Source organism: Microtus oregoni, unplaced genomic scaffold (genome assembly GCF_018167655.1).
Source record: "Microtus oregoni isolate MIOR12 unplaced genomic scaffold, Mior012 000011F_ref0000422, whole genome shotgun sequence".
In the NCBI taxonomy this organism is placed as follows: Eukaryota; Metazoa; Chordata; class Mammalia; order Rodentia; family Cricetidae; genus Microtus; species Microtus oregoni.
Window position 1 is genome coordinate 48,456,753 of NW_024543070.1, and position 576,716 is coordinate 49,033,468.

Genomic DNA, 576,716 nt, shown 5'->3' on the forward strand with positions numbered 1-576,716 from the left:
TGCAGCCTGCAGGGTCCCAGGAGCAGCAGAACACAGGGCTCAAAGCCTAGCCTGTGTGGGCTACCAACATGGCCTCACCTTGGACCAAGGTTTATGTCAAGGGGCACATGTCAGTGGTCACATATCATGGTGCTTGCTGGTCCTTCTTTATCCTGCACATTCCCCATGCTCCTGGCCTAATGACAGTGGAAACAGCCTTTTGGAGATGTAGTTTAGAATGCTATCTGTACGCTGGGTCTGCACCTGAAAACCGATAGGTGGTGTGACCACAGGAGACAGAATGTACAAATCTCTGAACCAGCGTCCTGCCCGCTCTCGCTCCCAGGATCCACTTGGTGGATTTGTCCTCTCCATTCATACAGCTCCCATCTCTGTTTAGAGATCTCAGGCTTCAGGAGGATACTTCCTCAGTAGAAGGTTGTTCCTCTAAGCTCAGTTATGGCTGCTTTCTAGTTACCTTTGGCTCTTTGTGCCAGAAGACCGCAGGCAGAGAGGAACAACTGAGCCTTGTCATCAGGAGGAGGTGGTACTGATGCTGCATAATGGTAGTGAGGAGACAAAGGTCTTGCACTCTAGTGTCCCTGTACCCGAGGACAGTTGTGTGCACGAATGGACAGATAGCAATCATAGCCTGGGAAAGGCATGGCAATCAGCCCCAGAACTCCAAAGGTATGGGTCTAGGCATTTTAACAGGACAAACAAAAAAGTAAATAATGTAGTCCCAGAATAGGGGAGGAACAAAGAATCTTCATTACCTTGAAACTAACTGTACCAGCAGTGTGTAACCATCTCCTTACACAAACTGTACCAGCAGTGTGTAACTTTCTCCTTACACAAACTATACACAGCAACTGTGTAACCTTCTCCTTACACAAACTGTACCAGCAGTGTGTAACCTTCTCCTTACACAAACTGTACCAGCAGTGTGTAACTTTCTCCTTACACAAACTATACACAGCAACTGTGTAACCTTCTCCTTACACAAACTGTACAAAGCAGTGTGTAACCATCTCCTTACATAAACTGTACCAGCAGCTGTGGAACCATCTCCTTACACAAACACCCAACCATTAGAAGTTGAGTGGGCAGAGGGACCTTGTAGTTGGTTTCTGATATTCTTTGGGGGCCCAACACCCAGTTCTCAAGTAAATACATGGAGACTTATTCTTGTGTATGAACACCTGGCTGTAGCGTGGCTTGTTTCCAGGCAGCTTTTCTAGCTTAAACTAAATTAAATCTCTCTTCTATGTTTTGCCTCTGCGCTTTTTACCTTTCTTTATTCTAAATGTCTTTCTTTCCTTCTTACTCTGTGGCTGGTTGTGTAGTTGGGTAACTGTCCCCTGGTGCCCTCCTCTCCTTCCTTTCTCACTCCTAGCTTTTCTCTCTCTGAACCCACATTTCTTCTCCTATTTATTATTTTGGTCTGGCGGCCCTGCCTATTCCCTCTCCTGCCTAGCTACTGGATGTTCAGCTCTTTACTAGACCAATCAGGTGTTTTAGACAGGCAAAGTAACACAGCTTCACAGAGTTAAACAAATGCATTGTAAAAGAATGCAACACATCTTTGCATCATTAAAGCAAATGTCCCACAGCACAAACAAATGTAACATACCCCGCCCCCCTTTATGTTTCTTTGAGACAGAGTTTCTCTCTGTAACAGCCCTGGCTGTCCTGGAACTCTCTTTGTAGACCAGGTCTACAAACTCATAGAGATCCACCTGCCTTTGCCTCCCAAGTGCTGGGATGAGAGATGTGTGCCACCACTGCTTGGCCCAAATGTAACACATCTTGAACTAGTAGTCTACAACAGGACCTGGATATGATAGGATGTAGGTACGAGTGGTACCCATCCTCGGAAGCCTTGTCCTTGATGCACAGGCTTGAAAGACCATACTCGCCCCACATCTTCCCACCTGGCCCTAAGCATCTAGTGGGGACTAAGAGACAAATCTCTCAGGGGACACTAACTAGGGTCCCCATTTTGTTTCAGAGCTCCCCGGGGACTACCCTGAAACTGATGTCCAGTGGAGAACACAGTCTTGCTTGGCTCTCTTTTTTTTCACTTTTCTTCGGGGGAGGGGATTTGGTGTAGGGTCTTGTTACATAACCTAGTGTGGTCTTAACGTGTGACCTTGTCTCAGACTTCCCACTGCTGGCATGACAGGCGTGTGCCAGGGTTGGTGGCTCTTGCTTGACTTTCTCCTCCTGCACCCCTCTTCCCCCCATTCCTATTGAGTCCCTTCCTCATGAGTCCTCACCCCAGCCTCTGCTTCTAGAGAACCAGCTTACAATATACTGATCAGTCATTTGTATTCCATGAATGTCACTCTCCTAAACAGAATGACTTTCGATGACCACGTGGTACTACAGAGCTAGAGTTCACTGAGCCAGTCTGCTGCTTCTAGACACTGAGATGGTTTCCACTGCTGATAAAGCTTTGTGAAAATTCTTAATTGTATTTTAGATTACATTCCTATGGGGGAAATCACGAAGCCAAAGGTTACCAACATTTTTATGGCTCTTAACAAAACTGTCAAGAATCTGAACTCTGGGTCGCACCAAGCAGTCCCCACGGGCAGTACAAGAGAGAAACTCTTCATGTAAGTCAGCCAGGGCATTAGGATTTTTAAAACTCTGAAAATTTGATAGATTACGTTTTATTTTAATTGTTTATTACGGTTGCTAGGCAGCTGCCACATTTATAGTTTGACCATTTATATTTCTTTGGTAAATTGCCTTTTCAGGGCATTTGGCTGTTTTCACATTGATGTATTCTTTCCTCCCCCATCTATTTGTCTGAGCTTTCTTCGCAGCTGATTCAAGGCACACAGAACTTTCCATTGTAGGAGCAGAGGGTCCTGCAGACCTGTGTGTGTGTGTGTGTGTGTGTGTGTGTGTGTGTGTGTGTGTGGTAGAATTGGAGAGTACCACTACCATGGTCTTCTTCCCTCCCCCTAAAGGAGAAGAAACTGAGCCAGGCATAACCAGGAGGACAACAGCCCTAATGGAGCTCAGGCCTCTGACTCTCAAAATCACCCTTCCCTCTACTGTAATCAGAGGAGGGGTGGCCAAAAGGCATGGGTGTAGCCCGAATAATAAAAACCCAGAGACAGATATTGGGGTTCAAGGTGAAGACCAGAAAAGCAAAGTGGTCAGCCACTTACCTCTACCTCAGACTAAAATGGGCAAGATCCTGCTTCCACAACTCCTCAGACTGAGGCTGAGACCTGAAATGAGGGTATTGCAGGACAATATATGAAACCGGAGATTTTCACATTAAGCAAAGTAAGCCAGGCTCAGAAAGAAATACATCTCATGGCTTCCCTCATTTGCAGAATCTAGACATAAGGGGTATGGTGGTTTAGTGTCGACTTGGCAGAGTCTAGGAGATGGTCCTCTAGGCATGCCTGTGGGGCATTAGCTTGTTATAGTGAGGTGATAGGACCTGTCCACTGTGGGCGGCACTGCTCCCTGGCTGGGTCCTGACATAAGATGGAGCTGAGGAGCAGCGGCATCCACCCCTGACTCTTGGCTTCTGTCCTGCTGATGCAGTGTGCCTCTGTGACGTCCCCTGATGATGGACTCGTGACCCTGGAGGAACTGAAATAGACCCATCTCCTAAGTCACGTTAGTCAGTGTTTTATCACAGGAAGAGAAAAACTAAAACGAGGGTGTGCATTGAGAATCAAAGGATGTGAGATGGGAGAAGACTCCACAGAAAGGCAGCCAGAGGTCCACCCAGCGCTGGCAAGAAGGCGTGAGGTCCCCTTCTTCTCACTGGTACTCTGCTAACACATAAAGACTCAGCGTATATCAGATGTGCCATCCCATCGCCCCTTGTCCTGATGGCTACACATCACGGCCGTCTCGTTTTTCAGCTAGAATGCGCAGCACCATCAGGATAAAATCTTTTGAGGTCCACACAGTAGTACCTCGGTGATGCAGCCGAGTTCCAGATACCCCCTCCCCCCACCCCGTCCTCAAATCTAGAGCTAACATCTACATTGTGGCCCTCCTGGAAGAACTAGAAGTCATCACCCCCAGTTGGGCTCCGGCAGCCGCCACTCATCCCCAGCTGTTTTCTCACCTCCACTCTTTGCAGAACTCTGTAGGCCTAGTTCTCTTCTATAACATGATTATTTCCATCTACATCTCCCCATGTTGGATTTTATAGCAGTCATTTTAATGCTCTGCATAATATTCCTTTGTTGGGCAGATGCTAAATTCCGGGATTTAGTGTTCTCTCCCTGAGGATGTTGGGAGAATGTCTATGGACCCCTGCTGATTCCCCTGCAATTCTCCCTGGATGGGTAATTCCCTTCTCACTTCATTCTTTTTGAGTGAATGGTGCAGATTTCACTTGCAAATTGCCTCAGATGCCTTTCATAGTTGTAGGCATCTGTAAATTATGTGAACGTGTGTGTCACCAGAAAAATTCTTCCTAACATTTTGACCCTAAAAAAAATTCTAGTGGGGACGCCTGGGTAAACGCTTAAAACTTTTTCCCTGGGCCTCAGTGCCTTTGTCTACACAGGGATGAACCGACCTGCCTTGTAAGCTTCATCCACACGACTTATAATTCACACAGTAAGCTGAAAAGCATTGAGTAAGAACAGCATTGGGAGTACCGCGTCATGCACAGACTTCTGAGGCACAGGTACTAGGTGCTGTGAGCTACGCTTAGCTATCTTTTCCGAAGTCACAGAAAAAAGGCATGTCACTTCCATTCCCATCACACAGAGAAACAGATGGGCAGAGTGTTGACTCAACTTGTTTTCAACTCCATAGATAGTAGGAGACGAGTTAGGGTTCCGTGAGAACCCCGTCCTGATGGTGTGTGTCTTCCCACAGTCTTCCAAGGGTACCCCAGATGACTTAGTCCTGAAATGTCCTTCTTGAATACATAAGTAACTCCTGTAACTCAAGAGCAAAAGAAGAGTAATTTGAGAAGGAACACGAGCGGACACATCCCCAGATAACACACATAAATGGCCAATGGGTGTGAAGAATGGTCAGTGTCCCCAGTTATTATGGCAATGAAGATGAAAACCATAACGAGAGAGCCCCTCACAGCTCTAGCATGGCCGTTATCAACAAAACAGACTAGGAGCGCTGGTGGGCTATGGGGAGTACGGAGAAGGTGGGGAGGCAGAACGGTGCCGCCCTGGGCAGTTCTATGTTGCTCTCGGTCTTGGGATCTTTGTAGAGCTGGGCTCCTGCAGCGTGATGCCTTTCAGGGGTTGACCAAGCTCTCTGTTGACTCTACATCCGGGAGTCTGAGGCCTTAAGATGTGAACCTGTGCATATACAAGCTGTAGCTGTTCTTAAGCCATTGACCCTGAGAGAGAGTGGAGCTCTTCCCAAAGCTGGGTCAGGTACCCAGAGGCTGACTGAGAATGTGGCTGCGTTTCTCTTCTTGAAATAAACACAAAGCTTATGAAACAAAGATAAGGGATCTGGATAGCTTTTCCAAGTGGGGAGAGAGAGAGGGAGAGAGAGAGAGAGAGAGAGAGAGAGAGAGCAGCCTCCGCATGTTGGAGAGCCTGTGACTTAGCTACAGATGTGTGATGTCTTTATTGTTGATTTTGGGTTATTGTGGGAGGGGAAGATAGCATCAAGGCATAGACCCACGGTGGAGGGATAATATTGTTTTGAGTTCTGATGCCTCAAAAAATACTGAGCAGGTCATTTATACTCTCCAAACTTCAGGGTCTCTCCTCAGAAAGGGGCAATGGCGGCCTCTTCTGTAGGGGTCTAGGCAAGGGACTTTACATCCCTTGAGGAGCTCTCGAACAGCATGTATTGTGAGGGAGACAGTTCTAAGCATGGTACAGATGTGGACTTGTTTAACCCTCTGGATGATCCCGGGGTACATGCTGTTTCAGACATTCTCGGATGCTACTTTAGCTTCTCCGACATTGTTATGCGTTTGATAACCGACAATGACTGCTTCAGCCTTTGGGGAATGGGAAGTCAGAACATTTCAGAAAAAGGATATTGGAATTTATTGGGAACCAGCTGCAGCCCAGAGGAGCCAAACCAAGATGAATTTTTGCTTGCTGCGTGGCTCTAGTACTGCAGGCACACTGAGATGTTTCCTGTTGAAACATCCTTCATAGAATATGCCTGACTCAGTCCCTGATGTGTCCCCAGAAGTGTCTGGCTGGACACAATGAGCCAGCTTAGTAGCTCCTGGTCTAATGGTTAGGGGACGATCCCAAGGTCCCTTCCCCCAATGCAGCCTGGTTCTCCCCGCCCAAGCCATTGTCACCTCTTACCAGTCATTTGTCCCAGGAAGAAATTCTCCCAGGATTTCTGGCCACCTTGTTAGTTGACTGGAGGGCAGAGAGACTGGATTGAGATGCAACCTCACAGGACCTCAACAGACACCTTGCAAGAGTTATCACCATTAGAAGTGAGGAGAACCCCAGTTCTCAGAGGGGAGAGGATCAGACGCTGGTCCTGGAAGCAAACCTTATTTTATCCTTCCAGGATGACAGGTTTCATGATCGTCGTGAGTGTGAGTCACACTAAGTTGGTACATTTCAGTTTCTGAGCCACAGTTGCCTAGGTCTTTTGCTGTGCATAGTCATTGAGAACAGCTGAGTACCTTGCCCAGTAGATCATATGCTTTATAGGAACAGATACTGAACCCCTGGAGAAGAAAGAACACACACACACACACACACACACACACACGCATGCACACACATGTCTATGCGTTAGTAAAAATTTATTTATATTCAATAACTTTCTACTCTGATGTTGACAAGTTGAGGCAAGTGAGGGGCACCACAAATCTCAGTGAGAAATGGCACAGATGCAGCAGCCAATGTTCTTAGTTCAAATCCTGACTCTTTCCTTGACCTGGTGACTTGGGATGAATGATACTGTGGTTTGGATGTCTCCCCAAAAGTTTGAGTCCTGGAAGTCTGGTGCCCACTGAAGTAATTTTGAGAGGGCACAGCTGTAAGAGGCAGGGTCTACTGGGAGGTAACTAGGTTCCTAGGGTCAAAAAAAAAAAAAAAGAAAAGAAAAGAAAAAAAAAAGAAAACCCTCTTAATGGATGAATGCTCAAGCAAATGGGTTGTCAAAAAGTAAGGTCACCCTCTGCACATGGATTTTCTGCACTACGTATTTCCTTTTCCATGTGTCCCCTGTATTTTGACATAGATGGGAGCCTTCACCAGAAACCAAACGTATGTGGGCACTCAATTCTGCACTTTCAGCCTCCAAAACAAAGTTAACGAAACTCATTTTCTTTATACATTGCCCAGTCTCAGGTAGAATGGGCTAATACAATGGTTCATACAACTTTGGACTCAATGTTTTCATCCAATTAAGGAGACCTACTACCACGCCCACTTCACAGTGGTTTGCCTAACATGAGGGTGGCTTTGACATGTGTGCATTCTCTTGCCATGTTGTCTGCTACTGGCAGGATTATTTTCCTCTTTCATTATGACTTTGGACCCCTCTGCTTTGACCCGTGTGTCAGCTACTAGAGTTCTGGCATGTCTTCCCTTTTCATTGTGCTATCCCCATTTGCCTGAGGTCAGGCATCCCTGCGCTAGGTCACCCTCACTGTGGCTCCGATGAGACGAAAGCAAGAAGTGTGTGTGTGTGTGTGCGTGTGTGTGTGTCGGGGGGGGGGGGGAACGGCTGTGGGGATGTGGGAGATGGAGTGAGCCTGACTCTGCGAACACATATAATCAATAGGGGAAATCGATGTGTTCATAGAAATTACAGGCCCTGCTGGGTGAGCTGTTTTCCATGGTGACAAGAAATGCATCTCTTCCACTCCTCCTTTCTTAGGGCAGGATAGACTACAGCATCACGTTTACAACAGAATGGCCCAGGAATGCAAGGCCAGGTCTCTCTCGCTGTGCCCAGCCTCCCCTGAAAGGAATTTTTGTGGTCTAAAATCTCCAACATAAACCTGAGAGCTTCTTTGTTTTTCAGATGTGAAGGAAATAAAAACCACTAAGACTTGTGCCTTTGCTCACTCAGTTGGCATTGGCTGTTTCCCTGCTATGTGCAGAACTTTGAGCTTGCAATTCTGATTAAGTCGACATTTCTAGTGTACCTACTATGTGGGAGGGGCTTTGGAAAGCACTACAGACTCAGTAGTAAGTAGAATGGATTTGAAAGAGACCATGACTTCATTCTGCAAAGCGTGTTCAGTGAAAGATGGATGGGAAGCAGTTCTGAGGTCCTCGAGGTCATAGGAGCTCAGGGAAGCTGTGTCTGAGGACCAGGGCTGATGCTGTGGCCTGAGGGGAAGGTCAGGCTGTTAGTAGAAGGGTGGGCAGAGAGGAGAGCATGCGGGCTGTAGGAAGTCCACAGGAGAGGTTCTGCAGGGTATAGGGCGGATGATCATAGCAGAAGGCAGGGATGGGGGAGGCGGGGGCAGCAGGAGGCTTAGGACCTCAAGCTGAGGTGCCAGGTGTGCATCCTGAAGGAACAGCAAGCTCTGTAACTATGGAAAAGCAGGTCCCATTTCATGGAGAGAGTCCTCTGAAGTGCCTGTGTAGAGTGATTTTTTTGTGGTGATCAAAAGATGGAGGCCCTGGACAAGTGTGCCATACAGGTGAGAGGTGCTGGGAGGCAGCTGTATGTGTGTGTGTGTGTGTGTGTGTGTGTGTGTGTGTGTATGAGTGTGTGTGAGTGTGAGTGTGTGTGAGTGAGAGAGTGTGAGTGTGAATGTGTGTGAGTGTGTGTGAATGTATGTGTGAGAGTGTGTGAGTGTGTGTGTGCATGTGTGTGTGTGTGGTGACTGGTCAGAATTCATGAGTCCTAGACAATGAGGTCATTCAAGGTGTGGGCAGAGAAGGTCAAAGTTGATGCTGAGGAAGGGCAGGGGTGGGTTGGGGACACAGGCTGGGGAGGGCTTGACCAGAGTTGAGACTCAAGCGTCCCACTCTCATTTTGAATGCTGAGCAGCAGAGGCAATGAAGTGGAGATGCCTCGTCAGAGAGACATACGATGTCGTTAAAAGGGATCCAGGCTGCCAGCAAAGCGGTGCCCCCTTCCATCAGGTGGAGCCCTTCCTGGCCAGCAGAGCATCTTGGGGGGTGCTACCCCTAGACTTTGCAGGCGCGGCCATCACTCTGAGACCTCCACAGTTCTCCTCGGCAGAAAGTGGCGATAGTTCTGTCTGCTTCAGTCTGGCCAGGAGCGCATGTTTGAGGATTCACTAAACTGAAAATAAAACACGTGGGCTCCTTGGAAGTGAGGACTATGTTAAAACAAGGAGTTATTATACTTGTGTGTGCGCCAGTGAAGAGCAGAAATACAGCCCCAAGGCACAGTATTGATTTGGTCCTGGGTGCTTCTCACAGCCGAATGAATCTGACATTCTTCCCCACGAGTGCCAGCTGAGTGGTTGGCAGGAGTCCAGCTGCCAGCCTCCTCACCTACTACAAGGTTAAGTCCATTCTTGGCTCAGGCCAGCTCTGACACCCTGTCTCCCGCCTGTGCGGTACTGGCTGCCCTTCCTATACACCGTGGTTACAGGGACAATTCCAGTTGTGAGGCTGGCACCTGGCCAAGAGCAGATGTCCTCTAATTAAACCAGGGACAGGTCTTCCCAGAAAAGTCACAGATTTGTGCCACAGAACCAAAGGTTGGGGATGGGAGGTTAAAACTTTGAGATACATTAGGGCTATGGAATTTGCTTGCTCCATCCATCCAATCACCAGATTTATTGAGCGTCCAATGAATGTTAAGTTCTGAGATAAGCCTGGGGGTGTAGGTGTGAAGCAGTGGGTCCCGTGGGCACCGTGGGATGCTGAGCATGGAGCTGGGTAGAGAGCGGCAAGCCTTCAAATCACTGTGGCCTGGGATTGACTTGCAGGCTCTCAGATGAGACCACAGGCCATACAGACGTCTAGGGTAAGGGTGCTGTGGTGATAGAACTGAGTCCAGGACGCTCCTGTCGGGTGCAGGAATGGCACTGAGGACCAGAAATCCAGGAGCACATAGCAGCAGCCCAGGGTTGCGCAGGAAAGGCTGTGGACGTGACAGATCACTTCAGGTAGTTCCCTCTAAAGGCAGATTAAGATGAACTGATAAAAGAGCTGGATGTGAGGAGGCTTTAATGACATCTGGGGGTGACTCTTCAGGACGGGGCTGCTGAAAAGCAGGCCAGAGTTGATGCTTGCACATCCCTCTCCAGGTAAAGTTCATTTGCCTTGCCATCCCAAGCCCACCTCTCTCAGGCTATACCAGACACTCACTATACCCCTGTGGTGAAGGGCTTCCCCGACGTCTCTCCTGTTACGGCTTTTCAGAGCGCACAGTTGCTGCAATTGAGCCTGTGCTCAAAACAAACCACAGTTCAACTATGTCATCCATAACCAGACTATTACAGCACAGTTCACAACTGGCCGCATCGTTGTGGTGACACATTGGAAAGTGTGGCTCAGACTTCATCTGCTACTAAGTGCTTGAGTGTCTCGAATGGTACCCTGGGCACCAAGGAGCAGTCAAGAGTGAGACAGCCAGTGCCGATATGCAGGTCTAGCAACAAGGAGGACAAACTTGGAATATATATGACTATAGATAAATAGTCCCGGGCACTGACTGCAGCTGTACAGAGAAGAAGGCAGGGGAGGTACCGGTTTTCAGGCAGGGCAATGTGTTAAGTCCCTTCATGCCCTATTTAATCAAACTTGGCTGAGTATTTGGGAAGGGGTATGAGGGCTAGGACAAGGCCAGCCTCCTGCTTCTGACTTCTACCCTGTCCCTGAAGCTGGAGAAGGGTTATGCAGGACTCCCACGGGTGGTCGTGGGTGAGGACCAGACTTCAGAGATGCTAGGTGTATGGCTTGGACGAGGGAGTGGAGAAATTCACTCAATTCCGTGCACAAGAAGCACCCGGGACTCGTTTAAAGTGTAGACTCTTGGAGACCCTGTTTAGCGATGCTGATTCAGAAAGTTGCGGGGGGTAGCTCTCTCCCCTCTCCACAAAAGTGATTCTGAGCCAGGTGTCCCGACCAACTACCCTCAACCCTGGTGACTTCTTGGCCTTATAACCTCCTTCCCCTCAGCCTGAAATCTGTATTAGTCCTGCAGAGAGCCTGGGAATGAATCATGCTCCGGGATGGGTCCGCGCAGCGTCGCGCAGCCGCCAGGGGGCGCCAGAGGCCTCGGCTACGAGCTCGGGCTTCTCCGCCCGTGGACGCCGCGCCCGAGCCGAGCCAGAGCGCTGCGGGCTCACAAAGCGGCCGGACGCGCGGAGGCGGCAGGTGCGTAGGGGAACGAGCCGGGCAGCAGCCTTCCCAGTCACCGCGGCACAGTAGCGCCAGCAACTCGGTCGCCGGGACTCGAGCGGGCCCCCAAGGTACGTGTCCGCAGAACCCTGAGCCCCAACTTGGCGTATTGGCGTAGTTGGGACCTTCATGAGGCCATCACCGGGGCCGGCAGGGTCAGGGCCTGGGGGCATCTCTGCGCGACCCTGTTGCACGGAAGCAGCGGGCCGGGCTCAGGGAGACCTTTGCCTTAGGAGGGCTTGAGGGCACCCTCAAAGCCCCCATCTACCAAAACGTGGGATAATGCTCAGAGCCCCGTTATCCCTATCCCTGCCCCACAGCTGTGGGCCCCGTCTGTGAGAGTGCGGCTGGCACATTGAGCCTCCGGGTTTTGGGGAGGGGGTACTAACGCAGGTGAGAGGGTCCTCGGTAGTTTGACAGAGCCCCGAATCCGTGACTTGGCCTCTGCGTTTGTCTCCATTCACGAGGGCTCTCCAAGTCCAGCCTCCGTCCCAGGTGTGCGAGGGACCACCCTGATCCTAGGCGTTGCAGTTGGTGCGCTCCCCAGGCGCCCGGACTCCCCTGGTGGGAGCGAGGGGCTCGAGGTCGTCCTGTTGTCGCCGACTCACGCCCGTGTTCCCTGCCCCCAGATGCCAGCGATCGCGGTACTCGCCGCGGCCGCCGCGGCGTGGTGCTTCTTCCTCCAAGTGGACAGCCGGCACCTGGACGCTCTCGCAGGCGGCGCGGCCCTCAACAACGCCAATTTCCTGGACAATGACCAGTGGCTGAGCACCGTCTCCCAGTATGACCGTGATAAGTACTGGAACCGTTTCCGAGACGTGAGTACGGGGGCCACCCGCTCCGGGAGTGGAAAATAGGGGTAGCTCAGAGGCCGGTGAGGGGGTGGGGGTGGTAGATTCAAACCTCCCACGGAGGTCCATAGTCCATAGGTCTAGCTTGGGAGGAACTTTAAAGAGAACTTGGAAGGCTGGATGCTCTTGCGTGCTACCTGTGGTCCCGGTGTGTACACTTGTAGGACTGATGCAGCTGTCTGCAAGGGAACAGGGCGCGAGCCTTAAGCAGCGTGGGGAGAGGGGCTCCCGATGTGTCTGAGAGCTCCCGGTGGCAGACTGACTTTACCGAGCTGCAGAGAGAAGAGCCCAGGAGCGGCCTTGATTTGGACGCCTTTCCAGTGCGCCAGAAAATAATCCCCACTGGATGAGTGTAGCTCATTTATTAGGGAGCCAGATGTGGCAGGCACGAGGGGGAGGTTGGGGGGGGGGTTCTCATAGCAATGAGCTTGAGATGTTAGAGAACAGTGCAGTGGATTGGAGTCTTATGGACTTTAGTGGAGGGGAAAAAGAAGCAGGCAGCCCAGGGAATCTGTCCCTTTTCAGATGAGAGTGCTGGGGTATGGAGGAGAAACTCTTGGGCATGGGGGGCACTTCTGTTGTTTGCTTCCACCCCAGTCCTGGCTCCCACGGACCTCTGTGCCCCTAGAAGATGGGGCAAGAAGTGCCTGGTACAGTCATTCCAGCAGACAGCTCCCCCCAGCAGAACCAGTTCACAGCTTCTTCAGAAACTGGGTGGCAGGGGTCAAGCTCTTCTAGGGGACATTAGGAATCCCTGTCCTCAAGATACTTTGAATATTGCAAGAATGTCCAAGACTTATAATGAGTAAAGCTTTTATCTTCAAATGCTTTGCTGATATACATATACATACATACACACATACATATATATATACATATATGTGTGTGTGTGTGTGTGTTTAGGTGTTAAGACATTTTTAAAAAGCAGCATATGCATTTTAAAGGGGTAGCCTGACCCATACCACCAAACCCCGTGTACTCATCGCAGGGCATGGCTTAAATACAGAGGTGGAGAGAGTTGGCTGCACACTTCTCTCCGCTGGGTTTCTCAGAGCCCATTCACAGTATCTCCAGCCTTGCAGGGAGCAGGTCTCTGAGGACCTGAATGGCTCCTGTTTGCCCGTGCTTCCTAAATGGCAGCCTCTCCAGGGTTCCCTCCCAGAGAGGCAGATGCAACTTTAGCCTTGAGTGGGGGACTTGCTTATATGCTTTCTCAGCCCCCTCTCCTCTCTGGAGTGGATGGTGGGCAGCTTCTGGGAAGAGTTTTTCAAACATACACTGAGCATCCTTGGTTATTTGGGGCTGTTTGCAGCAGATCTGCCTCCTGCCGAACCCCACCAGGCAGCTTACGGCTGCCTCTCACTAAGTTCTCTTAGCCATCTCTGGCCCCTTTCTGGTTTTGATGACCAGATGGCCACACTTTTCTTCCTACCCGGGTCGGAGTGCAGCATGGGGGAAGTACAGACGTAGTTTTGTTTTTGCTATTATTACGTTTTGGCTAGAGTTGAGGAGCCAGGCACATGATGGACTCTCAGAGACCTGGGCAAATTGGACGTGGTTTAGAGGACTGGCCACCTTTACTCCCTTGGAGCAGGGAGTGGCTGCGGTGGAGACACTTACGCCTGCTGGGTCTTGGGGTTGTGTGCGGGTCTGTATCCTCAGTTAGTCGTGAATACTAAAGACCTGATTCCAATTTAGCTTCGCATTTTAGGAAAATGAATGGCTTCCTTCCTTCCTTCCTTCCTTCCTTCTTTTTCTTTTTTTTTTTTTTTTGGATAATCTTGACTTTTAGAAAGTAGGTCAAATTCTCCCCGTCCTCTAACCATGACGGATGGTGAAACCCAGGTTACTTGCTGAACTACAGCATCCAGGCTTTTTGTTTTGTTTTTACTAATTAAATTATTTATTTATTTTACACCCTGCCACATTTTTTTTTTACCCTCACTCCTTTCCTCCCATTCTCTCTCCCCTCTGTCCCCTATCTTCTCCTCTGTTTCTGTTCAGAAAGGGGCAGGATCACTGATATCCACAAAGCACGGCACATCCAGTTGCTGAAGGACTAAGCTCCTCCCTTTGTATTAACGTTGGACAAGGCAACCCAGTGTGAGGAATAGGTTCCCAAAAGCCAGCTTAAGTGCCCCTGCTCCTACTGTTAGGAGTCCCACAAGTAGACCAAGCTATACATATATACTGTTGATATGTATGTAGAGGGACTAGGTAGGCTCTATGCAGGCTCCCTGGTTGTTGGTCCAGACTCTGTGATCCCCTATGAACCAAGGTTAGTTGATTCCATGGTTTTTCTCATGATGTCCTTGACCCCCTGGCTCCTGCAATCCTCCTTCCCTCTGTTCAGCAGGTTTCCCCAAGCTCTGCCTAATGTTTGACTGTGGGTTTGCATCTGTCTCCATCGGTTACTGGATGAAGCCTCTCTGATGACAGTTGGGCTAGGCACCTTTCTGAGGACAGAAAGGGTGGTTCATCCCTTAAACAGATGGACTAGACAGTCCTCAGAGTGACTAGGGACACTGCCTTGATGGTTGTTTGGAAGAAAGGTCCGAGGCTTAAGCGTGGAAGAAGAAGGCCCCTGGAGCAGAGTTTGGTGCTAAGCTAGTGCATTTAGCAGTGTGCCATTTGTAGGAATGACAATTTGGTTCAGCAAGTCGTTAAAAACATCCAAAGATGTTAAAATATTGGCCAACATCATCAGTCATTAAGAATTTTCTAGGCTTCATTTGGAGTCATCTGACTCCCACAGTGACTCAGGTATAATTGAATGCCATTAACCTCTTTAAGTGGCATGAACTCGATGTCCTTTGGGGGCAAGTCTAAGTATCTTTAGTTGGGTCATTTACGTGGAAAAGCCTGGACCCTCAGACACTAGGGAGGAAAGAGGTCGCTTTCTCTAGAAACAGGCCACTCTGGAGATAATATAGAAGGCCTAGCTAGAATGGCAATGGCTTGGCCAGCCTATTCACATTCAGTGAACCAGGCCTTGCTCCAGGCTGACAAAACCTTAGCTTCTTGGCTGTTATTTTGGGCCCTTTTTTGTTTTATTTTGTTTTGTTTTTTTTGAGACAGGGCTTCTCTGTGTAACAGTCATGGCTGTCCCTGCAACTCATTTTGTAGACTAGGCTGGTCTTGAACTGAGTGAGATCCAGTGTTGGGATTAAAGGTGTGTGCCTCCATGCCCAACTGCGGCTTTTTGATTTGAGGTCGCTGATCACTTTAAAAGAATATGGTAATATGAATGCATGTCAGGTATTTAGAAGTGACCTTTGATCTTGGGACGCTAAAAGCAAAGGGTTACCTGACTTTGTTTTTGTCTTACTTTGGTTTTGAGACAGTTTCCTGTATTCCAGTGTGGTCTTGAACTCATTCTGTAGCCAAGCTTGACCTTGAACTCCTGAACTCTGCCTCCTCAGTGGTGGGATTGCAGGTGTGCAGCACGTGGCTCAAAGTGCCCCTTTCAGAGAGGTGGCTGTGTGTACGGGTAGTCACGTCTGGACCCTTGGAAGTGGACACAATGGTAGGATGCGTTCCTGGATGTTTGGAGTGTTGGATGTGCTGTGACATTGCTGAAGATGACCTGGCAGCCCCTGATTTGCCACTTTGAAAAGCATCTTGTCACTCAGCACATGAGCCATTAAAACTACCTCATAAGTTGTTGTTTAGAGTTAGGGATCCAGTCAGGACACAAAAGCTTTCCAATGGCTGTTCCTCCATGTACTTGTGGTTTCTGGAACTAGCTCTTGTAGACCAGGCTGACCTCGAACTCACAGAGATCTGCCTGCCTCTGCCTCCCAAGTGCTGGGATTAAAGGTGTGCTCCACCACTGCTTTCTTTATAAAGTCTAGAAATTGGGATGTCTTGGCTAGGAGGAAGCCTGGACTTTTGAACAAAGACAGCATCAAGAAGGAAGCTGTGAGCAAGGCCTCTGTACATGTGAGCTCACAGTGGTTGTGACGACATGTCCAAAACCTGAGCATGCCCAAACCAGACCAGACCCCAGCATGCAGAGAGTAACCGGGCACACAATCCCACTCCAAGCCTCAGATTTATAGGCAATTGTTAGCTGCTGGGAGGAGAGACCGTTAGTGTAGTCCCTGGGAAGTCAACCCTCTCTGGCTGGAGATGGCCTAGTCAAGGATATTTCAGCAGCACAAATTTGTCCTGAAGGAATAAAAGCAAACATAGTGGGCTTGGTGGATAGGGAATGGGGCAAGTCTGATAAGCAACACCAACAGAAGGAGGAAGTGCAGAAGGCAAGCTGCCCTGGTCCTGCTTCCCCACGGCTTGAGTTTGAGACATCAGAATGGCCACAAATCTGATTTGGCTTTGTCCAAGTTCCCTCTATTCAATCCTACATTTCATTCATCCTTGTAAATGTTTGACTGCTTCGTGAGCATGAGGCTCTGACCTATAAATGTGCGCAGCTTTAATGTAATTCTTTCCTACAACCTCTGGCGTGCCGCTAGCTTGGGCTCTTCACGATTCTTTCTTATTCTACATTCTTTAAAAACTAGTAAGTTTTTTTTTCTCATGGAGATAATACCCACTTGCTGTAAGGAAAAAATTTAGCGTTGCATAAATAGATAATAGCAAACACTTGTGGAGCATTCAGCGTGTCGGGCATTGTTCAAGGCACTCCCTGTTCATTATTTAATATAGCAATCCAACGAAAAAAGTACTGCTATCCTTGCCTGTTTATTGAGAGCTGAGCTGCTTCGCCAGGCTTCCAGAGACACCAGGGTGTGGAGGGACCTGCGTCTCGCAACCAAGAGGGCTGAGTGGCTCTTAGGTGTGTACCCTGTCTGTAGCTCCATCCATATCATGTCTGAGGGCACTCAACCAGGAACTTGAGCAGTGGGAAGCCAGGTAGACACAGCTTATTGTCGGGGTCGTGTCAGGCTTTATCTTCTAATAATGAGCCTCTGATTTGATTAAAATAATATTGTTGCTTACACTAAACATGACATTTCCTTTCTTCTGCACACACGAAACCAGCCTTGACATTTAACTCCAGGATAATTACCTCGGCTGAGCCTGGGGTGTCAGAAGTGTTGCTTTTGCTGGCATTTACCCTACTCCAGAGTGACCAAGGTTTATAATTCTAATGAGAGCGCGTGGACCACACACCGTGGGATGTGGCGGTCTCCTAGCAGAAATGGGGGGCAGTGGCCGTCTGATGGTGACGTCTCACTTACAGTGAGTTTCAAGGACCACTGGGGCTTCCAGCTAGCACAGGGGCTGACTTTGTTGGTGGTGCTGGTGATCAGAGGTGGTGTGGCTTAGCAAATGGGTCATCGTTGGTGGTTCTGGTGACCAGAGGTGGTGTGGCTTAGCAGATGGGCGATTCATTTGTGACCACACGAGGTTAATTTCTGGAGGAGTGTAGCAGAAAGTCATCTTTGATTAAACAGGCTCAAGGAGCTGTCAGTGAGTCATGGCCCTAACTCCTTTAATGAACCACTGTCTTAAGTCCCCTAAACCCCAGGACCACTGGTAGACATAATCGCTTCCCTGGAATAGCTCAGAGGTGGACAGGCCTAAGCGCATCCTGTCTTCTCTGGCCTTCCTTTTGGTCTGTCCTTTGAAAAGAGAGGCTAAGTCTTTCTTTGCATATAAGGTAGAACCTCTTGTCTCTGCCAACCTTGTGAACTGAGTTTCCCACCTCTCCCTGATCTTCGCAGCTCTTCTACACAAGAAAGGACTAGAATGTATTTCTGGGAGTCTAGGTACCTTGGTACATGCTAGCAAAGCTATTTTCCAAGCCAAGAAGCCACTCCAAATAGAGCTTTGGATCTGTGAGAGGCTATCCCAAAGGATAAGCCTTAACCATTAGCTCAACTGTTATTTTGCTTGAGGAGACAGAGGAAAACTAGAAATTAGATATTTTATAAAGATCATATTTATTTGCTCAATATGACATATTTCAAACCAAACAATTCTATATCTAAACTCAGAGACTTTCAGGAAGTCCAAGTTTACATTTTTTAAAAAATATGTATGTGTATGCACCTGGATGGGTTTGTGTGTCCTGCATGCCTGCAGGAGCCTAGGAGGCCAGAAGTGGGCGGGGCCTCTGGAACTGGAGTCAGAGATGCAGGCCAAACCCAGGTCCTCTGTGCGTGCAGTATGTACTCTTGACTGCCGAGAATCTCTCCAGTGCCAGCTCCCTTCTTACTGTGCGGTATCCCTTTGCCGTATGTCAGATGGCAAGTCACTTGGATGCTAACGCATGCCCTTATTTCCTCAGTTAGATAATTAAGACATTTCCTGTAAGAGATTAAATAGTTTGTCAAGGTTGCAGGTACTTTTCCAGGGTGTTTTCTAGTCTAAGATACTATTTCTTATGGGATTTGCCATTTTTAATGCACTATTATCCAGGTAAGTCTATGTCCAGGATAGAGTTTGGCAGACTTTTTTTTTTTTTTTTTTTTTTTTTTTTGGTTTTTCGAGACAGGGTTTCTCTGTGGCTTTGGAGCCTGTCCTGGAACTAGCTCTGTAGACCAGGCTGGTCTCGAACTCACAGAGATCCGCCTGCCTCTGCCTCCCGAGTGCTGGGATTAAAGGCGTGCGCCACCATCGCCCAGCCTGGCAGACTTTTGAGGAAAGCTGAGGTTGCACAGGATTCCATCCTCCTGTGGACATAACCACTCTGAAGAAAGGAACCATTGCAGGACAACCTGTCCATCTCTCCCTTGGCAGTGGCAGATGGAGAGAAGAGATGAGCTGTACCCGAGTCTCTCAATAGGTACCTGTGTACCCCACTGCTCCAGCACCCTCCCCAAATGTCCCACAGTTATAGCAGCCCCAAGCTGTCTGTTCTCTGAGCTAATGGCTCCTCTTTGTCTTGTTTATTGCAGTAGACTGGTCGTGTTTTATTGGTGAGGCCTCTATCATGCAAGTGACTGAAAACTAGTCCAAGCCGGCTGAAATGGACAGAAATTATGACTCACGTCTGTCCTTGAGTCCGTCTGTCCTTGAGTCCGTCTTTGTCTCATGCCAGCCTGAAAGGTGGTGTGTGTTTCATGTGCCAGCTCCCTGTTACTTGCCACTCACAGCTCCTGGCAGAGGCAGTCCCCCCATCATCTCTCACAGGTGCCCCCATCCCCAGCTCAAAACTGGCAGCCCTCATCATGATATGTCGGTGGGGTGTTGTGAGCTCAGTTGTGCCAAAAGTCCTAGTTACGTGACGTACTCCCCTGGACATCTTTGAACCCAAGGAATCCGTACTGACGTCACTGCTCACATTAAACCCACATCCAGGATCATTTGTGTTTTGGGATGTTCCCGGGCTGGTCGGAAGGGTAGAGTGGGTCCTGAGGCAGATGGTGCAGCCAGCCCGGGTGCTACCATGACTTTCTTCATGCCCTGTCCATTAGGAACCTGCTGTTTGCTCTCAGTTCTGAGTGAAACCAGCATCACCCCCCAGGGCAGCACCTGTAGGATCTAGTGATGGCTCACACTGGCTCCAGGCCTGACTTTAGAACCAACAGGCGAATAGGAATAGGGCAGTCATACTGTTGCTCTTTCTCTCCCAATAACCAGCTTGTTAGTTCCTCATTGAAGGCCATCAGAAGGCCTGTAGTTCATGGCAGCCAGAGCAGACTGCCTACGGCTTAGGAAACCCCAAGCAGCAACAAATAGTTGATCCAGAAAAGGGTGTTTTGTTGGTATGGAAATGTACCTCAAATGCCAGTCACATCAGATCTTTTTTTGGGTTCTGGAAACAGGAGACAGGCACCGCCTATACTGTCCTAGGGCTTTGTCAACTGTGTGAGACAGATGTAGGCACAGCTAGGAGGCAGAGGCATCCATGTCTGGAGCCTGGATGGGGAGGAGGAGTTCTGGAGAGCTCTGACTAGGGGCAGCGTCCATTCCTGTGGAGGGTATAGAAGCTGAGCCAGAGGATGGCCTGAGTGAGCTGGGGAAGAGAGGAGGCAGCTGTGTTCCATGCCAGGCAGTGGCATGGGCAGGCCTGAGGGCCCAGAAGTGGGAAAGACCCTTAGGTGTTTTCATCATGCGTGTTTATCCTAGGATTCTCTCAAGTGAACTCTTGCCCATGTGCTTACAGATCTTCAGTTTATTTTACTATTTTTGGAACCAAGGAGTCAATTACAGAAAGTGGGGTATGCAGATGGCCCTCTGTTGTTTAGGAATGGGGTGTTTTAGAGTTCCCCAGATGCTTTGTGAAGTTGGTAATTTTGAAACAAGACTGAAGTTCATGAGATGCTCCCTCCTCTCCTTCCCATCCCCTTCCATTGCTGAAAACAAGTGGGGGATGGACTTTGAGGTCCTGGATGAAACAGTTTCTGCGCTCAGAGGTCGGTTTAGGGTAGGGAGAGACAACTGTATACAGTTACCGTACTGCCGTGCTATGCACGGGAATGCACTTTACAGCCTTGGGTATGGTCTTCCCTGTGTCCTCATGACAGGCATGAGAGTAATGGTTTCTTAAAGGGGAGGAACAACGATACACCCACAGACATAAAAATTAACTTAAAGGGGAGGAACAATGATACACCCACAGACATAAAAATTAACTTGATTGGGTTATTTATTTATTTATTTTTTACAATTTCTCTGTGCCCCTCAGGACACTCGTCTGATGCTTGGAAAATAACCTATTTGTGACTGGAGAGATGACTCAGTGGTGAGAACACTTGCTGAGAACCTGGGTTCAGTTCCCAGCACCCACACCAAGAGAGCTAAAACCTGCTGTAACTCCAGTTACAGGGGACCTGATGCCACCTTCTGACCTTTTTGACCAGACATGCACATGTGCACAGACATGGGTGTAGGCACTCAACATATACATAAAATTAAAGTAAAGTTAAAAATCCACTATTATAAAAAAGAATTACTCTTTAGTGCAATGGGATGAGGAAAGGGATATTATACAACTATTTATAATAATTATAGGCTTATCAGCTCTATTTCCAGCAGGGTTACTGTTGGGTAAGTGGGTTTTTAAGCAGAGTTGAACAATACTTGTATTCAGGGCCAGGAGCAGAGCCTCCTGGAGCTGTCCTGGGCAATCTCAGCCCAGATAAAACATTTAGAAATGAGACATAGCGGGGAGAGGTCTTTCCATTTCAGCTGTATACATTCTGTCTCTCCATGTATGCAGGATGATTCCGCACCAATCCAAAGGAAGGCCAGGCCAAGTCAGCAATGACCAGCTACGGAGGAGGCTAAAACAGCAGGGTCTAGAGAGCTGTGCAGGGCCAACACACCCTGGCCTTACAGCATTGCAAAGTCGCTGGTGGGGCTTGCTTCAGATGCAGATCTGAGCCTGCTAGTCTAGACCACAGTGGCCACCATGTAGCAATGGCATCCAGGAACGTACATTTGTTGCACAGGCTAGGTAATTTGGGTGTAGGCGGTTCCCAAGCAGCATTTACAGAGAAATCCTGGAGAATTGTCACTCATCCCAAATAACTAGCACCATGTTATTAAGCAAAGAGTGATATTTTCACCTTATACCAGCAGGGCTACCACTGACATCAGGGGAAGGAAAGATCCCATTTCCACTGCACATATCTGCCTCAGTTTGAACAACAGTCATCGCTGATCTGTGGACTGGAATAACGTTTGACTTTGGTTGGTGTAGGGACGTTTGAACTCATGAGCACAGTACTCATGACGGGGACTTTCTTTAATCACAGAGTGGCTATGATTTATGCACAGATGAAGGAAGGAATTGAGTCTGACAATGGCTTGAGTTGATAGTGAACAGGCATGGAGGCAGGAGAAATGATAAGGCCGTAGAGAAGACAAGGAATGGCAGAGGCGATGAAGTTGATTTCTTTAGAGGATGTCCCCTCAGATACAAACTGCATGCCAGTTGGAGAAGAGAAATGTGGGTCAGGCTCAGGGACCTGCTTGCTGCCTTCTCTTTGGTATACTAAACCATTTCAGTTGGCCAGATTATTCTGGAAAGATCATGGGCCATCAAGCAAGACTCATCTAAGCTAAGGGAATTCATGACCAGCAGCAGGAGCAGACCGGATTCTGGGTTCTGAAGCGATTCCGTTGACCTCTCACGCAGCTCTTGAGCTTCATTCTCCTCCACCTGGGCGAGTTTTCTGTAGTCAATGGTAACTCCATGGTGCCTAAACTTGGTAAACCTATGGCCAAGAGGAAGAAAAATCTATTGAAGAGGCGTGTGGCTCTCCAGGGAGGGGGGATTCCCCATTGTGCCATTATTCTGGGGTGTTTGGGTTTTTCTAGATCTTTCAATGCTCAGTGGGCATGCTGAGTCTCTTGGGACTTTTGAGGTCTCTGTGGTTAGAGCTTGGCACTTTAAATAGGACACAACATTGCTTTTATTATAACCAGCCAGCCTTGCAGTAACCTGGGGCTTGGTCTGTACCATCTTCCTGATTGAGTCCTGTGTGCCTTCCAGTGTGTAAGAAATGCCACCCCCAGGGAAAATAAAACTGCAGAGTGGCTGGTAGCTGGGAACTTGTGAAGTCTTGTGTTCCAGGGCTGTTGGTTTAAATAGCTCCACAGAAGAAGGCCCTTTGTACACATTTTACAGAAAGATTTACTTATTTGTGCTTTATGTGTATTAGCATTTGCCTGCATATGGGTATGTGTACCACATGCATCCAGTGCCTGCAGAGGCCAGGAGAGGACATCATGTCCACCGCCGCTGGATGTACAGGCCGTGGCGAGCTGAGCACCATGTGGGTATTACGAGCTTGCCCTCTGCAGTAGCAGTGCATGCCCTAACTGCTGAGCCACCTCTCCAGCCCCTTGCACATAGTTTGGGATATTTTTTTTTTGTTTCTTTCTGTGGTCATGAGACCTATGTTCTTGCTTCCCAGAAACCAGGTCCTGATATACTGATTCAGTAGGTTGGTTAGTTTTTCTCTGTGTTCATTACTCAGAGACTAACTGACCAAGCTGTAATGAGTCTTTCTCTGTCCCGTCAGCCAGCTCCCAAATAATGACAAGGAGACTTCTTATTAATTATGAAAGCTTGGCTGATAGCTTAGGGTTGTTACTAACTAGTTCTTATAACTTAATTAACCCATTTCTATTAATCTACATCCTGCCATATGGCCTGTGGCCGTTACTTCTCTTCCTGTGCGTCCTGCTTCCTCTGCATCTGGTTGGTGACTCCTTCCTTTTCTTCCCAGAGTTCTCTCTTGGCCTGGAAGTCCTGCCTATACCTCCTGCCTAGCTATTGGCTGTTCAGCTTTTTATTACACCAATCACAGCAATACATCTTCACACAGTGTACAGACATCCCACAGCACCAGGCTGTGCTCAGTTGTAGCCTGGAGACAAACATGGCTCCTGCCTGAGACAAGCGGAAGTAGTGCATGGTGATTGGAGAACCCTGCATGAAGTCATTCTGCAAAGAATGTGCCTACAAGTGGACCATCAGAGTCCGACACACTGGGCTTTCTGATACTCTCTACTTCTTGTGACTCTGGGCCATGTCTCTAGGGGACAGTTGATTCAGTGTTTATGTGTGTGTTTGTTGTCAAGTTAGCTCACCTAGGTTTGTATTGAAATAGGTGGACAACTGCTACTATTTTGCCTGACTCTGGTGCCCAAAACACTGCCACCATGGTGTGCGTGCATGTGTGTGTGTGTGTGCACGCTCTAGTGTGTCTGTTGGTCTTGTGTTGTTTTAATAGAGACCCAACCTGTTGTGCCCACAGGCGCTTAGGTGTGGTGATGGTGATATTAGCCTTATGAGGACTCTAGGCTGAGGCCCGAAGTGCATAGAGACATAACCACAGACCTACATTAGTGGGGTGGGCATGTTCCATAGAAGTGAGGCACACACAGATTATAGGTGACCCAAAGCAAGCACAGCCACACAGTTGTGAACTGAGAGACAATATTGGGAGCGTTGAGAAGTTCATCTTGTGGACCTTGGGATCACTGCCTGTCCCTCTCCTAGTAGGAACTCTCTTGATGTCTAACAGCATGTGACTTTTGCCTGCTTTTATGTTGTCACAAATGGGTCTCAGAGGATTCACTCTGTTGTCTGTTTTTCATTCACTGAACTGGCTATGTGCTTTGAATAGGTGACATATTTTCCTTTTCATCGTGCTATGAATACCCCACATGTGTCAGACTTGTTATCAAGGGCCACTTGGGAGGTCATCTGGTTTTATTAATATGAACACTGTCATGAACAGATCCTCGGGTGAGCCTAGGTTCCTGGGAACACACCTAGTGGGGGATCTAGTGGTCACCAACAGACAAGTGAGCATTCAGCTTTAAGAGAAGTGGTTGGACCATTTCCCACAGTTGTTAGGCCAATTTCTTTTGCTACTACTGAATGAGAATTCCATGGTAGCAACACATGCAATTAAAAATAAAAACCAGAAGTAAACCTATAATCAACCCACAGATCCAAGTAAGAACTGTGTGGAGCAGCTATTGTTTCTCAAGCACTCGCCTGGCCTTATGGAGCACACGTGTGTGTGTGTGTGTGTGTGTGTGTGTGTGTGGTGTGTGGTGTATATGTGTGTGTGGTGTTTGTGGTGTGTGTGTGTGTATGGTGTGTGTGTATGTTTGGTGTGTGTGTGTTTGGTGTGTATGTGTGGTGTGTGTATGGTGTGTTTGGTGTGTGGTATGTGTGTATGTGTTGTGTGTGAGAGAGAGAGAGAAAGAGGAGGGAGAGGAAGAGCCAAGCTTACGAGTGAAAGCAGTTAAAGTCATGGTAGTGTTCTGAGTGTCATAGATAAAATGTAGGGTAAGGGGACTATAGGAAAGACGTGTTTACTCTGTAAGTGGAGGATTCTGCTATTTTTTTTGACTTTACAGTGTTCTTTCCCCAACTTAAAGGAATAGATAATTTTAAAGAAAAGTTAGATGGTACAGGAAATAAAAAAAGAAGTAAATCACTCACTTTTGTCCAATGTGAAGGTGACATTAACTCTTTGGCTGGCATCTCTGTGTATCCAGCATGACTTAAACACTTAAAAAATAGTTATTTGTGGGGATGGACATGCTCACAAAGGCAGATTTCTAGAGGTCAGAGGACACCTTGCAGGAGTCCGTTCTCTCCTTCCCTTATGTGGGTACTTACTGAACCATATCAAACCAGTTAGACTTTTTAATGCCAAGGATTTTTTTTTTGTGATTTGTAAGCCATTTCTATGATTTAATACACACACATTCTCTCATTCACTTAACAGCACAGCATAGTTTTAAAATTTGGTATCGAACTTCAAAAACAACATTTTAATTTGTTCATCATTCCTGTGAGTATATTCATTCCATGATAAATAAAGCCAGGGTTCTAATGAGAGTCAAGTCATCGTTTTTGTCTTTCCTTATTTTGGAGCATATGAGTTATTCTGCATCTAAAATGGATTTGTTTTCATACGTTTCAATAAATAGAAATGCTTGGTGCACTCATACATGCACTTGTGCTGGACAGGAACCCTCAGAACCCATGACCCTTCCCTACACCTGACTGGAGTGTTCCATAAAGGATGGAAACCTGGCATGCCTACCAAGACACACGCAAGTGATAGCTCTACTCAGGGAAGGGCAGGGTCCTCTGCGGCCTGCTGGGAGGCCTGATTCTCGGTTCCCCTGGATTCTGCCAGGGAGTCAGCCTTTGAGAAGCAGCCACTAACTCCAAGTCTGGGGGAGAACACCTTCTCCGTTCTCACATGAGCACCTGGCTTTGGGGATGTCTGCAGAGCCAATTCTCTGAGGATGCCACTGAACTCATTGTGGCAGTATTAATGAACCCCAGCCTCACTTGTAATTGGGAGCAGATGCTCCAAGCCGGGTTTTAAGTGCGATTGTGGCTGATGGATCCCTAGCTGCTTGCACATCATATAGCGGCTTTAATGCCCTTGTGGTAGAGGAGGGGTGAGAGGAGATCATTAAAAACCCAGTCTATCTTCACCACGGCACTGCGGCTTCTCCTATAGAATACAGACGAGGCCTGGGCCCCAGCTCAGTCCTGGTTTGCGTCTGCAACATCTGCCTGCCTTTCATTGCCCGTCCTTTCCTTCCTACTCATTGCTCTCACCAGGCCCCTGGGCGTACCCACTGCAGAGCAGGCAAGGGGAAGGGCACCATTGATGCTATTTCAGCATCAGCAATGAGCTGGAAACACAAAGCCTCCTCTCTGGGTCTGGTCAGCGGCGTGGGAACATTTTGTAGGCTCTTGATTCGCAGCTGCAGAAGACTGTGTCCTCAAAGACGTTTGGCACATCTGGTCACATGTTTGAGTTCCTGAGGTGGATGGGCAGAGACTAATGGGCATCAATGATCAATGATGGCTCGTGAGAAGGTGCTGTGCAGGAAGTCTGCCACCTCCAAAGAGAACTGACCCTCGGGTCAAGGTTGTTAAAATGATTCCTCTTACGATAGTTAGACATGGACTCATTTGAGAATTTTATACATGTGGACCATGCACTTTGATCACATCTGCACCCGACTCATGTGCTCCACCTCCTCCAGCCCCTCCCACCACACCTTCCTCCCACTTCATGTTCTCTGCATCTTATCTCTTTCTCATAAACCACTGCTTCCAATGAGTACTGCACTGTGCACAAGGGACACTGTGCACAGGTTTCCCGAGGCATGGGAAACCTGCCAGGATCCACCCCTTTCCCCCTCCCCTCCCCCCCCCCCCCGGAGAGAACTGACTCTTCCTCCCTATCTTGGTTTCTATTTTCTGTGAAGAGACTCCACAACCATGGTGGCTCTTACAAAGGAAAACGTTTAATTGGGGTGGCTTACAGTTTCAGAGGTTTAGGCCATTATCTTCATGGCAGGACACGGTGCTGTGCAGGCAGACATGGTGCTGGAGAAGGAGCTGAGAGTCCTACGCCTTGATCTGTAAACAACAGAAGGAGATGATGGACCATATTAGGCTTAAGCTTATGAGACCTCAAAACCTGCCCCACAGTGACAAAGCCCTTCCTCCAACAAGGCCACACCTACTCCTACAAGGCCACACCTCCTAATAGTGCCACTTCCTATGAGCCAGACACTCGCACACATGAGTCTATGGGGGCCATGTTCAAACCGCCACACTCCCCTATCAACCAGTGACTGCCAGTAGTCTGTCAGTTTGACTTTAAAAGCGAGTTATAGCGACAGACTGGGAGGCTGAGAGCAGAGACCTTTGCCCAGCCACTCTCTCCTTTGCTCACTTAAGTTTCAGTGTGCAGATAGTTTCCTAGGTTCTGGGAGCTGAGACAACAAAGTCCTTGCCCTCTGGGGCTTATGCTCTAAGACACAGTGTTTGGCTTCTCTAAAATTAAAGTCAGGATTAATTGACTAAATATACTTTGTTTCATATCCTTGAGGATGTGATAAGCTACGTAGACAGTCCACTGTAATAAAGGTCGTACGATTCTCGCTGTTTTTGTTGAGATAAAGAGCTGCTGGGTGTGTTACAAGATGTTCCTTCGGGTTACAGGAAACGTCTTCTCTGTGAACCAGTGTTCTTCAATCTTTTTTTTTCCCTCAAAGAGTTAGGGAATGCAGAATAAAACACTTTCATTCCCCCAGAGAGCTGACAGTTTCCAGATGGACAGGCTAGCAACCCCCTTGATCCCTGTTTCACCATCCAGCTTGGCAACATGCCTTCCGTCCAACAAGAGGGTCCTTGCTCACAACTGTTTCTTCCATCACTTAGCTCAGGTAAACTCTTCCCATCACTTGGCTGAAGTAAAATGTTGAGCTTGAGAGACACAGTGATCCTAATTACCGAGGTTTTCTTATCAGGTATTGTGACGTGCTGGAGAGGGTGGAGTTCTGGCCTAACCTTGTTTCTCAGGTTCTCTTTTCTGTTTCTTTGAATAGTCTAGATGTGATTTGAGGCCTTTGCATGCTGGTGGATGGATACTTGGTTGTTTAACCCCTTCCTTGTCAAGCTAGAGGTCAAGATTGGCCCAAGCTAGAGGTCAAGATTGGCCCTCTTGAGGGGTAGTAATCCCTTGGTGTGGTGGGTTCCCTCATGGCCAGTGCCTTTCTCCTATCCTCCTTTGTCACACCGTGGGAACAACTCCAAAAATAATATTTTTGCCTTAAAACCATAAAACCTGATTTCTATGCCACAGCCATCTCTCATGGACAGGAAGGGCCCCATCAGGGTTGTTTCAGGGCGCTGCTGTAGACATGGTAGCAGTATTCTCTCAGGTAGGATGCCAGTTTTGAGAGATTCCATCTATCAAGGTCATTCCTACCATGTTCCCAGAAAGGGGAGAAAATCCATGCACGGCCAATGGCATTAAAGAGACATGTCAAAAGCTTTCTCTCCTGGTAAGTCATCCCCACCCTACCTTATGTGCACAGAGGGAGCATTAGATGCATCCCTGGGCTGTCTGGGACTTGTTCCTTTGTCTCCTAAACTCTCTTCCCTCTCTACTAGAGGGTGGGGGCACAGGCTTCCTAAAGCCGTTCTTTCTCTAGATTTAGCTGGTCCTCTCAAATACTCCTTTTTCTGTTTGGTTAGTCACAGCACAGAAGAGCAGTCTTACCGGCTGAGAAAACATCTTCATCGAGAATCCAGTTTTTCTCAGCTGTTAATGTCTTTTGTTCTTTATTAAGGCAGTGTCTTTGTAATGACTCCTGATGGAAACTGAGGGCTAATGCGCTTCTCAGGATGAACCTAGCCAGTCTCACATGTCCCTAAATGCTGGCAGCTGTCATTCTCTCCTCTGGTAACCCACGCATGTAGAGTGGGGAGCAGAGAGGCATCTTCACTTTAGGAAGTCTCCAGCTAAGAGTCATGCTTTACCTTGTCACCCAGTGTCCCCTTCCTGCTGTGTAAGAACCTGTAGAAGTTTGGTTTTGAGCTTTGGTCATCGTGACAATGTGGGGGAGGGGCAGGTAAAAATCCCCCTGTTTACTGATGAAATAAGGGCCCTGACCTTCTGTTGGGCAGCATAGAAAGTCCTTGTAACTATGAGCATTTATAGCCCGGATGCGGCTTGTTCTGTTTATCTCCTGTGCACACCCTCCCCTGAATCTGTGTCCCAGGCACTTTACACGTTTAACTCTGTGGCTCTCCTAGGAGAGCAGGTGGAAGCCCAGGAGTGGTTAAGAGGGTTGCCCAGGCAGAAGAGCTAACGTCAAGGAGGGAAGCTTCGACTCCGCTGTCACTCCGGTCCTCTGTCCCTGAGGATGAGGTAAACACCATTGTGCTCAGCAGGAGTGGTACTCCCTCCTCTATGGTGTCCGCCCCTCTTCCCACAGTCCCAAGGGTATACTGAAGTGGGCATCCTCTGGCAGCTTTTAGCAGCGGTCCATAGTGCCCTGTGCTGTCTCAGGTGACAGGTGATGTTTAATGGGGGGCTGTCACTCTGTTGAAAGTAGGCTGTCTCTCCTTCAGATGGAATCCTTCCCCAGGGAGTAGCCAGGGACAGTGTTGTTATGGTCCTGCTCCCGTGCTGAAGTGCTTTTAAAGGTTGTTGGCAGTTGACAGGTTTGCTTTGACCTCCTAGCGGCATCTGCTCCTCCTCCCTTCTTCTCAGTGAGCCACACCGGGCAGTGTCACGGCAGCCAAAAGCGAGGGGTAGTGATTCCCAGCTCAGCAGGGTCTTAACAGTCTTCCTGACCTTGAAATATTGGTGCGATGGACATCCGGATCTCTCTCTCTCTCTCTCTCTCCCTCCCTCCCTCCACACACACATACACACACCGCCTCCAGAGCTTTCTGCGCATTTCTTTTCTCTCACAACTTGTAAAAATAGATTCACTACCTATAAAGAAACAGAAAATAAAAGAAATAAACTGAAGGACGAGAAAAACATCTGTCCTCAATCCCTCCCAGAGAGCTGTGTTGCTGTATGTCTTTATATGCGCAAACACATGCTTTGTGTAACATGGTGTGCTGTATATGCCCCTCCTGTTTAAAAAGCTACAGAAATACCTTTCTAGGTAGTCCTTTGGGGGATAGCCCAATGTGTATTTTAAAATGTTTTTTTTTTGAAAGAAGTTTTGATTAAACATTTGTGTTATTTCTCACATTATCTTATTGTGATGGACATGTTTAGGGATTAATTCATTGGGCATCTTTAGAATTATTTTCTTAGGAAACATTTTCAGAAAAATGATTTTAGGAAATTTCTGTGAAATAAAAATATGCAAGACTGGAGGCCTTTGGATATATGCTGAGGGCTGGTCCCAGGGCCCCTTACAGGCTGGGTAAGTGTTCTTCTGCAGAGCTATACCCCAGTCCACAGGAACATGCTGACCTTCCCAAGGATGTCATCAATACCTCCAGAAACCTCCACGGTCTCTCCCCCGAGGATCCTAAATTCTTTCATGAACTTAGATCTTTCACTTCTTAGGCCTTTGCATTTCTTTATTATAAAAACAGTTTCCCCTGGTGTTTTCGAATCAGTGTCTTTGTGTAGGTCACAGTACTTTTGTTTTAAACACATAAAGTGTGTCTGTTCTCGGTCTAGTGAGATGCACAGGAGGCAAAAGTGCTTGCTGCACAAGTCTGGGAATTTGAGCCTGGTCCCTGGGTCCCACAGAGGAGGGAGAAACTCAGTCCTAGGGGCTATCCATCCTCTGGCCTAGAGGCTATCCTCTGACCTCCATGTATGTGCTGTGTCAGCATGGCATACTACTAATAATTATAATAAATTAGTAATAAATTAAATGTGTTTGCTCTTGCCTCTAATTTGGCCTCTCTTGCTCTTTTACCCTCTTTGTTACCTAGCAGAGACAGCCACTTTTATTATCATATATATATATATATATATGTATGTATATGTCTGTAAGTATATTTCTACAATAAAATGAAATCATATTATCTGACTACCAACATATTAGACCAAGGTGTCAGGGTCAAGAGGGTTTTGGCACCAGATGTATAAACTGAGGACACGATCATTTGAAGGGATAGTTGAGGGGAAGGTATTTTGTTTTGTTTGATTTGTTTTTTCGAGAGAAGGTTTCTCTGTAGCTTTGGAGCCTGTCCTGGAACTAGCTCTCGTAGACCAGGTTGGCCTCAGACTCACAGAGATCCGCCTGCCTCTGCCTCCCAAGTGCTGGGATTAAAGGTGTGTGCCACCACGGCCTGGCTGACAGGAAGTTTTTTATTGTAGATGTGAGGGAGAATACGCCAGTGGCATCTGGAAGAGTCCATAACAGAGGGAGAAAGTAGTAGGCTGGATCTGGCCATGAGAGGAGCAAGGTGGGGAAGACGAGAGAGGAAGACAGAAGACCAAGAGAGAGGGGACCAAGAGAGCACATGGACGAAATGGCAGGGTTATATGGGAATGAGAAGTTAGGGGAGGGAAGCCCCGAGCATGTAGGGTAGAGGGAAGGTTGACATGACCTCAGGAGAGCCAGGATGCCAGCATGGACTCTGTAACAACTGCTTACAATGCTGAGAGATCCTGGAGGCCACCACGTGTTTTGGCATGCAAATATTCACTGCAGATGATATCCATTTGTCTTTTGACCCTGACACAAGTTAGGATCCTATAAATATTGTTTATATCTTAATTTTTATATCAGACATACTGAAAAAGCTCTTAAAATAACAAAACAGAAACTTTTGTCCTTTGTGTTTAAAGATACTCTGGGTTGACCTATTTCCTAAGAATCCTACATTTTCAATAGTTAACAGATCCAAGGAACTGAGCAGGAATACAATACAATAATGGTATTCAGCCCACATTAAAATTCCTATTTTCCTACAGGGTTGTGAGAGCTGCTTCTCACTTCAGGAGCTGGTTTGATATTGAATGTTGACTCTGGTTCTCATGTCCAGAAAAGGCAGACACACATTAACTTCTTTTGAGAGGGAGGCATTTTTTTGGAACATGGAAATTTTTGGAGCCCTGAGACCCACTGTTCCCATTGGATGCTACCTAGTCCCTGTATCTGATTGGTTCTTCACAGTTAGGTCTGGTTGACACCTGGCAAGATCACGCTTCTGTGTTTGGTCATCCCACCATATCTCACAAGGGCCCCAGTACCAGCTGGTTTTACTGATCACAGGATTAATGCAGTGTCTGCTACATCTCTCATTGTGGACATGTGTTAGCTCCTTTGTATGTATGTGATAAATCTTTGGAATAAGATTCTGAGGCCATGTGATTGTACTGTGTTTCAACAACCTCCCACCCAGTGATTTTAGCATCCTTTGATGGTCTTGCCAATATCAGAGGCACCATTGGGAGCTGTAAGTGATGATGTCCAGTCCTACTTCCTTCCTACATCTAAACACGTAACATCCTTAAAGGAAAGAAGAGCCTTGTCTCTGCCCTTTTGGACACTGAAAACACATGGACTTCATTTGTGACCTCAGTGTTAGTGTCCATTGCGTGATTATTATTACTGCTGTCCCCTGGTGTTGTGGTTGTCCTCTGTTTGACTTGGGAGCCCTCTAAAGCTTGTGTTTATGTTCATTTGGACATTCCTGTTTCTTTGCTTAAGCAATTCCTCTTGGTTTATCCTTCATTTTTTCAGGCCAGGAATCAGACCTTTATCCAGAAAGTTGTGAGTACTTCTAATGAGAGCTGATGTCTGTAAGGCTGGCATGGGCATACTCACTACTGCTGGGACCTGTCAGTACTGTGATCCTATGGCATGGGTCCTGGGTATGCTCATTCTTGCTGGGACCCGTCAGTACTCTGGCATGGGGTACCGGGTGTGCTCACTACTGCTGGGACCCGTCAGAATTCTGTGCATTAAGTGCACAGAATTGCAGAAATCACCAACTCGCACTGGCAGTTTTAATGTAACTCTAACGCTGTTCCGATAGATTACATAAATTTCTGTTTTACCCAGAGTAAGAACCTTGATTCTCAATAACATCAATAATCATAGTCACATGTTTTAGTCTATAGCATAAAAGGGTTCTAGGAATTATATACCAGCATTCTTGAAAGAAACCCACTGAAGCTTCAGACGACGTAGCAGGCCCTTCTGTTCAGACATTGCGTACTGTCTAACATAATAGTGCAGGGTGTTCCAAAGTACTTGAGCAAGCTGCTTTCCTAACCAAAATGATTCTATTAACATCTTAATTTACACTTAGATTTATTGCTGCTTGTATTCAGTTTATTGCCATTTAAAAACTATATCTTAAACATTTACAGGGTCACAAAAGACTACATGCAGATGACTGCTTAGGCACCTTTGATTTCTTACATCATCTGAAACACCCTGCTGCATTAACTCTGGATGCCAGAAATGTTAAAGTCACCTAAATATTCATCTACAGGGGCGAGTTACTGGATAAAGCACTTAGGTCTACACAGTCACCAACAGAGGGGGAAAGGCCTCAGTGGACACTGTAGCAATTACAAACGAGACACTCACATATATAAAACATACTTATGCACCCACATTCACACACACACACACACACACACACACACACACACACACACACACATCGTGTAATGTTTTGATCAGCGAGAGAGAATATATGGGACCCTGGAGGTTATGTCACCTGGTAACATCCTAACCTTCTTAGTTTATATCACACAATGATATCTGGACACTGAAGAAAAACCCATTTCTCAAAGACTTCCGTCATGAAGTAACAGGTGACTGACTATATACAGCTGAGAACAAAGAGGCAGCATAAACATGGCTGTATTTGTCTGTAGCAGGAAACATGAGATAAGGTTGTAGGTCATGGGACAGCTGGGACACGGAGGAGAGAAAAACTTTGTACACTTGTTTCCTATGGCCAAAGCACAGCTTAAGAGGAGGCTCTTCAAAGAGCAGTTTTGTGAGCTCAGATCCACCTCCGTGGGGCTTCTGAACCACGCTGCACTCAGACCAGCGACAAGGAGGGCGCTTGCCTCCCCACAGCCTCACCCCTGGGGAGGTGATGAAACTCACGAGTGTTTCCAAGTGTGATAGACAAAAAGTGGTGTGTGGCAGTGTAGAGTTTAATAAACAATTATTAAAATTTATTTTTATTTTACATTTGTTTTGCCTGCATGTATTTATGAGTATCATGTGTGCAGTGCCCACTGAAACCAGAAGAGAGTGTTGGATCTCCTGGAACTGGAGGTACAGATGGTTGTGAGCCCTTGTGTCATGCTGGGAATCAAACCTGGATCCCCTGCATGAACAGCAAGTACTCTTGACCTCTGAGCGTCTCTCCAGCCCCAACAGTGAAGTAGGGCATCTCCTCAAATATCCTGCCTGTATTTTTGTATAGAACGCTTAAGAATTTTGCTTACTTTTTTCATTGGTGCTTAATTCACATTTTCCTTTTTGAAAAGAAGCTGTCTAGTACGTCATTGCTTAGCTATGCTCACCTTTCCTCATGGCCAACTAATGGTAGAGGCTGGATTTGTTCGTTTCTTTTGATTGGCTGTTAGAATATCGCAATGAACGATCTCATGGAAACCTCATTTATTCATGTGCTGCTAAGAATCGAGGTTCTTGTTTGGTTCAAAGGCATATGTGCTAGTCATATCCAATTCTAGCCCCTCTCGTGGCTTACCTGGTTAGCACTCAGGTTAGCACCCACCCAGTCACGAACAGTATAGTTCCTGTTTCCGCTAAGCCCCAGAGCCAACTGGGTTTTGTTTGTTTGCCAGCTTGGTATTTTTAGAATCAGCATAAGAAGTAATGGGTTCATTAGGGCCTTTTCATGTTTGTTCGATATTATAGTTTCTCTTTTTCACTTTTACTAAATTTATTTTTATTTTTAAAGAATTCCATACATGAGTATTGTATTTGCATCATTTCCACCCAGATGCTCCCTCCAAGTCTTCTTGCCCCTCCCTCCCTCTCCCCACTCTAATTCACAGTGTCTTCTTCTGTAGTTAGTACTGTTATAAACGTACCCTGCTTCTTAATTCTTCTTCCTGCACTGCCCTCCCCAGGCCTCCGCCTCTTGTTGTCCCTTCCTCCTCCAATTAGTCTGCTCTTCTGCTTTCATCCCATTGCCTTTGAAATCCCCCTTACACTGTTTCTCTTTTCCCGTCCCCCCAGACCCTTTCTCTCTCTCACATACACTACAATACACATATATATACATTCCACACACACACATACACACATCACACACATACATACACACCACACACATATACACATACATACACATACAGATATACACACATACACACATACCACACACATGCACACACAAACACATGTGCACACACACACACCACACATACATACACACTACACATACACACACATATATACCACAGATACACATACATATATCACACACAGACCACATACACACACACACCACACATACATACACTCATAAATGCATGCACACACATACACACATAAGCACACATGCACACACAGATGCACACACCTCTCTCTGAGCTGACTCTTTCCTTTTTACACATGATCAAGGAGATGATGAACTCCTCGGCTTAATCCCAGACTTGATTGTTATAGAAAGGGAGCAATAACTGAGGGTGTGGGTGTTCTTCTGACCCTGGAACCCAGGAGTGGGGTGCCTGGGAGGAACCTCCACGCTGACTTCCATAGGGGTCACTCCTACAGAGTGAGTGGTCTTCTTTCCTTGGTGTCTGTTGGCCATCTCTCCCTTGCTGGTGCTTTCTGACTGAGAGTTCTTACTGACGGTTCCCCTGATGGTAGAAAAAGGGGTGCTCACTGAAATGTGAGTGTGCACTGGGTTGTCTACCCAGCTTTCCTTATTTTATCACTCTTATATATATTCTTTCCAGCCTAGGCCTACTGTTCCCTAGCAGTAGCAAGGGCATCCCAGGACAAACAGCATGGCCAGGCCCTCCTACCACCTGCACCTCACCACTGGGAGATTAGGGCCACAGACCAACCCTCCTGAAGAGTCCTCACTGCTGTGTCCTTGGTCATCGTGGCCTCGGAGAGCTGCATGTGGATGTCTTGAGCCTCTGACTTGAGGAATGTCATCCCTGTCTCATTCTGCTCACCCTTGTCAGCTGCTCCCTCTCTCTCCTGCCCAATCTACTCAACTAAATCATGCTGCCCTGTTATTTTCCCCGCCTGCAGGCACGGTGGCGGGTGATTACCTCTCCACTGATTGCAAGTTGCAAAGGCCCTTGATGGCCTTGCTCCCAGCCTCCCATTTCTCTGTCGGGAGGTGGAGCGAGCACCATCTTGCTAAGTGAGGTGCTCCTTTCCCTGCTGTGGCTCCATGTCTTCCCAGACAAAACCATGGATAAGATGCAGTTCTCCACAGGTCTCATCTGCTGGCTTCTGGCCCCCACCAAATCTGGGTAACGAGAGGAGCACATCTGGTAATGAGAGGACCACATCTGGATTTTCGCATCCTTTTTGAGAAGCGACAGGTTAAGTGTTAAGGTCTGTAGTCTCAAGCAATATTTGTTAGTCATGTCATGGCAGCCAGAGTATGGCCATGTCTTTCTCTTTGTCCTGGTGTGTCTAACCACACAGTGACACAGGCCACCACTGATCAGAAACTCACCACATGCTGAGGGCTTTGGTCCAATCTTCACTGAGCCTTTTTGAGAGCTGAGTAAAGCGGGTTGCATCCTTATCTACTTTGTTCTAGTGAGGGAGCTGCTAAAAATACTCACTCTTTGGAATCGCAGCAAGAACACACACAAACACATCATACATACACACATCACACACACCACAACATATACCACAACACACACATCATACACACCATGTATACCACACTTACCACACAGTACACACATACATACTATACCACACAATATAACACACACATCACACCATACACACCACACCCATCACATATTACACATACATACACCACGACACACCTCTCTCTCTCTCTCTCTCTCTCTCACACACACACACACACACACACACACACACACACATCACACCAAACTCTCTCTCTCTCTCTTGCTAATTTGGTGGAGAGGACAACAAAACCCACTCATCCAATTATATGGAAAAGTAATATTGACTTCTTGACCATGTATCCTCTGCATAGACTATTCTGGGGTCACCCCATCTGGATGCTGAAAAACAGGTTTTGGTGAACTAAGAGCAAGCTACAGCTGAGTCACTCCAGTGTTTGGTGGGCACTTACTCTGTGCCAAGCTTTGGTCTGAGGGCTGTCCAGTTGTCCCATCTGCTTTATAGCAGCCCTGTGAAAAAGACTTGTTTCCAGTCCTGTTTTCACCTAGGCCTGGGAGAGTGCTGTCCAGGATGCCCAAGGACAGAGAACCACCACTAGAGAGCCAGAGTCCAGGCCTGGCTGTCCTGCCGTCTGTTACCCATGGCTGCATGGCCCATCATGAGCATCTTTCTTTGTAACACTGTGGTGGACAGTCCTGTGGGTGGACAGGCCTGTGTGGGTGGACAGTCCTATGGGTGGACAGGCCTGTGTGGGTGGACAGTCCTGTGGGTGGACAGGCCTGTGTGAGTGGACAGTCCTGTGGGTAGACAGGCTTGTGTGGGTGGACAGGCCTGTGGGTGGACAGGCATGTGGGTGGACAGTCCTGTGTGGGTGGACAGGCCTGTGTAGGTGGACAGTCCTATGGGTGAACAGTTCTGTCTACAGGAACTGGAACTTCCAGAATGGGGCAGTTTGTCAGGTCGATCTTCTAGCTTTCAGGTGCCAGTCATGGGGAGGAGATGTTTTCAGCAGCCCATCGTGATGACTGAAGCCCACAGAGCACAGCACTGGGAGCACCAACAGGCAAGAGGAAACAATGCAGTGTGCTCCTTCCAGAGTGCCTGCCTCGTGAAATGTCTGTCCCATGAGCTGACACCCTGGAGAAGGTCCCATGCCTCCTGACGTAGTTACCAAGTCTTTGTTTCCAAAGCTTCTGAGAAGTCCTAGTGTTAATCAATGGAGCTAACACAACTTATTACACACCCACAGAACTGTGTTCACACTTAGACAAAGCATGGATAGCCTTCTCCTTCTGACTGCTTTTTGTCTTAAAAGTACTTAATTGTTAGAGCATTCTTCTGTGGGAAGATTTAGCTCCTATCTCCCAGGACTGTTCTAATAGGTTCTAGAAAGCTGACCCCAACTTTTCCTCACAATGTTAAGTTCCCTGAGGGTAAGCCATGTACCCTGGCCCTCCTTTGTACCAGCCTGAGAGCATTTCCTCACTGTTGGCTGAATAATAGATACTCAATAATCACTTGTTAATTGATTGATTGAAGATGTTTGTTAAAGGCCAAGAGGGTTAATTAGTTGAGGTGGGAATCCAGTTCTTTCAACTTGTAGCCAGAGGCTCGCTTTGCCAGCCGGCAAACTCTGTGTTTCGGATCATCCAGCCTCCTGCAGTTTTCCAGATTGACTATCAAAGCTTAACAAACTCCCCGTTCGGTGGTTTTCTCTGAGCACATCGTTCTTGCCTTCCCGCCTCCGTGTTCTTCTAGACCTGAGCTGTACGACAGGCTTGTGGCGGGTGTTTGCATGTGTGTGGGCAGCCCTTCTTCCTCGGTTTTATCTCACTACAGCTTCCTGCCCCAGGAAAGCAAGCAACCTTGATCGCTTCTGCTTCGTTCTGTCCGTAGGTTTTACCTGGGGGATCCATTCTGGGCTTAGAAATAAGAGAAGTGGGGCTGGAGGTGTGCTGCTTCTGGAGCTGGTTTGTGGTCGAAGCTCAATTTTTTGAACATAATGAACACGTATTGCAAGCCCTTGTGCTTTAATTGCCTTCTTATGTATGTCTTTACTTCTGGCATAGACTTCCAGCGCCAGTAGGGAAGATGGTCCTCGGCCAATTGGAGTGCAGCGAGGGCCGTTTGTGTCAGCCCAGGCTAACACTGTTGTAAGGATGTGCATTTTCCCCTTGTAGGTTGTAATAGACTTCCACTGTATTGAAATGTGTCCTCCGGTAGCTGTTGGACACTGGACCTTGGTTTGCGGTGAGCAGGAGGGCACCGCTGGCTAGGCTGAAACCCTGGGGAAACTCTTTAACCACTGTCTGGGCAGCCACTTCTCTGTCTAGTCTCTAACCTTGGAGATCAAAGGGCAAGCATCTTTATCGTGATATTTCTGTCCTTTTCCTGCCGTGGATCAGTATCCACTCTCATGGAGTCAGTTAGCAGCAATATTTATGGGAAAATTGATTGGGTTTATGGAGTGGAATGAGACCAGAGTCTTCCTTGTCCTCAGCGGGTGCCTTTGTCTAGCGGTAACCACTGGGATGAGATCTGACTTTGGTTAGGGGCAGTGCAGCCCTATCATTTAATAACGCCACCATGGATACATTAGTGAAGAAACTCACGCCTCCAGGTCACCGGAGAAGTTTTGAACATTAAGACCAAAGTGGATTTTATTAACTTCAGTTATTTAGATAGTGTGTTTGCCGCCCACACCGCAGAGGACCGATCTACGTGTGATGGTTTGTGAATCTTTTCAGTCGACTTTCCACCTCCTGGCTTACTAGACATTGTCCGTCTGCCCGGAGTCCCGCCCCACCTCAGCATTTGGAGCCACTGCCATGTTTCAGATGCCTCCCACGTGCTGCTCGTTATGAACTCTGATTCTTTCGCATATGAGCCTTCATCCTCTCTCCTGGTCCTGGCCTTTCTCTGGTCAGTTCTTCCTGGTCCTTTGGTTTCAGATGGATTTGTCCTTAGAGGAGCATTTGGTGCCTCTCATTTTACAGTGCGCTTTCCTTTCTGGAACTTGCTATTACTTTAATTAAATGGTTTAATTAAATAAACATGTCTTATTTCTTTAATATCTGTCTCTTACTAGATCGCAGGCTTCATGGGTGCATGAGTTTGTCTGTGTTCTACCAGATTACCTTGGCCTTTGCAGACTCTTTGACAAGGACTAGGCATCCTAGGGAGGGTATTCAAAAGGAAAAGGAATGAAAGAGCGAGAAGTTCCCTGCTATGATGTTGTCTTTTCACATCAAGACGACGGTCTCTAGGAGACCCACCTCCTGGTGTCCATGTCCTCTGCGCACCCCCCCCCCCGCCAGCGGAGCCTATTAGCTCCCTGATGACAGCAGAAATGATGTCACGTCTGCAATCAGACTCCTCGGAGGATGTAGCCTAGCTCCTTCCACCTGTCTCTGCCAGCTCCCTGATCTGTTTGCTGTGAGGATGGCCAGCTGCCATTGTGCAGTGCTCAGCAGAGGACCCCGTAGTACAGCCAGGAACCGAGAAAGCTTTGCTTGCCAGGGAGGAGCACCTGCCGCCTAGGCCAGTTCCTCTGAGTGGTCGAATCCCACCTGTGATGGTGAGAATGATCTTTGGAGCGCGTCCTATCTGTGTGGCTTCAGATGTAATCCTGCCGATGCCTTGCTGGGAGCCTGTGAGAACTCAAGGCAGAGGCTTTGAGTTGAGATGCACTTGGATTCCTGATCAGCTGGGACTGGGATAATATATACTTATCTGTTTAAAGCTGTTATCTTTTGGGGATAATTTCTTACATAACCATAGCCTACTAATACACAGATACCCCCCTCCCAAAAAAAAAAATCTCAGCAGATATATTAGTAGTGGTCATGGGAATGTACTCTATTCTAAATCTCATGCTGAACGCTCATGTGTACTCTTGCCTACTGCTGACTTTAGCTCTGTAGATTGGGCTGTTACTGCACCCACTTTGTAGATGAGGCATATGGGTTGCTTGAGCTGCCAAGTGTGACCCTGGAGCACAGTGCCACTCTGAAGCAAGAGTGTGACCTGGCGTTGTGCTCAGTTTCCTCCTTAAAGCGTTCTGACCCTGGAGATGTCCGGAGCACAGGGCAGGTGACATGTATGAAGGTTTGGATGAGCGTTCGGGCAAGGGCTCAGCTTGGAGCCTGTCTAAGGAGCGTCACTGAACCCTTCTAGGAGAAGACCAGCTGTTGAGTTGTCCAGGTGTCACCCTCTCTCCGTGCCCCGAATTAGTGTGCTCAGCGGAGAGCCCTAGGAAGACGCTCCAAGTCTTCTGATCACTCCTCTTGTGGCCAAGAATAAAATCCAATCAGGAACATAAAAGATGGTGGCTTTGTAGTTAAAGGGCAGTCTCTGCCATGATTGTAGCTTGTTTCCGACTTCCGCATGGTGATATTAAATCAGCCATTGTTTGCTCATTTGACCACATGACTGATTTGTCTGAGGCAGACTGTACTGTGGCGAATGTTTAAGCCAGTGCTACAGCCTGTTAAGCATATGTTCTTCTTTTTTAATTTTATTTATCTGCAGATGTACAAACCCAACAGAACAGAGTGTATGATGTCCTGGGGGGAGAGGACGAGTGTTCTGTAAGATGACCGAGGGTGGGATTACGGAGTTCCGAGATCTTGAACTGGGACTTACTTTGTGTACGGAGTGATTCTGACCTTGGTAGTGGGGAACATATTTCAGGAGAGATTTTGGAAGAACAAAGTTCTGTTGTTTGTTTGCTTTTCTGTCTTCCGGTTGCTCGCCTGGCTCTTGCCTCAGAATCTATTTTGGCCATTTCTTGAGCACTGTGGAGTTGCATCATAATGGCTCGCTGGGAGAAATAGCCAGGCGGTGCAGATTACAAATGAGTGTGGGCCTCGGGATGTATTGAGCGTGAGACTGTGTGGCATGTTTCAGACGTGACCTTATAATCTGGAAATGTAACCATGCCCCACAGTAAAAACCCTTTGTGTCGCAACAGAGCTTTACCAGGTAACACGGGTCCAACCTGGGCTCCTAGGAAAAGACCAGTTTATGATCTTCCAAAAGTCCAAGTTGGCACAGGCGTCTCAGTGCCATGGGGAAGACACTTGGATGCCACTTAGTTTTCATATTCCTGAGCTCTCTGCTTTGTCCATCCTGTTCCGCTATTGTCATGATTTTAGTTGGAGTTTTCTAGCCCCAGTGGAAATCATAAATGAATTATACAAGTGTGTTAGATTTGTATTCTCTTCATCAAACTAGATTTGGAGAAATGTGATAGTATGCATTCATATCTAGTTTCTCCTGCGTTACAAATATAACCAAAGCAGATGGCCTGGGTGTTGCTATTTACCTTACCCGTTTCCCCCCGAGTCTCTGATTCTGGCGCTGCCTGGCACTAGCTGGTGCTGAGGTCTCTTTCTATTGCTTTCAGTGCCTCTGTATTCTCATGGCTCTACACAAAGATTATCTGATGTCTCTAGTTCTGTCCCACTAACCAGGTCTTTTTATCATCCATTCTTCAAATACTAGTCATTCCCTAGAATACAGCCTTCAGATCTCTATTCTCTTTGTTTTATCTATTTTTATTTTATATTTATGAGTGTTTTACCTGTATGTATTTATGTGCACTGTTTGTGTGTCTGGTGTTTGTGGAGGTCAGAAGAGAGCATTGGGTCTCTTGCAGCTGGAGTTAAGGTGGTTGTGAGCTACCATGTGAGTACTGGGAATTGAACCCAGGTTCTCTGAAAGAGCAACAAGTGCCCTTAATCATTGAGACATTTCTCTAGCTCCCTTTTCTTACTTTGTAATTTTTTTTGGGGGGGTGATTGATTTCATTAGAGAAAAACTTAAATTTTAATTAATTTATAAATTAATTAACTTTTAAAACCCACCGATTCTATTAGTGCTTCCCATACGCATATGGGTGGAAGCGACAGGGTTGACAATTACACATGGCATTATTTTCCTTAGGCTAGTAGATGAAGACCTCAGGCTCCCAACTGTTTACAGCAGGTAGCCGTTGGGTGCTGGAGAGCCCCTGTATCTCCCGTGGGTCTGGTATTCTGCAATATTATGGCTGAAGGTGTGTGTACCTGGCTAGACTGTCCAAATGCTAGGCTATAGAAAAATTAAGCGGGGGAGTCAGACTAAAGCAATCTTCGCCTCATAGTGAAGTCTCTCTGTCTTGGGAGATCATCAGTTTGACCGCAGAGAGCCCCTGGGGCCTCAGCCATAGGGAGAACTGTAGGTTAGATACATGATTGCATGAATGGCTCTCTACTTGGTGTCTTCTTTCTCAGTCTAGAAAGTTCTTACTTATTCAAGACTCAGTCAGTAACCGGCCTGGAGTTATCCAGATGGAACCTCGGTTCTGATAGGGTGGCAGCAAATCTAACCCTCAACCAGTGCATCTCCGGACACCTTCTGGTGCTGGAGGCTCACAGAAGTGAGTCTACCCTGAGTGGTTCCCATCCAGCTTGAGTAAAAGCCTTGTCTATGGTTGGCCATGGTGCATGGCTGTCCAGAATGGCTGGAAATGCAATGCCACACACATGCTGCCCAAGGAATAGCCAACAACTGGCATTGTTGCCCAAGGAATAGCCAACAGCTGGCATTGTCGCCCAAGGAATAGCCAACAGCTGGCATTGTCGCCCAAGGAATAGCCAACAACTGGCTCCATTCAAGTTCAATTCTTCAGCGAAGCCTTCCCTGGGGAGGCACACATCAGGGGTCTTTCTGAGTCATAACGGCTAGGGAGGACCCATCTATATGAGCTGGGATTTGCCAAGCTTTGAGCCCTCAGGATTGTTGGGGCAAGGACTGAGCACAGTGCCCTACAGGTCCATCTCACGTCTGCTCATTCTGCCTGTGAACAGGCTGGGAGTTGAGCCTCCATGATAAAGCCAGAGGACCCTCCTTGTCTAGACTCTGGGACAGGCCCTGGTCTGTGAGATGCAGTGTGTCTATCTGCAAGCTGCTGATGCTGCTGTCTAGCCCCAGCGCCAGGGAGCCTGAGAAGCACACGGGTGATGGGATATGTGAGCGTGTGAGTGATCAAATGCTATGGCGGTGCACGGAGTCGTTATCGGATCACAGAGAGGTTGGCTGGAATATGCTTTTCATTATCAGAGGGGTTTTCGGTCCCCGTGTCTCCTCATTAGTAGCAGTAAGTGAGACTTGGCTGTAGTTTGCAGTTTCTAGGCGAGCAGAAAATTTCTTTTACAGGCAGGTCTGCTTTACATAAAGCCTCATTAGAGCCCAAGGAAAGGGGAAGAACATAGATGCCCGGCGTGTGCCTGACTTACAGCGTGGTCTTCCAGGAAACTCTCATTTCAACCAGAGTGGAATGCAGGGTGTTACCCTTCTCTCTCCAGCTCTTAACTTCAGAGTTAAGGGAGCTTTATTGCAGACACTGACAGTATTTCAAGGGGCTTCCCTCAAAAGCTGCTTCATTAATGAGGATATTTCTAGAAGTTTCTTTGCTCACGGACTGTATATTTAGCAAGTTCCCCACAGCTTTTCTCTGTTTGATGTGAACGTACCCAGTACCCAGCTGTCACTGTGTTGAATGCAGATAGCTTAAAAGAAACTAGAAATTCTATTGTTGCAATCGGCTTGAGTGTCACAGACTTACTGAGCTTCAGGCATTTTCCAAGACATGGACTGATCAATTAATTATTCCATTATTTAGCAAATATTTATTGATTGTATCTATGTACCAAGCATCTTTGTATATACTTGAGAAAAACATAAGAACAAAACAATCCCTTGGCGCTTGGGTCTTATGGTCTAACGGGGGCACAGATAATAGACACTATCTTAGGGTTTGTGGCAGTGAAGATGGCGTGGATGGTGTAGTTTGCCTCCTCAAGGAGGGCTTCGCTGAAGACTGGACTTGAGTGGAGGCAGCTGAGTCAGGATCTGAGCAGAGGAACAGCAAGCACAGAGGTGGGGATGCATTTAGCCCGCTTAAGGAGGAAGTCTGGAGGGCAGCAAGGGGCAGAAATGTTGTGGGATGGGGAGACAGGGTTGTGGGGATCATGCTGAGCTCTGAGTGCAGTGCAAAGAGTTGGCTTTTATTTAAAATCCCCTCCATCTCATGTTTAAGGGCAGCAAGTGGACGGCCAGAGCAGACAGCTCTGGAGAGTCTCTGTAACTCCATGTCAGAGACGGTCACTGATGTCCTCTCTGTGTGCCCAGCATCCAGTCTAGAGGACACGATCAGTCTGTTGGGATAGTGGACAAATGAACTTATGTCTTCTTTAGGGTTAGAGCCCAGAGGAGGGCAGGGAAGCCACAGAAATGGACTCCTCTGTATCCCCTATACATTGAATAGTTGGCCTTCTCTGGAGGCTTCGCCTTCAGCTTTCATCTCTACACCAAGGAGATGATTGAGACAGGTAGAGGCAGGGTGCACAGGTCGGCCCTGCAGGAGCTGGTCCAGCCTCAGACACTTCTCCAGGCTTTCTTGGCTCTCCAGCCCAGGCTATTCCAGCCCAGACTTGTTTGTAGATCCAGGTTTATTTTTCATGTTACCCTCAAAGGATATGAAGATCACCCAGTTCCAATGAATCAAATTCCAATTAAATTAGCTTAGCTTTCAAGGTCATTTGTGACTTGGTCCTGCGTATTGTCCATCTTCTCTTCTGTGACTCTTCCCTCAAAGGTCATGTTTACTTGCAGTCTCTAAACACAGTGGGCTTTCTGCATTTGAACCTGCTCATTCTCTCATCACCTCTTTTCTCCTCTCTATCCCTTCCCTCCCTCTCTCCATCCCTCCCTCCCTCTCCTCTCCCTTTTCCCCTCCCCAGTTCCAATCCTGCTCCTTCTGTAAAACCTTTCTTGGCTGCCTCAGGTCTCCAGGCTCCTTGGCATAACTATGGGTTTCTCTAGTGTGCCTACTGCGTTTATCTTTAGTGGCCTCACGTACGGCTCCCCCTTTTCTTGTTTCTCCTAGTTTGTCAGCAGCTCCTGGGGAGCAGGGCTCCTGTCCTATAGATAGTATAGCTAAATATCCCAGGGATGTAATAACCTATAAACAACCTGGAAACCACACACACGCACACACACACACACACACACACACACACACACACAGAGAGAGAGAGAGAGAGAGAGAGAGTCAGGCTGGGAAGACTTCAGATGAGACAGCCCAGAAAGGTGGAGCATCACTTAAATTCTGGGTTAGGTTGTTCTCAGCACCATAGGTGATGCCACAGAGGAGTTCCTTGTTTAAATAACGTTCTGAAGGGACTGTGCATGTGTACGGATGTCCTGGGACTTGAGCCCATGTCACACATGTTAATCTCAGGCTTGAACCCATGTCACACATGTTAATCTATGGGCTTGGACCCATGTTACACATGTCAATTTCAGGGCTTTAACTCATGTATGTTAATCTCGGGCTTGAACCCACATCACATATGTTAATCTCTAGTTTTGAGCCCATGCCACACATGTTAATCTTGGTCTTGAACCTATGCCACACATGTTAATCCCTGGTTTGAACTCATGCACACATTAATCTCAGGCTTGAATCTATGCTACACATGTTAATCTCTGAACTTGAGCCCATGTCACACATGTTAATCTCTGGTCTTTTTTTTCCATTTTTTTTATTGAGAAAAGGAGAAAGAAAAAAAAACAAGTTTCCACCTCCTCCCAGCCTCCCATTTCCCTCCCCCTCCTCCCACCCTTCTCCCCCTCCTCCCACCCTTCTCCCCCTCCCCCCACTCCTCTCCCCCTCCCTCTCCAGTCCAAAGAGCAGTCAGGGTTCCCTGCCCTGTGGTAAGTCCTAGGTCCTCCCCTCTCCATCCATTTCTAGGAAGGTGAACATCCAAACTGGCTAGGCTCCCACAAAGCCAGCACATTACGTAGGTTCAAAACCCCATGCCATTGTCCTTGGCTTCTCATCAGCCCTCATTGTTCGCCATGCTCAGAGAGTCCAGTTTTATCCCATGCTTTTTCAGTCACAGTCCAGCTGGCCTTGGTGAGCTCCCAATAGATCAGCTCCACTGTCTCAGTGGGTGGGTGCTCCCCTCGTGGTCCCGACTTCTTTGCTCATGTTCTCCCTCCTTCTGCTCCTCATTGGGACCTTGGGAGCTCAGTCCAGTGCTCCAGTGTGGGTCTCTGTCTCTATTTAATCTCTGGTCTTGAGCCTACATCACACATGTTAATCTCTGGTCTTGAGCCTACATCACACATGTTAATCTCTGGTCTTGAGCCTACATCACACATGTTAATCTTGGGCTTGAACCATGTCACACATTTTAATCTCTGGACTGGAACTCATGCACACATGTTAAGATCGGGCTTGAACCCTGTCACACACATTAATCACATTAATCTCTGGGGTTTGAGCCCATGGCACACACTTTTATCTCTATCTTGAACCTGTGCTACCCACATTGATCTCTGGGGTTGGAATCCATGCCACACATGTTAATCCCTGGCTTGAACCCATGTATACACACTAAGCACTGGGACTTGAACCTGTACACACACACTAAGTTATGTAGACCAGAGGAGGATTTCAGATCTTAACTATAAGCTTTGAGTTAGTCACCGTTCCTTTGCTCTTGGATCCTGCTCACTGAAGGGAGGTCCCCCAAGGCCTGTAAATTAGAGGTGCCCCTTGTGCCTCATGAGGAATGGCAGTTTTTGAGATGAGTGCATTTGGCCACAGGGACTGTCTTGCTGCTTGTGGCCTTAGTTTGATAAATGCTCATGTCTGTCTTCAAGGATCTCCCTTGCCCTTGAATTCAGCAATGAGTCTTGCTTTTAGTCCCTAGGAGACTGCATGCTTCATGCACCCACACCCATTCATGGGCAGCAGGAAGCCCTTGTATGGGTCAACACACAGTCACCAACCAACTCAGGGCTGGCTCACAGCACACTGGATCCTATGGAGCTGTGTGTGTAGCTTCACTGAAGAACAGCACGATGCAGCCAGGATAGGAAGCACACACTGTAGAGCCTTCTTGGCATGTTGACCAACTTTCTGTCATTAGCATCATTTACTGCAATCCATCACAACCAAGTTAGGGGTCCATTTTCAGGGAGTTAAGATATACCTAAACTGTCTGCACCAGCTACTGCTGAAGTTCATTTTGATATATATTTTAAAATTAGCTGGGAGCTGATCCGTGTGGTTTTGCCTGATGCTTGTGTCTCCCTTCTACCTGCAGGCTATCTGTGAGTCATCAAAGGGACAATATGACACACACACATGAATCTTAGATGTGTTCCTGTCTTTGCTGGGAAAAGCCACAAATGCTAGAAATGAAAAGTATTCCCCTGAAGGAATTTGGATGTAAGAAAATGAGATAACTGAAGAAAAAATAATTTCCTAAAATGTGTAGAATGAGTTCTTACTGTGTTAGAAAAACTTGACCAGGAGCCAAGCTTCCCACACATTTCATAAGACCAGAAGACATTTCTTCAAGATGGAGGCACCCAGGACTGAAAGATGTTGCCCAAGCAACACTTAGAACTTTTCACTTAAAATTGCTTTAAAATCACATATACACACATTCACACATGTATACATGCATGCACACATGCACGTGCACACTTTAGAAAGGAGTGTTAACTCTTTTTTTCTCCAAGACTCCTCTGGTCTGGGCATGAAAACCTGACCAGAAAGTCACTTTTGGAAATGGTGGGTGAAGTTTGTGGCTTCTTCAAGCGTCGTGCTTTTACCCTTACGAGATGACACCTGCGTGCCTTGACGTAAGTTGCTGGTCTGGTCCCCTCTTCCACGGCTGTTTTCTCTGACGTGTATTTTTGTGACCTTGAAAAGAGAGTTCAGGCTGATTCAGAGTGAGGAGCGCTGATGCTGTGTGTCGCCTACGAAGGAACAAGCTCTCTCTAGGAGACACCTCCACATTTCTTGAAGCGCCTGCTCGCATGTCTTGGCAGCAGGCTGGCTACCACTCTTGCCTTTCTTTTTAGTAACCACCAAACGAGGTTGAGTCATTTTCTTTGGATTTTCTCATTTGGTGCCTTTTTCTTTATTTCCCACACGTTTAAAACTGAAAGAGATTGATTTCATTTAGGGACCAGATCCCTCTTCTAGTTTCTCTGAGATAATCTGAAAAGCCAGCATGTCCTTTTTACGGATAGTAATGCTGTCAGCACGGGCCACATGCATCCCTAATGACTCCTGCATACTGTAGCACACAATAGGTACTCAGAATACCGAGGTGACTTAAACAGTGACACATCCTTACCACCTTAGCTCAGCAGGAGAGGCGTGACTCCAGGGCTCCTTACCCCAGAACCGTTCCTCAGCTACGGGCTGAACATAGCAGCCCGTCTAGAGGTGAGAGCCAATCTACAGAACATGGCTTAAATCATTCCTTGACTCTGGTATTCCTAAAAATACCTCTGAGCATCTCATGGAGTTTGGAGGGCTGGAGACGTCCCATGCTCTCCTGCTGTCTCCCATGGAGAGAGCTCTTTTATCTCCTCAAGCTCAGCCACACCATAGTCTTTTCAAGGTCACCCTGCATAAATATATTTTATCTAAATTCCAACCCACACCAGCTACGCTTCTGCTTCAGCGCATTCTGCTTCTACCCATTCATGTCTATTTTTCCTTTGATCTTCCCTTGAAAGATTCATAAGGACCTCTTCAGGTTGCTGCTTATGTGTAAGTTTCCGCTCAGAAGCAGCCATGTATGAAGCCTCGTCTTCGTGTTTTTTTTCCCCCATCAGACAAGTCATTTTCAAATTTAAAGTTATGTTCCTGCAGATATTTAGTTAAATTGAGAATCCCTGAGCTGTTAAATGGATGAGTGTTTTTTTTTCCAGAATTATTGTAGAGATTTTTTAAAAAATCTTCCTGGTACACCCACACATAGATGGGTACTAGTTAGTGTTGTGTGTGTGGATACTGCCTTTCCTTTGCAGCTGTCAGGTTTTCTCATGTTCGAAGCACACAGTTACTACCCTTCTGTAGACAAGAGAATATTTCTACAAACTTATCGTTAGCTTAGGTGATTAATTCTTGTTTGAGACCACCATGGTCTCATTGCAGGCTTGCCATGGTTTCCAGAGCACATCATTGTGCTGATTATGGACTCTTAACTCCACCATCTATTATTTGGTCTTAGTGGACAAAGACTTTCTATTTTCATAAATAGCCCTAGTTTTGATCATTGTGGCTCAAGCACAGTACTCTCAGTAAGTGTTTGTTGATATGATAAATAAATAAAAAAATCTTAATTGAGCCAGTGGTACAAAAACACTGTAAGATTGTTTCCTGGGAAGATACCATCTGGGATCAGGAGTTGTCTACACTTAGCATATGATATAGGGAGGGCATAGTGAACACATTCCTTCTAATTTACCAAAAGAAGAGAAACCATCGTGTCTAAGAATTAAAAGTGCATATAAGCGGCTATGGAAGTGGCGATGCACGGATTATTAGCGAGGTTAGTCCGGTGGCAATATATTTTTGGTTGTGAGCCTACCCTTTAATCTCTGAGCCATCTCTCCAGCCTCCCATGGCAATATAAAACCACACATTCTGTGCTATCAGCATGAGAGCTGTGAGCATTGGTACAGTAAGAACCCCCTAAAACATGAGAGAAGCACCAGCGAGCATGGATGGGTTAGCACCAGGGACAGCGCCAACGAGGTCTCAGGTCCAGGCCATGGCCCCTCTTGTGCTTACTACTGCTTATTAAAGTGGATTGGAGAAATAAAGTAGTTGTAACCTAAGCTATGAAGGAAGCAGCTGCTTGCAAGGTGGAATACAGTGCGATTCTAAGAGCAGATCCTCCCACTGTCTCAGATTCCAGGAACTGCAAGAGAGAAGAAGCTGCTAGTTATCTCAGGGACACATCAGCACTAATGCTCATGGATAGTTGCTATTCTAGAACATCTCAAGGCTGTGCCTCGGCTATGATCTATTTAGTGTTGTAGTTATTTATTTAGACTCCATGATGCAGCTTTTCCTCTTATATTCACCACTAGGCCAGCAAGGGCCTTGTGACCCAGGAAACCTGTACAGTATCTGAGAACTACCACCTTGGCTTGATTCAGGTGGGAACAACCACCTCAGTTTGATTCAGGTGGTTTGGTGTCCACAGTGCCTCCCTGGGTCCCACTGGCACCTCCGGCCACACAGACTTCTCATTCTGGAGAAGACAGTTCTCTTGTGATCAGAAGGTCTGTGTGAACACACCCACAACCTTCGGGGAAAGATGCTGTGGAGGATGAGAGTGAAGCAGGGTGGTCATGTGACAATAAGCAGCTGTGTTCTCATGTGTAAGGCACACCTGTTAAACAACAAAGCTTGGCCCCTTTGCTGGTGAGCTGATTGTGCAGAGGTGAGGGGACAGAGCAGGCATGCACGTGACACAGCATAGCCTTCAGGATCCCTGTGCGAGGGAAGTCTGGTTGGCCGATGTATTTAATTTGGAAAGCAGAGACCATTTTTTTTGGACTTTTTTGTTTGGGCAGAAAAACAATGAGACAGATTTATGCTTTACTGTCGGGCGATATTATACAGGCCCATATTTTTACATTATATGGCGGCCAGACTTTCAGGGCATAGTTTGCACCTGGCCACACAGAAGTAGGTCACCTTGCCTTTCCAGACAAACTGATGCCACCCTAAACAAAGGGTTGGGATATGCTAATGTCACTCTGCTCCTTCTTTGTAATTTGGGAGATCACCTGGGAAAGAGGTGTTAATTCAGTCTATGTGACAGAGCAGACATAGATAAAAAGATGTGACAAAAATGGGCATAAAAAAGGTGGACATGACCTCAGTCATTCACTTGGCTACCTAAAAATCAAAATGCTAATAAATTTCACCTTCAGTTTACGTTTTGGTATAAAAGCTGTTTGGAAAATAAATGCAGGTAAAATTTCAAGTTGTAAACTCAAAATTTCCTGAGAGATCCCTAAAATCTCCCTCCCGATAAAGTCATATGAGTTGTGTCTTTATTCCTGTGCCTTCCTGCTGGTCCAAGAAATAATTTGTGGTCCAGGCTGGCCCCGGACCACAGCACTTTACTTCAAGTGGTCCAAATTACGTGTGACAACTTTTCAAAGAGTTGGTATCTGAAGGCAAAACCCCAGCTGGATAGGCAGGATGTGGCACATTCGGGGCCTGGGATCGCGAACCCATCATTTATGACATGACTTAGCAACTGCGATTTTGGTTGGTCACGGGCCTTGGTTGTCTTTGGCCAAAACAAACGAAGATGAAACAGCACTTCAGTCCTAAAGCCATGTAACTTTTGTGTTTGTTAACTGTTCCACAGAGAAATCAATATCCATTTTTGAATCACAGTGCTAATTGTGAGCCCCGAATTACTGCTGGGAGGAACCACTTCTAATTTTTCTGGCAAATCTCTCTGTGTGCTGCCGCCCCTTCCCTGTTTTAGCAGTTTTTTTTCCAGTTTTTTTTTTTTCTTCAGTAGGCTTTGGATAGATTTTTCAGAAACGTGGCATTTGCTTCAAGGTCTGTTGGTGCTATGCATGAGATTTTAAATGCTCCTTCACATTGGATTCTCCGAGAAGCCCAGTGATCCTCTGGATATACTTCCAATTCTTCTGGGTATTTGGGAACAGGATGGGAAGCAATCTTTGCCTTTGGCCCAGACCTCATTTGAATACTGCCAGAGTTGGGGCAGAATATTTGGGTGTTTGTCTTCTTAGGCTTTGCTGCCTGTCACTTGCTGATCTCGCATACCCAATGACGTTTGATTGCCACTTAAGCCACACTCAGTTCCCACAGGCTGTGCCACACGAAGACAGACCATGGTGATCCTAACTTATCCCATAAAGATGCATCTTCACTATTTTTTGCCAGCTCTGGCCTTGAAAGCCATGGATGGATTGTGAGATTGCAGGTCCCTCACACAGTGTCTTCTAATTCCCAATAACTTGTCTTTTACTTTTGTTCATGACATCATTGTGAGCTGTGATATCTGTTATTCATTCGCAGGGTGGACGTTTGTGCACACCCACGCACAAACAACTTCAATTAACTTAGAAAAGTAAAACCTAGGGGAGGCAGAGACTCTACCAATGTGAGTCTCCTAGTCAGAACGGGATTTGCGGTCATGATTTGAAATTCACGGTTTCTTAGGAGCCTCCTGCACTAAAATAATATAAAATAGCATTTGATTTCCTTCCATTTATTAAACGCCACCGGCAATGTAATATGGATGCTTCCGGAACTACGATGACATCCTTAAAATACAATTCTTCCTTTATCTATTCACAGGGCTGATTGGTTTATGAGGGAATTTTTCTTGAAGCACAGGCCTTGTATGGATGAAACCTTTCCCTGCGTGTACTTCTAGCTGTTCCATGGGTAGACTTTATAACACTGAGAGACATAGAAAATAGGGGACAATTATTTCGCTGTTTTGAGCAAAAGTGGTTGTACTTTGCAGTGACTGGATATTTTGAAATCAAGTTCTCTTGGTCTTACACGTAGAGAGAATTTCTCACCATGGGCTGTTTATGGGAAAGAAAGCTCTTGTTTTTGTTTTTCCTTTCTTGTAGATCCCCAGGAGAGTCCCAGGAGCACACGGGGGATTGACAGTTACTTTTAATGAGAGGTGGTGTAGGGGGCAGCTTTGCACTCGGAGTTTTCTGCGCTGCTCTTCAGTGGAATCGGGAGGAGCGGATGTATTTCTGGTGCTGTTTGCATTGACAGTGGACCCATAGTCTCTCTGGAAGGATGGAATGGGTTTTGGCTCTGAGTTTTATTGACATGCTTGTCTATTTTGCTTAGCAAACCAGCTATTTGTGATATATAAGAAAGCACAGCTGATAACTCTCTAGCATTTGTCTTGGATTTCAATGAAGATAAAGAACATGTGTCCCGGAAAAGACTTCTAAACTGGACTTTTAAGAGTCAAATAACCGTCCACATTATTTGTCCTCTGAAGCTCAGACTTGTAGATTTTTCACCCTGGAGTTTTAGGGCAATTGGGACATTTTTAAGAAAAAGGGGGAGATTTTCTTTTGGACTCCTGTAGCCGTTCCATGAGGACAAAACCACCAAGAACAAAAGTGGTGTTCAGTTTAGTATGTAGTGGTTGAGAAGTTACAACTGGGCTCTTGCAGAGCTGGCAGGGCTATGGAGAGGACAAGCACAGGGCTCATAATTGCTCATGTATATGAGGTCATGTAAGTGGCGGAAGGTCTGTGTTTCCATCTGAAATGCAGGTGCTAAAAACTTGACTACATGCAGGTTAGAGACATGTCCTAGAAACTGCTGTTCTTGTTTTTGTTTTAATTAAAGATTATTCCAGAAGTTATTGTATGGTACATGTCACCTATATTCACTACAGTTCAATCAGCAGGATGTCAATAGGACACATGCAAATTAAAAAGGGGAGTTCCTGGGACTGGAGAGATGGCTCAGTGGTGTGAGACCGTTTGATGCTCTTGCAGAAGACCTGGGTTCAATTCCAAGCACCCACGTGGTAGCTCATAACCTTCTGTAACTCCTGCTTCAGGGGCTCTAATGCTCCTTTCTATCCTCTATGGTGCAACAGACCCACAAGTAGTGCGCGTGTATACGTGTAGACTATAATAAAAATAAATAAAAACGCTCACAAAACATATTCTATATGGTTACTAGTCTAAAACACAGATGTTGTGAAATTGCAGGCGTGCTTAGCTAAGAAGTTACAGTGCTCATTGGAGGAAACTCACATGTGCGAGCACAACAGATGAATGGAGTCTGCCAGTGCTGTGCCGTCCGCGTCTCAGTCACTCAACCCAGCAGGACTAAGATCTCAAAAGGAGGCATAAAATGCCTGTGTGGGGCTAAATGCAGCCTGGATGGGCTTATTATTTCTGTATAGATCAAGGGGAAGATGTTTACTGAGATGATGTTTGTTAAATATTCAAATGAAAAGTCGAGGTCTGTGGGTGTTAGGAGGAACGTATTTAGCTGGATTGGTGTAGTTCTTCCATGCTCCTCGGGGGGTAGGTTGTTTATGCTTGGTGTAGTTGTTCTGCCTGTGTATATTGTCACAAAATAGAATGAGAGAGCAGGGGAGATGGCAGGTGTCCTACAAAATTGAATGCACAGTGGAAAACACTGTTAGCATTGAGTTCACCCTAGCATGAATAAAATGTAAGCTTGGGGCAACACTGAATCTATCCATTATAATTTACTTCTAAAATTTTACTGTGTGCAGGAATGCTTCAGGTAAGCAGAGATGGAGTGGCCAAGCATGAGTTCCGACTTCAGGGAGCATGCAGAATAACAAGGATGCTGTATAAATCAGAAGTGAGTGTGTGCACACTGGGGGCTGCTCTTGGGACCAGGATGAAGGCAGAGAATGGTCACGGCTCCTGGGACGTCTAGGCAGGGTCCATCTCTTCCAGGGCTGGCCAGGGGCAGGAATCTGTAGCTTTAGACGGAGGAGCTTTGAGAGGGAGAGCCCCCTGATCACTTTTGCCCTGGCTGAATTGCTCTGGCATGGTTGAACAGGATTTATGAACAGCAGAAGAGCTGCGGGGAGGAAAACCGGTGCTGAGAGAGTTAGAGAAGGATGGAGTAAGAGCCCAAGCAAGCATAATGGGGATGGATAGGAAGACATAGCTGCCAGACACAAAGAGAATTGATACCACCTCATAGCTTTCAGACACAAAGCATTAATGGTGGTGGTGGTGGTGTGTGGGGGGGGGGAGGATCTGTGCTTTTAAACCCAGAAGATGGTGATACTGCTGCCATTATCAGGAAGAGGGGTAAGGAGATCGGGAGGGAGAGGGAAAGTTAGATATTAAATGTGGAACAGAGGACTGTCTGAGTTATTGCTGGGGCCCAGCATAAGATTAAAGAGCTCCTGTTGCTTTTATTTCTGCACTGTGATTTGCCCATCTGGAGTTAGTTTTTAAATTTTTTTCTTTAAAATATTTATAGTTCCTTTCTTCTTTCAATAGATGTATTTACAATACTCTAAGAACTAACTCAAGTGATGTAAGCTATTGTTTTCCTCTGTGGGATGGATAGTTGGAGACCCATGGTGTAGCCCTAGTGTTCCTCTGAGGGTCAGATTCTGTCCTTGGGTCAGTGGGGACATCCTGCCTAGGTGTGAAGCTTGCTGGGAGATGTGGACTACCTGTGAGGCTGTGGGCTTTAGTCTGCATCAGACCCAATCTCCATCCTGGGGCCAGAGCTTCCACCTCCCTATGCTGTGAAGCCACTTGTACCTATGTGCGTTACCCTGGGTTAGTGAGGCCTCCTGCCCAGGTCTGAAACCCATGGGAAGCGTTGTGGAACTCTGTGTGTGCCTTTGGACCATTACCTATGTCAGACTGAGTCCGTCACCCTGGGTCCAGAGCCCAAATACCCACAAAAAGATGGAGACTAGCAGATTGGAGTAGAAAACATCTATCTCTTTCACCACCAGACAGATATCATCAAAGGGTACAAGGATGGAAAAGACAGACCCAAGAGACAAGCAATTCTAGCCATTCTGATATCTGATAAAATAATTTCTAACCAAAAATAGAAAAGGAAGATCACCTCATATTCATCAAAGGACAATCGTACCAAGAGACATGCGCCAAACACAGATGAATTCAATTTAATGAAAGAAATTCTATTAGACCTGGAACTCAACTCCAACCCGCTGATACTGGGTAACTTCAACCCCCCACTTTCACCAAGGATGGGTCATATGGACAAAAATAAGCAGAGAAACCTTGGATTTAAATGACATCGTAAGGTGTATTTAAAAGGCATTTATAAAATATTCCTTTCAAACACCAAAGAATATGCATTCTTCCTAGAAACCCATGGAACTCTCTCCAAAACCCACTACATATTAGGGTCCAAAGCAGCTCTCAACAGATAGAAAACAAGTGAAATAATATCCGGCAGTTCATCAGGACACAGCGGAGTAAAGCTGGACATCAAGAGCAGTAGAAACTACAGAAAGCCACAATCTCTTGGAGATTAAGCCACACACTATTGAGTGATGTACGATTCACTGAAGAAAGCAGGAAGGAAATTTAAAAAATTCCTAGAATGGAATGAAAATGACCATATGAAATATCAAAATCTATGGGAACAGTGAGGGTAGACCTAAGTGGAAGGTTTGTAATGCTAAGTGCATAAAAAATTGAGAGCCCCGAAATAAATAAATTAATGATACACTTTCAGGCCTTGGAGAAACAAGAATAACCCAGCCCCCAAAGAATATATGGTAAGAAGTGATCAAAATCAGGGCAGAAAGTAGTAAAATGTAATGAAAAAAACCACAAAGAATTGTGAAATGAAGAATTAGTTTTTTGAAAAGATGAACAAAGTCAACAAATCCTTAGTCCAAAAAAAAAAAAAGGAGACAGGAGACCCAAATTAGTAACACTGGATATGAAAAGGGAGATATTACAACAGATACCAGTGAAATTCAGAAGACTGTAAGGAATTCTCTTAAAAACATGTATTCCAGCCAGGCAGTGGTGGTACACACCTTTAATCCCAGTACTCAGGAGGCAGAAGCAGGTGGATGTTTGTGAGTTCAAGGTTAGCCTGGTCTAGAGTGAATTCCAGAACAGCCAAGGCTACACAGAGAAACCCTGTCTAAAACCCCCTCAAAACCCTATGTAAAACAAAACAACTTTCCATATGTTCCATTTAATTACAAAACTAAAAAGAAATGACAAGTTTCTAGATGCATATGCATGCCAAGATTAATTCAAGATGAAATAAATAATTTAGAAACATATATAACCAGCAATGAGATTGAAAAAGTAATTAAAATATCCCAACTAAAAAAATCCCAAGATTAGATGGATTCATTGAAGAATTCGACCAGAACTTCAAAGAACTAGTAGTCCATAAACTAGAAAAGGAACGAAGCCTTCCAAATGCATTTTGATAAGCAAGTATTACCCTGATAACCAAACCCAAAATAGATACCACAAAAAGAAAAATCATGGACCAATCTCTCTAATGAATATAGATGCAAAGATGCTCAATGGAATACTTGGCAAACCCAATTCAATATCACATCACAAAGATTCATCACGACCCAAGGGACTTTATTCCATCAATGCAGTGATGGCACAATATACATAAATCAATAAATGTAATTTATAATGTAGGTAGACTAAAAGTCAGAAGTCACATGATAATCCCAAGAGGTGAAGAAAAAGCCTTTGACAAAAGTCCAACATCCCTTTGATAAAAGTCATAGAGAAGTCATTGGTAGCTGAGCATACTGCAATATCAGGAAGGCTGTAGATGACAAACCTTGGGCTTTAGACGTCCTGCTGTTTTCAAGGGACAGTCTTTCAAATGGCTCTGCTCTCTCCTACCCCAGGCCAATGACGACTGAGGTTTGACCAATTTTTGTGACGCCCAATGCAAATTACTTGGCTTCTTTTTAACAGCTCTAACCTTTGAAAACAACTCTTGAAGTCTGATCCTTCTAACTGAACAACACGTTTTCTAAACCTCTCTACTTGGCTTTCTTGCGGTTCCGATGTAACACTCGCTGTGAGCAGCCAGCTGTAACCATGGCACAGCACAAACGCCAGGCTCCCTTGAGACTTCTGTGCCAGCTTAATTAGTCCATCATCTTTAAACCTGGCTTCTCATAAAGTCTTGGAACACGGAGAAGATTCAGGTAAATTCTTTGACATATTGTAACATGAACAGCCTCTGATATAGTCGGTATAGTCTTCATCCTATCTGAAGCCCTGTGAACATAGTTCTACTCTCTATGTCTCTGCCAGTACTCTGGTTTTCTTATCTCCCACTAAAATGAAGCAGGGGCCACCTAAGGATTCCGTAAGCTAGGGTTCACTGAAATTGTTGAGGAGGACCGACAGGATGACTCGGTGGGTAAAGGCGCCTGCCCCCAAGCCCGAAGATCTGAGTCTAGTCCCTGGGATCCCATGGTGGAGGCGAGAACTGACTCCTACAAGCTGGTCTCTGCATGCTAGCACACTTTATGTATGCTAATGCACACGCATGAATACCCACATGCGTGCGTGTGCACACACATGCACACACACAGAGCAGACTCTCTGCCACACAAACTATATCCTTTTCCCCTCATAATAAAGTGGCTACTCCCTGTGGAGTGAAATGTTGGAGTGGAGACTAGGCCTGAAGACTGAGTATCTCCAGAGGCTTTTCTCTTGGCTTTGTAGTTTCGGTTCTGATCTCAGCAGGTGGAGGGTGTCAGAGGACCTCTGTCCTCCTGGGTGAGCTTAGGAGCAGGTCACATGAGCTATTGGGCCTAGCACCAACAGCCAGGACAGAATAGACAATTTCAGTGAGTCCTAGCTTACAGAATCCTTAGATGGACCCTGCTTCATTTTACAATGTTTCTGCAGGGCTGAGAGTGCCCAGAGACTCTAATTCCTCATGGCTGGCAGCTGGCAGAAGCGCTCTTAGAAGTTTCCCTTTATTGACAGTGAAAACAAATTAATCACACACGCACACACAACACATGCACACACACATGACACATGACATGCACACACACATGCACACACAACACATTCACACACACACGCACACACAACACATGCACACACACGACACATGACACACACACACGTGGAATCTGAGATAGGGTTGGTGTTAAAATTGCCATCTGAGAAACAGGCTGGTCTTGTTCTCAGGACCAGCACAGAGACCACAAGGAGTGGGGCATTCTGGGTATAACCCTGATGCAGTGTGCTATGGTTTGCTGACATGGTGGCCTTGAAGAGTCTGGAGGTGGCAGGCTGTGTCTCACCCAGCAGAAGGTGGGGACCTCAGGTGAGTTGAAAGAAATCATTCTCCACTTAGGATTGTTAGCAGCTGGCAGCCTGAGCATCATGGCGTCTGCTCCTGGCCACACCTTTCTCTTCTCAGTGTTGGTTCTGGGGCCGGGGAGCAGGGCTCTTGCAGGGGGACCTTTGGAAGGCCATAGCTGGGAGGAGGGTACATGAAGACGGCTGCATCTCAGAATTCCAAACCTGCCACTTAGTTCTAAGTGAAGGTTCAAACTGATTTTTTTTCCTTAAAAAGTGTCTTTAAATTCATTGCTGCTTGAAAAATTAAGTTTATGATATTCTCACTAGGAAAATTATTTTAAAAATAGTTAACTTTTTGCATACAGCTTGTATTTGGGCTGTTCCTGGTGAAAAGGGGGTCTGTGTTCTTGACTTCTCAGCAGTCCTCATTGTCTGCTATGATCAGCGAGTCCGGTTTTATCCCATGCTTTTTCAGACCCAGGCCAGCTGGCCTTGGTGAGTTCCCAATAGAACATTCCCATTGTCTCAGTGTGTGGGTGCACCCCTTGCGGTCCTGAGTTCCTTGCTCGTGCTCTCTCTCCTTCTGCTCCTGATTTGGACATTTGGGTTTCAGTCCGGTGCTCCAATGTGCACTGGGTTTTGATCCTACTGCACGTACGGGCTGTGTGGGAGCCTAGGCTGTTTGGATGTTCACCTTACTAGACCTGGAAGGAGGTGGGAGGTCCTTGGATTCCCCACAGGGCAGAGAACCCTGACTGCTCTTGGGGCTGATGAGAGAGGGGGAGTTGATTGGGGGAGGGGGAGGGAAATGGGAGGCGGTGATGGAGAGGAGACAAAAATCTTAAATAAATAAATAAATAAACCACAACAATGGAAAAAAAAAGGGGGTCTATGGCTCCCAAGAGCTCAGGGAGATGGGAGGGCAGGTGGCGTTCACAGGCAATTAGGAGTCTCCTGGGGTACTTCTCACAGTAGGGTTTCTCATTCAACCCCGTAGCCCTAGGAGAGCAGAGAGAGCTTCTAGGTCCTAATCAAGGATGTCTGTGAGAAGGTAGGCTGTGTGTGTGTGGGGGCAGCCTCAGAGCACATGCACGCCATCAGATGAGGTTCTGAGTGCAACACCAGTAAGTCTGTGCAGGCTTTTGCGCGACAGTGTATGATGTCTGCCTGGCATCCGAGAGCGAATGTCACTGTCATGCAAAAACAGACAGAGCCCATGGACCAATGAACAGATCCAGATGATCCCAGATACAGATCTCACATCCCCTGGGGTTGACATTCCTGGCTGGCCTCATAGAAATGAGCGATTCTTACGAAAATCAACACTGTGTGTGTAACCCTGGCTTTAGAAGCTTTCTCGTTTGTATGAGCGGAAACAAAAACGTGGCACACACATGCGATGACACACTACTCAGCACACGCATGCGATGACACACTACTCAGCATACGCATGCGATGACGCACTACTCAGCACACGCATGCGATGATGCACTTTCTACTTAGCCTTTAGAAGAGGCCTGGAATGCTGCCACTGACATAGATGGACATGGGGGATGCATATACAGGGAAGGTGCCCTTCTTTCATCTCTGGTACATTCCCAGGTTTCTCTTGCTGAGCACCTCACGTGCCTCCCTCCTGTGGGAGTCCCTCCGACTCCAGCTTAGACTTATTTCTGGGATCTCCTGCCTGTGGGATCCTGCAGAGACCAAAGAGAGACTGTCTTCCCGCTGGGCCCCTGTTGGGAGAGGCTTCTCTTCATGTCTGGGCAACATCTAGGGTTTGTTTCTTCCTGGTCCAACTGCTCCCTGGAGACCCTCATGTGGCGTCACTTTCTGCAGCTGCATTGATTAGTTGCATCATTAGGTCTGGTTTAATTGTGGTGCCTCTGTCGTTAACGGGTTTGCACATGGTACAGCAGGAAAGAAAGGGCTGTGGGTATCTTCCCCAGAAGATGAAGCGTAACCATTCTTAAACATCATTTAAATGTTTACTGCTAGTGAATTCCTGGTACTGGTGTTTGATGCGATATTTAAGTCCAGGGGGATATTTCAGGGCCTGCATATACATAATTTAATGAGGAACATGGAGTTTTCCTGTTGGAAGAGATTTCTGTGAGTGTTTATTTCAGTCCCCCCCCCCCACTTAATAGGGAAGAACGTGGAGTCTTGGCTAGGAAAGTGGCTGATGATGGAGACAGAACCAGGTGTGGGTCTCAGTTGGAGCGGTGAGAACCTTTGTTCCTAATGCAGCTTCTTGGAGTTTACTAAACTCAATTTACTGCCGTGGACCCGAGTGCCGTTCATGTCCGCATGTTGCCTGTCATTAGCTTGAAGAGGCTGCACACCCGTCTGTCAGCTGCCCTCTCTGAAGATGCCCTTCCGACACTGGCACAACATCCAACTGTTGGACTCTGTTCCCAAGGAGCCGGCTGGTTTAAACCGCCTTGAACATGGAGAGGGACTTTCTGACATGAGCGAAATACCCTTGAATTGACCGTTTTGGGGGAAATACTGCCTTTGACACCGGGTTGGTTTCCCTACCCCCCTTGTGAGTTATCCTCAGGAGTCATTGAGGTTGTACATGTCCTGCAGCCCTGCTGGGTCCTACAGCTCAACCTTAGCACACACTAGGCGTGTTTCCCATGTGCTGAATTCAAGGAGACCATCCCAAGGGCTGAAGAAGAAAAAGGGTATGAACACAAATGAAAAGAAACTCCCCAAATCTCATGAACAGTGCTCTGTAACTGGAGGGAGTCCGCTCACAAAAATCCACCTGTGTGAAACCTGATTTCAGTTCTGAAGAGCAGGCAGAGAAGTTACAAGATTCTCCATGAGGGAAAATGGGATTCTCCAAAGAAAAAGAGAAGGGTCAAGAGACCCAGGGCCACTCCGTGCTCATGGTCGTGTCCCCTCCGCTCCATCTCGACTGTCCTCAGTTACTCGACCAGGGCTGGGTCCTGACCAGGTTGAGCCAATCAGGCTATATTTTTCTCTGTTCCATGGTACAGGTATCTGCAGCCAAGAGGGAGGCTCTCGAGTTCTGAAAGCCATCCCTCTGGGGGTGATTTCAGCCACTTGGGAAGCGTCATCTCCCCAAGACTTGGCAGTCGTGGACAGAGGTCTCGGTGAAGCCATTAGCCGCTCATCTCCTTCCAGGCTTGCCTGCTGAGCAGACCACGTGACAGTGATTGGAGCTGGGAGCTGTTTCAGATGGAACATGGGAATCGGTGCCAGTGGTTTAATTGCATTGCGAGTTATGGCCAGAAAAATAACCCAACGACAAACTTATTTTCTGTTGGGCACAAGACACAGAGGATTAGCTACAATTAGTTCTGGCTTTGTTTTCTTTGGCAAAGGCCTCTTTATCTTCTTTATGATTTCTCACCTTAGTTCAGTTCTGAGTTAGTGGAATGGAAGAGTTTTCCAGGGTCCTCAGCGGGTATGAGCTTGGGCACATACTACGTCTAAGGTTTATTGAGCACCTATGGTAGGCAAGGTAATACAGTTGAGCACCGTACATGCATTATCTTGGTACAGGCGTGTGTACCACGTCTTAGGGTTCTTTTTTACCATTGTGACTTCCCTACTAACCAAAAAGTTAACTGTCTAGAGATCCCACAGCCAACAAATATAAGTTAGAGTCTTAAACACAGTCCTTTCCGTCCTTACCAGGTGATTCCCACATCTGTCAGGACATCTTATCTGACACAGTCTCTCTGGCCTAAATCTGGGATTTTTTTTTTGCCTTAATCTATGATTGCCCTTTAGTAGATAGGTCTAAGGGATGATGGCTTGAATGGTCCCCAAAGAGTAGAAAGAAATCTTGCAGAGGCTTGGGCTGCAGCTGGAGCAGCTGACATCTGAGGGTTGACAGGAGCCCTAGCTGCAGCAAGTTAGGAGCTGCAGGAATGGGGTAGAGGGTAGCTCAGTGGGAGGAGCCTACTCCGTAGGCACAAAGCCCTGGAGTCTAGGTGCCACCAAGGGCTCCAGCTCAGCACTCTGCCTTCTTCTGCTTGAGCTGTGAACAAGGCTGTTGCAGAGACACAGGAATGGCGGTGCTCTCAAATGCCTCGTGGCCCAAAAGGGCAGCCCTGGAGCTCTTCGTTCTTGTGCCCTGCGCGCCTCTGGCCCTGCACCTACGCAGCTGTGGCTAGCTCACTGCTCAGCCTCAGCCAGCAGATACAAGCGTCCTGTGTCGTGACACACAGGTAGACGTGATCCCTTTGAGACTTCTGGCTTATGGATTTCCTTTGTCCTTAGGGTCATCCTGTGCTCATCGACTAATGAATTAGCTAGGAAGTAGTGGATTGATGGCATCCATACAGTGGGAGGCACAGCTGCCAGCTCCCAAGTGACCAGAACCCGAGGCCAGAGCTCTAATGTGATTACAAAGCTGGACTGTTAGCCGTGTTCCCGTTCCTTTCCTGTAAACTGGGCAGGTTGGCAAATGCTCACTTGTCCCTTACCTGTGCTGAGCCGTGGGTTGCACTTGGCAGGAGGCAAAAGCTGCAGATTTGATTTATCTTACTAAGTAGTATGATTATTTTCTTTAATTGAAAACATTTTTTTTCATATAATATATTCTGATTTTGCCCCCCTCCCCCTGCTTTGGCCAGTTCTTCCCCTCCTCCTCTCCCATCGGGATCCACATCCTTTCTGTGTCTCCTTAGAAAACAAACAGGCATCTAAGGAATAATAATAAAACACAATAAAATAAAACAAAAATGAACAAACTAGAAAAAGAGCCAAAGAAAAAGCACAAGAAACACATATAGACGCAGAGACACACATGTTCAAAAACACAGGAAATCCCATAAAAACCTGAAACCGGAAGCCATAATACATATGCACAGAACCTGTAAGGTAAAAGGAAAAATGCCTTGAAGATTTTTTAAAATAAAGTTAACATTATGAGGCAAAGAACACCCAAAGATGGCATGAGTTTATTTTGTGTTGGCATCAACTGTTGGGCATGGGAATCTACCTTTAAGAGTGTGGTTTGTTGGTAGAAACCCATGCAAGCCCTGTGCATGTTGGCACAGTCTCTGTGAGCTCATATGTGTGCCAGCCTTGTGTCTAAAAGGTTTTGATTCCCTGGTGTCCTCCATTCCCCTGGCTCACACTTTTCCTGCTTCTTCTATGGGGTTCCCTGAGCCCTGAAAGGAGGGATTAGATGGAGACATCCCAGTTAGGACTGAGTGTTCCAAGGTCTCTCACTTTCTGCACAATGTCTGGCTGCGTATTTGTTTCCATCTGCTGCAGGAGGAAGCTTCTCTGATAATGACTGAGCAAGGCACAGATCTACGAGTATAGCAAAATGTCATTAAGAGTCATCTTATTACTACATTTTAAAAGAAGAACAGTAATATTTGGCTTTACCCCAGTTCCCTGGTTATATAGTCTCATGTTCTCGGTCATCCAAGCAATGTTGGGTATAGGTTCCATCTTATGCAGTGGGCCTTAACTCAAATCAGATACCAGCTGGTTACTTCTACAAGCTTCGTGCTAGTATTGCACCAGTGACTTTTGCAGGCTGGTCATTCTTGTAGATTTTTAGCTAGGTTGGTGTTTACCTTTCTCCTTTGGTAGCACACAGAGTGCCTGCCAGCACTCTGAATACTCATCCATAAGGAATGAAGGCTCTAGGTCAGTACCAGCTTGACTACACAGTGCTCAATGAGTTGTGTAGGTGTTGTCTTCAACAATAGGGCCTTACCAGCTGTTTTTGGAGGGCTGGCAATAGCTTTGGCACTAACCTGGTTGTTTGGGGGGTTTCCCATGGAATCCTTTTGGTCAAGAATTCTATTAGAACTTACCCATTCCCTGTACTGGAGGTCTGGTTGGTGCTGTCTCCCCTGTTATTTGGGGATTCATTTAGATCACTTTCATATATTTCAAATATATTCTGTATATATTTAGGAAGCTTCTACTGTATTAGATTTCCATATTACCCCTCAAATGGCTCTTAGTTTGAGCAGTCCCTCCCCATATTCCCGCCCTCGCTACTCTCTTTCCTGTTAGATCCTCCCGTTCTAGTTCCCCTTCCCTCCATAACTACCTATTCTATTACCCCTTCCTAGGAAGACCCATCTCTTCCCCAACCAGTCCCTTATTCTCTATTCTCTGCCTACCCTCTGTGGTTACATGGATTGTAGCTTGTTTATCAATGACTTAACACTAATATCTACATACAAGCAAATGCATAGCACAATTGTCTTTCTTGGTCTGAGTTACCTCACTCATGATGATTTTTTTTTCTAGTTCTATTTACCTGAGAATCTTTAAATGGTCTGAGTAATATTTCACTGTATAAATATGCCAAATTTTCCTTATGTTGACGAACATCTTGGGCTGTGATTTGAATACAAGTAAAAAACCCAGCTTTTGGGTGTTGGAATGAGTCTCTGTTTATCCTCTTTATCTTTCAAATGGAGAAAACAAAGGATGAAGAAAGAAAATGTCTTTAGTTAGGTCCCAAGGAGAATGAAGGCAGAACCACACATCCTCTACATGCTCCTGTGAGTATGCATCTTATCACACACACCCAGGAGCACCGGGAAAAGATCATGGTGCAGTGACCTCATCAGGGGCTATGGGCTGGGGAGAAGATTAAGCTGGAGTGACCTCATCAGTAACCGTGGAATGGGGAGAAGATCATGCTGGAGTGGCCTTATCAGTGGCCATGGGATGGGTTCTTCTGGTGTGGTCTCATCAGTGGCCATGGGATGGGTTTGTTTTTAGACAACTGAAGTTTCCATGGTGTCGAATCTTCTCGGTCCAGCCTCACACAGATGGTGGTGATGACTTTCAGACGTGTGAGCGAGAAGCAGTTGTCATGGAAGAAAACTTCATTGCTCTTTATGGCAATAAAGGCTCCTTAGTGCCCCTCAGAGAGTCAGGCGGCAAATAGAGTCTCTGGAGGCTGGATGACATCACTAAGAAAGAACCCGAGGATTCTTTTGCTCGCTCAGCAGGGTCTGGGTCAGTAGACATCACTTTTCTAAGACATTTATCTTCCTCTTCCCGTATGAGACAGGCTTAGAAGACAGCTGTGAACACAAAAGCTTGAATCGAACAGGTATAAGCTGAGCCAGGTGGCTGCAGCTTTCTCATTCATATCAACAATTCCCCATAATGTGGTTTAGATTGAGAATTTACTTCTGAGTTCTGTAAGATGACGACACACAGCCAAGATGCAGTTGTGTCTGCTGGAAGATTCTCAGGTAAGTTGAAAATGTCATGGAAAAGATTGCCTCTCTCCTCGGCATATTGGAATCAACCTCATCATCCTGTAGGTAACCATGGAGATAGCTTCACACCCATTTTTTATGGCATCATTGTTGACCATGGCCAAATTAGAGTGTCAGTCTATGTACCCATGAGCAGGTGAACAGAAGCGAAAATGTGGTTTATAGACACAATAGAGTATTATTCAACCTTAAAGAAAAACAAAATCCCCTCATGGGCGGGAAGATGGGTGGAACGGGATCAACATATAATGTGGAAAAGACAGCCTTGGAGAGACATTGCTGCATATCGTCTCCTACACGTGTGACTGTATGGGCGAGAAGAAAGGGAGGGGAGAGGACCTGGTATAATTTGAGTGCGTGTGACCAGAATTAACTATATGCACATCTCGGGGTGTTCTGACTATGTTCTGTGTAATTAATGCACACACTATTTTTAATTTAGAAGAATATGAATTGAAAGTGTCTGGGCTTACAACAGAGGCTTCCCTGGTGAGAGTCAGTCATGTGACCATTCCTGTCATGTGACCACTCCTCTAGGTCTTGATTTTAGTCTTTGGTGGGTATCGTTTCGTTACATCTGTGCATAGTCTTCCTCGGGAGAACCTTCTTGGGTGTGGAAAACTCTCCTCCCCTTTCTCTTTCCCTCATCTCTCTTCTATTCTCTCTCTTTGCCACATTCTTGACTTTTTAATGAGGATTTCCTGGAAACCGCATGAAATTTTCTATTTTTGTGAATAAATGCAAGCATATAAATTTTACTTTCCAGTTCACTTCTGGAGGAGGTGTTTATTCCATATTTCTTGTAGTATGTCACACTATTCTTGTTCCATGGTCTTGACATCTTTTGGTATTTCCTTCTGACTTTCCGATTTTCCTTCTTCCTTCAAGTTAGACTGCCACCCCATGCAAAGGTCTGCTTAGGTATCTGGTAATATTCAGTCTGGGTCCATAGTTAAGGGGACTTCAGAGCCATCCAAAGGCTTCAGTGTGCAGGTGGGCTTGTGGGCCCCCAGCCTCACTGAAGGTGCCCAGCTCTATAAATTAGGCTTGGTTCTCTTGATTTTAAAAATAAAGAAATGAAAACTCCATTGGAAAAATTTGTCCCTGGCGCAGAAAGCTGGTGGTCCAGTCACTCTATCTTTTGTTAGTTTTCTTCACTCTGAAACATGTCTTTAAACACACCTGTGACTGCCCCTTTATGTCTTTTCTGGAAGTGTGTCATTGTCACTGTCCTGCCTGGGCCAGTAGAAGGGTTTCTAACTACAGATCTCCCTTCCCTCTCCTTTTTATCATCCCCGCTTCCTCCCTCTGTCTCCACCCTTCTCTTTTCTTGATAAACGATTATATGGTGTATTCACCCTTAAAATGAAGGATGTTGTGACATGCTTGATGGTATGGCTGAGCCTCAAGGATGTCTGTAGTCTGTCTCACACAGAAATAATAACTGCTGATGAGCTCGCTTGTATGATGTAATAGTAAAAAAATCACAGGGATAGCAGAATGGTGGATGTTGGGTTGTGGTAAGAGTAAATGAGGTGCTGGTGTTTAACGGATGCAGAGTGTTGTGATGTTGGGTTGTGGTAAGAGTAAATGGGGTGCTGGTGTTTAACGGATGCAGAGTGTTGTGATGTTGGGTTGTGGTAAGAGTAAATGGGGTGCTGGTGTTTAATGGATACAGAGTGTTGTGTGCCCAGGATAACAAAATTTTTGAGGTGGTTTAAAAAGAGGCGTCAACAGACCTACCACTACTGAAACATATACACCACAGTTTTAACTTATAATGGGTACAGTTTCCTCTGGGCATGATGAAAATGTTCTCAAAGTGATTGTGCTGGTTGGCACACAAACTGTAGTAAGAACCAGTGAATGGTGTGAATTGTGTTGTATAAAGAGGATGGTGCAGGACAATGTGAAAACCCTAATTTCAAATTCTCCCTTTAGCACCCCGCTTCTCCTGTGCACTGGGAACGGACTCAGCAGTGATTTTCACAGGAAGAGATCTGGCTCGATCCCAAAGCCAGTGTCAGCCTGTTCAGAGCTGAAGTTCCCTAGAAAGACTTGAGCTGGCTGTGCCCCGCCACCCATCCATCTGGAGCAGAGGACAGGGCGGGTGGAGAGTGTTCTCTGATGGCAGAACAGTTAGAGGGTGTCGTGTGTCATTTAAAAAATTTTAATATCATCTTATGACTGGGCATGAGAGCACAGTCATGGGCACTGCACAGGCTGCTGAACCCTGCCCTACACAGATGCAGGGGCCTTGGGTTCTATGCAGCATCCACATCTTACTCATTCGGGAAACGGGAAACCCTTTCTCTCAGGCCCTGGAGAGTGAAGCTATGTTTGAAATGTGGACATACCATCTTAGACATTCTGTGCATGGGCTAGTTTGCTTAGGAGTAAAATATATATGAAGCAGACAGAAATAGTATAGCAAGAAATGTGGCTGGATCCATATGAGGCAAATCACAAAAGCTGACTGGGAAGACGCCAGTAAACAGGATGTGTGATGCGGGTTCTCAGAGTGCCACGGCCATGTCAGTTCTCACTAAAGAACTGTGTCATTTTTGCCCCGTCCTAATCAACATCCCAGATTTTCTCTTTCTCCTCTTTTTGGAATGTGTCAAGTTGTTCTCAAACACTTGAAGAATAAACTGGCTGAAATTGCCAAGAAAATTTTGAAAATGATGTATAATGAGAAGAAATTTGCATTTCCAGATATAAATGTCCTCAGATGATGCTAATTGGGACCATGTGGTTTTCATTTTAGGACTGTACCCATGCATGGAACAGATCGGTCCATAACTGCCTAGCATAAAAGCCAGGGGAAAGGGTAAACTACTAAATGTATTCTAAATTACCTACTTGGAAAAAATATGGTTGAAGCTTTTCTTATAAAATATCCCAGAAAAAAATTCAGTTGGGTTTGTTTAAATCCAAAAGTTATTTTGTTGCATGTAAAGATCCGCAGCCCTATAAATCTGAGCCATCTCTCCAGCCCCCGGAAGTTTAGTAACACTATTAGATAAGGGAAAGAGGTCCTCCCCAGTGTGGCTGTTCACTACTCGGTCGGTAGAAGTGTAGGTTGGCATCTTTTGGGTTCAAGCAGCTTGGCAGATGTTTCTGAAAAGCATAGCAAGCCAGCGAGCACTGTCCCAGGAGCACCTGTCTGAGGACCCTCGTCAGTAGCTGGCATGGAGGTGGCCGTGGGTGTCCTGGGCCAGCAGTCAGTCCATTGGTGACAGCTCAGGAAGTGGGAGCATACTATCCATATAGCATAGAGGGCTATTGAAGAAATTATTTTAATTGTGGTTGATTTTATATACTTTGTACAACTTCAGTGAGATATAATAAGACAGACAATTATGAAGATGATATGTCCACATCGCGATACAATAATTTATTCTCAGAAGTACACTGGGAGGATAGACAGCACAATGTGTTCTTTGTGGCTCCGTGTGGTTGTTCGGGTTGTAAATCAGCTTTATTTTCTCTGGGCTTTTATGGTTTTCTGTATTTTCTTCATCTCTGAGCATTTTTTTAAACCTTTCCTAACCAGAATCTTGTTTTCTGGAAGCCATTATATATTTAAGCAAAAAAAAATTCTTGGCAATTTCAGGAATTACACGCTCCCACGGCTATTAAGGTTTAACAGCTCACATTAGAGAACTATTATTTATCCTATGCGTGACTATTTTCCTGCTTGCCTGTCTGTGTACCACACGTGTACGGTGAAAGCCAGACGAGGGCACTGGCTCCCCGGGGACTGGAGTTATGGATGACTGCGAGCTGCCATGTAGGTGCTGGGAATGGGTGCCTGGGCTGCCTCGAAGAACAGCCGGTGCTCGTGGCCGCTGAGCCATCCCTCCAGCCTCAGCCGTTCAGTTCTTAAGTGAGGCAGGATACCCTTTTCTCACCAGTGTCGGGATGGTAGACCTGGGTGGCAAACGGTGAGAGAGTCTACCTCTGTCTCGGAGCTGACGAGAGATCATTAGGGTGGAAGATGTGTTTTCGGAGGAGTTGAAGTAAGCTCCCTTGTGAGGGCTGAAGATCAATACTGGGATGTCTGTTTTTTTGTTTTTTTTTCCCCCCAGATGACAGCCGAGAAGGAGAGCTAGCTTCTCACTCACTGCCTGTTTAGAGGCTCTTCACGGACCAAGCCGTGCATGGTTCAGCAACACCGCCATTCCTCAGCTGGTCACTTTTGCTGGATCTATTTAATTAGATTTCTACACGGTGTCTGTAGTCCCAAAATTCAAATAATTAAGTCTCATGATTTCTTGTATGTTATCAATGTCAGTAAAATTGCTGTTGCAGAACTGATCGTCTCTTTGGTAATTGCAATTTCTGTCATGAATTGTTTCTTCTCAGAGTGATTAGGACTTTGAAATAATTTCTTAAAATTGGTCTCAGTTGAATACATTTTTGGGAGGATCAGGTCTCCTGGTGCATATTTTTCTCAGTTTGTACTGTTGGCTTGTCATGGAGGGCTTAAGCAAGTGCTCTCAAGGCTCAGGCTGAGGTTGCATTTTGAACCTGGGCCCAGGGCTCCTGTCCATTGTATGCACATGGAACATGTGGGATGAAGACTTCCTGGGCAGTTAGGATGTGCCTGTGTAGCCATCAATAGCCTGTGCCCTTTGAGGTGACTGTGTGTTTGCTGAGGTTGTCTGCATCCTTAGAAGCAATGAAGGTGGCTGGTGGCCTCCCTACTCATCACCTGAAGACATTGCTTCAGGCTGGAGGAAGAGACGGATTTTTAGAATCTTGCATGTGTTTCAAAGAGTCTTAGCTGCTGTTGCTGGCCGCATGTGTGGTCCTTCTCCTTACCAGGTGCATGGAGACAACCTAATACACGATTGTCTCCATCCAACCAAGCAAGCCACTCTTCTGTCTCTACTGTGGTGGTTTGAATGAAAACATCCCCCATAGGCCCAAGTACTTGAGCCCTCGGCCTTCCGATGGCAGAACTGTTTGGGGAGGGTTGTGGAACCTTTCAGAAAGGGCAAACTTGCTGGAGGAAGTGTGTCCCTGGGGGCGGGCTTTGAGAGTTTATAGTCCTGCCTCTCTTCCTGTTCACTATGTCTGCTTTGGGATTGGGGGATGTGACCTCTGGGCTTTCTGCTCCAGCCACCTGCTGTCATCCCCCCCCCCCTCCATCGCTCTTCTTCTGGAGCATCATCCAGAATAACCTCTTCCCATAAATCGGTTTTGTTCTCCGTACTTGTTGCAGCCACCAACTGCGACTACAGCATCGACTTACGGAGCTGCAGTTCCTGTATGGGAACAGTGCAGCCCTTTCTGCTGATCAGAAAAGGCTCCCCTTCTTCATGTCCAGCCCCAGTTCCATGCCCACTCTGGGATTTTTATCGAGCTCCAAAGCTGAGCCATGGCTCTGCCTCTGAGTCTGTCCCACGTGTCTCTGGCTCACTACCAGCAAGTGTGACACCTGCTTTGTAGCAAACGACTTACAGACGTGTGGCCTTCTCCAAGGCAGGGTATCCTTGCTTTGGCTGGGCTTCCTGGAAAAGCACTTGAGTGTGCCAGTTCTATGAATGAATGAGACTCCTTTTAGAGTGGGTGCGCATCTAGGAATATCACCCAGATTATTGTCTGACATGCTACCCACAATGCTATCTGCCAACCTGTGAATTAATTGTTATGTTACTGTCAATATTAGGGTCAGGATTGGAGGTTGTAACTTTATTTTGTTTTTAATTTAGCACCATGCATGTGCGCGCACTCTCGTGTACACACACACACACACTAAAACAATCATTTAGCGCCTTTTGTGCAGATTTAGTGGCCATAAGTAACATTCACGCTGCTGTGGACCAACCATATCTAGAACAGTTTTCATCTTTCCAAATAGAAACCGTTCTTTTTTCCTTTCCTCTTTCTTTTTCTAGAGATCTTAATATTTTGAGAACTTGTCTGAGCGGGATTATGTAGCAATTCTCTTTCTTGTGATTAATTGACTCTACATAATCTCTTCAAGGTTTCTTATGTGTTTGCAGCCCTAGTCCGGATTTCTTTACTTTTTAAGACTGAATGATATTCCAGTGTGTGTATGTGTGTGCGCGTGCATGCATATGTATGTGTGCACATGTGTGTGTGTGCGTGTGTGCGTATCACATTTGGTTCATTCAGTCCCTGAGATTTGGTGCTCCCACCCTTTGGCCATCATGACCAACCCTGCTGTGAGCATAGGTGCATAAATATCCGTCTCAATCCAGTTCCTTTCCTCTCAAGAAATTGCTGAATCATATGCTAATTTATATGTAATTTGATGCTTCCAATATTATTTATCTGTAACCATACGAATGTCTCAGTGGCTGGAAGTGGATTGTGTTATGACTCATCTTGGTGCCTGACTTCCTGAGCTTTTGTGTGAAGAGTTTGAAGGGAGAACAGACTTGCAAAGACCACTTAGGCCTGCCATGGTATGTATTTCTAGAGGAATCTGTGATATGGTCTTCTTGTTCAAATCTAACCAAAACTGGGGCAAAGCAAGCTCTTTCTCTAATTCTAACCAGGGGCCACTTTTCTGTGGCATCCTTCTTAGACCCGGGGAGGAATGGGCAGTAATAACGAAGATGGCCTAAAATATGCTTAGAGAGTCTAAGAAGAATCACTTCTAAGGGGCTGGGCAGCTGTAGTTTGCCTGACGGAAGCCTCCCGGGGCACATGCTGTCTGATCACTGCTGAAATCATACAATCCAACACTGGACCTGAAATATCAGACAAGATGGTAAGTGATTACAGAATTTGCCAAAGCATCATTTTGATATCCTGGTGAGGGAAAATGGTCCTAGAATATCTGGCCTTCTTGAGTCAGGTAGGGAGACGCTTTCTGTGAACTGACAGGCTATGAGCTGGAGTGGTTGATTGTCTTCTTGCCCCCATGTGAATGGAACCTTTGGTATATTCAATAATAATTCTAAAGGTACATTTAAATCAAGTGTTAATCCCAGTAAATACACTGCTGGCAGAAATCAGTTAGCTAGCAATGCCGTCTCTTTAAGAGCTCTGAGTGCTGGGGTGTTGAACACTGTGGGGTAAGATCAGTATCGTGTTTTATCATCCTTATCAAACACTGTTCGCTGGCAGCCTGGGGGACTTCCCACTAAGAGATGCTTCCCTGCCTTCCTAACAACGTGGCTATTCCAGTGTTGCAGAAGCAGACACATGGGCATTGAACGGAGATGAAGGGCACAGAGGAGTGGAGAGAGGAAGGGAGAGATGGACAGCGCAGGAGTCAGGACCTTGCTGTGTTTCAGGAGACTGGCGGGTCTTGGGGAGCAGAACTAGAGAAAGGCAGAGAGCGACAGAGAGTTAGGTGCTTGTAATAAAGGTGGAGACTGGAACAGGGATCCTGAGCCTAAAGGAAGGCCCCTCACAGTAGGCCGGAGTCCCCTGCTAGGTGTGAACCTTCAGAGAGGATTTTTTTTTTTGTTAGAAAAGAAAACATTTAATTGGGGGTTTGCTTACAGTTTCAGAAGGTGAAATTTACAGTCTTCTGTAAGGAGTATGTCAGCAGCAAGCTGGCATGGCTCTAGGGAAGTAGCTGATCCACAACCAGGAACCAAAAGAAAGAGACTGGACTCTGTGCTGCCTTGGAAACCTCCAAGCCTATTGCCAGTGACACACCTCCTCCAACAAAGTCACAACTCCTAATCCTTTCCAAACAGTTCCACCAACTGTGGACCAAGCATTTAAGTATATGAGCCTATGAGGACTATTATAATTTAAACCACCATAGTAGTATTATATATTAAACTAGCATTTTATACATGTTGGGCAAGCGTTATAAGACAATGACAATGGCACGGGGTTTTGAACCTACGTAATGTGCTGGCTTTGTGGGAGCCTAGCTAGTTTGGATGTTCACCTTCCTAGAAATGCACGGAGGGGGGAGGACCTAGGACTTACCACAGGGCAGGGAAATCTGACTGCTCTTTGGGCTGGAGAGGGAGGGGGAGAGCAGTGGGGGGAGGGGGAGAAGGGTGGGAGGAGGGGGAGGGAAATGGGAGGCTGGGAGGAGGAGGAAATTTGTTTTTTTTTTCTCTTTTCTCAATAAAAAAAAAGTTAATAAATATATAAAAAAAAAGAAAAGAAAAGAAAAAACACTAGGTATATTCTCAGAGAGGATTTTTGATGCTGTGAGAAAGGCACTCCAGACGATGTCAGGGGAAGGTTGTGGGGAAGGGTGTGTGAGGACCCATGTGACGGCTGATGTGGGTGATGGAGATGGGACAGCCGTGGAGACGAGGATGGGAAGAAGTGGAAGGGCTTGGAGAGGTTTGGAGGGAGGTCTGGAGAGACATGGTGATTCTCTTAATGAGGGGAATCAGGTGGAGGAATCGCCAGTGGTAACTCACGCCATTTCGGTCTCTGTCTTTGGGAGTTGGGTGTGCCAGAGGCCAGGGAGAATATTAACAAGCGAATCTGAGTTTGGCAGCGGGGCACCAACATATGGCTTTAATATCCATGTTAATTACTTGTGTAAGGCTCTGGCAGCTTACAGGGAGGAACTGTTTCTGTGCTTGGCTTCAGAAGATCCAGTCCGTGGTTGCCTGGCTCTGTGGGTTTAGAATCATAAAGCAGAGCATCACGCCATGGACGTGTGTAGAGGGGGAAGCTATTCACCTCATGGTAGACAGAGAGCAGGGAGTAAGACTGGAACTGGGGCTAGCTGTAGTCTACTTCCTCCAGCTATGTGCTGCCTACTGAAATGTCCAGGACCTCCCAAAGCTTGCTACCAGCCAAGTGTTTCCTACGCAAACCTGTGCGAACCATTTTATAGTCAAGCTGCAATGCTCACACCTGGTCTTCAAAGGCTCGTGGCCACCTTCAAGAGTACTCAGAGTTTTAAAACTCCAACATTGTTCAATAATCCAAGTTCAAAGTCCTTTGAGAGTCAAAGTTCTAGCTGTGAGTCCCTTAAAACCCTGTACATACAAACCCATGCATACATACATGTGCTCATGTTCATACATACATGTGTGAAGAGGCTGGAGTCAGATCATATCTGCAACCCTTTCTGTGGGTGGGCATCATTCTGAGGGATTTCAAGACCACCAGGTTCTGAATACACTTTCGTGATGAGACATGCCCTCACCTGCACCCGTGGCTTCTTACTAGGTGTGGTAGGACTTAGCGGCACCGCCTCAGTAACCCTAAGAGACCCAGCCTTGCTTCTGTGGGACATTGGGGATATATGTGTGCATATCCCACACGGTTTTGGGACCCAGGCATCAAAACGTCAGGTGGTGTTAGACTAGGACCTCGCATCTCTAACTTGCATCCCTGGCAGAAGGAGGCTGCACGGAGAAGGCAATATTCCCACTGCTTGCCCATTTGATCTGAATCACCCTGCTAGCGAGTGAGTCCCACCTACCTCCATGCACAGGGGCCAGAGAGGAAGGCCTGGGCTTCAGAGGTGCTTCTCGGCAGCCCTCGTGCACTATTCAGGTGGGGAACCTGAATCTTTGATGAGCCATTTCTTCTTTTCTGCACACAGCAATATTGTGGATGCCATCTGGGAGCTCTGTGGAGACTATGGCCTTGGCAGAGATGTTAGGCTGCTCCGGCTCTGGCTCCTGGTGTTGCCGGGCAGAGCTTAGCTGTCAGGCGTAGTTATATTTGGAGCCTTTTGCTTTGTCAGCTCATGCATTTCTTTCCCAGGGACTCCTAGAAAGAACAGGAAGGGATTTCTGGAAGCAGGATGTCATACGTAAACTTGGATTTCATGTAGTAAGTGCTTCTCAGTGTTTTTCCTGGGGGATGGGACACAATCCAAATTCTTCTAATATAAATAGTGTTGAAATATGTCTGAGAGTAACTCACCAGGTTGCCACTGTTATTAGAAGTGTCTTTGGGGGGCATGTCTTGGCTCTTCTTTCTGGACTCACAGACGTACCCCCAAGCCGCAACAAAGCTGCTGGCTCAGGTGACTTCTGGCTCTTGATCACAGGTTCTGCTTTGTATATTAAGAAGGTGAGGCATTCTGAATTATACATGGGTCTTATATTCATTTGGTAGAATTGAGTCCATTCTTCAGCTCATCCCCAGTGCAAAGCTGAACAGCTTGTTTCAGGTTACTTTTTGAAGCTCTGCTACAAAGAACCCTTATTTATTTTTCAACATCGGTTGGCAGCCAACAAGTATAGTATAAGAGTTTCAGAGAAACTGCGTTTGCTTTGGGTTTGCAGAATCCTTAGTGCTGATGTCTAAGGTTGAGATCTTGCTCTGGGTTTGCAGAGTCCTCAGTGCTGGTCTCTACATTTGAGAACCTTGCTCTGGGTTTGCAGAGTCCTCGGTGCTGACGTCCTCGCTTGAGAACCTTGTTTTGGGTTTACAGAGTCCTCAGTGCTGGTGTCTACATTTGAGAAGCAACAGTCACAATCTGATTACTGAATGGATGGAAGTTGATGTGCTTAAAGGTCAAGGAAGAGTTCGTAGAGACTGTCGCAGTCAGCGATAGGGACGGTGTTAAGGTTGACCAGCACTTGGGCAGCGTGTGCTTGATAACCCAAAAACTGTTGGCATCTCCGTTCTCTGGATGCAGAATGCACGGCCATTCTTCTAGCTTCTAAGATGTTGCAGAAATATGGCTAAGTCATATTTGGAGTACTGGGCCAGATATGTTGGTGGGAGGCTAGGAACATGTCCTAGTGGATGTTTTATCTTAATCACTTCAGGGTTTTCTCTAACTTTCGTTCAACTCAACCCTCCTCTCTTTTTCACTCCGTTCCCTTCCCCTCCACCCCTTCCCTTCCCCTCCCTTCCCCTCCACACTTTCCCTCCCATCCCCTCCTCTTCTCTCCCTCCTTGGAATGAACCCTTGATGATATACAGAGGGAACTTTTTAATTTTTTTAACTTTTAATATTTATTTATTTATAAAGAAAACAAGCTATCTTTTTTATTTTACATACCAAATCCCAGTTCCCACTCTCTCCCCTCCTCCCATTTCCTCCCCTTCCCCTTGCCCCACCCCCCATCCACTCCTCAGAGAGGGTAAGGCACATTGCTTTGGAGAAGGTCCAAGGCCCTCCCCACTATATCTAGGCTGAGCAAGGTATCCATCCAAAGAAAATGGATTTCCAAATAGCCAGTACAAGCAGTAGGGATAAATCCTGGTGCCACTACCAGTGGCCCCTCAGTCTGCCCCAGCCATACAACTGTCACCCACATTCAGAGGGTCTAGTTTGGTCCTATGCTGGTTCCTTCCCTGTCTGACTGGAGTTGGTGAGCTCTCATTAGCTCATGTAAACTGTTTCAGTTGGTGAACCCATCATGGTCTTGACTTCTTTGCTCATATTCTCACTCCTCCCATTCTTCAGCTGGACTTCGGGAGCTTAGCCCAGTGCTCTGTTGTGTGTCTCTGCCTCTGTTTCCATCCATTGCTGGATGAAGGTTCTATGATGACATTTAAGATATTCATCAATGACTACAGGGCAAGGCCAGTTCGGGCACCTTCGTCATTGCTTAGGGTCTTAGCTGGGGTCTCCTTTGTGGATTCCTGGGAATTTCTCTATTATCAGGTTTTTTGCTAGCCCTATAATGGCTCCCTCAATCACAATATCTCTTTCCTTGCTTTCATCTCTGTTCTTCCTCCATCTCGACGACTACCCTGGTCCCTCAAGTTCTTCTCCCCCTCCCTTTCTCCCCTCCGTCTTCCTCATCCATCCTCCCTTCTTCCCCACCCCCATGCTCCCAATTTTGTCAGGTGATCTTGTCTATTTCCAGAGGGAATATTTACCCCAAAGCTTGAGGGCATTTTCAGGTCTTAAAAAAAAGCATCTGTTGAAGGTTGGCTCTGTCCTCAGTATCTTTTAAAATCTTAACAGACTCTGTAAGCTTTGCTTTCCAGTGCAGAAATGCTGAATCATAGAACCCCCTCTCCCTAACTTTCCATGTAGAACCCATGCTCCAGAGAGACATGAGGGTGTGTTGTCACTGGCTCTGCTCTTGGGTACAGAGGCAGGGTGCTGCTGGGGCATGTGTGTGTGTGTGGGAGCAGATGTAGATTTGCTGCTCCAGAGGTTTTAGGTGTTTCAGTGTCCCCCAAACCAGCATGCTAATGCAGATGTGGATTGCCCAGTTCCCCTAGGGCTGCACTGGTTTGTTATGTGCTGGCGTGGCTGGCGTTGCTTTAGCATTTACTCAATAATTCTTCTGTTAGAGGTGAACTTGGCAGTAGCATCGCAGGCCGTGCATTTGGAGGGGAGGTTGAGGACACTGTGCACACGGTGGAACAGATGGAAAAATCCACAAGGGAGCTGGGGCATATGCCAGGGGGAGCTGGTTTCATAGTCTGCCATTCCTAGTTCCACAGGCTTTCGCCACACCAGGGCCCTGATATGGGAGTCAGGAAAACAACCATCCAGAAGAGATAGATCAAATAAGCACGTTAGTAACAAATGTGCACACAGGGTAGCCCATCCATTGCATTATATCCAATCTGGAGTGCTAGTTTAAAATATTAGCTTTGTGAAAACGTTTTAGAAACAGTCAATAGAGACAAAGGGCAGTGTGACATTTTTATATCCAAAATGTGTTTTCTCATATTTACAAATGTGGACAGAACCTCTGTTAGATATTTAGAATAAAACGTCCTAAATGAAAACAGGGAGCATTCATTTTTTAACTCAGTTTCATCAAGGGATAATTTATATGCAATAAAACCCACCTATTTAAAGTGTACAGTTTGAGATTCAGCAAATGTATGCAGCTTGTAAAACCCACAATCAAGAGTGAGAACACCTCCGTCACCATCAAGCTCCCTCGTGTCCCTGCGCAATCAGTCCCTCAGCCCTGGGAGGGCCACAGCTCATCACCTCCTTGGCAGAGCAAGTTATACATAGAAGTAGGAGCATGTGTGCATGATCATTTTTGTGTGATCATTTTCTGGCTTATTTTTTGGCATGATCATTTTTAGATTTGTCTGTTATTCTGTGTATACATTTTCAAAAATTATTGGCAGTTTTCAACAAAATCTGTTTTCTATTCATCTTTTCTCGGACCTTTGGGTTGGTTCCAGCTTGAGACCATTAGAAATAGGGCTGTCACGGGTATTCAGTTGCAAAGCATTTCTATTGGACAGATAGCTAGGAATGTAATTGCTGGATCATACTTGTAGATCTATTGAACGAAGGAGAGTCTTTAAACAGTTCCATACCTTTATGATCAGTTGAGTTCTTTTTAACAAAGGTGTCAAGATAATTCACTAGGGAAAGGTTCCTCTTTAATAGTCAGACTATAGCAACCATATATATCTGTCCAAATATGATATACTGATAAATATTGATATATTAACATATATCAATATACATATGTATGTGAGTGTATGTGCATGTATAGATATAACAAAGAAATATATGTATTATATGAAGAAATAATTTATAATATTCAATAAGGAAATGAATAAGATATTTGAACAACAGAAAATGGGTTCCTTCTCAACACATGTAAAGATATTCAAAGCCATTAGTCCTTAGGGAAATACAGATGTCAACTAGTATGAGATACAGTTACACCTCTGGAAATGGGTAACATTTAAAAAATGATGGCGTGGGTGCAGATGCGGATTGCTTGGAACGCTGGTTGATAGACCCACAGCCAAGAAGCTTTAGGCAGGATTATTTTCCCAAAACTGGAGACAAACTCAAAGCAATGCACATGTTAGGCAAGTGCTCTCCCCGTAAGCTACACCCCCACTGTGTCTTTTCTTAATCCTAGCAACTCTGATGGTCTTCTGATTTTACCTCTCACTCTTGTGTTTGTTGCTTTTCTGTAGCTGTGCTAAAACACCACAACCAAAGCTACTTAGAGAGGAAGGTTTGTTGGGGCTTATGATTCTCCTTTACCATCACAGCTGGTGCGCCTGGTGGTTGGAACAGGAAGCTGAGAACTCATTCCCTTTACCATAAGCACGAGGCAGAGAGACCATTCCGGAAATAGTGTGGCGTCTTAAGTCCTTATAGCCTGCTACAGTGGCATGATTCTTCCAACAAGGACACACATTGTAAATCTTCCCAAACAGCGCTTCCAACTGGGGACTAAATGTTCAAACATCTGTGTCTATGAGGGACATTCTCTTTAAAGCCACCATATTGAGTACTTTTTTGATTTCTCTAGTGTATCATTTATTTTTCCCAATGTTATCCCTCTTTTGCGAGAGTAATATTTTCTCAGGTTTTGTTATCTTTGAGCAGAATATACAAAGCCATTACTTATCTCGGTTCTTAATTCAGGTTATGTTAAAGAAAACAATAAGTATAATTTGGCAAGACAATTAGTTTAGGAAATATGTCTATATAACATCTATTTCTGTCTATCTGTTCTCTCTTATTATATCTATCTATCTATCGATCGATCGATTGATCAATCTATTGATCTATCTATCTATCTAAAACTAATGGTGACTCTAAGCACCTGGGCAGCTAACTCCTTTCCAGAGCTTTCCATGTCTCTGTATAGATTCAAGCATCACCAAGCCTCTGATGCATTTCTTCTGTCGGAAGGTTTAACTATTCTAATGCATGTCTACTCATGGTCACTTACTAACATTTTTGTAAGCCTGGGAAAGTCTTTCTATAAACTTCATTTTGAGAAGACATTTTTGCTAGATATAAAATTTTAGGCTGACACCTTTTATTGTATTCTTTAAAGATGTTGCTCTTTTGCCTTCTTGTTCATCTTGTTCTACCAAGAAAATTGTTCTTTTCCCTTTCAGTTCTCTCTCTGTGACAAATCTGTGTTTCTTTCCTACAGCTGCTGTTAAGAATTGTCTCTTTGTCATCACTAGCTTTAGCAATTTGATCATCATGTATGCAGTTTGTTCACGTTCCTTATACTTGAGGTTCATTGCAGCTCTTGGATTAGAAGTATTTGTATATCTAGATTTCTAAGAATTAGCAAGGTAATGTGAGTTTTGGGCTGTTTAGCCTTAAATGAGGATTCCAGCTGATGCAGTCTTGGGCTGTTGAGGTTCTGGGATGGAAGTGAATGTGGTTTGGCGAAAGCTGTTTTTGCAGAAGCTGCAAGTGATTTGCGGTAAGAGTCTAGATTAGGAAGGTGAAGACCTCCGTTTTAATTTTGATGAATCTGGGCAACCAACTGGTTCGAGGTTTATCGCTGGTCTTTCTTAGTGTCCACTAGGGATAAGCTTCTCTTGTGGATGAAGGAATAATTTGGAACAAGGAATCCAAAGATGATGTCTGCTGATACAGTATGTGGATCCAGACAGCTTTCACCAATGTTTGCACCACCAGTTCTCAACCTGTGGGGTTGAATAACTGTTAGGGGGCTAAAATGACCCTTTCACAGGGGTCACCTAAGACTATCAGAAAGCACAGATTCTTACATTACAAACCATAACAGTAGCAAAATTATAATTATGAAGTAGCAATAAAATAATTTTATGGTTCGGGGTCCCCACAATATGAGCAGCTCTGTATCAAAGGGCCACAGTGTTAGGAAGGTTGAGAACCTCTGGTGTTTGGGAAGGGAGAAGAGGGGTTCTGGATTTCATCTTGAACCCACATGTGTCCTTCACATGTGCCCTTGGCCAGGGCCTTTGACAATGCTGAAGTGCCTGGCTTGGATTTATCCCCATCTAATTCCAGTTAATGATCAGTCCAGAGGAATGGGGAAGAGATGTTTACTCTGTCTTCTTGTGAGGTAGTAGACAGCTCCTGTCACAAGATTCTTCTCTACCCTTCTTGCTTCCTCCCTCGTCCAGGAAGTATTTGTAAATCTATTTACATTTAATCCCAGATAATACTTTCTTTACTCGTGTTCTCAGTGACTTCTATCCATTAGGTAGGATTCGTCTGTCTTCTGTCTTTTGTTCTGATTTGCTTCTAATTGTTCCAGTTTGCACGATTCAGATGCTTCCCTGACTCTAAGTGAGAGCTCCTTCCTTGATTCAGGCCAGATTCAGAGTCAAGGTCATCTTGCTGCCGTCTTTGGTAAGCACACCGAGACCAGGATGAGCTCTCCTTGTCAGTGAGGGAAGGCTAGGGTGCATTGAGGATTGTTAGCGGTCTGTTTAACGCCAGACTGTGCAGCATTTTCAGCTGAGCCTTCTGGGTGAAATATCAGGTCTCAGGAAGTGTATATTTAATAATTCTCACGAACACTGGGCATTCAGGAAATACTGAAAATGTAAATCTCTGGTGTTTCCTTTTTGTAGCGATGTAACTGATAGGTGGTCACATGATCACACCCCAATTTGATGCAATTTCCTTGGTAATAAATCGTAGCCAGAAGGAAGTTTTCAATGTTTTGCCACCAGCAAGCGAGTGTCTTCCACTTAACATAGGGAAATGTAAACAGAGTGAGTGTTCCCTTTTCTTCAGGCTTTAAAATTGTTAATAAAGATGTCTGTACTCTCAGAGGGAAGGGGGGCGAGCAGTCACAGTTTTATTATTCTACTGAATAAGTGAATTTATCCAGCATATAAATTAGCAAATCCACGTTCTCCCTGCAGCACATGTTGACATTTTCCTGCAGATGGCTTGGCAGAAGGGGACGCTTGGAAAGGTGGTTAGTGACAAAGGACAGACGTGTCTGGTCACTCTCTCCTCCACCCGGAGACCCTGGCCTGTTGGTCCCTGTCACTAAGGCCTGGCTGTGTGAGTGCAGGTGCCGCAGTGGGGGACATGGGGTTATGGATGGTGGTCACACCCGTCCAGCCCCTTGGAGTCGCGTTGGTGGTCACAGCCGTCCACCCCTTAGAGTCTGTTGGTGGTCACAGCCGTCCACCCCTTAGAGTCATGTTGGTGGTCACAGTCGTCCAGCCCCTTAGAGTCGCGTTGGTGGTCACAGCCGTCCAGCCCCTTGGAGTCGCGTTGGTGGTCACAGCCGTCCACCCCTTAGAGTCGCGTTGGTGGTCACAGCCGTCCAGCCCCTTAGAGTCGCGTTGGTGGTCACAGCCGTCCACCCCTTAGAGTCATGTTGGTGGTCACAGCCGTCCAGCCCCTTAGAGTCATGTTGGTGGTCACAGCCGTCCACCCCTTAGAGTCGCGTTGGTGGTCACAGCCGTCCAGCCCCTTAGAGTCGCGTTGGTGGTCACAGCCGTCCAGCCCCTTAGAGTCGTGTTGGTGGTCACAGTCGTCCGCCCCTTGGAGTCGCGTTGGTGGTCACAGCCGTCCACCCCTTAGAGTTATGTTGGTGGTCACAGCCGTCCACCCCTTAGAGTTATGTTGGTGGTCACAGCCATCCACCCCTTAGAGTCGCGTTGGTGGTCACAGCCGTCCACCCCTTAGAGTTATGTTGGTGGTCACAGCCGTCCACCCCTTAGAGTCATGTTGGTGGTCACAGCCGTCCGCCCCTTAGAGTCATGTTGGTGGTCACAGCCGTCCGCCCCTTGGAGTCGCGTTGGTGGTCACAGCCGTCCACCCCTTAGAGTCATGTTGGTGGTCACAGCCGTCCACCCCTTAGAGTCATGTTGGTGGTCACAGCCGTCCTCCCCTTAGAGTCGCGTTTTGTCCTTTGTGTTCTCGTCTGCTCTGTTGGTCTAAGTCAGATCAGCATGGCTCGTGTTTGCTGCTCCAGTTATAACTTAGGATCATTTATAAATTTATAGTTCATATTCCTTCCCTGGCCAGCTTATCTACCAGTGCTCTCTCTCGAGTGGCTATCTGAGGGCTATCTGAGGGCTATCTGAGGGTTAGCTGAGGGTTAGCTGAGGGCTATCTGAGGGCTATCTGAGGGTTAGCTGAGGGTTAGCTGAGGGTTAGCTGAGGGCTATCTGAGGGTTATCTGAGGGCTATCTCAGGGTTAGCTGAGGGTTAGCTGAGGGCTATCTGAGGGTTAGCTGAGGGTTAGCTGAGGGCTATCTGAGGGCTATCTGAGGGTTAGCTGAGGGCTATCTGAGGGTTAGCTGAGGGCTATCTGAGGGTTAGCTGAGGGCTATCTGAGGGCTATCTGAGGGCTATCTCAGGGTTAGCTGAGGGTTAGCTGAGGGTTAGCTGAGGGCTATCTGAGGGCTATCTGAGGGTTAGCTGAGGGCTATCTGAGGGTTAGCTGAGGGCTATCTGAGGGTTAGCTGAGGGCTATCTGAGGGTTAGCTGAGGGCTATCTGAGGGCTATCTGAGGGTTAGCTGAGGGCTATCTGAGGGCTATCTGAGGGTTAGTTGAGGGCTATCTGAGGGTTAGCTGAGGGCAAGCTGAGGGCTGTCTGAGGGCTATCTGAGGGTTAGCTGAGGGCTATCTGAGGGTTAGCTGAGGGCAAGCTGAGGGCTGTCTGAGGGCTAGCTGAGGGTTAGCTGAGGGTTAGCTGATCCGCCTGCAAGTTCTAAAAGTTTGATTTTGTTACTCAAGTAGGAATCAGGATTTTAGAGAACAGAAGGGGTGATCTCTGAAGAGAAAGTGGTTGGAGGGTAGAGTAGAGTGTGCCTCGTCCTCTCCAAACCCAGTCAACTTCTGTGGCCACAGACTCCTTGCTGAGGAAGCAGGCTGAGGCTCGGTGGGTGGGTGGGTATTTTAGAATGGTGAGGACCCGACAGTTGGTCTCGAGGTCTACGCACAGGCCAGATTGGTGCTTAGATTATGTCCTCAGGGGATGGGCACCTCCCTGTGGAGATCCTGACTTCAGAGAAGCCTAGAACGTGACTCTGATTGGCCGGCTGTGCCTTGTGCTTGGGTGGGTGGAGCCCATTCCAGACCCCACAAAGGAGTGAGTGTGGCAAAGGAAATCCATCTTTAGGCAGGACAAGATCTAGGAACTATCCAGGTGAACGAACAGACACCCCCTCATTTGCCCCCTCCTTACTGTGTTGGGAAAACGGTTCTGCAGCAAGGGCAGCATGGAATCAGAATGGAGTGACGATGAGCCAAGCCGTACGATCGTTTGGCGTTTGCTTGTGATGTCTTTCCTTGCCACCAGCAACACTGTCAGGGTTCATCTGTGCATTATCATATTCCTTAGACTTCATAGTTGACATGCAGTGTAGCCCTGGAAAGCACCACTCGGTTCTCCAGAATAAGCTAATGGTGTTTGTACCGGTTAGTGGGGTGCTGAGGGCAGTCACCCAGCTAGCAAAGCCCGAGGAGGAACATCCTTGTTAACAGCTTCATTTATAACATGAAGTAGTGGTAGCACTTGTCCCACAGGTCAGCTAAGATGGTGACTGCCCGTTCTCTGCATCCACCCTTCTACCATTGACTGAGGTCTTTAAAAGGTAGAATGAGGCTCTACACATTGTGTGCAAACAGGCACTTCCTACTTAACTCTAGGTTAAGGTTAGAGCGATCATTCCTTTTGGGGCACGGGAATCTTTTCTGTAGAGGTGGGGGGATCGTTTCTTTCAGGGTGGGGGATTTCTGCCCTTCTGAAGGTATAACTCTCCTGCCACTCATCCAGTGCTGCCTCCCCTCTCCATTTTGATCTCCAACCAGTTTTTTTTTTCCTTTTGGTACACAGGGCATCTTTGCCTGTGTCTCTGGTGATGCCCATCACAGGGCTGTATGTGGTACCTTCTACTCTTCACTGGATCAGGTGGAAGTGTGAGCTCCAGTGCCCATGCCCACCTTACTAGCCTGTTCTTTGTGATGAGCCCTAGATGGAGCTGCCCAGATGTGGGTAAGGTCTTCATCTGATACTTGTTGACTTGATAAAAATGCAAAGATGTCTTCCGGGCCAATTATCTTTGGTCACCAAACAGAGCTCATTTGGAACAATGAAACTAACAACAGACGCGGATGTTGATGATCCGTGCAACCGCCACGATGGCTATCGCAGACAGCCCTTCCCGGGCTGCTCAGAACATCCTTTAAAAAGCCCGGTTGTCATGCTACACCTACATGGCCATCAATTTCCAGAAGCCGGTCCCCCTCTAACATCTTGATCAGTTCTTGGCAATAAGTGAAATGATACCTGGGAAAGATTTTTAAACACTGGCACTTGCTGTGGTGGAGTTCCCAGATAAGAGGAAGAATCTGTAATAAACCAGGAGAGAACTGTGATTAAGTGCCTGTGAATGCCGAGTATTGGGAGCCCGGTAATGAGGGTGGAAATGGGAAGCCTTGGGAAGGTAATAATGCCTCTGATGATTTGAGATGTGGGGGGAGTCAAGGGGAAAATGAGGTTCCCAAGGCTCCAGGGCTGGCGACAGTGGGTACCAACTGTGTGATGGTACTGTGTGTCCTTGCCAGGATGTGCCGGCCATCCTTTCCTCTCACTCCAGTCCTTAGCCTTTGCCTGGACCCAGTAAATGCCAAACCGAGCTAGAGTGAATTTCTACTGGACCATAAACTCCCAGAGGGGTTGATGTCCATTTTGTTCAGCATTTAGGCTAAGCCAAGTACTTAAGAAATGTCCAGTGACTGAATGAGCAGTCTCTGTACAGGTATCTGAACCGTGGGAAACAAGGAATGGAAAAGGCAAGGCAGAACTGACCTCCCCGGGCAATAGGTAGGAACACAGGTTCTAGTCTACAGTGGCTGGCTGGTGACGCTGTGCCTCTAACCCATGTAGCGTTCACTGTGGGCTAAATGCTATGGATTTAATGTGTGTTTAAATGCTGCTGATGTCAATTTCATCTGACACCCATAGACAAGCCTATAAGGTATGTATCATCATGGCATTTTACAGAACAAGACAAAGGCATATGCAGCTTGCTGGAAGCAGTTTGGATGTGAGCTGCCAGGCAGATTATCGGCTCCAGATTTCCTGTGGACCAGCACCCCTCATCCCTTTGATGGAAGCCTTATGTCAGTGCGCTTGCTGCAGCCTCTTCTGCATACTGGTTTTTCTCAAACTGTGGCTTTCACTCAGCCTACCTGCTTAGGGTTGTGAGGGGCATAAGGAGTAGGGTCTGTCTAAGCCATTTCACTGCTTGCAACAGCACCACCTCCTTCTAACATTTAAAAGAAACAGAATATCCACACCATGGATGTCAGGGCTCATGCCTGACATTTCCTGTAGAGTTAAGAATAGGTTAGAGATTACATGGGGCCTAGCTTCCCTCAGACTCGGGAGTCCTTTCTCAGGAATCTGGAGGGTGTACACTAAGGTGTGGAGCAGAAAATGGAAGGCGATGGGAGGTGTGAATTGCTCTGCAGGCACCATGGGTCTAGGAACGATCTTCCCGCTTGCTCAGTGAGGAGGGTGGAGTTTTCTGTCTGTTTCTTGGTCAGAGAAACCAAGGCTTAGAGAGCCCAAGAAATAAGGTCAAGTCATGGCCAAGGCCACATCCATAGTGAGTGACAGACCTGCCATGTCCAAGTCTGTGTCGGCAGAGTCTGTGCCCTTCCCTTCATTTCTCTGTGGCTTTCCAGGGAAATCTGATTTTGGCAGAACATGCTGTCTTTCGTCATGATTCAACATTTGAAATATTTGAACTTTGTGGTACCGTACAAGTTACAGAGGATACCAAATAAACCAAGTGGAGACCAGCGTTGGTAACTCGTTAATTTTCCCATTGACCATATCCGCTGCACCTTTTTCTAAGGACAGATTGTGATTAAAGCTGGAGACCAGCACCTACTCCCTCCGTGGGAAGGTGAGGAGGGAGAGGTTTCTGGGTCAAGGTTTTGGCTTTGCATTCTAGGGGCTCAGAAGTTTGTAATGGTCACAGCAAAGGGATGTGGCCCGTCTTGATCATCTGTCAGCTGAGGACACATGTTTAGCTCAGAGAACTACTCGTGTGTCTCCCCGCTCTTCATCCTCCTTGCACTGCCTTGCATCTGACAGTCTATAGACCCATCATTCACGGTAGAGCTGGAAACCTCTAAAGCTTGCTGTGGTCCACAGTGATGCTGTAATACAGTTGGAGGTCTTTGTCCCGGGGGCCCACTGGTTTAGGAGTACAGATCATAAAAGCAAAAATCTCCAAACAACCCAGCAAGCCTGGAAACAAAGAGGGTGTTTTCAGACAGAAAACACTCTGAAGGATACAAATTATAATATAGTCAATTAACGGACCAGAGAGATGAACTATGCCAGCAAAGCCTTCTGGGTGGTGTAAAGCTCAGCCTGTCACAGGAGGTTCTGCTCTGAGGTGGTCACTGTGGCTGGGACCCAACAAGGTGGGGAAGGGCTACGTGGACACAGGCCCTGTAGACCCTGTGGCTTTGCAGAAGGATTTGGATTTTGTCCTGCTCATGAAGACATACTTTGGAGGCAGGGTGATGGGACCTGATGATGGCTTCAAGATTTTCTCACATTCCCATGACCTCTGACCTGGAAGGGACATCATGGTTTGTGCTTTTCCACAGAGTACTGAGATTTCTGGCTTAGGTTTGTATTGGGGGAGATTAAGGTCTTTTTCATGAAGCTTTGGAAGTTGTCTCTGAGATCCAGCATTTATCACTGGTATTTTTTTGGCAGTAGTGGGGGTGGGGTGGACTCAAGAATGTTGTGCTTCCTTCCAGGGCCAGGACCCATTACAGAAGAGAGGGAAGAATAGTGTAAGAGCCCTGGGATAGGAAGGGGAGCTGTGAAAAGCTCTTAGTGTCTTGGCCATCGCCCTTTGTGTCTTTGGATCATGGTCCTTGCACTCATGAATGAATAGCAGCTCTGGTTACTGGCACATGACTTGTATAAGGTTGACCCAGTCACCATTCCACAGGGCACATGAATCCTCATCCCTAGCTGAAGAGCTATTGGTGGTTAATGGTTGCTGGGTAAAGATGGAATTATATTCCTCAGGTGTGTAGTGTGGTACGTTGTCCTTGCTCAAGCGAATCATGAAGCCATGCTCATGCCAGGGAATTCTGCTTCGATGCAATGGGCCACAAACAATAGAAGAAGACATTAAAGTGGGAGAGAGTTGTTGAGACGAGGATGGGGAAGAAGATAAGCTAGGGGAATGGAAGGGTGAAGATCAGAGAGCACATCATCTATTTATTTGTCTGTCCATTTATCTGTCCATCCATTCATCCATCCACCTGTCCATCCATCTATCCACCCACCCACCCATTTATTCATCTACCCATCCATCCACCCATTCACCCACCTATCTATCCATTTATCTATCTACTCACTTGTCTGTCTGTCCATCCACCCATTAACCCATCCATCTATTGTCCATCCATGCATCCATCCTTCCTTCCTTCTTTTTATCTATCCATCCATCCATTCATCCATCCATCTACCCACCCATCCATCCCTATCTATCTAGGAATGAGGATATTAAAGAATACTTAAAATTAGAACCAAAAACATTGTTTAATGTTTTTTGATTATATATTTCCTTAGGTGATGTGGAATTCCCCTCTGTATGCTGTTAATATGTTTTATTGCCATTGGTTAATAAAAAAGCTGCTTTTGGTCAATGGCTTAACAGAGTAAAGCCAGGTGAAAAATCCAAACAGAGATGTACAGAGAGAGTAGGCAAGCTGCTGGAGGGGAAAGACTCCAGAGAACCTTACCAGTAAACCACAAGTCTCGTGGTAATACACAAAATAATAAAAATAGGTTAATTTAAGATGTAAGAGCTAGCTAAAGATATGCTTAAGCTATTGGTCAAACAATATTACACTTAATATAGTTCCTGTGTAATTATTTGGGTCTGGGTGGCTGGAAAATGAACGAGCAGTCTCCACCCTCACATAGGGACCTTGAGTAAGGTTATAGGTCCAGGAAAAACTTAGGTACCTATTTGTGCCACGCTGTGGAAGAGTCCCTGAACACCAGGCACATGCTGCTAAGAGTCCCAGGGTCCTGAGTCCCAAGGCAGTGCAATCTTTTCATGACACCCTGCCCTCTGGGTTAATCCCCTCAGTGCTGCCCTTTCTCTATCCTTTGTCTCTTCCCAAGTTTCTTCCCACTCGTGAAGTCTAGCTTAAAGTTTTTAATAAGGCAGTATTGTGACTTTCCCTAGAGGAGAAAAAGATCAATTGCTCTAAAATTGCTCATTCTCCATGGACACCAGCTGGATAAAAGTGACAGCTATGGAGTTGAAGATCTTATGTCTGCTTTTCCAGATCATGAAATTATATCCTCCTCCAGTGTGTATTTCACTGGTATAATTAAGCTGTTCTTCTCTCCAGATTTATTTCTGCCATATTTTAGCATCATTTCAGGGTGCTGTTCGTGTCTCACAGTAGCTGAGGGTGTGACCTCAGTTCAAGACCCAGCTCTGCCACTTACGAGCTTTTTGGCTTTAGGCAAATTCCTTTCTCCTACAAGTGTCAGTGCCCTCAATAAAAAATTAATATAATAGCAGACGTTAATGGAAGTGAGCACTCACACTTGGGCGGATGGTGTGTTTGAATTACTCAATCTTCTTTGCAATCCTATGTGGCCATTACTTATCTCTTCCAACCTACAGATGTGAATACCAAGGCATAGTTCACACCTGCCCAAGGTTACTTACCCAGAAAGCAGAAGAGCTGGCACCTGGAGCCACATCTGTGCCCTCAGCTGCTCACTAAGCCTGTTTCTGAGGTTGGTGTGAGACTGAAGTGGATGTGTTGTATGAAGTTTCTGTCCCGCCCAGTCCTGCAGCTGTTAAGCCCCAAAGAATCACACAGAGGTCTACATTAATTATAAACTAATTGGTCCATTAGCTCAGGCTTCTTATTAACTGTTATAACTTACATTAGCACACAATTCTTGTCTATGTTAGCCACGTGGCTTGGTACCTTTTTTTGGTGAGGCAGTCACATTTTGCTTGTTCTGTGTCTGGCTTCCTCTGTGTCTGGGTGGCGACTGCAGACTGACTCTTCCCAGAATTCTCCTGTTCTCATTGCTTTGCCTCGACTTCCTGCCTCGTTGCCCCACTTATATTTCATGCCTGGCTACTGGCCAGTCAGCATTTATTTAAAATCCAAGCGACAGGCTGCAGATCATTGTGTGCCCAGCACAGCAGAGTGCCCCCTTCATCGGTCTGCCAGGAATTCTCAAGAGTTGCTCCCTGGAAACTTTCAGGTACAAGGGCAGAAGCTTTGAGTTCTAATGCCGATGATGACAGTCCTTCAGCATCCAGTGCTAGCCTGCTTATTAGATGTGCTAGGCATTGATAAGCCAAACTGCTGGGGAAGTGGTGTCTGCTGACCCCAGCCGGTCACCTTCATTGTCAAGGGTATGTGACTGCTTCTACATAGCCTGATGCTCTTGCTAAGGTCTTGGTTGTCACCTAGCATCAGTATACACTTTCATGTCATTGGGCTTTTATACAGTTCAATATCAGGGAATGACACTGCTTTTATGTGCTCCTAGGTGTGACCGTCCTGTAGGGAGGCTGCCTTTGTCAGGGTGCCTGGCCTCGGGTTGTCTGTGGTGAGCCTATCACATTCTGGGCTCCTTGAGTGAGCAGGGACCATGACATCTTCTTAGCTGGATTGCCACAGGGCCTGAATGGCAGCAATTTCATCAGGACAACAGATTGTAGGATGACAGAGTCAGGCAATGCCTAGCCATGGACTTTTCTGTTTCTCTTTCACTTAAACAGATGGGCCAGATTAGTGAGTAGGGGGCTTGGCTATTGTGAGAAATCCATCATAATCTCAGGTCTTTGGATTCTTAGATAGGAAATAGGGCTGCACACATGATTCCCAGCATGGCACTGGATGCTGGCTCTCTTTTCTAACCACCAACAAAGACATGTCCTCTCCCCATATGGCTTTCGATATTTGACTACAAGGATGAGATTTGCCAGGCTCCTCCCTTACCCTTGTTCTCTGCAGTTTAGATTTTGTTCATATGCTTGGACATGTCTGTCCATGGGGCCTGGTGGGTATCAGGGCTGCCAAGGCTTGTTCATTGCAGGACAGGTGGATCTGGAGACCATGGCAGTGCCTAGCCCGGGACCCAGGCTGTTTCCAGAGGATCCATGCTGCCTGGGGGGAGGACAGAGGAAGAACAGCCACTCTCCTCTTTCTACTAGCCCTTCTCCCAGGAGGCCATTTCCACTCCCCCCACTCAGTGACTTAGTAACTGGCAGTTCAGCTGATTTATGAGGCTAAGATAAGCTCATTATGTGCGTTGTCAGTAATTATATAAATTGATGAGGAGACTTCCCTGCTCCTTGCTTGCAAAATCATTTCAGGTCGACTTTACTTTCTTGACCTAAACAGTGATGAATTTAGACATTAGCCTTTTCCAGTTCAGGATGACTTTTAATCTCCACATCTGTTGCTTCATGGAAACTTGTCTTGGGTAGTATTTCCAAAGAAAATTCTAGCCCTGTGGGTGACCAGGGCTCCCCATATCTTTGAAACAATTGCATCATCTTTATTTCTTAATTATTAAACATTTAAACCATCTTCTGAAGGTGCACAGCCCTTGACTTGCAGTCAAACTCAAAGTGAGTGTTTGGGTGTTTGTAGAGGTTCCTGCGGACATCCCGAAGCATGCCGAAGTGGTGTGACTCTATGCTGGAGTTCTTTGCCTGTCTTATCCGAACAGCTGACAGAAACAACCAGAAAGAGGGAAGGACTGGCTCAGGCATTGGCTTGTGATTTCGGAGGATCTGGCTTATGGCTGCTTGGCCACATGGGTTTAGGCAGACCCTGTGGTAGCAGGAGTATTGGAAGAGAACATTCTTCACTGTGGATGGGGAAAGCCAGGAGAGGGCCAGGGGCTCCAACCCCAAAAGGAGGCTGGCAAGATGGCTGTTAGTTCAACCCTTCCCTTGCAGACCTGAGGATCTGAGTTTGGATCCAGAACCACAGAAAAACTGGCATTGTGCACACTTGTGTTCCTGGCAGTGGTGAGGTGGGCAGCAGAGATGGCGCATTCCTGGAAATTTGCTGGCCTCCTGGCCTAGTTTTGTTGGTGAAGGTCTGGGCCCGTGTGAGATGCTGTATCAAGCAAATCAGAAAGCACCCGAGCTTGTTTGACCTCCATATGTGCACCATGAGCACGCACAACTGTATCTATATGTGTGCTTAAAAAGAACATAGACACTCATACGTGTGCACATGCAAACACACACACACATGCACACGGTTCTCTCCAAGTGACCTACTTACTTCGGTTAGGTCTTCTTTCCTAAGGTTTCTAGAATCATCCAAAACTCTGCCACCAGGTGGGCAGCAAGTGTTTACCTCATGAGCTTCCACAGAGTGAAACCTGGTCAGCACCCTTCACAAATGAGCAGGTCTAGCTTCCGAGGCTAAGCAGACTGTTAGTTAAGGAACAGCAAAGGTAACAAATGCAGGGGCTAAAATTGTCCTGCAGGTATTCTTTTTCTCATTTGGATGTAAAAAAATATTTTGACCCTCTTATTAACATTAGTAAGTTAGAAAATCCTTCTAATAATTCATACATGTGAATTTCCTGCTCATCTGAGAAAATCCTCAGACAGACGCTCTGGCCAGTCTCAGAGACAGATGGCCATCACTGAGGAACAGCTGCCCTTCCGCCATCTACCTTTCCTGGGTGCCTACTCTGCCTTGCCTTTTAAACTCACCACACTTCATGTGGCATTTGACTGTGGCATTCCAGTACCAGACTACTGAGTGTGACATGCCCAGGGACTCCAGAACCCACCAACACTGTCACACCAACACAGTCACACCTATTCTGGTCTCAGGGACCCCTCATCTGGATTGATGCATACCCCTTCTGACACCTCTATGTGTGTCTGCCTGTGTCCTATGGCACCATCTCCAGTCTGCGCTCAGCACAGAAGCCGGATTGGTGTCTGTATACTATGTGGAATCCTATTACCCTTTTGCTTAAATATGGCTGGGCTCCCCATTTGTTTTGGAGACAGAGCCAGACTGCTCACACCGCCTATAGACGGGCGTGATGCCCCCCCCCCCCCGTCACCTCTCTGGCTGGCCTCCTTCACTTCTCCAGCCTCAGTGCCTCTGGCTTTTCTTGGAGCATGCCAGACTTTAGGGTCTTCCCCTGTTCTGCCTGGAATGTGCTTCTCTGGGTACCTGTTTGTATCCCCTCTCCTTCAGGTGTTGCCTCCCGTCCCCCCATCTTACTTATGACTGGGCCCTACCCTGCTCCGTTTCCTCTGTTTCTTATCTCAACAGAAAGCTGCACACTTTCAGATTTCCATAGCATTTATCCCCTTCAAGCACACTGGGCACATTCTTTTTAAGAATCGTCACGCTTGTCTTCTCCATGTCAGAGTGTAAATTTTGGCAATACCACTGGTCTCCACTGCGTTCACCATCTTATCCCAGCACATTGAGCAACACCCGGCCCACAGCAGGCATTCAGAATGTCTGGCAGTGGATGCTATTGAAATAGTCGAGTATGTTCTGACTGGAGACTAACACTTAGTATGAGGAGAATAAGGAGATGCCCCTTTGCCTCTGTGTGCTACCCAGCAGAGGATCCTAGGAGGGGATGCCGAGGACCCAAGATGGGAAGGCCAGAGTCCCAACAGTTTCCCTCCTTCTTCTTTCCCATGTGGCCTCCTTGCTCCGCTTCCCCTTCCCCTGTGTGGCAAGCAGAGCCAAGATGGGACAGAGAAGATGGAGCGGGAGGGCGGGGCTCCATGTCTGGGCTCACCCTGTCTGTCATGCTGCTCACTCTGTTGGTGTGATGAAGCACTGTGACCGAAAGCAGCATAGAGAAGGAGACATTTATTTGGCTGTGGTTCTAGAGGGTTCCATCATAGCCCTGCCTGCATGATGTATGTCCTCTAACAAGCTCCTCCTCCCCAAAGTTCCACAACCTTCTCCTCCAAACAGTACCATCAATAGGGGGCCAAATGTTCAATACGTGATTCTGGGGCATTTCCCATGTGACCTTAGGCCCAGTCCTGGATATCCATGAGGTGAGCCTGCCGTTCCAGAGGATGTCTGAGGCCACTCACACAGCCCTGAATGCTCTTGGTCAGTGTTTTAACCAGGTCTGGATCCATGTGGGCTGGATTTCAAAAGGGCCCCAGGACAATCATCTGTGCCTCTCTCTTGCGGTGTGCAGTTTACAGCTATTTCCCGAATCCGAACCAATGGTCTTGAAAACATATTCTGTTTTACTTCTCAGGGTTCTGGTAGAAATTCCTTTTGGCAGGCTGGATATTTACCTCCACTCAACAAAATAATAACAAGGTTTGAAGTTTTCCTATTGCAGCCTTTGCTGTGGCTGGAGGAGATGGACTGGCTGAGGGCAACCCCGGCAGCTGCTTTGGGGGGCAGCTCTTTGCCACGGTACAGTTCCCACCTCTGTTTCTATTTCCTAATAGAGAAGTTACTGCAGTCAACTATGAAATAATATAGGCCAAGCAGTGCCTCGGCCGAGTGGCATACTACACACCTCATTCCCACTCCAGATGGTTGTCAATAAAAAGTGACATTTTAAAATGCTGACTGAAGTCAGGCCTACAAAATGCTGCTCCATGGTTCACGTTCATTTGGGGGAGATGTAAGTCTGTTTTGCTTTAATGCATCTCAGCATATTAATCTCACCTGAGCTAGAATAGCTACGATGGTTTTATACTTTGACAAAAGATTTCCTGAGGGGACCTACCAGCTTCTCCTGAAACACACGGAAACCTTCTGGATCCGGAAATGGAAATAAATGGGCAGGTTTTCTCTAGCACATGTGGCTTAGAGCTCATAGCCCACCTTCCCTGGGTTTTCGGTGCTGGCCGCAAGGTGAGGAACTCTTGATGAATAGATGGGGTTTCTCATGGTTTCTTTGGAAGCAGACAGAAATTTCTTTGAGATAACACTAATAAACGAGCCCTTTCCTCCCTCAGAAACCTGAGGTTCAAATCTTCAGATCTCAGATGGAACAGAAGCTCTTCCTGACACGCCTTTACCTTTCCCCTTCAGGGAGGAGGTTCTGAGCCTGGAGAGGGGCGAGGGAGGTGGATAGGGAGTCTGCACGCACAACTGTAGCCATGGCACTGCAGACCCTTGTTGGTGCCAACTCTGTGACCCAGAGAACACACATAACCTCCCTGAACCTTTATTCCCAACGTCAGAAGGAGGGTGTCAGCCCCACTTCCTTAAGGACCATCCTGAGGACCAGACAGGGTAATTTATCAAAAACCGACACTTGCTAAACACCAGCTTCTCTTAGCTTTCATTTGCTGCCTCCCTGCACTCTGCTACCTCCTGTTTGTTGTTGGCATGATGCTTCCCGACTGCCATCACTTTTCCTTCGGCTGGGGTGTGTCACCAGTGGGACTGGGTATCGCTCCTCTCACTTCCCAGGCTATCATTGCCCCCACCCGGTGGATGCAGCAGAAGGGTCCTGGCTTGTAGGGTGGCTTTAGGAAGGGGGTGCTTTCTTGCCCCTGTTGGGAGACTAACCTTCCCTTTGTACCGATCCATACCTATCCATTGCCTTTGCTTCCAGCAAAGGCTTGACTTCAAGGACACATAGTAGGTGCTGTGTGGATGACTCTAGATGCACCTATGGAGGGCCCCCCCTGTGAGCAGAGGAAGCCAGGAAGCCACTCTTGACCTTTGTGGCAATGTGCCTTTCCATCCCTCAGCAACGTACTTGGCCCCCTCCCTGGCAGACTTCCTGGCACTCACGTGTTTGGTTGTTGGGCCATGAGTTCTGAGAGTCATCTAGCCTCCACGGGCAGGTGGGGTGTGTGCGTCATTTTTAATGATGAAACCAAGGTCTCAAATCTTTTTGTTGTTGCTGCTGCTAATACTTAGAGGTAATGTTTTAGCAGCAGTGCTGATGGTCTCACAAGTATATCCTTCTCCCTGAGTTCATCAAGTTAAATTTCTTAAATACCTATTATTTTTGTGTGTCCTTCCTACATCATTGTGATTAAAAGAACAAAGAGGAAAAAATTAGCCCACTGGTAGGAGTTGGTTTCCCATAGTCCAGGCTGGGTGAGCGTAGCATGACCTGGGTACTGGGTGTATGCTTGCAAGAGCCTGCTGCCTGTCACAGTGGGTCCTCAGTGTGAGTAATTACTCATGGTTACATTCCAGTCTTTCTTGGTATCTCCACTCTGGATATATTTCATCAAATCTCTTGTATTACTTTCGGTGTCTTATATCAGCTACTGTGATTCAGAAAGATACAACTTGCAGGGGAAAAAGAGGCTTAACAAAAGCGTAACTGCAAAGTGGCTCTGTCTCAGGAGACACACATTGTCTCCTTACCTTCCATTTGCTGGAGTTTAGGGGGGTGTCATTTGCATGCAGATGGTCCTTCCCCATCTCATGCATTTGGTACAGAAATTCTTGCCCTCTCCCATTCTCCCTAGCTGCTTGCATTGAGAGGCTTTTGAAAAATCCCAGTGGCTTGATGCATTCTATACCTACGTGGCTGGTCTCTCTACGCCATCTGTGCACTGCAGGTCACTGCTGGCTGGTCCATGAAGTAGTTCCAGTGTTACTTGTTCATTTGCAGGAGTAAACAAGTGCTATAGGATTAGATTTTTATTGATTACCTAACTAGGGAGAACTCATGGAAATATTATCCATAAACCCCTGTTAATATGCCATACTTTCAAATTAGAAAATCAATTGAATTTGTTGAGTATTTGTTTACTGTGGGCTCATTCCTCACCCAAAGATTTGTTTCTGTCTTCCTGAGAGAAGAATGTGCTCTGCATACCCGATCAGATGCAGCTTGAAGGGCTGGAGGAAAGGAGACAAATTAAGCAAAGACTTCAGATTTGTTACTGTATATTTGTGAGCCATATAAGTTAATGATCCAAGGCCAGATACATTGCTTAATGCCAGACACAATCACATTACGTTCTGCTATTCCTGGGGGACCAGGGGATGGATGGCATTCAGGTTTCTCTGGCTTGTCTCCTGGGGTGACGGGAACCTCGAGCAGCTTTGTCTTGGACCGAGCACTTTATTTCCAGGCACCAATTATTTTCAAAGTGTGAGTGACTGCCATGGTGCCGTCTCGTTGTAACCCATCAGCTAATGAGGCTGCCTTGCTCAGGTTTGCACAGGTCCAGAGCGGGCATCAGGCCGGCAGATGTTCAGGCAGGCACTCCAGCAGACAGGCACTCAGGCAGACTGGCCGGCTGGCTGGCCAGCCTCACTGAAAGTCTTTGCAGCCTGCAGCATGCACACGGGCATTGATATTTTAGGCTGCCACCTGTATAATGTGAGCCGATGGTGAGACTGACTCCCAGTAGTTTCTCTGGGCTGTGGAAGAGCGATCCGACAATTGTCACTCCGGTAGTTCATCTCTTTTAGGATCTCATGACCCTCTTTTGTTTGAAAAATCACCATTCCATATTCATTTGGTAGGTAAATGTTGAGCATCTGCTGGCTTCTGGGAGTGGGCTACCCTCTGTGCACAGGGGAGTGTGGAGAGCCAAGAAGTCTCCTGGAGCAAGGGAGCTCAGAGATGAGTACTCAGAGATAAAGAAGGGCAGGTAAAAGGGTCACGGTGACCAAATGGGCCTCACAGAGCCCGGGGTGGTGAGCATTAGTGTTGTTCCCACTGATTGGGGAGGCTAACTGTCGTGACCACAGTCAGCTGCTAGTGGTGTGACCTTAGGGAGTTTCTCTCCAGAGACATATACTCAGCTACAGAGGCAGCGGGCATCCACAGTCTGCCCCAATGTTGGCATGCTCACGGGAGACATGAGGACTGGAGGGACAGAGATCAAAGCTCATCTCCTTCAGCTCTGGCTCTGTGACAGGAGCGGAGCTCGGAATAGACAGAAACTCGATCATTGTCCTTAGGGAGTGAACTGTGCTGTTGCAAAGCAAGGCTAGATGTAGTTCTTGGGAGTACATGACGACAGCTGCAGGGACAGCCTAAACAAGAGTCCTCAGGCAGGCATGGCACGTAGACCATAGCCGCTCCTGTCGACACACACTCCATGTCTAGGGCACGGCACGCAGTCCATAACCACTCTTGTCGACACGCACCCCATGTCCAGGGATGATCCTCAAACTGGTGAGAGGGACGGACATGGCTCCTTCACCTCTTATATCAATCCTCTCTGGATGTAATGCCTCTGTTGATCTTAGGCATTTCCCACCTCACTACCGGCTTCCATGGGACTCCTTGGAAAAGCCGTGGCTCCTTGTCTCAGAATTGTCACAGCGCAGGTTCCAAAGTCTGGGAACCTCAGTTCTGATCATTCTTTTGTTCACTTACCTGGGTGACTTGGGGCCAATTTGCTTAACATTCCAGGGCTGTATTCTTTCTTCACGTGATGTTGGTGAATTGTGTGTTCCTGAAGGACTCGAAGCAAAAAACACTTTGCAAGGAAGGGTTTGAATGCTGTGGCGCTGTCCAGCCTGGTAGCAGAGGGGGACAGAGCCCCTGAGGAGTTCTTTGCAGGGGGCAATGAATCGGCCTAGCTAATTAAGGCTAAATTAGACAGGTCATACACAGGATTCAATAGTATGGCAATTTGGCAAATGTTTTTCTACTTACCGTATTTTCTCCCGCCCCTGAAATGAAGAGACCGGGCTGCTATGAGAATCAAATGACCACACACAAGAGGAGCCCCCTGTCCCAGAGCAGATGCCCAGAGCTTGGCTGCTCTCCCATCCTGCACACCCAGCCCGCTCTGTCCTGCAAATACCGCTGTCCTGACCTTTGTCCCATTGTCGTACATTTAGACTTACTAAAAATATTTTTTAATAAAATCAGTTCTCTCTCTTTCTCTCTTTCTAATTTAATCAGCCATGCATATGAGCTCACAGGTGCAGTACACATTATCATACACTATTTAAATAAAGCAGGTATGTGTACTTCCTCAAATTCTTAGTAGCACGTGTGTTGTCTGTTGGGAAACACCTTGATAACCAGATCCTGGGGAGAGACTTCTATGTTCACAGATGTGTTTTCTTTGCTGCTTCTCGTGAAGAAATGCTCTAGGCGTTTGGGTTGAGCGGGGCTGAAGAGAGTGCGTGTTCCAGCTGTGGCAAGTCAAACAGAGCAGGCTGAATCACGATGAGAAATCCCAAATCCACTATGGCATCTGCATCCTAAATTTTAAAAGCTTTGTCTCAAATCGCAACCAGAGAGAGGCCGTGGACGTGAACTCACACTCCTAGCTAAGGAGTTATTGGTAACTGATGGCTTTCTGGAAGAGGGAGAGTCGGGGCTTTCAAGGGTGTGGCTCCTAGCAGGTTGGCCATGCTTCAGTGGAAGGCCGCACATCTCAGAATATGTGGGCGGCACAAACTATACTTGGTTTGTTAAAAATGAAAGAGGGTATGAAGTTGAATGGGTAGGGAAGAAAGGGGGCAAATGCAGTCAAAATACATTGTGGAAATTCTCAAAAGACTAATGAAAAATGAGAAAAATAAAAGTGTTGTCTCCTCCCTCTAGGTAACAGAGTCCCAAAGTCTCAGCTGACATAGCCCTTGACAAAGCTGCCAAGATTAAGGATTCTGGTGGCCGCACGCTTATATCAGGGAGACACGAAGAGCTTTGATTGGATGCCACTAACTTAGTTGGGATCCTTCAGTGAGGAAATTTAGTGAGTGACCGTGGCTGTGTATTCTGTGTACCTTTCTGAAGGAACATGCTTACACTCAAGTCCCACCCAGGACACTAGCATGCCCAGGACTCACCCAGAATCTGTCTCCTCACTGCCAGGAATGCAGCTTCTGGCCCCGCAGGACCTGACTTAGATGTCCTTCTGAACGCATTGCAGGGACATGATTTCTGCTCCATCGAGTGCTTCCCCTCCCCCATTGCTGTGCTGTGTCCTGTGCTCAGTACAGCAGCCACCTGCAGCTTGGCAGGTAGATGAGCGATTGCTTTGGTGATTAAGCCTAGTTATTTGGGAGTGAGTCCCAGGTCTAAGTGCCAGGTTGGTGGTGCTGATGTGAGGAAGAGGGGCCTCGGATGTCCTCCTTGCTGATGAAGGCCTCCTCACCCCAGACCAGGAGAAACACATCCTGCTTGTCAGGCCTGCAGTTTCCCTCTCTTTGTAAGAGAAATGTGCTTTTAATTCTGCAGATCAGATGAGATGTTGGTGTTCATGTGGCCGATACATCATTTTAAAGGAAATTACTTTGGCAGGCTTGACATTTGTATGGATAGCCAATGACTGAAAGGAAGGGATCCAGATCACGTCAGAAATATTTCACCACCACAGAACACAGTGGTTTGCAGAAAACAAAATTCAATAGCACAGTAAAGCTGTCTGCCCACCCTTCTGAGCTGCAGGAACATAGTGTCCTAGGACCATGTCATTGGTGTAAACAAATGAAGAGAGGACTCCAGGGCGGGCATGAGGAGGTCTGGGTTCAGCCCCAGCTCCACCCATTCACTACCGGTCACCATTGCACGGAGGCCATTTCATCTTGCTTGGCTTTGGTGTTGTTGGGCTGTTGATTCCGCTTGAGTGTTGACGAAAGTTTTTCCATTTCGCTAGAAAGCATGTACACACACAAAGAGCGTTTTTCACACAGGGAAAGGCTTGGTGGATCACTGGAAGCCCACTGAGTCCAGCCTGGTAGCAGAGAGGGTAGCAGATTATGGGTACTGGATTTGCTTATCTATGAATAAAACGAAATCATCCCTGTAGGGCAGTGTATTGTCTACGGAGGATAAAGGCAAAACCCTTATTCCTAAGAGCGGCCCATTCTATGAGTGGGGGCAAGGTCTTTGCCTATTAAAAGCAAATGAAGTCGTAAGCATGAATGTCTACATGAGTGTTCAGAGAAAGAAAGCCTTTCTCAAGGTTTATATAGTGGAGGGAATCTGCCCACATCTAGGGTCTCCACCTTGACAGATGTAGTCTAAGCCACTATGTCATCACCCAAGTCATCCGTGTTAGCTGTAGATAGGCAGGAAGTGCGGGTTTTAAGGCGGTTCTGATACTCATGCCTCCTATAATGTAAACACTCAGAGAGAGCCATTTTTGATCGTTTGATGTGCCACTGAGAGGTTTGGTTTTTGGGTGCATGCGCTCATGTAGGAACGTCTCCCATTTCCTCAGCGTTTGTCTAAAATGTATAATGCTACTGCCCTTGGCTTAGGTGTGCAAGTCTGTGAAAGTCCAGGAAGCAATGGGACTCAAATACATTATCCTCAAGGCTGGGACACAGACATTATATGAATATTATCATAATCTGTAATTGTAACTATGTCATGTGATGCTCCCACATGCAGTTGGAACCATGCTCATTGTGTGTGCTGTGTCATCATCTGTATTGTGTATGAACTTTCTCCACCTCCCCGACTGTGTTTATCAGCTCTGAGCTGTAGAACCTATTGACACACAGCGAGTTTTTGTGTCTGTAGCTAGCTGGGGCTGATTCATCAGGCCGGTCCTGACCTATCTTGGCACCCATTGGCTCTCACTTGGTCTAAGATGCCATAGCTGACTTGAGTGGGTTCTCACGGTGATGGCTAAGGCATAGGCATAGAAATTGAGCTACCTAGATGCTTTCTCAAGCCTTGTGGTATGGTAAGTCTGCTAACAAGTCACATGGCCATGCCTAGGTGGGAGGTGACCACACCTCTACAGTGTGGCATGGTCAAAGAAGTACATGTAGGGAAGGGCGAAGAATGCAGTCTGTCTGCGGCAGTATTGTCTCTAGTCTGTGCCTGTAGACATGAGACAAGGTATGTGTTGGCAAAGGTGTAGAGTGGTACCTGGTGTTTAGGTCAAAGATGCTGGAGAGAGGGAAGTAAGTCCCTGCTAAAGTATCCCCCTGTGAGGTTGTCTGTGGGGGAGATGGAAGGGAAGGGGTGACTGAGGCTGGCTGTGGGGGGATGGAAGGGAAGGGGTGACAGGCTGGCTGTGGGGGGATGGAAGGGAAGGGGTGACAGGCTGGCTGTGGGGGGATGGAAGGGAAGGGGTGACTGAGGCTAGCTGCCGGGGGGCGGGGCGGAAGGGAAATGATGACTCAGACTGTCAGATCTATTAGTGTGACTTTCTTGAATTGGATAAAATTGGATGCTGGACACTCTGCCAAGTGCTTTATACTATGGCATCCTCAGAAGAATCTCATTTCCCCTTTTCACAGAGCAGGAAGTGGAGGTGTGGCCTGTCAGAGGGCACACAGCAGGGCTGAGCTGTCAGTGCACACAGTCTGTCTCTTGAGACTGTGCTTCCCCAGGATTCCAGGAGTCACCCCCTTAACAGAAGGCATCATTGAGGGAATTTTCCGAGTTTCTATTACAACTGATGGGAGAGAAGAGGGACAGAGAAGATGGCAGACATGGCTGAGCCCACTAGTTACAGGAACGGTGGGTACTGTCTCAGGGTTGGGAGCTTCCTGAGCATCGTATTGTAGGGGCAGGTTCAAGCAGCCACGCTTGAGATGAGCAGGATACGCGTTAGACTCTTAGGTGTCCACGGACTGACTGAAAAGAAAGACTGAAGTAGAATTTTCCACACTAAAGAAGATGAAGATGGAGGAGTGGGAAAAACCAATAGAAAGACAGTCAAGGAGAGTTCGTCAGCTAAGACTTCAGAGGGCTGCTTTACTGGAGCTGTGGAAGAATAGGCTGTGGAAGCAACCGGAAGACAGGAGATGGGACCTGGTCTAGAGCCCATCTTCAGGGAGCCCCTGGTGGGTAGTCAAGGCCAGGAGGCCTATGGGTAGGTGGATCCTCTGCAATCCTCCATGGTTTGGTGAGTAGAAGGGGAGCCTGTGGGCTTCGCTGAGTTCAGAGAAGGCACAAGTCTTGTGAGACAGGAAGCGGTGGAAACCGAACTAACAATGGAGGAAGGAACTTAACATACATGGGCAGTGGTGGGGGTGGAGCAGGGAAGCTGTGCGGAGGACTACAGGTGACTGGCAGAGCAGAAAGGTCAGCGCCCTTCAGATCCAGGAGGGGAGCCACAGGGCCTTTAGGGACTAAACTCACCCCTGCCCTGACAAGATAGACTGTTCCCTTTAATGAGGCTGCCATCATGGCCAGGGCCTTCTGGTTCTTCAGCCTCATCCAGTTTCATCATCCTGAATAACCTTAGCTCTGCCCATCTGACCTGCAGGATTTGTCCTGTATCTCGCACCTGCTACCTGGCTTGCGTCCAGAGCATTAAAATCTGGCTTCTCTCATGTACTCCTCCTCTGGAAGGTGCCATGGCCTCTACCCTGACACCATGCCTGGCACACTGTAGGGGCTCAGCACAGGGTTTGAGCACCGTTGTGTGCTGAAAGGAGCCCTGCTACTGTAGAAATTTCCAACATGCATGCGTGTGTGCCTCGCTGGAAGCTCGCCCTGCTCCTTCGTGGCGCGTTCCAGGACAACTGCTGTGTTTTTCAAGCCTGACCACCTGTCTCCTGCCCCACTGTCCCTCTTTCCCTATTTAAAAATGGAAATAGAACAGGCAGAGCGGACCTCACAAGGACCTCTCCCTTAGACAAATAGCCGATCTTTCTATTAAAATGGTAATTTCCTTTGTTTAAAAAAGGCAGATGTGGTCAAATTAAGCTAATCTAATTTGCAGTTTTTCATTAAAAATATATACGAGTTAGGCTGGGAGACTGTTCTGGTCCCAGGGGCCATTGCCAGTGTTCACGGGCACAGGAACAAATGTCCTTTATCTCCTTATAGACACATACGCTTTCCAGGCAGGACCGCTTCCTCACATTGACTTCTGCCTGACCTTGTTTTCAACTACAGGGGACTTTTATCTGCAGGCTTGCCTTGTATTATGCCCCCTTTATCAAATAGAAAATCCCCAAAGTACCTCCCAGTTGCCAAGTCCCACACAGAGGAGAAGAGAAAGGGTCTCCTTTAATGGGGATACAGGACAAAACTTGGGAATTTTATTATGAGATAAGGACAGTGTAAGACCTGCCCATAGCTAGATGGTGTAGCAGCCCCTCCTCTATCCATGGGCCGGGTGGACATTGCACATAGAACATTAGTGGCAGTGTGGGAAGGGGCTGTAGGTTTCTCATTGTTGAGGGGGCTCCCTGGATAGTCTCATATCCCATAATTCGGTATCATTGGTATCAGCTGAAGCCTGTATGTCCCCATTCAAACTTACACAAAGACTTACATACCCTTGGCAGTAAAGTCATCTGAACTAAGTGGTGGGGCTCCTGAGACCGCGTGGTCGACTGGGCCTCCTCCTACGTTCCACCTGCAAGGGACTTGATTCACATACTTTTCCTTAGAGGTTTTGGCATCTCGGAGACCTGGATTTGGGCATGGCTTTCTACCGTTGACAACTTTGTGGCTCCCAGCCTGTGAAGCGGTGTGATGCTCTGTTGAACATGGATGGAGCTAAACTCGGTGCACAGCGTTCGTTAGAAAATGAAGGCTTTTACCATCGCCGCTAGCTATGGACTCCCTGTCCTAGGCTGGGATCGTTTAATTCACATTTTGTTTCAGAGCCCTCGCAGTGCTATTTCAAACCTTGAAGGGGGGATGTATTTTTATTCACTGTGGTATCAGAGAAAGCCAGGGCAGTATGAGATTGTGGGTTAAGTGTGTGGGGTCCACAAAGGCAGAGAGTGTCCCTCAGAGGCCTGGACATAGAAACCTATAAAGAACTTACAGGAACCAAAGTATTCTTGTAATTCCAGAAGACGTGGGCCTTTCCTGGAGTCTTGTGTGATTGTAGACCTTATGGGAGGGAGGTAGAATGTGCGCTCTGGGACTGTTTATTTGGGTTGTCACTCACCAGCCTGCAGGATGCATCTCTCAGGAAGAGTGGGCAGTATCTGCATGTGTCCTTGCCGCATCCTGTCTGGTTGGGCGTTAGAACAGACTCTAGGCGCTCCACGGTAGCTGTCCCGAATTATGCTGGTTTCGGCTAAACGCGGCGTATGGCAAGAGCATAGTCGGCGCCGAATCCTCTCCCTCAGCCCTTTCCCCATCAGTCAAAGCAGTGAGCGTTGGCAAGGCTTCCGGATGGATTTTCTTTCTCTTTTAAATGTTTGTCTAAAATTAATTTTGACTGTTTTGAAGAGGCTGAGAATAGAAGCAAGATCTTAAAGAGCAGAATCTGCAGTCTCAGCAAGGTGTTGAAAGCTTCAAGTTCAGTGTGATCTGTTTGAGTGCTGAACCCAGATGGATACCAGAGTCGCATCTAGGGAGAGCTACAGCAGGAGAGTAGCCATCTATTCCGGTGAACAGAACTTGCCAGGGCTGTAAATGCCAACATGCACTTCCCAGGCAGGGCATGACATAGGTGCTGATGGATCCACATACTGCGGGCGTTTGGCTGCACATCATAGACACTGTGGTTTTTATTCAAGAGTTCTGTGACCTTGATGTTGTGCGACAGACACCTTGTGAAGTCAACAACAGCTCGCCTCGTGCCCTCTACCCCCAGAGATAGCTTCAAAATGTGCAGGGTGAATTTGGCTCTCCATCAGAAAGACCCCTGGCACACCATGTGGTGGTGGTGTTTGTGTGCTTTCAGTTGGCATCTGATAGACTGCTGACACCAGACTGTGGTTCTCATCCCCATAGGCTGCGGGCACCCTGAGGGACTGAGGCTTTTGTCCTCCCTGTTATGTTCTTACTGCCTCCCCCAGGCCCAGAGATGGAGCTTCATACACACCTGCTGCTTGCATAAACAACCCCTTCCTGCTGTTGGGTTAATATTGTGACTATTTCTCTGTGTCTTCTGACAAAAGCTTTTGGTGCATCAACTCTTTTCCCTGAAGTGGACCTTTTCCTGGTGCTGAGTGGACTGAGTGGGACCACCTGGTGTGAGCGACAGCCTGGATTCTGTTCTCAGCAGTATCTCTTTCTCTATGTGAGTGCTAACCATCACTGGGAGAACGTGAGTCCCATTGTATCTCATCCTCAAAATTAGGGGCTACAAACTATTGAGAGGCTTCCTTTTGCTCTCTCCTTCTCCTATCATCTTTCCATCCATCCATCCGTATATCTATATAACCTCCCATATATCTATCTGAATGGGGAGGTCTCACAATGTATCTCAGGCTGATAGTGAACTCTTGGACTCAAGCATTCTCCCACTCTCAGCCCTCTGTATAGGTATTCTATAGGTGGTATCACCCTGCCCAACTTAGACTGTTTTCTGTTTAGGTATTCTATAGGTGGTATCACCCTGCCCAACTTAGACTGTTTTCTGTTTAGGTATTCTATAGGTGGTATCACCCTGCCCAACTTAGACTGTTTTTAAAAGCAGTTTCAAGTTCACAGCAAAATTGAGAAGTTACAGAGACCTTTCTAGATACCCCTATGCATGTTCAACTTCTCTACTATCAACTCTTTTCACCAGAGCGCTATATTTGTTAAGTCAAGGATCTTACCCTCAAACATTGCAGTATCACCCACAACCCATTGTGAGTTTGCATAAATGATGATATAGCTAGCCTCACACCATTGTGGTCAGTGGCTTTATTTACCCTAGAAGTCTCTGCACTGTGTGTGTTCATCCCATTCCACATTCTAACATCTGATAGCTGCTGAGCATCTTAATGTTTCCATGGTTTTGACTTCCAGAACATTAGAGACTGGAATCACACGGCATGGACTTTTCAGATCAACTTCTGCCATGTACTAGTAAGTGCTTGTGTTTCCTTTGGGTCTTTGCTTGATCTCACAGCTGATTTCTTTTTGGTAATAAATAACATTCCATTGTCTGGACGTTGCTGCCTCACTTCATACCCATGAAAGATGTCTTGATTGCTTCCGAGTTCTGAGAATTACAAATAGCATTGTAATCACTGTGAGGAGTTGTGACTAGAAGCTTTCAGCCCCTGTGGAAGATGCAAGGAGAGGCAGCTGGAAGGTACGGCAAGAGTCTGCTGAGTTTCGTAAGGGACCGCCAAGCTGTCTGCAAAAGTGGCTTTATGTGCTCTTCCACCAGCAACGGGCAAAGGGAAGTATTTTCTCACTAGTGTTTTGTGGCATTGCTGTTTGGGACTTTGGCCATTCTTGTACATGTAGAACACTATTTCATTAGAGTTTTTATCTACCTTCTCGCAGGTTTGGGGCATCTGACGTCTTTCCATTGGGTTATTTGGCTCAGTATGTCTTCCTTGATATTTGCTCAGAATCTTGGTCTACTTAATTTATGGGTTATTTCTTACTGTTGAGTTTTAATATGTATTTCAAATAATAAAAATATTTTGTGTATTTCAAATAAATAAAGACGTATATAAATATTTTTCCCATTCAGTGGCTTATCTTTTCATTTTATTAGCAGTGTCTTTTACAAAAAAAGCAAGTTTTTAATTAAGTCCAGTTTAATCAGATCTTTCCTTCATGGGCTATGCAGAGTTTTACTGTTTTAATTTCTGACTCATTCAGTGTTCAGCTTTGAGTTAATTGTGCCCAGGATATAACATCTTCATCTGGATTTCCCTCCTCTCTTTCTCCTCCCCTTCCATCCCCTCCTTGTTTCCCTCTCCTCTCTCAGACATCTAATTCTCTGAGTACCATTTCTGGAAAGGGCTGCATTTTCTTCCTCTGTTTCTTTTTAAATATGTTTGACTCTCCTCGTGCAAGTGTTTCTGGGTTCCCTGTTCTCTGTTGTGTTGATGACCATAGTTTCACAGTTGGTCTATTCCTATAAAGAGACACCATGACCATGGCAACTCTTATAAAGGGAAACAGTTTAATTGGGACTGGCTTACAGGTTCAGAGGTTTAGTCCATTGTCACCATGGTAGGAAGCATGGAAGAATACAGGCAAGTATGGTGCTGGAGAAGAAGCCGAGAGTTCTATATGTGAATCAGCAGGCAGTGGGAAGAGATACTGGTCCTGGCTTAAGCATCTGAAACCTCAAAACCCAGTGACACATTTCCTCCAACAAGGCCATGCTTACTCCAGCAAGGCCACACTTCCTAATAGTGCCACTTCCTCTGAGTCTATGAGGCCATTTTCCTTGAAACCACCACAGTCATGTAGCTGGTTAATGTCTGTTTGTTAGAGTTTTTCTCTTGTAATATTGTTTAAATATTAGCTCTCATGTGTCTTTTGCCCACTCACCCCCATGAAAACTTTGGGTGTCAGTATACATGAAAATATTCTGTATTTGCCTGGGATTCTGTTGTGACTATAGATCAAGCTAGACTTAGTTCACCCCTTCACAGTATTTGCTTCCTATCCATGAACATGGAATGTCTCTTGGTTTGTCAGTTTTCCTTTAAACTTTTCATCGAGGCTGTATAGTTTTCTTCATACAAATTTTTTGTGTAATTTTTGATTTTTGTATCTGGTATCATTATAGATGCTGATATAAATGCTTTTGTGTTGTTTATAATTTCAATTTCTATATGTCCATTTCTGGTATATATGATTATGACTGTGTTTCATATAATAGTATCCTTATATTCTGTAACTTTCTATAATTGCTTATTAACTACCACCTGTTTTTCCAAATAAGACTGTATTGGAACACAGCCATATTCACTTGTGTTTATGGGTTTTCTGTGGTGATTCCTAACACTGTGACTGAAAAACTGAGCAACTTCGGCAGAGAACATATGGTTCAGAAAGCCTAAACCAGTTGTTTCATAGCTCTTTACAGAACCGTTTGCATGGTAGGTGCCTGGCATGATCTGCGTTGGGTGACTGCATGAAGAATGTGTGAAGAATGGGTGATGGAAGTGCTTTATCAGTCTGCACACAGCATGTTCATTCTTTGGCTTTTGGGGGAGGCGATGTGGTAAACTCAGATGCAGCCATGTGTCTGAGGGATGTGGATGGCTCAGCATGCCCCACTGCCTCCATGGGTTTAAGAGGAGCAGTGATTGGCAGTGCTGATAGGTTTGGTCACGAGACATTTAATGAGCAAACGGTCACTGAGTAGCACCCAGAGTCATAATTCTCTTTAGGGAACAGGTGCTGTTTTCTCTTTGGTGCTGGATGTTCATTTCCTGAACTGCCCATGAGTAGCTTATGGAGGAAGACTGGAATTAGGTCGCCGTAACTGAGGAACTCAAGGTCCTCTCAGAAGCTAGAAGAATTAAATGTTAATTCTTCTCTAAGGCCTTTGGATGGGGAGTAGCTCTGCTGGATACCTTGAGTTTGGACTTCTGGCCTCCAGAAGGTTATAAAAATAAAGTGGAATGTGCTGCCTGCTGCCTGTTTAGTGTATCAGCTGCAAGAAACCAATGTCGGTGCAACTATTATCCCACTGGGGTTGAGCCAAGGTGGCTCTACTGTCAGTTCTAAGTGGATGTTTGTGCTTCCCCCAGAGACATCATCCTTAACCATAAGGGGTCTCTTGCAGGTGGATTCCCTCACAGGGAGATTGTTGCATGCATGTCCCTGCTGGGCTTCTAGCCCCTATTCATCACTCTTGGGCCCCAGATGGAACCTGTTTGACTTGTGTCAGCTGAAACCTTGGAGACTGGTCCAAGAAAACGGGTGTGCTAATGCTCAGTGCAGAGAGAGCTGGTCTGGGCCTCCAGGAGCTTCAGTTGGCTGTGACTTAGATTCCCCAGTATGTCATGCCTATCTAGTCAGTGGCCACTCACATTGTGTCAAGCTTGTGCTGCTACCTTCTTCATTCTTAGACTATTGTGTGGCTTTGTGGGCAGACAAGCATCTCTTCAACCCAGTTGGGTACCAGTGACCGCCCATAGAAATCACTCCATCAGGCTTAGTCTAGTGAACCAGCAGGTTCATTAGGGTTCCTCACAGCAGTGTGGATGGTTCATATGCAGCTGTATCACTGAGAGCCACCCCATAGTATGTGAAGACCCGGGAAATCTACATTCCCCAGATCCAGCGGAACTTGCCAGTTAGGCCATTCCATAGGTCGAATGTCTTCTCAGTGCTTCTATAACCTTGGAGGGCATTGTGGGAGGTAGGGATTGAGTTGTGTAGGGAGGGGAGTAGGTGGGGTGAATCTTACAAGTTTCAGAAACTTATTAAGCCTTGTAGTCGAATGTCTTCTCAGTGCTTCTATAACCTTGGAGGGCATTGTGGGAGGTAGGGATTGAGTTGTGTAGGGAGGGGAGTAGGTGGGGTGAATCTTACAAGTTTCAGAAACTTATTAAGCCTTGTAAGGTTTTTTTTACTTCCCAGACTCTTGAGGAATGCCCCCTCCTGAAGAATGTTTTGGTTTAGAAGACACTGCTAGAAAAACTGTGCTGTGCATTTTAGGCTCTAGGGGCTGAGGCTCGGAAAGGGAGGAGCCTCCCTGACTGGACTGAACTTCAAAGCCTGCCTTTCACCTTCTATCAGTGAATACGTGTCTGCGTATGTAGGGCAATTTGTGTTTGCTGAGAGCTACTCCGGTTCCTGTGGAGCCCGAAGCCACCCTTTCGGAAGGATGATGAATGGTTGACGATTGATGAGGTCAGGTTGGCTAGAAGAAACAGAGAAGGTGCTCCAGAGCCGGCTGTGGAGATGACAGAAGCTTCCTCTGGTGAAGTTTTGTCATGTACCAGGCACTGAGGTGGTGTCGGAGGCCCTTATGTATATTGTTGCTTTTATTGATTAATGAATAAAGAAACTGCTTTGGCCTGTGATAGGGCAGAATAGAGCTAGGTGGGAAAACTAAACTGAATGTGGGGAGAAAGTAGACAGAGTCAGTAAGAAGCCATGTAGCTGCTGCAGGGGACAGCCACTTTCACTGGAACCATCCGAAATTTTGCCAGTAGGCCATGACCTCATAGTGATGTACAGATTAATGGAGATGGGTTAGTTTAGGATATAAGATCTAGCTAGGAATACGCTTAAGCTATTGGCCAAACAATATTGCAAATAATATAGTTTCTGTGTGATTATTTCGGGTCTGAGCAGCCAAGAACGAATGAACGAATGAACTGAGGGAAGGCGTTTGCCTGGTTTTATTAATCATCACTACAGTTCTTTGAGATAAGTTACTGTGCTCCCAGTTTACAGATGGGAAAAAGGAGTTAGGCTTATGTCAGAGCTGAGAACTCACAGAAAGTAGGCAGTACTGGGATCAGAACACAGGAACTTTTGGATTAAAACAAAGATTTATTTCACGTGTATGGATGTGTTCACTCATTTCATGTATGTGAACCACGTGCATGTAGGTACCCACAGAGCTCAGAAGAGGGCACCAGATTCCCCTGGGCTAGAGCTGTGGTGGTTATGAGCCACCCAATATGGGTTTCAAGGACTGAACCCAGATGCAAGGCAGCAATTGCTCTTGACTGCTAAGCCATCTCTCCAGCTTCCTTTTCTGATGTCTAAGCCATATGTTAAATCACTGTCTGTGAGGGATGATTACAATGAGATTTTTATCTCGGCGAGTGCAAAGCCAAACCATGGCCAGGTAAGACAGGAAAGAGCCAAGAGCCAAGGAAGCTTTGTTACCTCTGCAGGGAAGGAGAGCTTGGGGCTCCTGTCCAGAGTGTGCTCTCTCACACAAAGGTGGCATGGGGGTTTCCCTCCAAGGCCTGTACCTGCTCACATCCTAAGCATGCTCAGTTTAAGGTGATAATCGATAAAGAAAAAAAAAGTAGACACATTTTGGGGGGTGGGGTTTAGCTCAAAGTCTCAGAGCGTGTGTGAAAGTGAAGGACTGGAATGCCTTGGGCATGCTCAGCTAGAACCATGAAGCTTCAGCTGGGAACAAAGGAAAGGGTGTTCTGAAGGTGCCTTAAGGCAGGAGGCTGCCCATGAAGGTGCCTGTTGCTCAGCCACTAACAGCAACTGGCATGGGCTCAGCCAACCAGACGTAAGAGCTCTGCCCCCTCATGTGTTCTCTTAAGGGGATTCAAGCTGCTTCCTCCCCTGGGCGGTGCTGCCTGCCCCTTCTCAGGCTGTCTCTCTAACGCCTTGTTTAGAGGCTCACATAAACACATAGTAGCATATTAAACACCCCAGATCATCCCATCCCCTAGTGTCTTTACATTGAGTAGAAATGAACCTAGCCCCCCTCACTGAAGGTGTCTGGCTGTGCAGCAGCACCAAGTGTTGAGTTACAACTGTTCTTATCTATGGGTGTCTAATTGCCTCCTCACACCTCTACCCCTGCCTCTCACACCTCTACCCCTGCCTCTGCTGTGAGTGAAGGCCTGCGGGCACATTGTTCTTGCCTGGAGCCTGAATAACCATGCGGCATTTACTCCGCCTGGCTGTTGGTCCGGTGAGTTGATTCAGTGTGGGTCTAAGGTGTGTGCATAGTGACTCTCATAGAGGGAGAAAAATGAGAATGATGAATGCTTGCAAAGCTCTTCCCCGACGTTCTAATTCTTCCCCACTAAGTGGGAAAGTGGCAGTATTTATTTGGATGATTCGGCCTATGGCGGGGAATCGGTATTAGTATCACCACCACTAGCACTTGTGAATTGATCCACCGCTGATCTCGGCATTACCCGAAAGACTGGTTCATTAGAACTTTAGAAAAAGAAGGCAACCCTAACTGTACTGGCCCCATGGTTTCTGCTGTCATCTCAGTCCTGGCTAGTGACATAAGTACCAGCGTGGCCAGCCATAGTTTGGCTTCTCCGGAGAGATTTGCATATTCAAATGAGAGGCTGACTTATTGTATAATTTAAGGCTGTGAAGCTGAAGAAAGTGGTGAAGTTTAAAAATCATTGGCTTGACTCCTTTGATTTCCCCCAACACTCCTGGACAGGGTTTCTCAGTGTAGCTCTGGATGTCCCAGAACTCTTTCTGTAGACCAGGCTGTCCCGGAAGTCACAGAGATCTGCCTGCCTCTGCCTCCTGAGTGCTGGGGTTAAGGTTTGTGCCACCACCACATAGTGGCTCACCAGATTTTTAAGTGACACCCAGATCCTCCTGGTGGGCAGAGATGCCCCGAGAAGAAGGTGTGGTGAGGTTGTGGGCGATGGTGGTGGGGTTTGACGAGACCCTCTCACTAAATCAGTGGCCACCCCACATGAAACTCTCCTGTTTTTTGTTAGTACCACAAGATGCTTCAGATGCTTCTCTGTGTGTTCCTCAGGATATTGTTTTTGGCAGTAAAGATAAATGTGTATGAGTTTGATCTCTCTTGTGTTTGAAGGAGATTAAAATAGATTAGTTATGATGAAACTGTCCAAACAGTGAATCTGTCTGTCTTGATGGAAAGCCAGGAGGAACTTCCATTCTAGTGGCTTCAAAACACGATCCTGACATTATCAGTCCTGAGGCAGGGATGGAATGACGAATGCTTCTGCTACCCACATCTACACAGCATCCTTCCTGTCCTGCATCCATGCCTCTGAGGTTGGTGCTGATGTTCAGGTCTCTTTTAGGCTCTTAGATGTGGAAGCTTGCTTGAGCTCCTGCAGAAAGCCAGGATATACTGCAGGCCTATGGGGGAGAAGCAGGCTTAGAAAATAACACCAGTTGTAGGAAAGCCATACCTTACCACTGGCCTAGCTGAGCCTGAGAGCAGCTGTGATTATTCCGAGGCATGGCTCCATGGGCATCTCAGAGGGCATCAGGGGCATGGCTCCATGGGCATCTCAGAGGGCATCAGGGACATGGCTCCATGGGCATCTCAGAGGGCATCAGGGGCATGGCTCCATGGGCATCTCAGAGGGCATCAGGGGCATGGCTCCATGGGCATCTCAGAGGGCAGCAGGGGCGTGGCCCCATGGGCATCTCAGAGGGCATCAGGGGCATGGCTCCATGGGCATCTCGGAGGGCAGCAGGGGCGAGGCCCCGTGGGCATCTCAGAGGGCAGCAGGGGCGTGGCTCCGTGGGCATCTCAGAGGGCAGCAGGGGCGTGGCCCCATGGGCATCTCAGAGGGAAGCAGCTTGACTCCCTGGTGCTTTTCTGTCTCTCTGTACTTCTCTCTGCCAACTCACCAACTCCTGAGTCCATCTCCTGCTCCTTTAATATCTGCCCAGTTACCTTGAGGACTTAAGTTGCTGTCTAGTCTACTGAGAACAGCTTTCCCCTTAGGCCCTGAGCCCTGGCCTCACAATAAATCTTAGAGGGACAGCCTAATTCAGACACCCTGACCTGTGGTCCTGAATGCCATTGAGGTGACTTGCACAGAAAAGGCTGTCAGAATGGCTGCTTGTAGCTTCCGCGGTTCTCCTCTGGCTCAGGTGGGGACTGATTTCATTTTTCTGAGAGGCTTTTGTGTTCCCAAATGATTCCCCCCTCAGAGACAGAAGGTGCCCATCTGCACTTGGGGCAGAGTGTTGCCACCTAACTTACCCTTTGGCCTGCACTCTGATCCCCACTTGTCCCCTGTGATCCCATCTGTATCCACAGTTCAGTAGACCCATGTCTCGCTTCCTCTGTCAGCTACAAGGCCACAAGAGCCCCAGTGTCTGTGGCCCTCACAGGCTGTGCCTCCTTCAGGCAGCAATGGGCTGAGGGGCGAGGTGGGGGCAGGGTCCTTGTGCTCCTTCTTCCAGCTTGCTTTCCTGGTTTGCATTAGGTTTTGCCTTATTCCTTTCAACCCTGACTAACTTCTCTGTAGGATCCAGCCCCACTTTCTGTTCTGATTTTTGGCCACGGCGTTGATGTTGGAATCTGTCCATGATGAGATGTCAGGGGCTTTGCGTGAACGCACTGTGGGAGAATCCTGAATTCTGCTCCAGCTGGTGGCCATGCAGAAGCATAAGTAGCTGCCCTCCTCCCACGGCTAGTTTGTCAGCTTATTTAATTGCTTATGTCTTGTCTTGTTCCAAAAACTTAATTTATCATTCCACAAGTAATACACGTTCTTTGTAGGAAATTAAAAAAAAAAAAGTAGTAGGAACGAATTGTTCCTTGGTACTTGGAAAGTAAGACATCACACTTTGAAATGACTTCCCTAAAGTCACCCCAACTCTAAGCAGAACTTGTTGGCATAGACGAGAAGCCTAGATTCAGCTGTTCTTCCGGGGCCATGCTGTGGGGAGGGCCCGAAAGACTCAGGCAGATGGATGAAGGTTCGGAGCTCCATGGGAGCCAGGCTCCTCCCACTCTCGGGGCCAGAGCTCACTCCTGCACAACCCCCACATGAATGTGGCTGAGGCCATTTCTTGACTACTCATCTAGACCCTTCACCTCTCTGCTCTGGTTAAATTTTCTTATTGGACCAAGGCATTGGAGTCAGGCTTACCTGTTGTCAGCCATTCCTCCCCTAGTTAGTCTTGTATGGTGTAAAGAGAGCCCGACCCTCAGAAGCTCAAAGCTGGTCCCCAACATAGGAGGAGGACAGTGACATCTTACTATGACTCTGTACCAAAGAAAGTGCAGAGAGGCTCCGGGAAGACCTCGGTGGCCCTCTCAGCTGCAGGTTCACAGAAAGAATGCACAGCCCTGCCACATGCAGCTGCCCATACCTTGTTGGCAGGGTGCACCTGACAGGTAGGTCAGCTCAAAGAGATTCAGGGTGCTGAAGGAGGCAGGAAAGAAACTGACACCTGTGGGGAGAGGGGTCTCAAGATGGGGTGGCTCTGGGATTACATGGCCTTTAAGTTGTGATTTTTCTTTCCTTGGCTCTTGAAGAGAGGTTGGGAAAAAGGGCTCTTTCAAAGGCGTAGGAGAGAGAAGCCTATTTGCATGGGGGTCCAATTTCTTCTTTACAAGTCCACCTTCCAACCCCTGGGAGTTCTGCTGGCTGAGGACTTTGTAATGGCTCAACCGTCATTCAGACCAGAGTGTGACTGTGGTCCAGCCAAGCACTCATTGCTCCTGTGCCCCTTGCATGGAACCCTGCCAATGGCAGTGAGCCAAGCTCTGCCCCTGCCTGTGCTGCTTGCCAGGCAAGATTCACTTTCGTTAGGTGGGAAGTGCAGATGGGAGAGGCCGCCAGCACCGGCCGCCAGTGGATGACAGTGGCCCAGGGTCACTTGCAATTCTTTCTGCAGGACTTCGGGTTGTTCACTGGGGCTGTAACTGGGTGGGTCCCTGGGCTTTTCCCCCACTAAGTACAGTTTGCTTCCATGCCTGGGAATAATTGGAGGCAAGGGCATACACAATGGTACACGGTGTGGACAGACTGGCGGGCTGTCGTTTTCTTGTCATTGATGCCCACTTTACTCATGCCCTCGGTCATTGAGATAGCGGACGGTTTTATCTCAATCTATGCCTTCGAGATTTCTTCTTTGAGTTTCTTATGGTATCGTCTCAAAAGGCCCGATGCTCCTAAGTGCAGAGAAAGGGAATATTCTTCTAAGCCCCTCTGAAGTGGCAGGGGTGGCCTCCCTTTGTTCTTTGTAGACATATTTTTCTGTGAATCTCCCAGCGGGGTGGGCTGAGCTGCTGGAGCTCCTGGGTAGCTGTGCACACCTCGATCACACAGCTGATTCTACTGCCTGCGTGTTTACTGTCGTTACTGAGTTTTCTGGTTGGGTGTTTGAATAGCCACTGCCCTTTCTTTATTAAGTACACAAATTATTCGGCGAAGAAATAAGTTTTCAATCATGGAAAAATTATTTGTATTTTTAAATATTTCATCTCTGCATAGGATATGGAATATCTCTATATCAAACACTGATTTCTTTATTAGTTGATTCTGAGGGGCTTAGAGAGATGGCTGAGTGGTTAAGAGTGCCTACTGATCAATCATGAGACCTGAATTCATACACCAGCGGCCTTGTGGAGTGGCTCCCAAACACCGTCAACTCCAGCTCCTAGGTATCCGAACCCTGTTCTCGCCTCCATGGGTATCCGCACACACCTTAGGCGTACAATCTTCCTAGACCACACACAGAGACACATGCACATATACACTTAAGTAAGACATCTTAAGAAACCAAACAAGAATCTGGCGTTCTTCCCTAAAAGTAGGGTTCTGGATCAAATAAGATATAGAGGAATTGTTTTCAGGTATTATTTTTCATTTTGATTGAGAATCAATATCCATTCATATACATCATTCATATACAGCTCAGTGAATGTCGACCTCTACATCAGCCCCTGTAAGCTTAGCCAGGGCAGCATCTCCCAGCTCCCAGGGCTTCTCCTGCCTCCCCCCTCCCAAGCAGCCCTCTTGCCAAGAACCAGTCTGCTCAGTTCTAGTGTTAAGCAGCACTAACAAAGGACTACCTGGCCCTCTTGTATTCTCTTAGGTGGATTGATTGCCACGGTTTCTCAGTTTTATCGTCAAGGGGTATTTTGCTTCATTGTGACATTTTTGCTTCAAAGTTGGCATATGAACTGTCTTTTGGTATTGGTCATCATTTATTGCAATGATTTTTGAAAGGTTAATGGGAAATTTCCTATGGAAATCATTCGTGGAAATTAGATCCATTAGGAACCGTTACAGCTTAGCGGGTCCCATGGAAGACCCCCCCCCCCCCCAGCAAGGGTGGACCTTGGTGAGATACTTTGGCACACGGGTTCAGTCCTGGACTCCCAGTCAAATTCTTCGCCCTCACTTTCCTTGCCTCTAAAACAGAGCCCAGAGTGCTTATATTCCCTTTCGGGTTATAGAAACATGGAGGACAGCGAGCGCTGCTGCCCCTAGTGTTCACGTCCAGCAGACACGGGTGAACAGTGTGGCAGCCGCTCACAGGCTCACAGCTGGTAGGGCTCCTGTCTCTGCAGACCAGGTACTCCCTGGAGCATGGCTGGAGGGCATTAATTCATGCCGGTGACAGGACTTTTTCCCTTCTGTCTCTCCGGTCCCTGTGAGGATCTGAGAGGACACAGTCTGTCTGCTGGTATGTCCCCAGCTTCTCCTTGCTAGTACGTGAGCTCTGAAGGCAGGTAGGTCACTTGTCATGACCTGAAACCAAGCTGATCCTCTCCTGGCTGGGAGAACTGTGTGTCCCCAGAGCTCTCTTTCCCGGGCTTGCCTTTCACTGAGTTCCTGGGTTAAGTGGACTGTTGTTTGCCGAATCAAGACCATCTAAGGTCCATCCGTACGTAGGATGCTTCTGTGGCATGGATCCTGAAAATCTAGGAAGACATTAGGATATGAAGAATGGTGGCCCCTTTGGGCTTTTATTCTGCTCTAGCTTCCTGCCAAATTAGCCTTTTGGAACTAGGCCCAGGCTCTTGTGTAGCTGGATAGATTAGGCATCGGCATTGCTGCTGCTCATAACAACAGCAGATAACGTTGATTTAGTGTATTCTGTCCTCCCTGGATGTGCCGTTTAATCTTCACGACAGCTTTGTGGAGAGGGCATGGCTGCTATATTTGCTTGTATGTGATAACCCGTGTGCTGGCATGTCCTCCTTCTGGGCAGAACAGATCTGTTTTTTCTTCTGTCGTTATAAGTAGCTAGAGAATGATGGGCACAATAACCAGGGGTAGCATGACTGGAGGGCTCTAGGAAGAGAACATTTGGGCTCCAAGTGGTTAATTGACCCTCCCAGGGCCATACCATGTTCACAAGCAGAGCCAGGTCTAGTGGGTACTGAGGTCCGTGCCCCACTTTACAAGAACTGGGACTGTCCCCTTAGCTCATCATTTGCATGGAACTGTGGTGATGAGACTGGCATGTTGCAGGACTTGCTACCCAGGTGAACGCAGGTCTGAGCTCGGGCCTCAGCTATCCTCAGGTGGCCTGGTGGTGCACAAGACGTGCCTTGTCTCTTGGTCTGGATTCCCCACGGGTCTGTTGGAATTGGGCCCTATTTCTTCCCCGGACTCTGATGGGGCTGCTGCAAGGATGTTAGCCGGGTAGGAGGAGAGCCTTCCTGGCTCACAGGGCTGTGGATTAATCCTGCATAGAGACCAAGGACTGTCCTTGCTCAGGGACTTTGTATTCTTTATGGTTAAACTCTGGCTGGTTTATTCCCACACTGTGGATTGTGTTAATCTCACAACGGCTTTCCAACCTGTCTTGGTTCTTGGGTCTTCCTTTACTTACGGTAAAATTGGCAACAAGAAATCACCACCATCTCTCATGAGTCAGACTGTGGGTGCAATGAATCCATTCTCGGTCGCTCGATTGCCTCTGAAGAGACAATGCAAGCCAGTGACGTGAGACCTGGACCCTCTTTGAGGCTGCTCCTCTCCAGGCCCTCTGCCCAGTGCTTCCCAACTCATTGCTCTGTCTCTGAATAAATATGCATTTACCTGTTCCCATTAGAGACATGCTATCCATTTCTCCCAGGGCTTAACTTTCCATTTTCTGTATTTTATAATGGAATCCTTCTCCAATAATAACTAATCTGTGAAACATTCACTCTCTTTCTGAAATTTCTGACAGAATTGGACTTTTGTGTGTGTGACAGTCTCAAAACTATCTTCTGACATCAGCTGGGTGCTGTTGAAAACCCGTCCATCTTCTCTTCTTCCCTGTTATCACTCCAGGGTCCCTCCCAGCAGGTTTTAGTGATGGTGTCTTCTCAGGATCATATTTTTAAAGTTAAACAGCAGATGTGTCTTTATGCCTTCTTAGTGTGTGGGGTGGGTATGCATGCAGTTCCCGTAAAGAGGGAGACACTTCCATTGCTTGCAGAAGATGGCAGCCTGCAGGGTGTGGGGGTTAATGCAGCGAATCAGACATTGGGGGAGGGGTGGAGCGAGTTGGCTCTGCTGAGTGTGTGGGCCAAGCCACTTTTTTTTCTTCAAACCTCAATCTGATTCAGCAATAATCAGCCACATGAGGCTGCTGAACCCTTAAAAGGAAACTGGCTGGGATATGCCAAGAGCCCAACTCTCCCGGTTTTGAAGTCTCGGAATGAAAGATCATTATATTTAAAAATATTGATGGCATGGTGAAATACACTTTGAGTACGTTGTGTTAAATAAAACGTTGGAATTCCCATTTGTCTCTACTTTTTAGTGTGATGGGTAGGGAATTTAATTACATCCTACAGAGCACACCATTGGTCATGTTATAAGTGACGTATATTTCTTATGCATCGTGCCGGCCTCCGCAGAGGTTAGCAAGAGTCCCTGGGCTCAGACACTCCCCTTTCTAGGTTATCACACATTGTGAAACTGCATGAAGCCAATGGATGAATGATGTCTAATACAACTTTGGTGGGTCTCAGGTGGCTTTAGCCTGTCCTCCTCAGATTCCTATTGAAGGTGGTGATGTAATCTAAAGCGATAAAAACTGTGGTGGTCATGGTTTGGTTGTGGCTTGAGGAGGAGAGATGCCCTTCCTCTAAGAGGATGAATATGATTGTGTGTGTGTCTGGGGGGGGGGGGTCTGGTATCACAAGTAATCCTGTCTGTTTATAATGGGAGGTTGTTGGCATGGTTTAGGGTAAATACTGTTGCCCAAAGGGACATCTGCTTCTTGCAAATTGCTCTGTAGACTTCCCGACACTTCGTTTGGCCAGCTGTTTTGACTGTTATAATGAAACCAGTTATAAATAGGTTGTGTATCACATTTGCAAATACACCATGCTGAGCACTTTCTGTGTATTATCTCATGTCCATGATATCCCTCCAGGGGGAAGCACTGGCTTCCACAGTCCATACTGGAGTAGAGCAAGCATTTGCACATGCCATGTGTCCAAGACAAGGGAATATCACCTTGCATCCAGGGCTGTCTGAGCCTGTAGTTCCTACATGATCTATTATGCTTCATTGGGGCCCCAAACAAGACTCTTTTATTTAGGAAACTCACACAAGACAAAGTGAGTATTTTCCAATGTGTGGTGGGCAGCATCTGAAGGTACAAGGAGCCCCCAAAATGGCTGAGAATCCTCAGGTCCAGAGTGAAGAACACAGAGGCCATGTTACAAGACTAGCTATGGATTGGTCTAGGTTTAGTCCTAGGCTCCTTTTGGCCTCAGCCAGGAAGACCAGATAGGATTGTCCCCTTGAACCTAAGTCTTGCCATTAGAAGGGTGTCCTTCAGTTCCAGTGCTGTTAAGACTCTTGATAAATGCATGAACGTACCCAGTGCAGCTTCTAGGAGGCACCTGAGACAAGATTTCTAAATCCCTGGCATTTACCTGGAGGCATCTCAAGGCCACGGAACTATAATGACGACATGTGTGAGTAATGGACACTCTCTTCCATTCAGACCTGATGAAAATTTGCTTGTGACTTTGCCACGCTGGCTGAATGCCAGGAAAGATACATGTCACAAGGCTGGGTATTTCTGTTGCCGCGGGACACCGCACAGCACCTTCTTTAATTGGGTGCGTGTCACTGACAGGCGCGGGAGCCTTTCAGGGGTGCTGATGCTGTTGAATAAAAGATCTCTATTTAGTGTCCCAGTTATTTCCTCTTTTGCCCCCTTTCAGTCAAAACATGCAAGGTGTATTCCTCACCCCTGACCTCCGATGGCTGTCAGAGTCTTGTTACTGTTTGTTCTCACGACGTTGGCCGCATTTCAAGTCTGCCAGGGAGGGATGTGATTAGGAGGTGGGACATCAACAGACTCGGTCAGCATCAGACTGCCAGATCATGGCATGATGATCAGGTCAGCATTTAATCATAGCCCTAGCGGGGCTGAGTCACACCCCTGCTGTGCAGGAGGAGGTGGGGGAGGAGGGGAGAGGAAGGATAGAATTAAATATTATGTCTGTTCTAAGAGGTAAATTCTGCCAGCCATTTATCCTGGAGGCACCCTCAAGAGTAAGCAGGATGGCAAGACATTTCCATAACAGGGCATAGGACTTAGCAGCATACCAGAGGGTTGATAGTTGAGGGTTATGTCTCTGCCCTTAAATGCAGATGTGGAATTCCTAACCCCCAGTGTGAGGGGATTTGGGTGGGCTTTGGGGAAGTGGTTCCTGTTAGATGAAGTGATCAGGGTGTGTCCATCTTGATGGGATTGCTGTCCTCATCAAAAGAGATATTGAAGAGTTTTCCCTGCTTCTTTTCTGTCTATGTGATGGCATAGCAGGAAGAAGGGAACCATATTCAAGCTATCAAGAGGGCCATCCAAATTGTCCAGCACCACAAGCACAGATTTGCAGTCTCAAACTGTGAGGCAGGCATTCCCGTCGCGTCAGCCATCTGTAACAATCTATAAGATTTTAGTTATGAAAGCCCGCGTTGTCTACATCAATGGTCTACCTGCAGTGGACTGTGCCTGCGGGTTCCTGCTTGCTCGTGTTCTCCAAAGAAAGAGCTCATGGTCTTGCCACTTCTCTATGGATTCCTCACAAGGACATATTTAAAGTAGACTGTGAATGGACATTTTAGGCTGAGGAGACAGTCTGGGAGAGAAAGGAGGGATGGAGGAGGATGGGGAAGGCCACATTTATCTGTTTCCTGTCATGTACCTTGTGAGTGAATCTGTCTGAACAGGGAGTCCCAGACAAAGCTCTGCTGAAGCTGGCCACTCTGAAGGCACCCATCCATACAGGGGCAAGGCCTTAGTCTCATCTGGAGCAGCCCATGGCAGGGAGGAGCTGGATTGTTCTGCCTCTCCCTCATGTGCCCAGTCAGCACCTGTCTGCTCTCCAGGAGCCAGCCTGGATGGTGAAGATAGAGTTAAAGCTTGGAGTGACAGTCTTTTGTAGAGAGCAGCATCTAGGTCATTCCCCCAGCACAAAGAAATGAGGTCCAGAGTACCCAGCTGCAGGCAGGCAGCAGGCCATTTTAATAAGATACAGCGAGATGAATCGGCGAGCCAACCACACAGCCCTCTGCACCACTCAGTCCTGTGCCTAGTGATGTCGGGAGCTGAAGAGACAGTGGGGTCAAGGAGAGGAAGCAGGGACAGTGGGGTCAAGGAGAGAGAGGAGCAAGGTCAGTGGGGTCGAGGAGAAGTAGCAGGGACAGTGACTGAGGGAACTGTTGGTGTGGGGAAGAGCCGTATTATGGCAGGATCCCCCGGGGCCCAGGGGCTTCCAAGCTTTCTCTAGCGATATCTTGACATGTGTGCAGTATGTTCTGCTTGGTAGCCTAGCTGGCTCTGCTTGGAGATATGTGGAGACTTGGTATGTTCTCTCCTGTCTGATTTATCCTCTTGTCTCTGTGTAGCTAGCTCCTTTCTTCTGTCATGTCTCTTGAAACCTTCCACGACCCCCATATGAGGTAATATGTGACCTCTGTTCACTCTGAGGATCCCTTGGGCCTTTCTGTGCTACTTGCTAGTTTTAGCATAAATTCATAAATGGTAGTGTGATTCCCTTCCTTATTTGCTCACCTGGATTATTCTAAACTCATTCTTAGCAGACTACTACCTCTGGGACTGTATAGCATGGGCAGGTTGCTTTCTGTTTTTATCTGTATTTATTTATATCTTATGTGTGTACGTGTTTGCCTGCATGTATGTTTATGTGCCACGTGCATGCAGTGCCTGCCAAGGCCAGAAGAGGGCATTGATTCTCTGGAACTGGTGCTGACTGGTGGTGATTGGGAGTCACCATAGGGGTGCTGAGAATTAAACAAGGGCCTTCTGCAAAAGCTTTCAATGTTCTTAATCTCCGAGGCATCTTTCCAGCCCTGGTTGGATGTCTGAGCAGGAAAATTTGACTGGGTTCTTTCTTCAGGGTCAAGTATTGCTCTCAAGTAGAGTGTGTCGTCAGAAGAGGGCACACCGATGACAATGTGTCTGACATCTATTTGGGGGAGGCTTGATGGGGCAGGAGTCTGGGCTTGCAGGGTCCTTATGAGAGGGCTCGACACAGCTGTTGGTGGTTTGTTGAGGCAGCACTGAAGGCAGGAAAGAGTCTGGGCCGAGAAGCGCTATTGGGGTAAACCATGTCCTCATGAAGAACTGTGGACCTATAGAATAGAAGCCGTAGGGAGCCAGAGTCATGTGGGATGGGTCTCTGGGTGTTGTCACATGGCTGGCACCCCACTGTGAGCTGTCAGCTTTTTGACTTCCTGGGGCATGTGTCTCCTGTATGGTAATTTATTCTTTTCCAATTAAGCTGTAAACTTTTTATATGAGACTGTGACACCTATTTATCTTATCTTGGGTCAACTGTCCTCTGGGAGGTGCCCTAGAAATATCCGGGGGTGCAATTTCGCCAAACCTCAGCTTTATTTTCTTCCATGCTCTTCTTGCTGACTGGGGCAGCTTCCTCTTTCTGAATGTTGACTGCTTAGGATGCTCAGGCTGAAGGAGGTCTGAGAGGCCATGGCTTTCCCTGGGGCTCATGCATTTTGTACCAGTTGACACCTGGTAACTGGCAGCATTTTACTATGTGTAGCATGGGAGGTAGACGGCTCACTCAGTGGACAGCTGTGTATGGTGGCTAAGCAGGTGCCCTCCCCTCTGCCATAGATGGGACAATGGGAGTGTCATCCAGGCAATTCCAGCTCCCTGCTTTAACTCATGTGGACAGGTGTCCAGAGAGAGAAGGGTGGAAGCATAGGAACCCTCAGACCCAGAGAGTATGTGCACTCGTGCTTTCCCAGGTCTCTGCCTCTGCCCCTTCCTGATGCATGCCACCCTCTCCCTGTTCAACAAGGTAATCAAATCTTGGCTCTCTTTCTCTCCCCCTCTCATTCTCTCTCCTCTTCCTCTTCCTCCCTCCCTCCCTCCCTCCCTCCCTCCACTTCTTTCCTCCTTATACACCACCACTTCTGTCTTATTCAGTGAGGTAAACAGATCTTGGGTCTCTCTCTCTCTCTCTCTCTCTCTCTCTCTCTCTCATTCTCTCTCCCTCTCTTTCTTCCCTCCTTATACACCACCACTCCTCTCCCTTATTCATTGAGGTAACCAGAATAAGGTCTGGTGTTTGAAAGTTGCAGTCATATGTAGATGGAAGTTTCTGTCCCACCCTGTCCTGTAGCCATTCAGTCTCAAATAAACACACAGAGGCTTATATCAATTATAAACTGTTTAGACCATTGCTCAGGCTGACTACTAACTAGCTCTTACAACTTAAATTAATTCTTACTATCTTTAGCCGTGTGACTTGGTACCTTTTCTCAGTAAGGCATTCTCATCTTGATTTCTCTGCTTCTGGCTGACAACTGTGTCTCTGCCTTTCCTCTTCCCAGAATTCTCCTAGTCTGGTCACCCTGCCTTTATGTCCTGCCTGGCTACTGGCCAATCAGCATTTTATTAATCCAATGAGTGACAGATCTTTTACAGTGTACAAGAGCATTATCCCACAGCTGCCATATGGTTTGGCCGACAGTTGCCACCTGGCTGTCCACAGCACCTGTCCTCTTCCCTCTCATCTTTTCTCAGACCTATACTCTCTTCCCCATGAATCTGACTTTCCCCACAGCATCTGGGACAGACTTCCATGCCCATCTGTTTCCAGCTAGGCATTTGTGTCTCTCCACAGCACTGCATTCAGAGGAGCTAAACTCTTTGGATGAGCAATGGCTTGGTGTCCAGTGGTGTAACCCCCACCCCCTTTTTTGTACTGGAACTGAATGAGACACAGGAGAAGGAATAGAGGACAGGGAAAAACTCAAGCTTTGACCTTCTAGGACAGTTGAGGGAAGGATTTAGGGTACAGGTTTTGGCTAAAACAGGTCCTGCTCCTATCTGGTTCTGTCTTGGTCATTGATAAGCTTGCTTGTATTTCTGTCTTACCTGAAACAGGAAGATGGTAGCATCTTCCTCAGGAATGTGTTGAAGATGTAACAAAACTCAAGTATCCAGGGGCTGGCACATTGAAGTAGTAATAAGGGCGGCAGAGGGGCTGCGTCCCCAACACCCCAACTGCCTGCCCGGCTAGCTTATGCCCCGAAATAATTACACGGACACTGTATTCTTTTAAACACTGCTTGGCCCATTCTCTTCTAGGCTAATTCTCACATATTAATTTAGCCCATTTCTAATCATCTATGTATGGCACCCCAAGGTGCGCTTACCAGGAAGATTCTAGCCTATGTCCATCCTGGGTCGGAGCTTCATCCTGGGAGCGGGGCATGGCGTCTCTCTCCGGCGTCTGCTCCGGAGAGGAGAGATGTCGAGCCTCTGACCTCACTTCCTCTTCCTCCCAGCGTTCTGCTCTGTTCCCACCTCCCACCTATCTTCTAACCAATAAAATGGGCCAGGGCAGTTCCTTTACTAGCCAATGACCTTCCTCCATCAGCACATTGCCTGGTGGTGTGAGCTCGATGGTTGGAGCCATCGGAGGCATTATTTTCCAGCTTACAGATTTTAAGGTTTTATTTGAAAATGTCTAAATTGTCTTGTTTTCCTGATGATACCTTGGGCATTCATAAGGTTGAGAAATACTCTCTTGTCCCTAGAGCCCAGATGAGATTTCTAGAGGGTTTCTGTGGATGTCTTGATGGGTGTTCAGAGCAGAGCGTCCTTATCTCTGGTTCTGCATGCCTGCTTGCACACTTCAGCTCAGAGCTCTTGTGAGATCCTGGCCCTAGCCTCCTGTGGCACGGGTTGACCCAAGGTCTCATCTGTTCCCTCAGGAACAGTCCTTGAGGCTGTGCCTCTTCCAGTCCTACCAGAAGTCTGGGGTTGTGCTTTTGTGTGCCAACATGTGTAAAAGATGGTACAGAATATTTAATAAGGTCAGCTATAAAACATGTTTGAAAACTGTATAAATTGAGTTAGGAAAACAGCTTTGATTGCATGAGTAATATTTAAAGTGGCTGCTTAAAATGCAGCAACTTTTCTGTCAATACTAGAAAACCTTCTGAGCTCTGGAGAGAGTTTTAAAGCAAGATCCGGTGGCTCTTGCCGGTCGTGGTGGAAGTTTTCATTAAACAGCTGATTCGTCCTACGTGCGCGGAATGTCAGCGTGAATCATGGGCCAGATGCTCAGACTTGGTCTGATTTATGGATGGATTAGGAAGTAGGGTTCTCAGCCCCCAGTCTCCTTCACAGGAGGATTTTGATTTACTGAGACCCTTAAAAGGTCTTTTCTTCCCCATCCTATTGTTGTTTGTTCTAAGGTGACATCTCGGGGTCTTTTATTTAAGGAGGAACCTTTCTGAGAAGAGGACAACTCACTTGCGTCAATTCCCCAGTGTGTTGTAGATGTCTTCCCAAGCCTGTCTCCCTTGGAAACGTCTGAGGGGTTAGACATCTTCTTGTGTAGGCGGATATGTGGTTGTGCCTGTGACTCCTGGGCCTCGGCTAAGGGCTGGATGAAACCAGAATGAACTCAAGAGGCCCAAAGCCTCTGACATCGACAAAGGAGATGACTTAGCCTTCCTGTCTGCCCAGCTGCATCACACTGGCCTTGGAAGGGTTCTCACAGACTTGGCCTGAGAACCACAGCTTGAGAGGAGAGGGATGCTGAGCCAAGGGACCTGCTGCATAAGGCAGATGCTCTCTCCTTGCTTCCCTCAAGCTTGGGTTGGTGTCCTCAGAGGCAGAATACTTGACCTTACACACACACACACACACACACACACACACACACACGACAGCCACAGGTGTGCAGGGGTTACTTAGGGAAAACTGCCCGTGAATCCTGTTGTTTAATTACTATGCTCCTCCAATTAGTCATCTGTGCCCCCGAAAGGCCTGTGTGTATGTGGGGGGGGGGGGGACCAGGTGGAAGGTGGGCTGGGTACTCATCCCTCTGCTGGAGTAAATATGATCGAAGTTTATTTACAGCCAGACACTGAAGGGAAGTTGCTCGGGGAAGTAAATGGCCTCTGGGGTTTGCGACTCAAGGCTGGAGGTTGCAGGGGCCCGGGCATCCTAGGTTGTCTGCTGCCATCTGTTCTGCCGCTCTCAGAACCAGGCCCTCGTCTCTGAAGATGCGTGTCTGTCCCTTCAGGCTCTCCTCTGTGCTGGTCCTGCCCAGCCTGTCTCTGTAAGACAGCCGTACTGTACTTCCAGCAATTGCTGGTTGTAATAGAAGTCCCATTTTTCTGCTGTCTTGGGCAATTCCAGAACATCTCCATTTGTAGTTACCTTGGTGCCCATGCTATCCACTGCTTTAGATATAAGGGTGAGTTTAATAACTACATCCCCGGCTCTGCCCGCAGTGTTGTCTTCCAGCCCTGGGGAAACAGTTCTTCCTAACCTTAGTCAATAAGTGTGGGTGGGGCCTGGAGAAAGTTGACCAGTTCCTCAGGGCCTGGCGGAGTTGGCGTTTCTCCCCAGGTGTCCCTAAACTGGTGCTTAGAACATCACGTTTCTAGTAGGGGCTTTTCATGCCACAGTTTATCCCTTGGCTTCTGTCCTCAGGATGGAGAATGTGTAAATCAATATTTACAGAGACTCTGAGTAAGCTCGGTTCCTAGCAATATCCTTGTGTAGAGCACTCAATCCCTCGGTAAAGAAATCTTTGCACTCAGTGTGTGTCTGGGCTGTGGGCTCCCACCGAGGAGAGGATGCTGGCTACCTTGGGGCATATGCCCGTGTGACACGGTGAGCTCTAGAGGGCAAGGCATGGCTGCCTTTCATTGAGGTTAGCCTCAGCCCCATGCCAGTGCATGGACATGCTCAGTATGTATTCACCTGGTGGGGAAGGAGTCTCTTTCCCGGTGTGGCCCCTAAAGCTGAATAAACTTAGGGTAGACTGTAGTAATAAGGGCAGCGGCCCTGCGTCCCCAGCCCCCCAGCCGCCCGCCCGGCTAGCTTATGCCCCAAAATAATTACACAGACACTGTATTCTTTTAAGCACTGCTTGGCCCTTTAGCTCTAGCACTTACAGGCTAATTCTCACATCCCGATCAACCCATCTCTAATAATCTGTGAGAACCGGTCTTACCGGGAAGATTCTAGCCTAGTCCTTCCTGGGTCGGAGCTTCATGCTGGGAGCGGGGCATGGCGTCTCTCTCAGGCATCTGATCCCGCAGGAGAGAGCTGTCGAGTCTGAGATCACTTCCTCTTCCTCCCAGAGTCCTGTCCTGTTTTCTCCTCCCACCTATCCTCTAACCAATAAAATGGGCCAGGGCAGTGCCTTTATTAGCCAATGACCTTCCTCCATCATTTCCCCTTTTTCGGTTTAAACAAAAACAAAAAAAAAAAAAGGCTCTAACATAGCAAAATTACGTATAACAAAACAGTTATCAAGTACAAGTTACAATAATCTTTATCATAACTAAGGAAAACTATAACTATAACTAACTATTCTTAACTCCATCAAAGACTACAGAAAGATACAATACTACCTAAGCAAACAAGAAAAAAGCAACTTTTAAAACTCTAGAAATGACAGAGACATCTCGCTGCCTGGACAGTCACCCAAAGTTCCTCTGTACCGTTGGGGCATCCATCTTCAGCCTTCAGGCCCATGGTATCCAGCAGACATTTCCATAAAGCAGGAAAATTCAAAGTCAGTTCAGTCACTATCTGTTGTATCCTGCAGAATGTCTCGCAGACTCTTTCAAAATGAATCAGGAACCCCGAAAGAACATCTCACCTTAGGCAAGTTCAGTAGTCCTCTCTCTGCAGGTTCTCTGTTTCCAGTTTATGCAATAGTCCAGGCAAGAGCAGTTTCTTGCCCAAATGGCTATCAAACTCCATAAGGTGCCTCTTCGATGCCCATCTTCCTCTTGAAGTAGATTGGTGCTGCCAGGAGCAGAGTGTCTCATTGTCATGAAAAGTCCTCAGTTATTAAAACATTAAATGTCCTATTCTGTAATCTTTGAAAGACATGAAGAATGTCTATCTAAAATATATCTCTATATATCTAGAAAATCTAACTAACATGACTACAAGCTTTACTATTATCGATGATTATCCATTAACAACCTATATTTCTTAATTATACAGTACATATTTAAATGAACTACACAATCACAATACCTTAATCAAAATCAGAAACACTTATACATATAACAAAATTGACCTTAAATCTCCATCAATAAAGCAAAATCTATACTAATGTAAATTATTCATATCTATATCATATCCCCCTTAAAATGTAAAAGAACGTTTATAAACCATATTTGGGAATATGGGCGCACTTTTTTCTCTCCAAACTGCTTCCTGCTGAATGGGGGCGTCGTTAATTAGGTCTTTCATGGTATAACCTGTGTGCTAGTTTCTTCTCAGTTGGCAGTTGAGCGAAGCAATTTTCTGAAGATGTTTACACCAACGCTTCAGGAGGGCGTGGTCCATCATACCAAATCGGAATAGAAGAAATGAACAGCGTCTCATCCTCTGTGAAAACAAAATAAGAATATCTTTTCCAAAGTATCATATCCTTAGATCCAAATTCAGAATATCTATGCTGGATTAGTTCAGCAGCATTTATAAACAAATATCTTTTAGCATCTGTTGCTCCTTCCTCAGCATTTAAATAATTTAAAGAGAGCATAATAGCATACAGTATCAAAATTCTCTGTTTATTTTCCATCTTTGTGCAGCTTTGTTTTAACCTCTATTTTGTTTATTTTTACTTTTAACTCTTTGCTTTTGGAGACAGGTTCTCTGTATCTTTGACCTGAAGTAACTCTGTAGACCAGGCTGTCTTTGAACTCTCAGAGATCCGCCTGTCTCTGCCTCCCAGGCATTGGGATTAAAGGTGTACACTACTACACCTTGAACTCGCAGAGATCTGTTTGTCTCTGCCTTCTAGGCACTGGGATTAAAGGCGTGTGCTACCACACACAACAACTCTCTTTCTTTCTTTTTTTTTTTCGTTACTTTAAGAACTTTAAATTTTAGTCTGTATATATTTTTAACACACTTTAAACCATTCAGAAATTTTCTCTGTCTTTGAATCTCTCTTTACTGTATATCTTTCTTTTTATGACCACATGAATCTTTAATTTACCAAGCGATATCAGTAGGATTAAAGGCGTGGTTTTGCCAGCTGGATCCAGCCCATTCCTTAGCTTCCCAGTCTCCTGGCTGAGGTACTGGCTGTAGCCAGCAAGCGAGCTTCAGCAGCCTGTGCTTGCAAACCGCACAAACCGCCTGCGTAAAAGAGTCAGAGTTTGCCCTGGCAGGACGGCCCAGAAAGTCGGCATTTTTAAACGGTGCAGCTTTTTTCCTGCTATGGCTGAAAACCGAAAAGTATGTGTTCAGCTTTTCGTCAACACGGTTTAAGTGTTTCGTGGCAGGACCTCTTAATGAGCTGCAGGCTTTGCAGCTAAAGCTGAGTCAGGAAGCCTCTCTTAGATGAGGCGCTTGCTTGCCTCTAGCAAGCAGAGTAGAACCGAGAAATTGCTGCTATCAAGAAACCAGGCACAATGCTTTCATTTTGTTCTAGAATTACTTCCCAAGCTGTCTCAGGCTTTATGTGGAAGCAGTTGTCCACGTGGGCGCCATATGTAGTAATAAGGGCAGCGGCCCTGCGTCCCCAGCCCCCCAGCCGCCCGCCCGGCTAGCTTATGCCCCAAAATAATTACACAGACACTGTATTCTTTTAAGCACTGCTTGGCCCTTTAGCTCTAGCACTTACAGGCTAATTCTCACATCCCGATCAACCCATCTCTAATAATCTGTGAGAACCGGTCTTACCGGGAAGATTCTAGCCTAGTCCTTCCTGGGTCGGAGCTTCATGCTGGGAGCGGGGCATGGCGTCTCTCTCAGGCATCTGATCCCGCAGGAGAGAGCTGTCGAGTCTGAGATCACTTCCTCTTCCTCCCAGAGTCCTGTCCTGTTTTCTCCTCCCACCTATCCTCTAACCAATAAAATGGGCCAGGGCAGTGCCTTTATTAGCCAATGACCTTCCTCCATCAGTAGACTGTGGCTGCTTTGGAGTCAAACTGACCTGGACTTGAATTGAACTTTGCCACTTTCAAAGGGCATGTGGCTGGCTCCCTGAGTCTCCATAGCCAGACTCAAGAGTTGCCAGAATGAGAGATTATGCAGATCACGGCTCATGTTAAGCCAGAGGCTGGCAAACTGTGGCCTTGGGCCCAATCTAGCCCACTGGCTGCGTTTATTTGTGTAGTAGGCCCTTCTTTTCCCTTGCCAGGGTTGTGTTTGTGCTCTAACGGCACACGTTAGTTATGGCAGAGACCATATGGCTCACGAAGCCACGGATATTCACTTCCTGTCCTTTTACAGCAAAGGTTGCCACCTGCTGTGGTAAGCCCCGAGCAAACAGCAAGTATGGTTGTCACCACAATTATTGTCATTACTGTGGCTTCCACCCTTCCACTTCATAAATAAGTCAGTTCTAAAGCCAGCACCTTCTGAACGTTGAGTCTTGGGAGGGACTTTTCCAGCGTCTGGTGTATGAGTTGACTCTCGTTGCCTTGACCAAATGCTAGAGGGAAGAAAGGCTTACTTTGGCTTGTCCTTTCAGGGGGTTTCTGGCCACCATGGAAACGTGGAGGTGCGAGAGAGCTGATTAATACAAGCGCAAGCGGGAGGTGGATGTCACATGGCAGATGGGCCAGGAAGCTGGTGGTGCAGAAGGAAGAAGAGCTTCTAAGACCCTCCTCTAGGGACCCACTTCTGCCAGCCAGGCCTGATCTCCTACAGGCTCCACAACCTTTAACCTTTAACCTCCACAACCTTTAAAATAGTGCCAGAAGCTGGCACCGAGAGTTCTTAACACGAAGGTGTGGGGACATTTCAACCACAGCCTGCTGACCACCCGTGGATGCCTGGTCTTCCTGGGCCTAGAGCTCTCGGTAGAATTTCTTGTTAGCCCTTTGCTTCTGTTCTGCTGGTGCCTCCAGGTCTGAGCTCTGCCTTTCAAGATGGGACTTGCCTCTCCTCCACATCTGACAAGCCAAGGCTGAAGGTTAGCGCTTGCTTCAATGCCGTCCAGCTAAAGAGCAAACTCTGTGAGTTTTCTTCCTGCTTGTGGGGAGCATGAGGTAGGAGTTTCTGAGTTCAGGGTCCATGGACTCCTCATCGTCCTGGCTGCTTCCCTGATTCTCTCTGCTCTGCTTTGGAAGGTTTAGAAAAGATGTACCTTTCTGAAATAATTTTCTTTACAAAAAAGTAACCTTCTTTTTGAATTACAAATGCAATAAATACAATTTGTGGAAACGTGGAAGAAGAAGAAAACCGCAACAATTAATCTAAATCTCAGCACCAAGGGGGTCACTGTTAGCAATCCCAGGCACTTCCTTCCAGATCCCTAAGCAGTGCAAATGCTCACATAATTGAAATCGCATTGTTTGTGTAAGCTTATGCCCCACATTATTACTTATTATATCATAACCATTCCCTCCAGCCTTGACCATTCTTCAAAACCTTAATTTTTGTCTGTGCCTGTATAGATTCACCCTACTTTTCAGTGCTCCTTGCATTCCAAACCCTGTGCTGGGTGCCAGGCGTACAGGGGTGAGCCCACTGGTGTCATCCATCCCTTCACAGAGTCCACAGTGTGCCAGGGCTTTAGGGGAGATGACGCCATCCATCCCTTCACAGAGTCCACAGTCTGGCCTGGCTTTAGGGGAGATGACGCCATCCATCCCTTCACAGAGTCCACAGTGTGCCAGGGCTTTAGGGGAGATAACCAGGACAACACAGTCTTCCTTGGCTCAGACTTCTTTAGCAAAGTGCCACAGACTTGGCTTACAAAGACATTTCTGCTTTTCAGGCGAGGAGTCAAGGTCCTGGAAGATCCAGCTCTCCAGCAAGGGTCTCTTCCTGACCCACAGATGGCTACCGTCTGGTTGTGTCCACAGGGTAAAGAAAGGACACCAATATTTCTTCTTCTTCCTAAAATTTAGTCAGTATAACAGCTTCTACTCTCAGGACCTCATCTCAACCCAGTTCCCTTTCAAAAGACTTCTCCAAATCCCATCCCTCAAGAGTCAGGTTGCTTCCACATAACGATATGAAGAAGAAGGGAGACATGGATGTTCAGTCCACAGCAAGCATCATGTATACTTGCTTTAATGTGGGGGGAAGAGAAGCTCTGTGGGCAGAGCCTCATCCCTGCTCCTGAAGTGGTGAAGCTAGGATGGTTTTCCAGAGGGAGCCAGTGCCTCTCTGAGGTCCCCTCTTGGGAGGAAGTTTGAGGAACCCTGACTGGCTAGCTCTTTTTGGAATGGCAAAACATCTGAGCCACAAAATAGAATAAAAGAGTATTAGCTACTTTTTATTGCTGTGATAAAATACTGTAACCAAAACCAACCTAAGGAAGAAGTGAGTTTATTTTAGGTAGCTCTTCCAGAGCGTGAGCCCATAAGGGCGGGAAAGGCACAGCCTCCTGGCAGGAGCAGGAAGCTGGGTGGCCATGTTTTGTTGGCACACAGGAATCGGACAGAAAGAGAACAGGAAGAGGGGAGTTTTACAAACCTTTAAAGCACACCCCAAAGACATACTTCCTCTAGCAAGGCTGCATCTTCTGAAGTTCTTCTACCTTCCCCCAAACAGTGCCACCTACTGGAGACCAGGTATTGAAGCACACGTCCCTGTGGGGGACACTTCCCATTCAGCCCACCACAGAAGGGGAATCAGTAGCTACAGTCAGCTGCAGAGCCACATCTTCCTAGTGCAAGGCTCCTCAGAAACAGAGCCATGTACTATAGAGATGAAAGTGGGCTGATGAGATGGGCAACGGTGGGTGTAGTTTTTAAAGAGGCGGGAGCTGTCTCTGTGGAGAGCCCTTCCCTAGACAAAGACTCATTCGAGGAGAGGTGTGGCCGAGACGCTCTCATTCTGGAGGTTCAGCGGTGCTATTGTGAGAGCACAGCTCCTGTCGGCCTCCTGAACCTTTTCCCAGTGTTTCCCAGCCACGTGCAGTCAGAAGGCTGCTGAACAGAGGTGGAAAGGGTTGCACGCCTTGTGAGGTGGGGGACAGGACACGCTAGTGAGCCCATTGTGAGGTGGGGGACAGGACACGCTAGTGAGCCCATTGTGAGGTGGGGGACAGGACACGCTAGTGAGCCCATGTGAGGTGGGGGACAGGACACACCAGTGAACCCATTGTGAGGTGGGGGACAGGACACGCTAGTGAACACATTGTGAGGTGGGGGACAGGACACGCTAGTGAGCGCATTGTGAGGTGGGGGACAGGATGCACTAGCAAACACGATCTCAGACCCGCCTCTCTCCCATCATCTGATCACCCAGATGCTGCTGTCACCTGTCTTTCACGGTCACCTGTGGCTTCCTCTATGTACCGTGCCAAGAAACAGTGTTACGGAAGACAGAGCCTCCAACGGAGTGATCATACAGGGAGTCTTGCATGTTTATGGGTGACTGCAACGCGTGTCTGCAGGGTTCTGTGACCAATTAGCTCACAGGATGTCAGTGACTGGTTTGGAAGTAGGCCCCTTTTGTTCGCCGAATGCCCACGAAGACAGAATTATGTAGGGACAGATTTCTGGGGACTCAGAAATACATGTGTCTGAAATTGCTGGGGGACGAATCTGTGGGTCACAACCTCCTTCCAGCAGAGGACAGACAGCTGCAAAATCATGTGACCTCGAAAAAGCCCAGCGCCTTGTCATGCACACAGAAGAGAAAAAAAAAAATATCCGATTCAGAAAATGAGTGTGTCTATGTATTGCTTCTTGAATTTTTATCTTTATCTAAGTTGAGTACGCATATCAAAGCACCAACGGCATTTGCTCTTCAGTGTAGACTACAGTGCTTTATTTAAAAAAAATAAAAAAGCAAAAATGGCTTTTTATTAGCAGAAGCCTTGCAAGCAAGGCAGCAACTAATGCGGTTTGCATCTCCGCACCTTCCTGTGTGCTGTGGGAATCATCACTACCCTGTAGGGGCTGCTGTTAGAATTAAATTAGCGAGCACATGTCCTTAACCTACCGCCTGCTATGTAGTAGGCACTCAATAAATGGAAGCTATTATTTTTATTGATATAATAGCTAATTTTGATTCAGGGTTCAAAGTGCTTTGCATGTATTAACTCACTTAATTGATTTTACATGCTCTGGACTTTGATAGTTTGGTCTTTAATCAGTGGTGGAGTTGTTGATGAGAATGCATGTTTGTGTCTTGTTCATTATCTAGTGTGGGGGGGTATTGTCTCCGTGGAACAGTCGGAGCAGGGTTTTATAACCGGTTGAGAGTATCCTCCATTCTAATCCCTAGAGGGGCATTGCTGTAAAGTGACTCAAAGTTTTATTCTTCAGAGGGTCCTTTGCCCCAGTTAGAGGGAGAGTTCTTATTTCAAGTAGACAGGATGCTCAAAAGATTGCTACTAATGTAGGTCTTACACCATAGAGTCCCTGGTGGGCTTGGTTTATTTAGACATCCTTTGAGGCTAACTGGCTGTGAGAGACAATTTTTAGCCTTCATCCCAGAAACGATGCCTTAAGAACCTGTCCCCGTTCTATACTGAAGCCTTTGTGATGAGCTTATGCTTCCTAAGCTATCCAAAAGCAGCTATTAGAGTTCAGGGTACAAGATTTTTTTTTTATTTGATCTTGTAAGTTTTGAAAGTTTGTCCAGGAGGCACAGAAAGAAACCCTTCAAAGTTTCTAGTGTTTCATCTGTTTGAACAGGAGTCTCAGAAAAGGTTTAGCCACGGAATATCAGACTCTCAGATAAATGGTTCATCAGAAAACCAACAGAGGACGCTCCTTAAACACACAGCCCCGGGGAACATCCACGTTTTGTAAGAAGCAACTGAACATCCCTTGGATGGCTTAATTTCTGATCATGGCTGGTGGAACGTTAATGTTCTCTGGGAGATTATTGAGGACAAGCTGGTCTGTCTGGCTATATTTGTGGTGTGAAAGTAATGAGAGTTAAATAAATTGTGCAGTTGAGCGTGCTATCCCGTGTTGGTGCCGTGTCACTTTCGTTCATACGGTAAGCCTGAGGGACAATCAAGAGCTGTTTTTGTCCATGGGAAAGTGACTGGCTTCCCCAGCCATTGACCAGGGATCTCTCTCAAGGGCATCACCCAGCTGTACAGTTTGTTTCTCTTCCTCAACATGTGAACTGAGTTGGGTCACCTTCTGGTTTGTGGCATCTGTAGTGATACTCTGAGAGTCTGAGGTGACAGGTACGGTCTTTGGGAAGGAGACAGTGTTTCGGGTGTCCTCATCAGAGGCGATAGTTCTTTTCTATTTTTAGTTGGTATTTGGACCTTCATATGAAGTGAACCCAGCAGCAATTTCCTGGTTCCCAGGAAGATCTATAAGGTTTAAATGGAGTGGTACCTCAGGGTATTGATGCTATCTTCTATTGGAAGTTGGCTTATTAGCAGAGAAAGGAGAGGATGCTGTAAGGGTTCCAATTATCCCATTAGGAGCGAATAAGAAAAATTCCATTTCCTTCTAGCTTCACCAAGATTGTGTGACCTACATTAGTCACGGGTGAAGCAGAGCCACACTGACCTCCTTAAAGGAAACTGTGTGTGATCAGCCTGTCTCAGCCGTGTATGCTGAGCTGCCTCATGCCCTTAGATTTGTGTTGTGTCCTGTGCACATGTTTTACACGGCTCCCATGTGTGTGTTTTCCGTGGCTCCCATATGTGTGTTTTCCATGGCTCCCATGTGCGTGTTTTCCATGGCTCCCATGTGCGTGTTTTACACGGCTCCCATGTGTGTGTTTTACATGGCTCCCATGTGTGTGTTTTCCATGACTCCTGTGTGTGTATTTTCCATGGCTCCTGTGTGTGTTTTCCATGGCTCCTTTGTGCATGTTTTCCATGGCTCCCGTGTGCATATTTTACATGCCTAGGCCCTTTGGACATCTTCATTCTTTTTACCCCTTTCTCCCCAGCAGATCCCTGTTCTTCTTCCATGACCCTCGAGCACCCTTCTCTGTGCAGACTGTCTTATGTCTCTTATTCCACAAGGAGAGATGATTGTATGACTTGCTTTCTATTGCTGTACAAAAGCAACTTGGAGAACCACAGACAGGAGGGAAGACTCAGATCTTCTGAAGTCTCTAACCTCTTTTAACCCTTCCTGGGGACCTCAGGTAGTGCCCAGGCTGTCTTCACTGACCTTGTCCTGGGACACCTTCAGAAAACGGTTTCAAGTCACCTTAAGGTTTGGGATTCCATGTGTGCATCCCCTCTGTAGGTGGCATGAGGCCAACCATTCTATTTCTCTTTGACGAACCCTAACTCAACACTCATTTAGCAGATCAAGGCAAACACCACAAAGTCCACTTATTAACTAAGGTAAAATGCCAAGCGAAGTCAATTTATAATTTAAACCTCCACTGCATAATGCATAAGATGTTGTTATAAATTATTCACCCGCAAATTGCCATCTGGACATTTATGGAACTTGGTGGGAAATTTAAAAGGGAACGGATGGATGTCTGCCCAGGGTCTCCAGCGGCAAGGAGCACCACTTCTCTTGTTGCTGCCGTCCTTTTGGCTATGAATCCCGGCAGATGGATCTCACGCATTTCCAACTGAAAACACTCTAGAGTTGGGTGGGGACCATCTTCCCATTGCCTGTCTTTGCCCCAGATCCCATCTCAGACTGACATCCACATTTACAGCAGCCATCCTCCACACCAACCACAGGAGCCCAGAATGTCTGCCAAGACCGCAAAGCCTTGCCTACTGCTGACCTACCCGGCACCTAGCAGAGACACCCCTCCCCATGCTCCTACTCTGTCTGTCTGTCTGTTTCTCTGTCTATTTATCATCTCTCTATCTCCGCCACTGTCTCCGTCTCTCTTCACAGACATCCATTCAAGAACTTATTTATCTCTGCTTACCCAGCTCAATCACCCAGATAGAAGCTCCCCTGTACAGAGGATAAACTCAGTGTGGGAACAAGGGTACTGTTCACTGCATCTGTCACCCAAAGAAAATACACCCTGAGGTTGCTGTGATGAACCTATCCATTCAGTTTATCACAACCAAACGTCTATAATTATCATCCGGCTGGCTTGCTGAGGACACAGAAATAGGCTCCCATAACAAGCTACTACTGAATGATTATCTCTGATGTCTTCCCTGTTCAGGGAAGAGTACCTGGGGAGATGAGCACCAGAGGCAGTTGGTGTCTAGGCCAATGGGGGCGCAAAGGAATCCACAATCATTAATAGCGACAATCTTATGAGTCAGGGTGACAAAGGATCAATTGTGTCAGTTGTGTCTTGTTTTGTGTGTTTTTGTCAACTCGACCCTGGCCAGGGTCATTGGGAAGGAGGCAATCTCAATTGAGAAAATGCCTCCATCGTATTGGCCTGTAGGCAAGTCTGTAAAGCTTTGTTTTCTTTATTGATGTGGGAGGGCCCAACCCACTGTGGGTAGTGCCACTCCTGTGCTGGTGGTTCTGGACTGTCTAAGAAAGCAAGCTGAAAGCCAGGTGGTGCTGCTGTACGCCTTTAATCCCAGCACTTGGGAGGCAGAGGCAGGCGGATCTCTGAGTTCAGGGCCAGCCTGGTCTAGAAGAGCTAGTTCCAGGACAGGCTCCAAAGCTACAGAGAAACCCTGTCTTGAAAAAACACAAAAAGAAAAAAGAAAGAAGGAAAGAAAGATAAAGCAAGCTGAGCAAGCCATTAAAAACAAAAGTAGGCAGCACTCCTCCATGGCTTCTGCTTCAGTTCCTGCCTCCAGGTTCCTCTCTTGAGTTCCTGCTCTGACCCCCATCAGTGATGAACTATTAAACTGTGAGATGACATAGACCCTTCCTCTCCAAGTTACTTTTGATCATGGTGTTTGTCACAGCGATAGAAAACAGAGTCGTGCAGTCGTTTCTCCTTATAGAATAAGAGACTTAAGACAGGCTATGCAGAGAAAGGGTGCCCGAGGGCCACATGACCCAGTCACAGTTGGCTGTGGACCAGGTAAGTCCCTACAGCTCTGTCCACTGTATTCAGCAGCTGCTGTCTTAGGTTTTAGGGGCCAATCTTGACTCCACAAGGGAAGTGGGAAGGACCTTCCTGTGTAGGCTCTGACCTGAGACAGGGAAGAAAAAGAGTGGTGGGGGGTGCTGAGGACAGTAGAAGGGCTCAGATGAAGCTTTGTGGGGCCTGGGGACCGTCTCCAGTCCTTATAGGTACAATGGACAGCTGGTCTTTAAAGCATTCTAGGGACAAAATAGATGAGCGTACAATGGGCAGTTCCAGCCCTGCTCCAGAAATCAGGGCCATGGCTAGCTCCACGGGAGGCCCTGCTCCGGGCTGGCTTTGCATATCAGCTCTTAGAGGTGGTTTTGTTCTGTTCTCCCATTTACCAAACTTCTAACTAAAATTCTCCGAGTAAGCTACCCGCCAGAGATGATGTATCAAATAAGACTTGAAAGAAAGCTATTTAGTTGATACAGTATCGATTGAGTGCAGTGTAGAGGTCGGTCTCTCTCCTAGATGCTAAGATTCAGCAGGGAGCAAGAAGATGGTGTCTGTCTTTAGGAATATTATGTTCTTGTGGGCAAACCAAAATCAATCTGTTCACAGAAAAGTCTCTCACGTCTGCGCTGACACCGAGGCTACCTCACTTAAACCTTGTGCTGTGTGGGTCAGCTAGACGGTGAAATGCCCAGGGTTAGAGTCCACATGGTGGGGACAGCACAGGCACCACCCACACTCAAACGCGTCAGGAAGGAATTATGAATGAATGTGCCCTGCATGTTCCAATCACTGGAAGTTCATGTCCCTTGAAGAATAACCAGATATTTGGAAATTGGGGCATAGAGACAGGTGCAATGGTTAGAATAGTGGTACTTTTACACTCACTTTTACGAAGTTGTGTGTGTGTGTATGTGTTGTGCTTTATATTTTCATTTAGTATTTTATTGTTATTTTATTTTTATGTGTGGGGATTTTGCCAGTATGTATGTCTGTATGCTATGTGGCTTCTTCTGGAGACCCAAAGAGGGCATTAGATCCCATAGGACCGGAGTTACAGTTGTGAGCCACCACATGGGTGCTGGGAATTGAACCCAGGTCCTGTGGAAGGGTAGCCAGTGCTCTGACAGCTGAGCCATCTCTCCAGCCCTTTGTTTTATGATGAGTTTTCTGCTGTTCAAATGAAAGCTCCCACAGGTCTGTGTTGCTCCCAGCTCCACAAATCGTTTTGCAGATAAAGGTGGCCTCTGCTGGGAGGAGGTGAAAGGAAACTTGTAAGCCAGAGTGGATTCAGTCCCTAGCCCCATGCCTGAAGGGTCTTCTGTGTGGAGAAGTGGTCTTAGGCGTTTGGTTAGACAATAGCAGCTGAGTCCAGCCTTCTAGTAATAAAGTCTTGAACACACCCCAAGCCAGCAGGTGAGTGAAACAGGATTGACCCTTCTGTCGCAGCCTGTCCTCTGGGTGATGTCAGGTGAGGCCACACTGGTGTAGGAACACTGTCTAATCATGCTCGTGTCTTCTGATACACAAAACTATGAGAGGGACAGTTCAGAGACACTGAAATCTGACGTGGCATTGTCTATCTGGGATGCCATCGCCGAGGTAGCAGTTCTTTCCTTCACACCACGCTCACCCCTTGACCTTAGCTTCGGTTTTCTCCCAGTCTTTCTGGCAGCTGCTCCTCTCTGCCTATCCCTGGTGTGCCAAGGTTCTGAGCTGTTTCTTTCTTGATTTCCTTTGCTCCTGAGTCTGTGTCTTCATATATGATCTCAAGACCCTGCCCTCAGGCAGCCTGTTCTGTGCAAATTGGTAAATGAAGGCAAATCTCAACTCTCTGTCTCCTGTCATAGTTCCCTTCTGATCTCAGGACTCAAGAATTCACAGGCAGCCGATCTTCGCCCTGCTTAGTGCCTCATGGGATGAAGTGTCCTCCCATACCTCCGTGTCTGCACCCCACTAAAGCCATAGGATGGAAACCCAGTCCCCTGTATTTCCCAATAGGGCCCTTTGTGAAACAAGATCTTTAGGATGGCAGTGCAGTCAAGCTGAGTTGGTTAAAGTAGGACTTGGAACCTCGTATCATTAGTTTGTTCTTCATGTAGAGAAATATCTGGACTCAGAGGCAGACGTGCACTGATGGAAAACTATAAAGAGATGCAGCAGTGTGAAGATGATGTCAAGATGGAGTAATGTGCCTATAAGCCATGGGGTAAGAAGTGTTGTCAGGTAGCCATGGAGAGGCTAGGACAGAGGCATGGATGGATTCCGCCCCCACAGCTCTCAGAAGAGCCTTAAAGTTAGACTGGAGCATCAAGAACTTAGAGACGATACATTTCTATCGTCTAAGCCACCTGCTTTATGGCTACTTTGGTAAGCAGCCCCCAGGAATGAATATGTTTCCCTCTACCATCTCTGTGGCAGACTTCCCTCTCCACACTACTGCCCCCAGCCTATTGCTCTGTGATTGCTCCCATGGCTAAGTCTGAAGCCTGGATTCTAGGCTTCGAGAACGGAGCAGGCTCAACATTAGGCGTGCAGAGCAGTGACCATTTGATAGAACTTCCCAGGCATTGGGGGCCTTTTGGCCATTACAGGTATTTGTTTGAGAATGTGCGGAGCTGGAATTAAAATGAGATGCAGACCCAGACATCTTTTGTACCCACCTCATCCCTCTACACTCGAGGCTTCCCCAGGGGAACTATTGATTTCTCCTTTCAGCCATGGGCCAGGCATACATTGAGAGTCACATGTATGTAAATAAGGACTCTGCAGCTTGCCCGCGTTTCTATTCTTCTGAGAACTATTGATTCTGATTCCGGAGCGTTACCTGCAAGTTCTCTTTTCACTGGTTTCTTCTCATTGTGAGTGAGCCGCACCAGTGTGTGGAGGGGTACAATGTAGGCTTTGTGAAGCGTCTTGCAGGTTTGGCGGAAGCCTTTGCGAGGCTGAGGGCGAGGAGGGCTGCTTCAGAGTTGTATTGATCTGAAGCAGGTTATTGAAGTTGTTGCAAATGCTTGCCTCCATCTTCCCCATTCACTGATCACTGGTCTGCAGAATTAAGAGTCAGGCTTCCAAAGGGTTGTTGGGCTGTTTTCTCTTGATGGAGATTTGAGCACGTCCCCGTACTCCATCCTTTGCACTTGGATTACCCTTGGCAACAGAGGAACAATATAATTGTTGAAATTTTGTCTTGTATTGAAACAACTTTAACACATTTCCTATGCTTGGCCTATTCATAATGTTTTAAAAAATAATTTGGGCAGGCAATAATTTAAAAAAAAATAGGTAGGCAAAGGAATTCTAATTGTGATAGAAACCCTAAGCAGGGCACAACCACATCAAAGTCTGTTGTACTCAGGAAAAGCCCGTGCAAATGGATCACATTAAAAATGCACAGTTGAGTGCTGGCACTGGCCCCCTGCCACAGGTGACAATTTGTTTAGCTTTGGTAAAGGGCACAGAGTTCTGCTCTGGCCTTGCACTTGCTTTACTGACTTGATTTAGGCAAACACCCAGTTTTATAAATGAGTACTTGTGTGTGTCAGGAAGGCTTGAGTTTTAAGAGACAAAGTTGGTTCTATGGATGTTGTTATTACACACTATGGTCCTGATGAGACCTATCTGAACCTCCAGTTCCCTAGCGTGTCTCTTTATCCTTTCTCCATTTCTCATTTATTCATTCTATACTGGACCGCTACCTTCTAGGTGTAGACTTGGCTTTAGAGGTACCTACAGACCAGCACAAGCACAGACTTGACTCACCAAGCTCGGCTCTGTGTCCGTAGGATGTGGTCCAGAGCCTTGCGGCTTCAGCTCAACCGAAGAGCTGGTTAGAGATGCGGCAGCATAGTCCCCTCTGCAGAGTTCCTGAACCACCTGGAATTTATCAGGCTCATCAGGTGGCTCCCACCCCTAGGCAGGAAGTAACTTAATGCTCAAGTGTGGCACCTGGAGGGACAGGAGCAGCTCACATACACACAAGGATGGGAAGGGCTCAGAGAAGGCCTGGCAAGGGTGGGACCGTTTCAGCTGAGACCAAAAGTATACTCAAACAGGAGGAAGAAGGCAGAGACCGGGCGGTCCCATGAGGTATAGGTTCCAGGCAAGGATGTGCGCTCCTACTCAGGCTGAGCCTGTTGGAGGAGCTTTAGATGGTGACTTGTCACGCTGGGCAGTGACATGGGAGTCTGAGTGAGGTTTCCAGTTCTCACGCAGGAAGTTTGGGCTTTCCCCAGAAGGTCACTGGAGCTGTTGAGCACTTCAAACTAGATTTGGTTTGAGAATATAACTGGACTGTAGACAATAGCGGAGGGCATTGTGGCTTCGGTGACAGATCTGGGTAAAGGTAGTGACACTAGGAAGGTCCACAGGCGTATTTGCGACCCGCTCTACAGGAAAACCCAAAGGATGTGGGAGTAGAGGAAGGGAGGGTGAATGGATGGAAAGGCCCACTAGAAGGTCCTTTGGCGGATGCCCGGAGGAGTCTTGCAACTGAGACTGAACCTGCAACCCTAGTCTGGGGGCCTTGGATGCTTCTCAGTTCGCCTCTGTACCTGACCGCCTTCTTAAGGACAGATCTGGGGCTGTGTACGGAGTCAAACCAACAGCCGGGCACACCGTGCTCACTGGAACCCTCCTTTACAGGAGACGTTGACTCTCTGACTGGAAAGGTGAGCCTGGGAGAATGTGCTGGAAGAGCCATGTTTCCCCGTTTGATTCTCATCGAGTGATAATCTCTGCGCTGTGCTTTGCAGTCCAGGCAGACTTTTCATACCTGGCATCTCGCGTGTACTCCTTGCAGTCGCCACAAAAGTGTGCGGTTTCAGAAAAGGCTGTGCATCCCCAGCTCAGTGTTAATCCCAGGCTGATTATCTGCATCATTGTCTCCTCCCACTCTTGCTTCCTGCCCTTGGCTGGGGACTTGGAGCTGGAAGCAGGGTAGGAGTCATGCAGACGAGTCAAATGTACACTCTGCCTGGAGGCGTGCCACTCAAGAGCCAGGAAGGTTCTAGTAGCACGGGTGAGCCCACTTCTGATGGCACTGGGGCTCTGACTCTATGTCACTGGCTCCCTGGGCTAGGAAAACCCAGAGTAGCACACTTCCCATCTCCAGAGCTCACTCTTCCCAACCATTCCACTCTGGTCTAGGAGAGAGTGCTTAGGGAGGGGGGAGGTTGAGCTCCCTTGAAGTTGCCGGAAGAGGTATCCTGCAGCAAGGAAAACCTGGGATGTGTGGAGCACAGAGGAGAGTTCGAACCCCCACTCTGCTACCTTAAAGTCTATGTCATATAGACCCCAAGGGCCAGACGGTGCAGATAGAAGCTGGTTAGTGAGGCGCACTCCCAGGGGCATCTGTGACATCAGTGCTGGTGAGGTTGTGTCTATTCCAGAACAGTCTGTGGCCATCTTGTCAGAGGTCAGACGCCATCTGGGAAGCGGTGGCGCTGTATGGAATCTGCTCACAGAGCGCTTCTCAGTTGTCATGCATAGCAACCTTAACCAGGGATTCATTTACTATTTCTGGGTTCAGCTCCCCTGCCCCAGATTTGGACTGGTCTGGAATGAGGCCACGTTGATTATTTCAGGGTCTACATTTCGGGAGAGGCCGGAGTTAGAGAGACCAGAGTTAAAGGCTAGCGAGTATGGTAGAAGCGTTCCCGTCCTAGGTGGATTATTGTAGGGACTTTCCAGACTCTGCACTACATATAAATTTAATTTGGAGAATTTATTTTTTATCTCATGTATATAGGTGTTTTACCTGTATGTCTGTCTGTGCAACACATACATGTAGTGTCTGCAGAAGCCAGAAGAGGGCATCAGATCCCTTGGGACTGGAGTCACAGGCAGTTGTGAACTCCAGGTGCTGGGAATCAAACCCTGGTCCCCTGAAAGAGCCATCAGGGCTCTTAACTGCTGAGCCATCTCTCTAGACACAGGGCCTGTGTTTTTGGCAAGCCCCAGGTGATCCTTGGGATAAAACCAATTGGGCATACTAGGTTGTGCAATCTAGGCCATGTCCCTCTCTGTTTGAGCCATGGGTACAAAGGCATCGGGGACCACACAAAGGCAGATGCGCATTCTACCTCAGGTACATGGAGGCAGCTGGGAGTGGACACACCTGTGTCCCTGGATGGTCACTTCCTTTGTTGAACCGAGGCTCTAGAACTGTGTGACTTCCGTTCTTAACTCTTAAGGTGCTTGACGCTGGAGTATCCACTATGAATTCAAGGAGGTGGAGGGGACTTTTTGTGAGTGTGCAATCCCCTGTCTGGCATTTGCATTCCTGTTAAGTCCTGTTTGCGCTTGTGTTTATTCTGGTTTGTACCCAAACAAACCCTGCATTCATTTCCTTTGTTTTTGTGGGAATGGGAAGCATATGTGTTTCTTCCAGACTTCACTTGAGAACTTTCTAGAAAGCTTTTGTGACCCAAGTCAGCAACACTGCTGTCTGGTGGCAGCTTTTAGAACTGTAAACAAATGTGGTTTGAGGAAATTACAAACATTTGCTGTGCCATGGCCTGAGGGAAGGGAAGATGTGTGTGTGTGTGTGTGTGTGTGTGTGTGCGCGCGCGCGCGCTTGTGCATGTTTCAAGGAGTCTCCAAACACCCGAGACACGGAAGCAGAACCTCTTTGGGTAGGATTTATGGCTTGTATTTTAAAACGTTTATGCCAACCAGTGTTTGAAACCACTCTTCCGAGGCGGGTCCTCAGCCTTAGCACTGTGGATGCTCTGGACGGTCCCTGTGTGGGCGCTGTATGCTGCATCACGTGACCTCCCACACTTGATGTCAGCACTCTTCTCTCACCTCATCTGTGATGATCAGAATATCTCCAGACATTGCCAGCATCCCCTAGAAGGCAAAACCGTCCCTGTAGGACCGCTGTGGCTAGAGGGCATTGTGAGCCTCCAGCCCAATTCAGTGACTGCGTGTGACACAGGGTCACCAAGAGGGAAGATGTGACAACTCTCTTTCCAGAAGGTTATTTGAGGCAACGGTGGAGCGACCTCTGATTTGGAAGTAGACTGAGGCGTTCAGGTTTTAGCTACATGGTTTTGATGTTTCAAAAATCTAGAGGAAGCTGTAACAGATGGACTGGCATTCACGGCTCTGCCATGGACTTTCTTTGGGTAGACAAGACAGCTGTGGCATGCTGGACTGCAGGAGCCTCTGAGTGTGTGGCAGGGAGTGAGGGGGTGTGCGATGGCTTTTCTCTTAGAAATTCTTCAAGCTGGGCAAATCCCGTTAGCTTTTGTAGTTTGGGGAAAGGGCTGTTAATTGTGTGAAATGTGCTTCCATATAGAAAATACATACTCCAAAGAGGCTGGGCTAAGACTTGCTGTGGAAGAAAGGTCTCTGGGCAATCTTGTGTGTTTTCCGGCCTGACTGCATGAGTATTGCTGAGCCTGTTGTAGAAGACAGAACAGAAGTCTCCTGTGTGAGACAGGGTCAGCCACTCCCATGGTGACTGCCGCTGTCCTACCGTATCCACAGCTTCGCTTCCCCCAGCTGCAGTTAGCTTCAGTTGTCCATGGCTGGCAGACATGAAATGGAAACAATTCTTTAAAGAGTTCATAGTTTTTAATGTGTACATTTTGAGTAGTGTGATGCACTATCTCATTGCTGCTCTTGGGGTGGAAATCTTCTCTTTGCCCAGTGTTTCCATGCTGTATACACTACCTGCCTATTAGTTATTCACGTAGACATCTTGCTTAGGACACCTTGTGGCCATTATACGATCCCACATGACCACATACGGTGAAGGGCAAGTATAGTACAGCCAGGTACTCTTAGAGAGGTACGGAAGGAGAGAAGGAAGCAGAGCAGCCCATGTTCCTGCACCTTTCATTGCACTACATTGTCATAATTATCTGCTTTGCTGTTAATTACACTGACAATCTCCTGTTGTGCTAACCTGGAAATGAACCTTTATTATAGGTATATATGTACGGAGAAAAGAAACAGTCTAGACATTCCATGGTTTCTGCTATTTCCCAGGGGCCTTGGAATGTGTCCTGGGAAGACAAGGAGCATCTTGCTCTCATGTTTAACTTCCACTAAGGCAGTTAACTAGTTTGACCCCTCAGCAGTCCCCTAGTACTGTCTTTTGATGCCTGCCTTCTAATCTTATGCTGGGACAAGGGTTCTCGCTGGGAGACCCAGGAGCTGGAGAACCCTACTGAGGGTAAATAAATATTATAGTAGGGAATAGTTTTTTAAGGTTTATTTTTTATTAAGTGTATGTGCTTGTGTCCGTGTGTGGGTGTGTGATGTGAGTGTGGGTGCCTGTAGAGGTTAGAAGGGCTGGATCTCCTTGTAACTGGACTCACAGAAGATATGGACTGCTTGACTTGGGTGCTGGAAACTGAATTTGGATCTTACACAAAAGCAGACTGTACTCTTGACTGTTGAGCTACCTCTCCAGCCCCCAGGGGATTACTCTTGCTTTGTAAAGCGGGGGACTGAGGCTGGTCCCAACAAAGTCCTGTTTTCTGTGCTTTCTGTATAATGTGGGAGTTTACAGCAACCGTTGGTGAATTTTCTACTTCTGCTCTGGGTGAGACGTAGGCAAGAAGGTGCAGAGCAGAGACAGAGGAAATGTTTTAGAGCTTTTGTCCAGCTCGTTTTTCCTTCTTACCCACCTTGCCTTCTAAAACCCCGCATCATGGACAATAATAGTCAGGGTATAGACAGTCCTCTCCCCTCGGTGACCAGTGCCCTGAAACTTTCTGGGAGATCCACAGGGCTGGGCAGGCATTGGGGGATTCTTTGCATTGGTAGGAGACCTGCTCAGAGTCACCCACCAGCCCTTTGCAGGTGTAGCTAGTATTAGTCATCGAGCTCAGCTCATTTCCTGAAATCCAATTTTGCATGGAGAGAACAAACTATCTATCATCTATCTATCTATCTATCTATCTATCTATCTATCTATCTATCTAATCTTCCCACCCGTTTAACTATCTATTAGCCATAAGACCAGACTTCTTAACAATGTAGTCTCACCACTAAGAACGCGATCCTCTCCAGAGTGTTGCTCCACCTTTAAGCTGGACTAGTGCCGGCCTCTGTTGGTGGTACTCAGAGGCAAGCCTGAGAACATACATCAAAGTGTCAAACAGTAAATACCATGTGGTAGGAACTGAAGTGATGGCTGTAGCCATACAACTGCTTTTACTAAGTATATGCTGCCAGGCAAGCGTAAGCATGATATCTACCTATATGTAAATTCTTGAGAGGGAGGGGTAGGAACAAAATGTCAGCAGAAGCAAAGGGCTCAGAAAGTGGAGACCAGAGTTGATGAAGCAGTCCAGTACTACAAAGTGCCCCGTCCCTTGGCTGCCTCTTTCCTCAGCCACAGGTCGTTTTCTGTGCGTTACCAGCATTTTCCATCCCACCCTGCTCTCCTATTGGATCCTGGAACTCTAACCACATTTCCTCACTCTAAGGGCTCTGTGAAGACCCCATTACCTTCCAGAAGGCTACCGCCTCTCACTGTTCAAGACCAGTGCTTCCGTCTGCCAATATTCTATTGGAAATGTATCTGATTGGTCCTGAGTGCGTAAGAAGGAGGTCAGGAAATACCTCTCGGGGTTACACTAACTACTTCCTTCATTGGACAGGCTAGAGATCGGCTGGGATATCAAATACATGTTTTATTTGTATTTTGAATTATTCATGGTGATCAGTTCCACAGGGTGAGCTGAAAGAAGCACCAGGCAAGGCGTATATTGTAGCAATGGAGGTAGAAAATGCCGCTTAGATTTCTTCATTTGATTTTTTTCCCACGCAAAGAAATGCTTGTTATAAAGCTGTCCATTATCAGGCAGGGAGGAGAGCGCTCCTAGGTTTACAGAGGTGAGGGCATACTGGTCTGCTATGCCTGTCATCGGCTTACTTCAGATATTACTTCAAACTGAAGCATTTTTGCAAAGTGGAGCCTTACCCCTCACAATGCCCTATGGTTAAGTCTGCTTGGAGATGTGCATTCTTGCAGGGGCAGCCCTGTGTGCCTCATCCGTGAGCCAGTCACTTCGGATGGCTTGCAAGGCAAAGAGTCAGAGAATGCTTTAGTGAGCACTCTGGGCCACTGGTTTTAAAGCCACCCGCTCCCCCACTAGTCTGTCTGAAAAGCATTTTGTTTTCTTTCTGTGGCATGTCTGTGTGATGTAGAAGAGTCTTTATCTATTTGTTGTTTCATTGGTTGATTAATAAAGAAAACTGCTTGGCCTGATAGGTCAGGCAGGGGAGACAGAACAGAATGCCGGGAAGAAGGGAAGTGAGGTCAGATGCCATGGAACTAGCCACCAGGTCAGACATGCTGACTCTTCCCTGGTAAGCCACCACCTCATGGTGCTACACAGATTATTAGAAATGGGTTAATCAAGATGTGAGAATTAGCCAAGAAGAGGCTAGATATAATGGGCCAGGCAGTGTTTAAAAGAATACAATTTGTGTGTTGTTATTTCAGGGCATAAGCTAGCCAGGCGGCTGGGAGCTGGGTGGCAGGAAGTGGCCCGCCACTCCTTCTACATCTGTGGAATTGTTGGCCTGTGGAATGGTTTTTCTCCTGGGATGGCTGTTATCTTGTCATGGAGAACAGGGAGTTTTTGCAAACCTTCTGTGGGTCCTGTGGGTCCTGGTGGAGTCTCCACTCTCACCAGGAGGGCCCAGGTTGTATGGTCCAGCATCTTCAGGATGCAGTTTCCTGTCTATCACCCTGTCTGGCACCTAGGAGCTCAGTGAAAATGAATGGCACAGAGGTTAAAAGCAGATGAGTTCTGTTTGTGATAGTTGTCTATAATCCTTAGCACATGCTCTCTTTGTTAGTAGGTACAATCTCAAAAGCTAAAGAGTTGGAGCATTTCATTTTTCTCCTTCACTCAGCATCCCCTGCAAACGTGAGACATGATCCACTCTCCTGATGCCTGAGCCATCCATCCCCAGCAGCACCTTGATGCCCTTAGTTTGGGGTACACCTGCTCCCCTGCTGCAGTTCCCCATCCTTAGGATGAGTAAAGGTCCTGGAAATGGGTCTTATTGACTAAAGACCCTGAACGCAGCTCCACCCATGTATGTCTGCCAGGCACTGTGAGCATGCACACACATTACGAGGTAGAATGTGCATCTTGTTTCTGAGACCTGCCTTGCATATGTATAGAACATAGCTTGACATTGTTCCCCCTGAAGGAGACTGTAGCCTGGGTAATGCCAGAAGTGTGAGCAGGGCCAGTTAAGAGCTCATGGGTGTGGTGTTGAATGCTAACTGGCAGAATTATGGAGTGTCTGATGACCAGGCGTGAGTGAGGGAAGGCGAGGGTCCTCATGAGAGCTGGGTCTCCATGACAATCAGCCCAGGAATTGGGAGCATCATAAAGCCACTTTGCACTTCAGCACTTCCGTCTCCTTACCTGTGAGATGGCAGTGAGGTCTGCTGTCTACCCAGCTGCTTTATTTGGATTATAATTCCTGACCGGACCTCAAGGGTGTAGGGTTTAGCTCACAGAGGTAAAATGATTTGTGTTGGGGTGTGGTCTCAGGAAGAGGTGAGGTCAGAGAGCCAGTGTGGTTGTGCCAGATGGGCAGATTATGACACAGACCACTACCCTATACTGTCTCATGGTAAAGACCTGCTTGGACAAGCTGTGGACAGAGGCCAGGGGACTGTGCAGATGGCAAATGTCAGGTAATGCTGACCGGAGCCTCGGCAGAGGAGGAGGGAAAGAGAGTTCACCTTTCTTGTTAAAATCCAAGATCAAGATCTCTTCAGGGACAGCATCTTGAGATCCAAAGTCCCTTAGCTGTCTACCTTCTGTGTGTATTTTAACCAAGTATTTTTTTTTTTTTGCTATGAAGTGGTCAATAAAGTAGAATTTATGAGCAGCTTCACACTGTGCTCCAGTGAATGCCCCTTGTAAATGTCATGGTCCAGCCCACCTGGAAGGAAGAGACAAATAGGAAGTCGGGATCTGTCACATGAGGGGCTCACTGCGCATCACACCTGGACAGGTCTCCCAGGGCAGACCGGTGCTCTCAGGCTTGGAGAGTGGCATCTTCATATTAGGAGCGTATGTCCCAGGGGTTCAGGTTGGCCATCTGTCAGCCAAGCCTCTTCTTCAGGGCATCTGCTCCACAGACCAGTATGAAATAAGGCTGTGGCTTCAAATCAGAATTATGGCTCATTCAAAGCTTAATATAAGCACGCTCAAACTACCCTCTTCCAACCAGTCCCAAACATCTCAATCCAGAGACCAGATGAGAACATTCCAGGGCTAGGAGAGCAAGTAATTTTCTTAAAAGAAAGTCAGGGACAGGAGATTGTTGGCGGAGGCTGCTTATTTGTTCCTAGCAGCTCATACCTGAAATAATCACTCAGAAATTATATTATTTGCAATACTGTTTGGAAAATAGCTTAAGTGTATTTCTGGCTAGCTCTTACATCTTAAATTAACCCATCTCCTTTAATCTGTGCACACCACGAGGTCGTGGCCAACTGGCAAAGTTTCCAGCTGGTGGCTCATGTCTTTCTCCTCTAGTGGCTCCATGGCTTCTTCCTGACTTTGCCTACTCTCTCTATATATCTCTTTCAGTCTGGCTTTACTCCATTAAATTATTGGTCAAAAGCAGCTTCTTTATTAACCAATAAAGGCAATACATAGACAGAAGCACCTCCCACACCAGGAAATTCTAAAATGCAATTGAGAATTTAATAGCTTCAATGTTAACTCAGTACAGGGGCTTAGATACCATCAGAACCAGATTCTAAGCCCTGCTTTTTAACCTCAGTTTGGGCCTATTTGGGGCATGTTGTTCTCAGCGGTGTCTCACCACAGCGGCCTCACTGAAACAGCCTATATATTACATTTAGTAGGCGATGTCTTTTAGTTATGAAAACATTTAAAAATTTTCCTTGGCTTTAATTGGATTATGTAATCACGGTATCCAGGAACATATGATTCTTTGGTTGGCATAGGTGTGAATCAACACTCCACCCTGGAGTTGGGGTGGCATCTAGCACAAAAATAGGACTAAATGCAGTAGAGAAAGGGTTTCCTAAAGAAACCCACAGAACGAGAAGTGGACGCTGATGGCCATGTTGGCTTTCTCAGACCTGCTTTTGGTGCCAGTTGATGGAGATTCCTTATGCATGTTCATCTCTGTATTTCTGAAGCAGATAGATATTTGTGCCCTGGCCTTGTGCGTACACTGGCCTGACAGCGTATACTTAGTAAAAGCAGTCGTATGGCTATAGCCATCACGTTAGTTCCTGCCACGTGGTATTTACTGCTCGACACTTTGATGTATGTCCTCAGGTTTGCCTTTGAGTACCACCAACAGAGGCCGGCACTAGTCCAGCTTAAAGGTGGAGCAACACTCTGGAGGGGATCACGTTCTTAGTGGTGAGACTACATTGTTAAGAAGTCTGGTCTCATGGCTGGTATTCCTACTACCAAGTCACTACCCCTATCCAGTGGGTATTTATTAATAGTTCTTGACAGACAAGAAGAAAACAGTGAAGCTTATTCATATAGGGACATCTGAACATAATGCTGTTACACACTGAATTGTGTGTATGTGTGTGTGTGTTTAGTTTTTAGAGTGGGAGACTCTGGTCATACCATGAATTGCTATTCAATTTTGGCTTTAGTTGACTGTTGGCTGGAACCAGTGTTGCATGGATACTTATGATTAGAATGTACAGAAGTGGAGGCCACCGTGCAGTCAAATGCCAGGGGCTAAGGGCACTTAGCTTTTCATGGTACATGGTATAGTAAGTGTGATGCAATGTCTGGGTCACTAGGGAGATGCAGATGAGTTTACAGCCCTACAAAACTGCAGTGGCTGCGTGTTCCTGGATACAGACTGATTGGGTAGGCGATGGCCTGAGCGGCAGACAGGACTGACTCATTGACCCAGTCAAGGCTCGCTTTCCTGGAGTCCCACCCTACAGTTGTGCGAACAGGCTCAGCTGTCCATCAAACAGGGCTGCTTTCTGTTCCTTGGGCAAGTCGCTCCTCTTTCTGATCTCTGCTATTGTATATCTAACAACAAGCCTGTGCTTGGAACTCGTTTTTGTAAAACGCTGATTCTCAGTGAGTATAGACCAAGCCTTCAGTGAGTCCTGGCTCTGTGTTTTTAGTGCTGTTGTAGGTGCATGGGGCACAGTGGGTATAGAGGCAGGTATCGTCCCTTGTCCTTAGGGAGCGTTCCCCTGACCCTGGAGGCTTCGCTGGGCCCTTGCCTGAGTGCTGTTTCTCAGGTCTATTGTACGCACAGCCTCTTGGCCTCTCAGCCTGGGAGGAACAGCTTTCATTATCCTGGATGTCTTTTGTTAAGGTCTCCAGGCAGAGAGCCTGGGGAAGAATTTCCTATATTCATAGGTTCCTTACCCAAGGATACTCTAGATATGAATTACAAACAAGTCATTCATGCTAGAAGGATGGAGAATCGGAAGACTAAAGTGGCAGTTTGTGTATCCTAAGAAGTGTCCTCACAGGAACTGTTGCTCAGACCCAGAGACATGCTGGGGGCCAAGACACCCCTCATAGACTCTTTCCTGTGTTCTCTGCTTAACCTGACCTCTCCTTTATAGGTGCGTTGGTGGGAGCTGACTATGGTGTGGCTCGGGACTCATAGACCCACGTTTTAAATGACCAGGGGAGAGCGGTTCTATTTCCAGTCTCGTTCTGGTCACTGTAGGAGAGAGTAAGTAGACCAGTGGTGTGCCCACAACCCCAGCAGCTGTGGGCTGGAGGGACAGGGGTTTCATGACGTCAGCCAGGCTGTAGGACCCATCACTCCGCTAGGCAGAGCTATGCTGCCAGGCTTAAGATTTCCTGCTGGGAATCAGCAAGGGATATACCTTTGCCCCAGTTTAGGATACTTTACACTGGCAAAGTGTAGGATTGACCTCAGTGGGTTGACCTTTGTTCTCAGGCTTAACAGAGGCAGAGAAAACTTCACGCTAGTACAGTAGCTATTGTCTTTGAGAATCCTTGGCCACTGTGCTGCCTAAAGGACAGGGTGCCGTATTAATCCCATCGTTGGTTGGGTAATACATCCTCTCATATGCAGTTCTGTGTATTTCCAGAAAATAACTTTTTTCCCCACGAGTGGAAAGCATTTGTACACATACATATGCCTCTCTGAGCTGGGAATAGGTCCTCCAGACTCTTAACAAAGAGGTTCTTCTGAGTTTTGTTGGTACAGAATCAACGCATAGGCATAGGCTACCTGTTTCAGGAACTGGTTTACAGCTGCAATGTGGGGCTTATCATTTCTCTCCCTATTCCAGGCCCAACCCCCATCTGGGAGCACAATTAATCACCGAGCAGAGGGGGTGCTCACTGGAGAGAGGCCTTCACTCCCTCACGGACCCTGAATTGCAGGATCAGCCAGGGTGCTGAGTACCTGCTCGTGGCTGGGAGTGTGGCCTCCTGAAGTACCTTTGGGCTTTCCTGTCCTGCTGTCTGTATCCGTTCCTCTGCAGTGCCCTTTGCCAGTTGCTCTCAGTTCTTGGTCGTGAAAGCAGTCCATATCCGTGCAGAGTTTGGACTTAACAGGGAGGTGAGGAAGAAATACAGACAGGGAGTCCCGTCGTTAGCAAAGACATCGCAGGCCTTTTGGTGTGCTTAATTCTTCTGTTTCTCCTGGGGCTGCAAGCGCCTGAGTACAGACCTGAAACAGTTAGGAGCAAATGATGTGGCACCTTATGTGCTGTGTTGTTTCATAACTTGCTTCCCCCATATCATTAGCTACTCAATGAATGCATTTCTTTTACAGTTTTATGGAGGCCTAATTTAATATTACAGCATTAGTCTGTTTAAAATGTGCAATTCAGTAGGATTCAGTCAAATTTCCAGGTTGTACAACCATCACACATTCTAATTGGGGAACATTTCCATCAATCCCCAGAAATCCAAGTCCCCATTTCTCCCCCCCCCCCCCCCGCCAGGCAACTGCTGTGCCGGGTTGGGCCTCTCTAAATATAGCCCACAAGATTGTATGCATGTATCAGCCCCAGCCATGATGGGGGTCCCCTGGGGGACAACACTGACATGCTGGCTTCCCAGCAGTGGCTGGTTCAAATGTTACAGGAGATGCACTCCTGCAAGGCCCTGGGCGTCGCATCTAGCTGCTGTGTGCAGCTTTCTCTCCACGAAAAGGCAGGGCCATGTAGGTGTCTATGGGCAGGATGTGATCAGATCTGAGTGTCCAGAGGGCAGAGATTGCAAATGTCACCATGGCTAGCTGGAAATTGAGGCGTCTTGTGTGGGCATCTCCTTGACCTCTGCAGGGAATACCTCTCAAAGTCTGGGCTACTGTTTCATTCGGAAGCAAAGACTATCTTCTATTGATTGATTTTTCTTATGAAGGTTATCTCTGAAACCAGAGGACCAGGAAAAACATTGTCTGATCTGTAAAAGAACAGGGCAAGAAGCATGGGGCCCGATTCCATGACATTCCCTTGCTCTCCTTTATACTTGGTTAGTAAACTTTCCTCAGACCATTCAAATCTGTACTCAATGCCTAGAGGACTCTGCCCCCCTCCACAAACCACCCTCAAACAAACCTTACTGCAGCGTTTCCAGCTTGGCTGCCTGGGGACAGGAGGGAAGGATGCTGCTCCTGATGGCGGGAACACTGCTCAGACATTTCAAAGAACACTTTTTAGAAAGTCTCCTCTTTATCTCAGCAGAAAAGAATCTCACTTGGATGCCTCTACACTCTCTTGTTGTGAGTCCACGTTCCGGGTCTGCACTGTTTTGAGGCAAGCTTGTCTACTAGAATCCGTTCTGGGGAAGACGGTGAATGCTGTGGAGCTCATGGTTAAATGTCACATGAACAGAGGGAGGAGGTATGACTTCTGGCAGAGACCCCAGGGAGGGGACACACTGGTCCCCAGTGAAGCATCGTTTAAATTCCTCTATTTAATATGCTTGATTTTAATAACGGTGCTTTGGACACTATGCTACTACATCTTGCTTCTGTTAAGTTTTTTCTTTCTTTTCCATGGAGGAGCAGAAGCCCTTTGGATCCATCTCCCCACATACAGTGTTCACAGAAGAGCTTGTGTATTTGAGGATGTGCTAAATGTGTGCCTGTTGTTTTCAGAAGAGATGCTTCTCGGTTCTGACCAGATTTGAGTGGCTGCCTCTGTGTTTCTAGGGGCTGGAGTATCTGATGTGTTGCATACATTACTGCCAAGTGCCTTCAGAAGCATCTGCTCTGGCCTGCCTGAGAACTCCAGGCCTGGGGATGCCGAAACAAAGAACACAGAGGGGTTCCAGGCACAAGGGAGAAATATCTTATTCATGGGCCAAGTGAGAGATCCATCAGTGCTCAAGTGCTCAGGCATGGGTAGTTGGCAGGGAGGCATGCGGTAAGTCAGACACCCCAGTCTCTGGAAACAAAGGCACAGGGGCTGTAATCTGGTGCCAAGAGCTTGCTTTTCTGTAAAAACCTGGTTTGTCCATGTTACGTTATGGCATTGTCAAATATCTGCATCTAGTTCTTAAATCTGGCATTCTAATGTGCCGTTAGCCTCAACGTTAGCATTAAAGTTCAAATGTGTGCCTTTCCTCGTGACTCCATGCTCTCCTGGGTGCTGGTCCTCAGGCATCGCTGTGTGCACCCAACCCCTTTGGTGGGTTTCACAGGCATCAGAGTGCCCAGACTGTGTGCTAATAGTACAGCCTCCCTCAGGCACCTGCTCTCCCTCAGGGCGTTGCATCGTCAGGTGCACTAGCGATTGCCCCCTGCAGACCTGTGCAACTGAACTCCCTCCTCCTCGGCAGCCCTCCTGACTCCCTCAGGTGCTCTGCCACCTGAGTTCTGTAACGTGGTTCCTGCATGTAGCATGGTCTGATTTGGATCTCATTTTAGTCTCAGCAGAAGCCCAGGGGGACCCGCTGTGCCGGGGCAATGTTTACGCTTTGGGGTGTGGAATGAATGCTGCTGTCTTCACCTCATGCTTGACATTGTGTCATGTTCTGCGTGGCCAGGGACAAGCAGAGATGAGCAGTGAGCCCAGATAGAGGAGCTGCCGGTTCTGATACTGATGTAGGGCGTGGCCAGGGACAAGCAGAGATGAGCAGTGAGCCCAGGTAGAGGAGCTGCCAGTTCTGATACTGATGTAGGGCATGAACTAGAGATGAACTACTGAATAAAGAGAGTGTGGGAAGGGAAGAGGGCAGACTAGTCCAAGGAAGGGGGAGGCTCGTGAGGAAGGACATGGCACGTCACAGACAGGGAAGGGCTAAGGCTTGGGGTGCTGGGAAGAATGTGTGGAACTGGCGAGGCAGCAGTAGTGAGATGGAGGGCATGTGACTTTAACCTAGAAGAGTGACATAATCCGAGTTACAGAGAATGCTAATCCATACACAGATGAAATGGGAGGGGCAGGAGGCAGGATGAGCGCCTGTCTGGGATGTGACAGAGGCAGGGTTATTGGAACAAGCCTGTGTCAAGTCAGGCCCTGGCAGGGTCTGGTTGTGGTGTTTTATGCCTAGGAAATGAGCTAGGGCTTGCTGGCTACACCAGGCAGGCCCTCCACCTGCAGAGATGTGGAAGAACTGGCCTTGGGGTCAGCAGTCACCCCGCTGTCGCTTTTACTCAGACTTTTGGACTCAGCTAGAATAGTCTGAGTGTTTTTTTTTTTTTTTTTTTTTTTTTTTTTTTTAATAACCAAGTGAAAAGCAGGCCTCCTGGAAAGCACTGGGAACCACAGCAGATGCTGGGAATGAGCAGAGCTTTGCCATGGGACACTGGGGCCTTCCAGTCCCAGTCCACTGCCATTTGATGATTGTAAGACTTTGGGCACGTCCTTGGATCTTTCTGGCTCTCTTTTGTTTTGTTTTGTTTCCTTGTTTGTTTGTTTTGGTTTTTCAAGACAGGGTTTTGCTGTAGTTTTAGTGCCTGCCCTGGAACTAGCTCTTGTAGACCAGGCTGGCCTTGAACTCACGGAGATCCACCTGTCTCTGCCTTTCAAGTGCTGGGATTAAAGGCGTGTGCCACCACTGCCCGACTCTGGCTCTCATTTGTAAAATAGGCAATATGAACATCTCCCTACCTTGTGATGTCAGGTGGATTACATGGTATAGTATGTGTCATGGAGCTGGATCAAGAAACGGAACGATAAAAATCACCATAGTTAAGTGACACTTGGCACGTGACTCTTCAGATAAAAGCCTTAATTACCAGGTGAATGTAGGGATGGGGAGAGTCACATGGCTTTTCTTGACAAACTAAACTGAAAGGCTTTGAGGGCTCTGGAGGAATCGTGGACCATTGTGAGCATGGCCTCATCTCTCCACTGCCTCTGCTGTCCCATAGCTCCTCACCGTGTCCTTATTGATGGGTTGCACAGGGGTGGGGTGTGTGTGTGTGCTTACTATTGGGACTGAAGACAGGTTACAAACCTGAGCCCACCGTGTGCATTCACTTGTGATTTTTACTGTCTGGAAGATAGCAAACTTAGAGCATTGTCATGTCTTAAGATCGGAGAGAGATATGGCTTTAAAACAAGTGTTGATCGATTTAAGGAGCGAGCTGAACTGGCTTCTGCTAACCTGACTGGAGATCAGCCCATGTTTACACTGTGGCTGAAGCTGTTGTAAGGAGAAGGAAGAGCAGAAAAATTCCAGGGTCTGAGCCCTCCCCTTGAATTGCCCTCCACCAAATGACTTTCTCCACAGCGTCTGGGCTTCTTTGAGTTAGCCGGGGGTGCTGAGCAGAGAGAGAAGGTGGGTACATGGCAGGGACATAAATAATACGAATTGGGCCCACAGGTCATCTCTTAGCTCCTGTGCTCTGGGCAACTCATCATGATGAAAGAGCTTATTTTCAGAAGCAGTGCCCAGTGAAAGGCCTGGGAGAGTAGCAGTGAGGTCCCATGCCATAGAGGCCGGGGAAGCTCCAGCCACGCAATGAGGAATCTCCACTGAGTCCAGTGTGAGAGCCGGGGGAGACTGGACATGGTGAGGGATGGGAACTGACACAGTGCGGCAAATAGAGATGAATTCTAGGGCGGTAGTTTACTCTTCAGCGCGTGTTCAGGCTTTGCCAGACCTTTAGGCTGGCCGAAGACAGCACACCTCACCCATCCCTCTTCAAAACTGCAGGATTGCTTAGCATTTGCATGCAAGGTTGGGGTGTGTCAGTTGGATTTCTGTGGTGACTGGCATCTGTATTCATCAGCTTTTTTCCCCCCCCAGAGAAACAAAACTAGTTAGAGGCAGGTAGATAGATAAACTAGATAGATAAATGATAGGCAGATAGATGGTAGGTAGGTAGGTAGACAGACTAGACCAGTGGAAACCCCCGGTGAGTACAATCATGTCTCAGAATTTGCTCCCACTTACCAGCAAAGGGCAATTCAGCAATCAGCTGGGTGTTGGGAGCCGCAGAGGCTGTGACGGGCTGATGCTCCTTAAATGGGGTCACGACTACTGTAGATAATGGATGGTTAGTTCCAATGTGTGACTGTAAGTGTCCATGAGAACAATACAGTTATGTTCTTTTTATTCTTGATGAGATTTCCCCCTGTTGATTCTGTGGCTCAAGAGTGCACAGGATTTTGCACATGATGAAAACCCACTATAGAAAAGGCAGCTGGAGGTGCCTTCCCTGCTCTGTGCTTGCACTAATGCCAGCAAGTACTCACTGTGTCTATAGGACTTGTCTGCCATGTGAGTTCATTTTCTTTACATCAGTGCTGGAGCCTGTCTATTATTGTACACCTAACAGAGGAAGAAATCAAAGCCTGACTATTTGCTTTGTCTAAGGCTATATAGCTTGTGTATAGAATCTAAGACTTATATTTAAAGAATGTAGTGGCTGATTGGGATGAGAAACCACAAGATATGATTTAAATAATTGTGATAGGCTGGGAATGTTTTCAGTTTCTTTTCTGGGGGTTAAGAGCGAGTGCTTTAGCCACTGGTGTCCCCCTTCCCCTGACTGAGAGGGATATAACTGTGCTGGCTCCTATCATCGTCACCAATATGTAACTCTCTGGTACTTTATGCTAACTAGCTATTTATTCTCCTTTTAATCTTGCAGTTGTTTGTAAGATTGTGAAAGTACATCTTGTTTCCTACCACCAAATTAAAGCATTATGATGAACTTCTATGTTATTGATAATGTCAGTCCCATGATTGGGATACAGAAAACAGTATTAATCATTACTGACTGTACTTGGTGCAGAGCCAGCAGTACCGGGGCCCTGTGAGACTGCTCTGCCTCAGTGTGGAGCTAGGCTGGAAAATTGGTGTTGTTCCTGGAGTCGGCTCAGCCACAGTGCTTGTACCTCCCCTGTGTTAGACAACACAACACTTGGGTATTAAAAAGTCCCATTTAAGTCAATGATGAATGGAAATTACTATTTTTTAGGATTTAAGTGAAGTGGATTCAGAGCAAGGCTCCTTTGGACACCAGCTCATCAGAGATAGTGAGGTTTAATGCAACATGTATTGAAATACACCCCATTTGAGGACATCCCAAAAGAAATTACATGGTTGATTTTTACAATGGGCATAAACACAAAGGGAGGATAGCCGAGCGAAGTCAGGTAATCTTCGGATTAAAATTCTGAGCAGAGAAATGGCATCTTTCATGAAAGGTTGAATCTCCTGATAAGCCTCAAATTGTATTCCCACCTTATTTAAGAATATGTGTTGGCAGGTTTAACAAGATCTTGGCACATTCTAATTTGAGATTTATTACAAGATGTGTGCATGTTTAATAGGGGCTTAATTATTCATATCCACATCTTCCCGACAGTAACTTACCTCAGCTTCAGACAAATTCCCAGCACATTGGGGGATATGGGCTTCTGCTGTTAAGAGACCCAGTGGAAGGAAATCAAATGCCGATGCCAGACTTTACCCAGGGCCACATCTCTGCTCAGGCTAGGGTCCTCGGACATGTGATCATCCCCATGGTTCATCCACAGCCCAGGATGAGGACACAGCCTGGCATGTGAAAGAGTGTTGACTCTCAATTCAGGCTTCTCTGAGGTCAACTACAGTCCTATCTCAAGAGCTGAGGGCTCCTGCTCTCATTTCTTACTGTCTCTTGGCTTCATGGATTTTCTTTTCTTGCTAATGCTTCCCTCAGTATGTTGATGAAGATGAATTGAAACATCTGTCAGATGGGGTGTGTGTGTGTGTGTGTGTGTGTGTGTGTGTGTGTGTGACATGGTGCGTGTCTATGGGAAATGCTTGCCTTCCATTTCCTCTCTTGCAGTTCTCATTTCCACGACGAGGAGTTACCACCGCCGAATGGTGATTTTTTTTTTTTAAACAGAAAATGAAGGCAGCATGGATAGTCGAGGTGGAAGGGAGTGGGTTGAGAAGCAGGGAGGCATTCCAGCTGCGGTTGGTTCAGTGTGACTTGGCACAGCCCCTTTCAAGATCACCTTGTTGAGAATGGTGTAAACTGAGAGGCTCTGGGACCTTGGTAGGTGTGCTTTCTCCCACCTCTGCTTTGCCTCCCGAGTGCCCATGCGATCTCCTACACTAGGCAGGAAAGCTCTTTACCATGGAGCTGCATACTCCCAGTGTTCTCATTATTTTCCACCTTTGCCTCTAAAGTAATTTTCTCAGCGGCCATAGCTAAGTGTTCTGCATGCAATATCAGCAGCCATCACTCTGTGGGCTGTTGATCCGGCTTTGTTTTCTGCACAACTCTGGTACTCTTGGGCATAGCTAAACATAGGTGAGTCTGTGTGCCCATGTCCATCATGAATGCGTCTTGTAGAAGGGAAGGGAATTTTCCTAAATCCCGCTATACCCACAGCAGAGCGCCATCTTATATGGAAGGGGTGTGGAATAATTGTTGGATACTGCATTACAAGCTGCTTGAAGATCTTCCGGTTTGGTGGACAAGTGGAGAACTGGGCTCTTGGGAACACATAGGCAGACGTTACTGACCATGACCATGAGTGCTCTGACAGAGGAATGTCTACGTGCAGAGCTGGATTCCCTGACCAGATGAGGATGAGGCGTTCCACCCTGGCCCCACTGTCCAAAGGACTGAAAGCAGACGGGCAGAACCCATGTCCTCATCACAGAAAGGTGACATCTTTCTAGTTTGAAGGCGTGCCAGGGAAGGGAGGGATTGATCCCAGCACTTGGGAGGCAGAGGCAGGTGAATCTCTGTGAGTTCAAGGCTAGCCTGGTCTACAGAGTGAGTTCCAGGACAGCTAGGGCTACACAGAGAAAGCCTGTCTCCCTGTCTTGAAAAAAGATAGTTCCATAGTGAGTAAGTAGGTTTCTATTTAACCAACAAATTTCACCCCCATTATTTCAAATGCTATTATTAACTCAACACATTTTTCTTTTAAAATCTTGTATCAATCAAAATATTAAATTATTTTTTGACAAACTCCCCCAGGCCCTGTACTCTGCCCCTACCATCTCTCGATTTTTCTTCCCATAATAACATATTTATATCAGCTTGTTGTCTGTAGTTACAGATACACTGTTTACACACACATGTCCAAGCCTGACACTGGACCAATGTGCACACTCTTGTCTTGTTTGGGAGTCAAGTCACCAGATTTGCTCACACAGCTCAATGCTGATGGCATTGTACCTTCTGTCCCTTTGGGGGCTAAGTTTGGGATGGGGAGACGTGGCTGTGAAACCGGCTGTGCTCACATTCTTCGGAGACTTCCTGTGTGTGCAGGAGGTGCAACAGTTGTCAGCGTTGGGCTGGTGAGTGAGTGGTACAGCAAGCTATGTGCATTTTCACATGACTGGTACTTGGGCTTTTCATCTTATTTACCCAACCTGATGGATAGCAACTCCCATTCTACCCCTATTCCTGCATGGAACAAATCCCCGCTGGGATCGTGATCTCAATTATTTTGCACAAATTCTTGGTGGAGGGAATTTTCGGGGAGTGCTTGATGACATGAGAGTTTGAGTTGACGGTTCTGAGGACCCTGTATACTGCTTCCCTTAGTGGCTGTTCTGGTTTGTATTCTCACCCACAATGCACTTCTGTTCTGTTCTCTACATCCTTGCAAGCAATGTTGTTTGGGACTGACCATCCTAGCCAGTGGGAGTCCTACTTTTGATTGTCTTCTGTTGGTGATTACAGATACCGAACTGCTTTCATGTCCCTGTGTGTTGTTAGAACGGCTTCTTCACAGACTGTTCAGGTCTTTTGTATGTTTTCCATGTAGGTTATTTGTTTTCCTATTATTTCATCAGAGATATATTTCTGTTATGTTTCACAGAGTAGCCCTGGTCCTACGATGGCTCACAAACACATCTTCCCACACTTGGAGGATGCCCTGTGCTTTTGCCATGTTGACTTGCTTCTTCTGTGGCTGGGAAGTTGAAGGAGTTTGATGGAGACCCACTTGTCTGTGTTCAATAGTGTCTTCTGTGCCCAAGAGTCTTGTTGTTTGCTTCCATGGTTTCTTCCAGAAAATTTTTGAGCTTGATTTTTGCAGGATTCACATGATAAAGGTGAATTTTACGCTGTTGTCCATGAGTTCACTTTTCCGTCATTGCTGGTTAAAGAGACTGTGATTGCTATATTGTGTAGTCTTGGTGCTGTGGCTAAAGAGCTCTATTTCTGAGCTTGTCATCTCGCTCCATCAGCACACGCCTGCTCTACAGCCCTGCCACACTGTTTAGTGTACTGTGCCTTTGCAGTATGTCTTGAAGTCAGAAAACAAGATGTCTCCAGGCTTGTCCTTTCTCAAGATGATTTTGCTGTCCAGGTGTTTCTGTTTAAATGTTAGAGTTTGTTTTCTTATTTCTGTAAAAGATAACACTGGGGTTTTAGTGCTGATGTTAGAGTTTGCCCTGAATTTCTGTATTTTTGGGGGTGGGGTAGACATCTTAACAGTTTTAAGTCTTTTTGTCTATGACTGACTCATATCTCCCAATTTATTTATGTGTTGCTTTTTTTTAAGCAACATCAGTGCACACATCCTTCCTCCCTTAGTTAAGCTCACTCTGAAGTATTGTTTCTGATGCTGTGTTAAGTGAGGTTTCCTTCTAGCTGTGCACTGGAGGTGTCTTCAGGACAGCTGACTTGCCCTATCTCTTTGCTTTAAATCAAGTTTTACTTTTTCCACATTGCTGAATTTTTTTGTTTCAAAAGTCAGTGACATCTACGGCTTTGGAAGCTCAGAAGCAACCAGTGAGGTGCTCCACTTCCCTTTCAACATAGCGGCTTCTTCATGTACCAGATGGTGCCATCTCTGGTTGGCAGTGATCCATAGATCAGGGCGAAAACTTGTCCTTATGAGTCCTGGGCTGATGCTGCCAGGATGTCCCTGGAATTTGGCTGAGGATGGCCTGGCATTCTTGTTGATGTCGCTGTACCTAGGATGTGGCTAGCTACGCTTAGGACTTTTTGTCCCAACACCTTAGGTACCCATCAGGATGCCTGTGCTCCTTGCTTCCAGCTCCACACTTCATCCCTCTCTTAGTTAGGGTTTCCATTTCTGTGAAGAGACACCATGACCACGACAACTCTTATAAAGAAAAAAAATTATTTAATTGGGTGGTTTACAGTGTAGAGGTTCAGTCCATTATCATCATGATGGGACATGGTGGCATGAAGGCAGACATGGTGCTGAGGAAGAAGCTGAGAGTCCTACATCTTACAGGCAACAGGAAGTGAGCCGTCTCACTGGGTGTGCCTTGAGCTTATGGGAGACCTCAAAGCCCCTCCACAGTGTCACACTACCTCCAACAGGGCCCACATCTCAATAGTGCCACTCCCTCTGAGGGCCATTTTCTCTCCGACCACATGGTCCCATTGAAGGCTACAATGTTGCCGCAGGCTTTTACATTATTTGTCATCTTCATAAGGAAGCTTAAAGGGCCAGCTATGCTTTTAATGATGGCTGGGATCTGGGCCAGGTGTTTCCAGGCTTCGGGCCTCTTGTTCCAAGTATTGAGAGAAAGGCACACACAGACTGTGAAGTAAAAGCAAAATAATAGCACAGGTCAGAACAGAATACACTGCCAAGAGAGACAACAGGTCACAGGGGTGAGAATACACTCAAGGGCCCCAGTTATTATTTGGGCCAACTGTGTATGGCAGTGGTTCTCAACCTGTGGGCCATGACCCCCTTGGGTGTCAAATGATCCTTTCACAAGAGTTGCCTAAGACCACTGGGAAACACAGTTATTTACATTATGATTCATAATATTAGAAAATTACAGTTATGAAGTAGCAATGGAAGTAATTTTAAGGTTGAGGGCAACCACAACATGAGGAACTGTACTAAAGGGTTACAGCATTAGGAAGGTTGAATACACTGGTTTATGGTATTCAAGAGGAGGGAGAGTCAGGTGGCTAAGATACATCATGGGTATCCCCATTTTGATTGACAACTTTGAAGTGATACAATCTTTTCTCTGCTGTGCATGACCCTTTCCATGGTGAATCTGACCTTAATCATATAAATGCATAGGTAGGCAAGGATTGGAGACTGGCTAGCCGAGAAACCTAGGGTAGAACCAAACACAACTACCGCATACCCCAGCCACTACCACCCCTATTTAATGAAGTGATATTCAGCTATGCTCACAGCCCTGTGCCCTATCCAGTTGTCATCAGAGAGGCTTCCTTCAGCAGCAGATGGGAGCAGGTACTTAAGCCCACAGCCCGGCATTATGCATAGAGAGCATCTAAATCAGAGCTCTCCACAGGGTTCCCTCCGCTTGGAGATTAGGGAATCCTGCAGAAGAGTGGGAGGAGAGAAAGATTGTAGGTCAGAGGGAATGGGGGACATGAGGAAAACAGGAGCCTCTGAATCAACTAAGCAGGGCTCATACGGCTCACAGAGACTGAAGCAGCAAGCACGGGACCTGCACGGGTCTCCACTGGGTCTTCCCAGTATGTGATGTGGCTGTTAGCTTGGTGTTTCTGTGGGTCTCCTAACAGTGACAGTGAGGACGTCTCTGACTCATTTGCCTGCTCTTGGGACTCTTTTCCTCCTGTTGGGTTGCCTTGCCCAGGCTTGACACTGTATCTTGTTTTGGTGTGATTGGGGGTTGACTCTTGGAAGCCTGTTCTTTTCTGGAGCAGGAGTGGTTTTGGGGAGAGGGGAGGTAGAGAGAAGCTGGGAGAAGGGGAGGGAGGGGAACTGTGGTCAGGATGTATTGTATAGAAGAGAATCTATTTTCAATAAAAAGATTCTCTTAGAGGACAATTTGCATTATTGGGGATGACGTCAATTCAATGTCTAGTTGGCTCTTATTTTTGTTCTTTTTCTTTATCCATTTAGCCACTCTATCTTTTGTTTGAACAATTAATCCTTTTACCTCTAAAATAACCGCTGTTAGGAAAGTCTTTACCGTATGTGCGTGTGGGTGGAGAGTGGAGGAGGCGTTACCATAGAGGCTTATGTGAAATAGTCCATATTTCCTATAATTCATTTTAAGGTAATAACTTGAGTCAAACACAAATTCTATTCTTGATTTCCCCTTCATTTTTGTTATTAGTCCACAAATTCTATCCTCTTAGTTTTGTATCCATTAAAATAGTTTGCAGTTTTTTGTTTTTTTTTTCACTTCCACTTTTGAGCTCACGGCAGAATTAAGGGCTGTTTTCCGGAGGAGTGTTGCAGAGTTCTGGATCTGGCTGTGCGGCTTTCCACTCTGTTCTTTATGTGCTTTGTGCTGTGGTCCAGTGCCGTGTCTTTTCGACTTGAAGGATGCCCTGTGACTTTTCTTGCAGTGACCTCACTCTTGACTTCTGTTTATCTAAAGAAGTCTTTACTTCACTCTCAATTTTGCAATGTATTTCTGGCTGGTTTTATTTCAGTTCTCTGAATCTCCTGTCTTCTGGGCCACCAGGCTAAGGCTGAGAAACACAACAGCAGCCAGTGGCCTCCCTTATACACAACAAATCTCTCTTCCTTTTTTTTTTTTTTTTTTTTTTTTTTTGCTTAGGAATTCTCTGATTATGACAGTGTAATTGTCGCAGGTGAAATTTGCATGTGCTAGCTGAGATGTGTTGGAGTTCTTCAAGCTAGAGATTAACTATTGCTTGTTTTCATGCCTTGGATGGTTTTGGCCATTTGTTAGAATTTGTTCTCATCTATAATTTTCAAAAGACACAGAGACGCACACAGTTTATCCTTTAGAAAGATTTTCTTTATTCTTTTAAATTATTTTTTCCTCCTATGACTATAGAATTTCAGATGGCCTGTCTTTGGGCATGCTTGATATTTCTATTGTCTGATTCTGCTGTTGAACCAGCTTTAGTGAAATCCACTAGTATCTTCTAGAACTCTGAAGCTTTTGGTCTTTTTAAAAATTTCCCAGTTATTATTAATTTTATTATTTTGTTTGTCTCATTTTTCTGTATTGATTATCTTCATAATGGTCCTTTAAACTCGTTTCCGGGAAATTCATGTACTTCTCTCTCTTCAAGAGCAGTCCCTGGGGTTTAGTTTCTGGGTTCCTTTGTGGGCCTTTGCACCCACACATTTGAAAAACAGTGGCCTCTTGGTCTCTGTACCCCCACCCCCATCAGACCTTCTCCTGTGCTCAGCTAACTATTCCGGGGTGTCTTAAACATTTTCTGGGTGTTTTCTATAGATATGTACTAGGATTTCCAGAATAGTGGGGTCTGTCGAATGAGTCTCTGAGTTAGCTTGCTCTCTGAATTCTCTCCTGTTATCTGGCTGGAGCTGTCAGTAGCACCCTTTGCTCAGCGGACCTCTGAGAGAGTGGATGTCATGTTCTCCTTCCACCCCAGCAGATGAGAGCGTGTTTCTAGCTTCAGCAAGCTTTGCTGGCTTCACCCTGTGGAATTCCAAGCAGGCCAAACAAGCCATTAAGAGCAAGCTCATAAGAAGCACTCCTCCATGGCTTCTGCTTCAGTTCCTGCCCTGAGTTCCTGCCTTGGCTTCCCTCAATGATGGATAGTACCCTGTAAGCCACATGAGCCCTTTCATCCCCCGAGTTGCTTCTGGCCATGTTTTTACCACAGGGCAGAAACAAACCAAAGTATCTGATAGCCCCACATCCAATGTGCTAGTTCCTCCTTGGAGACCCAAGTCAGGCAGGACGGCAGCTAGTCCCAGGATGTTAGAGAGAAATCACAGTTGGCCTTTGTCCTCCCTCAAGCTGCTCCTATCAGATATTTTCTCTAGGCGATGAGAAGTAACTGGGACAGTCACTGGGTTTCTTTCTGAGGGGGATCTACAAGTTAGAGTCTTCCTCTGGGTCATAAGCTGCTCTGGCTCTGGGAGAGAGGCTGATGTGACAGAAGGGGTCTTCTCCGCTACCCACTGGGGTGAACTTGGTGGTGGCTTTGAGTTGTCTGAGGTACTGTGGATTCTTAGCTGACTCCTGGAGTTCTCCTCAAGGGGTTTTACATCTTGCCATCTTGCTAAGTCAGCATTTTTGTGGGTGATGCTCTAAGGGGCCTCCTGTCCCAGCATCTCGTTGCTGTTGCTCAGACCTCATGGTTTTTCACAATGTCTATCCCAGCATCCCCTGCTGCACTCTCAGTCAGCTCTTTAGCAATATTTCCCTTGTATTAGAAAGACCAAGGAATTAATGGGTGCTTCATTCAAAAGTAGTTGTGGAACGTTACTCCCGAGTCAATTAAAGGGCCGAAGAATCTCTGTCACTGAGTTCTCTCAGGTGTTTCGATAGATACAGTTTTCTTGTTCCAGTGAACTTTTACTCCCAGGAGAGACAACTTAGAATTCAGCTGGGTGGTTTTGTGTTGTCTCGCGCAGGCTTCATAACCTTCATGATATACGGCCTTGGGACATGTCTGTGTGTGACCCCCTCCTTCCTCTGAGACATAAATTGGGCTTATTTCTGCTGAGAGGGAGGACATAGATTGTTTTAGGATTTAGCCCACAGCTGCATCAGTTGGAAGATCTTGGGCGTTAACATGTGAGGTATGTATGCCTGAGGAAGAATGACATCTTCAAAACATTCTCTGTCACTGGGCAAGCCTGTCAATGAATGAAGTTCTACTCCACACAGAGAAGCAGGAGAACTGGTCAGCAAGTCTCCATCACAGGATTCTGCTGCCCTTGGCAGGATGTTTAAGGGCTAAGAAAATTTATTTTTATCAAGCAGGTGAATTGTAGAAGGCGGGTCTTGCTGTGTTCTGTCACGCATGCTCTAGGTTTGGAGTCCTAGCTCTCCTCACGGATACCCTACTTGTTAAAGAAGAGCTATTAAACAATGAGCAATGATGGATTGAACTTCGATTCTTATTCTACCAAGGGGCACGTTTCTGGACACCCCGGAATCTGTGTTTCTGTTTCAGATACAGCTGGGCAGCTAAACTATTATCTGCTTCATCGTTCACCAGAAACCCACAGCAGGGAGAAGAAGACATTCCCGCCTCTCTTAGAGGCAGGTTCCTGGGGGTGGGTGGACTGAACAGACAGACCCAGCCCTCACCATGGTCAGGGCGTCCTTCAGGTCTGCTGCCTGGAAATAGGAATTCCGCTTGCCATTCTAGACAATAGAGCCACACTTATTATTATTATTATTATTTAAGTACAGCTTTTTCTTTCCTCTCAGGTAGTCAACAGCTAGCAGTTTAAATGAGCCAGGTTTATGTATGGCTGCAGAAATCCTCTCCTCTCGAAACCAGTATCTATCCATCAGCATCCGTGTGCCACTTTACCGCGGAGACAGCGGGGACACAGCTCATCAGAGTCGCCCCAGCGGAATGTCGTGATGGGAAAAGAGGAATAGATTACATATTTATGTAGTCTTTGAAAATGCAGGGGGACAGCAAGATGGCTTGTAACATATGCAGCGACAGCAAATGATTCTTAACCTTCCCTGCTTTGCAAATGTTTGGCACGTATACTGTTGCCCACATGTGGTGTGTGCTCTAGACATTAATGAGACTTTAAAAATGATCAAATTAAAAGTGCCTTTTCAGTCCAGGTTCTGCTGAGCTTCAAAATTCCCCTCCAAAACTAGAAAGAAAAATATGAACAGAGACAGGGAGTTATGGCTATGCCGGCTTTCGGCTGATGGAGCTGAGTAAGAGCAGGGACGGCCATTGTAATCCAGTCCCCTTGTACACTGTCGTTCGCAGATGATTTTTTTTTTTTTGTCACAAATGCATCCATTGAGGGATGGAGGCAGTTTTGCAGTGATGTGTGATTTCTGTAGCAGTTCGACTTTTCTCTGATCCTAGGATTGGTTTCCAGACCTGGCGACATGGGTTGCCTGAAGATTTTTGAACAAATAATCTTTCTGAGAGGTTTTCATTGACAAGGAGAGTTGGACTCTGTTTAGTTGCAGCCATACCATGAGGTTTGTCTTTTTCCGACATTCTCCCTCACTTTCAACAAGCCACTCTACCTGTTCTTGAGCCACACCCATGCCTGGTCTGCTAACACCAGAACTCGCCAGTGTCTTACGCTGGTCTCCTGATGCCAGCGTTTGCCAGTGTCTTGCACTGGACTAAAGCAAGAGGAATATAGATTGACAACAAACCTCCTAAAGGCCCTTAAAGGGGGACCACCAGTTCTCTCTACTCTCATACTGTGGCTATGCAAAAAGAGAGACAGGAGACACAAGGTCCCAGCAGCTTCATGGCTACCAGAAGCTGGGAGCAAAGGGACTTCATGCTTCATGAGTCCACATGCTCTCCAGAGTCCTGGGTGTTTGTCTAGCTGTAGCTGCAGGAGGGAAAGAGCTGAGCTGTGGTTGTGAGCTGGGGCTTGCCTCCCACGAGACCCTTTGAGGGATGTTTTTTTATTTCTTCAATCAGAGGTAGTCATCTCTTGAAAGGCCCAGTTTCCTGGACCTCCCCTTGCCCTTTGTGCTGATCAGCCAAGTGTGACAGATTATGAAGCTGAACTCCCACAAATGGGATGATAAACAATTATCACTTGTATCAGGAGTGAAAGACAGAGGCTATCTTGGCTGAGTATACTTTTGAGCCCGATTTGGGTACTGGCACATTCGTTTGGAGAAGGGAAATTGCCTTGCAGAGTTACTTTCACCTTATTCTTTTCCCAGTTCTGTCAACAGTGAACTGGAGGAGCCTGCAGAAGGATGGGCACTTTGATTTTGTCTGTGTTTCTGTGTAAGGATCTTATCAGTGTGGAAAATGGTCTGGGCCTCAGAAGGCCGTGTGTCGTTGCCCCCATTAGGCATGATCCGAAATCTACAGAGCAGGTAGATTTGCTCTTCACTGGGCCCCTGGAGCCCACGTTGAACTCAGAAATGGTATTATTTTAATTGTTAAGTGCGAAAAGCGACAGGTTGTAAATTAGGGTAATTGAGCTGCAGAATTCTGGTTTCCTGCAATTTAAGATTCTATCCTGGGCAGAAATGAAATATTCAGAGAGCAGAGGAGCTAGAGAGGAAACCTGCAGGGGAAAAGTTTGGTTTGGAATAAGGTCTTAAAATTCCAGGGATTTAAAAGTACAGGCTTCTCCCAGGCCTCGGCTGCCGGGTCCAGGTTGTTAAGTGACGAGCTATGTAAGCTGTGAGTCTGGCAGTTAGCCTGGAATGTAGCATAGAGGGTTTAATCTGGAAGGTTCTTCAGGCCTTAGCCCTTTGGGATGGGAGCTTTGCTTTAGGTTCCCTCACTCAATGTCATCTAGCCCCTCGTGGCAATAGTCACAGTGGAAGGAATGACCGCACTAGGCACCCACTAACGGAAGCTGGAAGCTCCTTTCTGAGAAGCAGAGGACTGGCTGTAGCCAGCCAGCCATCCCTCAGCTGGAGCTGGCTCCTAAGGGTTGGTGCCTCTGCATTTTCAGAAGTCTGGGACCACTGAGAGCACAAGATATGCTGGCTCTCGGGCCCCTTTTGCACTAGCTAGTTACATTCTGTTTTCCTGCAGCCGTCTCGGGAGGATTCATATGTATAAGGAAGCCTGAGATGCAATGAGGGGCAGTTAAGAGGCATGGGTAATTTCAGTAAATCTAGGGCAGCTCACTGTCTAGGGAAACAATATGTGTAACAGTCACAAACAGGGAGGGTCTCCAGCTACCAGGACACCGGTGAGCAGAAGCCCTGTGTGAGGTTGGCTTTGGTGTGCAGGTCTCCTTTCTATCATCGGCAAAGCAGAGTGGAGAGAAGTTGAGACCCTCAGCCTCTCCCAGCTGTGGTCTCCTCAAGACAGAAGACATTGGGAAGGCCATTTTCCCAGGGCTGGCAGCCTGTTTGCTAAATGAACACTGAACCCATCCTATATACTCATCACTGCCCCTGCTGCAGAGATAGTCAGGTCCCTGTGCTCACAGCCTCATGGGATGAGAGAGATAGGAGGAGGGAGGTACAGCCCACCCAGTGGAATCTGAATTGCAGAGCACAGAGGCTAGCTTTGCTTCGGTGCGGGCTGACTTGTGGAAGGCATCTGTGTAGACGAAGGTGGACTTAGCTGAGATGATACAGCTCCTCACTAGCGTAGTGTCTGTTTTAGCTGTCAATTCCTCCTTCCTGCCTGAGCTGCAGTGGCCAAAGCTCAACACATGCAGCAGAAAATGGGGCTCCAAGGGTTTGGTGGGATATGCAGGGGGAGGCTTTTGTCCAAAGGATGCTGCTGCTGGAAGATTGCGGAAGTAGTCACATCTAGGACATACAACAGTTTCAAATATTCCCAAAGACAGTTAGTCTCTGCTGGGTGTGAAGACCCAGTCCCTCACAGTGGTGGACAGAGAGCTTTAAATGCAGCTGATCTCACTAGAGCCAATTAAAGGCATAGCGCTGGCTGAGGCTGCCCTGGGAGCTTAATTTATGGAGCAACTGTTGAGTGCTGAGCTCAGGGTGAGGTGCACAGGGGAGTGAAGAAACAATGGAAAATGTGGTCCAGGCAGACCCTTAAATATGGCAGGATCTTGTTTGTCCTTTTCAGCAGAGGCAGACTGTAAATCAGCCCCGAGAGATCCCGGCCCAGGATAAACACCAGACATGTGACCTGCAATACTAACTGCTTTTCCTAGAGAATGGAACGTGTTTCTGACCCCGTGCTGGCTGCTTTATCGGTGACATTTCTAATTAATTTTAAAAAGATCCCCAAAGCAGGTTCTATTATCTGTTTTGTACAGGCGAGGAAAGAGCCTCAGAAAGCTTGTTCTGGCCGAGCTGAGACGCCAGCCTTGTCAAAGGCTGAGCCTGGCTTCTTTCGACTGAACCACGTGCTACAGTTAAAGCCAGGCCTGGGGAAGCTGGTCAGGCCACTCTAGGACCAAAGGGTCTGCGACTTTGGGTTTTGTAGGCCTCAGGGTTACTCTGGTGTTAATGAGCCGTGGAAAGACTAGTGATGAGCACTAGTGAATGAGCACTAGAGACTAGTGATGAGCTCTACAGACTAGTGATGAGTACTAGAGACTAGTGATGAGCTCTAGAGACTAGTGATGAGTACTAGAGACTAGTGATGAGCTCTACAGACTAGTGATGAGCACTAGAGACTAGTGATAAGCACTAGTGAATGAGCTCTAGAGACTAGTGATGAGCACTAGAGACTAGTGATGAGCTCTACAGACTAGTGATGGGCACTAGAGACTAGTGATGAACTCTAGAGACTAATGATGAGCACTAGAGACTAGTGATGAGCACTAGAGACTAGTGATGAGCACTAGAGACTAGTGATGAACACTAGAGACTAGTGATGAGCACTAGAGACTAGTGATGAGCAGTGGACACTAGTGATGAACACTAGAGACTAGTGATGAGCACTAGAGACTAGTGATGAGCTCTAGAGACTAGAGATGAGCACTAGAGACTAGTGATGAGCTCTAGAGACTAGTGATGAGCACTAGAGACTAGTGATGAACACTAGAGACTAGTGATGAACACTAGAGACTAGTGATGAACACTAGAGACTAGTGATGAGCACTAGAGATTAGTGATGAGCTCTAGAGACTAGTGATGAGCAGTGGACACTAGTGATGAACACTAGAGACTAGTGATGAGCACTAGAGACTAGTGATGAACACTAGAGACTAGTGATGAACACTAGAGACTAGTGATGAACACTAGAGACTAGTGATGAGCACTAGAGACTAGTGATGAGCTCTAGAGACTAGTGATGAGCAGTGGACACTAGTGATGAACACTAGAGACTAGTGATGAGCACTAGAGACTAGTGATGAACACTAGAGACTAGTGATGAGCTCTAGAGACTAGTGATGAGCAGTGGACACTAGTGATGAACACTAGAGACTAGTGATGAGCACTAGAGACTAGTGATGAACACTAGAGACTAGTGATGAACACTAGAGACTAGTGATGAACACTAGAGACTAGTGATGAGCACTAGAGACTAGTGATGAACACTAGAGACTAGTGATGAGCACTAGAGACTAGCTGCCTTAAATGAAGCAAGCCCAGTGGAGGGAATGAGGTGGCACTGTGTTCTTTCAACATTTTGGGGGAACAGTCTAGATTTTAACTTGTTTTTGAACTTAGTTTAAGAGAAAATGAGGGAAACTCAAAAACTCAGATCTTGCTCTTTAGTTGCCAGTAGGGTAACGAAGGCTTTGAACAAACGTGTATGGGTGTGGGTTTCCTGAGGGTTTGGGATGAGATCTCCTAAAGTCCTTAGCTTAGTCATAGACTCTAGACTCTGCATGGTGGCACCTGGAGCTGGTGTGGCTTCACAACTCCTGGTCTTAGTCTACTACTAAAGATAAACGGAAGCTGTGTTTGCATATTGAGCCATCTCATGGGGGATTTTCAGGTAGGTTTTGAAATGGCATGTGTCTAGGACCATTTTGTGAAGAACTGCCCTAAAGAATTGACATTTGGGGGCAGCTAATCAGTACTCAGCTGTCTGACTATTGAGGTTTGGGGCTAGAAGGAGAACACTTTGTCAGACAGTGAAGTCTAATGAATTCAGACACGCTAAGTAAATGAGGGCAGAGCGCTGCTACACAGCCCCTAAAATGATGCTGGAGAATACGCAATGGCACGGAGAAGAGCTCATGCTTTCTTTACTATAAAAAGCAGGTTACAAAGGAGTGGGCGCAGAATTACTGTATTTGCTTATGATTTAAAAGCAGATACAGACAGACCCAGGCTGACAAAGGAAGACATCACATTTTAAACAATGGCTTCCTGGAAATTCAGCTAGTGCGTGATTTCTTTTTTTTCTTGTTTTTATATGTTCATGCTAACTTTATGCAAAAGCTATAATTTTTAGACCAAAGGAGAAAAGTCAGTGTGCATGTGTGTGCATGTGTGTATGCATGCATGTGTGTGTGAGTGTGTGTATGCTTTTGTGTGAGTGTGTGTGTGTGAAGATCAGATTCAAGAAAATCAGGAGTAAATACTTTCGAATTGTTTAGAATTATGTTAAACAGTTTCAGGTGAAGAAACTGGGCTGAGAATAGCTTTGCCTGTTTTTCAGGAGCTTATGAAACAAGATCTTCTGTAAAGAGCCTAAAATAGCATTATTTTAAATATATAACCAGTTTCAAACTAACCATTAAACAAGAAGGACATTGACCATGGGAATAGACATGAATCTGGAATTACCAGTTTCTCATCTCCAAATCAACAGTAGTAGCTCACACCAGCCCCTCCCCTGCACAGCAGTGTGCTAAGTCTACTTATAGTAAAACCACAACTCTCCATGGCAAACAGCAAAGAAGCCGTTCTGAATTCATCCCTCTTGGGTGAGCTGTGTTTGTTAAACCAACACTGGTAGCTCTGGGCTTGTGGTCTGAGAGATTAGTACCCACGTTGAAGTGTGTGCTTTCAAGATGAAAACAGCATAGCTTTCTAGACTGGCCTATGTGGCCTTTGCTCTCGAAGGAGAGGAGGGTTTCCAAAGGCATATCTGCCAGCTGAGGTTCCTGTGTTTGGGACCAGAGTGACCCTCCTGCTGTATTGTAGTACCAGCCAAATGGATTTGAAAGCATGTCTCGCCCACCTCTGTGAGAGGGAGTTTCTTCCTCATGTTCAGCATCACAGCCTCTCATTTCCTGGACCACTTTTGCAGTATTTCATGGACATTATTCAGTAGAAAACAGCCACTAAATATTCCCTAAGTTATTAATTCATTAATAAGCCCATTAAGCTCTGGCTGGTTTGCAGTGACTAATGGCTAGGGTCCCTCCTCTGCCCAGCTGCCAGTCTCAGCTGGAAAATGCCATGAGCTGCGGGCTGAAGTGGCTATAGATTTTTGCAAGAATTCTTCTTTGTTGCAGAAGCAAGCTTTGCGGAAGCCAGGGCATCAGATGCACATTGTGTTGGTGATTAATGACTGTAGCATACTGGTCTACCCTGCTTTCTCCAGAACGATTATTTTAACTGTACTCCCCCTCAGGGAATTGCTCCTTATGGTTAATAAATCATCAAATGATGTAGAATTCTTAAATGAAGATGATGGTAGTATGGTTCCACCTAGATGCCAGTATGCTGTAGTAGCAAAAATTACAGTGAAGGGTTTTTTTTTTTTGTTTTTTTTTTTGACTTGCCCTGAGTGAAGGCAGATATCTGTGGCATCCTCTTGTCCCAGGAGCCGTGTTAAGCACTTTATGCTTTCCCCCACTTAGTTCTTTTAAGAATCCTTTCAGGCAGGCAGTGCCATTTTCATTTTACAGCCTCACTAAGGGAGGTCCAGGACATTGTTTGAGAGACACATAGCTAATAAATAGCACAAGCCAATATCACCTAGGATCCTGACTTCCAGACGTATGCTGTGTTTAGTTTTTGTTTGGGGGCGTATCATAGAGAGAGGTGGGCATCATGTGAGGGCTCCTTGGAGACTAGAGATTTGCAGCAAATGTGGGCGCAGGGGCAGTCCGCAGCTTATCTGTTGTGTGAGGCAGGACCTGTCCATTGTGGGAAGATGCAGTGTCTGAGGACCTGGTAGGCAAGATTCTTGGTGCTGCTTTCCTAACTTAACTTCTGTGATATTTGTATGTGAGGCTTGCAGTCAGTCTGAGCTCATCACTAAGTCAAGATAAGTTGTGTATTCAAGATCACTCAGACCTGATGTGACCAAACCAGGGTTTCTACTCATTTTTGAGCTTATTATAATCAAATACTAATAAGAAGTGAGAGTTGAGGCATAGTGGGCTCAGCCCTGGATCTGTGTGTCTGAAAACCACGCGGTTTGCTCAAGGGGTAATGAGTGAGTACACAGTCTCACTTGTAGACTAGCTGTGGGCCATGGGAAGCTCTGAGAGGCCTTCTGATCTGGGTATAAAAGTCTCAAAGCACCTTATGCTGAAGACTTAGTCCCTAGCTGGTGGCAACTTTGTAAAGTGATTGGATTAGAAAGGATCCATCTTCATCACTGATAGATTGGGGATTGATGAGCCTAGAGCTGAATTGGCTATTGGGATATAGGGCTGGTTGGAGGAGCAGATCTGTGGACTATGGAGGGGGTGTGACTGTAGAGGGCCTGAGGGGAGAGTGTGAGTGTGGTCTATGGAGGGGGTGTGACTGTAGAGGGCCTGAGGGGAGAGTGTGAGTGTGGACTATGGAGGGGGTGTGACTGTAGAGGGCCTGAGGGGAGAGTGTGAGTGTGGTCTATGGAGGGGGTGTGACTGTAGAGGGCCTGAGGGGAGAGTGTGAGTGTGGACTATGGAGGGGGTGTGACTGTAGAGGGCCTGAGGGGAGAGTGTGAGTGTGGACTGTGGAAGGGGTGTGACTCTAGAGGGCCTGAGGGGAGCATGACAGCAATTGGCTGCCTTTCCTGCTGGATCAGGCAGGAGAGACTGTCTGAGGTCAGGTGTGGGGGATTTCTAGTGGGAAGCAGTTCTTTCTAGCCAGGACAGGGAGTGAGGAATGGGAAGGACCTGCTTACTGTGGAAATGCCACTCACAATGGGCAGGCGAGGCCATACCAGCTTCCCCTTGAGCTCTCTCCTCATTTCCTGCACAAAAGAAAAAAAACCTGCCTTGAGATAGCAAAAGTCAGAGGAGTCTGGGCGTCGTTTTGCTCTGACCCAGACACAGGAAGAACAGGGCTTTGCCCTGACACCTCACCCGAAGTGATTGGCACTGATGGGAGTAGGCAGGTAGTAATGGGGTTTCTGTATGTTTGAAACAACCTGGAAGGTCACGTGGAGGGGTGCGATTTCAAAATGCCTTGTAGTACCTTGTGCTGGATTAAGTCCAGCTGGAGTGCCTGCCAGACATGCCCTGAGCTCCGTGGCATAGTTCAGCGGGCACATTATTCTGACAGCGACTGTCCATCAAGTGTGCACTAACTGCCAGACTTATGCTAGGTACTTTGTGTAGATCAGCATTTTAGTCTCCATGGTCCACAACACCCTGCCCCATTTCTATATAACCATGGCCCCCTTTCCTCGTTATGTGAACACAGCTCCCATTCTGTGCAGCCAGTGTTCCTGGAAATGAACGCGCCTGCTGACTCAGCCCTCTGCAGGCATGACACCTGGGTCTTCAACTTCAGTCGCTGGCTGCCACCTTTCCCAGCACATTCCCCAAGGCTGTGCGACGAATCTATCTGTGCTTCTCCCACTCCTCCCTGGTGACAGTTGTGTGCGCCTCTGCTCTTGATTCAGGGGCTGTCACTACTCCCTACAGGTTGCCTGGCCTTTGTTTCCTGGGTCCTAGAAGTTTCCCTCTGAAAATGAAGACTTCAGCATCACCTTCCCCCTTTTCTTTGCCGTACAAACCCCGTAATTCACTGTGTGTGTGTGGATACCTCAACAGGAAAAGTGTAGTGGGCAAAAGCAAAGCGAATAGCAAGAGAATAGAGCCTGCTGAGTAAATGGACTTCGCAGAACAGAGTCTGTCAAGGGAAAGCAACGGAGCTCCCTCCCATCAATGGGGGGCCGGTCTTGTTCTTGCTGGATGGGGTGTACATATACCTGGGAAAACAGCTGAATGTTTAATTGTGTTGTTATGGTTTATTTGGTACATTCTTGGTTGCTAGGTAAAGATTTTGTCATTTTAAGCAGGAGGTCTCTCATGACCTTGGGGCTTCTTCCCCCGCTGACCTCAAGATCCATGAGAACAGGGCTGTCTTCACGTCTGGTTCTACTTAAGACTCCCTGACGCTTTTAGCATCGTGTTTAGCAATGGAGCGATTCTTATTTAAGACAAAATATGTGGTCACATTTATTTTTTGTGGTTACTGAGGATGAAGTTCCAGGGTCTCAAGAGAGCTACCATAGCGATCACTACAGACTTCCACATCCAGCCTGGAGGGAATAAAAATATCATCCCTATTTTATAGCCTAGGAAACTGAGGCTCAGAGAGCCTGGATAAGCAACTGTGGATGGTGGGGGAGAAGGGTGGCTCTGTCTGAACGATGAGATGACCCGTCTGAGGTGTTTGTGTGTGTAGTGTATCAGGAAACTACTGGCTTTTCCAGAGAGGACCGTGAACGCCAAGATCCATGGTCACTCACGCCTGCATAGATCCATGTGTAGTGGGGCCTGAAGCTTAAGCCTCACATAGATGTTCTTCATAGAAGTTATTCATAACTGTTTATTCACTGATGTGTAAAATTATTTATTTGGCCTGAGAAAAATAATCACAAAATTATATGTCTTCAAAAGCACACACACACGCATTACAAACATGATATATTTGGGAAATTAACTGCCCACCACACCTCTGCAATAAATTTCGCCCTGCATGTTTTTGCAGCCTGCGCTTTGATCGTCTTTTTATGTGACATCAATTTTGTAATATTCTCTACAGAGAGATTAGAAAGATAATTCAGCCTTCCTCTAGTGGCTGAGCAAATTTGTTTTTATATTTGATAATTGGATGCACAAAGCATACGACTTCCAACGCAGATGTGCTCTGCTTGTTTGCGGTGTTCCACCCCTCGAGCACAGGGATTTGAATTATTTCTAGGTCATGTGACTCCCACAGCCTTAGCATCAGTAGTGGTGTGTGCGCTGCACTGTCAGGACGCTTGCTGGGAGGGAAGCTCTCCTGTCATGAGAGCAGCTCCACGTCTTCACTTCAGCTTTGTTTGCTGGAAGAGTCCAAACGTCTGGACCAACAGCCCAGATTCTAGTTTGGCAGGCTTTCAAACTAGTTTCTTCTTTTCCGTGCTTATGAACTTCCAGGGATGGGCATGTTCTGTAGTGATGAGGTGAGCAGACCTGCTTTTTGTCCCTCCCAGCTCCTGCACAGCTAGCTTAGCCCCAGAAATAATAACACGGGAACTGTATTCATTTAAACACTGCTTGGCCCATTATTTTTAGCCTCTTATTGGCTAACTATCACATCTTGATTAACCCATTTCTAATAATCTGTGTAGCACCATGAAGTGGTGACTTACCGGGAAGATTCTAACCTATGTCCGTCTCGGGCCGGAGCTTTATGGCATCTGTCTGACTCTGCCTTTTTTTCCCCCCACAATTCTGTTTTGTCTTCCCTGCCTACCTATGTTTTGACCTATCAGGCCAAGCGGTTTTCTTTATTAATTAACCAATGAAAGAAACAGATGGATAGAAGACCCTCCTACATCAATGTTCCTCTTGTCATGTGACCTCTAGTGATGTTCCTCAGATAACTTTAGCTAGCACAGAAATGACTGCCATTGTGGTTATATGCTCACTGGGTACCTCTTTCCTAGGTTCCAGTGTTTTGCGGAACAAGGTAGAAGGATGCAGAACAAATGCAGGATGGAAGGAGATTTAGGCCTCAGACAATTGTGGTTAGGATAACGTCTCACCTTGTGTGGTTTATATGATAATGCATGTGACAACCAAGCATATTACTAGGGTCTCTTCTGGGGTCCTGGGGAGCATGAGTAAGGCATGCTTTTAGGCTTCTCTGAAGTTCATGGACCCTTCAGATACCCTAGACTGCTTCAACTGAAGAGGTTCCGAGGGAGACATACATGGGGACACTTGGTTTGAGTCAGCAATGAGGGCAGTGACACTGGTCAGGTGAACATGCTGGAGGACACTCCGAGTGGTCAGAGGCTGTGGACAGCAGGCTGGAATCCAGTAAATGACGAGAGTGGCTATGCCAAGCTTGTCAGTGTTACCAGTGGTCACAGTCAGTGTTGTAGGAGTACTTGCTTGTGGAGGGGCTCTGCACCGAGAACCTTTCTAATCTAGTGAGTCTCCTTGTTGTGTGTTGGCCTATAGGCCAATCTGAAGGAGGCATTTTCTCAACTGAGATTGTCTTCTCACATAACTCTAGCTGGTCATGTGGACAAATGAAAAACAACCAGGACAGACAGGTCTTCTAGAAGGAGGGAGGGGATTTGACAGAAAACTTTGGGAAAAAACAAATACCAAAACAGTTCCTGAAACCCTTGGGGAAAGATACAGAAACACAATGCTCCAAAGCAGGCTTTCTGCAAAAATAGCTGTTCCAACATACAGTGTAGTCAAAGTGCTGAAAACAAAGAGGAATTCTGAAAGCAGATGGGGCATGCACTCCACAGTATTTATAGTGAAAATGACGACACTTTAGAAAGCCCAGCTCTTTAAGGAACAATGACGTAACACCGGAACACAATGCTGTGTTTTAAATAGTAAAGGAGCATTACAAATCTGTCGACTCTTAACTCTGCAGCAAACAAAACATCTATTAAGCAAAAAAGATGAAATAGGTATTTTTCAGATAAGTCAATGTGGTTTGTTGCTAGAAAACCATGCAGCAATGTACAGTAGAGGAAGCTTTTCAGACCCATGACTTTATATGTAAGATTTGGGGGCTTGGAGAGATGCTGAGTGGTCAGAGGGCTTGCTGCTCTTACAGAGGAGCTTCAGTTCCTAACACCCCTGCAGAGCTATTCACAGCCACCTAACTCCAGCTTTAGGGGATCTGATGCCCTCTTCTGGCTTCCCCAGGCACTGCACACATTTGCACATACTCACACACACAGACACACTCTTGTACTTAAAATAAAAAAATGTGTACTTTTACATATAAAATATGTATTCATATATCTACAAATTTACATATAAATTATATACCATTTTCCATATAATATATGTATAAATTTTCTTTTAATTTGATTTTCTTAATAGTGACTTTGGGGGCAAGAGGAATTAGAAGAAGGGGAGTAGGGTTATATATGATCTAACTACATTGTATAAATTATGAAATTACCAAAAAATACATAAAAAAGAAAAGGAGGCAAACACAAAAATAGTAAAGCATTATTGGGTTTACTATATATGTAGATTATATGACATAATGCATGCGTGTTTACTCTTACAAATGAACAGTGGCTGTGGCCCAAAGGAATAGGGTAGCAGAAGTCAATGGACTAATTTTGCTTCTTACATTAGTTAGTACAATGTAAAGTGACTGGGTTGTTGTAAGTTAAGGCCACATATCTGTATCAATCCCTCACCAAAAATGATAGAGCAAAGATGTACATAGCTCAAACAGAAAACAGAAAGATATACAAGGCATGCTGAAATTTTAGTTTACCTAGAAAATGGAAGAGAAAGCAAACTAAAGAGAAGATGAAACACACACAGTACTAGGTGTGATGGTACACACCTATATTTCTAGCTACTTGGAGGGTGAGGTGGGGGATTGCTTGAACTAAGGAGTATGAAGTCAGCCTAGATGACATAGAGACCCCCATCTTAAAAACAATAAATATGAACATGCTAGATCCAAGTCTCACTGTATCCATGGTTATATTGAAGATGAATGTCAACGGAGAGGCTGTCATCTGTAGAAACAGATGACCCTAAATGTCATCTACAGGAGGTTCACTTGAAATACAGGGCAGTGAGGAGTCTGCCGGTTGGCAGAGAAAGAGATTCCATGTAAGATAGCAGAAAAAGTAAACTGGGGTATAATGTTAGTGCTGTAAGTCCAAGCGTGTTAACCTAGAGCCAGGGCTGGGGGGCATCTTAATCCATAAGACCGCGATGGGTATGTGATATGAAGAACAAGCTAATCAAAGGAAGATACCTTCCCAGCTGTGCCTGGAGACTTCAGTGCTCTGGTCTCAGCAATTGATAGCCCTCCTAGGAAAATAAAGCTGGCATGATAAAGGTTTGGAATCTTACTCTTGTCTTGGTCCACACTTGTATTTAATTAGAAATCATTATCAGTATAATAGAAACAAAACTCCAAATGAGTGGAAATGAAATCACAATGTGTCCACAGACCCGTGGGAGCTCTGAAAGAGCCTCATTCTGGTGTCCAGAGCAGGTATGTGCTCGGGGTGGTGGGTGGCTCAGGGTGGAAGTGGCTGAGATGCACACATACACACACACACGTACACAGTGCCACTGAAAGTTCCGTGGGATACAGTAGATCATGTAATACTTGGTTATCTCAGTTCGGGAGAACAGTCTGTTGAGGCTTGGCAAGCGGACATCCTTTGCCCAGAGTTTCCCACCTTGGGACAGAGACGAGGTGGGGTCAGGTCTCTTTGAGCCCAGACACAGGCCTTCTCAGGGTACACAAGTCACACATCTTTAACTGCATTTGCAGAAATGGCATTTCCTTTCCTGAAGAAAGGTTGTAGTTATGCCAGAATCTTGATCTCTGATGACAATGCCTCTATTCTCTTTCTGGCCATAGCTTTCCTATTTAGTAGAGCAGCTCTGTCTCTATTAAGACTAACTGTTCATGAAGTGCCTTGCTCACACCCCCAATGAAGACATTCACAGACACACCAGGGTGGGTGGGGTGAGATGATACCCGACCTGGCTCTGCCTGAACTGCTGCTACACTCCCAAGAACCTTGTCCCCTGTGCTCTTCCTTCTCCATACCCTGTTCCCAAAGGACTTGAGTGCCCACTGTGTGCCACACACTGCCCCAGGCTGGAGGGAGAGCTCCTCTTCTTTATCAACACAATTCTTACAGGAGGAATTGGCTCTCAGCTCTGAGGTTTTGTTTGTTTCAAATTTGGTTCCTCTGTTTTCTATTATACATCATAAATGTCCTGTTTCTTCTAACTTATAATTTCATAAAGCCTTCTCATTATCTCAGTCTCTTTGGAAGCACTTTTTAAATGGGTGTGTGATGTACCATGGAATGAATGGATCATTTTACTCAGTTATTACAAAGGACAGAGGTTCTTAGGGATCAACCTCCATTAAAGGGGCGAGAGTAGACACACATGCCTGCTCTCTCTCGTCCCCTACCCCACCCTTTTCCTCTTCTTATGTGATCTCACGCTTGCATTCCTGCCTTTGAAAACTATCTAGATTCCACATAGGAGGGGAAATGGGATATTTGACTGAATGGTTTGAATGAGCAATGTCCCTCAAAGGCTCAGGTATGTGAACACTTGGCACACAGTTGGTGGTGTTATTTGGGGAGGTTATGGGACCTTTAGGAGGAGTATTTCCTCGCTGGAGGAAGTATGTCGCTGGGGGAGGGCTTTGGGCTGTGTCTCAGTCCACTTCCTGTTCACTCTTTCCTCTTGTGCTTGAAGCTGAAGGTGTGTCCTCTCCGCTTCCTGCTCCAGCTGCCCATCACAGAGCCTCTCCTGCTACTGTGGACTCTCTCTGGAACCACAAGCCCAAATACGTTCTCTTGTCCATCCATTCATTTTGGTCATGGCGTCTCATCACAGCCACAGAAAGTGCCTTGCTGAGTCTGGCTTATGATTAACATGATTTCCCACTCAACTTTCCTGCAAATGACGTGGTTTTGTTCTTTATGTGGCTGAGTAACAATCGTGTACAGTTTCCAGATTGTCTTTATCCATCCCCCTGCTAATGGGCAACTTAATGGTTTTTATAGCTTGGTTCTTGTGCAAAGTGCCACAGTTAAACATGTATTTGTGGGCATCTCCTTGTACTGATTGCTTCAGATATTCACCAGGGAGTGGTGTGTAGTTGGGTCATGGGATAGTTCCTTTCTAGTTCCTTGAGTTGCCCTCATACGCAGTGGCTGGATTAGCCCGTATCTCCCAAAAGTGTATGAAGAGTCTCCACAGTCAGGCAGTTGTCTTTTGTCCAAAGGCACTTCCCTATGCACCAGCTGTGCCATGCCCCTTCTGCTGGACAGCTTGGCTATCCTTGCTCCAGGAAGCCTGCTGTGGAAGTGTCTGATCCTCAGTGCATGTGTTGCTTCGGATCCAGACTCGTTGCTGGCGTGAGCCTGCTGCTGGAGCCTGCATAATGCATGCATGCATTTCAGCTTGTCTTCTTTGGATGATAAATTATACTGCTGTGGTGTGGTGACACCTTCACTGACCCTTCCAGGGGACAGCTCTAAACTGATTTATCTGAGCTTGTCACCGGTGTGGGTATTTACTTGTGAGGTCAGTGGGGACCCCCCTGCCTCCCAAATCACCAGGAAACCTTTGTCAGCTAATAACACCAACATGCAGAACCAGAAGCGTGGTTCATAGCACGGTGGGGGTCATTCTTTTCGCACATGCTCTGTGGTGCCCATTCTGGCTTCTCTCTCACTGGGGACCTTTCCTTGAGAGTCTGCTCAGCTCTGATAAGTGGATATTGAATCTTTTAACTCAGAACAGGTATAGGTTTGGAACCTGGGCACCAGCTCTGTGTGCCTATGTGACCTGAGGTACCTAGAGAGTCATATTGTCTCTCAGAGCTTTTCAGTTTTAGCCATTATTTCCCAAACTGCCATAAAACCAATGGCTTATAAAGAGCAGAAATATATTCTCACAGCTCTGCTGGCCAAAAGCTCCAAAACCCAGGTCCTAGTAAATTCTGTGTCTGGCGAGGAACAGTTTCCTCCTACTAGAGTTTCTTGGAGGAACTAATAGAGGCTTGGAGGACTCTCTTGGACTTCCTGTGTAAGGGCACTCTCTGGGCCAAGCTATCTCCAGAGACCCTGTCTGTCCACACACCCTTATGCTGGGAATCGGATTTGGCTCATGACCTGAGGTGGGTGCAGGGTATACACACACATAGATCACATAGCTTATTATTTTTTTAAAAAGACATTTGTTTTTATTATTCATGTGTACATTTGTGGGCCTGCTTCTCTGTATATACACCATGCATGTATCTGTATATACACCATGCATGCAGGTGCCCGTGAAGCCCAGAAGAGGGTGCTAGAGCCCCTGGAGCTGGAGTTACAGGCACTTGTGAGCTGCCTAATGTGGGTGCTGGGAATCAAACCCGGAACCTCTACAGGATTAGTGAGTGCTATCAACCACTGAGTCTCTCCAGCCCCTACACAGTGGCTTCTTCATGATCGGAACAGTGAGTCTTCCTTATTGGGTCATTTTGGAGCCAGTGAAGTGGCACAGGGGGGACAGCAGTTTACAAAGCGGTGACAAGACAGACCTTGCGCATTTCCGTTTACAGGTGCTATGGCTCCACTGGCTGCAGATTGCCAGGGCTCAGAGAACACACATTTTTTTTTTCTACTAAAAAGCACTGCTTCCCCGTGCTTACTCACCTTAGAGCTAGCTCCCCTGGGTCTGTTTCCTCTCCTGTAAGTTAACCTGAGAGACTTTCCGAGGTCTTGCAAAGAGCAACAGAGACTCCAGCTACACTCTCCTGCCCATATGTACTAATGGGAGACATCGTTAGTCTTGTCACGATGGAAAGAAATACAGTTCAGTCTGTTAACTTCCTGTTTCTTTTTCTCTAGTGGCTTCTGGCCATATCTAGCTATGTGGTTCCACAAAGAAGCCAACATGCTTATGGCCATTTAAATCAAGTGAGTGGAGATTAAATACACATTAGGCACCGACTCCCAAGTCAGCTGCATGGCAGTTCCACGTGGCTCCGTGTGCTGTTCACTGTCTCCTAGGATGCAACAAATACTCGGAAGGAGACCTTGAGGGAGGACGGGTCAGTCTGTGCTTGCTCGGCTCTCTATGTACAAGCCCAGACTGAGGTAGAAGATCATGGCAGCAGATGTATCATGGCAGAAGATGTAGACACGGTGTCTTCTGGAAAGCAGAGAAGGGGGGGGGGGATACAGAAAGAGCCAGGGGGAGATAGAGCATAATGATGTACATCTGCTCACGACCCCCCAACACACACACACACACACACACACACACACACACGCTTCCCACCTCTTGGCAACATCATCACCCTCAAGACCCATTCTTCTTCTCAAAGCCTTCAGGGCCAACTGTCTCTGATGATGTCCTCATAGATGCTTCCCAGAGGCATGCTGGGTATCCGCTTTGCTTGGCAGTCACATTGGCACTGAAGAGAAGCTAGCCTAGGGCTCTGTTGTGTAGGGAAGGAAGTAGGACATTTCTGTCACCTAGCAATGTTTCTTTGGGAGACAGTATTGTAGAGCTGGTAACACAGTTTGTTCCAAGCTCTGGTCCATGCTGGAAGAGAGCACAGTACCTTTGTTAATGGTGGCATTTCACAGTATTGTCTCAACAATAATCTCATCAATTTTCTGAGCCTGGGACACATTTCCTGATTCAGATTCTCCAGTGTGAGGCTGAGGGGCCTGCCTCCCTTAACTCCCTCTGGGGCTGTGGTGCAGGCTAACATTAGAGATTTGGAGATCTAAGGGACAATGGCAGAGCTAACTAGGGCATGCGGCTTTCCCTAAGACATTCAGCTACTGCAAGATACAAACCTGCAGACTGCTATTTCTAACTGCACATTGCTTTGGCAGGTCACTTCATGGCAGTCCATCTGAGATTAAACTCATTTGCTGGGCTCAGCCACCTCCCCCGCAGATAGCATTTCGTGTGCTCCACTGAAAACTGCTAACGCGTTGTGTATACCTTCAAAACAGTCTTGAAATAAATGGTACTCTGTGTTGGGTTATTAGGTTTAAGCGAATGGACTCAATACCCATTGGCGTACAGTAGACACTGAAAAAGACTCAACAGCCCAACCACAAGATTGGATTAAATACAGTGGCTACAGTTTTCTTGAGAGAGAGTGCCAGATGGGCTGTGGCCACAGCGGGGTTACTAGACCGAGAAGATAAACAAGATTAAAACAGAATTATTTCTCATACCAAATCAGGATTTTCCACTGTGTTTGCAGCAGTGACTCCTGGGGAAACGCAACCTGAATGGAGTTTACTGTCACAGGGCCCGTGCATGTGTGTCCAGTGATAAATCACAGGATTTATGTATTTAATTTCCTCTTATTGCTGACTCTTTTCCGATCTCAAAGATATGAATTTAGAAGTTAGGGGCGTGTATCTACAGGTAGTAAAATGCCATTTTGTTCTTTCTCGCGGCCGAATCCTCCATGGAATTAAAAGAGCAGGAGAATCTTGTTAAAGACGCGTCAGTTCATTATGCAGTGGAGATTCATGTGGTGAAGATGGAACTAGCTGCAGTTAGCTCTGCCGTGGGCAGGGATTCCTCCCAACATCTGTGTGCTGAGGGACATTTCCATACTCAGAACCTCCCTGGCATTGCGGGCCACCCCTCTGCCTCTTTGCTTTTTATTGTTACGTGTTGCACATGACTGTCCTCCGAGCCAAATGACCACCACTGGACTGTTGACATCTAAACACAGAAAGAGGGTCATCTGAGTATGTATTCACGCCATGCTACCTGTGTAAGGCAATTCTGTCTTAATGCAGGTGGCCCCCTAGGAGAGACTAGAGTAACAGGTGAGGAAGCCTAGAGGGATGGGACACCATCAGCGCTGTGGTGGGAAACCTCTCATCTCTGCTGATAAAGACTTGCCAGGGCTCTCTTTTTGGGGTGGGAGCATCCATGCCCTTGCCAGAAACCGCTCATTCATGCTCTGTAAGAAAGCCCAAGAAACTCATTGGTTCCCCAGAGCGAGCTAGTGTAGAATCCTTTCCCAGTTTATCACTGGAACCTTAGGGGAACATGAGATGCCATTTCAGCAACTGCTCCAGTGAGTGTGAATAGCATGGCTTCTGTGCTTCCCTGCCTAGAAGGCCAGTGAGCTGCTAGGGGCTTGCTTAGTGTAGTTCCCACTCAGAACCTTTCCTGCAGTGGTTGGGGCTGCTCACCCCATCCACTGAACAGCCATTCCTGTGGGTAAATGTTCCTCCGTCATCCCTTGCTCAGAGACCTCCAGCGTCCAGGTCATCGACACTGGATTTTGGCCATAGCTTTAACACAAAGTCACATTAACGCTCCCAGCAGCATGAAATCCTTGCATTGGACCTGAGGCACGGCTGCATCCGGGCCTGTGTCACTGTCCCTTACATCGTGTGTGCAGCTGCCTGCCTCGCCAGCCTTAGGTTTCATTCTTAAACATGTCTTTCTCCAGCAGCAGGAATGTCACTGGCGGTTCCAACTTAGCCCTTTCTTGTTAGGGTCTGTGAGGAGAAAGCTGCTCTTTCTGTGAAATCTGCAGACCCAGTGTGCCCTCCCTTGCTTTCTGCGAGGTTCCGTATTCATTCCTGGATGGATGGATCCTGGTACTAAAGAAGGTGATGCTGGCAAACTCTGAGTGGCCTGGGTTGGCGGGGCTGGGGGTTAATCAGCCCTGACTGAACTCTAGGCAGTGGTTCCCATTAGAAGAGAGAGGGCACCTGTGAGACAGGTGAGCTTTGTGTCTGTGTCACAGAGAGGGTGGCTGCGGGGTCAGGGAGAGGCATCCCCAACCCCAGACGCCCCCTACCCCAGCTTTGTTTAGAGATCTTCAGAACTCAGGAACTCAGTTTCTCTGTGCTTGGAAGTGCTCCATTTGTTTGTATGCTGGCTTTGGAGTGAAGAGACCACACAGATGGGGACTCCTTTCCACACCACACACGTGATGACAGCTTCTTTGCCACTTCCACAGAGGCTTAATCCTGTCAGCATCCATCCCGGCTTGTGGGGCCTGGGAGATGTCACTGGCATTTCTGGTGAAGTGGTCTGGACTCGAGTCTTGCCTGGGCCCATCTGTTGCTGAGCATGTGAGGTCCCCACAGTTCTCTGACTTCCTGGTTTTCCTCCATGGCTAAGAGGAAGAGTAGTGCTACAGTAAAGGGGCTTGTGGCTATGAATGTGACTTCTGGAGCAAGACCACAGGGGCTGAATCGAACGAAGCTCCTCCTCTTTCTAGTGTGTGACCTCAGGCAAGCCTCAGTGCCCGGTCAGCCCGGGCTTCTGTGGGAGAAGAGTGAAGGATGTAAACAGATCCCATGATGCTACCCCACACCAGCAGTTAGGAAGCCACCGCGCATCAGTCACAGTCTGTGGCAGTTTACAGTTTGCCTTTCGGGCATCCCAATCTTTTCATGCTGATATTGGACAACGGCTCTGATTCTGGCTGCCTCTGAGTGTACCTTTCCAGGGGTTTACCAGGCACTAGGCAAATGTGTCCATTTTGTCATGTGGAGATTTCCCTGGCTCAATGGCGCTGTCCATGTCTGAGTGTAATCCTTTATTTCCCAGTAAATCTGAGCCTGATTACATATATCAAAGGAAACACTGTTTCTCATATTCCCTCCTTCCTGCATTGCGCACACATGCACACACACACACACTTCTGAGTCAGTGCCCCCATTTTCCCATTTTATTTCTCTACTTCTTTCTGGAGGTTCCTACCGTTATATGATCCATTGTCAACCTTTCAATGGAATAACAGGCTTTATATTGATGCTCATTCTTTTGTACCAGCCTCCCCCAGTCCTCACTCTTTCGTACCCAGCCTCCCCCAATGCTGGAGCAGGTCGGGAGATGCCTCTCTGGTGTGTGGCCGCTGATCGTTTCTTAGTTTGTTGTCTGCTCCTTTCACACTGAAGACATCTGGACTGTTCAGGTGAGGGCCATGTGAACATGTTGTAGCTGGCCCTCCTTGTGTTTGTCCTTTTGTGTCCCGTCTCACTTCTGAGGGGTGCCATCGTGTTGATATGCAGTTGTGCTCTTGGGTATGAGTGTCTTTACACTGTCACAAGTGTTAGTGAGGACAGGTTCCAGCAGGTCAGGGTTCAGATTTCAGCCATCCTGGTATGATCCGGCCTGTGAGCATCTACTTTTGTGAAGTGTGATCGTTCATACCTTCTTTTCCATTCTTTTAAAAACACTTATTTTAATTATGTATATGTGCCTGTGAGCGCAGTGTCTGCGGAGGCCAGGAGAGGGTGTCAAATGCCCTGGAGCTAGTTACAGACAGTTGTGAGTCACCTAACGTGGGTGCTGGGAACTGAAGTTGGCTCCTCTGGAAGAGCAGCGAGTGCCCTTCACTGCTGAGCCTTGTCTCTACCTCCCACGTGCCTCATTCTGAACTGTCTGTCTGTCCTAAGGCTTTGTGTAAGTCTGATACCTTCCGTCTGCAAGCCACCTCTGTGGTTCTAGTTGATGAAAGGCATCTTCTCACAGTGATCTTCACAAGGGAGAGGATGCTTGCTTCTCCTTTACGTGTTTTAGGCAAGCAGCTGAGAGAGCCAGGTCTCGCTGCTTTGTTGAGCTGTAAAGTGCTTTAGCCGATGACACATTTCCTATTGACAAGCGTGTGGTCTTCTGCCCTAAATCTCTGCCTCTTTGTAAAAGAGCCTTTCTTCATCTGCCCCTGCCTTGTTTAGGGTTGTTGCTCTCTAAAAGAAATTCAGTAGGGCCCAGACTGTGACAGACCACACAGAGTATGGCTCGGGTTTGAAGGAAAGGGCCAGGTCGGCCAGACATCCCCTTTCTCCTTTCAACTCTGAAATGCTAAAGCAGTGGGTGGGCCTTGTTAAGAAAAGGAGGGACAGGTCAAAATGAACCCAGATGAGAGCCGGATACTAACCAGCGATTCCGCCTGAGATCGGTTACTCTTTTTGTTAATGGTTGGCATGGATGAATACTGGTAGGACTTTGCGAACTCTAGAAGTCGAGTTGGAAAGAGATGGTCTCTGACACTCTGGATCCCACAGTCAATGGGCTGTAGAGCTCAGGCTTTCGGGAGTTTTTTTGGATGCTCCAGGTTAGAACTCTGTAGCCCTTCTCCTTGGGGGAAGATGAGTCCCTGTGCTTTCCAGCATGGCTCCAGCCAATCAGGCCACACTTGGAGCCTTGGGCTATGCAAAGCTCAGTACTCTGAGAAATTGGGAAGCTTCTTGTTCTTCTGTTCTCCATCACAGAAGTGTGTCGGTGACATTGACTTATGTCCCCGGTGCCTTTTAAGGTCATCTGGTTGTCCAGAAAGGCATCCTTTCTTATCTTCCTGGGGTAAAGGAGGACCTAGGGGTTTCGGTGAAACACGATAGACTTCAACAGTTAACAACAAACTGGTCGTCATCTGTCCTCGGCTGTACGAGAAAGCTGAGCAAGTCAGGAAGCTGCATTACCTCCATGTTTTCCTTCAGTTCCTGCCTCCGGGTTCCTGTCTCTGCCCTGACTTCCCTCAGTGATGGATGGTTGGCTGGAAGGGTAGTCCAAATAAACCCTGCCCTCTCCAACTTGGTTTTGATCATTGTTGTATCATGGCAACAGTGATGCAAATGAGTGAGATACTGTGTGGTGAGCCACACCTCGCCCGTGTTCACCTGGGGGAGTTGGGACCGTGGAAGCAGAGAATCAGGGGGTTGCCGATGAGCCCGTCTTGAACTGTTACAGTTTGGTATTTATTTGTCGTTTGCTGGTGACTTATTGGGAGCCTTTCTTTCTGTAGCCAGGGTGTTCTGTCTTTCCATGATCCATTTTAAGTATTGATTACCTTTTCAATGAGATGTCCCTTCATGTTTGACTTGAAAACAGTATTTTCTCAATTTTATGCCTGGTGGCTTCCGCCCACCTATTGCTTCTCTCCCCGTGTAGGTACCGCCTCAAGCATAAACAGCTGTTTTTTTTGGGTAATTTTCCACACTGCTGTTTGAGCATTTTGCAGTAGTGAAGGGCCCCTGGAATGATCGCCCCGCCTGAAGCAGCCATCCGTAGACACAAACACAATGGCAGCGTGAAGATGGGCTGACTGAGAGTTCGGAGCGTAGTAATTGCGGAGTGCAATCTTCTCTCTCTCTCCTCACTAGTGTCTGTCTGGGGACAATCACGGGAACTTTCAGGGGCGGCTGAGGAAAAAAATCTCATCTCATCTCTGGAGTTGGAGATGAGAACAAGAAAATGAACGCAGTTTCTTTCGTCTGTGAGCTAAGTCCTGACAGTTCAACTCAGTCGTCACCGCTGGGGTCTGTGGAGTTGTTCTCTGACTGCAAGGAGGGCGGAGGGACAGCCTCCTTGAGGCTGAAGACCTGTCCCTGGCACTGTCACAGAAATGAGGGCCACTATGACATTTGCCTCAGTTTCTCTCTTACAGGTTAAGAACAGAAAGTCTGAGCCGCAGCGAGGTCTCAGGATATACAGTTAGTCAGGAGACGGGATTCTGTCTGGAAGCTTTGGGGGCAGAAACTATTTATGTGTGGGAGAGTTCAGGCTGTAGAGGAGCCCACAAGAAACCCAAGTCTCTGTCACATTGTGGTGAAGGATAGCACCTGTAGAATAGAATTCAGGCTTTTGGAGGGGGCATTTCTTACCTCTTGACTGCCCTTAATGGTCAGAGCTTAGTCAGCCCATTGCGTGGGATGTGTGTAGCATTGCTTTGCAATGTCTGCTCCCTCCCTTCACACCAGGTTTAATGTTGGTTGTCTGTCTGTTCCCATCTGTGTGAGGCAACCAGCAGTCTAGATGTTAAAGGCAAACTTGCATTCCATGATAGACTGAAGCTGGGTTGCTGGGCTCCTGTCTCTGGTTTCCTCTGCCCATCTTCCCTCCCACTCTGTCCTGGCCCTCATCCCTGTGCCAGGCTCCTGGTGAGACTGCTTCTTCTAGTTCTGCCTCCTGGGAGGCTCACTACTAAAGTCACCACGGGTCCTTAGTGAGAAACAAGAGGAGGAACCGTCCAGGGAGATGAAGCCTTGCTCCTTATGCTTGGTTACTGTGTGAGAGAAGATGGTATCCAGCCCTCTGGGACCGTGAGAGTCTAACCCTGTGGAGACTCCAGGACCCAAAGAGCAAAGTCTATGGCCAAGGCAATATATGGTCCCTAGTACAGCCTATATCATAATCCAAATATAGTTTTAGTTGAACATAGAATTGCCATGTTTAGAATGCTTAGGCCTGTTTTGCAGGCCAAATCCAGCTGAGACCCTGGGTTCAAGGTTTCCATGTTATTAAGGTGAGTGGGGGTGGGAGTGGGGACAGAGCTGTTAAAAGAAGAATGTGAGACAGTTGGGACATAACACAGAAACTTAAAATAGTTGCTCCCTGGCCCTTCCAGGGAAATTCCAGTAGCCCCACCTAGCAAGGGCAGAACTAGATTTCTGTGGTGATCAGCTGGACACAGGGCACTGATAGCAGACGTATAACTTTGCTCAGGGTCTTATTTGCCTGGCCATCTGGGACAAGGGTTTCTATCACCAAGATCAGCCACTAAGACCCATGTGAGCCTAATGTGGAGATCGGTCCCAAGTCCCTAGTGGAGACCCACGGAGTCCTGGGTCTCCTGCCATTTTCCCACTTCTCAGTGAGTACAAAGCTCACAGACGGCCATTCGAGCCTATACCAAGCTCCTCACTCCCACAGGTGTGAGTGGCTCTTGATAACCCTAATAAATAATCACACTTAAGTAGAGTACTGGTGGAACATTTTTCTGAAGGTCTTTAAACTGACTATTTATTTTCTTGGAGAAATATAACCCAAAATGGCTTGGTAATGAATTGCCGCTGTTGTCATGGGACTGGTTCACATGGTAAGGAAGATTTATGCTTCCAGGTAGATGGTGGAGAGCTAAAGAGAAGAAAGGCAGCCCTGATGAGCACAGAAGGTCTGCACGGCTGTGGTCCAGTGTGGCCGTGGTCCTGTGTGGCCGTGGTCCTGTGTGGCTGTGGTCCTATGTGCGTTCACTGCTCACTTACTGTGTCATCCAGTTGTGTCTTCCAGGAATAATTGTTACATAGGAATATGGGGACAGCTGGAAGGCAAGTCACAGTAAATTTGTCTTTACCCCTGACATTGGCTCATCCCCAGGCTTTTCTAGCATGTGTTCATCCATGCTGCTGGTGGCCAGATGGGGCATTGCCCAGGGCAGATCTGGGGCAGCTGCTGGGGGAGGCACCCTCTCAGGACAAGGCTAGATCCTTGTAGACTGCTGTGCCTTCTTCAGGCACCCTCCAGTGCCGGCCTCTGTGGAACCTATCTGATTAGGAACATTCCTCTGAGGTCCTTTCCCTAGGCAACAGCTCTACTCCAGGGCCACACAGAAATCTTGTGTGACAATGAGACGTGGCCAAGTCTGAGCTCTCAGTCTATGCTTTCTCCCCTTTCCCAAGTCACAGAGTTGGTTGCATCTTTGAACCTGCACCCCTTCCCCAAAGAGAAGACAGTGCTCATTGTTCTAGCTGAATGCTGTACCACACGCATGCGGAACCCTGAGGACAGGGGTCCCCTGAAGCCCTCCCCAGCAGACAGCCTCAAAGCAGCTAACGGCATATATGTTTTCTCCCCTTATGCGATCACCACCTCCCAAGGGCCTTCCCTTTTGCTGGCTTTCTCCTGATAGCACTCTGGGGCAAGGCCAACCCAGTATCTGTTACCTTCCTTTTCTCCAAGACAGTTCTCCACTCAGCCTCTGGGCTCCCATCTCAGCCTCGAGGGCTTAGCCCCCTGCTTCTTTGGAGCCATCTCGGTCCTTCCACGCTCTTGCTTCCTCTGAGAAGGACCTGCTTAGGTTCCACCCACAGCTGTTCTGAGTCACTGCTTGAGTCAGAGTTGGGCCCAGCACAGTTCACCCGAAGCTGACAATCTAGACCTTGGTGTGGTTCCAAGAGCTTAGATCTGTCACCAAGAACTCAGCCCTTATCAGTGGTTCCCAATCTTCCTAATGCTGGGGCCCTTTAACATAATTCCTCATGTTGTGATGACCCCCAACTATGATACTTCATAACTATAATTTTACTACTCTTATAAATCATAAATATCTGTCATGCAGGATATCTAATATGTGACCCCACTCAAGGGGGTCACGACCAACAGGTTGACCACTACTGCCTTAAGTCCTTCCTTGGAGTTTTCTAGCCTCCTTCCTCTAAATAATCCACATCTGCTGACTATAGGTAGGTTCTAGAATCTTCTAGAAGGGCCACAGCTCTCCAAGCACAAGTCCATACAAATACACAAGTGATTCTGGTCAAATGGATCTCCAGGAAACAGGGATCCTTCTTATAGGAGCCAGGCTTGAGTGTGGTTGTGCTTGCTTTGTTCCTTTGGTGCAGGCAGTATCTTGGTGTCCAAGCAGAATGTTGTACCACTCCTACACAGGCGCAAGAGAGACTGAGCTAGCAGCCCACACTGTTCTGCAAGCCCCCGAGAGCTGAAGAAAGGCCCTATAATGAATACTTAGAACCTGGAAGCTCTTCTCCAAGCAAAGGATGCTGCTTGTATTATCTCCTTATTACAAGGCATTGCCTCCTTCTTCCTGAGCCTGGCCTCACCTACAGCAGGAGCTCAGGGCCACCAGGAGCTAAGCTGATGTAGCCATTCCCAGCCAGAATGCCTGGAGACAGTTGGATGGACTGCAGTGGCAGCCAACAGATAATCCAAAATCCATCACACACACGTGCGGCTCCGGATCACACACGTTAAGCCGAGTAATGGGATTACTTAAGTGGCACCTTATTTACACTTTCTCACAGGGCATAGGCGGCTGCTTTTCTGAAGCAGCCGTCACCCAGATTTGATTTCTCAAAGATCTCTGGAGCCTCACGGAAGCATCCATCCAGAGGAAGCCAGCAGTATGTTTATAAAACTCCATTATCAGCTCGGAGCAGAGGATAAACAGGGATCAATTAAAACACGACCACCATTTCTGGACCATTCTACATGCTGGGCACCTAGCAGTAGGCATGCTTCCAGGCACCTTGATGGTATTGGCACCCTCATTACTCAGATGAGGAAGCTGAGCACGGAAAGGTGAAGTCACTTATACCACGGCAGCAGAAATAACAGAAGAAGTTGCCACTTAGAAAAACTGTCACTGGAACCTATATATATTCCGATTTCCGGCTGGGAAGCGGAACCCTTGATTTTAGCTCCAAGCTGGGGTAAGAGCTGAGTTTTGTAGAAAGAGAGGTGTGGGAAACGGCCTTCTGAGGCATTGCTGGGCAATGGGGAAGTACGCTGTGTGTTGCTGCCAAACCATTCCAGCAGGCCGCCCTGATGAGATGCCTCTGGTTCCAGCTGTGGTTTGGTGTGCCCCGCTGCTACGCTGGATGAGGTTTCCAGCTCGGTTGCCTTTTTGAATAGAGCCGCAGCGTAGGCTTGTTGTAGATTTGTCATACACCATTAGCAAATGTGTGATTTCTGATATGAGCTCTGAACCTTTCTCCCTCCTGTTTGGGAAGGCATAATGAGGTCTGGGCTGGTAGGAGAGCTGAGGTTCAAACCCAGATTCTTCCATATCCTTCTTTTCTTAATGAGGTAGCAGAAATGCCTGGATAAAAAGAATAAGTGGATGGATGGAGCATTTTGCCACCCTGGAAACAAACTCATGAGAAAAGGCCAGTGTTTTTCTTGGGTTGCCTTGGAATTCTTTTGGCTTTTCTTTGACTTGGTCCAGGGGCCCTCATTCTTGCATGGTGCATGGGTGTGTGTGTGTCACAGTCTCAGCTCCTAATCCACAGGGATCTTAGGTGAAGCTTTGAAGGGAGTGTGGATCTTGGCAAGATAATTTCATTTCTCTGAGTGCGGAGATCCCTTGGAGTATAATGTAAGGGGTGTGTTGCGTCAACTCTGCTAGTCCCAAAGACTTTAAATTAGTGAAACGAGCAGATAACTGTCCATGTTGTCTTCTTTTGACTTTTATGAGACAGGGTTTCTCTGTGTAGCCTTGGTTGTCCTGGAACTTGCTTTTGTAGACCAGGCTAACCTTGAACTCACAGAGATCTGCCTGCTTCTGCCTCCCCCAAGTGCTGGGATTACTGCCTGCTTCTGCCTCCCCAAGTGCTGGGATTACTGCCTGCTTCTGCCTCCCCAAGTGCTGGGATTAAAGGTGTGCACCACTACCTCCCGGCTAGTCTCCATTTTAAAAGCATTTTTTTTTAAAAAAAGATTATCTTTAAAAGCAGAAGCAGGAAGGAACCTCAAACCTCAGTTTTCCCAAACATTGACAGCCACTGTCACCATTTTGAGTTTTCCTTGTGCGTATTTCCCTGTCTTCTCTCATGGCCCGTGAGCACACCGTCAGGTGGTTGAGACCCTAGACCATGTGACTGTGAACTTGACTGTGGAAGACATGCTGTGGCCCATAGGTTCTGGCATGAGTCATGCTGTCCTGGACTCCAGCATGTCAGTGGGCCTGGCCGTCCCATTGGTGAGCATTGGGAAGGTGCGTTACAGGGGGAGAGAAAGGATGTAGTTAGCAATGTTCATGTCCTTGGCTCTCTTCCTTGTGTCTTGGTTTTCTGCTTCTCCCTCCTCCCTCCACCGTTCTACTGCCAGGAGCCGGTAACATGGAGAATGCTTTGCTCTTGAGAGTTCGTCAGGAGTTTATGTCTTCATAGTTCTGGCCATCATGTGGACAAACCAGCGGAGTTACTTCTTAGGGTTCATGAGTTATTTACTAGGTAAGGGACTCGAAGGATCTCAGACATAATAACTTCTTGTGTTCACGCCAGTGCCTTAAAGTGTGAGTGCAAATAGAAAGATCCAAGCGATCGCGGAATTGCTCTGCTTCAGCTTCCATTCTTACGCATGCTCCAGCCCCTGGCAGGGAATAAAATGCTACGACTGTATTTACACAGAGCTTGGGGCATATTTGGTTTCTTATTTGACACATTTAGACTCTGAGACAGCTGAGACTTGGATTGTCAGTTTTCAAATAATAAACGAATAAAAAGGCAAGAAATCATTCGGTGCTTTAATGGCTGAGTGCATTCCCACCCCCCAACACACAAGCAACCCATGGCCTGATAGGTGTGTCTGTTACCACAGAAGTGATCTCACTTGAGGGGTTTGAATTGAAACCATGAAGGGTTTTGGATTGAAAAGATGGGGGCCTGAGAACCCAGGCTGTCCACTTTCCTCTGCCCTGTTCTCTGCAGGCACAGCAGGATCATTTGAAGCCTGGGTGAGGGCAACAAGGCATGCATTGCTGCTCCTGTCTGAGGTTTGGAAGCAGTACCTCCAGGGTCTTGATTTCCATAGTGTGGTCATATGGCGTGTCACTCACTCTTGGGAAGCTGCCCTTTGGAGGGGTAGATACTTCTGCATTTAATGCAGGGCAGGTGCAGCTGGCTGGCAGTGTGCCTCTTGATGGGGAGCAGTGGCCAGGCAGTTGGCTCTCATCATGTTTCATAATGACTCACACATGTTCTTAACAGGTAGTGTGGGGACTCTTGCTATTGGATCAGAAAGGTTGGAGTTTGGGCTTGTTCGCCCTGGGGTGGCAGGTGGTGGGGCTGTGCTCTGCCTTGCACTGGAAGCCCTCATAGTAGTGTCCGTCCTGTGCACTGTTCCTCACCAGCATCTGCAGTAGCTGTGGAGTTCCCTGGTCCTCTGGCAGGAGCAGGCTGCAGGTGCAGAGAACACTGAACAGAATGGGCTAGAGCTTCTGCTGTTACTGCCCCGGGTTCTGCAGTCGCTGGCTTTTTTCTGATCCTCCTGAGCTGAGGACATTCACACCAAAGACTGTGCATGTGGACTTGGGCTGGCTCCATACTGTGTGCAAGCCACCCTCCACTGCACCCCACATAATCTGCATCTGGAATCTTCCTTGATCTTCGAGATCCAGCTGGTTGTGTCTTTCTCAGTAGAAACTGCCCTGCTTCCTGGGGTGTATATACGTGTGCAGCGTGTGTGTGTGTGTGTGTGTGTGTGTGTGTGTGCGCGCGCACATGTGCATGTGTGTGCACACATGTGCATGTGTGTGCTTGTGTGTGTGCATGTGTGCACTCATGTGCATGTGTGATAATAATCAGTGATTTCACCCTTGTGGTTATTACAGCTATCTCTAATGACAATGTTGGTCAGGTACATTTGTAAGGCATTCTTACATTTTTGGTTCTCTCTCCTCTTGGAGCATCACAAGCTTCGTAAACTTACGGGTTAGCTGTTCCTCACATCTGTTTTCTGGTCCAGTGTTAGGGCAGACATACAACATGATCATTGTGCATTTAGAATGAACTTTCCCACCAGTCCCTAGGCTCTCACTGGGCTCCCTAGACTCCATAACAGAGCTGGGTGTGTTTAGAAGGCAGCTGGGCATGGGGCTGCTCCCATGGTGGCTTGTCAGTGCTGTCTGGTGTCCAGCATGGCCAACCATAGCAGCCAGCTGAGGAGAACGGGGTTGCTAGATATTGATGAACTAGCCTAGTGTGTAGATATTGGGGTTACATTCCTACAGGGGAACTTGTGGGTGTTGTATTTTGGTATGAGAAAGATTCTCTTTGAGCTCTCTGGGCTCTGCCTTGTCCACATGACAGAAATACTTCTGCGCTCTGTAGTGGAGTCTGAGTGAGATGCCTCTGATCATGTCCCTGAGTCTCCCGAGCCTATCAGCATCTTTTCTCTGGGTGTTCTAGGGATGGAGAGCTGCTGCACCCCTGATGGGGTTGCCTTGATACTTTTTGGGTGACAGGTTTCTGTGACCCCGGTTTCATTGGCAGCTGTGTGGATTCTGCAAACAACATTGAGTCACCCGCAGCAGATTCTTACCCTCCCCCGCTGAGTCCCGGTTTAGTGCAGGGGTGTTCAGGCTCTACTTCATGGAAACTTGTTGGTAATCATGGAGGAAAAGTATGGGTCAAGAGTGTGAGGCTATCCTTTGGCAGGCTTGTTTACTCTGGCCACCTCATGACAGAAATAACGTCACTGCATGCATTGCATATTTCACAGAAGAAATCACACATCCTGGCTGTGGCACTGGTTTGGAATGGACAGAAGGCCTTGATAGGATCTATTTGGGGGCTTTGTTGACTTTGCTGTATCAGTGCTTCAGTGACAAGGTCTCAGGTCTCAGTGTCATTGGCAGAGTGGCAATAGGAAGCAGGACAGCTTAGGGACCCATTGAAGGGAATCTTCATCGCTATCCCTAGACTGTGGAAGTGGCAGGGCTAACAGAGGGCTGGAAGGAGCTGTAACAGAAAGAATAGGGTGGCAGGTGGACACTTCAGAGACTCTGTGGCTGTGGGTTTCCAGAGGGGAGAGTGTGTCAGAGCATCACAGGTTTTGGGTCAGCGTTTTGATGTCCGCACCACTTTGAGTGGGGCTCCTAGACAGGATGGCAGCTGTCAGCAGCAGCACAGGACTCACAGGTGCAGGACATTTCTCCGACCTCATCTTTCTGGCTCTTGAAGCTGCTCTTTTTGGCCCGAGAGGCCATCATTATGCCCAAGAAGGCTAAACCTGGGTAGGTGAGGTTCAGAAATCTGGGACTTGCTGCCCGCCTTACTGGGGCTGGACTAACAGGTTGCATTGCTATCCCGTCCCTCAAAGACCTCGTGAGGCATAGATTTCTGTTTTCCCACTTTACTGGTAGGAAGCCTCTGATCTGCGTGCTTGTCTCCACAGAGCAGGCATGCCCATGCCCCTCTCCAGTGTCTCCACAGAGCAGGCATGCCCACGCCCCCTCCAGTGTCTCCACTCTTTACATCCCTTATGTGGTGCCGCTGAAGGAGGCTGCATTCTGTCAAGAACATGATCTTCAAGTCAAGTGAACACTAAGTTCAGGTTTCTCCTTCCCACTAGCTATGCGACCTCCTTCTAACAGCAGTGCCTGTACCTGTGGTGTGCGGCTGTTTATTGTACTGTCTCAGACAGTTATCGTAAGGGTCAAATAAAACAGTGTCTGGCCAGGTCAGCACTGGGCCACTCAGACTTGATGGCCCTTACCTGAGTCAGCAGGATCACTATTAGTTTCCGCCTTAAATTTTTATTTGAACTTTTGCTGTAGGCTTCATTTTGGTCCAAGCCTTGACCCTTCTCCCACTTGGACCTTTCTTTTGCTGTGACAACATAAAGAAGCATAACATACAGCAATGTAAAGAAGAGAGGATTTATGTATTTTTGTTTATGGTTCCAGAAGAGAGAATCCATCCTGGTGGGGAAACTGGATGAGAACATTTCATCTGCTTGCAGGAGAGATAGTTAGATAGACAGACAGACAGGCAGATGATAGATAGATAGATAGATAGATAGATAGATAGATAGATAGATGATATATAGAATACAGAGAGATAGAGATAATAGAGATAGAATGAGATGATAGAGACAGAGATAGACATATACAGAGATAGAATAGAGATAGATATATTGGTGATAGAGATGTAGAGTTAGAGAAAGCTAGAGATAGAGGTGATAGAGAATAAAGACATATATACAGGAGGAGCTAGGAAGTGGGGCCAGTCTATAATCCCTCAAACTCTCCACACCCACCACCCCAGTGACATAGTTCCTCTGTTGAGGCTGAAGTTCCTAAAGGTCTCATACTCTTCCTAAATGGAGCCATCAACTAAAGATCAAGTGTTCAAATATACGGGGAACATGTCTCATTCAACACACACCAGATTTCGACTTCCACAGGCAGTAAAGTCCGCTTGTTCCTGATGATTTGGGGATGCTGGCCATGAGGTAAGGATGCCACGGAGCACCCCAGTGCTGCACATCTTGACCCGTCCTCCCAAGTCCTCCCTGTGTCATTATTCTGCTTCCCGGGTCCCTTTGTTGGTCCCAGTTGGAGTCACCAAAGGGAGGCGCCTATTTCATTATCCTCCACTCCAGCCCCGTAGCCCATGGTCTTGAATCTAAGCAGAAACATGGGGCAGCTGCAGCATCCAGGGAATCAGGCAGAGGTGGGGTCATCGTCTACTCATTCCGGCTCTCTTGATCCTTAGGTGTCTTAAACACAAGCGCCATGCTGGCAGTAAGGTCTCACAGTGAAGCCACCCCGGGGCTCAGCCCCAGGGACTGGCCTCTGTGGAACCACAGAAGAGCAGCCGATGCTGCATTGTGGGCTGTAGATCGGTCAGGTGCCACAGAGCTAGGAAGAGTGTGGGTTTCCAAGGCTAGCAGCAAGTCGGTCAGGTACCCATGGGCTTCTGGGACAAGCAGCATTGCAGTGAGCTGGATGGAGTGAGGGAAGGTAACCTAGGGACGGCGGGGAGTATGTTTTCAGGTGGCGAGTGGACAGCACGGGCAGCGTTTTGGAAGTTAAGCAGATTTTGTCCTGTTTCAGTAAAAGATAAAACCAAAGCATTCACTCCTGCCTGGAAGGAAGCCTACGGGCTGGAGTGTGACTGTAGTGAGCTAGCGGGGGCCTGCAGGGACCGGGCCCTAGGGGCTCTGTTAGCAGGGCTAGCCACTCTGGGTTTTACTCTTTAGATGGTTACTGTTGGAGCCTGTGGAGAAGAGCTGGCAGTGCTTGTGGGAGGCAGGGAGGCCCTAGAAGCTGGGCAGAGGACCTCCAGTGTTCTGTGGCTGGTATGTGTGCCATCTGTGGTGGCCCTGACTTTCCCTCTGTTACCTTTGCTCTGATTGAATTAGTGTTTGGCCTATTTCCTTTGTCCTATTGAGGGCTAAATTATAACCATCGAGGATGCTCTTTAAAAAAATCCCATGCTGGGTGACGTCATGATAAACTTGGTCCCCTAGTCAGCCTCTCCAGGGTAGGATAGAAATCGGCTTGAATGAGTATTCTGCATCATGTGCATGTAGTACTAGCAGTGGCCAGAAGAGGGCATTGGCTTCTCCTGGAACTGGAGTTGTAGGCTATGAGCTGTTCATGTGGGAGCTGGGAACCAAACTTAGGTCCTTTGCAAGAGCAGCAAGTGCTCCTGAATGCCAAGCCACCCCTCCAGTGGAAGCATGTTCCTAGAGGCCTGGTAGTCAGGAGTGGGGAGCTATCAGGAATCTGTGATACCCGGACAAGACTGAGTCTCGAGCCAGTTAGCCTTTGTGCTTTCTGGGGTGTGATGTTTTCATGCTCCAAGACAGCAAGGGCTTTGTTTGGTGTGTCGGTGGCACAGGGACTTTCAGGGACCCTTCATCTGCATTCAGTATGCGAATCACTGACTACATAGGAATTTTGCCCATCGCAGCCTGGTCTCTGTGTTAGGAGACAGTAAATCATAATTGAAACATCTTAGGGTGTGTATGCTGTGAAGTAGAGAGCAGTCCAGCGTCATAATTCTGTCTCTTTCTGCTAGACAGCTCTGTTCTCTAGATGAGGGTCACTGGACCTTAGAGGGGGGGCGTGATCTTTAGAGGTAGACCCGCAACTCATGTTTCCAGGTCACACTGAATTGTTTTCTTCATGCTGGAGACTAGTAAAAGAGCCCACATTGAAAATATTTTGTCATTATTTTCCATTATAATTGGTCTCCATTCCGTCAAGTCTAGCGAGAAGTCACATCATAGAAATTTTAAACAAGCCATTTCCATAGGCCCTGCTGGTCCCTACATCCCTGGGGTAGCTCACTGATGTAAAGTTCTAGAAGCAGGCATGAGAGCATTTGCCTGTGGCTTGTTATTTCTGGATGCCCGCCATGCTGGGTACGGTGATCATGGTAAGGCTCTAAGAGCATCTTCAAGGTAGGTACCAGTGATCTCATTTCATGGAGAAGGAACATGACTCAGAGAGGCCAGCATATGTTACAAGGCCACTCAGCTAAGACTTGCTGGAGCAGGAACTCAAACCCACACCCGGTTCAAAGCCTGCCCTAGCTCCTGCTACCTTTGAGTACATGGTACTGATTTCTCTCTTCCCTGGATATTGACAAGACTGCCTTTCATTAGCTCAGACAACCTGGCAGCCTTGCTGGGGAGGACAAGGTTCTGGGTGGCATTGGTCTTGCCCTGTGGTTCAATTTGAGTGTATACCAAGGACCCTTTTCATCATTTGCATCAGCAGAATGTAGCACGAATTCTAATTGGTCTTACTAATAAAGACCTGGAGTCAGATATTAGGGGGTGAAAGCTGAAAGATCAGAGAAGCAGAGAAGACAGTCACTACTTCTTACCCCTATGAAATGCTGGGATCGAATGGGGTATCCTGTCTCTACAATCCTCAGACTGAATGCCCTCAGTTCCTCTCTCCTCCTGCCTTATATTCCTCTCTCCACCCAGCCATATTCCTTCCTGTCTGCACCTTCCTAGTGTCGGAATTAAAGACATGTGATTCCTAAATACTGGGATTAAAGGTGTAAGCCATCACCACCTGGTTCTGTTTCTCTTTTAGACTGGAGCAATCTTGTGTAACCAGGGTGGCCTTGACCTCACAGAGGTCTGTCTGCCTCTGCTGGGATTAAAGGTGTGTGCCACCAACTGCCTGGCCTCTATGGCTAACTAGTGGTTTAGTTCTGTACTCTGATCTTCAGGCAAGCTTTATTTGTTAGATTACAAACAAGATATCACCACAGCAGAAGAACATAAGAACGGATATAGAACACAGTTGGGAGAAGGAAGAACACACACACTTCCCTTTTCTGTTTGGGCAAATAATACCTTGGCACCCCAGTCTGAATGGCTCAATAGAGACATTCAGTCCCTGAGAAGGGAGAGCTCATTAAGGCAGTGGCAACTCTAATTGGCAGGGAAGCAGGGGTGGGGAGGTGGGGGAGTGTGGGAGGAAGATGAGTCAATCCTACTCACCTCATGTATTTCCCAAGGTCCATGACCCTATGTTTGAAGTCCCCTCCAGCAGTGCTGGAGCTTCAGGGCAAATGATGCCTTTTTGGAAATTCAGAAGCTCTGTTGTTCTTGGCCTTTGTTGTTGTCTTGGGATGTTTATTGATTGGGCTGCTGTTGCAGGCAATGAGTCATTTGACATTCCTGCAGATGGGAACAGTGGGTGAGTGTCTGGGTTTCATCAGAGTTCTGCTAATTCTCCTGCAGTGTGCACAGATAACTGAGACATGCCCCCACCTCCCAGTCATTACCTTTTTACCTAAGCCTTTCCCCGTGGGCTCTGTGGGTGATGGACCTTAGCAAAGGTGTGATGGTAGGCGGCTTAAAATAACTGGCTATGACCTTTATAGTGTTTTGAAATTTTGATGCATTTATCAAAAATGTGTACATTCCTTCTCATTGTTTGATGTGATTCTTTTATTTTTTCCCATTCATTATGCTTTCGGACTCAGGAAGTTGAGGTAGGTTTTGCTTTCAAACGTATGTAGACATAGTATCAAAATAGTTGCAAAATAAAATGTAAATTGTATCTCAGATCTTTAATCTCATGTTAAATATTTGCTTGTATTCAGCCAACCAGGAATATAGACGCTTGTTTCTCATGGGTATATGTGAGGGATGTAATTTATCAAATGTATATAAACAGTCCATTGACTGTGTTATTTTTTCTCATTAGTTACACTACAAGTACGATTGTCAGTTATTATCTGTATTTTACTGGTGGGTTATTTATTGAAAGAGCGGAGAAACCCACATTGTTATTTTCTAAATCATTCTGTCTAAAGCCTGCAGGACTTTACACCAAATGTCAGACCAATTTATCAAAGAATAGCTCTATTCAGGGTGAAAGTGATTTAGAGTTTGTATACAAACATCCACCCACCTGTGTCTACACATACCTAATAGTTATGGGAATTTCTCAGGGGCTGCAGTGCTCTTAAAGCTAGATCGGCCGTCTTATATATGAAGCGATTTATCAAGACTTTATCATGTGCTGTTGAGTGATGCCCCAGGGAATAGGCAGGTAAGACTACCCCAGCTCAGACGTCACCTATGCCCAGGCATGTGTGTATGTGTTGTAGGGGCAGAGCCTACATGCACACTGAAATGTGGTCCAGCACACAGCTCCTGTCCCTGGTCAACCCAAGCCCCATGAGTGATGTTTAAGATGGTTCAATTCTCCATCCAATCTAGACTGGGTGATCAGTTGACCATCTCATTCAGGGTCCCCATGGGGACTATTCCTTGGTGCTGGTAGGGGCAGGCTTGGCAGAGGATAGATACACCAAGAGCATGTTGCTGGTTTAAAGATGTAACAGAACACAGCTCAGGGGTGAGGTGGCTGCATGGGGGGCTATATCATTTCCCAGCAGAGGAGTGACTTTGTATCATATAGTGGGTTGACTAGCAGGCATTATCCCTGTGCATAGGGAAGTGTCCAGTTGCACAATAGACAGCCTTACAAAAGCCTGGTCTAGAACTTACTTCTATTAGCCAGTTTAGAGAAACCTCTAACCCCAACAACCTACCTCCTTGCTACTCTACCCAGTCAATTGGCGTGAAAGGGGGGTGACCTGGTTTGTGTTGAGTCACCTTCAGAACATCTGACTCCCGTCCTTCATGGGTCTTTTCACGGGTGTGTGCTCAGCAAAGCCAGCCTCCCTCTGAGAAGCTAGTAACTCAGAAATGCTATGTTCCTAGGACAGAGAGACACCTTTGTCTGTTGATTGACAGTGGCCCTGCAGAAGACCCTGCACGGACTGTTTTGCCCTCTCTGTACCTTGCTTCCTCTGCTCACGGCTTCCTGGTTCACCCCTGGTCCAGATAAATGAGGCCCTCATTTACGTTCCAGGCTGGTAATTTGTATTGTCTCAGGTGATCTTCAGATGGATCTGCAGGGTTCAAACAGTTTAGCTAAAATATGTATGAGGGAGAAATTATCTGTTTCATGTGCACTCAGTGTCTTTGATCTGTGGCATCTGAAGCTGTTGTCTGTAATAAATTACCCCTCATCTTCATCTCCAGAGCCACGGCACTTGGGTGCTTTTGATTGACTCTGCCCCCAGCTTTTCCTTGGAGTTGGCTTTAACAGTCTTTGTAGCTGAAATGGGAAATCCCTGGAGAATATTGGGGCTAAATTGCATCAGCCATTTTGGGGCTGTACTACAAGGGAAGAGAAATCATGTTCAATTGTGCTATAGGACACACCCATCCACGGTGAGGGGACTCGATTGCTCAGAGTCTGCAGAAGTTCGGCGTCATTTCATATTAGGCCGACTGCAGGACTTCTTTAGCAGATTCGCAGGAGAATGGCAAGGCTCTTGTCCCATGTAAACATCTGTACAGGACTGGCTTCAGGGCCCCAAGAACCCCAAATCTGTGAATGTCCACATCTCCGAAATAAACTGCACAGTGTTTGCCTAGAACCTGCTCACGTCCCCTCCACCACCTACTTTACGTCACCCCTGGATGTAAATGCTTTGCAATAGACCAAACAGTTTGGGGAATAATTGTAAGAAAGTTGATGGTGTTCAGTGCAAATGCAGGTGTTTCTCAAAGACTTTTGATACCTGGTTGACTCTGTCGAAGTGGCTCCTAAGATATAGAGAGCTGACTGTACTTATGGGTATCGTCATATACATTATGACTTGTGAATACACACACATTTGTCATTAGATTTTATGATATGTACCATGGGAATGAATATAAATACACACATGCATGCGCTTATAAACAACTTTATATATATTTGTGTAAGTGTGTGTGCATAGGTGTGGATTCATTTGTGTGTATGTATATGTACAGACTTTCTTTTTACAGGTGCTGACCAGAACAGAATATCTCTAACACAGTTAAAAATTCAGTTAATTCCTTTGCAGCAGCTGTCACCAGCCATTCATGTTATGGTGCCCAGTGCTGTGTTTCTGGGGATATTTAGCTAATGAGGTGAATGTTTAAATGTGATTTTTGTCTCTGTTGATATGATAGCATGGTGCTATAGTACTACCAGGTCTCTGGTTCTTCGTCTGCTCTGAGCACCAGCTGTCCTTTCCTTCCTCCATCTTAGACATAAAACAACCGATTTGCTCTCTGACGGCCAGGCTGGCTTTTCAGTGTGTATACTGCCCTGAAACACTTCACGATGTCAGTCATCAGTCAGTTTATTCATGCTTGAGCCTCTGCTTAGACTGGTGGGTTCTTGGAGATTCCTAAGTAATGAGAGTTGGGTAGGTCCCTTATGGAATACCACGGAAAAATAGAATTTGCCTTTCATCCTAAGAATTGCTTAACTCCAGCTCAAGGCTGTGTCCCTCCCTGTTCAGAAGCCAACTCTCTTAGACCCTGCAGGGTAGACCACTAACTACGGACCCACACGGCCATTCTTGTTGCTCAGTGTGCACGATAAATTAATGAGAGTTATTGAATTTAATAAATGACTGTATTTCAACGTTTACTTTTCCAGTTAGGCTTATGTCTGAAAATTAACCTGTTTCTGGGTCCTTGCAAGTTCCTTTAAAGAATTCTATCATTAGGTGACCACATTTCTAGTCAAAAGGCCAAATCAGACAGACTAACCTGGCAAGTGCCCATTCATCCAACAGCCTCAACCCTGTCTGAATTTGAATAGGTATCAACTTTCCTGGGCTAGAACAATGGTCAGAGACAAGGTTCTCATGGTCCAGGTCTCAGCTGGCATTGCAACTGGCCTCTGAAGTCCTGGGAGCAGGGATGGGCTGTCACACAGTGCAGCACTGGGGTGGCGTGGGACCAGGCACCCTGCTGCCAGATGAGTCTGCTACAAATGACGCAGCCCCTGCATTTTCATTAAGACAGAAGATAAAAGTCTGGCTTGCTCAAAGTGTCTTGAGCCTCAGGGGAGAGACCAGCCCTGGTATTGGTGGAGTGACAGTTTGGGACCATAGCTAGCTGTCCTTAAGTTTCTTAAGGATGCCAATGGTTAGTTAGGTGGAACTTGAGGATGAGCAGATTCCCAGGTGATGTCTCTAAGTGGCTTTCTTCACCCCTGGCTTTTTGTTACCTTGGAGATCTCAACTTTTCTCGTAGAGTGAGCCAACTGACGCAGCTGAGCAGTGTGGGCATCTCTGAGGGCACCTGTGCATGTTAGAATAGTGATCCCTCATGCCCTGACACATCATACTCTGACCCTGGCAGAAGACCCTCTCCCCGCTGCCCCGTGCCCATTTCCCTGATGAGCTTTGTTACATCGCGTACTTCACAGTGCTCATGACCTTGGCCTCTGGTGGAGGGTTTTCCACCAGCTACACTGAAATTCACAATAGCCCAAGCTTTGTGAGCTCCCAACTCCTTTGCCTGTGTTTTGGTGATCTTCTTTCCTCTAGAAGAGAGAAAGCAATCAGACGCAGGGCGTAGTTCCCCATCCCACTTGGCCTGCCTGGGTGAGAGGCCATTTGAAGGATTTATTTTCCATCATGAGTTTTCATTCAAGGTGTGCTTATACATTTGCAGTGATTAGGTAGTATTATTACATTTGCAGCGGATTTTAAATATCCCAAGGCAGATACCAGCTTTTAGAGGCTTTATATTTAAAACCATGCTTTTCCTCCTGAAAAAAAAACTGTGAAAACAGCAATTAGAGTTAACCTGCAAAGCGACAAGGTCCATAAGAATGCTTCACATCCCAGCCGGGTCCTCAAGCGTACTGAATCATTAGGGAGTATTCTCTTCTCGGGACCTGCTTAAGCCTTTCTTGGACATCAAAGAGAATGTAACGTGTGAAGTTAAAGCAAGGAAACTTACCTTAGGCTCCAGCCCTTCCCTTGGACACACATCCTCTGCTTTCAGAGCTCCCATGGATTAGGAGAGCACAGCCAAGTGAAAAGATTTCCGAAGAGCCTCAGTGCCCTTGAACTTGCTGACGTCCCCTTTGCATGAGAAGGGGGCATTGGTGGGCAGCCTGGACAGTTTGTTATCTTTGTCCTCTGGTGATGAGACCATTCCTTTTGGGGTGTCTCTTGCCTTGCTCTTGTGAACAAAAGATTCTTCTGGTAACAGGATTGTCTAAGGCAAAGAGGGTATTGAGCATCACACAGAAACATCCCTTTACCCAAGACCACTTAGCACTGGCTCATCAGCTTTTAGATAGCACAGTGCCCCGAATTTGGATTGCATTTAAAATAATAAGTGTGTGTGGGGGGGTGGATGTTGCAGGTAGATTATTCTAGACTTTCTCAATAATTGCTCATGGGATAGATCTCAAGTCACATGATTATGACAGTCATGTCGTAAAATTAAAACTGGAGCAAAGTGGACCAGCTCCTTAAAGTTAAAAAGTGGTTAGTGCTGAGTCTCCGGGATCCAGGGGAGGCTGTTTGTGTTTGTTCACACCCTGTAAAATGGAATCACTAGCCATGGAGCATTATGTTCTGATTTAACTCTAAATCCAGTTTCCTAAAATTTTTGTGGGCTTGAGTGGCCTCAACAAGAATCTCGTATTAAGCCAGGTAACTGATTGAGGAGGAGACCAATGACATCCACGGGAGATCGTGTGGGAGCTGAGCTGCATCATAGGACAGTGAGGGCAAAATTAAACTAATCGTGCACTTTGATGTAAATTAACTTCTCCAGAAGGGAAGTTGAGGGCTTGTTTCAGACAGCCATTTGGAGGTATCTGTGATGGGTGGAGTACCTACCCCAAACCACACAGCTAACAGACTATCAGCTGGAAAGGGCAAATGCCCTAGAGGTGATGTGGTGTGAGACTGAACAGTCTAGCCTTGCTGGTTTGCAAACTGTGGGTGTTCTGGGCAGGGTGAGGCCAAGGATGATTGTTTAGAAGGGAGAGGGTTGCTAGAAGTGAGGAGAGGTTAACAGAACCCTGAAGAACTGAGTGATGTAGTTTCTTGCAGTTTCAAAGTAATGAAGAACCCACCTTGCCAGGTGCTTGATGCAGACTGCACGCAAGAGTGACGTGGCTGTGGTTGGAGCTGAATGGACTCCATGCCCAAAACTAAAGACTTTACGCTAAGCACCCCGGGGGTGTTCTAACGTTTGAATGGTCCTCTGGTTTTAGGCTCTGTAAGTGTTGAGGAACTGGAAATGTACACCTCAAGTTATATGTCTCCATGTAAAAGAAATGCTGACAGTTAAATTATCAGCTGTTACAAATACAGGGGCTTAATCGTAAGTGAGAGCCGCCCAGGCATCACCTACAGTACAGCTGATAGCAGATACACCTCACACGTAGGAGATGGCTGGGCGGATATGTCAAACCAACACGAGCAGAGCTGTTTCCATGCCAGGCTGAGATGTTTCTATAGCTCCCTGTGTTTAGTATGTACAATTTGAAAGGCGAGAATTGGAGAAGTAAATTGACATTTTTTAATTGCATTCTCATGCTTTTTGGGGGGAAGATTTGTGAGCGGTGAGGGTTCTCCTTTGTGTTTTGGGAAGCTGGACGAGGCAGTTTTTCTGCAGGGAAAGGCCTCTGATGTCTGACCTTCATTTCTACCTTTCTTTCCTAGGATGACTATTTCAGAAACTGGAATCCCAACAAGCCCTTCGACCAAGGTAAAGGATGCATCATGGGAAATACCAACACATTCTCTCTTCCTTGCATGCAGAGTTGAGTCTCTCTCTCTCTCTCTCTCTCTCTCTCTCTCTCTCTCTCTCAGAAGCTACCTTGCTTTCTTATTTTATTGACTTTGGATCCTGAACTAAGTGGGGGTGGTAGAAATTTTTTTATCCACTTGGGTATTTGTCAGAGGTTATTTGTAGACACATTTACACAATTTTTAAAACTTGAGTCAGCTAGTGAAATTATTGATTGATTTTGTTTAAAAAAATAGCAGAGTGATTATCAAGCTTGTGAATCGTGGGGCTGGCTATACCCTGACGTTTTACTCATAGAATGTAATATGCTGAAAGATGTTCCCCCATTGAATGAGGGAAAAAAGAAAAATTCTGGGAGATTTTGGATACTTGAAATTGTTTGTTAAATGCGCCCCTGTATGGTTTTTATTTAAAAGACAATTTATGTATTGTATGTATATTCCTGTGTACACAGATATATACATGTGTGAGGGTCAGAGACAACTTTCAGAATTTGGACTCCCCCTTCCCCCATGTGGGATTCAGTATCACAGTTCACTGGGCATGGTGGGAAGTGACTTACCCCCTGAGCCATCTGACCAAACTTCATGGTGTCTAGTGAGAAGCTTTTGCTATGTCCACTCACAGACAGGCTGTTGTCCTTGAGTCCTTCCCATCTGTCCCAGCAGATGTGGAACTGTTTCCATGGGGGCAGATAGAAGTCACTATGTCCTTGTGTGACACAGTGAGGGCTGTCCTATTCCTGCTGTCCCTTGAGTGGCAGCTTTCAGCACTGACATCACTGCTGAAATGATGCTAAATTGTGCTGTGGATATATGTGTGCCATTAAGCCTGAAACTCAGAGGCGATACCATCTACCATGCATGTTTCCCAGTGCTCATGATTCTGAGTATTGGCTTCTGTCAGTCACTTGCCCTGGACGCCGCTTTTTCTCATCAGGAGAACCGACGTTCAGGTTTTCATGTGTGTTTATCCCAAACCTTAAAGCAATGCATGATTTTGTTTATGCAGTCCCACATGCCTTTATCCATCCATTCATGTGCCTACCCTGGAAAATTTATGGTGCTCTCGCTGTCTGCACAAATGCAAAGCCAAAAATCCAAACAGAGAGCAAATGAAGCATGGTTAGTGCCCACCTGAGATGTGAGGAGAGAGCATGGTCATGATTTCCATGGGATGTGTTAATGACCGCAATGCAGGAGTGTGCAGGGAAGAGTGTCTGGCTGTGTAGAGGACTGTGCAGGGGGATTGTGGGTCTGTATATTTGAGGGAAGGAGGAAGGGTGTGTGCAGAGACCTTTCCTTTGGAGGCTTTGCCTGGGATGCACTCAATCACCCCAACAATTCACAGTAGCATATATAGAGGTATTAGTCATTTATGCTAAGCATTTCCTTAACTCAAGTGTTCTTAGAAGACTAAACCTTCACTTATGAAGAATACTCGTGATGCAGAGTGGCACATCCCCGGCTTGTGTATTATGGGTGAGTCTGTCCAAAGACATCTGCTTCAGGCTCTTGGTTGTGACAACGGCTCAGCTGTGGGGTACCCTGAGCTGCTGCTTCATGCTGAGATGCATACATACTCCTCCTAGGATCCCTGTAACCACCAGGCTAACTTCCTTCCAGGGCATTCAGACAAATGAATATTCCATGAAGGGAGGACACACGAGAGAAGGGACTGTATGAAGGCAAGTGCTGTTTGCCATCTGGATATATAAATGATTGCTCCCCTTGTTCTGATGGTCACACAGGGATTTTTGAGTCCCAAGGAAAACATAGCATTTAAGCCCACTTAGGAGAAAAATCCTGACAAGGGTTTTGCCACTGTTCTGAGTGGAGCCCTGCTCTGCTTGGAAACTTAGGTCTGCTGATGCTTAGATCTCTCCAAATCTCATGATGTTTAAGCGTACAGCGGAGAGTCCTTCCTGGTCCCTCTGTGTGACTGCTGTGGTCATGTAGAGACACAGCCGTGGGAGAGCAGCGAGCAGAGGGTAGCCTTCGCTTACAGTATTAGCTCCAGCAGATGTCGTTAAGTACACTGTGTGCAGCTTAGTAGAGATGGGTGGTTACTGGTGGCGCTGACACACACGGTGAAATAAAAGCCACAGGCAGAGATGACGTCGGGCATCTCATCCTTGGGAAAGCAGGGGAATCACTGAACTCCGGAGGACTTGTCAGCAACACGAAGTCATTTCCATTCTGTCCTGATTTGCTCTCTGATACTGTGATCAAACATCACATGATCAAAATCAACTTGGGGAGGAAAGGGTTTATTTGGCTTACACTTCCACATCACTGTTCATTACTGAAGGAAGCCAGGACAAGGACACAAGCAGGAACCTGGAGGCAGGAACTGACAGAAACCATGGAGGAATGTTGCTTACTAGCTGAATCCTCCTGGCTTGCTCAGTCTGCTTTTTGTATGGCCGAGGACCACCAGCCTAGTGACAGTACCACCCACAGTGGACTGGGCCTCCATGGAAATAATTAATCAAGAAAATGTTCCACAGACATGCCCAAAGGCCAATCTGATGGAGGCAATTCCTTAGCAAGAATCCTTCTTCCCAGGCAACTTTAGTCTGTGTTGAATTGATAAAAATGAACCAGATACTATCCTGATCTAAATACAAGGCTGAGGAGGTGGCCCCGTGGGTATAGTGTCTGCTGTTTGGATGTGGAAGATGGCCACGTGGGTACAGTGTGTGCTGTGTCGATGTGGGGAGGTGGCCCCATGGGTATAGTGTGTGTTGTGTGGATTTGGGGAGTGGCCCCGTGGGTATAGTGCCTGCTGTATGATGTGGGGGCTTGATTCTGGACTCTCAGAACCTACAGGTGCAGTTGCAAACCTACAGTCCCTGTGCTCCTGGAGTGAGATGAGAGCCAGGGGCAGGACAGTCATCAGAAGCTTGTGGGCCAGCTAGCCTGCACACACAGGGGCAGAGAAGACACGCTTCCTCAAGGAAAGTGGACTGCAAAGATCAACACGGAGGTTGCCCTTTGACCTCACATGCCCACTGTGTCATGTACATACCAGTACATATATGCATACATGTACATGCATACACATACATGCACACCCCCACATACACACACAATGGAGGTTACAGGGGGAGAAAGAAAAAGGAGATGATCTCAAAAGAAGGTTTATACGATGTTTATTTGGCACAGAAGGAAGTTTTTGGAAACACTCATTTTGTTAAAGCCACCTAATATTTAATAATGGTCATAGAAACAGAACAAAGGAAGGCCTCTCTGATGAGACATCCTTGGTCATATAGATGTGGAGCGTGTGAGCACTGACTGATGGGCACATGCCATGGGTGTGAGCAGGGTGAGATTTGGCTCATCGATCCGTAAGCTGGTACATGCTTACACAGATGACAAGGCTCCATCATGGTTATTGTGACTTTCTTTAGCCTCAGCTTGGCCTCATACAGGCTGTGGTTTTGGTCAAGCTCGCTCCCCATGGCTGCATACTCGATCTTGCTGATATCAGTTACCTCCAGTGTGGTGTCAGGAGTACCCCGTTCTCTTTCCCACCTGATGGAATGGGCTTGATGAGGACAGTTGTCCATAGAGTCCAGAGGAGAAAGAACAAGATGATCTGGGAAGTACAAAACTGTCATTAGGAAAACAAGAGTGTGACTGGGCTGGGGTGGTGCACAACTTTAATCCCAGCTCTTGGGAGGCAGAGGCAGGCAGAGCTCTGTGAGTTCAAGGTCAGTCTGGTCTACAAGAGTTAGTTCCATTCCAGGATAACTAGGGCTGTTACACAGAGAAACCCTATCTCACACACACACACAAAAAAAGTCAACCCCCCCCCAAAAAAAAAGAAAAAGAAAAGAAGAAAGAAAGAAAATGAAAAAAGAAAATAAAAAGTGTGGCTTTGGGGTCCACAGAATTTGGGTTGAAAAGCTATGAAGCAAATTCTAATGAGTTATTTCAAAGGCTCCCAATTGTCCTTTTATAAAAGGAACACTGAAGTTTATAAAAGGAACACTGAAGTTGGTTTGCAGTGTTGCTTATGAAGAAGCTGGATTGCTGCTATTATATGGGGATGAGGAAGGTTTTGTGTGTGTGTGATTGCTTACATTGTTATGTTTAGAATGTAATTCTGATGACTTGAAGATGTCGCAGAGTGATAGAGCACAGATGGATTTAGACCTCTGCTGTAGATGTGGTTCACTCAGGAACGAGCCGGGTGATCTACGTGGGTACAAAGTCCCAGCTGAAGAAACAAACTGCGTTAGGAGGGATGGCCGTGAGACTCATCAGGGGACTTGTCAGGGGCAAGTGGACTTCTGTCTAGAGAAAGCTGTGGGTGTTTCAGGACAGCACATGACCGTTGGCTTTGAGAATGCTGCCCCTTTGGCAGTGAGTGCATCATTCTGGTCTAGCAACCCAGCAGGGGCTTCCCCTCAGCCTATGCAGGTGACTTCAGGACAAAGCATGCAGGAACAGGTCTTCAGATGTAAAAGAAGCCCCGTCCACCTGCTGTCAACTCAAATGACAGGAAAGAAGAAATCCCTGGGACTTTGACTTCACAGGTTATCCCAGCATCCCAACAAGCTCAAATCCTGAGGCATCACAGAACCATTCGAGGGGAAATTTTCCAACTGAGAGGAGAGAATGATTCCCATGCTCCAGCTGCCTTCGGGGTCCCAGAGCTCTGTGAGGGCTACAGCATGCTATGTCGCTGGGCTGAAAGAGGCATGGGGACAAGATGGCTCACTGATGAAGTTGGTGGACCTCTTCCACTTAGATGAATCTGCAAGTTTTACATTCTGGATGAGCTAGAGATGTAAGTCTCTGTAGTCGTCTTCTTGGCATAGAAGAGGTTCCACAGAGCCTCTGATTTGCATTCATTTAACTTTGAAAAACAATTTTTAAGGCTTCATTCACCTTCTCTGAGCCTGGGAACTGCTATATTTCAGAGGCAGCTGACCTGGTTTGTGGGAGGCAGTGTAATAGTTTGCCCCCGGCTGCCTCCGTTTGGAGGAACAGGCTTCACTTCTCCATTGCCACACAACTTCAGGAAGATGTTTTCCCTAACTCAACACTTCTGATTCTCCTACACCTCACTCCAGATAAGTTCATTCTCTTCTCCCCATTTCTTGTATGTCTTGACTCTGACAATAAAATAACTATTTTTTTTCAAATTGGAGTATTGATTTCTAAATGTTGCAATTCAACCCTGGCAGGAAGAGAACATTATTAATTCAAATATCAGTGTTCTTGGGTTTAACTCCAGCTCTTGGCTTTGATCAGGTTAAAAGTTTGGTCTTACCTCTTTGACTTTGCCTGTTTGTTTTCCCAAGAGAAATAAACCATAAAATATGTAATATTGGTCCCAGGGAGTCTTCCTTGGTCCTATCTCACATTTTCATTTCCCTAAAGGTGACAGAACTATTACTTAGCTTTTTTTCCCCAGTCATTTGAACATATGCACAGGGTGTTACATTAAATCATGTATTTCACAGTAGAAACCAGTGTCTCTGTCTCTAGCGTGCTGAAGGCACTTCAGCATACCGTTTGACATTTTGTTTTTGTAGTTGTAGATTTAGCAATTTCTTTACAATGTAACCTTCCTGCAGGTGCCACATTTTACTCCAGTTCCCTGTTGATGGATGGCTACATTGTCTCTATTTGTTTTGGTGTTGGGGTACTTTTTATTAACAACATCAACAGGCGCACAAAGACTTTCCTGACAAGCCTTTAGACACACAGAGAGTAGCATCTCCCAGAGGGAATCTAGGATGGGATGTCATACTGGCTAGTTTTATGGCAACTTGACACAAGTTGGAGTTGTTTTGGAAGAGGGAACCTCAAGTCAAGAAAATATTCCTATAGATTAGCTTGTGGACAAGCCTGTAGTGCATTTTCTCAATTAGTGATTGATGGGAGAGGCCCAGCCTATTGTGGGTGGTGCCATCCCTGGACTGGTGGTCCTGAGTTGTGAAAGAGAACAAGCCAAGTAAGCCACAAGGAGGAAGCCAATAAGCAGCGCCCCTCCATGGCCCCTGTATCAGCTCCTGCCATGCCTGAGTTTCTGTGCTGATGTCTCTGGATGATGGACCGTAATAGAACTGTAAGCTGGGATAAACCCTTTCCTCCCCAAGTTCTTTATGGTCATGTGCCTTATCACAGCAATAGTAACCAAAACTAAGACAAATACAGCCATGCCAGTGTTAAAATGGCCAACTCTGGCAAATCCCTTGGCCTTTCTTGACTCGAGGTTGCCCATCACTGATAGAAGGCTTCCCCATAGCATTTCCGGGTGCTCAGTTCTAAACGTGAGCTTCCATGTGTGTTTTCTTGTAGAGGAAGTAAAAATGAAGCATTCAAAATGTAATGCTTTTATTTTAAAGTTACAGGTTTACCAATGAGGTATGACTATAACTTCAATAAAACCAGCAGAATTAAATGGACCTTTTAACCACCCGGGTAGGGAGGGACATTTAGTGTAAGCAGGAAGAAAGGCCCAGGCTGGGGCTGCTTCCTTGCCTCAGTGTCCTATGGGAACTTGCAGTGGTGTGGAAGAAAGGGGAGGGGCGAAGGGCTCCTGGTTAGATCTTGCTTACGCCATTATGTAGTGGCCCCATTCACACCCTTGGCTCTCTCATCCGCGGAGAGGCACTAATGTGCAATTCCATCTGGATAGACATTCGTGGAAGTGGCTGTTTATGCTCACAAGGGCCAAGGGGCTGGCTAGGTAGAGAATCTTCCTAATGAGGGCGTGCTCTTTCCAGTCTATTCTGTTAGGTGCCGTGTGCAGGCTCCTCGTGGTCACACAGTGCTGGGACAGATTGTATAGGAGGCCCTGGGACTGCTTCCTAGGGCCTGTGTCCCCAGACTTCAGGAGCAAACACCACTCAAGGTTGTGTTTCCCCTATTCGGGAGGGATAATGGAGACATGAGGACAGTCAAACTCACCTTGCAGTCATGGGCACTGTGGCTTCCATGTACGAGCCTCCCCAGAAGGTGCAGTCTGTTCTGAAGTCATGCTGATCACTTTCCCCCAGATTTATGATATTTGATGCTAGTTTTTATCCAAGGGGGATCTACTACTATTCCACCTTCTGAGTAGGGCAACAGCCCCTGGATCTGTTGTATTTGTTGAGCTGTAATCAACCGGCTTTGGCTTGGGTGAATTCTCAACAGAGTAAAATATGTCAGCTGAATTTAAAAACGATCCACCTATAAGGCTGGTTCAGCTGGCTTCTTGGAGAGCGTAGAATGGATTCATGTTTTTCTCCATTTGCACAGAAAGAAGATAGCTACTTAAGAAAATGCTAGACCACTCCATGCCTGAGATCAAAGCATTTTGTTTGGTAATACCCTCACCTGTATTATGTAGCATGGAATCAATGGAGACCTGTTCAATGTTCTTTTTACATAGTCACCGCGTCCCCGGGAGGTAATGGTGTCTGCTGGGAGAAGGCGCTGGCTCTGTAGCTTTGAAGACTGGCCTCCTTTCCTAACTACCCTTCTGTAACCCTGTGCAATAGGACAGGCATTTGCCTTCCTGGGCCTAGGGATCCGTGTGTCTATGCTAGAGCTTATGGGTTTTTTTATACCTGCAGTGTGAGGGATCTACAAGATTGATCCAGCCCTATAATACAGAGCACGATGAGGGTGGATGCACGATTACTGTTTCATTCCTGAGCCTCAGATGTGGAAGGATCTGAAGGCCTGAGAATGAGCTAGAAGGTCTGTCAATCACCTAGCCGTGTACTTACTGTAGGTGTGTCCCTTACTGTAGTTTGCTCCCTAGACTGAAACCGGGTAAATATGACCAGCCAGAGGGTGCCTCGAAGGTGCCCCAAAGAAGCTCTCATGGCCAGGGAGCTCAGGTCAGGGGTCATCAGTCTTTCCAGGGTGATGTTTGGTAGAGGATCCCAGAAGTACCTGGTGCCTTCCTAAAGATGACCACACATTGGAGGAGAGCTGCACTGGAAGCACATGGTGGGGAGGAGTCGTTTCTGACTATGATCACATGATCAGTCAGAGTTATAGAGTCCACCGGGTTGTGGGGGGGGGGGGGGGGACGGGACTCTGGGCTGCTATGAACAAGCACAGCAGAATGAGCCAGCTACTCACACGCAACTGACATCATCAGAGTGAACCACACACACGCAATTGACATCATCAGAGTGAGCCACACACACGCAATTGACATTATCAGAGTGAGCCACTCACAAGCAACTGACAGCAGCAGCTGACATTTATTCCTCATGCTTCTAGAAGCCACAGCCTGAGCTCAAGGTGTCTGCATGGTGGGTTCTGGCAAGGGTCTCTGTTCAGTTAACAATGTCCATGAGGCCCTTTGTAGCTTCTAGAGGTGATTTAATGCACACACGCGTACATGCTGTTGGTACTGAGCCCAAGCCTCCCAGTAGGGCCTGCTTGAGCTGGTGAATGCCAGTGACAGAACTGACTTTCCCAGCTATCTGGGCAGCAGAGGGCTGAGCAGTTCCTGGCCAAGGGTAGCTGTTTATCAGGGTCAAGAACTGTGTGGATGGCCTCAGTAGCTCCTGCTCTTCACTTCAGATTAGGTGGAAAAGGTCAAAAGAAACCTTTGCCGAGGCAGGAAGGCTCCAATTAGGTGGGAAAGGTCGCATTTCTGTTGCTGTTATAGAATACACTGACAAAAACCAGCTCAGGGATGAGCGAGTCTATTTTTTGCTTACAGCTCCAGCTTACATAGGCCATCATTTTGGGGAAGTCAAGGCAGGAACTTGAAACAGCTGGTCACATCACAGTCCTATTGAAGAGCACAGAGGAATGCATGCATCCATGCTGAGTGCCAGGTTAGCTTTCTCTACTCTAACACAGTCGAGGGCCCCGAGCCAGCCAGGGAGTAGTGCTGCCCACTGCCAGGCTGGGTCTTCCTGTATCAGGTAAGGCAATGAAGGCAATTACACACACACACACACACACACACACACACACACAAATTGGATCTGGACCCTCTCCCATTGAGACTCCCTTTCAGGTGATTCTGGGTGGCACCAAACTGCCCATTTAAAGGAACTGTGTATTTGTCTGTGCTGGCTCTGGAGACAGCCCAACCCTAAGTTAGCATTTTCTACTGCTTCTCACTGCATTCTTCCCCAGCCACATCCACCTCCAGCCTCCCTAATGCTCAGACTCGGTGACTAATGTGATTGCCACCTCCTCTTGCAGGGAATGTTCCATTTTCCTGCAGACACCTACTTTTTAGGTGTGTAACCAAATTCATGAAAGATGTATTTCATTATTATTATTTTTTAATTGACTCCACTTGCTTCATTCACCAAAGGGTAATGTGAAGCCATGTATAAGTATCTGGTTTTTTGAAAAATGACCCCCCCCCCATAGGCTCTTGGAAGTGGGCTTAGGAGGACAGCCTTGTTCGTGCTAGCCTCACAGTGACAGGATGTTCCTTCAAGATCTGTCTGTGTGACAATGCTCACAGGTCTATAATTAACCCAGTAATACCAAGTACACAGTCTTTTAAAGGTCTGGCTTGACGCTCAGTGAAAACTGTGGAGCTGGAGAAGAATAGAAGCCTGCACCTCCATCAGGGACTGCTCTGAGGGCTTGATGCTAGTAAGTGCTTAGCATTGGGAACAAAATGTTCTGGGTGCTTCCTGGCAGGAGCAAGTCCTTTGAATGATCGGCGTTGTCAATTAATGAAAGCAAATGGATCTTCTGCCTTCAGCCAAGGGGCAGCTGAGCCAGACCCTGCTATCGAGATGTTCAGACAGACATCCAGAATCTAATGCCTCAGTGCACAGTCACCTTCCTCCATGTGAGGTAGGAGGCTGGTCACATCCATAGGGCAAGTAATCAGGAGAATTGCCTTCATAGACCCCAGAGGTCCAGATAGCTACACAGTGCCACCTGTATGAACAAAGTGAGGTGTGCATTTTGTGTGGAGGGGAATACTTCCCTTGCACATGCGTATGTACACACACGTGCACTCCACACACACATGCACATACACACATGCACATACATATCTGTGCACACATACACATACACACATGCACATACATATGTGCGCACACACATGCACATACACACATGCACATACATATGTGCGCACACACATGCACATACACACATGCACATACACACATGCACATACATATGTGTGCACACATGCACATACACACATGCACATACATATGTGTGCACACACATACACATACACACATGCACACATGCACATACATATGTGTGCACACACATACACATACACACATACACACATGCACATACATATGTGTGCACACATACACACATACACATACATATGTGCGCACACACATGCACATATACACATGCACATACATATGTGTGCACACATACACACATACACACTTGCACATACATATGTGTGCACACACATACACATACACACATACACATACATATGTGCGCGCACACATGCACATACACACATGCACATACATATGTGTGCACACATACACATACACACATGCACATACATATGTGTGCACACAAATGCACATACACACTTACACACATACACATACATATGTGTGCGCACACACACATACACACATTCACATACATATGTGTGCACACACATGCACACACAAGCATATACATACATATTCATAGTTTTATTTTTAAAATAGGTACACATTTGGTGCTTATACAGATACCAAGATATTGAAACAATCAGAGTTTTATTTAAAGACATCACCGATATTCTACTTGGTTATGTAGTGATATTCTTAGCCAGTCACAGGACTTTTAGCATGGTGGTCACATTCAGAGGGTAGCAGAAAGGTGCCGTTCCCCCCAATTTTTTTTAACCATTAAAAGAATTCCTTGTGAGAAATGTGAGCATGGGCTGGCGTGATTCCATCCTGCCTGCCTGTTCAGAGGAGCAGCAGGCCGTACCCTTTGTCCGACTTCTCTGCCACCGAAGAACGCGCCTCCACCTCATGGAAGACTCGATGGACGTGGACATGAGCCCTCTAAGTCCTCAGAACAACTTTTACGGTTGTGAACTAAAAGCCGACAAAGATGATCACTTTAAGGTGGATAATGATGAGAATGAGCACCAGTTATCACTAAAATGGTTAGTTTAGGTGCTGGGGCAAAAGACGAATTACACATCGTAGAGGCAGAAGCAGTGAACTATCAAGGCAGTCCAATTAAAGTAACACTGGCAACTTTGAAAATGTCTTTACAGCCAACAGTTTCTCTTGGGGGATTTGAAATAACACCTCCTATGGTCTTAAGATTGAAGTGTGGCTCAGGGACTGTGCACATTAGTAGACAGCATCTAGTAGCTGTAGAGGAAGATGCAGAGTCAGAAGATGAAGATGAGGAGGATGTAAAGCTGTTGAGTATGTCTGGAAAGTGATCTGCTCCTGGAGGTGGCAACAAGGTTCCAGAGAAAAAAGTAAAACTTGATGAGGATGATGATGTCACATTATGGGCAAACCTTTGTCATTCTGTTCTCAGAGCAGAGCCCAGATTTCTCCACACTAAATGGTTTCATTTTATGTGTAGTTTGTGAAGCAGGAGAGATGTCTCAGTGATCAAGAGCACTGCCTGCTCTTCCAAAGGTCCTGAGTTCAACTCCCAGCAACCACATGGTGGCTCACAACCAGCTGTAATGAGATCCTGTGCCCTCTTGAGGAAGAGACCTGGTTAGTCATCCTCATCAACTTAGACCATGAAACCCAATATGGACAAGCTCAACAGAACCACCATATATGGGCTTCTGCATTGCCAGGGCATAACTTTCATTCATTCATTGTGAAGCAGGGGTGAATGTGGGTGAGTGAGCCTCAGCTCCAGCCCTGCCGTGCATGTGGCATCTCCTCTGCAGACACAACAGCTGGACTTGGGTGTGTACAAGGTCTCTAGGGATGTTTGGCTTCTGTGGTGGTTAGTTTTAAGGGTCATGTTAACACAACCTAGAACTATCTGGGAAGAAAGGTTTGATGAAGAATTATTTATATCAGGTTGACTTATGGGTGTGTCTATGAGTTATTGCCTTTATGGTTAATTGATATAGAGAAACCTAACCCATTGTGGGCAGCACCATTCCCTAGGCAAGATGTCCCAAACTGCGTATGCCGTAGGAAACTGAGCTGAGCAGAAGCAAGCAAGGATGTGACAATGTGATGAATGACAGGATGTTACCAACTTCTTGAGTTCCTGCCTTGACTTCCTCGATAATAATTGGAGCATAATTTGGAATTATAAACCAAGTGTCCTCTTTCTCCCCCATATAGCTTCTTGTCAGGGTGTTTTTATCATAGTAACAAAAATGATCAGCTTTCAAGAGTAACTGGGTATGGCAGGCAGCAATTATAAAACAATAGATTTGAGCTTAGCCCAAGTATGAGGTTTTCATAGATCAAGCAGATAGCCGTGTGGAATCTGGGCACTGGGTGGGGCCAGGGCTACCACTGGCATTGCTTCTGAACTCGAGTCTGTGGAGTTCTGTGAGAGGAAGGCTGTTGAGAGGGATGCTGTATTTTATGAAGTGTTTCTTTATAGGGCTCCGCCAGTGCTGTCTGGCTGCGGTGTCTGAGGTGTGTTTCGCTTCCCGAATCTTCTCTAAATAGCATTGAAGACTGACTACCAAGTGGGCCAGAATGACACAATCAAAACAGCATTCGCTGTAGACACAAAGGACTGTTGAAGAAAAATAGCTGAATTACTGCAATGTGAAGAAAAGTCACAAAGCTAATCAGCTTGCAGCTTCAGTCTCTCCAAGGCAGCGCTAACGAGGGCTCACTCCTTCAGAGGATTCTGTTGTCCTCAGTAGGAACGGCAGGAGAGTAAGCAACCCCAAAACCACGCTCTCTCTTTCTAGTCTAAACAGCCACGAATTTCCAAATGCTGTTTGATTTTTTTTTTTGTAGATTTCATGTGATAGCATTGATGTGCTCTGTTGAGGACATGTGTTGCCCTCCTATGCTTTGGATAGAAGGTGTGGCTAGAGCAGAGACTTGGGAGTCATCTTCTTAGGGTACTCTCTGAGGTCCCATGGGAACAGATTAGCCTGGTCCCTGACCACAAGGAAAATCCAGGCCCTCCAGTGGGCTCTTATCCTACTCTGAAGGGTAGAGTTGCTTCCCTGGATCCCAGGCTGCAGCCCCAACGAACTGCTCTTAGAGACTTCTGTCAGCTGTCTTAGCTCTTAGTGAGAGAGGACTCCGGAGCACACAATGGATTAAGAGTGATTTACATCTTGCTAGCTCAGGCACCAAAGGTAATACACTGTAACTGTTGGATGGAGAGGCCCATTATGTGTTAGGACAGTTGTCCTAGTGGCTGTTCTGGTTGACATTGAACTGAGATGCCCTAGAAAGGACTGAGGGACTCCTTGTGTCTCCAGGGACATTCAGGTGCTCTTGGGTATAGGACAGTCAGAAAAAGATGTCAACTGTCTTGTTAATGGTTCTGCAGGAACTTATCTGTGGAATTTTCTCAGTTGACTGGCAAGATGCTTATCAGTTAAGAGCACTAACTGCTCTTGCAGAGAACCTAAATTCAGCTTTTAACACCCACAGTGGGAGGCTCATAACCATTTCTAAGTCCAGTAATTCTGCTCTGCAAGCACTTGCGTGTGTGTGTGTGTGTGTGTGTGTGTGTGTGTGTGTGTGTGGTGCATGTCAACAATGCAGACACACACACATAAATTAGTAGCCTTAAAAGCATTTGCCAAAACAAGAGTATTCCCACTGGATGCTGTGTGTTTATGACTGGAATTTTTACTTTTTCTCTTGGTTTCATTTTTCTTGATTCTGTAGCTTCTTACATGTATCTAATTCATCGAATATGCTAAATGGAGAAAATTACCATGTATCTTAGTTAAGGTTTCTATCGCTGCAAAGAGGTGTCATGACCACAACAACTTTTATAAAAGAAAACATTTCATTGGGGCTGGCTTACAGTTCAGAGGTTTAGTCTGTTAACTTCATGGCAAAAAGCAAGGCATCTGGGAGTATGCCAGCATGCAGGCAGACATGTTGCTGGAACCAAGAGTCGTACATCTTTATCCAAAGGCAGCAGGAAGTGAACTGAGACACTGGGCATGGCTTGAGCGTATATGAGACCTCAGGCCTGCCTCCACAGTGACACACTTCCTCCAACAAGACCACACCTCCTCCATTAAAGCCACACCTTCTAATAGTGCCACTCCCTATGGGCTTATGTGGGCAAGTCACATTCAAACCATCACAAACTGGTACCATAACTGTCCAGATAGTAGGGGCAGAAATCGGAGAGCTGTGGGTTAAGCAGGCAGATGATGGGTCTTCCATCTCTTAACTCTAGTACTGTTCCTTTAAGATCTCATTATACTATTGTAATTAATGTGGCTTAGTATGTAAACTAAATTTGCCCTAGGATTCACACGGTCTCTTACCACAGCTTAGCAAACCCCTGTCCCTGTCCCCTATCCTGTCCCGTAATTCATTCTTGGGGGCCTCGATTTATATGCCATTTGCTGGAGGAAGCCATTCTAATGCTTTGGACTAGATCAGGCTGATCTCCTATGATATTCCATTGTGATAAGTGTTGTGGACCTACTAAGTCACGCTTTAAAGACCTTCACTGTTTGCCACATCAACTGTTCCCACGCCCTGCGATGAGGGTGAACTTTCAGATAAGCATGACTTCATTCCTAACCAAAGATGAGAGCCAGAGATGAGAGAGCCTCTGAAGTTTTGAGACATGATAACCCGGAGAGAGAAGAGATCCTCAAGAGATGTGGTGGACGGAGGCCTCCATCTGTCTCAGTGTAGCGCTGCGGGAGTGAAGTCTTTTTTGGGAGTGATGGGATGGTCTGGACTTGTTCCCAACGTCTTCTCCTTAATGATTTGCTAGTTTACTTACTACCTAAAGTTCTGTGTCATACAAGCATCTAAAAGCCCCCTGGGGACATCATTCCACTGTCGTCTGCTTAATTGAATCTCAACCAGGACGTTCCCAGGGGTTCATTCATTGTGAGAGGACCCTTCTAGCAGCTGCCTGGATCTGCAGTGAGTACCCGGGAAAGGGAGGCTGTTCAGGGACATTGGCGCGTTAGCAGCGGTGGTGCTCTACAGGAGGACATTTGGAAAATATGATTTGACCTTTTCTCTGTTGAACAGGAGGAGGGACCTGCTTTTAACCCAGCTAGTTACTAGTCAATCAGGACTAGGCTGTTGAAGTCTGACTTTTGAGCCAGTGATGAGCTCTCTCAAGACAATGGAATCTTCTCTTTTCAAGTATGTAATGTCCTGTTGTATAGGAGAGTTTGTGTGGTGTGATTGGGGAGTTGCAAGTATCAAAGGTAATGGGCGGGAGGCCTTCCCCGTGCAGTGCCGCAGGGTGTGATCTCTGGTTCACAAAGTGCCCTGGACAGGAGAGTAATGTCTCTGAAGAACTTGTTCTCTGGCTTCCTTGAGAGCTGCTGGTTCAGAGGCCATAGGAGAGTAGGGAGTGACCTGTGAGAATTGTCCCCCTGGGCCTCCTGATGCTCACTGAGATTTGAGAGCTGCTGATTAAATGGAGTGAAGACAGAACTCTTGCTATCAGCTGTGCCGCGCTGACAACTGGGACCTGAGCTATGGTGCGGGACTTTCCTGGGCCTGTATGGTAGGGGGGCAACACCTTACAGAGAAGCTCCTGTAGGTGAATGACTTACATACTCAGCCAAGAAGTCAGCTTGGGGACTTGTGGTGTCTGCTCCTTAGGGATTGGTCATTGTTGCTACTGGTTTCTTTTTTTTGTTTTGTTTTTCGAGACAGGGTTTCTCTGTAGCTTTTGGTGCCTGTCCCAGAACTAGCTCTTGTAGACCAGGCTGGCCTCAAACTCCCAGAGATCCACCTGTCTGTGCCTCCCGAGTGCTGGGATTAAAGGCGTGTGCCACCACCGCCCGGCTACTGGTTTCTTCTACGCTCTGTAAACTACACTGTTTCTCCCGTTGTCTCTTAATGCAGCCCCTTCTGGAAGGTCACATGTATTCCTCATATCCTCCAAGTTCACGTGTGTTCTTTATGTCCTCCCAAGGTCACATGTGTTCTTTATGTTTTCCCGAGGTCACATGTGTTTTTCACGTTCTCCTGAGGATCTCTTGGAAAGATCCCTGCTTGACATACTGCAATCAGAGTGAGCTGGTGTTGCTAGAATAGCTTCTATGGTTGGTCCTGAAGACCGCAGGGGGGCCGGTGCTGTGAGGGAGTGCGGTCCCTATGTACCAACCCTGGCAATAACATGAGTGCGATTGGCAAATGGAGGTTAATAAGGATCATAGCTGTAGATACAAAGCACTCCATAACCACTGGAGCTAGGGTTTCCTTCCTCTGTCATGCACATCTTGACTGGCAGGTACAGCAAGTCTTACAAACGGTTATTAAAAAAGCAAATCAAGCTGGCATTCTATCCGCTGTTTTAAAAAGTACAATTTCAGTGTTAACTATGAAAACTGGGAGTGTTGAGCATGTCACACATTATTTGATTCTGTCATCTGTCTCTGTGATCTAGGCTCTTCCTGTGTCTGCCTTCCAGAAAAGGGAGCAGAGACTCAACCAACTCAAGCAGTAAATATTTTAGACTTGGAAGTCCCTTGTAGTCTGTTGCAATAACTGACTTTTGCCTTAGAGGCAAGTGCAGCCCTGGTCATATGCAAATGAGAGGGCGTGGCTACTTTGTAGGCGACTTCCCATGTGCAAACTGAGCTTGAGCTTTCTAAGGTTTTTAGGTTATGCAATAATTTTAATTTTTTGAAATATTTTTAAATGCAAAGAAATATACTTAGCTAATGGGTTACACAAGGCAGGCAGGAGGCCAAATCTGGCCCTAGGACATAGGTTGTTGACCCCTGGTTTAGGGTGATTTGGAGGCCAGGGTCTCCACAGCCTGTATTGTTCTGCACATCATGGGGGCCGACAATGACACAGGGATGGGGGCATGGGATAGGGGTGATGACTGCTTGCTCATCTCATCCAGGGGCAGCAATGACATAGGGATGGGGTGACAACTGTCCACTTGCTCATCTCTAACAACGCCCTGCCGAGAGCAGCACCTGCCTTAATGGAAGAGTTTGTCAAGTTTTTCAGGAAAGCCCGGTTTTATTTCCACTGAGCTCTTTTCTCTTTAGTCTGATGTTAATTATAATTTGGTTGGTGCATTTTGGTTTTTGAAGTGATAGCTAAGAAATGCCAGGTCTTTGTTTTTAAGTTTAAAAAAAAAAAAAGTCATGTAAAAGATAGGAAGAAATCAGGAAAGGGCTCCTATTTTCTGACTTCTACTATCCTGTAGTCATCTTCCTGGGTCCCGGATCCACAGGCTCCCATGATTCTGTAGTCATCTTCCTGGGCCCAAGGCCCACAGGCTCCCACAATCCTGTAGTCGTCTTCCTGGGACCCAGATCCTCAGGCTCCCATGATTCTGTAGTCATCTTCCCGGGCCCAGGGCCCACAGGTTCCCATGGTTCTGTAATCATCTTCCTGGGCTCAGGATCCACAGACTCCCGCAATTCTATAGTCATCTTCCCGGGCCCCAGATTCAGAGACTCCCACGATTCTGTAGTCATCTTCCTGGGCCCAGGACCCATAGGCTCTCTGAACACACTCTCTGGGAGTTGCGATGAGAAGGCAGTAGTTACATTCATTTTAATTCATACTTGCGTTTTCAAGTCATACATCTTAGAGAACCCTCCACATATGTTATTTCAATATATATTATTCTGTGAGATCTATGCCTGAAATATGCTTATTTATTTATCCATTTCCCATTGTTGCATCTGAGTTCTTTCCTGATTTTGGTTGTTATTAAAAAACAGTCGCTAGACTGTCCTGAGATTAAGGCTGTCATACTTCTGTAGGCTACGCCCCTAGCCGCGGAGCCACAGCATCAAAGGAAATGTTCAGCTGCGCTAGCTCGCTCTCATCTTTTTCATTATTTACATGTTTTTTTCTTACATATTTACATTACCTTCCCAGCAAGTTATTTGCCTGAATGGAGAAGCTCTACAAAGAACAGCATTCCGGTGGGGAGATGGATGGGTTCCTGTCTCCTGTATGACTTCCTTTGCTCTATTGTTTCTTGTCCTCAGTTCGTGTTCCTCTTTTCAGGTGCTCCCGTACAGTCGTCACCGGAGCACGCTGGGGTCTGAGGCTCCAGATTTCATCATGATCTTTGACATCTATTTAAAGAACAACCACCTTTTCTAAAGGCAGAAAGAAAGAAAATGTGTGGTAGGCTTGCCTGGCGAGGATTCTCTGGTCCTGGAGCAGCAGTGGCTTTTGAAAACGGTGGTTAATCCCTCTGAGTACTTCGCAGAGCCTGCAAGAGGATTGTGAGTGGCTTAGACACGGAATGGCCTCTGCTACCAGTGTCTGCACGAAGGCCTTTGTATGAGTCATCTCTAAATTTACAAAATGACCATATAAGACTAGAACGATTCTCATCGCTATAATGGAAAGGTCAGAGGGGTCCAGGTCACACAGCAAAGAAAGAGCAGAGCCGGATTCAGAACTCAGAGCTGAATGTAAAATGCCCGTTCTCCATCCCCACGGATCTTGTCATTTATTGCTGGTCATCTTGAAATTGTACAAGTATTATTTTTGTTCATAGCATAGACCAGCTAATCACGGTAGGGAGCTTACAGTAGGGAGAGTTGCCCTAACCTTGTTTCTCAAGTAGTTTTAGAAAGAGTTTTCTTCATACTGAGTTTGAAGGGTAAGAGAGTGGTCACCCACACTTCTAAGCCTCCAACAGAAGGGCACTCAGCCAATAGGGAGGAGCTGAGTCAATAAATGAGTTTGACAAATACACCTCGAGTAACTGGGGAGACATCGGGGAATAAGGATTAAGATGTGGCAAATCTTTAGAGGTGAGGAAGGGCACACAGTAACTCTGTTCAGTCGTGAGATCAGAAGAACAGGGAATCTTATTTTTTAATCCATTAGAACTGTGCAGCAATTAATCTTTGACCTCCTAATCATAGGTGTAAAACTGGGTAAAAACAGCTAGGATGATGTCACGTTGGCTAAGTAAAGTAGCTACTGTTTTTGTGAGTATTCTGTGAAGTAGGTCTCTGGAACGGCTCTAGGTCTGCGGGTCACTTCCCTTCTCTGGGTGCCTCTGCATAACTAAGCCTGAGAGCAACTGAAAGGAGCTCCCCAGTTCCCATCAATCCTGCCGTCAGCCTGTGATAATCGCTGCAGAAACGGTGGCCTCTTAACCAAAAGGGAGTCTGAATTCCTGTTTCTGCCACGAGTCTGCACAGGGTCGGAACCTTAAGGGGTTCCTCCAGATCTCAGGGGGAGATGTGAGTGCATGCATGCTGGGTCCTGATCCACCATCCCCTGTATGTCCACTTCCAGTTACCATGTCCTCACAGATCCCGTCTTGTTATAGCCCGTGCCTCTTCTTTAACTTGGCTGACATTCTTTGGATTTGTCAGGGTTCTCTAGATGTCAGAATTAATTGAATACACACATACCCACACACCCACACACACACTATAAAAGATCATTTATTAGACTGCCTTACAGGGTATGGTATAGGTACTCCAACAATGGCTGTCTGATGATGGAAAGGCAGAGAATCTGGTAGCCATGCAGTCCATCAGGATGGATGTTGTAGGATTCCTGCTTTGTTCCTGGAGTACTGGAGGATTCCTGGAAAGCTGCCAGTCTTCATTCTATATGGAATGCTGGCCATAGCAATAGGATAGATGAACTTGCCAGCAAGAGTGAGCACAGACAGGCAAAAGGCAGAGCTTCCTTCTCAGTGTCCTTCTATGTGAGCTACCCCTAGTGGATGTAACCCAGATTTAGGGTGGGTTTTCCTGCTTCAATAGTCCGATTGAAAAAAATCTCTCCCAAAGGTGCCCAGCAGGCTGGTTGATTATGGTCAAGTTGACAACTAAGATTAGCTATAACACCCCTTAATTGATAAGGCACTTTCACGGATTATCTGTTGAGTGAGCTTAACTTTAGTTGCCCTCCTAACTGCAGGGTCACGGTCCTCCGTTAATGGCATGTTTAAGACAAGGATGAGAGCTTGATACAATGCTGTTAGCTCTGTTCCCAGGGATTGGGTCCAGTGCGCTTCAGAGATCCGTGATCCAAAGACCCGTCTCACGGACCTGTGTAGCATGATTTCCACAAATGTGGCCGATGCCAGAAATCCACTTGGCCACTTTAGGCTTCTCCTTGGGTTATTCCTTTTGAATTTGTTCCTTCATATGCCCCATGTAATATCAGAGAAGGCTGCGTGGACAGTTTCAGACTGCTGCCAGATTGTTGTCTGGAATGGTGGTGGGAACGGCTGTGACAGCCAATGACAGCGTAGAGTCCCTCGAGACCCACTATCACAGTTTGTGAGGACCGGCAGAGTTCGGAGTTTGCTTTCCACCTAATAAGTGACAAAGCTGGAGCTACGTGGAGGAGACGGTGGAGGACCCGGAAGCATCAGAGAACTGAGAGAACAGACTTGGGTTTAACTGGGGGAATCCAGTATGATGGGCAGAGCAGCAATCAGACCGGTTTTCCAATGTGGAGCTGGTTTGGGGGGCATAAGCTGCAGGGACCTTCACTCAACAGGAGGAGAATTAAAATAAGGACGGCCGTAGCAGATGGGAGGCAATTTACTGTTTCAGTGCATCTAAGGTTTCCAGCATCTCTGTAAATAATCCTGCGAGCCCCGCTTTGCAGAGGGTACAGTTAAACCTGCAGGTAAACAGAAGGTCGCTAGGGTTACCTGGTGATTACACGGACAGTACGAGCTCAGATATAGATCCGTTTCACATTAAGACCTGAACTGTGGCCGATTCGGCTCTTTCGATAATTAGAACTCTCTTTGGTGGTGGACTGCCCGCTCCGAGCATGGTAGAGGTGTCCCACGGCTAATTGTTCAAGTAGAACACGGAAACTAGGAAAGCCGCTCTTCCTCTGCTTAATAGGTGCTAATAGTTACACTTGCTAGTGCTGCTAAGAGAAGTGGGACATTCGTTAAAACATTGATTAGGCATCTCTATCCTTGGGCTTCTGTGAGCCTTTAATATGCTAATGCCAACGGGGCTCTTCAAAGGCAGGCAGCCTGTAAGGATTCCCCATACTTATCTGAGCCTAGACCTCATGCCTAAAGAGCACGGCAGGCAGGCAGCTTAGCTACATTTGTAGGGAACGTCTTCTGTGAGATAACTCAGAAACTCGGGGTTGGGCTGTGCCAGTATCTGCTTTCTGTTGCTTTATAGCTAGGTAATTGATGAGAAAAATAGATGTCTTTTCCTGGCCACTCTGGAGACCCAGGCTGGGCAGCCAGAACTGGTAAGGGTCTGTAACTCCCTCATGATGGAGAGCCCAATGGCATGCAGCCCTGGGAAGAGGAAAGGAAAGAGCGTGGGCAGGTAAACTGCTGCCATCAAGAAAGCAGAAATCCATTTCTGAGGACTCCACCTTCATGGTTCAAATGCCTCCAGCACATGCTTATGCCAATTCCGCCATGTGGGAGAATTCAGTCTGTGCCTGAGTTCCTACAGGAACAGGTCATGTTCTAACCTTGGCCCGTTGTCTGACCATAGCTCCCGTGAGGTTGTTCATGTCACTGAAGTGTCAATTCCAGAAGTACCCGGGATTTCTTGGTAAAGCAGAAATCCCTGTTCCACATCCTGGGACCCTGTCGCCTGGGACTTAGCAATTTCTCATTCCTGCAAAGTCCCAAATGCTTGTATTACCTTCAGTTTTCCTCCCATTTATAAGGAACAATATTAAATGTTTAATTATTTCCCTCGTCTGCGTATGTCCTTAACTATTGATTAGAAAAAACAATTGGGATAATAGTCACTCGATGTATAATTATTTCTTATAAATGTTACACAAGGCCGGGGAACGGCCTTGTCAAGCTACAAAACCGCAGATGGTAACGGGAGGACGCACTCGTGTCTGAGCGTTTTCCATTTCTGAAACCAATTATTTTTTTAAAATTGCTTTCCAGATTGGCCATTAAGTTGAAAAGATCATTGATTTCTTTTAATGCTGGCATCAAGGAGGATTCTCAGTGAAGGAGGATGTGTTTATTATTAATTGTGTTAGCTTTGACCTGGAGGCTGATCTCCAGCCATGTTTATTCTGCTCCTAGGCAACCAGGGGTCATGCTCACTAATTCCTCCTCATCTTATGGGAAGCCAGGGTGTGATGGAGAGGCGGATTGTCTTTTTATGGGGATCTATAGAGGAATGATTTGAGCTACCCAGCCAAGAGTGGTACCTTTAAGTGTTTCAATTACCTCCCTGGGCATGGTGGTACACACCTTTAATCTCAACAATCAGGAGGCAGTGGCAGGTTATAGTCCCAGGTCAGGCAGGGTTATATGATGTGACCCTAAATGCAAATAGAAAAGCAAATGTATTTATCCATTTCTTCAAATTATTTCTACTTTTAAGTAGAAATAAACTGAACCATGTAAGTTATAAAACAAGCAAAAACAAACCCCAAATCCAAACAAAAGACCTCGTACTTAAACAATAGAACCGCAGAAGTCTGTATGGAAACGTCTCACTTGCCTCTCTGGCGAGCTCATCTTTAGTGTCCAAACAGAGGACTCTGGGACAAGGTGAGGCTGCTGTGGCAGGGGACTGAGATAGGGATGATGGCAAGACTGCTCAGATACCAGCGCTGCCTAGAGCCTTCCCCAGAGGACATGTTAGTTGCAGGTGCAGATCAGGTCTTTCCCCTAGATGGGAGGGTAGAGCTAAGCCTAGGTAACCGGGGTCAGGCGTGATTCTGTCTTCAGGCAGGACCTAGCCGGGACCCACAGACTCGGCATCCACCCATCTCATTCTTTATTTATTTGTCTCATTATAAGACTTTTCCTTTCGTGCTAGGGCTTTGGGACAGTAACATTTAGGGTTCCCCTCTAGTTTGTATTTGTAATAACTGGGGTTTCAGATACCTTGGAAACTTGTTTTCAGATTGGGGCTTTATTTTTTCCTCCTGGAATCTTTCATTTTACAAACCACAGAGTGGAAGGCACAGGCGTTCAGGGACCTGAAGGACAGCATGTTTCCCAGAACCGTCTCTCCAGGCCCCAGCTCACATCACATTGCCATCCATGTCGAGGTGTAGGGATTTGTTTCCGTGGGAGCTTATGCAGCTCTATGCTTCTGCGTACCAACATCAGGCACAACAGCCCCTTTAGAGGCAACATGTTATTTTTATGTGTCTGACTTTATTACACGCGAAATGAAACCATCTCTGACATTTTCTGTACTTGCTGAATTTTTATTAGCATCCTATCTTTCATCAATAATAACATAAGCTGTGACACGCCTCTCCCGGATGTTTGCTAAGATTGCTGCCGCTGTCGGGACGGAGGGCCCTAAACACCTTATTAGAAATAGTTTTGCCCTCGTTGCTTTTATCTCGTTAGATAATCCTTTAATCCCCGCTCATTGCCGGTAAATTCTGCCTCTGCTTGCCAAGGCTGTGAGCCCAAGTCTGCAGAACGGCGTGGTGGGTGAGGCTGGTGTGCCAGCCTATCAGTTGTGAGTTATTACAGGATCGTTAGTTCTGGTGGCTGCGGTGATGAGAGCAGGAGGTCTCTTACCTGAGGCCAGCTGTGCCCGTTCATAAGGAGGGACTTAGCAGGCATTTATGCAAGAGGAAAATTGAATCAGCATTGCCATCAGCGCATTGAATTATGACTTCTTTTTTTTTTTTTTTTTTTTTTTTTTTTTTGGTTCTTTGAGACAGGGTTTCTCTGTGGCTTTGGAGCCTGTCCTGGAACTAGCTCTTGTAGACCAGGCTGGTCTCAAACTCACAGAGATCTGCCTGCCTCTGCCTCCCGAGTTCTTTTCCCTGCAGAATTTCTATAAAAATGTGATCCTAGATTTGGGCAGAGCCATGATTTCTTACGTGGGCTAGTCGAGGGTCTTCTGGTAATGCAGGGAGATTGGAAGCTTTCTACATGAGTAAGTCTTCCATTATCCTAGGGACGGCAAGACAGCTGGCTCTGGTTGGTACCCACATGAGACTATGTCCGCACTTAGATATGAGGCTTACTGTCAGTGATGTTGGGAAAGCCACCTCAGTGGTATCTTTGGTCTTTGAGAAATGAGACTGAAAAGAAACCACAATCAAAAGCACTTAGGCTCTATTTAAAGTGTAAAATGCCTTTGCTCTCAATGCCTGTTGTCATTGTAAGAGGTTTTAAAACCAGCCATATATGGGGCATCTTGAACCCCCAGTGTGTTTCCTCTCAAGGACTGACTGTTATTGCAAAAGAAAATGTGTGGCTTGAAGGGGAACAGGGCTCGGTTGCACCTGGACGAGGCACTTCCCAGGGCATATTTGGATATCAACAGCCAAACCACAAGCAGATGCTTAGATTGTTGCTGATACCTTCAAAATACAGTTTTTAACTGGGTAATAAATACATTGTTAGTTCAGAAATGAAAATAAACAGGAAGGCGTCTGGTAAAGAGCCTCCGGAGCCCACTTTTCTCGCTCTGTAACCATTGTTATTAGCTTCTTGTATTTCCTTCCAGAGGTGATTTAATAATGCTTGCTAATGCATGCGCCTGCCTGTTCCTTCTCTCGCTAAAGACGTAAGTGATCACCCATTATGAGCAATGTTCCCTGTCCTGCTTTTTGGTAGGGAGCAAGATGGCTGTGTTTACTTCATGTGGTCTCTACTGATGGTCAGTTGTGTGGTTTCCAGTGTTGTCGCATGGCCACCAAGACATCTTGTATAAATGTCCTCACAAATAAAGTGCCAATTATTTAATATGCCAGCTTCGCCAAAGAGGAGTTACTGGATCAGAAGATGCATATATCTATAATTTTGATAGCCACTGTCAAATTCCTATTGTTTTATAAAAAAAAGTCAGCGTCCAGAAATAATCAAATTTCTAAGCAGCCTTGCTAATTCTCTTTCTCTGTCTCTGTCTCTCTCTCTTTCTCTTACTCTCACACAGTCACATACATGTGCACATGTGGTCACACACACCTTGCATCCATTTTTTGAATGGGTCCTTAAGTTTTGTTAATTAATAAAAACTTTCTATGTAGAGAGGTTAGCCTCTGAAATATAATTTAAATGATTAAAAAAAAAGAAAAGAAAAAATTCTCACTGGTAGTATTTGCCTTTTGATTTCATAAGGTGCATTGCCAGGTAACATTTTACATTTATGAGTTGAAATGTGTTGACTTTTACGGATTTTGGATGTATTCACTTGATTTTAAAAGCTGGTGCCCACCTCTGGGTTCCTAGGGAACACTTCCATTCCCCGCCATGATCGTTGATACGACTTGAGTCTGCCTTGCTGGATGATGAAAAGCGTGAAGTGGGTTTCTTAAGATGTCATCTGTCTGTCCTGTGTGTGTAAATGTGTGTGCACATTCATGAGCTGTCTTCTGTATCTCCTGTGTGTGTAAATGTGTGTGCACATTCCTGAGCTGCCATCTGTCTGTCCTGTGTGTGTAAATGTGTGTGCTCATTCCTGAGCTGCTATATGTTTGTCCTTCTGTGCATGTGAACGTGTGTGACATCTTGAGTTGTCATCTGTCTGTCCTTTTGTGTGTGAACATGTGTGCACATTCCTGAGCTGTCATCTGTCTATCCTATGTGTGTAATTGTGTGTGTCCCTCCTGCTCACTGAGCTAAGAGAAGCTGTTTCTGTTCCACACCAGCCTCTCATTTGTATTTGGGTTTATTTTTGTACTTTATATTCTGATCCATTTGTCTGTCTTATGACAATATCATAGTAGAACCAGCACAGTATTATTTTAAACATTGCTCTATAATATATGATGTTATCAGACAGGGCTACACAGCCTCGTGGTTTTACAGATTTTTCACCATTATTCACAGTCTTACATATATATTTGTCTTTATGTACATATAATCCTTAAATGAAAAACATTGTTTTTATGAAGATCACATGGCATGTACAAATTTCCTGAAGAGCTGTCTGGGTGATGTCATCAGGAGTTTGTCTCTCTGAGCACACAGTATGCCCTCTAGTCTTTGCACAGGTTTTTCAGTTGCTGGTTGGTTGGTATTCCTTAGAACGGTTTGTAAATTTTCTTCTGATAGGTCCTACAAATTCCTTCGTCACTCTTTTGCCATTTAATTCTCTGTGTGCTTTGTCAAGTGGAATTATTTCCTTGCATAAATGGGTGCTTTGTTCTTAGTGCATGTCAAGAAACCAGGAATATCTGCAGATTGCATTTGTCTTTTGCCTGTTTCCTGACATGACTTTTAGTTTTCCTAATTAATTGACTTGAGTCTTTGAAACTTTCTGGATGTGTAATCAACTTGAATTTTTCCCCAGTCTTAGGGAAATATATTTCTTTAAGTGTTTATACTTTTAAGAATTTTCTTTAATTTGTTTTCCTTAATCTTTAATTATCTTTAGATGATGTGAAACACGAGCAGTTATAATGAAAAAGAGAAACACCTTTTCTCTCCACAGAGGACATTTCAGATAAGATATCAAATTCTGTTTTTTTCTTTTCTTCTTACACCAATACATTCTCTGCTCCCACTCACGGGGTATTCCCCAGTGAGTTCAGCTCGAACACTGGCTGGGGTTCAGGTCAGGTCCCACAAGTTAATGGACTTGGTCCCACATGACTGCTTCCATTTCAGATGCCAATAGGAAGCCCCAGCTTGGCGCCTGTGCTTCTGACGACTGGGCTGTCCATTCAGACTTCCCCAGTCCCTGCTCGTGTTCACTCTGCCACGGAGCCCTGCAATAGCTGGGGAAATGTCTCCCGTGCTTTACACTTACATTGTAAAAGGCAAGGAGTGGAGACACATGCTTGACTCAAGCCATGGAGTGGGCCTTGAGTGTAGAAGGTCCTGTCCCCGTGGAGGTGAGGAACACTGGCCTCCTGGCACACAGATGCATTAACCTAGCCAGAAACTCTCCTAGGAGACTCATTGAGGCTCCATTACATGGGCACAGTTGAATAAGCCATTGGCCGTTGGCGACTAAGTCACTCTCTAGCCCTCCGCCCATCCCTGAAAGCTAGGGCTGGGCTGAACGTTCTGGCTTCTATCATATGTCATGTTGTTGGTTCCTCTGGCCACCACCATTCTCCCACACTCACCTCGTTAGCATCAACTCAGGAGCGACTGGAAGTGACTCAGTGTGAAGACCAGTAGGGGCGACTTTTACTCTGACCCTTAGGAACGTCCAAGGATTGGTTACCTCTGCCCCAGGAACCAGAACTTAAGACTGAATGCTTGTTCCTTATTATAGTGACTACCGTGTTTATTTGAGTGTTACAGTAGGTATAATACTAGCGTTGAGGCTGAGATAAATATATTTTTATCACTTCAAGGAAGAGTATATTTTTTCTGTTTCACTGAGTAGCTTGTGTTAATGTTATCAGGACTGCCTTAGAACTGAACGTCTTCAGTGATTCTGGGATGGTTATATGATTTTATAACCATAAAAATATGATCTAGTTTGTAGAATTATTAGTGTAGGGAAATCTTTATGTTATTGTAGAAACGCTACATGGTGGTGATATATTATTGCACCCTGGATTCTGTGCTCCTGTTTCTGCAGTGATGGCCACTAATTAGATTCATCTTGAACTTTCCTTTGCACGGAATAGCTCTGAGGTTTTGTTCTTAATTTGAGCACCTTCCATTTGCTTTCTCTATGAAGAGCAGTGAAGCGTTACTCTAATTATTCTTCATCCATGAGAATTCGGGAGGCAGGTATCAGACCAAGAACGGGAAAGGTCAGAGAAGCAGAGAAACCACCAGCCGTCCGGACCAGCTCTGCTCCTTCCTCTAAACAGAGAGCCAGGTCCTTCTCCGCCTGTCTTTCTACTTCCACTCCCATCTGTTCTCAGTCCCCCAAAGCCTCTGTGGTTAATTTTGGTCAGCCAGTGGCTAACTCTGCCCTCTGACTTCAAGCGAGCTTTATTTGTCAGAGCATATTCAAAATATCACATCACACGGCCGTGTTCTACATAGCTCAGACTGAGCAAGAGTCTGCACTGTGTTTGGCATGATAAGTGGTTTTGTGGGCTGCTGTGTATTTGTGTTTGTGAGCATGAACTTAAATTAACAATGAAGGTAGGGTTTACATCTCTTGGAGGTCAGCATACAGACAATAATTTAGCATTACTACTAGTAGGAAAAATTGTTAGGTAAATGAATGAATTGCTTGAGTCTTCTCAAGCCCCGCCCACATCTCCTGCAGTGCAGGGGAGATCCCACAGCAGGAGCTCTGAGGAGTCCTCCAGGTGATCCTTGTGCACCCAGGCATCTGGGAATAACCTGTTTTTCTTCTTAGCTGCCATCTGAATTAGGAGTTATTAGCTCATTGACTGGGAATAAGGGCAAAATATGACTTGTTTTCTTGCTTAGCCTCCTGAAGCCAAGGCTGATCATCCCATTGACACTACAGAGCTCATTCAAAGGAGAGTTTTTGTTAAGCCTGCCACCCTGGGCGGCTAGAAGCTTGTGAGATTCAAAGCGCCTGTGAAATGTCAATAGAGTATCCTTTGCTTGGGGCCTCAGTCAGGGCAGAGGTCTTACACAAACTAATGAGGCTTTACCATAGCAGGAAAGTGCTTCACAGACGTGCTGGGTGTCTGCGTGGCCTCCCTGCACACACGTGCTCAATGTCTACGTGGCCTCTCTGCACGATGTGCAAGCTCTTCCCAGATGAGGGGGTGAAGGAGCGAGAGGGACCGGAAGGCAAGCCCAGTGCGCTCAGCTCTCTGATGGCCAATGCTACGTAGAAGGTGATGCCGTGGTGGGCTGCCTACTTGACTTCATCTCCACACGATGCCACCCAAACGAGAAACAGATAATTGGCTTAACCTAAGGGCTTAGCCCAATTAATGATTTCCCTGCATTTGCCAGGTGCCTGCCCTTCCCTTCTGGACACTGAATTCATTTAGCTGGCCTCACAGATTTACAAAAGCCAAGCTGCTTACATACTAATTGGGTCAAGTCATTACACAGGGAGGCACGGCCATGAGTTGGAGCGCTCGCTGCTGAAGCAGCTTTCCATAGTGTTCCTGTCTTCTCTTCCTTGGTTGTCGTCCCCAGAGTGGTCAGATCTGAATGCCACCAGGCTGAGGCTTTGCCAGGGACCAAAGGTATAGTTTGCTGAAACTAGTTCTTAGTTACACTCAGATACCTCATCTTGTGGAAGCCCCCAGGCCTGTGTGTTCAGTACCGATTCTCTCGGGTGTGAGAGTGTGTGGCTCTGGGGAACCGTGGTTCTTGGGGGGGGGGGTGGAGATATGATCCACGAGCCCATTACTGCGGAGTGTGAGGTACTCAAGGTCATCATGTGTCCCCGAGTCTAGGGTACCCATCATCATGTGCCATTATCCTCTGCACACAAGAGAAGAACTCAGAGAAGCTCAGGAGACCTGCAGACAAACATATGTGCACCTCAGACATATGTGGGGCCTGCAGTAAGAGTCACACTTCTGTAGCTGAATCATAAACCATCTTGCCTTGGCAGATCACCCTGGGATGAACTGGGATGTAGTAGTCGAAGCCCTCTCTTTCTCTTTTTCTTCTGGGCTTCATTTTATTTCTCCAGAAACCTGGCATGTGCCCATGTGCAGCAACCAGCTTTCCTGTCTGGGTTCTGACGTTAGTCTCCTCTTCATACCAAACCATTGTCCTAGGTCCTCTCCCCAGGCCTAGCAGGCTCTCACCAGCCACGCAGGCCACTTCAAAGGATGGACTAGAGCAGTGGTTCCCAACCTTTCTTTCTTCCGTGACCTTTAATTACAGTTCCTCATGTTGTGGTGACTGACCCCCCGCAACCATAACATTACTTTTGTTGCTATTCCATAACTGTAATTTTGCTAGTGTTCTGAATTGTAATGCAAACACCTGTGTTTTCTTATGGTCTTAGACAACCCCTGTAAAAGGGGTCATGACTCACAAGTTGGTAACCACTGGACTAGACTAAAGGCCGGAAGTTGGCTTAGGGTCATAGAGGCAGAAATTCTGAGGTTCTGGGACAAAAGGCACAGGATGTGGTGTGTGTTCTAAGCCGCACAGAAGCCCTGCTGCCTTTGGAGAGGTCCATAGGCGATGCCATGAGCAGGACCCTCCCTGCTGTCTGAGGACAGTGCCTGGATGGTGACAGGGTTCATTTGCAGGGCTCTATCAAAGGGGAAACTGTAACAGCCTTGTATATGCATGTCTGTGTCCTACACTGTGTCTTCACACTCACGTGCACAATCTCCTCTTCACACTCACGTGCACACGCTCCACTCTTCACACTCACGTACACACGCTCCACTCTTCACACTCACCTACACACGCTCCACTCTTCACACTCACATACACACGCTCCACTCTTAACACTCACGTGCACACTCTCCACTCTTCACACTCACGTACACACGCTCCACTCTTCACACTCACGTACACACGCTCCACTCTTCACACTCACGTACACACGCTCCACTCTTCACACTCACGTACACACGCTCCACTCTTCACACTCACGTACACACGCTCCACTCTTCACACTCACGTACACACGCTCCACTCTTCACACTCACGTACACACGCTCCACTCTTCACACTCACGTGCAAACGCTCCACTCTTCACACTCACGTACACACGCTCCACTCTTCACACTCACATGCACACTCTCCACTCTTTACACTCATGTGCATGGATCATAAGTAAGGCCATTTTTTAACATTTCAAAATTATCCTTTTTAATTTTATGCATGTTGGAGTGTTTTGCCTGAATTTATGTCTGTGTCTGTGTGTGCTTGGTGCCTGCAGAAGCGGGGGGAGGGCATTGGATCCCCTAGAGCTGGAACTACAGAGGGTTGTGATCTGCCACAAGGGTGCTAGGAATAGAACCAGAGTCCTCCAGAAGAATAGCAGGGGGTCTTAATCATTGGTCCTTCTCTCCAGCAAAAAACACTAGGAACCACACAGGGGTGAGGATTGGGGGAAGGGGGAGGAGGTGGGAGGGCACACAGGTGACAAAGGAGGGTGTGGACTGGCGTTCAACATCATGGAGGAAATTTGAAATTTTTAAATGCAAGTGGGAATTTGGCAGGGACTTCTCACTCTGTCCATGACAGAGCAGCTGAAATCACCAGTGGTGTCAATGCCTGATGCTGCAAAGGGTGTGGTGGTGAAACCACGTAGCCTGTGTGTTGCTGGTGGACTCGCTGGAAGGCAAGTCCACAACCCGGTGATTCCACTGGAGGACATTTATCCCGGGGAAGCAGAAACCTGTGCTTGTACAAAACCCTGCATACAAATGTTTGCACCAGGTTGATCTCCAAGAGCTAAACCCTGCAATCAGATCCCTCCTTGGGTCAGTGGTCAGAGACTGTGTGGCATCTCACACCCTGGAAATGGTACTTGGTGATAAAAACAGACCGCACTATCGATTGATGCAATAACCTGGGGGGGATTTCCAGGGAATTTTGCTGAGTAAAAAAGACTTTAAAAGGTTACATACTATAGTTCCGCTTATATAACATTTCCAGACGCTGAAAATTTAAAAATAGGAAGGAGGTTAGTTGTCAGGGATTCTGGGTGGCAGGAACCAAGGAGCAGGCTCAGCAGAGAGGTGGGTGTGGGTGGGAAAGGGCGGGTGCTCTGCAGGTTGCTGCTGCGGGTGCAGAAATCGACACTGTGCTAAGGTGACAATGGACAGATGCACATAACACACAGTAATGGAAGTGGGGGAACCTGCATGAGGTTGGTGGGCCCTCTCAGCGTCTGTCTGGATTACAGCATTGTACTACGTGGGGAGGTGTTATCTTTGAAGGTTGGGTAAAAGAACTGGATGGTTCCTTTTGTTTTTGAGTATTTCTTATAGTTGCACATAAATTTTCTGTGCTCCCAGTGCAATTTTCTGTGACTAATGCCGAATTATGGAGCAGGATTGGATTTAGCATATTTTGAAGGTATTAACAAGTGACAGCTGGGGGAGTCGGCCAGCTATGCAGAGATTTGCGCTCTTAGAGAGGACCTAGTACAGTTCCCAGCATTCATGGGACAGTCTGTAGCCATCTGTGATCCCAGTCCCAGAGGATCCAACGCTCTCTTCCAGCTCCACAGGCACCTGCCACACAGTGGTGCCCATACATACGTACAGACATGTTCATAACATACGAATAAGTAAATCTTTTTAAAATGGTGAATCTGGGTGTGAGAGGATGTACCCGTCGTTCTAGAACTTGGCTTCTTTTGTTTCCTCCTCCTGTCACTCATTTTGCAGTGGGCTGCTGGGGTGACCTTTGCCCCCAAGCCTCTGGGTATAATGCTCTTCCTGTCACTGAACTGAGCTTGGCCCATTAGGTCTAGCTTCTTATTGGCTAACTCTTATGTATTAATTTAACCCATTTCTATTAATCTGTGTATCGCCACATGGCTGTGGCTTACTGGCTAAAGTTCTGTCCGGCTCTGCCAGGGCTACATGGCTTCTCTCTGACTCCACCTCTTTTCTTCCAGCATGCTGTTTAGTTTTCCCCACCTAGCTCTGTTCTCCTATAGCTCTGCATATTCAAGCATACAGAGGGGAATCCCACATCATGCTTGTCACATACATCTGTCCTTGAAGGTCCCTGTCACGGACATCCAAGCTGTCTGCTGTACTCAGAGATGTGCCTCTTCTCCATAGCCTTATGATTAAAGTATTGTGCCATTTTTCAAAAGAATCAGCCCCACTGATTCTGGAGAGCAAAGCTAGGGAGCCAGGGAGCTACCAGAGAGTGTGTACCTAGGACTTGGTATGGGCCAATCTCGTGTTCAAAGACCAGCAGCCCATTTGTTTTTATGAGCTCATGAAGTGTGTTCCTGGGCTAAGTGAGTGCCTGTTGAGTTTCCTTTCCATGCTCCTAAGGGTTCACTCATGGTCGCTTTGAGACTCGCCCCTCTGCCTTCCTGTTTGTAGCTGTATGCAGAGATTAAATATGTATAGCATTTTTTTCCTGTTTCCTGCTGAATCCCTAGATGGGTCAGCTTCCCAGTCCCTACATGTCCAACGAGGATCTGGTGCTGCTCCAGGACAGGCTCCAACTGAAGCACATGAGAACCCTGAGAGGCCCAGGGGCTCCCTGGACTTGGGTGTGTGGCGTATGTGTGTATGTATGTGTGAGCTCATCTTGTTGCTGGAGACATTGATGTAACCATGGATGCCAAATGCTAACGAGCTCATGGATCAAGACCAGTCTGTGATGGCAGAGGTATATTTATTTGCTCTTCATTTCTCTCATCACTCCCAGGTTAATCCATTATCGTGGTTAGAGCTGCCATGTAGTAACTACAATGAAAATATTCTATTTGTACATATTTTTGCCTCCTCAGCAGAACACATAAAGTGTTCTTAGAGGTGATTTGAAAGTCTTGGCACTTTGGTACTGCAATTTCGCACCAAACATTATCCTGAAGATGTGTATTTTGTGGTAGGTAGGGTCTTGCACAAAGGTTTTTCTGTGGCTTAGTCTATCTGAGGTTTCACTTGCATGTCACAGGCCAGCCTTAGGCCTTGCAGTTAGAGTCTCATTGATTTTGATTCAAGTCCTCTCAGAGGATAAACCAACCATGCGCCTGCCATTTGTTAAGTGCAAAGTCTTGTTTTGTCCTTCAGGGATTGCCCACATCAACTCATGTCAATCAGTGAAGAGGAAGAAAGAGGAGAAACAGGGCTTGATTTGCCCATCACAGGGCTTGGTCTCAGCTTTGTCGGGAAGTAGACTCCATGCTTCGTCTGACTGGCTGTAGATGAGAAGATGCCCAGGTTACAGGTTACCTGTAAGTTTGTGATTCTCACAACAAGCTCCAAGGAGGAGGACAGAAGGATTCAGAGGCAGGAGAGTCTGTGAAGCTGGAGCTAGTAGCCCACACCTGCTACCATTGCCTGTGCTCTGGAGGCCTGGTGTGCCAGCTGCTGCTGTCCCAGCTGCTGCTCTGTCCCCGAGAGTCCAGAGACCGTGCTTCTTCATCTGTTTCTCAGAGCTGAGGGTCTAACGCAAACCCTCACCACCTTCAGAGTCTCTGGATGCAGCCAGGTTTCCTCACTGTCCATGTGCTTCTGTGTGTACATGCTCATTGCCTTTCCCACAACAGAAGGTTGGTTGCCAGGTGCCTCTGCAGTCCCCAATCCTCACCCTGAATTGGGTCCCAAATGCTAAATTCCCAAGGATTCCTAGTGACTTTTCCTGGTGTTACCAGAGACCGAAAATCAGCAGGCTTGGAGAGCCTGTGACACTTTCTGGCTTTTTCTGTCTCTAGAGTTTTCCCTTAAGAGGCAAGGCCAGAAGAGGAAACTGAGGGAACTGAGCTGCTATACCCATGGCTTCCAACTTCCTTGCTCTCTTTTGTATGCGGCACCACCCCCTTTTCCTTCAAAATAAAATCTCACCTTGAATCAGGACATAAAATCAGTTAAATCAGGAGTTCTCAGCACCCCTGAACATCTACAACATGACAGTAAATGTACAGATAGTTTCTGGGAGGCCCGGGGTTTGGAAGAGTTTCCTGACGCACTGTGTACCCTGGCCTTCATCTCTTACAGCTGCCCAGAGCTCATCCTTGTGGCTTCTGATCACAAACCTTGTTAAAACTCCTACTCCAAATCCCTCATCTGGTGGGGAGATGGAGGTGGGAGGTTCTGCAGAGGGAAGGGAGCTGCTGAGGGTCAGCTGCACATTTGTTCTGTGGAAATTATTTGTTGAGAGCCTGTCACTGTGGATACTGAGTCAAGGGCTTCACTAGATAGGGTTCTTAGCCTTAGAAATCTACGGTCTGGAAGCAAATGATGACCGGCAATAAGACCTTGGAGAGGTGAGACATGAGGACGCTGCTGGGACCCGCACTCGTGAAGTGTAAAGTGGCATCTGGTAGACAGTAGCAAGTAAACATCTGGATTAGCGGGAAAGGCTGCTCTTCAGACAGGGCACCAGCCTATATGAAGAGCCTGAGACTGAAGCCTTGAGCCCTGCATGGGGATGCCTAGTGAGAGAGGATGAGCTTGGAGGAGAGAGAAGCTGTGCCAACAGGGGAATCTGATCATATGGGGCTCCTAAATCTCGTTAAAGCATTTGGACTTAACTCCAAAGTCTGCGAGACTGGGGGAGGGGGCGTGGCAAGGGTAAAGCTCATATAGGAGGTGGCCCTCTGTGCTATTCCCACGTCATTAAAGACCCTGTCTGTGCAGAGACCCACACTGGAGCACCGGACAGAAATCTCAAGGTCCAAATCAGGAGCAGAAGGAGAGAGAGCACGAGCAAGGAACTCAGGACTGCGAGGGGTGCACCCACACACTGAGACAATGGGGATGTTCTATGGGGAACTCACCAGGGCCAGCTGGCCTGGGTCTGAAAAAGCCTGGGATAAAACCGGACTCGCTGAACATAGCGGACAATGAGGACTACTGAGAACTCAAGAACAATGGCAATGTTTTTTTTTTTAAATATTTATTTATTTATTATGTATACAATATTCTGTTTGCGTGTATGTCTCCAGGCCAGAAGAAGGCACCAGACCTCATTACAGATGGTTGTGAGCCACCATGTGGTTGCTGGGAATTGAACTCAGGACCTTTGGAAGAGCAGGCGATGCTCTTAACCACTGAGCCATCTCTCCAGCAATGGGTTTTTGATCCTACTGCACGTACTGGCTTTGTGGGAGCCTAGGCAGTTTGGATGCTCACCTTACTAGACCTGGATGGAGGTGGGTGGTCCTTGGACTTCCCACAGGGCAGGGAACCCTGATTGCTCTTTGGGCTGACGAGGGAGGGGGACTTGATTGGGGGAGGAAGAGGGAAATGGGAGGCGGTGGCGGGGAAGAGACAGAAATCTTTAATAAATAAATAAATTTTAAAAAAAAGACCCTGTCTGTGTAAGTGACACTTTACTGAGCCTAAAAGCGGATGCCTTGGCAGCATGACACTTGAGCCCCGAGGGCAGGAAGATCAAGCCACAGAGTGTTTGGTTAAACAGATGAATCTGGTCAGTAGTTTAATTCTGGCAGCATCTGGATGATATTATGAAGAAGCAATGACATTTCCTTTGGAAATGTCTGCCATCATTTTCTCTTTGACGTGAGGAAAATAGAGGCTTCCCAACTCCAGCAAGAATTAGCATGAACTGTGCTCATCAATCTCCCAGAAAAGAGCCCCGCAAACCTGTTAAGGAGGAGAAGCTGCTGATAATTGAGCAGGTGGCATGCGACCCACCGACGGTGATGTCCCTGGGTCAAACACCATGTCTTTGCAGGCTCCATCTCTGCCCTGGGTATCCCTGTTGGCTTGTGGCATTGGGTCAGCGAAGTGTTCAGGGTTCAAGGTCATGCTGTAGTCTGTGAGCACGTGGGAGAGCTAAAGGTCGTTTTGAATGTGGCTGCACTTTGTAGCACAGGAGCTGTACAGGGATGTGATTCTAGAGAACACTGTGTAATGCCCGAGCACTGCTCGGGGATTGGTAACACGTGTTGGTACCTAATAATGATGTGGAGGGTGGTGACTGGCAGCTTTCAGGATATTCTGTGTACCGGTTATGTTGTGAGGCATTTCAGACTCTCATTCGGCTTCCGCGGTAAACAGTTTTTAGTGGCAGCATTTCCTGTCTCTGTGAAGAGCATTTAATGAATCAGCTCGCCACCACCCAGCCAAGAGTAGTCGAAACGGAACCCAAGCTGGGGCAGGACCTTGGCCCCACCAGGAAGCTGCTGCAGTACCCTACACCTGGGTCTTCTGGGTGTTTGACTCTTACAACACCTGGGCCTCCTGTGTGGCACTTGGGCCGGCTTGTTGGTGGGCTTCAATTTTCAACAGTTACTAAGTATGAGGGGCTTCTGGGCTCTTGATATGCAGTGATTAATCTTCTCTCCAAGAGCAACGTTAGAGGCACAAATGTGGACCAAGGAAGTGAAGTGAGCCAGTAAAGGTAGCCACATAACCCTTGAAATATATTAGTGTGCCTGTAAAACTGGGCAGGGTCTAGGCCTCAGACCAGTGATGGAGGCCACCAATTTGACGCACTGAACTATGGGGAAAGGGGTCTTCCTAGGCCCGTGGCATAGCCTGCCTGAGGAACCAGGGTCTGTTACTTCCTGTATCTCTATGGAGTTTCCTCATGCCATTAAACAGACAGTAGCAGCTATGTGAGCTTATTTTAGAGATGAGGGGAATTTGGATGGAAGCTGAGAAGGCTTCTTGAGGCCCTGTCTGTGTGATTCTCCTATATCTTAGCAGAGAGCATCCATATTTCAGTACAGTGCTTCCAGACTGATGGGTGATGCTTTGTCAAGTTTCCCATTGGTTCTGAAACCTGCAGTAGGTGAGTGTCTGGGGACTCCAGTATGAACTGGCCTTTTGATTCTACATCAGCTCTTCCTTCTCAGCTAGCATGATTCATTCAAGGATTTCTATTTGGCTATTTCCTCCTCCTAGACTCTAACTTCGCAGTCTGTGCCTTAAAAACATGACAGTTACTCCAAGAAGAATCTGTGCCCACCTGTGGGAGCTGCATGCGCCACCTTGCCTCTATGGGCAGCTGTCGTGTTATTTCTGATTTTCAGATTTGTATGGGAGCCATAAAGCCATGGTTTACACTCCCTAAGATTTCTCTCTCCCAATTAGCTTGTAGCCAAGTTCCAATAATGCATTAAGCCAAGAGATCGTCTTGTTAATTTCCCTATAGAAAAGATGTAGCAAAGCTGCAGGGAGGCCGAACTTAGCGTAGGAGCAGTGCTGAGCTAGGCTGTTCTTGCTTTCAGATAATCAGCTACTCCCTCGGAGAATAGCTTTGTTTAGCATCTGTAACAATGCAGGGGATTTGCAGGGAGCTGGAAGCGCCATGGCATTATTAGTCAGGGAAAAGCCACCCCAGGAGTCAACTTCTGCTTCTCTTACCACCCTATGGATGAGACCCTAAGGAGTCCCAACTTTCTCACGTTCAACTTCCACCTAAACCTTACATTAGGAGTCAAAGCCCACGCTTGGCCTCTCATAACTTGTTTTATCTTGCTGTTCAGATGTTCACGTATCTTAGGCTCTGGCCTGCCAGCCAGGAGATAATCCCCATTGCTTGTACAAATCATCTGTGGCTGAGTTATTCCTCAAGCATTTGCCTCCTTCCTTCTCATTTCATAAACATGTGTGATCACATAAGAATAATGGCGTTGAACTTGGGTCTCATGAAGATGGAGACAGCATTGGGAGTTGTCGTTATTGTTGCCCCAGATGGCAGCTCATCCGTCTCAAATGGATGGATCTTGGAATTAAATAGCCAACTGGGTACTGAATTGTGAAGAAAGGGGGAAATTAAAGGACATAGAGAAAATGCTGAAAGCATAGAAAGGATTGTATTTAATTGTTGTGTTTTCAGCGCCTGGGGAGTGTATCCCTGTAAAGCATATAAAAATGTAGCGTGTCGCACATTTTAGGGTCTTCACACCTCCATAGACTCAGACACGAACACGGACACGGATCTTATAGCTGCCTATGAACAGGGCCACCCTGGGTTCTAGTTTTTACTTACTCAACTTGCCATGAGAATCTTCTTTCTCTCATGTGGAAGTCACAGCAGTCACGACCGGGAAAAGCAGTGGCAGAATAGTCATTGAAAACCTTGCTGATCCTGTGTCTGCTCTGACCCTTTCCTGGCCTGTTTTTATCTCCTTCTCATATAGCGCCCCCCCCCCCCCCCAGCACGCTTAATAAATTCCACAGTTTACTTCTTGTTCGTCATCTCTATATACCAATGGAGTTACCTATGAGGTAACTGCTCTCGCAGAGGATCCCGGTTCAGTTCCAGCAACCATGTCGGGTGGCTCAGAACCACTGTAACTCCAGCTCCAGGGACTTCTGTACCCCCTTCTGGCCTCCACAGTCACTTGCTCACATGAGGTTACATACATACACAGGGCAGTGCACTTAAGTAAAACAAACAAACAAACAAACCTTAAACATATTTGTACATCTTGAGGGACAGTGTTGCCCTGTGAGAATTTTACCCTCTCCCTCTTCTGTGTCTAGGGGAGGCACTGTAGGAACTCAACATATTTATGTTGAATGGACTTTTTTTCTGCCCACACATATGTGTTGCGGCAAGTGTGAGGGCACACACCTTTAATCCCAGCACTAGGGAGACAAAGGCAGACAGATCCCTGAGACTTCATAATATGTAAAAAAGAGAAGTTTATATTTTTCATGCACCTTAGTCTTAGAATCTCAGTGTTTTCATTTATTTTGCAGTGAGGATTTAATGGAGGGTCTTATTTAAACCTCTACCCAGGTCTGTGTTAATCAACACACACAGAAAACCAAATATACATTTGTGAAATGCTCCTGTCAGTGGCGGGTGTGTCCTTTGTCTCCACAGAGGTTGTGGCACTGAAACAGAGCAGTTTGGTGAAAGAGCCTCTAACATCATGTCTATATCTGTGCCACAGGGTCTGTGTCCACATCAGTGATGTGGATTCCTTAGCCTATGCTTCCCCCGCATTCTCTGTAGTGACACTGGGACAAACAGACAGGTGACCATATCTCCCTCGTGTGCCCCTGGATTTGCTCAGGTCTTTTGTGCAACCTCTCATCCCAGCAAACCATGGAGATGACGTGAGAAACACCAGCAGCTTAAAGCACTTGATGAACCAAGGAAACCAGTTGCCTTGTGCTGTCTCATGTAATAAGAACAGGGACAGTCATTAAGAAGCCCATCTGACTGAGTTGCCCACTGCCCACACTTGGTGCCTGCAGCCTGGAGCAGATGCTGCTGCTTTTCTGATGCCTCACAGGGAAAACTGGTTGTGTACCTTCTCAGAGAGGATTGCGTCTCATTCTTCATTATAGGTAGGCAATTGCCCCATAGAAATATTTCAGATGCTAATTTCTTGGAGAGAGAAGATTGATGTTCACTGCTCACTTCTATACCAACAACTAAAGAAAATATGAATATTCATACCAAGAAAATGAATTTAATTACAGCCTTGGCAAACATCATAATGAACGGTTCTGATAGTTCAGCCCCCATGGCTGTGGTAAACTTAAGTTACAGAAATTGGTATGTGCTGTTGTTTCTATTATGGACTGAATGTGTCAAGGCTTTGGGGTTTTGTTTTTTCTTTGTTGGACAGATTCCTTGAAGCAAGATGGAACCATGTCCCATATTCTAGTTTGTAGCAATTCTTTTGGTCACATGAGAGAAAGTCACATTGAGAGTCTGGCACAGCCAGAACTCTTGCAAGCATTGGGCACTGACCTGGGCTGTAATATCACAATGTTCCGTGTTCTACATGGTGTCTTTATCAACTAGATATTTGCTTTAGGACAGACACAAGTTTAAAAGTTGTTTTTTAACTATAATTTTTGAAGATGCCCAGATCAGGAATTTAAAGTTTGAACTTTCCAAGGCAATGGGCTATTTAGAGGAAAATTAGTGTGGTTCCTCTTCAAAACCATTGAATGCTGTCCTTTTTGTATTTCCATGTAGATATTTAGATTTTTGCTCCTCATATTTTTTTTAAAGCAAAGTCCACTTTTCTTAGCAACTGTGTTTTTGTTGGTTAAGTCATTTTAAGAGAATAATTATAAAAAGGATTTTAAAATGCAAATTTCAAGGCAAGCATCTTGATAAAATAGTTGAGCTTGTTCACTGGTGTTTCTTTTAGGTGTAACTCTTGTCTAATCTAGAACTCCTGAGACATTGGGAGGCTGGGGGATGCCGATGGAGCCTGCAGCGGTCACCTCCTTGCTCGTTCTTTCAGTCACTCTCACACAGCTGAATCGGAACCATAGACTGAGTGTCTTCTAGGCTCCAGTCCCTCATCCAGGCACAGGGAGATTGTTGACTATGACCCAGGCCTGGCTTCCAGTATCTTCAGAGTACAGCTCTGTAGTAACACTAGGGAGCCACAGAGTTCACAGTATTCAGAAGCTAAATGAGATGTCAGCTCTACCTGATGCTGGCCACATAGCTTACGTCCTCTGTCACTTGACGCACCTGCAAAGTGGTATTAAAATTGTGACAGCCTCATGTTTCCTTGACAGTTAAACCATCTAGATTGATTCCCAGCAAGGTGCCTACCTCCTGGTGGTACTTGGCAAATGATGGTGCTTCCAGCCGAGACGCACATAGAACGATAACACGTGTATGAGACTGTCAGGCTGGGAAGCTCTGAGTCATCAGTTCCAAGCACTGAGATGGAGATGGAAAGGATGTTTGATCCTGACACAGAACCAACCAACATCATGCTGTTAAAAAATGAGGAATTGTGAGTAGGATATTGTCTTAGGGTTTCTATCACTGTGAAGAGACACCATAACCACAGCAACTTGTATAAAGGAAAGCATTTAATTGTGGTGGTTCACTTATAGTTCAGAGGTTCAGTCCATTATCACCATGACAGAGAGACTGGCAGTATGCAGGCAGACACAGTGCTGGAGAAGTAGCTAGCTGAGAGTTCTACATCTTGCAAGCAACAGGAAATAATCTGAAAGTCACACTGAGGTAAGCTCGAGTAAAGGAGACCTTAAAGCCCACCCCTACAGTGACACACTTCCTCCAACAAGGCCACACCTCTTAATAGCACCATTCTCTATGAGCTTATAGGGGCCGATTACATTCAAACTATCAGATACTGACTTTGGAGTTGATTCATTTCACTCTGAAAGGCTCCGTTTCCAAACTTTCCATTTTCTTCCCCAAAGCATTGGTTCTAGCCCTGAAGTACCACTCTTCAGAGTCAGGAGCAGTAGGTAGCCCCCTGGAGGGAGCAAGGACTATTTAGATAGATACTCTAGGCTCACTGCCTAGGATGTTTTGCTAAAACAGATGAGATAGTGGGTGTGTGACCTGGGCCTTGGACATTCAAGCAGGAATCTCTTGACCTATGTGATGCCATGAAGGTTCAGGATCTGTTGTCCCTAGAAAGGCAAAGCAACGCTAAATGATAAGTCTAGGGCCTTGCTCACCTGTCACGTCTCTTGAAATAAAGCCACCCGGATTTAATAATCTAGGCTAGAAGCTCATTAGCAGCCAAGATCTGAGCTTGCTATCCAGTCATCAAGGGTCTCATTCTTTGAATGAATGAGTGAATGAATGAATGAGCACGCAGGGCGATGGATGAATGAGTAGAGGGGAAATGTCGGTTACTGTGGGTTGCGGAACATTGGGCAGAGGCTCTCTGCCAGTTACTGTGCTTGCACATCTGTTTGTCTGGCAATGAGGTAAACTTTCTCAAGGAATCCGACCTGAGATTTGTTTGGCAGTATTTTGAGCTTCTATTCATTTAGAGAAGAAAAGGCATGATTCTTAATTGGTGTAATTTTGCCTTCATGAATTCAGAAATGCAACTCCTGGAATAATGAGTTCCTCTTTTAGAAAGAAACATATTTGCACAAATTCCACCCCTGGCTCATTAGGCCCATCCTGGAAAGAGATGCATGGCTTTCCCTGGGGCAGGCCCTGCAAGGCTTCGGGTGTTCTTGCTTTTTCTAGTCCTGTGCCCCCAATCAGCTTCACCTCATATAACTAAGAGTTAATATGAAATAAAAGGACCTTCGAGACCCCACTGCCAGGATTCTGCTTACTCGCTACTCTGCAAATGACTTGGGCTGAGCGGCTTTATGATCTTACCATCGTTATTCCTGCTTACGCAAAGATCCCAGTGTGCTTATGTAAATAGGCCACCGGACAGGTCGATAGAGAGACCATTGCATCTTCTGGGCACAAATGTGGCTGTCATCACTGTGGAGAGATTCCAGGTCAGTCCCTGGGCAGAACGCTGAGGACAGGACAGGCTGCCTGTGAGGCACCTGAGATCCCAACCAGGCCATGTGAAGATGGAGGTCTCGGAGAGCCCTCAGCTCAGTGCAAGCTGGGTCCTGCCTGCTTGGGTTTTGGTTCTTAGTCTGTCTTCTGTTGCTTTATCGAACTTTGTGAGGTTGGGTTGTTTATAAAGATTAGGAGACGGTGCACACAATAGGCAGCTGGGAAGAGCATGGCATTGACATTTGGTGAGAAGAGCATGGTTTTGTTGTTTGTTTTGTTTTACCTTTGAGACAGTGTTTCCTCTAAGTAGCCTAGGCTGTCTGCAAATTCTAAAGCCTCCTGCCTTGACCTCCCAAACTCTGGGATGGCAGGCATGTGCTGCCTCTCTAGACAGAGAAGAACAAGCATGCTAAAATGTTTTTTTTTAAATTTTATTTTAAAGCTGCTGGTGCCATTTTGGGGACCCTGCCCTTGTGCCCTCATCCAATTCTAATTACTCTGCAAAGGTCCCATTTCCACATGTCATTAACATATAAATCTGGGGATTATATACCCAGCGCCCGAGTCTCATCAGAGCACATGCAAACTGTAAGCGTTATCTTTCAAAAGCTGTCTCCCCTGGCTCCATGTCTGTGTCTGCCCAAGTTCTGGCAGCTGGGTACCGGTCCTGCCCTTGGTGGGAACTATACCTCCCATCTTCCTTGTGTGCCGGTTGGACGAGGAGTCCCTTCTCAGAAAGCCCTTGAACCACCTGGACTTCATCTGCTTCACATGTAAGGTGGATTCTTGGTTCCAGGAGCTGGCTTCTGCTGTGTCTCAGGGAGGAGACTGATGGCTTACCCTTCGGATGTAGCTGAGATAGACAGCTCATCAGTTTTCCCACAAAGCTGAAAGAAACCTAGCTCTCGCAGAAGGAATTAAATGAATGGCATTATTGTTCTTTTGTTTAATGCATGAGTTTTCTGTTAGTCCCAGCTCAAATATTTGTTAGCCTGACAAAAAGAAAGTTAATTTCTCAGCATTACAAATTATTCATGTCTTTATGAAGAAAGCAGAAGAGCCGTTTTATAGAAGTCCATTAATTGGGTGACGGGTAATATCCTAGAACCATGTCAGGGCTGAGTTTGGAAGAGCCTCCTCCAGCACTTGATGCAGTCCTCTTTAGTCTATTTATCAGAGTCAGTTAGGAAAGGTATCGTCTTTTGCATAAGGAGAGCTTGCCATGAGCCTGTAAGATTGGAAATTGAGAGAATAAGAGCCCAGGTTCCACTGTCACTGGCATGCTGGGTTAAACACATCACATCCCTTCTGATGGGATAGTCTCCCCAGGCAAAAGCGAATATAAAAGATCAGGTTTTATCCTGAACTCTGATTGCATAAGACACAGATCTCTGATCACAGTGGGGAAGGATTCTACAATGGATTAACTATGTCTGCTGCCAATATAGAAAGAGTGAGTGCATAGGATTCTGCGATGGATTAGCTATGTCTGCTGCAGATATAGAAAGAGTGAGTGTGTAGTTGACCTGGGTAATGTCAGAGCTGCCTCTCCTTCTGACCTACTTCTGGGTTTCTCAGGTAAAGTAGAACACAACAGGGCAGAGGAGTAGAGTTGGAACCATCCATTTAAGTTGGGAGTTGAATAAGTTATTGAATCTCCATGGGTTTTATTACCTTATCAAGTGGGAGAATGAGATTGTTACCTGATGGAGGAAGACATTTGAAGCACTTAGCACAGCAGACGGTGAATAAAAATACAACCGGGCCATTGTTTTTAATACAAGAAGTGTAACAGGGGCTGATTTTGCAAGGTGATTCTCGGTTCCAAACCACATTGGGATTGGCTGACATTATGGGTACAGATCTCAGAACAGTAGAGATAGTCGCGGTGCATCTCTGAGAAGGAAACCCCATCTTTTGATGCCTAGACTACCTAAGCTGGAGGATGTCCTTGTGTCCTTGTAGAGCACGAGACTCTTAATCTCAGGGTCCTGGATTCGTGCCCCACGTTGGGTGCCAATTTGTAGAAGGAGAGAGCTGCTTCTTAGTTCCTGGCTGCCTGGCTAGTTTAGATCTGAAATAATCACACAGAAACTGTACTAATTAAACTACTGTTTGACCCATTAGCTCTAGCTTCTTATTGGCTAATTTTTACATCTAAATTTGACCCATTTCCAATCTGTGTATCGCCACGTGGCTGTGGTTTATCAGCTAAAGTTTCAGCAGGTCTGACTCTGGTGGCAGCTCCATGGCAACTCTCTGACTCCACCTTTCTTCCTTCCAGCATTCATCTTATTTTTCCTACCTAGCTAAGTTCTGCCCTACTATAGGTCCAAAACAGTCTTTATTCATTAATGGTAATCACAGCATACAGAGGGAAATCCCACATTGCCCCTGCTGTGTAGATGGGCATTGGCATTGGTGGCCCAGGCATCTGTCCAATGGAGTCTGGTGGGGTGGAAGCAAAGCAGGACCTGCTATAAGATTCCAGCGTTTCCTGGACCTCTATCCCTTTTGTCACTACTGCAGCTGCCTGGTATCTGTGAATGCAGGGACTAACAGGACTCCAGCATGGTGGCACTCACTAGCCACCTCCACCCGGCTGGTCCTGGGGATCTGTCAAGATGGAAGCTAAGTGCAGCTCTGCAGTCACCGGGAGCATGTTTATTTATTTATTCGTTATGTTTGGGTAGAGCCGCCAGTACCAGAAAGAAATTCTAGAGTCCACTAAGTTTTGTCTTCTTTTTTTGTTTGTCTTGATTCTCCATGGCTTCCCATGGGCCTCTGTGACATTTTCTGTTCCTGGTATCACATCTGAACTTTTTTGTACGGCCCTCCCTCCCCATAGAAGATTTTTAGTAGTACATCTCTGAGTGGTCTCCTGTTCTTTTACTTATCTGCCTGTCCTCAGGCTTCTGAAGCCCTACCTAGAGCCTGTTCTGTTGGTACATCTGCTTCACACTGGTCCCAGGGCCCCAGGATGAATGACATTGCCATTCCAGGCCGCTTTCTCCAGGTTCCTTATACCTTCCTCTCACCTTGGCATGCTTTTTTCCCTGATTCTTTCTACTGGTACTTATATTCATCCCAAAAAACAGCGAGTACCTTCTGTTAAAAACTTTTCTCAGGGTTGGCTTTATAGCAAAACCCTGCAGGTTGGTAGAGTTTGTAGAGTTTTGATTGCCATTACTCACTGCTCTCATTCGTACTTATTTATTTTAATACTATATCACGTGACCCTTGGAGAAGCACCCTTTATCAGAAGCAAATGGTTCATGCTCTAATGTCTCAGTGAATGAGTCATAGTTGACACTCAGTGCATGCCTGCCCTATGCTCAGCACTGGGCTGGGTCACCAAAATACATTCTAGCTGTGTAGACTGAGGTCCTTGTGCAGATGTGTCATTGAGGGTCATCATTTAAGATCTGAAAGGATAAACAAAGTTCTAGGCCCAGCTAGCAGATGGTGAAATTGGGATTTGGTTACAGGCTGTGAGAGCCAAGGTCCCCAAGGTGTGGTGACAATCAAAGACAGCTAACAGTCTTTGACCAAGACCAACTTGACTTGCTGCACCTACTGGCCATTCTCCTGCTTGCATCAGGGGCTTCCTGGTGTTTGTAGACCATCTCAATGCCCACTTAGAATCACATTCATCCCCCTGAGCACGTCCCATCTTCATCAGGGCTGCTCTGTGCGGAGATGATTTTTAACACTACATTGTGGGGAAGGATATGATTTGTCTGTATTTCAGTTAGAAAGAGCTTCCTTACAGGTCTCAGATGGGACATCTGTGAAGAGCTTGGTTCATAGAACACAGGGATTGTTCAAGACCGCTTCTTCCATTGTGGTATCAGACTTGCAGGCCACCCTACCCCCACCCTGACCACTATTTACCCAGAGCCTTCTCTGAGTAATACTTGGCTTTCATTTGCATGATCGCAGAGCACGGCCGTGTTTAGGGCATGGCGTTCTTTTGGGCTGTGTCCAATTAAAGGATAAATATTAACTTTCCCCTTGAAATGAATACATGCAATTAAAAAAACATCTTTGCAGTATTATTTGCTGATTAAAACACATTTTTAAAAAGTTATTTTCCACAGAGGAACAATCATGGTTGAATTTGCTGTGATTTCTGCCTCATGTTCTCCATCGTTCTGCATAACTCCGTTCTTCTCAAGAGCCCCCAATGCCCTCCGGCATTTCCTCAGACCCCATGATCCCTGGTCATTTGTATCCTGGCACTGGAGCATCTTCGATGAGCTGCTCACTGGTTGTGTTGATCCTTTGCTTTGCCACTGTGCTTTGTCTGGTCATCTTAATTGGTCTGAGGGGTGGACCACATCAGCAACTACTTTGTTAGCCATCTGGCATGTGTTGTTGTCTCTGATGAGCAGTTAGGATGCCCACATGTGCCAGGATGCAGAGACGTGAGGGTGAGCAGATCAATAGGCGTTGCCTCTTTCTGAATGGAGAATGAAGCCACATGCTTCTGCGAGGGCATGTCAGAGCTGCAGCAGTGGTAGGACTTCCTGGGGTCTGGGTGGCTTTGATGTATTGGGGACAGTGCTGTAAAGGGCTCCCCATCTGATTTTGACAAGCTAGGGGTTCAGTTCTGGCTCTACTACTCAGCTCTGTGACCTTAGCTGTCTCCTCTTTCTCCTTGGAGCCTCAGTTTTCTTCATTTGTAAAAGAAGGATGAAAATAACCCTTTTTGATAGGTTTGGGAGATAAACTGAGATAATGCAGTGCCAAGTTATGCTGTGGGATAATGCTCTCATATCCTATAAAGATTTATCACTTGTTTTGGTTTAATAAAACACTAATTGGCCAGTAGTTAGGTGGGGTGACCAGACTAGGAGAATTCTGGGAAGGGAAAAGGCTCAGTCTGCAGTCACCAGCCAGATGCAGAGGAAGCAAGAATGAGAATGCCTCACTGAGAAAAGGTACCAAGCCATGTAGCTAACTACAGATAAGAATTATGGGTTAACTTAAGTTGTAAGAGCTAGTTAATAATAAGTCTGAACTAATAGGTCAGCAGTTTATAATTAATATAATCTTCTGTGTGTTTTGTTGGGACTAAAAAGCTGTAGAACCAGGCAAGATAGAAACTCTTGTCTACAAGGTTATAGTAGTACATTTTAGCAATTTATTAACTATTTACTAGTATTTAGTAATATTTGTTTTCTAATTGTGTGACTAATAGTCAGTTAAATATTAAGGTTTGGGAAATATAAAGTTGGCCAAGGCCATTGCCTTAAAAGCATCCCAGGTAGTGGTTGTCTTTGGTCCAAGCCCCTTGGTGCTGGTCTGATTGAGTGTAAGCATGAACAGGCTCTGTCTTCAGGGTCATTGTGCTGAGGTAATTCTGGTTTGCACTGCACTTGTATTAATGATAGAATGAACTGATGTTTCATCGTGCTGAGATTTGGGTTTGTGCTGAAATATCCACTATCAACTGTAGTGTGGATTGCCACCACAGTCATGACCAGACCTGTGTGACTGTTGCTGAAATTCCTTCCCAAGGGGAGAATAAGTGACACCTATCCCTCCTTCTCACAGCAAACTGAGCATCGTTCTCCCAAAGTTCACTCCACAGAAGCAATGCATTTATTGTGCTTTCTCACAGAGCATAGGGGAGGGGTTACTTATGTGGGTTTCAGTGCTTCTCCCTCCAAAAGGCTGTAACAAGAAAACTGTTTACCTAACAGGGATCATGACGTTCCTATAGCCACATAGCTGGAGCCTCACTCCCCACCTACTCTCCCCTGGCCCCTCATCTACACCTGCAGTGATATTTCACTTGTATTTTAATAAATAAAGCTTACCTGAAGATTGGACAGTAAAACAGCCACACTGTTCAGCCTTACAGATCAGACAGTGGTGACACACACCTTTAATCCCAGTAGCCACACTAGTTTGCCATAGAAACCGGGCGGTAGTGGTGCATCCTTTAATCCCAGCCCTAGAGAGGAATATAAGATGGGAGGAGACAGCTCTCAGTCTCAGTCTCATTCTGAGATTCCTGGAGGCAGGATCGCCATTTCGGACTGAGGTAGAGGTAAGAGCCAGTAACAAGCTGTTTTGCTTTTCTGACTGTCAGGTTGAACCCCAATGTCTGTCTCTGGGTTTTTATTAATGGAGCTACACAGACCTTGTGCACCTGAGGCAGAGTTGCAGTCAGCAGGTGGTAGGGAGGAGCTCGATACGCGGGTGAGGGTCTCATGACCAAGCCCACCCCCCCATAAGGGATTGTAAACAGTGACAAGCCCAGCTGAGATGATCTTCTGCACAGAGGCATGGATGAACTCTCCAAGATGGTGGTTACTCGGCTCAGAGGACAGTCATGCACCACCGTGACACTGTTCCATCAAAGCCTCAATCAACCTCTACAAGGAGGCATGTTTGTCACCTCACAGAGGGGCAATCAGGGACAGTCATCACTCACTGTCCTGAGGACCTGTGTCTAGTGACGGTATCGACAAAATCCAAGCCAGGCTTCCAGATGCCTCTCCTCACACTTCCAGGACTGTGGAGACTAGGGGCAGATGCCAGCCTTGCCACCCATGTGGCAGCCTCGTCACCCGTGCAGCAGGGTTGCCATGGTTACCTCTTCTGTAAGTTTGTGGCAAAGGTTCTTCCTCTCGAGGTTTGGTGGAGGGAAATCAGGAGAATGTGACTTCTCTGGACAGAGCCTGACTGAAAGCTGCAGACAGGAGTCATCGGTGGAGTGTGGTCAGCATGGAAACGGCCTCCACACGAGGGCTGTTTGGGCGCATACTGCATGGCTGTGTGGTAGTGACTCATCCTCTCTTCCCTAGGCCTCGGTTTACCTTTGAGTCACTGGAAGCCGTTGCAGCGAACACATGCCATTTAATGGCGTAGCTCAATCTGGGCCAGCGGCACTGTGATGGGGGTGGGGGGATAGTATGCTTTGCTGCTCTGCTTCTCCCTTCATCAAGAACACGGGCTGGAGAGATGGCTCAGTGGTTAGGACAGATTTCTGTTCTTTCACAGGACCTGGGTTTGATTCCTGGCACCCACGCCAGGGAGATCACAGCTATCTGTAACTCCAGCTCCAGGGAAGTATCTGGCACCCTCTTCTGGCTTTCCGCAGGTTCTTGTACATGTGTATATGCATACTTACATGTGTACACACACACACACCCCTAAATCTTTTTAAAAGAGGGACCCAGTTAGCACTAGCCTTTGGTTTTCCTTTCTGTGTTCCCTAGCTGCTGTCTTAGTTGCCTCTCTCCTTCCTGGAAGGAGATGGGGTTGTCTGTCCCTTGAGCTGCAGAGATTCTCGTGGGCCACCAAATCCAGGCCTCGTTGCCTGGACTCCGAGGCTCAGGGCATTCTTCCCGGGCATGGAAGCTTGAGCGTAGGAGGCTGGGCAGAGCTAGGGGCTGTGGATGCTCTCACTTTCTGTGAATGATACTCACAGTATAGGAAAGAACCCTGCTTTACCATCACACTGAGTGAACTCAGTATACCATGCTTCAACTTTGGGTACTGTTGTGGTTTGAATAAAAATAGCACCTGTAGACACATATATGTGAACACTTTGTCTCCAGCAGGACCTCAGAGCTGCTTACAGTCACACTCGAATGGGCAGTAGAGGGAACTCTGAGGTGAGTTTGACTCTGAAGATGGGACTCTCAACTCACGCTTTAAAAGGGTAGGGTAAGGGATCAAGGCGAGTGGCTGTAATATCCTTACTCTTCTGAGCCTCTGTTCCTTTCTTTTTGTGTATATGGTACAGTGGGGACTTTGTAGCTCTGTCCTGTAGCTACCCTGTGCAGTTCTTCCTCTTTGGGTACCAGGGATGTGCCGGATTGTCTGATGCCCTGTGTCTGTCTCCCAGCTATGATGTGCTGGCTGCTGAGATGGAGAGACAATGAGTCTCCGTGTTGCTTTGTCTCATAGAGAAAAACCAGTTAACTGGCTTTTGGATAGTGCACCAGGGGTGAGGTAGGTTGGTGGAACAACCTTAGAATTAAAGCCCACGGCCTCCAATCACATCACGCCTGCTAATATCATTGGCAGTTTGGGGTCTAGATACTTCTCTTCTATAATCAATACAGAAAAGGACTAGGAGAATTCAAGCATTAAACTAGAAGACAGAAACTGTAACACAGGCTGCCAGGCAAGCCACACCATCCCCACAGCTGCCTCTGCCTGCCTTGCCTGGTGATGGGGTTGTCTGTGGGATGAAGGCTCGGGTTGCCAGCGCTGACTCATGGGTGAAGCCTCTCCTGCACCTCTCCAGGTGCCTCCCTGTCCTGACTGGGTAATCGAAAAGATTGTAAATAGGGCCTTTTGTTTTGTGTTCTCCCCAATGCCTTCTTGAGTTGACGGAAGGGCCATTGGGAGACTCTAAAGAATAGACACAAACAACTTCTAGACAAAAAAAAAAATCTTTCTAAAACATTTTAAAAAATAGCACATGTGGTTTATTGTTGATTCCCCAGCAACTAGGGGCAAAGTTGCTTTAGGTGTTCCCTGCATAAACAGTTTACCAGGTTCTCGATGGGGACGAGGGGTATTGAAATGTCATGAGAGCTCTCTACTTGCTTCTTTCTATTATCCCATTTCCAGAGTTTCTTTGAGATGAAGTCGTAAAACCTTGGCCCGAGTCTTGGCCCCGCTGTGTGAAAATGAAGGCGTTCGCTCAAACCCATCTGTGAGAGAAAGGAGCTTGACGCTAACTGGCACTCTACAACTGTCTGCCTACCTCATTGCTCAATTATCCTATATATAATGGGGTGAAAGTGTAAAGCTCTATAGAATTGGAAATACAAGGAGAAAATAATGGCCGCTCTGGATCATACATTTGTTCCCAAGCCTCTCAGTTCCCGGCTTTGTAACAAAAAATCAATATCAAATCTAGTTGTGTTGGCCAATACACGAGTTTGGAAAGACTACATTGGCACGTCGAGAGCCCTGGAAGTGCTGGAATCTTAATGCCCGGGAATATAAATATGGAGGTCTCACATTTAGAGTGAAGAGAAAGTTAGTCTTCCCCTGGATTTTCTGTGGCATTGTGTTTGTGTGCGGGCTACTTTACACCCACCCAACGAAACAAAAACCTGTTCTTAGCAACCCTATGCTAACTGACTGCATGGGTCTCTGTTTTCACCTTCCCCGCCATTCCAGACTGCCATTCCAGACTGAAAGGCTGGCTTCTTGTGTTGACCTCGTTTGACTGACACGGAGACAGAGTCTCGGGGGTGGGGGTGGGGGACTGATGGAGGCAAAATTCAGTCAAGCAGTGTGTGCCGAGTCTGATTCAATCAAGCCCGGTGGCTTCTCATCTGTCACACAAGCCACTCTCAGGTTCTTGGCTCAAGAAATGATTATGAAAATGGTCTCGCGGTTGCTGCCAACAGTAGTGGTAGCAGCCTCCAACTTTAGGAAGGATATTTACAGTGTTTCAATCAGTTGAGCTATATCAGAGCAAAATCAAACTACCTCCACATCTAAATGGCGCTTAGAAGCAATTCATTTTCAGCGTGCAGCTCGTGCGGCCCTGGCTCTGACGTGGTCTGGTTATTTGGGGCTTTGGCAGCCTTAATAGCTTTGAATTACATGATGGAAAATACATTTTGGAAATAGGAAATAGTAAACAGTCTACAAGTAATTCCTTCTATGGTGCTGGATTTGAGACCGAAAGGGGAGAAATGTCATTGCTGACACATTTGGGGAAATATAGAGGAGGTTTTTGTTGTTGTTATTGTTTTGTTTTGTTGAAGATGGTTCGTCTGGTGGAAGGAAGGGAACGACGTTTGTTGAGAGTGCCTTCTCTCAGGGATTTTGTGAGACAAACATTCTTATCCCAGTTTTACCAGTGAAGAAATGGAGGTCAAAAGGAGATTTGCTGGCTGATTGCTTTAGGAAGGTCCTATCCTTCTGCTTCTGGCCAGAGCAGACTGCACAGTCCTTTGCTCCTCCCTCTGTGCCGTAGGCTGGAACTCTGCTTCCTTTTGTCTTAGATGCAAGGGTGTTTGTGACGAATCAATGTCCCTTCGGGAGGCAGAACAAGCCTGGCCACCATTCTTAACCTCTCTTGGGCTTCACTTGCCTTTCTATAAAGACACAGACAGGACACCAGGCCAAAGTTCACAAGGTCACCAGTACTGACCCTCCTGACAGAGAGAGGGGGAGGTTCTGGACTGAGCATGTCTGCAGAGGTGCCTGCTCCCAGCCACCAAGAGGAATCCAGCAAATGCTGAGGCCACCTTTCTTATACCTAGTGGATGTTTGTTTTGGTTTTGATTTTGATTTCCTGGTTGACAGAGAGGCTAAATCAGTCAAAACAGTTATGGGCAAAGAGGGAAAAGGAACCTTTAGATTGGCCATGGAGAGATTTATTGTGAAGTGCATATAAGAAGGCTGGTCGTGCTGTGGATTTAATGAGAATGAATGAATTGGTAGGGTTTGGCTCCACGTTGCTGAGTGATATTCATTTAAATGCTTTTAGGGAGAAAAGGAACAGCATCCTCTGTTTAAATTTATTTAAAATTTAAGCACGATCTCTGTGTCTGTATGTGGCACAGGCAGCTCTATAACATCACAGAAATTCTATGCAATGAGTTCAGACCACATTGACTGGGATCACAGAATGGGATGCTATTTAGAAACAGTAACTGTGGTTCCAGTAAGTCCCCAAAGCCACTGTGAGTCTCTGTGGAGGATGCCCCTAGCACAGGCCCATTGAATATCATGGCCCCTCTACCTTCCTGGAGCTGTAGTACAGGATAGCCCCCTCCCTGCTGCCTCTACCTGTGACCCTGCTCTAGGACCATGGGGCCAACAGTGGCTAAGCAGGTCGTTTGCTGCAATCTAGAAGTCAAACAAAGCCAAACCCCGCTCAGGCCCGAACGAAGCACTGTGGTGAAAGGCAGCACCCTAGTTAAAGACTGAAGGAATTGTGGCAGGCACAGAAGCATGCGATCCTTCATTTGCTACCCTTTGTAGAGAGCACAAAATTAAGAGCCAATGCTGCTCTATTGGTTTCAACCTACAGTGACCCCCATCGGAAAAGTCTCTCCCACTGAGCAGACCCAGCGGGTCTAATTTTGGGCATCTGTCATTGCCAATAGTTCAGACAGAGTGACAGAGTGCTGGCTGGTGACAGGCATGGAAGGGATTCTTCAGACAGGCCACTCAGGGTCCCTAAAGAACCCGGGGCCATAGGAGACTCCTGAAGCATGAGGCTGCGTGGAGTTCTATGTTAGTGAAGAGAAGGGGCTGCCCTTCTGAAAGTATTGATACTCGGGCAGACATGCCCTGCTCATATGTCTGATGGGCTCCCGGGGTCTGGTTCAATATGTGGCCCACCAAGTGACCTAGCACCATTCACCTACACGCTTTTCTCACAAGTTCTGGTGAGTCTTCTGCAAGCTTCTTACTCGCTCTGGTTCTCAATTTCCTTGATAGTAAAGGGGGCTAATAATTGTCCTGTCTTTACAGGGCAGTTGAGGATTCAATCCAGCTATATTGCATAAGACATTGCTTGGCATGCCATTAGTGCTTAATAAATGTCAGTTCTGATGATATTTATGTCATGCTTCTCTGGCTTGTGTTAATTATGCTGGTTGTAACATATTAAAAGCAACTTTAGCTTACAGGATTATATTAGCATCTCCTTAATACATCTATTACCTTACATCTCATAACAGTCAGGAGAGGCAGATGGGGACACAGACCCAGCAAGTCAGGTCACTTACTTCAGGTGTCCCAGGCAGTGTAGACCAGGGATCCAAATGAGTCATAGCCAGCGGTGGGTGGGATGGGGCGATAGTGGGGTGTGAGGCGACTCCCTCCCTTCCTCTGCTGCACACCCCTCTGAAAAAAATCTCCAATTCTCTCTCTCTCTCTCTCTCTCTCTCTCTCTCTCTCTCTCTCTGACAAGAAGGTTCTTTTCTGTGTGGTTGGAGGTATGATGCCTATTAAATCTCATGCAGCTTAATCTGGCAATGGTAGCCTGGGAGCCACAGTCTGGGGACCAGCAGCTTCAGAGGGCTGTCTTTGCACTTGTGGGGAAAGTAAGAGGAGGACAGATTAGATAGGAGCCTGTTTTCTTTCTCTTGCCTTTAAATGCACTCTGATTTAGAGGTTGTTATTGATTTAGGGGGAGGGGGAGCCAGACTCAGCCTGGCAGCCTTCATAAGGACATTACGTGTTTGAACATGACCCATGGTTCTGAAGAGAAATCAAAGAGGATGCTGCCTTCAGAATCTTACCTCTGAAGTCCCTCTATGTGAGGGTGTGTGTGTGTGATATTGTGTGTTCCTTGGATGTTTTACCCTGAACACGGTGCCCCTTGACCTCTCAATATTCTCATTGATGAAATGGTGGCCTGGCAGGGTTCTGACCTCTCTCACAGGGCTGTGGTGAAGACTGGAAAAGACGCTGCCTACAAAACACTCAGGACTGAACCAAGCATTTTTGAATGCTGTGTACAATATAGTTATGTTGATGACAAGGATGAAGCCAGCTCAGCAAGGAGCAGAGGAAATGATCTTTTATTCCATACATGGCTTTCATGTGGAAACAAACTGAGCATGTTTAAGGAGGAGAAGAGTGGATACTCGTGACTGTGGGCAGAGAGATGGGATGAAAGGTTGCAGGGGTCAGCCAAGGTGTCTTGGAATTTAGGCTTTACCCTAAACTTAGTAGGGAGCCATTAAGTGGTTCTTAAACAAACAAATCTTGTTGTCAGATGATGGTGGGATCCACTGGGTAAGAGAATATCACAGACGAAATTTAAGATGCTGTGCAAGGCTAGTTACACAGCTTCAGGTGAGCGGGTGAGGGTTTGGAAGGACAGGAGAAGACAGAATAGTTAAAACCTTTTGGTACAGGGTGATGGGTTAAACAAGGGGGTGAAATGGTGATGGCTTGTCTGCTTCTAAGATGAGGGTTGTACTTCCTTCCTGCTGGTCAGCACTGAGCCTTTTTAGCAGGATAGTGACACAGTCACACAGTACGCATGGGTGATATTCTTGAGGTTTTATTTAGCTCACTCTATAAAGCTGTGCTTACGTATATGCTACCATGGTAATGACCAGACATCAGTAGTAATGCTAAGAATAAAACTGAAAACAATGTTAGCATCTAATGTTTAGCAAACTGATAGGACTTGATAGGCCTGTTCTTTTGTGCCTGTGAATATCTGCTTGTGTGGGCAAGCGTGTGTGCCTGTGTGTGTGTACACGTGAAGACCAGACGTTGACCATGGATGCCTTCTTCCCTTTCTACCTTATTGTTCTTGAGATAGACTCTCTCACTGAACCTGGAATCAGGGTCTCGTGATTCAGCTAGACTGTCCCTGCAGAGAGTCCCACTCACCTCCTCAGCACGAGGATTGCAGAGGCTCAGTGAAGCATTGGACTTTTAACCCCGAGAGTGCCGGGGATTAAACTCAGGCCCTTGTACAGCTTAAACAACAGCAGCAGGTGACATTCTGGGAAACCTTCAACTCACCTACACTGCATCCCTCATGAAGTTCTCAGGGATTAGAGGGGGAAAACATTCTCTCGGTTAACTGACGCATGCATGTGAACATGGTAATGCTCTTGTAGGGGCAAAAGGAGTGTGCATTGTGATAACAATAAGAGAGCCACATGCTGAACATCAGTAATTAGCTGTGGCTTCCCAAGACTTCCCTGGGTGCAGGCAGCAAGATGCTCAGACCGGATGACATCCCTTGCCCTTGGCACTTCCTCAGAGTAAGTGCCATGCCTTTTACCCAGCCCTTTTGTCTTTGGGAAATGTTCTCACATCTGGGTCATGACTGCAGCTTTCACAGCTGCCGCCAGTGGACTCCACTTCCCTCTGATGAGAGGTGGATCTATCCCTTTCAGGATAACTTCGGGAGTGCCAAAGGCCACACCTTAGAAGGGATGAAAGTTGGTCTACCACGTTGGTGGTGTCCGTTGTCACATCCGGGGCTGTAACAGAGTGTCATCCGTTAGTTATCTGTTAAATCAGGGTAATTGTTAGCCTAAATGAAGTTGCTTGAGGAGTAATGTACTCAATAGGCAGAAAAGTCTGGAAGACGCTTAACGATCATCATTGCTTAGAATAACTCGAACCTTGGCTAGAGGGTTGACTTTCACCTTTGTGCAACAAGCAATCAACATCTAATGAGTCGAGCACTTTGATTTGTGATTAGAGTACATCAAGACCGTGAATATGCATGACGCTCTTAAAGCCCCACCATCAGCTCTACCTCGGCTTTGCGGGAGCCGCCTGTCCAGTGTGTCTAGGGGCTCACAATGAATATGGATGCGGTGGATTATTTATAAAACCACTTCTATTTCCATCCTCAGTCTTTACAAAGTTATTTTTGAATTTACTGTGACCTGATTCTTAATTCCGGTGAAGAATGCTTTGCTGTTTTGTTCCCTTTTGAGATCTGTGTTCCTTCAGCAAAGGAGCCGTTTCAGCCTGGGAACATCTCAATCACTCACTCGCTAGCTGAGGAAATGAGTTTTGAACTCGGACGAAGCCTCTAAGCATTGTTCCATGCAATTTTTGCTCATCAGCTCTCCTGGCAGCATTTGTGCATGCCAAGAACACCAAGAAATTGATGGAGGCTGCCTTGGTGGGTCCATGCGGCTGCGTGCGCCTGCCTCAGAATGCAGAAAGGCTGCTCTCAAATGCAGTTGAACGCCAGCTCATCCCGGGCATTAGTCTGGCTTCTCTGGTTTGTTATGTTGCATGAAGCCCTCTGGGATTCTCTTTATTCCCACTATTAGAGCATTTTTAAAAATCAGATTTGTGTCACCTATAGACTCGCGAGTGACAAGTGTTTCACTCAGATTATGAGATCCTTGGGCAGCCATGCATGCCTTCCTCTCTCCTGCTCTGTCTGCTGTTTCTCCCTGGATTTTCACCTTCTCTCACAGGCTGCTGTTGGAAGTTGAGAGGGTTTGTGCGGTGCCCAGAACCTTGGATGTCAAGAAAGGTTGAATCATAAGACTAGGAACAGTGTCTCCTGAAAATGATTACATGCAGGGGCTCAGAGCCCATGCTCTTCCCGGAAGGTTGGCAGTGGCTTGTTCTGCGTCACCCTGACATGTCCCTGGGTAGCAGCGAGTTCAAAGGGCTGGAGGGTCAGTCCACTCTGCTGCCACACACACTCTGTGGTACCGATTTCCGTGTGCCCTGCTGTGAGGTACTTGCTACGTGCATTGTCTTCTCATTTCATCGCCCCTCTGTGGAATGGAGCTGGTTGTATTTTCTGGGAGATTATTTGGGTCTGAGGAAGAGTGAGGCTGCTTACGTGGCCTGGAAGAGGCAAAACATCCCATCTAGTTCACCTTGTCCAAGTCGGGATTAAGCCACCTTTCTCAATAGGTACCCAGCATCGTTTGGCTTCTCTTTCCATTTTTCTAGCAGAAAGGTCCTTTGCCTTACTTTTTGCATGAGCTGTGCCTACGAAGCATATTTAAGAGTTAACTCTGGATTTGGCACCAGGGTCTGGATCACATCCCAAATATGGTATCTCTAGGACATAGTTAATAAGGTTATGTTTATATTATTGGGAGAATATTAAAATCTCCCCCCAAACAGCTCCGGATGATATAGTGGCTTTGCTCCCGAGTCCTAGCTGGGTGAAGCATGCTGTTAATTTAGAAACCGCTAGGTAGAACGGTCCTTCCTCCCCTTTAGGATTTAATGATGAGAATGGGCATTTGTGAAATTGACTGAGTACTCTTTGGGGAATGCTTATTAAAACCCTAACATCATCGCAGAGTTCTGTAGCGGATTCATTATCAGCTGTAATCTTATTAGGACTGTTTTGTTTTGTAATCTCCACTCCGTCCAGGGGGGCCCTAGACACGCACCATGCCTCCGTGCTGGGGCGGCCCTTCTGCTTGCTTTTGAATACCCCTTTCCTGTCAGTCAGAGCCTAGCTCATGTCACTCAGTGTTGGCCATTGTCTTGCTGGTGGCTTTTTCCCTTCCTGGGCCAACTCAAATTGGGCAGCTGCTTTGAAATTTATCTTGTTTTTCTCTCCACACAAAACAACACCCTAAAGACACCAGTGGACAATTTTACATTGTGAAGCAGAGCTGGGCTTGCAAAGTCCATCCAGTTTCTAAGGCAGTGTCCCCAGCCTGGGGCCTCCATTCAGTGTTCTGCACAAAGGCAGAGGTACAGCACCATTTCTGGTATATGTCAGACCTTGGGGAGGTGTTCTAACCTCGGGGAGGCATTCTAACCTCTGAAAGCCCTTAATTCCTCATTGGCGAAGGAGCCGTTTGTCCATCTATCCACCTACTTATGTACTCAGCGACTACGGTTAGGTGCAAGGCCCAGCTCTTGTTCCAAACAGAACAAGTGTTTATTCTGAGCTGACTGTGAACCACCATGGCCTGGGCACTTGGGTTCAGGCTGCTCTGGATGACCTGCTCCACGGTGACAGTGACTACACGGTACGGACTTCCATTGGCCATAGGACACAAGGAACTCATACATCAGCACACTTCCATTGGCCATAGGACACAAGGAACTCATACATCAGCACACTTCCATTGGCCATAGGACACAAGGAACTCATACATCAGCACACTTCCATTGGCCATAGGACACAAGGAACTCATACATCAGCACACTTCCATTGGCCATAGGACACAAGGAACTCATACATCAGCACACTTCTCAAACACATTGGCAGGGACTTGGGGGCAGGGTGTCGAAAAGGGGAGACCTCTGCTGCAGTTTTCTCATGCTGTTTAATGATGCTCTCAGTTGCTGAGTTGGAGGAAAGTCTAGTAGTGATCTGTGTCACAGCGGCGGGCATCGGGTAACCACTAAGGGGCCAACAGTAGCCCAGGACAATTTGTCTCTGGGTCTGCAACATCCCAGCAATCCTGAGCCCTGGGACAGCTCTACAGATGTGCAGCAAACAGAGTGAATGCCTGCCCTGTGCATCTGATGGGAACAAGTTAGTAGTCAAGGTGAAAACAACAGAGTAAATGTACAGGTGTCAGTTTCGGTGCCTGGGAGGTGAGCGGAGAGGAGGAAAGTCAGGAAGTAAAGTTCTGTTTTGTTTTTATTTGGTGGTGGCGTTTTAGATTGGGCCAGGGAAAGTCTCACTGAGAAGGTGACAATGTGCAAAGACCAACAGGGACAAAAGGAGCCTGTCTTAGTTACGGTTACTATGGCTGTGATGAAATACATTGACCAAAAGCAACTTGGGGGGGTGGGAAGGGTTTATTTAGTCTACACTTCCATATCACTGTTCATCACTGGAAGAAGTCAGGACAGGTACTCAAGCTGGTCAGAAACCTGGAGGCGGGAGCTGATGCAGAGGCCATGGAGGGGTGCTGCTTACTGGCTTGCTCCTCAAGGCTTGCTCACCCTGTTATCTTTTAGAACCTAGAGCCACCCAGAGATGGCATGATCCACAATGGGCCAGTCACTAATTATGAAAATGCCATACAGGTGCGTCTACAGCTGGATCTTATGGAGACATTCAGGTTGTCTGTTCTTAGATGGCTCTAGCTTGTGTCAAGTTGACATAACTAGCCAGTGCAGGGCCTAACTGGGTAGAAAGAGTCACGTGTGTGTGTGTGTGTGTGTGTGTGTGTGTGTGTGTGTGCGCGCGCGTGCGTAATTTCTGGAGCATCTAGAAGAAGTGGAGGAGTGAGGAGAGTGCCCAGTTATGAAAACAGAGGCCACAGGTCTGACACACAGGCTGATCACCCTGCCTGCTTCTAGGAATAGTCTAAAAGAAAACAAAAGAAAGAAGCAGAGTGACAGTCCAGACCGTGAGAGACTTCATGTAGCCTAGGTCAGCAACTGCCGACAGTGAGGGCCCTGAGGGGCACTGGGAGGGCGGCTTCGTCTGTATGTCCCTGAGGAACTCTGATGGGGTTGGACACAGAAGCCGGCCAGGAGGGAGAGGCTTTTGGCTTATTTTAGGATATTAAAGGTCCAGACCCAATGGTGAGCAGAGAAAAGTCTCAGCTGAGCCTCAGTCCTAGTTAGCCTTCGCTCGGTGTGACGATCTGAGAAAGTCTCCTGAGGGAGTACCAACCGAGGGGTTGTCTGGAGCAGACTGGCCTGAGGGCATGTCTGAGAGAGACTGTCCTGAGGGATGATTGACCTGAGAGGGTACTACCTACTTTGGGTCATACTGTATCTAGGCAAGTGGGGCTGTATAAGAAAGCTGGCACACACACACACACACACACACACACACACACACACACACACTGAAAGCCAAGTCAAAGAAGAAAGTCCACAGGGGGATGAGGGGAGTCACTGGTCTGAGGGCCATGAATGGCACCGTATGGGCTCCTGAAGCTGTTTGCACTAATGTGCCTGTGGCAGGCCTCTGTTACATGCAGGAAGGTGGGCAGTCTCCATCTCCTCCTGCCAGGGCCACAGGATCTGCTAACTGAAGCTTGGAGGAAAGTGTGATTCTCCTTAGAGGCTGCGGATGAATGATGAGAAGTCACTGGGGGAGTGATGGCTAGATCCCCACATTAGAGGTAAACCCTGGGCATCACTGGTGGGTCTTGGGCACATCCCTGTGGCAGCATCTGAGAAAGAAGGCTTTCTAGAGGGTGCTGGAAGATGGCTAAATGCTTCAAGGGGGATAGCAACTTGTGCCAGCCACCCAAACGCATGCATCCAATCACGGAGTATTCAGAATTACACATCAGCACTGAACACGCAACAAACAACTACCACGAAGAACAGCGCATCAGTAAACTACATAATCTGAATACACAAAACATAAAGTTTCATAAAGAAATTTAGGGGAAGAAATAACCTCACAAGTAATTCATCTCAAAGTAATGTCACAAGTCAGTCAAAGTGACAGCAGCCATATGTAGGGATAATACAGTCACTAAAGCTAAAGGTGATGACAAAACCCTTAGAATAGAATAGACTGCAGGAAATGCCATTCTGCTTTGCCAACTTTCAGAGAATGTTCTGTTACTCATCAGCGTCTTTAATGCAGCAGTGTGGACAGCAGTGATGTCATCCCCTTGCTGCCTCTGATGTCACGTGATCATGCTCTCAGTATGGCAAGTGTGGTGTCAGGTGCAGGGGGCACATGAATCCTGGAGAATACTTCCTGCTCACTAAACAGTCAACAAATGCGAATCTCTGATAAATGTAATTTATTCTTCAGGGCTTTGTTCTAAACAAATAACCTGAAATTAGAGTAGGGACATACATAGAACCATACACCTGTCAACATAATTTATAAAACATGAAATCAAAATTTTGTCGGTGGACTATTATGGTGGATTAATCTTGTTATTACAAGATAATGGGATATTAAGGAACCTTTTACTCTGTGCATTTTTTAATGTTGTAAGAAAACTCAAGAAGTCAGTATGATGGCTTATATGGTGTGAACCCCAATTTTGTACATGAAAAATGTCAGTGTGGATGTGAGAGCAGCTCAGATGTTCACATCTGGGTCCACGGGCGGCTTTATCTGTCTCTCTCTGTGCTCTCAGTGGTTGGGTTGTGTTTGCCGTCTCCTCCATACCAGGCCCTGTGAAGCCCTTCACTGAGATGAGCTCACTGAAATTCCTCAGCCAGGCTGGCCAGTTGTCTCCCGGGTTTATGGCTATGCCGGGTAGAGACAGACCTTTGGGGACTGGGTGATTTACCTGAGATCCCGGAGCTGTGAGGGATGCACCTGGACAGAGCCAGGTCGGTGCTTACCTCCTGTTCCATATTACCTTTCAAGTGTGGTAATCAGAGGGAAAGAGACTTTATAGTTCTCTTTCTTCCTTTTTCCATGGTGCTAGGGATTGAACTAAGGTCTGACCTATGCCGGGCATAGGCTCTACTGCTAAGCTATACCTGAGACCCAAAATATCCTTTAACACGTAATACTATGGAAGAACCAGTCCTACAAAGTGACCTCTTCCCCCACATCTGTTGAGAGCCTGGTAAATCACCCGGTGCCTGTACTAAAAGCAATCGTATGGGCATTCCCAAGCCCAAGCTGGCGCTGGCTGCCAGGCAGGCTGGTGATCCTGAAAGGTGACGAAAGGACAGAGAAAACAGGACATATTGAAGCCTGTACAGGGGTGCCTGTGCTGTCCCTGAAGGGGCACAGGAGGACAGGCCGCAGCAGCCTGTTTAGCTTGGCTCAACAGGGTCATTTTGCATGGTTAGATTGAGAAGTAAATGGTAGAACTGATGGATGGCCCCTTGGCTTTGTGGCTGGCTCTTCTGTCTCTCTCATTCATATGTTAGATATGGAGCCAGTCCAAGTGGAGTTGGGATTTCTTTGTCTAACTCGTGGAGGCCGATCCGAAAAGGCATAGCTTCCCTGTGGTGTCTAGTGAATTAGAATCCTGTGTTGACTGGGTTTGTCCGAAAATAGGGGCAGGTGGGGGCTGCAGTCCCAGGGGATGCTGTGTGTGGAAGGATCTTATGAGATCTTTTGCAAAGTGCTGGTTTTGTCCTGGGCCTGGAGTGGGGAGATGGGGGCATCCCATGGGCCTGGAGTGGGGTGCTGGGAGTGTCCCATGGGCCTGGAATGGGGAGCTGGGAGTGTCATATGGGCCTGGAATGGGGAGATGGGAGTGTTACATGGGCCTGGAGTGGGGCACTGGGAGTGTTACATGGGCCTGGAGTGGGGTGCTGGGAGTGTCCCATGCGCCTGGAGTGGGGAGCTGGGAGTGTCATACGGGCCTGGAATGGGGAGATGGGAGTGTTACATGGGCCTGGAGTGGGGCACTGGGAGTGTTACATGGGCCTGGAGTGGGGCACTGGGAGCGTCCCATGGGGCTGGAGTCGGGTGCTGGGGTGAGATTCTGAAAGGGAGAGGGAGTACTTGGCTCTGCTCTGTTGCTTCTTATGTCTCTGTGCCAAGCATGAGGCAGTTAGGGCTGAGCACACAGAAAGCCATCAACACCCTCCCCTCAGCCCTCCACACTTAGTTCAGAGAAAGTCATTAACACCCTGCCCTCGGCTCTCTGCTCTTAGACCAGCTGTTCTTGGCTTACTGCTGGACCACTGACTACTGCTGGACCACTGACTTCCACACAGCCTCTGTCTCCTGCCTCTCGTACAAGCGACACTCCCACTCCCCTTGTTTAACCGACGCCCTGGCACGGTTGCTGATATAATGCATCGTTAGCAAATGGCACTGATGGAGGTCTCCTTGATGCAGGCAGGAAGAGACGCTGCGTCTGTGGCTGTGGTCCCCATTTGTGCTGATGCTCTGCTGAGTGGCTGGCCCAGATACTTTACCTACTTCCTGGGAAGACATGGTCTAAAGCAGGCCAGTCGGTGTATCAGGCACACAAAAAGCCAAAACCCTGACATGTCGTGAATTAAAGGAGCAATTAAATACTTTCCCTTCAGCCCAAAAGTGAGCTGTGTGCTTTTATGATGACGGGGAGAGACTGTATGGGGCCCTCGGTGCTGTCTTCAGGGGAAGAGAGTGGATATAGGACTGGGAGCTGGAGCTTCTTTGGGGACTAGAGGAGCCTGATGGGTTAGCCACAGGTTGTGACGCCGTCTCTCTCACCCTGTCTGATTTCCACACTATTAACCTCCTTTTCTTAACATATCTTTAAAGGGGAAATAAATTACTTGCACCCTGTACCTATGGCCCTCTGTATTATTACCACTAATGTAACTTCTCGGGGGCAGCCAGGCACTGTTCATATTTCATAGTCTTTTGCACCCCCAAAGCTACATTGAGCCATCAAGTATTCATGGCACTATGTAGACCTCACTTTTTTCCTCTGCTGACTCTACCCAGAGGTTTGAGGGCGGTATTAGGCATGGGCTGCCTGACTACTCGGGGCTTCATCTCTACCCCATTCCTCCCACTTCTTTAATTGGGTCATTTCATCAAAGCAAGGCAATGGGCGTGACTTACAAAAGAATCCCCAGGATACTCTACAGCGACAGACCATTATGGTCTGGGGATGCCTCGGCCTTGCTTCATTTGTTACAGAACGGTGCTTGGTTCTCGATCCATCCCTGGAGTGGGATGCTTCCGTCTACTGCCTTGGGCCTGCTCACAAGCTCCACCACCCAGTGACTGGAGCTGGGAAACTGCTTGCCTAAGTGCTGCCTCCTTCCCATCAGCTCGTAAGCTCCTACCACAGCCATGGTCTGGGATCACTTCTAAGGCTGGACTGAGTCTGCCTCCATGAACTGTCTCCAAAAAAAATTATTTTCTTAACCCCCTTTTATCTAAGTCAATATTTTTTCTTTTTTAAATTTTAATTTATTTAAAAAATAACTATCTTTTCTCATTTTACATGGCAAATCTAGTTTCCATTCCCTTCCCTCCTCCCACTCCCTCCACCTTCCCTCCCACCCCAACCCCCATCCTACCCTCATCCACTCCTCGGGGAGGGGAGGGTTTCTCATGGAGAGTCAACAAAGCCTACCACATCACTTTGAAGCAGGGCCAACGCCCTCCCCACTATATCTAGGCTGAGCAAGATATTGCTTCAAAGAGAATAGGTTCTAAAATGTCAGAACAAGCAGTAGGGAAAAAAATCCCTGGTCTCACTGCCAGGGGCCGCACAGTCTGCCCCAGTCATACAACTGTCACCCACATTCAGAGGGCCTAGTTTGGCCTTATGCTGGTTCCTCCGCTGTCAGGCCGGAGTTGTTGGGCTTCCATTAGCTCGGGTCAGCTGGTTCAGTGGGTGTCTTCATCATGGTCTTGACCACTTTGCTCATATTCTCACTCCTCCCTCTCTTCAACTGGACTTTGGGAGCTCAGCTCAGTGCTCCACTGTTGATCTCTGCATCTGCTTCCTTCAGCTGTTGAATGTAGGTTAAGATAGTCATCAATCTGACTACAGGGCAAGGCCAGTTTGGGCACCCTCTCCACTGTTGCTTAGGGTCTTAGCTGGGGTCATCCTTGTGGATTTCTGGGAATTTCTTTAGTGCTGGTTTTCGTGATAGCCCCATAATGGCTCTATCAATCAAGATATCTGTCCTCCCATCTCAACCATCCTGTTCCCTCAAGTTCTCCTCCCCCTCCTCTTCTCCCTTCCTCCTCCCCTTCCACTTTCCTTTTCTCCCCCCACCCCCATGCACCCAATTTTTATATATATATAAAATGGTGGTCAGGTGTGGCTGGAAAAGGACCAGCTAAGCTGTGTACAATATGAACAAATGCAGGACAGAGCCTTGTTCTGGCTTGCTTTCTATTGCTGTGATAAAACATGACCACAAGCAATGCAGGGAGGACAAGGTCATTTGTCTTACATGTATGTTCCATTGCAATTTGTCACTGAAAGACACCAAGGCAGGGCAGGAACCTGGAGGCAGGAACTGAAACAGAGACCATGGTGAGGTGCTGCATACTGGCTGGCTCTCCTCTGCTCGCTTTCTTACACTACCAAGAACCACCTACCCAGGGGTAGCACCACTACCGATAAACTGGGTCCTCTAACATCTGTCTCTCATCAAGAAAATGTCCCACAGATTTGCTTAAAGGCCAATCCAATGGAGGCATTTTTCTCAACTGAGGATTCAAAGTGGCTCTAGCATGTGTCAAATTGACAAAAAATTAACCAGGACAATTCTCACTGTTTTGATATAGGACAGAGTAATATTAACGTATCTAAGAGGCCTATAGCCCTCAAGCTATAGCTTCTATGACCTGGGATACTCTGTGGACTTTCCTATTCTAATTTTGTCCTTGTAAGATCACACTGTTCCATTTTACATTATAGCTGGCAAGAGAGATGTCATTCCCAGACAGCCTGATGCTTGCTGTAACATTTGAAAAGGTAATTACTGTATTAGTCAGTGCTCTCCAGAAAAACAGAAGGACGTGTGTGTGTGTGTGTGTGTAGAGAGAGAGAGAGAGAGAGAGAGAGAGAGAGAGAGAGAGAGAGACAGATACAGAGACAGAGACAAAGAGAGGTAAATCCAAAAGCAGAAATGTTATATCATCTCCTGGATGTAAACTGAAGAGCCCGAGAAACGGGCAGCATGCATCTCAGCTGACTGCTGGGGTAGAGTCCCAGAACCCAAAGTGCTGAGGAAGCTGGAGTCTCATGCCTAAGGTTAGGAGAGCCTTCTCTGGAAGGAAGAACTCCTTCTGTTTCCTGTCTTGTCCAGAATTCCATTCTCTGGGCAATGCCCACTGAGGGCACTTAGGAGTTTATAGCCTTACCCCACTTCCAGTTTACTCTTGGCTTCCTTTGTGTGGCTGAGATATGATTTTCCAGTTTTTATTTTAGCTGCCCGCCACCATGCTTTCCCCACCATTACGGGCACCTTGCTCTCTTGAGCTGTAATCCAAAATGAACTTTTTCCTATGAGTTGCTTCTAGTCGTGGTATTTTATCACAGAAAAGTAATGCAAAGGGGAAATAAAACAAGTGTTGCATTGTGTGTGTGTGTGTGGGGGGGCACTTGTAGTCTTCATTTAGTAATTCTTACCTGGGTTGTAGTTCTCCACTAGCCTTAATCACGAGGCATTGTGATATTGAGATGCCCTTGGAGATCTTCCAGACACTTCTCGTTACTTTCATTATAAGTTACCAGTCCAGTTTCACCATGGTAGTGTAGCTCTTGGCCATTATCATGATTCTATTCTTGAGTGTTACTCGGGGACATGAGAGAGAAAGAAGTCTAGTTTGCAGCCCCTTGGAATGGTTGTGCCTCCTGGTAGAAGCATCTCTACTTTTGGAGCCAAGAACTCTGGGCCAGCAGAGAAGCAGGTTACAGGACTGGGAAGCACTAGGGGTGTTGGAGAGCAATATCACCTGCTTTCTCCCCCTGGATATCTGGATCATGAATCCTAATTGTTCAAGAAACAGTCATATAGGACACATCAATCCAGGACTTCCATGGCCTACTAAAGAATCAGCCAAGTTTTGCAAGTTAATGTTGTCATGTAGTTGGTCCTTGTGGTGGTTTGAATGAAAATGGCCCCCATAGGCTCATAGGAAGTGGCACTATTAGGAGGTATGGCCTTGTTGGAATAGGTATGGCCTTGTTAGAGGAAGTGTGCCTGCCACTAGTGATGGACTTTGAGGTTTCAGATGCTTAAGCCAGGTCCAGTGTCTCTATCTTCCTACTGTCTGCTGACCCAGATGTAGAACTATTGCCTCCTTCCCAGCACTACATCTGCCTGCTTGCTGCCCTGCTTCCTGCCATGAAAATAATGGGCTAGACCTGTAGGACAGTCCCAGTTAATTGTTTTCCTTTAGAAGATTTGCTGTGGTCGTGCTGTCTCTCACAGCAACACAGTCCTGCAACTGCATCTTCAATAGACCATTCCACAATGTTGTCAAGCCGGTTGCTTCAGGAGAATAAGGAACATGTGGCCGGTGATTCCCGAGAGCATGGGCCCACTGAATCTGTGAAGTTAGGTTCTTCAATAAGAAGCAATGCTGTGCAGAATCATCGTGATGATGGATGAGACACTCCTTAAGTCCACCAATAGCTTTAGCAAGCACATCACATGCAGAGAGGCCAAGTATATTTCCAGAGCAAATGTCTAATCTATTAAGGACTAGGTGATCCCCTCCAGGAAGGAGCAATATAGTCAACTCCCAATGTAGCCAATGAGATTTCATAGTCATTCTCAACCCCTACACCAAGCCTCTGCCTTTCCATCCTTATTGTATAGAGCTAGAGGGATGCTACCTGTATGACCTGGTCCAATTTGGTCCAGTGTTTTGAAGATGATGTCATGAGTCTTTCCAATATGGTGCTGTTGGCAGCAGGTGCCTCCTAAAACAGATGCTTGGCAACAGTGGCGCTAGTCACAGAATGGCTGTCCAGCCACGGAGTCCCTGTCCAGCATGGGAGCAGTCCCTCTAAACACCCTGGAGGATGCGCTCATGATAAGAGTGTTCTGCAGCTGTATGTAGGCCTCAGTGAGAAGGTTGGTGATGAGGGAGAAGAGGAGCTAGAGGCAATGAGGGTGAGGAGAGACCCACAGTTGCCTCACTAAAGATGAGGTGGTCCAGGCCCGTCAGCTGTGTGCAGATCTGCTCTGAGGATGGGTTTGTACTGGCGAAGACAGTAGATTCCCAGTAATTCCCAGTAATCGCCTTCATGCCATGGTGCAGATAGATTTGGGCTGTCTGTGGAGTTGCTTCCACACGCTGCCGTCCCCACATGTGCCTCTTTAGAAGACTCTGTCCCTCGTGACTTATCAGTTTGAAGCACTGTATATTTTTTGCCTCCTATCTTGTCACAATACCACATTCGTTTTGTTTTCAATTACGGGGCTGCACATTGAAAGGCCTTATCTAGCAAAGACACAGCTTGCACCTCCCCTGTGAGGTATTACTCTATCTTCTTGCAGGACTCCCTTGGGTGCTGGCCTAGCCCATCTATTTCCTGCCCCTCAGTGCACTGGCCTCCTCTGGTCAGTTCAGTATCATTATATCCCATCACCTAATCACACAGTGACCCCCACTGTGGTCAGCTACAGCTCTGGAGGACTTTCTTTATTTCTGTATTTTATTAAGACGTAGGGTCCTCAGAGGCCTCTAGACAGAGCAGTGATTGCTACAAAGCTATGCAGTTACTAAAGCCGTGCAGGCTAATTTGTCTGCTCTGTTTCCTGAGTTAAAAAGAGAAACTTGACAATTAAAATAATCACTGAGACTCCTTGTCTGCCAGAGCCAAAGCCATCAATGAGGAGGAATTCCAGGCCCTGCCTTGGCACACTGGCCCAAGGGTCTCCCCGAGGCAGTGGGACTGAGGACTTGTAACTGCCATGAGGAAGCTTAGTCCCTGATAAGGCAGTCCCTGTCCTGGAGCAAGCCAAGTTGAAAGCGATAGAGTCGTGGTTTCAAAGATCTGCAAGCCAAAGAAAACAGAAAATAAAAATGTCCCTGACCACCCAGGGCTCAAGGACAAATGTTCTTGTTTTGCCCTGTCTGTCCTTGCTCCCTCTCTCAGCAGAGTGAGTCCATTCATTCCTCCTTCTGACAAGAGTTTTACCACTGACCCTCCTGTGTTTGTCCCTCCTTCATTCTTCTCATACTGTCTGCTGTGTTGGATGCTGAGATGTGATGGTCCACAAGACACAAGATAATGACACAGGCCGCATGACTATACTCTAGAAGGGAGCAAGCCAGTTTTCATGATAGAAAGGGAAGGTGGCACAGGGATTGGTGACTTGGAGAGTGACTTATAAGATGAATCCTGAGGTATGAGAAGGAGCCAGGCAAGTTAATTAGGGGCAGAGCTCAGAGTGTCCCAGTTCCAAGCCTCCTGAGAACTTGAGTCTCTAGGTAGTACAGGAGGCACTGAGAGTGGAGATGAGGAGGCTGTAAAAGCAAGGCAGATGCACAGGTAAGAATGTAGGAGGAAGTTGCTCATTCATTTCCTGGCTGCCCAGACCTGAAACAATCACACAGAAACTATATCAATTGCAACACTGCTTGGTCTATTAGCTCAGGCTTCTTGTTAGCTAACTCTTACATTTTAAATTAATCCATTTCTTTTATTTTGTATTTTACCATGAAGCTCGTGGTTTACCAATAAGGTTCTTGTCCTCTAGACAGCTTCCTGCTGATTGGGGGCACTGTTAATCAGGTCTTTCATGGAGTACCCTGTGTGGTAGGTCCATCTCAGCCAGCAGTCCTGAAGCTGTCACGGATGTTGGACCACCTGGGCCATTGCTTCAGGGGCTCTTGTTTGATCAAACTACATTAGCCAGTAAGGAATCCACAGCTTTATATTCTTTGTGGAAAAAAGCAGAACCTCTTTTCCAAAGCAGTGTATCCTTAGATCCAAATTTTGAAGTCAATATATATAATATTGGTTTAGCTTAGCAGCCTATAAAATGAAATGTCTCTCTGTACTTAGCTCATTCACAGTCAAAAATTCAAAGAAAACACAATAATATACATAATCCAGACTCTCTGTGTATTTTCCATCTTTATGTGACTTATTTTTCTTTACTCCTTTAATCTATGACTGCCTGATTCTTTTATATTACTTTTACTATCTCTTTAAAGACTTTGCTTCTTTTTATAACTGTCTATACTCTTTTTCTTGTCTCTCTCAAGCCTACATACATTTTTTAAAAACACATTGTGATCCATTCAGAGATTTTTTTTCTGTCTGAATCTGTCTTTATTACATATCTGTAATCATTTTCTGACCAGGAGTGCTTTTAAAATGATAAGCAGCTTGGTCACAGTGGCCGTGGATGCTGGCTCTGCCTCTCTCAGCCTTTCAATATGGTGGAGGTACCTTTACCGCTAGGTCTGGGACCACTTGGTAGGAGCCATGCTTACCACCTCGGCTCTGGTAAGCAGGTGGTCCATGCTGCCACCAAATAACTTGCAACATACTGCCCACAAACCCCATTCAAGTGCTTGGCCTCCTGAAAGAGCCAGAGCTCTTCATGCAACTAGCATGAACCAGGAAGCCTTCTTAAAGGCTTAAAGGAGATGCATAATTTTACCCCTGAGTCAAGAAGCCTTCTCTTGAACCGTGCCTCTGCTTGCTTCTAGGAAACAGAGCCCACCCAAGAAAATGCTGCTACCATAAAGCCATGCTTAACTCTATTTTTGTTTTGTTTTGTTTTGTTTTGTTTTGTTGTGTGTGTGTGTCTAGAATTCCTTTCTAAGTTCTTTCAGGTTTTATGTTGATGTGCCTCATGTTGGCATGCCATTTTGTAGGTAAAAGCTGCTTGTTCATTTCCTGGCTACCCAGACCCAAATTAATTACACAGAAACTATATTAGTTACAGTGCTGCTTGGTTTATTAGCTCAGGCTTCTTGTTAACTAACTCTTGGATCTTAAATTAACCCATTTTTATTATTTTGTATTTTACTATGAAGCTTGTGGTTTACTGGTAAGGTTCCGGTGTCTGTCTCCTTTGGCAGCTACATAGCGTTTCCTCTGAATCCGCCTACTTTTTCTATATATCACTGTTCATATTTTCTGACTGGCTTTACTCTGCTAAGCCATTGGCCTAAACAGCTTTATATATTATTCAATAAAAGCAGCACATATACAGAAGGACATCCCACATCAGGGGGATCTTTTGATTCTCAAGATAAGCAGGTTGGAGCTGGAGAGATGCTCAGTGGCTAAGAGTACTACTCTCACAGAGAACCTGGATCCAATCCCCAGCATCCACATAGGAGTTCACAATGGTCTGTAACTCCAGTAGCCAGGTATCTATCCAATGCTCTCTACTAGTCTCACGGGCAGCAGGCACCCACGTGGTATACAGCCATACAGGCAGGTAAAATACCCATGCACATTTTTAAAGAGAGAAAGAAGACAAGAGCCAACAGGTTGTGTCAGGGGTCTGTACTTTCAAGGCACCTCCCAGAACTGGATTTTATCCTGGCTGCCCCACTGGTCTTAGCACTTGCTTGGCAAGAAAGACATCTTATTCGGGGTCATCTACTCATGGACCAAGGTGTTGATTTTTTTGGAAAACCCCAAGGCCCTCAGCGAGAACCTTTATGGCTTCCCCAGCAGCTTGGAAAGAGAGTTCTTTACTTTCTCTCCTACTGATGAGCATGTGCCAGGGGTTGATAGGAGAAGGGTCAACCTAGCTGGATTTCTGTGAAGCGGGGCAAAGCAGGGCATTCTGTGCCAGGTGTTTGGTTTGTTCGTGAGGGCTATTGAAACACTCCTGCACCAGGCGGTGCTGCCTGCCTGCCTTCCCAGCGAGATGCCTATCTTCCATGGGCTTATTTGGCTTGCGTTCCACACAGCTGTGTGCCCTTGGGAGCAAGCCAACGCCCAGACGTTCAATGGAGATTGCCTTCTTTATGTAATAATTAAGGAAAACAAAACTGTGGTTTTAAATTGGCAGCATCTGTTCTTGTTCTGGGGCTCGTTGCTCCTGGTAGTCACTGGGGCCACACCACTAGCCAGTGGCAATCTGCATCAATCACAGGAGAAGTGAAACGTCACCAGGCATCAGCCACCATCTCGTTGGGTCAGCCAGGCTGACTCTTAGGAAGTAAGTAATACTCATGGTCCCTTGCTTTACAGGAGGAAAGCTGAGGTACAGCTGGGGCAATCCCCAGCTGGAAATAAACGGACTGAAACTCAGTCCAGTCATGTGACTCAGCTACACGAGAATGAACATTATTATCCCTCAGTGCTTAGTCACCCCTCAACACTCAGTGAGGACAAACATTTTCATCTTTTTGTGCATGGTCTGTGGCCCACACACACTGAGTCTGCAGCTAGGGTCCTTGAGAACAACGTCTAAAATGATCTGGGTGACAAAGTGTCAATGTGCTTACATAAGGAGTTATCTGTTCTTTACTGGGGGAGCCTCAAGAGATTTCCATGGCACCTTATACCTGACTTCCAGCCACAGAGACAGAGAACAAAATGCGGGCTTCCTGCACCTTATTCCATGCACTAAGAGTTGTTATTCAAACCACGAGTGGCTCTCCACGAATCCACACGCATCCTCCACCAGGTTCCCATGGTTAGTGGTGGGGAATGATGGAGGAGGGTGTTCCGATGAGGAAGATGGATTCCATTTATCCACTTATCCCAATGGTGTCGTGGTCACCTCTACCGACCAGTAGAGCCCTACAGCAGAGGACTGAAGTATCTCCTGGGGGACAAAAGGGGACCATCAAGAAAAATCCCTCATTGGTCAGAGAGCTGGGTCCAACCGTCCGGGACCTCCTAATCTAGATGTCGTGACGAAACAGAAGCAGAAGAGGCAGGTGTGTGGGAGAAGGTCATCGGGACAAGGTTTCTGAAAGCCAGAGGGCAAGGAGGATCAATATTGTCATGCTTATGCAGTCTTCATCAAGCAGAGCTATCAGGGCTCTTTCGTCAGGGGCGGCAATGGCACTTAGTGTGTCCTGACTCAAGAGAAGCAGTGGGGACTGGAAGCACTGATCAAGCTTGATTGAGTAACTGACAGCTGAGATTTTGTCAAGGAGAAGCTTCCCAGAGAAGGAGACTCGCTTGTGTTTGTAAGAGCAAATAGGATTCAGCTGGAAGAGGGTGATTGCGACAGAACCCAGGGCAAGAACAGAGTCCTGGGAGTGTGGTGTGTGTGCAAAGATCCTGGTGGCTCCTTCATTATGGGGCATGGACTGTTAGGTGATACAGAGCTGCAAGTGGTGAGGACTGGAGAGTTAAACCTCACACCACAGTTGCTGGTGTCCTCTGAAGGATGTTAAACACAGACGAGGCACCAGTGAGCCTGGGCTTTGTATGTATTCCTTATACACAGAGAGGGTCTGCTCGTACCATGTGTACATTGAAGAAGCTAGGATCTGTCTGCCCGAGTCCAATGCTGAAACATTATTATTTGCAGATTATTGTCCTCACCAGTGGAGGGCTCAGCACTAAAGATGGTTCAGCAAATGAGTGCCTTGGGGCCTAGACAACTTGGGGGGGGGGCATGTCAACTTCACGGCCAGGTCCTGTCTGCCATACCCTGGGGTCTCCTGAGGGATAAAAGGGAACCACCAAGCAAATCCTAATCAGATTTCCCAGGCAGGCATCTGCCCAGCCCGGTTTAGATTATCATACATTATCCTCAGCTCAGAGAACTTGTGATGGTAGCAAGATTAGCGCACACTTTGCATTTGCCCTGGGAGTTTACACAGCAGCAGCGGGCCTGTTTGTCAGCTAATGCTCCAAAGTTCCCAGTCCCCGTGGGGACCAGGCTTCAAACTCTGCTCAATGTTTTATTCAAATGCAGTGAAACAGGGGTGCAAAGCTGAAGGAAAGCCAGAAACTTTGAGGATTAGGGACATGCCCCTGGGACCCTTCCCAGTTTTCCATCACTCTCTGAATGGAACCCCACATTTTAAATCCTAAGGTGGGAACTTGAGAGAGCCCTGCTTAGGGGATGCTTGAGTCTTTTTTTTTTTTCATTGCTATGACAAAGCACCTTAAGAAAGAAAAGGCTCAGTGGACTCAGGACTTGAGTACATGCACAGGTAGTAGTCGGCTGGCCACACTGTGTTCACAGTCAGGATGCAGAGAGAAGGAAATGGGGCAGGCTATCAGACCTCAAGTCCTACCCCCAGTGGCTCAGTTCCTCCAATGAAGGTCTTCCTCCTAGAGATTTCACGGTCTTCCAAATTAGCATTCCCAGCCTGGGACCGAGTGTACAATCATGAGTCTATAGAGCAGTGTTTCTCAACCACAGTGGGTTGTGACCTTTTAAGGGTCAAAGGACCCTTTTCCCAGGGGCCACATATCAGATATTCTACATATCAGATATTTATATCATGATTCATAACAGTAACAAAATTGTAGTTATGAAGTAGCAACATAAATAATTTCATGGTTGGGGTCACCACAATATGAGGAACTGTATTAAAGGGCCGCAGCATGAGGAAGGTTGAGAACCACGGCTATAGGGGATGCTTCATACTTTAACCACACCCTGCCACTGGACCTCCCCTCCCCTGTCATAGACTCATGTCCATCCACCATGCAAAATCAACTCATTCTACCTTCCAGTGTCTCCACAGTCTTTAACAGTCTCAACACTGACCAAAGATTCAGTCTCATGAGACTCAAAATAATTTTATACTGTGGCCCCATATAAGTAAAAAACAACTTGCATCCTTCCAATATGAACACAAAATGAGCATCCCATTTGATATGGAAGGATGGGAGCAAAGTAAGAAAAAAACAGACCCAGGTAAGATCAAAATCCATCAGGGAAAATCTCAACCCAACAGTTCCAGGTCTACCATTTAGGGCCACTGATAGAATTGTCTGATATCCACCTTGGGCAGCCTCGCCCCTCCAGCTCTGTTGCCCACAGCACATTCAACATTTTCTCCTGGGTTAGGACACTACCCGTTGTTGATAACATCCTCATGTTTCTACTGCAGCAGAGGCTGCACTTCATAGCTTCATACGGTGACATCTCAGGGCCTCCTTGCTGGGACTCTAGGCTTGTCACACGTTGCCTGCCTTTCAGGAACCTTGGCTAAAGCTTCCAAGACTCCCTTTGCCTTGGATCTTTCATGCTACAACATCAGTACCTTGAGAAAGGCACTGCTGTGTTCTTTCGACAGTTTAAGATGCTCCCTGGCCCCTTCATCCACAGTTAACACAGGGCTTGTGCACCTTTACAGTTGGTCTGAGAAAACATTTTACCCAGACAGTTGCTTTTGAGCAGAGGGTCCTTCCCGTGACATTCTTATTTCAGGGTCTTTCTTTTAAAGCGAATTTCCACCAGCTAAAGACATTGATAGGTAGGGTCTTATCCCCAGAAATCTCCCTGCCTTCCCAGTAGAGAGTACCTGTTTCTCTTAGTGGTATTGCTCTCCTTAGCAGTTACAGCCACTTCCTGACCTTTTTTAACTTTTTTGTCTGCACTTTTTTAACTTGCTTCTGTTCTTTCCGTCACTAATTTGTAGTGTTTTCCAACTTTCCACTATGCTTGTTTCGCTCTTGCTATAAACCTGGGAATAACATTGAGCAGTAACAATGCCACAGCCTGAATGCTATCTTTCTTAAAATGTTCTCTGCCCAACAAATTGGTTCATTACTTCCGAATTCATTCATTCAGATTTTCAGTATAGAGTCCATCCTGGAAGGGAAGGCACAGGAGTAGGAGAGTGAGGGAAACTTGTTACATTGTGTTTGTTGTTGGGATCCAGAAAGTAGAGAGGAGACAGAGTTGGGCTATAACACCTCTTGTCAGCCCCATATCCTGTGACCTGTTTCTTCCAGTTAGGCTCTCCCTCCTAAAGGTTTCACAGCCTTTGCAAACAGCACCACCAGCCAATGACCAAGTTTTCAAACCTGTGAGCCATGGGAGACCTTCTACAGCTCCCCGTGGACTGGTGCATCCGGTCTACCTGCTTGCTACTAGCTGACAGAATGAAGGGCATTAAAGAAAGTTCTTTACACACACCCATCCTCAAAGACTGGCAATGACTGTCACCGACTGTGGAGTCATATGCACACTCACTAGCACGGTGCTTGTGAGCCCTCCTGCTCTGTTGTAGGACAGTCTGTACTTACCAGATTTCTAGCCTATAGCCTCTACTTCCCTTTTGCTATATGTAAGCTTGTGCTATCACTTCTTCCCAGAATGCTTCCCTTCAACCTGCTGGAGAACTTTCCCCTTTGTTATTCAGCGGTATGGGCCCAACACAATCCTCATCCTTTATTTAGTCTTTGCTTCTGACAGTTGACCTCCTAGAGTCCCCACCCTGGGACTAATTGGAGTCATGTGTGGTGGGTATGCTAACATGGAACATTGAACTTGTGATTTTTTTTAATCACCTCTATCTCTCGACTTTCCTTTGTGCCAAGCATAAGGCCTTATATAGAGTAGGTACACAAGATTGGATTCAATTCCAAGTCAATCCTGTGGGACCATCCATCTGATCATGTTACCATCTACTTGATCATGTGAGCATCCAACTGATCTTGTGTTCTGCACTTTTGCACTGTGAGGCCAAAAAAATGAACAGCTCCTTGCTGGCTCTTCTGCATTTTCCATCATCCTGGTCCCTGAACCCTGAGCTCATCAGATCGTGGTGGGGAGGACAGCTCAGGAGGAGGAAGAAGGCTCCCCTTCAGCTCTGACATGAATACTCTGGAACTGATGACTTACCTGGTTTTCTTTCAGCCAAGAGAAGTGTGGGCATCTTGGCTGTCACTGGAGGTGTGGCAAGGGGAAACTGTGCCAGGGAATCCCCTCAGAGCTGTAACTATAAACTTGGGGAGTCCTGGTAGCAGGGTCATTGGGAAACAAAACTCAATGTTTTAAGTTTGGAGATGCCAGTGAATTAGGTCTCTTTCGTTATATGATGATGGTAATATCATATACCTCATAGCCACTGAGGATGAGATAATTGAGGTATCAAGGTAATAAGCCTGTTAGTTTAGAGGGTAAAAATTCCTTTTTTCTATATACCCATCACCATCCCCTTATTTAAAGTGGCTGAGGAAAGACACAAACATTAACTATTGAAAAGAGTACTATTAACCAATGATGTCATCTTAAGCCTCCATCTTTCTCTTTGTCATATTCAGTATGCTGCATTCAGCTTGGCAGGCATTATCATGTTCTGTTTGCCCAATGGGCCCATCAATCAAAACTTGTGGGAGGGTACAGAAACAAATAAGGGACTGACTTGGAGCTGGCCTCTCGCCTCTGTCATATCTAACAGGTCACTGCTCAGTCACTTGACTTGACATTTCCTGGTCTTGATTCTCAATTGTACAATTGAGGTAGGGGCGGCTGCTTTGTAGCATAATTCAGAGTGTGAAAGCGATGGTTCTGGGATGCTCTGTTGCCTCAGACTAGCAAGGGCACGAGAAATACCCAGGAATGACACAGTAGGACAAAAGTGGGGCTTGGTCTTCAAGGAGCACTTGGCCCAAGGGTGAGGTAGCCCTGCCTATGATCGGTCCTCACAAAAGCCCCATGAAGTGAGTAGAGCCCCTAGTAATCCCTCCTTATTGGGAAAGTCAGGGCCTGCCCCCAGTCTCAGAGCTGGCAAGCTAGTGACTTGAAGTGGGCTTCAAACTCTTGCTACTGGATCTTGGGAATAAACTTCAGTCTCTGCCAGGCAGGGGTGGAGCAAGGCAAGCCGTCATCTGGGCTGTGACTGCCTGGTTTAGACTGCGCCCCAGGGGTGGCATCTGTTCAGTGCTTAGAGAAATAGTTGTCATGAGAGCGTGATGGGACCCAGGAGTGCGGGATGCTCTGATGAGGTGGAGGGTACGGAATGACTCCCGCAGGTCAGAAAGCCCAGCAAGGCTGGAAATCAGTGTGTGGGGCAGCTGTGCCCGTTAAGGAAATGGCACCGCCCAGGGCCTAGCAAAGTCTGTGCCTACTCTGCCCCACAATCAGAGTGTAAATCAGGTTCCCTCCGAGCAATGCAGAACGCTGTCTTTATTTTTAGATCAAACAGGAAGGGAGGAAGGTTTGGGGCGGCACGTGGCTAACAGCTGATCCCTTCCTTTCTTCGGAGCCCACCATGGATTTGTTTTTGAGACGATTGGGGCTGGATCCTGCCTTTTTGCATAGTCCCATTTTTATAATAAAAAGACTATTTTAATATAGGAGGAAAATAGTGCTGGAGTTTAAGTGGTCCAAACAACCTTAGAAACAGCCAATTCAGAAACAGATGTCCCTACCCACTACCTGACTCATTATTATTTTCTGTGGAACTGCTCTTTGGAGCTGGGCACTGTGCTCATACCTGGAGAAGTGGAGAAGCCGGCAGAAGCTGGCTGAAGTCATACTCAGCACCCATCATGGTGGGCTCAGAGACAAGATCAGTGTCCTGTGTGGTGTGTTCCACACTGGGAGAAAACCAGAATCAAGGAAACATGTCAGCCAGGGCAGAGGCGGGGCAGGGCGGAACAAATTCTCTTTTCCCTTTCATCCCTAGAGTGTGCAGAAGTGGCGTGAGGGAGGGGTTCCCAACACTTCCATGAACAGAGGGTCAGTTTGTTGTGTGGTTTTACACTTAGACCCTGCTGGTCCATTGTAACAAACCCTGGTCTTGGGGCAGCTTTGTGAAGAAGCTGTGTGCTGGTAGGGGCCCCTCAGAGCAAGCACACACTTGCACTGAGGGAGCAGAGAGGAAGCTAAGGCAGGAAAGTCTCTTGCAGGCTGACGCCTCTCGGCCTCTGTGCCAGGTTGTGGGGGAAATTCTGGGAGGGTACTCTGTCGGAGGTCTTGACTTCCTGTTTCGCCTCTCTTGCTGCCAGGACACTACAGCAGTGTTTCTCTCCTCCTCCTCCTCCTCCTCCTCCTCCTCCTCCTCCTCCTTTCCCCTCCCCTTCCCTCCTCTCCTCTTCTCTCCTCTTCTCTTTTTTTGAGGAGCTACAGATTGTTCCCAAGGGTTTATGCACATTGGACTACATCACAGCCTTCTTTTTACTTTTTATTCTGAGACAAGATCTCATTTAAGTTATTTGGCTGAACTTGAACTTCCTCCTTAGCCCAAGTAGGCTTGAAGCGTGCTATTTTCCTGTACTGCTGGGACCAGGTTAGCAGGGTTCCTCTAAGGCCCTCCTGAGTCAATGCTGGAGGTCAGTCTTCATCTTAGCTCTGAATCCACCATTTCTGTGCAAGATTTGTTTGTTTAATGTGTGTTCATTTCAATGGGGGTTATTTTTAATGTGTTAATTTCAAATACATACACTATGTTAGATGCCCCCTGTCCCCCAAACCCCAGTCCTATTTCTGCTTTCTGTCCTTCTTGAGCCAGTGCCCACCTAAGCCTTCCTTGCTTGTTTTCTCCTTCCTCAAGCCCCTCTGGACTTTCCAGGCCTCCTGGCTGTTCCTCCCTCCCCTAGTTCTCACTCTCTGTTTCTTTCCGCCCACACTGGGCATTTGGACTCCTTAACTCAGCTGCAGCCAGGAGCTATTTGCTGGGTACCGGCAGCCTCTGGCCTCCTCCCACCCAGACCTCTTTGAAGATGCCTTTGATAGTGTGGAATGCCCCCAGCAGACCTGGAGCACGGGATGGTCATTTGCCCACTGGCTGAAACTGCCCTGATTTCAAAGAAAACAAATGCCATCTTTAACAGCACACGGTGGATTTTTGTCCAGGAGAAGCCTCTGCAGGGTCTGAGGCACAGCCAGCATTCAATTACTTAAGGGCAGGTGCGGCTTCGAGAGGCACGGGTTCATCTCTGCTCCCGGGCACTCTGCATCCAGCCCTCTGTCAATTAATTCCATCTTCTAGTCTCTTGGACTTTATTCTTTTGTAAGTTACTTCTTTATAAGTTCACCTCGGCCTTTGGGTGCTGGCCAAAAGTTCCTGGTAGAAAGGACGTGTTCTGAAAAAGAAGGGGCGAGGGAGAGAGGGTAGAAGTGGGAGTGTGCTCTTTGGTTAACAGACATGGACACCATATCTTTGGCCATCATCAATGTCCCTTTGAAGAATATCGTAAGAAGGAGGAAGATCATTAGTGTTTGAGACTGCATCAGTTGCTGGCTTCATGAACTCAGCCATCGATTAGCTGCATGTGCAGCTTTCATGCATCAGACTTGCCTTTGGTCCGGGCTGCTTGCACTCTGACCTCTCCTGGTAGCCGACAGACATCGACAAGAGTATTGTATTGGGTTGTTACCTTTTCTAATTAGGATTGATATTTCTAATGAGGTTCTGGAGGCAGTGACTGCTTGTGGACATTATTTATTGATGAATATGTGCCTTTCTGATAAGCAAACACTTGAATATGTATATACATGCATACATATTCAGGGGACGGTGGGGTAGATTTTGCAATCACTACGGCGTGTCAAAATTCTAAGCCTTTCATGTTTACTTTGCCTGGATCTACACAGGCATCATGGTTCTCTTCGCTTTTCCCAGCCTCTAGGTAGGAGATATGGTAATTATTTCCCTTCCCATTTGTCCTGTGTTCGCTGCCTAGAGGAGAGCAGGTGTTCTTCCTTTGGCTGTTTCGTGGACACCTGTTTCAGTGCCTGGCCAAGTGACCTTGATGGCAGACATTGGAGAGAACTGAGGACGTACTAGTCATTTGTGTGATTAAGTAGCAGGATCTTCCTTGTTGACGATACACGGGACCTGCCATGGGACCTCCTGGAGGCTGTTCATTTGAGAGGCTTTTATAAGCAAGAGGGTTGGTGGGGTTAATGACTATTGCCTTAGATTCATTCAGGCCTTAGGAAGATGGTGGAGGCTTTACAGTTATCATTCCCCTGTGTTTGATACCCAAATCTGGACATTTCTATAGTATTAAAGTGAACATAAACATAGTTGAAAATTGATATATGGGGCCTGGAAGTAACTCAATGTTAGAGTACTTGCCTAGTATGTGTGAGGTCCTGAGTTTAATCCCAGCACCATAAACACACATACACACAGAGATACATACAATACATACAGATACACAGACAGACACATATGTACAAAATACACATACAGATTCACAGACACAGATACAGAGAGACAGACAGGTACACACACACATATAGCACGGATAATGAAAACCCAGAGACAGATAATCGGGTTTCAACCAGAAGATCAGAAAAGCAAAGCAGCCAGCCACTGGTCTTACCTCTACCTCAGACTGAAAATGGGTGAGATCCTGTCTCCATGAATCCTGAAGACTCTATACCCCACACCCCAAACAGTTTCCATCTCTTCCCATTTATATTCCTCTCTCCACCCAGCCATATTGCTCCTGTCTCCACCTCCAAGTACTGGGATCACCTTTGTGTGAGCGCTGTTTTTCTTTTAGACAGATTCAATCTTGTGTAGCCCAGGGTCACCTTGAACTCACAGAGATTCTCTGCCACTATCTCCCAAATCCTGGGATTAGAGGTATGTGCTGCCACTCCCTGGCCTGTATGGCTGACTAGTGTGGCTGCTTTGCTTTCTGTTCTTCAGGCAAGGTTTATTTATTAAAACACAAATAAAATACCAGTCTACACATATGTACACAGAGAGATAGACAGAGAGACAGACAGACAGACAGACAGACACACACACACACACACACACACTGACATGGAACAGTAAAATTCTCCTGTCTTTATTATTGCTGTGAGAGTTTAATTTTATTACAAACTTTGAACAAACTATAAACTTTCCCAAATGAGTCAGTGTTGAGTGATCTTTCTCTCTCTCTCTCTCTCTCTCTCTCTCTCTCTCTCTCATATCTTTGTTTCTGTCTCTGTCTCTCTCTGTGTATGTGTGTTGGTGTATCCACATACATACCTCTAATGTTCATCTGAATTCAGGAGGGTAGAGGAGCCTGGTGAGCTGAGGGGAGGAGCTGGTGAGCTGAGGGGAGGTCTTGACCCTTTCTGCAAAGCACTCTATGTAGATTGCCAGTCGTGTTACCTGCCAACCTAGTCAAATAGCTAGACTGACTTTTCTAACTCAGAGATGAAAAGCCGGTTGTGGAGAGTTAAGGAACCTACCTGGAATCCCACTGCTGCCAACTGGTGAAACTAGGATTAGAACCAAGCCCGGCCTCTTCACTGCTTGACTAACTGTAACACTGAAGAGAGCAATCTGACAGCTCTCAGTAGCCAGAAGGCCAGGTCAAAACAAACACTAACTGCTTTTTGACCACACCATTCCCTGCTGTTAGTTCTGAAAGTGAGGTTTCTCCCTGGAGACTCCTGGATTTGAAGGCTTGGTCTTGAATGGCGTTCAGAGTTGGGGGGTTTGGGGGAGTGACTAGGCCATGAAGGCTCTGCCATGAAGGTTCTGCCTTCATTGTGATTTATTCATGGGTGGATTCATCATTTAATGGCATTATTAAGAAGAGATGGAAACTTTTGGAAGTGGAGACCAATTGGAGGAAGCAGTCACCAGGGCTGTGTCTGTCCTGAGACTTCATCTATCTGTCTTTCTACTTCCTGGCTGTTGTCAGCCTCTGCCACACACTCTGATGGTCATGGCTGTCTGCCTCACCTTGGTCTCAATGCATTGGATCCAGCTGGCTCAGTAGGCTAGAAGAATTCCCCACCCCTGAGCTATTAGACATTTCATCACAGCTGACTGATACATTAACACAGTTACTCACTCTGTCCATAAACAGCCTACTATAGAGACAGAATATTTGCATCTATAAAAGGTAGCATCCCGTATAGCTCTAGCCATATAATTTTACTAGAAATCTTCACTTTTTCCCTTCCCAATACAACATACCAACACTTCCATTATGGTCCCTGGTCACATGACTCCCTGCCTACAACTTCTGCATGCCTCGTGCTTTGCTTTTGGGGGGATATTTCAGTGTTTCCGCTCCCAGCCCCCAGCACTCTGTCGAGGTCCTTGTGCCTGGTGTGGGCAACCATTTCTTCTCCCCAGCTCACATTTCTAGTTTGCCATCCTTCTCCTGTGATAGCTGGCGCATTCTTCTGGCTTGGCTTCTAAGCTCCTTGAGGGCTAGACTAAATGGTAGAGTTGGGAAGCATGACTAGAAAGTAGAAATTAGCCCTGCAAGAGCCCGTGGCAGGGGTGGGCCTCCATAGGTGGGGACTCTGGAATGCTGGGTAGATTAAATATGAAAGTCCGTGGCCTTGGACCCTGGAAGTAGAGCATCCATTCCCCATTTCTTTTGTCTTGTGTTTTGTTGTTGTTTAACAAAACAAAGTATTTTGTAATTTAATTTATGTGTGGGCACTCGGTCTTCATGTTTGTCTTTACATCACATGGATGCCTGTGGTCTACATAGGCCAGAAGAGGGCACTGGAGCCCTGGAATTACGACTGCGGATTGCGGCGAGCTACTGCGTGGGTGCTGGGAATCATACCTAGGTCCTCTCAAGAAACAAGTACTCTTAACCCCTGATCCATTTTCCATCCCCAATGTTAAATGTTTTTAAGGCAAAGTTTGCTATGTAGTTCAGGGTGTCCTTGAACTAACCCTTCTGCCTTCAGTTTATGAGAATCACAGATCATCACACCTGGCCCTCTTACTCTTTGCAGTGGTAACTCCTGAAAGAGCACCAAGTTTGGCATCTAGGATGCTAAACTGCGATTCCTTAACTGACCAACACATTGTTGGTGACCATGCACCAGTGCTAAAAAAGCACCTCTGATCCAGACATGCTTACTATATGAATCATGACTGTGCCCTACATTCTAGAATTTTTTTTTTTAATTCCTGTCCTACCCTCATACCAAAATGCCTATGTCAGGCATGAAAAGATGCTTGAGACCAGGCCCAGGACTGTAGAGGACAGCTGGGAAATGGCTTGAAGGAAAGCAGCAGACTTGATTATGGAACTGGGAATTAAAGCATTTATGAAAAATACTTAGGAGTCGCAGCCTCAGGTAAAGTAGCCCGCAGGGGGACCTTGCAGTTGTCTTGAAGCATGGGGAAAGCCAGCTGACCAGCGAGTTAGCGCAGAGTGGAGAAGTGTGGTCAAGCTTAGAGAGGGAGGGGTCTGAGATATACACATGTTCCCTTCAGGCAAGCTGTTGGGGGAATGCTTGACCAGGTCCAGCAGGTTTCCCTCTCTGGAAAGAGTGCTTGACTAGAAGCTCAATCATCTGGGATGTACATTGTTTTTCCTTTGGTTCCCAGGGCATCCACAACAGATATTCATCAACCTTGTAGCATTTTGACACAGAGAAGATCCTAGATGTTTTGTAGTTAAATATTTAAGAAACATCTCCTTTATCCTGAAGGAAAGGGTACCCTGGTTGAAGAAATGGAATACACGCACATTTGCTTACTGAGCAGAGTGGGGTGGAAATGTTAAGATCCCCTGGTTCTGATCTCATGCTCAGTTCTAAATATAAACTAGACTAAGTGCAGAAGAGACTCGTGTCTGTTGTTACCGTGATCCTGACCCATGGCTTGGTATTGGGTCAGTATTGTTTTCAAAGTACCTTGGAAAAATATTTTTGGTACCCTAATCCCATCCTTAGTTGCTGACAGAGAAATGGAGGGGCAGTGGACCAAGCTTCATCTTGCCTTCAGTGAGCAGCTCTTACGTGCTCCATCAGTCAGTATCTTTGTCACTGGAAATGAATCCAGAGACTTCTTCAGATGACGGGGACCCTCTGAACTACCTGTGGAGTTTAGACAGAGGGCAGAAACCAAGGGCCCTGCTGAAGACAGTATGTTGCACATGGGTCAGTCCCAGCTGCTACCATCTTGGCTGTGTATCTGATGTTTGGGTTTTCTTTGAAGCACTCCCTGAAGACTTAGCCATCTTGGAAAGCCTGCCTAAAGCTATGCCATGACTTAGGAAAAAGGAGTGTCTTGTCTCTTCACGTAGCACCTTCATTCCCACGAATACCACACACCAGATGTCAGTCACTGGATGGAGGTGAGGGAGGATGGAACCAGTACATTCTTTATCTTGCAGGCCCCATGCATCATTTGAGTGGTCATTAGTCACACGGGTAGCTGGGGTCTAGTTTACATGGCTTATTTGCCCTTGCATTTTCCTCTTGTCTCTGCATTCCACAGGGCAGGACTCCTGCCTTATAAGCCCTGTATCCCCCAATGTGGCGCTCAGTGAGCGACTGGTGATCAATTCCATCACCGCTTATTGAATTCTGAAGTGAGTTTACCTCCGTCAGCACAAACAAGAGGCAGTTAGGGTGTCTCCAGAGAAGGCCTGTATATTAGAATCCGTGAGTGTGTGGTTAAGACTAGAATAGCCCAGGGCTTCAGAAACTGAGCAGCGATGTCTCCCTGATTACCATCTGACTTCTTGTCTACGTTAGGCCTGGGGTCTCCGGTGGAAAAGCTGAAAAGGAAAATAAACTCACCCCTCAATTGCTTTATTAAATAATACACAGATGACAACACATGAAATATTGATGGGCTGGGAGCTCGCCCTCCTGCAGGGGAGAGGGGCCTTTGTATAATTGGTTTTTCTACGTGGCAGTGGAGATGGCTTGGAAATAGTACTACCATTTCCCAGCGCCACATCAAGCCCTGTCTATGCGAGGAGAGATGAGCCCCAGTGTTCTCTGTTTTTCTACACCCTTATTACCCTGCCATCACTGAAGCATCAGAGTGAATGGAAGGCCGCAGCAAGGCGTAGTGTGTTCATTGAATCAGCTTACAAAATCAGGTACTTCATGTGGATTGAAGGTGAGGGGCCCGCTCTGAACATCTTTTCGACAATTGGTGGAGTGTCTGTTTTTTTACCTGCCTGGAAGATTTAGGAATGTTGTGGTTTGCCCTCCTTTTTGTTGGTGTCTCACCACGATGGCTGTCGGATTCCTTGAGAGAGTGGTTTTTCTATATAACTGAAGTATGGAAGCCTGCAAGCCAGGTGGCAGGGCATTCAGTGGCCAGCAAAGCAATTTCTTCATGGCTTTTTCCTCTATAAGACGGGCAGGATATGAGCCATGGACCTGGTACTCTTCATGGCATTGTAAGTCACAGTGACCTTTATAATTGGAGGCCCATAGATGACGCATGTTTATCAGAAAAAGCACAGTGGGAGCCACGCTGCCTCTCGGATGTGGATGGTGATTCAAAGGCCGCTGTAAGCTTTGCTTTGTACAGTTGTTAGCCGGTGGCTTCGGAGGTCAGGGAACACTAATTGAATGCCTACTGTGTGTCCCCATGAGGTTTTCCTCTCTTGCCTCCATTTTCCTTAGATTTGGTCATTTGTAGTCTTTTTCTAACAAATGTTTAGGGCTGAAAATAAGTTGAAGCTGTCTGGGTATAAATACAGCTAGTTCTTTATCACTTAGATCCCACGAGTCGATGCCCCTTCTTTCAACCATCATTTATGGAACACCTGTTATGCGCTGGATCCTGACCCTTCTTCACACTGACAGTTCACTGTTTTACACGAGGGCTTCTAGATGGAACTCCCCTCAGCAAATGTTGACTGTTATGTCCAGATTCAGGCCCAGTGCCAGTCTGTGTAAGGACAAATAAGGTCTATTATGTTCCCTTGAGTAGCTCACAACTAGGGAGGAAGTTAAGCAAAAACGGAAAAGCTAATCCCACATGGCTTACCCTTCCGTGGGATGGCTTATGGACCCTAAGTTGCATCCAGACCTAAGACTTAGTTTAGAAGTGGGTGTGTCTGTACCAGGCCACAGCCAGGTCATAGCCACACTGAGCTGTGTGGTAGTTGCTTGTGGCTTGCTGTCTACAAAAGGCTCCTGAATTGAGTTTTGTTGAGGCTTCACAGGACCCGCCCCTAGAATACATGCATTTACATCCTGGCTGTGGTGACAGTCTATGTCACAAGGATGTGGTGAACAAGGATAACATAAAGGCTTGGCAGTCACTCGTGTGAGGCTCTGGGTCCGTTTGTGGCTGTGCACTTAGGCGACAGAGACTTTAAATGGCTCTGAACTTTACTTTCCTTTTTCTCAGAGTAAATGCTTTTCTTACAGACTGAGGTACATTAACAACATGTAATCCTCTGGGTGTCTTAACAACAGGAGCATGGGTAGTCATGATGAGGGCTGCCCCTGGCTTGCAGATGGCTGCCTTCTTCATGACCTTTCCTCTGTGAAGGGAGGAAGGAGGACCGTGGGGGAACACAAGGGACTGGAAATGCACACGGTGTCTGGCCTCTTTATGAAGACAGTCTGGCCATGAGGCTCTGCTCTCTTTCTTTCATCTAACCGAGATTGGTCCTCCACTCTTCCTTCTCAGGTTGTCTGAGATGAGCGAAGATGCCCTGTGCTCAGGGCAAGCAACCGTCCCGTGAACATTACCCTGGTGAAACCTTTCTGCTTTGATCTGTGGAATACGGCTAAGACCTGTCCTGGCTTCCAGGTTGCCCCGTCCCTGTCCACCTTCATGTGGACTCCCAGGCTCCCAGCAAGTGAGGGCCAGGATAAGATACTCTCACTACATGACACTTGTGACGAGAACTGAAAAATAATAAAGAGAAACTCCATTTGGTAGAGGAGTAATGACTTAGATCAAATGTTCACATAGAAAAAAAAAGGCTTATTTTTGAATTTTGTTGGTCCCATTAACAGAATTTAATCTAGTGGTGAGGATTTATGGGGCTGCAACAATCTGTCTCGCCTGGTGTTCGGAGGCGTACATGAGGACTTGGTAGAACTTCCCAGCTTTTCAGCCTTCCACAGCATATGGTCATTTCCATTTCAAACAGTGTGGCCCTTGTGCAGCTATCTTTTTGTGCTCAGTGTGAGATGTGCGTGTTTTTAAATACGTCACCTGAGAGTCACCTGAATTTTCTTAGCAGCCACTTAGAAGTGTGATATATCATTTGGCATGAGAAAGGCCCTGCATTAGCACAGCAAGAAAACAACTCTGTTCAGCCGTGCCTGGCGTGCAGACGGGGCTATGGCAGAAGAGCAGCCACCGTGCTGATAGGCTGAGCACCAAGAGACGTAATGCTATCCAGCCTACTGCCGAAAACACAGCCCATGCAACAGCAGGCCTGACCTGAGGGTGTGTTCCTCCGGTTAGGTGATGTGGGATTAGTTATTTTATGTAATGGAAGCCAAGTCTGTGCACCCAACAGTCAGTGCAATGCTATCAGCAGCACAGTGAGCTGGTGTGCTTCGGCTGTGAGGCGTAGTGACCGTGTGTGCCTTTCTATGCCTGGGGATGCTGGACAACATCATTGCTGCTATTTCTGCTGTTCCTTGCCCAATGATATAGTAGTTAGTGATTTATAGAATTAGAACCTGGGTCACCCTAGAATACCCTTTGTAAAGGATACCCTTGAATGCTTTTATAGACAGGGGCTTCTTGTGGTGTGGAAGATAATTCAGGCTACCAGTCTTACCTCTGACTGCCTTTTCCATGGGGGCTATTGGCACTCAGTCACCTTGCATGTGTCACTAGACTGGACAGCAAGTCCCAGGACAGCGGAGCATTTTCCTTCCCATCCGCAGCTGCATTTCCGGCTGATAAATTTGCTCTTGGTGTAGAGTAGGTGTTAAAACTGTATCTGTTGTTTAATATCCCCATTGGCTATGTGTGGGTATGGTTTCTCTTCTAGCCAGAACTGTCTCCTGTGGTCTCCCATCCCAGGAGGCCAATGATCTCTTCAGAGGTGTTCACCGGAATCAGTGTGGTGGAGTAAGCAGGGGAAGTACTAGGCTGGACAGGGTCAGACATCTCTGCTCCTCAACATTCTGTGCACAGGAGGAAGTAGGGAAGCCCCTTCCCCGGCTGAATGGATCATGGATGGTCTCTGGGTGTTCTTAAGGGACTTTCTGGCTAGGCCCTCCTTCCTATGTCGTTAGCTCCATTTAGGACCATGTGTCACCGTGTGTCATTACCTACCTTCCCCCTGAGGTATCTGACCCCACAAAGTTTTCTCAGGATCCCTAAACTCAACACTGTTGACGCTTGCCTGGAGAGTTCTTTGCTACAGAGTGCCTCACACTGTGGGGTTTATACCTTCCCTTGCCCATTCCTATTAAATGCCAGTGGCCTCACCCTCACCCAGGCGCCACCAGCCATGGCCATTAGAGAGCTCTCCAGATGTTGCCAAACGCCCTCTGGGATCACAGCATCACTGATGGATGGAGAACTCCCTCCATGGTCTGCTTGCAGCGAACATCACAGGGGGTGTGCTTAAGTGCAGAGCAGGTGGGAACATCACAGGGGTGTGCTTAGGTGCCTAGAGCAGGTGGGAACAGTACATTGATCAGAGGCTTCTTTTCCCCTAGGGAAAGTGAGATTTAAAAAAAAAAAAGAAAGAAAAAAGAAAACAACTTCTTACCAGCTTGAAAGTGAAAATATGAAACTATTCCCATACATTTTGCTGGGAACCTGGATTCACGCTGAGATAATCCCACGTTCAGTACATCACCAGAGATGAGAAGGGGGTGACAGCTCTCAGATCTTACCCGAACCATGACAGCTATTTGGGTTTTATTCTTATATTGTGGAAATTGGGGAGTGTGGTTCTGAATAATTGATAAAAAAAGAGGTAGGTTTAAGAAAGCCTCCATCACACCACATCTTAGATGTGAGCAAATCTTGCGGACGCATTTTTGTTGGTGTCAGGATATCACAAACAAGGCATTCATTACAAACTTGCTGATCATATTTTGTCAACAAAAGTACGTAGCGGACTGGCTTCTTTGAGAGAAGTAAGAAGACACAAGACAGGAGCTCACAATTTGGCAGGTGACAGACAAAAGCTAGCAAAATCGTGAATCAAATATGAATCGTGACTAACACTGCAAACTAGAACAAGGCAGGCTCTGTGACACACACAGTGGTGTATGTCACAAAGAAACGGAAACCCAGCTCAGGTGGAGAGGAAGGGCTTACATGGAGGGGGGACAGCACAGGGCTAAGGCATCAGGCTCCTCATAGTTCTAAGTACTTTAATTTGGGGCTATTTAACCCTTTGACTTAAATTAGTACAATTAGATGTGATTCTAAGGCAAGAGGTCTTGAGTGTTGTGTCTTCAACGCTTCTGGAGGTTGACAGTGTTTGGAGTGTTTTCTCAACCCCAAGCTGCCTACTCCCTAGGATATTGCCTGTCATCAAATAAGAGAAGAGGAAGATTGGATGGCAATATGGTCCAGATAGGACTGATCTCCTAAGCGTAGGTTCATGTGTTATGAGGATGGCTGGTGCTCAGGCTGGCAGTGTAGAGTCAGTGTGGAACTTGCAGGAGGTGGAGCATAGCAGGAGGTCTATAGGTAATTGGAGGCATGGACTCAGAATGTGGGACCTTAGCATCCCTGCTTCCTGTTTAATGATGTGATCTCATCTCCCTCACATGTTCCTGTCATCTGTAGAGCCCTCACCAGAGTTCATCCAACTGAGTCTCCAACCTTTGAAACTCTGAGCTAACAAAACCCTATTTTCTTTATGAAATAAGCCTGCTTCAGACACTTTGTTATAGAATGCAAACCAAACTCACACAGGTGGGACTCTGGTAGCCATGTTTGCTCTCTCGACTCTAGCCAACTCTTGGTTCCAGGCTATCACAGATTGGGTCAAAGTGAACTCCAGATTTCAACCTGACTAATCTGGTATACTGGGTAATTTGATTTAGGACTGAGAGCTTGTTGTTCTCCTCATGTGACCAGGGCTGTCTATATAACTGGGCCAGGGCAGCCCCATCCCCACCCTCCATGAAGCCTGGAAAAACTGCATGTACTATTAGTAGGTAGCCATCTCTGAGGAGCTTTGGTGCTTCCGTCTAGAATCAGACACCACAGGGTCACCCTATGATGTTAGCATGTCATGCCTGGGCTCTTCCTACACCCTAGTCCATGTTCTCAATCTCCCCACCCCATCACAATGGCTCTTGGGCTTCTTTCCATCTGTGGTACAGCCACCACCTGTCCCTGGCTGACACGCGTGGAAGTGTTCTACCCAAAGCTCACTCACTCGCCTTGATGATTGGGGTAGCACTTTCCAGACAGCATCCTGTAAACTGTGGTACTGGAAAGATCTACTGAACGCACCACCCTAAGCCTTTCTACCAAGTAAGATCCATCACAGTGACGAGCTCAGGTCTGGCTCTGCTTCGTGGAAGGTTTCATGTCCTAGAACTGTGATTTCCCATCTCCTTGGTGTGTATTGGCATTTGAAACCACAGTCTCTGTGGTGGTTTAAATGAGAAAGTCCCACATAGGCTCAGATATTTGAATAGCTGGTGCTAGAACTGTTTGGGAAGGATTTGGCCTTGTTGGAGGAGGCGTGTCACTGGGCTGGGTTTTGAGGTTTCAGAAACCTGTCATTCCCAGTTAGCTCTCTCTTCCTAGTCCTTGTGGAGCAATAGATGGACTCTCAATTACTTCTGCAGTGCCATTCCTGCCTGCTGCCATGTCCCCCGCCGTGATGGCTATGGACTCGTGCTTTTAAACTGTAAGCCCCAGATAAACTCTTTATTCTACAAGTTGCCTTGGTCATCATGTCTTAAAACAGCAATAGAAAAGTAACTAAGACAACTAAGACAGTCCCTCACGACCTCTGTAAGGGGAAGTGGATTGAAACGTGGTGTCATCATCTACGAAGTTCATGTCTGAGAACTGTGTGATTGAGTTAGAAAAAGGAAACTATAAGAAATTCTTATGTTTTAAGGAAGGTTGCAGTCTTACATTGGCCAGGACTTGTAAGGATCCTGGGGCCACATCTGCCCAGTGGGCTGTGGGTGGGACAATCGACAATCTTAAGTCTAAAACTCAGCATCTACTTCGGGTCACTTCCATCGTAGACATGCCTGTGAATTTTTATGCATAGATTTTAGGTCTGCAAAAATTGATCCTTGACTAAAACTGTCTCTTATGTGATAGGAGTTCCATGCATCCATGTTTTAGGGGTTAGAGCCCAGGAAATGTGTAGAGATCAAGAAATTAGCAGAAAAATCCACAGGAGAGACCCCCTCCGCCAGAGACAATGCCCTTGTTTCTGGCTGGGGCTCCCTGGTGTAAAGAGTTCAACCCAGGACCAGAATCAGAAACTAAAGGTCCTTGGGCTGTTCCCCTACTGTAGAGTCACCTCTGGGACCTGGCGGTTAGGGCTGCACAAAAGAGGGATGGGCAGGAAAGCAGTGTGAAGCATTGGGAGAAAGGACTCCTGGGTGGAGGATCACTAAAGCGATTCCTCGAAATTAGTTGGATAAATAGGTAGAGCTAAGAAAGAAGTTGTTATGTTGCTGAACAGTGAGGTGCAGAAGCTAGGGAATGACCTCTTAAGCTGCCAGGACTAATCCTTCCAGGATAGGCTAGCCCAGCCATCCTGGGCGCTCCACAGGGAAAAGCAGTGGCTTGTTTATCTCATGAAGAGAAGATGTGTTTTTATGGAGTCTCGGTGTACACACTCTGGTGCCTTTGGGACCAGACAGGCAATTAATGAACCGATGGAGGAAGGAGGCTGGCAGCGTGAGCGGCAGCAACAACAACAGCAACAGGGGAAGGAGGGAGAGGAGGCGGAGGAGGCCACCTTGGTGGGGCACACCACAGCCTGTAGACATCCCACGTCTCACTGTTGGCGACTTGAAATGCACCATGGGAGTTGGGCAGAGCGCTCCTGTGAACTCTGCTCCCTGTGGCCTCCGGCGTAGGTGTCTCTGTGCCTACTTGTGATGGAATTCTTCCTTGGACCCTTCAAGATCAGCACACACTTGAATAAATTCTGTATCTCTGTTAGCTTATCTGTGACATGGGGATGGAGGTGAGCCCTGTTCCAGAGGTTTCTTGGCAGGAGTCTATAAAATCAAATATGCTGGATGCCCTTGACTTTCCTGGGCTGGTGTATGCCACAAGCACAGAGATCAGCCTCCCTCAGCACCAGGAGAAGAAACTGCATGAAGTAGGTGCTCAGTAAACATCTGTGCTTAGGCGATAATGGCTACTGGGTATCACACTACTTCAGAGTGAACCCAATTCCCTTGTTGATGCCCCTATTGAAGTCAAAGGGATGGGTTGCCATGGGAACTATGCTGCAGGCTGAATCTGCAAGCCTTGCAAGCTAAGCTACATAGGGCTAGCTCTGTGGAGAGGATAGTCACACATAAGGCTGAAATCGGAGTTTTAGGGCAAATGCCCAGTATCCAGTGGCCCTCACAGGAAAAGCTGTATTCACCCTAGTGTTCCAGTTAAAGAGATGATCAGTGGTCAAAGCAGAGAGAAGAGGTTTATTCCGTTTACACTGGAACAGATAAAGGGGTCCTAACCAAAGTATGAACTTCAGGTTTAAACAGAGAAACACCCAGGCCGGGAAGCAAGAGGTTTTATGTAAATTGGGCAGTCCTGGTCACCGTGTGCTCTGATCCATCTTTTATCACATTCTGGTGAAGAAGTTTCTGTTGGCTGAGAAGACAAGGCCTCCCGGGATATCATTACTCCTGCTCCAGGTGTAGCTCGCCAGGGATAGAGAACTGCCTTCCACTTGGGGGTGTTTTGTTCCTCCAGGCTTCGCTGTTCTTGGATCCAAAGTGAGTGCAGGTTTAGGAGAACTGGAAACAATTAGGCACCGGGTCTGGAAGAGAACTGTGTGTGCAGTGGACCGTGAGATGCCTCAGTTACTCTGAGCATTGTGCTGGTTTCTAGGTGTACGGCTTGAGTGATTGACATGCCCCTGGGCAGAAGGAAGCTAAAGGGGACAAAGTACAGACAGAGACACCCGACTCTCGTGTTGCTTTTGATTATTGTTGGACTGAGGAGTCAGTGGGGTTCCACAGAGGAATTTTAGGTGGCTCCAGAAGGCACACCCGAGGGGTCCCTTCAGCGTTGCCTACCACAACCAGGTGAGAGTCGGCCACAGGCCCGCCTCGCAGCACAAAAAGGCCCTTCTGCTCTGCCAGTGTCCAAGGACCCAGGAATATATTCCGGAGGCCACTTACTTTGTGGTGTCTGGATTTTCTACCCTATTTAATGACCTGGTGAGGCTTTGTTGTGCTGTATCCATGAATGAGACTCCCTGAGATGGTGAAGCTGTCAACATGTTCTTTAGGAATTAGTTAAAAACAGCGGTGTACATCATCAGTCCATTTTCACCATTCTAGCCTTGGTCAGGGCTTCTTATGTGGGAATCTTGTTAGGTTGGAGCCTGGGTCCAGAGGCTCCGCCATTGTGATGAGGACTTGGAATTAGCATCCTTGGGGCCTCTTGCTCTTGTTGATTGGACAGAGCCCACAAAGAGCCCAGACAGAGCTTTTGTTTGTCGGTGAAAAGAACACACCAGGGAGATTTGTTGCCCATTTAAAAAACGATTGGGCACGAAACAGATACTGTTTGGATTACACAGAATCACATACCCTCATTAGCGTGTTCAGGATCACAAAAGGCCTGATGGCTGGGTTAGTCCCAGCCAGTGAGATCTGGTGCCAGGAATGTCTGTTATACATTTGCAAGGGGAAGGAGTGTTTGGGGGAAAAGCGGCTCCATTATTCCATTATTTCTTCCCCTTTAATCTTTTCCTTGTGTTCTTTGAGTGTCAGGTATCGGTTTAGGGTTTAGCATTCGGACACCACTGAATAGAAGCACAGACCCACCAGGTCACCTTTCTCCCACTGGACACCCGAACAGTGGTACCACTGGTTGATCAGTCTTCCAATGCAGGACAGGCGGAGCCAGGCCCCTTCAAGGGGACTCATTGGATAGCCAGGTTCTCACTGATGTGGAGGCTGTTTATGGCTCTCCTGGGAGGTAAGGTGATTCTGGGGAGGTGCTTTGGCCTGAAGCTAACCCAGAGAAGAAAGAGCCCTCCCTCGGGCTGCTGCAGGTGGAAGGGATGGATGATTCAGCGGCATCGTGTGGGGAAGAGGTGGAGTGACCCTTCATGGAGAGCTTGCTAAGGACAGAACTGGGCTTCACCCCAGGGCTCCTGACTGCCGACTTTTCCAGACAACTCAAATCCTACTCTTCCTTTACCATGCATGACTTTGCTGGCACGGGTCGTGAAGATGAGCCAGGATCTAGAGCAGGGCCTGCAGTGCAACCCCCTTAGACATCAGCCTGCTAATCAGCTGTCTGAAGCCTCCCTGCTCCACAGATTCACATCTGAGAGCAGGCTGTCCTGAGATAAGTCTTTACTGTCCGCGGTGGGGGAGGGGCAGACGCACAGCTCCACACCTTTACCCTCAGCAGCCCAGGGTAAAACAGAACCCCTAATCTTTTAGGGATCTTGGCTCAGGCCCAAGCAAGATATGTGACTTCAATGCAGAAAAGAATTGCGGACTAAGCAGTGAGACACAGCAGTGGGGATTGTGTTAAAGATACTTTAAGGTAAAGAAAGGCACTAGAGAAAATAATAAAAGCACAGCCAAGGGCAGGGATGCGGGCTTCTCTAAAAGAGACTTTCATGTTTGAGCCCAGGGGGAGAGTCCCAGGGTCCTCGCATCAGCTATATATATCATCTGGACCCTCAAATTATAGCTCAAAAGTTTGCTAGGAAACCATCCCCCTTTTTGTCTCTTTTGGAAAGTTAGGGTCTAAGGTGTCTCCGGGGTGCCTTTGATGGGATTACAAACCGATAAGGTAAACCAAAGAGTTTCACACCTGCCCTTTCAATGAAAATGGAGTCTCTTGAACAGAGTCCAAGAGGACTGTAGTTTGCAGCGGAGAAAGAAGGAACGTGCCACAGTCCTTGCTTCTCTGGTGTCAGGAGTGTCTTCACCTGGATCCTGGGCAAGGGGCTCTTTCCTCATCTCATCACCAAGACCTCCTGTCTTCCTCGCCCGCCACATTTATCGAGATCTAATGTCTCTTCCTCACCTCTATGCAGGCTCCGTTTTCCCTGCTCTCTCCTTCCTCCCCACTTCTCCCCCATTTCATCTCTGCTAGTCTACAAGCTCCCGGAGAGCAGGGCCTTTGTCTTAGCAGCCTCTCAAGGCCTAGTCCCATAGCAGTACGTGACACACAAAATGGGTTTCATGAATTGCATGGCGATTTGAGGGTTGAAACCTTCCCTGTGATGTCAAAGAAGACATTGGTCTGGGGAAGCCAGAGAGACTGTCCCAGCTCTGGGGCTTTGTGACCTCCGTAGGTTCTTCAATGTCAGGTGCACAGCGGCTTTAACTAGCTTTAGCTGAGAGCATCCTTTGAGACAGACACATCAGATCACCTGGAGTTCAAAAATGGTACATGAGCCTGACCCCTGACTTCTCAAAGCAGACTAGAGCACTAGAAAAGTCCTGGTAATACCTGGGTACCACCACTTCCCTGAACCTCTTTGATACTGTAGACACTGGTGACAGGAGCAGGCACTAGTTAAAAGGCAAAGCGCTATCCCTAGTCTCGGAAAACTCCTTCCATGGACTTCGACAGACTTCCAAGCAGACTCGAAGCTGTGCAATGGAGTGATGGCTTAGTTGGTGATTTGGGGCAAGCTGTGGTTTTATTTCTTTGGTGGCCAAGTGGAAATGCTAGTTATTTATTTTTGTGTGTCTTCCATGCACAGTAAGACCTGACCTATGCTTTTTGTCACGTTGATCCCTCATAGAGTCCTGTGAGGGAAGCAGCAGGGAGCGCATTGGTAGAGTAGCAGGCAGGGCAGAGGGCTGGCGGCGGGCAGCTCTGGAGTGGGAATTGATGGGTTTACCAGATGCGCAGGCACACACATTAGCAGTGATTGGATGGTGCGGGGCACAAGGAACAATGGAGGGAGAAACAAGAACACACAAGACTAAAATGGTCCGGTGCTTGTCAATGCCTGCAGTGGGAGAGGCAGCCACTCTCTCAGCTTGAGATGGTTTCTAAGCACTTAGAAGCTGCCCCCAGAAACCCTAGCTCCACTCAGCACTAACTTTGTGATGATTGCTTCAACACTCTCGGTTCAGGAGTGAAATTCAATGACCTTGGGAAGCTTCCCAAAGAAAGAGAAATGAATCTACCCTAATTGGGGAAAGAAAGAGCCTGGCAATGAATAGTCTCTGATTGCCCATTTATAAAACCACGGCCAAGCGTATCTGGAAGATTAACATTGGGAGGGGACAAAAGCAATAACAACTCTAATTAGGATATTAAGTTTGGTACCGAGGGAGCCACAAATGCTTATGTACCTCACCCAGTGTTCAGCACGTGGAGACAGTTACCCTCCGAATGCTTTAAGCTATTCAGTCTCTCTCTGAAAAGTCCTGGGTTCTTTCACTAATGGAACTGAGGTCTCTAGAAGGAGGTGGCCTGGAAGTTTGCTAGAGGGATGTTATTGATTAATCGCCTTTAATGGGAGTTGCTTTCTGATCAGACAGAATGAGCAGTTTGCTACTGAGGGTTCTCTGTATGCTCTTTTCCCACTATCGATTTTCCATCTTACACAGCAGACCCTGGAGGGCTCTCGGCCTCTTTCCAGAACCCTCTAAACTCAGTAAACACTTTCAGCACTTTCCAAACTTTCCTCCCAAAGAGTCTCTCAGGACCAGCAGGTGCAAAGACCTACTCCAAGGCTCAGTGCAGAGAACACGCTGTCCGCGCATTCCTGGAGTCTTCTCTGTCAGTTTGCATGAATCCTGGTTGGTTTACATGCTAGACCAGTGGTTTCTGTAAAGGAAGTTGGGGCTACCCACCACAGGGAGATTTGCCAGAGGTCTGCATTCTCCATGTCCTGCCATGCAGTCTGAGGGACAGGCTTAGACTGCATTGTGGGAAACAAGAAATGGAGGCATGAGGCAAGAGACACTAGCAGCATACAGAATGGGACTCCTCCTCCTTTAGCTGCTTTTGAGATTTCCTCGGGAAGGTGACCAGAGGATGGGTTACTTGTGCCCTAGCAGAGCCCTGCACTGAATTTCTGCTTCATAAGATGTCACATGTCGTCAGAGGAGCTCTGGGTTGGCGTTTGGAGCACCCTTACCTCCATTCTAGGCAGGCTCACCTCACTTTCCTGGTGCCTCACATTCCCTGTCCCTGACCAGTTCAGCAGAGCAGGACAGGAGCATCGGGAAGGCAGGCGGGTCGTTCTGACCAAGGACCCAAGAGCAATGACATCCCAACCCGGCTTGCCTTGCTGTGTGCTGTCTATCCCAGTGTCCCCAACCTGCCCCATTTACAATCTCACCTTAGGTCAAGCCTTTGTCTGCCTAAATTAATGGTGTTTACCTGATTCTGCTTCCCTTAACCAGGCTCTTTTTCTTCGCCATTTTCCAGCAGTGCCTAGATGTAAGCCTGGAGGATGTCTCAACTCTCCAACTCCCCTTCTCTCTAGCACACATGTTTCAAAGCTCACAACTCTGCTCTCAAGTACAAATGCAGAACGCACACCACTTGGGGTGTGGCAGTACAGTTTCTTGTCTATGGCTTTGTTGTATGATCCTAGTGCACAGAATTTAGAGAAATGATTTTTTTCTTAATTCTCAGCCTCTTTGGGGAGGAGGCACTGCCTATTCCTGAGATGTGGGAACCATGTGCTTCACAAGCTGGCATCAACCAGCTGTGGTTCTGGTTACTTCGTAAGGTTTCTGGACAAGGTCTTTGGACACTTGAACTTGGTGCTCAAAAAGGAGTCTTAATTTGAGTGTAGAGTGGAGACTAGGAAGGCCAAACAGAATCGCCCCAGGGCTTTGGGCCTCTGAAGAGTCCAGGCTCCCTGCCCTCTGCTGCTCTCTGTGCCTTGGGAGGAAGTGGACCGGAAGTGGTGAGAATAGACTGACTGGGATGGGCAGCTGAGTCCGCATCAGCTTGTGCCAGGTCTCTTCCATGTATCCTCTCAACTCCCCCTCCCTCAACCTCAGAGAAGGGGTCCTGCTTCTCTGCACCTGCTCTTACAAGCCAAAGAACCACCAAGACCCCAGATCCCACGCAGGCAGGTGAGGCGGCACTGCACACCCCCCTCTCAATCCTCTCTACTCCAAAGCCTGTACCTTCTTGGTACAAAACAATGGTGGGAGTGGATCTTAGTGTGGTCCACGACTAAGGATGTTGGTGACGGTGGGGTGAGCAGCATGAGAATCACTAGCTCTGTGCACGTCTTTGCTCCTAGGAAGACTCCATGTTTTGCGGGGTTTCTGATTGCATTCGAATGACACACAGGTGCAAAAGGCAGACTCTCAGAGCAACAGTGATCTTTTAAGCGTACCCTTTTTTTTCCCTGCAAATATTTGATTTTTTTCTTGTGTTTATTATCTCCTCTGATCCTCTAGGTTATGAACTGGCTCTTTTGTATTTTAAGTAACTCTCTCTCCTTTTTCCATTCATGTCTTATGAATAATTTATATATATATATATATATATATATATATATATATATATATATATATAGAGAGAGAGAGAGAGAGAGAGAGAGAGAGAGAGTCAACTATAGTGAAAAGGGACCAAGTGTTTTTACTAGTAAAACATTTTAATTAAATTCTGGCCATCTTGAGGGATGTGAGGCGGTGACTTCTCTGTGGATGGAGGTCTAGCCTTTCTCAGGTCCCCTTGTTCATGCTGCCCTGTCTCTGTGGCTGCCAGGCTTGGTGTCTCTCTCCATCTGTGCTGTGGGTTGAAGGCTGTTCAGCAGCAGCGTGAATGAGGCTCCCCAGCTCATTCACTGGGCAGCATGACCACACTGGAAAGAACCCACAATTTAAAAAAGAAAAGATTGTAACAGCAACACAAGATTATTCAAACACCCTAAAACTTGGCTTAGCTGTTCCTGTTTGTTGTGACAAGGGCTTATATAGCCCAGGCTAGCCTTGAACTCGCTATGTAGCAAGGGTCACCTCTGCTCCTGGACCTTCTCCCCAGTGCTGACATCATAGGTAGGTAGTGCCATGCTCAGCATCAGGCTCGGGACGTGGCTGCTTGGTGTTGTGTTTACCATGTGTCCCCATCATGGGACATTTTCCTGGTGTTCTAGTGGCTCTGTGATGCTCACCAGGCCTGCCAGCTTCGCTGACCATGTGAACACAGGCTACTCAATGTCTCTGTGTCCATCACCAGTTGATCTGTTAAGAATAAACTGGTGTCTGCATGGGTTTCCTCATTGCTGGGCTACAGGGTGTGATAGTATGTTATCCTATAGGTCCATCCATGTCACTTTTGATGTCACCAGCCTCCTGACTAGCTGAGATCTTATAAGGATTCTCCTCCCCTTTCTCCCCACTTAGACCCAATGTGCTGCTGCCTCATTTTGTTCTGGCCCCCTCTGCCCTTCTGTGACCCCACTTAAAGGGCAATCAGTTTCTTGTCAGAATCACTGAGGGATGCTCCTCCCTTCCCTTTTCTGGATCATGTAGGAAGAAGAGGGAGGTTGATGTGAGAGCCTTGGAAAGGAGACTAGCTGGCCAGGCTGACACACATTTCTGCAGCCGCTCAAGCCTGTTTCTCTCAATGCTTTGTCTTCTAACGATCAGGATGTGTAAACAACCATGCTGGCCTTGGCGGTGGTTGCTCATGTCTTGTTCTGTGTGTGAACTGAGGGCCCATTCTCTTGCTGGGTCTCTCATTACTTCTAGACAGTCATGGACGGTTCTTAACTCCTTTGTCTCAGAGACAAACTGCAAACTCTCTCAGGAATGGGCCAGAACCTGTTTCAGCCCTTGCTTGTGATCTTAACTTCTATTGTCTCCCTGCTACTAATAAGAGTCTCCAGGAAACTGAAGGGATAGGCATGCTGACAGCGGTCCTGGAGCAGGTGGTCATGGGCACCAATCATGTTAGCCTTCAGTATGTGGTTGTTTGGTCCCGAATGTCCCCGAGGTGCCGCAGGATCTAAAGCAACTACCCAGGAGAAGCTGAATGAGAAGGAGGCTGGGCCTGGTGCGGGAGGGAGGGAGGTGAGGCTTCGGGAGAAGCTGGATATAGAAGAACAATGCATCCTCAGAAACAGCGAATCTGGGGCTTAGTCTTGGCCGGGAGGGCTTTCTGGTGCCAAGTAGCTACTTTCCTCCTGACCATCTTTTAAATTTCAAATTGATTTTTCCTAATTCACCACAGACATCCACCTATGTGAGTAACTACAGGCCTGTACTTTAACATAGCCACACGCTGGTTTATACAGATGCTGTGTAATTAGTTAAATCATTTACCTGTAGATGACATTAACGGACGAGTGTTGTGTCATCTCTTCCAAATTAGCATGCTAGAGTCTCAACACACAGGTTGGCCATGTTTGGAGGTGAGGCTTCTAGGAAGTGATTAAGGTTAAATCAGGTGTATGAGCTTTATAGGGTGGGGCACTATTCCGATAGAATTGGTGTCCTTCCTTATCAGAACACACCAGGGAACTTGCTGTGTATCCCTCCAAGTTCATGCAGCCAAAAGAAGGCCACATGAGGACAGAGTAAAAAAGCTGGCTCTCTACACGGTGGGAGAAACTCTCACAGACACCACCATGCTGGAAATCATCAAGGCTCCATCCTGCAGAACCAGAGAAAATAAACGCATTGCTTGAGCACACAGTCTGGGGGCTTTTGCCAACGCAGCCTGTTCTAGTCTGGCTTCTGTTGCTGTGATAAACTCCATGACCAAACCCGCTGGGGGAGGAAAAGAGTGAATTTCACCTTACAGGGTCACGGTTCATCTGGGAGAGAAGGCACGGCAGCAGTCTGGTGGGGTGGGGGGCACCGAAACAGGAGCCATGGAGGAATGGTGCTGTCCGATTTGGTCCCAGGCCTATGTTCAGCCACCTTTCTTCTACAATCCAGGCCCACCCGCGTAGGGATGGTACCACAGATACCACACACAGAGGCCTGGATCCCCCTGCATCAATTAGCAATCAAGAAAATGCCCTCACAGACATGCCCACAGTTCAGTCTGATGGAGGCAAATCTTTAATTGAGGGTTCCTCTTCTCAGGTGCCTCAAGTTGACAACCGAGATTAGTCATCACGTAAGCCAGACAGACCAATGCATGTGAAGGTTTAAATTGTTTATAATTTTGCCTTGTTATAAACCATTGGCGTGATCATTTTTTCTTTTTGCATAATTTTGATTTGCTGGATCATAAGCTATTTCTTTTTCAACCTTTAAATTAAAATGTCTTCTATTGTTAAATTTATGCATATTATAAAGACAAGAGTAATAAATGCCCTACATCCTTCCAGCTATCTTTAAGCAATTGTCTCTAGTCCTGTGTCCACACCCTTAGTAAGTAGAAAGGTGCTTGTCGCTTTGGTGCAGGGAGTTGGGAATCTTCAGAGCCTGGACTCAGGGGAAAGGAAGGAGCACGACTCTCTTTGATCAGTTACATCTTTTCTCCTCTGCCTCTGTGTCATTATCTGTCCCGTGCCCTCCTCTGTGGCCATTTCCCAGTCCTTGGGCACACGGGTTCAACCTGTCTCTCTGAAATTAACTGTGTGTGCTACCTAGCCACATGGCCAATAAGTCCCTTTGTTCGCCCTCAAAGAACTTGGGAAGCCCTTGAGTGTGAAAGCCGAGAGTAATGAAGGAGGCTTCCAGCCTGCCCTCCTTCCCAGCTTCCAGCGAGATCCAATGAGTGCAATTTGTATTCAAGGAGGCTCCGTCGTCAGCTAGTAAGCAAGTGCCTCCAGAGAAGGGGAGATGCGATGCACACACCAGTTACCATGGGGACAGACAAGCTATAATAAATGTCCAGGATCCTAGCTTGAGGAGGTTTTCACAGTTTGGAGTAATTTCTTTGTCAATCATCTGTGAAGTCCCTCCTAATGAATCACCGGGCCTGACAGCTCTTCAGTCGACTATGGGCCATGGGGATGCTGGGCAGAGGCCAATCTTAAAAGCAAAGGCAAGAGCATGGGCCATCACTAATTTGTACATATTTTGTAAATTGAGTGACCTCTGTACGCGTGAGATTCTGTGAGTCTGCAGAGTGGGGCACAGTTCACACAGCTTTTCGAGAACGCATTGGCTTTCTGGTCTTAGAGGGTCGTCGTTGCTTCCCAGAATCCTGTGCAGCTGGGGAGAGGAAGTAAGGCGGTTCAGTGAAGGAAGAAAGGATGTTCCGAGAGCCATAGGCACTCCTCTGTCTTAATGGAGAAGAACTTCTCACTTCTGTGAAGCCTCTCTGTGCTTGCTTAGTGCCACTCCACACACAAAGTGTGCACCAGGCTCCCTCTTCCTGCTCCTGTACCCACTTAACCATAGAAGGGCATTTTAGGGGTCACCAAGACCTACTATGTTTACAGTTGTTCTGGGACTTGGAGCTGTGGCTCCCCATGGCTTCCAAGGCCCTCCATGACTGTGTCATCACCCTCTCTACGGGATGAGGGAGCACTTGTCACCCCTACCCAACCTGCTGCAATCCTATGTCCCAAACAGACCAGACTCCTCCTGTCCCTGGGAAGAGTCTCCTCTCCTGCAACATTCTCCCTGTCCTAGTGCCTCACTCAGACCCACTTTTCCATGTGTGCCAGTCTCCCCAAGGGAGTTCACCAGCTCTAGGCAAGGTGCTCATATGACCCATTTGACTTCTATTGAGTTATGAGCTTCTAGCAGGGAGATGCGAGTCTGTGGCCTGCCAAAAGATACTTCGTGTGGAATAAAAGACTGCTGAATTTGGCTGAGTAGACACAGACAGGCATGAGTGATTGTCCAGGTGACCAGGGGATCTTCTGTGTCAAATTTCAAAATAACCCCTTCTCCTCTCACCCTCTAGGGAGTAGCTGCAGAATTTCTATAACAGGTGTTTTGACCCTGACCCTTTGTCAGTTAAGACAGTAGGACGTGCCCAAGGACAGTGATAAGGCTTAATCCTGATTTTTAAAATCAATGTGGCTAATTAAAAAATAACTCACTGAACTAAAAAACAAGTTCAGAAACAATTACGATAATTAAAATATCACCACCTTAATTGAGACCAAGCAATGGGCTTAAAAAATAACATTAATTAAAAAACAAACCTACATGAAGCTTGTAATTAACTGGCTTTTGAATTCAATGTGCTTCAGCTCAACAAATCTCTCTATAAATTAATTCATTCTTATTTTTTCCTTGAAGAAAGATTTGTAAAAGTTATTTTGAAAAATTAATTGGATGTGTGTTCTATACCAGTTGACTCTGGGCTAGTTTCTGCTGGAAGGTGGGTGGGAGAGATGGCATTACCTTCACAGTCCCTGCGGTGCCCTCGCTGCGCCCTCGCTGCGCCCTCGCTGCGCCCTCGCTGCGCCCTCGCTGCGCCCTCGCTGCGCCCTCGCTGCGCCCTCGCTGCGCCCTCGCTGCGCCCTCGCTGCGCCCTCGCTGCGCCCTCGCTGCGCCCTCGCTGCGCCCTCGCTGCGCCCCTGCTGCGCCCTTGCTGCGTCCTCGCTGCGCCCTCGCTGTGCCCTCGCTGTGCCCTCGCTGTGCCCTCGCTGTGCCCTTGCTGTGCCCTCGCTGTGCCCTCGCTGTGTCCCTGCTGTGCCCTCGCTGTGCCCTCGCTGTGCCCTCGCTGTGCCCTCGCTGTGCCCTCGCTGTGCCCTTGCTGTGCCCTCGCTGGCAACATTTTCTGGTTAGCTCCTGGTGAGTCCTGCAGGTGTTGTGACACTGTAGCAGGGACACTGAGTTTTGTTGTCTCTGGAGGATGGCTGCTTTCTGTCACCAAGCATGTACACAGAGAGAGTGCACCTTGGAGAGAGCCACCAAGAAATCCCCAGTGCCTTGACAGCAAGGCTCCACACCTGCACAGGGCTGTCCCTGCTGTCTGTCCTTCCTCCTTCCCTCCCCTCACGGGCAGCTCCCCCACCTGGTGGAAGGGATTCTCAAATACTGATTCTTTTTGAAAAAGATTCCTATACTAGTTATTGGTTTTAAACATCACTGTTTTCTAAAAGGTTTATTTGTTTTTATTTTATGTGTATGGGTGGTTTTGCCTGCTTGTCTCTCTATGTACCATGTATATACAGTGCTCACAGAGACCAGAGAAGGGCATCAGAACCCTTGGAACTGGAGTTACAAAAAGCCGTGAGCTGCCCTGTGGGTGCTGGAACTCAAACTCAGGTTCTCTAGAAGAGCATCCAATGCTCTTAATGCTGAGCCATCTCTCTGTTCCCTGATTACTGTATTTGGGGATTTCATACAAGAGTGTGCTATAAATACATTCTTTCCACTACTCCTTCTCTGTTCCAACTCCTCCTGTGTTCCTCCAACTACCCTCTCTCAAACTCATGACCTCTTCTATATTTACTACACACTCACATACACACACGCGCACACAACACAACACACACAGCACCCCGACTGAGTCCAATTAGTGCTGTCCTTTTCTACATGTGTGTAGGTCTGATTCCTTACAACTGAGATCCTGTCTCTCAAAATAAATCTAAACTATTTCTCCCTATCTCAGCAGTTATGATGCAATTGTAACACTTGTAGGTTGGGGTTAATCAACAGCTATACAATTAGACCTAAAAGCCATTCAATAGGAGGGAAGTCAGGCCTGGTACTATCAACCCAACCAAGAACCCATGGCTACAGAAATCATAGGCTCTAGAGGAAAACCTAGTACCAGCATGTTCCTAAAACCACAAAGATTCCTCCTTAAGCCTGGAGACACGTACAGCCCTGACATCTTACCAAAGAAGTTTCTTTCTTTGGAGAAAACTTTCCAACTAATCAGAGTGCAGAAAACAAATAACTCTGGGGTGCCCAGCCCCAAATGGAACATCTACACTAGAACCCCAGACATAGGCTCAGGAAACATTGAGGGAGCAGGGGCAGAAAGATGGTAAGAACTCGAGGACCAGGACAACCGCTGTGAGATAGTTTCTTCTGCATAGGATGTTTTGCCTCCAAGAACTCCCACCAACATGGCTGCCTGCCCGAGACCTGCAGAGACCACACCAGTCAGCATGCTGAACTCTCACTAACATGGTTGCCTACATGAGACCTACAGAGACCACACCAGTCAACATGCTATGTGGCAGGAGGAAAGTCTCACAAGGCCCTGCCCCTAGATGAAATGCCACTTCTAGGTTGATCTCCTACCCGTCATTTCTTTAGAAAGAGGAGCCAGGCAGTCCTGTGCTGTGTCAGGGCTGGAGCCTTGTGGCTTCTGCTCAGAGCACAGTAGACCTGGACTCCGTGTCCTTTCATCCCCTGTCAAACCAAGCACGGCTATATTTCAAAGCAAAGCGAGTGCCGGTGATGAAGCGGAGGCTGACCCCTTGATTTGTGAACATTCCGCTGTGCTGTGAAGTTCATCTACTCCAAACAATTTACAGACATGTTTGAAGTGCTCAGACCCTCATAATTACCATTGAGCTGATCGGACGTCTCTGTGCAGATCGTTAATATGTGCACGGAGTTAAGTAGTAGACAGCTGATGGCTGGCTGGCTCTCCTTTGCTCGCGTGATACTGAGGATGCAGCGTAGTACCTCACAACTGCTAGGTAAGGCTCTACCCACAACTCCCTTTTTATTTAGAAGTGGGGTTATAAGAAGTTACCCAGGAAGGCCTTGAACTACTTACCATTCTCTCAAGTAGCTGGGGTTTCAGGTAGCACCCTCAGGCCTGGTTGACTGTTAGTTAAAATATTCACATTTGGGGTGGATGTTTTGCTTATTAAGTTTGTCTGGCTTTTCAGATGGTAAGGACTATCTACTGTAGTTATCCTAATAGTAGGATGGCGATTATGTGAATACAGGGAATTGAATGGGCATGGGTCAAGTGCCTCTGCTAGGGGGTGGGGATGGGTGTCACCATGTCTAGAGCTAGTAGGCAGAGCGTGCAGCTCAGTGTCCCCTTCTGGTTGAGTTCTGGCACTGGTGACTGTGTCACTCGGTCCTGAGGGACACACTGTCAGGGTGTGTTGTGGCCTCACAGCACCAGACCCATGGACTCACCTTTTACTCCTTACAGCCCAGAAGAAGTCTAGAGAATGGTGTGGTGGGCTGCCCACTTCGAGTCTGGGCTTGTCAATCAGCTGTCTAGATGATCGGCCCTAGCAGAACGAGTAACAGGACAGAGTTTGGGTTGATAGAGCAGTATGCAAATTTCCACCACGCTTCTCACCTGCCACTCTCTTCGAGACCAATTTAAATGCGCCGTGCATTTTGTCCAGAGGCCATCTCTGGATGCTGTGAGGGCTAAGTGAGAGAGGTAACCAGTGAGAGCAGGCTGACCAGAGACACCTGGGAAAAGAAACCCTCGATGGAGACTCCATCAGACTGACTTGTGGGCTTGTCTGTGCGGCTCGGTGAATCCATGAGAGACTCTCCCACAGTGGGCAGTGCCACCCCACACTGGTGGTCCCACATTGTTTAAGAGTGGTGGTTGAACATGAAGCTGTTGGAAGCCAGCCAGTAAAGGGCTCTCCTCTTTGTTTCCTGTCCCTGCTCCTGCTTGAGTTCCTGCCCCAACTTCCTGCAGCGGTGGACTGCAGTTGGGGAGATTTAAGCTGAATAAGCCCTTTCCTCCTCCCTAAGTTGTTTTTGGTCTTCTTTATTACAGCACCAGAAAACAAACTAGGGTAATGAGCTAATCCAATTTGAGGGCTTAGTGCACCGCCTGCATGTCAGACATACTCGACTGAGTGCCAGCGATTGTTCCTGTAATTATGAAGCCTTGTTACCCACTCTGAGAACAGAACACAAACCTTCAAACCCAACACATGTATGGCACGTGCTTACCATTCTAGATGTAAAGACACCTGCAATGTATTAACCAATGGCAGCTAACAAGCCCTAACCATCCATAAAGGAGCTGTTAGTATCCCAATTTTACAGAAGAAGAAATGGAGGCATAGACTGGTTGGAAAACAGCCAAACTAGAATGCAGTCCCAGAAGCCCTGGAGCTGAGGTCTGTGCCCTTTCCTGCCTTGCACAGTTGCATTGTTCTGTCCACCTGGATGGCAGTGTGGACAGAAAACGTTCACGGGAAGTAAGCTACAGAAGCAAGAGTCCAAATTCTGCTCCAGTGTCTGTCACACACATCAGATAGTGTTGCAGAGTCCCGTACCCATCAAGGAGGCCAGCCTGAGATTCGCCATCTCTGAAAGCCTCTGGGGCAGAAATTCAAGGCTCAGCAGCATTGGCACCTACTGAGGGAAATGCCCTAACTGGCCACTGTGGTAAGGTTGCCGGTGGTGTAGTCTCCAGGTTCCCTGAGATCCTAAGTGGTGAACGAAGGTGAGAGAAGAGACAAGGAAGGCCTGGTATTGTCCTCACGGGTGGTCACATGCTAATCTTTACTGGATGCCTTAGTTCTAAAGGCATCTTAGAGAGCAGTTGAAGTTGGCTGCACCACACTCCAAGGTATGATGCACAGAGATCACTCCAACCTTCCAACGTCATCTTCAGAAAACCAGCTGTTTCTACACAGGACCCGGAAGCTCTGCCTGCAAATTTCTAGAAGGCTCAGCTCTGGAGGACTCTGTGGGCAGGCCTAGCCTTCTCTGCTACTTGCCTCCAGAGGCTGCTCTCAGCTTAGGACTCAGGAGCAAGCCCTGTCTCTGGGGCTCAAACCAACTGCTCGCCTGTTGGCTTGCCTGTTGGAGCCTGTTTCTCTGTTAAGCCCAAGCCTCAGAACATAACCCCTGGGAAGTAGACTCTACCAGGCGACTCCACTGGGGTTGGAATCGGGGCCTTGCTGCTGCTGTGACTGATAAAAGAACGCTCCCTGCTTGTTCACAGCTGCTACCCCTGCCACAGGGAGGAGCCACCCTGAGATACACAGCAGTTGCACCTCCCAAGGTTGTGGGTTCAGGACCCTTGAGAAATTCCCAACAGCAGCCTAAAGAAAGTGATGTGTGATTTTCAGGCCTGGGTGGCAGAGAAGAACTGTGACTTTCTGTGTGGTAGCCGGAGCCTCATTGGTGGGGTAGACAGTTTTGCAGTTCCTGCTCGGAATGCCAATCTGTTTAGACAAATGTTTGTGTGAGGGTGGTGTGGGGACCGTCCCTCCCCTGGCTTGGAGAGCAGTTATGAAAGATTTACTGCCTAATAGGCTTTCAGCCTGGAAGCTGGGAGATGGCACAATCGCTTTTGTTTTGCAGAGAATCCCCTGGGGCCCCCTCTGTACCCATGATGAGCACATGTACCTCAGCAAGCAGAGTGCTGATTAGCCAGGGGCCTGCTGCTCAGCCTCGTCTAGAAAATGCTGCTGAATATGACCTTGTGCCTTTGGGAATTCTTTCTGGAGTTATGTGTTTGGAACAACTTTTCCCCTCCCTCATTATTCAGACCCACAGCTCCAGCGAAGAGATTGACTGTCTCGTGATTGCCCAGACATGCCGCCCCGCGTTTGCTCAAGCCGCTCTTCCTGCCCGGCTTGTCTTTTCCATCTTTGCTTTGCAAGAATCCTGCCCATCCTTCAAGATTCAATTCAAATATTAATGCTTCACTAATCCTTGCCCTAGAAATTGATCTCTATTTTTCTCTCCAGCTCCGTTATCATTCTCTATGCCCATCACGGCCCTTATCTAATTCTGCCTTGCACAATCAATATTTATGTGTAGACTTTCCCCACTCCCACTTACATCCGAACTTGGTGTTGTACAAATGTGTTGCCCGTTCTGAAGTTTTCAAAAAAAATTAAAATAAACTATTCATGTATGAAGTTCATATTTATTGAACAGAAGCAAACAATGTCAGCAAGAATTTTGGGTGTGTGTAATAGGAAATAATTAAGATTAAGCATGGAAGAAGTCACACAAGCCAACAGTAACCAAAGAGGGACAGTCTTGGTATCTCTTGGTCCTTGGATTATGTACAATTATGAGGGATATTTTTAAAGAGTAATTCCTGCTTAAAAATCACGGCCCTGGAAAAGGCCCAGTACACTAATGGGCTGCTCTCAGGGTGCTTGAGAGCCCTGGGTGACAGATGCAGAGCTCTGCCTGGCTTGGATTCCCTTGCAGTCCTCACCAGCCTTGGAAAAGACACGCAGCGCAGATCAGCACAACTGGCCGATTTCCCACTTGTCTATGTGAGTGGTGACGGAAATTAAATTTCCCTGGAGGTGCTAACCCTGCTCTCCTTGTTTTTATCTCAGCCCTGGACCCATCCAAGGACCCTTGCCTGAAGGTGAAGTGCAGCCCCCACAAAGTGTGTGTGACCCAAGACTACCAGACAGCCCTGTGCGTCAGCCGCAAGCACCTGCTGCCCAGGTAAGTGGGGGGAAGAAGGTGACTAGAAATTCGGGGTGCTCTGTGACTGGGGGATCTGAAGCATTCAGGCTGTGCCTGGGAGCAGGGTGGACAAAAGAGAGCAGTGTGTTTGCCTTTAAATGCTATCGGGTGCCTGTACTCAGGTGCTGGGATCAGACAGCAAGCACAGGTTTGCCAAAACCAGTAACTTTTTTTAAATGATGATTATTATGATTGTTGTTGTTGTTGTTGTTTTAGTGTTTGTGGGGGTGTTTTGTCTGCATATCATGTGTTCCTGGTGCCCACAGAGGTCAGAAGAAGGTATTGATTATATCCTTAGAACTGGAGTTGTAGATGTAGGTGCTGAGAATTGAACCCAGGTCCTTTGGAAGAGCAATCAACGCTCTTAAATGACAAACCATCTCTCCAGCTCTAAGAATAGAAACCTTAACTTAAAAAGAATTTCTTAATTTTGACTCTGAGCCCTCATCTGAACAGAAAAGCCCCTTTTCATCAACATGGGGGCCGTCCTCTTCCTTGAGTAACCCTGGTACCCAGGAAGGTTACAGTCTAGAAAGCAGGAAGTGGTCCTTCATTTTTTTTGGTTGCCACTGACAGTCTGAGCATGATGAGCAGCCTTTCAGGAACTGGACCCTCCCATTGCCCTGGCTTTAGTAGCTCCAGTGTGACACCCACCCTGGAGTCTGCAGAATGGGTGCTTTCTTTCTCTCTCCAGGTCTTGATGGTAGCCATTGGCTCATCCTCCTAGGACATGCTGTGATTGATGGTCCTTTCCCTTCTGAGTGGCCTCCTCTGGATTTTTCTGGGTGGGGGGTAGCACCTCTCCCCTGGCAGCAAAACAGAGCTTCTCATCGGAGCGATGCGCAGCCTCTGTCTTCCCTAGTCTGAGGTCCGATGCCACAGACATGGCCACTGGAATCCGTGGCCAGGGATTGCAGTCAGTGTTGTTGCGAGTGCAAAGCTCCGAGATGTGCCTGGCTGTTTTCTAGGCGGGCGCTTCTTCCCCGGAGTCAGATGGGTCCTGCCCTGGACCCCAGGGTGGTGCTCAGCGATTGCCCTTCAGTTCCTCTGGGCGGTTTTTAAATCAGATAAATTTTTTTGGTCTCTATTCTGCAAATGCAGAGCTGAAGCAGTAAGAAGCATCGATAATTTGCATATACATGTTTAAAAGCCTTTCAGTTAATGTAATATTTATTTTAGAATTTCATATATTTTGATCATATTTTCACCTACCCCAAATCCTCCCACATCCTCTCTCACCTCCTTACCCACCCAACTTCATACCCTTTAAAACAACAACAACAACAGAAAGGACACAAAGCAACAACAACAACAAAAAGCACAGACAAAAAAATAAGTCTGGAGTCTATTTTGTGTTGGCTAACCACTCCTGAGTGTGGAGCCTGCCCTGGAGTGTTGTTGATTTGCCGCTGTGAGCTCCCCATTGAAGAAAGCTGACTTCTCTCTCCCAGCAGCTATCAATGACAAATAGCTTCTTGGCTTGGGGAGTGGCTTGTGCCCACCCCCTCTTCTCTGTGCTGGGATTTTGCCAGCCATAGACATATGCAAGTCATTACTGAGTGGGCTGTAAGAATAATTTCGTCGTTATCATTTGAAGTCCCGTTTCAGGAACCCACACTCCAAGAAAACCACCCCAGTCCTCCCATCACATGACTTCTGCCTTTAGGAGAGAAGGAAATGAGCCTTCATTACTGGCAAGCAAGAGAATGCCCCCAATTAGGGATAATCTCCAAAGTGGTTCAACCACTCAGTCTCATGTATATGTGTGTGCACATGTAAATGTATGTTCCAGGACATCCTTTCCCCTAGACTTTGATGAAATACCAAGTAAGAGATTTTTAGTCTTAAATTCAAATGCGTTTGAGACCAAGGCAGTCATCTCTTTGGTTTTCATACACACCCAGGTATACAGGCATTGTCCTGGGTACACCACACTTCGGAGCCTCATTCTCAGCTTATGTGGCAAGAACAGACCCCAGATCCTATAGCCATAAACTGATCATAGCTTTGGGCATGGATTTAGGAAGGACACAGAAGTGGGTTCAATTCCTCCGGGCCTATGTAAATTTGATCAATAAGTTTGTGAGTCTAAATTTGTATTTCTTCATCTGTTAAATGGATTTAATGTGAAGACACAGTGTATTTTGTGTGAAAGTTCAATATAGGTGATGGTACACAATGATGGTTTAATGTCCGACAATGCCAGCTAGTCTAACCCTCAGTGAAACAATTGCCGTACTAGTTATTCTCTGAGTAATTCTGGAAGCTCAGCCAGAGCTCTCCCTCCCAGCTGCATATGTTCCTGAGAAAGAAGCAGCTTCCCTTTCTCACTCTGAGTGTGCTGCCTTCGAGCCTTTGGACCGGATCTCAGGGGTTATGGTGACATTTCTGCTGCCACTTTGTGCTTTGCAGCAGGGAAGACAAAGAAAACGACCGCATTTCTGACCATAGGGTCTATTCACTGCTAGAAAAATAGCTCAGGAATGTGCTTTGGTGAAGGTGGTACACCCTCTTCCATAGCAGGAAGGGAGAAGCCCAAGGAGACCTGCGGTGTGGTCGCTGTGGTTGTATCCCCAAATATCCTTCTCAGAAGTGGGATTGCTCAGCCCTCGATAGTAGCCATGTGTGTATCTCCTTGGAGGGTCTTGGATGCCTTCCCGGATGAAGCATCTGCCCTTCTACATTAAACTTCAGGGGTCCCCCAGAGTAGAGACAGCATACTGACAACTCTATTTTTTCATCTATCTGAGAACTGCTTTTTCATTCTGTAAAATATCTATAGAGAATCCTGCCAGCCGAGCTGGCCTCTCGCAGCTCAAAGGGAACATGTTGTCTCTAGACTTTAAGAAGCTGCAGACAGACCAGGAGCGAGTTGGGAGGTCACAGCTGATGAGAACACCCCCCCCCTCCCCAGCGTAGACTGACTTGCAAGTGGATTGGGGGCAAGGCTGGGGAATGCCCCAGCGAGGGAAGGCTGTGGCCTGAACGGGACCTCAAGTGGATAGAGCAGCTCCTGGGAACACAGGACTGTGGACACAGTGTTTCCTCCAGCTCTTTGAAGAGGAGGCTTGTGGGGATTTCATCCGGAGGCTTCCGCTGCATTCACATCCTTCTCAGAGAGCTCCTGTGGAAATTCTCTCTCCTTCCTGCTGCTAGGCTGTGCTGGCAGTGTGGGAGGAGGTAGACTCACGGCCATATGCTCCTGCTTCACGGTCTCCATGGGATCCCTGGTGAACTGCAGAGTGAAGGATGTGGTCAGAACGGCCTCTTGTTGATGTCTTAAAAATTCTCGCTCTACCTTTGGAATGATGGTTGATGCTTATTATAGAAAATATTTTAAAATTACAAAAAAATAAGTAGGAAGTAGGTAAAGGCCACAGTGTTTAAATGCAGTAATTAAAGTATTTCAGTAAGTTCTGTCTAGTTTCTAGCTTTTCTTGTCTCTGTTAAAATTTATTTATTTTACGCATATTATTTTGCCTGCATGTACATGTGTATAGCACACGTGTGCCTGATATCCTCAGAGATCAGAAGAAGGTATTGGATCTCTTGGGGCTGAAGTCATAGGTGTGTATAAGCTGCCACGAGGGTGCTGGGCACAAAGCCGTCTTGTGGAGGAGCAGCCAGTGCTCTTAGCGTCTGAGCATCCCTTCGACTTCTGTTTTGCGTATTGACTTGTTTATGTCAAAACTTATTTAGCAAGTGGCCTATATAATATATAAAATTTAGTGTTGATATTTATACATGAACACTTTAGGGTACTATAAACCAAGCTTAAAATTTTAGTGATTGCATAACATGCTGTATAAAAATTTCACTTGAGAGATGGGTCACATTTGTAAACACACACACTAAGTCTACAAAACTTTCAGAAGAAAATGACATGAGATTTCTGTCCTTGGGTTTGATTAAGACTTCCTAATTGTGACATAGCAAATGAGATTTTACCCAAATTGAAGGTGTCTGATGTTCAGTAGATACTCTTACATTTTTTTTTAAAAAGTCCAATCATTCTGGGAGGGAATATTTCAGAGGGTTTGCTTTACATATATGTACATGTAAAATACTCTCATGTGTGTTTATATCAGCTTCATTTAGCATCACACCACACACACACACACACACACACACCACATACACACACACACACACGAGAATGCAAGGTGAGCTGATCAGCCAATTGTGTCCTAGCCATTAATAATTGAAACTACTCAGCAACAAATACAAGTGAGCTATTAGTATACCAAACAATCAACAAATAATTGAATACCAAAAAGGATCAGACTCAAATAAATATGAAGTATGCCATCTCCATTTCCTCCCTTCTGAGGCCAAACCAGTTATAAGGGACACAGACTCCGTGTCTGGGGTCACAGGAAACACACAGCTGCCTGGGGATGAGGAGAATATGATAGTATAGGTGAATGGCTGAGCATCCTATAACTCATGGCCACAAGGCAGATCATTTGGGAAACAGAGATGTCAGACTCCATCCTGGGAAACCAGAGCCCCATTTGTAACTGAGTCTGCTCTCAATGGAAAGGGATGTTTTAAACAATGTCTTATTATTCATAGTTTTTTTTTTAAATCCTCTCTGAGATATTTTTAGGAGAATATTGCCAAGGGATGGAGCCTGCAGAGGGCTCTGCTGCCAGTGTCTCTGCTATTGGGGATCACTGGTTCTGATCAGATGCTTGTGGAGTTGGAGGAGGTGGGGTCTCCTCACAGAGGGCTGAGCATTGATTTTTTATTCTCTCTCTCTTGCCATTGATTTTCATTTGGAGAATAGAAAATTGAAGCATTTGTTTGGGGCCGTCCAGACAAGCCACACTCTCTGATTCTGACAGTGTGTTGTGAATGGGGAGACGGTGTCAGAATGGGACTTGTACTGTCTAAGTGGACCCTCAAAGCCTTGGGGAGCAGTGGGTACTCATCTATTTTTAAGTAAGGAGTGAGACGGTCCAACTTCCCAGAGGCCTGGGCCTCTCTCATGTAATGGCCCTTCATCTCTGCTTCCTCCTTATCTGGAATAACAACTAATTCTCTGCGCCAACCAAGAATTTAGATGCCGTCGAGGCTCTTGGTACAGTAGACACATCCCAGGGCTTTCTCTCTTTTATGTGAACTTGAAAAAAAGAATCAAAGTGTTTGAGGTCAGAGAGAAACACATCACAGGATGTGCCTCAAATACCAAACTCTCAGAGGATATTTGAAAGGATGGGGTTATTTCATCTCAGTTTTGTCTTACAACAAAGCACTGCCTCTTGCTACAGGGGCTTTGAACCGGATGATTATACACATACATAGCTGTGGAGGATTGGGAGGCACATGAGCACGTGGAAGGCGCCAGGCTTCCGGGTGCTTGCCCGGCTTTCTGATGCTTGGTCCATCAAGGCATTTCCAATTATCATCGGGTCGTGGAGACCACCTTCATTACTAGGAATCTGCAGTGCTGTGGCTGTGTCCCTTCTGTGAGGGACCACAGGCTGCCGTGGGTTTCATTTTAAACTCAGAGATCACCATGGTTAGAGCTCAAGTCCAAGAACTTGGTGATATTCCTCTGCTGACCATGGAACCATCGAAGCTAAGTTTGGGTTCACTGTCTTCCAAGTCAGTCACTTACTTGATAAACGAGGACTCCACCATGACCTGTTTTTGGCAAAGGCATACAACTTTATGTATTTGGAGCTTGTGCCAAATATATACCCCTGAAGAAGAGGAGAGGGGCGTGGATGTTTCAGACCAGCGTGGCTGACTGCTTATTGTGTGTCAGAAGAACTTTACATGGATAGGTCTTCCTCTCATAGCTCTCTGCATGTACCCCCCTGGTGACTAAAGCCGCTACTCGGGTTACATAAATAATTGTCCCAATTGCGCCCGACCAATAAGGGGCAGATTTTTATCTGTCTGCAGATTCTTTGCCTGTACTTAGGTCACACAGCAGCCGCTGGAGATGTGAGGCCACCTAGGGACAATCTCCAAGGGGGAGTCATTGTTCTTCTGGCCCCTGAGTTCCCATCACACAGAACCCTGGACCCCTTTCTTTAGTTCTTGCACTTTATCAAGCAATTGGTCTGGTACCTGGTTTTGCACCGATTTCCTCCTTTCTGTGCCCACACCAATTGTTCCTTTGCACTTTTTCCAAAATGTATTCCTGGAAGCACATGTCACTTATACATAGAGACCTGAATTAATTTAAACCCTGAGGTCTTACAGCCCAGACAGAGGTCTACCCAGCCAGCTTCAGGTGACATTGAAAGTATGACTTTTAAGAGAAACGGAAACAGGGCTACCATCTACCTGTGCCTAGGATGCAGATGAGACTGATCTTGGGGTCTCCCCTGGGTACAGTTTTGCAGTACAAGCCTCCGTCCTCCTTCCTCTGTTTTCCTTCATGAAACTGAAGGCACTGATGGTCTGATCTGGATGACAGGAGCAGTGGAGAGTAAAAAGCAACTCATATTAGAAGTGTGAACAATGGCATGGGATCTTCAGTCCCTTGAAGCAGGGGACAGCAAGGGGACAGCACCGAAGGCAGACACCGCATGGTGAGGCATGCATTACATTGCAGGGCAGATTTGTAAAGATACACTTGTTTCTATTTAAATTCTCTGTTTCTTGAGAATGTCATGCAGGAGTGCTGTCTTCACATCATTTCTCCCCTCCCTCCCCCTTCAGTTCCTCCTGTGCTTCCTTCTCAAATTCATGACTTCTTCAGGGGTTATTGTCATGCAATACACGCATATGCACACACACACACACACACACACACACACACACACACACAGCCTACCGAGTTAAATTTCATGTTCTATGTATGCATTGGTGTTTAGGGATGACTTTGGGAGGACTGAGTCACCTACCAGAACCTCTTTTCTGGAGAAAATAGATTCTCCCTTTCTTGGCAGCCAAAGGTAGGGTTTGTAAATTTCCCCACTGTGTCATGGATGCTGTCATCATACAGCTCTTGTTTAGGTGATCACAGTGTTGAGGCTTCATGGTTCGACTTCTCTGTCACATACAGAGGGTTCTGTCTTCCCACACCGACCCTGGTCCTCACTCTGATCGTCTTTCCCTCCTTCTTGCTTTTCCCTGAGCCTCGGGACAAGGGGCTGCATTGTGGATGCATCAGTTGCAGCTGGACACCTGCATTCACTTGTTTTCTTTCTGCATTTGACCGCTTGCCGTCTGCTGCACAAAGAGGTGTCCAGATGTACAAAGATGTTTTTAATGAACAAATGCAAATTTTCTAGTATGGTATAGCACCCTTGTGTTGTCCTGCCTTGTATGTATTTTTCTTTAAAGCCCCTACTTTCAAAGCTACTGAAACAGGCTGGGTAGGATAGGCTTAACTATCACAGGCTCCTTGGTAAGTCTCATACTTTGGTGAGGCATTTTCTGGGTGTAGCCCTTGGGGGGCAGGTCTCTACCACATTGTTACCCCATTCTTCTTCTAGGCTCCCAGGCCCTCAAACGTGGCTTCAGAGATTCCTTTTGACTCTGCAGCATAGGTTCCTTGCGATTTGTGATGCTTTTTTTTTTGAGCTGACTGCTGTATCCAGGAAATGAAGACTATTTTGTGGTTGACTTCCTAGGATGTGCCTGGGCCCAGATGTTCACAGGACCCACATCTGTGGCTCTGAGATGACGGGTATTTTACAGGGCACAGGTTTGCTTAAGGACACCCTCCCATTTCCTGCCTCCATGTCTGATGAAGGCATTCAGAGCTCTGCATGCTGCCTCCAATGTTGGGATTCTAGGCGGTGTTTCTGTGTGTCTGTTTATTAAGTCGGGTACCCAGTGGCAAACCTGTAGCTGTAAAATGAAGTGTGTGAGGAAACATTGGCTGAGGTGGGTGTGCCATTTTGAATAGATAATCACTGGTGTGACTTCCTTGCGGGATCATGTCTTGCTGATGACACGCAGGTGTGGATCACGCTAGCGCATCTGTCTCTGCTCATGGTGAAATGAACAAGCTTGTACCCTGCAGCACACGGGAGTTGTAAAATGCTCATCGCCCATCCTGAGGACTCGGGTTATGGGGCAGATTAGCAATCAGATAGGCCTGACACATGTGGGCCCTCCATGCACAAAAGTTATAAGATTGAAGTTTCCCATTTTTGTGCCTTTCTGTTTTAGTTTCTTTCATTGTCCTATATTTCGTGAATCTACTTTGTCTGCTATTGCTTTGCTAAACTCATCAGGATCCCCACTCGTAGGTTTTTAGTTTCAGTGTCTCATACTAGTTGAATTCAACCAGCGAACCACGAAAGACGTTCTTTATAAGCACAGACATTATAGTAGAGCCCATTCTGGGCACTGACCTTTCAGATTCGTGGACCAGAAAATGGGTTCCTTTAGATGAGCTTTCTATCTTTAGATGGACTTGTGTTCTACATAGAATATCCTCAAGCTAATGCTGTCTTCAGTATTATTCATGGAGAGGGTGGGTGGAGGCAAGGCTCTCTGTGCACAGAGGAACAAAAGCGATTATGTTAATTAGTTTAGGGACCTCGGTTCCTTTCCCGTGCTCTTTCTTCAGAGATGCTTCTCACAGGTCCGCCTCCATTACCAGATGGTAAGCAGACTTCCAGCCTACCTTGCTTGCCTTTGATGCTTTCATTACCATGGCACTTTGGATGCGCCTTGGGGCTAACTCCAATGGGCAATGCTGGCCCCAATGGGAAGGGAAGCTATGGCTTAGCATAATGTGGCCATGAGAAACCCTAAAGTGGAGACAAGGTGGTGGGGTTGCCTTCCCCTCTGGAACAAGGTCCCTTTTGTTGGCAGGTACCATTACTGAGTATGGGGATGGTAAAAGGGCTTGAAGTTAGGGTCCACTTCAAAACACTGCCTATATGCACTAGTGATGGCAAGGTCAAGGTTATTAATCCATATGCTACTACATTGGAGTTGGTAATGAGGACTTTATTCAACAAACAGATGTGGATACCTTTCTCTAGAAACCATGCTGTGTGTTTAGATTCTGTGATATAAGCGATGTAGTCTGCTCTTGTAGACTTCTAAACAAAAGATTTTTATTTCCCAGAATCCTAGAGTTGGAGAAATAATGGCAGGTACCTTGCCTGGTGTGAACTATCTCCTGGTTTTTAGAGGTTCTCCTTTTGTTCCCCCCCCCCCATGTGGCAGGAGGAACCACTGATACCTCTCCAGGCTCGTTTATGAAGTCACTAATCTGGAGAGATATGTTAGGATCACTTGCTGCTCTCACAGAGGACTTGGGTTCAGTTCTCAGTACCCATGTTGGGCAGCTCCCGACCAGCTCTAACTCTAATGCCTGAGGATCATCTGGCATCTCCGGGCATGGGGCTTGTACATGGTGCACATATATACATGTCAGCAAAGCACTTACACATTAAGTAAAATATTCTAAAAACAATAAAACCACCAGTCCCAGTCCTGCTTTCCAGACCCAGTCACCTCCCAGGCACCCTACTTCCTAATATCTTAGCATGGGGAGCTTGGTTTCAGTCTATAAACTTCAGTGTTGAGGGAACAGAGGCATTCTTTCTCTGTACTCCATTCTAACCCTGGATCTCCCCAGTTCATGTCCTTCTGGATTTCCTAGCAGTTTCTTTAGCTCATTTCACTGCCAACTTTAAAGTGTAATTCCACACTCAAAAGAAAATGCAGGTGAGACTCCAGTCCATCCTTGGGTGACTGTTGGCTTTGTGAGTCTGTGAATTAACGGGCACTTCCTGAACACAGCGCTGGAGCAGAGCCAAGGTGTGTGATAAGTCTTCACGATGACATCAGTCCACTCACTTCATGTCTCCTCCGCCTGCTTCAGGACTTGACACAGGATAGGTGCTCACCAAATATTTTGTAGGTTAAAGGTCAGTTAAGGGAGAAGCTAGAGACGTGGGACCAGGAGAACTTGCTTAGTTAGGGATTGAGATAGTCACTGAGTTACAAAATGCTGCTTGAAATGAGGGTTACTGTGACATGGGGCCAGGAGCATCCCCTTATGTTTCCTGCACAGAACTCACCCCACTCATGGGCACACAGAAACAGCTCAGAAGATGTTCATAGAAGTCTCCAGGGCCCCTGGATGTCATATGTCTGTCTCATTTTGTTCTCTGTGATGAACTGGATTCCAAAGCTCTGCCCTTGTCTGACCTGAAACCTACTTCTCTAGATTCTTTTCTCTTTGCCCAACACCCTGTCCCTGTGCACAGTGACTGAACACACAGAAAGGTCAACTCTCCTCTGGAGCATGGAATGTCATTTGTCTCACAGAGCTGCTGGTTTGTGTTCCTCCTGTGCTGCAGAATGACCTTTATACCTCCTTAAGAAAGGAGGCGTGGAAAGGGACCAGCATTGGATGCCCTCCAGTCCAGCTGCCTGTGCCAGGCCCTGCATGGTTCTGGCTATGCCTGAGCCCTCTTGAATGCCCGGCTTTCATTCCTAAGGTCTGCTCCAACCAGGAGGCTTGTAGACCACAGACTCCTTCCTAAGGTCAGACTCTTCATTGGCCTGTGGAACTCAGTTCACCTTTCTAGCTCCCAAGAACAGGAGTAGATAGCGTTACCTGAGGCCATGTCACCCCGCCCCACCCCCAGCAGGACGCCTGGGACTGTAGTCAGCACCATTTCCATCATTCACTCTGTCTGAGAAGAAGACTTAGAAAACAGAGGACTGGCGAATGAGACACCCACCTCTCCAAGGGGCTTTAGGATGGCGGTTGCCACTTTCTGCCCATGTGAGCCCAACCTATACCTGCATACCAAGTGGAATAAGCCAGAAAAAGGTTGGGTTCATTGTCTTTGCACCTGCTCTCCACTTCACCAGTTTCTTCAGAAACCAATCCACCCCCCTCGTGTTATAAGGGAAAGTGGACATGCTGCTGGGGTGGCCTTGGTGACGTTGGTGGCCCTTTGGAGGTACAGGCAAACACCTTGTATCAATGGTTCTCAGGTGGTAGGTGGTAAAAACTGCTCTAGCAGAGGGTAGGGGAACAGAGGAGGGCTCTACCCAGGGCGCTGTTGCAGTTGTCCCCTGACAAGACTGCAGTGCCTGTGGGTTGATAAAATTCGCCAAGAAGAACCGCTCTGGAGAAGGTTTCAGAGAACAGCATCAGCTTTTTTGCACTGAGCAACCACTGGGAGCCTGTTGACTGCAACCGCTTAGCGCATTGTCTAACATAGATGCAGGCACCCCAGCACCACGGTCTCTATGCAGATAGACAGACACGAGCACCCATGCACCACGGTCTCTATGCAGGAAAAGCACATGAAAGGAGGCATAGAGAGGGCAGACTCTTGAGCAGGCCAGCAACCGGCTACTCACACCACTCCAGAATTCAGTGCTCTGACTTTTGGGAATACTCGGGAGCATGGTGCACCATGCCTCTTAGTTAGAAGCACAGTGTGCCACCATGTCATGCCTGAGTTCTCTTCCACACTAGTGCTCCCTACTATTGGAATATAGCTTGGTACATTGCTGACCAATTGACCTTTTTAATCCCATCTTTTCCAATCCCTTTCATGGAAGGAAAATCAACTTATAGATTTGTATATAAGAATGCTCAGTGCGCTTGATCGGAGCCTTGAAGAAATAAAAATATTCCCTCTTCAAGTGACCTCTGAATTTTGCAGAATTTTGCCCACTCAATGATCTTAAGACAGCACGAATGCCTTTGGCTGACTTTCCTCGAGCAGAGCTAACAGATTATTGTCTTCTTGGTAACTTGTCCACATTCGTCCAGGTTCTACTGACAAACAGCATGGTGGCACACAGGCACAGCATGCTGACATGGGCTTCAACATCCTGTCTCTCCTTGTGGAACAACTGGGAAAAGAGCTATGTGTGCGCTGTATTCACATGCATGTGTATGTGTGTGTGTATGTGTGTGTGTGTGTGTGTGTGTTCACATACAAACAGGCTTGGTGATGCAGAGGTACCTGAGACAGTCTCTGAGAAGAACGGCACATGAGCTGCCCCCCCTAGGAAGGGATGGGGAGATTCTGAAAGAAGATAAGTATAGGCCAAGGAAGCTAGGTTTAGTTTCAGAGAGCATCCGCCAGAGCTCTCTACCAGTGAGGCCCACAGAGATAAGAAGACACCGCAGAGCTTCTTTATCTTTTTCCTGCTAGCACCGACTGAGAAGACAGCTTTGAGATCCAGGGGCACGCAGCACAGATGAATGGAGGCTCTTCCTTCCTGCTGCCCTTTCGGAGAATGACCCAGTTGTGATGGTTTGTGGGTAATAGTGTGCAGCTGCCCGAGCTACTCAAATACCATGTCACAAGCAGACTAGGTTGTCCTTAAACATGTGGGTTCTGTCTTGTGGAGTGGGCTTGAAATACAATTAGAAAGTGGTTGGCTATTCACAAAACATTTATACCACAATACAGCCTGTCATTTCGGTCACTGTTAAATCTCACAGGGTTCGTAGCTGGGTACCACTGTTGATGACGCTCCCTCCCTGGTACAGAACCTTCCGTCACTATGAACGTCAGCCAGTGGGGACAAAGCTTCCGGGTTAGTACCAGCTTGCTTTCTCCACATTCTTTCCCTCAGGGGGCAGTGTCTTCAGCAATAGTAGGGTCTTCTCATCAAGTTCTAGGGGGTGACCAAGAACAATGGAAATAGCCTGCAGTGTTTTGGGGGAGTCTATGGAACCCCACTGACCAATAACTTGAAAAGAGGTAGCCCATACCTGGTACTGGTCTTTCTATTCGATGGCCTATGATGTCTGGATGAGGGGTTGGGCCCCTCTTATAGGATAATGGCATTTAAACCTCTTCATGTACATAGTTTAGGATGATTCTACAGTATTAGTTTTCTATATAGGCTTTTAAAGGTCTTCGGTGTTGGTGCTCTTTCCCTGTCTCCCTCCTCTACCCTGCCTTTACACCTCAACCCATTTAAGTAACACCTGGAACCCAAGCCCAGGACTGGGAGGTCCTCAGCCCTATGGGAGAACCTAGTAGCAGTACTCTTCAAATGGACATGGTAATTGTGCTGGCAGGTTTATGTCAACTTGACATAAGGTAGAGCCATCAGAGAAGAGGGAGCCTCAGTTGAGAAAATGCCTCCATAAGATGATTTTCTTAATTAGTGATTGATATGGGAGGGCCCAGCTCATTGTGGGTGATGCCATCCCTAGGCTGGTGGTCCTGGGTTCTTTAAGAAAGGAGGTTAAGCAAGTCATGCAGAGTAAGTTGGTGAACAGCACCCCTTTATGGCTTCTGCATCAGCTCTTGCCACCAGGTTCCTGCCCTGTTTGAGTTCCTGTTCTGACTTCCTTCAGTGACAGACTGTGACCTGGAAGTGTAAGTGAGATGAACCCTTTCCTCCCCAAGTTGCTCTGGTCAAGGCATTTCATCGCAGAAATGGTAACCCTAAGTAGAACAGTAATAAAGTATACCCTAAGCATGTATCCTTACTACACCCCTAAATTAGGCATCTCTCATTTGGCTGTGCCATTCATCACAGCAATGGTAACCCTAACTAGTACAGTAATAAACTACACCCTAAGTACATGTCCTTACTGTACCCCTAGATTAGGGCGTCTCTCAACCTCATCAGAGAAGCTTCTTTTTGTAGTAACTGGTGATCAGTACAGAGACCCCCAGCTGGTGAACATGCAGAGAAGGAGAGACTGTGTCCTGCTCAGCAGTCAATGGAACCTCCATATCATACTCCTTCCCCCAAGGGGCTCATCAGGCATCCCTTGCTTTCTGCCATTTGTGAGCGCTCTCTCTCTCTCTCTCTCTCTCTCTCTCTCCACACACACACACACACACACACACACACACACACACACACACAAATTGTTTTAAAACTAGTGGTCTACGTGCCTGTAGAGTTTGGCGCCTCTTCAGAGCAAATCCTCTTCACAGGCCCTAACTTGTCCTATGTCCGATACTTACAATTGTTCTGGGCAGAAGTTCTAGAGAATGCGTCTTTGAGAACCCTCTAGATGCCTTTCTCTTCAGCTTTAGCCAATTTAGCCAGTAGTATATGGTCAGTAGTAGGAGCTGGAGCTAGAAAGATCCAGAGAGCTGCAAAGCATGGCTTCTACATTGCATGCCCTCTGCCCAGCCTCTTCTGTCTTGTCGAGCGTGTGCTTTGAGTTCATTGTGTCTGCCTGTTCATTTTCAGTTTGCTCAAGGAAGCAGTTTGACTGGTGTTTTCAGAACTTCTAGTCCAAGCTGTTGACTCCTCTCCTCTCCAGAGAGTAGCTGCATCATCAGCTGCCTTGGTCATCCTGAAGCCTAGGTGAAGGGCGGGTCACACGTCGAAATGAGTCACAGTATACAGGCTGTGACCCTTAAAGAGCTGTTCTTGCTTTTGGAATAGTAGACTCCCGGGCACATGGCTTTTGTCTGGTCCTCATTCTACTCTATTCTTTTAGTGTACTTAGGTACTTGAGGCTGCTACTCGGGGCTGCCTTGGAGTGTGGTTCTCTGCTTGAGCTGGGCCCTGCTTGTCCCTTTTGTCCCACCCAAGCCTTGATCTGGGATGCTTTGCCAACCTCTTTTTCCTCACCTAGACGAACCAGGATGTGGCTGGAGCCACATAAGACCTTCCAGACAGACCAGTGGACGCTTCCTACCTCAATGCTGGATAGGCTCAGGGTGATGGGCTGGGTCCTTCCCGTTGCCCATGTCTTCTTTGCCTAGGAAGTCTCCCTGGCTCCTTCTCCCTAACCGATTTCATACGCTCAACCACAGTTTTCTCCCTCTGGGAGCTTTTGTGAGGACCAAATGCGAAAGTTCATGGAAAGTGCCTAAAGCAATGGCTGCAGCCTCCCCGGAGCTCATCATAGGCCAGGCTACTGATTACCAGAGGAGGGTCCTACCCATAGCAATAGCCGTGCAGTAGCTGTGTGTTATAAGGCCCTCGGCAAATATCTAGCAGCTGTCCTCATCATATTCCTGTCCTTTTACATCTCCGGCTTCCCCACACAGCTGGTCTTTTGTGCCGTTGAGTATCTGGTACCTCTGGTCCTGCCTTGCTCTTTTTCTCTAGTCCTGCTGCCTCATTAATAAAACTGTACTTGTTTGCACAGGATCCTACATCTGGAACCTTCTTCACTCAGAAACGGGGCCTCGCAAGCCCACACATGCTGGGACGGGGAGTCTGTCACGTGGGAACCTGTCGCTTCCATTGGGACAGCTTTCATAAATGACACACGCCATTATGCTGCTCCTGTATAATTTTATGACACGGGATAATGGCTGAAATAACCCTAACAACCGAGAAATCCCAGCATCATTGTACGCGACAGATTATTCCAATGGTTAACATGTTTTCATTTCAATTAACACTCATTATTTTGTCTCTAGTTCAAAATAGCCACCATGTCAACAATCTGGGTATCTCCCATCCCTGCTTTAGAACCAATTAGTTTTGATTTTGCAAACAAATTCAATTTTATTCTTGAATGGGCAGTTTGATATTAACATGAGAATAGATCCATGCAGTCCTTTTGACGGCAGCAAACCAAGGCTGTTATTCCTGGGGAGAGATTGTCTGCTGATGGGTTCTTACACCTCTACGCAGACAGGCTCATCTTAGGCAACCAGAGAACAAAGACAAGCCAGGAAATTAGGTCTGTTGATGGGGGAGGATTATGTAAGCCTTGGTTTGGGGGCCTGGGAATGGGTCTTAATGGCAGCTACCCCCAGAGAGCCGCTGTGAGAAGAAGCAGGGAGGTGCATTTGGCCCTCTAGATTGGTGTGTGGTGGTTACTCAAAGCAAATGGCCTGGCCTGGCTGTCATTTACTCTTTGGAGTTGCCTTGCCCCTTCAGCAGCTGTTCACATGGAGAGGGAAACCCATCTTCCCACAGACACTCAAGCATGGCAGAATGCTGTGTGACAGGAAATCCCCTCCTCAGTGACTGAAAGGAAAAAAGGACATTTCTACCATGTTTTTATCAGCCACCCACTCCTAGTCCTCTCGCCATTAAAATACACGACAGAAATGGCTGAATTTCGAACAGCAGGATCATGTTGGTAAATTTATTCGTGCACATGTATTTATTGTTGAAAAAAATGATGGTTCTGCCAGTTTCTGCGGTGGGCCCTGACCATGGCACCACTCTGCAACAGCAAGGGAACTGCCAGGTCGCGGCTAATGTCATCAGGGTCCCTTGGCATCACCTGACTGCAGGTGTGTGATGGGGGAGGCAGAGCAGGAAGCAGCAGCATAGGTGGCCAGAAGTTAAAGGTGACCTGTCTGGGAACCTGGACAGGAGCAAGTTGGAAGAGAGTTGCCATGATCTGGTCAGTCTATCCGACTGTGGTCACCTCGTGAGTGTGTGATTGTGTCTATGACCACAGAACTGTTCTTATACAAATGATGAGTACGGCTGGATGAGTTTGTGAGTGCATCTTATAGGTGTCTGGGAAATAAGTGAGTGTAGGTGGAACAAAAACCACTGCACACATGTACACACATACACATGCACACATGCATATGTACACACATGCACACATGTACAACACACATGTACACATGCACACATACAGGTTGGTGACTGGATCCAAGAAAACAGTGAGGCTGTTAAGACCGTTAAGGTAATTTACCACCAAACTAGAGTCTAGAGCATAGCCGGAGAGACAGGAGAGTGAGGGTTTCATGCAGGATGCTCTCATGATCAGATATGTAGTTAAGAGCCATTTTTGTACTTTAGAAACATGAATGATGGGAAATTTGGTAGACCGATAGCAGAAAACTTGAGGAAATGTGGTTTAATAGACTGAACAGGAGCAGTGGTGATGCTGGCTCTGACTGGCTGTCTATAAGGGGTGTAGCTCAAATTCTAACTGGTATTGTTAATAAAAACCAGGGGTCAGATATTAGGGGGTAAAAGTTGAAAGATCAGAGAAGCAGAGCAGTCAGCCACTAGTTCTTATCTCTATGAAGTCTTCAGACTGAATGGGGTATCCAGTCTCTGCAAGTCCTCAAGACTGAATGCTGTCTCTCTGCAACCTCAGACTGAATCCTGAGCTCCTGCCTCCTCCTACCTTAAATTCCTCTCTCTACCCAGCCATATCACTTCCCGTCTCCCCCTCCCTAGTGCTGGAATTAAAGATGTGAGCCATCATCACTTGGCTTTGTTTCTCTTTTAGATGATTCAATCTCATGTAGCCCAGGGTGGCCTTGAACTCACAGAGATCCATCTGCCTCTGTTCCCAAGTGCTAGGATTACAGGTGTGTGCCACCACTGCCTGGCCTCTGTGGCTAACCAGTGGCTAGCTCTGCACTCGGATCCTCAGGAAAACTTTCTTTGCTACAGCACAAACAACATATCATCACATAGGGGCTGATAGGCTGAGATTTTCCTTGCAGTGTTATCAACCCACATGAGGTGAGGCTGCCCCTCAGTCTTGCAAGGCAGAAATGAGTCAGCTCAGTGGCCAGGGAAAGGCTGACCGGAACTACTCCAGACCAAATTGCTGTGTCTCCCCTGTTGATGAACGTCTGTGACACAGGGCATAGCATTTCCATCAAAAGTGCTTCATTGTATTTCACTCTTCATTGACTCAGACGCTGAAACACTTGAGTTAGAATTCTTTGTCACTTGCCTGGACCAAGCTGGTTATTTTTTTATGATTTGTACTGGATTGGCGGAATCAAATCTACACACAGGCATCAGGGAAATTCAGGCCCGTTGACTTACATCTAGTGGCACATAGCTTACCAGACTTGGCTTCTGGGTAGATACCACAGGCTGAATGCCATCTCCACTGAGTTTCTGCCTGGGTTGAAATAAGTGACAGCCAGGATTGCCCTCATCTCACGGGTCTTTGGGACCAGCAGCAAAATGGAATGGTATAAAGGCTTTGTACTAAAAGTCTCCCCAACATCTGAGGCAAGGCCTAAACTGTTTCTACCTAAACACGGTCCATGACCACCCACCGCTGGGCATGGCAAGTCCTCTCCTCTGCAGGTAGAGAGCTAGGGACATGCTCTCGGAGAAGCTGTTCTTATGTAACCGAGTTCTTCTAATGATAGTACAGATCCCCATAGGAGATTCAAGTCTTACCAATCATTGCTGAGGTTCCCCCGGAAAATAGCTATGTGCCGGTGTGACATCACAAATCACTTTCCCTCCATGTTTCTAATTCTTCATTTATATGGCAAAGTTACTCATCTAATTGTTTTTTTAAAAGTATTTTTCTTTTCATTTTGAGATTATAATATAGTTATTTCTCTCTTCTCTTTCCTCCCTCCAAACCTCCCTCTTTACTCTCTTTCAAATTAATGACCTCTCTTTTTATTGATTGTTGTATATATGTATATATGTATTTATATTTACACACACATAAACACACATATTCCTAAATAAACCTGCTTAGTCTGTATAATAGAAAACTGTAACCAACCAAAATGTAGATTTACCAATGAATACACCCACCAAATACTCCCGCACCTAAGGCTCGGGGAACATGGCTGAGCAGGGGTGAAAAGATTGTAAGAACCAAGGGACCAGCAAGTTTTCTGTGAGCCCATGTCTTACTTGCACCCAGAAAGCCTCACTAACATGGCTGCCTACGCCAAACTGAGCAAGAGCAAGAGCAATAAACACTCCAAAGTGGACGTGGGAAAGATCACAAGGCTTCAGGTCTGCACAGAGAGCTCTGGGCAACCATGGAATGCTGAGACTGAGAGAAATCATCTTCCCCAGGGATGAGCACACTAAGTGGTTCTTCATTACCAAACATGACTGTTGGGTAACTGGACACAGATGTGCAGGAAACATTATCTAGATTGGTTTTAGGGCACTTGCTGCTCCAACATTCTGTGATCCTATGGCTACATGACAGGCACGGGCAAAATCTCCACCCGACAGGGGAACCTTAAACATCCATGAGGTGCCATAACTCTAGTAGGCACCAGCCAACCTCCCCTCCTCGCCTCCCTTAAAGAACTTAATTTACTAGTGAGGTTCAGGTTCAGAGACAGAGAACGCTTGTCCTTAGCTGGAGATTGATGGCGGGCTGCATGGCGTTCACTTTTCCCTCCCAGTCTTTGACTGAACTCCGCAAGGCTCCTTTCTCCTACAGCGTCAGCACTCAGGGGCATGCTCACTCCAGGGAAACCCTGTGGACTTTACTGCTCCTTCTGGAAGCTCAGCACAGGAATTGTCTTGGCCTTCTGGGGTCTCACCCAAGAGAAGATCTTCCACCTGTCAGCACGGCTCCTTGTTTTTGCTGCCCCACTGTCAGTGACAGGCAGGGTGTCCTGTGGATGATGATGAATGTGAGGTGCTGTGAGGAGGTTGTGGGCTCGAAGATGAACTGTTCACTGACAGCCCCTTCCTCTGCCCTGGTGAGTCTCATGTTGCTACTTGCATCAGTTGGCTTAAGCAGGCCTTGAGAGAATCATGTCTGCTGAAGAATAATAGTGGCCCTCAAGTCCCTGTGATTCATCAACTCAAATGATGAAAAATGCCCATCCCAGATAGAGAGGTCAGTTCAATGTGGGCAGCTTTGGGGAGGCAGGAAGAACCCCAACAGCAAGGATAAGTTTGTTCTCAAAGACTTTTAAAGCTACTCTTCTAGGTTGGACTGAGATGGGCCATAGTTGTTTGAGAAGAATGGCCCCCATAGCTTCATATTTGAATATTCAGATGGTGGAACTGTTTAGAAAGGATTGGAGATGTAGGCTTGTTGGAGCTGTGTCACTGGGGGCAGACTTTTAGGTTTCGAAAGGTTAGCACCATTCCCATTGTGTTCTCTGCCTCCTGCTTGAGAATCAAGATGAGAGCTCTCAGCTCTAACCCTCTGCAATGTCTGTCTTAGCTAGGTGTCAACACACACCATGACCAAGGCAACTTATAAAAGAATGCCTGTATTTGAAAACCCACAATTTCTAGATGTTGGTGTCCAATGATCACCATAGTGGGTATCATGGTAACAGGAAGGCAAGCAGGTAGGCATAATGCTGGTGTAGCAGCTAAGAGCTTATAGTCTGCAAGTTGGAGGGAGGGAGGGAGGGAGGGAGGGAGAGAAGAGAGAGAGAGAGAGAGAGAGAGAGAGAGAGGAAGACCAAGAACAAGCACTAACTAAGCATGGGCTTTGGAAATCTCAAATCAAATCCCACTTCTTCCTACACCTTCTAATCCTTCCCAAACCATTCCACCAACTAGGGACCAAGTATCCAAACATATGAGTCTGTGGGGAGGGGTGCATTCTCATGCAAACCACCACAAAACCTAAGCCCAAGTACATTCTTTCTTTTTTAAATTGCCTTGGTCATGGTGTATTGTGGCAGTAGCAATAGAAAAGAAGCTAAGACATGGGCCAAGGCAGAGCTTCATCCCTGGACACTCTCTGCAGGCCTTAGGCCTCACCATCGATCAGATCCACGACTCCGGTTCCCTCTTCAGTAAAATAGGGTCAATCCTGGGTGGTCTCTGCCCTCCTAGAACTTTCTTCTCTGATTCTTTGGTCAGACAGGTTCAGAAATGTTTTCTCTCCAGCCTGGATCCCTGTTGGCCCAGGGGCTGTGCTGTGGGTATCAGCTGATTCCCTTTGATGTTGCTCTACAGTAATTCTCCAAACACTCTCTCCTCACCCACTGCCTCCTTGAAGTTACTGATGAAGGCCTGAGGTGTGGCATAAGAACCGAATTAGTGTTTCCTGTGTTCCCCCCCCCTCTCATTTGGAAGAGGGCAACACACCTCAATCACCATAGCTCAATTCCTGATGGACAACTAAGGTGGGGGAGAGGGTGGGAGGTTGGCGAAGGGGGTGTCCTTCTTCACCTGGCTGAGCAGATTTCCTTCTGGCTTCACCAGCTCTTTGTGGTTAAAGGCTCTCTGGATCTAAGTCCCAAGGGTTTATCACACTTCCATGCAAAGGTCACTTCCTTCTTTATGGTCCCATCTATTGGGGAAGCAATTATAATAGCTGCCATTTCTATTGCTTCTTGTTTTGAAGCTTACACTAGTTATGGTTGTTTCTGCAGAAGCAGACGCCCGAGCAAAGCAACTTGAAGGGAGAAATTGTATATTTTGGGCTTAGGTGTGGAGAGGTTTTAGTTCACAGCGTTGCAGAGCATCATGGCCGTGGAAGGAGGAAGAAAGGGCCGCTGGTGCCTCAGCTCATGACTGACAGAAAATAGAAAACAAACACAAGGGATCAGACCATATAGTCCCAAGGACATGCCTCTTCCCCAGAGATCCTTCTTCACCCAAATAGGTTTTGCCTGCTTTCTTGTAAATCCATCCTATTTAAATCCCCTTAAAGGCTTAATATGTTGTTGTATCAGACCCCCAGGACCCAATAATTTCCTAAAAACACATCAACTAGCAAACAAACTCTGTTTGGGGTATTTTATATCAGCCTGTTGGGGAATTTCCCCAAAACAGCCCCCCAGAATATCATCTAGTGTGGGACATTTCCCACAAACACACCCCCAGTACATCGGCCCCTTGGGGCATTTTGAATTTAAACCATAACACATTGTGGTTTTCATAATAGCCACCAGAAGTAGTTTTTGTTTGACAAACCCTGAGCACTGCTGAGTGCCGGGTTGATGGGCAGTGCAGAGCTATTTGCCCATGGCCCATGCGAGTCACACAGTGAACTACATGGAGATCAGCTTTAGCTGAGAGAGAAAGGACGACAGGCACTGCAGGAGCCTCTCTTTCAGTGGCCTGTGATACAGAGATGGGGTCCTTTCTCTGCACACACCCATCACAGTCCCGGCCACTTACCATTTACAACCAAGGTGAGATGTGGAAGCGGGAGCTGGAATGGAAGGGAATTCTGATTATGTGAATAGTTGGAAATGACATCACCCTAGTCTTCACCAAGGGGCAAGATGGAAGCTATAGGGAAATCGCTTTCACGTATACCCAGAGATGGTTTTCCACAACTGGGAAAGAGTCTTCTGGTGACATTTAGAGTATTTCTGTGTGAAGTGCTCACACAGTGGCATGGGTTGCCCCTACAGAAATGGCCCAGCAGCCCCAGGAGAGTGTAAGGCTGTGGGAAACTGTTCAGGACGCTTGTGATGTGTTGACCTGGCACAGGGGCAGACTGCACCGCTCTTTCTCTCTCACTGTTTCTGAGATGACTGGGATGTTTGTTCCATGTGGATATGTGATTTGCACTGTTTTAATGGCTACCATTTTGCTTGGTTCAGCTATTGAATGGAATGCGTGCTTTGGAGAAAACTCCTGGTACCTTTTAATGACTTGGAACAAATGGGAGTTCTGGCTAGCGTCCCTCAGGCCTCTTATCTGCTTTAGGGCTGCTTTAGTGTGTGTATATAACTGTGTTCTTTGGGAACCTAGTGAGCATTGATAAGGGCAGGACAGAGTTTCGACTAACTTATCCCCTTTTTTCTTCCTTAGGCAAAAGAAGGGGAATGTGGCTCACAAACACTGGGTTGGACCTTCAAATCTGATTAAGTGCAAGCCCTGCCCCGTGGCACAGTCAGCGATGGTCTGTGGATCTGATGGGCACACGTACACATCCAAGGTTGGTCTTTATTGTCCGTATTACAAACACCACTGCAGGTCTGTTCATTCGTCAGGTCTCTGTGCTCTGAGCAGCCTGGTTGCTCTGGGGAAGGCAGACTCAGATAGCTTCTGACCAAGGAGACCAAACAAAGTGACATGTGATGGGGGTGGCTGAAGGCCAAAGGGGGAAGAGAGATGCGCTCTGCCCAAAGACACACACCACATCACTTGACCCCAGAGAAACAGCCTGGGAGTTGGTGCTTCCGGTAGAGAAGCAGAGCTCTGGCACTTCCCACCTCCTGCTGCAGAGCTGTTTGCCTTCATCTGTCTTCCTGAGTTCCAGGGCAGTTTCATAGGGTGGTGTCTACTGCTTGCTGCTAGGAATTTTTCCTAGCGCAAGCTCTCTGCTGATGCAAAATCCCAATCAAGCCAAATCAAAACAAGCCAAATTAAGAAATATCCAGGTTTAATGGGATTCCTGGGCTCTCGGGTGGTCCCAAGGGGAACCAGGAGGCCATGAATGATCATCAGGCGGAAGGAAGAGAGACTCCTCTTTTGGGAGTTCATTCAAATATGCTGTGGGAGTGGTCCTGACACCCCCCCCCCAAGCATACCTCAGTTTCCCCTTCCTTCTTTTGCTTGATCTTGGATAAAATTGATTAGAGACTGAGTTTAGTGATGATTTGACTCTGGTAACTCCAACACGTCTGGGATGCTAACTTTATAGGCATCACTGAAAATCTATTTTTCTTCCCCATTCTCAAAGGCAAGTCCTACTTTCATTTTCTTTCACTGTGGTCTAGATGCCAGGCAGGTGGAATAGTTGCCAGGAGGGCAAGGTAAAAGGAACTGGTAGAGGAATATATACTCAGGAATAACATTCTGAAGCAGGCATTTTCCAATATTTCAACCCCAGAAGTACCAATTGTAGGTGTGACTCAGAACCTAAGATCAATGCACGAGGTTGCAGACTCGAGATAATATGTGATGTTACGGGGCAAGACGAAGCCAACCCTGTGGATGACCGCAGCCAACCCTGCAGTTCACTCTAGGGCCAGTGTGTCTGGGTCACCTGCTGGGGCACTGGGCTGATACAGAAACTCCAGGCCTGTGAAACACACGTACAGTTTCCAAAGGGGGAGGGCATGTTTTCTTCTACAACAGCCCTTAGCATCACATCTCTCTCTTCCATCTAGTTGTAAGCGAGCCATTTGCTGACTATTGAGAAACTATCGGCCACATTTAGTAAGCTGAAGACCACAGGAAGGACTTTGGACTTTACTTTGTAAGATTTGGGGGATTCTAACAATCGCTACTAAGTAAAGGTCGTGTTTGAAGTTCTTGGCAAGTGTAGTCTCTGTTGGCCAGATTTTCCAAGAACAGGAAGTTCAGAGGATTGAAGCTGATTCAGGGTGTAGTTTTGTGAGACTCCTCCAGCTGGCTGTAGGCACTGTTTTCAGCGTCTAGGATGTCTGACCTGTGGGCATTCCCGCCATGAAAGCCTTGTTACACTGCTTTGTCTGTCTTTAGTTGAGGCTGGTGGTAGGGGTAGGCCTGTTCCCGGCAGACCTACAGCCTGTGAATGGCCTTCGCTTGCAAAAGGCTACTGGCAGAGAGCCTTGCTGTTGATGAAGAAGGCAATGAAGCAACTGGGAACTGCAGGCAGGATGCTGCCTCTGCCCAGACTGGGAACTGCAGGCAGGATGCTGCCCTTGCACAGGCTGGGAACTGCAGGCAGGATGCTGCCCTTGCACAGGCTGGGAACTGCAGGCAGGATGCTTGCCTCTGCCTACACTGAGAGCTATAGGCAGGACGCTTGCCTCTGCACAGACTGAGCAGAGGAGCCGGGTGTATTGGGGCAGAAGTGAAGGCCTCCAGAGGCTCCCCTGGACAGCACTGAGAGGCTCAGTGATTGTGACCTACTCTGTCCATGCTCTTGGAAGCAGGAGAAAGAGAGCAGAGAGACCCCAGTGGAGAGGAGCAGTCTGATAAATGGTCTGGAATCCAATTCATGGCTTTGATTTTCTGTTGCATAGAAAAGGTCAACTGTAGAGTCTTTGTGACTCTGGAAAGGCGCATGGTGGCTTCTGGCCAAGTCTAAGTGATTTTGCTTCATACATTAGAAAGTTTGTGATTTCAGGAGAAATCCCGTATGGATGGCAGATGCCCCAGTTTGCCTCCCCCTCAGGCCATGTTCATTTACAACTTCCTGTCTTAGTCTGGGGGAGTCAGACATCACTTGGTAATGAGAGCTCATTTCTGTGGTTACCTTCAGCTTTTTTATTTTTTTATTTTATTTATTTATTAAAGATTTCTGCCTCCTCCCCGCCACCACCTCCCATTTCCCTCCCCCTCCCCCAATCAAGTCCCCCTCCCTCTTCAGCCCAAAGAGCAATCAGGGTTCCCTGCCCTGTGGAAGTCCAAGGACCACCCACCTCCATCCAGGTCTAGTAAGGTGAGCATCCAAACTGCCTAGGCTCCCACAAAGCCAGTACATGCAGTAGGATCAAAAACCCATTGCCATTATTCTTAAGTTCTCAGTAGTCCTCATTGTCTGCTATGTTCAGCTAGATTTTTGTTTGTTTTTTGTTTGTTTGTTTGTTTTGTTTTTTCGAGACAGGGTTTCTCTGTAGCTTTGGAGCCTGTCCTGGAACTCCCTTTGTAGACCAGGCTGGCCTCGAACTCACAGAGATCCACCTAGCTAGATTTTTTAAATAGACTTTTGCTCTAGTGTTATTGCCCTCTCCAAAGACCTTCCACAAGGAGTGAGCATAAACAAAACCTAGAGAACTAACTACATATTCAGGAGGATATGAGTTCTAGCCGCTCTGACAAAATCCTAGATGAAACAGAAACTTAAGCCCGTCAACTCTGGCTTCCGGTCCACACAGAAGCAACCCAGAACTGAGGTGCTGCCTCCAGACTGGGGTTTCTCAGGGCCTGTTTGGCTTGGTATTCTGTCATCCACAATAATTAGAATAGTGAAGTTTTGCCTCAGGGTGTAGCATGGCTTCTGGGCGCAGCCAGTCCAGTCAAAACAGGCAATAAAAGCAGGAACCATCCAGAAGTCACCAGCCTCACCTGCTCATGGCCCATTAGCCAGAATTACCTCATAGGCCCCAGAAAAGCTGCAAAGGAAGGTTAGGAATGTAGCTGTAATAATAGCAGCCATGTGCCCATCTACTGTATGACAGCTATCTGAAGGCCAGATGAACATGTTATCTCATGGCTGCTACCATGGTGACGTTTTAGTAGTGCTAAGGAGGCGGGCACTACTTGCTGAGGCCATGCTGACTACAATGCCTTGAGCTTCTATGCCAAGTGGCATTTTATTCTCTGTTTTTTCAACAGGTTTTCAAAACACAGTGAGCTGGTTAATCTTTGTTACCTTGACACAAACTCTGGTTTTCTGGAAAGAGGAACCTTAAATTTGAGAAGGGATCCCCATCGGTTTGGCCTGTGGGCAAGGTTTTAGAGCATTTTCTTGATTAATGATCAATGTGGGAGGTCCCAGTCCACTGTGGGTGGTGCCACCTTTGAGGAGTTGATCCTGGTGTATGTGTGTCTGTGTGTGTGTGTGTGTGTGTGTGTGTGTGTGTGTGTGTGTGTAAAGTAAGACAAAAACACTATGGGGAGCAAGCCAACAAGCAGAGTTTGTTTGTGGTCTCTGCCTCAGTTCCTGCCTCCAGGTTCCCGCCCTGCATTCCTGCCCTGACTTCCTTGGATGTTGGACAATAAACTGTGAAATGAAATAAGCCTTCTCTTCATCAAGTCCCTTTTGGTCATCACCTTTATCACAGCAACTGACACAAAGTAGACACACACTCATGAGAACACACAGTTGTTGGTCCTCAAGTAAAAGCTGGGGAAGGGAGAGAACCAGCTAAAGGATCAGCATGGTCTGGAAACATCGGAGTCAATATTTGAGCCCCGGTCTGACTGGAGTCACGGCTTTTACTTTGCAAATGAAAACCCACTGAAAAGCTTTAGACCTACCAGCTCTGTCTTCGTAACACATCCGACTTTACATGGCAGGAGCATGTGCCTCAAAGTTAACTTAAACTATAAAAATGAAGTTTCTGATATAGATAGCTTGAGGGGACACTGAGACATGCAGGCCTTGGCAGGAGATGGGAAACTCCTGGATAGCATGGGGTTCGTCCGTCCCCATACCACCCCCACCCCCCACTTCCCTTCCTTTGGCTCCTCGCTCTGCCTGGCCTCATGCTACAAATAATCCCTTTCTATTTGCAAAGAGTGTGGGTTCTGAAACCCTTGGATTCCCTTGCTTTCGTATTAGGAAAATTGCCCCAACCTGTGCTAGGATCTCAGGGAAGGCCTCTAATTGGCTCATTTTGAACCAAACCTCTTCTCTTAATCAAGTCCTTATCCTGGCTAATGAGGCTATGTGAGTAGCCTGCTCTGGCCTTGTGAGCCCCACTTCTCTATGATTGAGAGAAAAACTTTTTTAACAGTAAAAAGGCAGGGACCACATTTTAGAGTAGGAAAGGGGCTCATATAAAGGCCCCTTTTCCGTACCAGAGGTGGTCGCTTCTTTGGGGTCATCAGCTAAGTAGCATTCGTTTGAGCCAGTGTAAGAATATTTAAGACCAGGCATGTGCGTGCGTGGGTGTGTGTATGTGTGCATGTGTTCCCACACCATATGCATGTGCGTGCGTGGGTGTGTGTATGTGTGCATGTGTTTCCACACCATATGCATGTGCGTGCGTGTGTGTGTGTCTGTGTGCATGTGTTTCCACACCATATGCATGTGCGTGCGTGGGTGTGTGTATGTGTGCATGTGTTTCCACACCATATGTATGCTTTCATGTGCGTGCGTGGGTGTGTGTGTGTGTGCATGTGTTTCCACACCATATATATGTGCGTGCGTGGGTGTGTGTATGTGTGCATGTGTTTCCACACCATATGTATGCATTCATGTGCGTGCATGGGTGTGTGTCTGTGTGCATGTGTTTCCACACCATATGCATGTGCGTGCGTGGGTGTGTGTCTGTGTGCATGTGTTTCCACACCATATGTATGCATTCATGTACGTGCGTGGGTGTGTGTCTGTGTGCATGTGTTTCCACACCATATGTATGCATTCATGTGCGTGCGTGGGTGTGTGTCTGTGTGCATGTGTTTCCACACCATATGTATGCATTCATGTCCGTGCGTGGGTGTGTGTATGTGTGCACGTGTTTCCACACCATATGTATGCATTCATGTGCGTGCGTGGGTGTGTGTCTGTGTGCATGTGTTTCCACACCATATGTATGCATTCATGCCTACTTGCTCGAGGCCCCATGAGGATGTCTGATATTCTCCTCTATCACCCTCTGCCCTGACACCTTGAGACCATGTCTCTCACTGAGTTGAGGCTTGCTGGTTTAGCTAGACTGACTGGCTGGTCAGTTTCTGGGATTTATCTCCACCTCTTAATGTTGAATACAGGCCCAGGAGCCAGTGCCTGGCTTTTATGTGCATGTTGGGAGTTCAAATTCAGGCCTTCTTCTTACATAGCAAGTGTTCATATCTACTCAGTCATCCCCTGAGCTCTATCAGGAACAATGCCTGTAGAAAGACACATGATAAAAAGAGACCTTTATATTGAGAATGTTGTCTAGTTAAAGGGGAAAATCCCTGAAATATAGAGCCAATACTAGTTACATGCAGAATTCTCTGAAGCCATTTGGCCTAATCCTTAAAGCTTTCTGCAGAACTCGTCTTCAGTTCTCTGCATCATTTTGCTTCTTAGACATGCCAAGATAACGTTGTCTTTTTGGTTCCTGAGGATGAACTTTTGGGGAAAATCATTATTATGCCAAAACACAGACATTCAGATGCCATCTATAAGAAAAGGCATCCGTGGATTTACCCAGGCTTCTTCAGCATGCAGATTCGTCACAGAAGTGAGAGCAGAAGGACGTGATTCAATTAATTATTTCACCACATTTATCTAGGTCCTTTATGCAAACGCATTTAAACAAGTTTTGAAAAAATGATTCTTATTTCTTCTTAGATGCCCCAAGTAAAACATCATAAAAATTGTTAATCCCTTTATTAGAAATACATTAGGGATAGGGGGCCTTTTTGCTGTCAGTTCTGCTGACCACACAGTTGACCTATTTGATGAAGCACTCATTTGAACACAGTGGGGCCTGATGCCCCTCATCAGAAGATGGATGAAGTAAAACTGCAGAGCACCTGAGACCTCTTCTTTCCCACCATTTAGAAGACGGAAAGGTCCCTGGCCAGAATGAGTAGGCACAGTGCTATAAATCTAATTAAGTCATTACAAACAACTTTAATTAAGTTATCATGTTGCTGTTTTCTTTAAAGGGAACAAACACAACATTCCCTTTGGCTATATCACTCACCTGGGTAAAGCCATGCATCTTTCTCAGTGTTTTCCAAGAGAATAATTCAGTCTCAGAGTCGGCAGCACCCGGAGAATTCTGCTCATTCCCCAAGCCTTGGACCAGGACCCATACGGCATGTGAGGGAATTAAGGAACTCCTCATTCTGTACTAGAATTTGGTGTACACTCACCTGAACTGTTCCGTACTTAGATGTTGAAGATAATGACTGTAAGGGTGATCTCACTTTTACCAAGGCGATTTTATTCCCTTTTCTGAAGTCAGTGAAAATTGGGAGAATTTTGTTTTGTCTCCTTCAGTTTAGATGACTGCGCTCAGAGCCTTCTGCACGAGTTAGAAGAGGAAAAGCACTCTCCAGGAGTGGGCAGCTCTCCTGGACAGTTAGGTCCAGGTCAGTGAGATCCGCAGAGAGCATACTCCAGGCACTACAGAAGTTCTGAAGCCCAAAGTGCATCATTCCCCCAAGTTCTCCAAAGCCGCTAAGAACTGTTTTCACACTGAAGTCTATAGCTCCAAAATAAATGCACAGAGACTTAATATTGATTACAAATACTCAGCCGATAGTTCAGACTTATTACTCACTAGTTCTTACAATTTTAATGAACCCATTTCTATTAATCTATGTGCTGCTCTGAGGCTCATGACTTTTACCTCTCTTGCATGTCCTGCTTCCTTTCCATCTGGCTGGTGACTCCTCCCACTCCGCTCTCCTTCTTCCCAGTGTCTTTAGTCTGGTTCTCCCACCTAACCTTATACTGTCCAGCTATTGGCCAGTCAGTTCTTTAATAAACCAATCACAATGACATACATTCAAACAATGTGATGGAATTTTCCACACAAGTCTATTGATTTTTTTTCTCTGTCACCCTAACCCCAGCCTCTCTCCAGTAGAGTGAATGGCAGATAATGGCATGTATCAGTCAAGGTGGGGTGTGCAGAAGGTGTCCGTGTGCAGGATTAGGGCAGTTTCTCTCCTGCTGTTTAAACTTTTCCTGCTGAAAGCTGCGTAGATCAGCTACTTGGGATCCCTTAGAAATAACTAATGTACACCCCCAAATGATGTTACACAAAGAACAGACAAAGGTGGAACAGACAGCATGCACCTTTTTATTATAAAATTTTAACTTTTATTTATTTGTGGCAGACTTCGAACCCAGGGCTGTGTGGATACTAAGTACAACTACCACTCGGCAGCTTCTCCAGCCAGCTCCTAGGTTGTACTTAATTCACAATGATGGCAGAGACTAGATTGAGCCTCCCTTGCCCATGTCTACCCAGTTAGTAAAAGGAAAAACCATGTTCCTGGGATTTAAGCTATAAGGCTCAACCTAAGCGTGTCTCCTCAGTAAATCCTCCTGCTCCCCTCAGGCCAGATAACGCTGTCTCTTTCTTCTGAATGCCAACACCACCATGTGTTTCCTTTCTGGAGTGTGTTGATTGCCTTGCAGGAGTTGTCTGCATGCCTGTACTTTCCAAGTGTGTGATAGTCTAGAGGTAACCCAAACCGTCTGATAGAAAGATATCTAGCTATAATGCACAAATCATTTTGAATGATTAATTTTGGAACATTTAAGCCAAATCCTGGTTCAGGAGCAAAGGACACTAGAAGCCGGGTAGGATGCTGACCCCTGTTTTGCAGTTAGGGAGGTAAAATGCTAACCTAGCAGAGGAGCACTGGAAAGAGAGCAGTATACAGACTGGAGAGCTCCTAAAGTTCTAAGTGGGAGCAGAGATGAAAGCCCCGTCTGGGTATTCACCTTGAGTTCGAGTTTAGGTTTTGTTTTCTGTTTGTTTGTTTGTTTGTTTGTTTATCTGCTTGGTACTGAATCATGACTACAGGAACACTGTGATTCTCAGCTTAGACTGTGGATCGAGAACAAGGGTAAACCTGTAATACTGTAATGAAGAGCCCACATGCACTCAGGGATGGCAAGCTTGGCACAGACATACATAGAACAGAGGGATTAAGTAGTGTGAGAAGGGTCAATGACTGACAAACTGTCCTGTGGCTCACATGATGTGGGACTTCCTCTATGATTACCATTAATGAATAACGAACTGCTTTGAGCCTATAGCAGAACAGGGCAGAAAAGAAGTAGGCAGGAAAAACTCACTACACTAATCTTAACGCCGGGAGAGAGAAGGTGGAGTTAGGGAGAAGCCATGGAGCCCCACCAGAGTCTGTCTCTGGTTGGAATCTTGCTGGTAAGCCACAGCCACGTGGCGGTACACAGATTACTAGAAATGGGTTAAATTAAGGTGTAAGAGTTAGCCGATAAGAAGCTAGAGCTAATGGGCCAAGCAGTGTTTTAAATAATATAGTTTCTGTGTGGTTATTTTGCTTCTGGGTGGCCAGGACAAGCAAGTGGACTCCTCCTACTCACACACCCCAGGAATTTCAGTGTGTGTGGGCAGTTCATATTTATGTTTTTGGCATGCTGTAGGAGATAGATCACTTCAGATGGTCCTGAGTTGGAAAGCATGAGGGTGCCTGGAAGAGCTAGCACGAATCCCCACCTTCCACACCTGAAGTCTTCACAGGACTCCCTCCGAACCCTGCCAGACAGACTGTGAGTCTTCAGAAGGAAGTAAGCAGCTGTGAGAGATGACATAGGCCATCAAGAGCAGAATTAGAACCCCCAGAAACTGAGTGACAGGTTTTCAGATCCAGACTATAAAGTTCAAATGCTCAACATGTTTAAACACAAAAGGCAATTTAAGACTTAGACGGTGAATTATACATTTATCAAAGGCTGTCAGGCTAATTTGAAATGTCTGGTATTGAAAGATGAAATCATGAAAAGCACGTCTCGACAAAGAAAACACCCATCTACATCGCTATGCAAGGGCTCTATCTCCTTCTCCTGAATTGCCAAAGTTTAGGTGGTCCCTCAGGAAAGACACTGATCAGTTCGTGAAGGGTTCCCCATAACCTGAGTTCCTCCCACTGGTCTGGATGGAATGTCTACCCAAGGGTGCTGTGTTGAAGGCTTGATCTTCAGCCTGTGCTGTCAAGAGGCCATGGGGCCTTTCAGAGGTGGGACCTGGGGAAAGCAGTTAACTCACGGAGGTCATACTCTTGGAGGCTCCTAGTTCTGCCTTCAGTCCAAAAGGCTTTGTGGTCACTCTGAGTTGAGAAACTGCTCAAAAATTCACCACACCCTGTGAATTCATGCCTCTCTGTGGTTCCAAAGCAGGGACTCCAGCCACCGTGGACCAAAGCCTCTGAGGACAAGTGCCCACATCAATCGTTTCTCCTCCTCTGATTTTCTGGGCATTTGTCATGGCCACAGAAAGCTGACCTAGCCTGAGACCTTACTTCCCACCGTTACTACACTGAGAAATTACATTCTTGGCATCTGAACTTCTCAGCCACACATTCAGACCAGAATGCCATACAATCTAAAAAATACCCAGAAACGAAAAGACTTCAATTATTGATACATATAACAACGTAATGCATATTAGAATAACTATGCCAAGAAAAACCAGATACAAAATAGTATTGGATTACATTAATAAAAACTTCAGGGCTGGAGAGATGGCTCAGTGCTTAAGAGCACTGACTAGTCTTCCAGAGGACTTGGATTTGTTTCCCAGCTCTTACATGACAGCTCACAGCTGTCTGTAACCTCAGTTTCAGGGGCCCGACACCCTTACAAGGACATACATACAGGCAAGACACAAATGCTCATAAATTAAAAAAACATTCTGAGCAGATTAAAATGTATGGCCATCATAAAAATATTACATAGATTTCTTATGGGGAGGAAGAGAGGGGAATAGAGAAAGATGTATAGCTCAATAAAAGCAATTTTAAAAATAAGTAAAAAACATATAAACAACAAAAAGAAAACTTTATAAAATGTAAGGTAATCTTTACTGATAATCAGGATAAACCAATGGTTAATATAGTAGGAAGGAAGTTGGAGAAGAATAAAGAGGAGGGATTTCAAAGGGTACAAAGAAAGCTTGAAGGACGATGGAATGTTAGCTAGATGGATTATAGCAATTATTTTCTCAGTGCATATTATACTTACCAAAGCTCCTCGAAGTTTATATTTAAAATATATAGACTTTTATATATTGATTATACATCAGTATGACTATTTAAATTTTTTTTTTAAAAAAATTCAGGTCAACAGGGCTGGAGGGCTCAGCGGTTAAGAGCACTGGCTATTTTCCTGGAAGACCGTGGGTTCATATTCCCAGCACCCACATGGCAGCTCACACCTGTCTGTAACTCCACCTCCAGGGGAATTTGATACTCTTACACAGACATACAGACAAAACACCAGAGCATATAAAATAAAAAATAAAGTAAAAATAACAAATAATTTTTTAAAATAAAGGGTTTGTGCCAAGCCTGCGGGGTGTCCAAGGAGCGGCAGGTTCCTGCAGTTACCCCCCCCCCCCGTAGACTCCACATTTCTCAGCTGGTTGCGGGCATCCCCCCATCACTTAGAGAGGCTTTGTTGTTCTTCCATCTAGTCTGGAAAAGGAAGAACGGCATTGATGCTTTCCAAACTTTTTCCCTCCATCCATGCAACTCTGAAACATATGGAAGATGTGGCTCCCCATGAGAATGCCCCATCATTCCGGAGTCTCCTTCATGGAGAAACTGCTTTTGTGGTACATCTTGGATTTCAGCATCCTTCTAGGTAAGACACCTGCTTTCCATGTGGTGAGGTTGGGGTTTCCTCTAGCTTTGGGGGAAAGATGTTTGGAGGATGGAACATCAGCCACAACAGCCAACTGGGGAGTGGCAGGTATGGCAGAGGAAGTCTCTTGAGACCTATGCCTCTGGTGGCCTTTCAGAGAAGGCTCACTTAAGTGGGAGGATCGTGAAGTTCTGGTCAGCTAAGTGTCTGAGACAAGAACCCGTGTCTGGTGTGGGTGAAGCCAAGCTTCCTGATCAATGGGACAGGTGTCATTCATCTTGTAGGTGACAGAGGGGCAAGGGCCACATGATTGACAGGGGCCGCTTTGTCTTCTAACTCTATGGGGCTCTAGCTCCATTCACTCAGGCTTGGAAGTCCCCACATCTGGAGAAGGCCATGGACTTTTCTGGAGCCTGCCTTGGGCCCCTCTTCGCAGGTGGCCCTCTGGAGTCACAGGGACATTTGTTATGCAGTGGACACCTGATGGCTACTGGTTCTAGTCCCGCGTTGTTTTCTATATCTAGAGAAGGCAGACATGGGAAATGATTGTGATCTGGACATAAAACGGTAAGAGGAAGTAGACGCATCAGTCATGGGTCCGGCCTTGTCCAGAGGTCGGTCCACCTCTGTGTTCCAGTCTCCTTCTCTGTAAGTGGGACTGAAGGGTCTTTGTGAGAAGCTGAATTAATACACACTAAGTTCTCAGCTTCTTATGTGTCCTGTAGACCTATTCCTATAGTATTTTCATAGCTCTCCCTACCCACCTGGGTCTCCCCTCTGACCCTGGGGCTCAGGTGTCCTTTTGTTCCCGCATACAGGAAGTTTGTCATGCTTCATGCTTTGAATGGGCAGCAGGGACCTCTTGTTGAGGACGTAACCTGCAGCAGTCCTTGGCTGTGGCAAGAATGCTTTCCTCATTTGATGACATCATCTCCCACTTCCACTCCAACAGGACAGATGCTCTAGGTCGTCTCTGTAGTGATTCTCAGGTTCACTGTCGTTCATTTGGCCAGTATGTAGCAAGCAAGGTCAGGTGTGGGAGCTCCGGTGTGAAGCAAGGCGGGACTGCATTTAGAACTGCCTTGCCTTGTTTTGTGAGTCCATGGCAGGAAGTGGAGAAAGCCCCGCCCAGCTTGGCAGGTGTGAATGTCTGCCCTCCTGCAGACTCCATGGGGGCATCTCTTCATCCCAGCCTGCTCTTGGCTTGGGTGCTTGCTGAGTCCTTCTGATGTGCTCAGCATGTGTGGAGGTGCACAGGCTGAGCCAGCTGTGCCTCACGGAGCTTGCAAGCAAGCCTGAGCTGTTTGGGTTTTGCTGGAGTCTTTGAGTCAAGCCTCACATACTCCTGTGGTAGCAACCTGTTTTTTTTTTTTTTTTCTGTGTTAGCCATTCCATGTCTGTCAGATGTGCAGGAGGAAACCACGCAATGGAGAACCCTTTTTGGGAAACTTCCTCAGGAGTTGAACAAGGATAACTCTCTACCCACCAGGTCATAGACCAGTGTCTACTCCAGAGCCATCTCTAGGCTCCCTCTTTCCCACCCTTGGTCCGACCATTCCACCTTAGATTGTCCCTGTTGACCAAGTAGAGGTGGTCTGTGAATACCAGGAACCAAGCATTCTGCCGTGTCTACCTGTGCGGCTGCCCTGCTATGCTGCTAGGTAGTTTTAACACCTGTCCTACAGGAAGGGCACTGTCATCAGGTCCCTTCTTCAGATAATGCAGAGGAAGAAAGAAGACACAAAGACAACAAAGAGAGTGGTTAAGAGGAAGAGGCTCAGTAACACTCCCAAAGTCCCTTAGTGTTGGAGGAGGGGCCACTTGTTTTACCCAGCCACCTGGCTAGCTTAGACCCAAAATAATCACACAGAAACTATATTAATTAAATCACTGCTTGGCCCATTAGCTCTAACTTTTTATTGGCTAACTCTTATATTAATTTAAGCCATTTTATATTAATTTAAGACACGTACTGCCACGTGTCTGTGGCTTACCAGGTAATGTCCCCAGAGTCTGTCTCCTGCAGCTCCATGGCTTCTCTCTGATTCTGCCCTTCTTTCTCCCAGCCTTCAGCCTAGCTTTCCCTGCCTACCTAAGTCCTTCCTTGCTATAGGTCCAAAGCAGTTTCTTTATTCATTAATGGTCATCACAGCACACAGAAGGGACTCCCACATCACCTTCGTCCAAGACAGAAGAGCCAGGTTCCTGTACAGCGTCACCCTCATTCCCAAAGTCTTTATTGAAACAATCTCCATTTAGAGTGCTCTGTGAGGCCAGTTAGTGATAGGAAGTGTGTATGTGTGGGTAGACAGACTCAATACACACATATTTTATAAGAAATATCAACGCAGGCTGAAGTTCTCTTAACCTTGTCTTGGCAAAGAGGTACGATTAACAACACGGGCCAGTTCAGCAGTACTTAGATTCAGTTATAGTCTCCTGATTAGTTGTCCAGGGTCACTGCAGACTGTGTTTCTGAGTGGAAAGAGCTTCTGCTAAAGCTGTGTCTATGTTAACTGTGCCCTTTTTCCTTTCCCAGCATCTGACTGACTTGCCCAGTCCAGAGCAGGTAGTGGAGATATGGGGAGGGAAAAACAGAAGGCTCCATCTCGGAAGACAATAACTCCCCCAGTTGCCTGAGCCTCTGTGTGGTGCCTCCTGCTGTGTACCTGGCTCAGAAGTGGTTGTCATAGAAACGTCGTTTTGTTTTTATTTTGGTCTTAGGCCATGGTCATTGTCATTCTGGAAAGAGAAGAACATGTGAATGGAAAATGAGGACATTGTACTACCTAGTGACCTCAGGGGTCACTGTAGACAGAGAGGCTGAAGACCAGTGGGCTGCAGCAACGCTCAGGGGAGGTCCCCAGGTATCCCACCCCCACCACCCTATCATAAGCAGAGGACTTCTATCACATAGGCTTAGTGTTGTCAGCCTACCAGACTCTAGTGCCCCCAATGAGTCCACCCTCTGGCTAGGTAGACTGCCCCTCACTCCTGGCTGCCCACCGCCCACACAGATGCCTCTGCTCTGTTGATATGGAAGAGTCTGGCTGTAGGAGGAAATAGAGGTAACAGAGGTTGCTGGGTTTTCACAGCTCATAGCCTTCCTTGATTACACGTCTCACAGATCCACATTTTTATCGCCGTATCTGTCATCTCCCCTGGCTTGCCATTTCAGTCTCTCTAAACAGTGTATTGCTTTGGAATCGCTTGCGCTTTTTTCCTTTCGTGAGGTTTGCATCAACCCAAGGGTAATAATAGCTAACGGCAGGAATGGAGAGCAGCATGTGATTGCAGTGTGCTCTCCACATCAGGGCCTGTCTCTCAAGGGAGCGGTACCCGGAGCAGAGAGTTGGCCACGGGTCCCAGTTCATCCTGTGCCCGGGGCTGCCCGTCAGCCAATTCCATCCTCACAACCACCATGTTATACACGATTCTACCTGCATATTAACAGGTAGTGTCGCTAACACTCGTGTAGAGGTTTTTCCTTGCCTAAACATGAGTGAATGGTGCAGATACGGAATCCAGACTTAACTGAACCAGAACAGTTTTGGCCTCCTGTACCCTATGGTCTGCAAAGGGTTACCATTCCTGGTTTAGTTCACAATGAATCAGAATATCCTGGTGCTTGTTTGGAGTGGTGCTGAATGGCCCCATGAGAGTCATTCACTTAGGTATTGATTGGTACCTCGTGTTTAATGTGGCTAGACAGAGCTCTCGAGTCTCTTTGTCCCCAGTACTTTCACAAGCTTGCTGATGACCTATGTCCCGAGTCCATTGCACTGTGACTCAGGTCAGGTACCTTAGAGTCATCTTGATTCTTTGTTTTTCCTTTGCTCCCTGTAGCCAACCCTAGCTTACCTTGTCATCTTTGCCCGTAAACTATGCCATGGATTTGAATGCTAATCATCATTGCCTCTATCCCCTTCAGTGTGGTCTCCGTCTCCATCAATACTTGATTGCAGGCTGCTCTTGAGGAGAAGCTGGAGAAGAATGTCCCTATCCTACTCTCCCAGGTTCTGACTCCTGCCTTGTAGCCTCTTGTATCCTTCGCTCCGTGACTCTGATCCGGCTGCTATGCAGGCTACATGCTGGACTCATCTCACATGAGGGCTTCATACACGCTGTTCCCTCTGTGTCAACACTGCCTCCCCCCCCCCCCCCCGCCGGAACTTCCCAAATTGGGCTCCTCCATCATCCAGGTCTTAGTTGGAAGTTTGTCTCCACTGGGAAACCCTCCTTCATTCTCACAGCCTAACTAGCTTCCCCTCAGACCCTTTCCCAGCCTCATTTCCCTCCCTTCTCACTCAGGATGCACAGGGTAGGAGGCCCTGTGCTCTCTCCTGGGCGGTTATAAGTCCCCTTGAGGACCTGATGGCTGATTTGCATAAAGCAAGAGCTTCTAGAAAAGTGAGATCCTGTGGAAGTACAGGAAGAGCAAGGTTGGGGTACCACACCCTTCCCCTTGCACACCTGCGACCCAGCTCAGCACCGTTGAGCAGGACCCTTCCTATATCCAGCGTCCACTATACTGCCTCGCAGCTACCGGGGCTCATTGAATGTGAGTGAGAGGATGGGAGGGGGTAGAGGAGACTTAGTCTTTATGAAGATGAAAGAAATGACCTGCAAGCTGGCTTTGAACGCTGAGTCCCCAGACTCATAAAAAGCCGAGTCATGTATGGCATGCATCTGTGTGTCTCAGGCTATCTTATTTGGCCAGCTCCCGCATGTCCCCTCTCCCAGCCTGACTCGGCCATTGAGTGCAGGACACCCAGAGGACCCAAGGTCCCAGTTTCGTTGCTCTCCTTCTACCTTTCTCCTGGTCCTGGCTCAGTTCCACGGCTGGATTAGTATGTAGAGAGGTGGGCAGGGAGGGAGTTAGACTGAAATCTGAAGCAGAGCCAGAGAGTTGGATAAGAAAGAGCACGTTTCACGAGCACAGGTGCCCGACAGGCTCAGGAGACTCGCCTTGCATCTTGTCAAAGCTCTTTGCTTAAAAGCCCGAGGGAACAAAGACATTTTCCTTTTAAAGAAATCTGCCTATTCACTGTATGCCATGGCCCCTTTCCTCTCTCAGCTTGGAGACTATGGAGCGTTTGAGAGGTGGCACATACTTTCAAGATGAAACCCTATACAGCAACTGGACTTGACTGGTTTCTACTATTCACTACTGCTGCCAGCAGAAAGCCTGCATGCCAGGCTCTGGCCTCAGACTTGGTCTCTGTGCTGGAGAAGGAGCTTCAGCTTAGCTTCCATGTTGCTTGTGTTAGCAGGACACTGAACACCACTGCAGCAGAAGGTCAAGCGCCCCTGAGCAGTCTGGACGCGTGTGCTAGATGTGAGGTGATGTGATCCACAGGGGAAGGGAGGCTAAAGATGGCCGCAGGCACAGCCCAGGGTGCTGTTCTCTCACACAGGCATATTAAAGAGAGATGCTCTGGGCCTCAGAGATGTGTCTGCTGGCTAATTACATCTCTGCAAGAAGTTTAGAAATTGCATAGCAATTTTGATGACAAAAGGATGAACTGGAAATTACCATGTCACAGTACCTGGTACTTGCTCTGAAGGCAAGCTCAACCTTCTTTCACTGAAACACAACCTTAAACCAGCAGCCCTGTCTTGAGTGGGATTTGTGGGATTTGGTAGAGAAAGTATTTCATCCATTCATCTCTGGGTTGATTCAGCATCTTCATGGGATCATGACCAAGTCAGAGAGAGAACCTGCCCAGACTCTAGTGTCCCTCCCTGGGATCTTTAATGAGCACTGTTTGGCACAGGTCCATGGGTTTACGTCCTCCCAATGGGGAAATGTCCATCTTTTCCTCTAGACTGAAGCTTGAATCCCTCCCACCATGGCCATCTCATTTGCCTAGAATGCAAAGCCTCACCCTGGGAATAGTTTGAGGCTTGAGGCTGCCCCCTGCTTGAGTCAATAGAACTTTGCTGATTCTAGAAGTCCTGAAACAGACGTGTCAAGCACCAGCAAGGGAAGGGAGGGGCCTTCACCCCTAGGATCCAGTAACTATAAACATACTCATATTGAATATGGACAGCAGGGGTTTAGTTCCTACAAAGTCAAAATGTGAAGCCGATTTTAGAACCATAAAGCTTTTAAACACAAGCTTCCTTTACTCTTCAAAAGGACTATTCTCAATTTCTATACTGATGTCATTATCATTAAAAATAATATATGTCTTGTCTATTTTTTAATATCATGACAATATCCCTATATATGGTCTCCAAACTTTCAGACTGACCATTGTAAGGACTACTGAATGTAGAAGTAGGGGCGGACTGCCTTCCCGCCTGGCTCCCACACAGCTAGCTTTACATCCGAAATAACAACACACAAATTGTATTCATTTAAACACTGCCTGGACCGTTATCTGTAGCCTCTTATTGGCTAACTCTCGCATCTTGATTAACCCATTTCTATTAATGTGTGTAGCACCATGAGGTGCTGCTGGCTTACTGGGAAGATTCTAATCTGCGTCCATCTCGGAGAGGAGAGCTATGGCGTCTGCCTCACTGCCTTCTTTCTCCCAGCATTCTGTTCTGTCTTCCCCACCTACCTATGTTCTAACCTATCAGGCCAAGCAGTTTTCTTTATTAATTAACCAATGAAAGCAACAGATAGATAGAAGACCCTCCTACATCAACTGAAGACAATTGGCTGATAAGGACACTATCTTCAGAAGTGCTTGGTGCTGGTCTCACACAGTGGATCTTTACAAGGCCACTTAGAAGGCTACCCACTTGGCTGACCCTGTCTCTTCGTGGCCCCTTTCCCTCTCTGTTCCATCAGAAACCAAACCAATGGGGCTACTGATCTTGGGCTTTATCCTCCCAAACTATGAGCTACATATACCCTTTATCATTATGAAGTACCAAGCCTGAGGTTTTTTTTTTTAACAGCAACAGAAAATGAACAAATATAAATATTGGCACTGAGAAAGGAAGGCATTTGTTGCTGATATACCTCCTCTACTCCCCTCCCCCGACATTTGTAAGTATTGGATTTGAGTAAGGGCAGAGTTTGGATGGGCTGCAAATGGAGCATTGTGGGTAATTCTGCTGTGACTCAAAAGAGTCTCCGAAGGAGATAAAATGTTTTACGGACAGGGTGAATAGCTGTGCCCAGAATGCTAATGAGTCTCGGATGGAAAGGGAAGATGCACTTCTGAAAACTGGAGCAAAGGCCATCCTTATTATACCATTGCAGAGAGCTTGGGTGAGTGGCATCTGTGCCCTAGGCCTAGGGATTTATGGAAAGTGGGACTTACCAAGTCTAAGACTTGGGTACCTTGCAGAAGGATATTCTAAGGCAAATACTGGAGGAAGTCCCTGATGTTTTTGACAGATACAGAAGGATTCAGGAATAGTAGCAGAATCTAAAAGCTGGATTTATAATTAAAAAGAAAAGAGTATAAGATTTGGTCAGGTCATGGCTTGACTCTGGAAGAAATATAGAAAGACAAAACAAAAATGAAAAACAAAGGAAAACATGGAAGAGTCCATATGTCAAGAAGCTGGTTGTCTTCTACCTGAACGATAGAATAAAGGCCTCACAAGCCTCTCAGAACTCTGCCACCTTGGGCCCAGAGAAAGAGATGGGCACAGTGGTTCAGGCAACAGGTCAAGGGCATTCTTAAGACCTCCCTAAATGTCTCTGCCTCAGACATCTGTAATTGGAGACTGTTCTTATGTTTCTTGGACGACCAGAGTGGAATAATCATACAGAAACTACATTAATTACAACACTGTTTGGCTGATATCTCAGGTATATTTCTAAATAGTTCCTACATCTTAAATTAACCCATTTCTATTATTTTATATTTTACCATGAGGCTTGTGGTGTGTTACCTCTTGCTTTTTGGGCAGCTCCATGACATCTGCCTCCTTTCACAGTTACATGGCATCTCTCTGACTCTGCCTAATCTTTCTATATATCTCTGTTTGGTTTTACCGCCTGGTTGTACTCTGTTAAGCCATTGGCCAAAACAGTTTTATTCATTAACCAATAAAAGCAACACATATACAGAAGGATATCCCATTACATCTCCCCTTTTCCGTCTAAATAAAAAGGAAGGTTTTAACTTTAACATAGAAAAATTAGAAATAAAAGACAGTTATCAAGCAAAAATTAGAGTTATAATATTTAATTCATTTACATTTGGCAAATTAAGGGAAATACTCTATAATATATCCTATCTTTGTGAGCCTAAAGTTTTATATCTAATTTATCTTTTATTGTAACTAAGGAGAAATATAGCTATCTGTCTTCAACTCTTCAAAGACTCCAGAAGGATCTAATATTACCTAAGTAAACAGGAAAAGTATTGTAAGCAACTTCAAAGTTCTAGAATTGATAGAGATATCTTGTTGACTGGACAACCACCCAAAATTCTTCTGTAATGTTGGGACATCCATCTTCACCTTACAGGCCCATAGTATCCAGCAGACTTTTCCATCAAGCAGGAAATTTGAAGATCTGTTCTGCCTATATTGGCAGTTTGTCAGTCACTTTTTTCTGTGTCCTTCAGAATGTTCAGTAGTTTCTTTCATGAAGCAGGAATCTTTAAGGGCTGCTTCACCTTCTTTAGGCAAGTTCAGCAGTCATTTTGCTGTGAGTCCTCCATGTCCAGTTTATACAGCATACCATCAAGCAGTCCAAGCAAGAGCAGGTTTTTGCCCAAATGGCTAACAAACTCCATAAGGAGCCTCTTCGATGCCCATCTTCCTCTTGAAGTAGATTTGTGCTGCCAGGAGATGTATATCATTGTCATGAAAAGTCCAAGTTCTTAAAACATTTTAAATGCCATATTCCATGGTCTTTGAAGTGTTGAAGATTATCTATGTAACTGAAATATATCTCTGTATATCTAGAAGGCCTCTCATAATTAAATGATTGGTTGTTACAAATGACTGTCTATTAATCTGTATTTTTTAACTATGTATTACATTTTTAAATGAGCTTTAAAAAGACAATGCCTTAAACAAGAGAAGACATACATATACACAGTGTAACAAATTGACCTTAAATTTCTATCAATAAACCAAGATCCATACCAATGCAAATTATTCACCTCAATATTATATCTCCCTTTTTTCTTAAGAAAGACCTTGATTATGACCATTAACAGTTTATAATCAACTCCCTTTAAATGTAAACAAAAATGTATAAACAATCATTTTCGGAATTTTCACGTAGTTTTCTCTAAATTGCTCCCTGCTCTTTGTTGGATGAAGTATTTTTAGGGTTCATGGAGACCTCTCTGTGGGTCTTGTTCCATCAAACCATATTAGCCTGGAAAGAATCCACAGGTTCTTATCTTCTGTAGAAACAAAAGCAGAACCTCTTTTCCAAAGTAACTATCCTTAGACTCAAATTTTGAAGTCAAGATACCTTTAAAATATATATGTTGGTTTAGTTTAGCTGCCCCCAGATTCAAATATCTCTTTATAGTCGAAAAATTAAAAGAAAGTGCAATAATATGCATAATCCAGACTTTACGTGTATTTTCCATCTTTATATGGCTTATTTTTTTTACTCCTTTAATCTATGACTGTCTTACTCTTTTATATTACTTTTACTGTCTCTCTAAACACTTTATTTTATTTTTTAAACCTATTTATTTTTATGACTATCTATGTTATTTTGCTTCTCTCTTTCAAGCCTATGTACATTTATCCAACATTGTGACCCATTCAGGGGTCTTTTTTTTTTTTTTTTAAATCTGAATCTGTCTTTATTGTGTATCTGTCTGTCATCACTTTCTGACCAGGAGTACTTTTTTTCAAACACTAAGAGGGTATGGCTAGGACCAGCTCCACTGCCTTGCCTGTTTGTTCCCACATCAGTCATCTGCTCTCCTCTCTGCCTGCCCCAGTTGTGGCTCAGGATGACCCAGCTGTGGCTCTTGTCACTGTGCCTAAGGCAGCAAGCAGCAGACCCTGCAATCTACATGGTGCTAATTCTACAAGCATGCTAAATGCAAGAGCTATGGGGTTATGGCAACTTCTACCCAGACTTTAAAGGAAGCCTGGGATGCCAGGCAGAGTGGCAGCTGTTGCAAAACTCATCCATCATTATGCTTAGTTGAGTTCAGCCTCTCTTTAAGCCTCAGGAAAGCAACATTTATGCCAGGCATTACCTTGTAAAGCAAGTCCCAGAGAGTGGCCATGTGGCTGTGATTTGACAAAGTCATGCAGATTAGGGTTCACCTAAGCTCTGTGGGGGCGGGGGCGGGCACTGTTGTCACATTGTGCATATGCTGGACTCAGAGCTTTAAAAAGGTTTTATGTCTGTCCTGATGGGTATCTATCTTGCCAAGAGCCTCCGCTCTGTCTTGTTTGCTCCTCTTCCTTTGGGGAGGGATGTTTTTGTTTATCCTGTTTGTTCTCGGTGCCACTGGATCTTGGAGGTGTGTGCATGTGGCTTCTGTTTGATTTTACAGGCTCGCAGCCGCCAAGAGTTTTTCTTGAGACTCAGATGAGACTTTGAACTGGTTTACAGCAATGCTAGAACAAAGTAAAGACTTTGGGGAATGGAAGGATGATATTTTTTTTATTATAAGAACATGTGGGAGGAGGTTTTTAATGTCTGTGACAAGATTATCTGAGATGATCAACTGAAGAGAGAAAAGACTTGGACTTATGGTTCTGGAAGTTTCAGAAGTTTCTATCCATCATCACTTGTCTCTGTTGGTTGGGCTGGTGGTAAAGACAGAAGCGTACAGCAGAGAAAGCTGCTGGGAAGCAGAGAGGGGCAGAGAAAAAGGCCAGAAACAAGAAAGATGGGTGGGCTCCCAATGGCTGCCTTCCTCTGAGTAAATGAAGTCTCCACAGTTTCTTCCACCTTTCGATAATCTACTTGTAATGAAGCCATCACTCATCTCTCCGTCGGTTAGTGGGAGAATTAGTTCAGGAGCCTAATGACTCCATCATTCCCCCAAAGTTCTGCTTCTGAACATTGCATTAGGGCAAAGCTTCAGAACACGGACATTTCATCTCCAAACCGTAATAGACATAAATCTTTAACTTCACAGTAAAATGTTATAGTTTGGATATCCTTTGAGTGTGTTTACCACAGGCTTACCTGGAAGAAGCTTATCGCCAGTGTGGCGGATTTGAAGTCATGGAACCGTGAAGAAATGGAAATAAATGCTTTGATACACGCCCTCCTACCCTTGTATTTGAGCTTCTCTTTTAGGATCTAGCTCCCCTTAGAAGAATGGATTCTTATTGGGAGCTTCTGAGTGTACACAGCTCCAGGAAGCCTTTGTGACCTGAGCGGTGTCATTTTCCGAGCAGGACGCTGCTGCTGTACTTCTTAGTATCCAGCCCCACCTCAGGGAGCAGGAGCCAGACATCATGATCCCGTACCTCTTGTAACTTTCTTGGAGGCCGGCTTACCCTTAGGAGAAACCCGGTGATCAGGCAGAGTGAGGGGCGCAGGGGGGATGAAGGAAAAACCCAGAAAGCTTTAGCAGAAGCTGTCGGACTCTCGTGGAATTCAGCTTTCTTCTGCTGTCAGACATCAGATTAACCCAGGAGGTGGCATAGGAAAACACAGGGGTTTCTTCAGTAAGAAAGATGAGGAGGGCTACCTAGGGAATCCCTGTACTAAATACTTTATGAGCATTTTTATCTCATTGGCCTTTAATTTAATAGCCCTTAAATGAGGTACTGTTACTTTCAGTCTACAGAAGGGAGAGCTGGGCACAACCAGCATGCAGCACAATTGGAATCAAGCTGAGGTCTGTCCTGCTATGGAGTCCTATCGGTCCAAAATGACATGCCTCATGGAGCAAGGAGAGGTCGTTTTCAGAGGACAGGGAGGTAAACTGAGGATCTGCAGAAGACACCTTCCAACTGATCAGTTTGATTGGATACTTAAGAAGTAAGGGACATTATAAGAATCACACAAACAAGTGTGTTAAAACTGTCACCCGCTGTGTTTGGTGTCTCTTTCTTACAACTGAGTGGTTACTGGTGGGTGACAGGAGAAAAGTGAGCCTTGTTAGGTCTCATACCCAGGACAAATGGCTGAGGTTTAACAGATCAAAACAGAAGCTGGCTGCCAGCTTCTTCCAGTGTCCCTTAGTCTCTGCTTGTTACAAAGCCCTTCTGGCTGGCATATGCCACCCCTACCCTAAACTTCTCCAGTCCAGGGGCTGGGCTGCCCTTCCCTATATAATCCAGCCATTTGGCTATGCCAGTCCTTTCGGCTCTCCAATCTGCTCTTCATCCTCCTGACCTCTTGGTCTGGTTCTCCCTTCTCCCCTCCCATTCTGCACCTGACTCAGGGCCATGCCCACTCTGGACTCTCCCAGATGTCCCTGCCTCTGGCTGTGCCCTCCCTTTTGTCTGTGAACTTCCATCTCCACTACGCCTAGGAGCAGTCATGTTTCTTTCTTTTGTATTTCTCTTTTTCCTCCGAGCCTTCCTTGAATGTGGAAGCAAGAGTTCTTCATTTTCCACCAGAAGCCCCAACTGTTCTCTAGGAGACACCAGTGTCTTTCTCTTGAGTCCCCAATTCTCACAGATGGTGGATAAAGACATTCTGCTGTGACCGAGCCACTGGTGGGTGAAATACCAGCAGCTGCTCTTGCCTTTCAAATGCCTTGGAGCTGTGCAGGTTGTCTCCAAACTTGAAGCTGCGCTTTTCCTTTTCTTTCTAACAACATGTAGGTCCTTCTTCACACTTACCACGAGACCTACTTCTTGTGCCACTGTTCTGCCTTGATAGCAGGTGAGGGGGCCACGTTGAGGGCTGTCCGCGGCAGCCACTGAGGGAATGCTCGGATCCCAAGTCTTTCATAACCTCTCCCATTACCTGTGGTTCTATGTTCTGGAGGTCACTTCTGTAGAATGACATGCTCGGTCATACTCTATACAAATGGTTTTCAGCCTTTTGACTTTAGATCTTCTTGCTTTGTTCTGGTTATAAGGGCAGAAGTTGGAAGATGGTGAGATTAAGGGCAGAACTCTGCTTTGTATAAAGTCCTTGCCTCCTTTAGATGGCAGACATCCCGAGAGGCCTTTCCTTCCTTAGGGATTAAGTGAATGAGAGTGCGGAGGAGGATCTGGAGAAGTGGGCTTGCCGTGGGAGACTGGGTCACTGTGAAGCTTAAAGGAACTTTTGATGGAGATCGAAGAGTCGAGTATAGATCTCTCTCCCCCCCCCCTTCTTTCTCACATGCATGCACGTGTAAGCATAGGCCTATGCCCTATGCAGGCACATGCATGCGCCCTGTGCAAGCGTACGTTTGTGCCCTGTGATATGTCTTTCTCCTACAGAGATTTTGGTGAAGCCATACCTCCACTCTAGCACGTCCTACAGAAGACTTCTTTGGGAGGGTCACAGTTTATTCGGTGCTTCTTGTCTATCAGGGGCTTCTCAGTGCCCTCACTGTATGTGCCCCTTCTGGCATCTCCTGTGCCCTGCCAGCACATCTCTTATTAGTGAAAGGAGCAGTCGGCAGTCTCCAGGACAGGAAAGAGTCGAGCTGCCCTGTGGCCCCAGGTTGAGCAGGCAGTCCTGGGTCGTGCTATGCTGCCCCAGTCTCGACGTCCTGTATCACGCTGCCACCTCTGAGCTATGCCCCGGCTGCTCCATGCCACTGTTGTCAAGCAGAGGAGACAAAGCATCTCATGGGGATGGAATTAAGATATCTTTGTAAGTGATCAACTCAGGTGCCCTGGGCTCCATCTCAGAAGTGGAATAGAGACCCCGTGATGGCTGTGGCATCCCAGGTCTTTGTGAGGATGAAAATGGAGCTCAGGCACTGAGCTGAACCCAAATCACCACCCCAAGTAACTCTCCCCACTCCAAGCAGGACTCTACTTAGAGATACGTATGGTTGAGCATCAGGGTTAATGGGCCCATGGCAGGTACACAATAAGTGAGGGCTCAGTGTTGACCTGAGACCCTTGTACACTTGGTTTCATTATGATTCATACTTTTTAAATATCTTACTTTTCTGGACTCTAGTAGGTGCTCATCAAATATTAGCTGAATTAGTGATGTAGAACATCTACCAAAGCAGTTATTTTTATTTCCCTTGGGTACAAGAGTCAACTTCCTGGGAAGATCTGAGCTGAAGCTGGTATGTTCCCGAGTTTCAGCTAGAGGCTTTACCCTCTGCCATTCTAAGAAGCAGGAGGTAAAGGACTGCAGTGGCTGACATATTGCTTCCTTGGGAGGCCCACAGTGACATTCTTCTCAGGCAACATAGGGACAAGAGTAACTGATGAGCTTAATTATTTGTGGAAAGGACATGATGGGGTGCCTTGCTGCCTGCCATACAGAATTCCCTGAGACAGAACTGCATACGCTACAGCGTGGGCTCCACAAAGCCTGATATTCCCCCACCCCACCCCCATTCACAAACTTCCCCTCTCTCAGGGTATGGTGTTATGGTGCTTGAAAAATCATTCTGTATGAAACACAAATTACATTAGATGGACAACAGCTAGCTTCCTGCGGGTCACAGTTGCCCCCGCTTAATGAACTTTGGCCTGGTTATCCCGGTTCCAGAGTGATACCAAAATTTACAATGGAGAATGGGCAGGGTAGGGGTGTGTGGAGCAGACTAGTCCGAGCTTTCTAACTTTGAAACGGGAAGTCCACAGAGTAGCTTGGATTACTGAGGGTGGAATTTATCATGAGTATCTGGGGCTTTGAAGCATCCCCCTTTTCCCAGACCTTCATAGACCAAGGCCTGGTCCTGTAGCGGCCTGGGTGGTGGTTCTGCCTCCAAGCACACAGGTAGAAGAGAAAGCCAGACTGCTGGGCTGGTTCCCCTCCTGTCACATTTCCTTAGAAGCCGCATGCCTAGCGTGTGTCGTCATTTAAGTATTTCTAGCATTCTTCACCATGACATCTGGGGTCTTCCTGTCCCCAACACCTCTTCCCTCATCCCTGGTTCCTACTTCTGCCCCTCTTGTACCAATTGCTCACTGAATGGAAAGGTCAGCATACATTTTTAGCATCTTACCCCAAGAGTGAGCTTTCTGCAAGGAGTCGCTCCTCCTGTCCTAGTACCCTGGTGGGTAGATCAGATCTGCTTCTTTCTGCACATCCCAAGAAGTTGCGCAGGTCATATTTGGCACCATCAGAGGCCTTGGTTCCACCCAGCTTCGCCAGTTGGTCTTTATCAAGTCATGACCACTGTGGGTCTCAAGAGAAAATATCGCAACAAAGGGGAAGGCTCTACATGGAGACATTTTTGGCCTTGTAATGAGCAGTGAGACCATTAGCCTCTGACTTTGTCTAGGGAAACATTCAACTGGGCCACCTGGTCTGGCTGGCTCATCTCTCATTGGGTTCTGATAAGGATGGGATCAGTCCCTTTGGGGGGAAGCCTGTAATCAGAAGGAAGGGAGAGGTGGCAGTCTCGTCTGCCCTCAACAGTTTCACGCCTCAGTTCTATCATCAGAGAACAGACTGTTGCAAGGACATTTTATTACTAAATGTGTTTGTCACAGAGATGATGCCAAGCAAAGAAAACCCTCTTTGAGCTGTATGCCTTTCTCTGCTCAGCACCTAGAGGTCTTTCATCTCTAAGCAGTAAAATCAGGCAGTAATTCAAAGTTCAAGCTGCAGTTTCATTTTAAAACTATTCCCCCAATCTTGCTGCATTTGCTCCAAAGTCTGCTGTGGCATTTTTTTTTTTTTTGGTCACCTTTATCTCTGGTTTTATTTCTGCTGACTCTCATGAACATATCCAGGGCTTTATTCAGCAAGACTTTTGGGGTGTGTTTTCTCCAGTCAAAGGAGGGGTGGGGTAGAGAAATTACACTAAAGGGCAGCTATAAAAAGCAAGGTTGAATAGTGGCCGATAGTTATCTTGCAATGGCCCAAGGTGAGATTTTAATGGCTGTTTTGACCTTGGCGGATGTTACCTTGGACCAGGAGTTGGTGGAAATGCTTGCTAGGCATTTGTCTTCTCATTCATCAGAGCTCATTGAGGGCAACAGGGATGGAAGCCATCCTGACTAGCCTGTGAAAAGACCTTTACTACTACTACTACTACTTCTTCTTCTTCTTCTTCTTCTTCTTCTTCTTCTTCTTCTTCTTCTTCTTCTTCTTCTTCGTCTCCCTCTCCCTCTCCCTCTCCTTCTCCCTCTTCTTCTTCTTCTCCCTCTTCTTCTTCTTCTTTAACCAGTGAAGGCTCTGTAGGTAAGAGAATGCGGATCTTTTAATCCAGAGATTGGGAGTCAAGGTTCTAGGCGCTAGACCAGGAGCCAGGAGCCTTTGCCCTGTACAGTTCCTGATAACATGGCAGAGGCTATGAGAACAGATGGACCCTGGGGCGGTCATTCCAAAGGTGCCCTGAGTCTGGAGTCCAAGCTGCCAGTCTCAGCTAGAGTCTGAGCATGTCAGCCAGACATCTGCACAGGCTCCAGTCACTGTGACTTGCTCCCAGTGACAAAGTGTCCCTGTCACCTGCTTTCCCCTGGTTCAGACTCAGGAAACAATGAGTCTGGAGTCACAAAGGAGCTATTCCTGGGACCCTTTGTCACTGTTGTAGGTGTAATGCCTCTGTCCTTCCTTGTCATTATGGATGTGGTCATCCCACCCTGGCCTTTGCTGACTGTAGCAATTTTCTGCTCCTCCATCATTTCTTCAATGTACTTCCAGTTTCTTTGGTGATAGATGTGCCAGGCCTTTGGTGGATTCTCTTCCCTTGTTCATTATTTCTTCAATTCACTAATAACTAAAGGGCCCCTGCCATGGTCACATGTTGTCCTAAGTGCCTGGGATGCTTATGGGAATGAATAGAGCAAGGACCCCGAGCTGCCTAGGAACAGGGGTTATGACATCCAGGAGAGGCTGCATCTCTGTGCCTTCCAGATGCAAAGATGACATAACTCCGGGCAAAGTCCCTTGGGTCCACTGTTCCCTTGGGTACATTTCACAGAGATGTGCCACCAGCATGTGACTTGGCTTGGTACGTAAGGCAGTCCCTTTTTCCAGCACTGTGGGTTGCGAGGATGGAGAACTCAACAATAAAACATCTTGACCCGAGAGCACAATCAAGCATCTTAGCACAGAGCAGACATCCACATAATGGAGCAGGGCATGCCTTCTCTCTTTCCTCTCCAGAGTGGCTTCCACTCAGCAAGCAGAAGTTCCGAACCTCGGTTTCTTTGTGTGTTAGATGGGCATTACAGGGTGAAAATTGAAGAAGAACGTAGAGGTAGAGTTTTAGCATAAATCCCAGGTTCATAATTAGCTGTCCTGTGTTTCATGCGATTCCTGAAGACTTTGTAAGTCACGGCTGCTAGTGCTGTGAGGGACGGAAGCATACAGGGACCTACGTGACGATGGAAACACAGATACACTCCAGAAAAGTCCCGAAATCCCACAGCTGCGTTCTCACAGGGAAGAGAATATCAGAGCAGGGATGGGACTGTGTGTAGCTGAGTGAGGGACCTGCAGGAGATGAACGGTGGGAGGAGCATCTCTAAGCAGGGAGGACACTTGGGGTGGGAGAGGAAAGCTCCATCAGCGGGAGAGCACAGGGGTGAAGCAGCTACAGAGGAGGGGGCTCTGTTGACACACTAGGACCATGTTGTTGGAGAATCTGATCCTGATTAAGGATCAGAGGGTGACTGAAGGAAAACGAGGACTTGACCACTCCAAGGTAGGGTGGAGGAGGAGGTTTTTATTGGAGCTATGACAGAGAGTACAGCCAGAGAAGAGTTCACGGCAAGAAGAGAAAGTAGTAGATGAAACACAGCCAGGAGACTGACTTGGGCCTCGAGAGAAGAGATTGAGAGAGGAAGAGAAGAGAGACAGACAAATGAGGACACAGAGAGATCCAAGAGCAGAGCCAAGAGAGCTTATAGCCCAAAATGGCAGGATTACATAGGAAAGAGAAATGGGGGCAGGAGGGGGAAGCTAAGCCCCAGGGAAGGAGAGGTTTAGGGTACAGGGAAGGGCAAGAAGAGCTGAGAGGAGTCACAGGTGCAGGGTGATGCTGGTGGGGCTTTGGGCATGCGCTTAGGGCATGTGCTAATAGGCACCTCACTTAGCCATCTGTCTGAGTTCTAGGCCTGATAGTGACTGACCTGATAATTATGGCTTGTAAGGAAGAGCTTACAGTTTTGGACCTGTTTCAGATAAGGTAGGCAGGAATGAATGGTCAACCTTGAACTTGCTTCTGACCTGGGCCAAGGTGTATGCAAACCTGGAGTCAAGAGGTGAGGGATGACTTAATTCAGGTGTCTGAACTGGCGAGAGGAGCAGCACACCTGTGTGGGATTGCTTAGCTGGCAGTTAGATGCAGGGGGAAAGCGTTCTTCTGTCCATCTACCTGTGCAAAACTATTTCCATCACGATTTCTTTTTTAGTGCCATGTGTGAACTGAAAGGTGATTTCTCTAATTTATAAGGATACAGGTAAGAAGTAGCATCCAAATGCAGGGCCCAGGAAACTCAGAGATGGACAGGCTCTGGAGCGTGCAGCTCCCTTCCATAGGCTCCTGGGGATCAGACCGCAAAGCATCAGAGGGAGGCTCCCAGGACATGGCTGAGAGGCCTTGGGTGGACCATGGGGGGACGGATGGGGATGGATGGGGCATCACCAACAGCCTTTTCTACTAGGCACGAAGCTGGGTATCTGCAAAGGATGGGGAGCGGGAATGGGTATGAGCTGGGGTGGGTGTCTCCAGTAAATCTGCACTTAACAAAGTCTACTCAGGTGTGAAGCTGTTGAAGGAGAGAAAGAATGGAGGCGAAGGCAGGGCTGGTGGGAGGTAGGGGAAGGGGAGAAGCTGTACTGTCTGCTCACGCCAGGAATGCTGCTAGCCTCTGGCTGTCCATTCAGCCTTCTTGAAGGCTGCAGGCAGGCAGCAGGGTTATCTTTATTTAGTGATAAGGAAGGAGGCTTGGAAGAGTTATGCAAATCACTTGGATTCTCACATCTGGTGGTTCCCAGGAGCTTGAGGTGTCAGATTCCCTTCTAAGCTCACAGTGAGAGGTGTAGACAGAGCCCTGACAGACATCACCCCCAACCCCCTCCTTGCCAGCATCTCAGCTCCACCTCAGCTTGCCCTCCATCTCCCTTTGACTTCTGACTGTGGAGGACACTGCCCTGCAACCCATTGGTAACCCATTCACATGGGCACAGCCAGCTGGGAGAAGAGGGTCCCTGAGCTCCCCCACCCACACTACCAGAAAATGAGGACAGGCAGGAAAGAGATGAAATCCCCAGGTCATTCACAGGCCAGAGAGTTTATTTTAAGAATTGTGAGTACCCTAGAACACTGTCTTCCTTTTTTCCTGAGCTGCCAGGTCCTTACACCCCAAGAGGTGAGAGACAGGTGGCTGCTGTCCTGATGTCTACCCTGCCTTTTACACCTCTAGGTGTTCCCTGCTCTGCCTTATGCTCTCTCTCTCTCTCTCTCTCTCTCTCTCTCTCTCTCTCTCCTTTTCTCCTCTTTCTTCCTGCCTTCCCTCAGGAGCTTCCAGTGTGACTTCCCTTTCTTCTGTCTTATTTGTGTCCCCACTTTTGCCTTTGCTCCTCTCATTTGTGACATGGAGGTGTTAGTCTAACCTTCTGCTGCCTCTGGGATGATGTCTGATTAATGAACTTCCAGCAAGCCCACTTTATCCAGGCGCAGACTTGTGCCAATCACCAGGGTTTATCAGCAAGCACAGCTTTCTTAGGAACATGCTGCCGGGCCCTAGACAGCTTCACAAATCCTGTCCTGTGAACCCAGCTGTGTTCTGAGGCCCTGGCTGGGCTTCTCTGGATCATAGACTCCTCAAAATGCTCCTCCAGAGAGTTCCCCTGGGAATATCAAAGGTTATCTGTACCCCTAGAATAGTGGTGGGACCTTCTGCCTCAGAAGATTGAGTCTCAGGGATTGAGTTCTATTGTCAGCAATTTCTGGAACACAAGGGCGGGAACTCTCATGATCTGATCCAGGGCTATGGAAGATCAGCTTCATTCTTATTCCTCATAAGCAACCATAGTCAATGTCTTTGTCACCAGTGAGAGACGAGGACTCCATGTAGTGAGGTAGGCCAGCTGCTTCCTCCTTACAGCTCTGCGTCTCAGCCTTCAGCGGTCCCCTCCTTCCCTTGCATGCCTCTGATGTCATGTCTCCATGCTCGCCCCTCCTTCCTCATTGACCCATCCTAGATGCTCTGAGAGACGTTGCCATCATAAAATACCATGCAGCATGGTGCCGGGGCTTCTTATCCTATACCATGAACATAGTGGCATGTAGTGTTGTGTGGTACATAGCCTGCAGATGAACGTGCACTAAGCATGTGCTGTACACATGCCAGGCTTCCAAAGGAGATGCCTGTTTCCCTCTAGAAGCAGGCTGAGAAACCAATATGTCAGGATGGTGTGCGAGTCTAATGGGTTTACCCAGGTTCAGAGGCAGGGGCCTGGAGGAGGGAAACTGGAGTCGGTGGGTAGTGCTGAGCAGCTCTGGCTCTGGTCTTGTACTGGCTACCCCTGGCCACCATCCTTCTTCATTTCTGGGGCAGTCCAGTTTCTTCTCAGAGCTCCTGCCTGTTAGGACTGGAAGACAACCTGATCTCCCCCAGTGGGTGCACTTGAGCCTGCTCTGGGGTCTCAGCCTGGTCTGAAGTGATGGCTGAAACAGGCATATATCCCCAGCCAGCTCTGCACATAGACTCTTCTTCTTGTCCCTTCACATGATATTTTCATCAAGCCCTTGCTATGCCTGTGTGCTATTCTTGGTACCAAGAGGAAACAGGCCTGGGAACTTCTTCATCTGTTCTGTCCCCAAAATTCTAGATGGAGGAGACATGCTGTATAAATTTAGAACTATGAATTATCTACAGCCCTCAGAGGTTTCCAGGCAGAGCAGACAGCAAAGAAGGAACTGTCAGTGATCATCAAAAGGAAACCCTACAAATGGGGAGCCAAATGCAGAGGCCAGAACTAGGGCTGACTGGGGCGATGGAGAGCGTGTCAGGTAGGGAAGACCTGTGGGGGAGCATCCCTCTTCCTCCAGAAGACTTCACACAGAGCGGGTGACCACACAGAAGCTGCGGGAGCTGCAGAGCTGAGCCTGTTATAGCGTCTCTGCCCTCCCTGAGGGGTGTAAGCCCCCTCGTGTGGAGGCTAGCATCTGTCTTGGGCATTCATGTTTGAGACTTGGCACTGGTTTTGCTATCTACAGCTCATGGTCACTTCTTTGAGTTTTTCACTGGAAAGTAAACAGCTGGAGTATGAATTGACTGGAATCTGCGCCCCCTCCCTTTATTGAAAGGCTTTGCCAAGTGGTTGACAGGGTCCGCAAGACGTGGAGAGGTAAGGTGAAGAGACCAGCCACACACAGTCAGCCGTCTTCTAACCTCAGTTTCTCCGTTTGTTATGGGAAGGAGACCCCTGCAATGTCTAAAATATGCGAGATCATCCACACTCATTTAGCCTTTGGCTGAGGCCTGATTGTTCCCATTCATTAAAGATTTTATGTCCAGGCAGAACCTCAGTCGTTGCCTTTTTAACAATTTATTGAAGCCTGTTCTTTCCTAAGGGCTAGCCAGACAAATCCTTGAAGCCTCAGCTAGGATCTGGATCCTGTCACTGCTCATAAAGAGCCCGCCCCCTACTGGGGAACAGAATCAAGGGACGTGCTTGCTGGCTTCAGTAGCCAGTGCTTGGGGCAGCCAGGCAGTGGATTCTAGGAAGAGTCTCTAGGATCTACTAGGCAAAGCAAGTTAAAATTCCTTCCCAAGCTATTGACTTTATAATTGCTGAGTAAATGAGGAACCTCAGACAGAATGAGACGAGTTCTGTCCATTATTGCCAAGATATAGACGCTGTCATCATCCTAAGCCTTTTGTGCTCTGTGTGCTTGCATCCGGTCCCTTGAAGCACTTGGAAGCAGACTACAGACATTCTGATGAGTAACCCCTGTTAAAGAAAAGGGTGTTCTTCTATGTAACTGTCTTAGAAAGCATTTACTATTGCAATCATGGGAAGATAATTTCAAAGCATTCCCAATAACATGACTCACACTAAAATCCTGAAAACAGTCTTTTGTAGCTTTGTGTAATTATTATGACCTGAGCACCAAGGAGATTTGCCTATCATGTTTGGTTCCACTTCCTTCAAGTTTAGCAATTGTGACTGTAGTATTAAATAATTTTAGGTTTATTTATTTCATGTGCGTGAGCATATTTTGCCCACATATATGTAAGTGTGTACCATGTGTGTACCCGGTGCAGGCAGAGGCTAGAAGAACATGCCAATCAGATCCCCTGGAATTGGAATTACAGATGGTTGGGAGCTGCCATGTGGGTGCTGGGAACAGAACTTGGGTCCTTTGCAAGAGCAACAAGTGCTCTTAACCGCTAGGCCACTTGGCCAGCCCCACTGGGCGGCAGCATTTTATAGAGCCACTGAAGTTCCCTTTGGTAGCACAACTGCAGGTGCAGGCCACTGCGGTACTGACTTGGTCCCTCTATTAAGAGGTGACAGCTACAATTTTATTGGAAATTTACCTTCTCTTCTCTTTTTATTTGGCAGGTATTGTTTTCTGAAGAAGGGCTCTTTCTTAGCAGCTTGGTCTCCAGTTAAAAGTTCTGCCCCCTTTTGAAACTCTTGAATCTTACACGAGAGACAGGTGGGCAGAAGACACGAGTAAATAAATATGCATAAAAGACCCATACCTGGGTCACACACCATCAGTTTGATGGAGACTGACCCTGGCTGATGGAAAGATGGCTAGCCTTATATCAGGGCTTGAATGGCTGGGGGCTCTCTGGAAGGAGACAGAAAAACAAGGGAGGGACCTTTGGATCTACCCATGCAGGCAGTGTGCCTTCCTCTTGCAGTCAGTCGACACTAATGGGGCATTTGTTCTAGGCTCTAAGCCAGTAGGACCGAGGACTGTCCCCCAAGGTGTTTAAATGGCAGGGGAGGGGAGTCAGAGAAGTGTGTGTGTGTGTGTGTAATGGGAGGTCTGGAATATTGTGTGGATGACCAGGACCTGTGCTGCAGGAGGATCTTCCGTTCCTTCAGCCAATAGCTGCTTAAATACCAGCCCACTGGGGCGTGGTCTATTTATCTTTTAAAAGGAGCAGCAACTCTAGGAACATGAATTATAAGCTCAATGTCCTTTATTTATGGCTAGAAACCAAATATGAGTGAGTACATCCCATGTTCCTCTTTTTGGGTCTGGCTTACCTCACTCAGGATAGTGTTTTCTTTTTCCATCCATTTGTATGCAAAATTCAAGAAGTCCTTGTTTTTTACTGCTGAGTAATACTCTAATATGTATATATTCCATACTTTCTTCATCCATTCTTCCGTTGAAGGGCATCTAGGTTGTTTCCAGGTTCTGGCTATTACAAACAATGCTGCCATGAACATAGTTGAGCATATACTTTTGTTGTATGATAGGAGAGAAGCTAAATAAGAAGGTGAATCCAAAGACAAACACATAGGCATCCTCATGAATATTAACCTTCATCAGGCGATGAAAGGAGACAGAGACAGAGACCCACATGGGAGCACCGGACAGAAATCTCAAGGTCCAAATCAGGAGCAGAAGGAGAGGGAACACGAGCAAGGAACTCAGGACCACAAGGGGTGCACCCACACACTGAGACAATGGGGATGTTCTATCGGGAACTCACCAAGGCCAGCTGGCCTAGGTCTGAAAAAGCATGGGATAAATCCGGACTCGCTGAACATAGCGGACAATCAGGAATACTGAGAACTCAAGAACAATCGCAGTGGGTTTTTGATCCTACTGCACGTACTGGCTTTGGGGGAGCCTAGGCAGTTTGGATGCTCACCTTACTAGACCTGGATAGAGGTGGGCAGTCCTTGGGCTTCCCACAGGTCAGGGAACCCTGATTGCTCTTCGAGCAGATGAGGGAGGGAGACTTGATCGGGGGAGGGGGAGGGAAATGGGAAGGGGTTGCGGGGAGGAGGCAGAAATCCTAAATAAATAAATAAATAAATAAATATAAAAGGAGCAGCAAGCTCTTGGTTCCAGCTCCTGCTCCAGCGACTAGACTCCTTTCCTGACGGTTGGTGTTTCGTGAGTTTTACCCCCCAAAATAAGTACCCCTTTAAATCCTTACTGGTGTGGGGTTGGTTCGCGCATTAGACTGAGTGGAGAAATGGATGGAGTCAGCGGGGGAGAGAGCTACAGGCAGAGGACAGTGCAAAGGCCCTGAGGTAGGGGATCTGACTCTGCTGGAGCAGCAGGAGAGGAGCCGAAGCGGCCCTCCCCCTCCGACTCCAGCAGGCAGCAGCCGCTCACTGCTTCACGCCCAGTTATTAAAGCCAGCAAAGCCTGGGGATTATTTCCCCCCCTCCACTGCAGCATGATTTTGGGCGAATGAAAACAAATCAGAACTCATCAACTGTGAACAAAATTGTCAACTGTGAACCGTCAACAGTCTGGTTTAAAAATAGATGATAGGTTGATGAAATACAGTTGGAGAAAGCAATTTAAATAAAATGTTAAAAATAATACCCCAAGCATGCGAGGCCCGGCGAAGACTGTGGAGACCTGCGTGAGCAATGAACCCAAGAGAAGTTATTAGCTTTGCTTTACAAATCACAGGAGAGAAAGATTTACTGGCCACTTGCAGGAAATGTTCACTCATGCTGACGTATTGGTGGGTGCTATGCAAAATGGGAGCAAGAACTGGCTGGGAAATCCGCTAACGTACTTAGTTTTAAGTAGGTCAATGCTTTGAGTGCCTCTACATGGTCATACGGTGCCTTCTTTTCTCTGCTCCTGATAGTTGGGAAGGCACTTGTGTTCCAGCAGACCCAGGGTCTAGAAACTTCAGGGAGATTTGTGTGAATATGGAGGCTGGTCCATGCTTAAATGATCTCACCTGATTTCCTAGTTTCTCAACTCATTTCCTGTGTCGAGTTAGAGCTAACTATTCATATAACCACTTTTTATAAAATCAGTATAAGACTCGAAATTTTCATATGCCCCCTGTCTCACCACTGGGCATGAGTCACAAGTGACATAACATGGTTGACTTCTTCATATCCAGCTCCCTGACACCCTAAGATTGCCGTTCTGTGATTGGTTTGCTTTGGTTCGTCTTGCGTTTCTTTCCAATAGACCTGTGCCATCTTGGCACAAAGATTTACAGTTTTTATCTCAAACTAGAGCATCTCCTTGTCCTGGAGTCTGCGTCTTTTTAAACACTAGATGTGACATGTATCAGTTAAGCTTGGCTGTCACACAGAAGAACTAGAAACCGAGCAGCGTAAATGATGAAGTTCCCCTGGAGGCTGGATGTTTGTGATCAAACAACCACAGAGGCTGGCTCATTCTGAAGCAGAGGAATTGTTCTCTTGGTCCGTGGTGCCTCTGGGGGTCTGAGGAGTTCCTTGGCTTACAGAAGAGTGTCCCACCACTTCATTCCTCCTTGGTATATCTGTGTCCATGTGGTCCTTCCTTATGAGAACACCAGTAACACCGGCTTCAGGCCTACCCCAGCCTGCTTTTGTGAAGCCTCCACTGGTAAAAAGAAAGGTCTGAGACTCATTTGGACACAGCTTGCACGTGGGATGGAGTTGGGCCCTAGAGGGAGGTGGGCTTCCAGAGAGGGTAGCTAGGGCTTCTCTGCAGTAGCCTCTTCTGGGGTGGGCGGGGCTGGAGGGATGGTTCTCCAGCGGGCAGTACACACTCAACCTTTCTCCCAGTGGGTGTCTTTCAGTCCTTCCCTTGGAGGTCTCCTGCTTTGGCTCTCCTGAGCTGTTAGGAGCCCAGAGCCTCTTAGTCCAGAGGATTTGCTAACACCTGCTTCCTCTGTTTTACATTCAACATCAATGGTTTTTTTTTAAAGTGACAGACAAGTTACGCTAGACCCTTTCACTAGCCCCCAAGAAGGTCACACTTTCCAGTTTTGTTTGTTTTTTAACTGCCCTGCTGTGAAAGCTGAGCTTGGCTCACCATGTTCTGACTGCCTGGCTCCTCCCTCTCTTCCAGGCAGGTGTAGAGATGATCAGACTGGTTCCTCATGGCATAGCACTCTGCGTCTACACTTGTATCAGTTTTAGCCCCTGCTTTGCACATGCTATAGAAAAGGTTCTCATCCCCTACTATTTGCCCTAAAGTCAGGAGGATGGGGCTGCTGGTACCCCATGATGTTGGGAGGATGCTCAGGACTCCCTGTCTCCCTTCCCCACATCTCCCCTGCAGACTCCTTCATTCTCTTGTGCTGCTCCACTCTCTACTGCCTCTTTCCCAAAGAGAAAAGTACCGCTATGCATGTCTTGTTATTACAGCTAAATTGGGAAGCCCAACATCTCGGGCTATGTACCTGTTTCTAGTTGGGGGCAGTGGAAACGCTTGCTTTAACCTCTCTCCTTGCTGCTCCCATTTTCTTAGCAGGCCTGAACTAAGGGCACAGTATAACTGCGTTGTAATTATTCCTAAACCATTACATGTGTTTGCGCTGTCCAATCAGCTCCGTGCAGTCAGCTGGCTCCACCTGGGGGCCGTAATCTAAAGCTTGGGAGTGGGAGGCCACACCAGCTTTGTAGAACTCCCTCAGCAGGAAGGTTTTCTCTCCAAGAGTCACCAGACCCCTCTGGGTAAGGTGGCATAGAGCCTAGCCTGGCAATAGCCTCGTGAAGAAGGATGGCATTGCATCTGGGAACCTTACTTACCTACTGGGAGATAGATAAAAGAAGAGCTGCAGAAGGGAACGTTTATGGAGATGCCCTAGTCTCGAGCCGCAGGCCTGGGAACACCTGTGCCTCTACCACATGGTCTGGGGGCTCCCACAGGTGTGGTTCAGGATTCCAGTTCAGAGTTTCTGAGAGGACAGCCCCCAGTACCAGGTAGTGGGCAGCCTGGTTCTGGCTTGGTTACCATCCCCAGAGAAGCCTGTATATTATAAAATGTATGATGTCTAAGATGTGAATCATTTATAAGTTGTTAAGTCCAGCAGCAAGGTTAAAAAAGGAGAGCTGAATTTAAGTGTGAAGCACACATCACCTGTTTTTGTGATGTGTCGGTGTGCCCTGCCCTGTCCCCGGGGAAGTCACCATCGCTTAATGGCATTTGTTGTACCCCTGTTATGAGTTTTTACTGTCTCTGTCTGTATGGATATTTGTATAGCCTGTTTTGAATTTCTAAATTCAAATAGAATTTTAAAAATTCAAATAAAATGGTGGGATTACAGCCATTTAAAATCTCTTAAATTGATTTTTATTTTATGTGTTTAAGTATTTTGCTCACATGAATTGCTTTGCCTGCATGTATGTGTATGTACCATGAGGCTACCTTGTTCTCATGGGAGCCAAAAGAAGGCATATAATTCTCAGGAACTAGAGTTACAGGAGGTTGTAAACTACCGTGAGGGTGCTGGGAATCAAACCCAGATCCTCTTGAAGAACAGCCAGTGCTCTTACCTGCTGAGCCATCCCTCTAGCCTTGGGATTACAGTACTTTGAACTTCACTTGCATGTCACGAGTTGTCCTAGAAGATAAGGTGCCCTTGAACCTTGAATCCGACTGGCACAGGTGAAAACGATTTTCTCAGTGGCTCCTGTCTGGAATACAGAGAAGTCGGTTGTCTCTGCAGATGTTTGCCAGGGGAACATGAGAGGAGATGCTGCCGCTCAGCCAAGCAGGCTTGGTTGTAAGCGGTCATGTCTGGGTCACAGGACACGGGGTTCTGGCTACTGGGAGGCAGGAGGAGAAGGCTGACTCTGCCAGTAGCCCAAGGCAAGCAATGAAACTGGTGCCTCTAGAAGTGTCTACTGGCGCCTGCTCCTTCAGCTGCTGACCCAGCTGCCTGTCAGAGTCACTCACGTTGCAATGCTGAGACCACGGGGCAGGGGAGGCAGGTGTGGGTCATAAGGCAGGTGTGGGCCATGGGCACGAGCAATGTGTAGAATCAAGGAGTTTGGTGAGGGAAAATATTTACATCTATAACAGACATGGCAGGAAGTTACAAAAACGATTAATTCAGGCAAAATGTAAACTTTACGAAATAAATTTACACATAAAAGTATTTTTTGTACCTAAATAAAATTCAGAGAGTCTGTGGGAAAACTAGTTTGTAAACCTCCAATCTGAAACTGAGGGTTGTTTAGAGAGCCAACCCAGAAGAGGAAGAGGAGATGGAGGAAGAGGGTGGGGAAGAGATGGAGGAAGGGGAAGAGATGGAAGGAGAGGGCACTGGCTGGAGCTCTGCATGTGCCATGTATGTGGCTTAGTTTACGTCAGACTTGACAAAGCTAGAGTCCCCCGGGAAGAGGAAGCCTCAAGTCAGGAATTGCTTGTGTCAGACTGGCCTGTGGACAAGTTTGTACAGCATTTTCTTGATTAATGTTTCACGTAGGAGTGTGCAGTCCACTTTGAGTGGTACCACCCCTGGCCAGGTGGTCCTGGGTTGTATGAGAAAGCAAGCTGAGCAAGCCACGGGGAGCAAGGCAGTAAGCAGCATCCACCATGGTCTCTTCTTCAGTTCCTGCCTCTAGGTTCCTGCCTCTGCTTCTCTTCAGGATGGATTGTAACCTGAAACCCAGTTTCCTGTTGTCAGAGTGTATCACAGCACCAGAAATCAAACAGGGCACAGTGCTGTTTGAGGAGAACATTGACACAGGTGGCCTCTGGCTTGGTGCCTCAGCCACCTCCCATACCCAGAGGTCTTTCTGCCCTGGCTGCATACACTCATGAAGTCAGCCTTACCATAAAGCCCTGGCCACATGACTTTGGCATTTACTCCCAAGTCAGAGCAAGTGATGTTTGATGCCTGGGCCAGGCTTTGTTTCACAAAGTGCCCCTGTCCTGTGACCACACTGGTCACGTGCTAGGCGTTTCTGGATCATGTATAGAAGGAAGCTTTGCATCGAGATGGAGCTTGCTCTGCCATTGCCCCTTGGATGGGTGACAGCTGGATTTATACCCAAGGATCTCAGAACCTTTGGAGCTGTCTGTGAAGCAACATTTGCCTGGGTTTGTTGTCATTCTGAGGACTGAACATCCGTTCGCTCACAGTGAGCCCATGTCCACCTGTACTCCAGCGAGTTTCTTTGCAAATGCTGGCTACTTTTTGCAGATGATTTGTGTTTTCTAAGGGCAAGGACTGTGTCTGCTCTTCCCTTTCTTCTAAATGATTCCCCATGGCACCCGATAAGAGATGCATGCTGAGTGGATGCGGAAGTTTGTCTATCTCTCCTTTCTTTGAACCTCCACCAGGTTCGCAGGCCCTGGGCCTTTGCAGGAGACTGATTATATGCAAGCCTTGATCCTGAGAAATTGACAGGCAGGAAGGCAGAAAACTCTGATAGCTCATCTGGGCCAGAGGCAAAGGGGCAGTAGGTACAGTTTTAGTGCTCTGAGCCCCCAGCCATGTAGCAGAAACTATCTCAGGACTCTTCACAGCTTGGCTCTGAAGCCAGACGTGCATTTGGCTGAGTGCTGAGGTCTTTTATGAGTTATTTAACCTCAAAGAACCTCAATTTTTAAAATAATATTAAAAGTAATAAGAATGAGGACCCCACTGTGGTCTAGGACACCTGTAAATACTTTTCTTCTACTTGTGCTTTGAGTCTATTGAGACTTCTCCCTTAGGGACCCCAAAGCCACCATTGCTATCCATAAGAGACGACAGGAGGTTGTGGCTTCTAACACTGAATCCTAGAATTAGGTAGACTTCCCATTGTGTCCCAGGCCAGTTATAGTAGGGCTCCAGCCCACAGAAGACCAGTGTAGACTTCAGTTCCAGACAGGGGAGGCACAAGTTTTCATTGCGCTCCGAGAAGAAGGGGCAGCACACCTCAGGAGCATCTTCCAGATGTAGAATGTTTCATCTCCAACTGAGGATGCTATTTTCAGTCTAGAAACTTTAAGAAATGGAAGCTATTTGGAGGAAGTGAGCTGGCTGGGAAATGCCCTTGCAGCCTGTGTTGTCTTATGTTCAGCCCCGGGCTCCCATCTTCCTGTTTTGCTTCCTGTCCACCATGATGCCAGTATTATCATCATGGCCTCCCACCATGATGGGCTGAAGCCATGAGCAAAACAAATCTTTCTTCTTTCATTACTGTCACAGTAATGAGAGAGCTGGTTACTAAGAACGTTCTCGAGCTCTTCCTCCGTGTGGGAGGATTTGTTGGGAAGCCTTCAGCGCTGAAGTGGGAGAGCTTCATGGGTCATATAGAACTCCACATGCATTAAGTTTCAGATAATCTTCGTATTTTATAAATGATGACAGTTGAGCCTACAGTTAATTAAAATTAGCTTCCCGGTGCTTCCGCTGTGGTTTGCAAGTTATCTGGCACACTTTGAAAAAAAAAAAAAAAAAGAAAAGCCAATCCCAAGTTAGTGTTCTGAAAGCCAGAGAGGGTAGGTCTCTCCCTTCTCCATCTTTGCCCCCTTAAAGCCAGGATGCCAGCTGCTTCCCGGAAAGCTGGGCAGGAGTCTTGCGAGCTGTGTTTTGACGGTCTGCCCTGTCTCTCTCTTGCAGTGCAAGTTGGAATTCCATGCTTGTTCAACAGGCAAAAGCCTCAGCTCCCTCTGCGATGGGCCCTGTCCGTGTCTGCCTGAGCCTGAGCCGCCGAAACCCAAGGCAGAAAAGAGCGGTGAGTGGTCAGGGCAGGCTTGCATGGGCAATCCTGTCTCAGCTACCAGGGGCCAAGCTTGCGACACCACTGCTCATGCCCACGAAGGGAATAGGAACTGAGCTGAGAAGTAAGCTCTCCAGCTTCTGCCATTCGGTGTGTGCTAGCTTCTTTCAGTAGTTTAGCTCTGGTGTGGGAGGGGCAGGTTTTCAGCATCTAAGACCATGCCTGCCCTTGGGCTTATCTTTCTCCAACTGCAAATTCTAGGCTCCTTTGAGCCTCTCGAAACCAAACATCACAGAAACTGCAGAGATACCAGGCAGAGAAGAATGTTTTCCCTTAAGCATTTCTTCATCAGTACACTCTACTGGATCCCGGCCTAAAGCCAAGGGGCAGATAAAGGGAGCAGCTCTCTGGGACCCCTGTTTCTGTCCATGGTTGAGAGGGCTGGGACCCGAGGGCTTCTTAGGGTGCTTTCTAATGGAGAAATCATGTGGCCCATTGACCGTTGTCCTTCTCAAATTCAAGTTTTGAATTGAATAAGTGATACTGCTTGTTCTTAGCTGTGACTGGCTGCTTCATAGGAAGCACTGAATGTCCATGTAGGCCTGTGTGTGTGTGTGCGCTCGCACACATGTGTTTGTGTGTGTGTGCATGTGTGTGATCACGTGTCTTGCATAGCTAGAAGCTTCTTATGACTAAGGAAATGAACAAGATGAGAAAAAATATGATTTTTATTCCCTATGTGTGGTCTCTGCTAGGACAAGTAGATCAAGACTCCGAGTCCTGGTCTGGGTAGTTCCACTTCAGAAACATTACAGCTCTTTGGAAGGCTTGTCTCCAAAGAGCAGTGGGGATCGTGAAACACTGTGATTATAAGTTATCAGCAAAGATTACTACGGATTTCCCACTAGCCAGTCTCATTGCATTTGAGGCCAATTTATTTATATAATGACATTAAGAAAACGTCAATATAATATTTAATACCACATTGTATTTTGGTGAAAAAAAAAACCCAAGGCCAAGGTGTTAAAACTGTAGGTATTAAAGAGGTCAGCTGAGGAAGTAAGACCCTTTTAGGTCAGGTCCTCGGCCTCATCATTAAAGGAACATAGGGGGTGTGCACAAAGGCCCAGCAGGGAAAGTTAATTTAGGACGTGGGAGAAGGAGAGCGTGAAAGTCTGCACCGGGTAGTAGCATGGGTGGCTCACGCGAGGCCTACACCGGAACAGTGAGGGTGTTCCTAGTACGGGTTAGAGGATGCTCAGGGTGGAGGGTTGTCTCTAGGGCGATGTGGCCTTATTGTTTCTTCCTTTGATGGGGCTCAGATCCCAAGGTTCCAATCATAAGCATCCACCCCTGGTGCCTAAGTCAGGCATAGCACACAGCAGGGGCAGTTTCCCCTTAGTTGTCCCTGACGATAGAATGTCACTTACTGGATGTAACATACTCATCATGCTATGGAAACTGTGTCAGCTCTGAGTGTTTGTGCCTGGTAGTGGTATTTTAAGATCTGGAGAGCATCCTGACAAACCAAGTCCCACCTGTCTCTCTGCCTTTGAATCCTTTCTCATTAACTACACAGTCCAGAGAATTCTACCTAAAATCCTTTGGAGTCTTCTTAGGGAGCTGTGGTAGCTCACACTATGCTAGATTCTGTGTCAGGCTGAATCCCATGCTATGCTAGATTCTGCGTGATTCTGAATCATGCTATTCTAGGCTTATCTTTTTTTTTTTTCTTTGCTCCTCTGTTCTGTGGGAAGGAAGGAAACTCTTTGTTTTGCCTGTGATGTTCATAGATGAGGTGAAAACAAGGGCTACCAGATGTGCTAAGATTTCTATTTTTTTTAAATTGGCGTAATACAGCCCCATTTTCTGAAGACCTTTTCATTTCTCCTATGTTGTTATAATGACCTCCACCTCTGATGACAGGGGCTCTCTTAAGCGTGACCCTCCAGGTATGGCTGTGACCATGTCATCATCGTCTGTCACCAAGGCAGATGGTCACTGGTAAAAAGTAAAATTCCTCACAAGCCCATGCAAGTGCATTGCCATTAAACATAAAAGGACTCCAGGATAAAAAGTGGCAGGCCTGCATTCTGAAAGATCGGTGAGGATGAGTTAGATTGTTATTTACAAAGGTTTCAGGACATGTATGAAAGCCTGTTAATGCCGAGAGATAGTTCAAAAAAGCAGAAAGTTCATCTTAGCGTAGTAGACAAGAGAACATTATAAAATAATATCAGTGATATTCCAATTCACATCAGTGCCCTTCGGGTGGCATGCCTGTTTTTCCTTCAGAACATTGCCCCTGGGCTGACAGGGCTCAGTCCCTGAGGCCATCTGGAAGCTGTCTAAGAAATATCACCTTGGAAGCCTCACATCTTCCTCAGACTCTCAGTTGCTTACCCTTGGGGCAAGCTCTTTCTCTGGGGTTCTAAGACTGGCCTTCTTTGCTAACAATCCCATTTCAAAACTTCGAGCAAATGTAGAAATTTCCATTTAAGAATGAGGTGAAGCAGCATCCAGCTGCCAACAGCAGGACTGAAGACTGTATGGTGGGATTTATTGCTGCGTCTAATGTTTTCTTGATGGAGAAGAGCACAACCCCTTCTGAGACAGGATGTTCAATGACTTCAGATGGGTTTAATTGGTGTTTCCTCGACAGATAGCAACATGTGTGATGACAAGAGCTTTGACAATATCTTAGGATCATTGTGTTACATTAATAATGCTTGACCCGAACAAACTTGATCAAGCTCGGGAGCTGACCTTTTCCTTCCAGTGATAATGGTTCTTTTTACAAAGCTCTCAGAGTGACTCGTAATATGTGACAAGAGTTGGGCTGAGGTTGTGGCAGCTGGAACCAAGACAAAGGATGACTATCAAGGAGAGGTCAGAAGTGAAGTGGAGGGCAGTTCCCAGGTAACAACCGAGGTGCAGTGAAGGGAGGGACAAAGAAGGAAGGCTAAGCCTGAGCCTCCTTCTGTTACCTGTCAGGGTGCTGTCTGAAGCAATAGACAGTAGGCATGGCCTGCAGTGGTTGTAGTCAGCAGTAGGCATGGCCAGCAGTAGGTGTGGTCAGCAGTGGGCATGGCCTGCAGTAGGTGTGGTCAGCAGTGGGCATGGCCGGCAGTAGGTGTGGTCAGCAGTAGGCATGGCCGGCAGTAGGTGTGGTCAGCAGTAGGCATGGCCAGCAGTAGGTGTGGTCAGCAGTAGGCATGGCTGGCAGTAGGTGTGGTCAGCAGTAGGCATGGCTGGCAGTAGGTGTGGTCAGCAGTAGGCATGGCCGGCAGTAGGTGTGGTCAGCAGTAGGCATGGCCGGCAGTAGGTGTGGTCAGCAGTAGGCATGGCCGGCAGTAGTGTGGTCAGCAGTAGGCATGGCCGGCAGTAGGTGTGGTCAGCAGTAGGCATGGCTGGCAGTAGGTGTGGTCAGCAGTAGGCATGGCCGGCAGTAGGTGTGGTCAGCAGTAGGCATGGCTGGCAGTAGGTGTGGTCAGCAGTAGGCATGGCTGGCAGTAGGTGTGGTCAGCAGTAGGCATGGCCGGCAGTAGGTGTGGTCAGCAATAGGCATGGCCAGCAGTAGGTGTGGTCAGCAGTAGGTGTAGTCAGCAGTAGGCATGGCCGGCAGTAGGTGTGGTCAGCAGTAGGCATGGCCGGCAGTAGGCGTGGCCAGCAGTAGGCATGGCCGGCAGTAGGTGTGGTCAGCAGTGGGCATGGCCGGCAGTAGGTGTGGTCAGCAGTGGGCATGGCCGGCAGTAGGTGTGGTCAGCAGTGGGCATGGCCGGCAGTAGGTGTGGTCAGCAGTAGGCATGGCTGGCAGTAGGTGTGGTCAGCAGTAGGCATGGCTGGCAGTAGGTGTGGTCAGCAGTAGGCATGGCTGGCAGTAGGTGTAGTCAGCAAAAGGTTGTAGCCAGAGGCTTTTCTGTGTTCCACCTGGTCTAGTAGCTGCTTCTAAAATAATCACTTAGAGGCTATGTGTTAAGTATAATTGTTTGGCTGATGACTCAGGCTTATTACTGGCTAGCTCTTACAACTAAATTAACCTATTTCTATTAGTCTATATTTTACCACAAGTCACATCTTGCTTTCCTAGAGACTACTATCATCTCCCTTGACTCCACCTTCTTTCTCCCCATATTCAGTTTGGCTTTCTGGCCTATGTATATTGTGCCCTGACATAGACACAAGTAAATTTATTCATCAAGCAATAAAAGCAACACATATTTGCAGCATACAGAAGGGCATCCCACAGCAGTAGGCATGGCAGACAGTGGGCATGGTCACCAGCAGGCATAGCTGGCAGTCACGTGGTTGGCAGTAGGCATGGCATCTACTGGAAGTCTTTCTCTAAAACACTTTGCTGCCTGAAACATCAATACTCTCAATTCTTACCAAAATCACATTTTATGGTCTCACAAAACTAGAGTGTCCCAGGTATGGCTTTTAAGGGGCATTGTTAATGGTCTATTTCAACACCATTTCTCTTTTGAGCCTCCATGTCCTCTGATAAAGACCATACTGAGGTCACTGCCAGGTATATTCTGTTAACTCAGCTTTATCTCTAAGAAGTAAGGATAGGTGGCATCTTATGTGCTTCATTATTGTGGGAGGCAGTTTCTATTACAGCATTAACCCTACTATATGGAGTTCTTGCCATCCTCAGTTAGCTAGTGACCAATGCTTGTTCCTACCAGGCCCAGGAGCTTTCTGAGTCTGCTTCCACAACATCTATGCCCCGTATTGATGAATGTCATATGGAATCCTCGCCTCTGCCCGATGTATCTGTTTCTGCTAGTTCCATTGCCCCCTTCAAAGGTGCAGATAAGATGGGGCAGCCCTTCAGTGATGTTCTGGCATCAAGAAGGCCATGACAATGATGGAAACCTCAAGTCTCTCTGTGGATCTTCTCACAGCCTTTTCTGTTCTGTACAGAGAGCATGTACGTGACTTCTGCCTCAAACTGGCTTTCAGATGGGCAACACATGTTTCTCTGGGTGGGGGCTCTCCCACTGTCTTGTTTTCAGGATTGCCTCTTTCCAATCCAGGATAAGAACTGGATCTGTGGTGTGAAGTGGGGACTATAGGGTGGCAGCATGGGGTTGGGGGAAGGGGTGGGGAGCATGGGGTGAACAGCATCCATCTTGGGTACTCAGATAGCTGTTCCCTGTTTCCTCCCCTGTGTCTTGCTGGTGCCTCAGTATTGATCAGTATCTGGTGTAGGTGTGGGGGCATCTCTTAATTTAAGAGCCCCACTTTCTCCTGGATTTGATGTTTTCGAGATAAGATGTGTCTAACTTGTAAATTAAAAGTGTCTTGTGTCTCCTTCTTCAGCCTGTTTTGAAGTGAGAACGGAGTGGTTGAGATCTGGCCTCCTTCTTTTGATGTGACCCCCGAGGAGCTGGTGGGGAATGAGATCGTCCTCTATTAGCTCTGAATGTCTCTTACTGCACTTTCCAGTCACCTTATGACCCTGGCCATCTCTCTGACCTCATAAAGCCAGGCCAGCCTCAGAATCCTAAACTAGTGGTTGTTCAGCAAAACAGTGACAGAAATCAAAGGAAGGAAAATGTCTAAAAGAGAGAATGGAGAGGCAGGGTGTCCAGCACAGGAGTGGAGTTCCTGCCTGGTGTATGTAGACCTAGAGTTGATCTCAAGTAAAGATGAAAAGAGGGGGGAGGTACTGAAACTTTTTTAGGTCTAAGTTTAGTGTTTGGTATTTGCCAAGACTAGCAACCAGGACTAGTAACCGGGAAGCCACTTCTTAGCCTGAGAGTCACCTCTTAGCTGCAGGGTGTTGCAACTGCCTTTTCTTCAGCCCTCAGCGAAGGTGTCAGGGAAAGGATAGAGTTAGGGGCACAATTCTCTACAGTGGAGAAAAATCTAGAAAGAAAGTAGAAGTCTCTTAAAACAAGGTTCGAAGACAGCTCTTTGGATATCCAGTGGGTCTCCCTCCCCTTCTAACCCTGCACCCTCCCAGCCTGCTACACCATCTCCCTCCAGTAGAGCCGGACCCTCCTCTCTGAGCTTGGTGGCCTTGCCATGGGCATCATCCTTCTGGAGATGCTTGGAGCTTTCCTGGGTGGGGGGAGGACTCTGCATGACTGTGGGCTTCCAGGTCAGAAGGATCTCAGTTACCGCTCACTTTCATACCTGTATGTTTCTGCAGCATCCATGTTTGTAAAGAGGCCACATGTGTGAGCCCCATCTCCATGTCCACATCTACAGTAGATTATATTTGTACAAAACTGACACCAGTGTTCTAAGCATGTGATTATGGATGTGTGAGTGTGTGAGCATGTGGGTGCGCATGCACTTGAATGTACATGGATGTGGAGGCCAGAGGTCAACATCAGGTATCTTCCGCAGTTGCTCCTCCATCTTAGTTTTTGAGACAGTCTCTCACTGACTCTGAAGCTCGCTGAGTAGGCTGCATTGGCTGGCCAGCGAGCCCTTAGAATCCACCTGTCTCTACCCTATTCCCCAATGTTAGGGTTACAAATGGACACAACAGTACCTAGCTTTTATGTGGATGTCACAGATCTGAACTCAGCTCCTCGAGCATGGCACAGCAAGCTTTACCCAGTGAGCCATCTCCCTAGTCCCCAGATATCTTTACCCAGTTTCCATAAACCAGAGGAAAACCCTGGAGGCCCCCTGAGAGAGAGACTTGTCTAGACTTAGACTAGAAGGTCACTGGATTCCAGGTCTCTGTTTGCAGCCTTGGGTCACAGCTCTCAGCCTGGAGGAGGCAAGGTTGAGCGGTGGGAGTTTCCCTGGGGTCTGAAATCATTGGCTGAGTCTCACAATGTTGACCACAAGGCAGACAGTGTCATTGTACCCTAATACCCAGCAGGATTTGAATGACACCTTACCACAGTACCCTCTGCCCTCTCTGGAGGAGGAGGTGGAGAGAACAGGGTCGCTTTCTGAGAGCAGCTCCCCCTGCTGCTGTAGGCTCGGCCTAGGTTTTGGAGAAAGGATGAGTTCAGATACCCTGAGAAATGCTGGGGAAGGCTAGAAAGAACTCGCTGCGGGCCTGACATCCTGGAGAAAGGAGCAAGTCCAGGGCAAGCTGGGCTCAGGGAGGCAGGAGAGTTGCAGGTTTTGGCAGCAGGGCTTGCTAAGGGAGAAATAACAACTTCCCTCTTGCCGAGCTATTTCCAACAGGAGAAAAATTGTCTACAGTGATTTTTCTCTTCTTAAAGCGTGTTTTCCATCTGAGAGATAGATTCTGTGTGGGGGAGGTGGGTCTTGGGATGACAGACGGTTGTCTAATTCTATTACTTATCACAAGTGGATCAGGGGAAATGTGTTTAAATGGGAACAGGAGACAGACTAGGGTTCCTCCTAGTGCAATGTCTAAATGGAAAACTCCTCAAAGAAAATCCTGCTGCCTAGGCTCCTACAACAGTGGTTCTCAACCTGTGGGCTATGACCCCTTTCATAGGGGTCACCTAAGACCATTGGAAAACACACATATTTACATAGTAGCAAATTACAGTTATTAAATAATTAAAACAATTTCACGGCTGGGTGTCACTACAATATGAGGAACTGTAGTAAAGGACCCCAACATTAGGACGGTTGAGGACCACTGTGCTAGAATACTGGAGATGGTCTTTGCATCTAGAGAGAATGTTGTCCTTAATGCCTGGGGTGTAACAGGGTGAAGGCCCCAGACTTGCAAGCCCATGATTTATCACACCCTTTCCCTACCCATTTGGCTCACATTGCTTATTATTCTGTTCCACGCTTTAGTCAGAAATTAAATGTACGAGGGAACATTTAAGTTTTAAGGACCAGTTATTCCAAATGTCAAGATTTTTAAAAAAGAAAGAGAAAAACCTTGAGAATTAAATTGGCAACTGCCTAAAAATTTTAAATGCCCTAATCAGGACTCTGAAATAATTGCTGGATTTGGCTTTGATCTCAGCTTCTGTTTTGTTTGACCGACTCTGGGAAGGAAGACCACAGATTTCCCTGGTCCAGCATGCTTATTTGATATTAATTGATCAGAGAGAGCTGGAAGTGAAAAGAGAAAGAGTGGTAAACTGAGGCATGATTGGAGTTCAGAGGACAGGATGTGAGCATGTAACCAGAGACTGTTCATTCGTTTCCCGGCTGCCCAGACATGAGTAATCACAGAGATCACACAAAAACTATATTACAGTAGTACTTGGCCTATTAGCTTAGGATTCTTATTAACTAACTCTTACATCTCAAATTAACCCATTTCTATTAATCTCTGAATTACAATGAGGCTGTGGCCTACTGGTAAAGTTTTCCAGCATCTTTCTCCTGAAGCATCTCACTGACTCTGCCTACTCTCTATAGATCTCTGTTCAGGTTTTGCTCTGCTAAGCTATTGGCCAAAACAGCTTCATTATCAACCAATGAAAGCAACACATATAGAGAAGACATCCAACTTCAGAAGCTTAATCTAGAAATTAAAGGCAGGCGGATCTCTTTGAGTTCGAGACCAGCCTGGTCTACAGAGCTAGTTCCAGGACAGGCTCCAAAGCCGTAGAGAAACCATGTCTCAAAAAAACCAAAAAAAAAAAAAAAACCAAAAACTTTGATAGTTTGCTCAGACTGTACTCTTCAGTTCTTTGCACATTGAATGTCCGGACTGTAGAGATCTCTCCCCTTACAGTGTGTGCTCCCTGCTCTTCCAAACAGCCTGATTACTGTTCCCAGCACCCACGCTGAGTGGTTCACAGTGCCACTGGCACTCCAGTGCCCTCTTCTGGCCTCCATAGGAACCCACACTTAAATGCTTGCACTCCTCACACAGACATAAAAACACACTTAACAAAAAGTAAAATAAATATTTAAAAAGAATTATGCAACAATGCACAATTTTATGTAAAATCCAAATCCTAGGTAGAACATGTTTATTACTTCCGTATCTAACCTGCTTCTGAAAATACCTCCAATTTTTACACACACACACAAAAAAAAAACCCATGCATTCACTTGCATATATATATTCAATTTTTTGTTTTGTTTTTCAAGACAGAGTTTCTCTGTGTAGTACTGTCTTGGAACTCACTCTGTAGACAAGGCTGGGCTTGAACACAGAGATCCACCTGCCTCTGTCTCCTGAGTGCTGGGATTAAAGGCACGTGCCACAATCGCCTGCCCACACTCTATTTTTTAAACCTTAGTTAAATTGCGGTGTTTTGTGTCCTGACTTTTGTGTATTGTGTATATTTATTACATAATCATAGATCTTCCCATGTGACTATATAGATATAATGCTTCTTTGTTCCGGCCAGTGAATAACAGCCATCCTGCCTTGCTATCACCCCGAGCAACAGACTATATACACACTGGCCACTAAGCACCTGCATGTGGATTCCCACAGGCACACAAGTGTGACATGTCCCAAGGCAAACCCCTTCCTCATGAAGGGTGTGCCACCTTAATTCTTTAGCTCCGCTTTTGCACTAGTGACAGTATGGTCCCCTCTCTTCTTGAATGGCACACAAAACCCACCAGCAAATCACACGGGCACCACTTCCTTGAACATTTTCAAATGTACTGCTTCTCCCCCCCTCCCACAACTGTGACTCTGCAGAGGGTTTTATTTTAATCACTTCTAATTGCTCTCCTGGGCCCTATGATATCTCTAAACGTAGTAGCCTGGATGACCTGTCAGTGGTTCTGCACCACTGCTATTCAGGGCACACCAACAACTGGCTTTCCATCTTATTCAGATTAGCTGAAAACTAGACGTCTTGGTGGCGTGTGAAGCCCTACATGAACTGATTTATGTCCCTGTCATCTGCTCCTGAACCCTTTGCTTGCTCGGTTGCAAGCTCACAGCCTGCAGTGGGCCCCAGATATGTTCTCCACGCTACTGCACCCTCACCCCTGTCTTTCTCGGACAGCTGCTTTTTTTTCCCACCTTAGCAGATGTTGCTTTCTTAGCAAACTTTCTCCGGTTCATTTTGCTCCTTCTCTACCTTATTTTTCTCCCTAGCATTTATCGCCCTCTAGTAGATTCTATTTACTACCTGTCCTGTGCATCGTCTTGCCTAACCAGAATGGAAGCTCCATGAAATCATGTTGTCTAGAGTCTCAGTAACTGTCAAATGTTGGAAGAACCTGCTTCTTTTCCTTTGAAGTTACTATGTATTGTGTGTCTGTGTGTGTGTGTGTGTGTGTGTGTGTGTGTTTGTGTACCATTGACTCCAATGTTTTAAACAGTTCTTAGAAGAGGCTTTATAGTAGCACAAGACAGCTTGTATCAGGTGCTCAACATGCAAACCATGTTTATCTGCTCAGTTTTTCTAACAAATGGTGTCATTTGAATTGCTGAGGAGGAAATTTAAGATTTGAATAGATAATAGATAATAATGTGGAGGGTTAAGTCTTCTCTGGAGCTTACTTTCTTACCCTCTCATTAGGCTATGTCCTTAACCTAGTTCAAATGTCCATGTACATGAATGCTAAGCTTCCTTTGGAAAATGAAAAAGATCCACATGTTACAGTATGCATGTCCAATACATGCATGTCCATGCCTACATAAGTCCGTGCCTACGTATGCTCATACACATGCATGACCACAAATATACATACTCCTACACATGCCCATTTATATGTTCACCCTACATGTTCATCCATGTGAAGCATACTCTTAAACATGCATATCCATTCACATACATACCCTCACATATACATACCCTCCACATGTGTGCACATGCATGCCCACATATGTGAACCACATGCATATCTATGCTTATAAAACACATCTTATTGTGGTTTTGGTACTGAGAGGATATGACCCTTTTCTGATATCACATTCCTCACTGATGGGCTTTTTCCAAGGTGAGAGACAGGCTGTCCTCACTCATTTCCTCCCTGTCTTTCCGCACGTGTGCGTAGTTCTCTGAAGTTTATCAAAACCCTGGCATGAGCTCATTGTCCCCGCCACCTTGTGCTTTTCTGGTAGTCTCAAGTTTCCGCCCTAGCTCCTTGAAGATAAAATTCCTTTGTAATCTGTCCTGAAGTCAACTGTTCTTCCGTGGCTCAGCTATCTGCTGCTGTGAGAAAGATAGCACTGCACAATATGAAATAAATTGAAATTAGAGTCTGAGGGAAGCTCGTGGCAGCTACACCACCAAGGGGCTGCTTGGCAAAATCCTCCCTGTTTCCTGGGTTCCATGAGTAAGACTGGGAGCTGGGCCTTTGACAGGGTGGGGAATGAAGGATGATGCAGGCCCCACTCTTAGCAAGTGAGATGAAGTGAGCTCTAAATTACCTACAAATGTCACAAACTACAGCAACTCCTCAATCATCAGTCATGGCATGGTATCAACCGCCTTATCCTGAACCACTGTCATGATGATGATCCAGGCATCTTCTGCCTGGATGTCAAACATCAGGATGATGTCATAGTCTGTTACCTGTATATTATTATTATCATCAATACGACATCACTGTCCTCTGGCTGAGTGTCACCATCTGTATGATGTCATTGCCCTTTACCTGTAGAATTATTAGCATCCTCTGTTTGTGTGTTGTCATCCTCAGTATGACGTTACCATTCTCTGTTCTCTGCCTGCATTTTCTCAATAGGACAAACATGGCCATGTTCATAATAATTCTCTGTTGCTAAACCCAATGTGGCAGCTTGACATGAAGTGTGTGGGGATGCCACTCTGATTGGAGGTGAAGGGGCAGGGATGTCATTCCATTAGAGGGAGGGATGCCACTTTGGTTGTTCCACTTAAGGAAGATATATCAAGGCCAGATAAAGTCAAGGCTCACTCTTCCTAAGTATATAGTGAGAGATACCCAGATCCATTGGGACTACAGGCAAAATCAACACCAAGAGCCACATCCTAACCAGGATGGTGTGGTTCTTCTCCTAGTCCCCATGGGTAGCTCCCAATGGCCCTTCTGTTTGAAGAGAGTCTTGCAGCAAGAAAAGGTGGGTGTTCTACTTAATATTCTCATGATTTTAAGACCTAGAAAGACTCAGAGGGAGAGGTGGCTTCAGAACAGGTCAGTGAGCTGTGTGAGAAAGAGACCAGAGAGTAAGGGGCCAGGACCGTGGGGGTCTGCAGCAAGTGCCCACAGAGCAACCGCAGGCATGCTGAGGAAGAGACCTTTCTTCATTGCTGGTCGCCTTTACCTTGTGAAAGATCGTATAGAGAGCTGATTAGCTCTCCTGTGGGGCCTCAGCCTAGGCAGCGAGGAGCCTGTTTCCTCTCCTCCCTGGTCCAGAGAGCACCAAGTGTTAGTGCCTCCATGGCCCACCTGTGCTCTGTCTTCCTGAGTCTCCTCAGGTTCCTTGCCATCAGATCATGTGTGGAGACATAGTGAGGCCCGTCTTGGCATGGGTGTGAATGCAGCCCTGGCCTCAGAGGTCACACAGGCAGGGAGTACTGACTCTGTGAAAACAGATTTAAAAGTTCAATGTCAAAGACCAGAAAATTAGTGCTGCAGGGAGTTTGATTAGAGCACCAGTCATGTCCAGAGCACAGGGCTAGGACAACAAACGTGTCTTAAAATTGATTTAAGCTAAGTTTAAAGGGAGCTAGAAAGTCATTTGTATGGGGCCATGCAGCTATTACTTTAAAGGGGTTCCTGATGCCGAACAGGCTGAATCCATGTCCCTATATCTCTTCAAATCTAGGCATGTATTAGTCCCAGGCTAGGCTTACTGCCAGAGTGTTCAAAGCTCCAGGGCAGAAGCATAGAGGAGCTGGCATCCCGCCTCAGCCTTCTGGCTAGGCTCTGCATCTGGACCCAAGCCTCCAGGAAGGATCTGCCACTTGTGCTGCCATAGGCCTGACCCACGGCCTCCGTTTCGGTGGTGACTCCTATAGGTCCCCTTGCCTGCCATGTCCTGTCTGTGATCCGCGCCTGCTTGTCCTCTCCACTTACCATCCCTGCCTGTGTACACACTTCTGGCACAGAGGATTAGATGAGGTCACCTGTGAGATGAGTTCACTAATTGAATACGTAGGCTTAGATTATTTTCTTTTACTTAGTAAGACTTGTCTTTCTTGGGAGTTTCGTACACGTATCTGATGAATGTGAGCAAAGCATCCCTCTCCTCCCTCCCCGAACACCCTCGAAACAGCCCTCAGCAAACCGCACTGCAGTATCTGTGTCCTCTTTTGAGCGCCTACAGCTGAGATTCCTGTAGGTGAATGGATCTCTAGGCTGAGAGTCAGATCCTTCAGCAACACACTGGGAATTCCATGAACAAAAGGCTCTGAACTTGGCCTTTGTCTGGCAGTTCACTGCAGTGTACGTCTTAGTGGCTGCTCTAGCTGGAACCAGACACCTCCTTACATCCATGGTGGGTGTGAACAGGTCTGCACCTCCCTGAATTCTGCTCACTTACGGCATCTGGGGAAACATGGATTATTGCTTTGGATTTTGCCTTGGTAGCAGAAGCAGGGAGGGATGACCCATGGTGATCAGGGTTCCGTTGGGCTCTTGTGAGAACATGTCCCATTTCTAGGCAAAGGAGGGAGGGCCTGCTGGTTGCTAGAGTTGTCCACTTGAACTGGTAACATTGTTGTGTTCAAATCTGGTTAACACCGTGCCCAGTTGGAAACCTGCCTCTTCAGGAAACACACCATGCACTAAAGCCACAGTGTCCTGCTCCTTCAATCCGTCACTTCTAAAGACCTCTGAGCTCTATTTAAAAATGTAAAGTTTAAGGCAACCTTCCAAACACAGTTTTCTTTTTGTTTCTCAAAATTGAGGTCAGTGGTTGAATCTACTGGTAGGAGTAATGTATTTTCATCCTTCTATCCATCCATCATCCAGCTATCTGGCCTTAATCAAGTGCTCATTTTGTGCCCAGGCCCAGTACCCTGTCTCCCCTCAGAGGGCCCACAAGCATTCTCTACAGCAGATAATCTGTGGTGCCTCCTGCACACGGAGCTCACTCATGTCCCAAGGTTACAGTTAGCTGGAGCTGAGCAGCAGCATCTCTTTATGGAGTTGACTTTATGAGTCTTGGACTCCACATGGTTTTTATTGCTTTCTGCTAGAATGTTGACCTACTTCCATTGTGGCCTCTCTGGTCTTCCTTCATCACAAGTCGTGGAGACATGGAAACTGAGATGCAGGCGATCCTCATACCAGTGGATGTTCAATGGACACTTGGTTGCATCAAGGATGCTGGTAGGCTCTGCCTCTGAAACTGGTGCTTACTTTATCCTTGTATTCCAACCCAGGGGCTGTTCTTTACATGTTACAAGTTACACCAAATGTGAGTGTTAACTCATAATGCATCTGGCGTGTGTCTAATGTGACTGATATTTTGACACATAGATATCCAGGTTAAATGTAACATCTTTGTATTTTCTGTATTTCAGTTTCTGTTTTGTGCTCACGGCAGACTGCCTGCTATTTGGTTTGTTCTGGTTCATCTTCAGTCTGGGTAGCTTTCCTCAGTTGCTCATGGCACCAGCTATAGTGGACACGTGACTTTCCGATCTCCACAGAGGCAGAAGGTTTCTCTTTACCTCGCTTCCCATCAGTCTTTGCACATCTTCAGGTTTCAGGAAGATGGATGTACACTTCTTTCTCATTATCTTTTCCTTAGCTGAGTACAGTCGGACATGGTAAGATGCTGTCTTATCGTCTAGAAATGATGTAGGCTGTGGAATCAGGCAATTGTGGGATCGAAGTACGCTCTAGAATGATAGCTGTGTGGTTTGAAGCAAGTTGCTTGACCTCTCTGAGACTCTGTTCCTTGTTAGTAGAACAAAGTGACTTGGTTTCTCTTGAGACAGCAATATAAAAATGGAATGAATTCGGGGGTAATTAGGAAGACCTCTGACTCCGGAAGAGACTCACTGATCTTAGTTGTTGTCATCGATAATATAGGCACTTAGGCATGCTTCTGATTTGGGTCTGTTTTATGAGCAGTTTGGCAATGCACTGCCTTATAGGTGTTTGAATCCCAACGTCGGTCTTGATGACCTCCACAGACAGTCAGCTCTCTCCTTGTTATCTGTGCAACCCTAGGTATTACTATTATTATTTAAAATAATCTTCTAAGCTATGTTTTATTCTTCCAGGTTCTGCCAATTGAGGCCGGCCCATGACATTTCAGTGTTCTAGAGCGTCCTGAGGGGGCTTTTGCCTTGGTGGCAGATGGTTTAGGCATGGAATTGGGGTTCTCTTTACTTCTAAGGTGTGCCTAGAGTACGAAAACATTTGTAACCACAAGATGGCAAGCCCCAGATGGCAGCTGATACATGGGGGAAGACAGTTTGGAGACAACCTGGGTCTCTGATGCCAGTGTGGGGTAGCTGGACCCATGTCATTTCTCTGTCTCCCTTAGCTTATGCCACAGAGTAATTTAGCATGACTATATGCCACTGTATGCCAGCTAACGGCAATCTCTAGTGGAAATGGAGCATGTTCACTAAAGACCATGTTTGTAGAGCACGCAGCATTGGTTTGGGGCCAAGAGCTCCCAGAATCAGCAACAGTGACATTTGGCATTTAGGGATGGAGGACACCTATGATGGCTACAACGCCATCTTCCAGAATAGCACATGGTACTCTGTAGGTCGTGGGCACAGAGAACTCAGTGAGTGAGCGTTTCAGGATGGCCTGGAGTAGGAATTGGCGACCTGTGGGTGTGCCACACCAGTCGCCGTCCCTCACCTTTATGAAGACAAAGGAGCAGTGGGGTGTACACCAAGCAGGCGTACTGACCTTTACTCGGGCAGGCGGGAGTGCAGAACAACTGCCCGCCTGCAGAAAGCAATGTGCAGCACAAGACAGCAGACACAGGCTGGTAGCCTTAAAAAGAGGCGTTATCATGTTTGTTACAGAACACTATTAAAATACCGCAAATGATAACGAATAAGTTTTAAAAATGACTCAGTCTCCCAAACTGAATGTAATCATACACTATCAAAAAATGCTTACTCTTAGCTTAATGGTGCTTAATAACACTCCCGTAGTATCAATTATTCTTTTAAAACTTTGCTTTTAATGTCTTCACAGAATTTGATCACATAACTGTAATGTAATTTTTCTACTAGTCCTGTATTATTGAATATTTAGCTTCTTTCTAAGTCACTATTATATCCTTTGCTTTTACGAACATCAAGTATTAATTGCACAGACATCTTAATTATTGGCATGAGATTCGTTCCTGGAGGGAGATCTTGTGTGTAACAATCCAAGGCTGTTGTTCCACCCTGGCAGGGTTTCTTTCAGAGAAAAGAAACCACACATGCCTGTTCAGAGTCTTGCCCACCTCAGATTTCACAGGTTTTACCGACTTTTTCCCCATCTTCTGAGTTAAGAAAGAAAGTCATTTAACTAGCTAAGATCTGGTTCGGTGTTAGATGTCTGAGATTCTAGGTCCTAAACAATAGGACTTTGAACAAAAGAGGGGTTCTTCTATTTGCATATTACCCACTACCAAATTGTCCTGGGTTGGTTTCGATGGCTGTGATAATCACCATGACCAAAAGCAACTTGGGAGAAGAAAAGGTTTGTTTCATCTTACAGCTTCTATTCCATTGTTAAGGAAATTCGGGGCAGGACCCTGGACTGGGAACTGCAGCAGGGGCCATGGAGGAATGTGGCTTGCCGTGCTCTCACAGCCTCGAATTCAGCTACATTTTGAAACAGCCCAGAGTTTCTAGATCTGTACTGCTCACACGGGCTGAGCCCAACCACATCCATGAGGAATCACGAAACGCCACACAGATACACCCACGGTCACTCCAGTTGTGAAGTAATAAGGGCAGAGGGGCTGCATTCTCAGCACCCCCCGGCCGCCTGCCCGGCTAGCTTATGCCCAAAATAATTACACGGACACTGTATTCTTTTAATCACTGCTTGGCCCTTTAGCCCTAGCCCTTACTGGCTAATTCTCACATCCCGATCAACCCATCTCTAATAATCTGTGAGAACCGGTCTTACCGGGAAGATTCTAGCCTAGTCCATCCTGGGTCGGAGCTTCATCCCGGGAGCGGAGCATGGCGTCTCTCTCTGAGGCGTCTGCTCCCGAGAGAGCTGTGGAGTCTCTGAGCTCACTTCCTGTTCCTCCCAGCATTTTGTTCTGTTTACTCCTCCCACCTATCCTCTAACCAATAAAATGGGCCAGGGCAGTGCCTTTATTAGCCAATGACCTTCCTCCATCATTTCCCCTTTTTCGGTTTAAACAAAAAAAAAAGGCTTTAACATAGCAAAATTACATATAACAAAACAGTTATCAAGTAAAAGTTACAATAATCTTTATCATAACTAAGGAAAACTATAACTATAACTAACTATTTTTAACTCCATCAAAGACTCCAGAAAGATATAATATTACCTAAGTAAACAAGAACTAAGAAACCTCAAACTCTAGAAATGACAAAGACATCTCGCTGCCTGGACAGTCACCCAAAGTTCTTTTGTACCGTTGGGGCATCCATCTTCAGCCTTTAGGCCCATGGTATCCAGCAGACATTTCCATAAAGCAGGAAAATTTAAAGTCAGTTCAGTCACTATCTGTTGTGTCCTGCAGAATGTCTCGCAGACTCTTTCAAAATGAATCAGGAACCCCAAAAGATCATCTCAGCTTAGGCAAGTTCAGTAGTCCTCTCTCTGTGGGTTCTCTGTGTCCAGTTTATGCAATAGTCCAGGCAAGAGCAGTTTCTTGCCCCAATGGCTATCAAACTCCATAAGGTGCCTCTTCGATGCCCATCTTCCTCTTGAAGTACATTGGTGCTGCCAGGAGCAAAGTGTCTCATTGTCATGAAAAGTCCTAAGTTATTAAAACATTTAAATGTCCTATTCTGTAATCTTTGAAAGACATGAAGAATGTCTAACTAAAATATATCTCTATATATCTAGAAAATCTAACTAACATGACTACAAGCTTTACTATTATCGATGATTATCCATTAACAACCTATATTTCTTAATTATACAGTACATATTTAAATGAACTACACAATCACAATACCTTAATCAAAATCAGAAACACTTATACATATAACAAAATTGACCTTAAATCTCTATCAATAAAGCAAAATCTATACTAATGCAAATTATTCATACCTATATCATATCCCCCTTTAAATGTAAAAGAACATTTATAAACATTTTTTGGGAATATGGGCGCAGTTATTTCTCTCCAAACTGCTTCCTGCTGAATGGGGGCGTCGTTAATTAGGTCTTTCATGGTATAACCTGTGTGCTAGTTCCATCTCAGTTGGCAGTTGAGCGAAGCAATTTTTTGAAGGCGTTCACACCAACCCTTCAGGAGGGCGTGGTCCATCATACCAAATCGGAATAGAAGAAATGAACAGTGTCTCATCCTCTGTGAAAACAAAATAAGAAACTCCTTTCCAAAGTATCATGTCTTTAGATCCAAATTTCAAATTTAAGGCATTTTCAAAGTATCTATGTTGGATTAGTTCAGCAGCATTTATAAACAAATATCTTTTAGCAGTTGTTTGTCCTTCCTCAGCATTCAAACAATTCAAAGAGAGCATAATAGCATACAGTATCAAAATTCTCTGTTTATTTTCCATCTTATTACACCTTTGTTTTAACCTCTATTTCATTTATTTTTACTTTTAACTTTTTGCTTTTTGAGACAGGTTCTCTGTATCTTTGACCTGAAGTAACTCTGTAGACGAGGCTGTCTTTGAACTCTCAGAGATCCGCCTGTCTCTGCCTCCCAGGCATTCGGGATTAAAGGTGTATGCTACTACACCTTGAACTCACAGAGATCTGTTTGCCTCTGCCTTCTAGGCACTGGGATTAAAGGTGTGTGCTACCACACACAACAACTCTCTTCCTTTTTTTTTTTTGTTACTTTTAAGAACTTTAAATTTTAGTCTGCATATATTTTTAACACACTTCAAACCATTCAGAAATTTTCTCTGTCTTTGAATCTCTCTTTACTGTATATCTTTCTTTTTCTGACCACATGAGCCTTTAAATTACTGAGCAATATGGGTAGGATTAAAGGCGTGGCTTTGCCAGCTAGATCCAGTCCATTCCTTAGCTTTCCAGCCACATGGCTGAGGTACTGGCTGTAGCCACGTTTACTGTGACAACTCTATGGCATTTCAAGGTCCCTGCCAGCAAGCGAGCTTCAGCAGACAACACTCAAGTCCTCTCTCGGTAGCTGGCCCTCCTGCCTCAAACAGTCAGAGTTTGCCCTGGCAGGATGGCCCAGAAAGCCGGCATTTTTAAACGGCGCAGCTTTTTTCCTGCTACGGCTGAAAACCGAAAAGCATGCGTTCAGCTTTTCGTCAACACCTTTTAAGTGTTTTGTGGCAGGACCTCTTAATGAGCTGCAGGCTTTGCAGCTAAAGCTGAGTCAGGAAGCCTCTCTTAGATGAGGTGCTTTCTTGCCTCTAGCAGGCAAAGTAGAACCGAGAAATTGCTGCTACCAAGAAACCAGGCACAATGCTTTCATTTTGTTCTAGAATTATTTCCCAAGCTGTCTCAGGCTTTATGTGGAAGCAGTTGTCCACGTGGGCGCCATATGAAGTAATATGGGGCGGCAGGGCTGCGTCCCCCACACTCGGCCGCCCACATGGCTAGCTTATGCTCCGAAATAACAACACACAAACTGTGTGGGCGCCATATGAAGTAATAAGGGCAGAGGGGCTGCATTCTCAGCACCCCCCGGCCGCCTGCCCGGCTAGCTTATGCCCAAAATAATTACACGGACACTGTATTCTTTTAATCACTGCTTGGCCCTTTAGCCCTAGCCCTTACTGGCTAATTCTCACATCCCGATCAACCCATCTCTAATAATCTGTGAGAACCGGTCTTACTGGGAAGATTCTAGCCTAGTCCATCCTGGGTCGGAGCTTCATCCCGGGAGCGGAGCATGGCGTCTCTCTCTGAGGCGTCTGCTCCCGAGAGAGCTGTGGAGTCTCTGAGCTCACTTCCTGTTCCTCCCAGCATTTTGTTCTGTTTACTCCTCCCACCTATCCTCTAACCAATAAAATGGGCCAGGGCAGTGCCTTTATTAGCCAATGACCTTCCTCCATCATTGTTGAGGCCGTCTCTCTTCCCAGGGGATCTAGTTTGTGTCAAGCTGACAATAAATCTAACTAAGAAGCAAGTCAGTGGTAGGACATTGGGGACTCATTGGGGCAGCCTCCATCATCAGGGGTCCAGGCTCCTTCCTGTTGCTTCTCTAAAAGGTCCACTTCATGGCGGCCCATGAGGTCCGCTAGAGTGGCCTTTCCGCCTACGGTCCCCTCAACAGGAGAAATCAAAGAGCAGATGAAGCCACACCGCTTTCTTTCATGTGTAAAATCTGTGAATTTGGACCTAATTCCTTTTACATTCAAAGGCCAACTCAGTCTGAGTTTAGTCTGGGTGAGTCGGAAGGTCCCCTTAGATACTGGGAGATGCAGAGTTTGGGGCTTGGGAACAAGAAGCTCGCTGGAGTTGCAAGTTCTCATCATCACAAAAGCAGAACAGCTGTGCCCGCTCCGCCCGGTTTTGATTTTCCTGTTGGTTATGCTATGGTTTAGACAAGTGCTTGCGTAGGGAGTGCTTGTGTATACGCTGTCTGTAATTCCTCTTCCAACTGCCCACAGGTCTCAGGATCTCACACTCATGCCGCCAATGTCATCGATCCTTCGCGATAAGATACGGATCCTTCATGTATGCTTCACTTTTCCCCAACATGGCGTTTGTTTTAAAGTGTCTCTGCTCTTGTTTATTCATTTGCTTGTGTTTTGTTTTGTTTTTGAAGTAAAGTTTCCTTATGTAGTCCAGACTTGCTTCAAACCCTTTCTCTTCCTGCCTCAGCCTCCCAAGTGCGAGGTTTCAGCTATTTTCTGAGGCTTGCGTCCTTCTCTTTCGGAGTTTCTGGTGTTGACTGACACCTAGCCCTGATTCCACACGCTAAGGCCAGGCGTCACTTTTCACTTGCATTCTCGTTCTGTTCCTGTGTTGAATGCACTGGGCCAGTGTTGTGCAAAGAGGGAGCTCCAGCGAGACTCTGAGTGCCTCCCTCCAGGACCCTCTTCTCTGCTGGAAGGAGGGCTCATGTCGTTTCCACCATTGTGCTTCACGGTATGGAGTAAAATCTGAGACCCACTCAGGGGTTGAAACCTGTACTCGGAAAATGTTTAATCAACCTAATGCTTCTCAGGACACGATAGGAGAAACACATCCATGGGGATGTTTTCTGTTTGCTTTGAATCGGCAGTTTTAAGAATTAGTTTTGCCTGGTAATTTGTCTTTTTTTTATCTGCCAGCTTTCAAATTTTCCGTGGTTATTCTTATCTATTCATTTCCTAGATGATATTCAAAATCACTTCTGAAAACTTGAAAAATGAGATTTAAATTGGGTTAGCAAAAGTAACCAGACAAGATCCTACTGCACCGGGCTACGCGGGGCCATCTAGAAGTGCGGTGCGTGTTTTTACCCACGTCTCCTTGAGAAGAGCTCTGGCTTTCCCTCACGCTAGCTGCATGCACCCACTGAGTGTGAGTAGAGCTGATGTTGCTGACTGCTTTTCGTAAAGGAAATATGTTATTCGTGTTTGTTAAAAATGATGCTTTCAGAAAGTCCATCATCCATCATGGTTCTGGTAGTTTTTAGGGGATTTATCTTTTTTTGGGGATTTTATGTAGAAAATTCTGTCATCTGAAAATAATGGCCATTTTTGTCCTTCTTTCCAATGAAAGTTTAAGAAATAGCTGTCATTTATTTATGATCACCATTGTTAGACACCAGGTGCCTTATCTATCCACTTAGCTGTCCCAAGTGCCCAGTAGGGGAGGTGCCTTCATCTCTCTTTTAAAGATGAGAAAGTGGAAAGCAAGTCTTTCTGTTTCGAACTGCGTGAGTCATGCATCCAGCCAAGGACAGAGCTGGGCTTGGGGCTAGATCATCCTGCTCCCGAATCAGGAGCTGTAAGTGCTTCCTTCCACTCTCCGGGCAGCTCTGTTCCTTTTGTAAGTCTTGGCTCTGGCCGAAACTTCTAGAATGAAGTAAACAGTTATCTACTTGGCCGAGAAGCCGTGGTATAGGGTGTTTTTATGAGCCCTGCCTGTCCCTCTGTAAATGGACAGCGAGGTCCCCGTGTGTCACATGTGTGTGAACTGACTGGTGAAGTCCCTGTGAATCACTTGTAGCAGCCCCTCCTCATCCTGAGTTTGGTATATGAATGTTTTTTTTTACATGTTTATATGTGTACCACATACGTGCCTTGTGCCCATGAAGGACAGAGAGCGCATCAGAGCCCACAGAACTGGAGTTAACAAAAAGTTGTGAGCCACCGTGTGTGTGCTGGGATGCAGCTCTGGCCTCTTAACCACTGAGCATCTCTCCAGCCCCAGAATCAGGCTTTTGCTTAGCGAACTGGCTCTGGGTCCTTCTACTAGAGAGTGCTATTATGGCCCAAGACCAGGACATCAGATGCCATTGCAAAACAAGGAAATACATAGATATGCTGATAAGTCTCTTTTTGTCATCGTCTGTCCATCTATCTGTCTGTCCATCCATCTTTTCCTTCCTCTCTCTTTGCCTCCATCCTCATGTAGTTATCTATAGATACCAATTCTTCAGTGTCCCATTTGCTATATGTTTTGAAGTCAGTTGAGAATATAGCTAGGAAGGTTTTCTCTCTGTTGAGTGTGAGTTGTTTACTTTTACCGGAACCTGCAGAAGTTGTATTCTTTTGCATTTCTACCTGAACAATCGTGTGTGTGTGTGTGTGTGTGTGTGTGTGTGTGTGTATGTATGTGTGTGTGTGTGTATGTGCGTGTACCTGAGATTTGTGACTCAGGGGGTATGTGTATAGAGAGTGAGAAATAAATCTCACAAAGCCATATTTTCTCCAACATGGATACATTCACATCTATATGAAATTAGGTTTTGGCTCTTCCCTAGGTCTCCAGCATGGACCCATTATCGCCTGATCATTCTGGTGTCATTATGGCCAGTCCCACTCTCATAATGAGGAGTTTGGCTCTGACTATCCTCCACCCATGCACTTGAGTCTTCTTTTCTGAGTGTATGTGAGGGCAAAGTGTTGAACCTCTCCTCCCTGGGTAGAAATTTTTCAGCTAGAGCTCTGGGCTTAAGTTGAGACCTTTGGTCTCCACCTGTAAAGTCACCATTTGTTCCCAAAGCTGCCCGACTCAGGCCAGCATCTGTGACACATCCAGATGTTTTGTCACCCTCTGCATTTCATCCCAGAAGCCTTTGGCACCCTAAACAATTTTTATAATTTCACATATACCGATGTTCATGCACTGAACTATGAAGTTGCATGAGCTTTGAAGAATGCACAGAGTCACATGTCTGTCCTTACAGTGTTATAAAGAATCATCTCTTTAAACCACTCTCTCTATTTCACCTTTTCAACTACTCTTCCTTTCTTACTCCAAGCCCCAGGAACCAGTGATCTGTCTACAGTCTCTGACACTTCTTGTAGAAGATCATCCAATGGTATACCTACGGCATCTAGTAGTCTTCTGTAATGGCTTCCTTCACTAAGCAATTCTCAAAGAACATCCAGTGGTGTACCCATAGCATCTGGTAGTCATCTGTAATGGCTTCCTTCACTTAGCAATTCTCAGCAAGACTCACCGATGTGTCTGCAGTCACAGCTCACCTCTTTTCTATCTCTCATGAGCATGCCATTGTGGACTTGTACAGTTTATCACCCTATTTAGAGACATTAGTGTATCTGGGCATGCACACATGGGTGTTTATAGCATCTTATGTTCTTTTACATTTTCTTAATAACAGCTCATACTGGTGATCCTTTCACAAGATATGGCTACTCAGTTCATTTAACAGGCTATTTCTTGTCCTATTGTTGAGTCTGAAGGTTGTGTTTAAGATATAAATCTGCTACCAGTAATGTATTTTGTGATTTTTTTCTGCCAACAGTTGCAGTATTTTCTTGTGCTTCCATTTTTAATAACATCACCCACAGAGCATAAAGTTTTGCTTTTAATAAGGTCCAACTCATGCATTTTTTTCTCTCATGGATTGTGCTGTGGTCTTATATTTCAGAATTCATCACTAACCTCAAGGTTGCTCAGGTTTTTCTCATTTGGTTTTAGATATTTTATAATGTTTCAGTTTGCATTGAGGGGATGCTGGATTTTGAGAAACTTTTAGTATAAGGTCTCTAACTAGGTTATTCTTTTTCACTTCTATAGCTAACCATTTATTGGAAATAGTTGCCTCTCTCTGGGTATGTCAGTCTTTTTTCTCCTATCTTAAGAATTTATTTTTTTCAGTTCTCATAGAATAATTCTAATTTCCTTAGACATGTGGCAATATACTCTTACTTTTTCTTCTTCAGTATAATGATACTCATAACATAGTTTATTTTTTAAAGAAAATTGTTTGGGTCATGACCTTTTGTATAAAGCATGTATTTTAGGTGACCCAGTGCTGACCTAGCACATGCTAGACCCTGGTTTATCACTTGTTGACTTATAGTAAGGGCAGGGAGGGAGAACTTCCGTGACCCCAGAGTGGATCAGTAGGTGTCTAGATATGGCCATATCCGGAGGGCCACGGCCACTGTGCTCCACAGAGCTCTCACCTGTGGTTCTCAGAGACAACCCAGAGCTGTTAATTAATCTCCAGAGATATAAAAATGGATGGCTTTTAACAACAAAAGGAGAACAGATATTTGGGGCAGAACTCAGAGATTATGGTTTAATGAAAATGAGATCAAAATTATTTCTCACTTTGCAATGACATGAAATAGGTTTCCTCAAGATACCAGCTGTGTTAGAACACCCTTGGGTCATATGTTTGTTCAGATTTGGTCTACGAAATCAAGGACTGGGGAGAGTCTCAGAGGTCCCTCTGTATCTGAGGGATTTCTATTGTAGAATGTTCTCTATAGCACTTCTCTCTGCAAGGCAGGTACATGCTTTGTAATGAGCTTTCCAGTCCTAATGGGGTCCTGAAGTGAGGAGCCAGGGCCAGGGTGGATTGGCAGCAGATGGAGTGGATCAGGATATGTTAGAACTTCAGTCCAAGTGTCATGGAGTTAGGAGCCCGCTGTTAGCTGTCCTGACTCCCTCTGTAGACCACTGGGTGGGCCCGTGTCAACAGGATGCCAATTAGCACCAAAGATTCTTTCAGCTCTAGGCTCCAAGCCCAGTCTCTGTTGACATCGCCATCTAACAGGCACTGGACAGCTGATGGGCAGTGCCAGAGCAGGCGGCAGAGTGCGGGGAGAATTACAGAGGCCCCAGGGAGCATCGGACTGACCGTGGCAGCCTCGCACTGACCTTCAGCAAATTCTCCATGGAAGACAGTCTTGGCAGGCCCATGCCTGCAGCTGCTTGTGGGATATTTGGTCCTAGCTCAGAGGAGGGTTGGCATGGCAGGGAAGCCTCGGTCCAAGTGGAGCGCAGCCACCTGTACTGGTGTGGGCACCCAGTTTTGCCCCACTAGGCTGCAGCATCCTTTTTCTGTGGAGGTGGTCCAGCAAACACTACCAGTACCTGAGAGTTTAGAGTCAAGCTAGCACATGTTTGGGATCTTGATGCTAGGACCCTCTCCTCCCTGTGGGCTCTGAGCTGGTTCTCAGCTGGCTTTGTTTGGTGAGCAGAGGAGTAGCTTAAGAGTCTTTGAGAAGTTTCATCTTCCAGCAAACGGGGTCGAATCATATTGAGGAGAAATAGTGAACAATGTTAAAGTACCCAGTGGACCACTGGTGAAACTATGATCCTTGAGGTCCCTGAGAAACCATGTTCCTCGTTTACACGTTTCTGGAGTTTATCCCCTTCTTTCTGGGTTCCCAGTGTAGGCGGAACTCCATGTTTCCTAAAAACAAAGAACGGCGCAGTTGGGACACGACTCCATCGTAATGTACTTGCTGTGTTACAGTGAGAACCAGAGTTCGGAACCCTAACACCCACTTAAATGCTGGGCAAGTGGGGTGGCTCGCCTATAAAACCAATGCTCAGAAGGCCGAGACAGGGCACCCCAGGCCATGCTGGCCAGCTAGACTAGCTGAACCCGTGAACTCTGGGTCCAAGCAAGAGGAGACTGTCTCTCAACATACGTGTGTGTGAGAGAGAATGATCAGGGAAGACTGTATTAACTCCTGGCCTCCACATGCGTAAACATATACATGTACATAAACATATACCTGTCTCCATATCACATATGCACATGTACACATGCACACCTCACACATACAGAATTTTTAAGAACAGGAGTGACAGGAAAACAGTAGAGCGGTGAGAAGCTTTTCTTCTAGACGCAGACAGATCTGCATTCGGTTCTGGAGTCTCCGGGGTGGATCATTTCTGTAAGAACCTGCATGGCTGGATTCGGGTGGTCACATGTTAGCAGGGAAATGTGTAGTACCACCTCAGCATGGAGCAAGCAGAGGAAATGTTGCTGTCTAGCATCCCACACTACACACACTACTACTCACACGTACACACACAGACACACATACTACTACTCACACAGACACATATATACACATACACACACACTACTACTACTCACACAGACACATATATACACATACACACATACTGCTACTCACACAGACACATATATACACATACACACATACTGCTACTCACACAGACACATATATACACATACACACACACTACTACTACTCACACAGACACATATATACACATACACACACACTGCTACTCACACAGACACATATATACACATACACACATACTACTACTCACACAGACACGGGAAGGCTCATGTACCAACAGCCCCTCCAATATCTGTCACCAGTCCCTGTATTAATTCAAACCCAGAATATTATTCTTGATTCCTCCAGAGCATATTTAGGATATAGAAGGAGCCACACTGTGTTTGTTCCCATAGAACATGTACCTTTAAGAGAGGAAAAAAATCAGTTATTAAATTTTGATAATACATCAAAAAGCAAAGCAACGTCTGATTACTAATTGTGAGGAAAAACAAAATAATTCATCTGAGGAGTGCTGGGAGCCAGGGAAGACAGGGAGAGCGTCAGATCCACAGGGAAGGTCCTCACGGCCACACCGTGCCTCTGCTCTGGCATTGCGAGGTGCTCCAGCCTTCTTCCTTCTCTATTGCCTGTTCGCAACCCCATCTGCCCTTCCCTCCCATTTGAACAGGTGGTTTACCTGTGCAGGTGAGCCCTTGACCCTCACAGTCACTGCAGGATGAGATGGAAGTGAGTAGACTCTCTCTTGTGGTCCTCACCCTACCTGGGCCTGGTACTGGCTCTGCTTCCTCCCCGTTGTGTTGCTAGGCATCCAGGCTTGCATGAATCCCAGAAGGGACCTGGAGTATGGCTCTTTGGTTCTGTCATGCACTGCCTCTCCATGCTAAGGTGGGAGACAGGTCAGTTGATTTCACCTGCAGACCCATCTTGAGGGGCTTTGTGCAGTGTTCCTCCATAGCAACCTACAGGAGAGATGGCGTGGGGCAGGTCTTAAGTATCTTGCACTTAAATAGAAAAGTCCGCTTTTCCTTAATGCGCTTCCCAAAGGCATCTTCCTTCCATTCTGACAAGTCTGGTGTGGCCTCTTCCACCTATCCCCACTTATGTGATCATTGAAATATGTAAATGTGGGTGCTGGCCTAGAGGAATGTGTCGCGCCCACCTGGTCACTTCCTCTGCTCACCTGGCCGCACTCCTGATGTTGGGCATTGGGGCGGCTGAAGCTTCACTTCTCTGTCGTTTCTAATGCACATTTATAGCCAGAGACATGTTTTAGGCAGGGATCATAGCCCACTGCAGAGGAAACACATCTGTGGTTGAGGCCCAGGCGGAACGTGGGTGCTGATCTCACGCTTGTCTGTTTCATGGGACAGGATGGTGGGACATTACACACTTTCTTATACTTAAGCTCTGAGGCGTCAGGCAATGGCTGCCGGGATCCTGAAAAGTTAATGCAAAGAATGTTCCCTGTGCACCTGACACAGGGCAGCTGGTGTGCTGTGTGCTGGGGCTGTTGGGACACGGGAAGCACCTGGCTCCAGGGAGGCTTGTTCTGGGCTGGCCCTCATCCACCTAGTGTGTGCTTTCCATGTGTTCTGCACACAGCGGCTACCAGAGGGTCAAGGCCCATGTTTGTATCTCCCTCCTTGTTTTTGACATCTAGTCCCATGTCTAGAAAGTACTGGGGAACCATTGGGGATGGCGCCCTGACATGGGTTTACTCCTAATCCTGGCTCCTGGAGATATGGGTTCCTGTCTTCTTTCCTACGCAGTGGGAAGATGCCTTGCAAGTCAGCATCCCTTTGGAAGTCGGATTTATTTTACATTGTCTTCTGGAAAAGGGAGTTTAAGCCTCTAATTGCTGGTATCTGAGCCAGAGCACCCGCTGGTTCTAGTGACTGCCTCCATTAGGGAGCTGCCTCTCTCCAGGGCTGAGGGGCTGGTAATCTGAAAGGGAAATTGTGTCTTCTGGTTGGTGGTGGATGGGACTCCTTGTTGCTAACTGCTCTCTGTGTCTATCACTGCCTTGCTTCCCCTCTTGAGGAGAGAAATCAAAAATCAATAGCATTTTAAATGTCTTGCTAAGTAAGCTCCCACACCCCCCAACACACACACACCCCACTCAGAAAAAGCAGCCTTACTGCCTTCCTAGGCTTGGCATCTCCTTCCCTTGTTCCCCCGCTGAGCCTAGAGGGGAACAGAACTTGGTGGTTCCTTCTGGGTGCTGCAAGGTGAAGAGACTCAGCTTGGGCTAGACACAATTCTGACCACACTGGGCTGAGAACTAGTCATGTGTGTGTGGGGGGGAATATGCTCCTGGTGACATTCTCTGAAGTGCCACTAAGCTTTCTTCCTGTGGCCGCCGGCACCAGAAGTCTCATGCAAAGAGCATGCTCAACCACACAGGACAGACCTGAGGGCATCCACCACTAGCCCCAGGCTAGTGTTGCTTTCTGTCATGGCTAATGCCCGCTCTGTTTGCCCTGCTCATACCCTCTTCTCAGTACATCCTTCCCCAGTCTTCCTTGTTCTGCCTTGGAACAATGTCTGCTGTCTGCTGGGATACAGCTTTTTAGAAGTGGGGAGATCCTATACCTTCCCCCATGTTCTCTGTGGCGAACTGACAGTCCCTCTGGCTGGGAGCAGCTGACAGTCTGTAACCGTCCCTCATGTGGATGCTTCTGGGCTGTGCTTTCTCCATCTCCTTCAGGAGGAGAGCAGCCACAGCGCAGACACCTGCAGAAATGGCACTGATGTGGCCTGGTTTACATTCAGGCGCTAACTCACAGTAGTTCTATGTATGCCAGACTTCCGGGCCAGAGGAGAGGCTCAGGCAGTGTCAATCCCAGGCACAGAGCGAGTCCACTTGCAGGCAGCTGTCCCTCCCACCCCTGCCAAGGTTTGCAGACCCGCACCTGGGGCCCTCTGGACCTCAGGCGCATGTGCTTTTTGCTCTCTGCCTTTTTTTTTTTTTCTGGGCAGGCTTTGTCAGCTAGAGAGGACAGCTGCTGTCATCCATAGCCTTGCCCACGCCAGCCCTGGCCGCGATCCCCATGCCGCAGTGCCCTTTCTCAGCTATTGATCTGCCATCACCGTGTGACTCTGTGTGGATTGATTACTTCCCCTAATCACAGCCTAACACTTACTTCTCTGGAGCGCCTACCTGGTTTTCTGTCACTTACTTGGTTTTGTGACTGGATGAATCATTTAATGTCCCTGAGCTAGCCTCAACCCTCTCAACTGTGAAGTGGACATAATGTCAATTCTTAGCCTACTTACAGTGTATAATGACAGGCGATGGCTGTGAGATTTCCATACAGGACTTAGAGCGGAGCAACTGTGCAACCATTTCACCTGCTCTGTCACTGCTGCCGTAGCTCTTGGCCCTAGGCCAGCTCTGGGTCAGAACACTTGGCTGAATTAAGAGAAAATGAAAGTGTATAGCTCTCTCTCTCTCTCTCTCTCTCACACACACACACACGTACACACACATGTACACCACACACATACACGTACACACAGTAAAAAAGTACATGTGAATGTGTTTACAGTTTGGCAAACACTAGAGAGAGAGGGGTTCCTTGTGTGCCTTGGTCTTGCCCATTACAGCATTTCCATCTATAGAAAGAAGTGAAACAAAGCCAGGAAACCTACCTCCCGTTTCCTGGACTTGCAGATCCCTTCTTCTGAGTGGTAAGCCAAGGCTCTCAGGGTGAGCAATTTTCACTCCAGCATGGTATTTCCTGCTGGAATCTAATCCCTACGATGCCAACTGCCTGGGTACAATGGGTCCTCATCCATAGCTGTTCACGGGGATCTGCAGCCCTGCCACAATGAGTGCCCCTTCTTGGGTGACTTGAAGAGTATTATGGTATTCCTTGAGGTCATTTTGTTGAATTGTCCATCTAAGTAAGGACTCACCAATGGCCAGTAGTGGTAAAGGTTACTCCTCAGATTGTCCATGGCACCACCCTCACCATATTCTCTGCCCAGTTTTAAAGAAATCCTATGTCCTCACATGTTCCTCCTAGACAAAGCACCCCTTGGTGGCAGGACCCGCCTATGTGCTGGCCTTGAGCATGGTGTCTGGTTCAGTCTCCTAGAAGCCTGTTTCCAGTGTGATATGGGGCGCAGCACACGCACAGTTAGAGCCAATGCTTTTACCTGCTGTGTATTCATCCGGGCCAATCATCGTGCTCATGCAGGACTGGCATGCTCCAAGAGAGGAATCGGGTGAAAAATTAAATTCCTCTGTCCCTGTGCCGCTTACAGCGTAATGACAGACATGGGTGGTCCCCGAAGGTTTGCAGTGAGACAGGAGGATGGGGCGATTTATAACATGCAGCCTGCAGGCTGGGTCATCCTTCCGTCATTCCTGACACTCATCCTTCATATGTACGATGATCTATCCCCACCAGAAGCCCCAGTCTTGCCTTTCCCTTGGCTTCTCATCCCCTGTGAATGCTTACAACCTCAGATCAGATGTCACTTCCCACTGGAAGCCCTCCTTCCTCCACATGGTCAGAGTCACTTGCTCTTCTCTCTCAAGGTGCCTTGCACTTATTCTATTTGTATGCTTTCCTTTTTACTGAAAATAGATTCTTTTCTCAACAACATATCCTGATTCTAGTTTCCCCTCCCTCTACTCTTCCAAGTTCCTCCCCACCTCCCCTCCCATCCAGATTTACCCCTTTTCTGTCTCTCACTAGAAAAGAGAAGGCTTCTAAGAGATAGCAGTCAAATATTACAAAATAAGATATAGTACAACAAAACAAAACCATCACACCAAAGTTGGACAAGACAAACCAAGGGAAGAAAAAGAGCCCAAGAGAAGGCGCTAGAACCAGAGACCTACTTGTACACACTCGGGAGTTACCCAAAACACTGTACTGGAAGCCAGAATATACGTGCAGAGGACCTGGTGCAGACAGGTGAAGGCTCTGGGCTTGCTGCATCATCAGCCTTGAGTTTATGTGAATTTTGCTTAGTTGAGTTAGAGGGTCTTGTTTCCTTGGCCTCTTCTATCCCCTCTGGCCCCTACATCCTTTCAGTCTCCTATTCTGTAAGATTCCTTGGGCTCTGAGGTGGCAGGTGGGGGAGGGACTGGATGGAGTTACCCCATTTGGAGCTGAGTTTTATGAAGTTTTTGCGTCCTGCCTGCCTGGGTCTCTGTATTTGTTCCCATCTGCAGCATGAGGATGCTTCTCCCATGGTGGCCTTGCACTTATTCTTGTGTGTTTATCACTTCACAGTTCTGTATCATGTTTTGTAGTTTAAGTAAACTTATCTTAAGGGTTTTTGTTCATTTGTTTGTTGCTGGTTTTATTATTGATGTTTTTGAGGACCTCTATACTGATTTCTAAGTTTTTATTATTATATATGAAAAAAATTTTAAATATTTTCAGAAAGGCGAGTAAGGTAATATTTTTTTAATAGTCAGATGATCTAAATAGGCCCTTCTCAAAATAAGAAATACAAATGGCCAAGAAGCATATGGAAAAAATGCTTGGGGTTGGAGAAGTGGCTAGTAATACCTGCTGCTCTTACAGAAGATCTGAGTTTGGTTCCCAGTGCCTACATGGCAGCAGCCTTACTCTCAGAGGATGTGAAACCTTCTAGGGGTCTCCTTGAGCACAACAGATACACATGGTACACAGGCATGCATGTTGGCAAAACCTCATACATGTAAGATACAATATACATGTTTTTTTCATGATCAATCAAATTAACTGTCAAATACAAATTGAAACTATAGGGAAACTTCATGTCACCCCAGTTAGAAGGGGTGCAATCCATCAAATAAAAAGTAAGGAAGATTGGGGAGCATGTTCAGAAAAGGGAACCTTCCCTCACACACACCATTATCAGGGATGCTTGCTGTTAACAGTAGTGGAGGCGGAACCTTCTTGTTTGCTCTCATCAACTCAGCAAATGCTTATTGGGTTCAACCATGTGCCGTGTAGTTCCGGAGTCCTCAGTGTGTGAAGAGGTGAGAGATGAAAGTAACAGTTCTCTTGGCTGGAGAATAGAGCACTGGCTGTGTCCTGATGTATTCTGAACTCCCCGACAGTCCACAGCAGCTGCGCTCCCCTCTCTCTGTGTTAATTGTTCTGTCTACTGTCATAGCCACAACCCTGTCTACTATCATCGCCACAACCCTCTTAGCTTTCAGTTTCATAAAGGAAGGGTTTGGGGTTTTTTGTCGTAATAAAACTTAGGCTTTGTGAACTTGATTCTAGCCTCCAAAGTACTGTCTTCTCTTTAAAAATAAATAAGGTCTGAATTCCCTGAGCGACCACAGTGAGGGCTGCCGGTTGCAGGCTTACACTAAAGGGAACACCTTAAAGTGGAATCCTGCTGAAACAAGAGGCAGAGCCCAGCCCTTCCTGTTGTAACTGAGCCATGTATGATTAACAAAGAAGAATGCACTTGCCGGGTTCTCAGGGAAAATGCTTACAAACAGAAGTCTTCCTTACTGTGGCATGTTATGAACTTTTTTTATTGAGAAGCTCTTAGAATTAAAAACATAATGAGTAGCCATGATGCTTCCCCACTGGGGTGGATTTGCATCCAGAGCAATGGCTTAACTGCACTTGCTGCATTCAAGTGTCAGCTGTGGTCCCCCCGAGAAGTTCACAGGAGGTCCAGTTTATGTGTAAGCCAAAAAATCAGCACTAGTTATGAGCAGGTCCAAGTGCAGCAGAACAGAAGAATTCTGAACCTGAAGTCGGGGTCTGGGATGGATGGTCTGCCTCCCATGCTTAGTTTCTGTAGAGCCCTGGAAGCCTCCGTGCTTAGTTTCTGTAGAGCCCTGGAAGTCTTGCTTCTCTGTCTCATCAGGGTGACTGTGTGGCGTGGTACCGCATCCTGCGTGAGTTCAGGAAGTTACTCTCAGTTTAGTTAGTATGATTTGTGCTATTTTAGAAATAAAAATATAAAATATTAATTATCAAGCATTTGGAAAGTTTAAATTATTTGAGCACAGAGAAAAGAAATGTTAGTTTCTCGAGACACGGTGAAGATTTTATTTACCCAATAGACTAAATAGGTATTTATTGAATGCCAACCGTGCGCCGGGTTGAGCCTGGACTCGGATATGGAGCCTGATACACAGTAGCCATTCAGTGAGCTCCTATGAAATGAAAGAATGGATTATTCACCCTTACAGGCTGGACTGGTCACTCCCTTTGTCCTCCATGGTCTCTGGGGCCCGCAGAGAGCACCAGGAAGCGGCTATAGATGGACTACTGTCTGCTGGATGTCCTGTAGACTCAGGGTTGTCTATGGCCGGCTTTATAGTTCAGTATCGGAGTATAGTCCTACTTCTGAGGACTCCCAGGAGGACAAGGACTAATGGTGGGAAGGAGGGAAACAACAGGAAGGAGGAGATTAAGGAAATGGCTCTTGAGATTGTGGAGGCTGATGCCTGGAGCCACCTGAGGCCAAACACAAGTGGAAAGGCCATCTGAAGGCTGAGTCACCAGCATCCTCAGCTTCATCCTCAGCCAAGTCAGCTTCCCAGAACCCTAATCACAAAAGGCGTTAGACTAATTAGATAAGACCTGCATACATAGTGGGTGGTAATCTAGAGTATCGATTCAGATGTTAATCTCATTTCAAACCTTTGCAGAAACATCTAGAATTACATTTGGTTAAGATTTTACCTCCTTCATGTGAGTTAGCCATCGAGTTCAGCTTCCTTGGCCATGTGGTCCCAGGCTGAGGTCCCCTTCCCCAGCTCCCTTTCCTAGCCCTCAGGGAAGGAATGGCAATGTTACAGGTTTGGAGTTAGACATGTAGATTACAAGAAACTCTGGCTCTATCACTAGCTAACTCTAGCCTCTCCACAACTCAGTTTCTGCCTCAGCAAAATGGGACCAGCACTGTCTCACGGTGTCCTCTGTGCTACCCGCCCCTCGGTTTTGGCATTTCCTCTTCATCCCTTGCTCCCTTTTGTCTTTGAGGACAGGTTCTGTTGACTTCCCATTCCATATATTGAACAGTTCTTAAGATATAACAGATGGCCATGGACTATCCGCTGATTAAATATTGAATGAATTAATTCAGAGGGAGAGATGTTAGCAGAGGTGGCCGTGTGTAGCAGGTGTTTTAAAAACAGGCATCTTTCCCAGAGTTGACAAGCTTGCTATTCTCCTTGCAGACCTTAATCTTACTTGTGATGCCTCCAGGAGAGAGAGAGAGAGGGAGAGAGAGGGAGAGAGGGAGAAAGGGGGGGGGGGAGAGACTGTGCCTCAATATAAAGGTTTATTTATTGGTTGGTTGGTTGGTTGGTTGGTTGGTTGGTTGGTTGGTTGGTTGGTTGATTGTATAAGTGTACACCTGCATGAGTTTATGTCCACCACATGCACCACAAATGTACAGGATCACATGGAGGCAAGAAGAAGGCATCTGATCCCCGGGAACTAGAGTCACAGACCCTTCTGAGCTGCCATGTGGGTGCTGAGAAGTGTACATGGGTCCTTTGCCAAAGCAGCAAGTGTTCATAACCACTGAGCGCTCTCTTCAGCCCCTCCCCTACTATAATTTTATATGACTGTTTTCATCCTTCCCCCAGCACCAGGAAGTCACTTTTGCCCTTTGATCGTTTAAATATTTTTAGAGACTTCCTAGAAATGGGACCCTATTTCTGTTTCTGTGTTTGGCTTATTCATATAGCATAATGTCACCAAGGTTTGCCCATATTGCCACATGGCAGAAGGCCCCAACTTCTAAGGCTGAAGTGTTCTGTGGTGCATAGAACATAGTTTTGCATCCATCCATCCGTACATACTTGAGGATGCTACCGCATCATGTTTGAACAGCATCAATCATGAGAGTGCTATTATCTCTTTGGATTCCAATTTCACTGTTTTGGGATTACTGCCCACAAGTAGAATTGCTGAGGACTTTGGGAGTTGCCTCCAGTCTTATCTCAAGGACCAGTAAAGAAGTCTGGCACATCATGAACTCAGTGTCCAGTGAGTCACCTTACGTCCTGCCTGCTTTCCAGACCTCCTGGTTTTCTTATATATTAGGTAGTCCCTTGGCTTGGGATTGTCCTCTACAATGGAAAAGACTTCTCACCACCACCAAGTATCCAAACTCCTGGGCAGTAGTGGAGAGTGAGCAGAATGCTTTGTCCCAGGCTCTGCATGGGTCCCTGAAGATGATCCAAAGGTAGATGCTCCTTTTATTCTAAAAGCAAGGAGGCCTTCGCTAATCCCAGTGAAGTTCCAGGGTCCTAGTTTTGAAATCGATGCTGTATTTAACAGGAAATGAGCAGTCACTTGTTACTCTTTTTTCAGCAAAATGATGCCATTTAGAGCTTATGGAATTTATCTGTCTAGCAGATCAGCAGCTGAACAGAATTTTAATTACACCTGCCACCCTCGGCCGCACTCTCCCATTCTGAGCTAACCTTATCAGGGCAGTGGTGCCTACACTGCCCAATTTCGCTGTTCAAAAGCCAATGTTTCCTTTCTTGTTGTTTGGGGAGCTGGCTGGCATTTTAATTTCAGGGAAAAGCAACCTTATTCATGTAAAGTGACTTCATAGGATGTGCCAAGCTGCCAGGTTGCACGCCTGACTTAGAAACAAAAAACTAAAATTTTTGTAGATTTTCTGAAATAGCAAAAACAATAAATAAATACCAAAGTTTGCAACAATACTACATTGATAATTGCTAATTAGATACAGTCTCACCACATAGCCTGCCATGTTCATGTGAGTTTGCCACCTTTAGCTCCACTGTGCCATTGATACATTGATTACTAAAGATACTCTGTGTATTCAGGGTCATAAACAGAGCTCAGTGGACTCCATTTCCACTCATCCCCTTGAGAACAGAAAGGTTAAGGGGCAGGATCTTTACATCACATAGGGAGACAGAACATTGGCAGATGTCCCCCAGGGACAAGGAGGATATTGAGCGTGTCTGGAGAGGCTGCATCGCTGGTGAAAGGGTGTATGTCCCACGGTGTGTTTTCCCCACTAGTGGCGTGATTTGAGTCTCACCTTGCAGATGGTGCCACTAGCTGCTGTGTGGTTTTAAGGCATACTTACATCCTAATCTTTTTGGAACACAGCTTTTGGATTGCAGGCTTCTAAAACTATAGTGAGATTTAGGCTGTCACACCTTTCCTTCAAATCTGTCCCTGGGAGACGTCAGCAAGCACCTGGATCGTTTTACAGACTGTCACGATACAGGCACATGGTTCTCTGAACCATACCTGGCTCCTGTTTTACTGAGGGTACACTGCTGTAGCTGGTGCTTCTGTTTTTATTGGTGTCTTCTCCCCCCCCCCCGAGAGTCCCTGCTCTCCATATAACCTGTTGACCAAGGCTTTTCCATGACTACGAGGGCCTTCTGGGTCCAGCAAGGCTCCAAGAATGGTGTGTGTCAACACGTTAAGGCATTGAGCATAGCAGCTCTGGGAAATGGATAATTAATTTCCCTCTTGAGGAAGGAGCTGCCGCATGTCTCCCCAGGTCACATGCTGGGAAGAGGCAGAGCCTGGGTTTGGGCTTAGGGCTGTGTTCTAAGCTCTGTTCTCAGCCCTAGCCTGTGTGCTTGCCTTCTGGCTGTGTCTTGCTGCCATGGCCTAGAAACGGTTTTAACAGTGGAGGAAAAGAGAAAAGTCTGAGAGGAAAGTTAAAGCAGTGGTCACTTCTGTAGCCACAGCAAAGTATTCGCAGCCAACATGTTCCCTAGACATCTCTCATAGAAGGAGGGAGGTGACGTAGAGAGGACAGGGCCAGCCAGACATTGGCCTAGTAGCAGGGACAACAGCAGAGACCAGCTGCTGTGTCACTTCCTGCAGACAATGAGCAATAGGGATATCAGGTGACCTCTCTCATGTCTGAGAGAGTCAATGACAGTCACCTATAATCTTTCCCTTAGGGACTTCAAGTTCCAAACAGGTGACAAGACATAGCTAGTTACTGCCAGGGCTGCACTTGCTGTCTACTATCTTTGCTTCAGCTGCTATAACCAAGGTCAAAGTCATGGTACCATGTATCTACTACAGTGTAACAGATCACCCCAGCGGCATCTTCTGTTGTTACCTACCTCAGTAGCGCTGGCTGGGATTGGCTGGGCAGTTTGCTTCTGGGATCCCATGGATGGGTACAGTCAGATGGTAGCTGAAGTGCTCTTGAAACCCTTGGGTTTGCCACTGACCCTGGCCATCAGCTAATATGTCAGCTAGGACCGTCGGCTGGAGCATCTCTCTACTTATGATTTCTCTAGAGATTTCTCACAGCTTCATAGCTGGAACCTAAGAGCAAATGTCCAAAGAGAACTAGAGAGCTGGGGAACGGATGAGGAAGAAAGGAGAGAATGGTGGTAGAACCACCTCAAAGACCTAGACCCCCCCCAATCACAGAGCTCCTCATCCCCTATCTGATGTGGAAAGTCCTGTATATGTGTTGTTTTTATTGGCTAATGAATAAAGCTGCTTTGGCCTATAGCAGGGCAGAATATAGCTAGGCTGGAAGATCAGGGAGATGCCATGTAACTGCTGAAGGAGACAGACATTGGAACTCTACCCAGTAAACCACAGCCTCGTGGTGATACACAGAATAATAGAAATGGGTTAATTTAAGATGTAAGCACTAGCTAGGAATACACATAAGCCATTGGCCAAGCAGTGTTGTAATTATATATTCAGGTCTGGGCAGCTGGGAATGAATGAGCAATCTTCACCTACACCTATCAGGATGCTCTACGCAAGTTCATGAAAAGGAAACAGACTCACAACTCTATTGAAGGTACCGAGGGGGTGTTTAGGTCTGGAACAGGTGTTGTGCCACCTCTGTTTTTCCTGGAGTGGTTTTGTTTCTGAGGTGACACGCCTGCACAAAGCATTTCTGCCCTCACTGAGATCAGCTGCTCCTTTCTTGGGACTTCTGGCATACAACAAAAATTAATTCTGCATCCTGAACAGCGCCAATTAACAATTAATTTTCTTCTTTGTCCCTTGCAAAGACGAATATGTTAGAGTAATTCCAGAGATGTTGAGCATAGCCACAGCAGTTGATAACTTACCTGCATCCATGTTAAGACTTTTATAGTTCATAGCCCAATGTTCTCTTGTCCCAACCACAGTGCTGTGAATTGAGCTATACCCAGACTTACCTTAATGAATAAACATTTCTGCTAGAGTATTTATTATTTTTAATTTGTTAGGATTGTTTCACATAGAATTGCTACCTTTATTTTATTATTTTAATTGTGGTGTGTGTGTGCATGTGTGGTGGGGAACAGGCTTTTGACAGGACAGGTGTGGAGGATTCCCGCAGGAGTCTGATCATCCTTCCTACCATGTGGGTCCCGGAAATGGAACCTAGGCTTTCAGGCTTGATGGCAAACTTGCTGAGTCATGGAACCAGGCCCTTCTCTTTTTTAACTTATGGCACTTGTGTATGGATTGGATAGTAACATCATAAAGCTCTCCAGCGATAGATAAACAAGGATGTGGCTGTGAACTCTGAAGCCAATGTGCCTCTTCCTAACCACACTCAGTCTTCCGTACTTTATGGCAACCATTACCCTGACTTGCGTGTTTATTGATGCATTAATTTTCTTTATGGTGTGGTATGTGCTTTCATCCCTCTGGGATGCACATTTGGTTTTATGTGTTTTAGAGCATTTTCATAGCTGGAGCCATACTGTACTATTCTCTCTTAGTGCTTCTGTCCCATTCTTACCCTCACTACTGCACGCAGATGGATCTCAGTCACCCTCACTGTTAGGACATAGTCAAGACTCAAGCCATAGCATAGACTGTCTCTGGTGGACAGTTCCCCTTCCCTATCATAAAGAGCATATATGTCAAAATTCTTATGTCTCTGCTAAACTGTTGACACGTGCTAGCTTCCAGCCTTGCCAGAATGGTGGCTCATGTTCCACGGCGACTTTTCCGCTTTACATACTAACACATATAAAAGCTTTGGTCATTGTTCATTCTCTAACCTAGTTTCTGGTTGCTTGTCTTTGACCACTTGTTGTCACTCTAATGTTAGTTATGAAATGAAACCTGTCACCTCATTCTGGTGGCTGTGAACATCTTTTTGAATATTTTCTAGATTTTTTTTGTTTGGTTTTTTATTTTGCTTTTGTTTTTACTGGATTCTTGTCCAAGGCTCTTGTTGCTTAGTGTATTGAGCTATCCTTTTCTCATTCATCTATAGTAGCATCCTTTTTTGACTGTGTCACCAACCTTCATCAGCCCTGTGCACTCTCCCTGAGGGTACCTCATAGTCTCTTTGAGCTATAATTTAAAGCACAGAAACTGTTAATATTACCCTGTCAAATTTGAGTCTTTGTGGGTTGAAAATCCTTCCCTACCTTGAGGTCATATATCATTCTCTATTTTATTTTCTTCTGCAGGCTCTATGGCAGTTTGCTTAATGTGTGGTGTAGCCGGGTTGACCTTTATTCGTGCACGGCATCCAGATGCACTTTGCGGTGCTGGGAACCTCTTAGTTTCTCTTGATTTGCATTTTTCCTGTCATTTTAATTATTAGGAATTCTGATGTCGGAAGTGTGGTGTTCTCCTCAGGTAGCCATAGCAACTCTCTTAGTTTGTGCACAGCGTTTTGATTTCTGTGCCTTTCCGTTGCCTCGTGTATCTGTTAGTAGCGAGGAACTGGATCTTGCTGTTCGTATTTCACTATCTTTGCATCAACGAAGCACTCACCCTGCAGATAGTTATCAGAATTCTACCTTCTGATTAATATTTTCTGCTTTTTATTTGCTTTGCTTTTCTCCATGAATCCCTTTCTTGCCCTTTTGACTCATGTTGGATTGTTACAGTAGCTAGTGTAGGCAGCTAAGGCACGAGCCCAAGGTTTGCATTTTAAACCTCAGGGCTGTTTCCTTGTTTAATAGTGTTGGGGCTTGGTGGTGTTTTTGTGGTTTACTGTTGCTGTTTTTTAACCTTGTGTGGAACTGCTGTGTGTACTGTCTTTGTGTTTTAACTGCTAAGCCCCCGCGGGTCCCTTGCCTTCTGCTGAAAGTGAGTCATGGAAGTTCCTGTATTGCGACCTGTCATGCACAATATTTGATTTTGTCTCCATGTCCTCTTCTTCTTGTCGCTCTAACTATATCACAATCATTAGAATTGCAGAAAAGATTGAAACATAGTGACAATGTTGCTCGTGTCCGGCAAAAACCAAAATCAGAGGAGTAAAGGCCTGTGTGGTCATAGTAAGGTTGCAGCTGCACAAATGCATCCACGAAGCAGCATATAGCCACCTGTGTGGGCCATTGTAAGGTTGCAGCTGCACAAATGCATCCATGAAGCAGCACATAGCCACCTGCATGGGCCATAGTAAGGTTGCAGCTGTACAGATGCATCCACATAGAGCGCAAAACCACCTGAATGCGCCATAGTAAAATTGCAGCTGTACAGATGCATCCACGTAGAGCGTATAACCATGATGATCATGAGTTCAGAAATGACAGAGGCTGGGAGCAAGGCTCTACTCTTTGTGTCCACTATAAAGTGTGCTCTTGTGTACATGCCTCAAGAAGCATGAGAAGGCACATAATAAATTCATCAACCTAGGCCCTTTGCATGTATGTGATAGTTGTGTAGCTTGGTCTATACATGCAATGGGAGCAGGGGCTGTCCCTGGCGCTTTGATTGGCTCTTAGGAACCTATTCTTCATGCCCAGCCTGAAGGGCAGTCCTTGGTCTTATGGCAGCTTGCTATCCATGCTTTGCTGATGTCCATGGGAGGCCTGCTCCTTTCTGAGCGAATACTACGGAGGGGTGGATTGGGATGCAAAATAAATAAATAAATTTTAAAAAGAAATTCAAATTCCTTCCCAGATCTTGAAATCATAGGTTAAAGTTGTGCTTCTGTATTTGAAGTGTGACCTTCCTACATAAGCAAGTGTATCGATTATCATTAGAAACTACCTTTTGCCTCATAAATGACTTCAACTAGACTTTGATTTCCAAGAAGGTTATGTCATTCGCACTCACACCCAACCCCTGTAGTATGGGAATAGCCATTGTACTCTACTGCCTGCTAACTTTCTAAGTGTTCTGAATTATTTTATTGTTATATCCTCTCCCTTTGGTAATTACTACTGAAGTCAATCACTTTTTTATGTCCATGTTTGCTAGTCATTTGTAATTCTTCTTGCTTTAGAGCATTCGGCCCTATCTATTGTCGATTTTTCAATTATAATCTTAATGGTTTTCTTATTGATTTAAAATAGCTCTTTATATATTAAGAATATTGAACCTGCCTTTTTTTTCAAATTGTTTTCCTACTTGTCTTTAGACTATCATTCATAATAACTTAGGGTTTAATTTTTTATATTAAAAATGGATTCCTTATGCATTTTGAAAAAGGCCATGGATTGATATAAACAAGGTAAAATACGTTATTCCAGAAAGACTGATTTAAGTCTTGGTGACAAGGAGGGAAAGAGGAAATAAAATAGTCTCCTAAACTAACTTTTACACAAAGATGAACTGAAAGAGGAAGCAAGGCGCTTCAGAGTTGGAACTTGGAAGGTTTTCCTTCCTTTGTCCTGTCTGCCACTCCTATGTAGGACACAGATGGACATCATGGCATCTGTCTATATGATGGCTAGCATGTCCCTTTGTGAGGCTGTGCCTGTTTATTGCTCTTGTGTGGCATGCTCGGGAAAGAGGAAAAGTGGGGGGAAAGGAGAAGAGCTCAGCCCCCTGCCCATGGGCACAGGTTTGCAGAGCTTGTCTTCCAGATGGCCCAGAGCCCTTCCACTTTTCCCGAGCAAGTGAGTCCATGCCCTGCCTTGTCTGTCCTTCCTGTCACCTTAGTGACCTCACCCAGCCCGTTATGACTGACAAAGAATGAAGGCCTTTTCTCTGAGGCCCAGGGTTACCAGTTTGGACATTCCTGACACACTGGGCTGAACGAATTTGTCTCCGGGTTTCCCTCGGTGCTGCGAGATGCTTGGCAGTACCCTAGGTTTCCACCTGCCAGAGGCCAATATGATTATTTCATTGCAAGAATCAAAAGTCTCTCTAGGTTTTACCTAATGTCCCCTGAGGGACAGTGTGGGCCTTGACTGGCACAGGGCAGCAAGAGCAAGAGACTGTTGTTAGACTTTGAGAACTTGACCGAATAGTGATTTGAGCGAGTCTCAGACTTGGGTGTTTTGACAGGATTGCGGCTGATCCCCATAGTTCCACAGTGCAGGAGTCTGTCCCAGCGCTTTCCAGGAACACATACCTTTCAGTTTCAGAGTTCATTTCATTAATATTATTTCTTTTTATAATATTTATTCCTTCATAATTTCACTCATGTATACAATGTGTCCTAGTCATGTTAACCCCAACTATCTCCCAACCTTCACCATGAGTCCTGACATTCACTGTGAGCCCCCAATGTGCCTCCTTCCCAAATACATGTCCTCTTTTTAAATTTTATTATTATTATTATTTAACCCACTGGGTCTAATTTTGTGTTGCCTATATGTCCATGGGTATGGGGTCATCCACTCCAAAGTGGGCATCCTACCAGTGGCCAATGCCCCAAGAAAAGTGGCTCCCCCTCCCACCAACACAGACAATGCACCCATAGCTCCTGAGACAGAGGTGGGTCTCAGTAGCCTCTCCCCCCACCATGCTGGTATTTTTAACTGGCTTGATCTTGCACGGATCTTATGCAGGTAATCAAAGCTGCTTTGACTTTGGGTATACATTATACATACAGATCATGTTCAGACTGTTTGTTTTTTGAGACAAAGTCTCACTCAAGCTAACTTAGGCTCACCTGCAACCTATAGCCATCCTTTCGCCACAGCCTCTGCAGTCCTGGCATCAATGTTAGTGGCAGAGACTTGGATCCTGGATCTTGCTGGCAAAGTGATCTAGCTGAAATGGTGAACTCTGTCTCTAAGGACAAGGTGAAGGGGCTGGAGAAATAGCTCAGCAGTTGAGAGTACTGGATGCTCCTCTAGGGGATCCAGATTCAACTCCCAGTACCTACATGGCAACTCACAACCATCTGTAACTCCAGTTCCAAGGGATCTGACACCCTTTCTAACCCAAGGCATGCCCAGGTATACACGCAGACAAATACCTATACATATAAAATAAAATTGACATTCAAAATGGGGGGGAGTGACAAAGGCCACCTGGAAATGACCTCTGACCTTCACGTCTGTGTGTGTGTGTGTGTGTGTGTGTGTGTGTGCAGTGTTTGTGTTACCAGTCCCTGTGCCCCACTCTGTGAGGATTAGATGGAGTCTTTGTGTTTATAGCTGGTGGACATAGTTAGTACACAACTGAGGTGTATGATTTTCCAACCCCCCTGTAATTTGATTTCTACTCTGAAATATTTTCCGTATTTCTGGTCTGCTTATTTTGAGGCTGCTGTTTGGATTTGAACTCACGGATGTGATGTGTTTGCTCTTTGCTTACTTAGCAAAGGATAACAAGAGGTGCTCAAGCAGAGAACAGTGTTCTGGTGGCCTCTGACGTCCTGCTGGGGGTGTTGTGTGACTGTCAGTATTCGGCCTGATGGCCTGGGACATGAGGATGTTACTCTGGCTGCATCTGCATGAGCTCCAAGAAGTGATAGTCATACTCACAAATGTCCAGGGATAGGGAAGCGATGAGTTGCTTCGTTCCAGAGATGCATATGCACCCCCCCTTTGTCAGCCTGTTGGCCCAAGGGCCTCTCCCTTTCAGCAGCAAAACTGAAGCTCCAGGCCTGAGACATCTCAACAAGCATATCCTTTAGACTGAACTCGGAATGTTCTCTTTCTCTCTGTAGTCCTTGGGGCTAACAGCATTCCCTTCAAAACTTCCTGTCACTGTCCGGCACCTAACTGTCCAAGTCTTTGGAAGTGGCATCCTGATAAAGGTGGCACCATGAACCATTCTGGGCCTTTCTTTCCCCCTTGACTTCCTGCTTCCAGGGGTCAGGTGACACCTAAGGTCCAGAACAAGTCTGTCATCTCCTGGGCATCTGAGTGCCCCAGGGTGGTCAAGAATTCCCTCTGTAGAATATGTTACTGTGTGTGCAGCACAGTGAACTTTATTTTCTTCTGTGCAGAGCTCTGGTAAGGGGTTATGTCATGGGGGCAGGCTTTAGGGGACTCTGCCTATGCTTTGTCACATGCTTGGGATGCCCAAGCCGGCTATTTGGGAGAGGAGAGGTGTGTGGGAAATGGGCCCTCAGCGGGAATATAGACATTAGCAATGCAAGTGTCCACATTCCTGCCCAGAAAAAGCAGACCTATTTTTCTTTCCCAGCCCTAATGCAACAGCCATGCTGCAATTCTTCTCTGTGGCTGCCTCAGCCACCTCTTGGTGAAAGTAGAAAAATCAGGCTTTCAGAAGCCGTTTTCACCCGCAGAACTTGTGCATTTGCTCCAGCCTCATTCCACAGGAGCAGATCTGTCACCTGCTGGTGAACTTGGCCTCCTCACCCACCAGCCCTTCTCACAGGACCCCAGCGCATGCACAGTGCTAACCATCAGACACTCGGTAATTTCTGCTAGAATCATTGGGGTTTTCATATCATTACACAGGATTACAAACACAAAATAAACTAAACAAAAGACGATGTCTTCTGACCCTCTCAGGAATGTGTGCCTGCCAGGATCCTAATACCCCTGGAGAGAGAAAATTGGATTACTAAGCCTTAGCTATGTACACATCCCATTACAGGTGATAAACTCGGGCGTATTGACACAGACAGCCTCCGTTCCTCGTGGACCTTAGGGATGGGAAGCCTTCCTCTCAGGTTCTGAATACCTACAATTAGGCCAGTGTAGTCTTGGGGAGCTCTGTAGGTAGATAAATCTCAGGTCATGTTTTCAGGAAGATTCTGAATGGTGATGTCCCAGGACCGCCTCATTCATGACTTGACCAGAATGGGTTTGTAAATCTGAATTTCTTTAGGTTCCATTTCTGATTGGCATATGGACAGGGGATAAAGAGTCAACAGGAATTAACGTAAGAGCCCTTGCTAACTGATCACTTCTGTACCAGGCCATGGCTGTCCCAAACATCTAAATGATATTCAGTCTTGATGATATGGCTGCTGAGAAAACTGTCAAGGAAAAGCACAGGTCTGAGAAATAACACCCCTAATACTACTGGCAGTGGTGTATGTCACAAACATTTTAACTATGAGCTAGTGAACCCGAGTCCAGAAGATTAAGAAGAGTTCTTCATTGATTTATAATCTGGAAACATTTACAGGAGATACAGATAGGGGAAAATGTCATTTGTTTTAATGGCATTTGAGAGAGCAAATTCCTGGATAGAGAGGTTGGTATCTGGATGATGTGTAAGATTATAGGATGAATTCCTCTAGGATCTCATTTCTTAACCTGTTCCTCGGGACAACAGGAGCGCATCCATGCCTTCACCCGACAACTGCGGCTCTGGCTATGCAAATCAGAAAAACAAAGTTAAATATAGTCCCTGTGGTGCTTGGTTGAGAGGGAATGACTCCTGTGGGCTCACAGGTTTGAGTTCCTGGCCCCCAATTGCTGGAACTATTTAGGAAGGATTAGGAGATGTGGCCTTGTTAAAGGAAGTGTGTCAAGGGTCTAGCTTTGAGGTTTCAAAAGTGTCATTCCCAGAGCTTGCTCTCGCCTAATGGTTGTGGATCAGGATCTGAGCTCCCAGCTGTTCCTTCTCTCTGTCATTATGGACCCTAAACCTCTGGAAACAGCCGGTAAATGTAATACTGTTTTTCAAAGTTTCCGTGGTCAAGGTGTTGTATCACAGTAACAAACCCGTATCTAAAACAATTGTCTAACAAGAGTTTGCAGTGTGAGTAACCAACATAAGTGAGGGACCAGTGTGAGGGACCAGTGTGGGGGACCAGTGTGGGGGACCAGAGTGGGGGACCAGAGTGGGGGACCAGAGTGAGGGACCAGTGTGAGGGACCAGCGTGGGGGACCAGCGTGGGGGACCAGCGTGGGGGACCAGCGTGGGGGACCAGCGTGGGGGACCAGCGTGGGGGACCAGAGTGGGGGACCAGCGTGGGGGACCAGAGTGGGGGACCAGCGTGGGGGACCAGAGTGAGGGACCAAAACAAGGTAGAAAATCCACCAGTTGACTTTGGCTGTGGAATGCTTTTCCGGAAATGTCAGCACACTCTACTCTTGGAGATGCCACACTGGTGTCCACTTACGACGTCTTGCTTCTTGAGCTGTTTCCTTTCTCCCTCCAAGCTCATAATGGAATTTTTCTGTTGTCCCCTCACCTTCCTTCAGTCCTGCCTCTCACACACACATCCACACTGTCCATTTCAGGTCCCATGTGGGCCAAGCCAGACACTTTTCTAAACTGTTTTCCCACAGTCTAATTTATTACAAACACTTCCCATGCCATAGCCTCTTTCTTTACCATACTTTTTATTGCTGCTGTTCCTTCCCAACGTCTCTGCAAACTCTCATTTAATGCCTAGTATTGACACTTGTTTCTGGGTGGTGTTTGTTCCTGTGGCATGCAATGGGATTGTCTGCAAGAGTTCAGCACTCTACTTATCCATTCGTCTATGCCTCTTGGCTATAAGTTCAGTGTAAATCCAGTAAATGGCTTGTCTGTGCCAGGTATTCCCTGGGTAACTGGTGCCTAGCCTGATGTCTGTCTCGGAGAATCAGGAGGCCTTGCTGCCAACCTCACTCTGCTACTTTAGTGTTTCTTGAGCCTCCCACTGTCAGTCTGCACAGCCTTAAAATGGGGGTGAGAGTAGTGGTGCAGATAGGGTTTCTGTCCTGTCCGGTCCTGCAGATTTTCAGTCCCAAAGAAACACGCAGAGAGGCCTACATTAATTATAAACGGGTTGGCCTATTATCTCAGGCTTCTTAATAATTCTTATAACTTATATTAACCCATAATTCTTGTCTGTGTTAGTCACATGGCTTGGTACCTTTTATCAGTGAGGCATTCTCATCTTAGTTCCTCTGCATCTGGGTGATGACTGAAGACTGTGTTTTTCCTCTTCCCAGAATCCTCCTGTTCTCCTTACCCCACCAATACTTCCTTCCTGGCTACTGGCCAATCAGCATTTTATTAAAGCAATACAAGTGACAGATATTTACAGGGCATAAGACCATTGTCCCACAGCAGCAGTGGTATCTCCCGTGCATTGTGGTGAGGGTGAATGAGTATCCCTTGGAATCACACACATGTGTGTGCACACATACACACACTGGCAAGATCTTGGGAGGAAGAAGTGGAGGGCAGGTACCACATCATCTCCAGGTCAGCATGACCTCTGGCTACATGAAGAGCCTCTCCCTGGTGTCCTCTCATTTGCTGACTCAGAGGACTGTGCCGACTGGTTTTGAGTCAACTTGACACAAGCCAGAGTCATTTTGGAAGAAGCACTCTCAACTTAAAAAAATGTTTTATCAGATTAGCCTATTGTAAATGGGGAGGGCTGCATTTTCTGATTTATGATTGATGTGGGAGGGTCCAGTCCACTGTGGGCAATGCCATCCCCTGGGCAGGTGGTTCTGAGCTGTATAAGAAAGCAGACTGAGCAAACCACGGGGAGCCAGTAAACAGCACTCCTCCATGGCTTCTGCTTCAGTTCCTGTTTCTGGGTTCCTGTCTTGAGCCCTTGTCCTGATGTCTCTCAGCGATGGAGCGTGACCAGAGAGCTGCAGACCAAAATAAACCCTTTGCTTCCCAAGTTGCTTTTGGGTGTGGTGTTTACCACAGCCACAGAAACCCTGATTAAGACAGCCCCCTTTTTAAAGGGGACAGAGTAGGATGTAGCAGAACAGACATGTCTGTATCCTAGCCTTGAGTATGATGTCCGGCTCTCTCGACACTAGTCCCTTGACTTCACGTGCTGTAGGTCTGCTGCCTGCAGCAGATATATTGAGGTTCATACCATGCACAGAGCTGGTCTGATGATTCAGTGAGGTCGTGTCTGTGTGTTTAGTGCCTGTCGTTAAATGAGCACTCGGCAGCAGCCAGAAAAATCTCACTTAACCTCCTTCAGCCTAATGTCCACATCCGTAAAGCAGAAATAATGACGAGGGCACCGAGAGGTTGTCACTAGCATGAAGTGGAGAGAGCAAAGGCGAAGTCCTAGCCCGGGTATTGGTGGCAGTAGATGTTCTACACCTAACCGCTCTTGGGGCATCAGGGCGTCTGTGGTATTAGTTCTAGAAAACAAAACCAGCCACGCTGCCTTGATACCATCTGACCTCAGAAGCCAGCAGCTGGTGTTGATGACTGTTCTTTACTTGCAGGACTGCAAACCTAAGCTGCTTCCTCTCCTGTAGCCTGCAGATATGCAGATACTCCAGCAGGCTTCCTCTCCTACCTGACCTGTCTGGTTCTATGGTGTTGGCTACTAACAGCTACTTTTACCCAAGTAAGGCTTTTAATTACACGTTCAGGTGTAATTGGTGGATGATGAGACAGGAAAAGGGACAGAGGCAACAGGTCCTGGTGGAGAACGGAAACAAAGTCCCATAGATTGCAGGGCCGCTTTTCCTATCAAAATGCTTTTTAGCTTAAGGCAGACCTAGAATTTTCTCTCTAGGCCCAAGGAGAAAACCATGTCCTGGGAAATTGTGTGAAGCGCACAGGGTCCCAGTGGAATTGAATCCGAGTGTACGATGTCTTTTTACTGTGAATTCAATCTCAAAACACGTACCATCTATAATTCCTATGAGTCCTTAGAGTTGCCATAAAACCACTTAAAATTAGACCTGTTCCAATTCTTGTTTCTGCCCGTGCTTCACACTATAAACTGTTATTTTCCATTCCTGTCTGAGCTCCATTCTTCTTCCAAGCCAATAATTCTGCATCCTTTTCGGAAAGGTTCAATTGCACTGGAGTTGTCCTGGAAGACCTCTTTGTTTTCTTCAATGCTCTGAAGTGTGAAGTCTGCGTAATTTGCTAAATGCATCATGTTTACATATGCAAAAGCCAGTTATCTCCAAATCATCAGCCCCTGCCTGCACTGTTGGCTGGATGCTTAAAGAAAATGAAGCTTAATTTTCTGTAAGCAGCCTTCCATGGTTTTCAAATAAGCTTGCAGAGACACTGGCAAACTAAATTACACAGGGGTAACTACCCAGACAGCAATGAGAAGCCAGGTGTAAGGGGACTCTAGGACCCTGCAATCATGACAGACAAAGCTGAGGTTGTCCAGGGTCTACCAAGCTGCTGCAGGAGAGGGCTGAGGTCAGAAGTGTTAGCACTGGAGGCAACCCCAGCCTAGAAAGTAGTAGATCCAGGCTCAGCCTGAGAGACCCTGTACTCATTGAGAACGAGCAGGTGTCCTGGCCTTTCCTTTGTCCAAGCCCACAGAGTCGGTGTGACAGTGTCTGTGGTCAAATGTTCAGAGCTCCTCTTTCCTTTGTGGTTCAAGGCACACAAGAATCCTTTGGTCCTGGGTTTAAATGGGCAGGCTTAAATGGGCAAGATGGAAGGTTTGCTATTCTCAGCTATGCAGTGCAGACAAAAGGCCACCCTGAGGCGTTCTGAGGCTTGACTGAGACAAGGTATCTTCATCCTTGTCTGCTCTCCTGTCCCCTTCAGGTCTGTTCACTGTTTGGCAGGGAGCATGTTCCCCTGACTTTAGCTGGACTTGCTGGCCAGCCGAGGCTTCAGTCCGTTCACCAAGCAAGTTCTCAGTGCTTTTGCAGTAGTGGAAGCTGTTTTCACGTCACCAAGCATGTTCAGATTTTTCCCTATTATGCCTTTTGTAAACCTACTGAAGTCTGCTTTTGACCAGGCAGGTTGCTGGGATCTAGGGGTAAATCAGGTACCCCGCAACGTCCTTCCTGCCCTGATGGCCAGCCCAGGAGGTTGACACATTGTGATATGGCACAGAGAAGTGGGACTCCGGGTGCTGGGCTGCATGTACAGCTTCCTCCAGGGGGGGGGTGGTGGACCCGACTGAGCCCTGGGTCCCCATCAGGGAGCAGTCTGGGAGAGCACTTTTGACTCCATCACCTAAACTCCACAAGCTTGGTGTGAGGGACATGCCTGTCCATCTTTTACAGATCAGGAGAGCTGAGAGTGAATCCCGGGCATCAAGCGAGGGCTGTGTCTTAATCATCTCTGTATTCCTCAGAGTAGCTTAGGGAGTGGCTTGTTTTAGACTTTCCCCTAGGGTCCTGGGGAACAATGCAGAACAATACACAAATTATTTGGATTTAAAAAATCCTGAATTTAGGGATGATTTCACCCTCTGGGGTAAAAAACCAATTATCAGCATGTAAGCATGAAACTGGTGGATGGATGGATGGATGGATGGATGCACACCGTCTTGAGTTGTAGGTAAGAAGTCCCTTGTGGTCTAGACCCAAGCTTCATCCTTCCTATTGTCCTATCTGTTCATCCAGTTATTTATCCTCTGTGAAGTCCAACCAGCCACAATTGTTTCCAGACCTGACTTTGCAGAGATGACTGAGTGTGATGTGCAGTCCCTTGACTCGGGGAGCAGGTGGCTGGGTGAGGGAGACAGGCAAGGACGGTGTCATGGTTTTGATGCTGTGCGTATATTTATATCACACACAAAAGCCATTTAAAGCAATACAGGCTCTTCTCCCAGTGGTCTGGCTTCTGCCCCAAAATAAACTGTCATTACTAATTTTCATGTGTCCTTGAATAGTTTCTTTTTATAAAGATTTATTTTTTATTTAAAAAGTAAAATTAAAATATAGCTACACCATTTCCAACTTCTTTTTTCTTCCTTCATTCCTCTTTACCCTTTCTCTCAAATTCATGGTCTTTTTGTTATTATTACATATATATGTATGTATAAATGTGTATACACATAAATATACAAATACAGCCTTCCTTAAACTACTTAGTGCTCCTCATACGTACATGATTTCAGGGCTAATCAATTAGTATCAGAAAACCAATTAGGGGGCCCATCCCTGAAAGGACTAATATTCCATCTTGCCGTTGTCATCGGTTACCGGTAGCCTAGTTTACAGATGAGGCCCTGTGAGAGTTCCTTTATTCAGGTCTTGTGTAGGTATCATGGGAGGCTTCTCTGACATTTCTAGGAGACACACCCACCCAGCAGTTTTCTTGGTCCCTGTTCTGCAGTGTTTCTTGAGGTTTAGATGCAGGAGCTGTATTGAAGATGTATCCGTGGAGCTGGACAGCCCACAACAGGTTCTCCTCATTCAAACCAGTTGTGTTTTCTTCAGCGATCTCTATCTATTGCAAAGAGGAGCTTTGATGAGGCCTGAGAACTACACTTACCTGTGGGTAGAAGGACATGTATTTAGAATGCCGTTAGGAATCACGTGGTTTAGTTCAAGTGTTCATAGGACATCCATGGCCTCTAATATACCATGGTCTCACTAGGCCCAGGCATTGGCTCAATGTCCTGTGCCAGGCCTGATTTCTCTCCTACCGAATGGGTCAGGTCTCAAGTCCAATTAGACATCTTTGTTTACTGCCAAGAGCTAGTTAGGAATAAGGCTAAGCTATACACTCAGTTTTCATAATGAATAAGAAGTCTCTATGTCATTATTTGGGAGCTGGCTAGTGGGACAGAGGAAGACTCATTACAGTTTTTCTTGCATGTATGTACATACATCATGAGCATGCAGTGCCCACAAAGTCAGAAGAGTGTGTTGGATTCCTTCAAGTTACAGACTGTTGTAAGCCAGCAGAGGTACTGGGAATTGAACCTAGGTCCTCTGCAAGAGCAGTAAGTTGCCTTAACTGGTGAGCAATCTCTCCAACTTCTATTAGATTCTTGATATATTATAGAAGCACAGACAAGGATCCTATGTGATACATATAGAATGCCGATTTATTTTTTAAATTTGTGTCCCAAAGAGTCCTGTACATGATACAACTAACTATTGATTACAATGGGTGGGTGTGTTATAGCCAACTTACAGGGGGTATTGGAATGGTTTCCTGATTTTTGCTATCTCAGACAGTACTGTAGTATAGAGCCTTGTATTCTTGGCCACAAATGAGCTATGAGTTCCACAGTGGAAATTTATAATGAAAACATCTGGTAGCCTTTCTGAGTCCCTTCAATTCTGTTAAATCTTTTTTTTGTCTTTTTTTATTATTTATTTATTAAAGATTTCTGCCTCCTTCCTGCCACCGCCTCTCATTTCCCTCCCCCTCCCCGACTGTTAAATCTTTTGTAGTCAATATCTAGTTAGATTTTTCTTTGTGACATGGTTAGAAATACAATTTTATCTTTTTGAGAGATGAATTTAGCTCATTTACATTTATTGCTATCGAAGTTAAGTTTGATTGTGTTGGTGCTATTGTTAGCTTTATTTATTTTATTTTGTTTTTCAAGATAGGGTTTCTCTGTGTTACCCTGGCTGTCCTGGAAATAGCTCTGTAGACCAGGCTGGCCTTGAACTCACAGAGATCCACCTGCCTCTAATTCCCAAGTGCTGGGATTTAAGGCATGCACCACCACTACCTGGCTTTGCCACCACCACCCGGCTGCTTGTTTTCTTAAGTTGCCCAAGTTGGTCTTACAATTCCTATTTAGCCATGGTGTGCTTTGAACCTGTGATTCTTCTGAGTAGCTGAAATTTGGGGCATTTACCAACATCCCCCACCAACACTATAAACAGTGATAAAATCCAGATGATTTTCTTACTCTCTCCCCTACCCTCCATTTTTCTTTAAAGCTCCCTTCCTTTCTATCCCCTACTTGGCAATACGCAGATTCTCCTAGCGCTTGCCTTTGCTATATAAAACCCTAGATGACTTGATTTGCTCTCTCTCATTGTTTTTCTCTGCCTCAGCTCTGGTTCAGGCTTTGCTTTCCCACCCTGAATGTTGCTGAAATCTGGAGGCAGCATTGTACTTTTCTCTCTCAGAAGTCCCTAGGATGTATCTTCTACCACCATATTGACTTTCTTTGAAAATCCAGTGATTTGATTAAGATGGATCTTCATATTGACCATCCTGAGGCCATTCCTTTGGCCCAGATTGTAAAATGGGATTTACTTAAGGAATTGGATTTGCAGCCCACTCTATTTTATGCTCCCATGGTATCCTCAGGGCCGTCAGTTATTCCCATGAGGAGCATCCTCAGCTCCCGGGCTGTCACTTACCTCTCTGATGTACAGTGATTCCTCCCTGTGCGCATACTGACACCCTCCTGCTTGCTGTGGTTCCTGTCCATTCTGCTTCCTTCAGTCTCAGCTTCTCTCATCCTGCCTCCTCCTCCTCTGAGCTTTGATGTACTGCGTTCTTCTTATCTTCTTCTTGTTTTCTCCAAAGGCAATTGTTCCTTTTCTGTTGTTTACTTGGCTCCCATTTTCCTGTTTCCTGCTATTTTCTCTGGTTGTCTTACCTGCTTTTCCCCCAATCTCTATGAAGTCTCTAAACCAAGAGGGTCACAGTCTTTAAAACACTAAGTACAATGGAGTCTTCAGGGGAGGGTAACCAATCTGTCCTCCATGGACTTCACAATTCCAAAAGCATCCAACTTACCAGGACAGGCAGATGGCTCCCTTTTAAAATGGCCCCTCTGCATGGGCCTAGCTTCCCTGTCTCTGTGAAGTGATCAGGCCCAAGAGGGCTTTGCTCATTACTCCACTCTGTCGACTTCCAGTGTCCCTGTCACACTCCATTGTATTTTACAGTGAGCCTCTTGTCTGCACAAAACACAAAGAACTATATTGGTGTGTTTTCTGAGCTCCGCTGCCTCTAGGACGCACCCCCCCTTTTTCATGCTTTTTTCTTCCTGTGTGGTTTCTGTTTAATCTGTTTCCGGCCCTTACCCCACCACATTCCTTAGTTCTTGCTGAGCAGAACATTTCAGTAACTTTAGGGAGGCAGACATATTTGTGCTATTTTATTGTGTTTGTTATCATTTTATAGACCCTTGTGGACATTTTACTTTTCACTTCCATCTGGTAAGTTTCTGGCTTTCAAGACTCTCTCTCTCTCTCCCCTAGTTCTAATGAAAGTGAAATATCCCACCCTTTTCTGCGTACCTTCTTTATTATCTATGGAGAGGAAGGTAGAAGTTGCTTACTGTTTTCCCATGTAGATACTAGCTCGCTAGACTGGCAATTTTGATCAAATTGGAAGTAATGGTGGTTGATATCTCAACCTTGGGTCAGGTGTAGTCTTGGAAGGTCTGTGGGGGCCTTAAATGTCAGCTAATTCTCATGTCAAGTCACTGTCCACACTCGCACCCGGGGAAAGGACAGACTGAGAGTGAGTCTCTACCCTCAAGGGAGAAAGGGTTGGTGAGCCGGGCACTCAGCTTGGGGTACCTTCCGTCTTGGGCAGTCTCTTCTTAGATCCTGCTTTATTTATCCTGATGAGTCCCCAGTTTGTCACCTGATGAAAATAAAGACGACAGACTCAGGCATTTCAATGACTCTTTCCTGGGTTCTCAGTCCAGTTCTGGCCTCCATCCTCTTACTCTGGACTCAGAACACGGCGATATTGCTACTTACCCGTCCTTTGTCACTGGAGGGTGTGGTGTCGCCTCCCTTCCAAACGGCTGGTTTAAGGCACCACCATCTGCTCTAAACTGGGGGTGGGGGAGAGGGACTCTATGTCTCATTTCTTTTGTCACTAGATTATGGCTGTGACAGTGTTTAGTGTCCCCTCCCTAAGGAAGCCAAACATAGGTTCCAGGTACCTCCTAGATTTCCTACCCAGCCTAAGATCTCAGCTCAAAGTTTGCCCTTAGCTCTCCGCTGCAGTGCTAACTAGCAATGGAGTGTTCTCTTGCTTAAGGGTAGAAATGTCTGTGCTCTAGGCATTGAAAACACAGAATAAAAAATTATGCTTTGTAATACCTAGATTTGAATGTTGAATTTGAACAGGTTAAACTGGTTTATTTATTTTTTTTTTTTTTAAGATGGAGATTCTTCATGAATTATCCCTTCCTCAAACACAGAGTTCTGTCTCTAAAGCTACTCACAGGTCTGGTTATACCATTTGACCTAAACTGATCAACTTATATCACGTTACCTCGTAGACCGGAAATGTGCTTGCTTATGTAGTGTGCAATATAGCAGAGTACGTTATGCTCCGGCCCCTGAGTAACCCAGGTTGAACCCATCTACAGCCTGTCTGGGGAGAGCACCTCATTGCGTGTTTACATGGGAATAGCCGCTGCCATTTCTTCAGCAAGGCTTTTATTCTCTGGGGACACCTAACACCTCTGTGTGGCCCTGAACTCCTTCATTGTCACATCAGCCTATGCCAAGTCTCCTCTACAGGCAAATGCTGGCTCACCTGCTAGAAATACAATTGAATCCAGAGCTGGCATTTATAGTCAATATTTTGCATATTCAATAATGCATGTTTGCCTTGGAATATTATGAAAGGCTGTGGATTTTATCCGAAGTTTCCAAAGCTTCTTTCATTTGGCCAACTTTCCCTGCGAGATTGTTCAAGGGGGAAACAAGTGTCACTCTGCGAATGCACACTTACAAATGGCGGGGCAGACTCTAAACACATCTCCTTTCCCAAATGGAGGGCTGTCAGGGAACGTTGAACCTCCTCAAATCAGGTTACCAAGAATAGTCTTAATGGCTTTAATAGGAAATGCACCCATCCCCGATTGCGAGTTGTACCATTAATTAGTTAACGTTTCTGCTTCCAGGTTTAATGTCACTATCTGAAGCTCTTCCAAAGACTGCTTTTTAAGGAGGGTTTTATTAGCAAGCTCCTGAATGACAGAGCCTTAATTCCTTCCTTGTTCCTGCTTTTGCATAAAACAGCACCTTCTCTAAGGATAAGAGAACATGCATATATATTGATGTTTTACGCACTGAAAAGTAAAAGCTAGAATCATGTGTGACACGGTTTAATTTAAGCACAGCCTAGTCTGTCTAGTGAGCTCCAGTTGGAATGGGATTCATGGTGTGTGCTTTCCAAAGATCTTCATGGAGCCCCCGTTAGAGTCGCGTGTGGCTTGGAGCGTCAATATTACTCTCTCGAGAGCAGGTACTATTAGCCCCCAAAGTCCCCCAGCTCAGAAGGTAGTGGCAGCTTCCTGTTGGTTTTGAGACTTAATTCTCCCAGCACTCTGCATTACATCTTCAGCTAAGAGTAAGACCCAGGCTGCCATTGTCCCCATTTACAGAAAAGGAAGCAGCAGGGGCTCCTGAAGGTTTGCCAGTTGTTTGAGGACAACTGGTCTCCTGGGGGTTGGTATTCAAAAGTCTAAAGGGAGCATAGTCCCTAGCCTGCTGCCAATGCACCACAAGATCATTCCGATGTGCCAGGTGGGGACTGTGTGGAGGAGCAGAGCAGGAACCACTGGGATCATGGGCTGTAACACAGGAGCAGATGAACACTGAGTTTGGAGACCCGACTGTGAGTCTCGGGGCCTCCCCTCACTATCTGTAGGACCAGGGAGGGACTGTGGGACTTCTCTGAATGGCAGCAGAGAATCAGGATTTTCTGGGTAGCATTATGAGATGACTTGCATTCAAGCACCATGTGTGTAGGGTCTGGCCTTTAGTTTTCCCATTTGGTCCCTCACGGCCTTGCTTTGCACTCACAAACACAGCAGGGAATCACTGCTGGCTGTGGTGGTCTAGGTGTCAGGCCTGTGGTTGAGTGCTTAAGTCTGCTCAATTTAATTCTTCCTGGAATTCTGCTGGCTAGTTCTGCTTTACCTCCATTACAATGGCAAGGAGACCGAAGACTGGCAGATCCTTATCTTTCCAAAAACCACTTCCTTACTCCTGACTTCCTGGTAGTCCTTGAAGGCATAATGGTTTTGGTTGTTGCTGCAAAACCTGAATAAGCAGCTTCAGTCCGCTTATTTGTGTTATCAGTTTATCAGAGCAGTGTTCAAAGGGAACTCTGGAGTCACTGTGCCCTTCCTCTGTCAAGGTCTTGCAGCATTTCCTCATCAGCCGTCCTGTCTACTGCTCAAGCATCGTAACTCCTGCTAAATGTCAGATACACAACAACTAGATCTAGTCCCGTGGAGGAAGGGGGGCCTAGAGCCCTGTGGGTACCAGCAGCACGAGGCTGTAATGGTGAGAGGGGAAACTAGCCCAGATAGGGTAAGTTAAGAAGGAACCTTGCCTTTGCTCAGATCCTGGCTCTGGAAGTCTTATCCCAGCGTCTAATCGTCACCAGAAAGAAGGCTCAGCTGGACCCTCTGCAGAAGCTGCTAATTGCAAACACTCGGAGCTCAGTGATCCAGAGCCGCTCTGATGAAGTAATTATTCACAACAGTACCTAGGAGGGCTGAGGGAGATTAGTGGGAAAGGACCATCGCACCAGGTCTCCATTGCGGAGAGACCTCTCGGCTTGCTCCCAGAAAGAACTTGAGTCTGGCCCAACTCTTTAATTACCTTCCGAGGCACTAAAGTTTAAATTAAATCCGGATTGTTTTCATATTAGCCTCTACAGAGCCCTGAGCTAAGCATCCGTGAGGCTGGCTTGGGAGGAGGTAGGTTTGGGGCAGGTGGAGTAGGTGTTTAACTTGGGCTCTCGAGCTGGAGAAGTTCATGCAGTGAGGAGCAGACCAGGAGAATCGGTCCCCTGGCAGAGGTGCACAGGTATCCCGGGATGTTGGCGTAATGTCAGGGTTGCCATTTTCAGACATCCCCCGTGGATGCTCAGATGCAGCTTCCGTTAGAGCTGCTAGCACAGGGACACCATCACAGGTGCCTATTCCTGTCCCTCAGGTAGGTGCTAGCACTCCATTTGAATAAGAATGTGCATGCAGTCACCGTCTGCATTTTTATGTTGCTTCCCCAGCATTTTCTGCACCTCTGCACGCGTCATCTCTGAAGTCGTCTTCTGGAATGGCCATCTTCTCTTTCAGCTGCCACGCTCATTAATAACCAGAAGCTAGCTCAGGATAGGGGCCTGCAGCATAATTTAAAGCTTCCTCGTCTGCTCTTCGCCAGGCCTTAGCGTCGTCTATGGGAGGGAAGAGGACCTGGGAAGGACTAGCCATAGGGGCCCCAGGGCCAGCAGCCAGGCTGGCGATGGGGAGCAGGCATCATGGCTGCCTCTTCCTGGTGGCTGCTCCCCTGGCAATCTCACTGCCCCACTAGGTAATACTGACGGACCAACCATCTCTCTTCCTCCTTGTTGCCCCAGGCTGCAGTGACACAAAGAGGGGCCCTGTCTCTAGCTTTGGCCACAGCACATATCTCCTCTGCCATCTGGGTCACCTGCTGAAAGCCTTCAGTTCCAGCACATTCCATACCCGTGTGAGCTCCTTGCCTCTCAGGTGGGGTGGTGAGAAGGCATGTTTGGAAAATCACCACGCTGGCTTTCTGGGCAGCTTAGCTTCTGCGGAGCCACCTCTGCTCATTGCAGTCTGGTCATATTTTGCAAGCAGACACAAGTCCATTGGGAGAGCGCCATATTACCTGGACCCTTCCCCGCCTGTGTGCTGTGGTTTCCTGGGGGAGTGAGCTGTCTTTCTGTACAGTGTAGAATAATGTGCCATGGCCCTATTCGTTTTCCTAATGAAGCCCTGGTGACTGCGCCTGTGACACAAGGCAGCCTGTTCTGCCATTCTCCCGAATGACCGTCGTTCTCACACCAGGGCTAATGAAGGCACGAGCCTCCCTCGCTGCCCTCTCCATCCTGAACTGTTGGGCCAGCTGCTCTCTGTGTCACCGGAGGAGCTCCCACTGCAGGTGAAGGCCTGACCAGGTTTATTAATTGCACTCATTACTGCTGGCTACCCACAAGCCCAGTCTATCCAAGGAAGCTGCTTCCCCCAACCCTCCTGGTGTAGAACCAACTCTGTGAGAGAGCAGCCTAGCTTCAAACCCCAATCCTACCACTTAGTGTGGCTCTTGACTTGGGATTTTGTAACCAATGGGCTCAATCAATCATTCATGTTTTCTTCCCATAAATATATTTTGAACAATTACTGCATACCCCCTACAATAAGGCTGGGAATGTGGGTGCGGGGAAGTCACACCAATCACCCATCTCACTGCTTATCCAACTAGGAGAAGGCAGACAGAAATTGAAATCCCAGTCTCTTGGCCTTCTGCTTGGCACAGCTATAAAATAAATGAGGGGAAATGTTATTCTTTATATCAACCCTATCTCTTCGGACTTAAAAATAAAGCATAACAATAAAATGCCAACATATCATGCAGACAGTTGGGATATGAGTCCCTGCTACGTGCCAGTCGCTGTGAGCTATGCTTTACCGATATCTGATTCTATGCAATGATGCCAGCAGCTAAGTTTCTATTTGCCATTTCACAGATGGAAAAACCACAGTTTACAAAAGGCGGAGAGAGGCGGAGAGAGGGTTATGAGAGTCTGCCAATAGCTACATAATGAGAGCATCCTTCAAGCAGGTAGCAGGCTGCATTCCATGCTGAGGGCTAGCAGCTCTTACGATCAAGGGGGAGATGGCACTGGCCTGGAAGACTTCGGGAAAGAAATAACCTTAAAACTGAGATGTAAGGGAATCATGGGCAAGGTAACCGGGTTAGGGACATTGAGGTAAAGAGTGGAAAGGGCAGCAAGGCCAGAGCAGGGAAAACTATGGGTTGATCCCACAGGCCACTTATACCATGGACTAAGGCTCAGCTAACAGAGCACCCCAGGAGCCAGAAGTACCAGACAAGAAAGTGACTTGACCCAGTGTCCCATTCAGAATGGTCACTGTGGCTGCTGGGTTGGGAGGTTGTAGAGAGTAGGAGCCTGTCGTGGCTAACCCAGTGGGAGCAACATTGGTGCCATGGACTGGACTAGGCAGTGAAGGCAGTGACAGAAACAAACCTGTTGTGGCCAGCTGACTGGGAAGGTGAGGAACATGAAGAAATCCAGGGCAGCTTCCAAATGTCTGCTCTGAGGGCAAATGTCTGAAGGTACCACTTCCTGCCTCCTGGATGTGGCCCTGCTGGAGGGGTTGTCAGAGAATCGCAGGGACACTGTCAACGCCCTGGTCCTGTTGGAGCAGATGGAGTCATGCAGGAAAGATGCAGTGACCCGACAGGGAACTAGGATTGCAGCAGAGGCCTCTGAGCAGAGACTTCCTAGCGGAAAAGGGCAACAGAAATACGGGTAGAGACAGGGAGGGAGCAGAACCGAAACGCTAGACCTCAGTGATGCCTGCATGCTGGTCCTGGTTGTCCTGGTTTAAACAGATGTCTCCAGGAGAGCATCCTTTGCTCTGCAGACTGATTCTCCCACCAGGAGACGTGGGCATGGGGGTGAGGCAGAACTCCTCAGGGACAAGAACTGTCCCTCTTCCTGGCAGACAGGAATGGCAGGTGGGTGTGGCTCGCAGTTCCAGACTGGAAAACATTACTTTGGGAAATACTCTCTGGCTTCCCAGTTCCGAAGCTGTGATTTCCAGCTAGTCCCACCATCTCAGGGAGTGCTAGACACCTTAAGAGGCAGCCAGCCTGAGCTGTGGCTGGAGCGCCAAATCCAAACAAACAGCTCTCTGCAGGCATCTGTCCCTTCTTATTCCTCTGAAATATATCATGCTCCAGGCAGTCTGTGCCTGGCTTTCTCCTCTCAAAGACCACTCAGTTGAAGATACCGTGGAACTGGCCCAATAATTGGGTGTCTTCTATCTCTGTTTCCATTCTCTGATCTCCCTCCAGCCATGCCGCCATGGCTCCCTGCTGCTGGACTTGGCAGTTGAGTGACATATTCACTCTTTCAAGATTGCATGGCCTGATTCCTTCAGCCATCCGTGGGCTCTGGGCTCTGAGAGGCCTGGGGCGGGGGTCGACTCCAGCAGGCTTGTGAATATGCAGGTTACCTGCCTGTCTTGGGGTTTAGTTAAACATGGCTGACTAATTTATCTCAGTGTGTGAGTGATTTCATCGCAAGTTGACTTGGCAATTTTCTCTGCTCAGAACACTCTAAATGGATGGTGTACTAGCGGTAGAGGGGAAATGAGTTTTTCAGCTCCCAAATGGGAGATTGACTGGTGAGTCCATATCCTGGTTTTGGACAGTCACACTACCGTTTAGAGCTGGGCAGGTCAGAAAGGCACAGGCTTGGTCCCCAGAGGCTCTGGGTTACGACTGATAAGCGGATGACTGTGAGCACATCCCTGCAATTATATTCCATACTGGGGCAAAAACAAGAACCGCTCTGCCCTCAGCAGCAACCGCTTCTCTCCCTGTGTGAGCACAGGTTAGCAGAGGTGTTGGGAGGTGGCTTGTGGGAGCTTATTGTCTTCCTTCTCAATCCATTTTAAAAGGCCAAAGGAAAGGAGAAGAGACAGACATTTGTGTAGCTAGTTACCATGAAAGCCTCTGCAAGGGTAGAAATCAGAACGGAAGTCACTTTTGCCTGGTTATAACCAGTGTGGCAGCCTGCACTGGTGGAAGGATCTGGATCCTGTGCCGCCAGTGCAAGGGCTCAGCCAGCTGGGGAGTGAGCAGCTTTGGATGAGACATGTGCCTGAGGAATTAGTTTGTACATTTGTTTAATATTGATTCCCTTATGTAGGGTAACACAGGTGTCTGCTTGCACATAGTTTGTAGGTATCAAAGTCAGTTTTGATTATTTGCACTTGACTTAGTCTTTATTTTCTGGAATGTACAACACTTGCTTGCACTAAGCCTATCTCTAAATATTCCATTTAAGATAATAATTATGGGCAAGAACTAAAAATCTATCTGGCACATGTATCAAACGATCTTGTAATCTGTTAAGAGCTTGAACCATACCGTCGGGTTTGTTGTGACCTTATTGTCCTTTGTTTACAGATACGGAAACTGAGGTCTCGGGGGATTTGGGGATAGAACTATGGTGGGTGGTGAAGCTGAGATTTACCCTAGGCAGAGTGACCCCACAGTGTGACATACTACTACCAACAAGAAAGTCTGCTCACTTCCTACCTGTGTCTGACACTATAGTCAGGTCCGTGTGTTAAGGATGAAGCAGCATCTCTGGGTGGTTTAATAACTTGGTATCAACATCTGGGCATATGCACAGGATACCATGTGATACCAAAGCCTGCATCCCAGATGAGGTGAAGGTAGAAATGAAACAGGTCGTACGAAGGCAGCCTGGGTCTGCAGTTCCACACCTGTTTGGAAGTTGGAGAAAGACCTTTATTGTGTGAGGTTTGCGAAGCTGGCCGCTGCACCAACCCATGGTTCAGTGGACATGAGCTGTAAAATGAGGAAACTGCCCACCATGTACTACCTTCCTCTGAATTCTCCCTGACAACAAGGCTGTCTGCTGGGCCGGGCACTGGGATTCAGTCGATCACTGTGCTTTCTGGAGGCTGGCGTGGGCTTGGGATGACAGTTTGTACCTCCATCCTTGCCCTCTGAGGCCTCCAGAGGAGAGCTTGGGACATCAACATGTTCTGAGCCACCAGCTGTGTCCTCTCAACACTGGGACAGGACCAGATTTAGCTCCACATTGGAATGGTGGTGTGCTCAACTTCTTAGCTTGCTTGCTCTATGCCAGCTTTAGAGCTTCGAAAAGCTGGCAGTCATGAAGGTCAGTTCCTGGTTCCTCTTGGCCTCATGGTTTTTAAACTTTTCTCTAATTGCTGAAGGACACAAGACAATTGCTTCTTCTCCTGTGTCCTGATAGCATTCTATTGCCTGGGCCCCCAGCCAAGATTCTCTCCCTTAGAATGAAGTTGGGCGCTGAGAGAACAGCAGAGAGACTCCCAGATTCCACTCCTGTCTCTCCATCATTATCCCCTTTTGAATTTCCCTTCCCAAGTCTTCTGTAGCCTTCTATGAACCCTCAAATAGTTGGCACCCACTTCGTTATCTGCTGCCACCCATCAGCCTGGCTTTCTTCCTGTCCTTGTCAGTATCAACCCCCGTCATTCCGTCATACATTATACTGGTGACCAGGCCTGAGGCAGAAAAGGCTCTTCCACGGTGAAGACACTTACCCAGCCGGATTGTGGAGAGCTGCAATGTGAACCTGGAAGGCAAAAACATGAGGCCAAATTCACAGGTCTACCTTGTCCTAATACAAAATGGGGAATCTGTTCCTCCTGGGCTCTCATGATGCCCTAGGCATTTTCTCTCTAGGAGCGTGAGCTGGTCAATCTCTCAGTGTGAGCACACTGGAAGGTGTCATGTTCTCTGGCTAAACTGCAATAACAAGTTTTATGTGCTCAGCAAAAGGGATGTCAGTCAGAGTTGGGGGACGCTGCACAAATGGGAAGTGCCAGCAGCTTGCTTTATCGGAGACAGTCCAAGTCCCAACAACCTGTCTGCCCTGGGAATCCAGCCTCTTTCCTTGTCCCATGTTTGACTCGTGACAGTAGCATCCCGTGTGTGTGTGTGTGTGTGTGAGAGAGAGAGAGAGAGAGAGAGAGAGAGAGAGAGAGAGAGAGAAGAAGAAGAGAGGAGAAAGGAGAGAGGAGAGAGTATCTGGGCAAGGAGGATCGCCTTGAATGCAGCTTGGCCGATGACCTTGTACACTGAGAGTCTGGGTGTTCACTGTCTGCTCTGTGTGCTCCCCTGCAGCCTGCACAGACAAGGAGCTAAGGAACCTTGCTTCGCGGCTGAAGGACTGGTTCGGGGCTCTCCACGAGGATGCCAACAGAGTCATCAAGCCTACCAGCTCTGACACAGCCCAAGGCAGTAAGCCCACTCTGTTCTTGCTAGTTCGCTATCAGTATCCCTTCTCCGTTATCAGTCATGTGGGTTTAGCTAAAGAAAGGCTTAAAACAAGTCTCAATTTTAGAAACACTAAATTATTAAAGAAGGGTGATGCTTAGAATCAGGAGAAATATGTTTTTTATTTTGGAAAAAAAAGATGTGATTTCAAAGAGGTCATGCTTTATATAGATAATTTAGAAAACATACTATTTAGAAAAAGTTGTGTCTATTTGTGTGTAAATATAAACACACACAGAGTAATACCTACCCATTTAATAACTTACACATGTTACAGTCCTTTTCCATGTTAAATATGGAGATGCATGTGTGTTGGAAAGTTTGCACTCTTATGAAAATGCATATGTGTTGAAAATTTTGCACACTTCGCAGGCTGATATACCATTTGGAAATGTAAACACCTAGAAATATCATTATGATTTCATGTTATTGAGTAGTTTCTTGCAGGCTCCAAATAGGATCCTAATCATGGCTATAACAACTTAAGGAGCCTTTAATTGGGACTTGTGGGTTTTTGCTAATATGGGCAACAGTGTAGCCATCAGCTCAGATCATGTCTTTTGTGTATACTGGCAGCTATGTTTAACTTTCCCCAGAAACCAAAACAGGCACCCCTTCCCTCTTTCCCCACTAACTCTGGGATGAGCAGAGGCCACACACACTTCTACACCACCTCCCAGTGCTCTGCACTCCAAGGTAGCTGTGCTAACTGCTGCAATAGAGATTCCTGATCCTCCTGGTCCTTCAAACACAGGCACCTTGGCTGTGAGTGCATTTGAGATGCCCTGGTCAAAGTCTTTAGCCAGCCCCCTTCCCTCCAGAGGTTTGGATGGACCTTTGAGAGCAGAGCTCCTGGCTTGCAGGCAGGAGGTGAGACGGTGCTGTGTCAACTCTGTCACCCAGCTGGACAAGTTTGGTTGTTCCCATGCTTTCCCATACATTAGGGAAGCAGGAGGATTGCTTATAGACAGGATCCAGACTGGCCTGAGCCACAGGGATAGATGCTGTCTCAAGAACAAAAACAATGATTTAACAGTTGGTAATTCTTGGACACGCATAGCTTCCTGGCAAGATCACTGAGGATGGAAGGATGGCTTAGTCTGAAGCCTTCACTCCCTGGCCTTCCGGCAGATGGCACTTGCTTTACGGGTGATATTCTTGGTAGCCCTGTCTGTAGGATGGTGAGGTGAGAGAGGTTTTTCTTTGGTCCTTTTTTTTCCTGGTGTTTGGGTTTTTTTTTCTCCCTACCCCCTCCAGTTCCTCCCAGAGGTTCCCTGGCAGTTTGTGAACGAACACTGATTTCCATCTAGAAAGACTTGTCTGTGAGTCCCCCAACAGCAGCCCAGCCCCAGGCTTTCAGAAAACTTCTGCACAGAAAGCAGGCTGGTGGGAAGAAACATCCTGGAAGCCTCCAGTCGGCCCTCAGAGACTTTCTGTAGACAGGTGGGAGCCTGGGAAATACTAGTATACCTAGGAGCAAACTGAGTCCCTGAAGCCTCTGTAGGTGTGGTGTCCTGAAGCCAGCAAGGTGGGCGGGGCAGGGTGGGGTGGGGAAGGATGCTGGGGAGGAACTAAACTTTGGTCCTACAAGGCCAGAGAAAAGAGCAACACATTGTCAAGTCCCTAAGTCCTGAAAGGGCAGCCCCCCAGCCTTGCTCCAAGCTCCGTTCTCTGTCTCTGACAGCTGAAGATGCCAGGTGCAGGTGCCCTTTTCTGAGGAAATGAGGTAGAGCAGGCTTGACCTTTTGACTAAGCCACACATAATTCATCTTCTGCTGATGAATCATAATGGCAACTAAAGAAGAGGCCATGTCCTACCCCATAGTCTCATCTGGAAAAAAAATGTAAAGGATGTTATCCTTTGGTAGCAAAATGAATAAATTTAAATATGTGAAGATTTATTCGGAAGGGTAAACTTAAAGCTGACTGGTAGGGAACTCCTGGAGCTGGAAAGCAAATACTTTTACTGATAATGTGTGCCAAAAGTGCCGAGGCTATTAAAGAGAAAGCGGAGGTCATCCCTTAGAAGGCCTCTTGTGGATTAGCGAGCATCAGTAGTGGGGGAGGAGGGGTAGTCTGGCCTCTGCTAAGAGCTCACAGGTTTGCTGAAGTCTTTGTATAGATTTCTGTGCAAATCTGCCATGAAGATGTTGCTTCCTCTATGAGTCCTACTAAATCAAGGCCCCCATGGTATACCCAGAAGTGAAGGGCACACTGGAGCGGACAGTCCGTCTCATCAGGACCCTACACTATAGACACTGTATCCCAGTCATGACACCCTAAGTCAGTTGTATGATTTCAGTAAAAATGTTTCAAAGAAAGCAGAGGAGAGCACTTGGGAGAGACTGGGCTGCCTGGGTTCCAATCCCAATTCTGAAGTCACATGAGCTTGCTATCTCTTTATCTACAAAGTAGAGATGACAGCATTTCACAGGGGTGCTCCTTGGATTTAGTGAGAAAAATGAGGTCTGTAGACTATAGCTTAGAAACATGTTTATCTGTAGCATCCTAGGAAAACAAAGCCAGTCCTCAAGATCAGTGCCTAGGATAAGCCGAGCCTTTGTCATCCCTTGGCTCTGAGAGAAAGATGGTCTTGGTGTCTGTCCACAGTGCTGTGCCTTCCAGAGCGGGGAGCTGAGTCTAAGCAACCCTTCCTGTGGGTTTTTTTACAGTCTCCGTGTGGAAACAATCCTTTAAGAAAAACAACATCCCCTTCCCTGGGGAAATAAGAAACAAATGCTTGTCTGAGTTGGTCTGGATTCCATCTCCTGTGGCTCCTTGGGGATTGCAGAAAAGAAGAAAGGGAACAGAGGCGGGACCTGGGTGCTCTACCTTCTAGGCTTGAACTGGGCGCAGGGGCCTCTGGGATAGATGGAGCGTCATTCAACTGCCATTGTCTCCCCAACTATCACTCCTTCCTCCAGTATTTTGAGTCTTCATTTTTTTTCATAAAAAAAAATAAGCTCAGGTTTCAGTATTAGACACTTTATATTTTAGTGTGTTTGTAGTTTTCCTCCCAGACACGTCTTGCAGGCAGGTTTGCAGACAATGGAACTCATATTTATATCACAGATGCATTATCACAGGGAATGGTTTCTCTCTTGAAGATATTTCCCCAAAGTTGGCTCCTGTTTTTAGGACATGTCTCTGTCTCATATATAAGCCTGGAGGGAGGAGCCCCTCTGGGGCACCAGGTTGGGGAACAGCCGCATGTGTTCTCTGTCTGAGAAGCTGAGTTGTCCCTTTCTCTCGCAGGGTTTGACACCAGCATCCTGCCCATTTGCAAGGACTCCCTGGGCTGGATGTTCAACAAGTTGGACATGAACTATGACCTCTTGCTGGACCACTCAGAGATCAACGCCATCTACCTGGACAAGTATGAGCCCTGCATCAAGCCCCTCTTTAACTCCTGTGACTCCTTCAAGGACGGCAAACTCTCTAACAACGAGTGGTGCTACTGCTTCCAGAAGCCAGGAGGTAAGGAGGTGGGGCACGGAGGCCCAGGAGGTAAAGTGGTGGGGCACCGAGGCCGGCAGAGATCTGTGCACAGAAAGACACAGGTATTAAACACCCTGTGGAACGGCAGGCAAGCCCCAAGGTGCCTGTCTGCATTTAACATGACTTTAAGGAAGCTAAGAGTCAAATGACGGTGGCCGTTCACTGAGTAATTCCTTCCTTTGGCAAAGCATCCTCCCCGTGCTTAGCATTGGCCGTATGTAAAATGGGTGTGTAAAAGCCTCTGCTGTGTGGTTCTCAAGGTCACCATGAGATTCTCAGTGTGAAAAATACTATGCAAACATAAAAGGATCATATTTCCATTGCTACATGAACTCTCCTTAATTACAATATTTTGCTGGTGACAAACTGCAGCTAACAAAAGACACCGGATTTAAGGACTATAGGAAAAGATGTCAGGTGTCTCATGTCACCAAAGTCAGGCAAGGGAGCCAGCCTGCCACAGCATCCCAACCAGTGGCCGTGTTCTGCCTTCCCACGGGTTGCCTTTCCTGTCTGGCTTTCCTTCAGTCTCTGCCTCCTGGGGGCTGTACCCAGTGGACTAGAAGTCTGTCTGTCTACTAATCGTGTTAAATTGCGCAGCTCGTATGCATGTGCACAAAGATGCCTGGGCACACATCAGAAACGCAGACACTCCGGAGAGCTTTCAGTGACGGAAATCTCGTGTGCACATTCCTAGGGTGGTGGGTCCATCCCCAGTGCACAGCGTGCATCTTTACACCTCAGCGCAGCTGCCACTCTGCCTCTCAGAGAGGCTGGAGTAGATGTTTCTGGTGAGAGAAAAAAAACAGAATACTGTTTCTTCACGGTAGTGTCAGACCTAGTCACTGTTGCCAACGTGGGACAAAAGGATGCCACACTGCCTTCATCCTTTTTATCACAAATGAATCTGGATAACTTGGTTCATCTCCGGGACATTCTTGGGTTTCTGCTTCCTCAAAATAATTTTAATTTCTTTGTGTAATTTTTCCTGTTGGAGTTGTGCTTTGTCCTGTCTTCTGTAGGAAAATGTGTATCTATGGGCTTAGTGCTTGGCTAGTGGTTGGCATTGCAGATTTTTCCCAACTTTGACTTTGTGTATTTTTCTTGTTAGTGAGAAAGTTTTAAATTTCTACATAATTGCATGTCTCATTTTTTTATTATATGCTTTTTTAAGTTATAAAGCTTGCATTAGGCTTTGAAGGGTATTTTTCACTTCAATCCAGTAAAGCGACTTTCTCATCCTTTGCTAATTCAGTGGCTCTGTGTTTGTTCAGATTTTGCATTACTCTGTGTATGTGCACAGTCAGGAGGCCTTGGCTTCTGCTCCAAGCTGGGGATAACTACCTAGCCTCCTTTCTATCCGTTATTGACCAATCTTTCTTCTGTCAATAGCATGTCTGATATATATGTCGTGTCTTAGGTTTATTCCTGAATACCAAGTTCCACTTTTCTAAATATCCATAAATCAATTCTATCCCATTTAATTCACAGTTAATAAAGCAGTTTAAATCACAGTTGATTGACCCTTGGTCTTGGTATATTGTAGGTCTCTCTTGTCTTGCCATTAATTTTTATATCAGAATGCTCTGGCCAGTCATGTTTTTCTTCCCTCCTCAACCTCAGGATGCATTTGCTCAGTTTATTTGAAATTTCTTCCAGCTGTAAGCTGTTGAGGCCGTCATCTTAGAGGCTGCTCACAGCTGGTGGAGGTCGTCTTCAGCTTGTTGTCACCATGGTTCCCATCTTGGCACGACTGTAAATGAATCCTCCTTCCCTTCTCTCCCTCTCTGAATTCTCGCTTCGTTTCCACTATCTCAGGTTGGCTCTCTTGGTGTTTCCAGGTGTAAACAGTGATACATCTTTCTTTAAATATTAAAATGTAATTACATTCTTTCCCCTTCCCTTTCTGTTTGTTGCTTTCTCCTCTCTGACTATATTGGCTAGCACAGATTAGAGCTAAATAATAGCGATTGTTTTACTTTAGTCTAAAATGCTTGCAGCACAGACCTGACCCACTGTTTGAGGGTGGGGTGGCAGGCTGAGTTTCCTCACTGTCGTACCCATGGTATTGAGCTAGGTGCTCGACCACAGGGCCATCTCCGGACAGGCTCCCCTTCAGCCTGTGAGTGTGGGGAGAAGCCGGGAGCCCACTGTGGTGTGCCCTGAAATGATATAGCATCCAAGATTAGTTATGAGAAAAATGGCTTTTCATTTTGTATACTTTTCTCTTCATTTTTCCCTCCATGTTAGCTGTTATTGTTTGATTTGCTATGTTATTTCATAAAGAAGCTTAAAGACGGTGGGGTGTCATACCTGGACTTTATAGGCCAATGTTAAGGACGTTCAAGGCTCCAAGTTTTCTCCGGAGCAGAGCTGTAGCTGTAGTTGCTGCAGATGCTAATGTCTGGTAACTTTATGGTTAAGGTTCCGATAGCCTCTGCGACCCAAGGGAAACCCGAGTTACTGTGGTGTTCTCCAGTTTTATGGATGTTTTAGTTTTCTAAGATTTTTTCTCAAAAATTGTCTTGGAAGTCATTTTCCATTGTGCCTGGAAACTAGAGAGATTTCTTCTGGGTTGAATGAGCACTGTTCCCCAGAGACTCGAGTCTTTGAACTCTTGGTTCCCAGCTGGTGATGCTGCTTAGGGAGGTTGAGGAACCTTTACAAGGTAGAGCCTCTCTCCACGGCCCCGTTGCCTCTCTTGGCCTCCCGTGTATGGAGGAAATGTCACCAACCATCTTGCTCCACTCTTCATGACGTGCCTGCCAGAGCCCAACGGACCCCAGCCCCCTGGACTTTTAGGTCAGAATAAGCCCCTTGCTTTCTAAGTCACCCCTAGGAAGCACCATGGCCAGAGGCAACAGAAGAGAAAAATGTGGGATTTTTTTTCTGCTTTTCAAGGACCTTAATTTCCTAGACGCCACCTTAGCTCTGTTCAGCGTGTGTCACATCGCTAAGATGAGGTGCTGTGTGCTTCTTTGAACTCCAGAATTAGATTCTTTCTCATTTCCGGGAAACTTTTCCTCATTCAAGTTTATGTTGAGAACTTTGCTCCTTGGCTCTCTGTCTGATCAGCCTCTCTGCCTCCGCAGAGATGTTTCATCTAAATCTCCTGGCTTTGGGGGTGAACTTCCTCTCTCTAACTCTCTACCGTTTTCTTCCTGTGTCACGTTTGCCCTCAAGCCTGCACGTCTGCATCCTGAACCCTGCTGTCCCACAGCCCACGATTTCATTACAGTTCCTGACTTAGCGAGCCCTTCACTACCTGTTGTCAGCCGCCGAGCAGCAAATCATTTCCAGGATGAATTTTTCATTTTAAAAATGAAAAAAAGAAATACTTTATGTGTTTGTCTTGTTCTTGTCTGCATTTAAGTAGATTTCCATCCGTTTAACTTTTCTTTCTTTAAATAAGCTGTTCTTCCAAACTCTTGCAGGAAAATGTCAAGGAAGTATGGTAAAACTAGATCATACTGATCATCTTTCTCTGTACCAACTGTATGGTAAAACTAGATCATACTGATCATCTTTCTCTGTACCAACTGTCTCTGCTTTGTCGTGGCTGAGAATCTCCATTTACAATATAGTGATAATATCAGTACCTATCTTGGATGGCGGTTGTAAAGACTTTAAAAAGCTCTAGAACATTCAAACACTTAAGCAAATGGTAGCTATCTGTCAGAGTAAGTACTACCCTTCCTGGTCACAGTAGGATTGGCTTCAGTCTTTCTCTTATCCTGAATGAAGTAAGAAGCATGTATTTTGGTGCCCACTCTTTCTCACCTGGCAGCAGGAGAGCCAGGTGGTTTACAACCCAGACGGTAGCAGACAGAAATGGGTGCTGTCGATATGGTTAAGAGTGCAGAGGGGTGGGACTCCCTCCTGTGCCACAGTGACACTGAAATCAACAGCAGGACCTGCCAAACCGAGAAGACTGACAAAAGCCAGTCATGGACAAACCATAAAATACCAGCGAGGTCATTTGTCACTTTACTGGTGGTAAATTCTTCTTAGGGCGACGGCACAGGTCCACGCCAGGTCATCCACACGCTTAGCCATGTGGTTCCCTGTCTGTCACAGCAGTTCCCTGGTGGTTGTTCACACAACATGTATGTCCCAGGTGAGGACTCAGAAGCTGAAGGGAGGGAAGAGATGTTGGGGGTCCTGAGCGTTCAGGAGGCAGAGAGAACTGTGACAGAGTCAGCCTCTGGAGACTTTGCTTGCTCACCGCCTTTCCACGTGGTTCCTGTGTCCATGCGGGCGTGCCTGAGTTCTCATCCATGAGACAAGAGCTGCAGTAGGCCAAGCGTTGAGACTCCTGGCTAGCTGTCTGTATATTCAGAATTCTCGCCCTCTAGTAAGGCTTAGCATCAATTTTTAGCTCCCAGAGGGCTTTGCTGGATGCCTCCTTTGCCAAAATTGAAAACATCCTCCAGCCAATCACCCGGTGTTGCTTCGTCTGGTGTAGGTGGGAAGTGTCCTATATTATATAAGTATCCTCCACATGCTATTTTAAGTGTCCTGTGATATGGAGTTATCCTAAAATTAGCAGCACTAATGGCTTGGGTTTGTTTTGTTGCGCAGTCACCAGCATATGGAGCAACCCCACACCCAGGTGTGTCGTTGCCCACATTTCCCGTCAAGAGTGGAGTCAATCATTAGAGATTATATTCCACACCATCTGGAAACCGACTTCCATAAATTATTTTCTAGGTCTCCCTTGCCAGAATGAAATGAACAGAATTCAGAAGCTGAGCAAGGGGAAAAGCCTGTTGGGTAAGTACAATTCCTTGCCACTCATTAGAGCAACTAATTAACACCCCCCCCCCCCCCCCCCCCGCATCTCTTGTCACATTCAGCTCTACAGTGTTTATTCAATTAGGGACAGTGTCTTGTCGAAGAAGCGCCTCACTCTCCTCCAGCCTGAGCTCTTGCAAGCTGCTGGCCCACAGAGGATGGCCTCTACCAGCAAGAGAAGCTGAGGTCAGGCCAGGGCCAGCAGGCTGCTCGGCCATGCTCAGAGTCCAGCTCTCTGGGGCTCCCTCCCTGATTCCGGCTACACTAACTCTTGGGTTTCTCCCTGTCATGTGAAGCCACCGAGTGGAACACATGAGTATTTTTCCAGCTCTCAAAATGAAAGGCTTTTAAGTTAGACTATTTCTTCTCTCCCTCAGGGCTAGCTGTCCATTTAAGGAACAAGACAAGCCGTGACCCTGCCAGAATGTATCAGATAGGGTCGAAGGGCATGTGCCTCTCTGGATGGAAGTCTCCCACCTATTTAGACTCTGCTTTTTTTCTCCTTTGGGTTTAAGGCAGAAGGAGGTCAGTTGCAGGAGCACCAGCTCCTTTTGGTCCTCTTAGCTCCTGGATGGAGAGGGCGTGTGGTGGCCATTCCCGGCACCCTGGAAAACCACAGTTATAAGAAGGGAACCTGCTTTCCCTCCCTGTTAAGAAGAGTAGACAGCTGCAGCAGTGGTCCAGAGTTGTTCTCGCGAAGCGTTCAGAGGCATGCACACTCCCTAAGCAGTCCCATTCCAGAAGCTACCTTAGTTACTTTGTGGGATGAGCACATTTTCCTAAAGGTCGCCAAACGCAAGCATTCTGTGACTGCCGGCCACTTACCTCCCGCAGTTAAGCTCGTGCTTCTGAACTCTTGAAGTCTTGGTTTGTCAGTGGAAAAGACATCTTTCTGGCTAAAGATGCAGTGTCTGCCTATCTCCTCCATACGTTTTCTCCAGCTCAAGGACTTCTGATGGCTGATTGTATTCTGTTACATAGGGTGGGGGAATAGACCCACGATCTACTAGTTTATGCAACGGTAATGTTTTTAAAGCTCCGTGGCAATGGTGACTTGTCATAGAAGGCATGCCACCTGACACATCTCCTTTTCATGCTCCTCAATGCACGTGATCCAACAACTGCCCACCTCCCCCCCTCCTGTAACCTCACTTGAGTCTTATCTCAAACCCCCCACGTTCCGAGTTCACTCAGACCAATTCATACGAATGCCATTTCTATTGCTTACAAATTATTCTCTGCACGGAGAAAATCTCCAAATACCACAACCGTGTGTGTTCAGGGATATTCAGATTCAAATAAATAAACTAAACAAGCAACAACAAATTATAATCAGTTATAATTACTACCTACTTAGAAAGAGCAGTAATCTTATTAAATTATAGATTTACTACAACACCTGCTTCTCGCCAACCTGAAGGCTCAGCCCAATCTTAATTTATTCTGTGGTCTATTAGCTGCTGTGGTCTCTAACCGCTGCTCAGGGGGACCAGCCTTTTCCACTGCTGGATCACCTAGGGAAGATAGCAAGGCACTGGGTACCCCTGCCTTTCCAAAGGGGTGACTGTAGTGGTAGGAAACTTGCCCTCTTTATCTCACTTGGTCTCTTGGAATCTAGACATCCTGAAATAGCCTCGTGAGCGCCATGCTCAGGGATCGATTCTGGTGCCTGGAGAGATGACTCTGGGGTAAAGGGCACTGGCTGCTCATATAGAAGACCTGGTTTGATTTGTGTACCACATAGGGCTCACAACCATCCATTACCAGGGGATCCAACACCCTCTTTGGCCTCTATGGATACCAGACATGCATGTAGTGTACTGACATACATACATGCAAAACATTCATACACATGAAATGAATAAATACAAAGAAAAACATTTTAAGTAGTGCCTATACTAAGCTATATCTAAATTTACTGGCTCAAAGAAAATCTGACCTTCCAAAGCTACATTTGGGGAGGATATTATTCTGTGAAATAGAAGTTAAATTGAGAGCATAGTTATGCCAAAAAGACAACAGGAATAAAATTAAGTAGAAGCCACAGTGAAAACCAGAGGCCTTTGCTTCATGATGCAAGGATGTAGTTTCTGAGAGTCCCCCCAGAGAAGATGAACTCACAATCATGAATAAAGATTATCTGCCTTTAACAAGACAAAGACTGAAATCAGATTTCCATGAACAACACTAGTTTAGAAAGAGATAACAGTATTTCTCAAGTGGAGATAACTTTGAATCTAGAATTTTAAATTCAACCCATTATAAGGTGGTGATACAGATACTCAAACTAAGATAATGGATATAAGTACATCCCATATGAAATTGTGCAAAAGAAACAGCATAATACCAAATCTAAACAACAGAGTATAGAACATTTTGATTGCCAGCATTTCAGAGACAGAGGTGGGAAGCTCTCTGTGAGTTCAAGGTCATCCTGGTCTGTGTAATAAGTTCCAGGCCAGCCAAGGCCACCCAGTGAGACCCTGCTTCAAAACCTAGACCACCAAAACATTTTAATGGCAGCCTAGAATAAATTCTAGACTGTGGAGGGCAACAGAAACACGGGTGCTTAAATGTACTATAGTTTCGATTTAGCCCTAAGGAAAGGAAATGCAGATTAACTTGAGAGTTCCCTTGGAAAAACTATGCTGCTCTGTAGAAAATATCATGGAATCCCCAAGAATGACAGAAATGGAAGAGTTTTAAACACAAAAGAGACGTGGAGGAAAGAAAACGTGATTTTTCACAGGAGGCAGGAGACGGGTGCCATGAGAAACATGTGGCACAGGAGTGTGCAGGAGTGTGTCAGAAGCACAAAGTAGTCTGATCACAACCAGGGCACATGGGACATATGGACATATGAGACAGGAAGTGCTGTGTCTTCAAAGTCACACCTAAGACTTTTGTACAGGAAGTTGAAATGAGAAAATGGAAAATGTTCTTGATATAACGTGAAAACAGCTGGGAAAGCAAATACTTCATCTGAAAAGTAAGATGTGTCTTAGGCTGTCGGAGCGCTGGTTACTTTAAGACTAAATATAATAGACGTTCACAAGTAACACAGTGCGAGGAGACACAAATAGGATATAGAATAATTGGGCGATGTGATGAACATTCATATTTACATATGCACTCATGCAGGTTTGCATCAAATATCTGTCACGGGCAGCCCCACAGATAAAACAGTTTTAATAATCTCATCTCAAACTCACTAGCCCAGACAGTAACGAAAAGAGACATCAAGGAAGTAAAATAAAATCTAGAAACTATTTTCAGCTGGATGAAATGTAAAAGGGCTATCCACCAGACTCCACAGAAGCAAGGTGAAGCTGGTGAAAACACACATCACTTCAAACACATTATCAAAAATAATGCACAGAACTAGATGTTCAACTCAAAGCCCCAAGAACACAATAACCAAAAATAATCAAAGAATAAACCAGTGAGATAAGGGTCACTAACAACAGCACGTTGGGAAGGGTTGGTTTCCTTCAACAAGCTAATGAAAAGAAGAAAGCTTGACAGTATGAGGCAAAGGGTCCTAACTTAAAGCTGAACAATCCAAACTCAGTATAGAGGGAAGGTATTTCTGGCCCTCAGAATTGACTTGGGGTTGGAGGGAGCTGAAGCAATGACTCCCCGGCTCAGAGCACTGACAGCTCTTGTAGAAAACCCAGCTTCAGTTCCCAGCACCCACATGGCAGCTCACAACTGTCTGTAACTCCAGTTCCAGGTGATCTGATGCCTCCTTCTGGTCGCCATAAGAATTGCATGCACACAGTTCATAAGCAAGCGTGCAGGCATGGGCGCTTGTGAACAGGCACAGGCTTGAGAGAGCATGCACAAACACTCGGCCACGTGGGGTAAACACAAATTATTTTAAAAAAGAAAATAAAAATCAACTTTTGACTCATGACCAGAAAAAGAAAGTCGTTTCTAAAGGGGTTCTAGATTATGTTGCTGGTCCGTGGGTCAAACTGTCAGATGGAGCTGTAAAATGATTTAAAGAAACAGCATATTTAGCTTCTCATCACAGACAGAACACCAGAGAGCTGCTTAAAGAGAAAATGCGCATTCTGCCTCACAGATGTGGTGGTGTCAGCCCATCAAGGCAGGGCAGTTTACATCAAGAAAACGCAGGAAGCTGACAGGCCTCCAGTCTCTAACTAGACCCCGCCTCCAACCTTTCATCCCCTCCTGTCAGCAGGAGCACAGTAGCCAAAGCAGCCCAGCATGGCTGCCAGCAGAGGCATTCCTTTTCCTGTAGGGACTTCCACTCAGGTAAGGCCAGACCCCTGATCTCACCACAGAAAGGATTCTTGGGGCCAGCACTCGGTGATTACAGATGTGGGCTTCTCCAGGAGGGTGACTCTTAACTGTCTTTACAGCAGCCAAAGTTACAGTTTTGGTGGGTTGTGAAGTTATGTCTTCAAAGGGTTGCTAGGAATCTAAATAAGATCCCAGGGTGGCTCCTGAGGTGTGCTGGAAGGATGCCAGCTGATGAGCTAAAACCCAACACCACAGAGGCTCATGAGAAACTGGGAGCCTTGTCCAGTGAGAATTTCAGAAAATATCTGAAAGAGGTGTTGCATGGGCCCTACCTGAAAATTTCAGCTCTGTGGGCAATCGTTACAGAAAATATTAATTGTAGTGGAATTCTTTTTTTAATTTAAATAACATTTTTCTATATATTTCTTTACTCTCAACTGTCCTGAAGCTTCAGACACTGGAGAGAGGGGCTGCTTTGCCATCCTGTGCCCCCTTAATTGTCCATGTCTTTTTCTACACTGATGTATGTCCAGTAATGCCAGCCTATTACCAATCAATACGGGGATTAACCCATTGATTAGGTCATGCCCTCAAAGACACCTCTCAGAGATGGGCTTTACTAATATGAATGCAATCAAGTTGCTAATTAAGATTAATGATCAGACTCTGAATTTTCATCACAAGCTTACTTGAGCAGAAACATGAAACTCATCAAAAGTCCTACTTCTATGTTTATCCAAAGGAAAGAGATTATGTGAACATGTTTAATATATAATGCACATGGTTAGATTAGTGCCCGGAATGTGTGTAACTACACAATGCTCTTGACTTTTATCAAGTCTAGTTGGGGAATGAGTTTCTTGGAATCCAATATACACTTCCTAATCAAGGCTGAGGTCCCCATAATGTTTACAAAATAGTAAGCAGTCAGCCCCATTCTTTCCTGGGACCCTACAGCCAATCTGCGGCTTGCGTGTGACCCCCCCTCCCTGTCTTAAATGGCATGAACCCCACGCCTCCATGCTTGTTTCTCTGACTGAAATTGGCCCTTTTGTCCCCACAGGAGCATTCGTACCTCGGTGTAACGAGGAGGGTTACTACAAAGCCACGCAGTGTCACGGCAGCACGGGGCAGTGCTGGTGTGTAGATAAATACGGGAATGAGCTGGCTGGCTCCAGGAAACAGGGCACCGTGAGCTGTGGTGAGTAAAGCCTCCGGCAGCAGCCCAGGCTGACCCAGGGGTCCTTAGTGCGTAGGGGTCATGGCAGAATCTCAAGAGCCAGCTCTGGCTGTAGTGAGTCTGCCATGGAGACAGAATGCTGGAATTCCATGACCTCATGCAGAGCCGGTTTTGCTAGGAGCAGATCTTTACCAGTATCACTGGGTAGACAAGAGCTTGTGAGTCAGGGGACGGTCACTGGTCCAGCACTCAGGACTGCAGTGTTCCTAACGAGGCTGAAGCACCCAGGGTACTCTAGGGCTTCCCATTGCTGTGATAAAGACCATATTTCAAAGTAACTCGGGGAGAAAAGGGCTTATTGGGAATTCAGGGCAGGCACAGGGGAGGAACCTGGAGGCAGAGACTAAAGCAGAAGCCATGGCGGAATGCTGCTTTCTGGCCTGTTCCCCATACCTTGCTCAGCCTGCTTTCTGATACAGCGCAGGACCACCAGCCCAGGGATGGAACCACCCTCCCCCATCAATCACTGATCTAGGAATTGTCCCACAGGCTTGACTACAGGGAAGCTGATGGAGGCATCTTCCCACCTAATGTGTCCAGTTGACATGACATCAACCTGGACAGGTTTCCATCAGAGCAGCCCACAGGGCCAGGGCTGAGCCCTAGAGACGTTTCAATCTGAGCTCCCACACTGCAGAAGAAAATGCTCTGGTTTTTATCTTACAACCCAAGTCACGAGCCTAGGGAGTCCGCATGGGCCTTGAGGGACAGTGGGCGCTAACCTGAGGTCTTTCCTTCCCCTGCTAGAAGAGGAGCAGGAAACGTCGGGGGACTTCGGCAGCGGTGGCTCTGTGGTCCTGCTGGACGATCTAGAGGACGAGCGAGAGCTGGGACCAAAGGACCGGGAGGGGAAGCTGAGGGTGCACACCCGGGCTGTGCGGGAGGATGACGAGGACGAAGACGATGACAAGGAAGACGAGGTTGGGTACATATGGTAGTGCCCATGAGGGAGAGGACATGCTTTTGGCAGATTTGCAAGTCGCTTCCTTTGCCTGCATTTGTATCTAAGACTCCGAGGCCCACGGGTCTCTCCTCTGCTGTTCTCTCTGTACCAGGGCTAAGGTTTGGAAGACCCCTTCCCAGAGCGTTCTGAATTTGCATACAGTTGTGCGGGAGAAAGGATGTTGTTTGTGTTTGTTTTTGTTTCCACCGGATGAGAGAAGGGCTGGCTCAGATAAAGCCACCTTCCCTCCTGTAAGGTTTTTGCAACTAGCATGTGATTTGTGCGGAATCCAGCAGTGCAGGGAGCCCCACCCTCTCAAACGTCAAAGACCCTCTCTGATTACCCACCTCGGTGGTTATTACAGCATGGTTCCCAGCCTTATGGTGTCTAAGTGCTTTTCTTGTGTCCTGTAGATGTTGTGGAAACCACACCACACCACTGCTCCTTTTCCTTCTGTTCCCACCACCTCCGATGTTTATTAAAAATCATAAAATGTATAAAATTATAAAAGTTATAAAAAATGGCTTCCTACGAATGACAGCCTTAATTCAGTCCAAGTCCCTTTGGAGAAAGAATTCATTTTCTTTTTTAGAAATTAAGGTCTTGATGCTTCCCCTGCCACTCGCACATCCACAAACAGGTGTCTGTGCTTGCATGACTTGCTTACACACCTCTGAGTGTCTGATTGTATACCGAAAACACTTTAGAAAAACCACGGCTTTTAATCAGCAACTCCAGATGCGGAACACAAACTGGGGTATGAAATTCCTCTTGGAGTCCTGTTTGTACTGACACTTGGCCTGTGGAGCCTGCAGGCTGGGGAGGTTCCTCTATGCAGCTGCAAAGTGTCTAGAAGCCCTTTTGATTTGGATAAGCCTGTTTGCCTAAACTGCTTCGTTTCCCCACAGAAGCCATGCAACTCCCACTTGGGCAGCTTCACAAGCCATTCCTTCATATAGCTAAACATCCCCTCAGGATGCAGCATCCCCACTGTGGCAGCTCCCTTCCCTACCCTCAAGGGCTTTTTCTGAGGCATTCCTACTGAGCTTATACTCGCCGAGAAGACAGCACCATGATGATCATAGGAAAAAAATATAGGGTTCTTCGTGTTCTTCATGTTCCTTCCCCCACCCCCTTTCTACACAGATCATGACGGGGGAGATAAAGGCCCTAAGGGGTTCTCTTTCTCACCCTTCATTTAATAGAAATCCCAACGGAGACCTAGAAAGAGATCCTAGTAGCGCAAGAAGCTGGCCTAAGCTCATTATTGGCATTCAGTTTCAGTAACAATATCTCTGTATTCTCCCAGATTTCTTCCACACGAGTACCAAAGAGTAGACTCCAGCGCAGCCCCATTCAGGTCAGGGCCAGCTCCCCGAGCTCTGCCTGCTTGCTTCCTACCTAGCCAGTTGCCCTAACCAGCCACGATTCATCAGAAACAACCTCTATTTTGCCCTAACCAGCCACAGCCCGCCAACACTATCTCTTCGTTGTCCTTGCCTTCCCAGTGAGTTTTAGCCAGTCCACAAGACAGATCTATTAACTCAGGCAAAAAGTGTATTTGGTCAAACCCGTCTCCCACCCCAAGCTGGCCTTCTGTATGTAGTAAGCCTCTTTCACTAGCATCTCCATCCTAGAACAGGATGGACAAGGTTGCACTGGTCCAGGAATTCTTCTCGTGTGGGAAATGGATATCTCTGGTGCCGTTTGCTCCCTTGGCCTGGTAGATACAAGTACCGCCGGATGTTGAGAATTCTGCGTGCTTCCTCTCTACGGAGATGCAGACTTGCTCAGTTCGGGGTCTTGATGACATCCTCCCCAGTCCTCTAGTTTGTTTTTCATTTTTTCTCACCCTCAAAACTGATCATAATTTAGATCATAATTTAGGAAGCAGGTGCTCAATCGCAGCTAAATGATAATAGGATACATTAAAAAGACACTAGAAATCTCAGTTTAGGCCGTCATCATAAGCCATTGTTATTATTTCCTTCAAGCTTGGAAAAAATGCACAAGAGAACAAATTAACAATCGGCAAATTGATTTCACTTGGAGAAACTTCTCGGAACCCAATGAACCACTTACTTTGTCTAATTATCGTATGACAAGTGTCACATTAAGATGACACTCAGAGCTCCTTAACATTATCTTGATGGTGGAGAAGAGTACTCAATAGGCAGTTCCCAGGAAGGTAATGGGATGTCATTTGCAGAGACGTTCCAAGAAGATATTTTGATTCATTAAGATATTAAATCAAAAGCCCTCCTACGTCTGGAGCCCATATCAACAAAGCAGCACCATTGCCACTGTCGTGCCCCACTGGGGTTTTAAAGACAGTTACTTGTAATAGTACTTAAAATTAGACTTTCTGTTACCTTCTCCCGAGACGCAGAGCTTCTTTTGCCCTCTTTGGATGGAGCCTTTGATTCCAAAATAATCCCACCCATTCCAAGCATCATCTGATGCTGTTAGCGTCTGCGCTCCTGGGATGACCGACCCATTGTGTAAGCAGGTACTGAGTTGAGCCCTTACTGCCTTATTTCCAGGAATCCTTCCATTGATGTTGTTACTGTCTCTACAAGCAGTTATTTTTAATGCCATTACTGTGGCATTCAATTGAACCCCAGAATTCTCTTCCACAGGCTTCACTCTCTGCCATATGAATGTGTTTGGTTTCTACAGATGTTCTCAGCATGGGGATGCCTTCATGTGGCTTTCTCTCAGCTCCTCCTTTATGCCCACATCCCCACCTTTCCCGGAAATGATGACTTGTCCATCCAGGTCAGCCCTCTGCTCGTTCCACAATGCCATTGGCGTTGGGTTTGCTTTTGTTTTATCTTGACCACACTGTACAGTAACATCCAAGAGCCCTTTCTGCAACGGGCGGTTTTGGTCTTTATACACCTTTTCACAGTCACTGATGTTTGTCCCCGTTCAATGTGTAGCCGTGTGACAAGACCCCATCAAATCCAGACTGTCAGTTTGTTGTCCCTATTGTAGGTGAAGTAGTGATGTAGAAAATCTAGTACTCTGAATGCTTTTCCATGTAGACTTTTATGGAATGTGAACACGACTCTTTGGTTAATAGTAACCGCTTACCTGTAGTCCCGAGTAGGCGCACTTCTGTCTGTCTCAATAAATTTTACTTTGTCTGCAGCATGTGGGTGCTTGTGTTTGTTAGCAGGGGTGTGAACTTGACTCACCGAGTCCCCAAACAACCACACTCTGGGCTGTCAAGTGATGGGCACCGGGGCTGTCAGCCAAAGCTATCATCACTTAGAGATGACCTGCTGAGCGCCTGATCTCTCTCGGCTGCCCCATCAGCTTCCGGCGCCTGTTCAGAGACACGCCACACTCCCATTTAACTACTTTCGATCCTCTCTGGCCCCAGCTTTCTCTTGGCCACGCTGGATTATGCTCTTGTTATCCCTACTCACACTTACTGTTTTTTAATTTCAGTGAAGACTGGGAGTGAGGCATTCTCCTTTCCTTCAAGAACCCCGCCTCTCCTCCATGAAGTAACATACCAGATGCTTGTCAAGCCAGACAGAGCATCCCTATTTGCCCCAGTGTGCCTGTGACTAGCTCATCCCTCTGTCTACATTGCTGCCATTCAGTCGAGTCCCATTGGCATAGCATACTCCCTGTGTGTCCTGAGACTTCCACTTGCAAATGCCCCCTCCACTCTGGGAAACCCAGTCTGTATCTCCAGTGAAAGACTTGAATTTGACTCCATTCTAAAATACCCATCGGCCGTTTGAGCTTCTGTTGCATGTATGTCCCACAGACACTTCAAACTCAAACTTCACCAGTTACACATGACAGGACATCCAGTCACTGTGCACAGGGGAAGTAGAACCAATAAGGCCTTTTGGGAATCCCTACGAACATCACCCATTAGGGAAAGATTGACACACTTGACAAATGTGAACCCGTGAAAGATAATAACACATCACAAAGAACAGATAAGAGCCTGATGGAGATATTGGTGGTATAAAGCAAAGGAATGATTCGGGTAGAAAATATGTTTTAACTCCTACAAACTCTTAAGAAAAGCCAGACTGGCAAGTACACCAAACTGGCAAGCAAAAGTTAAAGGCAGTTCACAGGAGCACAGGAGGCAATGAAACTGCGCAGCCCCACCCAGTGTTAGATGGTGGTAAATACACACCATAATAGAGTAGTTATAAATGGGAAGATAATCTTGATCCAAGCCAGGGTTGATGAGAACATGGGCTAAGGGGATTCCGTCACTATACAGGACTACAACAGCAGAGTCGAGAAACAGAAGAGTACCCACCCAAGGATGCACACTCAGGGAGCAGAAACCGCAGTTGCCAGCGACCACCCATGGGGAGAAAAGAGATAACTTGGAAGGATACATATAAAAGCATTTCCTTTCCAGATTGTTCACTAGAAAAGAGAAATTGGAGAAGCAAAACTAAATACCCACCAAGGAAGACACAGAAGGAGCCTGTATTTTGGGATACTGTGTTACAGCCAAAGAATGAAGTGACCTACTATGTACTTAGAGAAAAAACCTCTTAAGATATTGGTTATATTAGAAAAAAATCAGGTAAAGTGTATCAAATGTGTAAATTATATGTCTAAAACTTGATACTATCTGTTACTCAGAGTACCCACGAGAAGGACAAAACCAAAAAGGATACACTTCAGAACGATAACATTGGTGCCTTTAGTGTTCAGGCATCTGTGCTGGCCTGCCCTTGAGGTCCTGATGGGATGCATCCTCAGCTGCAGCCACTAAGAACACCTGCTGCGCATGTTCCCTAAGGTCCCTTTTAAAAGCTGGGCCTTGCTCACCTCCTGTCTCTTATTCTTTTTCTTTCTTTCTTTCTTTCTTTCTTTCTTTCTCTTTCTTTCTTTCTTTCTCTCTCTCTCTGCTTCTCTGCCTGTCTCTCTGCCCTTCTCCCTCCTTCCCTCCCTCCCTCCTTCCCTCCCTCCTTCCCTCCCTCCCTCCTTCCCTCTCCCTCTCTCTCTTCTCTTCTGCTGCTCATGTTTGCAGAAGCTGGTCTTCCCTCTCCTTTTGCCCATTCACTTTTCCCAATTAAAACAAACAAACAAACAAACAAAACCTCCACCTGAGCTCTGTAACACGGCATCTTTCTCTTGCATGTCGCTTTTTTTTTTTCTAAATTATAACAGTGTCCTCTAAGGAAAACAGCCACGGAGCTGGGGCAGGTGGCGGATAGATAGAGGTGTGGACTTCATCTCTAAGTTTCGCTATTTGTATCCCATAGCAATGTGTCACATTGGTCTTGTGCGATCTAAGAAAGAAGTAAAATAACTAGGTGTGGGAGCTCACAGGAATCTCAGTACTCAGGAGGCAGAGGCAAGAGGTTACCCCGACTGCTTAGTGAGCCTGAGGTTAGCCTCGAATATGGACAAGAAGGGGAGGAAGAAAAGATGGAGGGAAACAAATTGTATTCCAGCAGCTTTTTCAAAATGCCCTTCCTGTAAGCCCTGCCTCTGCCACCAACGTAACCTCAGCATGTCTCTGCTTCTCCTCCATCCTGCTGCTACTGCCACCTTCTAACAACCACCCCAGGAGTCTTGTTAGATTGCTTCATTCACCCACTCTTTCGGTGTCGGGCATCAAAGCCAGGACTTTACACAAGCTAGGCGAATACCCCACCACTGTGGTACAAACCCAACACTTGGTTCTTGGATGAGTCTGTGGCCTTGAATTTGCAATCTGATCAGGTCACTGCCCCTATTTAATTCCTATTAATTGCTAGCTTTCTTAACAGTTATAAAGCACAGTGCCCCTTCCTTAAATGTGGAGAATACATCTCAAGTTCTCCACTGATGCCCTCAATTCATATTGGTCCCTAGATGTACTGTGTTTTTCCATAGGTAACACACTAATGTTAAGCACAGTAGAATATTAGTCATATCTGATGACAGAATACAACATAAGATTATGTGCATATCACTCTCTCCCTCCATAAGTATGCGGTGGTGGCGCACGCCTTTAATCCCAGCACTCGGGAGGCAGAGGCAGGTGGATCTCTGTGAGTTCGAGGCCAGCCTGGTCTACAAGAGCTAGTTCCAGGACAGGAACCAAAAGCTACGGAGAAACCCTGTCTCGAAAAATAAAAAAAAAAAAATATTGATTACTTCCTACACAATTACCCCACAGAGATGAGGCGGTACAACATAACCAGATGGCTGAGGTGAATGGTCTACGCTGTTATTCTCTGAGAGGTCATAAGCTGATGGTGTATGAGGAGATTATTTTTTTTTGGTTGATCATGATTAAGATGAGACAATGCTGATGGCTAGATATCCAGAAATGACAATATCAATGATCCAAGGACCATAGGTGTCTATCAAAACCCTTTGGAAACATCAGACTGGAAGTTGTTTTCTCTCTTTGGCTCATCAGATGTTTTGAGGGTTGTAGCCCTTCAGTATTTGTCTGGGTAAATTTGCATTTGTAGTCTAGAGAGAATCACACTCCTCCATTTTGTCCTATGCTGTCTATGCAATGAAAAATGCTTGGGAAAAAGTGACCATGTCCATACTGCCAGGTCAGCATCAATTTCTTCTTCCTCTGTGAATGAGTCCTTTGGTCCTTCCAATCCATTATCATTAAGAATGAACTCTTGGTGGCCTTTGATATGCTTGTCCGCATCTTCATCAGGCACACCTGCAAGCCCTTCACCAACTCTACTGGCTACATGAATGATTTCTCTCACTTCCCCATCATTTCATTCATGACTCCACTCCTTATATCCCTAAGGCATTTGCAGGTCTTGCTTTACTTCATCCCTTGCAGCTTTGATGGCTGTCACTGCATCAGCAGCAGTAGTGAGTGACTTGCAGCCCTGTAGCATATCCAAATAAGGGTCTGTGTCAATGGCCAGCCAAATGTGATGAATCACCAGGTAAGAGGAGCAGCATTCACAAGCCAAGTATTTCCCTGGCCCCAGTGGCTTCAACTTGACCGTGGGGGTAAAAATACAACCTTAACATTTTCATTTTCATAGCAAACTGGTTCAGGATGTCTGAAAGGGCACTTTCTGATTACCAGGACTTTAAATTATGAAGCTTTCCTCTTTGAAGTATTATCCCATTTTCTATGTTAAAGCTTATGTACAACCTTTGCATAAATAAAATGGCCGACACCTATGCTGAGCTTCTTAGAACAAGGGCAGGTGACTTTTAATTTTGATTTTCAGGGTCTCAGGGTTCTTTGCTCTGGTAACTATAACTGCGTTTTTTACATATGCTGTGATATTGCCACACAATGACAGAGTTAATCTGTCCTTCATGTTTTATGCTATGGTACGTCCTTTGTACTTAAGATTTATTTTATGTGTATGACCTGTTTTGTCTGTATGTATAGCTGTGTGCGTGTGCATGTCTTGGGTCCATGGAGGAGAGAAAAGACCATCAGATGCCATGGGCCTAGAATTTCAAATGGTTGTGAGCCACCTTGTGGGTGCTGGGAATCAAACCCAGGTCCTGTGTGAACAGTTAGCATGCTTAGCCACTGAGCCATCTCTCCAGCCCCAACTCCTCCATACTTTTTGGGATATAGTTTCTGCTGGGTGTCTTCTTCAGAAAGTGTCTGGTTTTAACACAATTGGGTTTTGTTTGAGTCTCTGTTCTTTTTCCTTAACCAACTTGTTAGTTCTGCTGGGAAAGAGGCAACATCTGTTTTAGCAAGCCCGGCCTCTCTTGAAATTTTTATACACCTTTTGGTTTCAAACTTATTTCTGAATCAGCTTATCGATCTGTTACCTAAGAGTCTCGATGCCACTCACTTCAGGGAACCCTTCACAGAAGACTAAAGAGGCTCTGTACTTCCTGAAGACACAGTGGAATTATATCGAATCTGTTTCCGCTCACATCTTCCACCTAGACATTTCATGTCTCCTACTGAACTATCACATACTATGTCCATAATTTTTTTAATTTGAGATTACAGCAAAGCTAACCTGATTTGATTTTTTCATGATTTCACGTGCAAACAATCGCTGCACAGGTTGGACTATGCTCACATGTACTTCCTTCTGTCTAGCTGAGAGTGTCCACTTTTTCAATTATAGGAAGCCCTTTATATTACTGTTCTGTGTGCAACTAAACTTATTATTTTTAAATGGATTCTGATAACTTTAGGACAAAGCACAAATTTCATAGTAGTTAAGGCTCTATGAACATTCACAGAGGAAATAGAAAAATAACCCATACATTTTATTACAAGAAATCAAGTAAATGAAAAAGGAAGTGACAACTGGGAAAATGAGAGGCAAGAGAGCATTTGTAAGACATACTGAAAGCAATCCCATGGCCAAATGTTTCTTTAGTTACTAATTTAAATATAACACCCCAGTCAAAGGCAAAGTGGCAGAATGAATTAAACAACCTATGTCTTCTATACGACTCAACTATTTACTGCCTACAAGAGACACTTGAGGTTTAAAAACACAAATACTTAGACAGTGGAAGATTTGGGGTGTGTGGGAATCTGTAAAAATAGCAAAAGAGGATAGAGATTGTTGTTATTAGATCAATAGACTTTAAGTCAAAAATGATTATAAGGCCCCAAGAGAGACATATGTGATGCCAAAATTGCTAATTATGTAGAAGGCATAGCCAGCAAAAATGTATGTGTGAAAAACTCACACCTGCAAAAATATATGAAGTAAAAGTTGGCATACTCAAGATGAGAAATAGTCAGCTTCACAATACTAATTGCAGACTTTAATACTCCACTCTCAATAACAGAGAGAACAACCAGACAGAAAATCAATATGGAAGTCTAGGACTTGAGCAACAATATAAACCAATTAGACTCACGGACATTTATGGAACCCCCTACACAACAACAGCAGAATATATTGATTTTTTTCCTTTAGTATATATGAAGCATTCTCCAAGAGAGACCATACGTCAGGCCTCAGGTAAGTCTTGATGTTTTAAGACTTGCAATTGTGTATACATTTTAAAAATCAAATTTATATAAAATATCTTTCTGGACAAAGTAGAAACTAGAAATCAGTAAAATTCGCTAACTAAATAATTGATCATGGTACCAAAGAAGAAACTGAATTGGGAAACATTGATTTAAATAAAATGACACCAAAATGCAGCACACAAAAAGGCATGAAGGAAGCACAGCTCATGTTAAGACAAGTTTGTGACTTCAGCCTCATAAAAAAAAAAACCAAATTAACAACCTAATATTTCACTTTAAAGGAAGAGAAAAATAACAAACTCAAAGCCAGCAGAAGGGTATGAATAACAGATTAAAAATGAAAAAAATCAACCAAGCCAAAAATTTGGTTTTAGAAAATAATTAAAAATTTACAAATGTTTAGATTGACACAAATAAATCATTTGAGCGGCTAAAATACAAGAATCGTGACATTTTGTGAAATTAAAAAGGTAAATGATATCATGCCATCAACAACTGTTTGCCAAAAAATCAGGAAGCTTATGTGAAATGGACAAAGTCCTAGAAACACACAACCTACCAAGCAAGGCAAAGTCATGAGAAGGGAGAAAATCTGCACACACCTGTAACCAGCTATAATAGTGAATTGGGAACTACAGCCCACTGGCATAAAAGCTGGGGACCAAAGACATCACCAGTGAACTTTACCAAACACTAAAGAAGAATTACGTGACCTGAACAGAGGTTAAGAGCACCTACTGTTGAGGACCTGGGCTCAGTTCCTAGTACCCCTGTGTTACTGGCAGCCTTTGGGAGAGCCTGTTCCCAGGCTGCATCTAGGGTATGATAAAGAATCAATGAATGTGGCAAGGGCTAGACCTTTCTGTCTGAGGGGTAAGTAAGGAAACACAGTTTCTAATGGTAACCTTCCCTTTTACTTCATCTCGGGGAAACCTCTTTCTGAAAAAAATCTGTCTCCACACAGCTGCGTCTCTTTATGGACACTTTTCTCTCCATGTCTTACAGTTCCTTCTCCATCACAGTTCTCTCCTTTGTCTCCCTCTACAGCAAAACCTCTGGACAAATGTGAATCATGTTATCAGGATCACAAAGCATTTCTTGAGTAAACAATAAGAAACAGAGCCAAACTGATCACACAATTTCTCTCAGGCTAGGGAGGCCACATTGACCAGCCAGTGAGTAAAGTAAGCACATAACTCTGAGTGGTCAGGGTTCCCAGACAGAAAGTGACATTGAAATTCAGGACTTACACAATAAATAGGTAATTGGCTCAACCTTGAGGTTAGGAGTACATGCAGAAAGTCCATTACTACAGGGGGGTTATGTTTACCAAAGTTGCTTCATTGATTCAGTAATGAACTTGTCCTCGTGTATTTGTCTCTAGGGTAACAAGATATTCATCTCCAGGGGTAACCAATTTGCCTCAATTTTGTTCTAAAGTCTAAAATTAGCTGTCTTTTTGACTGAGAATACTATTACTTTCTTATGTCAGTCTGAATAATGAAAAATATCCTAGTATTATTTCTATTCATCAGAATTAAACAATTAAGCAGAAACCATCTTCCTGACTACCCACAGCTATGTATGTGCCCAGTTGATGGAATATTTTCATGAGATAAACAAGCAATTTGAAATCTGATCAGGTCACTGCCCCTATTTAATTCCTATTAATTACTAGCTTTCTTAACAATTATAAAGCACTTGCCCTATTCTTAAATGTGAAGAATGCATCTCTCTATATGTATAGTTCATCTTTACATGGCTTATTTTTATTACTCTATTACTTTTTCTACAGGTTTATTTTATTATCTTTATAAACCATTTACTTGCTTTTATGACTCTCAATACTCCTTTTCTTCCCTATTCCAAGTCTACATACATTTATCCAACACTGACTCATTTAGAGGTCTTTTGTGTCTGAATCTGTCCTTTTGTATATATGTAATTCTTTACTATCCAGGAATGCTTCTTAAAATGCTAAATGCTTCTTAAAAATCTTAAGCTCTGGCATTGCTAGGTCAAATACGGTACTTCCTACTTACTCTGCCAAGTCCATCATTGCAGAAGTCATTTCACTGCCTCTGAGACTGCTGGGTGGGAGCCATCCTCACCCCTTCAACCCCATTTAAATGCTCAGCCTCCTGAAAGAGCCAGTTCACACTGACAGCATGGACCAGGAAGCCGCTGTTTCAAAATGCTTCTTTTTCTGCTACTCCTGAATCAGAAAAACCTCTCTTAAAGGAGCTGCAGCAAGAAGCTGTGTTAAACTCTGTACTTTTGTGTCTAGAATTCCTTTTCAAGTTCTCTCAGGTTTTTAAGTGAATTTAGTTGGCCACACTGGCACACCAATTTGTAGGAGTAAGACCACTTCTTGGTTCCCAGCTGTTCAGCCCCAAAATAATCACATAGAAACTATATTATTTAAATCTCTGCTTGGCCCATTAGCTCTAGCTTCTTATTGGGTTAACTTAACCCATTTCTAGTAAGCTGTGTATTTTCATGAGGCTGTTGTGCTTACCAGGTAAGTTCTGGTGTCTGTGTCTGATGAGGCTACATGGCTTCTCTCTGACTCCACATTTTTCCTCTTAGCATTCAGTCTAGTCTTCCCCACCAAGCTCTGTTCTACCCTATCAGGTCAAGCCAATTTTCTTTATTCATTGATGGTAATCACAGCACACAGAGGGGAATCATTCGTGTACCCTAGGACACAGTTAACAGAATGAAAAGGCAATCTAGGGAACATAAAAATATTTAAGAATCATTTATCTGGTAGGAAATTAATAGCCACAATATATAAGAAATGTCATAACTCAATAAAACAGATGCTTAAAAATAAGCAAAATATATGACTAGAATATCTGTTAGATTCATACAAGCATTCCAAAACATATAAGGGGAAATGCAAACTCAAACCACAGTGAGGTCTCACTTCCCACCAGTTATGATGTTTTCTCCTCAAACCAGTAAATAACGTAACACAAGTTGTGCATTAAGTCTGTGGGCAGATCATTGAGTACTAGTGGCAGGAGTGAAGTGATGTCCTCATGCTAATGCAGCATGGAGGTTCTCCACAAAATGTGGGCACCTTACAACACAGAACAATTCTACTCCTCCACATCTACACAAAGAAGTCTGAAAGCAGGAACTTAAATTTACATGTCAATATTCACTGTGGCATCACTAGCAGAGCTATAACATGATAGCAAGGCCATTAATAGATTAAACAAAGAGCAAAATGTCATTGTATGGATAAACAGGCTATTATTCTTCAACCATAAAAAGGAAGGAGTTGAAGTTATGGGCTAAAACATGGATTAATATTGAAAACAAATTGCTCAATGAGGTAAATCAATCTAAAAAGACACACTATGTGATTCCTCATATATGAGCTAGCAAGAATCACCAAGCTCAGAAGCAGAAAGATGAGTGGTAATTTCTAGAGGATGGAAGCATGAGAAATGGAGATTTCCCATATAAAGTTTTCATTAGGCACGGTGAAAATTCTGATGGCTAACAAAGATAACTTTACATACACACACAATCACACAAAGCTTGCCCTATTCATTCTCACTTTTGAGTGCTGTGCCAATATGCAGTAGAGGAGCAATTAATCTATCAAGTATATATCAACAAGCAAATGATAATAGGAACAAAGGGGATGGCTAAATGAGTCTGCTTAGAAGGGTAATGAAGAGAAGGGGAATGGGGACTGTAATTCTTGCTTGATACCTGTTTTGTTATACATAATTTTACTATGTTGAAGTTAAAACCTTCCTTTTTAATTATATAGAAAAGGGGAGATGATGTGAGATGTCCTTCTGTACATATATATGTGTGTTGCTTTTACTGAATAATGAATAAAGCTGTTTTGGCCAATGACTTAGAAGAGTAAAACCAGGCAGGAAATCTGAACAGAGATATATAGGGAGAGTAGGTGGTGTCAAGGAGACACCATGTAGCTGCCAAAGGAAAGAGACACTGGAAAATCTTACCAGTAGGCCACAACCTCATGGCAATACATAGATTAATAGATTGGGTTAATTTAAACTGGTAGGCCACAACCTCATGATAATACATATATTAATAAAAACAGGTTAATTTAAGATATAAGAGCTAGCTAGGAAAATGCCTGAACTGTTGGCAAACAGTGTTGTAATTAATATAGTTTTGTGTAATTATTTGGGTGGCCAAAACCCGAATGAGCGGCCTCTGTCTACATGGGACCAGGATGAAGAAGAGGTACAGAGGAGGGGAGAAGGGGGAATGGTGAACCAATGAGGAGGAGGAATCAGGATGAGGAGGGACAAAAAGGGCAAAGAAGAAGAGGTAGTGGACGTGTTGGCCTCATAGAAAGGGTGACATTTGATCAATACCTTTACACAGATGGTGCTTTTATTTAAATTTTTGAAGTTGTATCTCTGAGTGTTTGCCTGCATATATATCTGTACACTGTGTTTGTCAGTTCCCTTGAGGGGCCAGAAGAGGGCACCAGAACCCCCGGAACTGGAGTTAGAGATAGTTGGGAGCCACCATGTAGGTGCTGGGAATAAGACTCAGCTCCTTTGCAAAAGCAGCTGGTGCACTTAACTTGCATGCCATCTAGCCATCTTTGAACTTTAAATATATACATTATCATCTTTCTGCTCCTTTTCCACAATGATCCTTGAGCTGGTGGGGGTAGGGGACATTGGACAATGAACACATTTCACCTTGACATCTGAGAATCTCTTATTTCCATACTGGAAAGGACAGAGGACAGAGCTATGCAGTTGGTACTCTGCTGTGTGGCTAGGCTAATGGGAGTATGTGCAGCTTAGCTAATAATTGCTCCGGCCCTCTGTGGCTCTTATATGTAATTAACGCATAGTTAATTGTTTCTTTTAGAATTCCATTCAGTGCATTTTGATCCACATTCACTCCTCCCCATCCCCTTGACTCCTCCTGGATCCACCCTTCCTCACCCCAAATTTTATTCCCACTGATATGCTTGCTTGTCTTTAAAAAGAACTCACCAAGTTCAAAATTTGTACTGTTGCTATACTCATGAGCATGTGGCCATCCACTGGAACACGGTGGACTCACCAGAGGCCTCACCCTTAATAAAAGATGACTCTCCTTTCCTCAGAAGCCATCAACTGTCAACTGCCCCTTGGGCTGGGGCCCTTGCTTTCTACATGCTAGAATGTCAGCTGTCTACATGCTAAAATGTCAGCTACTTTCTACATGCTAGAATGTCAGCTGTCTGCATGCTAAAATGTCAGCTGTTTGCATGCTAGAATGTCAGCTGTCTGCATGCTAGAATGTCAGCTGTCTGCATGCTAGAATGTCGGCTGTCTGCATGCTAGAATGTCGGCTGTCTGCATGCTAGAATGTCGGCTGTCTGCGTGCTAGAATGTCGGCTGTCTGCATGCTAGAATGTCGGCTGTCTGCGTGCTAGAATGTCGGCTGTCTTGGTTCCTTGCAGGCAACCACAGCTGCTAAGAGTTCATGGGCACAGCACGCCTGCCATACCTGGAAGACACTGTTTCACTCTGTCCTCTCCTACCTCCCACCTCACAATCTTTCTGCTCCTCTTCCACAATGGTCCCCGAGCTGGCGAGAGTGGGGGGCATTGGACAATGAACACTTCTCACCTTGACATCTGAGATTTCCTCATTTCCATGCTGGAGAGGGCAGAAGACCGAGCTATGCAGCTGGCGCTGTGTGTGGTTAGGCCAGTGGGAGTACGTGCAGCTTAGCTAATAATTGCTCAGGACCTCTGTGGCTCTTCAGGCAGAGGTCTCTGCTCTCTGGCTCTCCCCAGTTCTGAAATGACCTGGCTGGCAGGCAGGTCTCTGAAGTCCTATGACTCTGACCGCACTGTCAGCGACAGTCTTTGCTTCCAAGGTGATATACTCTTGCTCCTCTGGATGGCTCCCTGGGCCCCCGTGATTTCCACAGCTTCCATGACGACAAAGCCCCACTATGTCTTCAGCACTGAGCTACACGACGGGGCAGAGATTTCTCTTACAATGGGGCTGAATTAAGACGAATATTGCTTTAAGAAATTCTTTATACTCCCCACGCACACTGCCCTCCCCTTTCCCGCTTGATCTCAGCCTGCCTGAGGTTTCTCAAAGTCCAGGTCACCACTTCATGGCGCTCGGTGCCTCATTTCCCACAAACGGCTGTATTTCACTTGCGGCTGAGTGGAGAATCTATTTCATTTCACTGTTGAGTCTCAATCGCGCAAACATATATTCAGAGCTGACATATTTTCATTACGGAAAAGCAAAGCCCTCAGACAGACGCTGCCCATGGGGATTAATGAGGGGAATGGTTATTTATTCTGCCACTTGACATTTTGTGAGAAATAATTCCCAAGTCATTTTCTACTTTAACAAATAGAACTTAACACTTTGGATGAACACACCGGACCAGATTTAGGCAGTAGGATCAAGTTAACCAGGAAATGATGCCACTTTTCTGTGCTATCATGAAAGGAAGATGCCTGATAGGGTTGCTCTAACCAGCGGTCACTCACATCAGATGCTCCTGATAGGATTGCGCTAACCAGTGGTCACTCACATCAGACGCTCCTGATAGGATTGCGCTAACCAGTGGTCACTCACATCTGATGCTCCTGGATGACACTAAGGACACTGAAGTCCGCCATCACAAACATTTCCATCTGTCTATGGATTTTGTCAATCACCTTTGTTATATGACAATGTACTAGGCTACTCTCGGTTTAACACCCTTAGCTCCCGCAATACATAAGTGCAGAAGCCCCTGTCCTATATCTCATTGGCTATGGTCATTTCCATTTTAATCTTTTTTTAAATCAAATTTCTTTACTTTTACCTACCTGCTGGGCATCAAGGTCAATAGGTACAGGATGTTCAGCAGGAGTCTGGTTGGTGAAAGGAGGCCAATGCCCAGGGGTAGATGATTCAAGTGATCTCAAGTGTGGGCACTCAGATGACGAGATGCTCAGGACACCCTGACACAGTGTTTCAGAAAATCTTGAATAAAATAAATGTACTTTCATGGTAGCTCAACCATCAAGATGCTGGTAAGTTTAATTCTTCAATTAGTATGAAAAGGCCGAAGTCCACAGTGGCAGTGTTTGACCTGGTTGGGCTAATTTTTTTCCCAGAGAACTTGCTAATTGTTTTCTGGTCTCTAGCTATCTATATTCTAATTATCTGTGAGCTTGGGAAACAATAATGCCTAGGCCTCATCATGATGAAAACTCCAGGGAAGGAGCTGGCGCCAGAGGAAGGAAAATGTGGTGGAGACAACTGTGTAGAAAAAAGTGCTTGGCACCCATGCACAATGGCCTGGTTCAAACCCGAGAACCCAGGCACAATCCGTGCTCATAGTGCAGACATCTGCAGTTCTAGAAGTCCAGAACCCAGGCAAAATCCATTCCTACAGTACAAGCATCTGCAGTTCTAGAAGTCCAGAACCCAGGCAAAATCCATTCCTACAGTACAAGCATTTGCAAGCCTAGAACTCCAGAATTCAGGTGAAATCCATTCATTCATACAGGACAAGCATCTGCAGTTCTAGAAGTCCAGAACCCAGGTAAAATCCATCCATATAGTACAAGCATCTGCAGTTCTAGAAGTCCAGAACCCAGCTAAAATCCATTCCTACAGTACAAGCATCTGCAAGTCTAGAACTCCAGAACACAGCTAAAATCCATTCCTACAGTACAAGCATCTGAAAGTCTAGAACTCCAGAATCCAGGCAAAATCTATCCATACAGAGAAAGCATCTGCAAGTCTAGAACTACTGGGAGATGGGAAACAGAGACAGGAAAATCACCAGGACCTCACAGCCCAGTGTACACAGGCTGAAAACAACAAAGAGGCCTTGTCTCACTCAAGGTAGAAGACAAGGGCCTACATCTACGTTGTTCTCTGACCTCCACACTGACCATGGCACACTCATGTACACACACACACACCAGAAATAGGGAAATGGATGAGCTGGCAGCTGAATTCACATTACCTGTGTGGTTTGGGAACCCAAGAAGAAAATCTAATTTAATGTGCTTCTATCAAAAGCAAATCTTCCTATTTATTATTAATAACTGCATGGAAATGATGGTGCCATAAATATGGAAAGTAGGAAATGATCTAAAATACACAGTGTATAGTGAGGAGGACGAATATAAGTTGAAAGTAGATTCAGAAACATAGTTGACAGGGGTGGAAATCAATGTTTGAAATGGTAATAGGTTCCACTTGTCCAATTAACAGAAGCCATCAATTGTTAAATTCAGAAAATCAAAGGAAAAACTCCATTCAGAGTAAATAAAACTTAATTAGTTCCTAGAGTTATCCTAGTCTACAGATGCCAGGGGTTAAGAAAAGTCTTAAAGACGCCAGAATAAAAGATGGCTGACCTTTTCTTTTCACATCAGTGCTTCCAAAGACCGACACTCAGACCACTGGCCAGCAAGCGTCAGTGGATGGCAGACAGTCCTGTCAGCCCCAACTGTAGAGTGGGGTCAGGAATTGTGGGATAGGTTTAAAAAAGACTAAACTGAGCTACAAAGTGATTTTGATGCCTCTAGTCTGGGGCCACCCTGTAAAAGCACTGGCTAGATTGGTAACTGCACTGGGAAGAGCAGCAGCGGGCAGGGGGATGCGCTCGCAGCAGCAGTGGGCAGTGTGTGTGTGTGTGTGGGGGGGGGTGCTCAGCCAAGCACCAAGGGAGCACAGCCACCCTGGCATCGCTGGTCAGCAAAATGAGCTCCCAAGAACAAGGGCAAAGTAAAGTTGCTTTGCACAGAACTTGGGTTAAGGACAGACTCCCGCTGTAGTAACTTCTAGAGTATGGGCTTCAGGAAAGGTGGGCATATTTGAGAAGAAGGTCTGAGGCATAAGAAGGGTTGAGGGAACACAGAAAACATCCATTGTGGATAAATGTAAGTCAATGTTGTGTGAAAAAGAACAAAACTTGTAGAACTTCAAAATTAATCTAGAATTAAGATTGTAGTATATAAAAGCACAGAACAAGATCAGAAAAATCCAGATTTAGAATAGCACATGTTCTTGGTTTTGTAGGTAGGTAGTAGAGCATGTTTATTAAATTTATAGATACAATGTATACATATATAGGCACACATATACATATAAATACATATGTGAAAATGTTTAGATGTATTCACTATAAGAAGACAAACAAATACACAATACCAAAGTAGTTGAGAAAATAAAAAATTAGATAATAAGAAAATTGCTCATAAGTAATTCTGAGTATGTTGTAAAGGACCCAGTATTCTCAGTCAATACATATTGGCTAAATTCTCCAGTTAAAATGAAGAATATCCAATCTGATTATATTATAATCTAGTATATAGCACAGCTGATACATAAGGATGGATAAAAGTTAGAAGAAAAATGTTACAGAAATACAGCAAAAACTTTGTATTATGCTCGGTTTTAATGTCTACTGCCATAACTTAGAATCACTTCAGGAGGAAGCTTTTTCTAGGAGCTCTCCTGATGGCCTTAATTGATACCACGAGGTCCACCCACCTGTGGCGGCACCTTCAGGTGGAGCGCAGATGAAGAGGGTGTGTCAGGAGGATGCTCGACTTGTAATTTGCATGTTTACCCTTCCCTCTGGTCGCGAAGGTGATTTGTCCTGATATTGCTGCTGCTACAGGCTCCTTCACTGATAGCAGAACCAATGTTCCCAAACTTTCACCATGTAATAGGGACCAGCGGCTCTTCCGGAGTCTTCCTGACTCCAGCCAGGTTGGAACTACTGAGATATCCCACTTTGTGGACAGAATTATGGATCGTACCCCTTCATTCTGTCCCCAGTGGCTCAGGTGTCTATTCTGGGACAGCTCAGACTGTTGAGGTTTAGCCTCAAGGACCAGGTTCTCAGAGGCTCAGAGGTGACTTGGCTATCTTTACTTGAAGCTCCCTTGAGAGACTTTGATGGAATGCAGTCAACCTCCTGGTTGTGTTCCTCAGAGAAGCTGATGGAATGCAGTAGCCTCCTGGTTCTGTTCTTCAGAACAGAAGCTGAAAGAAGCAGGTGGCTTCAGAGTTGTCATTTGCAAGACCTTTTTCGTGAAGATGAAATTACCGATGTCTAGTCCTGAATATACAAAAATTGTTGCACTTCGTTCAATTATTTTCAGGAGTCTACTGTGTAGTAATTATAGTTTTACACACTAGCGATATAATGGAGAACAAAAAAGAAAAATTCAAAACACAAGAATTGAAATTGTTTGTGTGTACCTAATAATGCATTTTAATGCCTAACAAGCAAAATTTGAATGAGCTATAGTGATTTAAAAAGACTTCTCAATGGCAGATCAAAGGCGGAAAAAAGAGTAAGGCTGCAAACCCATGTGGTATCACAGGCAAGCACAGAAGAAAAGTGTCTGTCACTACAGGCATCCACCAGCCCATAAACCTGAGTTCAAGTAACATAGAGATGTCATTCTTTGATCTCAAAGTTAGGAACCAATAACTAATGTAAATTTAAAAAGTCATGTTTAAAATGTGGAAATAGCTAACGAAATAGAAAAGAAGAAAAAATGTAAAACAAGAAATGAGTGAAAATTAACCAGCAGCAAATATATTAAAATACACAAATGTTACAGGGTATAAAGAAGACACGTTTTCCCCATTTACAGACTGCATAGTGGTATCCTTTAAAGCAAACACCACCAGGAAACTCCTAGGTCTGACAAAACCTGTTGCAACAAACTTTTTGTAAAGTTGCAAGATACAAAATCTATACACACAAGAAAAAATCAGCAACTTCTTTATATGCTGAAAACAAACATGCTGAGAAAATAAGGAGAAATACCTTATTCAATAGCTACCTTATTCAGTAGCCCACCCCAAATACTTAAACCTAGTCAGAGAGATGCACAACCTTTGCAGTGCAAACTAGTGGCCACCGAGGAAAGAAATTTATGAAGACGCTGGGTGTAGGAAATAGTTTTTATGCACCTGGATTGGTAGAATTAACATTTAAGAAATGGTTATAGTACCGAAGAGATCTGCAGACTCAATGCGAACCCCATCAGTTCTACAGTGATACTTTTCATGGAAGTAAAACTTAATCCTAAAATCTATATGGAAACACAAAAGATGGATGGCCGCCAAAGCAATTGTAAACAGAAAGAAACTGCTGGTGGTGTCACAATACCTAACTTGAAGTTATGCCGTAGAGCCATAGTGACAAAGCCAGCATGTTATTGGGATAAAAACTGGGCAGACTAATGGGACAGAATAGAGGACCCAGAGCTGAGCTGTGGCGATGGAATATATTTCGACAAAAGGTGTCAGAAATGAATATTGGAAAAAAACAGAGCCTAATAGATAAATTGGGCTGGTAAAATGGGATATCCATGTGTAGAACAATAAAGATTCCTATAGCTCATCTTACCTGGAAACCAACGCAAAAAGTATCGAAAACTTTCATTAAAAATCCAAAGTGCTAAAATTTTCCAGAAGAAAGCATTCCAAAATAAGGATGTAAGAACTCTCTGAATAGAAGTCCAATAAGATGGAAGTATCTCCAAGAATTGACAGATAGCATTACTATAAAAAAAAAAAAAGAAAACCTTCTGGATGGTAAAGGAAGTTGTCAATGTTGTGAGCAAACTGCCTATACTATGGGAGAAAATGTTTCCCAGCCATGCTTCAGAAAGGGGCCCAGGATCTATGATACTTCAAGAACTAAAATTTAAGCACAAAACTCCCAACCCTGCCAATCAATAAATAGGCTAACAAACACATATGGCTAATAAATACTTTAAAAACTTAGCCACCAAGGAAATGCAAATATAAATATTTTGAGAATCCATCTCATTTCCATCAGAACAAGTGTAATCAAGAAAAAAATGCTGGGAAGTACGTGGGGAAAGAGGAATTCTGTTCTTACTAGTGCTACCGCTTTGGACATCAGTGTGATGGGTTCTCGAAAACTAAAATTTAGTAGTGCCATATTATGTGGCTTTGCCACTCCTGGGTGCTCACTCGAAGGTCTCTGGATCCTTCTACAAGGATTCCTGACCACTCTGTGTTTATTACTGCTGAATTCATGAGAGCATGGGTTAGCATAAAGTCAGACAAGATGAACACCGAAAAGCGGAGAATAGAAACGGGCACATTTACACAGTGAACGTGTACTCAGCCATAAAGAAAATGAGATTTTTTCAAGAAAATGGCTGAAACTGGAGATTAATAAGCTGGTGTTAAATAAGCTGGATTTGGAAAGACAGACACTACATGATTTCTTTCATATGCAGAACCTGGTTTGTATGTGTGGACCTAGGTCATGAACCTAAAAGCAGGTCATGAGAGAAAAGGAAGACCCTTTAAGGGAGTAGGAGAGATGGTAATAGAACACACATTGTATTACGTGAATTGGGACAGGAGGGTACTGGGGACAGAAGGGGACAGCTGTGTGTGCAGGCAAGGTGATGGAGGAGAGAAGGGAGGATAGGAAACAACCAAAACAAGGTATGGATGAAATGTCTTAATGTATGCTAATTAAAAACAAATATGAAAATTAAAAGTTAAATGTGTAAAATGATCAGATTATTCAGCAAAAACAAAGAAAGAAAATGCAAATATATAAGATCACAAATGAAAGCAGTATAATTAGAGACTGAGCTGAGGTTTAACGTGCAATAAAACAATTAATAACTTTATGCCAATTAAGTTCAGAACGTTGATGAAATGGGAGATTTCAGGAATATAAGCTATTATAGTTGCCACAAAAAGGAAACTATTTAAAAATTAAATTAATTTGAAAACTAAATATCAACCTCTTCAACACACACTCAGGTGATTTGCAGAGACAATTCGTGAACAATACAGAAGCGCGTTTCAATCTTACACAAACTTTCCTTACTTTGTAAATCCTTCATTGAAGCTGCAGTGACCCTGGTATAAAACCTGGGAACTCATTTTAGAGGCAACAAAACTCCCACATCTTATATCCTAAAACACTGGCAAGCCAAATAAAGTAATGTAAGATGAGAAAGATGGAGAGCAATTCAGCTTGATCCAAAGAATACATGAGCTTAATACTTGCATGCCAGTGTTAATGTGCTGTTTCTGAACCAGGCGCTCAGTGGGTGAAGACACACAACTGTCACCAAGCCTGATGACCTCAGCTTCATTCCTGGAACCCACATGTGATGGAGGAAGGTCATTGGCTAATAAAGGCACTGCCCTGGCCCATTTTATTGGTTAGAGGATAGGTGGGAGGAGTAAACAGAACAGGACGCTGGGAGGAAGAGGAAGTGAGCTCAGACTCCACAGCTCTCCTCTCCGGAGCAGACGCCTCAGCAGAGATGCCATGCCCTGCTCCCTGGCAGACACACGCGATGAAGGTCCGACCCAGGATGGACATAGGCTAGAATCTTCCTGGTAAGCGCACCTTGGGGTGCCATACACAGATGATTAGAAATGGGCTAAATTAATATGTGAGAATTAGCCTAGAAGAGAATGGGCCAAGCAGTGATTAAAAGAATACAGTGTCCGTGTAATTATTTCGGGGCATAAGCTAGCCGGGCAGGCGGCTGGGGTGTTGGGGACGCAGCCCCGCCGCCGCCCCTATTACTTCACACATGGTAGAAGGACAGGATGAATAACCACAGGATTCCCCACCTCCACAATTAATAATCCAATCTATCAGTAAATCTATTTCAGAAAATAGATTGATTCTAATTATAGATAAAAAGGTAGATGGCTACCCTAACACCTAGGCTACATCAAGCAGCTCGCTATACAGGATTTCTAAAACAGCAAACTAGGAGTCAAAGGAAGTTTGTGAATTTACACAGGATGCTCCCTAAAATATTTTTAATGAGTCGGAATTATTTAGAGTTTATTCAGGTGGGAGAGACGGCTCTGAGGACTGGCTTCTTTTCCAGAGGACCTGAGTTCCGTTTTCTAACAGCCACATCAAGTGATCCTTAACTGCTGGTAACTTCAGCTCCCAGGGATCTTATGCCTTCTTCTGGCTTCTGTAGGTACACACACATATATATGTGACATACACATACAGAGATGTGCACCTACACATAAATATAAAATAAATCTTCAAAACAAAGAGTTCATCCATTCATTCAACAAATATTCACTGGCCACCTATTGGAGATGCAGTATAAACAGAACAAATTTAAATCCCGTGCACAACAAACTTTGTGAGATTATCTTTTGTAGGACTGTCAGCTCCCCAATAATGACACAGAGGCTTAATTATGAAAGCTTGGCCTTAGTTTAGTTTTTTTTTCCAACTAGCTCTTATACTTAAATTAACCTGTCTCTTTTATCTACATTCTGCCTCATGACTTGGCTACCACTATTCTGTACCATATGCCTGACTTCGGAGTCTGGCAAAAATTCACATGACTAGATTCCTCCTCCTTTTCCTCCTCCTCCTCTTTTCTCCTTCTCCCCAGAAGTTCCACCTATCTCCTCCTGCCCAGTTATTGACCATTCAGCTCCTTATTAAACCAATCAAAATGTGCCTTAGACAGACACATCTTTACACAAATATTCTGCAATATTTCCCCCTTTTGTCTATATTAAAAAGAAAGTTTTAAACTCTAAAACAGTAAAATTACATACAGTAAGAACAATTATCAAAGTAAGGATTACATTTACAATATCCAGATTTGTACTTGGCAAATATGGAGAAAATATTCTATTATCTATCCCTATCTTGATGAGTCCAAAGTTTTATACTTAAGCTACTTTTTATTATAACTTGTATTGCCATCCTAAAATTATCTTTTTAGACCCTAAAACTCTTTTTAACTAAACAACTTAAGCTTTCATGTCTCTCAAACTTTATAAATTTTACATCTCTTTTATAAGTTTCTTTTTTCAAATTTTGCAATGAAGAAAACTGTGTAACTATCTAGTCTTCAATCCCATCAGAGAATTGAGAAGGATATACTACCTGAGTAAACAGGAAGTGTAGAGCAAACAACTTCATACACTATAGAAATGACAGAGACATCTGGCTGTGTGGACAGTCACCTAAGTTTCCTCTGCAACATTGGGGTACCCATCTTCAGCCTTCAGGCCTAGAATATCTGACAGAATTTTCTATGAAGAAGAAATTTTGAAGGTCTGTCCTACCTTGTCTTGGCAAAGTTTGGCAGTTGTTTTCTATTGTTTCCTGTTTGTCCAGTGTGGACAGCATCAGTTGAGGCAAGGGAAGTTTCTTGCCCAGTGGATAGTTTTGTCACAGTGAAATCAAACATCATATGAGATTCACTGATGCTTATCATCATTTTACAAAATAAATTAGTGCTACTAGAAGCAGACATGTCTTAATATCATGAAAAGCCTTAGGTTATTAAAACACTTTAGATGCCATATTCTGTAGGTCTCTGAACTGTTTGAAAACTATCTAAAATATATCTGTTTAACCTTGAAAATATGCCTATCATGACTGCAAGTTTGATTATTATAGATGATTGACTATATTTTTAAATTATACATTATGTTTTTAGATGAGTTTCATGGGGCAATACCTCAAACAACTGCAAAAACATAAATACAGTATAACAAAAATATACTTAAGTTTATATCAATATACAAAAATCCATACCAATGTAAAGTATTCAAGTCTAGTAGTTGTTGAAAGATCTCCCATGCTCTTGGGTAGGTAGCATAGTAAAAATGACAATCTTACCAAAAGCAATCTACAGATTCAATACAATGCCCATTAAAATCCCAGAAAAATTCTTCACAGACCTCAAAAGAACAGTAATAAACTTCATATGAAAAAAAAAGTGTATCCAAAACAGTCATGTACAATAAAGGAACTTCTGGAGGCAAGAATATTCCTAACTTCAAATTTTACTACAGAGCTACAGTACTGAAAACAGCCTGGTATTGGCATAAAAATAGACAAGAAGACCAATGGAATCAATGGAACCCAGGTATTAATCCACACACCTACAAACACCTGATTTTTTGAAAAAGAAGCAAAAAATATAAAATGGAAAAGAGGAAGTATATTTAACAAATGGTGCTGGCATAACTGGATATCAACATGTAGAAGAATGAAAATAGACCCATATTTATCACCATGCACAAAACTCAAGTCCAAATGTATTAAAAACCTCAACATAAAACCAACCACACTGAACCTCATAGAAGAGAAAGTGGGAAGTATAGTTGAACACATTGGTACTTCCTAAATACAACACCAGTAGCACAGATACTGAGAGAAACAATTAATAAATGGGGCCTCCTGACACTGAGAAGCTTCTGTAAAGCAAAAGATATGGTCAACAAGACAAAATGGCAGCCTAAAAAATGGGAAAAGATCTTCACTAACCCCACATCAGACAGAGGACTAATCTCCAAAATATACAAAAAACTCAAGAAATTGGTCATCAAATGAACAAATAATCCAATAAAAAAATGGAGTACAGACCTAAACAGAGAACTCTCAACAGAGGAATCTAAAATGGCTGAAAGACACTTAAGGAAATGTTCAACATCCTTAGTCATAAGAGAAATGCAAATCAAAACAACTCTGAGGTTCCATATTATACCTCTAAGAATGGTCAAAATCAAAACCACTGATGACAGCTTATGCTGGAGAGAATGTACGGTAAATAAAACACTCCTACATTGCTGGTGGGAGTGCAAACTGGTACAGCCCCTTTGGATATCAGTATGGAAATTTCTCAAAAAATTAGGAAATAACCTTCCTCAAGACATAGCAATACCACTTTTGGTTATATACCAAAGGGTGTTCAATTGAACCACAAGAACATGTGTTCAACTATGTTCATAGCAGCATTGTTTGTCATAGCCAGAACTTGGAAACAACCTAAATAAACGCCCCTCTACTGAAGAAAGGATAAGGAAAGTGTGGTACATTTACACAATGGAGTATTTCACAGCAGAAAAAAAATTGACATCTTGAAATTTGCAGGCAAACAGATGAGTTTAGAAAACATCAAATTGAGTAAGGTAAACCAGACCCAGAAAGACAAATATCATAATACTCACTTATAAGCAGCTTTAAACATAAAGCAAAGAAAACCAGCCTACAATTCATAATCCCAGAGAATCTAGCCAACAATGAGGACCCTAAGAGACACATACATGGATCTAATCTACACTGGAAGTAGAAAAAGTCAAGATCTTCTGAGTAAATTGGGAGCATGGGGACCATGGGAGAGGGTTGAATGGGAGAGGAAAGGAGGGAAGGGGAGAAGAAGAGAGGGGAGCAGAGAAAAACGTATAGCCCAGTAAAATCAATTTAAAAAGAAAATGAAAAAATCTGGTCTATATTAATTTGGAAGAGATCCATAGCTTTTTGTTTCTTTGGAAACAAAAACATAACCTCTTCCCCAGTCCACCATAATTTTTGACTTCTATTCTGAAGTTAAGACATTCTTAAAATATAAAAATTGGTTTAATTTAGCAGTTTCCACAATCCAGTATCTCTCAGCAGCTATTGCTTTTGTTCATTAGCGTTTAAAAACTTCACAGTCAACAAGCACCACACAGGATCCAGACAGCCTGCATCTGTATTTCCCATCTTTACATGGCATTTTTATATTACTCACTCTCTCTTTAATGACTTGACTTCATTATTTTTAAACTATTTTTGACTGTTTACTTTCTTCATCATCTAAGTACATTTTTAAGCATGCTCTATCTGTTTCAAGGGTTTTCAGTCTTTACTTGACTTTCTGTGCACCTGCGGGCCCTGGCCTGGAGCCGCTCTATCTGCCCAGCTCTGGGAAGTTTCTGGGTCCATGCTGCAGCAGATGTTTCTATCTAGTCTCCTGCCACTCTGTAATTGCAGCCTGCTGCTAATAAACCCCATTCAGGTGCTCGTAGCCAGGCCTCCTAAAACCACCCTGCCTGTGTATGCCTCGAGCACTGTGCCTACGTGGAACTTTTCTTTTTAGCTTTTGATGACCCTGTGTGGTTTACATGCTCGTTACTGGGCACCAAAAGTAGCAAACTTTCTCATTGGACTATCTTTTGTACGATCCCCCCACTCCCCAATCATGACACAGAGACTTAGCTTGGGCTTTTTTCCAGCTAGCTCTTATAACTTAATCTGTCTCTTTTAATCTACCTTCTGCCACGTGACTCTGTTACCTCTGTTCTGTACCATGCCTGACTTCTTCAGAGTCTCTGGAGAAATCCGCATGCCTAGATTCTTCCTTCTCTTCCTTTCTTTCCTCAGAAATCCTGACTATTCTCTCCTGCCTAGCTATTGATTATTCAGCTCTTTACTGAACCAATCAAAAGGTACCTAAGATAGAGACACACCTTTACAGTGTACCCAAATACTCTGTAACACCCACATGCATTACTTATATTCCAGGGAAGGTGAACATATGGAAAGAAAATGATAAGAGAATCATGTTCTATATTTAAAAGTGCTGGATGCAGACACAATAAAGAGGGTGGTGGCTGGGTCCAACACAGGCAGGAAATGGTTAGCAACCTACCTGATTTTCTATATACTACCAAACTCTAGAAAAATGTAATTGTTGCATCATTTATTATTTCTCATCAATAAAAAGTAACTAAAACTGTATACTACAGGGAAACACGTATAGAAAATCATACTTATTGAGGAGATATTTCTTAATAGACAATTATGAAAGATCAGATAAACACCTAAAGAGGAAGCTATAATCAAGTTATTATGTTCCAGAATAAACCCAAAGAGGTCATGAGAATAAAAGGGAGAAAGTTAATAAAAGAAAGGATGCTGGGGCTGGAGATGGCTCAGTAGCTTAGAGCTCCTGCTGCCCTTGCAGAGGACCCAGGTTGGCTCCCAGCACCCACCCAGCCGCTCACAACTCTCTCTAACCCATCACAGGGAATTCCATGTGCTGTTTTGACCTCCTCGCCCAGGAAAGTCATTTCACTTGCTGCTATTTATGGCATGTGTTTCTGTTTCGTGTTGCCTAAACTCGTTACTCGGCTTAAAAAGGAGAATCGGGGTGAAACACAGGCCCTGGGAGCCTGTTGTCTGAGTTGGTGTCACAAACCGGTGAGTTCTCAGTTCTCATTAGATGTGCATTGTTAGACAAATAATTCAGCAGGCCAACAATAAAACCAAGCGAGGCTCTTTCTGCCTCCTGCTGCAACCTGAGAGTTTAGCTGCGATAAACTGAGTCCTTCCTGCATTCGACCTGGCGAAGTACAGACCCTCGGGTGTGCTCAGAGGCAGCCGAAAGTGAGACTGAAAGCCTTGGGAAACACAAAAGCTTCGCACGCTGCCCACCACCAGCTCTGTGGGCTCTGCTAGACTGACACCCTCTCTGTGCCTGGAAAACGCGGCTTTTGGCAAGCATTCTGCTCATGATCCCGTTTCTCGTGACTGCCTTCCTAAATGACACACTACAGCAGGAATTATTCGGGCCTTCAGTGCCACTTTTAGGGATGTTAGATTTGAATAAAGTTGTTCCTTTGAGGGAAGAAAGAGAACACGATTCCGTAGGCAAAGTGGGCGGGATTTCTGATTAGTAGACAGAGCCTGCTGAGAAAAATTCTGAGTCAGAAACTGCACCACTAAAATACCATCTCTCTACATCTGAAGATCAGTGTAAGCAAAACCGAGCATATTCCACTAACAAATGTCCCTCCCTGTCCTGAAGCTACCCCTCCGAAGCTAGCATCCCTTTTATCTTTCTGGTCTGTCTTCTCGTTCTTCCTCTGTTCATATGCCCGCTTAACATCCCATAACTTTACCTCCCTAGTAACAGTGCCCACAAGGTGCCGCCTCTCCCATGAGTGAGACATGCAGGCAACTGTAGGAGCCTGGAAGTGATCTGAAAAAAACGCTGTTTTTCAAATAATTCAAACACCCCTACACCAAAGTGAGGTGCACAAATATTCCTGAAAGAATTTAGAATTCAGCCACACAAGGTCAATTTGAACACGAGTTATTCTAAACTTCAGATGCTAAAAGCCAACTGGTCTGGGCCAGGAAGGGACCCTGGGAAACTTTTACTGCAACAAGCACAATGGCCAAAAATGAGCTCCCAAATATGTCAAATGCATGGCCTCCTAAAAGTCATGATTTCCAGTCAAACTTGATGGAAACGTTGTTCATCCACTCATTCGCTCATGCAAGCACACACACAAACACACACAAACACACACAAACACACACACACACACACTTCGCCCACCACCCTGGAGAGAATGCACTCATATAACAGTAACTAACCCTCTTCGTAGCACGAATAATAAAAACCCAGAGACAAGTATTGGGGTTCAACCTGAAGGTCAGGAAAGCAAAACAGCCAGCCACTGGCTCTTACCTCTACCTCAGTCCAAAATGGCGATCCTGCCTACCACGCACCTCGCCCACCCCCGTGTCTGCGCTCTGTGTGCTAGAACCCAGTTCACGAGCTTCGGGCAAGGGGCTGGAGGTTGAGAATACAGACACAGAGACAGAACGACACGCGGACCTCCAAACGCTGGTTCAGAAAGCCCCAAGAATGCCCCCTTTATTGTGTTCAGGGGCAGATTATATAGAGATAGCCACGCCCCAGCCAAACCCACCAGAAACCACTCTCCTGCCATCAGGAACTCCTGAAGGTCTTGTGCTCAGAGCAGCTGTAGGCACTCAGATCAGGGAAAAACAAGTTGTTTACAAGAAATTCAGGATCTGGGGTCTCACTGCTCCCAACACTGCCTCCAGGACTCTCAGAATGAGACAGAGCTGTCTCCTCCCATCTTACATTCCTCTCTAGTGCTGGGATTAAAGGTGTGTGCCACCACTGCCCTGGCCTGTATGGCCAACTAGTGGGGCTGCTTTACACTCTGACCTTCAGACAAGCTTTATCTATTAAAACACAAATAATATACCACTATACGTCTACTTTGATTTTTTTTTTTTTAGAGGTTTTAAACTTGAAACCGGAGAGCAAATTCAAAAGTAGAAATAGGAGGGAGAGAAGGGTCCTTTAATTAAGCTACCACCCTACTACAGCATCTGGATGGAAGGAAATGAGCTGTAACCTATTGTAATCCAGTTGCCCACGGACCACAGCTAGTGATCCACTCTCCAGCCTGCTGTGTGCTGATGGAGACACACTGTGTATCTAAACAGAAGAAACAGTGAGGAAGTTATTCAGGTTTCCCAGAGTGTAGACCAAGTGGGAAACTCCAGGGAAGGAAAACCTACTTAAAATCCTGCCATCCTTTAAACACTCAAGGTAAATTCGGGACAAACACGGCCATTGTCAACGCTAGCATCCAATACTCTATGCAGCAAGCCCTGCCATTGTCACTTCACCTCGACTTCAGAGGAAACGAGTCACAGGGGTGGAAGGCACTGAAAATATCCTGTGGGTTCTCACCTCCCAGGCCTCACCTCAAGCCTTCAGTGGACTGGACAGCATGTTATCACGCTGTTATCCCACCAACCACAGCAGACCAAGCAGGGAGAAGGGCCTTTTGCACATGGGACTGAGACATCAAATGCACACCAGAGGGACCACTGCAGGTGCGTTCTCAGTCAGCCAGGACCTGCTAGGGAAATTTCACTGGTGTACAAAAAACCCCACATTGATCCTATAAGACATTACGAATTGCCCCCTCGTATTCCTTAGAGCCAATTGTAAAAGAAGGCCTCAAACCTATAGCTAAAAGCCCTGTGCCAGGGTCTTCTCACTCTCTCTTATCGCGTGTAACCCCTGAGAGTAAAATCCTGAAGGAACCCAGGCGTGTGTGAGCTCAGGACCTCAGGGCCACCAACCAGATCATCACACTTTGCTTCAGCACTGCTTAACCCACACACCACCCTGTGGTCGGTTCCTTCCCAAGGTGACGGCTTTATGGAGAGGATCTTTTCTCTGTCTTTTTCCTCTAGACCAGCCAGTACTTCCAGCCTTCTTCTGGGAGGACAGCAATTCTCTAGGCAGGTGTGCCCCCAGCATTTGCTGGTGTCCCCTGCTTTTCACAGGTCCTCAGCAGGATGTACAAGATCTAAATTTCCTAGGTGTTTCAGTTTGAGTACTGTATGTGTGTGACCTTCATTAGGAGAACAAGGAAGCCTTTAAGATGGAAGTCAGATACTTGCTCCTTGTCTGGGTACAATGGGGACACAACGTTTTCAGAGATAAATTGCTAAAGTTCATAATTCAGCTCACAGCCATCCTAAAGAGAGTAAAACAGACTCTGCTGATAGGCAGACAGCCACTAAAATATCCCACACCTCTCTTAAAGGACAGCTGAGGGTATTTCTTGTTATCTGGATGCTGCAGGCAAGATTCTCTTTTTTTATTTTTTGTGGATTAAACATTTAAAATTTTTAATGTATTTTTCATTGAAATAGGATTACATCACTTCTCACCTCCCTTTCTTACCTCTAGATCCTCCTGGCTATTCTTCGCCTAACCCACATCACCCTCACTCTCCAGTCAATGGCTTCTATGTCTTTATTATTGTTATATAAGTGTGTATGTACATATATGTATGTGTGTACATATACATATGTATGCCAAATACATAAGTAGAACATGTAGATTCTGCTTGTTTACTAAGCTAAAACAACATATATACTTTAAAGGTATCTTGATTTCAAAATGGATCTAAGGATATATTGCTTTGAAAAAGATGTTCTTCTTTTGTTTCCACAGAGGATGAGAACCTATGGATTCATTCCAGGCTAATGTGGTTTGATCCATCAAGACCCTGTGAAAGGTCACCATGAACACCCCCCAAAATTATTCCACCCAACAAAAAGCAGGAAGCAGTTTGGACAGAGCTACGCCCATATTCCCAAATATTGTTTATAAATGTTTGTTTACATTTAAAAGGGACTATGCTACAGAGATTTGCATTGGTATGGATCTTGGTTTATTGATACTAATTTAAGGTCAATTTTGTTATACTGTGTATATATTTTCTGCTCTTGATTAAGGTATTATGTTTACACAAATCATTTAAAAATATAATGTATAATTAAGAAATATAGGTTAATAGTCATCTATAATAGTCATATCACCTCATGCAATAGGCCAATCCACCACTGACCAGAAACTTCAAATCCATGAGCCAAAATCAACCTTCTTTTTTTGCAATTTATTTCTCACATTTCATTGCAGTTATAGATATCTGACCAATACACTCATCAACCCTTGCTGTGTGCAATGATTACAGAAGACAGGTGATGAGTTTCCCTAGTGTCTACATATCATCCTCTCCAGAAGCCACACACGGCAGTAAGGATATCACAGACCAAACTGGTTGAGAGCAAAGGACACTCACATATTGCTGGTGTTTTGAGATGAGGAAATGAGTTCGGCTGGTCCCTCTCTGCTGACACACCTGCAAGACAAACCAATGTGACTGTCCTCCTCTGAACAGGTTGGGATACGTCTTATAAATTCTGCTATTCATCCTCCTTCCCAATAAAGGTGAAGTGGCCAATATAGGAAGCCATCCCTTCAAGAGGCAATTATCTCCTGCTCTGCCTCCTCCCCTTGCTGATGGGTCTCCAGAGAACCTCCGGCTCCCCTCGGAAACATTTGGAAGTGGACAATAGCACCTATGTACAAGGAAGATTTTATTTTAATGTCTATTGACCGATCATCAAAGAGCCAAATAAAACGATTTTATTTGGCAATACTCTCTTAGGCGCCTTCTATTTGTGAAGAACACTGACATGTCAAGAATGAGTGACAGCCCCGACCACAGCCCCGCTGTACCCGCAGAAGAAATAGGCACACTGCTGCCTGAGCGCAGTAAAGTATTTTTATGGCGCTCTAAATTTGGTTGGTGTATACTAAACCGGGCACTGGAGACAAATTTCTGAGATTGTGTATATATCAATATAATAGACAGTCCAATCTATTTCCAGGGTAATCGTTGTGTATATCTTAAAGATACATTTTTATTAAAAATGAGATTTATTCTAGATGAGCGGCTTTATAAAGTTGCTGCCTGGTGGCGTGGCATTAACTTTTGGGGCAGATCATTCATAATCACTATAGTGCCTTCACTTGCTACTGCCTGGGGTACAGACTCCCCCTAAACCCCCAAAGTCTTGTGTTGCTACCTCTCCTTTTAAGATCTACTTAGGTGCCCTTTGAAATAAGGACACATGGAGGCGGCTCCTAAGGATGCCTTGGCTTTAATCCCCTGCCGTCCCTGTTCACCGTGGGCAAACACGGTCTATACACCCTGAAGGTAAAAGCCCCAGCTGCTGTTCTAAACTCTGGAGTGAAGGGAGTATTTACTTCATCCAACATTTATTTCTGTGATTTTGCTACATGGAATTATCTCTCAATCCCCCTAGGCCTGACACTAGTGGGGTGTCCTGATCCTCTTGGAACATCATAGGGATCAAAAAGGAGATTAACTAAATTAAAGACCTTTTTATTAGTTTGTACTTTTGCTAAACTATTTTTTCCCTACAAAATCCCTCAAATTCCAGAGCATTTCTCCTCCCTTTGGACAGGTCACCTGAAGCTCCCCATTCCCAGCACCAAATTTTGCTGGTGTGGGACATCTCACCTGGGCACACCATGCCTGGGAACCAAGACCCTGACTTCAAGCTCGTGCTGAGGGCGTCCTCAGAAAGGTCTGAAAAGAGACTGTCACCCTCCTACCTGGGCTCTGATTCTCCTTGGAGCCCCTGCCACACTGCTGTCTCTGTCTACCCATGACACCAAAACTCTCCTAATAAACTACTTATTCCCTAACAGTCCGTCTCAGTGTGCTCGCGAGCCACCCTCCCCATTCCAAAACCTAACACAAACCTTTGCTCATGCGCTAGAATGCCATTTCCTGTCATGTCCAGAACGGTTTCTCCACCAGCATTTACCTTTCAGAGCAACTGTTGAGAGGTTGGAGTTAGATAAAACAAAAACGTACCTAACAGATGTTCGGGATGTGAAATGGGGATTCTGTCACTCTTACGGAGACCTCTCACCATCCACCCTTGTGAACAAGGCATCCTGGGAACTCGCCTCGACTGTTTCATCCTGTTCAGGAAAAGCCTGCATGCTGGAGGCTGAAGAAAAGTTGAGCTGGGCCATCAGAAGTCTTCTCCACCGTGCACGGTCCTCTTGGTTTCCTTTGATAAATGCTTTTTTTGGGCAAGACATTTTTGGGTGCTGACTCATTGCCTAGCCTATTCTGGGAGCTTCTCTCCCAGGACCCATGCACTCTAGACCAAGAGTGGAAAACTCATCTGGTTCTTCACTGAACAGATGAGCGAGGAACTCAGAACGTTGCCCCCATGGGAAAGTCTTGTTCCACTCTGTGGAAAAGAGCCAAAGCAAGCATGAGAGGAGGGGGAGGAGCAAGCTGTTCAATCCTATGTACAGAACCCAGTGTCCAGGACCCAGAGGAAGCCGGTTCATCCAGTGGGCGAGGTGCTAAAAGCAGGAAGGGTCACCTTTCGGGAAAAGGATGGGCAGAAATGGGGGTCTTGGCCTGTGCTCCCAGCTGCCCCTTTCTCTCCTGACTGGGTGGGTTAGGTTGCAGTAAGGAAATACTGGAGTGGTTGACTTAAACAGCAGAAATTGGCTTTCTAAGGGTTCTGGAACCCAGACATCTGAGGGGAGAGCCCCGTTGTGGCTGAATCATGATGGAGGTCTCTTTCTGACTTGCAGATTGCTGACTTTGACTGTGTTTGCTGGCCTTTTCCTTAGTGCCTTAGCAAGGGAGATATGGAGCAGGAGGAGAGACCTTTAGTAAGAGGGAGAGGAGGGGAAGGGAGGAAAGCGACCTCACCTCACTGGGCACCACGCTTGGAGGATCAGGACCCTACTCTAATGGCTTCATTCGTCCTCAATTGCTTCCAAAACTCTGTCTTCAAACATGGACACGCTAAAAGCCAGGGCTTCAACCAGAATTGGGGAAGAACCGTTTTCAGTCCTAACCGCTGGGGTTTGGGAGCTCTGCAGGGGAACAGGCAAAGGAAGTGTGCGCCTCTCCCCCCACCTCCTACTTTGCCATAGTCATAAATAAACATTAGAAGGAAGATAGATGTAAATGCAGGCACAGGCACAACGGCAGCACTGTCCCGGGAGGGAAGAAGCGGTTATATTTCAAATTATTAAAGAGTAAACCACATGCACAGAATAAATGTTTCTCATTTAGTGCTGAAAGTTTTGTGCCCTTTATTTTTGCTTAATTAGAGCGTTTTCTATGTAAAGGGCTCTCTTTATTTGTGAGATGCATCAACGGCAAATTCAACATCAGAGGAAAAGTGATTGATTTCAGAAATGGAGGTTGTCTATCAGTTATATGATGGCATCAAACATTCTCAGTGCTAAGCAGCAGCAGAGCCTTGGGTGTGTTCCTGGTGTTTGGGGGACTGATGGGCTGAGCAAGCGGTAGGGACAGGGATGAAATGGTGCTGGCTATTGGATTGAGTCTGCTGTGTGTTGATGGATTCTGATGTAACTCAGCAGAAGTGGCCAGGGTATGAACTCCATATAAGCACTGATTTTTTTAAAAACTGAACCCTCAATATTTGATTATTTTAATCAACACATTTTGCAGTTAAAAGCCCCATAGCTTCAGGCAAAATAACCACAGTAAAGAATCATAAGAAAAAGCTGTATTCGAAATCTGAATTTAAAAAAATAATGATTTTTGCTACTTGTGGGGGATAAGGATGCAACCTTCGTTCTCTGATCGCCTGATAGGATAAGTCACATCAGCAAATCTGTTTATGGAGACCCACTTTGGGAGTCTGAAAATAAACCCAATGGGTGGAAGAAGATGGCTTCTTTCGAACGCTGCTGAGTTTGGTTTGCTGATAGCTTTGTCAAAGAATTCCCTTTTCAACCTTACATTTTCGTGAGATGAGAGCATCTATCAGGTTGGCTCTGCAGGACCTAGCAGGAAATTTGAAAGACCCGCGGGGGTCAGCAGTGTTGGCAAAGGCTTGCATGAGGCTGTGTTGGCGGCTGGAAGCCACACCCTGTAGCTGTGTACATCCTGTCTCTTCTCCCATGGTGACCTTGTCACACCTCTCCTCAAATTTCTCCTCTGCCACACACCCCACATCTCACAACTCTGTATTAACTGATTTTACTTACCCTTCTTCTGCCTTCCTATGCACCCCAGGAGGGCAAAAGCGGTGTCCATCCTATTCCCTAAAATATCATGTGTGACTCAAGCGATAGTTACTGGATGGACAATGGACATTAATCAAGACTGAGCTTGTACCACGGTCAAGCACCACTACTGAGCTGGAATCTAAGAAATTCATAATACAAATAAATAACATGTACAGCACACTAATGCCATTTGTTGACTCTTGACTTACTTTATAAATATGAAAACCTGTAACTATATAAAATGGATTCCAGGCTGAACATCTCCAGTCTGATAATCCAAAATCTGAAATGTGCCAAATTTCAAAACTCAGTGAGGTGTTCTCATCTTGCTTCCTCTGTGTCTGTTGGTGACTGCAGAGTGGACCTTTCCTCTTCTCAAAATTCTCCTAGTCTGGTCACCCCACCTATACTTCCTGCCTGACAACCGGCCAATCAGAGTTTTATTAAACCAATATAAGTGACAAATCTTTACAGGGTATAAGAGCATTATCCCACAGCAGAAATAGAAATTATTTTGGTGTTTAGATTTAGAACTGACAATATTCAAACGTCCCCAAAGTTTGATGCCTAAAACAGCTCTAGTGTGAACCATTTCAGGTGTGGAATATCTAACCTATGTCTAATAAATCATCAAATACCAAGTGGTTCCATATTTGCTCAAGAGCCCTATAAAAGGTGGATGCAGAGAGAGATGCCCATAATCCTGTAAGTCAATATGCAGAGGCATGAGGGTGTGAATTTGAGGCTAGCCTGGGCTACACAGTGAAACCTTATGTCACCAATCAGCAAAGCCAAAAACCATATTGAGTAGGCTTGGTGTTAATAAATGATTTTCCTAAAGCCATCCAGTTTGTAAGCTAGGGTTTGAACTCCACTCTTTCTGACTCCAGTCCACGTTCTTAAGAGCTACAAAAAAAATCTCCCCTGGACTCAATAGATTTTTGCTAATGAGAAGCCACATCTTGGCGTATTCGTTCCTTGGGCCAATATGACATTAACATTTAGAAGGATTTTCACGATATATAGAACAAAACTGCTGTTGCGTGTAGAATAAATATGATTGTTTGAACGCCTAAGGAGCTTCGTTGAGAATGCAGCATTCATGCCAAGAAAACAATGTTTCTCTCTCTCTCTCTCTCTCTCTCTCTCTCTGGTCCATGCTAATGTACTTGGAGAGGCAGAGAATGGGATGGCAGCTTCCTCCTAGCCCCAGGCCTGGGTCAGCAGCCTGAAAGCGCACACGGGGTTGGGGTAGAGCCACAGAACCATGTTTCAACCATAATGTCCAAAGCTCATTCACCCAGGAAGAGCCAAAGGCCTGGGGTTTGGGGATTTTTTTTCTTTTTATTCAGTACAATAGTGACAAAGAAACACTTCTAAATCACCCCTCTTAAGTTGGCCTTCCCAGTCAGAAATTCTGTGGATAAGTGTTTTGCCCATACTTCTGTAAGAATACCACATGCACATCTGGTGCCCATGGATCCCAGAAAAGGGCTTTGGATTCCATGGGACTGGGGTCATGGATGGTTGTGAGCCTATAATGTGGGTGCTGGGAGCAAGGGGAGCCCAGGCTCTTAGCCACTTAGGCATTTCTTCAGTCCCTGAACCTAAGAGCTGGTATTCTGCTGGGTACTCAGGTTAGCCTACTTTAAAGAGAACAATGCAAGAAATAACCTTACTTCCTTGAACTTCCCATTAAATCAACTTTTCCTACCTAAACTAACCCATGGCTATAATCTTAAATTATATGCTCTTCCATGTCCATGACCAAAAGAACACTGCATGCTTGTATGTGTGTGTGTGTGTGTGTGTGTGTGTGTGTGTGTGTGTGTGTTACTGTTACTGTAGTCACTCACTGAAAACAACAGACAGGTCAAAAGCAACCTTATACAACAAATCCCCATGATAATAATTTGAAACAATGTAAGAACTGCTCAGGGATTGTGTGTTTGCAGGAGCCAGTGTTGTGGGGTCAGCTGGAGTCAGAGATTTAACCTTGTGTAAAACACTTAGGATTCTTGAAATTATCTCTTATTTCCTCTCCCATGTGATGCTTTCTGTGTTGACTGATAAGCACAGAACACAGCACTTTCTTAGGGGCAGCATCAAGGCACAGATAGCAAGGGCAGGTGACACATACCCGAGAGACAGACTGCATACAAAGCAGAAGCCCCAAATTACAGACAGATGAAAGACACAGGCAGAGAAGCAAGACTCCAAACTTGGGCTTCCCTGTGGTCAGAATAACCCAAGCAGCAGCACTGAGCTCTCCTTCCGAAATGGATGCATTTCGGTGCTTCTGGGCTATCTTTAATTCATACAAGTGGCACCGGGCTAGGAGGCAAAACTAAGGCATCTGAGGAGGTTAGCAGAGGGATCTGCAACACGTGGGTGGGAGGCAGGTGTCCCTGAGACAGAGAGGTTTAGTCAGAATCCTGAGAGAAGAGCAGCAAGCAGCTAATAATAATAAAAGACATGGTGACAGCATTCTTCGCAGTGATCACCAGGGGCAAATTTCCTAAGGGAGAAAAGAGACAGGACAAGAATCAAGTCCTGGGATGGAGCTGATGTTCGGAGATGGGGGGAAGCAGTGTGAGCAGTCTGAGATTAGCCGGGTCCTGGAACCTTCCAGATCTTCTTTAGAAATGCCCAAGCATGGCAGAATGTCACCTAAAGGGTGTGAACAATGGGATGACATTGCCTGATATGTTCCTTGCAGGGCAGAGAAGGTGCCGAAAGAGCTGAGTGTGGATGGTACCATTTAGATGGCAGAGGGTCATGGCAGGTCACACTAATGATAGAGAGAAAAGAGAGAATATTTTGCTGATTTGATTACTGCTTGCATATAAGAGGTGAGCATGCAGGGTTATGAATAGTGATGTTCAACATTCCTACCTGAGCAATAAATGGAGAAGAGAGAGGTATCATTATTGGGCTGAGGAGATCCTGCAGAAGAAGAAAAAATAGAGGAAAAATTAAGACCTTATTTTTATTGTATCATGATCAAAATTTTTAAGAAATTATATGAACAGTTGAACATATTTATGTAGGGCTTAAAAGTAAGGTCTGGGATGCAAAACTAAATCCAATTTGCTATAACAAATTTTGAATGCTCACTCAGAGCCAAACGTCAGGCTAGGAACAGGGAAATTTCAAGAAAATTCCTGGTCCTTCTGGAAAACATCAACTCCAGGCAGGAGACCACGTCCTCGGAATTGCAGGAGTGAGATATGCATGCGCTGGAACAGGCAGCCTAAGGCTCACAGCTTAATGTTATGGCTGTGCTAGACGAGGGAGGCAGGCAAAGATGTGGAGTGGGTTTGGGGAAGTTCTACAGAAAGCCTCAAAGTGGTTCCCATCCTTGCTGGTTGAGGGGGATTACAACAGGCACAGAAGGAGCAGAGAAAGGAAGTCTTGAGCCAGAACATGGAGTGAGTGCAGGGAGTGATGGGAAGAGTGAGAGGCCAGGGAAGGGGGGGGGGGGGGACAAGGAACGGAACAGATTCCCCAAGATTCAAATGAGACCAGAGATAGTCAGTGCTTCCACCAATAACATAAAATTACTTGGGTGGGGGGGGCATGGTTAAATATAGACAAACACGTGTATTCTTCCAACGACAGGATTTACTGGATAGCAATAAATTCACAGGCTATGTCAGTTCCTTAGCAGAAGTTTGCCCACTTTTCCTTTGACAGATGACCATGAGCCAATACTGGATCTTGTATTGCCATCTTAACTACTAAAATCATTGGATCACACATTGTATATCACACAGAAATAATATCTATGTTTCTGTGTATGTTGGTTACTGTGGTGGTTTGAATGGGAATGGCCTCATAGGTTCATATATTTGAGTGTTTGGTTCCCAGTTGGTAGAAATATATAGAAAGCCCTGGAAGGTGTGGCCCTGTTGGCGGAGGTGTGTCCCTGGGTATGGGTTTTGAGGTTTCAGAAGCCCACACCATTTCAATTAGCTCTTTCTCTGTCTCCAACTTAGAAATAAGTTGTAAGTTCTCAGCTACTTCATCACCTGCCTGCCTGCCTGCGGCCTGTCTGCCTCTCTACAGCCATGCTCCCCACCATCCTGGTAACAGACTCACCTTCTGAGAATGTAAACAATCCCCAATTAGATGCTGTCCTTTAGAAGTTGCCTTAGTCATGGTGTCTCTTAGCATCAAAATAAAAATAACTAAGGCAGTTACCCAAAGGTTAAGGAGATCTCAGAGGGAGTTCAGAGAGACCTGTGGAGGCAGACAGCTGCTCGAGAGGCTCGAGAGGTGGGGCTGGTGTTGGCAGGGTAGATAGTGAGCCCTGTTGAGAGCTGTCCTGGAGACATGGCTGTAGAGCCAAAGCGAAGGATCGGGTAGAGCCGAATGCCCAGTTTATGAATCTCTCTCTCCTGAGCGGTGCCACGCCAGAGGTGGTGTCTCTGCCCACAAGAACAGTCAGCCAGCACTCAAAATGGAGCCAAAAACTTGGGGGATGGAATCACCCAAGTCAAGGTACAGTCTGAAACTGGTTGGCTCTATATGCAGGGCACAGCCCAGCCTCAATATTTATCTTTCTACAATTGTGTTGAATGAATCCTTCATGTATAATCAACAGAATAATAAACTTCCCCCCAGTTGCCTTATTTACTAGTGCTACAACGCCCATTGCTCCAATGTTCATATTGATATGCAGGTGGGAGAGAAAACAAAGCGATATTTATAATCTGTTGCAAACACGGTAGCTTTTAAAACAAGAAAGCAGCAGAAAAGGGAGACAGCCTGAGAGTAATCCTGCTCATCTCACCTGTCTACAGGGAAAAGCAACAAGGCACAGCCACATTAAATAAGAATATGTCCTTCAGAGCCAGGCGCAGAGCTGGAACACAGCTAAACCACAGAAAAGGTCATAAATCAACTGGAAGTGAACAGCACACAAATAACCCAACTCAAGTTCTACACAGAGACAGCGTCCTGATGGGGGCTGAACACCGGCTGCAACCCTGGGGTCCTCGTCAGAGTTCTGCTGTCTGCTCTGTCCTTCCCCAGATCATGGGTCACTGCTACCTCTCCGCCTCAGCTTCCTGATCTAGTAGATACGGCAATGCCTGCCATTCAAGAATACAGACACCTGAGCGACCTAATCCAGGTGAAGACCTTGAATCTGGAGGCAGTCTGGTCCCCGCTATCTCAGGGAGGAGGCTCCTCCTCCTCAAAGCCAGAGCTGTGTCCACTTCAGTCCTGGTTCCAGGAACAAATCATGCTTTACTTCTCCTTCCAAGTGTCATTGCCCAGCATCTTTAAAATGCTCCAGTTTGTCATTAAACTAAATGCAAATTAAAGCATTCTAAGAGAACATTTTTACCCACCAGATTGACTAGCATCCAAAGTCTGGTAACACGCTGCAGTAGAGGCTGTGCGGGATCAAACAGTGGTATGCCAGACCTGAATATAAATCAATAGAACCGTGCGGAGGGCAGTCGGCAATACATCAGGATGACACACGCGAACCCCTGCGGTATGGACAGTGCTAGTCATAAAAGGATTTTCCCCCTAACAACAATAGGTTAGAAATAACCCAAATGCCCATCAATAAGAGGCCATTTAATTAAATTACAATAAAATTCAAGGATACTTTGTAGCTAAGTGAAGATATTGGCTTTGGCATGAGAGTTCTCCAAGATAAATTTTAAGTTGAAAAGGAAAAAGAGCAGAGCAAGATGCATATTACTATTGCAATATGCTAATTTTGTGTAATTTAAAGGGAGAAAATAAGAATATGTATTCCTATTGCGCTTGCACAACCATCGGGAAGTGAGAGCGGGTATAATTAAGATGCTCAGATGGATGCAATCCTATGTGCAGGTACTAACTTGACGGTCTGGGGGGCGGGCACGTCTCTCTGTGCCTACTCATTTATATACCCTTTAGTATGCGAGTATTTCAAATTGCAGGACTGTATTACTTGCCAATAATTTAACCAGATACTTATTTTACATTTTTAACTTTTTAAACACAACCAATGTGCCTCGTGGTCAGCCTTCTGAGCTTGATCCTGGCCCTCTTTGTTAGAATCACCGTGGCCCACTTTTATTTTTATTACTGGGTATTGACCAAACCTAGAAGACACTGGGAAAGTAGACCACACTGCCCTTGCTGGATGGAAGCAGGGTTGTCCTCCGGGTAAGGATAGGGCCACAGACGTGACTCATCGCATTTCTGGCCCTGTCTCTGCTCCTATCCCTAACCTTGGTAGAATAAATTGTTTCCTTTGCCTGGGTTCCCTAAGTTACCATTCTAGTAAACATGTTACTCTAGAACCTGTTCCATACTGTTATTGAATCTGAAAATGCATATATTTGATATTTTTAAGCAGGAAAAAGGGGTAAAGCACAGATCAGTACATGTAATATGCTAATGTGTACAACAAAACAAAACAGAAAGGGTAAAGGAGGATATTAATGTGGAGCGCCCGGAGGCTAATCCACATGGCCTGCGTGCATTGAGGGTGACCTCATTGTCCTGGTCCTCTTAGGCAGGTCCTAGGTGTCACTGATACATGTGAGGGTGCATGCAAGACCAGAGGAAAGCTCGGACGCCACCCACCTTGTTGATTTTTGTTCCTGTTGTTTTGAGAACGTCTCTCACTGGTCTGGCACTTGTCAATTAATTCAAACTAACTGGCCGGCCAGACCAAGGATTCCTTTGTCCTCTTTGCCAGGGATGGCTACTGCTGCCACGACCACCATGCCAGTTTGTTGTTTTTTAACTAAAATATACTTAACATTACTTCCTCTCCTCCCTCCAATTACTTCCATAACTTCCCTTTCCAATTCACAGCCTCATTTTAAAATTATTATTGTTATATGTATGCATATATACAAACAAACACATACAAATAAAATGATTATCTAATTCTAAGTGGTCATCTCAGAAAAACACACACATGTAAGCAACATTATACAGACCATGTGTGTGTGTGTGTGCATGTGTGTGTGTGTGTGTGTCTGTATTACACATACAGATGTCTTGTTTTGTTTTGAATGTGGGTTCCAGGGATTGGAACTCAGGTCTTCTAGTGCCGATGACAAGTACTTTACAGACTGAACTATCTCCTTGGGCCCCTCATTCTTCATTTTTGAACAGTTAATAAGTACTGATTACAGATGCAAAAAAAATACAGCTTTTACCTTAAAGGGAATAAACGATAGTTTATTCTAGAAACAAATTTGAACAACCAGAACCCCAAAACAAAGACTTAGGTTACTTCTAGCTCCAGGTTCCGGCATGAAAGTAGTTTCATGAATTGTATAGTTTTACAGAGAAAAGAAAGTCATAAATCAAGGTAAATTAAAGTGTACTGGTGGGTACATCAGAGAGGTGGTTACAGTCAAAATGGGTAGCTTCTCTATAGGCCCAAGATGCTATCTGACTGCATCCTTAGCTTTTGTTGGGGGTAGTCAGTGTTCTGCTAAGCTAACAGATTCCATAGGGTTTTATCTATTACTCACAGGGTGAGTTCTGACACTAAATAAACCAGGAATGGCTAGGAAGGGGTCTAAAGCTACCTGAGATAAGGTAGTTAGCTTCTGGACCTGCACCATCCCTACGTCTCCACATCACTGTCGTTCTAATCAGTCGGTCTCTGCAGGTGCGGCTTCTTCCCAGGTGTTCTCAGTCGCAGTTCTGCTGACCCACCAGCATGTTTGGGGCATGTGGGGTGGGGTGGGGGGCAAATATTATTTATTAGACAGATAAGGTTCTAGGATCTGGTGTACAAGTGACTGAGTAGCAGGCGGAGTGCTCTCTCCAGGATAGAGGAATGATCATAGGCATTAAGAGAGAAACTCCAGGATCATATCAAACTCATATCAAACTATTACCCACCATCAGTCAGCTCTAACTTCCTCACCTGGTCCTCTTTGCCCGATATAACACTTACAGGGGCCATATAATAGGATTACTATACCCTAAAATTAAAATTAAAATAATCAAAACCAGTTTGGCCTAATGGAGTGATGGTAACAGACAAAGACAGTATAGATCTTAAATAACTAAAATGTATATATTTTAACTGGACTGACTATATGCTTGCCCCCCTCCTCACAGTTATCTGTTTCCTGTGAACGACCTGTGAACATATTTAAATGGGTAGAAATTGGACTTTAGAAGGAGTCGCTATAGTGGTGTCCTTTTCCATTAGCAACAAAACCTGAGTATCGTTTAACTTTTTAAACCTCAGCTATTATATATTAAGGACATCTAAGAAGTTGATTTAATCAGGCAATATCAGTACTTAAGGTATAAAAACATCATGAATGCTGTTGTCATTACAGATTGATGTTTTTTGTATCATTTGGATAAGAAAATAAACTCAAATCTTTGGCTATCTCTAGCTACAGTAATTAGACTTAAAATTTATTTTAAAAACTTGATTATTTTACCCAAATTATGCTGAGTAGTGAGAATACATATTTAATTAATATTATATGTAATAAATACAGGCAATACATTAATAGTTTTCAGTTTTCAACCAAATTTAAATTTCTTATTAAATATTTAAGTTATTATGAGGCACACCTTGAATTTTTTGTTGATTTTAGAGAAAAAGGTTCCGCTTTGTAAGGCATCTAGGGTAGAATAAAGTTTGCATTTATAACTTAAGTATTTTTAAAGCAAAAAGCAGAGATGAGTAATTCTTTCAGAGATGCCACTATGAGGTAAGATTATCTCTAAGCTCTAAGACGTCTTTGTAAGCAGGTCTTTAAAATGACATTTTCTCAAAAATGTTTAAGGTTGTCACATAAGCCTGGCTTATGATAAGCTCTTGAAATAACTTGTTTATCATTTGTTTCTTTTAAAATTGTGTTTATTTATTTATTTACTTACTTACTTACTTACTTACTTATTTATTTATTTATTTTGGGTGATTGGTATTTTACCTGTGTGAGGATGTAGGGTCCTCTGAAAATGTATTTACAGGCAGTTGTGAGCTACCATGTGGTTGCTGGGAATTGAACCAGGGTCCTCTGGAAGAGCAGCCAGTGCTCTTGACTGCCAAGCCATATCTTCAGCCTCCCATCTGTTTGTTTTCTAAAAAGGCAGTAGTGGCCAAAATACCTTTAAAATCCTTAAAAGGTTTACATTTATATACATACACATACACACAAAGAATATCTAAAAGCACATACAGAAGTCATCCTCTTGATTTTTGACATAAGAGTTTAGTATCTCAAAGGGGGGGGGGTGATTATCCTTGACTAGAAGCAACCAAATTTTAAAGCTACTTTATACTTTAAGCGGCAGAGACCATGTGGCCATGTCATAGAGCCAGAATTGAAAGAAGGATCATTGATCAGAACTGTAGGATTATGTATATGTTATCCTTTTAAAAATTCAAATTCTTTTAAAATTTAAAAACTCATGTTAATTGTCCCAAATAAAGATTTAGGACAATTAGCTATCTCTATTTGTTTACCTTCTGCTCATACTAATCAAATACATTCATGGTTGAGACTATATGCCTATAGTCCTCACTCTGAAAAGAAAGCACAGCAGAGAGATCTTTAGTCAATGTGTACATTTATTAGTGTATATGTAGTCCAGCCTTAATAAAATATCTTACAGTTAAGTTTTATATTAATGATATTTTGGAAAATCAATTATAGCAAATTATGTTTCTCATATAAATTACATAAAAATTTTAACATATATTTAGAATTTGTTTAGAAAAGAAATCCTTATTAAAATCTATGTATATAACAATGAATTTCATAGCTTAATGATATTTTTATTTTATAATTCTATTGAATGCTGTTTCACATAAACAATTAATATTTTAAGTTTTTATGAAATATTTAATTGATTTAAAAATACCATTTTCCTTTGTTTTAAGATGTTTAGAGTATCCATATTTGTAAGGTGTTACATATTTATCAGGTCTTTTAATATATCATCAGAATGTTCAAATTTGCAATAAATTACATTTATATACATACACATAGAATATCTAAAAGCACACACAGAAGTCATCCTCTTGATTTTTAACATAAGAATTTAGTATCTCAAAGGGGGGGGTGATTAATTGCATTTTAATTGGGCATCATTATCCCCAGCCTGACTTTAGTGACTCAGTGCCAGCAGCCACATCATCACCAACAGTCAAATGAGGCATGTCCAGCCAGGCCACCATGGCCTGCCCTCTGTCTCCAGGTCTCCTTGTCTCTGTCTGTCTGTCTGTCTGTTTCTCACTCTCTGTCTCTTTCCCCTCCACCCTTGGTGTGGGAGGTCCTTCTGTTGATGTGTTGCTTTTATTTGTTAATGAATAAAGAAACTGCCTTGGCCTGTTGATAGGGCAGAACTTAGGTAGGTGGGGAAAACTAAACAGAATGCTGGGAGAAAGGAGGCGGAGTCAGAGAGAAGCCATGGAGCCCCACCAGAGCCAGATGGAACTTTAGCTGGTAAGCCACAACCACGTGACGATACACAGATTAATAGAAATAAGTTAAATTGAGATATATGTGTTAGCCAATAAGAAGCTAGAGCTAATGGGCTAAGTAGTGATTTAATTAATACAGTTTCTGTGTGATTATTTTGGGGTTAAGCAGCCAGGAACCGATAGGTGGCCTCCTCCTTACTACACACCCTCACTCAGAGGTAGTCTCTGTATACTGCCCCAACTCATCTCTCTGATGAGATATGTTGCATGGTGTGATCTTTGTAGCACATCAAGGCCCTGACCCACCATGGTGTTTCCACAACATAAACCCAAAAAGCATTCCAATAACAACAATAATTTTAGTGCATAACAAAAAAGCTGAATTGGCCACAGTTTGTTACAAAAATTTGTTTAACAACAACATCATGAAAACAACCCAAAACATATGAAAACAATGGTTATGGACACACATGACACAATTACATGAAATTAGGTACGCTCAGTTTAGAATTTAAAAGGTAGTTTATATCTCCTCTTAAGATGTGAGAAAGGCTTAGTAACAGATCAAAAGGTGGTTTGTTATAGACCTAAGAAACTCCTCTCCTCCCCTCCCCTCCCCTCCTCTCCCCTCCCCTCTCTCTCTCTTTCTCTCCCTCTCTCTCTCTGATAGTTTTCTACTGTGTCCAGGCTAGGTGGTAAGAACCTGGCCTAGGATATGTAGGGCGTCAGGTTTTGTAATGTTCTTTCTCAGAAAATCGATGTGCTTCCACATATGATCTAGGAACAGAGTGTGACTGGGTCAGGAAATGTCTGTTTCTGGGTCAGGGGCTCAGAAAAATTTAGTGAGTCTTTGGTCAGAAGAAAGAAAAAAAAAAAAAACAGAAGCCAAGTTTAACAGGATCCGTCATCTCAGTGACGAACAGGGAAGCTCACCAATGCTTGAAGATGGGTTTCAGTGTAAATCTCGGGGATGTAAATCCTGGGGATGTCGGGGAGATACAGACTTGCTTCATTTGGTTATCTTCAGCAGCCCAAGGAGTTCTCTAAGCTTTAGGGACCCAACTCGGGACAAACTGAGATTTCTGGCTTTAAGGCTGGCAGGATTTTAGGACGGGTTTGTATAATAATGGCACTGTACTGTATCCAGAGTCAAAAGAGGAAAAATGAGCTACCCAAGGAAAACTTTAAGATAGGTGGGAGACAAAGAAGCCAGGCCATAGGAGGGGACAAGGGATATATAGCCTGTTGGAGGGCATGTGACCTTAAACCAGGTATTTTGAAAGCAGACCAGAGAAAGTAGCTGTCAAGTTAGGATCTTTAATTAATCAGCTCAGAATAAGCAAATAAATCATGAACCAGACCGAAGGAAGTCTGAATCCCCCTCACCCACCCACCCCCGAAAAGAACTCGCCAGTAATCTTAAACAAATAACCGGGTGGCCTGGACTCAGTGGGTCCCTGCAGGTACCTGGACACCTTCCATTCCGAGCTTTCTTGGTAAATAGTGGATAATATGCCGAGTTCAACGTTTTGGCGCCGTAACTGTCATCACAATCCGTAGCTCTCCCCTTAAACAGAATAAAAGGCAGTTTATTCTAGAGCCTGATTTGAGCGAGCACAGCCTAAGAACACAGATTTTGGTTATTCCAAATTCCACATTCCAACATGGGAGCAGCTTCATAGTTTTTCAGAAAAAAAAAAAAAGTCATAAGTTCAGACCATTTAAAATATACTGGTAGGTACATCCGAGAGGCAGGGCCATCAAGATGGGGGGAGCCTTTCTGTAGGCCTCAGATGTTAGCTGGTGACATGCTTAACTTTGGGTTAGTAGAAGCTATTGGTCTTCTAAGTCGATAGATTTCAAAAGAATTTTATCCCTGAGTTACAAGAAGTTAGTTCCCGTGATGTGGGCAATACATCACAGTACCAACAATGGAGGTATGGGGGAGCTAAGTTAGCCTGAGGTTAGGTGATTAGCTTCTGGACCTACACCATTTCAACCTTTCCACAGGGCTGTAGCTCCTTTCAACTAGCCTGCGAAGACACAGCTTCTTCCCAGGAATGACTGTTCACACTATTGTGTGAACCTGGCATGGCAGGTGCTTTAAGAATTCTAAGATAAAAGAGACCGTCCCTGTTATCCAAGAGTTCATTATGGGAGGAGAAAGGCAAAGGCAATTAGAATGAAAAAGCTCTGTGATCACCTAAATCCTCTTAAAGCCAGAAGCTAAGAGCACCCTTGAGACCCAATGGAAGCAGGAACTCTCTCTGATGCTTACAGTCTTTCTATTTTAAAATTTGCTAACCATCTTCCCCCAACATTTTTGCATTTTCTTCTTTTTGAAAGAAAAGATTTGCTTATTTCCATATGTTAATTTATGTGCTTTCTTATGATGCTCTGCAGGGAGGCCAGAGGAGGGCTTGGGATCCTCTAGAACGGAGCTTCAAGTGGTTGCAAGCCACCATGTGGGTGCTAGGAATTGAACTCGGGTCCTCTATGAGAGCAAAGGACCTAACTGCTGAGCCACCTCTTCAGGCCCTGAAAGTCCTCCTTAAACAACAAGTGATGGCAATGATGATTTCTGTTGCTGTTTTTGGGTGAGTATCTGTAGTTGTTTGCGGGGTTCTCTGGCAGAAAGAGTGGGGCAGAGCTGGGTACACTGGACTCTCCCTGGGGCTGAGCTGGATGGTGAGTGTCAAACAACCCAGCCCGCCCCCCCCCCCCCCCCCGACCACCAGGGAGAAACAAACCCACTGAGTCCGGAGTCTGTCAAAGCAGGATTTCGTTTAATGGCATCACAGGGTTATGATGGGGGCGGAGAAGCTTGGGATGTGTTGAGGCAGAATAAGGGCCAATAATATTCTGCTGCACTAGCGGTGGCTGGGCAGAGGCAGGTCTAGGTCATGTAACCAGAGACAGGTCTCCAAACTTGAGCCAGGCTCAGGAAGTTACACTGTTTATAAATATAGTGCCTCATGTGACACATGGTTGTACGACTTTGTGTTCACTGTTTAGTATACTGCTCACCATGCACCAAGGCATACAGTAAATATTTGGGAAGCCAGTAGGTGAAAAAGTAAATGAATGAGAAAATGCACAAGAACACCATGTGACTGATTTGGTCAGGATCAAGACAAATCACATGCACTTGGCATTGCTGGAGAAAGATACATGAAGCATGCTGTCCAGTGAAAAATGGAATTCTTTAAAAACATCAGTTTAGGGATGGAGAGACAGCCCAGTCAAAACAACTTGCCTGTGAGCATGGGGAGCTAAGTCTGGACCCCCAAAACCCAAGTCAAAACTGGGAGTGTTGATGCATGCCTGCAGTGCCAGTGCTGGTGGGGTAGTTGTGTATGCCTTCAATGCCAGTGCTGGTGGGGTGGTCGTGCATGCCTGCAATGCCAGTGCTGGTGGGGTGGTGTAGCATGCCTGCAATGCCAGGTGGTGCATGTTTGCAATGCCAGAGCTGGTGGGGTGGTCATGCATGCCTGCAATGCCAGTGCTGGTGGGGTGGTAGTGCATGCCTGCAATGCCAGGTGGTGCATGTTTGCAATGCCAGAGCTGGTGGGGTGGTCGTGCATGCCTGCAGTGCCAGGTGGTGCATGTTTGCAATGCCAGAGCTGGTGGGGTGGTCGTGCATACCTGCAGTGCCAGGTGGTGCATGTTTGCAATGCCAGTGCTGGTGGGGTGGTCGTGCATACCTGCAGTGCCAGGTGGTGCATGTTTGCAATGCCAGAGCTGGTGAGGTGGTCGTGCATGCCTGCAATGCCAGGTGGTGCATGTTTGCAATGCCAGTGCTGGTGGGGTGGTCGTGCATGCCTGCAATGCCAGTAATGCCAGTGCTGGTGGGGTGGTAGTGCATGTCTGCAATGCCAGTAATGCCAGTGCTGGTGGGGTGGTCATGCATGCCTGTAATGCCAGTGCTGCTGAGGCAAACAGATGCTTCCTGGACCATCCAGGCCACAAAATCTTGACAAACCAATGAGCTCCAGTTTCAGTGAGACAGCCTGTCTCAAAAATACAAGGCCATCAAGGAAATATGTCCGATGTCAGTCTGTGGCATCCTCATAGGTGTATGCCCCTGTATGCACACACATACACATGCAATCACATACACTTGGATACACACACAGATGCAATACACACATGCAGCAACCCCAGCCAGTTATAAAATTTATGTCTCTCTAAAGAGGTACTAGGAATTTACCATCTGGAAAGTATTTGCTAATATATGCATAAATATTAAGGAAGAAATTAGAAGATGTAGGTTTGATGCTTTTTTTTACACATTTCCATAATGCTTGAGTATTTCATATGGAAACAAGTCATGTTTACATAAACCTCCCATTAAAAACATCTGTAAATTTTGGGATGATATACAAATGCGAAGATTAGCATTTTGTTCTGAAGACTTCAAGCTAGAAGCTTCTGAGGTGGGGCTGTGGTGGGTGGGGGCAGCATCAGCCCCCTCCCCCCCCAGTAAAATGGCTTCCTGGGAGTACACGAGGTAATGCTTACACGCAGTGACCAGAAGGAAGGGGGTCTCTGTGCCTAACACATTCTTCTTAATTAAGAACTTGTTTTCCTCGTCTCTGCAGGAGATTTCTGCTGCTTCCTAATGCAAAATACAAACGAACCGGAATGAAAGTGACAACCGTGTGTTTCCTGGGGGCTGATTGTCCCTTTTATTGTTTGAAAAATATATAGACGCTATCTTCATAGATGGTGGTCCTGGCTTTAGCGCTTCTTCTACCCCAAACATCCTCAAAGTGATATGCAGATTACCTTGCCTGGGGAAATGTCTTGAAATCCAAGCTTCAGCCACAGCAGGCCAGTGTTAGCACTTGAGCAGCTCCTGTCAGTGAGGAAGCTAGGACTCGGTACTAGGAAACACAGAAATTCTCACTTATCCCAGACAGGAAAGAAAAAAAGAGACACAGCCTAGCTGTGCTTTAATAGGGGAAGAGCAAATAAACTGCGCATTGTCCTGTTGTGGAAAATAAGACGGAAGCTAAGAGGAATGAGCCCGACCTCTTCCCAGTGTGAGCGAAATACGCAAGACACTGTTGGATGTAGGAAGATCCAGGTAACTCTATTTGCAACACACACACACACACACACACACACACACACACACACACCCCTGTGGTTTATCTTCCACTGGAATGAAATGTGTAAGCATGTGGGAACTCCTAGAAGGGCACAGAACATTGAAAAGCTTTCCCCTTTGCATAATGCAATACTCTTCAGTGAGGGCCGGGGTTGAGATCACACTGAGACAGGGCTAAGACCTTTGAGTTTAAGAAAAGCTAGTCTCTCACATTATGTAGGATTTCAAATGCATCGCACTACTGCTTGACACGAAGGATATGCCCAGCTAGTAGAGCTGATCTGTTTATGGTGTGCTGATTTAGTTCGACGTAACCGTGTTAAAACATTGTCCACATTGTCATATAGGTCAAAGATATACGCTAAGAGAAAGATGCCTTTCTCGTTTGTACACTTGAGCTGGATGGGAAACGGCGAAGGGGAAAGGTTGAGGCTGGGCAGCCATGCTGGGCCGCCTGCTACACAGCTCCGACTAGAGCAGGGTCCACCGCCCCCAAGCAAAGCACCTTTCTCCTTTACCAGCCTCTAACAAAGTGTTTTAACTACTCCATTCGTTCCCTGTAGGCAGCAGCATGACATTTCCATGGCAGAGAAGCTTACGTGTACTCCCTTGTAGAAGTAGATGGGCTCCCGGCCACACAATTTGATAATTGAGAGATCCAATTGGCCGCCTCTGATGTGGGAAAATGGATTTATTTGAACAGGGCTGGAGTTTGGACAAAGGGTTTCCGGCAGCCAGGTCAATAGCCCTAACAGACTGACAGGCCAGGAGTGTGCAGGGGAGGGCAGGGGCGGGCAGCGGCTGAGAAGCTGGAGTTTGGATCTGCTGCCTCTGCTCTGCTGGGGAGTCCTTGGAGGAAAGAGCCTGATTTCACTTCCTTCCTGGCAAGTCATTGTCCCCCAAATCAGGCCTTCTCCTGTCAGCAGGACAACTGTGTCTTCTGTTGCTGTGGGAACACTGTGACCAAGGCAGCTTGTAGGCAACTTCTAAAAGGACACATTTAACTGGGGCACGCTTACAGTGTCCAAGGGTTACAGTCCACGGCCATTATCAGGCAAGCAGGCAGCAGGCAGGAAGGAGCAAATCTGGACCTGGAATGGGCTCTGTTTCTGTGCTTGGAGTAGCTGCCATGTTGAGCTCTTTGTGTCTTGCCAGCTCCCGACCTCCTGATTAGTCCTTCTCCTGAGTTCTCCAGCATGATATGAACTCACTGTCCCAACTGGACAACACTGAGGGTCAGGGCCAGGGCCAGGGCCAGCTCTACCCTATGAGAACTAAAGCTCTACCTGCTAGATGTGACCCACACCCCGGTGAGATACCCGAAACCCACCACCTTTCCAAGGAAATGCAGGGAGTGTAGGTGGGACACTCGGGCCCACTTTGAAGCCCCTGCCCAGAAGGCTGGTGTGGACAGCCTAGATAAAAAGATGCCATCTCATCTTGCTGTTCACATCCTCCTGACAGATACAAGTCTGCCGACTCATGTCAGGTGAAGTAGTAGCTGAGCTGGGACGATGACAGCAGCCGGGGCAGCTGTGACAGCAGAGCCTGCAGGGGCAGGAGAAGCAGCAGTAGCGTCAGCAGGAATGAAGTATCTGAAGGGTCCCTGGGTGCCGCACACTGCGCCCCGTGTTTGCATTCTGTGCGCTGGCACCCAGTTCGCGAGCTTCGGGCAAGGGGGCTGGAGGTTAAAATACACAGACACACACAGACAGAAAGACAGCGACACAGGCCATCCTTGAATTCCCCAAGAATGTTCCCTTTATTGTGTTCAGGGGCAGATTATATAGAGATAGCCATGCCCCAGCCAACCCCACCAGAAACCACTCTCCTGCCATCAGGAACTCCTGAAGGTCTCGTGCTCAGAGCAGCTGTAGGCACTCAGATCAGGGGAAAACAAGTTGCTTTCAGGATCTGGGGTCTCACTGCTCCCAATACCTGGGAGCCATGTGGGATCAGAAGCAGCTAAGACAGGGGAGGTTAGAAGCAGTCCCTGAAAGCCAATGATGACAAATTGTAGCTCCAGGCTATGGTAGTGCCCCAGCGAGCTGCCAGAGGCCAAGCACTGTAATGCTGGTCATGCTCGGGGCCAGTGGTGCCAAGGGCTGTAACACTGCCATTCCCTGCTGCTGCCCACACTGGCTATTGCTTCAGTGCAGGCATCATTATCCACTAAGTGTAAGACTGCTGACAGCCAGTCTAGAACTCAGAGACAGGAGCGAGTCTAGCCTTTGGCATTCAAGAACTGTCCATACTGAGCAAGTCACCCTTCCCTTAATCACAACCCGCATCTGGACAGAGCAAAAGGCCCTCTAGCAGCTGACTGTTGACAAGCCACAAGTCTGAAGGTAATGTCGAGTTAACAGCTCCGAGAAGCAGGGAGGGTGGCAGCTAAGGAGCTCAGAGAGAGCCAAAATGCTGTATAGATAAGGTCCCTTCAACACTTTAATTCATGCAGAGGGGCAGGTAGGTTTTCATAAAAGTGCTTGTGGTCTTTCCAGCCTGGAGACACAGGGAAGTGACATCCATGCATTTGACTTGGTTCTGAGATACGGAAGGGTTCCACAGAAGGAAAAATTCCAGAGGGGGAACTTTCTGAACTCTACTTACTCTCATCTCTGTATAACCCCGAAACAGTGGGGCATGAAGTAGATGGGGAGCTGGTAGCTGACAGACAGAGCTCTGTATCCAAACCCAAGCAGATGATTCAGAGAGAATCTGTGGGCAGCAACACTAGCACAACAGCCCGCTAACAAAGGAAGCAGCATTCACTGGTACAGATGCAAGACTCCAGACTCACTCCAGGATCCTCCTAACTTTGCATTCAAGATGTCCACATGTAATCTCAGATTGCCTGACTTTCAAAGAATCCCGGGAAAGAGCGGGCTGAATGCAAGCCTGCTATTACTCAAACAATGACACCAACCCACCAGAATTTTATAGCAGCCAAGAGAGTTATCCCCAGCGAAGGAAAACAAACGAGGTTTTCACTACAGGGAAAATGCAGCAAAAAGACAAGAATGAAGAGCAAATTGAAGACAGAGAGCTGAAATGGGTAAATCTGAAAATTAAAGAAAAACTCATAGAATGGACTTAGCGGAATGAGCATAACAGAGAAAGTAAACAATATGAGATCAACAGAAATTACAGATCAACAGGTAAGTGTAAGAGTTTCAATCTATATCACCGAGAGAAATTAAAGAGAAATAACAGAAGGAATGGACCACAGTCATGGGTCCAAACTGCTCTCTACATGCAGATGTCAGTTCTGCCCAAATTTGATCTGTAAGTTCACTGAGTTTTCTGTGGAGCCACAAGCAGTCTGTTTGGGGCACTCGGGTACAACATTGTCTATTGCTTTGTCTCTGGGTCTAAATATCTGAAAGAACCAGCTAAAGTGCTAGGGATTCTGGTCACAATTCTTGCACCCCTTTCCTGGACTCTGATGCAGCAGAATATTGCTGTGGGGGCCTGTAGGGGGAGAGTCGGGTTACCTCATGGTAGACAGAAGCAGGAGTCAAGGGAAGAACCAGGAACAGTCATCCCAACTCCTAAGGTTTCTAAGTTTTCCCAGAGCAGTCCCACCGAGAGGTGCTAAGCCTGTGACAGGTATGCTATGGGTGTGGGGACATTTCACAGTTAAATCGTAAGACCTGACAAGCCAATTTTGAAATGAAATATGAGACCAAGAAAATTGAGATAGCCTTGAAGAAAGTAAAAGGACAAGTTATATCGAATATGAGGTTCTTACGACCACGGCTAGTTTTACAGTGCAGTGTTGAATTGAGGAGAGACAGAGGATCAATGGGGCATAGAAACACGTACACAGGTGTGGAGCCTGGTTTGAGAAAAGCAAAGCTGCAGAGAAGCAGGGAGGGGTTGGGCTTTCGGGTAAGCGGCATTACAATCAGACGCTAGCCAGAGTAGAATACTTGATCTTATTTCACATACTCAGAGTCCGTCTTTAGCAGCTGTTAAGATGGCTTAGTTAAGATTGCATTCTGACTGGGCAGTTCTGGCACACACCTTTAGTGCCAGCACTTGGGAGGCAGAGGCAAGAGAAATTCTTTGAGTTAGAGGTCAGCCTGGTCTACAGAGCAAGTTCCAGGACAGCCAGGACTACAAAGAGAAATCCTGTATTGAAAATCAAAACAACAAAACATAACAAAACAAAAGCACATTCTATGTAATGTGGATGCTGAAAACCAAACTTGGGTCCTCTGGAAGAGCAGAGCAGTGTGTACTCTTAATCTCTGAACCATCTCTCCACCCCAAACTCATGAATACTTTAAAAAAGAAAAGAATAAGGGGCTAAACCTTCTTTTTAGGAATAAGGCTATCAGTGCAGATGGTCAAGATGGCAGAGGAAAAATTCAGTTCAGATGATGAGAAAACTAAGTGTTCAACCTTGGGCCACCAAGCTCTGACCATTTACTCTGAAAAGAAACCAGCTCCATTCACGCTTTATTAAACCTCTAGCAGATTTTGATTCCTTATAGCCAATCCAAACCCTAATTTCTATAAAGTCAACACTAGTTCACAGCACCAGAAGACCTAGTGGTTGTTGCTGTGTAATAATCCTTCTGTACACTGTGAATATATATTACTGTCATTGGTTACTAGAGAACTGACTGTCTGGTAGCCAGGCAGGAAGTATAGGCAGGACAGCCAAACTGAGAATATTGGGAGGAAGAAGGGCAGAATCAGTACAGTCACCAGGAGATGCAGAAAGAAGCAAGATAGACATGCTGTGCTGAGAGAAGGAAGGTATCAAGCCACGTGGCAAAGCATAGATAAGAAATACAGGTTAATTTAAATGTAAGAGTTAGCTAGTAAGAGTTAGCTGAACTATTGGCTGAGCATTTATAATAAATACTAAGACTCTGAGTGGCTAACTGGGAACTGGTGGGTGGGGCAAAAAACTTCCACCTACAGATTGGTTCCAGGGATGGCAATGGAAATCACAACATAGAAAACAGAGGATTGAGCAAAGAGATTCTAGACACCAAACAGAAGCATGGAGACTATTAGGGACAGAGACAATGGGGCAAAGCCCATTTTTTATTTTCCAGAAGAACTTAGGTCAGTTGCCTAGTTTGTGACAAAGTTGCTACAGCTCCAGGCTTCTCTTGTTCTGTGAAGGGTAATGTTATGGTCACTGTCAAAATGAATACTGAGTAAATATGTATGTATTTATTCAAATTGACTGTGACCACTCTTGTACTAAGAGGCCTCTTGTGCATTTCTGAAATAATCACACAGAAATTTGTATTAATTGCAATATTGTTTAGCCAATAGCTTAAGCACATTTCTGGCTAACTCTTATATCTTAAACTAACCCATCTCCATTAATCTGTGTATCACCACACGGCTGTGGCTTACTGGGTAAAGTTCTGTCTCCTGCATCTGTCTCTGGCAGGACTACATCGCATCTCACTGACTCCACCTTCTTTCTCCCAGCATTCAGTTTAGTTTTCTCTGCCTAGCTCTATTCTGCTCTGTGCAGGCTCAAAGTAACTTCTTTATTAACCAATGGTATTCACAGCATACAGAGGGGAATCCCACATCACACTCTTTGATGAAAATGTCTTTTCCAAAAGCCCTTTGCTCTTGAGTACAATCAGTCCAGAACCCTGAAAAGTTGTTTCTCAGAACTGAGCTTTCTGTGTGGAATGCAGGGTCTTGAAGGAAGGATTATGAAAAAGTCAGGATAAGTCATACTCATTTCCAAAATCAGATTGAGCCCAGATTATTTTTCAAGTCTGCTGTGAAGCAAATCAAAGTTGTTTTTAAATGCATAAATCCAATAAGCCAGTTGGACTCAGGACTAAACCTGTATCTTTTCTAGAACAACTCAACCAGAAAATCAAAAGATTCCCTAAACAGAAACGGAATTGAGCAGTATCATCACTGCATTTGGCTCAAGTCCTTGGAGCTTGGGAGGAGGCGAGGGGCTAGCACAAGGAGAGCTGGCCTTGGGAATCACGGGGGGAGGCAGAGGTTCTGTGAGCCTGCTTCTGTGTAGAATGTAAAACAAAACCTTGACTTGCAGAAGAAGCTCTGGCTTGCAGATAGCGATTTAGCCATCAAAGAAGTTGACCTATGTTTGTCTGTACAGACTTTGCATGCGCTGCTTAATGGGGCCTCGGGAAATCAACTGCGACCAGAGAAGACTGCAGAGTTTGGCCCAGCTTGTCGTTCTTCCCACGATCGGCTGTGTACCTGACAGCTACGATTTGTTACAAAAAGAATACAATGTTTTCTTCTTCGAGACCACGTCTCCGGCCTAGCAAAGAAAGCATGTACCTTTCCAAACACCCACAACAGTGCTGTGTTTGATCAAGGTAAAGTTTCACTGGTGCAGACACCTAGGCTGGCGTGAAAAGTATTGTAATGCAAATGAATCCTCCTCCTGGAACTCAGAGCTGTTCAAAGAGCTATAGAGGAGGAAGGAATGACTGCGCAAAGCCAAAACACAGAAAGGAAGCCTGGCAGTCTCACAGTGGCTTGTCTCTGGCGTCAACACAAAACCAAAAGGATGGTTTACCTGAAAGATGGTTTGTTCTAGAGGATGTGAGAGTAGCCGTGGCCAGAGATCACAGCCGCGGATCACCCCCAATTCCTCGGTCCAGTGTGGTAGCAGATTTATGAAGCTTTTCTAGCAACAGAACAGACTAAGTCATAAATAAAACATTTCCTTTCAAATCCATTGGTGGAAATATCAGGTAGGTGGTTAAGGCAAAGCAGGGAGTCTCTGCTGTAGCCTCAGATGCGACCTAAGGACATTTGGAGCTTTCTAGCTAGTAGAAGCTACCGGTCTTTTAAAATGTCATAAAAAGTTTCATCTGTTAGTTACAAGGTCAGGCATAGATGGGCAGAGGATGACCCCTAAGGAGGCTAAAGATAGCCCAAGACAAGGGCTTGGACCTGGGCATTCCCACCTCTCCACAGGCCTTGAGGTTCTAGTCAGTTTATTGGCTTTGCAGAAAGATCACTATGCAGTGCGTTTCTATCCAGGAACTCTGGTTCATACTGGGAACCCCAGATTCCCAGAAGCAGAAATAGCTTTGTGTCATTCAGGGACAGCACTCCGGCACCCCACACATACCTCTGCCCCCACTTCCCACTGTTCCATTAACCAGAACCCTAAGATGGGATACAAAGTCCTCTGGCTTCCATGTGTGGAGCACCCAATCTTGTCAGTGTTGGCGACACTCTGAATGGCCACTGTCCATGGATCCATTTTTATGGTGCCTTTTACTGTGCTAAGTAAACACCGCTGGTTTGGTGGAAACAGAGAAATGAGCGTGGTCACTTTTCTGTTAAAGTGTGCACGGCTACTACTTGGGGACAGTTCAGGATCAGAGTTGCTCATAGCAGAGTTTCCTGAGAGGTAAACCTGGCTTTGAGGCTTCTGGGATGGATTAATTAGTGAAGCTGTTAGGCCACAGGATTGATAACGGGAGGTCTGAAGACCATTATGGACGCTCCCTCCCCCTCCTAATCGTCAGCATGTAAAGCCAGGAATGCCAACTACAAGACTGCAGTGATTGAGAAGGGGATCGCTGGCTCTGGGTGGATGCATTCCATTCTGCACATGCGTGCTACCTAGCCATGGTGGTCTGAGAAAGAACAAGCACGTGCCTCTCCCCGATCCTCCTGCAAAGGTAGCTAACCGGTTAGAACTTAGTGACTGCAGAGATGTGGGAACAGGCCAGATCCAGAGCCTAACTATGATTTACAGCAGCCTCCTTAATAGTTGTTCTTTGTCTGTCTGTGTCTAAGATGTGAAGCTTGGATGGTTTAAAGGACCACTAGCTGGCACCAGCTGAAAAACTAAGAACGTCCTCAGGTAGCAGCTGCGGCCAACAGCAGAAATTCCTCAGCTTTGCTGTCCCAGGTAGCTCTGTCAATCACCTGCGCAGAGAAGTCCTCACCAAGAAGAGTTCCTTGCTCTCGACGCTTTTGATGTAAAGTCTACCTAAAACATAGCTCGGGATAATTGTAACTCTGTCGACGGCCTACCCTCTCCTTTTGAGACTGTTCTACTTTATGCTAATAAACCCTACCTATCTTCCATTTATGCTTGATGTGTCTCGTCTGAATTTCCCAGACATAAGGACGGGGAAGCTAAGGGTGTAAGGAATAAATCACTCTGGTCCACTTTCAGTGTGAGCTCATCAAAATATGAAAGTTTAGCAGGAGGTACCAGGTCCCTGTCTTCCTTGGGTATCAGCTGGCCCCTGCTTACCCAAGTGCCTTTGGTCTGTCTTAGGATTGAGAAATCAAAGTCTATTACTTGACTGAGTCAACACCTGAGGAAAAGAGGGGGGTGACCCCAAGATCCTGGATGATGGGGACTCTCGGGTAGATGCTATGCTAGATGAACAAGAAGGCTGTAACTCTCTGAAATACCCAGACTATGTGGAAGAAAGAGAAGGAATTGTTTGGTGTCAAACTTGAGGGCCAGCCATTTCATCTTTTGTCTAGGCTGACACCTGCCTCTAGAGATGTGAATAAAAATGGCCTCACTTTTGCCATCTGAAGTCTTTGAATCTTGTTGCCTTACAAGGTGAGACTGAATGGGTGGAGGGCCTGATCCCATTCTGTCACCCTGGCAGCCTGAAGAGTTCTCTTTTAATGTCCTTGGACTTCAATTCAAGCAACATTAAGTCCTTACTTTCAACACAGAAGAAAAGCCCAGGGTGAGCCAAAATGAAGCACAGCCAGAGCTAAAAATAGGAGGAGGGAGAAAGAATAAAGCACTCAAGAGCGTGGGTGTGGACTTATGAAGAATGGCAACTGCTGTTTAAGCCATTTTGATGGCTCTCAAAACACATCTCAAAAAGTTGTGAGACACTTCTCCTTTCCTCTCTCTTTGATAAGGGAAGCTCCAGCATGGCTGTGGGCGTGGCTTGGATGGGATTATAATCTAGCATGTTAAAAATCAGGAGCTGCAAATTGCACCTGTCAATCACCTGGCCACCCCTCAGGAAGGAGGGTTTAACCTAAACCATGCTTATAGGATGGGAGGAATAATTATCCCTTAAAAGAGACAATGTACTCTCCCTCTCCCCAGAAGCTCACCAGCATCATTGGATGGGCAGAATAATTATCCCTTAAAAGAAACAATGTACTCCCCTTTCCCAGAATCCCATCAGCACAGCTGCTTACAGAACTGCAGCTGTGCAGCTTCTTCAGCGTCCATTTCTTTGAATTACTCAGAAAAGAATAATTTCTCCTTTTCTTTTTTTCTCTTGCTGAGGACACATTCCTTAATACTCCGAACCTCTCTCTTTCTCCTAAGGTTCTCTTTCCACCATGTGGGTGCTGTCCTCCATGCCTAACCCAATCGACAGGGCTTTCTCCCTTGCTCTGCTGTGTCCCCTGCTCCGGCAGCAGCTGAGATCCACAGTGTGGCTGCTCTGGAGTTTTACTTCGTATCTCTAATAAAACTGTCTTCAAGCTCCTGCTTGACTCTGTTCTTAAATTCACTTGTTAATGAGTCTAAGAACCCTAAGATGGGACCCCAGTTTCCTTGGGAACAGGTAGGAAGTCCAGTGGGGCTCCCTCATATTTCTGATAACAGCAGCGTTGCACAGATAGAGGTGTCTGGTGAGATTCCTAGAAAACTGTTGGTTTACAGCTGGAAAAGGAGAAAAGATGCAAGCCAATGTTAATTGCTCTGGATTCGTGATTTTCTGCTGGTGAGAAGAGTCCATCTGGATTCCAGAATAAGGGGCCCCTTTCCTTTCCCATGTCTCCTTAATTTCCCACTCTAGTCTAACAAGACCAGGACAAGGTCTAGGTGAGAAAGCCAGAAAGGATGACTTAGTGTCTGAAGGGCTTTGATCAATAAGGCACCTTCCCTTTGAAGGTTGAATTGCTGTCTGTAGTGGGAGCTTCCCTATCCTGTATCTGAGCTACAACCTCAGACAAGGGTGTGAAGGCATCTGCTCCCTTAAATTTGCCTGATGGCATCTGGCGAGTATAAAATTCTTGTCTGACCTCCAAAGTCCTGCAGGACTTGGTACCTGCCTAACTTCCCCCGCGACCCCTAGCCCCCACAGCACCAGCCTTGTCTCTGTTTCCCTAATATACCATGATATCTCCACCTGACCTTCACACCTGCAATTAGGCGGCATCTCAAATTCTAAAATCTACATTTACTTTGGAGACAGAGCTTTAAGGGAACAGAGAGGTTAAGTAATTTGCCTGAGATCACCCATCTAGTAAACATCTGGGCTAGAATTAGAACCTAAATCGTGAAGCTGCAGGATTTGGATCCCTGTAGTGGCTCCAGAAGTGTTCATTGAAGGAACCAGTTTGCAGAGGAACGAATACAAATTCGGTTGATAAAGGAGATGTGTGTGTGTAGGAGGGTGCGAGGTGTGTGTTTAGTTTATACCTGTGACAGATGCTAATGTTTATTAAATGTTTATGATAATCACATTCTCTTGTTTTGCAGATAAGAGATCTGAGACTTACAAATTAGTAATGGATAAAACAGATAACGAGCGCCAGAATCTGGATTTCAAACCCTTTTAAACACTCCATTGTGCTGCCTCCCACGTGCAAACAGGAATAGCAAGTGCTGGAAGAAGAATGAAGAACATGCCCCACACTTGTGGATTTTGGTCACGTGCACCCCAGCACACAGACAAAGCCCTTTCAAATAAAAGAGCAAAGTGATTGGGATTTAGATTCTTCTCTCCTTTTCCTTCATAAATTCAACCCAAGTTAAGGTATAGAAAATGGCCACTGATGACAGCTGCAATCTCGCTCTGCCAGACAATGTGTCTGTTCTCAGGGCTGTGACGTAAAAGGCTCACAATTCAGAACAGGGACCTTCGGGAGTGCAGAGAGTCCAGCTCCTTCCGTGTTGGGTCAGACCCATTTCCCCAGATCTACTCCAGCTCCCTCCAGCTGCTCCCCCTGGCTGCCCTGGCCTCCATCATTAGCTCTGGCCCTGGGATGTGGCAACAAGTCAGCCCTTGTGGGATTGGCAGGTCTCACTTTGGGAGACAATTGGGTTCTGACCTTGGGCACTGGATTGACGGTTCTTTTGATTCATTCACCAAAATCCAAGCAGCTGTATTGTGCCAAGCCTTGTGCAGAGCACTGGGCACAGACTCTGAGCAGCACTGAGTAGCTACACAGGATCAGCCCCCGTGAGACCCACTGTCCCCCTCAGCGGAACAGGAACCAAATCAGCACTCGGTGACTAGTGGCAGAATTACGTACTGCTGAGACAAGGCAACAGGAATGTCACCAGAAGACACTCCCTTTGCTCCTTCACATTGTCCACCGGGTCCCTCCCCCCATCAGTGTCCAGTTCTGGAAGGCAGACCCCCAGCTGAGAGCCAGCTAAGCTACGCCTTTCATCCTCCATCCAGAAGTAGTGTAGTTCAGGGGACCAGGCCTTCCTGTCCTCATCAATGGAGAATGGAGCTTGGCTGGCGCAGTGGCTTTTGTCACTAACACAGAAAGAAAAAGGAGCCTGGTAAAGAGAAGGGGACAACAAAGGTTGGAGACCTGAACCCCCAATGTTCCCTCCTCGCTGGGTGATCTCTAAGGCATGCTGTTGTCCACAGAGCACTCGAGAACAAGTCCCTTAGAGGCGAGACTCTGGCACCAAAATTCCTGGAGGTGTTTCCAAGGGAAGCCGGCAGGGCTGAACATTACCTGATCATGGGAGGCAAAGCACGAGTTTGGCTAGGCAGGCTCCTCCTCAACATCCAGCTGGACCAGACTGGCATGGAGTGGGGGAGAAGACAGGATGAATGTAGGCAGGCTCATCAAGCTACCCCCAGGGGAGCAGAGGTTGAGACTTACAGGGTAGTGGAACCTCTGTGCCTCCAACCCCAGAGGATAGAGAGGGGAGGGAGAGAGAGGAGCCCAGAGCGGATCTACAGGCAGACATCTCTCTGTCCCTTAAACCTGGACAGACCTCAAGTCATCTGGAATCAGCATGTGTGTGGCTGGGGAGCTCCAAACTACAATTCCTCAATAATGAAAGATGTAAATTCAACTACGTGTAAAATCTGCATGTAACTAAAATAAAGTTTGAACTGATTATAGCAGACAATGCCCAATTTAATTGTTGCTGCAAAGGTCATGCATGGGGGCTTAGCTGGGGAAATTCTTGCATGTTCCAGAAGCCAGTGTTGGCCCCACCAGGACTGTTCCCATCTTTTCCTCCACTCCATCCTAAGCATTACATGTGAGTGCTGGTCATCCGTAGGGACCATCACTGGGAGACAAAAGGAGCCACGACTGAGTCTCGGCCCTTTCAACAAGCCCATTTCCTCTATATACCAGGGCCTGAGACCACAGGAAAATGAGGGCAAACAAGGCGCTCAGAAAGAGTTCACACATCTGAGCCCAGAGACTCACAATCCGGCGAATGACAGGAATTATAGCAGAGTTTCAGTGCTGCTTCTCTGGAGTGATGTAATCGCGTGCCTGCGCAGGAGATACTCATCTGTGTGATTCTCCCGGGGAGAGCAGCAGAATGGACCAAGCCTGTCAGGGATGGGACCGTGTTTACCCAGCAAGTGGAGCACAGCCTGGTAATTCATTTCTATAAGACTCTCCGCTTAGGGATTGTGAAGACCGTTTACAACGATCACTTTGTCGTAAAAATGACTAGGGATCCCTAAAGACTGGGCCAATAACTTGCAGAAATAAAAACAGCCCTTCTCAGTTCTCTTGATTCCAGGTTTGCCAGGGCTGTGAGGAGAGAGAAAAAAGGGAAGGGGAGTGGGAGAGATGGAGGGGTAGGGGAAGTACAATATAGAAGGCAGAAATAATTCTTCTGAATTTCAATTACCCCACCAAAACTGTGAAATTATGGGAGGTCCAGTTTCATGCCCATAATGGGATACTATTATTACCAGGAATGTTGTGGCAGTGACAGGTACCTTGGCTTTTCACCAGTAGGGGGCTGCGTGAGTCAACATAGTAGCATATGTTCTATCCTCATATTAATGAGCCGTCTAGTACACAGCAGCCTCCTACGCTGGAAATTGTGACCCAAATGGGAACATGACCTGAACATGGAGGTTGTAAACATTTTTCAAAAGAGTAGAGGGCATCTGAGCGCACAATGAGTAAAAATTCAGTAGAAAATCAAATGGTTCATGAGTCTCAGGTGTTCCTGGCTGCTGTCCTGTGTGGCACAGTGGCTTCACCGAAGCCCCTGCTCTGAACACGTGACATGCAATATTTGTACTGTGCACGCCATCACACAGTGCGGTGCCAACAGACTTTGCCTGAAACACCTCGGCTGGCGCAGTGTCGGAGAGCAGCCCCTGTCGGGGATCGCAGTGTTCTGCGCACCTACTTTCCTACGCGCGTCCAAACAGAAGAGTCTAACGACAGGAAGCAGGTGTGGATATTCCCCACCATCACTTCTCTGCGTGCATCGGATAAGTCCGTCTTTGGGTTTGCAACATGTCAGAACATCTGACTTTAAAGACTGCTGTTTGGGTCGATGACTTGTGTTTTGTTTGAAAACGATCATCAAAGGAAGAAGAGAGGTTTCCGCTATTGAGCGCCGGGACTGATCTGCAAGAGGATCTGGGTTCAGTAGCTCTCAAGCCTGGTGACTCTCAACTGTCTGCAGCTCCAGTTCCGTGTAATCCAACAGCACCTTCTACCTCCTCAGGCACTGCACACACATGGTTCCCATTCATACACGTGGGTAAACACTTATACACACAAAAATAAACCTTAAAATGACCAAACAACACTCACAAACCTAGGGGAAACAGTCGAGTGTAGGGAAAGGTTGAAGAAACATCTTCCTGGATGCTCCTAGGAGGCTGTGTGAGGCTCTGGAAGAGAACGAGGAGAAGGAGTTTTCTCTGCACACCTCTTCATCTTTCGAGTTAGCACAAAGAGCACATTGTTACAGGAATCGGCAAGGAAGAGATCACCTCACAGTCCAGAGCTATTAACTTGCTTCATGTGTGAAGTAGCCGGTGTGATGAAGCCAGGACAGCAAGCACTGTGTCTGCAGCCAGCTCCATCACATAGCTAGAGCCTGTCTGCGCCGTGTCTGTCACATACAGGCTTCCACACTCTCCCATCCCTGCTGTACAGGCTCTCACAGGCTTGGTCGAGGAGACTGAGGTTGCGCTGCTGGAGAGTGGGGAATCTGAGATTTGAACCGAGATCTGGAGGACAGAGGGATCTTGGAGGAGGCCTGTAGCTGGAGGGATGCTAGACAGCAAGAAGCTGAGCAGGAGGACCTTGTCCAGGAGTGTCAGGGGGTGGTGAGTGCTCTTCTTCTGTGTCTAGTGACAGAAAGGGCACTAGCAGCTGTGAGACAGAGCAAGGGGTGACTGGCCTTCCTGGCACATGAGACTTTAACATCTCAATTCTCGAGGCGTGGGCACGTCCGAGTGAGCTCCTGTTAGCCGCATCTGCTTCTGTGCAGGACTTCCTGGAGTCGGCTGTTTGTTACAGCCTGTCTGGAAGCCTGTTATCACCATCAGCTGGCCTGCTTTCCTGTGCCCAGAGGCAGGCCAATTAAGGACACTCAGCCCTGCCTGTGCACAGCATCATGCAGTCAAGTCTTGTTAATTCAGAGTTTTGTGACAATTTGACAGAAGGCTGGCTAGAGCCTGTCTCCTACAACATCTGTAGATAAAAGGCTTTCAGGGGTTTTTGTTTTCTTTTGGGTGAATAAGAAAAATAGAAAAGTAAAAATGGACAGTTTAACCTCCTTGAGATAAGCAATGGTTTTGGTCTTATTTGTAAAGAAATTAAGCCTGGCTCTCCTCCAGATGTCAGCTCCTAATTGCTTTTATTTATTTATTTATTTATTTATTTATTTATTTTGATTTTTCGAGACAGGGTTTCTCCGTAGTTTTTTGGTTCCTGTCCTGGAACTAGCTCTTGTAGACCAGGCTGGCCTCGAACTCCCAGAGATCCGCATGCCTCTGCCTCCCGAGTGCTGGGACTAAAGGCGTGCACCACCACTGCCAGGCCCTAATTGCTTTTATTAATGGCAAAGGCAGACTCAGCAAGTCTTCAGGCCGTAACTTCTAAAATATTTTCAACTAACTCCACCTGCTCTGAGGTGATGGTCTATTCCTCACCCGTGTTTCGCTGAATGAAGGGATGTTCTCCAAACACAACAGTATACCCTGACATCACTGCCAGACCCCAACCAATGGTGGGTAAGCTGATCTACAATCTCTTCATTTTATCTATCTATCTATCTATCTATCTATCTATCTATCTATCTATCATCTATCTATGTTTTTGTTTATTGGTTAAAATCTCAATCTACCTGTTAACTTCATATCCCCCTGCTCTGTCTCTGTATTTCTCTCTGTCTCTGTCTCTCTCTCACAGGCATACATGCTCTGTGTGTGTGTGTGTGTGTGTGTGTGTGTGAGAGAGAGAGAGAGAGAGAGAGAGAGAGAAAGAGAGAGAGCGAGAGCGCCAGCACAAGCAAGCTGCATCTTGTCTCAAAAAAGACAACAAACACAAAACCCTCAGCTCATCTTTCCAAAGCACACCCCCAGCTTCCTCGTCACCACTTTTCCTGCCTGTGTTTCAAAGCAGCCTTTCCCACCTTGCCCGTCTCTTCCCGACCATTTCCTCCAAGGCAAGACTGTCGGGATTCTTCTTCATCCTCGGGCACCAGCGGATGGGGAGGGCAGCCTCCTGCGTCCTCAGGACCTACTCATTCCTTCTCTCGGTCTTCTGTCCCCACCATTGATGAAGGGCAGCAGTGACATTCTTGCAGTGAGCACAGCGCCCTTTCTTCAGCCGCCTCAGGCTGACCTTTCCTGGTGTCTGGCACCGGTTGGGCCAGCTCGCTGTCACCTTTATGGAGAATTCACATTAATGACATCATCCCCTTCCCCACCTTTAATTGTGGTTTTGTTCCCTTTCTCTGTGTCTCCTTTCTCTCTTTACTTCCTGCTATGCCTTGGATATAAGCGGCCCTCCCAAAGACTCTTGTGTTGAAACCTGGCCCCAGTTGGTCGCACTGTTAAGAGATGTCTGGGTCATGAAGACAATGGCATTTTTGAGGACACCTCCTTGTGGTAGTGTCTGTTCCTTCCCCTTGACTGTAAATGAATCTTTGTGGGTAGCCTCAAAAGCTATAGCTAAAGTGGAGTTTCGCCTTTTTACCTAAAAATCCAGCTGACAAAGAACCACATGCACACTTTTTCCTCATGATCTACTCTTAGTAGAACCACTACCTTCTTGGTCTACAGAGCTCCTATGAGCCCTAGATTACAATATCTCACCAACTCTCCCCTATTCCACGTTACTCCTTAAACAGACTTTATACAACAGGCTTTATTGATTCCTTGACATTGGACCAATGTAAACAGAATCATAAGAGGGCTCACCTGATCATACCTTTTCCTGAACCTAGAAATTAGTGTCAAACAATGATGTCATCAATACCATGTTCAACACTGTGTAAAATGAGACGCTGTTAGACAAATTGTCAGAGAACCCTGGCTCAGAGCGAGAGCATAAACAATGAGGCAGAAAGCAAAGCTTCGCCTAGCTCCATATCAGTGGGAGATGTATCAAGCAGCTCCGAATTTGACATTTATGCATGTACATGAATACCACTGAAAACAACCAGACTATTGATTTTAGATTTGAGCCCAGAGGCAAAGTTGCAAGTCGTGGGTTTGTAAAGAGGGATAAAGGGCAGCCTTGGCCCCTTCCACACCAGGCTCAGCCTTGCTGTGGAACAGCTCCCATTGGCCAGTTTCCTGAGAGGATTCCCCTCCACGTAGCCTCATGCTTCCTAGGTCCACCATTATGACCTCCATTCTTTATGATGCTGACGTGGGTCTCCTCACGGGACTCCCTTCCTGCCCAGCTACTCTCTGAATCGTCCCTTACCGACTTACATGGTCTAGCTGTCTCCTACCAAACAAACCTATGTAAATTTCTGGTTTCTAGAAAGATCAGATGGTATTTTCCCTCCCTAATTTATACCACTTTCACGAAGGTCACGTAAGATGATTTTCTCAAAATTTCAAGTGCTTACAAAATCACAGAAAGAACGGGCAAATTAGGGAAGATATTAGAGCCAGGGTTTGTGTTAGAGGTTCTCGCTCCATAGACAGAGGCAATTCCAGTGTTTTCTGGGCCCCAGTGGAGAAAACCCATTATCAGTCAGTGAATATGAAGGTGTTCCATAGACAAGAATGCATGCTACCTATGAGAGTACATGCTGCATGTCGGTGTGGGGACCCAATAATGACAAGACAGAAATACCCACAGACAAGAAAAGTGGGCTCATCGGGAACACTGAAATAACAATGCTCCTATTTGGAATGGACACAGGGCTAGGGGACGGCTCACTGATAAAGGAAAGTCCACGCAAACATGAGGACTGAGCTCAGAGTCCCCAGAATCCACACAAGAAATTCAGTGGACACGACCACCTTCTCATAGCCTGAGTAAATGGGAGGCCTACTCAGACTCTCCTGAAGAAGCTGACCTAGCGGAAATGGCTGACCCCAGGTTCAGTGAGAGACTCCGCCTCAAAATCCAAGGTGGAGATGGAAGAAGACACACAAACTCAAACTCAGGCCTCCATCTCAGCAGGTTCATACATGCACCACACCCATTCAAAGAGGCATGTCGGTGATAATACTACACACACACACACACACACACACACACACAGAACCAACACAGGTGTAACTATCCCAGAAGTCACTGCACAACACACCTCCAAATGAAACTCTCAGGCGTCCTTCAGTGGGTTGCCTTCTCCTTCCTGTGGAGTAGTTCTCAAGTGTTTGGGACTAGGACTAGAGACCAGGACCAAGAGCCTCTGCCTCCACAGACCCCAGCACAGGCCTTGGACCTGCGCCATACTCAACAGTTGTCTGAACAGACAACTCAGTTACATGCACATCAGCAGGGAAATAGCCAGCCCGAATGAGCGCAGTTCAACAGAGGGTCATTTAAAGAATACCAGTGTATTTCTTGGCGGGCTCGTAGGAAGAGAGTGCAAGGAAGGAAAGGAGAGAAAAGAAAGCATGGTTCACAATGAAGTGATGGCTGCCTGCAGCCGCTCTGCTGCACCCTCCCAACCAGCTCCGTTACTCTGCTTTCGCCTCAGGGCCCACAGAAGACCCTGAGCTTGGCTCATGGGTTCTTTTTGTCTTGTTTTATTTGTTGGTGGAGAGCAGAGACAAGGTCCCGCTGTGAAGCTGGCCCTGAGCTTTCATCCTCTTCACTAAGCCTCCTTGGTGCTGGACAAGCAGGTGTGTGCACATCCAGCTCCCCTGCTCTGTCCTGTGGCTCTTTTGCTACCCTGTTGAAGTCTATGAACCTTTTCTTGGAATCCCATTTGTGAACACACAGTGGAACACATAGAGTTCCAAACATTGCTCTGTGGTTGAGAAATGAAAAACAAAATTGTTCACTTTTAAGATATGTTGGCCATGGTGGCGCATGCTTGTAACTCCAGCACCTGGGAAATTTGAGTTAGAAGATTACTATGGGTTCAAGAACAGCTTGGGGTATGCAGGAAATCCCTATTTCAAAACAAACAAACAAAAGGAACATGACTGTATAGATTCTTTGTTATTGAATTTGATAAGACTAGAGGGAAATCTAATAACTACAATTCCTTGGCATTGATAAACATAAAAACTAATACTGATAGAATACTGATGGCAAAGTTACATGTGTCACTGCTGACAGATCGGTGTTTATATTAATAACTAAAGGAAAGTCTAATTTAGAGCTAGACATCGAAAAGGAAAGTTGTGCTTTTCTTCCACTCAGGCTCACAGGCACTTTGATCCTTTTCACAGACCCAATAGATCCGAGTGTAGGGGGGGAAACGCCCAAGCAGTTCAGCTTCTGAGCAATTCCTTGACCCAGCAACCTGTATGTGGTATGGGCCCTGTCACAGTTCTATGGCTGTGAAGAGACACCTGACCACGGCAACTCTTATAAAGGAAATATTCTGTTGGGGTTGGATTCTATTCTAGAGGTTTAGTCTGCTGTCATCATGGTGGGGAGCACGTGGCATGCAGGCATGGTGCTGGAGAAGTTGAGAGTTCTACACCCTGATCCACAGGCAGCAGGAAGAGAGAGACTCTGGGCCTGGCTTGAACGTTTGAAACCTGAAAGGCCACCCCCAGTGACACACTTCCTCCAACAAGGCCACATCTCCTTATCCCTGTCAAGTATGGCTACTCCCTCGTGTCTAAGATATGAGCCAAGGGGGCCATTCCTATCCAAACCACCACACTCCTCGATTTTTATTTCCATTGGTCACAAAAACTTCTAGGAGCCATAACTGAGATCTGTGTTGCATGGGCCTGCTTTGACCCCTCCTTTTGTCAGTGAGACATTCATTGCAGTGACATAAAGCCCCACTGAATGACCTCAGAAGGAGGGAGGTTCATTTTGTCTCTGTGTCTCAGAGGATTGTATGAACAACACATCAGGGCTGTGTCAGCGAGGGACATCACATCCAGGAAGAGCAGAAAGGGAAAGAGTCAGAGACCTTTAGAGGCTCGAAGGGCCTGTCCCCATAACTTTGTCTTCCCAGTAGGTCTCACTTCATAAAAACATTGTCACCATCTGGGGACCACTGTTCAGTACATGGGAACTTGGGTGTTAGGTTTACTCCTTTATGTTGTGTGTTTGAGCGTTTGCCTGCATGTGTGCATGGGGGCCATATGCAGACAGTGACAGCAGAGGTCAGAAGAGGGTGTCAGGTCCCCTGGAGCTGGAGTTGCCATGGCTGTCTACAACCATGTGGGTGCTGGGAACTAAACCATGCCCAATCAAGAGTAGCCAGCACACTTAACTGCTGAGCCATTTCTCCAGCCCATGTAGGAAACATTTATTATTTGAATCATAACACCACTGGATGTTCTGCAATTGGATTTCTATTTTCAATTCTTCATAAAAATAAACAATGATTAATTGAGGCTGTTCTGTCTCATAAAAGCCTTCAGTGAGGAACCTTACATGCTAACCAAGTAAAAGGTGTTAAAAATAAGAAGCACCACAGAGAAGGAAGTACTTATAGTGTACAACCTTATCCCCCAGGCATAACTGCTATTCAGATTTTGATGTGTGCACTTTGAAATTTATATACAAATGTAAATATATAAATACTTATTCCTAACCAAAATGATTTTTGTTTGTAAAATATTGTAAACATTCTCTTATAACCTATTTTATTTCTTTAAAGATTTATTTTTATTTTATGTATATCGGTGTTCTGTCTACATGTATGTCTATATTCCATGTGAATATAGTACCCACAGAGACCAGAAGAGGGAATCAGATCCCCTGGGACTGGAGCTGCAAACACTAGCTGCAGTGGTATTATGATTCAAATAAAAAATATTTCCTACATGTGGGTCCTCTAGAAGAGCAGACCATGCTCTCTGCTGCTGAGCTTTCTCTCCAGCCCTGTAAGCATGTTCTCACAATTAATGCACCATCTACGTCTTTGTGCTTTGTGCTATATTCTATAGCCTGTTTAAATATTAAGATTTCAGAATTATGTTGGCCAGTTATGACATGATTTAACAAATTCTTATCTTATATCTTAATTTGTTTTATGTCTCTCATAGAGAAACAACTTTCAATAAAATATAAATATTTCCTGTTCTAACTTTCTGCAGAAGTGAAGGGGAATTCATTTCTTGTTAGGAGCCAATTTCCTCCTAAAATCATTGCAGGAACCATCACCCTGGGGAGTCTGCAGAGAACCCCACACCCTTAATTGTGTTAGGAATAGTTCTATTGACAGAGCCTACCCCACACCCAAATTGGCTGTTAATGAGAGCTATCTGTTAGCGGAACCCACCCCACATTCTAAACTATCTAGGGATCTAGGTGTGTCAACTCGTGACTTCTTGGCCTACAGTGACCTAACCGAAGACAACCTCCTGCCTACGTGACCAATTCGGACCATGTGACCAACGTGAACCACGCGGCAAGAGCCCAGGCCCCTGTGCCCACCCCCCAACTCTTTACCCTATAAAAGTTGTACCCCGTCTCTAATAAACTGAGGCTTTGACAAGAATTCTCGCTTAGCCTCCTTCCGCTTTCCTAGCCCATTATCTTCCAGGTAGTGCCTCTCCGTGACCCTGGAATAACTGACTGCCAGGTGGGTTACTAACCCTAGACTGAGTAGCCCCCCAAAGGCAATCAACAATTTCTGGCACTATAAACGGTCAAAACCCACAGCCAGCAGATCATAGTCCCTCAGAGCCTGCTCTTATTTTCCTAGGTATCTGTTTATATTCATAGATTTGCGCTGCTCTAACCCTGACTGGAGAAGATTCTTATGGCTATGGGCAGTGATTAATGCAGAGACTCGGTCACTTGTGAACTGGGAAGAATGCGAGAGTCCGAGAATGAGGAGACCTGCCATGAAATGCTCTTCTGAATGTGACGCGGCTGTGGCACACATGAACTCAAAGTCGCTGTGGTTACCAGCATGACCTGCACAAGATCAAACCAAGGAAACAGTTCCAGTGTGGATGAAGGAGGGGCTACTGAGGCCCCACCCCTAGCTTTGATGGCAGCTGCCGGAGAGAGTGGCTTTTCTGTGAAAGGGAAGTAGCCACTGGCAGGCTGCGCTTGTCCTAGTAGATGTCCCCACAGGGTGTGCATCTGGACAGCACTAAGTGGAGTCAGTAGGTTATAAAAATAAACAAAAGGTGCCCGAAGCCAGGAGGGAGATGTGGCGTGGCTCCCAGAGGGCTGTTGAAAGGAGTGGAGAGGGCATATGATCAGAACACATAGCATACAAGTATGAAGGTTTCAAAGAGTTAGTTAAGAAATGATCTAAGAAACAAGTTCAGAGACTGGGGTAGAGCTCAAGAGCCTGGCACGTTCCCAGCAAAGGCACAGGTCTGGCTGGGTTCAAGCCTCAGCACTGTAAACACAAACAAAAATCAGCCTTGTTTACCGAGAGAGGTGTTGTCATGCATGGGTGGCTCATGCCTAAAATTCTAACACTTTGGAGGCTGAGGCAGGAGGATTGCAAACTCAAGAACAACCTGAGCTATATAGTAAGAACCTGACTTTGAAAGGGTGTTGGAGATTCAGGTCATGACTGAAATGTTTGCTGAGCATGAATGAGGCCTTGGCCACTTTTGGGTCAACACAATAATATATTTCCAAGAATGAGAGGAGAAATAGAACTTGAGGCTGTCACAGTCCTTGTCTCATGTGATTACTGGGGACACTAAGTGAAACAAAGAAGCCTCATACGTGATAAATGTGTGGCAGGCTTTGGCTACGATGTGTTTGCTATTTTTCTTGGTTGTTATTCTACAGGATAGGTCCCTATAATAGATCCTTTTTTGCAATGTCATAAAACACTATGGCCAGCGTAACTGAGGGACAAAAGAGTGAACTTTGGCTTGCGGTTCCATAAGGACAAGAGTCTGTCATGGCAGAAAGACATAGCAGCAAGCATTAGGAGCAGGAAGTGGGGGCTCACATCTTGAAGCCCAAGTGTAGTGATATGTTGTTTGTGATCTAACAAATAAAGCTTGCCTGAAGATCAGAGTGCAGAGCTAAGCCACTGGTTAGCCATAGAGGCCAGGCAGTGGTGGCACACACCTTTAATCCCAGTACTCTGGAGGTAGAGGCAGATGGCTCTCTGAGAGTTCAAGGCCACCCAGGGATACACCAAATTGATCCAATCTAAAAGAGAAACAGAGCCAGATGGTGGAGGCTCAGCGTTTAACCCCAGTTCTTGGAGTCACACACCTTTAATCCTAGTACTAGGAAGGTGGAGACAGGAGTGATATAGGCTGGGCAGAGAGAGGAATATAAAACGAGAAGAGATGGGTGCTCAGATGCAGTCATAGGCAGTAATCTGAAACAGTCAGTCTGAAGACTAGTAGAAGACAGCATCGCCCCTTTGGTCTGAGCATTGGTAGAGGTAAGAACTCTTGTGGCTGGGCACCCTGCTTCTCTGACCTTCATCTTTCACCCTGATAGCTGGCTTTTATTATCAAGGACAATTAGAATTCACACTACACACAAGCACCAAGTAGAGAGAGCAAGCTGGAAGCAGTGGAAGGATTTACACATCAAAACCCATCCCAATGATGCACTTCCTCCAGCAAGACATCATCACCTAGGCCTCTCCAAGTTCAAATGTCTGTCCCTAAAGGGGACATTTCTCCAAGCCACCACGGTTCCTGGGCATGAAAATTTGAGAGTAAATGAGAAGCCCGGAGTGACACAGAAATGCTGCCAGGCTGTACCCCAGATGGTTGACCCTCAGCAGCAGCGAAGGTCGCCTCTGCCTCCTGCGGCTTTGTCTTGTAGGGTTGCCACTATGCTGCCTCCCTGACTTGACTAGGGAAGTAGAGTGTGAGCTGCACACTCAGGGACCACTTCAATTTCTACTTAAAATCATTCTACCCTGAACTGTCCATTGTCATGTCTTGAAAATACTTTCATTCATTGTCTGTGGGATTTGAAAAGAGATGCTGTGGCCAAAGGAAAAATGAGGCAGTAGACGGTGCTCTCGCAAGCCCAGCAGGCAAGGCTAATGGACTTTGGTCTGGACGTTTAAATGCGTGCTGTGTTCTGGCTTCTCCTGGTTCCTGGCTCAGGACTTGTGATGCTGATGATACCCCTTCCCCTTGCTGCCCCTCACATCTCACTCCAGGCATCAGTTAAGGGTTCCCTTTCCACCTTACACCTGGCTGTTGTTCAAATGGAACCAGAGCTACCTGTGGGGGGTCTTGGAAAGAGGTCCACTTGGAGGGACACCCAGCCCACACCTGATACCCTCAATCAGTTTGAAGAAGCCAAATCAGTTGTCACCCCAATTCTATAAAGGCAGTTAAGGGTTAACTCTTGAAGAGAGTGATGAGAAGAACCGGATGTAAAATCGACTAAGCAGTCTAAAAGAATCAAAAGAAAAGTGGCCAGTTTCTCTCTTGGATAAAAGTCAGAAATGTCCTTGGGGTTTCTTGGCAGTCTCATCTTTGCCAGAGACCAGAGATATCAAAAGTGTTTAGGGGGCTCTAATCTCTGTTCTGGGTCTTTGTGGTTCTAGGATTACTGCATCAGAGGGGAGAATGCTGGAGTAGAAGTTAAGGACTGTTAAGAGAAATGCCTTCCAATCAAGAGACTAGACGCTATGGCCTGAGTTGAGACCTAACATCTGAGCCAACTGACTCGGCTAAGCAGCCAGTTCTAGAAAGGCAGGTTCACCTTCAGCCATCTAAAGAGAAAGGGGGAAAAACTAATTCCCTGTGTTAGCGGCCTTGCCCAGAGGCTCGCAGAGGCTTGTTGAGATGCGCTGCAAGCAATCCCCAGACAGTGCTGTTGCTAGAACCTTCAGAAAGCGTATGCTGGCTGAATTTGAACGAAAATATATATATATATCACAGAGAGGGAATTGAGAAAAACATGTTTTCTTCCCCATCAAAAGTGGTTAACCCATCAAGGACTAAAAATCCACACATCTCCTCCACCTGGTGAAACTTTGGTTTATGCCAAGGCCTTGGTGCATTGCGGGAGCTCGATGGCCCACAGCAGTCCGCCTTTATCTTTGCCTTCATTTCCTTTGTACCGCCGTCCAAATCAGCCAATCAAAAGTACACATTGAGGTTGACCTCAACCAATGAGCAGCAGCCACCCCGCCCCCAATGAGGAATAGCCAACCCCCCTCCCCACCTCCTGTGTTAGGAATAAAAGGAAAAAAGAAAGAAAAAAAAGCCATTTTGATCAAATTACTGCTTGCTAGCCCAGTCTGGGTTGAGCTGTATTCTTTTTGAAAACAAAACATCTTGCTTGGTTAAAATTTAAAAAAAGAAAGAAAGGGAGGGAGGGAGAAGAATTGCACAAGGTCAGTTCCCGTCTTCCCTCCCACCTCGTGGGTGAGCTCCTTCTTGTAGACCAGGCTGCCCTCGAACTCACAGAGATCTGCCTGCCTCTGCCTCCCAAGTGCTGGGATTAAAGGCATGTGCCACCACCGCCCGGCTTGGGTGAGCTCCTCTTGACAGCCACACTTGGAAGCACCGGCTGGAGCGGCAGCTGAGATCTGCTGTGCTTTTTTGAAGCACCTTTGTAATATGCACATTTAATGTGTAAATTTTCAGCTCATCTGGAAATTACTTTGATATTCTGTGGAGAATTAACTTTAAAGGTGTTTAATAGTTGTACCAAAATAATCACTAAATGCATAGATCTTTTTCAGCAAAGAGGTGATTCAAGACTCTGCACTAACCCTGTGTAAAGCACATTTCAAAGAAACTGATTTCATTATATTTCCTTTTCTTACATTTTGACTTCCCAGCCCACAATGGCGGGGAAATGTGACTATGTTAAACGGGAAAACATTAATCAATCCTTCCCACTCCTTAGTTGCTAATTCCCACCCGGCCTCACAAGTGCTTCATTTCCATTCCTTCTCCCTGGAAATATCTCTGGCTTGTTTTGAGCCACCGTTGATTTCCACACCAAGAAGGACATATGGCAGCCAAGAGAAGATGTGGGTGGACATGATTTGAAGTATTGACAAGCACTGTTGATTTCCTTAGGTATAGGTAAACAGTTCCTAGTTTTGACTAAAAGTATTCATGAATGCACGCAAGTGGAGGAGCATCTATTATTATTATTATTATATTTGTTTTTTGTCGCTGTCATCAGTTACCAATTCTGTTTATTTTAACCAGAACTTTGCATACTGCATGTAAAATGTGGTCAACGGAGGAAATACTTGGAGAAGATTTCTCCAACTCTAAGCCCTAGCCTGACAGTTATTCTTGCTTTAGAGATGTAAACCTGGCCATCACACAACAGACCACAGCAACCATGGGATAAAACTGCAGAACAATGGCATCTCAGAAAGGCGTCTGTTGATGAAGACACACCCGAGCTGTCGCTGGTATTAGCAGAAATTAGAAGAGTTTCCCATGCTCTCTACAGAAACCCACCTGCAGTCAGTCCCACCCCAGAACTGAGGTGAAGAGCTGAAGCCATTTCGCGCCTCCTCCAAGTCTTTTGTGGGGCATCTTGGATGCTATGTGCATGCTTCTAGTGAATGTATGTCATTTCTTTAAATCCCGTCTATCAGTGGGTCTTTCTACCAATAGACCATTGCATTGGTGAACCCTACTTGAGATACTTCAGTTGGGTCACCACCATTACAGGTAGAGCGGAGCCCTTGATAGTTAATTGTATTTAATCATCTGCCAATGGTGTTGAGACAAATATGCCAATTTAGGCGTTAAGGACAGAGAACTGTTTTCCCTTGTTCTCTTCGGAGATGCAAAACAGGACTGGACCTGTAAGGGATTGAATGGCGTCTTTACGAGTTCTTACTCTCGGGATTCTATGAACTACTAAAGATTCCTCTGAAGCACTGGCATTTTCCTTCCTCTGCAGGTCCCTACCGGCTCTTCCGCTTTTTCCCGCGAGTCATTACAAGAACCCTCGTCATGAGCCCAGCAGATGCTAGTGTCGAACTCTCGGACATCACAGCCTCCAGGAAGGTGAGCAAACACACGTGCTTTTTTTTTTTTTTCCTGGCATTCTGTTACAGCAGCAGAAGCTACACTAAGACAACCTTCTTCAGCGTGTTTTCTTGTATGGAAGGTAAGTAACAAGAGGGAGCACTCACTGGTCCACTTCTCACTCGTTTATTTCCATGCTGCGGTTATGATGGAGCCCGGTGAGCAGCATGTACTGCAATCTGCGAATCCCATTTTCTACCGTAATTGCTGACTTTTGCTGCTTCTCCACCAGCCTTTCTTACGTTCCATGTGCAGAAGGAATGGACCTCCGCAGGCTGAAGTGTTGCCACAGCAGTTCAACGCATGCGCCACTCTTGCAGTGGCTCTGGATTTGATTCTCAGCAGCTACCAGGCAGCTTCACAACCAGGCATCACTCAAGTTCCAGGGCATCCGACATCTTCTGACTTCCATAGGCACTGCATGCATACGATGTCCAGGGGTAGTGCAAGCAAAACTTTAATATGCAGAAAATGAAATAAAAGATCTTAAATTTATTTATTTATTTATTTATTTATTTATTTTAAAAAAGGAGATTCTGACATTGAGTGTCTTTGCTGGCAGTTGGGAGCCTCCAAATGTCAGTACTTAGAGCTAAACTCAGGTTCCACCAGCCTCCACCAACTGCTTCTGTAAATCCTATCTCCTCAGCACCCATGTGCAGGTTACCACTGCTGACAATCTCTGAGGGTTCTATCTCTGTTTCCACACCTCAAGCCAGAGTTTGATGCACACAGACTTAGCTCATTCCCTGCAAAGAAGGGAACACTATAAAGGGCATGAAATTGGGTTCACCCTCCCTCCACATCATCTTACTGTAATTTCCATCTTCTCTTGGGCTCATGCCCAATCATCCAAGGATTGGCGTGTGATCACTCCTCCCTGGCACGTGATCACTCCTCCCTGGCGTGTGATCACTCCTCCCTGGCATGTGCTCACTCCTCCCTGGCACGTGATCTCTCCTCCCTGGCGTGTGATCACTCCTCCCTGGCAAGTGCTCACTCCTCCCTGGCACGTGCTCTCTCCTCCCTGGTGTGTGCTCTCTCCTCCCTGGCGTGTGCTCTCTCCTCCCTGGCACGTGATCTCTCCTCCCTGGCGTGTGATCACTCCTTCCTGGCATGTGCTCTCTCCTCCCTGGCACGTGCTTACTCCTCCCTGGCACGTGCTCTCTCCTCCCTGGCACGTGATCACTCCTCCCTGGCACGTGCTCACTCCTCAGAAACTGTTAGTGTGATGTCATTCAACCTGGATTCATCTCATGGTCGGAACTGTTCACCCCAGCATCGCATCACAGTCTCTACACCTGCTCAACTCCGACTGCCCACCTGAAGAATACACAAGGGGTTCTCAAAGTTAGAGGCACATGAGACGAGGCTCCTTGATTTGGTAAAATCTTCAAAACTTGAAAAGCCCCCATGATCATCGTTTTCTCCAGAAACCTCAACTCCAGGAAGCTAGAGAGGAACGGAGGACAATGGAATAATCGCCCTGCCCTAGTGCAGTAAGCTACAGAGATATCAACATGAGTGAGGATGGTCCCAGCTACATGTCATCTTCTCCTCAGGTAAGACAGGCACTGCCTGGGTCGGTCAAGCATTACCTGATAGTCTCTCCTCTTATTTTCTATCTCCTCTCAGCTTTACCAAGACACAGTCTCTTCATGGTTCCCACCTTTCCTGATGCTGGGGGTTGAAGCTAGGAGCCTGAACACATTAGACACACACTCCACCCACTGAGCTATGTGTGCACACCCAATTCTCCTACTTTTCTCTGTTTATCCCATGCCATAGAATTTCCACTAGACCACAGCCACGCTTTCGGTGGCCTGACCTATCTCCTTTCACCCTGGCACTGATTTGGGGCCTCCTGTGCGTTGCGTGTTGTGTGTTTTCATGACTAGATTACGCATACAGTGAGTGAACGGTTAACAGCTTCCTCTTGAAAGCACTCCCTATCTCAGCATGTGCTGGGATCCCATCACCTCTTGCAGGGCCCGCCCACATCATTGGCCTCGTGTGAGGATGTCATGGTAATTGATTTTCCCTGCAGAGCATGCAAAAGGGGCTTTAATTGATGATAACATTTCAGTAGTCTGCAACTTTTAATGTCAAAAGGATTTTTTTTGCATCATCTTTAGGTTTAATGAAACACTCAATCCTCGGGCTTAAGAGTTTTATTTTCTCATTTTGCCAAACTACATTTCTAGTTTGTACATGTTGCTTGTCTTGCGGTGACAGTTCTAGGCTTTTCCCCAAATGCTAATGATACGGAGGATGAAGGATGGTGCTGGTAAATTGCCATAGAGCCACACTTCTGAAGAGATAAACGGGACAAGAAATGGGGCTTCTCTGTTCTCTGTTCCATTTCAATGACACGCTTCTTATTAGCCGTCTTTGTTTTTACTGGTGGGTATTTAAATTTTAGCAGACTGAGTGGTTTCTTCCAGAGAACTACCAATTGAGCACATTTTAACTCCGGCAACGAGCATTTTCCTCATCTGCAGTAGATCACGTTTTTACTCCAAATAACCGCAAATACCCTTGAAGTGTTAACTTGGATCCCAGAGCAGATTTTCGCTCTCAGGAAACAAGGAAATGTGGATGTGATTGGAGTGTCTCATTCTTAATCCTCAATTATATTTCCAGCATATTTATGGTTTTTCCTCTGACCTCTTCTCTCCAGAGTGCACACTGCCAAGAGAGCAGGCTTTTAAAATACTCGTCCAATAACAGTGGTGCCTTTCAAACACCCTGCAGCAGCTGCCCGTCCTTTACCTCCTGCAGAGACCGCAAACTCGCTATCTCTAAGGCCCAGCAAATACTATTCCGTAGGTGTGCTGTACACCTGTGCCTACAGGCCTGGTGGGCTTCTGAGACCAAACACATCCATGTCTCTCCTCACAACCTTCTCAAACTTGGTATTGTCATTGTCTGTTCACTATCCTTCAGTAGACAGCTCGTAGGCAATGGATGTCTACTCGCAACTACACTGTGGAGTCTAGTATAATGAATGCCTCCATCTTGGTTGGATGTTGTGACCTTTGTGTCATCTTGGAGTAAAGAGTAAGCCCTAAGCAGTAGTAGATCCCAAGCTCATTTGCTGAGGGTTGTTTCTTATAACCCATTTGATCATGGTACTTCATTACTTCTAGGCACCTCTCCAGCTATAACTTAGGAGGATGCTAAGGAAGGAACCATGGCCACCATGGTTGTTGCATGCTTTGGTGTAGGTTGGAAGAAATTGATAAGGATGGAGAAGAGGTTGCTCACAGTACACGTAGTAACAAAAGTGAGAATGTGCATGTTCTAGCAGAAAACCTAGGAGCTGGGGTTTTATTTGTTTGAGATAGTGTCCTACTGGGCATGCCTGGCCAACCCAGAATTCTTTATATAAACCAGACTGACCTTAAACTCACAGAAATCTGCCTGCCTCTGCCGTTCTGTACTATGCTGTGATTAAAGGCATGGACTAGCATGCCCAACTCTAAAGAGCTTCTTAGAAGATACATATTACCCTTGACTTCCACAATAGAGCAAGCAAAGTCTCCTGTGAAAGAGAATCTTTAAACAGTTTCCTAAGCAAATCTAAGGACTCATCTAAGAGGTTCCAATGTGGTCTTAATAGTTACAAGATGCAATATTGTTGCTCAGAGGTCTAAGGCAGCAGTTGGAAGGAAAGGAAGGTAGGAGGAAGAGAAAGGGGGTGAGGGGAGGAGGAAACTATTTAAGGGTATGGCGCTTTGAAAGAAAATGGCCCCCAAAAGGAGTGGCACTATTAGGAGGTATGGCCTTGGTATAGATGTGGCCTTGTTGGAGGAAGTATGTCACCATGGAGGCGGACTTTAAAGTCTCATATATACTCAAGTCACACCCAGTGTCTCAGAGCACTTCCTGCTGCTTCTCCACCCCATGTCTGCCTGCACGCCACCATGTCGCACCATGATGAGAGTGGACTAACCCTCCGAAAATGTAAGCCACCCCAATTAAATGTTTTCCCTTTATAAGAGTTGCTACAGTCATAGTGTCTCTTCACAGCAAAAGAAACCTTAGCTAAGACAAAGGGTAAGGGTCAGATGACAGCAATTAACCACTTAATGTGGCATGTATCTGAACAACTGACTGAGAGAAGGTCCTTTAGACCAACCACCGTTATGTTGTGAATAATTGCCTGAAAGTACCAATAATCATAAAGATAATAATTTATTGCAAACATAACCAAATCAAGAGATAAAATTACCAGAAACAATTATTGTGAGGAAACTATTATTTGTCTATAAAACATATGCCCAGATCGGTTCCTCGCTCCCTTTAGAAGAGATGAGGGGCACATGATCTGTACGATTTTCTCTTGCCCATGTTGATAACTAAAATAATTATGAGCCAGCATTATGAATCTTTTTATGAAGAACAAAAGAATTAATTGAGAGCTTCATTATCAGAGATGATTGAGGTTTTAAAGGATAATGACATTTTATTTCAAAAGTTCATCAAACAGGATTTTAATTGTGAGGCTTGACTAATCATGGCCACTTTGACTCTTGCTAATTGTGTACAAAGATGGACGTTTTTAATTAGTCTTCCTGAAATTAAGAGTACATTCTGCCATCGTGAATTTGGTAAGGAAAGAGATGTTCTAAGCCTAATATTTGAAAATGTCAAAAACCTGCTTCTGAACCTACTCGTTCTAAAAATACATTCATTCCAAGAGTTTAGATCAGAAGCGGAGGAGCCGAGGGCAGGCATTGTTGGGGTGCTTTTCGGAGGCTGAGAGCAATAGCCACGAGCTGGCTTAAAAAAGGGAACAAAAGAAGGCAGTAACCCCTCTGTAGAAGGGGTGGCCTTCCAACCCCGCATGAAGGCTCAGCATGTGGCAGAGAGGATTCCGCTTGGCCACCGTGAGACAGGCTGTGTAGGTCAGACACCTTAGAAGAGCGAACTCGCCCCCAAGCCACAGCGTTTGATAGGCAGCTTCGATGGCTTCACAGTCAACACCTAACATCTGTAATGTCGTTGGATGGCTTCACAGTCAACACCTAACATCTGTAATGTCGTTAAAGCCAGGCCTTACAGAAAAGAATTTCAGGACTAGACAGACTGCAGTAAGTTTAAAGAATTTATCAAACATTTAGACAAAAAGACAAAGGAAGGGCATAGTATACCCCAAAACTTTGAGTGTGGGGTCTTTGAAAGAGGCCTGTATCGGCATACAGTGGCTGTTCGTTCCCCTGTACAATTTCTTCTCTCAGGTGTTTGGTCACAGAGGTGAAAATCTAACACATGGGAAGCAAATCTCATCAGGAATGGAGTAAAGGCAACACAAACCATCAACCAGGAAGCCACAGCATGAGCGGCAAATCGCATCCAGTACGGGTCTCTCCCTTCCTGCTCTGCTTCCCGCCTTTGTCAGGGAGTGATGGCCTCTAAATCTCTTCGTTCAGACCCAGCTGATTGCTTGGCCTGCTTGCTTTTCCTTCTGGTCCTGGTTTGCCTCCACCGTCCACACCTGACCTTAAACTTCAAGCTACAGCTCAAACCCCAGAGCAGTGAAACCCCTCAGTAGCTTTCTCCTGGGACCTCTGCTGACTCGGTACTCACTAATTACCCAATGTCAACAAAGAGCAACACACTTCCAGCCCCACCATGTGTAACGCAGGTGTGCATTTGTTACAGTACGAGACACACTTGGCAAATGAACTTCACCCCTGGCACTTCTAGACTGTTGGTTGGCCTTACAGACTTTTGAATTTATCTCATTTATTTAGCCTCAATTAGAACTTTGTTAATCAATCTGTCTCAAAACCATATTAGCTGCATGGTTAAGTCTATGATAAAGACAATTTATCCATTGGCAAATGAGAGCTGATTCAATTAGCTGAAGACGGCAGCACTAAATTAGCCAGGAAATAAAGAGTTTCCGTCATTTGAAGTTTGTCATTCCTTGAACAATTAACTGGGTCTTCCAACCCAAGATGCCTGAGAGCCACGAATGGGACCAAATTGCACAGTCAACAGCAAGCAAGGTAGAGCAGACACTGACCGTAGAAACCCTGCGGCTGCAGGGCAGGTCTTCTTTGGCCCATTGCGCAGATAAGAAGAAACGTCACTAGAAGACTTGCCCAGTGTAAAGAGGCTGGCAGATATCAGAGCCTAATTCAAATCTGGGGTCTGGGTAACTCCAAAGATGTTTCCCCATTACAGACCTAGTACAGGGTAGGGGTCCAGATTTCAAAGTCTCTAAGGCTAGAACTTTCCCTCCTAAGGGATTCCTAGCCTGCTGGAGAAGACTGCCACAGACTTCAACTGTGAGGTGGTTGACTTTGGAAGGAAACCTGGAGGCTGTCCTTGCACACACAGAGGCCAGCCAGCTCCTCTGAGGACACCGGCCACAGTAGGCTTTGAGAGCACCTGTATTTCTCTAGCCCTGTCCTGGTTTTACCAGAAAAATCCCAGCATTCCCTTCAGGATGGTTGACTGAGGTCATCATGTTTGCTATGCTCCCACTGCCCAGCCATAGATGAGGGTGAAATCCATTGTAGCCATTGAGTTCTTACTTCCTGGCAGCCTCCTAACTCTCAAGCAGCAGACAGTAACAGAACCCAGACAAGCCGCACCCCACACCTGTACTGCTTCCCTGGCGTCAGCACAGGAGGAGACTCCATATCTCGGTTTTGATTCACTGCCGTTTTATCTAAGTGCAATAGTAACAGCGTTTCAATGTCTCCATTGTGAGCCTGGGCCAGGGAGATGAGCAGTACCGACTCAATCATTATTTAACAAGGAGTTGAATGTCCAGCATGGTAGGGTGGGGCGTAGGTTTATAGGTCAGTGGGGGTTATCTGTCAACATACAAGGAAACTGTTGGAGGAGGGACCTGCTCATCGGTTCCCAGCCCGGCTAGCTTAGACCCAAATAATCACACAGAAACTGTATTAATTAAGTCACTGCTTGGCCCATTAGCTCTAGCTTCTTATTGGCTAACTCTTATATTAATTTAACCCATTACTATTAATCTGTTTTTTTGCCACATGGCTGTAGCTTACCAGGTAACCAACGGCTCCATGGCTTCTCTCTGACCCTGTCCTTCTTTCTCCCAGCATACAGCCTAGCTTTCCCTGCCTAGTGCTATAGGTCCAAAGCAGTTTCTTTATTCATCAATGGTCATCACAGCACACAGAGGGGACTCTCACATCAGAAAATGGTGGGGAGTTGCAGACATTTAAAGTGAGTTAAGTTCTTAGCCCCAATGCAGAAGGGGGAAAGCACAGAATAAGTAGAGGAGAACACGAGCAGAACAGAACTAAGCGCTGGGGTGACCAGATGTGCTGGACAATGGTCATGATCGCTGCCGGGTCACTGAGTGTAGGCCAGTCATTAGATGAGCTCACCTCCTCACAGTGACACTGCTAAATGCTTTGCTCCCCTTTTGTTAGTGGATAAATAGAGTCTGGGAGATGAGCCCACAGAAGGAAGTTCACACATCAGCACCAGTTTTCTAAGTAGGTCCTCCTAAAATCTGTTTATGTCAGTGCACTGTGCTCATGCTGCAAGAAGGGTAGAAGCTGCAGCTGGACCTGCACTCCTCACTCAGATTCTACACGGAAGAACAGAGGAGATGTGTGGAGTTAGACCGCACAGTTGTCTGAGAAGGTGGTACTGAGGATAGTCAGAACTCGGGGGGTGCTCTGAAAAGAAAGGAGCGGGGGGCTTCAGTCTAGGGTCAGAGTCCCTATCCCGAGGCTCTACTCCCCTTCTCCGTCCACGAAGGACCAGAGGGCACCCCAGCTGGATGCTCTCGCAGACACAGCACCTGCCACAGCTCATGCAGAGGCCCAGAAATGACCAACTCTTTGGATCTGACAGCAAAGAGTACAGTCCAGCTCCCATCCGTTGCTGAAACCCAGGCTTAATCAGACTCTCGCCACAGTTTTAAAGAGAATGTTAGTTACAATCCAGCGTTAATTAAAACTTTCCATAAAATGACTCTTTAAAATTTAAGTGGCCTTGAATGCTAACAGCACAGGCTTGTGTCTAACTGCAGAATTATTATTAACACATTAGCACAGCAATCCCAGCCACTGAATTTGCTTGGCAATTTCCAAGTAATGATGTTTTGAGTGTCTCCAGCTGAAATGGCATGTCCCTTTCAATTGTGACCCAGCGGGCAGGCAGTCTCCTCCCTCCATTGCCTCCCTCCTCCTGGTGCCCTCCCTCTGGGTTCACGCAATGCCACTTGCTTGCAATGCCTGGATTTCTCTCTCGGTGACATGGCCTGCTTAGTGTGGCCCTTTCATCTCCATCTCCCCTGGGAAGCAGACTGTGATCACCGGGAGTGTGGGCTCAGCTCATCCAGGCTTGTTGGGCTCTGGGCCTGTAGGACAACTTGTTAGAGCATTGTGGTGGTTAATGACGGTAATTGTGAATAGATGCTGAGCAGTTACGGCAGGACCAAGATTGGTTTACATACATCATCTAAACCCCCCAAACAACTTAATTCTGTTTGACAAACAGCCATGATGGTCTCACTATGGTGCTCACTGTGTGCCAAGTTCTGTTGTGCTCTGTGGGCGTGGCTAACTTAGGTTTTGTGGCAATGACAACGTGTAGGCACAATGGCTAACACGGGCTATGACTCAGGGAACCCAGATTCAGATAGAGCAGGGAACCATAGGTGTGGCAACAAGGTGGCCCAAGAGCTGAGGAGCCAACCAGGAGGTCACACTGCTCTTACACACTGTACAGCTGTCACTCCGGATTAGAATCACATGGGGAGCTTCTGGGCCCTCACCCTTCTGGGTTCTAAGTCTAAGACCAGGACCCGCAATATGCCTTTCTACAAAGTTCCCCAGGCTGGGAGACAGCTCAGTCAGTACAGCGCTTCCTGCCCAAGTGTGAGGACCAAGCCCAGAGCCCAGTAACTGTGGGAAAAGCACATTTGGAACAGATATGCCCAATGGTGGAGATGGGAAGATCGCTAGGGCTTCCTGGTACTCAGTCTGGAAGAAATGGCGAGCCCCAGGTCAGGGAGGGACCCTGCTTTAAGGGATAAAGTGGAGGCTGATTGAGAAGACACAGATATCAACCTCTGGCTTCCACATGTACACACAGAGAGAGGAACACACGCATACATGCACAGAAAGAGAGGGTAGGGTAAGTGAGGAGGGAAAGGGCGAGAGAGAGGAAGAAGAACAGAGAGATTGTAATAAAAATCGATTCCCCAGCCCATGTGAGCCCATTCTCTGCCACCTGTCTGATGTGGCCCTGGGCTCTGCCGCCAGTGTTACCCACGCCGCACTTACCACAACCTGTTTCTTTTCACTATGTCATCCCTTCTGCACCACCATTTGCCCTTCTACTTTTTTGCCATAAGTTTATGCAATCCAGCATACTCCCATCCAGAAGCATGAGCCAAAGAAATAGATTTTCTATAAAAAGTATAGTATCTCTACCATTTCATAACCCCAGGAAGTATATTAAAAAGAAGCGGATCTATAAATGCATCGCCCAGCATCATAACAACTATATGAAATCTGTTAAAGTGGAAAGTATAAGAATATTTAAAAGATCAGTGATGGCCAAGAATTAGGGGTTGGGGTAAGTAAGCAGAACACAGCGACTCCCTGGGGCAATGAGAAATGCTCCGTATGACATTGTCATAAAGGATGTGTGCCATTAAACACCTGCCCAAACCCAGAGAATATAGAACATCAAAGGCAAGCCCTACATAGGCTACAGCTCTGGATGACAATGATGTGTGGAGAGAAGAAGCATTAGCAACATTGGGAGGTGCTGGTGATGGAGGAGACAAGGTTTGTGTGCAGGCAGGGCACCATGAGAGGATCCACGGCTTCCTCTCAGCTGACCCCCGAACCCAAGACTGCTCTGCAAATATTAAAGACCTTTATAAACATGCATGTGCACACATGCACTCACTCACTCACTCACACACACACACACACACACAGAGAGAGAGAGAGAGACAGAGAGAGAGAGAGAGAGAGAGAGAGAGAGAGAGATTGTTAAAGAAACAACAGGCAAAAGGGAAAGGACAGAGAAGAGGAGGAGGGGAAAGACAAGAGGAGGAGACAGCGACCTTGGCTTAATGGAACAGGAGGAGGAAACACTACACACTAATTAGCTACTGACTGAGAACCTGTAAGAATGGCTAGGAATAAGGTACAGGATGAGAAAGGGAGCTAGAACCTCCTTCAGAATACCCTTTTATACTTTTACCTTTGATTTCAAATTAATGGCTTACATTTTTAATCAAAATAAAAATCCAAGTTGTAAGAACATTGACTTAAAGTTAAACAGTTAAAATGACATATTGGATAAGCCCAATGCATCTACACTGTATTTTCTGAAGGTAATTATTATAGTTATGAAAGAATGTCTTCTCTGAATTTTTAGATGTCTGCAACTAACTCTCAGAGGCTCGGGGGAAATGCTTCTATGAATCGAGAGAGATAAAGGGAAGCAACTGTCACTGACAGCCATGGATGAATATTTTTGACTTAAAAAATATGGAAAAAGAAGACCCAGGTGTGCTAGTGCACACCCTTAGTCCCAGCATGCTAGAAGCAAAGCCAGGCAAGCCTTTGTGAGTTCAAGGCCAGTCTGGTCCATATATTGGATTCCAGGACAGCTAGGGCTGCATAGTGAAACCTTATCTTAAAACAATTAAATTAAAACTAAAAATTTAAACTATTTTTAAAAATAAGAAAGAACAGTGTCAGGAGATGGGAACAATATGTCCCAAGCTTTGGGTCCTTTGTGCCATGTCTGAGGAAAGGAGGCACTTCTACATTCTCTGACTGTTACTTCCACTGGGCAAATGGATGAATAACTGTCTCCATGACTCAGAGTTGGCATCTCAAGCTGTGCACTTAGAACCCCCTGCCCTGAAGGGAGGAGCGCCAGAGAGGCCAAGACTCCGCATGAGACTGAAGCACAACGCAGAATCCCCGGGTCTCCTCTATGAAAGGTCTCCCTGTCTCACTCCCCCAAGGTCTTCTGTTTCGAGCTCTGACCTGCAAAGAGTCTGGAAACTTCCTCCTAACACCCCACAACAGGAAGCTGAACAAGCCGAAATCAGCAAGTGTGCTCTGGTTACTCAAGAATTAGCACCACAGGAGAAGTCACAACCTCCACAATCTGCAGAGACAGGTGGACACAGGAAATCCCAGCCAGGAAGGCCTGGATGCGAGAGCTGAGGAAGAACATATACACTCAAGTCTTGAAGGATTGCTAGAGGTTGGATGTGACTCTCTTGAAGCTGAGAAACTCCTGGGGCTGCAGCCATGGGTGGCCTACACTGCGGCTACACAGGAGGTACTCAGGGGAGTATGAAAGCCACTTCTTAGTTCCAGCAGGAAGAGAGAGCATTGTGAGATACACCTGGTTCTGTCTAGATAAGAGCCCCCATCTTATCTAGACAGAAGGGACAGAATCGTGTAACCCACTGTGGCCCTTTAGCTTCTCTGTCATAACTAAGAGCTGGGACGGGAGAAGCTAAGACACTTGGCAAAGAACTGTGAAATTAACACACGGTGCCATCTTGAGCAGCATAAATATAAAATGTGTGGGCATTCATCCAACAAGATGCTTGCAAGGTGTCATTAACATAAAAACAAACATGGCTGTAGGATGATCAAAAATGAGGGAACATCTTTTCTGAGCCTCAGAGATGTACTAACAGGGATAAATGGCCACATAGAAATCATGCTAACAACAGAATCTGCCAGAGAGAACGATTTTCCTAGAAGCAAAGAATGCATGGAGAGCGCTGAGAAAGACGTTGGTGAGTAGTGTTTCCTCTTGACCCCAACACTCCGGTATACTCATGAAGCTCAACACTGTTCAGGCTTCTATCAATTTCTGGTTGCTGACTGGCCTCCGCTCTGCTTCCTTCAAAGAATGCTAAGGTGCAATTGCATCTGCTTTGAAAAGCCCCAGCCCACTCCAGCCCCCCTGCAGTTCATACACGCAGTCTAAGTGAACCTGCAGTTCCAACTGGCAAATCAACTCTGCACCAGATAAATCTCCCTTTGATTTTAACTTAATCTCAATTGTGGCTTCTCTGTTGACAATTTATATGCAGAAAACTGTGGAGCTTCTCATAAGACAGATAGCAGAGTGAGAGGACTGGAGAAAGCTCCATATTCCAAAGTTCTCCATTCTTCCCAGTTGGTTCTAAAAATGCCATGTACTGCCAATGGAAATCACAGCAGGCTATCAGGTTGGTATCAGTGAGTAGATTCCCAAGTTTCTACAGAAATGCAAAAGGTCCAGGAAAGCCAAAAGTATATGTACCGAAGGAGATCAAGGTCAGAGGACTAAGTGTATGCCTTCGAGATTTACAATGAACCTGCAGCAATCAAGACAGCAGTGAAGAAAAGATACATAAATCATTAGCCTGGGACAGCAAGTCCAGAAACGGAGCCAAGAATGTGCAGTCAGTTGGTCTGTGATGGACGGCTCAGAGACAATTCCGTGGAGAAATATAACCTTCCCAGTGAATGAAGCGGGAAAAGTCACACCTCAACATGCAAGAAGAAGCCAACACAAACTGCAAAGCATGTACACATGACTTTAGATCATTCATAAAAGTTAATCAATACAGTATAGACCTGAATATAAGATACAAAATCGAACAGCGTCCAGAAGAAGGCATGAGAGGAAATCTAGGTGACTGCCCTAATTTTATTTCTGTCACTGTAATAAAATATCCCAGCAAACAGCAAAGCAGGGGAGAACGGATTTGCTTTGCCTCACAATCGATCCCAAGTTCCCATCGTCATTGTAGTGATGTCAAGGCCACAAGGAACTTGAAGCAGGGGCTCCCATTGCATCCACAGTCAACAGCAGAGAGAAGACAGGCTGTTTAGAGCTCAGCCCCTTCTCTCTTCTACAGTCTAGGACCCAGCAAACAAAATGGTGCTGCGCACATTCATGGGGGTCTTTCCACCTCAGTTAATACACTTGGAAAACCACTCCCAGACCTGCCCTCAGTCCAGGCTGAGCTATGCAGTCCCTCTCCGTGATTCTGTTCCCAGGGGATTCTATACAGTCAGGCCGACAACTTAAGCCAGCCATCAAAATAACTTTGAGCTCGGTGATGAATTTTCATACACAGTGCATTAAAACGTGATCTATAGAGAAAAAGGTTGCTAAGCTAAACTTCTCCGAGATGAAAATCTTTGTGTGAGAGACACTAATAAAGAAATGAGAAGAAAACTAGAGACTGGAAGAAACATTTGCCAAGCACGTGTCTGATAAAGAAGTTGCATCCAAAATGCAAACACCCTTAAGATGTCATAACAGAAAACAACCCAACATAACTTTACAGGAGATCTCAGGATGCACATCACCAATGAAGATGTACAGACGGGAAATAACTGTATGAAGGGACATTCATTGCTTGTCAGAGGAAACGGAAGTCAATTCAGCAATGAGATATGCTACATAGTAATCAAGGTGGCTAAAGTGTCCCCCTCAAGTGGCAATACCGAATATCGATGGGAAGCCAGGGGATATCACTCACCGCTCTCTGAGTCAAGGACATCATGCTGGAAGACAGTCTAGCCATTTCTTTGGGTTACCCAAAGTATCTGAAAAGTTATTTCCAGGAAGTTGAAAGAGAATGTTGATAGCTACATTGTTCACAGCTGACAAGAATGTGGATCTACTAAGGCATCACTCAGCAGGTGGATGGAGGATGCACAGATAAACACTAATTCAGGGAGAAAAACTTTTATCTAATGAGCCATAGAAAGACACGAGCCTTTCATGGGAACCATTAGTGTAAGAGTCAGGCTGACCAGGCTGTAGGCTGAACGGTGCAGTTACAGGAATTTCTGGAAAGCAGCAACCCCACTATGGTGGTGAACATTGTTTTCCTGTTTCAATCAGAGGAGGAGAATAAATGTGCAGAGCCCAGAAGGTCCCAAGGAGCTGCGATTGCTCTGGGTATTGTGACTATAGATACACAATATTATTGTTTTAATTCACTGAATTTACTTACAGCACAAAGAGCAAGCCCTAATGAAAGCAATGTTTTAAAAATAGCAGGAGGTTGGTGGAGAGAGGGGGGCTGCTCAGGAAGGAATCAGACCATAGCAAGAGACAGTTCTGCAAACACAAAACTGTCCCTGCAGAGAGAATCAGGAAGGAATCAGACCATACCAAGAGACAGTTCCACAAGCAAAACTGTCCCTGCAGAGAGAATGGAAGCTGCTGACCGCTGAGCCTGGGGTCCAGTGCAGAAGTCAGTCTCTAAGACTCACGGCAAAGGGAATGGTGAGACGGCTCCTGGGGTAAAGGTACCCGCTGCTACGTTTGACAGCCTAAGTTCAATCCTCAGGAACCCAGGTGGTAGAGAGAGAGAAGAGACTCTGCAGGTTGTCCTCTGACCTCTTTTCATGAACCAACACATGTGCACATAAATTTTAAAAAATTAAATTAATTAAATTAAAAAAATTAATTTTAATTAAATTAAAAATAAGGAGACTTAAAAATAAATAAATAAACCAAGAACATAAAATTTATGAGAGAAACAAAGATCCTCATTCTTATTCTTTTCTGTAGACTGGAGACGTGGATCAGGCCTGACTGCCTTTCTTCATTTATCTCCTTGTTCTTCAGTTGAAGAATTTTCCCCCTTTCTCTTTTGTTCTCTCGTCTCTGTCACCCAGATTCAGTCACCACGGAGTTGAGACTCTCAGCCTATGCACACATCCTCCTGGCAACAGTACCAAGAACGACATGGGATGAATTTATTCCCACAGAATCACCCCGAGGCATTCCAAGATACTTCCTGAAGGCTCTCCCCAGGAGTAAAATCATGTAAATCTTCTCTGTTATCCTCCACATGCTGAACTATCTAAATACTTCCCTCATACACACAGTCTTGTGATGGTGTTTCTTGAAATGAGGACTCTGGATTTAAATCTCTGTTTTTCTATTGTAATTTGCTCAGAACTGAGAATATCATTTTTAGACTGAATTTGCCCTTCCCTACTACTCAGAGACAATGCTGTTCTGATTTCAGGTAGCTACTTCAATGAAGTACGATAAATATAATTAAGGTTTTCTTATATGTTATCATTCTCATTAAAGCCACCCCCTTGGTGAAGTTTCAGATTTCCTTACACTCATAACTAACCAGCTGAGCAGCGCTCTGGATAGGCTGTCAGTTTGGGTACCGCATGCTGCACTGGGATGCACAATAAAGACTCTTAAGCATGTGCCTGTTGTTTGCCAGCGGACCCTGATGGAAAACAGAAGATTCTAATCTCAGACAAGAATACACCCCAGCAGTACTTTTCCCAGAGAGGTGAACAAGTATAGGGAATGTTGAATCGGCATCACAGAAACTACACAGAGTGTGGTGTTTGTGTGCCACATATAAAACCAAGAGTGGCAACAAAAAACAGGATGGACTCGCTCCCAGGAAAACATAGGTATTATTGTACTCAGGCAGACAAACTGGAATTAGGTTCTTCCTTCATGCACACCAGAGTAAATCTCTTTTTAAACATTTCACAGGAATGGCTTAGGACACCCAGTGACCAGCATGAAGATGACTTCACCTGGGTGGACGGACCGCTCTTCAGGACCATCCTACCTGGCTCTCGAGGCTTCTCTCCATGGAAACATTATTTTCGATGTAAGATCCTCAGCTAAGACTTTCTGGAAACTCTCAAGTAAAATCTCTCTCTCTCTCTCTCTCTCTCTCTCTCTCTCTCTCTCTCTCACACACACACACACACACACACACACACACACACACCACTCTGACTTGGTCAACAGTTCCATTCTCTGACCCTTTAGCTCTTAGCTTCATCCTACACAAATCTTTCTCCGAGCCTGCATTTGGCACCGTCAGTGGTAAATCCAATTTATCGTGTATCCTACACATGTTTTAGGAAGAGAAAGATTTGTTTGGCCTTTTTTTCTTTAAAAAAAAAAAAGTCTGAGGGCAAAGTGAGGCTGGCTTTCACTGATGCTGGAGCCCTTGCTTGGTTCAGAAACTTAGGAATAGTTACGTGGGGTTTGACAGCTTATCCGTCTCATCCATCTCTGTCTAAGCTTGTGGTAGCTGGAGGTGCCTGGTGGGAGGAAGCCGAAATCATTTTTCTGAACAGCTTCCAGTTAACCTCTTTTACAGACCCAGAGACAACCCTGGTGGTTCAGAAAGAACCTGCTTGGGAGCAATAACTGCATTTTAAAGCGCATTGGCCCTCCTGTGTGCACTTTGGAGAGAGCAGAGGATCTTTCCCGTCCCAAAATCACTGAATGACGCAAAGAAGATGTTGCTGTCACACCGTGAGCCTCGGGTGCCTCTGCAAGCAGTAAGTTCTCGAGATGTCTGCATCTATTCCTCCTCTTCTGGCTGGGGAGACTGCCGCGTGGCCGTCACCCACTCTATAGCCACTTTAAGCTGTGGGATTCTGTTTCCTCCTGGAAAAAAAAAAGATATTCCCAGAAACTGGGCTGCCAACCTGAGGAATCCTGAACAGATGAATCTGAAGATTCAGAAATTCCTGTTGCTGCTGAGTTGGCTTCTATGCCTTGCTCAAGGAAACTGGGGATTGTCAACCCATTAAACCTTCTGTGTCAATTACGATCGAGTGGTATACACTACAGGATTCTAAGTTGAGGCTCAAGCCACGCCTAAACTCTGCCTCATTAGAGATATCTTCCCGGAACAGAAGTTGATCCACTCAGACACTCAGCTTTGTGCTTCAGCTCTTCCAAAGATGTCTTTATGGCTATGAAGGAATCAGGCAGCATACTGAATATGTTCATTGCAGTATCAGACTTGTTTAGGGGCTCTAGTGTGGTATGAAATGTGCTGTTCCAAGGTGTTTGCCAAGGGTATGCATCTCCTCGTGATGCTCCCATTCCTCTCTTTTGGAATGGCAATCTATACTCTGGGTCAAGATATGTTGGAAGCATGTAATTTGCTTTTTTGAGTTTACAGGGAGTTACAATTAAGAGATTGCCTTGAGTCTTAGAATAGACTTTGGACTTTGGAGTTTTAAACAGTTTTGGGCTTGTTAAATGATCATGAGGATTTTTGACATTGTACTAAGAGTATTTTGCATTATGATAAGCTCACAAGACTATGGGGACCAAAGAGTGGCCTGTGATGGTTTGAATGATAGATGTGCCCAGCCTCGGGAATTTGGATGCCTGACCTCCAGTTGGTGGCACTGTTTGGAGATCTTAGGAAGTATGGCTTTGTTGGACTCAGCCCTTTGGAACCATAAGCCCAAATAAACCCTTCCTTTTGTAAGTTGTCTTGGTCATGGTGTCTTATCAGAGCAATAGAAATATAACGAATTCATAGACAGTTGAGAGCTCTCTGAAATGGGTGCTGGGAACCAAACCATGGCCTCCACAAGAGGAGTACATGCCCTTAATTTCTGGGCCATCTCTTCAGGCCCTGCACCAGCCTCTTTAGCAACATCTGTTTTCTCTCCAAGGCTGCAAGCCTTATCAGCGAGGAGAGTGTTCACTCTACAAAGAGCTTGTCACTTACAAGGCTAGAGAAATGCTATCTTCCAACTGCTTGTTTGACGCTAACATTATTCTGAGAATTACATCCTGGCCAGCATGATATTTTAATAAGCCTCTGTCTGTTCTAGTTAAGTCAGATAAAGCTGAGCTAAAAAAAGAGGGGAACGGGAAGAAATGGTCCTCGTGGCCCTACTGTGTCTGCTATTCCATGGCCTGGACAGAAATCGCCTAATGTCCTAAGTCTCTAGGAACATTATTTTCTAGTGGTAATCTTGCTTTTGTTGTCATGGCAAAGGAATTGTTGTGTGTGTGTGTGTGTGTGTGTGTGTGTGTGTGTGTGTTTACAAACACTCCAGGGCTCAGATCAGTGAGTCATGCTGGGACAAAAGAAGCCAGGATCCCTCAGGTCACTCTGGTGGGACATTCAGGAGGAGTTTGAGTCAGATGAGAAGGAGACAGACAGGCTAGTTTCTAGCTGAGAGAAGAAAACAGTATTGGAAGAAGGAATAGCCCTAGATGGACTAACCACCTACACTTCCTCTCCCCACTCCTTTCCCCTCTGACCCAATGATGCCCTCACTGTCTTGCCTCTGACCCAATAATGCCCTCTCTGGAACTCGTTTCTTTGGGGTCTTAATATTTTATGTTCTGGGTCTTTCCATGACTTACGACTCCTGGATATTGTTTCTTTAGTACAATATTTGCCACCTCCATTGTGAGTAGCACCAGCTGTTTACACTTCCCTGTATATATTAGAGACTTGAAAGAAAGTTTCGATTTAAAAAAATGGAAATTACTAAATGAGGAGAGAGGGAGGTCTTTAACACCAAACAGGAAATGTTTGCAAACACTGGTGTTGACAGCCCTGTGGGGTGAAGAGCTTCTGCAAGTAAACAAAGTGGAGGATGAGTGAGAAGGAAGAGAAGAGCCAGGAGAGGGCGGAAAGAGAGAGGATATAGCAAAAATGAGAACCCTGGAAGTTTCTGACCATGGTACCCAAGGCAAGCAGGGAACAGAGCAGGCACATTGGCAGGGCGAACTTGTTTTAAGGTCAGGAAGGCCTTGCTTTAATTCTAGGTTTCTCTGATGCCTGTAAAGTTTTTGTTTGTTTGTTTGTTTGTTTACATTACATAGCTATGAGGAAGCACCAATTTACTTCAAAAAAGGTTGATGGGTATCAAAGAGCCTCCATATGGAGTTTGTTTTCAGTGTAGCAAAGCTAGCCATTTAGATATTGCCTGCTGACTGAACCAGGAAAACATAAAGAAAAGTGACTGCTGACCTTTGCCAAGACAGGGTAGGACAGTCCTTCAAAAATTCCTGCTTCACCAAAAAGTGTGTCAGATATTCTAAGCCTGTAGGCCAAAGATGGATGCCCCAATGTTATAGAGGAACCTTGGGTGGCCAGTTGTGTTTGTCATTTCTTGGAGTTTTTAAACTTGTTTGCTCTGAATTTCCTGTTTACTAAGGTAATATTATAACCTTCTGAGATCTTTGATGGAGTTAAAGACAACATAGTCAGTAATAAATTTTCTTAGTTATGATAGAAGGTAAATTAGGTTCAGAGCTTTGGACTCATCAGGATAGAATAAACAATGAAGTATTTTCCTTCAAATATGCCAAATATAAGTGGACTGAACATTGCAAATATTCTTACTTGATAATTGTTCTTACTGTTACAGTTTTATCATGTTAGAGTTAAAAAATCTTTCCTTTTTTTTAGACAAAAGGGGGAAATATGAATAATCTTTTTGTACACTGTAAAGATGTATCTTTGCCAGGCCACCTCTTTATTAGGTTAACAAAAAAGCTAAACGGCCATAGCTGGGCAGGAACTACAGGTGGGACAGAGAGACACAGAGGACCATGGGAAGAAGGGTAGAGATGCAGAGAGTCTCCAACCAGAGACGGAGGAAGCAGGAAAGCAACATGGGCAGTACAGGGTAAAGGTGATAAAGCTATGAGGCAGAAAGTAAATTAATAGAAATGGGTTCATTTAAGTTATAAGAACTAGTTAGTAATAAGTCTAAGCTATTGACTGAGCTTTCATAATCAATAAGAAGTCTCCATGCTGTAATTTGGGACTGGCAGCAGGGGCAGAAAAATCCACCTATGCAAGAGCCCAAAGCTTGGGCTCAGGCTGCTGCTTTGGCTTCTGGCATGGTCAGTTGACTTCTGCTTCTGTTTCTGAAGCCTTGCCTCTCTCTTCAAGAGAGTTATGTGTATGACGTGGGCCCTTCTGCTCCTTCCTCTTGGCCTTTTCAGTCTACGGGTATTAAGGTGTGAATGCCTGTCTGGGCACTGGAGTCTGAAATGAGGCTTGTGAACCGCACTTCCCAGCTCCTGTGCGTTTCCTGCCAGGTGTCTCTGCACCGCCATTGCAGTTCCTCTCTGCTGTTTTCTCCTCCTCTCTGACAGTAGAGTCCACACAGTCTTCTTTCCCAAATACAAAGTGCTGCAGGATGGGACCTAAGATGACAAGCCAGGAGAGGCTGAGTGGACTGTCTGTTCAAGCTAATTTTGTATTTGTGGCCATAGACTTAGGGGAGACAAAGCATCGGTTTGAAAAGTGGCAGCCTTTCTCTTTTTCCAAAATGACTTGCATTTCTTAAGCCAGGCTTTGGAGGACCTGGGAGCATCCTTCTCTACAGATCCCATCAGTGATCAGCTCTGAGCTGAGAGATAAGGTGCAAAAACCTGACTTTGGACTGCTTGGAGGGTTTACCCTCTGACTCCAGCACTTTCTTGCCCAGCCCAGAATAAGTGGGCTGTAAAAAAAGATTGTATAAAAGGAGAACCTTCGCTGAAGAAGAAATAAAGAATGCCATACACATATAGATACACCACACACACACACACATACACACACTAACACATATTAAAGGCAGGATAGCTTCATTTTGTGTGCAAGTACCTCAGAAACTAGTAACATTGAAGAATAGATATCGCAAACGGCGGCACCATGCCAGGGTTTATTATAAGGAGGAGATCTCATGGCCACTTATGGGCAAGTCCCACACTGCACATGGCTGTAGGGACATGTATTTAAGGTCCACTGTCTTGCTAGTCTCTGTCCCTTCCACGGACTCTCACCCCCACCACTAGCGTGTGCATGTCCCTCGTCAGCTAGTCTCTGTCCCTTCCACGGACTCACCCAGCACTAGTGCCTTTTCAGTGCACTGCGTCCAGGTGGATCCCGAGAGGGTGGGCAGAGCGATCACCACAAGAGAAAGCTCAATGAGGAAAATATGGGACAACAGCAGAACCTGGGGTCCTTACACTTTCCTGCCCTCTGGCCTCCCCGACTTCCACAAAAGACACAAAGTGAAAACACTAATGCAGAATGATGACCTCCGGAGAATGAAGGGGTCGTGACCTTAGGTTGTTCTCGATTGAGCTCCTACGTCTCCAATATTATTTATCAAACAGGTCAAAATTTACACACCCGACCAAAACCCACGGCAAAACTCACGTCAATCCAAAGAAACAATTTAAAGATAAAGGCTTTCAAACCCTCCCCGCCCCTTCTCTCCTAAAGTCACTGGTCATTTTCAAACAAAAGTCAGCATCCTTATTTCCATGTTAAAACAAAACAAACAAACAAACAAACAAACAGGAACCTGCAGTGAAGTGACTGAGTCCCAGAGCTCTGGCTTTGCCTGGTCCACCCCCGCAGTGTGCCACCGGAGACCAAGGCCAATGACGTTTCTCCATGGCTCCACGGGATCAGGTAGCAAGCGACACTGAATAAGACCTGGTCACCACACTACTAGCACACAACTGTCCCAAAGCTCACTGCCAGCAAGCCCTATGTGAAGTACATTCCAGATGACCAGAGGCAGCCTTGGAGGTTGATGCAAAGATGAGGAGGCTCACTTTCCCCACAAATTCCACCCAGCCTCGCCGTGTGAGAGTCTTCCTCCAAACATACATCCAGCTCTCTCTCTCTCTCTCTCTCTCTCTCTCTCTCTCTCTCTCTCTCTCTGGAAACTCACCCACAGCGATAACGTAGCTGTCACAGACGTAGAGACTAGAGTAGAAATAATCTCCCGCGGATAGATGACACCTCGGATATCTCCGCCCCTGAGACAATGGGAGATGTCACATTATCTGTGTTTACACGAGAACAGATTTCTTCTATTGCTTATCGTTCCTGTGGAACCCAAACTCTACATTATCTATAGTAGTGGGGATGTTTTGCTGTTAAAATAACACCCAGGCTTTTTTTTATACTGTGTTTACGATGATGAATTATTTCACTCCGACATCGCCATTGCCTTTCTTTTGTTAGGGCTTCCCACATCAGTGGGACAGAAAGGACGCTTGGTGAGGCTTGTGCTCACATCTCGAAACACAAGGACAAGCAGCTGGCCCTTTGCACTGCAAAGGCAAAGTAGGGACATGTGTTGGTTGTGGGGAAGGCACGTATGTGAAGCCCATATGTCACCTGTGAACTCCTTCTCCAACTAGTAATTTAACATGGAGAACGTTTATTTCAATACTGTTTTTGTTTTTAAACGTGGACAAATAGTGTGGCATTTTTGTACAATGTAGAGTGGTTAAATCCAGCCAGTTATCAGCACTGCCTTTTACTGAGGGATCAGGCTTTCAACAGATGTATGCACCTGTTATGTGTGTATTTATGTGGATGTGTGTATCTGTATGTCAGTGTGTGGGCATGTGTCTGTCTGTGTGTGCATGTGTATATTTCTAGAAGTATATGTGTCTGTGTGTGAATGCATATATATGTGTCTTTTTCTGTGTGCATGTCTCTGGGTGTATTTGTGTATATGTGTATGTCTATGTACGCATTTATGTATATCTGTTTATGTGTGTGTGTATGTATGTGCACATATATGTATGTGTTTGTGTGTATCTGTGTGTATATGTCTGTCTGTGTTAAGTATATATGTCTGTTGAAATAGGAGCAGCAGGGCTGTGTCCCCGGCACCCGGCCGCCCACATGGCTAGCTTATGTCCTGAAATAATTACATGGAAACTGTATTCTTTTAAACACTGCCTGGCCCATTAGTTTCAGTTTCTTATTGGTTAGCTCTTTCATATCGATCTAACCCATTTTTAATAATCTGTGTAGCTCCACGAGCTGGCTTACCAGGAAAGATCTTAACCTGCATCTGTCTGGAGTGGGAGAATCATGGCGACTCCTCACTCGGCTTCTTTCTCCCAGCATCCTGTTCTGTTTACTCCACCTACCTAATTTTCTGTTCTATTAAAGGGCCAAGGCAGTTTCTTTATTTAACCAATGAAATCAACACAAAACAGAAGACTCCCACATCATATGTCTATCTGTGTATGTGTATTTGTCTGTGAGTCTGTACACATGTGTGTATGCATGTGTGTATGCCTGTCTGTAAGTGTGTATGTCTATCTCTGTAAGTGTGTATGTCTATCTGTGTAAGTGTGTTTGTCTGTGAATCTCTGTGCGTGTGTGTGTGTGTGTGTGTGTGTGTAAAGAGATCAGGGGAAATTCTTCGTTGGTCTCATCTGTTTTGGGAACAGAGGTGGATGTCTGTGAGTTCAAGGCCAGGATTTTACTCTTCTGATCTCAGCCCAATTGGCTAAAAATTTAGTTACAGGGGCACAAAGGCTACAGAGCAAGCTAAGATATAGTCTTTGTCACAGTGAGGCATATCTACAGTTAAATTCAGGGGATTAAATGTCATAGAAGAAATAACAGGGATTACAGAAGAAGCAGGGCTCAGCCACACCTCCACTGAAGACCAACTCCAGCACACTACAGAGGACCTTTCTAGATATTTTACTCTCCATGATATTCCTCACCGAGGGAATTGCCTGCGTGCTCTTTCCTGATATTTTACTATCCATACTATTCTCCACTGAGGGAATCACTTGAGTGTTCTTTCCTAATACTTTACTCTCCATACTGTTCCCCACGGATGGAATCGCCTGCGTGTTCTTTCCTGTTCCTTTCTCAATTCTTCTCCGTTTGCCCCACACAATTCTTGCTTGCCCAAGACGTGAAAGCTGATCCACACTCCAGAACCCTTGCTGTGGGGCTCAAGAAAGCCCTCTTAAATTATTCCTTTTCATCCTCTTTGAAGTAGCTCGTGCTTACTTATCAATTATATTTGTTCTTTGGCTGTTCGAGGTCCTGAGAAAAAGTGAGAGCGGAGTGTTCAACCCTAAACAGAACGTCTATTCCCTACCCACGCCATCTGAGAGCGGAGTGTTCACCCCTAAACAGGACGTCTATTCCCCACCCACACCATCTGAGAGCGGAGTGTTCACCCCTAAACAGGACATCTATTTCCCACCCACGCCATCTGAGAGCGGAGTGTTCACCCCTAAACAGGACGGTCTATTCCCCACCCACGCCATCCCGACAGGTTCAAGGAACACTGAGGACAATGAAGTAGCAAGGGTGTGAGAGACGGAGGTGAGAAGAGCCATGTCTTCCAGGCATGACGTGACTTTTTGCAATCATGAGCTCACAGAGCTGCAGTAACCTACTCTCGAAAGGCCCCATCCGTCAACAGTTATGGATGGGAGCTGCTAGGGCCCTAACTCACCCTGTTGAAACAGGACCCGTGACTGGAGAGATGGCTCAATGAAAAGCAGCTGATGCTCTTCTTAAGGAGCCAGGTTTCCAGCATGCGCATGCGTGTTGGGCAGCTCAACTATCTGTAACTCTAGACCCAAAGGAATCCAACATCTCTGGCCCCCAGGGCACCTGTATTCATGCGCATGTACCCACGGGACACGAGAACACATAGTGGAAAATAACATAAACATAAAATGAGAAACATTTTCCGTGAGTTGATTTCTCAGTGGCTTTTCTCACTGGTAAAAGAAAATGCCCTTGAAATATTGTTTTACACACACACACACATACACACACACACACACACACACCATATTCTTGCTAATTGCCACAGTTTATGTATATCAATAGCTTATTTAATGATTCCTCTAGTGAGAGAGGTGTTAATCTTGATAAAAATAAGTTTTCTTTGGAATAAATTCCAAGACACAGAATATTTGGACGAAGTGTTGTGAGCATTTAAAACGCTGCTGAGAGTTCCTAACTGCCTTCCCGGAGGCAATGAGTATCCCCACGGCAGCAGGAGAGTACGGTCCCTTCAGCAGTGCTGGACTATGATCAATATGTTTAATTATTTCCTATCCAGTGGATATCAAATGTGAACTAATTGTTGATTTAATTTCCGTTTCCCTGATTACTAGTCAAAATGAATCAGGTTTTATGCATTTATAGTCCGTTGGCATTTGTTTTTATGCTAATTGCTAATCTGTATTCCTTCTCTATTTTTCATGTTTTGGAATTTATAGGAGCTTTTTATGTATTTTGAATATTAATCCTGCTATAATTTGTACCATAAACATTTTCTCTTAGACTGTTGCTTTTTTCCTCAGAAATTTATTATGAAAACTTTCAAATATTCAGTGGTTTGAAAAAATTCTTTTTAGCTTTCTTTATAGGAGCTTTTGTATACAATTTAATTATGTTACACATCTGTAAATGGTGTTTTTGTATACAATATTTAATTGTGTGTTACACACCTGTAAATGGTGGTTCTGAATACAATTTAATTGCGTTACACATCTGTAAATCGTTTTTTTTTTCACTCCTGGTATTTTTTATCCTATCCACCTGAGGGCTTAATTTATTCCAAAATAATCCGATCCACATGAGCATAATATTAGCACCTCAAATGGAGAGTTCTTTAGAGCATCTCATTGTGTGTGGGCCAGAGGGCGGTGGGTGTCTAATTTCCTCACATCAATAGCATTGGGAGAGCAAGCTCTCCCGTTGAGACAAAGCATCCATTCCTTTATCTAACTATATGAAACCCATCTGTCCCAAAGGCTTTTTGTACACATGGAACCATGTCTGAATCCTGTTCAGACATCCTATCTGTTGACATCCCCAGCCCCATAGTTTTAATCATCCTCTTTGCTTTATAATTGGTAGGTTATGTATATCACTCGCTATTTTCTTTCACCATTTTTCATTTTAATTTTTTTCTGCCTTATAAACTTAAAGAAAAATGTATTTATTTTATGTGCATGTATGTGCCTGAGTGTATGCGTATGTTCACATGCATGCGGTGCACACTCATGGCAGAGGGCGTGTGGTCCCTGGAACTGGAGTTACAGATGACTGTTGCCGTGAGAGATCCATCACCTGACTATTCTGTTCCCAACTCGCCATTCTTGGGTCACTCCTAGCAATGGCTGACGTTGAGGAAAGAGAGAGAGAGGGGTTATCGCTTGACCCCATCGCCCATCCTTCCCCACATCCCCACTTCTATCCTATAAGTGCCCCAGCTTGTAAGCAGATGGTGGGCACAGGCTCCAGTTGCCTTACCTGCTGCTTCAGCTAGGGTTTTTATTGCTGTGCTAAACACCCTGACCAAAAGTGACGCAGGAAGGGAAGAATTGATTTCAGCTCACAACTCTCGGGTCATGCTCCAGTGAGGAAAGTCAGGGAGGAACCCAATATGGAAACCTGGAAGCAACAGCTAATGCCGAGGCCATGGAGCAGTGCTGAGAAAATCCTCATGATTTTCTCATCCTGTGTTGTCATTCAACCCAGAACCCGCCTGCCTACGGAAGGCTCCATCCACAGTGTGCGGGGCCCTCCCACCCAACCACCAATGAAGAAAACAAACCACAGATGTGTCTTCAGGCCAACCTGAGGAAGGTGTTTTCTCCACTAAGGTTTTCCTTTCCCAGGTGTGTATAGGTTTGCATCAACGTAGAAAAAAAAAAAAAACCATCAATCAGGATACCTATAGAATTATTAATTTCATCCACCTCACAGAGGGTTGGTGGTGATTAAATAACACAGTATGTGTAGAATGTTTACAGTTAATTCATGGCAGTAACTTGCACGAGTGATCATTATTCTATAACTTGTATTAATCATTTGCATTCATAATTATCAGGCCAGGATGAGTTACACAGCTTGCCGTGTAGATCACGCTCCACCACAAATGGAGCCAGTGCCTGGCTCCCAGCAGGCAACGGTGCCGACGCTCACCTGCCATCCCTCTGGCTGCCGTATCGTACGATCCACCAGCTATTCGGATATTGCTAAGTGTTCCTTCCCAGTGAATACCGTAAATGACGCTCACGCAGACCCCAGGCGGTAACTAGTTAAGGACACATGGAGAACGGATTAAGCCAGAAACAAATGGGAGTCCTCAGCTAAGACAGGGAGAATATTCCATCCACACTGTCGGGCTCAGCCTGGCAGGGCGCCTGAGATGAGCGCACAAGGATATGACCCAATTTTCTGAGACAGTGGGGGCCTGCGGTTCAGATGAATTAGGAAATGGCTCATTACAGCATTGCTAGAATTTTCCACAGGATAAGTGTCTCAGCCAGGGTGTCCATGGCTCTTCAAATTCCCTTGTCACATTTTCTATCACAGAAACACAATCACTGACTTCTATGCTCTCTCGGGCTTGCTTCACCATCCTCCATGTCTTCTTTCCATCCAGTCCAGAAAAACAACTACGAGATTACAGGTGGCTGGGTTGTGAGAATTAAGGGTGCATCGGGCCTTTCGGAGGTCTCCCCTTTCAGCCTGATTCTGCCACTGGTTTCCAGGGGCCACACCAAAACACACCCATGTTCACATCAGAAGTCTCTGGCTTCAAACAGAGGACTTCCTGGCTAAGACGTCAGCTAGTCCTCTTCCACTTGGTGGAACTGAGCTGACATGGTCAGTCATGGTGAGTGGAGAGGGCCTACCTGAGGATTCTCAAAGGCCAGTGTGTCCTGTCAACCTAGGCTTGCTTGTATTGCTGACTTTGCTGTGAATGCCTTGCCCTCACTTCCTGTCTACTTCCTGCGTCAACTTTTCATGTCTTCCCCAACTGCTATTTTAGAAATACCAAATCTTGTTAACTTCTGAAGGGCCTGCACTAAAGCATGGTCATAAACTCTGTAGTGGAGGTAGAGAGGGCTGCTGAGCGCAAGCCAGAATTTTGACTGATTTCATTCACTGGCTTATCTGGCCCTAGAAAATTGGGCTGGTGACTCTGTCAGAAATCAGTGAATTTCTCTGGTACAATTTCACAAATGAGAACATGATACTAAGCACTTTTGATGGAAAGGATTACCTGTGAACTTGACAGGCTCTAGACTCCCCAGGGAGACTGGGCGAGCATGCCCATGGGTGATTGCCTTGATCCAGTGGGACAGTCCACACCTGGGGGTTGGTGCCATTCCCTGGCTGTGTGAGTGGAGAAAGGGAGCTGAGGGGTAGCATTCAGCCATCTCTGTGTTTGCAACTGTAGACGTGATGTGCTAGTTACTTCAAGCTCCTGCTGTCTTAAGCTCCCGGCCATGACAGACTGCACTCTTGAACTGTACTTCTGAAGCAGCATGCACTTTCGGCCATGATGGGCTGCACCCTTGAACTGGGAGTCAGAAGAAACCCTTTGCTCTTAAGTTGCCTCTGTCAGGCAAAAAACAAAACAAACAAAAAAACAAAAAAACAAAACAGCACCAGAAAAACAATCTAAGACAGTACTTTTTTTTTTTTTTTCTTTCGAGACAGGGTTTCTCTGTAGTTTTGGAGCCTATCCTGGAACTAGCTCTTGTAGACCAGGCTGGTCTCGAACTCACAGAGATCTGCCTGCCTCTGCCTCCCGAGTGCTGAGATTAAAGGCATGCGCCACCACTGCCCGGCTCTAAGACAGTACTTACCCAGATTATTTCACTAAGACTCTTACAGGGCAACAGTGCAATCTCCACATTGTATAATGAAGAAACTGAGGCGTAACTAAACCAACGTACCCCTAATCATAGTCAGTAAGCCGGAGTCAACACCTCAAACTGCAGCTGTCTGGTCCCCAAATCCAACTCCTTGCTCTTAATCCTGCACTGCCACTGCACTTGTGGCTCCACTCTACCTGAGCTGGCCTGGGGAACAGCCCTCATGAGAACAAAGTTCCCTGCCTGCTTGCTTCAGTGACATATTCCTACGTCCCCTCTAACAGCAAACGGTCCTTCTAGTTGTCCCCAGCTGATGCTGCCCGTCCTCCTTGGAGAGCCTTGGTCCAGTTCCCACCACCTGCAGTAAGTAGGATATGGATCAGGCTGTACCTTTGAAATATCACAATTTCAAAGGCTGAGAAAGGAGCGGGACAGAGTTAGCGCAGCAGCTGTGGGTGCGCCAGCCTTGGGATCTCAGCCTACAATTTCCATGTCTTAGGAGTGAGTGGCTTTCCTACGGCCAGATGTTTGGTTCACCTCCACCTCTAAGCCAGCACCCTTTCCTGTTCTTCAGAGTTAGAGTCAGGAAGAGGGAAATAGTCTTCTCACGACCAGGGTCACCTTCCGAACCACTTATTGGCCAGGATGATGGCTAGTGTGTGTCCCTTTTTCTTCCAGCAGGAGGCTCATGACCATGGGCTTAGGAGGAAAACTGTGCAGAGATCCAAGGATCATCCCCCAAACAGGACAGACCAATCCAGGTAGGGCTTTGTGGTCCCAGGGCCCCCTCTGCTCGGTCGTCCCTAGGGTCTTCATTCCCCACCCTTGAGGATAAGCAGCTGAGTGTTGTTTGAAAGCAGAGCTTGGTCACTCGCCCATCTGTCTCACTTGGGTTAGCCCAGTATCTATCATGCAAGGCTGTTTTATACAGCCTCGGCTTTAGTAAGAGGAATGTCCATGGTTTCCATCCTGTCTGCTTCTGATTCAGGCTCACCACTGAGCCCTACAGAAATGTCAGCTTTTGGCAGCAGAGCCGAGCCCTGGAGAGAAAAGGCCTTTTTCATATTGCCCTAAGGGAAGATGCCAGGCATGCCCTAGGATTCCAGACTCAAAGTATAGGAAAAAATGGAGAGAAAAAAAACCCACAGTTTATAAAACCCGGATTTAATGTTCTATTCTTGGTTTGTGTTGACGGGACAGATAATGACTCTCAGACAGCATTAGCCAAGGGTGTGACAGAGACAGACGTAGGACAGGCTGTCTGAAACTCTGAGTTCTCTGTCCGTCTGCTTCCTCAGAGCTCTGTGGAGAGAGAAGAGGTCTGTGCAGTCAAAATCCCAGTATTGTATGCAGATTTGTCCATTTGTTTGGCATAAATGCTGGCTAGTTTTCTGTCAGCTTGACATAGATTAGTCTTGACACATAGGAGAGGGAACAACAATTTGAAAAAATGCCTCCGTAAGATCTGGATCTAGGACATTTTTCTTAATTAGTGACTGATATGGGAGGACTCAGCCCATTGTGGGCAGTTCCATCCCTAGGTTGGTGATCCTGGGTTCTATAAGAAAGCAGGCTGAGTAAGCTGAGGGGAACAAGCCAGTAAGCAGCACCCCTCCAGGGCCTCTGCATCAGCTCCTGCCTCCAGCTTCCTTTACTCATTTGCATTCCTAATCCAATTCCTTCAATGATGGGCCATGATGTGAAAGTGTAAGCCAAATAAACCCTTGCTTTCCCAACTTGCTTTTGGTCATGGTGTTCATCACAACAATAGAAACCCTAACTAAGACAGCATACATGGGCACTAGCCAAAACAAGAACAAAAACAAAAACAAAAAAAAAAAAACTTTTAAGAGAAGATGGGAAAGGAGATTGTCTTCAGCAAGACTTCTTGGTTAGAAAGTTGATTATGGCATGGCAGCCAGTGAAGCAGGTAGGCTGGCTTCAGATCTTCACACTCCTCCAAGTTCAACCCCCCAGTTTCACTCCATCTCCTATATGCTGTTACTGAAGCTTGCCTCTGAGGTTCCTGTTTGGTTTCCTAGATTTTCTATTTGAAGATTTCCCTCAATTTGGGTTTTCTTTGTTGATTCTATTTCCACTTTCAGATATTGGATGACTTTGTTCATTTCATTCCACTGTGTGTGTTTTCATAGATTTCTTTAAGGGATTCATTCATTACGTCTTTGAGGACCTCTGTCATATTCAGAAAGTCTACTTTAAGGTTTTTACAGTTCTCCGGGCCTGCTGTGGTGGGGATGCTGGGCTCCAGTGGGAACATATTGTCTTGGCTGCTATTCATTGTGGCATCTAGGCACCTGGATTTGTGAAGATTCTAGTTCTAAGTGCTGATATCTAGTCTCATCTTTGTTGGGTGGGAAAGGTATTCCCTGGTCTCTGTTGCCTTCTCTGGTTCTTAGGAGGGTGTGTGGGCTGTGTGCTGCCTGATAGGGAAGTCTTATGGGATCCTGCTAGGAATAGCCACTAGGGGGTTCTGGGTAAATGTGTTTCTGGGTATTGGGAGTGGACACTTAAGAATGGAGGTGGAGCAGGGTTCTGAGGGTCCTAAAGAAGGAGGAAAGCAGGGTATTTAACCCCAGGGAATGGCGACAGAGAGTGAGGGGAGGACACCAGAGGTAGTCTGCTACAGAGCTGGAAGTAAGCCTAGGGGTTGAACTTGGGTAAGAGGTATATCTCCTACCTTCTTCTCTGGCCTACTTGCTTCTCTGCAGGCTTGGATGGTGGGCTCCCAGGGAGTGTTGGCTGGACTGGAGCTGGGGACTGGGATAACAGAATGAGTGGAAAGGAAGGTTTCAGGGGGTCTGTGCGATCCTTGGAGATGGGAGCAGAGAGGAGGGGGAGGCCACAGCAAGCACCCTGATACCAAGATGGGGGTGAGGTCGCAGGATTGGATTTAGAGGAGGAGGAACACTGAAGACCCACAGTTGGGCTACCTACTTCCCTAGCCCATGCTGTCTGTGTATTCCCCCGGAATACCTGCTGGGGCTGGGGACTGGGATAAAGCAATGAGAGGAAAAAAGGAAGGTTGGAAGAGAAGATATGTGTGGTCCACTGAAGTTGGGAGCAGGGAGAGAGGAAAGTCCTCAGCAGGTGGTCTGCTGAGGAGCTGAGGATGAGACTAGGAGATTGGATGAGAGAATTTCATGCAATGAAACCCAATAGAAGACATAGATACCTCAGTCAAAGAGAACTTTAAATGAAAAAAAATCCTGATACAAAATATCCAGAAACCTGGGACATTATGAAAAACAAACAAACAAAAACCTAAGAATAATTGGAATAGAGGAGGAAGAAGAAGAAATCCAGGTCAAAAGCACAGAAAATAGTTTCAACAAAATCTAGATTAAGGTTCTAGGCTAAAGTTCTAGAAGCACATAGAACATCAAATAGACTGTAGCAGAAAAGAAATCCCCCCTCAGTTACTGCACATCAAATCAAAACACTAAATGTACAGGACAAAGAAAAGAATATATCAACTTAAATGGAGAGAAACACAAAGCAATTT

General features: G+C 46.3%; 1 protein-coding gene and 1 pseudogene across 2 annotated transcripts; both read left to right on the plus strand.

The window, feature by feature from the left end:
* Positions 1-11,174: 11,174 nt before the first annotated feature.
* Spock1 (SPARC (osteonectin), cwcv and kazal like domains proteoglycan 1) lies at positions 11,175-470,011 on the plus strand. Of its 2 annotated transcripts, XM_041660006.1 has the most exons (12): positions 11,176-11,344; positions 11,903-12,091; positions 207,427-207,435; positions 213,478-213,523; positions 323,940-324,054; positions 346,420-346,546; positions 388,034-388,148; positions 451,959-452,075; positions 455,367-455,588; positions 460,320-460,382; positions 465,736-465,873; positions 466,660-470,011. In XM_041660006.1, exons 2-12 carry the CDS (start codon positions 11,903-11,905, stop codon positions 466,848-466,850), a joined length of 1,332 nt encoding a protein of 443 aa, XP_041515940.1. In that variant the 5' UTR covers positions 11,176-11,344; the 3' UTR covers positions 466,851-470,011. The 2 variants fall into 2 exon arrangements, with proteins under 2 accessions (XP_041515942.1, XP_041515940.1); XM_041660008.1 differs by lacking the exon at positions 207,427-207,435 and having other exon boundaries at positions 11,175-11,344.
* On the plus strand, positions 224,526-231,767 carry LOC121453537 (annotated as a pseudogene).
* Positions 470,012-576,716: the final 106,705 nt, after the last annotated feature.

Excerpts from the sequence above, each read along its gene's own strand:
- Spock1 (XM_041660006.1), top strand. The coding sequence starts at position 11,903 with ATGCCAGCGATCGCGGTACTCGCCGCGGCCGCCGCGGCGTGGTGCTTC. Across the intron at positions 324,055-346,419 it reads CGCAAGCACCTGCTGCCCAG|GCAAAAGAAGGGGAATGTGG; the intron begins GTAAGTGGGGGG and ends TTTCTTCCTTAG. Across the intron at positions 455,589-460,319 it reads CTGCTTCCAGAAGCCAGGAG|GTCTCCCTTGCCAGAATGAA; the intron begins GTAAGGAGGTGG and ends ATTATTTTCTAG.